Source organism: Pelodiscus sinensis, chromosome 19 (genome assembly GCF_049634645.1).
Source record: "Pelodiscus sinensis isolate JC-2024 chromosome 19, ASM4963464v1, whole genome shotgun sequence".
NCBI classification, from domain to species: Eukaryota; Metazoa; Chordata; order Testudines; family Trionychidae; genus Pelodiscus; species Pelodiscus sinensis.
Window position 1 is genome coordinate 5920457 of NC_134729.1, and position 576716 is coordinate 6497172.

The 576716-nt window shown below is 45.7% G+C and overlaps 14 protein-coding genes and 1 long non-coding RNA gene across 35 annotated transcripts in view; 6 read left to right on the top strand and 9 right to left on the bottom strand.

Moving 5' to 3' along the window:
- Positions 1-2286: 2286 nt before the first annotated feature.
- Positions 2287-8677, top strand: LOC102453766 (thiol S-methyltransferase TMT1A-like). The gene is given in 3 exon segments (XM_006131157.4): positions 2287-2435; positions 2643-3315; positions 7418-8677. Coding segments are annotated over 2 exon segments (732 nt in total). The 5' UTR covers positions 2287-2435; positions 2643-2820; the 3' UTR covers positions 7655-8677.
- Positions 8678-24944: 16267 nt separating this feature from the next.
- Positions 24945-27037, top strand: LOC102453529 (thiol S-methyltransferase TMT1A-like). The gene is made up of 2 exons (XM_006131156.4): positions 24945-25448; positions 26707-27037. The coding sequence occupies exons 1-2, from the start codon at positions 24945-24947 to the stop codon at positions 26941-26943; spliced, it is 741 nt and encodes a 246-aa protein (XP_006131218.1). The 3' UTR covers positions 26944-27037.
- Positions 27038-31404: 4367 nt separating this feature from the next.
- TMPRSS12 (transmembrane serine protease 12) lies at positions 31405-50080 on the top strand. The gene is made up of 5 exons (XM_075902041.1): positions 31405-31531; positions 41349-41547; positions 43370-43641; positions 47251-47393; positions 49958-50080. Exons 1-5 carry the CDS (start codon positions 31435-31437, stop codon positions 49985-49987), a joined length of 741 nt encoding a protein of 246 aa, XP_075758156.1. The 5' UTR covers positions 31405-31434; the 3' UTR covers positions 49988-50080.
- LOC142818940 (uncharacterized) lies at positions 34796-40106 on the bottom strand. The gene is made up of 3 exons (XR_012896630.1): positions 39967-40106; positions 39231-39378; positions 34796-35203 (listed from the first exon to the last, which is right to left on the bottom strand). It is a non-coding gene; the product is annotated as an uncharacterized LOC142818940 (long non-coding RNA).
- An 8469-nt stretch (positions 50081-58549) lies between the features above and the next one.
- Positions 58550-111510, bottom strand: ATF1 (activating transcription factor 1). 5 transcript variants are annotated; one of them, XM_075902046.1, is made up of 8 exons: positions 111346-111508; positions 83697-83813; positions 79885-80010; positions 74132-74232; positions 68774-68904; positions 65867-66049; positions 65591-65750; positions 58550-61489 (listed from the first exon to the last, which is right to left on the bottom strand). In XM_075902046.1, the coding sequence occupies exons 2-8, from the start codon at positions 83805-83807 to the stop codon at positions 61345-61347; spliced, it is 957 nt and encodes a 318-aa protein (XP_075758161.1). In that variant the 5' UTR covers positions 83808-83813; positions 111346-111508; the 3' UTR covers positions 58550-61344. The 5 variants fall into 5 exon arrangements, with proteins under 5 accessions (XP_075758161.1, XP_014433062.1, XP_025044507.1 ...); XM_014577576.3 differs by lacking the exon at positions 111346-111508 and adding an exon at positions 80487-80572 and having other exon boundaries at positions 83697-83801; XM_025188722.2 differs by lacking the exon at positions 111346-111508 and adding an exon at positions 80487-80601 and having other exon boundaries at positions 83697-83799.
- Positions 111511-120255: 8745 nt separating this feature from the next.
- On the bottom strand, positions 120256-291094 carry DIP2B (disco interacting protein 2 homolog B). 3 transcript variants are annotated; one of them, XM_075902044.1, is made up of 38 exons: positions 290879-291094; positions 200841-200912; positions 183374-183502; positions 179628-179753; positions 172733-172945; positions 168776-168925; positions 167116-167235; positions 166195-166392; positions 165080-165171; positions 160510-160602; positions 158877-159000; positions 157549-157658; positions 156554-156656; positions 154962-155026; positions 152235-152328; positions 151588-151707; positions 149682-149796; positions 148468-148607; positions 147748-147884; positions 146023-146103; positions 144455-144582; positions 143556-143670; positions 141702-141903; positions 140703-140812; positions 140478-140558; positions 138621-138744; positions 135901-136022; positions 135034-135145; positions 133996-134105; positions 133176-133306; positions 132382-132550; positions 130393-130563; positions 129352-129413; positions 128090-128147; positions 127150-127224; positions 126271-126448; positions 125195-125318; positions 120256-124336 (listed from the first exon to the last, which is right to left on the bottom strand). In XM_075902044.1, exons 1-38 carry the CDS (start codon positions 290964-290966, stop codon positions 124084-124086), a joined length of 4695 nt encoding a protein of 1564 aa, XP_075758159.1. In that variant the 5' UTR covers positions 290967-291094; the 3' UTR covers positions 120256-124083. The 3 variants fall into 3 exon arrangements, with proteins under 3 accessions (XP_075758159.1, XP_075758158.1, XP_075758160.1); XM_075902043.1 differs by having other exon boundaries at positions 160492-160602; XM_075902045.1 differs by lacking the exon at positions 172733-172945 and having other exon boundaries at positions 160492-160602.
- A 6578-nt stretch (positions 291095-297672) lies between these two features.
- LARP4 (La ribonucleoprotein 4) lies at positions 297673-349628 on the bottom strand. The gene is given in 17 exon segments (XM_075902050.1): positions 297673-302307; positions 302310-302541; positions 302927-303092; positions 303404-303525; positions 304070-304228; positions 307708-307756; positions 311572-311805; positions 318130-318233; positions 318829-319038; positions 319812-319865; positions 324515-324625; positions 327054-327157; positions 328872-329008; positions 330471-330546; positions 333385-333543; positions 339067-339211; positions 349459-349628. Coding segments are annotated over 17 exon segments (2292 nt in total). The 5' UTR covers positions 349477-349628; the 3' UTR covers positions 297673-302095.
- Positions 349629-353592: 3964 nt separating this feature from the next.
- FAM186A (family with sequence similarity 186 member A) lies at positions 353593-379803 on the top strand. 2 transcript variants are annotated; one of them, XM_075902051.1, is made up of 8 exons: positions 353593-354208; positions 355457-355688; positions 360792-360968; positions 362201-365201; positions 367308-367500; positions 371060-371235; positions 371908-372096; positions 377801-379803. In XM_075902051.1, exons 1-8 carry the CDS (start codon positions 354017-354019, stop codon positions 377841-377843), a joined length of 4203 nt encoding a protein of 1400 aa, XP_075758166.1. In that variant the 5' UTR covers positions 353593-354016; the 3' UTR covers positions 377844-379803. The 2 variants fall into 2 exon arrangements, with proteins under 2 accessions (XP_075758166.1, XP_075758167.1); XM_075902052.1 differs by lacking the exon at positions 377801-379803 and having other exon boundaries at positions 371060-371192; positions 371912-372054.
- A 12154-nt stretch (positions 379804-391957) lies between these two features.
- Positions 391958-441938, top strand: LIMA1 (LIM domain and actin binding 1). Of its 2 annotated transcripts, XM_075902053.1 has the most exons (11): positions 391958-392105; positions 409006-409141; positions 414258-414303; positions 417114-417575; positions 422488-422596; positions 423069-423223; positions 427737-427838; positions 432275-432332; positions 433496-433611; positions 438960-439093; positions 439585-441938. In XM_075902053.1, the coding sequence occupies exons 1-11, from the start codon at positions 392027-392029 to the stop codon at positions 440594-440596; spliced, it is 2409 nt and encodes an 802-aa protein (XP_075758168.1). In that variant the 5' UTR covers positions 391958-392026; the 3' UTR covers positions 440597-441938. The 2 variants fall into 2 exon arrangements, with proteins under 2 accessions (XP_075758168.1, XP_025044499.2); XM_025188714.2 differs by lacking the exons at positions 391958-392105; positions 414258-414303 and having other exon boundaries at positions 409003-409141.
- Positions 441939-445555: 3617 nt separating this feature from the next.
- LOC106732567 (uncharacterized) lies at positions 445556-448825 on the bottom strand. The gene is made up of 4 exons (XM_075903386.1): positions 448792-448825; positions 448499-448703; positions 446761-447020; positions 445556-446104 (listed from the first exon to the last, which is right to left on the bottom strand). The coding sequence occupies exons 1-4, from the start codon at positions 448823-448825 to the stop codon at positions 445635-445637; spliced, it is 969 nt and encodes a 322-aa protein (XP_075759501.1). The 3' UTR covers positions 445556-445634.
- Positions 448826-449223: 398 nt separating this feature from the next.
- CERS5 (ceramide synthase 5) lies at positions 449224-498417 on the top strand. Of its 2 annotated transcripts, XM_075902054.1 has the most exons (11): positions 449224-449643; positions 472173-472278; positions 475555-475685; positions 478269-478326; positions 479306-479356; positions 482285-482377; positions 489650-489778; positions 490345-490451; positions 493359-493520; positions 493667-493683; positions 495445-497128. In XM_075902054.1, exons 1-11 carry the CDS (start codon positions 449441-449443, stop codon positions 495552-495554), a joined length of 1167 nt encoding a protein of 388 aa, XP_075758169.1. In that variant the 5' UTR covers positions 449224-449440; the 3' UTR covers positions 495555-497128. The 2 variants fall into 2 exon arrangements, with proteins under 2 accessions (XP_075758169.1, XP_006131211.3); XM_006131149.4 differs by lacking the exons at positions 493667-493683; positions 495445-497128 and adding an exon at positions 497149-498417 and having other exon boundaries at positions 449346-449643; positions 493359-493515.
- Positions 498418-501027: 2610 nt separating this feature from the next.
- COX14 (cytochrome c oxidase assembly factor COX14) lies at positions 501028-501884 on the bottom strand. 3 transcript variants are annotated; one of them, XM_075902055.1, is made up of 2 exons: positions 501727-501884; positions 501028-501325 (listed from the first exon to the last, which is right to left on the bottom strand). In XM_075902055.1, the coding sequence occupies exon 2, from the start codon at positions 501321-501323 to the stop codon at positions 501144-501146; it is 180 nt and encodes a 59-aa protein (XP_075758170.1). In that variant the 5' UTR covers positions 501324-501325; positions 501727-501884; the 3' UTR covers positions 501028-501143. The 3 variants fall into 3 exon arrangements, with proteins under 3 accessions (XP_075758170.1, XP_075758172.1, XP_075758171.1); XM_075902057.1 differs by having other exon boundaries at positions 501737-501859; XM_075902056.1 differs by having other exon boundaries at positions 501731-501837.
- A 5887-nt stretch (positions 501885-507771) lies between these two features.
- GPD1 (glycerol-3-phosphate dehydrogenase 1) lies at positions 507772-519536 on the bottom strand. The gene is made up of 8 exons (XM_075902061.1): positions 519481-519536; positions 518589-518766; positions 517211-517351; positions 516594-516732; positions 511847-511959; positions 511230-511463; positions 510694-510800; positions 507772-509474 (listed from the first exon to the last, which is right to left on the bottom strand). Exons 1-8 carry the CDS (start codon positions 519519-519521, stop codon positions 509378-509380), a joined length of 1050 nt encoding a protein of 349 aa, XP_075758176.1. The 5' UTR covers positions 519522-519536; the 3' UTR covers positions 507772-509377.
- Positions 519537-521693: 2157 nt separating this feature from the next.
- Positions 521694-536056, bottom strand: SMARCD1 (SWI/SNF related BAF chromatin remodeling complex subunit D1). Of its 2 annotated transcripts, none has more exons than XM_075902058.1 (13): positions 535862-536056; positions 534544-534731; positions 533076-533118; positions 532846-532968; positions 532009-532137; positions 530502-530618; positions 527233-527334; positions 526945-527106; positions 526697-526794; positions 526047-526182; positions 525252-525374; positions 524858-524959; positions 521694-523412 (listed from the first exon to the last, which is right to left on the bottom strand). In XM_075902058.1, the coding sequence occupies exons 1-13, from the start codon at positions 536015-536017 to the stop codon at positions 523359-523361; spliced, it is 1533 nt and encodes a 510-aa protein (XP_075758173.1). In that variant the 5' UTR covers positions 536018-536056; the 3' UTR covers positions 521694-523358. The 2 variants fall into 2 exon arrangements, with proteins under 2 accessions (XP_075758173.1, XP_075758174.1); XM_075902059.1 differs by having other exon boundaries at positions 532015-532137; positions 535862-536055.
- Positions 536057-545607: 9551 nt separating this feature from the next.
- Positions 545608-576716, bottom strand: part of ASIC1 (acid sensing ion channel subunit 1) — a 135187-nt gene continuing 104078 nt past the window's right edge. For 8 of the 9 annotated variants that reach the window (XM_075902068.1, XM_075902066.1, XM_075902062.1 and 5 more), the window contains 9 exons: positions 565227-565377; positions 562494-562621; positions 561018-561168; positions 558323-558379; positions 556792-556945; positions 556417-556508; positions 550629-550708; positions 550013-550117; positions 545608-548592 (listed from right to left, as the gene is read on the bottom strand). In XM_075902068.1, the coding sequence (XP_075758183.1) occupies positions 548488-548592; positions 550013-550117; positions 550629-550708; positions 556417-556508; positions 556792-556945; positions 558323-558379; positions 561018-561168; positions 562494-562621; positions 565227-565377 (1023 nt within the window). In that variant the 3' untranslated portion in view covers positions 545608-548487. Of the gene's footprint in view, positions 548593-550012; positions 550118-550628; positions 550709-556416; positions 556509-556791; positions 556946-558322; positions 558380-561017; positions 561169-562493; positions 562622-565226; positions 565378-576326 lie in introns of all 9 variants that reach the window. The other variant, XM_006131144.4, reaches the window with a different exon arrangement.

Below are 576716 nucleotides of genomic sequence, written 5' to 3' on the forward strand. Positions count from 1 at the left end.
TTCTTGAGTCCTACTAAAAACATACTAAGTGCTGTCATTGTCAAATCAACTCACACAGAAAAATAATAAAAAAATAAACACACATAGTATCACTTGTGGATTAACACTTTCACAAAGCAATTACTCTATATCTGACCCCAAAGCCTCCATCCTCAAAGGAAACCAGCACAACACCCTCAAAAGACATGGTTGGGAGCTGTTATTATCTGTTAGTAAAAATTAACACGTACTCCTTTTTCTTTGTATTTATGATTCATTTATATATTAACTATTCTTTAGAATTGCTATATTAAGAATATGTTGAGTTTTAGAGCCCAGAACACTGATCCTTGTCCAAAAAGTAATCCCATTCAGGAATTTTCTGTGTTAGACTGTATATAATAATCTATGCCAATGCGAGCAGTATCCTGGTCTGTGGTGCGTCCTGCCACTTGCATTGGCTGTGAACAGCAATTCAGAGCTGCGATCCTCCTATACCTGCAGAGGCACAGGTAAACATGGAGGTGGGGGGAGGCCTCCAGGGTCTAACTCTGCAGATCGGATCCGGCCCGTGGGCCAGAATTTGCCCACCCCTGCCTTAGACGCTATAACAAATATTTATATTTGTTAGTCTTTAAGGTGCTACAGGACTACTCATTGTTTTCCACTGGGTTATCCTTAAGAATTTGTTGTCCTTTCAGCTGTAAATAATAATAACTTCACATATCATAGAATCATAGAATCATTAGTATACATTAGGTTAACTGAGATTGCACAGAAATGATTTCAGAACATAGACTTCTTCTGGCAAATAGAGTTCGATTTTGGGTTGGTTTTTGTTTGTTTGGTTGGCTGGTTGTTTGGTTGGTTGATTGGTTGGTGTTTTGTCAAAATCCTCTGTAATAACAATGGTGTGGGAACCCAGATGGGAAATGAAAACTGTTTTGTCCATCCAGTTACAGCAAAGAAGCAACACAGACCCAGTTCTTACAATAAATGATGGTAATGTGTCTATTCTGTATTGTACTAATCCTTGATCATCTTTGCTTCAATAATTCCAATTGAGTCTGTTATTTAATAATCACGAGTCATCATTAACATAGTCATGCAAAATAGTGATAGAAATGTAGCCGTGTTAGTCTGGGGTAGCTGAAGCAAAATGCAGGACAATGTAGCACTTTAAAGACTAACAAGATGGTTTATTAGATGATGAGCTTTCGTGGGCCAGACCCACTTCCTCAGATTTGATCTGAGGAAGTGGGTCTGGCCCACGAAAGCTCATCATCTAATAAACCATCTTGTTAGTCTTTAAAGTGCTACATTGTCCTGCATTTTGCTTTAGACATGCTGCAACAGAGCTTAAATTCCTATCTTTGCTAGATACTAAAAAGCATGGATTTATGCATCATTGTAACATTCTGTGAGAACCACTTAAGCTTCTCGGCCAGCCTGTTGCACCTCTCCCATGAGAAGTGCTAGCAAGCCACTTCACCATGAATGGTACTTTGACATAAGTATTAATGGATTGATTGACTTATGCTAAATAATCCATTCCACCTTGTATTTACCTGTGACACTCTTTCTGTACATTTTCTATAGCTGAAGAGCCCTAGGTAGCTTTAAAACCTGTCTCTCTCACCTACTGATGTTGGTCCAATAAAACTTTGTCTCTCTAATATCCTGGGACTAAGATGGCTATACTAAAATGCCTATATGCCCTTGGAACAGTCATTTAACCTAACAGTGCCTCCCTCTGTAAATTGAATAAACCTAGGGCTAGAAGGGTTAGCATATTGATAGAATCAAAGGCAATGCATAACGGGAGGATTGGGAACATGTGAGGTCAGATATTCTTCTCACCACCCCAGATTTCTGCAAGGGTTTTATATATATGAAACATATATTTATATATAAAACACATATATAAAAACATATTTTGAATCCACCCCCTATACAGACGCGATCTGTCTAGAATCATGAAATGGTGGACTGGAAGGGACCACATCCAGCCCCCTGTATCAAGTAGAGAAGGACAACTGCCACCCGTGTCTTATATGTGACGCTTTGTTGAATACACACCAACATGCTACCTTTTTTTGTAGCTGCATCACACTTTTGGCTCATATCCAATTTGTGATCCACTGTAACCCCCCAATCCTTTTCAGCAGTATTAAGCTAGTTAGTCTCCATTTTTGGTGTTTCCTTTTGAAGTACTTTGCATGGACTCTCCTTCCCCACTAAGTGGAGGAAGTGGAACTATGTTCTTATGCCACACTGTGTCCGACACAATGCAGGCAGTGTTACAACAATACAGCACCCTCTATACAGGCCAATCCAGAATGTGCTTGAGGTGTGGAATTGCTGCTTCTTGCTGACAATGGGACAAGTCCTGCAAGGTGGTGTGTGCTCTGGTCCACTCCAATAAAGCACTTAATCGAGTGCTTAGCTTTGAACTTGTAAGTAGCACCATTAGCTTCAATAATACTTCTCCAGTGTTTAAAGTTAATCACATACTTAAATGCTTTGCTTCACCCGGTCACAGCACCCAGGACCTTGAAGGATTGAGCCCAATATTACATTAGCAAACAGATTTCTCTCCCCTATGCATCTCACTTCAGTTGTGCTTGTTAAATTATGACTAAACAGTGCTCTATCTCTTTAAGACAGAATAAGGAAGGCAGCCAACTGAAGAAGCCGGACGTAGCCAGTTCAGCCTCAGCCAGTTAGCCAAGAGAGAAAGCGCCGTTTAGGAAACACTCAATAAAGCTGGGACACAGCACTGGGCTTGACGTTCTGTTTACAGCTGAGAGTGAGGATTTTTGCATTCTCCTCTCTGCACTGATGGTGCTGATCCCTCTCCTCCAGGGATGCATCCAGCTTCTTACCCTGCCTATATGTCTGCTCTCGTATCTGGGCTTATGGGACCCCCTCTGTAAGAAGATTTTCCCATACTTCATGGCCAGAATCTCCACTGCCTACAATCGCAAGCTCTTTCAACAGAAACAGGACCTGTTCAGCAACCTGATGGAGTTTGCAGGACGTTCAGGGGAGCTCAGATTGCTGGAGATAGGCACAGGCTCAGGTGCCAACTTCCAGTTCTACCCATCTAGATGCCGGGTAACATGCACTGACCCCAACCCCAACTTTGAGAAGTTCCTCCTCAAGAGCATTGCCGAGAGTCCCCACCTCCAGTTTGAAGGGTCCATAGTGGCCTCTGCTGAGGATCTACGCCCAGTAGCTGATGACTCCATGGATGTGGTCGTTTGCACTTTGGTGCTGTGCTCGGTGCACAGCATTGAGCGGGTCCTGAGAGAAGTCCTGCGAGTGTTGAGGCTGGTAAGTATGCATACTATGGGAGATAGTATTTGGTTTTGGGCCAAGCTGTGCCATGCACAGTGACCAAATGAGAGCGTGTCTGGAGCCACTTGCCCCAGAGATGCCTCTCTCCCCCGACTAGCCTAGTGTGCAGGGATAAAACCATTACCCACCTTCTCTCCCCCTCTGGATGCATGAACTGCAGGGACGCAGTGAGGGAGAAGTCCCCATGTTCTCCTATGAGCAGAGACTGAAAATTCCAACATGATGGTCTAGCCACAATCCAACTCTTCATCACCTAAAGCATTTATTTGTATGTGTTTGTTGGGAAGCCAGCAGCAATGTTCCCTTCAATTTTTCCCACCCATGTGCGGAATAAATTGTTGTATGCTCACGGAAGCATATATGACTGTGCACCATCTGTAGAAACAGCAAACCCAGCTGTGGATGCTCTGCTCATCAGCTGGGCAGCAATTGAATCTCTTCTGAGCAGCTGAACAAGTGCACAGCCTACAAGGAACATTGGCCAGTAGTTTTCTGAGTAGAAAGAAGTAAAAGGAAAACAGAAGCAGGCTACCTTTAATTCCTTTGCTGTGTCACACCATTTCAGTGTTTATTACATACACTTATAATAAGACAGCTATCACTGGGATGTCTTGACTTTATGTGGCTAACATTCAAATAAAAGCCAAGACAACATTTTCTCCCTGTTCCTATAAGGAGCAGAAAATGAAGACAGACCTGATTGCCAGGTGTTCAGCCATCATTAAACCAAATTTAAAAATCACAATAATGCAGATAATACAAACAGGCTCATCCACTCCACTCCTGCTGGCAGACAATTCAAATTTTGGTTTACATGCACTAGTGGGAAGTGTTTACATTCAAACAGGTGTTCCCTTAAAATTCTTTTTAAGTTTAGTTCAGCTTAGTTAAAACATCCACATGCAAACATGCTACAAGTTATGCATTCAAATTATTTGATGCCCAAATTACCCGAGTATATCCCTTAATGGATTCCATGTCAAATATTCAGACGCACCTAAGTGGCATCAGAGTCTAATTTCTTTTTCCAAAACTGACTAAGGCACCTCAGAGCCTAAATATCCTTATGAGTCAGTGGGTCTTAGGTGCCTAAACAACTAAGAAACTGAAACACCCAAGTTATTTAGGTCCTTCCAAAAAGCTTATCCTTTATTTCCCTCCCACTATCCCTCATTCAGCTTAAGAATGAAGTATAAATGTGCCATCTTTCTAGTCCATGAATCTCAAAACACATAGCTAGAAAATTGCCATTGTTCAAACATAGAAATGAAAGTGCAAGTAACTTTCTCGTTAAAATAAAAGCTATCTCACTCTTACTCAGCAGACCACATAGCAACCAAGACTGGAATTCTACCTGTCTGAGCCTTTGCTATTTTTCCTAATTAAGGTGAAAGGAAATTGAAAATAGACCCTTGCCTTTGTAGTTCTGGCAATTAAATTCTGTTATCAGAGAGTACAATAGTGACAGCTAGAACAGCTGGCAGCCTTGTTACATGAAACCCACTTGTTAGAAAGAAATTGGACAGCTGTTCTGGTGCCCTACTGTTCCTACTGTAATATTTACTGTGCATCCAATAGCCCAGAATTTCAAGTACTCCTGTACTCGCTACCTCTGTTCAGCAAAGCGTTGTCACCCAAGAGGAATTCTGAAGGCACACCCTCATTTCAAACAGAGATCCTGAGTGTGTGATTTCAGGGTCTCTCAAGCAGGCAATGGGGACATTATGGCAACATTGGAATGGACACATCTGTTGAGCGTAGAGTAATGAATGGAGAGTCGATGAGGAGGAGTGAATACCAAGAGATGGATCCCTGGACACTCAGTCACAGATTTAAAAGTGGCCATCCTTCAATTAAAAAAAAAATAAAAAACATACTTCAAAGAGAAACTGCAGAGCTGCAATTAATTTGTAAACTTGACACTATTAATCTGGGTCTGAATAGAGACTGGGAATGGCTGTCTCACTACAAAAACAATTTTCCCTTTCTTGGGATTCACACCTCCTCATCAGGGGCAGCCCGTGACTATAGGCCAACTTGGCTGTCACCTAGGGCACCACCTTCAACGGGGCGCCCAATGATGACGTCACAGGGTGCCCGATGATGACATTACTCCATTGACAGCCGTGCAGGCAGGGGCGCCAATCACGCATTCTACCTGGGGCACCAGCTGCCGCAGCCCGACTCAGGCCACTCCTGCTCCTCATCAACTGTTGGGAGTGGGCCATACTCACCCTGACTGAATTGGCCACCTTAGCACTGGTCCTCCATTTGGTATAGTAACTCCCTTCTTTTTACATGCTAGTATATTTATGCCTGCCTCTGTAATTTCCATTCCATACAGCTGACAAAGGGGGGTTTTACCCACAAAATAAATCTATTAATCTCTAATAGTATGCCTACACTGCAACATTATTTCGAAATAGCTAGCGCTATTCTGAAATAACGTCTACACAACAGGCAGTTATTTTGAAATAGTATCAAAATACTGTGAAGCTGGAGGGGGTTACAGGGATGCCGGAATAGCATGCCCATTATTTCAAAAGGTATTTCGAAATAACAGGAACATTTAAAGACATGGAATTGCTATTTCGGGATACTTCCAGTATCCCAAAATAGCTCTACTGTCTAGACACAGCCTAAGATACCACAGAACTCCTCATTTTTGCAGCTGCAGACTAACACAGCTACCCCTTTGACACTTAAGCAGATAGTCATACCTGTAAAGCAGTCTTATTCTAGTGTAAGAGTGCCTTTTTTTACTTAACCAAGTGGTTTTCTACCTGTGGTCCACAGACTATGTCTAAGATTTCTAAAAGGGTTCACAGCTCCATTCAAAATATTTTCGGGGTCCACAAATTTTAAAAGTTTAAAAACCACTGGCTTATCTTATACCACTTGGGAACAGGCTCAGGCTCAACTGAAAAAAAGCTACTCGTGAGTGTCCACACAGTGAATCCACAACATTTTGTTTTCACTTTAGAGCTCAACTACAAGGTGGGGAAAAAAACGTATACAGCAATTTTGCCACAAAGGGGGGAACTGTTCAAATTAGAATCCATAACTCCTACATCAGCCTCACCAAAAATGGCCTTGAATGTTCTGAATACGTTTGCTCTCAGCACTAGTTCTGCTACTGATGTGGTGTTTTTAATTACTGAAATAGGCTGCACCAGATCTGCTCTCTAGCAGTGGATTCAATGAATCAGCTGCGCATGTCATAAAACTACTAGTGAAGTGAACATCTGATCCTTGTCTAGTGGCACCTACCTCAATGTGCTATATAAACATCAGTGAATTAACCATCACCACTTGGTAGGTATGTTCAGTGTTCGGATCCTCCCCATTTCATAGATGGAAAAACTGAAATACAGGTAGTTACATGATTCACTCAAGGGAACATAAGGTAGTAGTGGCAGAGCTGGGAACAGAATCCGTGAGTCCTGACCCCCAGTCACAAAATAGCCAATGATACGGGGATGTGTATCAACATATCCTTCCTCTTCCACTTGGAACTCAAACCTTACTGTGATTATGTAGCTTCCCCAAATAGTATTTTTAAATCTTATAGGAGTGAAATAAGACAGAATGGAAAGATGGTGGAATGCTGAAACGCCTCCATGGATAATTGATATTGGGTAGCAGTTCCTGAAGACATAATAGTTAGGATACATCTACACTGCAACACTATTTCGAAATAACTAGTGCTAATCCGAAATAACTTCATCCACATCTAGACAGCAGGCAGTTATTTCAAAAATACTGTCAAGCTGGAGGACTTTTCACTCTGACTCCATTGTATGAGGAGTAAGAGTGCTCTATTTCAATAAATGCTGTGTAGATGTTTCCCTATTTCAAAATAAGATATGCAATTGACATAGCTCAATTTGCATAGCTTATTTCAAATTAAGTCCTGCAGTATAGACACACCCTTAGAAGAGAGCCTGAACCAAAGATGGCCAGAATATGGGGAGTTTGATCCAAGAGTTGTGTCTCCAAAGTGGAAGGGGAGATTTTGTTGATGACTTTAAAAGCCCTTGCCTTTTCTGAAGCATTTTGGTTGTTTTTTTTCCCCCAGGGTGGTGCTTTATATTTCTTGTAGCATGTGGCTGCAGATCGTTCCTGCTGGGGCTACTTTTGGCAACAGGTCTACAACCCAACCTGGAGATATTTGGGAGACGGGTGCTGCCTGACCAGAGAGACCTGGAAAGAGTTGGAGAAAGCAGGGTTCTCAGAACTGAAGTTGCGGCACATACAAGCTCCCCTGTCCTGGAACCCTACTCGTCCCCATATCATTGGATATGCTGTGAAATAACTAACTCTATGCACTGAAAAACAGGCACTTCAGCACCATGGTTCCTATCTATTCCCATTTATCTCTAGAAAGCAGCCTTGTAATATGTCAACACTACTTATTTAGAAATTAGTTGCACAGCTAAATTGCCTTGATGGGTTGATAAGGGTAACACGGAAAACTTACTGAGCATCCATAGCATATCCTAACTTTGGTGTCAGATTTGTCCATATACCAGTCAGGTGCCTCTCAATCCAGTTTTTAGAGAGCTTTGATCAGCATTTCTCACTGGCTATCCTGCTAGCTTCTGTGGATCCCGTTCTATGCACTGATTATTCCCTGATTGTCATGTAGGGGTGGTGAATTTTACTGACTCTCAGAAAAATCAGTTGGGGGCCGCCTCACTGACATGCCCCCCCAGCTGAGAAGGAGAAAGACACTCCCCACATTCCCCTCGCCCATCAGAGACGAAGGGGGGGCCTAGCCTAGTAGATTTTGTGTGCTCCAGTCCCATGGCAGAGGAGGAGGGGCTGGAGAACCAGTGCAGGCTCCCCAGTGCTGCGGGGAGGGGCAGATCCAGGCAAGCCAGGGTCCATATCTGCTGCTGGGCCTGAGGTTACCCACCCTGACATATACAGTGCCTTGGCACCTAAGTCAAGCTTGGAACTCGGTCTTGTTTCTGGGGCTTCATGGGCCCCATGTTGCTCAGGATTGCGATGCCAAAGCCCCTTTGAGAATTCAGGCTCGTCAATTTAAATCAGATTTGAAACAACAATCTGCACAACAAAATGCTCCCATTATAGAAGGGTAAATTAGCACTAGTAAAGGCCAACAGAGTAGCCGGGGGGCGTTAAATGGCAGGGAGCTCATATTTACTGAAAGATGATAGAAGGTTAAACCTAAGCACCAGACATATCCGCTCAACTGCACTGAAGGTACTTTTGATACAATTTCTTTTGTTTTATTTGTCTTTTGTAATTGCTACAGAACCAGGCTGTTGCTACAGAGACATAGGCTTCTCAATAAAGTTGAAATATAATTCTGTATTTTGAATATGTCTTCTGCTCTGTTACCACTAGCAGGTAATTCATTTTTGTAAATACTAGGGCCTATAGAGTGGGGCTGTGTCTACACTGGTGCGATCTTGCGCCAAAGCGGCCGCTCTTGCACAAAAACGTGCTTCCTGTCTACACTGGCCGCGTGTTCTTGTGCAAGTAAACTGACATTCTACTGTATGAAATCAGGGCTTCTTGCGCAAGCACTATGATGCTCCCGCTCAGGAATAAGCCCTTTTGCGCAACTGTTCTTGCGCAAGAGGCCAGTGTGGACAGGCAACATGAATTTCTTGCTCAAGAAAGCCCTATGGTTAAAATGGCCATCAGAGCTTTCTTGCGCAAGAGAGCATCTACACTAATAAACCATTATCTAATAAACCATCTTGTTAGTCTTTAAAGTGCTACATAGTCCTGTATTTTGTCTCAGCTACACTGGCATGGATGCTATTGTGCAAAAGCACATGCCAGTGTAGATGCTCTCTTGCACAACCACTTCAATGCAAGCACTCTTGCGCTAAAGAGTTTTTGCGCAAGATCATGCCAGCGTAGACGTAGCCTGGGGGGGTTTTCCCCAGAAACAAGATCATACAATCAAACTTTAACAAATTTCTTCAAATTAAACACATTTGCATCAAAGTTTCAAGTGGAAAAGACAATATCAATACTACGCGCCTTGCAAACAAGTATCTCAGCGCATTTTACGAATACTGAGCCTACAAACTTCAAATAGTACTCATTAAGAAGTTGGCAAGATTAATATTATTCATAGGTGACCAGCGCCCAGGTGAGCCAGTAGAAGTTGCTCAACTGGGGCCATAAGGAATGGGTGACTATTCCAATATTTAGATTTACCAGGTGAACACAGAATAGCCTCTATGATACCTTACTGGTTACCCTGAAGCTAACAAGACAGTTCCCTTAAAGCAACCCATCATTAGGCCACCATCCAGACACCCAAGTCAAATGTGATGAGGATTACCAAAGATCTTATTCATCACATAAGAAAGTTCTACCAATCCCATAGGGTCGGACACACTACTCCTCTGATTAATAAATATTTCCTCCCAAAACATGCCGATAGCTAACTAAACTAATATTTATTAGAAAAGTATCAGTTAAAAGATTGCTCCTACAGAATCAGTCTACAGTGTCCATTTTAAGGGTACCAGGATATTCCAGGATCACAATCTTGGGACTTGAAGCTTTCCCCATTGAGTATCTAAGCAGAGATGAGATAAAAAGAATCAGGTCTAAAAGGGTCTTTATACAGTTTTCCAGTAGCCTATTGACTATTCAGTCTTGGGTAAAACAATAGGCAATCATGGTGACTTCCAAACAGACCTATCTCCAGAGCAGGAAGGCGAAAGCGCAATTGGAATTGCAGCTAGCAAGAATTGTGAAGGGTAACAAGAAAGCTTTCTACAGGCGTGTTAGCAACAAGAGGGTGATCAGAGAGGTCACAGGGCCCTTACTGGATGAGGGAGGTAACCTAGTGACAGATGATGTGGGAAAAGCTGAAGTACTCAATGCTTTCTTTGCCTTTGTCTTCATAGATAAGGTCAGCTCCCAGACTAATGCACTCAGCAACACAATATTGGAAAGAGGTGGACAGCCCTTGGTGAGGAAAGAACAGGTTAGGAACTATTTAGAAAAGCTAAATATACACAAATCCATAGGTCCAGATTTAATGCATCCAAGGGTACTGAGGGTGTTGGCAAATGCTGTTGGCCATTATCTTTGAAAACTCGTGGAGATCGGGAGAGATGACTGGAAAAAGGCAAATATAGTGCCCATCTTTTAAAAAGGGAAGAAGGCCAATCCAGGGAGCTACAGACCAGTTAGCCTTACCTCAGTCCCTGGAAAAATCATGCAGGGGATCATCAAGGAATCCATTTTGAAGCACTTAAAAGAGGGGAAAGTGATCAGGAATAGTCAACATAGATTTACAAAGGACAAGTCATAGAATCATAGAATCATAGAGCTGGAAGAGACCTTAGAAGGCCATCAAGTCCAGCCCCAGATCAATCCCAAGTCAAGTCATGCCTGAACAATCTGATTAGCTTCTATGATGAGGTAATTGGCTCTGTGGATATGAGAAAGTCAATGGATATGATATACCTGGACTTTAGCAAAGTTTTGATATGATCTCCCACAATATTCTTGCCAGCAAGTTAAGGAAGTATGGATTGGATAAATGGACTGTAAGATGGATAGAAAACTGGCTAGTCTGTCAGGCCCAACAGGTAGGGATCAATGACTCTATGTCAGGTTGGCAGTCGGTTTCTAGTGGAGAGCCTCAAGGATTGGTTCTAGGACCAGTTTTGTTCAACATCTTTATTAATGACCTGGATGAGTGGATGGATTGTACCCTCAGCAAGTTTGCAGCTGACACTAAGCTAGGGGGAGAGGTAGATACGCTGGAGGGCAGAGATAGGGTCCAGAGTGACCTTGGCAGATTAGATGATTGGGCCAAAAGAAATCTGATGAGGTTCAACAAGGACAAGTGCAGAGTCTTGCACTTGGGATGGAAGAATTCCAAGCATTGTTACAGGCTAGGGACCGACTGGCTAAGTAGCAGTTCTACAGAAAAGGACCTGGGGATTACAGTGGATGAGAAGCTGGATATGAGTGAACAGTGTGCCCTTGTAGCCAAGAAGGCTAATGGCATATTAGGTTGCATTAGGAGGAGCATTGCCAGCAGATCTAGAGAAGTGATTATTCCCCTTCATTCAGCTCTGGTGAGGCCACATCTGGAATATTGTGTCCAGTTCTGGGGCCCCCACTATAGAAAGGATGTGGACACATTGGAGAGGGTCCTGTGAAAGGTGACCAAAATGATTAGGGGGCTGGAGCACATGACCAATGAGGAGAGGCTGAGGAATTTAGGTTTGTTTAGTCTTCAGAAGAGAAGAGTGAGGGGGGATTTGATAGCAGCCTTCAACTTCCTGAAGGAAGGTTCCAAAGAGGATGGAGAAAGGCTGTTCACAATAGTGACGGATGGCAGAACAAGGAGCAATGGTCTCAAGTTACAGTGGGGGAGGTCTAGGTTGGATATTAGGAAAAACTATTTCACTAGGAGGGTGGTGAAGTACTGGAATGGGTTACCTAGGGAGGTGGTGGTATCTCCATCCCTAGTGGTTTTTAAGTCTCAACTTGACAAAGCCATTGTTGGGTTGATTTAGTTGGGATTGGTCCTGCCTTGGGCAGGAGTCTGGACTTGATGACCTCCTGAGGTCTCTTCCAGCTCTATAATTCTATGATCACCGGTAATTAGCTATACTGACAAGCATAAGATAATGGACATCATTCTCAGATGATTTGCTATACACTTCAAAGAGAGATAAATACAGTATAGACAGGAACCATTTGATTATATTGTATATATATAACAACATATAGTCTGGTAGCACTTTATAGACTAACAAAACATGTAGATGGTATCATGAACTTTCGTGGGCACAGCCCACTTCTTCAGATGACCCAAATTTTGATTTTAGGATGTCCAGAACGAAAATAAATAGGGGATAAGGGAGAGGGGGAAGGAAAAAATGGAAAAAGAGGTGGAAAACAAGAAGCAGAGAGTATGTAAATATCAAACGGAAAACCAAACAGGCAAAACTGGTAATCCATAAGCACCTAAAAATTGGATAGTTAAAAGAAGCAGATAAGGATCATAGGATAGTACAATCTACTCTTCCTCTCTCATTGCTAAAATATGATCCTTATCTGCTTCTTTTAATAGTGCCGAATGGGTCCTGTCTTGCAGTCCTATGATCTAAAATCACTAAACCTTTTCTACCAGATCCAAAGCTAAGGTAGACTTCTCTGTACATGTGCATGCTGATAAAACAGGCCATTGATTTTGACAAATAGAGAGGAATTGGTTGAGCATTTGAAAGTGGAAGGCAGCTTAGATAAAAGCAATCATGAACTGGTAGAATTCATGATCCTAATGAATGGTAGAAACACTGCTGATCCTTGACTTGGGCTGTAGCCCAGAGTGACGTGCTGATGGGGGCACATGTGATTCGTCCTACAGGACCTTATCTACAGCCAGCAAGCTGGGTTTAAGGAGGGGATACACTGCCCTCTCTCGTTGAGGCATTCACTCTATCAGCTAACTCCTCTGGTGGGACCAGCAGGGGTCGGTGTCCGGAGGCCTGGGGGAGGCTCCCACACTCCTGAGACAGAAGACCATGTGGGAAGTAGGTGTGATAGGCTGTACTAGAAGAGGCTAGGGATGAGTGGTTGAGGTTGATGCAGAAGAGGGAGAATTTAGAGAGAGAGAGAGAGAAAGTATGTGTGTGTGTGTGTGTGTGTATGTGTGTGTGTGTGTATGCGCGCGCACACGCACTGCTTGTCTCTTTGTGTTCCAGCTGGGTAAGGGCTTAGAGCAGCCCTGCTATCGGGTTGTGTGTTAGCATAGAGCAGATCCAGGTCTACCTCCTTTCTCTTCCCCTTCCTCCCTAGAATTTTAACAGGGTTCAAAAAAGAGCTAGCTAGATTCATGGAGGTTAGGTCCATCAATGGCTATTAGCCAGGATTGGTAGGAATGGTGTCCCTAACCTCTCTTTCTCTGCAAGTGGGAGATAGGGGAGGAATCACGTGAGGATTACCTGTTGTGATCCCTCCCTCTGGGGCATCTGGTATTGGCCACTGTCAGCTGACAGGATACTGGGCTAGATGGACCTTTGGTCTGACCCAGTGTGACCATTCTTATGTTCTTATGTTACAAATCCCACTTGTCCAGGAAAGGGCTTGCAATTTTCCCAGGCACTGCCAGCAAGACTGGAGCCCACATTTATCTCTCCACAGTGAACAGCATGGTAACCTGCTCCCATCCCATCCCTTTCCCTGAAGAGAGATGGCACATTGGAGGGCATGCAGTAGGGTCACATTACTCACACACACCCTACCCCTGCCCAGTTTTCTGTCAGGACTCTCCTGCTGAGCTCTCTCCTGTTTTCTGGAGGCAGCCTGGGGCCAGAGCAGGAGAAGGAAACAAACAGCACCTGCACCAGTAAGCTTCACTCCTTTGGTCCAAAGTCAGGCAGGTGGGTGCAGGAGACTGAGTGTGACTGAGATCAGCTGCCTCCCTTCGCCCCCATCTGAACAAGAGTGGGTGGAGTCCAGTGTTCCCTCTAATCTGGGCTGCAGCACAGCTTCACTGGTGATTAATCAGCCCTGCCCAGTCTGTGAGCTCCATGCACAGAGCCCTGAGCCTCTGACGGGGCAGGGCTGATTAATCACCTGTGAAGCTGTGCTGCCACTCTGGGAACACTGGTGTATATGCCTATCTGCTGTGACCTTCTTTAAACCCATTTACCAGCCATGTGTGGTCCAATGAAAGCTATTACCTCACCCAGCTAGAGTTTTCAGGGCCCTAAGTATCCGCTGGATTCATGGTAAAAAGTTGTCCTCCCCCAAATCTGAAATGACACTTCTCCCAAGCCAGGTGTAGCCAGAGGGCGGTGGGTTGTGGCAAGATGCAGCTCCTGTGTGATAGTGCAAAGCCCACCTTGAGCCACATGCCATGCATGAGGTCCCAAAGCCACTGCAGCAGTGCAGAAGGGTGGCAATACACCACATACTATACCACCCTTACTTCTGCACTGCTGCTGGCAGTGACGTTACCTTCAGAGCTGAGTGCCTGGCCACACTGGTATCAAGTTGCCCAGCAAGTTAATTTGTGCTAGAGCTGAGCTCTGGCATCTCTTTCAATACAAACTAAACACTGGGGAAGGTAGAAGGACTCAGAGATGATGGGGTGAGAGAAGCCCAAGGAGTCACTGGAGGCAAGGATGCCATTTATGAATGTCTGGGGGGCAGTAGTTTGAACTCCCTGGATTTCATACTTGAGATCTGCTTAAAGCTGCACGACCTGGCTCCAGAAGCTGTTCTTAAATGCAACAGAGTTTGAGCTACTTGCAGCTTTGCCTTTGGGGCAGGGCGTTTGTTATAAAAAGAGGAAATCAGGGTGACTAAGAATAACAAAAGGCTGGCATTCCAGAGGATCACTAGATCATCATGAAAACATGATGTGCTTCACTTAAAAGATTGGGTGGGGGGGGGGGAGAGGAGGGAAGAAAACAGTGCTCCTGTATCTAATTCCCATATAAAAAAGTAGAGTTTTCCAGGACCTTGGTAGCCCCTGAATAGAGATAATGCATGAATGGGGAGGAGGGCAGATGGGGTTGTTTCCCCCCCTCCCCATTGGTGCATGGCTTGTACTGAATATGCTCAGTAACACTGCTGAAGCCTCGGTCTTCAGTTTGCCCCCATCCATGCTTTCATTCTCTCCTCTCCTACCCCCGCACCAAAATCTGAAATGGCACCCCTGGTTGGAGACCAGGAGTGATGGGAGAGCACCAAAATACAAGTTTGCCCAGGGTGCAATTTTCCCTAAGCCCTGCTCTGGGTAGAAAGGAGAACAGAAAACTAAATACAATGGGTTTCAAGAAGGCAGACTTTAGCAAACTCAGGAAGTTGGTAAGTAAGATCTCATGGGAAGCAAGTCTAAGGATAAACAACTGAAGACAGTTAGCAGTTTTTCAAAGACACATTAAGGGCACAAGAGCAATTTGGTAGGAAAGAGAGGAAGTATGGCAAGAGACCACCTTGGCTTAACCAGGAGACATTCAATGATCTAAAAAATGAAGTGTCTGGTTATTTATTTGGGGTAGAAATAACTGTGGAAGGACCAAGGAAAGAACCTGGAAATGGGGAGGGAGGAAGGGGAGGATGAAAACCTTGGAGGGGAGAGGAGAGGCTCAGGGCTGGGGCTGGGAGTGATGCCTGGATCTGATGGTTCCTCTGTGTCATGTGTGGGGACTTCAGCGACCATAGCAGAGGCAGGGAGGCTGGGGCAGAAGCAAGAGGAGGGGCCGGAGCAGGGTCAGGCATGGGAGGAGGGGCAGGGGCTGGTGTGGAAGAAGGGGCAGGACCAGGAACTGGGGCAGGAGCAGGAGCAGCAGCAGCAGCAGCATGAGCTGGCTACGGGTGGGTGAAGAGAGCCTGCATGGCCATGCACATGTTGCATCCCTGCTATAGCAACTCCATCCAGGTCTCTCTCTGCCACTGTGTGTCCTCCCGGACCTTTTGGACCAGCGTCTCATGCAGGACTTGGAGTATGGAGATATGCTCCCACATCAGTTTTTCCTGGGTTCTCTGGCACCTACAGCTCCCCTGCAACGTTCTTGCAAGCAAGTTAAGGGAATGTGGATTGGATAAATGGATGCTAAGATGGATAGAAAGCTGGCTGGAAGGTCTGGCCCAGTGGGTTGATATCAGGATGGCGGCTGGTTTCTAGCCGAGTGCCCCAACGTTTGGTTCTGGGACTGGTTTTGTTCAACATCTTTATTAATGAATGACCTGGATGAGGGGATGGATTGCACCCTCAGCAAGTTTGCGAATGACACTAAGCTAGTGGGGAGAGGTAGACATGCTGGAGGGAAGGGAGAGAGTCCAGAGTGACTTAGACAAGTTGGGCCACAAGAAATCTGATGAGGTTCAACAAGGACAAGTGTAGAGCCCTGCACTTGGGAAGGAAGAATCCCAGGCATTATTACAGGCTGGAGACCAACTGGCTAAGTAGCAGTTCTGTAGAAAAGGACCTGGGGATTACAGTGGATGAGAAGCTGGACATCAGTCAACAGTGTGCCCTTGTAGCCAAGAAGGCTATTGGCATACTCGGTTGCATTAAGAGGAGCATTGCCAGTTGATCCAGAGATGTGATTATTCCTCTTTACTCGGCTCTTGTGAGGCCACATTGTAGCCAGACAGGAAACCCCCTGTAACATCCATTTTTGCTTGCCTGGCGCATACAGGGCACACAGAGCAGAAGGCCCAGGCTGTGTGACCGTGAATGGCTGTAAACAGAGATATGCCAATTGCTGACCAAGAGGCTGCCAAGGAGTGTCCTTGACTTAACCCATATTGATACAAACACACAGCCGTCCGCGGGGGGAGGAATCTCTCGCCCAGTAAAAAAAAATGTCTAGTACTCACAATTTAGTTATCTCTCTTGCAAGTGTAAATTAACTTGAAACTTGCTTGTAAGAACTGGCGCCACAAAACGGACCAGTACAATTCGGCATCTTAGATAAGAAAGAGGATACGGGCCCCCAGAGGTATATAGATGGGTCCAGCAGCACATTTTCTCTGAGTGTCAATCTACCATCTATCTGCTGGTCGGATTAGGTGTTTGATCTCCCAAGGTTCCAGAGGGGACGCCCACCTCGTATTCGTCTTTCCTAGGATTTGAGAGACCGGCCCTGGCCTGACACGCTGGAGTCGAGAGGCACAGAAAGGGGTAAAAATTGTACCTGGATGTGGTCCTTTGTCTTAAGTGTACACATAGACTTAGAGCTCTTTAAAGATTAAGCTGTCACTTGGTACCATTATTTCTATTTTCTATCTTTATTTTCTTTGTAACCATTTTTAAAATCTGTATTTGTTAACAGTTAAGAAAGAGAGCAATAGCCATTGTAACCATATGCTTTTATAAGTCTTTTAATAAACCTGTAACTGTTTAAGCTTTAACCTGACTCCTTCAGTTGCTGTAATAGAACCAAGCACAATTTAAAAGAACTTCAGCCGGTCATAAAGGGACAGGCATAGGAAGAGCTTGGGCGTTTGGATCTGTGTCACTCCCAGGTGACAAGATCCGTTGGGGCACCTTTTCAGCCTTTCCTAGGCTGCCCTCTGCGAAGGAACCCCTGTGTTCTAGCAGCTAAAATCTAAGGTGTAATAAGCTCTTCCTATATAACGGGGCGTCTGTTGGCCTGCTGGCCACCCTCTGCGACGGGACCCCGGTCCTAGCAGTAAAGACACGGACGTTAAACGTTTTCTCGGAAACATACACAAACACACACTGCCCTGACCGTCGGCTGACACACATCTGGAGTATTGTGTCCAGATCTGGGCCCCCAGTTACAGAAAGGTTGTGGACGCATTGGAGAGAGTCCAGCGGAGGGCAACCAAAATGATTATGGGGCTGGAGCATATGACCTATGAGGAGAGGCTGAGGGAGTTAGGTCTATTTAGTCTGCAGAAGCGAAGAGTGAGGGGAGATTTGATAGCAGCCTTCAACTTCCTGAAGGGAGGTTCCAAACAGGCTGGAGAAAGGCTATTCACAGTAGTGATGGATGGCAGAACAAGGAATAATGGTCTCAAGTTGCGGTGGGAGAGGTCCAGGTTGGATATTAGGAAAAACTATTTTACTAGGAGGGTGGTGAAGCACTGGAATGGGTTATCTAGGGAAGTAGTGGAGTCTCCATCCCTAGAGGTGTTTAAGTCCTGGCTTGACAAAGTCCTGGCTGGGTTGATTTAATTTGGATTGGTCCTGCCTTGGGCATGGGGCTGGACTTGATGGCCTTCTAAGGTCTCTTCCAGCCCTGTGATTCTGTTTTTCTTCAGCAAATTATTTCTCCCAGATTTCACTGCCCAGGCTGGATGCTGTGGTATCACTGGTAGAGGGAAAGTTCTGACAGTGTTCACCATTCCCTGGACATGCAGCGAGATCCCTATGTACAGCATGGCCTCCCTGCATGTATTTAAGAGATGTGACAACTAAAGTGTTGTGAAATCAGGGCAATGATCTGATTTTCTATCTGCCAGACATCAAAAGTTGGCTTCTAGCAGCGGGCACATTAATAATTGGATGTTCTCATGGAAGTGAAAAGACTTTGCTTATGTAGCAGTCTTCATACTGAAGGATCCTGTAAGAACCCTTGTTAACAAAATCCATGGTATTTTCAAACAGTCTAAAGTGTCTCCTGGATCATATGATTAGACCATCTACAAAAAACAACCACATGTAAAAAAGGCTTAGATCAACAGGAAGATAAACAGGAAGTTGTTGTAGTTCAGAGTGTGTATTTAAACAGTTGTGAGCTCCAAAATATAATATTCAGGCTACTGGCACATGACAGAAATAGTGGATTTTGGCTCACACTGAAGAAAACTGATGTAAATGCTCTTTAAATCTTCAGTTAGTCTATAAGGTGCCACAGGACTCCTCGTCGCTTTTGCAGATTCAGACTAACACGGCTACCCCTCTGATACTTGGCTCTTTAAATCAATATCTGTATTTACATGTTAAAATTGGTTTCTGCTTAGGAATTACTTTAAAGAGGAAAATGTTGAGACAGAATGACACAGCAAGTAGCAGAAAATACTAAACGCCAGCACTCCTGAACTCTTTCGGCTCTGCACTCATTCACTGCAAGATCTTAAGCCAGCGGTGGACACCTGCAGCCCACTGAGGTTCTATATGTGGCTCTGAGATATTTTGTGTACCATTGTCTAGGTGCAGGGTTGCCAGGTTCCACTGGTTTCAGTACACATTTTTTTTCTTGCCAATATTACTGAGGTGACAGGCATATAAAACAAGGGCATGTGAGGCAAGGTGCTTGCTTATTGCACACAATACTGACTGTAAGATCCTTGTGCTCCTTCTTCAGCCAATCCAAGTGCTACGATTCAGTCAGCACACCCCACAAATTATTGGTACACAAGCACACTTAGCAAAACTACCCTATCCCAGGAGACTGTCTTGGTTACAACAATTTAGTAGCCCAATAAGATGAAGGGTCATATATGCAGCACACCCACTAATCTCAGTTACTCATTGACTCATAGACTCAAAGGTCAGAAGGGACCATTATGATCATCTAGTCTGACCCCCTTCACAGTGCAGGCCACAGAATCTCACCCACCCACCGCTAGAATAATCCTCTCACCTATATCTCACATATTTGTAAGCAGGGGCTGAACTGCTGCTTGCTGTCAGCCAGCTGAAAGGAGGGGTGGGTGTGCCCACTACAGTTGTTTAGCTCTACAAGGTAATTAACTGTTAACTGTTGACATGTAAATACTGCTCAGGAGAGAATCCAAGGTGTGGCTATGTAAATCCCATTCAGCCAGGGCTGATGGAGGGTCAGTGTTGGAATGGAATGTGGAGAATTGTATATAATTTGGGACTGTTGTGGGGGTCACTAATCATGCTACCCCTAAATGTGGGAACTGTCAAACGTGCCACCAGTGCTTGCAGGAGAGACACCACCATCATGGTAAGAGGTCTCGGAAGAACAAGCCTCCCCCCTTCCAGAGTTGAGTGAACAGAGCTGGGGGAAAGGGTTAAAGGACTTGAGTCAGCCTGCTTCACACCTACCAGGTGTGAGCTGTAAGACTGGCCCAGCCTGCACCTTTCCCCCTTTGTTTTAAGGACAGACCTAAAGCAGACTCCCTGAGGAGTCTTTTTGTTTGCTAGTCCGGTGAAAGCTGGATTCATTTGAGAGCTGAAATCACTGGTTTGGCTGAGAGTTGAAATCACTGAGCTGAAATCACTGGTTTGGCTGAGAGCCAGACCTACTGCAGCCAGTAGAGTGGCAGCAGGCGAGGAGCGGCGACTAGCGGCGTGGCGTGGCGCGGCGGCAGGCGAAGAGCGGCCATCAGCGGTGTGGTGTGGTGCGACGGTGGACAAGGAGCGGCCATTAGTGGCGTGGCATGGAGCGGCGGCAGGCGAGGAGCGGCCATTAGCGGTGTGGCATGGAGCGGCGGCAGGCGAGGAGCGGCGACAGGTGCCCAGTGGAGTGTCCAGAGGTGTGGGACGAGACAGCTGGTGAAGCATAGCGGAGTTTTGTATAAGGTGCCCCCTATCTATCTCCCCACCCCCATCTCTACCCAGGTTGGGAGGTGAAACCCTGCGGGTGAACCTTGGGACTCTGGGTGGCACAGAGACTTGTGGGGACAGAGACTTGTGGGGAGTCGGTGGACTTCGGGCGAATCTTGGCCGGGGTGGGGGCTCATGTTTGGGTTATGAACTCTGTTTGTGGTGTTTTCCCCAAGCTAATGCCGTATGAATTCTTCCTCTGTTTCATTAAATGTTCTTTTCCTACACTCAGACTCAGTGCTTGCGAGTGGGGAAGCATTGCCTCTCAGAGGCGCCCAGGGGTGCGTGAATTTCCCAGATCACTGGGTGGGGGCTCGAGCCGGTTCTTTGTGAGATTGACCCCAAGATATTGAACCCAGCCCTGGTTCCTGCCAGGCCTACCCTTCAAAATAGTTTGAAGACCCCAAGATGCAGAGAATCCTCCAGCTGTGATCTGTGCCCCATGCTACAGAGGAAGGCGAAAAACCTCCAGGGCCTCTGCCAATCTACCCTGGAGGAAAATTCCTTCCTGACCCCAAATATGGCGATCAGCTAAACCCTGAGCATGTGGGCAAGACTCACCAGCCAGACACCCAGAAAGTTCTCTATCATCCCTCCATTGACCTATTTCCCACTGATAATGAATGGTCAAGTCCAGTCACTTCACCTCTCTGTACCATCATTATATTCCATCTATATACATCCCTCCTGGGCACTGAAGGAAAAAGGAGCTAGTTAGTAAAGTGCTTTGAAAAAAATGCAACCTACTAAAACCCATTTCTATGCAGGAAAAGGGCATGCTTGATTTTGGGGGCAGCAGCAATATCTTCTATAGTTAAAGATGTTGGGATAGCATCTCCTGAAGAAAATGCAGCCAAGAAATTTTCATTAGAACATCAACATAATACTTGTCTCAAGCTAGAGTCCACTAATGTGGAGTGAGTATGTTTTGGCATAGCTCTGTGGCTGCAGCTTATAAGAAATGCAAGAGTAACAGAACGCCCCAACCACTGATGTGACTATTTCTTCCACACCATTGTTAGCTTGGTCAGGTCCCAACTCTCCTCTTTGCATACAGCAATGCTGCTAATTATGCTCCTACAGCAGTTTTGTGCCCTGCTAATATGTTCACCTTTGTTCCTGAGACTTAAAGACCTCATTTGCAGCAAGAAGATTTTTTCCCACCTGACACGACCTCTGATTAGAAAAAGGAACTCTTGAATAGTCTGCTGGGCTACGTCTAGACTGGCATGATTTTCCGCAAATGCTTTTAACGGAAAAGTTTTCCATTAAAAGCATTTGCGGAAAAGAGCGTCTAGATTGGCACGGGGGGGGGGGGGGGGGAAGGATTGGGGTGCTGAGCAAGCTGCAGGTTTGTGGATGTGAGGATGCAGGAGTTTGGATTGGGATGTATGATGGGGCTCAGGACAAAGGGGTTGGGAGTATGATGGGCTCAGGACATAGATTTGCAGTGTGTGGATGGAGCAGAAGTGTTGTGGCATAACTGGAGATGTGGGGGTGCAGGAGTTTGGGGATGTGAGGGGCTCAGGGCAGGGGGTTCAAGTGTATGATAGGCTCAGGGTTGGGGGCTTTGTGGGGGTGCAGGACTATTATGATGCCGTGGCCAGATGGGGACTTGGACCCAATTAGGGGCTTGTTGTCCAGGCTTTGTTTTTAAATAAAATATTATGTCCAAAATGTTTGAGCATTGTCTTTTTTTATGGAAGAGGTGGGAAACCTGTTTTGGGTCAGGAGCCAGTGACCCACAGAAAAATCAGTTGGGGATCACACCAGTGAGATACAAAAAAACCCCTCCAAAAACCCCCAAGCCTCACAGATGTAACCCCAACTGACACACCTCACTCTGCTGGCACACCATCCCCATGGTGATGGGAGGGTAGGTAGGACTGAGGTTCAAGGCCTCAGGCCAGATTAACTCTTCTGGGGTTCCAGGGTTAGTGGATTTTGTCCCACAGCTGTGCACCAGACCCAGCTTCTCAGGAAGCACACTCGCTGTGGTGGAGAGGCAAGGAGCGGCATGTGTGCTTCCTGAGAAACCAGAACTGGCGTGCAGTTGCAGGACTTCCTCCCCATGCTGCAGGAAGCCGGAGTTAGCTCCACTTTCACAGGAGGTTGTAGTGCCAGCATAGGATCCTCATTGGGAATACGGAAAGCAAGGGGGCACTGAGATCACCTCGCAATCAGCTGGCTGTGACCCCGCAATTGACCAGTTGATCATAATCAACTGGTTGGTGACCACAGGATTAATGCTCAACTACACGCATTTCCCCTTCTCCCCTCCACCAGTAAATTTGTAGAGGGCTGGCCAACAGCCTGGCTCAGTCCCCACTCATGCTGGGTCTGGGAAGCTATCCACACTGTGGCTCTGCATTCAAAGTATTTTATGAGACAGCAAGCAGGCAGCCTGGCTCAGCCCCAGCTCATGCTGGATCCCGGGGGCTACCCCTGCTGCAGCTCTGCATTCAAAGGAGCAGAGCATCCTGCATTTTAGGAGCTAGCAGGCGGGTAGGCTGCCTGTCAGACAAGCAGGCAGTAGGTGGTAGCTCCTGGGAGCTGGCGCAAACCAGAACCAAGGCAGGCTGCCTACCCACCAGTTTCTAAAATATCTTTTCTACAGAGCTGTAGCAGAAGTAGCCCCCAGGATCTGGCAGAAGCCGGGTTGTCTGCCTGCCTAGCTCCTAAAATACTTTGAATGCAGAGCTGCAGCTCTTAGGCTGGGAATTGGCAGTGGGACAGAACGGGTGGGAGGGGCTGGATAGAACGGTTAACCATGGCTAACCATTATCCAACAAGCATCACCCGTTCTTGTGATGCTTTGTTCACATCCCTATGGGAAACCCTGGTTTAATTGACGAGGAGTCCTGTGGCACCTTATAGACTAACTGAAGTGTAGGAGCATGCATCTGACGAAGTGGGTCTTTGCCCACGAAAGCTTATGCTCCTACACTTCAGTTAGTCTATAAGGTGCCACAGGACTCCTCGTCGCTTTTGCAGATTCAGACTAACACGGCTACCCCTCTGATACTTGACACCTGGTTTAATTGTCTCCTCTCTGACAAAAATGGAAAAGGGACTTGAATAGGGTTGCCCAGCTCTGGAAAGTTCTTTAACCAATGAGCCAGTCTAACCATATTCTGATGTAGGCGTCCCTCCTGGTGAAGCTGTTCCACTGTGGCAAAATAACAAGAGTAGTTGGGACATGGAACTAGATCCTGGAGGGGTGTGTGCAGGGGCTGGGATTATATCCCCACTTCACCCCTTAACCCAAACCCTTCCCCCACCTCTTCCTGGCTTTTCTTCACCCTCATTCCACCCCTTCTCTCAAGGCCTCTCCCCCAGTGATGTAGAATAAGGGATTGGTGGGACCTTCCCCCCTTACTCACCAGCTGTGGCAAGTGGAGCAACCAAGCCCAGGCCACTCTGCTCCTTTGGCTCCCAGGTGTGTCACTTGGGGGAGGGGATTCGGAGTAAGAAGTAGGACTGCCCTAGCAGTGTATCAAGGGGTAACGGTAGTTCGAATTAGAGATCCTAATTCGAAGTACCTACTCTGTGCCGCGTGTAGCCGCGGTCACGGAGTCCACAGTAAGGGGGATTTTAAAATGGTGGCGCCCGGCAAGATGCAAATGAAGCCCAGGATATTTAAATCCTGGGCTTCATTTGCAACTTTGAATGCCTACATTAGCCACCCTAGTTCGAACTAGGGTGGCAGTGTAGACATACCCCGTTAGCAAGAAGCAGAGCCATGCAACTGGGAGCTGGGGAGAGCACAATGGGCTGACGTCTCCCACCTCTCAAGCCTCATCCCCTGAGTGACATGGCCTGGGACATTAGCAGAGGGCCTGGTGCCAGCAGCAGGAATTGGGTCTGCCCCCACATGCGACAACGGCAGGAAGTGGAGCAACCTGGCCCCAGCCCACTCCCCTTCACTAGGTCCCAGCTGCATCCCACTGCCAATAAGTGTGGGGGAGCAAGCTGCAGTCCTTCCCCAAAATTCCCTCCCCATGAAAGACATGGGTGGGAGCTGAGGAAGGGAAGTAGACCGGGGCTGGCTCACTCCACTTCCCCCAGCTAGTGAGTGTAGAGGTTGGCTCAATCCCTGCAGCTGGCCCCACAATACCCACTAGGACCCTGATGCAATCTGAGCCTTGCATGTCCCTCCCCCCACAAAAGCAGAGGGCCTGGGGTGATTGCCCCAAGCCTTCCTATGGACAGGACGTCTCTGGCATAACACTGAAAATTAGACAGGGCTGCTTTAAGAGAGGTGTGACACTTAACATGAAACTGGTTAAACATTAAGCTTTTTAGGGATTCGCAGTGGCTGCATCAATCAAGTTCCATACTGCAGCTTCCAGCCTGTGGCAGTTGTTCTTACGGAAGCGGCTGGTCTCTTTTTCCTCACATTTCAGCCAGGACATTTGCACTGGATTTTGAAGCTAGCTGTAGAAGCCCACTGGAGACATCTAGCTCAGTACAAAGAGCAGAAAATAATCCCAAGAGCAAACAGAGCCACTTCATAGCCTCACTCTGCATTCTGCCTAAATAAGAAAGCTCTTCTCAAGGCAGAGCCCACTGAGAAGTGAGAATGGCAAAGGCAGGGATTCTGTTTCTCCGGGTTTGCGTGCAGCTGCTTGCTCTGCCCATATACCTGCTATCATTCCTAGGTATATGGGATCCATTCTGCAAGAAGATATTCTTTCCCTTTTTCATAGAGAAGTTAACTGCAAGTTACAACCGGAAGGCATCAAGGCACAAACAAGAGCTGTTCTCCAACTTGCAGGAATTTGCAGGACCTTCAGGGGAACTGACTTTGTTGGAGATTGGGACTGGCACTGGTGCCAACTTCCAATTCTACCCATTTGGCTGCAAAATCACCTGCACTGACACAAACCTCAACTTCCAGCATGGTCTCTCCAAGAGCATGTCCCAGAACCAGCACCTCCAATTTCAACGCTTCCTGGTGGTTCCAGGGGAGGACTTGAATCAAGTGGCAGACAGTTCTATGGATGCAGTGGTTTGCACCCTGGTCCTGTGCTCAGTGCAAAGCATAGAGAGGGTCTTGAAAGAAGTTTTGAGAGTACTCAGGCCCGTGAGTATTTAAGAAAAGATATGTCCTATATTATAATATATTTTACAGCCATTGGACTAGATTCAACAATGATATTCAGTTTTTTGCTTCTGGAAATGCAAAACTGCCACAAACCTTGTTTATTTGCCCAATTAAATTGGATTTATACCCACTTTGCATGCCAAAGAGGTACAAAGTAGTAGGCGCATACTGGTTATTTTGCCCCATTATTCCTAGCCACCTGTGTATTGGGCATTTAAATCCCACTCATTGGGACACATGCAATTTAAGGAAGATTTTTTTCCCCTGCAAAGGACCTTTTCTCTCTCTCTCTTTCTCTCTCTTTTTTTTTTTTTTAAGTAAAGGAAGTTCTCAATTCAGCAGAGTGAAAAATCCTGTATCAATTAACACTACCCCCATCCCAAAGTATTTACGTTTTACACAGGAGATATTAAAATATGAGTTATTCCCGTCTACCCCAAATATGGATAAAATAGTAAGTCAGTGAAGCTTAAGGTTTTAGGATGTTATAGGTGAAATAGAGCATTTCTAGACAGCATGATTCCATGGACAGGCAACCTCAGTTCTGCTAGTCAGGAGAGCTAAGTGGCAGAACATGGCATAGCGCCGAATCACTATGTCATCTTGGGCAAATCACTTAAAATACAAAAAGAAGGGTTGATCCCATTGAAATAAGCATTCCTTTAATTCCATTCCTTGTATTTATTTGCTCAACTTTCTGAAAAGCATTCTAGCCTGGTTAAAACTCCCTGGTTCTGATTCTCAACTGCTCCATTCCTGTGCTAGCATTTCAACCTTAATGGTGGGATTTAAGGGACCTAACATTCCCAATTCATTTTAATGGGATTTAAGCATCTCTCTCACTCTCTCAGGCTACTATGAAAACCATGCCCTAGTAGTTTCACTCCGAACAAAAACACTAAGTATTGAATACTGTCAAAGATAAAGAACTAAAGAAATCAGATTTTAAACAAACACATATTTTGTCTTTTTAGAAAGTATTGATATGGATTTTAAACACCTGTGCAAAAATATGTAATTTTCTGTTCATTTTGAAATATACAGGATTAAAAGAGCAATTGGGGAAAAGGATAACTTTGATGATAACTTTGCAGAGAAGCCTCAATTCTAAATGAATAAAATTCCTGAGGGAGAAAAGAAGAGAAAATGAGTTTTAAGAGCAGAGAAAAAAGTTATGCAAATTGCATTATCAGTCCCCTTGTTTCTAAAATATTTCTAAATTGTTTTGTTTCCACAGGGTGGAGCTTTCTATTTCTTAGAACATGTGGCTGCAGATTGTTCAAGCTGGTGCTATTTTTGGCAGGAAGTCTATTATCCAACTTGGAAACTTGTGTTTGCTGGATGCTGCCTGACAAGAGAGACCTGGAAAAGCCTTGAACAGGCCAAGTTTTCAGAAATAAAGTTACGGCACATACAAATGCCATTATACTGGACTCCAGTTCAGTCTCATATAATTGGATATGCTATAAAATAATTTTGTGCTGTGATGTTTGCACTTCTTAATATTTGTATAAATCATCTAATTAATTTACTCACATCTACATGTTTTGTTAGTCTATAAAGTGCTACCAGACCTTTTTTTTTTCCTGTACAGACTAACTCAGCTACCCTGAAGCTTCTGAACATAATTAATGGCCCCTCTTAAATAGCAAAAAATCTCAAAGGGATAGCCATGTTAGTCTGTAACTTTAGAAACAAGAAGTAGTTGTGTGGCACCTTCGAGATTAACAAAAACATCCAGGATCATGAGTTTTTGTGGGTAAAACCCACTTCATCAGATGAGCTGGAGTAGAAATAACAGAATTGAAGATAGATAGATAGATAGATAGATAGATAGATAGATAGATAGATAGATAGATAGATAGATAGATAGATAGATAGATAGATAGATAGATAGATAGATAGATAATCAGCAAAAGTAGTACCTGTCAATTGTAGGATATCAAAAGCTATGAATGGGACACATGCAGTCCACTTAATTAGCTTCATTAACACGGGTCCTACAATTGACAGGTACTACTTTTGCTGTTATAGATTGTTATTTCCACTCCAACTCATCTGATGAAGTGGGTTTTACCCACAAACGCTCATGATCCTATGTATTTTTGTTAGTCTCTAAGGCTACGTCTAGACTGCAAGCCTCTTTCGAAAGAGGCTTTTTCAAAAGATACCTGGCTTTTTCGAAAGACAAGGCTGCAAGTGAGTTAGAGATAGGAGTGCAAAATGGGGAACAATCCAAGTATCTACACATCTTTAGAAATAAACATTCTACATACAGGTTGTGTGCAGGTCAATTATTATAATCTGGGACATTAAGTTTCAGTTTGTGTTGAAGTACCACAGAATTCTGCCTAGGCCACGTTTTATAAAACTGTCCCTTCCAGCATGCTGGGCGCACACACACAAAAACTGGAAAACCTTTCTTCTTAGTTTTACCAACAGTGATATTGATGAAAACATGATCTCAGAAAGGCTGTCTCTATTAGCCTTTTTTGACAGTTCTACCTCACTATTGAACTGCCCCATTTATAGCAATAATTGTTATAGATAGGGCACGAGCATTTTCATCAGGTTTTGTCTCATCCAAACCTGCTGAAAGCAAGTCTAAATACAAAGGACAGTGTTTCTCAAAGTGGTCTGTGGATTCACTCTGAGAAACCTGCTAACTGGCAGCTCCAGATCATTTATTTACTGGCTCTGCAGCCACAGGGTCTTGCAGCTCCAGTTTGCCATTTGCAGCCAAGGAAAGCCCGCTGGTCTCTTGCTACATTTAAAATGCAGAGCCACAGCACAGTTAGCTCCTGGAGCTGGACTGAGCGCTACTTGATTAGCTGATTAACTGCAATTTAACATCCCTATCAGACAATCACTAGTCTATTTTCACCACCAAAAAGTAATTGTGAGACAAGAGTGAAAATAAAGCGTTTGGTGGGAATTGCTTTCTATAAAGACACATCTTTATTTCCACCTTCTATCTGGGTAACGCAGCTCCTCTCTCTCCTGCCTTGGCTTTGAACTAGTAGTTTGCTTTTACTCATCATAGGTTGGAAGGTAGGTACTTGACCCAGATAATATATAACCCCAATTCAACTGTAAACAGTTATTGGCTAGACTAGTATGTAATTTTCTATAATATTAACACTTCCTCGCTCTTTTCACAAATTATCAAGCTATCTCATGCCATTCATATTGCTGAGGCTGTAGTCTAATCAATTTAACTATAACTTTGCTACAACACTAGCATGTTGGAATTTTTTAAGTCTGTGTCTACCATTTTGTAAGATATTTTTACATTACTCATTACACAACCAATCAAATGATTCAGAAATAATATTGTGAATCAACACTGACAAAATTAATGTCTAAAGCAGAGGGGTTCTAAAGGGAATGGCTTAATTTAACCAGTAAGAAAGGAAATACTAATCGAAATTATTAAACAGCGTAAGCGCTTTAACTTTCTTATGTTAGTTTACCAAACTTCATTTTAAACAAAATAAAATATTAATTTATGTACAACACAAAAGGTTTCAATATTGTCTTTATTTATGGTAGGGGTGGGGAAATTTTTTGGCGTCAAAGGCTAAAATCAGAAATATCAGTCAGGAACCACACGTATGAGAAGCAAAAAAAAAAAAAAAGCCACAAAAACACAACAACCCACCTTCTCCAAAAATCCCCAAATCTCACTGATGTTGCCTCCAAATGAAACATCTCCCTCCCCTGGCACTCCAGCCTCATGGGTGGGGGAGGGACAGGGAGGGCTGAGCTTCAGGGCTTCCCATAAGCCAGATGAACTCTTCTGGGATTCTGATTTTGTGGACCCCACTGTGCTCTGTGGTGGGGTCAAAAAAGAGGGGTTCAGTATACGAGACAGGGCTGCAAGTGAGTTATATAGAGATAGGAGTACAAAATCTGGGTGGAAGTTTGGGTCCAAGGGGGGATGAGAGTGCAAGTCTGGGAGGGAAGTAGGGTGCAGGAGCAGTCTGGGAGTAGAGTGTCTGGCTGGGGGGAAGTGGCAAAAGCAAAGGTGGGTGCAGGAATAGAATGGGGATAGAGTGTCTGAGTGAGGGGAGGATGCAGGAGCAGGCTGGGAGTATGGAGCCTCAGCAGAGGTGGGGTTGCAGTGTCTGGGTACAAGGGGAAGGGGGCACTTATCTGCCTTTGCACACCCTTCTGTCCCCAGGCACTGTGTTCAAGGCTCGGCCTCCCACTTCTCCCACTGGCTAGATTCCAGTCAATGGGAACAGTAGGGAAAGCCTTCAAGTAGCATATCCACGTGCTGCTGTTCCCCCAGCTGGGAAAGGGGGAGCAGCAGCACACAGAGCTGCTTGTGACTCTACTTCTTCCCAATGAGCTGAATCTGGCTGGAAGGCTCTGGGCTTCTCTCCTCAGGAGGAAGCCGGCGCTGGTGCTCCCCGCTGTGGGGGGATGGAAAGAAAGGACTGAGCTTGAGCTGCGGCCCACCAGCAAGGCGACCACAACTCACTAGTGATTCACGGCCCCCAGTTTGAGAACCACTGGTCTAAAGGATACAATTTTTCCAAAGGTGAAATCCTGGCCCTAACAACGCCAATGGGGTTTTATTTCCACTGACGTCAATGGGGCCAAGATTTCACCCTATCTGCGCAATACTGACTGGCTATGTCTACACTGGCATCTTCTTGCGCAAGAACTCTTTGGCGGAAGAGTTCTTCTGCAAAAATTCTTCCAGAAGAGAGCGTCTACACTGGCATGTGCTTTTGCGCAAGAGCATCCATGCCAGTGTAGACGCTCTCTTGCGCAAGAAAGCTCTGATGGTCATTTTAACCATAGGCCTTTCTTGTGCAAGAAATTCATGTTGCCTGTCTACACTGACCTTTTGTGCAAGAACAGTTGCACAAGAGGGCTTATTCCTGAGCGGGAGCATCATAGTTCTTGCACAAGAAGCCCTGATTTTATACAGCAGAACATCAGTTTACTTGCGCAAGAACACACAGCCAGTGTAGACAGGCAGCAAGTTTTTGCACAAGAGCGGCAGCTTTGGTGTAAGATTGCGCCAGTGTAGACACAGCCACTTTGTATTATGACTGAAGCAGATGTTATAGGCAAAACAGGAAGCCTTGCTTAGTACTTGGATGAGAGAGTATCACTGAAACCACTACAAAAGGTGCTGGGTTCAGGCAGCAAGTGTCTCATGAGCTTGATCTCTGTTCAGACTTTTTCTTTTTCTGCTTCCAGTAGCTACTCTGCTCAGTTCATGCGATGTACGCGGCATGAGGGACTCTCCGCAACGGGTATTATCTTTGCAAATAAAACACAGGTGTTTTGAAAAGTTGCAGTCCTGTAACAATGTTATTCTGTGATGGAACCATATTGTCCCTTGGGGACCGAGGGGAAGTACCTGGAATAGATGATAGAGGCAAGAAATTAAATTAAAACATGAAATTTTTAGACAGAGCAGGGTTTTGTTTTTTTACACCTACTCCTTCCTCTCCTCCCCCAAATCCACATAAGTCAATTAACTGTCACACCTAATTGCTAGCGAGACACCCACCCATTTCCTTACACCCCTTTTCCCCCACAGACCCACTCTTTCCCAAGCCTGGTCACCACTGCTCCCCCTTCCACCAAACCATGCCCCCTTCTCCCCTGCTCTCTTCCCTCATTCTCAGAACAGCTCCCTCCTTCAAGTTGTCCTCCAGGCCCGACCCCATTGTCCCCCTCTCTCCCGCTCCTCTCTCTCCTCCCCGCGACTTGCCCCACTCTGTCCCCTCCCCCCACACACCCAGAACTGAACTCCTGCCTCAGACCCTCCTTGCCCCCGCCCCCACCCCCACTTCCACTTCTCCAAACGGCCGCTCTAGCAGAGGCACGTGACCAGGCTCTTGCGCCGCTCCCTGGTCACGTGGCCTTCAGCCTCGCGCAGGCGGCCAGGGAATAACCGTTGGGACCAGAGCCAGCCGCCATTTTGTTTGCCCCGCGGACTATGAGGCCGAGTCTTTATGCCGTAGTGCTGGTGGGGGCACTGCTGCAGCGAGCAGGCGGCGGCCGCGGGGTCCTGTCCCCGTGGAGCTCCGCCAGCAGTAAGGTTCCCGCAGCTGGGAGTTGCGGGAGGGCGGGTAGCGCCCCAGCGGCTTGGGCGGGCCGTGCCTCAGGCGCCGCGTAGCCCCGGCACCCACACTACGCATGCGCAAGTAGCCCACCTGAACTACAGTTCCCATTACTTCCTGGTGTGACACGACTGCGCTTGCGCCCCCAAGAACTTCATGACCCATGAGGCTCTGCGACATCTCCATGGTGATGCTTGACGTGGCCCCTAGCTCAGCCCCCAGCTCGCGTTGGAGCGGCTGGCGGGAGCCCACGAGACCCAGTGGGGTGGCTCTGGTGCACCACACTGTGTCACCCAGGTCTGGCCAGCTCTGCCCGCTCGCAGGCCTCGTGGGCAAGGTGAAGCGGCCTGACACTGCTGCACGCCACATGAAGTAACCCGAGTGCTGAAATCCAGAGTCAAGCTCTGTTGGATCCTCTAGACCTGGATGAAGTGTTCTCCTGGGCACAAAATATCCCGGATACACTGAGGCTGTGTCTACACTGGCCACTTATTCCGGAAAATCAGCCGCTTTTCCGGAATAACTTGCCAGCTGCCTACACTGGCCCCTTGAATTTCCAGAAAAGCACTGACGATCTACTGTAAAATCATCAGTGCTTTTCTGGAAAAACTATGCTGCTCCCGTTCAGGCAAAAGTCCTTTTCTGGAAAACTGTTCCGGAAAAGAGCCAGTGTAGACAGCACAGATTTCTTTTCTGCAAAAAAGCCCCGATCGCGAAAATGACGATCGGGGCTTTTTTGCGGAAAAGCGTGTCTACATTGGCACGGACGCTTTTCCGGAAAAGGGCTTTTCCGGAAAAGCATCCTGCCAATGTAGATGCGCTTTTTCCGGAAATACTTATAACAGAAAACTGTTCCGTTTTAAGCATTTCCGGAAAAGGGTGCCAGTGTAGACGTAGCCTGAGTGGAAAAGATCTCAAAGGGAATCCCAATGTACGGGTATAGCCCCTTCCCTCCAGTGGTGCTGGAACAACTTGTACAGGAGGGTGCTTTGAGCCATTTGACGTGACACTGGGTCAAGTCCGAGAATGCTACTGTATCCCTTGTTCCAGTACCTGTGCATACTTTTGGTATCTGCATGGAAAAGGATGGTTTCGTGCAGGGTTTTCCAAAGTGTGCTCCATGGAGTTCTGAGGCTCTGCATGGAGATTAAGGGCCCCTCCCCCCGAGAAAATATTAATAGTTGTATGATCCTGTTATGTTGTTACTAATTTTATGATAGCTGTCGGGGGGGGGGCATTTATAAGAAATATGCAAGAAATAAAAATAGAATTCCAAAACATTATGTATTTGGGTACCTATTGAATAAAAAAAAATCAGAATATTTTAAGGGCTCCGCCATATTTTCAAGACTCCATAGGGGTTCTGCAGCCAAAAATCTTTTGGAAACCCTGGTCTAGTCTGAGGATGCTACTCCTGGCCATTTAAGAGGTTCCCTGCTGTGCTGTAGGCTTCCTCTGCGATACGAGGCAAGGTACTTTAGGGAGCTGACACACACAGACTAGCTGTAAAATGGGGATAATATTGATTCCCTATCTCATCAGTGTTGTGGTGCTAAATCCATTAAGGTATTCAAATATTATGGGCACAGGCCACAAAAATCCCTATATAGTTTAAAGATTTGTGCCCCTTTCTGCAAATCCATTTGTTCAAGAACTCCTAGACGGTAAGATCTAGGACAGATAACTTAAAGCAAGGTCAGGGTTTGATTGTAACAGGAAAACAGGAGGGCTACGTCTACACTGGCCCCTTTTCCGGAAGGGGCATGTAAATTTCAGCAGTCGTCGTAGGGAAATCCGCGGGGGATTTAAATATCCCCCGCGGCATTTAAATAAAAATGTCCGCCGCTTTTTTCCGGCTTTTAAAAAAGCCGGAAAAGAGCGTCTAGACTGGCCCCGATCCTCCGGAAAAAGTGCCCTTTTCCGGAGGCTCTTATTCCTACTTTGAAGGCGGCTTTGCTCTGGTGTCCCTGGTCTGCTGGGGAGGTCCAGCGGCTTTGCTGGACCCCCCCAGCAGACCAGGGGGACAGGAGCAAAGCCACGGAGAACGCCCGCAGCGGGGCAGCCCGCGCCTGGGCTGTCCCGCTGCGGGCGTGCTCCGCGGCTTTGCTCCCCGTCTCCCTGGTTTGCAGGGAGATGGGGAGCAAAGCCTCAGAGCATGCCCGCAGTGGGACAGCTGCGGCGCGCCTGGCTGTCCCGCTGCGGGTGTGCTCCAAGGCTTTGCTCCCCGTCTCCCTGCAGACTAGGGAGACGGGGAGCAAAGCCGCAGAGCACACCCACAGGGGGACAGCTCAAGCGCGCCCAGGCTATCCCGCTGCGGGCGTGCTCCGCGGCTTTGCTCTCTGTCTCCCTGGTCTGCAGGGAGACGGGGAGCAAAGCCTTAGAGCACGCCCGCAGCGGGACAGCCCAGGCGTGCTTGGGCTGTCCCGCTGTGGGCATGCTCCGCGGCTTTGCTCTCCGTCTCCCTGGTCTGCAGGGAGACGGGGAGCAAAGCCTTGGAGCACGCCCGCAGCGGGACAGCCCAGGCGCGCTTGGGCTGTCCCACTGTGGGCGTGCTCCGTGACTTTGCTCCCCATCTCCCTGGTCTGACCAGCAGACCAGGGAGATGGGGAGCAAAGCCTCGGAGCACGCCAGCAGTGGGACAGCTGTGGCGCGCCTGGACTGTCCCGCTGCCCGCGTGCTCTGCGGCTTTGCTCCGCGTCAACCTGGTCTGCTGGGGGGGGGAGGGGTGCAGCTAGTGCCCCCCCCCCCAGCAGACCAGGCTTTTCTTGCCTACCCCTGGGGTAGAGCAGCTGGGGGCTGCCGGGTTGGTCCTGCAGCGCCGCTCGGGACCAACCCGGCAGCACCCCAGCTGCTCTGCCCCAGGCGTCCTGATTAAGCCGCTGCTGGTCAGTTTCAGCAGCAGCTGAATCAGGACGCCTGGGGCAGAGCAGCTGGGGTGCTGCTGGGTTGCTCCAGTAGCGCCGAGGAGCCGCGCTACTGGAGCAACCCAGCAGCACCCCAGCTGCTCTGCCCCAGGCGTCCCCAAGTCAGCCGCTGCTGAAACTGACCAGCGGCTGACTACAGGAAGCCCGAGGCAGAGTTGCTCTGCTCCAGGCTTCCTGTAATCAGCTGCTGATCAGTTTCAGCAGCAGCTGACTTGGGGACGCCTGAGTTTCTTAAGTTGAATCCGTATGTAAGTCAGAATTGGCATCCAGATTCAGCCGCGGTTGAAACTGATCAGTTTCAGCAGCGGCTGACGCCAGTTCCGACTTACATACAGATTCAACTTAAGAACAAACCTACAGTCCCTATCTTGTACGTAACCCAGGGACTGCCTGTACTCATAATCACCATAGAAGGTGTAGAGTGCAGGGAACAGCTAAACTGCAGAGTGGCCACTGGAGGCAGCCACACCACTAAGGGAGTGGCCAGCTGGGGACAGAACTTGCCATTCTCCTTCGAGTGGTCCCCGTGGGTGCTCCACTCTGGGTGCTGGTGCGTCCTCGCGCCGGCGACCGGAGACTTTTCTAGCTGTTTCTGCCGCGGCGCGCAGGCGCCGTGGCGCCCTCTAGTGTTGTTCGAACTGAAGGGCGCCTGCGCGCGTGCGGCTCCTCAGTTCCTTCTCTACCGTCCTCGGCAGCAGACGGAGCTCTCTCTCTGCCAAATCTGTCAGAGAAAAACAGTTAAAATTGTCGTTTTTACCCCCCTCTTTCCTCATTAGCCAAGTTCTTAGACCCCCCCTAACCAGTTAAACAAAAAAAAACAAAAAAAAAAGTTTTTCTCCGGTTGCGGTTCGCCGCTTGTTCCCCAGCCCTTCATGCCCGGCTCGCCGGGCTTTAAGCGCTGCGAATCATGTCGGGACGCCATGCCGGCGTCCGACGGACACTCTGCGTGCATTAAGTGTCTGGGGGAGGCACACCAGACGCAGAAGTGCCAGCACTGCTCTAAGCTAACAGCCAGAGCGCGACGTGACAGAGCCAACAGACTCACGAATCTCTTATATGAGAAGTCGCTCCGTCCCTCCTCAGACGATTCGCCTCAGCAAGCTAAGGGTATGGAGAAAGATCAGCCTCCTACCCATTCTTCCTCCGCGACATCAAAATCTGCTCTCCCTCCGGCCTCAGCTATGTCCTCAGGATCGCCGGTGAGCACTGTGGACATGCCGGGAACCTCCGGTGCGCCGCGGTCTAAGACGCAGGCACCGCACAAGAGAGCTCATTCTGAGCCGAATCAAAAGGCAACGGCACCGGCCGCTTCGGCACCTAAGCCGTCATCGGCTCTGACGGCACCGTCTATGGAGCGCTCGGTACCGAAACAACACCTAACGGCACCGGGCCCTGCACCAAAGAAAGCCCGCACCAAAAGCCTATCCAGTAAAACCTCGGTGCAGAGAGGTACGTCGGCACCGACATCACCGCCGAAACCGCACCGCTCGGCACCCTCTCAAAGCCGAAGCCGGTACCGATCCCCGGTGCTGAGTCACACCTTGTCGGCACCGCCATCCCCGGCTTTCTCCATCCATTTTACCAGATCACACCATTCTTCAGCTAGTGGCATCGGAACCGAACCTAGAAGCAGATTCTCATCACAACATTCCAGCCCGTCTCAAAGACTTCCATCCTGGCAAATGCCTGCGGTTCAGTACGCATACCCTCCCCCTCCGCACCAATGGTATCCACACCAATACCCCTATCCACCACCGCCATACGCCACACAATGGCAACCGTGGAGTCCACACCCAAAGAGGTCTCACCACCGACCCTCATCTACAGTCTCTAGGCCATCTCCAGCCTCTCCCCCTGCTACCACATCAGCTACAGAGCCAAACTCTCCTGCTCCTTCGGATGGCCATGATTCACTTTCTGACGGCGAGACCAGATCTCCGATGCACAGCTCCTCTTCCTCCCCAGACGAAGTGGTCACCACTGATGCCCCACCGTCGGGAGATGACATTAAAAAGTTTCAAGAGCTCTTTAAATGAGTAGCACTAGCTCAAGAAAAAGATCTTCAGGAGGTCCAGGTCAAACAATATCGACTTCTCCGCTCACTTCAACCCCCAACAGCTACTAGAATCGCCATCCCGATGGATGAGGCTATTATGGACCCAGCCAACAACATTTGGCAAACGCCAGCGTCCATTACACCAACAAACAAGAGAGTAGACCGCAAATATTTTATCGCTCCCAAGGATATGGACTTTCTGTTCACCCATCCACCCCCTAACTCCCTGGTAGTAGATTCGGTCCGACACAAGGGTAAACAGCCTAATTTAAGATCAACCCCACAAGACAGGGATCACAAAAAGGTGGACATTATGGGCCGAAAGGTCTATTCTTCTTCCACACTACTCCTTAGAGCGGCCAATTATACCGCTATGCTGGCAGACTATAATAATGCCAATTATGCGAAGCTCCAGGACCTTCTTCAACATCTCCCGGAGCATAAACGCCCAACCCTCCGTAGCATTATGCAGGAGGGCCTGGCCATTTCACGCACAGCTTTACAGTCAGCCATGGACGTGGCAGACACTGCGGCTCGAATTACAGCCTCCGCAATAGTCCTACGCCGAATGTCATGGCTACAACCCTCTGGCGTCCCTAGGGACCTTCAACAAAAGGTCGAGGATTTACCCTTTGATTGCACCAATCTATTTGCATCCAAGACCGATGAGGTGCTACATTCTATGAAGGACTCCCGTACAACCCTTAGAACTCTAGGAATGTACACTCCTCCTTTTAGAAGGAATAGATATCAGCCTTACCAACGACCCAGGGAACCATTCCGTCAACAGCCCAAATACGATTTCCGTAAACAAAGACCACTTCGCCGTAGACCTCAGCGTCAACAGCAACATGCCACACCTCATCCCCCGGCTGGCAAGCAGCAGGTTTGAAGGCCTGGTCGAGAGCCAGGAGGCCAATCCGTCGACCCTCCCGATAGCTACCCTACAATTTCACTACCCCCTCCGAGCTTTTTTCCACCAATGGTCCCTCATTACCTCGGACAAGTGGGTTTTGAATTTAGTCCAGTCTGGCTATGTCATCCCCTTTACCTCTACCCCGCCCAACCACCTCCTACCCTACCCTCTTTCAGGGACCCCTCTCACGAAACCGCACTCCTACAGGAAGTCTCACGCCTCATTCAACTGGGCGCAGTAGAACACGTACCAACACAATTCCGCGGCCGGGGATTCTACTCGACGTACTTCCTAACCCAGAAGAAGACAGGAGGCTGGCGTCCCATTTTAGATCTCAGGCGCCTCAACAAATACATTGCATACCACCGTTTCAAGATGGTTACCCTTTCAACTATCATTCCCTCTCTTGACTAACACGATTGGCTTTCGGCTCTCGACCTTCAAGACGCGTACTTCCATATTACAATTCATCCTGCTCACAGACGCTTTCTACGATTTATAGTGGGTACACAGCATTACCAATACAGAGTACTCCCGTTTGGCCTTTCTACGGCTCCCAGGGTATTCTCCAAGACTCTATCAGTCGTAATGGCCTTTCTCTGACGCCAAGGCATCATAATATTTCCATACCTGGACGATTGCCTCATAAAAGCTGTGTCTTTCCAAGAAGCAAAGGCCATGACAGACACCACAGTAGACCTCCTACTCAGTCTCGGGTTCCACGTAAATTACGCAAAATCCACTTTGCGTCCCACACAGAAACTGGAATTCATAGGCGCCCTCCTCGATACGATCACAGCAAGGGCCACTCTTCCCGATCACAGGTTCACAACGATATGCGACCTTGTCCGAGCAACACAGGCGGCACCTACTGTCACGATCCGCCATTGCCTCAAAATCCTAGGGCACATGGCCTCTACAACTTACGTCGTCAATCTCGCCAGACTCCACATGAGGCCCCTTCAGTCCTGGCTCGCTACGGTATACAAACCCTTCAGAGACCAAATGAGCAAGCATGTTGCGATCCCACCTTGCGTTATCAATTCCATGCTGTGGTGGACAACCCCTCGAAACATGCTACACGGTGTCCCCTTTCAACGTCCAGCGTCTACTCTAACACTCATAACAGACGCATCACTCATGGGATGGGGAGCTCACCTGGGAACCATCACAGCCCAAGGCAAATGGTCATTCGTAGAGCAAGCACTCCACATCAACATTCTCGAGCTACGGGCAGTCAGATACGCATGCCAGCATTTCATTCAGCACATAGCTCACAAGACCATCACCATTATGACGGACAATACCACATGCATGTATTACATCAACCGTCAGGGTGGCGCTCGCTCCCCTTCTCTATGCTCGGAAGCCACCAAATTTTGGACCTGGTGCCTATCCCATGGGGTCACCCCCTCTGCAGTATACCTTCCCGGAATACTCAATGTCACAGCAGACACCTTAAGTCGCACATTCATGGACCAGCACGAGTGGGAGATCGACAGACATGCCCTCACACCGATCTTCTGTCTTTGGGGCCAACCGGAAGTGGACCTTTTCGCCACAAAGAACAATCGCAAGTGCCACCTCTACTGCTCCAGGGGAGCCCTGGGCAGGAATTCCCTCGGAGACGCCCTTTCCATCGCATGGAACGCCTCCCTCCTCTACGCCTTTCCCCCCCTCCCACTCCTGCACAGAGTCCTGGACAAGATCAGATTGAATCAGGCACGCGTGATTTTGGTGGCACCTGCTTGGCCCAGACGAACATGGTATCCTTACCTCCTCAAAATGATGATAGCAGAACCGTATCCCTTCCCTCCACGCTGCGACCTCCTCTCACAAGATCACGGTCAAACCCTTCACCCGGACATCACCAGGCTGAAGCTCCACGCTTGGCTCCTTCATGGCTCCATGATGCCGAAACTGCCTGCTCAGAACAAGTAAGACACATACTAATTAATAGTCGCAGACGCTCTACTAGGAAGACCTACCGCTACAAGTGGACGCGTTTTTCCCAATGGTATGCTCAGACCCATGCAGACCCACCACACCTTGCTCCAATACATGATTTATTGGACTACTTACTCTCTGAAACATTCCGGTCTAGCACTTAGTACTATTAAGGTCCATGCCGCGGCCATAGCAGCTTTCCACTATCACCCTCCAAGCTCTTCTTTCCTCGCTGACCCAATAACCAAGCGCTTCTTCAAAGGCCTGCAGAACACCTTTCCTCCGGTTCGTCCACCAGTCCCCATTTGGGACCTGAACCATGTCCTCAAAAGCCTCACAAAACCCCCGTTCGAGCCGATAGCAACCTGCTCGTTCTCTCATTTGTCGATGAAGGTGGCTTTCCTGGTCGCCATCACCTCCAGTAGGAGGGTGAGTGAGCTTGCAGCTCTGATGGCTGACCCCCCATATACTGTGTTTTTACAGGACAGGGTGGTACTTAGACCCCACCCTAAGTTCCTACCTAAAGTACTCTCTCCCTTCCACGTGAATGAACCCATACACTTACCTGCATTCTTTCCTAAACCACACACTGAACCGACCCACGCCGTGTGGCACACTCTCGACGTCCGACGAGCTTTGGCGTTTTACATAGATCGTACGAGACCATGGCGGGCCTCGCCTAGACTCTTCATCTCATACGCGGATAGATCTAAGGGACAAGCAGTCTCATCTCAAAGAATCCTGCATCAAGACCTCTTATACTTTATATAACAAAGATTTACCTGGACTTATCACAGCTCATTCCACTAGAGCAGTGGCTGCCACGACCGCTTTTCTCCATAATGTGCCATTACAAGACATTTGCAACGCCGCTACCTGGTCATCCGACCATTCCTTTGCACAACACTATGCTCTCTCCACCTCGATAGCATCTTCTATGGCGGTTGGACAAGCAGTGCTGTCTACAGTTACTACCACACGGCTCCAAACCCACCTCCGCGAGCCGACAACTGCTGTGTAGTCACCCAGAGTGGAGCACCCACGGGGACCACTCGAAGGAGAAGAAAGAGTTACTCACCTTGTGCAGTAACGGTTGTTCTTCGAGATGTGTCCCCGTGGGTGCTCCACTACCCTCCCTCCTTCCCCTGCTTGGAGCCTGATGCTCTGGTGGGTAGAGAAGGAACGGAGGAGCCGCGCGCGCGCAGGCGCCCTTCAGTTCGAACAACACTAGAGGGCGCCATGGCGCCTGCGCGCCGCGGCAGAAACAGCTAGAAAAGTCTCCGGTCGCCGGCGCGAGGACGCACCAGCACCCAGAGTGGAGCACCCACGGGGACACATCTCGAAGAACAACCGTTACTGCACAAGGTGAGTAACTCTTTCTTTTGCATGCTACTGACCCAGGTAAGTGGCCCTGCTGCCCCTCTCCCTCAACCCGCTCTGTAAATGCAGATGAGTTATGTTGTTTACCCCACCTCACATAATACTACACACTCTTTGTAAAAAAGTTCTTTGATGGCCTTGGGCATCAATGCAATGGATGTTACAAGTTAATTAGACTTAAAATTTTGCATAGCTTTAAAGAAGATTTTGCACTATTTTTATTAATACTTTTAAATTAATTATTACAGTCACATTATATAAGCACAATAAGACACCACTACAATACATATATACCTCTGTGCAACTGTTCCTTGATTCAGCAGAGCATTTGACAACATAGTTACATTCAACCACTTGCTTAAGTGATCACTATTAATCAAAGCACTTAAAGATAGAGCCAATGTGAAGTGATGACAAGCACTTAGCTGAATCAGGGCTCTAAATGGAAATGCAAATGATAGTTGTAATAGCATTGATAAACCTTTTGTAAATCTCTTGCAGAAAATACTAGAAATGTACAATCTCTTCATATTGCAATCTCAACAGTTTGACTTATTTTGTTTGTAGCATGTGGAGAAAGGGTACTGGTGGATATGATATCAGGACCTCGGATTGTAGGTGGACATGATGCACAGCTTGGAGCATGGCCGTGGCAAGTTAGTCTCCAAGTTTACCAAAATGGTGTAGGATTTAAACATCTGTGCGGTGGATCTTTAATTAATGAGTATTCAGTGCTGACAGCAGCACATTGTGTTAGACGACAAATGTACGTATTCAGTTCTAAATCCTCTTCTGTTAGCTTAAGTGTGAGAAAGATATAATTGACCAGATATGAATCACCTGGCACAGGATACTGGCTGCCCCTGACTTGCGATGCAATCATTGAGATAGCGTCGCAGATCGGGGGCATCATAACTCAAGCCCACATTTATGAGAGGCACCATGCGCCGTCGTAAATGAGGGGCCGAGGACATAAGTCGGGGGATTTCAGCCCCTTCTGCACTTACGGAAAAGGTCGTAAGTGTGTGGGGGGGGTTGTAAAGCGGGGGCCTCCTGTAATTTTAAATCCTATTGGCATTATCAGTGAACAAAATGGAGGACCAGATGCTATATTATGGAAATCAGTGGGCGTTTTGCCAGATTCACATGGATTGAGATCTAAGATTGCAAAACAATTAATGGGCAATAATCACCAAACTCCTGTGTCCCAATATTCCCTAGTGTTGGTATTAAGTCATTTTGTGCAACGTAAGCCCATCGGTAGCCCTCCACTAAAGGGTCTATAGTCAAAGTAATCATAATTGGAGGTCTCTGCATCCCCAGGGCTGGGAGCTCCACATCAACGGTCCCAACGTAGAGGGCAAGCTTAGAGTGGACTGAGGTTTTTTTCAGGGTTTTTACTAAAAGATTAATTTTTTTCCAGGAATGTTTTATCTCAGTCAGCTGTACTGTTCAGTAACCTTCGTACTGCACTAGCAAAATGTTGCAATATTTGGATAGCAAACATTGCAGTGGATTTTTCAGTTTTTCTAAACTACACTCCTCATCTCTTTTAGTCTACTAGGTTGTAAAACCTTTATTTAGAAAACCAACTTTCAGAGGCTAATTTTTCATATTATTTTAGAGTACGAAATGCCTCAAGAGCTTTATTAATCTACTGATACATCCTTAGGCCTCCAGAGTTCTCAAGTTACAATGGGCAGGTACCTCTCCAGCCCCAGAGCACCCCAGAATCTAGAGGGTACAAAGCCCAGTGCCACTTTTGCTTCTGCCTGGCCACAAGTCCTGTGCAGCACGTCTTAGAATCTCACCTCTATACTTATTTTACAGATCCTGTTTTCATAATTGTTTCTTTTACTGTCAAGATTCTATGCTTCCACGTTCCACTAAACATTCCACATTCCTTTAAAAAAAATCTCTGCTGCTAAAGAACTCACTCTGACCTCCAAGTCATGACTGGGTAGCCAAATCTGAATATTATCTGAAAATATTGATGTAGATTTGCCTTGCCAAATAGTACTAATGGAACCAAATATGCAGTAATGTATATTTAGTTCAGCTATCTCTACATATTCATTATGAACTTGTCCCAAAGATATTTAATATGGGATTTTCAAAGAATGTTGTAAAATGTGCATAAACTTCCAACAAAACAAGTTTTAAAGAATGGGAACAAGTAATTTATTTCTTTACTTGTATCATAGTTATAAGAAATGAATTGTTTCTCTTTTGCACTTGAAAGGGAATCCTCTGAATTGTTATTCATGCATAAATTCGGCACTTTACACTTAGGTCTGAATAAAGAATCTAATTATCTTACCCATTACAAAGATAGCTTCCCCAATTATCACCTCTAATATCATTAGCTCACAGACATTTACTTTCCCCCCCATCCCCGTTCTGTTCTGAAATTTGATTTGTCCTTTTCATTTTTTTTAATTGTATCCTTTGGTATATATGGTTGTGACAGTTTTCTTCCACTATTTGATCTGAGTAAGTGGGTCTAGCCCATGAAAGCTCATCACCTAATAAACCATCTTGTTAGTCTTTAAAGTGCTACATAGTCCTGTATTTTGTTTCTCTTTTAGAGACCCATACTACTGGAGAGTTATGATTGGCCTTCATGATACGTCCAGACCTGAGAGACATACTGTGAAGAGAAGAGTTAGAGATATTTTTGTCCATTCACAATTCCAGATGGAGACATTTGAAAATGATATTGCATTATTTAAGCTATATAAATCTGTAAGATACAATGACTATATTCAGCCCATCTGCTTGCCCGCTACTCACTTTAATCTAAACATCAACAACCAAAGTACGTGCTTCCTAAGTGGTTGGGGAAGTATTTCAGAGAAAGGTAAATGTTTGCATGCTTTTTTTTAATTAATTGGTGAAACAAAAGAATAGGTAATTTCAAGTAATGTGAATTTACTTGATGTGATGGCATTATTTAAATAATTTTGTTTTGAGTTTAAAGGGTAGCTTTTTTGAAACCATCTCTTTGGCATTTCTTTCCTAGATACTGCTGCCATTCATGCTCTTCTTGACTTTATTTCAAAATAAGGTGGTCACCTGTCAAGACTGTTTCCCACTCTCTGCACTTTAAGTGCAAAAAATGGGGACCTGCAAGAGACTTTACAATATCCTGACACCAGTATTCCCTTTAATATTTTCCGTCCTTCAGCAGGCTGAATTTTCTTTTGGGAATGTTGAAATTCCTTATGTGCACCACACCACCACTATTGAGGTTGTATGTGGATGTGCAGTGTGTCCCAATACAGACAAAAAACATGGGTATAAATATATATTTTAAACAGTCCATAGGAATGGAAGACAATATATTAAAACAAGGCATAATTAAAAAGGAGCAATGCTTAAGATGTTTATTAAATATGAAATCAAATAAAGAAAATACTACCGTTGGAGTACATCGTCCTAACAAGCTAGTAAACACACCAAAATGGGGCATAATGCAAATAGCTATTAGGGATGTAAAATCTCCTTCAATTGGTTAACCAATTAACAATTAAAGGGAGCAGAATAGGGGGACCGTTCCAGCCCAGCTGGACTGGAGTGGCCCCTCCATCGCAGGCTAGGGCTGCTCTAGTCCAGACGGTACAGCCCCATGTCCACGGCAGGTTGAAAGCTGCTCTAGCCCCCAATGGTTAACCATAACTGGTATGCCTCACTTGTTAAGGCTTACCAGTTAAATGGCTAACAATTTGCATCCCTAATAGCTATATAAATAAATCAAAGACATGGCCATTAAATAAAAACATAAAAAATGCACAGCTTTTAGATGCTAAACAAATCTATGAGTCAACTAGAAATAGTCATGTTCTCCTTGAAAATATGAATGCAATATTTACTGACACTGGAAAGGAGGGTAAAAGGCTTTCACTCAGTCTTATACACTTTCTCTGGGGAATGTTTAGGCTCCATGCTATGCAGTGAAACTGAGACCTGTAAAAACAGATAAAAGTTCTGGTTTGAACTTGTGTGTGTGACTCACTCAAAGAGTAGAAGTCCCAGAGCACATATCCGGAATCCAACTCCAATTGAAAGGTCAAACAAATTAAACAGAATCCATGGTAAAGTTCTTCCAGTTTTAACAATTTACCATGTCTTAACTAGTAACATAGGATTTTTTAAAACAATCATTAAGATCAGACTTTGCAGATATCTACAACACCAAAAAAAATTCTGTTAAAAGAATCCTTTTCTTTCTTACCGTAAGCCAGTAACACCTATGTAAACTTTGTTTGAAATGTAATCATGCAACTGTCATGAGATAGGCTTTTTGTTGCAGTATTCAAAAGCAATCTAAAAGCTTTTAACCATTCTGAAATTTTGGCACCACCCCATACAGCCTGCTCCAGCCCAGGAGGGAGTCCTATGTCTGCAGTGCAAATAGGGCTGCTGTGTTGAAACAGACAGGGTTTGACTCTTGCTGCCTCCAGCCCAGATGGAAGCAAGTTAAGACACCCCAAACAAACCCTCCTCTGTCCTCACTGCACAGATGCCAGCACCCACTTGCCCCCTATTTCCACCACCTGCCCCATGCAATCTGCTCCCCTTCCCCCAGCCCAGGAAGCTAGAGGAGAATGCTGGGATTCCTCAATGGGAGCTGCAGGCAAACCCAGCTACTGTAATAAGATCTCTGTAATCAAACCTCTCCTCTCTCAGGGAATGTCTACACAGCAAAGTTATTTCAGAATAACAGCTGTTATTTCTAAATAACTTTACTAGCATCTACACAGCCAAACTGCTATTTCAAAATTAATTCAAAATAGCGGAGCGCTTATTTAGAATTTGGTAAACCTCATTCCACGAGGAATAACACCAAATGCAAAATAGCTATTTCGAAGTAAGTGCTGTGTAGACACTTATTTCGAAATAGGGGGCCGCCAGCCTTCCCAAGGTGCCCTAGTGGCCACTCTAGCCTCAACCAAGAACACTCCTCTCCCTCCCCCCACTCCCTAGAGCCCTTAAAGGTTGCTTTCTGTGCAACTGAACCCTCTTAAAGAAATTGGCTCAGCTTAGCACAATGTACAAGAAGGAAATAACTTGAAGCACAGTGCCTGTGCCAGCTCCAAGCCTGCCAGCCCAGAGCCAGCAGTCACTGCTCCTCATCTAGTGGCCCCAAAACATAAGCCAACAAGCCACTGGCAGCCAGCCCTCCACCGCTCCTCGGGAGCACTCTGCCAGCTCCCAGGAGCCTACCAGGGCCCAGAGAAGGCAGGTGCCTTCCTGGTCCAGGGTAGATATCATGGACCTTATTCAGGTTTTGGGGGGATGCCCCCAACATCCATGATCTCCACATTAGATGGAGGAATGCGGCCATCTATGGCAGGATAGCTGCCAGCCTGGCCACCAAAGGCCACATGCAAACCCAGGAGCAGGTTCGCATGAAAATCAAGTTGGTCCGGCAAGACTCCCAACCCTGAGCCCTGAGCTTCCCCTCTCCCTTCTTCCCCTTGCTTCCCCCTTCCAGCTCCCTCCTCCCAGGTTTCCTCCTCCCCTCTCCCACCCTCTCTTCTCCCCTCTCCTGCCTCCTTTTCCCAGTCTCATCAGCGTTTCATACCCCAGTTTTGTTAAATAAAGAGCGTTTGTGTTCATGAAAATACGTGTATTTTATTTTACATCAGGAAGGGGGGTTAGGGAGCGGTAAGTGGAAGGATGTAAGGAGGAATGAGGCACAAGCCTCCCAAGTGGGGCAGACCAGGGAAGCTCTTAGTGCTCCTCATGGTGGAAGCTCTCCTGCAGAGCCTTCTGGATACTGACAGCCCCCCGCTGGACCTCCCGGATGGCAGCCTGCAGAAAGTGCAGCCAGGTCACAGCAACATGTCCACGAGAAGCACCACAGTGCCCAGGGGCAGCTCTGTTTCCATGTTGCAGAGTGCTGTGGTGTCCCAAGTGAGGGCAATCAGAGCACACAGAGACAAAATGCTGTGCTGTCCCTCATCAAGATAGGCAAATAAGCAGGGAAACCTGAGAACCAGCTGTCCAGGGGTGGTCCCTTTAAGCACAGGCCTATCCTGATGCCCTGCCGGACCTGGTTCTGGCTGGCCTTAAATGCGATTCAGCGTCCACTCAGTGTGGATGCGTTATTTCGAAATAGCAAAACGCTATTTCGAAATGCATTTTGTGTGTAGTCGTGTTATTACAAAATAACTTACAAGATATTTCAAAATAACCCTGTAGTGTAAACATACCCTCAGATACCATGCAAGAGACATGGCACAGCTCTGGCAGCAAAGTGTACACTGAAGCATTCAATAATAAATCAATATCTTAAAGCCAATTATATTCATAAACAGTATATAAATAGATTTGCCAAATTGTCTCACATTCTTAATCTTCAGCACGAGTAGTCCCAGTGAACTAAAAAATAAATATGTGCACAAAGTGCTACAGTTGTAGTAGCAAAATGGTTATGTTAGTTATATTCTGTGTTCCATTACAGGACAAGGCTCACCTATATTACAGGAAGCTCAGGTTGACATTATTCCTTCTAATATTTGTAATGGTTTTGAATGGTATGCAGGGATGGTTAATAACAACATGTTTTGTGCTGGCTTTGAGTCTGGAGGTGTCGATAGTTGTCAGGTAAGACTTTACTTTTCTATTTCCTGCTATCATAGAAATTTGTAGAGCCAGGATTTGAGCATTAATATAGTAGTAATAATAAACTGAAAACAAAGGTCAAATCAGTAGAGAAAACATTATCGGAGAAACAAGAGAAAAGAATGATGATTTTAGAGAAAAATAATCTGAATTTAAAAACAGCGTGACACAGTAAAAGGAAATACCAAGATAACAGAAAGAAGGAACAACAAAAACAAGACAAATTATTTATGCAATACTTGACAAAAAGATTACAATAAAATACAATAGGTTGTATTTACATGGATACTAGAAGATTTAGCTGGCATTGCTCAGATCCTTAACTCAAATAAGTTTTCCTTTTCTTCATGTAAATCATTGTTTTGGGGTGGGTCTGGGGATGAAGACTTTAATATATAGGCTGCCCTAGGGAGAGAGGACTGTCCCAGCCCTCTGTCACCACAGCAGTTTGGGGCCAGGTGTGAAGTGCCTGTCCATGGCCACTGCAGTTGCAGAGAGCACAGCTGGGGGAAGGGTTCATATCCTGTAACTGGGGGACAGACAGATATACAGACAGACACACACATTCTCTGAACTATATAGTAGATAGTTGCCTGCTGCCCCAGTGAGATTATAGCTGTCTGGGTTCCAATCTCTGGCTCCTTGCTGCCCCCCCATGGTCATTCTGCAGTATAACTGTGCCTCCTACAAGACCCTTCCCTTTCCGTTTTATGAGAAACAATTACATTCTAGGCACATCCCATTCTCCTGGCACAAATAAACCCTTATCTAGTTGTAATTTATAATAAGAGGAAGCAGCATACCAAATTTGGTTGTCCTAGCTCTTACTGTTTAGGAAGAGTTCTTGAACAAATGGACTCACAGATGGATGGACGGACGGACGGACACACACACAAACTCTCTCAAATATATAGTAGATTTATATACAAATTGCTTATATATGTATATTATATAAATGTTCTACGTATGTTATATAATACGTATATTATATAAATGTGTAGTGTACATCTATACTAAATCTGTCCATTTAATGTAAGTGTATGCCTGACAAGAAATACCTACACATCATGGTGAGCAAAGTGCAAGATTTTCAGAAGTGTCCAGAACTTGGCATTTCCCATTGATATCTGTGGAGAATCTTCACTCCATCTATCTTCATCACTGTCCTAATTGAGAATAATGGGAGCTGCTAGGTATGGAACTCTTCTGAAAATCTGGTCCTATGCATATATAGGCCCCCATTTAGTTGATATGTCTTAGGCCAGGTCTATACTTAGACCTAGCAGTTCAGCTAAAGTCCACAACTGGAGCTGTAATCAGCTTACTTAAGCCGAGCTTACACTTCAGACAGCTTCTCTTACTCCTGGCAAGGGTAGGAGTACCAGACACCGGTGGGGGCACTCTTTGAGTTTGATTTAATGAGTCTTAAATAGACTCACTAAATCAAACTCCAGAATATTGAACTTGGCAGCAGTGATCTTCTGCGGATGAAGACCCACACGCAGGGCAAAAGTCGAATTAATATATGCAACTTCAGCTATGTCAATTGTGTAGCTGAAGTTGAAATAGCTTAATTCGGCTTTTGGTACTGTCTACACAGAGGAAGTCGAAGGAAGAGCACTCTTCCTTCAACTTCCCTTGCTCCTCATAAAATGAGGATTACAGGAGTCAGAGTAAGAACTCCTCCATCTCGCCATTATTAATAATATCGAAATAATGGTCATCTTATGTTGGATTCTGTAAATCTCATTCTATGAGGAATAACATCTATTCGAAATAGGGACCGATGGGATTATGTTTTCCAATATGCATTACTTTGCATTTATCAATATTGAATTTCATCTGCCATTTTGTGTCCAGTTACGTAGTTTGGTGAGATCCTTGTGAAGCTCTTCAGAGTCTGCTTTAGACTGAATTATCTTGAGCAATTTTGTATCAGATGCATATTTTGCCACTTCACTGTTTTCCCCCTTTTTACAGATCATTTATGAATATGTTGAATAGGGCTGGTCCCAGTACGGACCCTTGTGGGACACCCCTAGTTGCCTCTCTCCATTCTGGAAACTGACCGTTTATTCCTATCACATTTCCTGTCTTTTAACCAATCAATGCAGACTTCTTATTGCATGACAGCTTACTTTGCTTAAGAGCCTTTGGTGAGGGATCTTGTCAAAAGCTGTTTGGAAATCTAAGTACACTACATCCCCTGGATCCCCCTCGTTCCCATGTTTGTTGACCCTCTCAAATAACTCTAGTAGAGTAGTAAGACATGAATTCCCTTTACAAAAATCATGTTGACTCTTCCTCAATAAATTATGTTCACCGACATATCTGACAATTTTGTTCTTTACTATGGTTTCAAACAATTTGCCTGGTACTGATGTTAGACTTAATGGTCAGTAATTGCCAGGATCACCTCTAGAGCCCTTTTCATAAATTGGTGTTACATTAGCTAAACTCCAGTCATTTGGTACAGAAGCTGATTTAAAGGATAGGTTACACACAATAGTTAGTAATTCTGCAATTTGACATTTGATTTCTTTCAGAACTCTTGGGTGAATGCCATCTGGTCCTAGCGACTTGTTACTGTTTAGTTTACCAATTTGTTCCAAAACCTCCAAAAACACCTCAAGCTGAGACAGTCCTCAGATTTGTAGTAAAAAGAACGGCTCAGGTTGGGGAATCTCCCTAATATCCTCAACTATGAAGATTGAAGCAAAGAATTTATTTGGTTTTTCCACAATGACTTTAACATTTCTTGAGTGCTCTGTTAACATCTTGATTGTCCATTCGCCCCAATAGTTGTTTAGCGAGCTTTCTGCTTCTGATGTTCTTTAAAAACAATTGCTATAACTTTTTGAGATTTTGGCTAATTGATCTTCAAATTATTTTTTTGTCTCCCTTATTACAATTTTCATTTCTTTTGCCAAAGTTTATGCTCCTCTCTGTTTTCCTCACTAAGATTTATCTTCCACTTTTAAAACAATGCCTTTTTAATCTCTCACTGTTTCTTTTACTAGGATGTTATGCTTGAGTGGCGCTTTTTTGGTTCTCTTACTATGTTTTTTAATTTGGGGTATACATTTAAACTGAGCCTCTATTATGGTGTCTTTGAAAAGTTTCCATGTAGCTTGCAGGAACAACCAGGTTCCTTATTATCAAGTGATCCATCCCCTGTCACCCATTCTGGCTAAAAGACCCTAGAGACACTTCAGAGCATGGTTTTGCATCCCTGCCTATCCTGACCAATCAGCATTGATGAAACCTATTCTCCCTGAAATTATCTATAGAGCCCCGCATAGATACAACATTTCTATCCACAAAAACAAGCTGTGAATATCTGCATACACATCTGTGAATGTGAATATCCGCAGATATAAAGCGGATATCTGCAAATTTTCAGGGTTCTAGACGATAAGCCTATTATGAGCCATTACTGTTTATATTTGCATATGTGCATAGTTCAGACAGTAGAATTTAAATTCAGTTAGGCTATGTTTACACTGCACAGTTATTTTGGAATAAGCTATTCTGGAATAGTTATTCTGAAATAGCTTATTTTGAAATAGCACATCTATATTACAGGGAAGACTCAAAATTAATCTAAGGCAGGCTTCGCTAATGTAGACATGCTATCTCAAGTTAGAGCCCCAAGAGGAATACATTAGAATGGCTCTGGTGAGGGGTTATTTTATAATAGCAGAAGTGGAGCACCTACACAGCTCCTATTAGTTATTTTGGAATAAACTTAAAAAACAACAAATGGTCTGGTAGCACTTTAGGCATTATTCTTGGTAGAATGAGGTTTACAGAAGTCAGAATAAGCCATCCATTATTTCAAAATAATGGAATTGTTGTTATTTTGGAATAACAGCTGTTAATCACTCCCTTAGTGATTTATAGGTATGTAGTTTTAGGGTAACCTGAATGATAGAACGTAGACTTGTGGAGGAGATACATTTTTGAGAACTTCCCCAGTCTACTATATCAGGGTATGTCTACACTACAAAGTTAGTTCGAACTAACGGACGTTAGTTCGAACTAACTTTAATAGGTGCTACACTAGCGCTCCGCTAGTTCGAATTTGAATCGAACTAGCGGAGCGCTTAGTTCGAACTAGGTAAACCTCATTTTACGAGGACTAACGCCTAGTTCGAACTAGCTAGTTCGAACTAAGGGCTGTGTAGCCCTTTAGTTCGAACTAGTGGGAGGCTAGCCCTCCCCAGGTTTCCCTGGTGGCCACTCTGGCCAACACCAGGGAAACTCTATGCCCCCCTCCCGGCCCCGGACCCCTTAAAGGGGCACGGGCTGGCTACGGTGCCCGTGCCAGGTGCAAGCCTGCCAGCACCCAGCTAGCAGACCCTGCACCTGGCACGGCACAGAGCCACCGACCCGATGCCCCCCAGCCCACCCCCTCTTGCCGGGACCAGGCTGGCGGCTCCCGGGAGTTTGCCCTGGACCGCAAGAGGCGGGCACCTTCCTGGGCTAGTGCGGACATCGTGGACCTCGTCCACGATCTCCGCACTAGGCACAGGAAAGTGGCCGTCTAGGGCAGGAGAGCTGCCAGCCTGGCCACCCAGGACCAGGTGTGCATGAAAATCAAGGGGGTCCACTGAGACCCCCGACACTGAGCCCTGAGCTTACAATGGCCGTCCTGGGTCAGACCAAAGGTCCATCTAGCCCAGTAGCCTGTCTGCCAACAGCGGCCAACCCTAGGGACCCTGGAGGGGATGGACCGAAGACAATGACCAAGCCATTTGTCTCGTGCCATCCCTCTCCAGCCTTCCACAAACTTTGGGCAGGGACACCACTCCTACCCTCTGGCTAATAGGACTCCATGGCCCCAACCTCCATGACTTGATCTCACTTCCCTTTAAACTCTGTTCTAGTTGTAGCCTTCACAGCCTCCTGCAGCAAGGAGTTCCACAGGTTAACTATTTGCTTTGTCAAGAACAACAACTTTCTCTTACTAGTTTGAAGCCTGCTACCCATTCCTTTCCTTTGGTGTCCTCTAGTCCTTCTTTATGGGAACTCAGGAAGAACTTTTCTGAATGCACCCTCTCCACCCAACCCCTTCTTTTAGAGACCTCTATCCTGTCCCCTCTCCGTCTCCTCTTTTCTAAGCTGAACAGTCCCAGTCTCTGTAGCCTTTCTTCATCTGGGACCTGTTCCCAACCCCTGATCATGTTAGTTGCCCTCCCCTCTCCCAGCCTTTCTCTTCCCCTCTCCCACCTCCTTTTCCCAGTCCCCCCCAGTTTTGTTCAATAAAGACAGAGTCAATGTTGGAAGAAACGTTATCTTTATTTTGTACATCAATAAGAAGGGGGGCTAGGGAAGGGTAAGTGGAAGGAGGTGAGGGAGGAATGGGGTACGAGCCCCCGATGGGGAGGACTGGGCTGGCTCTGCGGGCTTCTGGGGGTGGAAGCTCTCCTGCAGCCCCCCAATTACTCCCTCTCCCCAGATGGCAGCCTGCGGCAAGTGCAGCCGGGCTGATGGCCGAGTGGTGTGATGTGCCCAGTGTGGGCACTCAGGGCACTCCAAGCCAGAACTTCTTTGCAAGCGGGGCACCCCTTAGAACTGTGTGTCCGGGGTGGGGGTCGGGACCCTTTAAGCGCAGCCCTCGGCTAGCCTGAGACAGCATCTCCATGCTCTAAGTCCTCCTTTTATGCCCTGCCGGCACTGCTTCCGGCCATCCTTAAGCCCTGTCCAGAGTCCACTCAATGTGGACTTACTAGTTCGAACTAGCAAAACGCTAGTTCGAACTAGTTTTTAGTTCTAGATGCGTTAGTTCGAACTAGCTTAGTTCGAATTAACTAATTCGAACTAAGTTAGTTCGAACTAGCGCTGTAGTGTAGACGTACCCTCAGAGACTTTGTGCTTTTGTTTGTTCAAGAAACAAAATTTGGTATGCAGCTTCCTCTTTTCATAACTTAAAGCAAGGTCAGGGTTTGGTTGTGCTAGGAGAATGGGATTTGCGTGGAAGGCAATTGTTTTTCATCAGACAGAACGGTAGGGATGTGATAGCAGGGATAGTTATATTCACGAATGACCTCAGGGCAGCAACAGTTATGCCCCTGAATGACTACAGGGGATAAGCACCCTAGCCTCAGGGAGCAGCCACTGGCCAGCAGTGCCCCTCCTACCCTGGCACCATCCCAGGTCACCCTTGGGGAGCAGCCACCAGCTAGCCCCTGCATGAGTTCCCCCACTCTGTCCCCGCAAAGTTGGTGAGCATTTGCCCCCCTCCTTCCCGGCCTAAGCCACCACAACCTCCTGTCCTGACTCCTGCACCCCCACCTCTGCCCTGAGCATCTCCTTACCTTCCAGCCCTGACTTGTGCACTCCTCCCACACCCCTAGCCAGTGCCTTGAAGGACTTGAAGAATGCTTGGTAAGTCTTTTAACAGGGACTATGAAAAACCTACTATAGGTATGTTGGGCCAGGTTAAGGTTACCAGATGCAGATGTATAGTGATTCATCCATATATTATAGATATAAATGTTTTATTTTCACCATTAGTAAAAGATAATTATAATATTAATTCTAATGTTGGTGCCTTAAAATTTTAAAATACTGGAAATAACTATGCAGTGTGTGTGTGTGTTAATTGTGTTCTTGTTAGGGAGATAGCGGTGGACCGTTAGCTTGCTATAACCAAGACACCAGCAAATATTATCTAATAGGGATTACCAGTTTTGGATTTGGATGTGGCCGACCCAAACTTCCTGGGATCTATGTACGCGTGTCTCGATACAGAAGATGGATAAATTCTCATCTTTTGCTGGCTAGCAAAGCCACCAGGACCCTGAGCATTACGCTGTCTCTGATTCTCTTGACTGTGGGGTGGACAGCACACTATGATTTAGTTGTACTAGAGACTTCAGGTGGCCTCTCTGAGATTGCCACTTGAACTCTGCATGAATAGGTGGCACTCATGGTTTCTTTGAGTAAGTATCCTTAATGAATGTGTGTGAATACCACTTGTTTAGTAAAAGGCATCGTTTTTTTCTTTTATCTAGCCATCCCACCTATGTACACAGCCTATAATAAAGCATTTTTATGAAATAATCATAAGCATAATAGAGAAAGATACTATACAATTGCATTAGTATATTTTGTGGAGCTTGAACTTTACAAGCATGATGAAAACCAGCCTGTTTTATAGAATGTTGTTATAAAGGTTATGTTGTTCATTAAATGTGCATTATAGTAATTGGCTGGCACAGCATAGTGATCCCTTGTTTGTTAAAGAGATGATCTATGATTTAAGGAAATTACAATGTCTATTCTATTCTGTTCTAGATTTAAAGAGACATTGTCATGTAAATGTATGTTCAACATTGTCTTTAATATAAAATGTATTTTCCACCCAGATAGATACAGATTTTGTTTTGTTTGAGGGAAAACCTTTTTGTAGTGGGGGGCCCAGAACTGGACACAATACTTCAGATGTGGCCTCACCAGAGCCAAGTAAAGAGGAATAATCACTTCTCTGGATCTGCTGGCAATGCTCTTCCTAATGCACCCTAATATGCCATTAGCCTTCTTGGCTACAAGGGCACACTGTTGACTCATATCCAGCTTCTCATCCACTGTAACCCCTAGGTCCTTTTCTGCAGAACTACTACTTAACTGGTTGGTCCCCAGCCTGTAACAATGCTTGGGATTCTTCCGTCCCAAGTGCAGGACTCTGCACTTGTCCTTGTTGAACCTCATCAGATTTCTTGTGGCCCAGTCCTCCAATTTGTCTAAGTCACTCTGGACCCTATCTCTGCTCTCAAGCGTATCTACCTCTCTCCCTAATTTAGTATCATCTGCAAACTTGCTGAGGATGCAATCCATCTCCTCATCCAGGTCATTTACAAAGATATTGAACAAAACTGGACCTAGAACTGAACCTTGGGGCACTCTGCTAGACACAGACCGCCATCCTGACATCGAGCCATTGATCACTACCCACTAGGCCCAGCCTTCTAGCCAGCTTTCTGACCATCTTACTGTCCATTTATCCAGTCCACATTCCCTTAACTTGCTGGCAAGAATATTGTGGGAGACCGTATCAAAAGCCTCGCTAAAGTCAAGGTACAGGCAGTCCCAGAGTTATGCAGATCCGACTTATGTCGGATCCGCAGTTACGAAAGGGGCCCTCCCTCTCCCTGGTCTCCAGCAGACCAGGGAGAGGAAGCAAAGCGGCGGAACACGCGGGCAGCGGACAGCCCAGACGCGTCTGGGCTGTCTGCTGGCCGTGTGTTCCGCCACTTTGCTCTGCTCTGCTCCTCGTCCCCCTGGTCTGCAGACCAGGGGGACGGGGAGCAAAACAGAGCAAAGCCGCGAAGCAGGCGGCCAGCAGACAGCCCAGACGCGTCTGGGCTGTCCGCTGCCCGCGTGTTCCGCCGCTTTGCTCCCCGTCCCCCTGGTCTGTAGACCAGAGGGGCCGGGAGCAAAGCAGAGCAAAGCCACGGAGCCCGAGGGCAGCAGGAAAGCCACGGCGCGTCTGGGCTGTCCCGCTGCCCCCGTGCTCCGCGGCTTTGCTCCGGACGCCTGTGGTACAGCAGCTGGGGCGCTGCTGGTTGGTCCCGTAGCGCCGCTCTGGGCGCCACTGGACTAACCCAGCAGCACCCCAGCTGCTCTGCCCCAGGTGTCCCCAAGTCAGCAGCTGCTGAAACTGACCAGTGGCTGACTACAGGAAGCCCCTGCCCCGGGCTTCCTGGAATCAGCCGCTGATCAGTTTCTGCAGCAGCTGACTTGGGGATGCCTGGGGTTCTTAAGTTGAATCTGTATGTAAGTCAGAACTGGCCTCCAGATTCAGCCGCTGTTGAAACTGATCCGTTTCAGCAGCGGCTGAATCTGGAGGCCAGTTCCGACTTACATACAGATTCAACTTAAGAACATACCTACAGTCCCTATCTTGTACGTAACCCGGGGATTGCCTGTATATCACATCCACTGACTTTCCCATGTCCACAGAGCCAGTTACCTCATCATAGAAGCTAATCAGATTGGTCAGGCACGACTTGCCCTTTGTGAATCCATGCTGACTATTCCTAATCACTTTCCTCTCTTCCAAGTGCCTCAAAATAGATTCCTTAAGGGTCCCTTCCATGATTTTTCCAGGAACCGAGGTAAGACTGACCAGCCTATAGTTCCCTGGATCGTCCTTCTTCTCTTTTTTGAAGATGGGCACTACATTTGCCTTTTTCCAATCATCCGAGATCTCTTCCAAGCTCCACAACTTTTCAAAGATAATGGCCAAAGGCTCCTCAAAGACATTTGCCAACTCCCTCAGTAACCTCGAATGCATTAAGTCCATGGATTTGTGTACATTTAGCTTTTCTAAATAGTTCCTAACCTGTTCTTTACCCACCAAGGGCTGTCCATCTTCATCCCATCTTGCGTCACGTAGTGCATTAGTCCGGGAACTGACCTTCTCCATGAATATAGAGGCAAAGAAAGCATTGAGTACTTCAGCTCTCCCCACATCATGTCACTAGGTTACCTCCTTCATCCAGTAGGGGCCCCACATCCTCTCTGATCACCTTCTTGTTAACATGCCTGTAGAAACCTTTCTTGTTATCCTTCACGTCCTTTGCCAGTTGTAATTCCAATTGTGCTTTTGCCTTGCTGATAACCCCCCAGCATTCTCGAGCTATGCATTTAAACCCCTCCCTGGTCATCTGTTCAAGTTTCCAATTTTTTTAAGCTTCCTTTTTGTGCTTAAGTTCACCAAGGATTTCCCCTGTAAGCCAATCCAGTCTCCTACCATGTTTGCCTCTCTTGCTACACATCAGGATGATTTCTTTCTGTGCCTTCAATAAGGCTTCTTTAAAATACTGCCAGTTGTCCTGGACTCCTTTCCTCTTCATGTTAGAATCCCAGGGGATTCTGCCCTTCAGGTCTCTGAGGGAGTCAAAATCTGCTTTTCTGAAGTTCAAGGTGTGTATTTTACTATTCTCTTTTCTTCCTTTGGTCAGGATCCTGAAATCTACTATCTCATGATCACTGCTTCCCAGATTGTCACTCACCTCTATTCCCCTATTAGGGGAACTCCTCTGTTCTTTCAATTTTCTTTCGAAAGAACGTGATTACAGTGTGGACGTAATTGAAGTTTTTTTTAGGAAAAAAAGCATTTTTTCAAAAAAAAACCTCTGTAGTGTAGACATACCCTGAGACAGGGTCCTGTTTGCTAAATCAAGGGGAAGACCCTGAGTCAATTCAAGCTAAGTTTTTTTTTTTTTATATATAAAAGTCCTTTCTTTATCTCTCTGGAAAACTCAGTTTTAACAGATATATCCAAATACCATGGGGCAATGGTTCTCCAGAGTTGTTTACACACTCCAGGGTAATTACCCTCCACTGCTTTTAAGTCCCAGGGGGTACGTCTACACTGCATCCCTAGTTCGAACTAGGGATGCAAATGGAGACAATCGAAGTAGTTAATGAAGCGGGGATTTAAATATCCCACGCTCCATTAACATGATCTCGCCGGCGCGCTAGTTCGAATCACAGCTGATTCGAACCAGGAAGTGCGCGCCGGGACGCGTTAGTTCGGACTAAAGCCCTTAGTCCGAACTAATGTTACTCCTCATTTTTTGAGGAGTAACATTAGTTCGGACTAAGGGCTTTAGTCCGAACTAACGCATCCCGGCGCGCATTTCCTGGTTCGAATCAGCTGTGATTCGAACTAGCGCGCCGGCGAGATCATGTTAATGGAGCGTGGGATATTTAAATCCCCGCTTCATTAACTACTTCGATTGTCTCCATTTGCATCCCTAGTAGGAACTAGGGATGCAGTGTAGACGTACCCTAGAGGAGCTGTGATAGCCCTCCCTCATGGAGTAGGACACAGAGAGACAAAACCATTAATAAATTCAATATAGTGGTCCCCAAAGATACTGCACAAGATTGCAGAATCAGTCACAAGAATTATGCAAAAAGCAAACAAAAAACAATAGTAATATCTTTTTTCCAATTTCTTTCAGTTAAAATATTGGTAGGTATTGATTTTTAAAAACAGTAGGTCGAGCATTTACAACAGAAAGTGATTGTTAAAGTTAACTTGTGCTCCCTCTCCTGGATCACTAACAGCAGAGCACATAGTATTTTCTAGCTGGTGGGGTTGAGGTTTGTTGAAAAAAAAAAAAAAAAAAAAAAAAAAAAAAAAAAAGCTGGACCACAGAAGAAATTTTCTACATTGTGATTCTGACTGATTAAATTTCGGACCCAAGTTACTCAACAGCAATCTTTTAACTAAATAAATTGTGATTCAACAAATGAGAAACATTAGAACTGTATTTTGGGGTCTTTATTACTGAGGTTAAGGGTTGCAAGCACCTATTTGTTTCAACAAGTCTTTACAATTCATATGAAGTACGTAGCTATGTTTTGAGATAACGAACTCAATATTAAGTGTTACATCCCTTTCCAAAATTACTTTCTCTTGAAAAGTAATCACTGAAGGAACAAACCAAAATGACTACTCCTTAATTTCACAATAAAGATACCTAAGATAAAATTGATTGATGTTTTTCTCTCTAGCAGTAATAAATGTCATTCAGCTGCAGAACAGAAAAGGAATCAGCTACCATTTTTTGTACCGTAATGATAACTGCCAGTTCTTTCCTTTTAAAAAAATCCTTTATGACAAAAGAAGAAATTAAAAAAGAAAAGCAATGGCACAAAGTTGGGAGCAAAATACCACACTGAAGATTTTCAAGGTAGTTTCATTTACAGGAAAGACATTGCTTAAAGCTTCAATACTGATGGTCTGATTCTGCCAAGTCTGTCTCCCTTTGTGGTTATTAAGAGTAATGCATACATATTCAGTGGCAGAGTTTGACCAAAGACTTCAGTCTTATTGAAGTGCTTGTTATCCTTAACTCCCACTGACCCGAATGGAAGTTTTGAAGCACTTAAAAACTCATAGGCTGTTGTTTTTACCAAGCAGGATTGAGCACCAAGCATGAAGCTCTTCTAGTGCTGAGCAACAAATGCATTCTAAACATTTCATAAAGATTTTTGACATGAGTGGAAATTCTAATCTATATTTCAGTTCTATTTAAAGCATCTATATTGCAAATAATGTCCCATAATAGTCAAATGCTTATATTAAACTTTGAAAATATAACATATTTATGTAACCCACTAACCAGCTCAATTGTGGAATTCAGGGTCTGATGTTTGGTAGGAAGCTCAGTATCTGTAGTAGACTATTTAATAAAATAAATGTTGATAGACCTTATATAAACAACATACATGGAGAGCAAATACATTTTAAAATTTAATTCAGGACTGAGCTAGCACAAATCACTGATGGTAACATAGATCATGGCACAATTCCCATTGAAATAATGGAAGCAGGATCCAATCCTAACTACAGAAAACAGCATATTAATTGTTCATGCAATAAACATTGTCTACACAATATTTTATTTATACTCGAGTCTTGATCATATCAAACATTCTTTAACTTTTACTTGAAAAAAACAAGTCAAAATGATACATACTAGGATCCCTGATAGTATTTTAGCAATATGTTCAAACATGTGCATTTTTTACTGAATATGGAAAAACCTGCTCTGTTTCTTTCTCCCTAACAATATTCTTTATAATTTATTTTTAAGATCAGTTGCTTACAGTAGACAAAGGTTATTCAAATATTTTCTGCTCCAAAGAGGATCTAATTTTACTTTGTGCTAACCCATAAAAATATATAATCATTAATCTGATAAACAAAATATCTATTTGTTACTAAAAGGAACTGTATAAACTGTTAAAATACACATATAAACTCAATTTTAGATTTTGAAAAGGTAATAGTTTACTTACAAAAATATACCAGCCATATAACTCTTTTCAATAGAGTATTTTTTACAAAGATGCCAAATATTGCCTATCTTACAAAATTAGTCTGGTGATGGTGCACTTTTAAAAAATTTATAAACCCTATATTAGAACCTTATTAAACCCTTTGGTATGTATTTTTAACTTTTTAATTTACTGTTCCTTTTTTTTTTGGTCTGTAAACTTTTCAGTTAAGCATAGTATGATCTCAAACAGAATAAGCAATGCATGTTCAGTTGTATATATAATCAGCACACAATTTATTTTCAATTATAGTTTATCACACCGAGTGACCAAGAACAAAACTATTTAAAAAGCATTCTCTGACAACTGTTGTTCAGCTGTACCCATTCTACCAAAATGTTGCTTTAAAGTAAATGGATGTGTTGAATGCTCTCAAGAAGTCAACATCTTATTCATGTGCCTTAGACATTTTTCAGTGTTAAGCCTGAAAAGTAATTTTCCCATTGCCTTCTGCAAAACCTCTCCAACTTTGATAAACACAGCAAACATTTTACAAAACAAAAACAAAACAAAAAACCCACCTTTAAACAGATTGCCAGATGAGAAAAGTAAACATAATTTATACTTTTAGCAAAGTATTAGCTTTTCTTTGTCTTCTACAGGTTGAAATAAAAAATATTTACATACAAATAACCAAAAGAAAAGCTAAGGATCATAAAACAAAAAGAAATTAAAACCTATACTGGTTATATATGTTACTAATAATTTTCAACTAATGGCAAGGATTCCATCTCATCCACATTTTAACTAATCAAATATTACTGCTATTACCAAAATAATTTGTAATTCCGGAAATTCAAATCACTTGTCTGATAAAATGTGCATGTCCTTTATTGCCGATGTAACCTTGACTTTAAAGATGTTTCCAGTTCTGCCAGCAGGAGCTTTGTTGAGGTTTTCTTGTTTACTTTTTGTAGTTTGTCACTAACATGTTGCAAATAAAATCTTTAGATTGTGAAATCTAAGTAGAAAAGTTCAATTTTTGACCTTTCATTTAGTTTTTAAAAAAATTCGTTATAAAAATTCCCCACAGAAATTTAAACAGTTCACAAAAAGTTGTCTCCTTTTCTTACACATTTTTATGGCAGTAAAGATCTTTCAAAGTTTTTAGCTCTTCAATTAGAGTTTTGTTTTGATTTTCCAGCACCGCAACTCGATTTTCCAGACATTTAACATATTCTTTCTTCTTTCTACGGCATTCTCGAGCAGCTTCCCTGAAATAAAAAGGCAGAACTTGTCAATTACTGTATATCATTAGGTGTTTAGTCTCTCACGTTTTGCTTTGACTACTGGCTCCATCTGAAACTACCATTTCACACCTGGGATGAATAAAATATTTACAGAAAATTATTTTTTCTGTTTACCACACACATGAAGTATTGACTAATCAAAGAAAAAATCAAAACAAAGCAAACTCCCCTAAACTCTTTGTTTTTCTAAAGTTCATGGCTTTTTCATTCTGAGCATGAGAAACAAAGCCGTGGTAAAATAAATCACTGGTTTCCAGAAAGTTCTGGGTGTCATGTTTCTCAAGAATTACATGACATATACTACCCTAAGTAATTCATGGAGATGTCAACAGAAGTTTCACTCTAGAGCAAGACGATTGAAAAAAAAGTCAATATATATGCATAAAGAATTTTAAAATGAGACACCATCTATATAACTGTAGCCAGACAGGAACCCCCACCTGTGACATCCATCTTGCTTGCCTGGAGCATACATGGCACACACAGAGCAGTAAAATCAGCACAGTCTTTGAAGCCTTGACAGGAGGCCTGGATATGCTAGCACACAGTGACCCTGGACAACTGTTAAGCAGAGATATGAGGGTGATCGAGCTAATCGCTGACCAAGAGGCTGCTGAGGAGTGCCCTTGACTGAAACCCATATTGATACGATCACACACTCGTCCACGGGGGGAGGAATCTCCCGCCCAGTAAAGAATGTCCAGTACTCCTAATTTAGTTATCTCTCTTGCAAGTGTAAATTAAGTTGAAACTCCCTTGTAAGAACTGGTGTCACAAAGACGGACCAACACAATTTGGCATCTTAGATAAGAAAGAGGATACAGGCCCCTACGGGTATAAAGATGGGTCCAGCAGCACACTCACTCTGAGCGTCAATCTACCATCTATCTGCTGGTTGGGTTAGGTGATTGGCCTCCCGAGGTTTCATGGAGGGGTACTACACTTTTCTGGACAGCCCAATCATTCAATTAACTAAATTGCCTAGAAGGTCAGTAGGTCCTCAAGCGTCTTCAGAGTTGCTAGGGAAGAAGGTAGTGCTGTCAGGAAGTCAGGAGAGACAATGAAAACAGAGTATGGGTTTTTGAATAGGAAGCAGTGATCTTCTTGCTGCAGTCTTTGTGTGATCAGAGGGGAGCTGGAAGAAATGGATTGAGCCAGGAACAAGGCTGGAAATATCCAGCGACATCCATGCCTAGAAAAGGACTAAACCTTGAAACAATAGATATGTGAGTAGAACAGGGAATGTTTAGTCAGACACAGGTTATTGTCTTTATTTTTGGGTTTGTTGGACTTCTCTGTGCTGAGCCCATGTGACTCCCCTCCCCCCATACACTATAGCTTTTAATCTGACTCACAGGGAAGCCATTCTCTGTGTTTTTAATCTTTCTTTTTTCAGTTGTTCTGTAACACCTAACACCACCTAATGTTTTACCAAATACATTTTCTTTGCTTTGTTAATAAAAATCACTTTTTTAAGACCATGATTTGATTGCTGTGTCCGACAAGGCAGGAGGTGCTATGTCTATATTCCTAAAACTGTAAAGTCAGCTATTAAAAAATTACAGGTTGCCTGTTGAGGTAAAAAAACGCTGCCGTGTTGTCCAAGCGCACCAGGACGGAGTGGCGGGACAACTTCGACAGGAAGGTCTTGCAGGATCTCCTGACCCCCCTGAGCTTCCGGACATTTATGTGCAAGGCTCTCTGATCCTGTCATCAAAAGGTTCCTTAAGGGTTTGGATAAGTTATACCCCTCGGTTAGACCCCCTCTCCCCACTTGGGACCTTAACCTCGTGTTATCTAGACTTGTGTCACCCCCCCACTTTGAGCCGCTGGCCACGTGCTCTTTGAAGCACCTCTCTATGAAGGTTGCATTCATTGTAGCCATTATGTTGGCTCGCAGAGTCTCCGAGCTGAGGGCGCTAACTGTAAACCACCCTACCTAGTATTCTCAGAGAATAACATGAGTCTTCACCCTCACCCGGCCTTTCTCCCCAAGGTGGTGTCACTGTTCCATCTGTCCCAAGAAATTTACCTCCTGGTTTTCTTTCTAAAGCCCCATGCCTCTCCTAGGGAGCAAGTACTCCACTCCCTAGACGCTAAGCGGGCGTTAGCCTTTTATGTTGATAGAACGAAACTCTTTCGCAAGTCCATGCAACTGTTCGTGGCTTTCGCGGACAGAATGAAAGGGCTCCCTATCTAGATCCAGAGGTTGTCCAATTGGGTCGTGGGGTGTATCAGGGAGTCTTATGTCCTGGACGGGAAGGTCCCGCCCCGGGTTACAGCACATTCCACCAGGGCGCAGGCGTCCTTTGTAGCTTTTGGGGCGCAGGTTCCCATTACGGAAATCTGCAGGGCAGCCACGTGGTCGTCACTGCGTATCTTTACAGCGCACTATGCACTGACATAGCAGGCCAGGGAGGACGTAGGGTTGGGCTCTGCAGTCCTCAGCTCTGTGTTGTAAATATGTTTATTTTTTCTCTGTACCAAACTGCACTTTAGTCAACAGTTCTCTGTGTTATGTTACTGGAATAAAAATGTTCTGGGTTGTTCAACCTTCGTGGACTTCTCTTTCTTGGTGCTCCGACCCCTCCTCCGTAAATGGGGTTGGCTTGGAAGTCACCTGATTCGAATGGACATTAGCAACCACTCGAAGAAGAAAAGAACGGTTACTTACCTGTAACTGTTGTTCTTCGAGATGTGTTGCTCATGTCCATTCGAATCCCCCCCCCACCTCCCCTTCATCGGAGCATCCGGCAAGAAGGAACTGAGGAGGGGGAGCGCTGGCAGGGGTACCTATGCTCCGCCATAACAGCGCCACTCCAGGGGGCGCCCTGCTGGCACTATGGGTACCGCTAGGGAAAATGCTCTGGAAGATGCGGTGCACGCGCCTGATTTGAATGGACATGTGCAACACATCTCGAAGAACAACAGTTACAGGTAAGTAACCATTCTTATCCACCTCCTCCCAACCCCACGCTGCTGTGTCTCTGATTGAGAGGCAGCAGTGCAGAGTGTGAGGGGGTAGGCAGGAGTGGATAATACAGATGGGGACCCAGCTTTCAAACAGGCTTCCCATATGTACCGGCTCCGCAGGCCTGCCTGCCCACCCTCTTTGCTGCCTCCTACAGAGCTGGTTCCCCATAACACCAGCTCTGTTGGGGCCACCTCCCCCACTCCGCTGCTGCCTCTATAAGAGGCAGCAGCACAGGTGGGGGAGAACAGGGAAGGGTCCCACAAAGCAGTCTCTGTATGCAGCAGACCCACCCTCTGTCCAGCTCGGATCCCCTCAGACAAGGGCTGCTATCGTGGAGCAGGCTCTCTGCTTAGGAAGCTTGCACCCACTGTGGACATGGGCCACTGGCACCCCGTGCTGCTGCCTCTGTATCAGAGGCAGCAGCACAAGGTTGCAGGTGGAAGCTGGTCTGTGTGGGAAGGTGGTTTTTAAGAGGCAGCAGCGCAGGGTGACGGGGCTCCCAGGAAGTGGGGCCAGGAGTGCACTGGCTGTCAGCCCCACCTTCCCGAACTATTGAATAGTTGTGTAACCGCTAAAATTTCATATGGTTACATGACTTTTCAATTACACACTATCTAACATCCCTATTGAATACATAATTCTAGTTTTCGCTAAATGTCAAGGAATACTGTCAACATGAAACTAAGAAAAACTGAGAGACAAGATGGGTGAGCCTTTTATTGGACCCTCTTCTGTTGCTGAGAGAGAGACAAGCTTGCAAGCTCCACAGAGCTCTTGTTGAGGTCTGGGAACTAACTCGTATTTACAGTAAGTATTTAATTTCTCTAAGATCCTGGAACTGACATGGGCTATAACAACACTGCATTATTAATTATACAAAATAAAGTGAAAAGTCTCCTTCATGGTATAGTAGTCTTAAATGTTACTCAGCTATGTCAGGTAAAAGTAATTTTCAGGCAGAATGGTGATTTTAAAGGTGACTGTGTATCTTTAATGTATTTGGTATCTGAAGTTATATTTTAGCATGCTGTTTAAGAATCTGATTGCAACTATGAAGTTGGTTATATAGCAGAACATGGGAGCTTACATACCTGTTCTTCATGAGCCTTATTTCTCGCTTCAGCTGTGGATCATCTGTCTTAGTTGTCTGAGACGTAAGGGTGACGGGAGATGTCATCACTACAGTCTGTGGGAGGGAAGTGGTTGTTGGTGTGGTGCGGATCTGATATGTCTGCATATCTCCTGATGCAGCTGTTAAGAGAGTAGAATAAGTTAAATTAAAAAGAAAAAAAATCTTAGAAAGCTACAGGTTCGGGGGGGGGGGGGAGGAGACAGTATTTGTAAAGGGTTTTGTAATGCATACTCACTCTGCACTACCACCTGGTTGCTGGGCACAAGTATCTGTTGACCATCAGATGTCTGCGCATACTGCAGTATTGTTGTTCCAGGCTGGGTGCCACCAGCATTTGTCATTGTTAATGTCTGCAGACCCTGCACACCATCTGTACCTGAACTGGCCAGCTGCAGTGCTCCATTTGGGGCAATAGCAACTTCAGTGAAAAAGAAAGAAAAAATAAGGTAGATATACAGAGAATGTTTTCCTTCTGGAGTTACGGGATAGCCTGTACTAAGTACACCCACTTCCAACATGCAATCTCCTGTCTTAAGTTGGTATTTTAAAAATTAGTCCCAAGATCTGAAGGCCAGTTTTCTTCCACCTTCAAAGACTGACTTAATAATCATGGGGCCAGTCACAGCCACTGCTGCGTTAAAACTTTGTATTTACTACACAATGTCCTTACATATGATACTAACATCGGGTAGGCTATTAAACTGAATAAATTCAGACCACCCTAATTTATTTTCTAGGGTTTGTGCTGGTTTGTACTTCACGTAGCTTAAAGATTGAAAAGAGACTCATCAGCTTCTGGTCACCTATGAAAAAATACAAAGCTGCAGCGTTTGGGTTGCAAACATACAGGGAATGTTTAAAAATGGCTTTATATTTCATCCGTTAATGTCAGAGAAATGTCTAGTAGCCTCAGGTTTTATAAAACCTCTCTTGTGGCACATCTTAAATTTTGAAACAAATTTGACACTTCTGGTTTCACTGCAATACAGGACACACAGAGTAAACTAGCCATGCCAGCTATCAGCTGCACTGGCACTATAAGCCCAAAGGCTAAGGCTTATTTGCGTATATATTTATACATTTACAAAGAGTGGCTTGCACCCATGAAAAATACACTATGTGGTAGACATGGTGCTGCCTTCACTCCTCCCTACCTCTGTTACTGCTGGAACATATCACTGTTGACTGACTGGATTGTGACACTATCAAATGGTGACATTGTGACATCAGAGTTGAGTGACACTGTGGTTAGGGGAGAGGTTGGTGGTAAAAAACATATGTTGCAACTATATGTGGACATTTTTTGTGATTAAATATAAATACAGAAAAAGTTCATATTTGCCTGTGTTTCATTTCAAAAACACATCAGCAGCAACTCCTGTTATTTTTAATGGGAAGAGAAAGTGTCTTTTTCTCAACATATCTAGCCAGGATGAGTTACCATGCAAAGCAGATTCAATCATTTTGACTTCTTAGGCTGGCCAAAAGACAGACAAAATCAACATGGCCTTTGAAATGTTCGATTTAGAGCATGTAAGTTAGAGCAGGGGTTTCCAAACGCTGGACTGCAACTTGTAAAGGGCAAGCTGCTGGCTGGCAGTGAGATGCTTTGTTTACCTGCACCTTCGCAGTTACGGGCGACTGCAGCTCCCATTGGCCATGGATCATTGTTCTCAGCCAATGGAAGCTGTGGGAAGTGGTGCGGACCGAGACACTGCTTTCTGCAGCTCCCATTAGCCAACAGGAGCTGCAATCACCTGTACCTGAGGAGGTGCAGGTAAACAAAGTGTCTCGTGGCCAGCTAGTGGCTTGTCCTTAGAAGCCACGACCCAGAATTTGAAAACTCCTGAGTTAGAGGGTCCTTCCAGAACTAGAAGGGGGACAGCAGGAAGAGAGGTCAACAATCATTGTATGGAGAACTAATTTATTTCCCCCAGCTCATCAAATAATATTTTGTTGAAATGCTGATGGAACTTCCCATCCTGATACTATAAACGTTCATCTTTGAGATTAAAGGAATCACAGGGTAAAAATGACAAAGGCTTTCAAGAAGGGGAGCTCCTGGGATACAGAGAGGGGAGAGTATGTCCCTGAATGCAATCTGACACCGGTGGAGTAACGGTAGTTCCAATTAAGAGTGTTAATTCAAACTACCTAGCTTGTGCGGCATGTAGCCGCGGGCAGGTATTTTGAGCTACCGGGCATTTAAAAATGGCGGTGCCCGGGAACATGCAAATGAAGCCCGGGATATTTAAATCCCGGGCTTCATTTGCAAGTTTGAATGACTACATTAGCAACCCTAGTTCGAACTAGGGTGGCTAGTGTAGCCATACCCTAACACTATAGTAAGCCTACTTAATCTTTCTGTAATTTCATGGGAGCTTTATTATGTATATTGTTTCTTTGTTTAAATATTACAATAAAAGCTTTGTTATCTGGGACTCTATTAACCAGAAATGCCCCCAGCCAATTTACAAAGTTTGAAAATAACAGAGTGCTGGATGGGCTGCCAGCTCTGCTCCTGGGGTTGGCAAGAGCTGCTTTTTTATCCGGCACATTCAGTTAACCAGCAACCACAGTTCCCGCAGAGTGCCAGATGACAAAGCTTTCACTGTATTTTCTTTTGCTATGCTTAATCTTATTTTAATTAGGTCAACTGTAGTCTTGGTCTGTTGTTTTGGGAAATCATGACAGAAGAATACCTTCAAGAAGTAAAGGGTGTCTGGAGCAGCAACCCACTTTGAGTTCTCAGTCAGAAGAGCACAGATTAAAAGAGTCCTTTCCAAACCTGTGTCATTTGCAAGGATGGGGGCATAAGGAAAACACCTAAGCACCATGGAGGAAAACCAAATTGAAAGGGAGGCAAGTTTCAGATTATATCAGAAAAGCACTAAAGTAAACAATCATGACAATTACTAAAAAGTTTAGTAAGTTGTATTCGAAAGGTTCTATTTTGTGGCTGTACAACACCTACCACAGTGGAGCCTTGATCTCAACGTGGGCATATATAATAATAATTGGACTAACTATAATTTGTATTGCCAGTCCTTCCTCAGCTCATCTTAATGTCAGATATAGGAGATACCATATAAACTTTCCCCAAAATGTATGTCTGGTTGGGTGTATATTTAATAGAACATACTGTACTGTCCAGTGCTGGTCTGATAAATAGGTGTGGGAACAGACATAGAGGTGACAGTAGAGACGCCAGGACTTTCATCATCTCCTTTTCTATCTCGTGTGTCTTCAGAAGAAAGATCTTTCAAGATTTTTCTATGGAAAAAAAATTTCTTCATTAGGACTTGTGAAAGCAAAAGATGGCTAAAATGTATTCCTTTGAGTACAAATTTTTAAAATATTGCAGGTAAGTTTTGCTGGCAAATATTTCTCCTCCAGCAACAATTTTTAAATTAATCGAACTACAACTGTAACAGAGATAGAGCATCTAAATCCAATATAATTCTAATCAACCTGAAACCGACATGGTGCTAATATACATAGCTGACAATTTTTAATAGCATTATCCATATTGCTACATACAAAAGACAAATGATAGCTTGTGCTTGGTTAAAAAAAGGCATGTGACAAGTCAGTAATTTTATACTGTACCTCCTCAGAAGTAATTTGCTTATATTTGTATACAACATGACCTGCACAGAGTTAAATATGACTAACATTTTTAGGAATGTTAATCATTTGGACAGCATATACAAACAGGGGTCTCATTAGATTCTATTTATAAACATCACATTAGGTTCCATTTATAAATATTTTATAAAGGATTAATAAGATAAGATTTTTTAATGGCTAATCAATTGTTATAGATTGCTACAGAGTCTGACAGATCAACAGGTGTTCTAGACAGTTATAAGCAACAACACTCGTGTCTATAACAAGCTTATAATATCAATCATTTGTTAACCCTTTATAAATGGAACCTTAATGTAAAGTGTTACCCATATATGTACATCTTTACTGGCTGTAGCTGTGTTCCGCCAAAACTATTATTGTTTACCCTGGAAGAGCCAATCAGAAAGCATGTACGTATCTCTGCTTCCTGATTGAATCATCAAAGGTTAATAGCTACTTTTCTGCTTGTTTAACTTTAAACAAATTATATCCTTAATTAAGAGATTTCTAGACATTTTGATGACTATATTTAACCAAACACAACATCCGTGATCCTGCATGATTTTAGTTTGGATGTCCGCTTATTAAGGGGCCAAGTTTCCTGAAGTCCCGCAAAGTTTGTTTAGAGATGCCAGTCCTGGTTCTCAGTGTTCTATGCTGTTTTTTAGTTCAAATTTACCCCTAAATAGGTCTTCTAAGAGACTAGCAAGTAGTGGAAGTGTTGGTAATGTTGCTAAGTGTAAGCATGTTTTTTTATACTTTATCTACTTATTTCCTTGTACCAATACAGTAAAACTGTGTCACAACATTAACACTTCTTATGAAGAGAACTGGTAAGCCTTGGTTAGGCATAAGCTTATCTAGGGTATATCGGTATAGTCATATATGATTATTAAGCAGCATTGCAGGCATTTCTCCATTTATTCACCTCGGCGAAACAGAGACCCATTTGCTACAATATTAACTTCTGTGGTTCTGCAACTTCTCTGGCGTGGCACCAATGAAATCCTGAATGTGCTGAACTAGACAGGTTCAACCTGTATTTAAATAAATATCAAAATGTGTTGTCAAGTTTCCAGCAGTCCCATAACATTTGCGTACAGCCACCAGTACTGGTTCTCAGTGTTCTGTGTGGTTATTTAACTCTATTTTACCCCTAAATGTCTTAAAAGCCCAATAAGCAGTGGAAGTGTTGGTAATGCTGCTAGACCAGTGTTTCTCAAACTGTGCTCCGCGGAGCCCCTCCGCGAAACATCTCCGGGGCTCCACGAGGTTCACAAACTGGAAACATCGATAGGTACAACACATACAATCAGTGGACCGCTGGGGCGCTGCATAAATTTTTACGCATGTAAAGGGCTCCGGAGCCCAAAAAGTTTGAGAACCGCTGTGCTAGACAATATTGACCTCTTGTGGTCTGGCAAATTCTCTGGTTTGGCATTGATCTGGTCTCAAGGGTGTTGGACTAGAGAGGTTTAACCTGTAATATCAAGCTTTCGTAATACAGAAGTGTAAATAAGCAGGTAAAGTTTGAAATAAAAGTTGTATATGAGAATTCCTTGATCTAAACTTTAGATAATCATATTTCCGTAGTTTCTTATTTCTTATTCCTTGTTCAAAAGTTTGAACCACTTTACTTACAGTTAAAGAGTGATTCGGTGCAGCTACCAATGTTAAAATCAGTTGTATATGCAAGTGCAAATTCAAGATTTTTCAATCACTGTCCTCTAAAATACTTTTTTTTTTTTTTGCAAAATAAGCTCTCTGTACTGATAGTTTTCATACAAATCACTGTAAATGCCTGTATTAAAACAGTGTGCTGGAAACACACACCGAGATGTTTTAAAGAGGTTCCAGTGGTTTTTTTCTTTCCAGTCAGTCTTGAGAAAAAATGCATAGGTCAGATTTTCTGTATTGGTTCTAGCAGCACAGCTGCATCACTTCAGTAATGGGCACATCAGAGTTTCCACCATAAACATTTTCCAGGGTTTATAACTTGCCTGTTACAGTTTTTCCTAGTTTAAAACCTCACGCTCTGATTCTTACAATAACTGTGGATTTACGTCACTCTCTAACGTTAATCTAAAACAATTTGCCAATTTTTGTTGTTAGAATAAAGTAGAAACAAGGATACTATAGGATTTTTAAAATTAGTAAAGATTTTTTTTTTGCATTGTGATACAAAATTATACTTTTCACTTACATAATGCATTTCATCCAAGGATCCCAAAACTCATTAATAAAAATACTTAACTCTTGTACATCTCTTCAAATGCCTAGTGCACTTTATAGCTCACAGTATCAGATGAGAATAAAAGAATCCTGTTTAACAAAAGAAGAAATGGAGGCACAGAGAGTTTATACACCTTGTCCAAAGTCACATAATGAGTTAGCAGTTGTCCAACAGGAAAGCACAATTCTTGACTTCCAATCTCAAAATTATCTGCTACGTATCACTTCCATCTAAACAGTGTGCACTAGTGTTTTCCCATAAAGCATTCTTTGAGTGAGAATTGTTGACCATTCTTTTTTCACTCTGAATTTTTTGTATGTGGAACTGAAAAAACAGTTTAACATAAAAGTAGTTTATTTTGGTATTTAAATTAAGAAGAAGAAAACAGCAGAGAGAATGGGAGTAGAAAACTAAAAAATGAGAAGCACTAGGGTAGGGTAGGAAAACTACCATTCTTTGGCATAACTTTGGAAGCTTTAATTTGTAAATTTTCAGAATATCCATTTTAAAACTACAAAGCTTTAAGATGCATTATACATTTATTTCATGGCTTATCACTTTGAAAAGTACAGAATACTCCCATTCAGCCAGATGATGTAGGGAACATAAGAACCTTGGAAATAACCAAACACTCAGATACAACTAAGTGCTATTAATAAAAATAGGGCTACCTTGTAGAACTGGACAACTAGACTTTTTAGATAACTGGAATTCAGATAACTGGAATTTGTGTATCACCAAAAGCAGATATAATGTCTGTATAAAGAGACCTATCCATTTTAGAAATGTGCATCTATCTGTCTGTCCGTCTGTGAACTGGTTTGTTTAAGAACTCCTCCTAAATGGTAAGCACTAGGACCGCCAAATTTGCTATGCAGCTTAAAGCAAGGTCAGGGTTTGGTTGTACCAGGAAAACCAGAAGTGCTGGAAATGGGACTGTTTTCCATAACATGAAAAGGGAGGGGCTGTTCAGAGGGATGCGATACTCACAGTGGCCACTGGGGATAGTGAGCGCAGGGGGGAACTATACTGTAGTGAACACTGGGGACAGCCGTACCACTAAGAGACTGACCAGCAGGGCTGGAGCTTGCTATCTTGCCTGCCACCAGACTGTGTAAGTGGTGGCCCCCGTGCCTGTGAGACAGCCTGCACTGATTTTCCTTCCCCACCCCAGGAAGGACCAAGAGGGAGGGAGAAAGCTCCCGTAAGCTCTCCCCACCTTGGGAGAAGGAAGGGAGAAAGCCCCCGATGACCTCCATCCCGGGCTATGGGAGAGGGGAAGGAGAGAGCCCCACCGCCTGTCCCCTGGGCCAAGGGAGGTTGGAGGGAGAAAGCCCCCGTTGGCCCACAGGGACAAGCCAGGAGGTGGGATGTGCAGGAGGTGGAATAACGTTGTGATGTACTGATGTTCACTTTTATATGGTTATGATACATTCTGAACAAAGAATGCCTTGTGAGGCAACTTTTGAAAACTCAGTCTACGGAATATTATCCTGTTGAAACGTGTAACATCACTGTACGTAAAATTTGCAAAATTTGCTAAATGATCGTTACTGAAATATGTTGTAGTTCTAGGAAATACACACAAACCAATTTATCAGAAACAAAGACACATTAGCATAGAAGCCTGGTGCTAAAAGGGACATTAATGGCTTAACTGGGCCCTACCAGCAGGGGAGAAGTTATAAAGAAGACATTTACATTTCAGCCCAGAGACGGTTCAAACCTCACATAGGCAGAGGACTATTTGTCTAACTCCAGTAGGGAGGTAATCAATGTTCCCTCTAATTTTTTCCATCCACGTGCAAAATAAATCTTATGTGCACTGAGGCATGTGTGGATGTGCACCATCAGCAGAAATATATGCTGCTAGCTGTGGGTGTTCTGCTAATCTGTTAGGTGGCATTTGAATCGCTTCTGGGTGGCCACCAAAGCACTCAGCTTACTGGGAACACTGGAGGTAATTCTCATGACATGGGAAGGGTTTAAAAATAAGAGATAGTGCCCTGCACATCACCTCTTTCTTCCTCCCATCTCTCTGTTCACAACATCAATGAATACCTGAAAAACACTGAACTGGGAGAGAGGTCCCTAGCTGAAAAGAAATACAGCCTGTGAATCATTGTAGCTTATGGTGAGAGAGACCACTTGCTTTTAAGTTCGTTTAGCTTGCAGGTTAATCTTTTTAGTTCTTTTCTAATCAGTTCTGACTTTTATGAGTTACCACCTGTAATCCCGTAACATCTTTCTCCAGTTAATAAACTTGTTTAATCTAAACCAGTGTGTTTGAATGTCTACTTAGGAAAACAGCACTCCTGCATAATCATTATCCAATGTTGGAATGACAGATGTACTAAGAGCTTACCCTGTCCAGGAGAATGTTAAGCAGGGCAAGACACATTTCTGAGGAGTAAGGCTGTGAACTGGAGATCTTTGGGTGCCTCCTGATAAATAATTTATGAATGGCTAGCTAGTAGTACTCAAACTGTGTAGCTGGGAACAAGTTACATGCAGGAGACTACGTGTGAGCAAAACTCAGCAAAGTTGTGAAAGAGGTGTCCCAGGTTAGAGAGCTAAGAAGGCACAGCTGTTTGGTAGTCCAGATTGTACCCTGGGAAATGTCACAAAGGTACTCACCGGTAAGATGGGCGCCGTGCTAAGATACCTCGGGCCTTCTGTGAAGAGCCTATGCTATCTGATGAATCCTGAGAATCCTCACTCTCTGACAAAGAAGATACCTAAAAAGCACATCTCATGTCACTGTGTTGTATGCTACAAAAATACCCAAGACAGATTACATTTTTTTCAATTAAAATGTATATAAGACACAAGTACATGGAAACTAAACACATGTAAAATACTACCAAAAATGTAAAGAAATAGTATATTCCAGATGTAAGTAATATCATACATACTTGCTAAAGGTGAACAATTCCCAGAGACTGCCTCAGTGAAGGAGCACAAACTAGGAAATTATTGAATAGAAACCTTTAAAAACTAAAGATGGTCTTAAAGCAAACTCCCTAATCTGAATTCCCCCACAATCTAGGGTGTTCAAAATCAACACTTGGATGTTGTGGCTTGGTTTTGTCTCTACTGACGACTGTGCAAGAGACAGGCAGAAAAAGGGTCAGACATTTACAATTAACCAAGGTCAGGAAACTTGATTTGTCAAGTAATTCTTTGGAATCAATAATAGCAGGCATTCCATTATTCATGAAAAAGTTCTGTGATGTCTATTGAACAAAGAGATATCAGAATGGCCGTTACTCCTCATGGAACGAGGTGTACAGGTAGTTCGGAATAGGAAGCCTAATCCGAACTACCTAGTCCGTGCCGTGTAGCCGCGGGCACGGAGTCCGAACTAGCCGGCATTTAAAAATGGTAGCGCCCGGCAACATGCAAATGAAGCCCAGGAAATTCAAATCCTGGGCTTCATTTGCAACTCTGGTTGCCAACATTAACCACCCTAGTTCGAACTAGGGTGGTAGTGTAGACATACCCTAATATATTAAACATGAACATGCTTGGAGTGAGGTGGAGTTGGACATAGGAGACGGAAGTGTTGAGATTCTCTGGGTTAGGCTAAAGGGGGTTAAAAACAAGGGTGATGTCATGCTAGGAGTCTACTATGGGCCACCTACCCAGGTGGAAGAAGTGGATAAGGCTTTTTTTAAACAACTAACAATATCATCCAAAGCCCAAGATTTGGTGGTGATGGGAGACTTCAACTATCCAGATATATGTTGGGAAAATAACACAGCAGGGCACAGACTATCCAATAAGTTCTTGCACTGCATTGGAGACAACTTTTTACTTCAGAAGGTTGAAAAAGCTATCGGGGGGAAGCTGTTCTAGATTTGATCCTAACAAATAGGGAGGAACTGGTTGAGAATTTGAAAGTGGAAGGCAGCGTGGGTGAAAGTGATCATGAAATCATAGCATTCACAATTCTAAGGAAGGGTAGAAGGGAGAACAACAAAATAGAGACAGTGGATTTCAGAAAGGTGGATTTTGGTAAGCTCAGAGAGCTGATAGGTAAGGTCCCATGGGAATCAAGACTGAGGGGGAAAACAACTGAGGAGAGTTGGCAGTTTTTCAAAGGGACATTGTTAAGGGTCCAAAAGCAAGCTATTCTGCTGCGTAGGAAAGATAGAAAATATGGCAAAAGACCGCCTTGGCTTAACCACGAGATTTTGAATGATCTAAAAATAAAAAAGGAGTCATATAAAAAATGGAAAGTAGGACAAATTACAAAGGATGAATATAGGCAAACAACACAGGAATGCTGGGGCAAGATTAGAAAGGCAAAGGCACAAAATGAGCTCAAACTAGCTACGGGAATAAAGGGAAACAAGAAGACTTTTAATAAATACATTAGAAGCAAAAGGAAGACCAAGGACAGGGTTGGCTCACTGGTCAGTGAGGAGGGAGAAACAGTAACAGGAAACTTAGAAATGGCAGAAATGCTTAATGACTTCTTTGTTTCGGTCTTCACTGAGAAGACTGAAGGAATGCCTAACACAGTGAATGCTAGTTGGAAGGGGGTAGGTTTAGAAGATAAAATAAAAAAGAACAAGTTAAAAATCATCTAGAAAAGTTGATTTCTGATTAAATGCATCCTAGAATACTCAAGAAGCTGATAGACGAGGTCTCTGAGCCTCTAGCTATGATCTTTGGAAAATCATGGGAGACAGAAAAAATTCCAGAAGACTGGAAAAGGGCAAATCTAGTGCCCATTTATAAAAAGGGAAATAAGAACAACTCGGGAAACTACAAGCCAGTTAGTTTAACTTCTGTGCCAGGAAAGATAATGGAGCAAGTAATTAAGGAAATCATCTGTAAACACTTGGAAGGTGGCAAGGTGATAGGGAACAGCCAGCATGGATTTGTAAAGAACAAATCGTGTCAAACCAATCTGATAGCTTTCTTTGATACGATAACGAGTCCTGTGAATAAGGGAGAAGCAGTGGATGTGGTCTACCTAGACTTTAGTAAGGCATTTGATACAGTCTCTCATGATATTCTTATCAATAAACTAGGAAAATACAACTTAGATGGGGCTACTATAAGGTGGGTGCATAACTGGCTGGATAACTGTACTCAGAGAGTAGTTATTAATGGTTCACAATCCTGCTGGAAAGGAATAAAAAGTGGGGTTCTGCAGGGGTCTGTTTTGGGACCGGCTCTGTTCAATATCTTCATCAACGATTTAGATATTGGCATAGAAGGTACGCTTAAGTTTCCAGATGATACCAAGCTGGGAGGGGTTGCGACTGCTCTGGTGGATAGGGTTATAATTCAAAATGATCTGGACAAATTGGAGAAATGGTCTAAGGTAAACAGGATGAAGTTTAACAAGGCAAATGTAAAGTGCTCCACTTAGGAAGGAACAATCAGTTTCACACATACAGAATAGGAAGCAGCTGTCTAGGAAGGAGTACAGCAGAAAGGGATCCAGGGGTTATAGTGGCTGAATATGAGTCAGCAGTGTGATGCTGCTGCAAAAAAAGCAAACATGATTCTGGGATGCATTAACAGGTGTGTTGTGAGCAAGACACGAGAAGTCATTCTTCCACTCTACTCTGCACTGGTTAGGCCTCAGTTGGAGTGTTGTGTCCAGTTCTGGGCAGCGCATTTCCAGAAAGATGTGAAGAAATTGGAGAGGGTTCAGAGAAGAGCAACAAGAATGATTAAAGGTCTAGCGAACATGACCTATGAAAGAAGGCTGAAATCACTTATTATTATTGAGGTTTTTATCTCTATAGTATGTAACTTGTAGAGCATTTCAGAGTCACTATCTCCATCCTGGTCAAGCAGTCAGTAATATATCCCTACTGTTATATTCTAATTATTAGAGCACGGAATTACTATCCATAGAGATTCTATGGTACAGTTTGGTTCATTTAACGTTTTTACTTCATTCGATTCTATGCTTTCTTTCACATATAGTAGTGCTGGAGGAAGATTACATGTTATTGCTACTAACCAGAGCATGAATATTACAATATTGGCTAGTGAGTTTTAGAAATAGAACACTAGAGGAAAAAGGTGACCTGCCCTCACTTAAAGAAACATGATTAAGGAGACAGTGGGAGAATGAACACCATCTAAGAAAAAGAAGGGAGGGCAATTTTAAAAGAAACGTCAAATAATAAAAAGTTATTTATTGTGCGGAGACAATTGCTTAGAGTACTGTATTTATAATTAGAGTCAACTGAATACAATGAACACATTTAAAGAAGCATCAGCATATCACAGAAGAAACAGGTACAATGCAATACAGTCTAATCAAATGGATTTTTTTAACAGTTTTTGTTTTATATGATGGTTTTAGCTGTAATTTTTTGTATTTCATTTGTTGCCTTCTCCATTTGGCAAATGTCAATTTTTTTCTCTGATGATCTCAAATAAACACAAGCAAACAAGGCTCTTTTATTTATACTTATCTCTGTACCAGCAACATAATGTCAACAGGAATGTGTACAACTCTGGGAAAAGTTCTTTTCAATTAGCTGTCGTCATCAAAGAGGGGTTTGCTATCAATATTTAGAGAAAGTTGCTCATGTTTCCTTTATCTCTAGAAGGCCATGAAGTTCACAAAAAGAAGTAGGATAATCTGCTGGTGAGCCGCCAGACACTTTGTTTACCTGAACGTTCATAAGCACAGCAGCTTGTAACTCCCACTGGCTACAGTTTGCCATTCCTGGTCAATGGGAGTTGCAGAAAGTGGTGTGGCCTGGAGGTTCCCCACTCCCTGCTTTCTACACTAAGTCAGCAATGGGCAATCTAGGGGTGTGTCTAAACGACATGGCTCCATTGATGGAGCCATGTAGATTAGGCTGATCGGCAAAGGGAAATGAAGCCACGATTTAAATAATCGCGGCTTCATTTCCCTTTGCCGAACAAACAAATCTACATGGCTCCGTCGACGGAGCCATGTAGTTTAGACATACCCTAGCTTAATGAGTGGGCCACATGAGCAGACTTCCATCTCAGTGGGCTGTAAGATTGTCGTAACCAAAACAGTCTCCCGGGATAGGGTAGTTTTAGAATCATAAAGTCATAGAATCATAGAGCTGGAAGAGACCTCAGGAAGTCATCATGTTCAGCCCCCTGCCCATGGCAGGACCAATCCCAACTAAATCAACCCAGTCAGGGCTTTGTAAAGCCAAGACTTAAAAATCTCTAGGGATGGAGATTCCACCACCTCCCTAGGTAACCCACCCTCCTAGAGAGACAGTTTTTCCTAATGTCCAACCTAGACCTCTCCCACTGTAACTTGAGACCACTGCATCCATCACTACTGTGAACAGCCTTTCTCCATCCTCTTTGGAACCTCCCTTCAGGAAGTTGAAGGCTGCTATCAAATCTATTAACTATGTTAATAAAAGCAAATGGTAAAATTGAGTCACAGATCAATGAACTGACTTGTTCAAAATCAGTGAGATAGCAGCAGACCCATGTCCCTTAGGGCAGAATTATGTTTTATGCTATATTCAGTAAAGCACTGAATATACTGCTGGTGTGCAACAAATAAGGACCACCACTCAGATCTGCTGACTAGATGAACATCTGAACCCCTGGATTGTTTTGGTTAATTCCTAATTTGTATGTTAAAGTACATGGGATAATGAACTATTTGCAGTATTTTCCTCTAAATAAGACATTAACCAAAGATTCTTTCTGTTCATCTATACTACAATTTAAAGATCTCATGGCAATTTGTGAAGAGTCCGAAATAAACCTGGTAAATTGGATGGTCTAGTCTGTGCCATACCTGTATATTGCCACTTCACTATTTTTATTTTTATTATAGCCATATTATATAATTACACATTCAGCCACATATCAGGCTATCTAATATGCTAATGATGTAACAATATAATTACATATTCACAAATGATCAAAACATCAAAAGCAACTGATTCATACATTGTTTTCGTTAATCAATTAGAAGCTTTAAAGGAGCACATCAGAGTATCTGATAAATGCAACATTTTTGCAAAAATAAACACATAAAAAGGAGCTTGTGGACAGAGATATTATTATATGTAAAGTTTCAGCTCCAATCAAATTTTATATATAAATTATAAAACCCCTAAATAAGGTTTGGATGTGCAATCTTAGCTCTAAGGACACATATGACCAATATAAAACATAAAAGATATAAATAATGACTAAATTAGAATAATGTACCTAAAACCAAATATTTTAGGGCTTGGATTTACAAACTGGCTTCCTAGATGTCCTCCTTATATTAGAAAAATTCACAGACATGTTACTAATGGTGCTAGCAAGGCTGCACTATGGTAGGTTCAGATCAATCAGATAAGATTTTACAAGTCCTCTCATATATGTTAAAAAAAACCCCAACACTATGCAGTTACCTGCACTGTTTGCACCTGAGGTGAGTGGATTACGGAGGACTGAGCTGTCTGGATAACTCCCTGCACTTGTACTTGCTCTCCAGGAAGCTGTACAACTGTCAACGGAGTAGGGCCTCTTAGAGACATCTAAAAGAAATATAAAATTAATTAACAAAATTAGATGTATGCTTTGTAGCATGTAGTTAGAAAATGCGGTAAGTCGATGACTAGTAGTGGGGAATAGGCATTAATGAAGTCTTGTTTTAAACTGTGACATAAAATAGTCTTAACAAATTAAATGTGTTTTTCTGATATGCTGCTGTATATGAAAAAGTCTAAACGAGTCACAGAATTGCCTTTGGTTAGGGAGAAAGCCAAATGCTTTAGCAATATGTGCACAAAAATGTTGTGCCTCACAACCTTCAATTCAGACTGAAATGAGTCTGATGTAGAAAAGCAGGCTTTTCTACAATAACATTGAGAATTACTTTTTAAAAAATTGCCTCAGAATACGTGCATGGCACTTTACATATAACAACAAAGACTTCCATTGGGAGAGCTTATTGTTTAAGCTTTAATTCCATCGTAACTGGTGCATTAAATTAGACAAACAAACGACAGACCGTATAAAATGCTAGGAAAGTATCCTCCTCCACTCCCATGTAAATCCAGGGGTGTTGAGAAGAATCAGCACTTCACAAGAACAGACCTTAAATTAGATGAAATCAAAAAAGCTGTCTGGGACAAAAGTTGAACAGAGGGTCAAAATGGATCAGAGAGACAATAATAAATACTGAAGCTGCATGGGTGAATGTGTGTGTGCATTTGGACAGTATATTTCTTACTAAGAGGGGAAGGCTATGGCTAGAAGCAGTGGTGCAAGTGGGCCAGTAGGGCCAGGTACAGTGTACCAGCAAGTTATTTTTAGTCATTCTGGTGTACCAGAAAAACTCCCTGCTGGCCATCCCTAACCCCTCCATTGAGCTGCCCCATCTCTGTGTACAAAGCTGGGACACTGGGAGGGTGGGGGGCAGAAGGGAGAGCTACAGCAGCCAGAGAAGCTGACAGCATTCTGCTCTTTTCCTTGCTGCCCCTTCCAATGTGGACAGCAGCAGAACTGCCAGCCCTTCACCCCCCAGCCCTGTACACAGAGGAAGAAGCTCCATGGAGGCCCAGAGGCTGGGAGTTGCCAACAGCTCCTCCTCTCTCCAGGGATGTTGGAATGAGGAAGCAAGGGAGCAGCACGGGAAGAGGTTACATGGCGGGGTCAGCTGGTGTGCCCTCCCCTGCCTTACTGATAAGGAAGTTTGTGTTTGTCCAAACACTTTTTTGAGTCTTTCAACACAAAGTAGGATGCACAGAAGTCACAAAGGCTATCATGGAAGAAAAATAAAATGGGACAGCAAACAGGAGATAGAATGTGATGGAGAAGATAAAAGGGAGCCAGCAAAGGGGGTTCCCAGAAGGTCGGAGCATGGTCGGGCAAAGTAGATTATTACTGCAGCTGACAAGTGAGAAGTCAGAGAAAGTGTTGCTGTATAAAGATATGAGACTGAAGGCCTGGGCTAGTATTTTACTGATGAGCATGAAGAAGTAATGAATTCTGGAGAGAGTAGTGGAAAATCTGGTAGGATTTAGGGACATTAACATGCACTCATGTCCACGGTTAACCTATAAGCACGGGCTCATCGGTTAACCTGCATGGTTATATGCACCTCACACCTCCACTGCCTCTGATATATCAGCAACATGGAGAGGAGGGAGAGAAGGAGACAGAAGACTTGAAAATTAAATTAACAATGTCTACATGCAGGACAGGGAGGGTGTCAGAGAAACTGATAGCCACTGACAATGGCTATACCACTCTGATAAATTCCAGGAAAACATAGTGCTGCTCAGTTTGTGGTGTGCTGAACTATACAGAACTCTTTTGTTAGAATTTAAATATACCATACAGGAGAAAAACAAGCACACATTTTAGGGCAGTGTTTAGTAGGGCCAGGCTTGTGCTTGAGAAACTGCTCTGTGCTGTCTGTGCAATCTGGAGAGGGAGGGGGAAAAAGGGACGCACGGGAGTGCCTGTCCGCCCCACCTGGGGCACAGATAGTGCCTCATGCATGCGGTGCTCTGGGGCACTGCAGCCTGCTGAGGTGGGGAAAGCAGCAGCATGGGGGGCCACTGTTCCATCCTCTCCCCTGTGCGGTCCTTCCTGTGCTGCTCACTGTCCCAGCCCTGTGTGGAGAGTCTGCCCAGGAGCCGAAGGAAAGGAGCTAACAGGTCGGTCTGGTGGCTCCCCTGGGTGGTTTGGGAGTGCTTTGGTAGCCACGGTAAATGCAGCTACTGGGGGTGAGTCTCCGTGGGAACAGTTGGTCTCTGGGTGGTTGAGCACCCTGATCCAGCAGCGGGGGAGCCCCCCAAGAGACTGCTGCTGGCACATAAGCCAACCTTGGAGCCCTGCTCCTAGTGCCTGTCCCGGGGCTGCTGTCCCAAGCACTGCACCCCTGGGCTGTCATGGCTGCGATGTAGGGTCTACCGGCTACTGCGCCATGTTTCTTGGTGTTGAAAGCACTGTTGGGTGGGAGTGGAGGAAGGGGAGTAGGGCCTTGATTTAAAATAGCAATTCCAAATGGTGAGGGGAAGCAGCGAAGTTTGGCTTAAGTTGGGGGATTTTGCCTCCTGCTGCATGGAGGATGGGAGAGGGGAAGAGGAGGCAAATGGGATGCAGAGTGCTGTGATGACATCACTCTGCCATCCCCCAGGAAAAATATTTTAATATATATAGAGAGATGATCACTTTATACAACAATTTTAACACTGTGATAAGTTTATACTTCTGACTCTGAACTCAAATGAGCCTTTGTGCTTTTAAATTTACTAAAGCTGTATAAGTGAAAAGTTAAATCACCAGCGTCCTCCCCTAAATTCTGCACTACTTTTCATAATATGCAACAGAAGATATTTGTTTTAGAAAAGATTAATCATTAAAACCTATACAAGAATATTCATAAAAGTGCTTTGCCTCAGTTCTTACATAGTAAAAATCCTTACTTTGATATCAAAAATCAAACTGTGAATTTTTGGTAGAATTAGATTGTATCAAACAACACGATGTTTGTTCATGTTCACTATCCATTTATGGCTTCAAGCAATTATGACTAAACTATAGCTAAATTTCGCATTACAATTTGAACTCTCTACATAGGGCAAATTATTTTGTAGAGTTCAGAAGGGACAGAAGGACAGTGAGACTTTCTATAGGACAGCTCATCTCGCAGATGCAAAAGTTTTAAAGTGGCTGCATCCTGAATGATTCAATTTCAAGCTTTGAAAATGTGATTGCCTCATTAAATGTTTTTTTTATCAAAAACAAAAACAAAAAATGGTTCCAAAGCATCGGTATTTTTTAAGTAAGTGTTTTTAGTAGAGTTCACTAGAAGTTTTTCCTAGCAAAATCTCCAACCTACATAGGTTTTATTTTGTAAAATTTTAAACGCATTTACTCAATTGCAAATAGCTAAAAGAAAGTTTCTGAAGTGCAGAGCACCCACAATAACTGCTGTCAAAGAGAGCCGCAAGTGCTTGGCTACTTCCATTTGCCAGGATCTAAATTGTTACACGAATGATGAGTCAATGTTCTGCACTGTACTAATATCATGTAAACGTGGCTATTTGGAATCCAAGTCAAGATATTAATTTTGTAGGATCAATTAGAAACAAACTACATTTCTCTCCCCTCCCCAATTTCCTGGTTCTTATTCTCCCTGAATATTTTATAAAACTGCAAAATATGCTTTGAACAAAAAAATTTCTTTTAACCAGTTCAAAAATTTTACCTGTTGAGCAATGTGAGAGAGATGAGCTGCCTGTAGTGTTGTACTTTGTATGGACGTTGTTTGTGGTGGCGTTGCTGAACTGTTACTGGTACTCTTGTGCACCTCTTCCATAATCAACTACAAGAAAAGCAGGGAGTGAATTCAATTAAAATGCCTTTCAAAATTTTATGCCGGGCTTTACAAAGGAAGTTAGGTGCCCAACTTCCATCAACTTTCAATGGGTTCAAGTGCCCAACTTATGCATATATGAAAATCCCAGGCACAATTACTATTAGTACTTTGCATGTCTACACCATCTTTCATCAGAGGATAGCACAGAACACAAACTTTCTTTAATTAAGACTCAAAATCCACCTTTGACATAGTTAAATGTTATTATCCCCTTTTTAGAAGTAAGGGAATTGAAGCACAAACACATTAGCAATTTACCTAAGCCCTCAGAGTAAATCACTGGGAAAGCTAAGAATACACCACCACAGTCCTGTCTCTTAGTGATGTGCTATAGCCCACTAAATCCTCAAACGCACATTCTGAAATGGGTTAGCTCTGTCAAATCTAGGGCTTGGTCTACACTAGGAGTTTAGACCGAATTTAGACACATAAGGACAAATTTCAAAACAATGCGTACACACTACTAAGCCTGTCTTGTCGACCTTTGGTCCACTGAAGTCGATGTGTAGGAGCTCAACTATTTTCAGCACCAATTCAGATGCACCCATTGTCAGTAAGGGTTAAATTTGTCTATAAAATTTCTACATCAGTAAGCATGTGTATCAGTCTTAAAAGAAGACCGTGCTCTAAATAATTAACTTGTTTGCATCTCTAGATCAGTAATTAATAGAGATCAGATTCTAAAACCAGTTTATCCCAGATACCAACCAAAATTACCATAAAACATTTACTAGACATTTACTTTTCTCAGATTTTAACTTTTTACCTGACTTTTTAAATGTAAAACCACAAATCAGCAGAGTTAGAGTAATGTAAAATGCAGACACATTTAAGGTGAGGGGGTGGACGGGACTCAGATATTAAAAGAAGATCTGTAAGTGCTAAATATTTTGTCACACAAGGTTTGAAACATTTGCAAGGACAGTTGCTATGAGACTGGAAATTACATTTCTCTCTGTGGAAATGTGAGTCATTGATTTTTCCCTACTGAGATCAACCACAGCTCTTGCAGCTTTACGTAGACTCATAGAGTAAGAAGCTAATTTACATGAAGACTCAAGGCCTGATCTTGCAATCCTTACTCCTGTGAGGTGTCACCCTGAAATTAATAAGGCTCCTCCTCAAGCAAATTGCAAGATATCTCTTTCTCTCTAGAAAAAAAAATTCTTGCAGGACCACAGAGTGACATCATCACATCACTCTATGTCCCGCCTGCCTTCTTCTTCCCTCTCCCCTCCCCAATGCTTGGGGGGGGGGGGAGGGGCAGGTGCCATGTGGCCTCCCTCCTCCCCCATCCTTGGTGCTCCAGGAGGGAGCTGGGCCTGCTGCACCCCAGTCTCAGCCTTGCCCACCCCCTCCAGCCCCACCCCCACCCCGGAGGCTGAGGGGAGAGAGCCGAGGCTGCTGAGGCCAGCGGTGATAAGGGGGTAGAGCCACGGATGGTGTGGCCAGGGGAGGGAGAAGGCAGAGTTGGGGCTGGCGCGGTATCGGTCCTGCCAGCAGCCAGAGGCGGGGGAGAGGGAGCAGGGCTGCCAAGGCTGGGGGAAGAGAAAGGGGTAGAGCTGGGGCTGGGGCACATCTAGACTATGTTTTACTTTTGAAAGTAGATATGCAGATTCGTCAGGACTTTGCATATCTTCTTCCGATCACTTTTTCAAAAGAGTTTGTTTTTTTTCGAAAGAGCAAGCAGTCTAGACTCAGTTCCTTCAAAAGAACCTGTAAACCTCAATTTTTGAGGTGTGGTGTAATTTCCCCTGACAGCTGGGGGAAGGAGAGCCAGGGCTGGCCCAGCCTCAGACTGACAGCTGGGGGAGAGGGGCAAGGAGGCAGGCCAGGGCTTCCACGCCTCGGCCGGCCCTCCCTGGTGGCTGGTGGAAGAGCCGGGGCTGCCTACCCCCAGAAAGAGGGGGGTTGGCAAGTGTAGCAAGCAGGGAGAGCAGCCCCTAGTAGTCTTACAGTGAGAAAACTGGGAAGATTAGTGACTGAGTGAGATTGGAAGTTGTACCCTTCAAAATATGGTATTAGGATTCTTTAAACTTATGATAATTTACCAACAAATGAGAGGTTTCACTTCAGACTGATGGAAGTGTGAACATTGTGATGGAAGTGTGAAGCTGTACATTGCTTCTGATATTTCTACTTTTTTAAACCCCTACCAAAACAGCACGCTAGAGCATTGGCTAAGATCATCATGGTTTTGATGCTCCTACACAGTAGCACTTTCCCCATAACACCAGAAGCAGTCAGTCAGAGTCAGAAAAGGAGCCAGATTGACATGTTACTCAATTTCACACGATTGTGCTTAAAAAAAAAAAAGTGCTAGGGTACCAGAGGAAAGGTATGGTTTTAATCCCAGTGAATTTTCTTTTCTTAGCAGCTATTGCTTTGCACTACATGAAAAAAAGGAAAGACAGTGAAAATGAGACAGAATGGGTAACTGACATAATTTAAATACCATTAAACTTGTAACAGTAAAGAATAGCATTACTGAAAAAGGTAAAATGCAGGTTTGTTTATGAGAGTCATAAAATATACACAAAAGAAAACAAGGTACAGATGGTGAAATCAACTGTAATCTTACAAAAGATTTTTTTTTTTTGTATTTTTGCCAACTAAGATATGACAAATGTCACGGGTAAACAGGACACTGTCTAACTTAAATTTAGTTAACTGCAAACAAAATTAAAAAGTTGTTTGTGATATGACACCTAACTCCATGCGCACAGAAGATTCTATAGTTTTCAACCACCTTTTCTTGTTTTGAAAAATGTTTTTCTGTCCTCTGTTGCTGTATGAAAGAGTCACAGTAGGAACAGGAGAAAAAGACTCCCATCTCCAAATATACTGCTTGCAGTCACCTAGTTTGAATGGACATCAGGGGTGGCCTGTGGACCTAGGCAAACTAGGCAGTTGCTTAGGGCGCCGCAGCCCTGGGCACCCGATGATGACATCATGGCTGTGCAGGCAGGGGCGCAGATCGCGCCTTCTGCCTAGGGCGCCAGCTGCCGCAGCCGGCCTCAGACTGCTCCTGATGGACATGAGCAATCCCTTGAGAAAGAAAAGATCCTGTTTCAGTCACCTGTTTCCGTAACTGGTGTTCTTCGAGATGTGCTGCTCATTTCATTCAACGTAGGTGTGTGTGCTCACCACATGAACTAATGCTGGAGGATTTTCCCTTAGCAGTACCTGTAGGGGAGCTGGCTCAGGTGCCCCCAGGAATGGCATGCATCACTTTAGCCCCCTCCACTCCCAGTTTCTTCTTGCTGGACAGCTAAATGGACATGAAGAACACATCTTGAAGAACCCCAGGTATGGAAATAGGTGGGAGTTCACTGGTATGCGGACTGCCACACAGCTGTTCCAAATGTTGCATCCTCTCTAGTTTGTTGCAGCAAGGCATAGTGATTGGCAAAGGTGTGCACCAAAGACCATGATGCAATCGTACAATTGTCCAGGATAGAAAGTGAGGAAGGCTAACGAGGAGACTTGTGCTCTGGTCAAATGAACCCTGATAAGCTGGGATGGCTGAGCACCCACCAGCTGGTGGCATGTCCAAATGCAGGAGGTTATCCATTTAGAGATCGGTTCTGTGGATACTGAGAGCACCTTCATCTGCTCAGCATAGGCAACAAAGAACTGGGTTGATTTGCTGAATGGCTTTGTTCTGTTAATGTAGAACACGAGAGCTCTGTGAATATCCAGGGTGTGCAGCTGCTCTCATCAGTAATTGCATGAGACTTTGGGAGGAAAATATCCCAACCCATATGAAAAGCACAGACACCCTTACGTAGGAAAGCAGGGTGGGGTTACAGCTGCATCTTGTCTTACAGAAGACCATGTATGAGGGCTCCAAAGGCAAGGCCCACAACGTGGAAAGTAAGTGGGTATGCCCTGGTAAGACCAGGCTGCACTCTTGCAAGAGCCAGCTGGGGCGCTCTGCTCTGGAGGAGGCAGACAGGCAAATTAAAGGGGCCATCTGGGGGTGCACTGTAAGACAGGCTTGCACACTCCCAGCTGGGCTACTGGGATGGGCTGGCACCAGCTCCCGTTTGGCTAAGGTACCCAGCCCCATGCCTGCCAGGAGGTGGAGCATGGAATTGACCCCTGGCTGGCTGGTTCCTGCAGGAAGGGCTGGCAGCGGCGCCACTCCTGCCACCGTGACCCAGACTCAGCCTTGTTCCTGCAGTGAGGGCCGAATTCAGACCCTGTCCAGCCATGGCTGTGGCAGCCTGGTGCTGGCTCCAATCATGGGGCAAGCCATCAGTCAGAAGGGTGGCGCAGTAATCCTGAAGAGAACCAGATTACGGTCCCACTGAGGAATGCGGGAGCCATACATGTGGGAAGAGCTATTCAATGCCTCTGAGAAATTTCACCGTCACATTGTGAATCATGAAAACATGGAATGGCCTTGTATCATTGGGTGAAAAGCCAAGACTGCTGCCAAGTGCTCTTGGATAGATGATGGCACCAAACCTTCCTCCTTCTAATGGAGAAGAAAATCAATGATGGTCTGGACAGGAGCCTCTCTACCTCACTGTTCAGCCCATACTGAAAACCAGGTCCATTTGGCTACTAAGTCTGCCTGGTTGACGACTTATAGCTTCCTAGCAGGACCTTCTGAACTGCATCCAAACAGGAATGCTCCTCCACCATCAGTCACAGAGCAGCCATGCCATGAGGTGGAGCAAGGGTAGGTCTAGGTGAAGAAGGCAGCTTTGTTCAAGAAAGCAGGCCCAGGTGGAGTGGCATGGACTATGGGGAGCACACTACAAAGCTCAAGAGAGTGGCATACCGATACTGGCAAGGCCAAGCTGCATGACTGGAATGATCTTGGTCCTGTCTTGCTCAATTTTCCCAAGGACCTCGGGGATGAGTGTGATCGGGGTGGAAATGCATAGAACAGGGTGCCCTTTATTTTAGTTTAACAAGCCCGGTCCTAAACCACACCACAGGGAAGGAGAAAGTATTGTGACCAAAGAGTAGACACATACTCTATCCTGGAGAACACCTCTTACTTAGCTGCAGGTGCATTAAGGTGCCCTTTCTTTACTCAATTTGAAGATAAAACTGTAGTATAGACTCAGATTGAAAAGCACTCCCCAGGGATCCCTCATCCATTCTGGAGCAGAAACTGTGACACTTTATGTTTTGTGCTGTGGCAAAGAGGTCCACATGGAGACTGCCTCCCTCTGGAAGAGCACAGCAGCAACTTGCAGCTCACTCATGGTGAGAGAACTCCCTGCTCAGCTGATTGGCTAGGAGGCTTTCCATACCTGAGAGGTATCAGGTCTCCAGGTGAATACCATGCTGTATGCAGAAGTCCCAGAGGGGAACAGCCTCCTGACAGCATGTGCCAGACCAGCCCCCATTGCCGTTACGATATCGTGGCCATATTATCCAGGAAGACTTGGACCACCCTTCCCGCCAGGTGAGGGAGGAAGACTCTAGACGTCCTGCAAACTACCGTAGCTCCTTGACATTAATGTAGAGGCATGCCTGTGTAGTCCACACAGCCTGGGTCTAGAGATCACTAACACAGGCGCCCTAGTCCAAAGCAACTGATACCAATTCGAGGAAGTGGGAGGGGCTTGGAACAGTACTCCCTCCGGAATGTTTTCAGGATCCATTCACCAAGTAAGAAAGTCAAGGACTGGGACCATCACAGTCTTGTCCGGGGGTGTCTTAAGAAGGTATAGACCAGGTATGTCCAAAGTCCGGCCTGTGGGCCAATTGCGGTTTAATACGGCCCCACAGGTAATTTGGTAATATCTTTCTTTTATGGCCCCTGTGGTGAGACGTGCTCCCCCAGCTCATCTCTCGCCTCTTGCCCGCCCCAGTCCCAGTCCTGTAAAGTCCGCCGGGGGAGGGTAGCTCCCTCCTCCGGTCCTTTAGTCTCGGGGGCCCCCTGCGCTCCGCCTGAGTATCCCGGCCGTCAGGCTCGGAACGCCCTCACCCGAGCTCGGCCCTTCCCGGCCAGTCCGGCCGGCCTCACTCCGTCCCGGTTCCGCCGCCCTCGGGGTCGGCCTGCCGTGCTCCCCGGTTCGGGGTTGGGTCCCCCGGCCTCTGCCCGCCTGGAGCTGCCTGTGGGGAGAGGGAGAACTCCGTCCGCCCTCACCCCCAATTCCTCCCCCTCTCCTGGCTCCCCGGCGCTCTTTTGAACTGGCGCGCCCAGCGCGCCGCTTATGGCCATGCCGCCGCCGCCTGTGGCCTCCGCGGTCCTAGAGCCTGCCCTGTAGGGCACGTCCGCAGCCCCGCTCCCCCGCTCGGCTGCAGGTTCGCCCTGCCCTCGGGCCGCCGTGAGGCCGGCGTGCCCTGCGCTCTTCGCCCGCCTCTGACCCCGCGGGCCCTCTGCCTTGGGGCTGAGAGTGTGGGGACGGACCTCCCCGTCACAGCCCCCAACGAATCCCCGAGCGCCACTCAGGACTAAGGATGAGGTTGGGCGTGTTTGCAGCTCCACGTACTCGAACTCACCGGGAAGCTGACAGGCTTGCGAACAGGTGATTGCTAACAGGGAGTTTTGAGAGGGAGTTCTCCAGGTGAAGGAGAAGCAGATACAGGACTCTTGAGGGAAGTGTGTTTTGTTATTGGGGCTTTCTCAGTGTGTGCAGAGCTTGTGTTTGGTGTGTGGTGGTTTGTGGTTTTTTTTTTTTTTTTTTTTTTTTCCTCCTCCCCCCCTGTTTGAGTGAGGCTTTAGAGGGGGAGTTCTCCAGGTAGAGGAGAAGTAGATACAGGAGTCTTGGGAGAAGTGGGTGTTGTGCTTGGGGCTTTCTTGCTGTATGCTGAGCTTGTGTTTGTGAGTGAGGGTTGTGTGTTCTTTTTTGTTTATTTGTTTGTTTATTTATTTATTTATTTATTTTCCCCTGTGTTTGAGAGTGAGGCTTTTTTTTTTTTTTTTTTCCTTCCCCCCTCCCCTTGATAGAGTTTGTGCTGTGATTGGTAGGGGCTGTGATTGGCAGGTGGAAACTGTTGGCTTCTAATTAAAGTTTGAATTGTAGAAGCCTCTGCTGATTGGCTGAGCCTTGGTAGGGGGAGGGGCTTTATAAGGCAGTGGGCAAGCGACCAAGGAGCTTGCGAACAGGTGATTGCTAACAGGGAGTTTTGAGAGGGAGTTGGGAAGGGCGGGAGGTTCTCTTGTCTTTCTTTTTAAATCCATTCTCCAGGACAGCAGCGATGGTTGATGATGCGTCTGCTGCTGTTGTTACCTGCACGGCGTGTGCCATGTTTGTCTTCCTCCCGGAAGAAAGAACGGATTTTATCTGCACCAAGTGCAAGCTGGTCGAGATTTTGGAAGAAAAAATTAGAGGACTGGAGGCCCAAGTGTCGACCTTACGCTTGATCAGAGAGGATGAAGACTTCCTCGATAGAAGGCAGCAATTGATCCTTCAAGCACAGCAGGCAGAAGAGCCAGAGAGGGCAGTACGCGACCAAGAGGAGAACTGGCAGCATGTAACTTCTAGAAGGGGAAAAAGGCCAGCACGGGATTCCCCCAATGCTATAGAGGTAAGCAATCGCTTTCAAGCTCTCTCCACAGGCTCTGCAGTGCTGAATGCTCTGGAAGGGACCTCACAAGGTAGAAACCAGAAGGGAGCACCATCTACTGAAAGGCATGGGATGCGTAGTCCTAGGGATGGGGGTTCCACGGCCACCACCCCCAAAAGGAAACGACGGGTGGTGGTGGTCGGGGACTCCCTCCTAAGAGGGACTGAGCCATCCCTCTGCCGTCCGGACCTGGAATCTCGAGAGGTGTGCTGCTTACCGGGAGCTCGCATTCGGGATGTCACTGAGAGGCTTAGCAAGCTGATCAAACCTTCAGATCGCTACCCCTTCCTGCTTCTCCATGTGGGAACGAATGATACGGCCAAGAATGACCTTGAGCGGGTTGCTGCGGATTATGTAGCACTGGGAAGAAGGATCCAAGACTTTGGAGCGCAGGTGGTGTTCTCGTCCATCCTCCCTGTTGAAGGGAAAGGACTGGGCAGGGATCGTCGAATTGAGGACGTAAATGCGTGGTTGCGCAGGTGGTGTCGCAGAGAGGGCTTCGGTTTCTTCGACCATGGGACTCTGTTCCGGGCGGAAGGATTGTTAGGAAGAGATGGAATCCACCTAACGAAGAGAGGAAGGAGCATCTTCGCGGGCAGGCTTGCGAACCTAGTGAGGAGGGCTTTAAACTAGGTTCGTCGGGGGACGGTGACCAAAACCCTGAGGGGAGTGGGAAAGTCAGATACCGGGAAGAAATGCATAGAGCAAGGAGCGAGAAAGGAGGACCCCAGTTTCGAATGGAGAAGATAGTGCAATCAACTGGTTACCTGAAGTGTTTGTACACTAATGCGAGAAGCCTGGGCAACAAGCAGGAAGAACTGGAGGCCCTGGCCCAGGCCAAGAAATATGATTTAATTGGGATAACAGAGACTTGGTGGGATGACTCGCATGACTGGAGCGCTGTCATGGAAGGGTATAGATTGTTCAGGAAGAATAGGCAGGGGAGAAAAGGAGGAGGAGTTGCACTATATGTAAGAGAGCACTATGATTGCTCTGAACTCCAGTATAAAGAGGGAGAAAAACTTGTTGAAAGTCTATGGGTCAGGTTTAAAGGAGCAAACAGCAGTGATGTTGTGGTTGGTGTCTGCTACAGGCCACCGAACCAGGTGGATGAGGTAGATGAGGCTTTCTTCGAACAACTGAGCGAAGCTTCCAGATCGCAGGCCCTGGTTCTCATGGGGGACTTTAATCACCCTGACATCTGTTGGGAAACCAATACGGCAGTACACAGGCAATCCAGGAAGTTTTTGGAGAATGTTGGGGATAACTTCTTGGTACAAGTGCTGAAGGATCCGACCAGGGGCCGTGCACAGCTTGACCTTCTCCTCACAAACAGGGAGGAACTAATAGGGGACGTAGAGGTGGGTGACAACCTGGGAAGCAGTGATCATGAGATGGTAGATTTCAGGATCCTGACCAAAGGAAGGAAAGAGAGTAGTAAAATACACACCTTGGACTTCAAAAAAGCAGATTTTGACTCCCTCAGAGATCTGATGGAAAGAATCCCCTGGGATGTTAACATGAAGGGGAAAGGAGTCCAGGACAGCTGGCAGTATTTTAAAGAAGCCTTATTGAAGGCACAGAAAGAAACCATCCCGACACGTAGCAAGAGAGGCAAACCTGGTAGGAGACCGGATTGGCTTACAGGGGAAATCCTTGGTGTACTTAAGCACAAAAAGGAAGCTTACAGAAAGTGGAAACTTGGACAAATGACTAGGGAGGAGCTTAAATGTATAGTTCGAGAATGCCGGGGGGTTATCAGGAAGGCGAAAGCGCAAATGGAGTTGCGACTGGCTAAGGATGTGAAGGATAACAAGAAAGGTTTCTACAGGCATGTCAACAAGAAGAAGGTGATCAGAGAGGGTGTGCAGTCCCTAATGGATGAAGGAGGTAACCTAGTGACAGAGGATGTGGGGAAAGCTGAAGTACTCAATGCTTTCTTTGCCTCTGTATTCACGGACAAGGTCGGCTCCTGGACTTCTGTGCTAAGCGACGCAAGATGGGAAGAAGATGGACAGCCCTTGGTGGGTAAAGAACAGGTTAGGAACTATTTAGAAAAACTAAACGTACACAAATCCATGGGTCCAGACTTAATGCACCCAAGGGTACTGAAGGAGTTGGCAAATGTCATTGAGGAGCCTTTGGCCATTATCTTTGAAAAGTCGTGGAGATCGGGCGAAATCCCGGATGATTGGAAAAAGGCAAATGTAGTGCCCATCTTCAAAAAAGGGAAGAAGGACGATCCAGGGAACTATAGGCCGGTCAGTCTTACCTCGGTTCCTGGAAAAATCATGGAAGGGATCATAAAGGAGTCCATTTTGAGACACTTGAATGAGAGGAAAGTGATCAGGAATAGTCAGCATGGATTCACAAAGGGCAAGTCGTGCTTGACCAATCTGATTAGCTTCTATGATGAGGTAACTGGCTCAGTGGACATGGGAAAGTCAGTGGATGTTATATACCTTGACTTTAGCAAGGCTTTTGATACGGTCTCCCACAATATTCTTGCCAGCAAGTTAAGGGAATGCGGATTGGATAAATGGACGGTAAGATGGATAGAAAGATGGCTAGAAGGCCGGGCCCAGCGGGTAGTGATCAACGGTTCGATGTCAGGATGGAGGTCGGTTTCTAGTGGAGTGCCCCAAGGTTCGGTTCTAGGACCGGTTTTGTTCAATATCTTTATTAATGACCTGGATGAGGGGATAGATTGCACCCTCAGCAAGTTTGCAGATGACACTAAGCTAGGGGGAGAGGTAGATACGCTTAAGGGCAGAGATAGGGTCCAGAGTGACTTGGACAAATTGGAAGATTGGGCCACTAGAAATCTCATGAGATTCAACAAAGACAAGTGTAGAGTCCTGCACTTGGGACGGAAGAATCCCAAGCATAGTTACAGGCTGGGGACCAACCAGTTAAGTAGTAGTTCTGCAGAAAAGGACCTGGGGGTTACAGTGGATGAGAAGCTGGATATGAGTCAACAGTGTGCCCTTGTAGCCAAGAAGGCTAATGGCATATTAGGATGCATTAAGAGGAGCATTGCCAGCAGATCCAGAGATGTCATTATTCCCCTTTATTCGGCTTTGGTGAGGCCACATCTGGAGTACTGTGTCCAGTTCTGGGCCCCCCACTACAAAAAGGATGCGGACGCATTGGAGAGGGTCCAGCGGAGGGCAACCAAAATGATTAGGGGTCTGGAGCATATGACCTACGAGGAGAGGCTGAGGGACTTGGGTCTGTTTAGTCTGCAGAAGCGAAGAGTGAGGGGGGACTTGATAGCAGCCTTCAACTTCCTGAAGGGAGGGTCCAAAGAGGATGGAGAGAGGCTGTTCTCAGTAGTGACAGATGGCAGAACAAGGAGCAATGGTCTCAAGTTGTGGTGGGAGAGGTCCAGATTGGATATTAGGAAAAACTATTTTACTAGGAGGGTAGTGAAGCATTGGAATGGGTTACCTAGGGAAGTAGTGGAGTCTCCATCCCTAGAGGTGTTTAAGTCTCGGCTTGACAAAGCCCTGGCCGGGTTGATTTAGATGAGATTAGATGGGATTGGTCCTGCCTAGAGCGGAGGGCTGGACTTGACGACCTTCTGAGGTCTCTTCCAGTACTGATTCTATGATAAGGGGATGGTTGGATGAAATAACATGATCTTGGTAACTAATTGACCATTCATTTCCAGTTGGAAATAGGTCAATGGAGGGATGATAGGAGTTGCTATAGGGAACTTTCTGGGTGTCTGGCTGGTGAGTCTTGCCCACATGCTCAGGGTTTAGCTGATCGCCATATTTGGGGTCAGGAAGGAATTTTCCTCCAGGGTAGATTGGCAGAGGCCCTGGAGGTTTTTCGCCTTCCTCTGTAGCATTGGGCACAGATCACAGCTGAAGGACTCTCTGCATGTTGGGGCCTTCAAAGTATTGGAAGGCTTCAATATCTGAGACATAGGTGAGAGGATTATTCTAAGAGGGGTGGGCGAGATTCTGTGGCCTGCACGGTGCAGGGGGTCAGACTAGATGATCATAATGGTCCCTTCTGACCTTAAAGTCTATGAGTCTATGAGTCTATGAGCGCGCAGCGCTAATCACAGGTACTGAGACATTTTCCCAGTCCACAGCTGCAGAGATCGGGAAATGTCTCAGTACCTGTGATTGGCGCTGTGCACTGTCAGCTTCCTGGCGGGCTCGGGCACGTGGAGCTGCGAACACGCCCCAGCTCATCCTTAGACTCTTCACCACACACAGCCACAAAGGCAAGAGAATTCTTGTTGGGCAGTGTATTAGTGCTCGGACGAACACACTTAGACCAAAACCTCTGGCACTGCGCTCACATGATCCCTTCCCCTTCTGGTCAATTTAAAAAATGGTGACTGTAAATAAGAGAAGGAAAGTTGACAGTGAGGGCCGCCGCTTCCAGGACAGGTGGAAAGTGGAATATTTCTTCACTGAAATACAGAATCACTGTGTTTGTCTGATATGCCAAGAGACTGTGGCTGTTTATAAGGAATTTAATGTCAAGAGACACTACCAGTCGACACATAGCACATACGACAAGCTAACAGGGCGTGACCGCAGTGAAAAGTTGAAGCAACTTGAAGCTGTTTTAATGTCACAACAGCGATTTTTCACAAGAGCCCGTGAGTCAAATGAAAATGCCACAAGGGCGAGCTATGAGGTGGCAATGTTAATTGCTAAAAATTGCAAATCTTTTGCTGAGGGTGACTTTATCAAAGAATGCGTTATGAAAATGGTTGAGAATATCTGTCCCGAGAAGAAGCAAGAGTTTGCCTATATTTGCCTGGCTCGTAACACTGTAGCACGGAGAATTGAAGAGATTTCATCAGATATTAAGAGACAGTTGACGTCCAAAGGAGTGGATTTTGACTTCTTTTCAATAGCCTGTGATGAAAGCACGGACCTATCTGACACAGCTCAGTTGCTGATTTTTATGAGAGGGGTGGACGATGAAATGAATGTGACTGAAGAGCTACTTGACCTCCAGAGCCTTATGGACCAAACAAGAGGAAAAGATTTATTTGTTTCTGTTAGTTCCACCATAGATGACATGAAACTGCCTTGGAACAAAGTTACTGGGATTATTACTGATGGGGCACCTGCCATGGTTGGTGAACGAAGTGGATTATCAACCCTAATCTGTAACAAAGTGATCGAAGAAGGAGGCAAAGCTATTAAACTCCATTGTATCATTCATCAACAAGTTCTCTGTGCTAAACATCTCAAATATGATCATGTTATGAAACCGGTGGCCCTCTTTGAAAAAAGTTTGGACACCCCTGCTTAAGCCTATGGTAGCATTTATTTACATGGTCAAGTATGCCTAGCTCCAAATGCATCCCCTTCAGCAGTGGCTGCCATTGGTCTATACCAGGGGTGTCCAAACATACACTCTATGCACTGAATCACCACTAACTGTGACTTTACTGTGTTTTTCAACAGGCCAAGGTGGTGAGACAGGCAGAACAGAAGATTGACATGCATGCTGACTTTGGAGCAGAGTCGCCTTTGATGAGCCGATCATCCAGGTAAGAACAGATCTGCACCCCTTGTTGCCAGAAGTTGGCAGCCACCACCAACATACATTTGGTAAAAACGCAAGGCCAAAAGGGAGGACTGGAAACTGGTAGTGGTTTGCTCCCATCACGAACCACAGGAAGTATCTGTAACCCTTAAAAATGGCAATGTGGAAGTAAACAACCTTGAGATTGAGGGCAGCGTACTAATCTCCTGGTCCAGCGAGGGAATGCTAGGAGCCAGGGACACCATATGGAACTTGAGCCTTACCATGTAACTGTTTAGCCAATGCAGGTCAGGAATGGGCCAGAGCCTCCTGTTAGCTTTGGGGATTTAAAAAAAAAATAGCAGGAATAAATCCTTGGTTCCAAGTAGCAATAAGAAACTTCCTCCACCTCTCCCAGTCTGAGCAATCACTCAACTTCCTGCAGACAGTGTCTTGTGAGAAGGGTCCCTGAAGAGGGATGGGAAGGGAAGGTGAGAGAGGGTGTGCACTAGGCGCCTGAACGGCAGGTGTCATTGCCTAAACTTACAGAATGCACAGTAGCTTAACTTTGACTAATTGCTGTTAATATCTGTTATACGACAATAGGCCTGCCCGGTGTTGGTACCTTGTCAACCCGGGCCATAGTGCCCAGTAGTGTAACATTGTACTGATCTCTGTTACCAACTGGTAGAGCTTCGCATTTGACAATAAACCTGCTCGATTGATTTCAAACCTTGCCTGCATCTGTCGCTTCCGGGGCCTCTCAGAGATCTCTTGTGTTGACCCAAGTGCATGGGGTCTAACACTCTAGATAAAAGAAGTACTGATTGTTACGCATGCAGCCAAAAGTTTATCATCACCGACGGAGTAGAGGTCCTGTCATGAGTGCGCCAGGACGACCCTGACCGGACGATGCTGACACTGACAGTCCAGACCACCGAAGGTACCAAAGTACGAAGACACCGAGGTACAACAGTGCTGATGAGGTATAACAGTTAACTCAAACTAAGGACTTAGTTCGAGTTAACCTTTGACTGCCGCATTTAGCCGCGGGCAGTTAGTTTGGACTAGGGGGATTTTAAAATGGCGACCAGATGGGAAGATGCAAATAAAGCCCAGGATATTTAAATCCCAGGCTTCATTTGCAACTTCAAATGCCTACATTAGTTTCCCTAGTTCTAACTAGGGGGCTAGTGTAGACATATCCTCACATCCTTATCTGGGAGCTGACCTTATCTGTGAAGACAGAAGCAAAACATGCATTGAGCACTTCAGCTTTTTCCACTAGATTACCTCTCTCATCTAGTAAGGGCCCCACATCCTCTCGGATCACCCTCTTATTGCTAACATGCCTGTAGAAACCTTTCTTGTTACCCTTAACATAAGTTGCTAGCTGCAATTCCAATTGTCCTTTAGCCTTCCTGATTACTTCCATGCATTCTCCAGCAATATATTTATACTCCTCTCTAGTCATGCATGGGAGCTAAAGTGGATTCCACTAGGTAGGAAAGCCTTAAAGAGGTTTGAAGGACCTGCAAATGTGGCATTTATCACTTCTATGAGCCTCTTCTAAGTACTACAAACAATCATAGTGGGGATCACTCACTGGCATAGGTCAAACAAAAGACAGGATTATGCAGCACTTTAAAGACTAACAAGATGGTTTATTAGGCGATGAGCTAGATCCACTTCCTCAGATCAAATTGTGGAAGAAAATTGGCATGACCATATATACCAAAGGGATATAATCAAAAAAAGTGAACTAATATAAAAAGGACAAATCAAATTTCAGAACAGAGGGGGGATGAGGTGGGAGGTTAATGTATGTGAGCTAATGATATTGATATTAGAGGTGATAATTGGGGAAGCTATCTTTGTAATGGGTAAGATAATTAGCATCTTTGTTGAGGCCTAGTCATAAAGTGACAAATTTAAACATGAATGACAGTTCAGAGGTTTCTCTTTGAAGTCTTGTGTTAAAATGTCTTTGAAGCAGGATGCAGGTAATCAAGTCGTTGAGACAATGCCCTTTCTGGTTGAAATGGCAAGAAGCTGTTTTTTCTTTGTGGAACTGTCTGATATCTGTTTGGTGTGCATTGATTCTTTGGCGAAGTGTCTGAGACGTCTGTCCAATGTACATAGCAGATAGTCCAATGTACTGTCAGCACATGATGGCATAAATTATATATCTGGATGAGCAGGAATATGTGTTCTTGATCTTATAACTGAATTGGTTAGGTCCAATGATGGTGTCAGCAAAGTAAATATGTGGACAAAGCTGGCAACGGGGTTTGATGCAAGGGAAAGTTCCAGGGTTGGTATTAGTTTGGTATGTCCTGTAGTTGTTGGTAAGAATCATGCAGAGATTAGGTGGTTGTCTATAGGAGACTATGGGTCTGTCTCCCAGAGCCTCTCAGAGTGTAGTATCCTGTTCCAGTATAGGTTGTAGTTTATTGATAATGTGATGGTCGGGTTTAAATTTGATTTGTCCTTTTTATGTGAGTTCACTTTTTTTTTATTGTATCCCTTTGGTATATATGGTCATGCCAATTTTCTTTCACAATCTGATCTGAGGAAGTGGGTCTAGCCCACAAAAGCTCATCACCTAATAAACCATCCTGTTAGTCTTTAAAGTGATGCATAGTCCTGTCTTTTGTTTCAGCTAGACCAGACTAACACAGCTACATCTCTATTACTATTGGCCTAAGTCAGTTACTACTGTGACAGGACTTGAAGCCAGGGGAAAGGGTCATCTTGAGGCCAAGTCATTACAGAACCTACATTAACTAACTACTTAGAATAGAACACAGACTAACAATAGAAACTATTTATAGGGAAAACAAAATTCAATTAGGCCGTGGTGTCCAACCCACTAGCCACATGTGGCTAACTGGCTGGTTGAGTGTGGCTACTGCTACAGTAGCCTCTATAATGGCTACTGCTTCAGAACTGATTGGACACCACAGAACTAGGGAAATGTGCAACAGCTAACTCTGTAGATTCCAAGCACCTTCATTGGCGGCAAAAAGAAAACTGAGGGTGGAGGGGATTGGAAGCACCCTACATAGTGTGGCATATAAATGCCACTCCAAGGAGCGCCTGGGGAGGCTCCCCTATGGGTATCACTAAAGGAAAAATCTTCTGGCACTGGTGCATGTGGCAAGGATACCCATCTATGTTGAATGGACGAGCAATCACTTGAAGAACTGACTTATTAAATAATGAAACTGATTAAACAGAAAGTCACTCTCAAATGCACTAAGTAAATAAACAGATGTGAAATACTTATGTCATCCCATGAATAAAGTAAGGAAGTATGCACTGTGCAGCATTGCACAATTATGTCTGCAAGAAATTTTACAAGCTTCTGTCTTATAAAAGTCATCAACTTATCTGGAAGAGTACGTAGTGTGTCTATGAGAGGCATGCTAATATTTTGTACATAGTGATTTCTCTCTCTAACACTTTTAGGAAGACACTGTCAGAGGTGAGAAGAAGTTCAAATTAATGGTTTCTGATGACACAATTTCTCACCTGAAGAGAGATCGGTGTACTGAATATGGAAAATATTAAGTACTTCAATTTTTAATAGCAATGCCATGACCACTTGAAATAACAAAAAGTATGTTTAGCTGAAGCCAAACTATGTACTTTTGAGATGAGACACAGCGAGAGCTGAAAATAAGCAGTTCAGAGTCACAACAGAGTCCTCATTAGCCAGAAGACGGACACTGGTCTTCAAATACTCCACAATAATTATTTCTGTACCATTGTAGGTGGGAATGTTTTAATGAAAAATGAAAAATTACACATACCATCCTGAAAGACTTTTACAGTCTAAATGTAATGACTCAGCAACTTAAGCATTGTGTAGAACAGATTTGCTTTCATGGGCCAATCTTTTAAACTGATTTCTAATTGTTCGACACTTTTCACAAAGACCAGCCATATCACTTAAAAAATATATTCTGCTCTCAAATACTATTTCATTTTCAGAATAGACGGTGCTTTACAGCTGACCAAAGGGAGATTTAATTTATTATCCTGAGCCCGACGATCACTAATCATCACTCCATTCAACTAACTAGATTCCTAAGTTTGAATTTACCATTCAGCAAAACCTGAAATAGCCTATGAACATTGAGTTGTGCTAAGGAGATTAGCGCACACGTTAAAAAATAAACTAGAATATGGCCCTTACAGAAAAATGATCCCTAGTTTCAAATTTTAAAAGGTAGGCTATTCATTAATGTTAAAAATACATGTTATTGAATGTGTACAGTTAAGAAAAATACTCTGCATATACAGTTGCTATTTTCCCCAATGTTTATCTTGCTAATAATTCACAGACAAGGTATCATCTCTGACAGAAAAGTAGAAAAGTTACTTGTGGTGAAAAGTCTTAAAAAACAGTGAATGGTCCTGCAGCATTGAAAAGACGTTTTATATGCCAATTAACTGTAATTAATCAGATGGATTCTACTGACATCAAATTTGCATTCATAGAGACAGCAATTTAGTATGACATCAATACAAGTCTTTTTGTTGTACTGTGGGTGTATCTCCTACACAAGAATCAACCTTTCTGCGGTAAGAAAACTCTCATAGCTTAGACCTGAAAGAAGGAAGCTAAGATTGTTCAACAGCTCATTAGTGCTTAACTCATTGAATAACTGAGTCCTTAACAGGCACTGTCAGAAGCCAGCAAGAAAATAAACACTCAAAAGAATCTCTTCCAAAACTTGACAACTCAACTGTTACTCCAAAAACATTTTATTCTACTTGAAAGCAAAGTCCACTGGACCAATGGAGATGCAATAAATATCTAATTATGCTAACATAATAACAGCAGGAACCATAGACACCTACTTGTTACTAATTCCTGGAAATATATAATATGAAGTAAACTATTTACTGTTGTTAAGAAAGTGCTTAGTAATCCCTCAACAAGTCAGAACATGTCAAAGGCAGAGAAACTTCTTTCCTAGTATTTTAAAAGTATCAACTACACAAAAGACATTGACCGGGAGAACAGATTAGTAGTTTGTAAGGTAAAAAGGGACTTTTATGATCCTTGTCTGATCTCCTGTATAATACTGGCCACATAATTTAATTGAGTGATCCTGGATCATAACTTTTACAACCTCATAGTCTGTGGGTAAGCGGCAACAAATCTGACAAAACAAGAGCTGTGTCATCAGGTCAATGTATCCAAAAAGTTTAATCTTTTTAGTAAAGTAATTGAGGGGGTCAAGTTAGGAACATAGCATGAAAATGTTAATAAATATTTCCGCAATATCAAAAAGGCCTTTGTACTGCACCTAGATGACAACTGAGGTAGATGAATAGATGATTTCCAAATATTTTCTCATACCTTAACGCCACAAATCAAAAGATAAAAATATGCCCATGAAATTCCATGTGTTTTCTAAAGTTAATATATATATTTGTATATATGCATTTACATATTGAAACATATTTTAAATTAATTGAGTTCTTTTATTTAAACAAAAGTAAGGATGGTCTTGTGATTAAGATGCAGAACTGGAACGCAGGAGATCTGGATTTAATGTACCCTATGTCGCAGATTTTCTGTGTGACCTTGGGCAAGTTACTTTGCCTGCTGCAACTCCCCCACCCCCGCCTGTTGAATGGGGATAAACCACTTCCTTTCTTCCACCTCTTGTCAGTACTGCCTTTTTAGACTATAACTTCTTTGGGGCACGAACTGTCCCCTACCACATGTTTACAAAGTGCCTGTAACAAATGTCAAAGCAGGCTTTAAACCACTAATGTAATGCCAATAATTAAGGAAACTGAAAAGGTAAATTTTAAAGAAGAGGCACGAACAATTATTTTTATAAGTGTTTAAGAACAAGAAAAAATATTAGTTTTGCTCTTCTATTTTTTTAATTGTAAAGACACATGCAAAGTCACTTTAAATGAACAAAATTCAAGGAAATCAAGTATATGAACTACCAAAAATAAGCTTTAACTTTTACAAAATTAAATTGAAGATATATGTAAAGAAAATTTTAGAGAAACAGCTTCTTGAAGACCAAGCCGTAAGTTTGTTAGACAAAACTTTTTCATAAGCAAACACAGCTAATCAAACTCTTATGAGCATTTTTTCATATTAGATGCTTCTAGAAAACAAGCGTCCGACAGTGACAGGTAACCCAAAAGAAGACTGATCTACAATTTCCTGGAAATCAGTAAAAGATAGATGCAATATGACAGGATGTCCTTGCAAATGCAAGCCAGGAAATAAGAAATGAGTCTTTGATGAATTATTATTTATTTGTAAGGACAGTAGCGTGTAGGGATATCACATATGGTTCAGGGACATATTGTGCTACTTGCTGTACAAACACACAACAGATATAGTTTCTGCCCTAAGCAGAGAATGAGTGATAACAGATGGATGAAACAGACATATGGAACACAGAAAAACAAAAAAGACAACCAGAATCTCTGAGAAACACTCAAGGTATGTCTACACTACCACCCTAGTTCGAACTAGGGTGGTTAATGTAGTCAATCGAAGTTGCAAATGAAGCCCGGGATTTAAATATCCCAGGCTTCATTTGCATCTTGCCGGGCGCCGCCATTTTTAAATCCCTGGTAGTTCGGACTCTGAGCCCGCGGCTACACGCGGCATGGAGTAGGTAGTTCGAATTAGGCTTTCTAATTCAAGGTGTAACGGTAGTTCGAATTAGGATGGTAGTGTAGACATACCCGCACTGAGACCAGCATCTTCAAGGGAAGAGTAAAAGAACAAAGGCCATAATCAAGATATTGTCACATTTGGGGCAAGAAGTAAATTGCATAATTCACAAAGGATACATTTTCCTTATTTTTAAGACTCCACAACATGCCTGAAAGCAAAAGGAATTCTGGTTTAGAGAAACAAGAAATACTGCTCTAGACACAGACCATTCTTCTAGAGATGTGTAGGTCGTCCCAAGAAGAACTGTATGAGGATTTTAAACCTTCTTGTTACTTAATTTCCCTTATAGGTCATTTGTAGACCTACATTTGCTAAGGTTTATCTTCAAAAAACAGGTTGTGTCACACTGAGCTTAAAGGATTCTCATTGAAAAAGTGCCCTCCCCCCAACCTGGTGTTAACATACAGAGAAATGTTATTGAAAAATAAATACTGCCCACAAAAGCTCATGATACCATCTACGTGTTTTGTTAGTCTTTAAGGTGCTGCTAGACTATTCGTTGTTTTTTAAGTTTTTCCAGTTAAAGACTAACTAACTCGACTACCCCTCTGAAACTACTTGACAAATTCTTGCTAATGCTCTGAATGTAACTGATCTCTAAAGATAAAGACTTCAATTCTCCCTGCTATAATCTTCCATGTAAAGAACTTTCTGAAATCCCAGTGTCCTCATCTAAAGGTTATTCTCTCTAAAAGGCCCAGTGCTGGCCTGCATTGTATGGTAAAGTGGGTTGACATGATTAAGACAGAGGAAATGTGTCAGACGTGCCAACCTCTGGCTATCATCCTGAAGTAACACATAGGAAGTGCATCAGTGAAATTAAGGAGTGTACATCAGATCTGTCTGATGACCAAAGACATCATGGAGAGATACGGGTCCTATATGAGATGGGCCCAGCATGGGCCTGCGCTGAGAAGGATTAATATGGAATCACTCTTGGCCAGTGCAAGGAGGAACATGGACATGTGTTCTGTCCAATGAGAGTCTGCACTGGGGTAACATGAAGACCCCACAAGTCGTGTGTGAGAAGTATTTTGAATAAAGAGGCTGTGTAAGCTTGCCCTGCTGATTATGTGGGAACCTGTGAGGTATGTTTGGTGTGGGTATATGCTGTGATGGGTAATGCAGGATACCAGAATGGGATACAGGGTATGGTGAGATATGAACAGCACATATGGTGACCCAGCGCTTATAAAGGTGAAGCAAGTGGATACAGGACATGAATGACATGGGACAACACAAGTATATTATGGACAATGCAGGACATCACAAAGGTGATGCAAGGGGATACAGCAAGAGGAGACAGAGTATGAGGTGAGTAAATATTCATGTTATAGGCCAGTGATGGGCAACCTAACTATGCTTACATGCCTTTGTGTCTAGAATTTGCATGGTGTGCTTATTGAACTGAAGCAGCACATTGTTTGTATGTATGAGGGAGCGCACAATTCTCACAGTCAATGTGATGTGCAATAAGCATGCCTATCACTTTAGCAATACCAGTAGAAGAAAACTTACATGGACAAAAAACAACTGAATCTGGCAAACCTGCACACGGGCAACAATAAACAAAATGTCTTGTGAGATACACATTACACTCCAATGGGTTGCTGGTTTTAGGTAATGCCACTGTTCTAGGTAATGCAGAACATCACAAAGCTAGTTGAAGTGGACATCATGCGTAGGGACATAAGAACATAAGAACGGCCGTAGTGGGTCAGACCAAAGGTCCATCTAGCCCAGTATCCTGTCTACCGACAGTGGCCAGCACCAGGTGCCCCAGAGAGGGTGGACCGAAGACAATGATCAAGCGATTTGTCTCCTGCCATCCCTCTCCAGCCTCTGACAGACAGAGGCCAAGGACACCATTTTATCCCCTGGCTAATAGCCTTTTATGGACCTAACCTCCATGAAATTATCTAGCGTCTCTTTAAACTCTATTATAGTCCTAGCCTTCACAGCCTCCTCTGGCAAGGAGTTCCACAGGTTGACTACACGCTGTGTGAGTACAGGTGAGAGGACATAGAGTACAGGTGAGATGGCTGCGTGGGAAGTGAGGTGAGGCCCTGTGAAGCAGACCTGATGGGAGAGACAAGGTGCGGAGTGGGTAATATGTGTACATTATAGACAATGCAGAGCATCACAAAGCTGGTGTGAGGGGACACTGCGCAGGATGTATATTATAGGAAGTGCAGAGCATCACAAGGCTGGTGTGAGTGGATTCAGGGTGCAAGACAGGCAATGTGTATGTACATTATAGGCAATGCAGGGCAGCACAATGCCAACATGAGAGGACACTGTGGAATGGGCAATAAATGTGTACATTATAGGTAATGCAGGGCAGCACACGGTAGGCACAAAAGAGACTCAGCATGTGACAAGTGATGTGTGTTTGTTATAGGTAATGCAGGGTAGCACAGAGGACACACTGTAAGGTGACACAGCATTAGAGGACTCAGGGTGCAGGATGGGCAATGTGTGCGTATGTTATGCGCAGGGCAGCACACAGTGGCCACGAGGAGAAACTGTGTGTGGAGACACACGATCTATGTACATAATGTGCAGGGGAGCACACTGCAGGTACGAAGGGGGCACACATTATGTGCAGGGCAAGACACGGCAGCAGAAGGGAACACACAGTTGTCTGTACGTTATGTGCAGGGCGGGATGTGGTGTGGGGAAAATCCAATAACTCCAATTGTGTCTAAAGGGGGGACTGTGCAAGAAATCAAAACTCTCTAAAAGAAAACTGCTGTAAGGGTTAAAAAGTTTTCCAGCCCTCTCTCCCTGTAACAGAGAGAAATCAAATTAACTCTAATCAAGACCCTTACAATGCCTCCTATCTCAAGTTCATGGATACTCCTAGTCTGTCACAATTTGTCATGTAAACCCTTATCTTTGTCACAGTTTGCCTTGTAGACTCCTCCACTCAAGTTCTCATGTGGCTTTGTATACTGTAAAAACTTACTTCTAGCACTCCTGGGGTGAACAGAAGTCTCAGAGTACTTCTGCTGAGACTTTGATATGTTAAAGAAGAACAATCAACAACTGAACTGTCTAAGCATTCTGTATATAGGATACCTGAATCTGTCTCTCATTGCTGCTGCTTTCACTCTTGGAAGTGACAGCCTGCATGCATGCCTCATAAAGTTTTCCCTTCTAGGTTTCTCTCCTGCCTCACTGATTTGACCTCCGGCCTCGGACCCTTCTGGGGGCTCTGTACCCCAGGGGAGCGAGATTTCCCCCTCAGTGGCAGGCATGAGTGTTCATATGCTGTGTGTATGTTATATACAGAGCAGGAAGCAGAGGTGCAAGGGGAAACACGTGAGGGGACATGCGCTGTGTGTGTACGTTATGTGCACATTATGCGCAGGGCAGGACGCGGTGGGCACGAGGGGACACACATTGTGTGTGTACATTTTGTGCAAGGCGATGCAACAGGACACATGCTATGTGTACATTATGTGCAGGGCAAGATGCGGCGACACAAGGGGACACGTGTTGTATGTGTATTATGTGCAGGACAGGACGTGGCGGTGCAAGGGGGGACACACACTGTATGTACCTTATGTGTGTTTAGAACGCGGTGGCGCGACGAGATATGCTGTGCGTGTACGTTATGTGCAGTTCAGATGCATCAGTGGGAGGGGACGTGCAGTGTGTGTACGTTATGTGCACTTAGGACGCGGCAGTGGGAGGGAACACGTACTGTGTGTGTACATTATGTGCGGTTAGGGTGTGGCGGCACAACGGGAAACACTGTGTGTGTACGTTATGTGCAATCAGGACATGGCGGCGCGAGGGGACACATGCGGTATGTACGTTATGTGTGGTTTGGACTGGCAGCATGAGGGGACATGCGCTGTATGTTATGTGTAGGGCAGGACACGGCGGTGTGATGGGACACGCAGTACGTTGTGTGCAGTTGGGACACATGCTGTGTGTAGCATTGCTGTGCGCTCTCAAACAGCTGCAGCTTTCTACCACAAAGATTCACTTTCAGTGGTGGGCAAAACAGTTCTTTCATCTATACACCTGTATTTACAGTTGACAAATGTTTTCTTGCAAAATGTCACAGCATTTTGGTGGCAGAAGAGACTACAGTAGTATCTACCACAGCTTTTGTTTAGGGTGGCTAGATGTCCAGTTTTGAACCGGACAGTCCAGTAGCTCAGTAGTTCAAGAAACAAATTGAAAAAATATAAATGATAAAATATAAATGTGTGCAGTTAGGATGCAGTGGCACGAGGGGACATGCGTGGTATGTATGTGGGGGACATGAGGGGACATGCGTGGTATGGTATGTTAGGATGTGGCGGTGCAACGGGACACGCATGGCGTGTACATTATATGCGGTTAGGAGGCGGCGGCGCAAGGAGACACGCGCGGTGTGTACATTATATGCGGTTAGGAGATGGCGGCGCAAGGGGACACGCGCGACGTGTACATTACATGCAGTTAGGAGGTGGCGGCGCAAGGGGACACATGCGGCGTGTACATTATATGCAGTTAGGAGGTGGCGGCGCAAGGGGACACGCGCAGTGTGTACATTATATGCAGTTAGGAGGCGGTGGTGCAACGGGACACGCACGGTGTGTACATTATATGCAGTTAGGAGGTGGCGGCGGAAGGGGACATGCGTGGTGTGTACGTTATATGCGGTTAAGAGAAGGCAGCGCGAGGGGACACGCGCGATGTGTACGTTATATGCGGTTAAGAGAAGGCAGAAGGCACGCGCGATGTGTACGTTATATGCGGTTCGGAAGTGGTGACACAAGGGGACACGCGCGGTCTACACGATATATGCGGTTCGGAAGTGGCGATGCGAGGGGACACGCGCGGTGTGTACGATATATGCGGTTCGGAAGTGGTGACACAAGGGGACACGCACGGTGTATACGATATATGCGGTTCGGAAGTGGCGATGCGAGGGGACACGCGCGGTGTGTACGATATATGCGGTTAGGAGTAGGCGGCGCGAGGGGACACGCGCGGTGCGTACGATATATGCGGTTCGGAAGTGGTGACACAAGGGGACACGCGCGGTGTACACAATATATGCGGTTCGGAAGTGGCGATGCGAGGGGACACGCGCGGTGTGTACGATATATGCGGTTCGGAAGTGGCGATGCGAGGGGACACGCGCGGTGTGTACGATATATGCGGTTAGGAGTAGGCGGCGCGAGGGGACACGCGCGGTGCGTACGATATATGCGGTTCGGAAGTGGCGATGCGAGGGGACACGCGCGGTGCGTACGTTATATGCGGTTAGGAGTAGGCGGTGCGAGGGGACACGCGCGGTGTGTACATTATATGCGGTTCGGAGGCGGCGGCGCGAGGGGACACGCGCGGTGTGTACGATATATGCCGTTAGGAGGCGGCGGCGCGAGGGGACACGCGCGGTGTGTACGATATATGCCGTTAGGAGGCGGCGGCGCGAGGGGACACGCGCGGTGTGTACGATATATGCCGTTAGGAGGCGGCGGCGCGAGGGGACACGCGTGGTGTGTACGATATATGCCGTTAGGAGGCGGCGGCGCGAGGGGACACGCGCGGTGTGTACGATATATGCCATTAGGAGGCGGCGGCGCGAGGGGACACGTGCGGGGTGTATGATATATGCCGTTAGGAGGCGGCGGCGCGAGGGTACACGCGCGGTGTGTACGTTATATGCCGTTAGGAGGCGGCGGCGCGAGGGGACACGCGCGGGGTGTACGATATATGCCGTTAGGAGGCGGCGGCGCGAGGGGACACGCGCGGGGTGTACGATATATGCCGTTAGGAGGCGGCGGCGCGAGGGGACACGCGCGGGGTGTACGATATATGCCGTTAGGAGGCGGCGGCGCGAGGGGACACGCGCGGTGTGTACAATATATGCCGTTAGGAGGCGGCGGCGCGAGGGAACACGCGCGGTGTGTACGATATATGCCGTTAGGAGGCGGCGGCGCGAGGGGACACGCGCGGTGTGTACGTTATATGCCGTTAGGAGGCGGCGGCGCGAGGGGACACGCGCGGTGTGTACAATATATGCCGTTAGGAGGCGGCGGCGCGAGGGGACACGCGCGGTGTGTACGATATATGCCGTTAGGAGGCGCGGCGCGAGGGGACACGCGCGGTGTGTACGATATATGCCGTTAGGAGGCGGCGGCGCGAGGGGACACGCGCGGTGTGTACGATATATGCCGTTAGGAGGCGGCGGCGCGAGGGGACACGCGCGGTGTGTACGATATATGCCGTTAGGAGGCGGCGGCGCGAGGGGACACGCGCGGTGTGTACGATATATGCCGTTAGGAGGCGGCGGCGCGAGGGGACACGCGCGGTGTGTACGATATATGCCGTTAGGAGGCGGCGGCGCGAGGGGACACGCGCGGTGTGTACGATATATGCCGTTAGGAGGCGGCGGCGCGAGGGGACACGCGCGGTGTGTACGATATATGCCGTTAGGAGGCGGCGGCGCGAGGGGACACGCGCGGTGTGTACGATATATGCCGTTAGGAGGCGGCGGCGCGAGGGGACACGCGCGGTGTGTACGATATATGCCGTTAGGAGGCGCGGCGCGAGGGGACACGCGCGGTGTGTACGATATATGCCGTTAGGAGGCGGCGGCGCGAGGGAACACGCGCGGTGTGTACGATATATGCCGTTAGGAGGCGGCGGCGCGAGGGGACACGCGCGGTGTGTACGTTATATGCCGTTAGGAGGCGGCGGCGCGAGGGGACACGCGCGGTGTGTACGATATATGCCGTTAGGAGGCGGCGGCGCGAGGGGACACGCGCGGTGTGTACGATATATGCCGTTAGGAGGCGGCGCGAGGGGACATGCGCGGTGTGTACGATATATGCCGTTAGGAGGCGGCGGCGCGAGGGGACACGCGCGGTGTGTACGTTATATGCCGTTAGGAGGCGGCGGCGCGAGGGGACACGCGCGGTGTGTACAATATATGCCGTTAGGAGGCGGCGGCGCGAGGGGACACGCGCGGTGTGTACGATATATGCCGTTAGGAGGCGGCGGCGCGAGGGGACACGCGCGGTGTGTACAATATATGCCGTTAGGAGGCGGCGGCGCGAGGGGACACGCGCGGTGTGTACGATATATGCCGTTAGGAGGCGGCGGCGCGAGGGGACACGCGCGGTGTGTACGATATATGCCGTTAGGAGGCGCGGCGCGAGGGGACACGCGCGGTGTGTACGTTATATGCCGTTAGGAGGAGGCGGCGCGAGGGGACACGTCTGAGGAGACACGGCGCGAGCGGAGAGACACTGTCTGTGTCCGGCGCCACAGCTGCGTGCCGCGGGGCAGGCCTGCCAGGATGCTGGGGCGGGCAAGGCACGTCCCGCTGCCCTGGCGGTGACATGGGGGCGGGAGGTAGGAGCCGCAGGCAGCGCAGGCGCCGCTCGGGTAAGCGGGGAGGGAGGCTTGTAGGCTCCGCGCTGGGCCACGGGTGAGGCGAGCGAGGGGAGAGGGGGCGGGGGCTGAGTAACGACGAGCCCAGCGCGCGAGGGGGGAGGGCGCACAGCAGCTGCCTGGCCCACGCCCCCAGGAGTGGGGACCTGAGCGATCCGCTCGCTCCCCTCCCCCATCCCCCGCCTCGCGCTCCCTCAGCGCCCGCGTCTCCCCCCCCCCCCCCCCCATCAGTCGGTCGCGCCCGCCCGCCCTTCCCGCTCGCGCCCCGATGGAGTCGCTCGCGCTCGCGTCCGCTTTTACCTCAGAGGCCCAACGGCCGCGCCGCCCTCCTCGCCCCGCGAGAGCCCAGAGGGAAGAGCCGCCGCGCCGCTACTCTTGCCCGCTGCCGCTGTCTCAGGAAACCGGCGCCGCCGGCATCGTAAACACAGCAGGCCCTGCCGGGACGCTCGGGGTGGGCGGGCTGCAACCATAGAGTCCCCCGGGAGGCCTGGCTAGAGAGTCCGACTATAGAGTTCCCAGCCTAGAGCGGCGATCCGAGTGACGTTGACATTAGTCAACCGCGGAGTATTTCCGCCCAGAGCGACGAAGGCAGAGGATCGGCCTGTCCCAGCCACGCCCGGGCGCTGGCTGCAGCCCGCGGACACGTGGGACGGGGGGAGAGGGCAGCGCCGCATCCCTCTGCCCGGGGATATCAGCCTAGAGCGAGCACCTGCCCGAGGAACTAAATGCGAACGAAAAACCACCCTGAGGAGAGAAATACCTTCGCCCCTTCCTACTAAATTGGGTAGCGTTGCTGTGCGCGCTCACTCAGCGGCAGCTTTCTACCCCAAAGATTCAATTGCAGCGGTGGGCAAAACAGTTTTCATCTATACACCTGGGTTTACAGTTGACAAATGTTTTCTTGCAAAATGTCACAGCATTTTGGTGACAAGAGACTGGTACCTACCCCAGCTTTTGTTTAGGGGTGCTTTAAACCGGACAGTCGAGTAGTTCAAGAAAAATGGAAAAACTATAAATGAGAAAATATAAATGTTCAGGATTCTCTAAATAAGAGGTAATGTAGATTGTGACGTAATCTCAAATGTGTCCAGTATTTTTGTTGGAACCATCTGGCAACCCTTTTGTTCTTGTCTGATTTTTAGGTCTGTCATAGTGAAAACTAATTACAGTAAAACTCCAATAGTCCGGCATCCAATAGTCTGGCACTCCTGATAGTCCGTGAGCGTCAGCAAAAAATGAGTCAAGGTAGCAGCAGCAGCAGCTGAACTGAGTAAAAAGGGTAAAAAAAGGCTTAAAAAACTAAAATATTACAGTATACTATATACAGGATGTACAATAAAAAGGGTTAAGAACACTTTATATCCAGTACATAGTGTGTGTGTGTGTGTGTGTGTGTGTGTGTGTGTGTGTGTGTATATATATATATATATATATATATATATATATATATAAAACCAGTTTATAGTACCTCCTGCTAATCCGGCATATTTGATAATCCAGCACCACCTAGGTCCCATAGGTTCTGGATTATCGGAAGTCTACTGTAATTACAACATACGTCTATTACAGCTTTTTAAATATACATTTAATACTTTTTTTTAAAAAAAAAACCTATCTCTTGTAAAGATTAAAACAGTGGCTCTCAATATTTTCAGACTACTCTATCCTTGAGTCTGATTTGTCTTTTGTCCCCCCTCTTTACGTCACTTAAAAACTCATAAAATTAGACATAAGAATACAAGTGTCACAGCACACTATTGCTGAAAATTTGCTTTTCTGTATATCATACAATTGAAATATAAATATTGTACTTACATTTCATAATGCATAGTGCATGATATACAGAACATTATTAACAAATAATTGTTCATAAAATTTTAGTTTGTACATCCCTTGTGTTTTTTTATGTAGCATGTTGTAAAACTAGGTGAATATCTATATGAGTTGATACGCCTCGTGGAAGACTTCTGAGAAACCCCCAGGGTAGAAGTACCCCGATTGAGAATCACTGGATGACATAGTAACAGTTTTGAATATCACAAACATGGTAACAAGTAGCCGTGTTGTCTTGTGATATCACAAGCATGACTAATGTTAATTTGGGAGAATGTAATAAGTATATCGATAAGAAAAAGTGGAAAGCCAGTGCAATGGTGATTGTGTTATTAACATGTTGCTTATAAGATGGTAGCCGTAACAACATTTTCTGATGTTTCTCAAAATTGGCCCCTTCCCTAAACCTGATGCCTTGGCTGGCCTAAAGTTGCAATATTGTTTGTTGGTCCTAGGTTTACAGAAAGGCCAACTAATGCACTGTAGTCAATTCAAACAGATTGCACAAGAGCACCAAAAAGCCTATGCAACTCGTTTGACAGGTTGCAGAAAGAAAGAAAGACATCCAACATTAAATAATTTAAAAGCAGCCCCAAATAATTAAAATTGACTTTGCCAGAGACCTCCTGTACAGCTTGATCTCTCTTTCATATTCAAATAATCACTCAACAGAAATAAAAGCATTTAATTTTATTTTGCAACTGAAATATGAAAAAAAATCAGATGTATCAATCAAACATGAATAAAGCAACACATCAAATTCTGCCACAGAATTATACTTAATTTACTGGTGGTTAACACCTGGTTCATCAGAATTTAAATACAGTAAAACAAATTCCAGAAAAATATATTTCCTTTAAAATGGTACACATGTAGATCTAATACAATGATGTGCAATTTTAAGCAATTCTTGTTAGACAGACTTTAACACTATTATTGTTTCAATACACTTTAAAATAAAGGACGTTAAACCACTAAAAATAGACCTGGGTTTCTCTTTAGCCTATTTTCTCTTTACAAATTGCATAGTAAAGGTGGCTTTAGACTAAGTTCAAAGATCAAACATGTAAATGTAGCATTACTGACATTCTTACTCTCGTATCGAAACATACAGATTTGCTACCTTTTGTCTGCATAAATAATCGCAAAGAAAAAATAAAAGTTGCACATGATAGTTAGTACAGTACATGAGTAATATTCCCTTTCTGTTCACAGTGATTCTTTCACAGCTACGCTATGTTCAGGGTCCCAATCACAGAGAGTTTTAACTATTTACTATAATGGAAGCAGTGTCAAAATTGCTCCACACATAAATTTAAGTCTGGAGTCTTTCCACTGATTTCAATGAATGTTGGAGGTGGCCCTCAAAGGCTGTTGAATAGAATGTTAATGCTTTGCAGTTTGTACATAAGCCATGCACCCTCCACTGCTGCCAGCAACACACAAATGAACAGAATTCCAATGACAAGAGGGTAACTATGACAAAGCTCATGATCTTGAGCTTTAAGGCATGTCACCTTTTCGCATTCTTCCTGTTTTGTTTTTAATATTTACATTATCTTTATATATTAAAAGTTTAACCAGAATTGACTTTTAAAATCAGTTCCTTCACACTTTTCAAAAAATTTATTTTTAAACAATTAAATTTTAAATAATTAAGTTATTAAATTAAATCAAATTACATTTTGAAAACATTTTTTTAAATGTATCATTCTTGTTAACTTTGGAATTTACATTGTACTTGTTAGTTTGCAGCTCAGACACTGACTAGTGAATTCCATTTTTTTCCAGTTAGTTTCTAGTAGTAAATTTCACACTAAATTTCACTTCTGCACTAAAATTATGCTGTTACGTTACAAATAGTGAAAAAAGTGTAATTACTAGTTTAAGTTACAGAAGCTATTTCTTTACCTCCAAAACTAAATTTGACGTTATACTAACCCTTTATCGTAAAATACTGTAAAAACTCCCTTTTGCCTCAGTGCGTACAAAATTGTTTGTAAAAGGTTTGGTCTAAAAGGGAAGACCGCAAGTATTTATTTCAGACTTCTAGTTTATGTTAAAGCAATTATAAAACACATCATTGTTACATATGGCTAGTGAGGGGGTTGAATTCTAGCTGCAGATGTGACTTAAAGACAAGCAATAGAAACCTAAATTTTGGTTATTTGAATACTATAATCCTACCATGAAGAGATCCACAAAGGGGTTTGGAGGATTGCCTTTAAATTTAATAATTTTATAAGGATGTTAAATTGCATTTTATCAGCTAATCGAGTAGTCAATGGAATTTCCATTGGCTACTCGATTAGTCGATAAGGGGGGAAACTGCAGAGCCACAGCTGGTTTAGCTCCCAGTCCCAGATGCTGCACCTCTGCTCTTTAAATGTATTAAGAGCCGCTAGGCTCTTTTACATTTAAAAAGCAGAGGTGCAGCTGGGGGAATTGCGTACGGGCTGGGAATCAGCTGTCCCGGCTTGCGTCTCTGCTTTTTAAATGTATTGAGTCCCCCTGCTATGCCTCTGCCTCCCCAGTCCCCTGAGGAGATGGTGATCGGGGAACCAGCTTTTAAGCTGACAACCCCCAGCACCAATTCCTGCCCCACCCACCCCTTGCTGCCTCTGATAGAGGCAGCAAGGAGGTGCGGGGAAGAGACTAGTTGAGTGACTAGACTACTAGTCGCTTACATCCCTAAATGTCATTGCAACTGAGAATCTAAATTTCTGAAACTAACCTAGTAATGATATATCTCCTGTTCCAGTTAATTAGCTAGTGGGGGAGGCTGTGAAAAAGACAGTTAATGCCAAGCTCTTTCTCCAATACCATTCTGATATACATTTCATATTAGAAGCAGTAGCTTGCTTTGCTGCGCACTGTCGTATTGCAGGCTCGTTTTAGTAGACAGAAAAGACAATAAATGCTACAGAGTAATCATTATAGTGCTGGTCTTGGGTAAGATGGCACTTCTGGTATTGGATAAGCTATCCTGTATCAAAAATTAGAATCCATTGCTTGTGTAATAAAAAATATTGGCTGGAGGTTTCACCCTGTACAGGAAAACTATTGTCCATTAGTTTTAAACAGTGATCTCTAATGCACATTAGTTAATTAGCGGCCACTTTTTCAAACCCTGGATGTTTGTTTCTCATGGTAAGGTTAAAGCACTAAATAACATTTTATATGCAGTTCTATGCTTTTGTTATCCCTCAGTTTTGATTTGCTAAACTAATACAATTCTAAAACACTGCCTGACTTTTCCAGGCAGTAGATAGTCTCCGTCACACAGAGCCCAAAAACCAATGAACATTCTTGGGAGGGTTTACACCATTTTTTCATAAAGAAGCAAATAGTTGGAGGATTTTTTTTTTTTTAAAGAAAAACATGTATAACATTGCAAATAGAAAAATGCTTTGTTAATTCTTTAATTTCTCTTGGAACTAAGGCTCCCAACTGTAAATTCTCAAGCATCTGTTCATAAAAAGGGCTCATTTCCACCATGGTGGGGTCAAATTAATAGGTCTAGTGTAGGGATGTAAGCAAGTAGTCAATTACCCGGTAAGCCTAGGCAGCAGGGGGTGGGGGAGGAGGGCCCAAAGCAGGAGCCAGTGCTGCAGGGAGCCCCAGCACTGTCTCCATACTGCCACCTCCCCGCCCTCCCTTCCACCCCGGAGGCAGCAGTGCCAGGTGGAGGGGCAAGGTTGGCTGCCATGAAGCAGGCTTGCTTCAGAGGCTGCTCTGCATCTTCAAGAGCAGCCCCATCTGCAGCAGTCCAGACTGGCCACCAACACAGGCTGCTCTGGCAGCAGCCTGTTTACGGGGAATCCCAGCCAAGCTGGCTCTTACTACATTTAAAATGTAGAGCCTCAGCAGTCACAGACCCAGTGTGAGCCATGACTGAGCAACTTCCCTTATTAACTAATTGTATACACAATTAGCCAGTTACCTGCTTCTTAGTCTAGTGACAATCCACTAAATCGACTGCCATTGACTTTGGTACTCCACAAGAACAAAATGAATAAGGGGAATCAATTGGGGAGTTTCTTCTGTTGACCAAGTGCAGTGTGGACCCCATGATAAGTAGATCATTCAAGTAGATTATTCAAGTATATAACAATCTGAGTTATTCTATTAAGAATTCCAATAGCTTAGATCAACTTGATCCCATCGTGTATAGCTGCCCAAAAACTGTTCTCAAGCAGTATTGTATAAGGTTTTGTTGGAGAGATAAGTACTAAAGTTACAATATATTGTTATATTACTTCACCAACATATAAGCACATCTTGATAGTACTGTTGTAACCAAAACTGAAAGTGTCCTAAAATCACCCGATAAATATAGGTAACTGAAATCTAACCCCACTTCTTGAAAAGCATGGTAAAAGGAATTAGAAAATAAAGGGTAACATAACTAACAAAGCACCAACCAGTTATGCTTGATAGCTGTATAATTCAGGACTCTAGTCAGGTTATCCTTTTACTATTTACACAGTTGCCCCAGACAATCAAGATTGAAAAAAATATGTGCCCTAGTAATAAGAGAAAATTACAGAAAATAGACCTTAAATTGATTTTATAACCAGGCTAAGCTGTGTGAAAAAGGCTTTCTGGAAAGGGAATATGTTAATATAAAAAAGGGAAAGCATGGTAGGACTGCTATGTAGGGTTTTTGGAAAAGCCTGTTTGGCTATCTACACACATTTCATAGACTCATAGAACACTATAACTGGAAGGGACCCCAAGCGGTCATTTTATACACATAGTACAGCTGTAGTATAATAAAATTATAATCTCACTTTACCAAAGTATTTATTTACATCTACAGATACTTTAAGAAGGTAAGAGTTCCTTCAACACAATGTTAGTTTTTGAGAACAGAAATTATTTAAGTGTCAAATCTCTAATGATACTGTTGTTCTGCCATGGCAGGTGTCCAAAGAACTCAAATCCTATCTGGAATTACGAAGTTTAAGGGTAATATTGACCATATTGATTTTTTTCCCTCCTACATTTTAAAATTAAATGCCCCCAAATAGTCTTAATATTCTTTCCAACTTTGCTGATATTTTTGTCCTGTGTAAGTTAATGGTTTTTTTTCCAGGGATCTAACAGTGTTTTAAAGAAGAGGTAAATGGCATAAAAATCTTTCCTGACAAATAATAAATGGAGACAATGGGTATAGTCCAAGATAGGGATGTTAAATACCAGTTAACTGAATAGTCGAGTAACCTCATGAATTCTTATCGATTGACTATTTTATAGTCTCCAGGGGCAGAGGCAGTGCAGGGTGTCAGATGGGAGCTGGACTATAAGAAGAGCTAGTTTAAAAAGCAGGTCCCCTTGTGGACCTGTTGGTCAGTGCTGCTGCCTCTGATAAAGAGACAGCAGAACAGGGTGGCAGCAGCCCCTGTCTAAGGTGGGTCTGAGCTCCTGGACCTGGCATGAGTCGGAATTAAGCCAGACCGCCTGCCTGGCTCCTAATACACTTTAAATGCAGAGCTGCAGCAGGAGTAGGTTCTGGACCCCATGTGAGCAAGAACTGAGCTGGTCTGCTAGACAGCCTGCTAAAAAAATTACTGGCAAGGGTGGAGGGAGGGAAATGCATGTAGTCTACAGCATTAACCTATAAACTTTTGCTTATCGGTTCGACTATACTATTACATCCCAAGTCCAAAGTCAAGGAAAAACCCTCTTAATATGTCTAACAATGTAAACTGTATGCAATACAAATAATTTCCATAACAATGAACAGTACAGTGTTTAAGTCAAACCTTTAAATGGGCTTAATTGATATTAATGCCAGAGTACAAAGTTAATGTGCCTTAAAAAAGGAATTTGTATTTCAAAAGTCCACATTTTCTAAAATTCAGAATATTTTGTGGATCATGAGAATATGAGCAAACCAAGCTGTGTAACCTTAAAAATTGTAATTATACTGAAAGTCAAAATTGTATCTTTTTAAACAAAATTGCAGGAAGGCTTAACTTGCACAAATTTATTCACAAACTGAAATCAAACTGTAAGAACATAAGAACGGCCATACTGGGTCAGACCAAAGGTCCATCTAGCCCAGTATCCTGTCTACCGACAGTGGCCAGCACCAGGTACCCCAGAGAGGGTTGACCGAAGACAGTGATCAAGCGATTTGTCTCCTGCCATCCCTCTCCAGCCTTTGACTAACAGAGGCCAAGGACACCATTTTATCCCCTGGCTAATAGCCTTTTATGGACCCAACCTCCATGAATTTATCCAGCTTCTCTTTAAACTCTATTATAGTCCTAGCCTTCACCGCCTCCTCTGGCAAGGAGTTCCACAGGTTGACAACACGCTGTGTGAAGAAGAACTTCCTTTTATTAGTTTTAAACCTGCTACCCATTAATTTCATTTGGTGTCCTCTAGTTCTTCTGTTATGGGAACTAATAAATAACTTTTCTTTATCAGCCCTCTCCACACCACTCATGATTTTATAGACCTCTATCATATCCCCCCTCAGTCTCCTCTTTTCTAAACTGAAAAGTCCCAGTCTCTTTAGCCTCTCCTCATATGGGACCCGTTCACCTGTGTATTCACTGTTTAAATAGGCTGGTTTCTAATTGGCAGAAGCACTGAACATGTTCAAAAGCAATCAGAATGCAGCTTTTCACTTCTGTGAAATTGTGTTCCATTAGTATATATTTTATAGATAAATAAATTAGCACAATAGTAAACTTGAACACAGATTGGATAGGGAAGTGACCCCTGATTTGAACTTTTAAGTGTATTCACTTCAAAATTCACTTATTATGGTTATGGAAACTATGTATCATGAGAAAGTAACTGTAGTAAAACCACTTATGGCTGGATCCTGTAACTTGTTGAGTGCACTCAACTCTCAGCAGTTTCAGAGGGATTTTGCCAGGTGCTCAGCATTTTGTGGACCAGGACCTTTAGTTATGCAAGATAAATATTTGAGGGTGATATTTTCAAAAGCACTCAACATTGGAGCATCTCTGCTACCACTGAAGTGTAATGCTGAGCAACTTTTTAAAATTCTACAGGAAAGCGTATGTTTTTCTCAATGTTCAGTATTTTATAAGCTACAGTTTTTTTAGATTAATCAATTGCAATTGTTTATAACCTACTTATCAGAAATTCCAATTAATAAGTCTCATTCTAAACAAAAGTTGAGAGTCTATTTTGAATATTATATCAACAAATCAATGTTCAATGTTTGATGGAAGTTGAGAGAGCTCATAGATTCAGGTTGTTAGCATCAAGTAATTAGAGCAGGTTTTTGCATATCAAAACATCTTAATACGTTTAAAGAATGCTTTTATGCTCCCAAATTCACATGAACAACCAATGTTCACTTCCTCAAGAAAGGCTAGGAGAGACAGCAGATAAACTAAGAAAGCAATCAGGCATCAATATTTATTAACACAAGACAAAGGAAACACAGTCAATGCGTTAATGGAACACTGTCCAGCCAGATGTTAAATTTTAAAATGTATATCTACTCTAATTTCAAATAAATAAAAAACCTTTATACATAATTACATAATGTTGTAGTCTGAATTTGACAATGGTAAATATGTTGACAACAGTTAAAGAAAAATTGCATTTAGACTAAAAATGTAATCTTGTTTTTACAACTTTATCTCCAGGACAAAATTAGTATGACCAAACTTAATTACACAGTTATCAGAAGTGCAGTGCAAGTGTTAAACAGACTTTTAGGTAAATACCCCCAAATAGTCTCATATTCTTTCCAAATTTACTGATATTTTTGTCCTGTATATGTTAATGGGTGTTTTCAGTAATTTAGCAGTTTTGAAAAGAGATAAATGGCACAATTTTATTTGAGGACAGGAATCGTATAAGAACTTATGTTTTAGGTTCAAGTGTAATAGTTCTCAGGTACATCTCAGCTCTTAATTCAGATTCATGGCATGGACACTAATGGGATGTTTATTTGGCTGCGGCAACCAGATTAACTGCAAAAGAGCAAAACTGAATACGAGTAGGTTTGCTCCTTTGGACTCATTGCTGGATTCAAAGGGTACTATACATGGTTTTGGAGGGAGGCAGACAAATGCAGCTCTGAATAGGACTAGCTAATGTAAAATCCTTTGCTGACCAGCTAGGTTCCTGAATCTAAATGTCAGGAATCATTCACTTAGGGGATTCTTTTCTGTTACAAAGAGAAAATATTTTGGGGTGAATTAGTTAACATCTCTCAAGGCTCTCCCAAGATGAATCAAATGAGTGGATAATCAGTTTGGAGGAACATGACTATACTCCCAACCTCAAGGAAGCATCAGTGATAATACTTAGTGCTGTATAACTAGTTATTTACAGGGAAATTGTCAGGATTAGATTATATTCCCATCTATAGATTTCCAAACTGAGGCAGTGAAATGACTTGGCCAAGGTTACACAGCAAATCAGCAGCAAAACCAGTTAGAATCCAGGACTTCCTAACCCTCCTCCCTCCCCCAGACCCATGCTCATTCCTCTAACACATGCTTCTTGCTATTATACTGAATACTCTCCATTAGTCCCTTGTCACACAAATGTATGGATTAGAATACAGGTAATTAGAATCACACTAAACTAGACATTTAAAAACAACCAGTTTCCAGAAATCTAAGCCAAGATGTATGGAGGAGAAATCAAAACCACGGAGCTCTTCACAGCGTGAGAGAGAATTTCAGCCTTATAGATGGAAAATTCCAAAAGGCCACACTAGAAACTCAAGCTGCACTGCACATATTAGTGTTCCTGATTAAATTAGTATCACATCTGGGAATTTTTATTAATGAAAAATTACATAAGCGGAGAAGCCCAATCAATTAAGTTTTTAGAGCTGTGCTATGGTTCTCCCTCAGTGGACAAGGATTTAAAATAGTCAAAACAGGATAAGATATGAAAAAAGCCTTTTAGAATGGTCTTCTCAAAAGTCAAGAGAACAAAATGAAGTTTCATTGCAAATTATCGTTGCAATGCAAGGAAAGTGCGTAATAAAAAAGGGAGATCTTAAGGAGGTCTGGTCTGATCATGAACAGTTTATGTGCAGTTATCCAGCTGAGCTACACTGGCATTTAATTTGTATAAGCAGCAGCTGCATACTTGTCCATTTCTTGCAGAAGATGTTCAAACCACTTTCATATGGAGGCTTTGTACATTTTATTATAATCACCTAGCAACATAAGCGTGGAATTACTGTTATTTTAAAATATCCACGAGTGTCTGATTTCAAAATCTAGGAATTTAACATCAGCTCTTTAGAAAATACATTTTTAAAGTTGCTTGTTTGTAAGAGGAATTCTCTGTGTTAGACCTGCCATAGTCAATGCAGATATATCCCTTCAACTTCTATGGCAGACAAATTAAACCTAAATATTTTGAGACTATATTCTGAGCTTTGTATCTGAATTTTAACACCAACCCTCGATGAAGAACTGTTGTACAGCATCCATAAGGAGGGGGTTTCAAGTATAGAACCACAACTTTGTTTACAGATGTCTGTCAGAGCAGCATTTAATATAGCTGTTATAGATCTGGATTTATACAAGTTTACATTATAAACCTTTATAAAAATTACCTAAACACACTGTATACTTGTTACAGGGGTAAATAATACATATTAAAATATTTTAAGGATTTATTTACATAACAGACCACAACTGGCCCAAAAGAGCAGTTACAATTTCTGCTATCAGATCTTATATGCTTCCAAAGTTTTGTTTTCTTAATCACATAAGGGAAAAAACAAGAAATCCAACTATGCTGAAATGCTTCTAAAAGTAATTTTGACTTGATTCTCAAACCTTGTCTTTTCCTCAGCCCACTGTGCCAGAGAACTACAATAATTTCCAATGGTTGGTGTTTCTTTCATACTTTAAGGCTGCTGCTTTTCAGCATTTATAAAGGCCACAAACTGGCCAACTATTTTAGGATGCTGTAATGACTTTTTTGAAGATATTTCACTATGCATGCATTAGAACAACATTCTCTTTGCTTTCAGTTGCCATTTTGTTCCTCTTTTTTTTTAAAGTCACATTACTGCTTTCAGCCAACTTTCTTCCAGAATTATCAAATATTTTCTGGTGAATGCCTCCAAGAAATTCAAGGTAGTTTCTATATGAAGCCCTTGTACGCATAGCATTTGTTGCAGTAACTGTGGTTACATTGTGGAATAACTTAAGGATGAAGCCACAACCCTATCAATGAATATAATTGTTTTGCCAATCTGTGCCATAATCTTAGCTTTATGTTTTATAATCACAAAGCTCCATAATGAAGGGAAGCTGAGGCTGTCACACATTTCAGGTAAGCATCCTAGAGATGCAATGCAATTTCTATCAAATTTTTATTTTTTGTTTTTAAAGCTTAAATACTTCAGCCTCATTTAGAAAGATTTGCCTTAAAACAGGGGCTTCTACATACTATGACATTCTGGCTAGTAATAAAAGTCTACATACATATTTAATTAGGAAAACTTGTGTAATATTTGTATTTCTCACATTAGTTGCCTAACCAAATGTAATTTATATTAAGGACTTCAAAAATTACATGTCCTCTTGCTTCAGCTGTCTTCATTATTTAAGCCAATTTTCTAACTGAATTATGTATATTATTATTTTTTTTTAAATATAGGCAAAATCCATTTTAAATTAATGAAATATCTATAGGAATAAGTAATTTTTACTTTCAGGGGGTTATTGAGTTTGGTCATGGCACAATTTTAAATAAGCAGTGAGATTCCATGAAATGAATAGCTACAGTACAATTGCAAAGTAAGTTATATACTGTGGAACTGCAGGACTCTGGTAACTCTTTTCTTAATAGTTTATTATCTTAAGTAAATAAACCCTCCCCTTATAGAATCATAAAACAGTATTAGATAAAAATACAAATATGTACAAAAAGTAACACTACTGTAAAGGCCTTAGGAATTTTATAACTCTCACACTTGTCAACTTTGCATTGTCTATAAAGCTAATGTTCAGTAAACTGTTACAAACATTTTCCGTCGTCTACCATATTTCCATTTGACCCTTAGTAGTTGTGATCATAATCCCACAGGATGAAATGAAGAGAATACGGTAGCAACCATAATCTTTTTACATCAAGTATTAGTACTTTTCACCAAGCTTCATTTCTATAGCTATCATTGGTCATTTTAGTGGTCCTACAAAGTTTGTTAACATCATCCCCTCTATCCCATTACATGTTATATGCAACGTAGATGGGATCTAATTGATCAGCCAGGAAACTGTCACGGAGATGCATCCGTTGTTTTTCTCCTCTGGAGTTGATGGGAATAACTCCTGGATCAACCACCACCACAACTCCCACAATTAGGTAATGTTCTTCCAGAACCACGTTGGTAACTAGAGGGACTAAATCCAGGGCTTCCTGTTCACAGCCGCACAGCTCCACAACTACCACCAGCAAGTTGGTCCATGTGAATACAGCACTGAAATTTAATAAAAATATATATTTTTGTTCAGGTCCCCAGATGATATGGTAATAAACAGTACAAATACCAGACCTTTTTTTGTAGGTACCCAGTCTGGGGAAAGCAGAGCTAGTACAATTAACATAGGATGTAGCATATGTTTGAACTCCTCACACTTATCTGTAAGCAGACTACACACCCAGTATCTTAGTACGGAAATGGCGGGAGTAAGCGGAGGGGCATGAGAGGGAAAATGGTAGAGGAACTGCATACTAAAAAGTTACACTTCTGACTCTGAAAAGGATTCCCAGCCACAGTCCTTTCCACATTTGGGAACAACTGCTTCCATTTTCCTCTCCACAAATCCTATTCTATTGTTCACATAGCATAAAGCTCCAGTACAATTCTGTTTTCTTTCAGACATATTAAGTTATTGCATCAGCTTTCAGAGTTCTGAATTCCCTTCCCATTTGAAGGCATCGCTCTGAGGATGCAGGTGTCCTTAAAATAAATGGGTGGGAGCAAAAGAACAGAGGAAACTGTTGTTAAAGGCCACAGCAATTTCCAACATTTCATTAACAAACAGATCAGGATGCTCCTTAATCTGACGTGGGCTAAATTTGCTCTCAGTTCTGCAAGTGTAAACAGAAGAATAGTAAATTAGGCCTCAACTCAATTATTCTCAATATACAGAAAGGAAAACTGAGGTACCAAATAGTTATATGACCTGCCTATGGTTACACAGCAAATCTCAGAACAGAGCCCATCTGACTCCTAACCTTTTGTTTTTACAACTTGATTCTGCTATTCTGTACAACCATCTTCCATACTGAAAGGTAAATGGGGATACATGCATTCCCTAGCATCCTAGTTTACCATTCAGCAATGCTCCTGTGTGTCCGAGATACTGAAGTCTCAATGTCAATTGGATGATAACGGAGTCCTCTCAGCTCCAAAGTTTCATCCAGTGCTCCTACGACATACAGTGCATCATGGCGATCTGGGATTGCGGGAATGAAAAATTGCACATGCATTTTAAAATGCATTTTAAAAATGAAAAAAGATTAAGTAGTGCTGTAAGCAAAACATTACAAATTGTGGTCTTGGTATATTTCCCAGTGGCTAATCTAGTGGTAGAATTACACTATCCTTAACAAATAACAGGTTTAAACTAGAAACTTGTCAGTGCAATAATGTTGGTTAGGGGTGTGATTCTTTACAATATTTGTATGCCAGCAAAAAGTGCTAGTGTAGATGCAGTTATACTATTAAAAAAGTCTTTTTGATGGCACAAGCAGTGTGTCTACTAGGGGAATTACCAATAGAGTTATACTAACAAACCCTGCTAGCATACCAAGTCAGTTTGCTCTCTTCCTTCTCACCAGCATATCATGCTCCAGAGAGCTACAGTTATAAGGAGAAAACAGACTGGAAAGATGGAGACAGAAAGAACTGCTTGTCATAATCAGACAAGACTTATATTTGAAATTACATGTACTATGCCACAGCGCAGTATCAGGGAATGATTCATCTACACAAACTCAAGAAATATATCATGAGAAATCATTGACAATGTTAAAGGCCAGGCTGGATGGATACCTTTCCTGAGGCTAGAGGGGAGACAGTAGGCTTCATAACTCTTTATAATGGCACCTGTTTGCTAAAAAGGTGTGCAATTAACTGAAGCTTGAAAAGAACTCATTTCATCCCTACTGGTCAGCGAAGAGTCAGATACAGAACACATTAGGAAAATGAGACATGGGTTTTCTTTGGATACTGTTGTTCCAGCCTAGAGGATGTTTGGAGACCTGGTGTTAGAGAAGAAGTTACTTAATAGCAGCAGCTTTAGTGAGCATGCAGGAGAGGCTTGGCGCAGATTCACACTACCAGAAGAAACCATGGAAAATTCTCCATCTCTGCTAAAAAGGAGAAAGGCACCATTTTTATCTTACCTCCACTGGCAGCTGTGAGCTCTGTCCGGCGAACAAAGCCAAGGTATCCAGTTCTAGCCCACAGTGTCTGAGCAGGATCGCCAAAGCTCAGACGAGTGTTGAAATGATCAGCTTGAAGGGATTCGTTATCATAGATAGTATAATAGCCACTGGCTGTGTGGGGACTATTCACCCAAATCTACAGAGGAGATAATACGGTTCTGAGACAAACACACCATGGACATGGAGCCATCTTCAGGCAAAAGGATTAAAGGCATTGTACATAGAGAAATCCCGTAGGAACTAAATTGTAAAAGGAAGTTCTCTTTATTGAAGGTTTAGCTGGCACAGTTACTATTTGGCACCTTAGCTTTGGGTGCCCAAAAAGCCACCCCAACACATCCTGCAGAGTTTTAAAATGCACTTTCCAAATGCCCTCCCCTATAACAGCAAGAGGTGGCTGGATAAACTGCAGGTTTTTATTGCTTGTATAACAATTTCTATGTATCTATCAGGGAAGGTTTAACTACAATCAAATAATCAGAACAGCCTGCAAGTTCAATTGCAAATTTGATGGTTTCTTTAGACTCCAACTGCAGGTTATGGTAATAAAGGTGCAATACCCCACAGCTCAATGATATTTGCAATGCGTGAACCTTCATTTCTAAAGTGATTTCTCTTTCTTTACTTTTGATGTTACACACTGTTACACAATGCCCACACAAAAGCTCTAGGCACCTCAATAGTACTCAGATTTCTAAATATCCGGTAGCATTAACCCATATTTATAAACAAGCTCTGCCAACTAGCAGCCTTAAAATAATCAAGTGGAGAGAATATAGTGCAGCCAGCAAACAAAAGCAGAGAAATTCCCAAAACAGTAATTAAACCAGCATCTACCTCCCCAAGATGAGAATCTCCAACAGGCCCTTTCGTCTCAGGATTGACTATAATCACTTTGACTCCAGGCAAAATCTAAAGGACGCAACAAGGAAAGTGGGCAAATCAGTTCATGGACTTCTGCCTTTAAGTGTCCAAAACAAAAACAGTTAATTCACATCTTGATTTTTATGAGCATGGGTTTCCCCTTTTGTGGAATGTATGTACACCCGTATGCACACATCTACACAGTACTGACTAATGTTACAGCAGGAATGCATTGCTGACTCTCAGGGTCCAAGCAAGTGAGGAATTCTGGGGCTGTAAGTTCAGGACACCAGGGATTAATAGCTATGTTTTGAGTGTTTGCATAACGAAGTCTGCTCAGACTACTTGGAAAAACTGTTTCTATTGTTAGAGAGCAGAGGGCTGGAGGATTGGGGTCACCAGGGCTGGGAAACAGAGCAGAGGGCAGACGTTGGGGGCTGCTGGGGCAGACAGACAGAGCAGAGGATGGGGACACAGGGGATTGGACCACTGGGACCAGGAGGCGGAGCAGAAGGCAGGGAAGTGGACCCGTATATGCAGCATAGGGCATTACTAGAGTTGGGGCACAGTGGTGCCCTACATAGCTGTGTATACCTAAGGACAGTCCTATAAAATACAATCAGCCCCACTGCCCTCACCCCCAAATTGTTTTAGTGCATCACAACATGGAAACTTTAACTGAAGTTATAGCAAAGCCTACTATTACAGTGAGGGGAAAAAAACTAATTTAAACAAGTGTCACTACCCCAGGGAGTTCATTCAATTATTATCTCTCCCATTCCATACTGTGTCTGGGAGCAGATGCCTCCCAAAACTACAAATTCACATATAAAATGTTTCTGAAGGACAAACACACAGATACCTAGTCTCACGCTGTGTGTGCCAAGCTATTAGAAAGTGAATGTGAAATTACCTTTCCAGATTCCGAAAGCAGAAGGCTCTGTGGAGCTCCCCTCTCTACCAAACGCACTCTGAAGGGAAAAAATTATGAAAAGCAAGAACTTAATTTACCATCTAGAAAAGAGAAATCTGTTGGCCAATACAGTGTTGTTCATGAGGTTACATGCCAGATAAACGTACTACATATTTGAGAAAAATTTCCCGTCTGTGGGTCTGTCGAGAGACCATTTGTTCAAGAACTCCTCCTAAACGGTAAGAGCTGGGACCACCAAATTCGGTATATAGCTTCCGCTTATCCTAACTTATAGGTTTGGTTGTGCCAGGAAAATGGGATGTGCGTGGAATGGGATTACTTCTCACGAAACAGAAAGATAGTACTTTGATATATAATGAGCCCATGGGGCAAGCAGGGGCTCTGGGATGGAAAGCAGGATCAGTTATATGGTCCTAATCCCCCAGGTCATTGTACAGTAGTTGCTGCATTCCTCACTCTGCAAGTGAGCACAGGTGAAAAATGACACTGGACCTGCCCTAGCTAGGGGACGTGCACCCCTCCCCCAGCTGTGCCTAGGGTTGCCAGATGGTTTAACCAAAAATACTGAACCCTCCCTCCCAAAAAAAAAACCTGGGAAAAATTTTTGCTGAAGAAAAAAAAGGGGGGGGGAGGGGTGTAGTTGAGAAGAAAAAAAAAGAACCCAGAGAGTAAAGCTAAATAAATAAATAAATAAAAACAGCATAGCCCCTTTAAGAAATGATTTTGAGGCATTTTGGCCCTAACAGGCTGCTGGCAGCCATCCACCACCTTGTCTCCCTGCTCCGGGCCGGATAGCTCCCCTGCGGAACCTGGTAAGAACCCAGAATTTTTGCCTCCTGGCCAGGAAAAGAAGTAAGAAAATACTGGATATTTTAGGTGTCTGGTATTTTCTGAATTTTTTACTGGACAGGGGGCAAAAATATCAGACTGTCTGGGTCAATACTGGACACCTGGCAACCCTAGCTGTGCCTGCCAGAGCTGCAGCAGCCATAGAGAGGTGCTTCTCACCTCGCCCCAGACTGCTGCAATGAGACACAGCTGGGGCTGTCCTCTCTCTTCTGGGCAGCCGGCATACTGTGCCTCTTATCACTCCCCCCCCCCCCCCCCCCAAGAGCAATGATTTAAATGAAGCATGTACATTTTCATTTTATTTTCCAAAAGCAAAAAAATGAGTTGAAGACCCAAGCAATGCCAGGTAAGTCTTCTAGAAATAAATAAAATGCAATGTAAATACACTGTACCTGTCATGTCTTAAAGATTTCAGGTCGACATACACTATGGTAGGGTCAGGCCCAGAGGTTCCCTAAAGGTTAACATTAAAGAACATATTTATATTTTCTATTTGTAACTATATGATTGCCAATGGTAACATAGGGTAAAAACCCCACCCCAAAGCAACAACCATCTCCTCCCTCCCTCATGTGCAAAGAGCATGACTTTTTGGACACTGATTCCCATGAGACACTCTGGGAATCGTCCCAGCTGGGCTGCTTGATTAGTACAACTGGTGTGTGTGTATTAGGGCTACCTGGAGACTTGCCCTCTCTTCTCAGCCACACCAGCTAGTCTCTCTGTCTCCTGCTCAAAGAACATCACACAATGATCTTTCCTTTTAGGGTCTGTTTCTCTTTACTCTGTTTTCTAGTAACTGTTAAAAAAATCCAGCAAATATCTAACTGTTTCAAGTCTCACTTTTTAAAAGACCAAACAATGACAAAACTGGTGCTTAAAACCACTGCACTGACAAAGACAGGCTAATCTGGGCCCAGGCCAACGCAGGCGCTCTCAAGTTTCCTTATGTCTCATACTTCTGCAGAATTCATCTTCACATTTCCCACCCTGCAGCTGGACCAGAGGGAGTGCAAGCATAGACAGGCTACCAGATGGTAACATCTCTTGAGTTCTCAGTGCTCCAACTGTCACTTCCTTAGCTGGGAAACTGGAAAAAAAGGCTGGAATAGATACAATCTTGAGAGAAATTGTTCCATGGCACTACTCCTCCCATGCATGACTAATATCCCAGTAATCGCTTATTTGGAAATACAATGTTTTGGAAGTGTATCAGGTGTTTTTAGATTCTTTATTGCAATCTGGCAGCTGGAAACAAGGAGGAACTGCCCTGCTGCTCTCCACAAAGCTCCAGAGTATTCCTCAGATGAGAGTTTGAGCTAAGTTAACAATTTAATAGCATGTGTTGGTATTGGTGAGCTTGCCAATATAGAGCTTGATGAAATCTGGAAGCGTGGTACCACTGACAACATAAGGTCTTCCACATTAAATACCTGTAAACAGATAGCTACGTTGACTCTTGACCCAAAGGTGGTGCTCACAGCACGGGATGATAGGCCAATGTCTTTGAAAAGCTTGGAGAAGGACTGAGTGAGAGAAATTCGTGGCCGTTCTTCTGCGACCACCACGCAGGTCCGGACACAGGACAAATTAATTCCTCTTGCCTGAAATGTGGTGCAAATACAGATAAATGCAAACAATTGCGGCTCTGCCTCTGACAAATGAATTAGAAACCCAGTTTGCCCTCCCACTCCATACCCAAAACCAATGCCTCCCATTATTGCCTTCATAATAAACATATCTTATTGTGTCCCAGTTAGCAGGCCATCAAATGTGACTCTGATTAGGCAGCCCAAAAAGCATACATGCATTTTATGCTTCTGATTCCTATCCAGCTCTAAGGAATGCAGCTCTCTGCATTTCTGTAGTACCTCTTCCCTTGAACCTCAGCACACTGCTGCTGGGTAACTCAAGACTATCGCTCCCTATTTACAGATGAGGAAATGGAGGCACAAATGACTTGGTCAAGGTTACACTGAGGCTTTAGCAGGGCTGGGCACAGACCTCTTGATTACGTGCTCTAATCACTGGAAAACAACCACTGCTGCCCCCCATTTTAAAAAATGGACAGCACTACCAGCTTCACAGAGCTGCAAGGTAACCTATGTGATTGGGACTATAAGGCAAAGCATAAAACTTGAGAATATTTTGTTCTGTCAAGTGGTGAATGACTGAGCCTTGAGTTTTGACATGGAGCGCAAAGCCAGTTTTTGGAAAGCAGATGCAAGGAGTACAGGCCCGTACACAGGAATTTCTGTGGAGGTGGTGCTTTTTGGTGAATGTGGACTGCAATTTTTTAATATAATTTAAAAATATATATATATTTCCTGCTGTTCTTTCCTCCACATACCGATATTTAAACCTGTTTTGAATAAAAGCTAGCACAACTGGCATACAAGGGACCATTTTTTATAAGGGGTTTTATTTTTAAATGATTCTCATTTAAATTTAAAATGGTCCCTTATTTTCCAGTTATATTCCAGTTGTGCCTAAAAACCAATTTCAAAAATAAATACTAATTTAAACTAGAATAATATTAATACAAGGAATCAGCCCAGTTGCAGTGAAATTGCCTGTATACAGCCATTTCAAAATAAATGGTCAGTGAGGGAAAGCTAACGCATCTACTGTTGCTTTGTATCCGTGTCCTAACTGGTAGCCATCTTTGCAACGAAAAACAACGGTCTGCCACCAAGCAGTGCTAATCGCCCAAAGCCCTGTGGGATGCCCAGCAAGGTCCAATTATAGCCTATATCTGGGGTGCCCAAGACATTGATCGCAGTCGACCAGTCGATCGCAAGCGGTTAACTGATGGATCACAAAGCAGACTGGCAGTCCACTTTCCTGGCCGCCTGGGAAGGCTGGGGCAGAATCAGCCTGTCTAGCTGGGTTGCAGTTGTGGTAGCCTGGCCCGAACTGTGGCAGGGCTGGTGGCTGCCCCGCTCTTGCCACAGCAGCCTAGCCTTGCCCCTGGGGAAGGGGGCAAATCAGCCCTAGCCTTCCCCCAGCCAGCCAGAGTACAGTGGTGGCAGGCTGGGGCAACGCACTGCTCCAGCCTTCCTCCAGCTGGCCAGAGCGTGGGGGAGGAAGGCTGGGACAACTCAGGGGACCATGTGGGAGTGCATTCACACCCTCTCTGTGTATGAGCCTGGAGTTAACCATAAATGTTTAGCGTATTTATTTTTTTCCTCCCGCTCTTCCAGAGAGTTGTGTTGCTGCTTAATCAGTTGGCCAGCAGACACGTTACACCTCCAGCTGGCTGAGAGCCCTCTAGCAGGCTGATGGTAGATAGCTATTTGTGCAGCATGATGTTGCTGCTACTGTTTCCACCTTCTAAAGTTTTTTCTAACAGTCATTTGCTTTAGCACAAGATTAGGTGTCAACTTTTAAAATCAGTGTAAAATACTGACAAAGGTTCTTACCTTTAACACTTCAACCTGATTTCCAAGTCCCTTTGTGCACAACTCCATGACTGAATAGGAACAGAAAGTGTCCCTTATTCTGTACTGACTGACAGTGGAAAGCCAGAGGAAAAAATTGGATTCCAACTCCATAGGAGGAATTAATATGGACTGGTGACCAGAATACACGCTGTCATGGAAGATTAAAGAGGAAGATTTTACTGTAGAAGCTGGATAGTATTAAGTTATTTGTTTATTTGGCCACTGATACATACTGATTATAGGACCAAATGTAGGTAATGGAATTACATGTCTGGGATAATCTGAGTGCAACATTTGTGGTCCCTCTCCTTTATAATCACAGAATATTAGAACTGGAAGGAACAGGCTCTCACGACAGGACCAAGCACCATCTGGATCATCCAGCAATTTTGCATTAGTAGTGAAAATGTCTAGTAATTGAGAAATGATGCACCTACTTCCCACTGTCAATGTGAAGGAGAAATGCAGGCTCAGCAAAATACATTCCATCGTTATATGTAACCAACAAAGAAAGAGGAGAGAAACTTTCTAGAGCTAATCATCTCCTACAGTGATTGATATTTAAGAAAGAAAGAGTCATACTTGGATAGATCTTAACCAGAAGGGTCACGTTATTGGGCATCCAGAGCCAGATCCTGAGCTAGTATAAACTGAAGTCATTCCACTGAAGACAATGTAGCGATGTCAATTTATACCAATTGAAAATCTAACCCTCCATTTCCTGCTTTGAAACCAATCAATATCTTACCCTTGGTTTTCATTCCAACTCATACCTGCAAAGGCACCAGAGCACGAAGCCAAGTCCACAGTAAGGATCAAGACAAATGGCAATTTGCCGAGAGGAGTAGAGCTCACACTGGAGCTTTATCGCTCTGCAAAGAGCATTCACGGCTGAGTGGGACATCTGTATCAAAAGACAGAGCGGAAGAGATGCAGTGTTTAAATCCAAGAATGCAGGAATAGGATTTCTCTGAGTCAGCCAGGTATGCGCTTGGTTTGCTAACAATGCTACACTACAAATTAACTACCCTTATTGCACATGGTGAGCATTGTGGGAACATGGAATCTTCCACAAAAAGCTCTGTTTATTTTAGATCATTAAAGAATGTTACAAAAGAAGCAGCCCCTTCAGTTTCTCACTGTACACCTCCCACAGCCTCTGGAGCCCAACCACTACCCACCCCAGAGACTAAGGACTCAGCTTCTATGCCTCTTTTTTTGCACACCCTCTGTTGCCAACTGCCAGAGTTCATCTCTGCTTTCAGTTAATGCTGTTCCAATAATTCACTGTTAGCCAAGAAGGCAGAGCAATATCATCATGCCCTGTTCACCTAAATATGCAATTTTCCATCTGCCTATGCACCTGGAATCCTGAGGTTGCTTCTGACCCCAGTTTTCCAGCATGGCAGCACAATGTAGAGCTGTATTACCAGCCTGGAGTCAGATGGCATTCTTTGTGTCTGCTAATACACAGCTTAACTCTCCAAGTTTATTAACTGGGACAAATGAACTTAATTAAATCTCAAGAGCCAATTTAAAGATTCAGCCAAAAAAGGCTTTATGAGACTTTCCTTCCAGCAGATGCTACAGTACCTTCACTCCCGTAAGCATGCCTGTCGTGGACACGCTAAAATCTAGATATGCCAACATTTCTGGTGTGGGTGGTTTATAGATCTGAGGTAGCCGCTTCCTGGGCAAGTCATCTGTGTGGGTAAGAAACAAAGTCTTATGAGTCTGTTGTTTCTCAATTAGGATTCTCAAGGATGCTGAAACTTTCAAATAGTAGGATGAGATGCACGTAGGGAAGTGCAAGACTTCCTGATAGTTGGCTGTGGAATTACCTTCCACAGGAGACCAACCTGTCTCTCTGCTTTCAGGAGGAAGTGCAAAGACCATTTTCCATGTCAAAAATTACCCAATTAAAAAAAAACCAAACATCTATCTGCTCTTCGAAATGGGGAGAAAAGAGAAACTAAGTCTCTGTGTGAACTCTATTCACTTGGTCTGCAAGGTGCTCTGAGACCAATGGGAAGAGTAAAGTGTGGGGAGAGTCAATAGATGTCACGAGGCACAGAATCGGAAACATAAATGCTATCAAGATATTACACTTGTCGTGTTATTCAGTGTTTGTCTCTTCTGAAATTGCCAGATAGGGGCCAGTCAGTGTAACTATGTCCTGAGGCTTCTAACATCAACTGAACTTTAAATTTTATCATCCTGCTATAATTCTACATGGGGCTCAGCTCTACACAAGGAACAATTAAAGTTTACAGGATCAACCATGGCTCAGATTACAAGGAAAACCAGCTTTGTGTGTCTCATGCTTTTTTCAAATTAATTTAAGAACATTCAATATTTTTTGTCAGAAAGGAGCTAGAAAGTCTGGACCTATCCTCCCTTGACGGTCTTGCACCTTTCCCCCTTTTTTAAACTGCAGGTGAAAGTGTCAAAGCTGTGAGCTGCTGAACCACAGTGTCTCTCTCAGATGCTTTTTCTGAGCATTTCAGCCCCCAGAGCAGCCAGTCAGATAGAATCTCTTACAGAGTCAGGTGTTGCCAATACAGATACTATCAGAATCCCTACACATGGCTTTGAAAATCTTTGAGATACTTGGCACAAAGACGCTCTCACCTGTGTCGATGACAGTTGGCCAAGTTTTCACATCCACAGCAGCAGCTGCCTCTTTGGATTTCAGTAGTCTCATTAAAGTCTGAGTTGTGAGAATGCACGCAGCTTTGCTGACCTAAAAAAAACCCCAACTAATGATTTCTAGAAAGTGAAAGAGAAACACATATGGTCTTTCATACCCCCTAGCTAGAGTGGAGGTTTGGGGTATGCTTGTGCAATGCACTTCCTTCCCCCACCTTTGGGCCAGCTGGTCTCTCAATGTCCTTTGCTCTTCCCAAACACACCAATGTGCTCAGCCAAGACCCCAAATTCAGACTAAAACGCAGCTTGGCAAAATCTTTGGAGAGCCTGGCTGGGGATGTTAAGTCTACATGTTGTGTTAATCTTTAAGGTGCTGCTAGACTATTCGTTTTTGTAATTAGTAGGTAATTGGTAGACTGACACTTGTCTAGTAGTCACCTCAAGGTACCATGTTGCAATAAGGAGGTGTTATTTATTCCTTTTCATAACACAAGAGCTAGTGGATCACCAAATTAAATTAAAAGGCAGCAGGTTTCATGCAAACAAGAGGAAGTATTTCTTCTTATTAGTTATTAGATGGTTACAAGCCCATGGGTTATAGAAATTAGCCTATTCCTGTAACGACATATTTTGCAGCAACTTGTGTCACCTCTATTACAGCCAAAGGCAGCTCCCTGCTATACTGTTATATTTAAAAAAAAAAAAGCCAGAAAGCTAGAAACAGTTCATTCTGAGCCACAAGGATGTTCTAATATAATGCAGCCATGGAAGAGAGCACAAGATATTTCATTCTTACTACTCTCCAGATCCAAACACCAGGCCTATAGGTTACAGGTCCCCATTACTTACATCTACGATCATTCGCACAGTGGGCAGAGTCGCAGTGAGGTTCTGGGTGTGAGGGGGTCGAACAGTCACAGGAATGCAGCCAGCATACAAACAGCCATAGAATGCAGCAATTAGTTCAATGCCTGCAAGGACACAAGAGGGTGTTGCACAAGTGTTGACTAATTCCCTTATGACACTAACCTCTGGTGCAGTGGTCCCAAATTGTGGAGCATGTCCTCTCGGGGAGTGTGACAGTGTGTTGCCCTGCACTGGCCATTTAAGGGGCTTAGAGTAGAGTCAGAGGCAAGCCCAGCTGAGGCCCTAGGGGCTGCGAGAGGCAGCCATGGAGAGCGGGACTGCAAGAGCCATGGTAGGCTGGGGAGGCTTGGGCCAGAAGGGACTGTAGCCAGAAGTAGCAGGTCTGCACCCTTTGCCAGGGAGGAGTGGCCAGAAGGGACTGTAGTCTGCCTAGAGACGGGCTAAAGAGGGGGACTGGCAGAGGGCCACTGAGGCCTGGAGGGTGCAAGGGACCTAGATGTTTCCTGGCAGAAGAATGGGGGGTCCCAGGGAGTAGGGAGGACCCTGGAGAGTGTAGTGGAAGAAGAACAACCCCCCACCCCCAGAAGGGGTGGTGACAAAGACCGGAGTGGGCACTGCTGGAGGGCAGGGCGCTGAAGACAATACTGTACTGATGGAGAACATGGGGGGAGACACCAGCGGAAGGGGCGCATTGGAACAGCCAGCTAGTTCCCCAAAGTCACCTTGCTGAAGGCGCCATCCTTGTGAGTTGACCCCATTCCAGGGAGACATGGAAGAATTCTGGGGCACAGGACCCAGACCAGCCCCCACGGGCGCTGAAAGCAAGTGGTATCCAGCCCCACTCCACCCCTCCTCTGCCTCCAGCCCAACTCTACTCTACACCCAGGCCAGTTCCACCTCTAGCCCCAGTGCTTCCCCCATCCTCAACTCCACCTTCAACCCAAGCTCTTCTGCTGAGGAAACCTGGGCTGTGCAGCAATTGGGAAGGGGGGAGGGTAAGTGGAAAAGTTGGGGCACCACTGCTGTACTCATAATAATCCAGACTCAAAGAATTACAGTTATGACCCTCAACGGCAGAGAATTTCCACCTACACCCTCGGCAGTACTATAGTCCAGAGCAGTGGGTTTCAAACTACAGGTCACGACCCAGAACAAGGTTGTAGAATGTCAGGCACTGGGTCTCGTTGCTGCAGGGGAAATCAGGTGACTGGGAGGAGAGGGGGTGCTAAGGCTGGCTAACTGCCTGTCCTGGCACTGTAGACTGTGCTGCGCCCAGTGGGGGTGGGGAGAGAGCACAGGGCTCTGGGCTCTGACCCTGTCCTGAGCACTAGCTCCACACACCCACTGGCTGGGAACCTGCTACTGGCTGCTTCTGGGGTGCAGCTTGGTTTGTGGAACCAGGACAGGCAGGAAGCCAGCCTTAGCATCCCGGCTGCACCGAGTGGGAGCTGCTCAAGATGAGCTCCTCCTGCCCCAGCCCTGACCCTTCCAAAGCCAGATCCGCACCCTACACTTCAAAGCTCTCATCCTCAGCTCCACAGCAGAGCTCACACTCTAGTCAAATTCTGTTGGGTCATGGGCATCAACAATTTTCTTCCACTGGATCATGAGAAAAAAAGTTTGAAAAGCATGGTCCAGAAGAATCCACAAATACTAATGGCAGCATGACAAAGAAGAGGGGAGGAGAGAAGATGAAGGGAAAGAATCAGGAAAGCAGAAGAGATGGAAAGACCAGTTAAGAACAGCCGAGGAAAGAACAACTGGAATCAGGCAGCGTATAAAAGAACCTACAAAGAGTAAAAAGAACTATACATGAGTCAGTATATAACAGAACTCCCTATCAGTGCGAAAGGAAGCAAACACACAATCATACTAAAATGGGCTCTCCCTCATTAGAAGCATCTGTCCCGCACAGACTACATGACAGGAAACTGTGAATTACAGGCCATTGTGCAAGAGCAGTTCTGTGTAAGCACAAAAGCTTCTCTCTTTCACCAACAGAAGTTGGTTCAATACAAATCATCTCCGCACCCGCTTTGTCACTAATGTTCTGGGACTGACAGTTACATCACCACTGCATAAGCATTAATGCAAAGAGCATTTGCCACCAAGGTCCCAAAGAGTACCTACTTCCTACACAGTTACAGAAAAGTAGTAGCAGCAATAAGTCTACAGCAAGCCACCCTCGGAGCAGTGTCATAGTAGATCAGACATTTCTATACCACAACCAAAAGGCAGCACAGGAGCAAAGCCTCAATACTCTTAAGTCCACTCAGCACAGACAGATCTCTGAAGCCCCTTTTCTCTATTCAATCCAATGTGGCCACAACAGTAGTCTCAAATAAAATTCAGAGTATCAATGGGATCTTTGATGTTCTTGGGCACAAATCTGGAGTTTCTAAGATTTCATTTGAAACCGTGCATTTGTTGGAACGAAGTCAAGCTGAGCCAGTCTTTCCAGAATACAATACAGTCCAGAGATACCAAACCTGATGCTGAAACCTCTCACGCACCTTAGAACATAACTACTTGGTATGTAAACCAGATCGGTTATAGGGTCAACTCCAGGTATTGCCACTCAACTGTGCAGATGGTGCTCAACTGTTTCGGTCTTATTTTAAACTGTAAATCTTTCAAAACTTGTAACAGGTTGCTATGCATTTTCCCAGTGGGGATTCTGGCCAGCACCAATATGACCTTACCAGGAGGATAGAGCAACACCACATTGTCTCCTGCATTCAGATGTCCCTTGTCATACAAAACTGATGCAATTCTCTCTGCTCTCTTGTGCAACTGGAGGCATGTGGCAGTGCACACAGTTGTTCCCTTGAAGGAGAGAGAAATGTACTGAATGAGAGCTGGGACGGCACAAGGCAGCTGCATTAAGGGCAGCACAGATGAAAGTTTATACAGCCAGCGTCAATCCATACTCATTAGCTACCATGAACAGTCTGTGGATGACTAATGGGCCATTTATCCACCGTTTAATATCACCAAAATGGATTGAACTGACCCGTATCCTAGGAAACATCACCCATCGGGAAGTCAATTCAATAGGTTCTCCTGCACCTATATTGCTCCCTGACAAAACATACCCAAACTGAACATTCAAAGGTGGTGCAAAATCTGATTGCTTTAAAGCACAGTGCAGTAATTGCTAAAGAATGAGCAGTATTTTTTTAACATCTTCAGGAGAAAAAGGCTTCTAGTTCTGAAGAGTTAAACATTAAATAAATCCAAAGCCTTAGGCTGCACATTAAAGTTTCATGAACTTCACCTTGTAGGTCTCTCTCACACAGACACATATAGTATGTATGCATGCGGAATGGGAGTTATGTAAAGGTGCATGAGCCAGGAAAGTTTATAGAATCGTAGAATACTAGAACTAGATGGGACCTCGAGAGGTCATGGAGTCCAGTCCCCTGCCTTTACAGCAGGACCAACCACTGTCTATATCGGGGTGGGCAATAATTTTTGGCTGGGGACACTTCAAAAATTTATGAAGTGGCCCCAGAAGGGGCGGGACCAGGATGCTTCCAGGCTTCCCCACCCACAGACCATGATTGCTCAGGGGGTGGGAGGAGCCTCTTTGCATGCCCCCCCACTAAGCACCCATGCCTCTGGCAGAGCAGGAAGAAGCTCAGCATGCTTCCCCACCTCCAGGCCAATTAGGGCCTGGGGGCAGGGGAAGTGCATGAAGCTTCCTCCGCCCTGCCAGGAGCACGTAGCACTTTGAAGTGCTGCATGCTCCTGGCAGAGAGAGAGGAGACTTCACATGCTCCCCTGCCCCTAAGCCCTGATTGGCCTGGGTGCAGGAGGAGCATGCGAAGTTTCCTCCGCCCTACCCCCGCCCTGTGAGGAGCACGCAGCGCTTCAAAGTGCTACGTGCTTCTGGCAGGGCAGAGGAAACTTCATACACTTCTCCTGCCACCAGGCCGTAATTGGCCTGGAGGTGGGGTAGTGGCAGAGCTTCCATGGGCCAGATCAACCTGCTTGGAGGGCTGGATCCAGCCCATGGAGGGCCTTTTGCCCACCCTGATCTAGATCACAGAAACATCCTTCTCAATGTAGAGTTTCTAATCTGATGTCGAGCAGCAGACTAATACCCCCTAGGGAGACATTTCAGTAGTATATATTGGAGGAGGGGCAGAAGACGAGGAAGACGACACCAAGAATGTGGCTTCGCTCCTGAATGATCCTTTGAAAGAAGTTCTTTAAACTGAAGAAAGAGCAGCACCTTGACTCTGATGATTTAATGGTGACACTTTTATGACACATGAAGAGACAAAGCTCTGAAGTTAATGAAAACTTTCCACATCAATGTCACACGTCACCTCCATAGTTACTGTGGTCATGGTGACATGTTCATCCTTGATGACCAAGATGCACCCCCTCACCTGAGAGTCACCACAGCCCTAGACTGCGGTGAACTCCAGTTACAGTGGTAGAGGTCCCAAGACTGAATGGAAGACACCATTCATAGTGGTGATCTCAGCCTCTGCCAGCCAGCACCGCATGATAACCTGAGCTCCCCCCCCAAAAAAAATAAAACCATGTACCTTGGCATTTAGCAGAAGGGAGAGCGTGTGTTCAGGGGTTGCTTGAGCTCTCCACTGTAACACCTCTGCCAGGAACTGGTGCTGCAACGAGAACTGGTAGTGAGTGCCAACACAAGTGCTCCAAAGATGGCAATTCCACATCACCACTCGGTGTTGCATTCAACTGGGGGGCTAAACGCTTTCCCACAAGCCAGTCACAACAAGTATCTGGCCTTAGGGATTTACCTTTCTGACCAAATCGTTGTCTTCTATTTGTCCAAGGTCCCTACCAGCAGCTTGAGCAATGCGCTTCCCAGCAACCAGGTTCCCCACCATCACAGAGGCAGGCCCAACACCTGTGAGCAAAGAGCAGCCATATAAACTTGGTAAAGAATGGGAATGTACAGATACACAGAAAAGAAGCCACTCTTTATTTTACAGTCTGCAGGGCAGCAGCGCAGGCTACTGGTTCAAGCAGGGAGAGGACGACAGAGATCCCAGCTCTGCCAATTACTCAATGCACCATCTTGGGCAAGTAACCTCACCATGAGATGGGCTCAGTTTCTTCTACCTGAGAATTATGGCTAATAAAACTACACCCCCATCCCCCGCCAGGTATTCCCCGTGGATCTCATCATGGAGGAGGAATGCGGAAATTGGAAATATCCTAATGTCTTTAGTAGGGATTCACAATTGGACTTAGAATGAAAGGGCACAGGCTGCCTTGCCTTAGGGGACTTTAAGACAGGCTCAGTGCTGCACCAAGAGCCGAAAATTATAGCCTATAAACCAAGACATGAGAAGGGGATACTCTAGCCTTAGCCTGTTGGAGAGCAGGAGACTTGCACTCAAATGGAATGAGAATTAGTGAGTAGAATTGAAGGCTGCTCCCCACAAGGCTCCTCCTGAAGCATGGCCACCACAAGGCGGATTGAAGAGAACCCTGGAACTGCAGAGGGATTTTTGCTGGGCTACCTGTCTCTGCTTCAGAGACCTCCTGCTCCTCCAGGCAGCGAGCCTTGCCTATACTGATGTTTGAAATGAGCCCCTGGCAAACTGATGCACCAATGGCAGGCCTGGCAGACTGAGTGTCACTGTGATCCCCAGCACCCTGAACACTTCTTAGTAAGGAGATCACAAGTGAAGCCATCAGCCTAGTTTTCCAGGCCTGAGCCAAAAAGGCTAAGAGTCTACCCGTTGCAGTCAAGCTCTTGCCAGCATTCCCGGAGTGAAACACCGAGTTACCTGGTTGTTTCTGCCTGGGCTTTGGCAAGTTGGTCACACACGTGTGTGGGCACATGAGGATGTTACACGGGTGCAGAGAGCCCTCCAGAAAGTGCTGTTTGGTTTGAGAGATATGGATCCCTCCGAGAGGAGTTTTTGGCAAAGTGTTGGCTGGTACTAGAGCAAGGCAATACACTCCAACTTGGTGAATACTGTCAATTGCCTGGAGATAGAAGAGAAGAGGTCACTCAACTGGGGCAGAATCTAGTGTTACTGGGTTTCCTAACAAATTCCAGGAGCTCTTCCTGCACTTGTAAGCTCACTGGCTGCAGTGACCATCCCTTTGTACAGTGCTTGGTACAAACAGGCCCTGGGCCGTGCCTAGGAATCCTAGGATCTACCACAATACATACAAATAACATCTTGTTTGTAAAAAAACAAATCAGAACATAATACATCACTCTCTTATGGACCATAAGCAAGCGCAAGGCAAAGTCAGTGCACAGCTGTCCAGAGCAGCCCGCTTACCTGAAATACCAAGTACCTCTAAAATGGGTGTTTGAAAGAAGCCCTCTTCTTTGGAGCTTTGAATGCCTGCCCTCAGCAACCTGCCTTGAACACGTTACTTGGAGAGTAAGTCCCATAGCTGTGATATAAATAGCCCATGGAGACAGTGGCAGAACAGAGCAGGCAACAGGCTAATATCTGGGTGGGTTGATTGGTCCCAGATACCAAAACCAACAAGGCAGGAAGAGAACATTATCCTCACAAGATGCTAAACATGGCCACCGTGGAACGCTAGGAAATGAGTAATAGCCTGTTGGCGTTCCCTCCTTTACAATCCATCCCACCCACCCACAGCATACATTTTTGGTCATGAATGATTCAAGTCTCAATCTGTGGAAAGGTGGTGAATCATCTCTGTCTAGTGAGGTTTGTTTTTTTTTAATCTTGCAGTCTTTTCAGTCCTGGAATGAACCACCAGCCTCTGTCTCTCCCCAGTATTCACACATTTTAACATATTACTCAGATTAGTGTATGTTCTCCCATTAGCGAATACAGCTAACATCCTGCAAGGTTTCCAAAAATTCCTCTCACACAAACTCCAAAACCACGATTTGACATTCATCCTGCACCCACCATTTTCTTAAGACTCAACTGTTTTACCTATTTTCAGGTATCAAATGATTCTAGCACTGTACTGCTGAAATTACTTCTCAGCTAATAACAAGTGCAGCTTTAAAGAATTGTTTTTAGAGCACCAGCCTGATCTACAGGGATAGGAGCCAAAGACTCCTGACTTCTAATCCAAGTTTTGCTTTGTGGCACTGAGTGCAGTTAGTTTCACTTTTCTGTGCCTTGCCTATGTAACAAGGGTAACCCTGACCTGTCTCATTAAGGGCTGTATTATTTTGTGCCTCTGTTGCCTTCGCACTGCCATCTTGCTGCTAAGAGGAATCATGATGATGGCCACAAAGTGGTGTCCATCTGAGGCACACTGGGGTCACCTGAATTATCCATAAGCTGACTGAAGAGGGGGTGCACACAGAAGCCCAAATCTCTCATCCAGGCAGCTGGACTCAAACTCCGTAGTCTAGACATAGCCTAACTCCTCCACATCCAGGGAACGCGTCTGCTCTTCCAACATTTTCTGCGGAAGAGCAGATGCGCTCTTTTGGAAGTCCTCTCTTCCTCATACCACGAGGAAGAACGGCTCTTCTGAAAGAGGTTTTTCTGAAATTTGGCCCAGTGTAGATGGGCCAAATTTTGGAAAAGCTTCTTCTGAAAAAACAATTGGAAAAAGGTACGCAAATCATGCAGCGCAATTTGTGTACCTTTTTCCAAGAAAAAGCGGCAGTCTATATGCAGCCTTACCTGCAGCACTCGACTCATCCACTGAAAACTGTCCTCTTCGGAAGCATCCGGTCGCTGCTCTGCCACCACCACGATCCTGTCATCGTAGAACACCGAGACTGAAAACACAGCAATCCTGAGGGAAAGAGAATGCAGACTGATTGGGAACACAAGTCCTGGAGATCCAAGGAAAGAGACTGACTGTGTTCTAGCTAGGGAACAACTGCAAAAGCTTGAGGGGCAAGGGGGAAAAGGTGACAGTCAAATTGAAACCACAGCTTCCTGGGAAGGTAAAGGACAGCCGGCCAGATAAATGCGTACTCCCACTCTGCAGACAAGCTTCCTACATGCACACAGTCATTCTACCCTTCTGCTCCAGCCATGAGCTCCTCCTTCGAGCTAAATGCTAAGTATGCCAGGATAGAAAAGGGTAAACTGTTCCAAAACACCTACCTGGCCTAGCAGCCTGACTCCTACAGGCCTTTGCAGGGATGTGGGATCCATTTGAAAACTCTCCACAAATCTTAAATAAAACCCAAGCTCTCTGGGAAGGAGACCCAAACCAGCTGGTTGCAGACCAAGAGCCAATCACTAATTATTGGGGCTGAGGAAGAAACATTCCCTAGCAACCGTGATCCCAGAACTCCCCTCTGCAGGGTTCTTGCATCTCCCTCTGAAGTAGCTGGTGATGAATATTGTCGGAGAGAGGATACTGGATTAGTCAGACCCCAGCCTGATCCTATGTTGCCACCACTATGGAGACTGAATAGTCAAGGAAACATTTTCTATGACTGAAGCCAAAAAGTAGCCCAGTCAAGAAAAAACAACAGGCAGCCCACAACATAACCGCACTGTCATGTATTATTAGGAGACACAGACAAAGCCTGAAAAGAAACGAAGCTGTTTCCGTTACCACTAACCTTCCTCTGTAGACTGTCTTTATTGATTCAACTGCTAATCCAGTTGCAACGATGTCATCAGCATTGTGTCTGCGCCCACTAACTGTCAGCAAGCCATCCATTTTCCCAACCACAAACACCAAGCTCCCCTGAAAGGTAAAGGACACACATGCTTAGATGCCTTTGCTGGGTCATGCATCTTTCTTTAGTGATTGCTTTTGTGCATCATTAGTTCAAACACATTTGTTATCAATAGACCCCACAGCACTTTCTTTTCTGATTGGATTCTATGAGGGGGAATTTGGATAAAGACTTCTACATTATTCTACAACTGCAAAAGTTTAAATCAATTATTGAACCAAACACTATAGCACATTGCACTAGAATTGGGAAACAAAATTACTTCAAATTTTCTGTCTTAGCCTATAAAGAACTATGGATGGATTTCTACCTTGCAAGATGACAACATACTTCAAAATTTAGAGGTTTTTTATGAACAGACCATCATGTCACAAACATGGACAATTTATTTTGAAATTTCCTCTTTAACAGTGTGGGCAGGGCCAAAAGAAGAATAAGGAAGCTGGTAAAACTCCAGCTATTCCCCATGGGTCTTGCGCTACTGCCGGATAGTGTTAGCCTCAGAGGCTCACTGTGGCCCTCCACATAGCCGCTTTCTCTTCATTCAAGGCAGGAACCACAGCCTGCTGAATCATACTTATCACAGGCCATAAGTTTGGGTAAAATCCCCTCTGGAGTCCTGATCTCCCTTCTCCAGGCAGAGGTTGAGATGTCCTGGGGAGATTGGGGGAACCTGAGCCCATCCACTACTCTGGATTCCAGCCCAGGGACCCTATGGCACCAGCAACAGGCAGGGTTACTGCCACTCTCAATCTGGCAGCTTTTCCCTGGGCCACGTCCCTAAACAATCCCCCCCGGTACCTGCTTACCAGTGCTCCACTCACACAGCTCCTTCACACAGGCACTTCCGCCTTCCTGCCACCTTACTCCTGGGGAGCTAGTGCAAGACTGGAGACTGCTTTCAAGATAGCTCCCAGTGGTATTGGCAGCAACCCCCAGCTGCTGCTTCTGATACAGAGCCAACCTTAATTGGCTGCAGGTGTCTACTCAGCCTATAACTTCTAGCAAGCTCTAATTGACCCCAGGTGCCTGTCTGATTATGCTGCAGTTAGGTTTTGGCCTTTCCTTTACTCAGGGAAAAGAAAGATTCACCCCAACACCAGCATTTCTCCCTTCCATCAGTGCGCAGCAGCCAGCTCATCTGGGTCTGTCACAGATGCAACTATGGGATTGTGAAAAACTTGAAAGAACTATGCCTGCTACAGCTAAGTAAAGCTCAGAGGTTTGGCACACAACTCCGACAGTGAGGCTGTGTGAGGGCAATGTTTTGGAAAACAAGAGTTACTACTATGGAAAGCAATCCACCTGCCCCAACATTTACAGTTTAAGTTACCAGTTCTTAACAGTATGCGCTGGTCACCAACTGCTTTTCTTTTATGCATTTTAAGCCATTAATAGTGACATGAAGATAAAACCATGAATCCAAGCATGGAAGTTACATGACGTACAGGTCCAACAAACCCCATCAAGCCTGAACGGACAAATGGCACATCGCCCACTGGAGAACCAGAAGAGTTGACAGGGATAACCTGGAACAGAAGACAGGCCACTGAGAGAGTTGATTCTCTTGTACTGGGACACACAAATTCCCCGCCCCGTCACCCCGTCCCCCCCACACCCTCCTAACCTCACCACATCAGTGTGCTGCAGCAAGAGTTACTCTAGATGCAAAATTAAATAAATAAATCCCCTACAGCTACTGGATTTTAAGGATGTTAAGAGTCAGGTAACTGACTAATTGAGCAGTTGATACAAATTATATCGACTACATGATTAGTTGATAAGGGAAGGCACTCTGTCCCAGCTTACACCGGTCCAGGAGTTACCCCCACTGTGGCTCTGCATTTAAATGTAGTAGGAGTCGGACGCGCAGGCAGCCTGACTCCTACTACATTTAAACTGCAGAGGGGGTAGGTCCTGGATCGGCACAAGCCAGGAAAGAGCCGGGACCACTGAAGCTTTGCATTTTTAAATGTAGAGCTGCAGCAGCCCTGTCTGTGGTCAGCCCTGGTCACCAGGAACAGGGCAGCCCCTGTTCACAACACCTGGGCTGGCTGCGGGCAGAGGCTGCTTCAGCAGCAGCCCCAGTTTGTGGCAGCAGCCTCTGTCTGTGGTGGTGAGGGGAAGCTCCCCACTGAGACACTCTCGAACATAACTACTTCATGGCAGCCTCCCCTAACCCCTGCCTCTGACAGAGACAGCAGCATGGGGGGCAGGAGGTAGGCAGCACCATGGAGACAGTGCTGGGGGGGAACCGGCTTTTAAGCCACCTCTCCCCAGCACCAGCTCTTGTCCCTCCCCCCTCTCCCTCTTTGCTGCTTCTTATACAAAAGCAGCAAGGGGGACAGAGAGAAAGCAAGTAGCCGGCTACTCGCTTACATCTGTACTGTATTTTCCTCTGCAAAGTCTCCAGTTATAGCACAGTGTCCCACTGGCTCCCACCTGCCACCTCACTCCTGGTGACTGCTTTTAAGGCAGCTCCCAGCATGCACTGGCTACCACCCCCTACTGCTGCCTCTGATACACCAGGAGCGGGGCAGGACCCTGTGTTTAACCGTGAACTTTAACCAATAGTCTCAGGTTTATAGGTTAACATTTACATATTTACACTTTCATATCCCTAACTGGACTGAATATCGCTATGCTACCAGAACCCTGAATAACACCCAGATTTCTCTTTAACATGCAGATGAGGAGTCTTACTGGCAAAAAGACAGCATAAACTGAATTAGAGCAAATACTGGACGTCTGATTCTCCCATTCTTGCAGGAAACTAGTAAATTTATCTGCATTAGAAACTCTTGCTGCTGTCATTATTACTGCATGGTGGAAAATCTTAGCAAAAAGGAGTGTAGGCAATTCCTAATTATAACAAGCCTTCCCGGAAAAGGTTTCCCCCAAACGTAATGCCCAAATATTAACCCTATTGCTTGTTATAGAAATCAAGTGTGTCTGCAGTAAGATCAATTCTACACAGAAGGCAGGAGATCCATGGTGTCCAACATGCTAGCCACATGTGGCTAGTTGGCTTGAACAATGTTGCTATTTGGCGAGTTGAGTATGACTAGTTCTCTATAGTGGCCACTACTGCTTCAGAACTGGCTGGACACCACAGCAGTAGATGAAAAGTCAGCAACACAAGAGAAAGTAAAAGTCTACCATATGATACACACCTCAAACGTGTTCTTTGTCACCCCAGCCAGTCCATAATACATCATCCCTCCTGTTCTGGAGCTAACACAGATTTCACCAATCTCATCTGTTTTACAGAGTTGAGGAGATCCATCAGGTTTCACAATGCACATCATTCCTAGAGCAAAGCACACATCATTGCATAACTTAAGCATAAAAATTGTCTGATATATTTAAGTTTGAGGAACAAGTAACATTTTAGAAAGTGATGGCGAGTAAATGTAGTGAATCCTGAAGCTGAATATACATGGGCCTTTCATCAGGCTACTCCCTCCTTAAATTAAGGGTTTCACCATCAGCCTGGGTGCTATGTGGATCAGTGGCAAAGTTTACACTGCCACAGAGTGTAACACAAAGGAATATGCTTCTGAATTTGTGTGGGTTCAGTAATAACTTACTGAAAATCAGGACTTCTAGTGAGACAGGGCCTGCCATAAGGATCTTAACATGCTTTACAAACTCTAGACCCTTCAACCCCCTACAAAGGTGTAAAGGATTCTGTCCATTTCACAGATAGGTAAGATAAAGTGAGGAAAAGCTAAGCAGCTGCCCCCGCAACTCACACATCAGCTGAAGAAGAAGTAACAGAAGTGAAGGTTGAGATTCCAGAGGCTGCACTCCCAACTGCCTACTCTAACAGCTATGTGCATGCCATCTGCCAAGGGGTATTTATGGAAATACCAGGCCCCCCGCACTCTCACCTCCTGGCATCACATGGCCAACATCCTGTACTGTGAGAGCAGAGTTTTTGTCTTCAGTGTTCACTCGAATGACACTGTAACTTAACCCATTCATGGACAGAATGGCTCTTCCGGGCAAGGGTGCTCCTGGGACACCAGGCCTTTGAAGGAAGCAAACCAATATGATAAAACATCAGTAAACACATCATCCTTAGATCTCGACAGGGAACACATCCTCACAGTGACATCAGGATGCTTGTCTGTGCTACTAAAATCCCATTTTATAACTGCGTTCATTTGGGGGAGAGGAAGGAACACCAACTGGGAGCGCTACACTGTTCAGTGAGTTGGAAAAGCTTAGTCCTGAGCCAATGCAAGTATAGGGAAAGCCAGCCAAAACCCTGTGGAGCAGCTCCTCCATCTGGTCATGGGTGTAATCTATTGGAGGTGCCAGGTCCTGGACTGGCCAGCTATTGCTTTGTTTACTGCATGGAGGGTCAACGGACAGGAACAGAGTATGGGAATGACTGCTTTCCCCAAAGCAATGTGAGATGCTCTCTCGGAAAAGCACTGCTCCACGCCAGCTATTGCTGGCAAAAGTGAGAAAATAAACACTTGCTTCTCCCAGGTGCTGCTTTGCTACCAACTTCTAACTGTTTGACAATTAAGAACAAATTCTCATAACTTGGGAGAGAATTCTTCAAGGCCCTGATTCAATCAAGCACTAGACATGCATCACCACAAGCATATAGGAAGCCCAATGACCACTGGATGCACATGAACAACATTAGCTGGGATTACCAAATACAGCACATGTCACAATATTTGTAAACACACACTGCTATTATTTAAAGGAACGCTGGCAAGTCTTATCTGTCCAAATATTTAGGCTGAGTTAAATAAAAGGAAGATTAATAAAATATTTCCATGATTATTTGTTTTTTTTTTAATTTCCATCGGAACAGTTTTGTTTTGTAACTCAAATATTTCTCCAGCTGCAAGTTCCTAAAAGTGAAACTAAACATTGTCAACAAAACAGAAACAAACTATTCCCTATTTCTTGCTTTCAGCTGAAAATGCAAAGAGTAAACAAATAGTAAAATGTTCAAGTGAAACTCAGTTTCAATAGTGTCAAGAATTATTTGCAACGTAGGAAAGGAAATTATTGGAAAATAATTTTAACACATCCCTTTAAACACAGACATAGGTTAGCAGGATGCAGTATATATCAGTACCTCCGTATTGCTACAGTCATTGCTTCTGGAGATGTGGCACAGGGACAGATTGCCTCAGGTTTAAGCCCATGGCTCTGAAACAGACTCAGGAAAGCATCGCATGAGGAAACTGACCCTGGAAGATAAGAGAACATTTCAAACAGTTTCTGAAACTGAAAAAAAAGAATTATACTTAGAAATGACATGGAAATAAGCAGCATATTTTTATTTTGTGATCTTGTGACTTACAGTCTCATTTATAACTAAGCTTATATTTTTCAAAAGTAATTTAGGCACTAAGGAGCTTAAGTGAGTTATTCAAAGTCAATGGGACTTGGAGTTCTAAGTCATTGGAATAAAATTTCTAAAACGTCCAAAGTATACTTTAATCACCTATAAAGTAATAATACTCCAGTACCTCGTTATTTAACGATAATGGTGTGCTGTATTTCTGTAATCCTGGACATACTAAAAACGTTTTTGGGAAGAAATGTACAAAAGATAATGTACTAAACAAGATAACGAATCATATTATTAGGATAAACTTAAAAAAACAACAAATGGTCTGGTAGCACTTTAAAGACTAACAAAACACGTAGATGGTATCATGAGCACAGCTACCATCTACATATTTTGTTAGTCTTTAAAGTGCTACCAGACTATGTTGTTTTTTAAAGTTTATCCTGTACCGACTAACTTGACTTCCCCCTGAAGCTTCATATTATTAGGGAAAGCCTCAGAATAGAGACTCATTTAAGGGTTTGATCAAATGCTGTCTCTGTAAAAAAAGTCAACTTTCCAACCACATTATTTTAAACAACTTCTAGATTATCTTTCAAAAAAGTAAACAAGATATTTATTCACCTAACACAACACTAAGGGGAACAGAGCTGACCAAATCAAAAAGCTTCAGAGGGGTAGCCAAGTTAGTCTGTAACAAGAAAAACTTAAAAAACAACCAATAGTCTAGTAGCACCTTAAAGACTAACAAAAGATATAGATGATATCATGAGTTTTCGTGGGCAGAGCCCGCTTCTTCAGATGACCGGAGCGTTGGAAGTTCAGATCCAAGAAAACTCAAGAAGATACTTCAAAGTAATATTTTGTTGGCTAAGGCCCAAACAATCTCCCAGTATGTTCCAGAGTTTTTAACTCAGGGAATAATGACAAGACTGTAACATCTTTCCTATCTCGCACATAACAGCGCACATCCACTGGCTCCACTTCCTACCACTGTGCAAATCCAAAAGAGCCCTAATTGTATTCAAACCTCACCCTCCAGCCAGCGCCATCTGGACATTCAGCCCCATAATCACCAGCACGTGATGAAGACCTGTGCTCATTTGTTTCAACCCCATTTATAAAATCCTCCTCCCTGTGTGCAATTCAGAACCACTCCATAACCCACCCCTACATTGTCATCTCACGTGCCTATTGCAGTTCTCTTGCCTGCTAGACAAATCACTCCACTATCCTTCTAATTTTTCTGCCAGAACTCCCCATATTACATACCAGAGCATCCAGCTGCCCCCACTGCCCAGCCAAGTTCTCTGTTGAAGGGACACCAACAAATTAATACAAATCACCCTTCATGGCTACTTCCTGCCATTGACTGTTTAGGGAAAAGGAGTCCCTGTGCATTCCCTGTTTGTGTATTTGAGACCCAACTGGTAAGATTTTGAGGGATTTTGGCATCATGAAGTGCCCTCTGAAGTCAGGTCATTTGACAGCACAAGCCTAGAACCAACTGAGGGACTCTGGGGTGGATGTGGTAAAGGATTTCAGGTTCCCTTGTGCTTGGAGCACGAAGGCCTGCCTTTCTGGATGGTTAGACGGCTGCCTTAGTTTACTCCAGATAGAGGTCAGTACCCAGAAGTGACTGATCAGAGGGATCTCTCTCATGGCAGCCATGGGAGGGAATACTCACAGGGATTAGCACCATCAGTTACAATCAGCATCCGCAAGGAACTCAAGCTAATATCTCTTTGGTCCCGATGAGCCATCATGGCCCAGTGCAGATCTCGACACTTCACTAAAGCCACCTTTGCTGCAAACAAAGGGAACAAACGTAGTTAGCACAAATAAAACCATTCCCTGAATACTTTTTCAGTGACGCTGCAGGGGCCTAACACAGTACGTTCCCATTAAGACAAGTATCTTCAGCTCATGGCCCCAAACCCTTTTGCCCATTGGAAAGTGAAGTAAAATGGGTTGCAGGGATGAAACACTCCTCTCCCACGGAAGGTGAAGGTAGGGCAGCCACACTGCCAGGTCAAAGCTGCTGCTATAGCCTTCCACACTAGGCTGAGTGACTGGCCCTGTGTGTGTTCCAGCCAGAGGCTGGGGTTAGTGGCCCCGCCTACCAGCATCATAAAAGCTTGTCAATTCCCCATCAGCTCTCTATGGCCTGCCCTATGCATACTCAGAAAAGAAACCAGGGTTTTGGCCCATTTGGTCTGTTTCTGACTAGCCACCAGGCAGGCTCTTACACTTTAAACAGAAGTGCAGTTTGTGTTCCCCACAATTGTTCATCTGGAAAGCAACATGCTAGAACCTAAGCAACGCCAGTGTTACCTTTGTGGGTATGAACTCTCTGCACCCAGGAGAGTGGGCAGGTTTTCATCACGGAGTAGGGCACGCTGAGGGTGTGCAGCTTGTTCATTACATTCTGGAAAACAGAGTGAGATGTGTGGGAAAGGGCCAACAAAACACAGCCAATACAAATCAGAGATGGGAGTCCCCTCTGCCCTTCCCAATGCCTGGTTAAACGTGTACTTCATTCAAGTGGTGCTTTCAAATATTAACTGCAGGAAGATGAAAATAAGAGAAAAACGGTTATTGCCCTCTTGTAGTTGCTGTTCTTTCTGTTCATTCCAATTAGATGTTCGCACACCCTGTGCACGGACATCAGCTTTTTTCCTATAACCGCATCCATCGTGTTAGCCAGGGAACCCCCTGGAATGGTGCCAGCATTACATGCGACATATGACTCTGCTGACCTTGGTTCCTTCTTTCTGGCTACTCCAACAGAGGGGAAGGAGGGTGGGTATTAGAATGGACATGAACACATGTTAAAGAACAACAGTTCCAGGAGGGCAGTAATGGCTGCTGCTGCTTCTTCTTCTTCAAGTGTTTGCTCATGCTGATTCATGTGGAATGGGTGGTGATTGCGGGTGCAGGGGAACCAGCTAACTTGTGGCATTTACAAATACAGTCCGTAATCCACGAGGAACTATGTTGGAAAGAAGCAGGGAGGCCCTTCATGCAGTCTGCAACAGACAAAGAGTTGGGATGACTTCCTGAAGGGCTTTGTATGCTCGATGTAAAAGGCAAGCGGCCTGCAAACGTTCAGTGCATGCAGCAGCTGCTGCCTTGCATTAGTATGCAGCTTCGGACAGAAAACCGGGAGAAAAATGTCCTGACCCAGGTGGAATTCAGGGACCACCTCGGGAAGGAAGGTTGGGTGAGGCTTAAGCGTTACTTTATCCTTGTGGAAGACTATATAAAGGGACTCAGATATGAGTGCTCTTAGCTCTGGCAATGTATGCTTGCTCCTTGGAGTGGCCTCTCAGCAGCCAATGTCGAAAAAGGGGTCCACATTCACTCTCCTTTTATGACTTCCTGAAGCAGCAACTTTGTGAACATACGGGGGGCTGCGGAGAAACCCAGGGAAGCACCATGAACAGGTAGGGCACTTGACTTCAAGCCAAGGAGGGATGGGCCTCCTGTGCTGGTGCTGTGTGCACGTTCATTGCTACCAGTGCCAGGGAGTGGTGCCGGGATTCCAGCAAGTCAGACTGGCACGATGTCCAGTACCAGTCCGGAAAGGGAAGGCATCTCATCATTGCAGGCTTTCCTTGGGAAGCGAGATGTCTCACCCGTGCCTCGCCTCAGTGCCTCTGCCCACAGCTGAGATTCCATAAGCTCGATTGAGTCCCTGACAGCATCAAAGGTTTCGGGCATTGATGGTGGGTGGGGGAGCTGCCTGATGCTGGACTCAACATTGTGTCGGCTACTAGAGTCACTGTTCTAAGGAGGCGGGGGGGACACCCTCTGTCACTCCTCTAGGGTACTGGGGAGGTTGAAACAGTTCTGCGGCTAAGGTTTCCTGTTGCAGTGCTGAGGCAGCAGGGGGAGAAGCTGTTCCCCCCCCAGCACTGTCTCCATAGTGCCACCTGCCTGCCCCCCACTGTTGCTTCCTTTATCAGAGGCAGCAACGGGTGAGGGGTGAGGCGGAGGGAGTGGAGGCTGCTGCGAAGCAGCCCCTGTCCATGGTGACCTGGGATGGCCAGGGGCAGCCCCTGTTCCCAGCCAGCCCCGGCCACCGCGAACAGAGTCTGCTGCCAGAGCAACCTCTGCCCAGGGCCAGCTTGAGCCACTGCAAACAGGGGCTGCTGCTGGATCAGCCTCTGTTCACGGCAGGTGGGGCTGGCCACATACAGGGGCTGCTGGACCCGGCACAAGCTGAGTCTGAGCAAGCCTGGCTCAGTCCTGGCTCGCACCAGTCCAGAACCACCAGTCGCTGCCTGGTTCTTACTACATTTAAAATGCAGAGCTGCAGTGGTCCTAGTCCTGTCCTGGCTCGGCTCATGCCAGTCCAGGACCTACCCCCACTGCACCTCTGCAGTTTAAATGTAGCAGATAACAGGCTGCCTGCATGTCTGGTTCCTACTACGTTTAAACTACAGAGCCGCAGCGGGGGGTAGCTCCTTCTGACTTCCCTTATCGACGAATCTGTTAGTTGATACAAACTGTTACGCACCTCCTAACATCCTTACCAGGCAGTGGAGAGAGGAGCTGTGGGGGAGTCACTGTCAGGCATGGGAGGACCCAGCATCCCCCACTAATAAAATGTAATAACCTAAAATAGCAACTAACAACTACAGAACAAGCTACGAACAAGACTAAGCTAAGCTAGGGTGCACTTCCAAAGCAAACGAACAGTGTCCCAACACTGCCACAGACAGTAAGAAGGAACTTGGGGGTGGGCAGGTTAGCAGGGTCATAAGTAGGGCATTATAATGGCACCACTCCAGGGGAGCTCCCTGGGAAAAAGTTTCTGATGTCTATGCAGCCAGCATGCACTTTACTAACTGGAATCAATGTGAACAAGCACTCAAAGAATTATTGCTCCTGCCAACAGATCTGCACCAACTCCAAAGGGAGTGTGTAAAGCTGGATCTGAGAATAGATGGGGCCCAACTCTTTTCCTCAAAGACACCCTCACATTATAATCAGGGAGGACTATAAAATACCCAGATTGACCATCTTTCTAGCATTCTCCCTAAAGCACTAGCTCACCGTTAAAATGGCATGCCAGAGACCTGCATCCTTCTTGAAATCCAGAACATTCACTATGGTTTCACCTGAAAGAATGAAACGTGTCAGTAAGAAATCTGGCAGATAACTGGGTAATACAACTGAATTACTAGTACTGGAATTTGCCCCTTTCCTTGCCAAGTCAAGTTAGCTCCTTCAAGCGGCCCCTGCAGAGCTCCCAAACCAGCAGGCTAAGTGTCTCCTTTCAGGCAGATGCTTGGAACGTTGAAGTTGAGGACACAATCCTTGTTTTTTCACCTTGGAATTATCTTAAACATTTAAAGATCATTGTTTTCCCTTGACAAGCTCCAAGTGCCAATTATTTCTTAAGAATTTCATACAGTACTTGGACATCATGCAAACAGCACGTACTGGTGGCATTATGCAAACAGTGAGTGTGTAGCCTAATATGTTTGCCCTTTTACGCATTATTAAATAGATTCAGAGCTCCTTTTTATGGATAATACAAAGCAAGCATACTGCGGTGTATACACAGAGCACAATAAAAAGTGTGAAAAAACACAGAGATCTACCTAAAACAAAATATGAATTCAAGGGAAGGAACATTTCAGAAAGTATCTATCATATCTAGGCTTTTATACCACACCAGTCACTAATATTGGAGCGTCCTAGCCTCCTTACACATGAGGAGTTGAGTGGAGAAAGATTACAGAGCCATCATTCAAATGCTTTGGAAGACTGACCATCAGCAGCAGTGGAAACGAATGGAATGGATCCCAAAAGGCACAAAACGAAGAATCCTGTGCAACCTTAGTAACTAACAGATGTATTAGTGTATAAGCTTTCAAGAGTAACTTCATTAACATAAGCAACTTCTTCCTTATATATACTCCTGCCTCCAAACGCCACTCCAATTCATCTGATAAAGTGAGTTTTTTACCTATAAAAGCTTATGCCCTAATAAATCTGTTAGTCTCTAAAATGCCATAGGATTTCTCATTGCGTTTGCAGATACAGATTAACACAGCTACACGTCTGAGATTTTCCAAAGGCAACACAGCTGCATATCAAACAGAAATCATGACAGCTCACTAAATACCTCTGAGATACTCAATATATGAAAAGGACCACTTTTGTAAGCAGAGTAGAGCAAAATGCTTCCTGCAGAGAGAGCTTTGTGCATCATTACTGGTAATTTCTGCCCTGAGTTTAACCAGTAACGCCCAACTGGTTTGGGGCATGGTTATCTGAGAGGTCACAGTGTATGCACTGCCAGTATGGAGGTGAGCAGAAGCAATCCAGCAGGGGCTCCTTCGAAGCACACAAAAGGCAGAAGGTGGCAGGATGTTCTTTGAAAAAGGATCCTCAAGTTTGAAACATGTGCAACACTGCCCCTTCCATCCCCCCAGTTCACCAAGACACAGATCTGTAAGCCTCCATGCATACCGCAGAACCCATCTTTAGTCCCTCTCTGTACAGGCTGTCGGGCTGGATGTGAGCTGAGGTGGAGATACTATTAATGGGTTGACCTTTGTCTACGTCTAAGCAATGACCCTGCAGTGAGCTGAGCTTTCACCCCTCCGTGTACATATCCCCCAGGTGACCCTACTCACCTTCAGAGTAGTTGCAAGCCTGAGACAGAGCCTGACAATGCGAGAGCATGGCAATCCGAGACACTGTCACCCCCATCACGCTGCCTTCCTTACTGGTCTTGTACTGGAAAGCACCAAACATAATTGAACGGGTTACTCTGGGCTCTGCACATAAAGGAGCCTGCAATGCGGTTAGGCCCTTATTAATCAGAACAAGTTTTCTCCTTAATGAATGGGGACACATTTAAAGGAAACATTGTGTCGCTGCATCAGCAGGATTCACTAGATGAGAGAACAAGTATCCACGGGAAGTAAAGGCAGGCATTGTACAGGTCAAGTCCAAAGAGAGAAAAAATGAAGACACCTGTTTGAAGGTGCTCAGGCTTAATATATTAATGCATCTTCTGAGCCCATGACCCCCTCCTTCCCAAAATAGAGACAAACTGAGAAAGGCTGGTGTCACCCAAACTGATTTTATTTAGAGTGCAGTAGTTCCCAGTTAGTATTGCTGGGATGCACAGAGGAAGACAAGTCATGCCGTGAGAAGTGACCAATCCAAAGTGCTGCCATGTAAAAGCAGAAATATGAGAGTTACCAAGTACTGAAAATAATTAAATGGACTGAATTAAAAGGTGAGCACGGGGACCCCACAAGCTAAAGGCTGGACTATGCCAAGCCTGCCAGTATTAAGCCTTAGCTAAGATGTGTTGATACCCTCATGCGAGTAACTCTACAGCGTTGTCAGATTAAGCCACTTGCTGGTCACCACACACATGGTATCTGAACTGCTTCACATTTTGAGTCTTCCTCTACATTTTGAGCAGCAAACAAAGCCACAAACTAATCCATGACTGAAAACAAGCATCACAGAAAGTTATACATGACCAAAGTGTGTTGTTTCAGCAAGAAATTGATGAGGTTGGCTCAGCTCATGAAAAGTGCTAACACTTTAATGGATTCTATCCATTAAATTCAATCCAGAGAAGCTCATGTCTGACACTTCATTCACTGCCCACCTCAATATATGCCGGCTCAGTTCCTGCAGCTGAGATGTTGGGCTGCCAGTCCTTCGGTGACTTGGAGAGATATTTTGAGTCCGTCACAACCCATTTGAGTCTGGGCCAACCTAGAGCAAAAACCAAAGGCAGCCTTAAGACCTGTTTTTCTGTTGAAACAATCTACATTCATTTGAAATATACATGTGATCATTTGCCCACTTCACTTAAGGCTTGTTTTCCTAGCAGTAAGGTTAAATAAGCAAAATGCAAATGCATTTGAGAGAAATGAACAGCTTTACAACCAAAGGTGATTTGGACTTGACAGGGTTTACTTCCAACACAACCACAGGGACCACTTGTTAGAAAACGACGTGCCATGTAACTTGAGCTGATAATCTGATATCACTTAACAAGAGGAACTCTTACGCTTGGGTTTAGGTAGAATTATCAGATGAATACAAACATACAAATCAACCCAAGATGGATCACTAGCTAGACAACTCATCCCTCCGGCTATGAACCAGTACATACGGGGCATGCATGGAGGGGTGGGCTCCTTCCCCTACTCGTGAACTGACCCAGTAATGTTTCTCAATACAGCTCTGGTTTGATTTTTAACTCTTGAAACGCTGCTGAACTAGGGATGCAAGAGTGTAGTCGATTAATCAATTAACCAATAAGCAAAAGCTTATAGGTTAATGCTATAGACTACACACATTCCACCTGATTCCTGTAAATTTTTTAGCAGGCTGGCCAGCAGCCCATCTTAGTCCTGGCTCCCACCAGCTCCAGCACCTACCCCTGCTGTGGCTCTGCATTTAAAGTATATTAGGAGCCTGATGAGCAGGCAGCTTGACTAAGTTCCAGCTTGCACCCAGTCCGTGAACTCAGAACCACCCTCCAAACAGTGGCTGCTGGTTTTTAAATTGGGTCCTTTCACGGACTAGCTCCCGCTTGGCACCCCCAAGAAGGGGGCTGCTGGCCCCACCCCTAGAGACTATAGAATAGTCAGGTAACCGATAAGAATTCATGAGGTTAATGGACCATTCAATTGACTACTATTTAACATCACTATGCTAAACTTGTTCTAGGAGAATGCTGGTTTACAAAGTAGTCTCCTCCTAATCTTCCTTGCAATGCATGAGCAGTGTCAAAGACAAGCACAAGTTTGTGCCTCAGTGGTGCAAGCAATGCACAGTCCCAGACAAGGTGACGACCCCACTGCAAACCTTGCTCATTCAACCAATAGAAGAGTGGAATAGCACATGGCTTTTGACTTCTAATAACTTGTTTTAGAGTTCATCTCTGGGACCAACTGGTCAAAACAGAAGTGTGACAGAACTAACCTTTAAACTGCACAATTTCCCCGTTTTGGGTTTTTGGCAGCCCCTTTAGACAAACCTCAGTAGTGAGAGCCAAAGCGATGCCACAGCTCCCCAAAAGGAAGCCAATCTGCTGACCACCAGCATCCTGAAGAAAAAGAAAATAATTACTGTGAGTTCCAGAGGACAGGAGAGTATGAAGCCAACCCTTACCAAAATTCAAGGCATGGTAATACTCTGGTAGCTGGATGGTAACATTACAGACCACACTGGGAAATACATTGTTTCATCTTGTTTATCCCAAGAGTGTCTGGCAATGGTTTGAAACTCAAATGACAACCACAGTCTGGCAGTGATTATATGGATACAGTCACATATTAACATGCTCTAGAAAACAGTATATGCATCACAAAGGCAAGCTGGATATAATGTGGACTCTCATGACGACAGAATTTGTTCCCCAGGGCAGGCTGAGCAGCTGACACAGACCTATTTCTGTGAGCTAACAAAAGTCTGCAGAAAAATGAGAACTTATTACAAAAATATGGACGATTACTTAAAGTGATGCCTAGGAAGTCTGTTCCCTTCACTTAATTCTGAGATCCAGATATCAAGTGGGAAGACTGCTGGAAAAGCTCCTGATTCTCAAAGGAAAAACAATAAAACAACCCCCCCCCCAAAAAAAACCCTGATGATGTTGCACTAGCATAACCATAAATGGCCAGAGGTGAAAGGTAGAGATTTCAATGGTGAAACAGGCTTGCTCGGTTGCACGCGAGTGTACAGCCATTGAACTCACTTGGTTTATTTTCACTAAGAAAAGCACTGCCTCCTCAAACAAAAATGAAAGCGATTATGTAAAGAAAATATTAAATGTCCTCTGTCCCCCTTCACTCGACCCATTAACCCTACTGCACAACGAGAAAAGCACAGGAATGAGAAGCTGATCAAGTGACCTGACTGGCCAAATATTAGGCTTTAATTTGATATTTTGATTGCCACAGCAGTTGTCATGTTGAGGCTGCAAAGCAAAGCTCTAGAAACCAACAGTATTACCAGACTAATTAACCGTTTCATTACCACCACTCTTGCTGTACAGTTGCCATTATTACGTTACCATAGTTTCCTCATGAAATTCTATGGTTTCACAGCTTTTAGAATAGCATTAATTAGGCAACATTAGAGCAGAAAAAGCCCTTCTGGGAGCAGAGATTATACAGCAAGAGGCGACTGTCAATAAGGCTCTGTTTTTCAGAGAAGCAGAGCACTTATCACTGACACTGAAGTCAGAAGGGAGCTGCAAATGGTCATCTCTGTTGGAAATGAAGCTCCTACATTCTTATCAGAAGGGAGATTAACAAGCACATATGGAAACATTCACTCTGTTACAGACACATGTCCACCACAGTGTCTAAGGAAATCCACCTCTTCAGCAAAATTCTTCCAAGGCAGCCAATTTTTTCCAGTTTTAGATTCTGAAATGTCAGGTACCTATGATTCCCGCACACTGTGCTGGGACAGAAGAACTGCTAAAGCCACATTGGTCACTACTGAAACACTATCAAAGCAGAGGCTGATGGTCTGATTTGGTTTTCATCCCACATCAGCCTATCATTCCTCTAAGATGCGTCAACGTTACCTTTCTGGTAAGAGGTACCTCTATAGGCACTGGGATCACTTCCGCTAGCAGACAGCCATAAAACGCCACCATGAACATGACTGGGTCATTGTTGGGGTAAACAAGAGCCACCTACAATTCACAGAAGTATCTGGTTAGAGAAGTAACTTAAAAAAAACAATAGTCCCACAGCATCTTAGGAGCAGCATTAAAGCTGTTTAATTCAACGAAAAGAATGAAGGTCAACTCAATGGCTGTTCCCTTTTACACCCCATAAAGTAAAAATGTTGCCAAAAAATCCACTGACCTCCCTTTTGTCCTAACACATGAAATACTAAATTATGGTTAGCAATTAAAAATTTGTGAAAATCAAATTCTGTTTAGAGCAAATGCGTAGATGGTAGAAACCTGTTTAATGCAGAAACTCTTTCCATAAAGAGTTTACTTCTTTACAGTTATTTCTACAAAACCACCCATGATTTTTATTCTTGAAGTGTGTTCATTTCACAGTTTTCCCTGTTACCTGTTCTTACTAGGCCTGTTAAATTGCAATTAATCAGCTAATCAAGTAGCCAATGGAATTTCCATCGACGACTACTTGACTAGTCGATTGGGAGGGAGGGCCATTTGCTACACCTGCTGCAGCTCTGCAGTTTAAATGTAGGAACCGGACGCGCAGCAGCCTGGCTCCTACTACATTTAAATTGCAGAGCCGCAGTGGGGTTAGCTCCCGGGGCACTGGTGCAAGCCAGGACTAAGCAGTCCTGGTTTGTACTGGCTCTGGGACTGCTTCACCTCCGTGTCCCCTCCTGCCCAGTGGGGTGGGGTGGGGAAACCAACTTTTAAGCTGGCTCCCCCCAGCACCGGTTCCTGCTTTCCCCTCACTTGCCTCTGACAGAGGCAGCAAGGAAGGCGGGGAAAGTGAGTAGTTGACATTACTACCCGATAAGCATATGCTTATCTCAAGGGTGGGCAAAAGGGCCTCCATGGGCTGGATCGGGCCCATCAAGTGAGTTGATCTGGCCTGTGAAGGCCCTGCCACCCCCAATTTATTCCAGATCAATCAGAGCTAGGGGAGCTGCACGAATTCTACTCCCGCCCTGCAAGGAGTGCATGGTGTAGTAAGTTGAGGTCAGTAACATGGAGTCAGCAGGCCTAAATAGAGGCCTATAACATGAAAACAGCAACAGGCCTGCAATCTAGTGAGCAAGACTTTGGTTCAGTAACAGGAGCCAAGAAAGAGGCCCTATTGATAACTGTGCGATTGTGTAAGTTAGGTCGAGCATGGAAGGACACAGGGAAGCACTGGGTACAGACTGTAAGCCAAAGGGGAGTAATGGAACATCTTAATAAGAAATGTCTTGGTACAAAAACTCCCTAAAAACTAATGCACATACCAACCTAGGTTCAGGACCGGGTTGGAACTGACAGCATGAAGGACAGTAAGCAAGCCCCCCTTCCGTAAGGTGAGGGGTGGTAACTAGGCAACAGAGGGTGGTAACCTGGTACGTAAAGAAATTATGTAAGTTGTTTGTACCTGTCTATAAAAGGACACCGCAGAGGGTGCTCTCCGGCCGACCTTGGGGGGGGGGGGGCACACTAGGCGCCTGAACGGCAGGTGTCATTGCCTAAACTTACAGACTGCACAGTAGATTAACTTTAACTAACTGCTGTTAATATTTGTTATATGGCAATAGGCCTGCCTGGTGTTGGTACCTTGTCAACGCAGGCCATAGTGCCCAGTGGTGTAACATTGTACTGATCTCTGTTACCAACTGGTAGAGCTTCGCATTTGACAATAAACCTGCTCGATTGATTTCAAACCTTGCCTGCATCTGTCGTTTCCGGGGCCTCTCAGAGATCTCTTGTGTTGACCCAAGTGCACGGGGTCTAACACTCTAGATAAAGGGAGTACCGATTGTTACGCTCGCAGCCGAAAGTTTATCAACGGAGTAGAGGTCCTGTCAGGAGCGCGCCAGGACAGCCCTGACCAGACGATGTTGACACTGACAGTCCAGACCACCGAAGGTACCGAGGTACGAGAACACCAAGGTACGACACATGGCACTTAGAAGTACTGTGCGCTCCTGGCAGGGTGGGAGGACGCTCCTTCCAGCATGGGGTCCGGGAGGGAGGAGACTTTGCACACTCCCACCTGCCCCCAGAACAATCAAGGCTTAGGGGGACCGCACAAAGTCTCCTCCTGCTGTGCGAGGTCTCAACACTTAAAGTCAACTGCTGCTCAGCTGGCGGTGGACTTTTAAGCACAGTGCTCCCTTGCAGGGTGGGGGCAGGGAGTGAGAGACTTCACATGCTCCCCCTACCCAGGCCCTGATTGACTTGGGAGCAGCAGAGGGGAGCACATGAAGTCTCCTCCAACCCCGAGGAGCACAGGTACCTAGAGGGAATCACCAGCTGTTCAAAACAGCTGACAGTTCTCTCGTGGGAGAGGGGGGAAGGGGAGGTCGCAAAGACTTTGTGCGCTCCCCCACCCACAGACCAATCAGGGTCTGTGGGTCGGGAAGCAGGAAGTGTCCTGGCCCTGCCCCTTCCAGGATGGTCAGTGGCCACTTAAAAAATTTCTCAAGTGGCCCCCCATCAAAAATTATTGCCCACTCCTGGATTATTGGGTGGTCAACTACACCCTTACATCCCTACTTCCTACTGCATTATATCCTTGCACATGAGAAATTTTCTTTTTAGGGTGATCATCCCATGGGAATGAGCTGCAGTGATATTTCAGAGTAGGCTAGTAGAACAACTTCTCTTTACAGGTTCTTTTTTAAGTGGAGCCAACTTTTCCATTGGCCTTGCTAAAAACATCCTGTTTAGCATGATGCTGACATGACCATCAACCCTCCAATCAGAATCCAATGAGGAATTTTGGCATTTTAGTTTCATAGAATCACAGAATACTAGAACTGGAAGGGACCTTGAGAGGGCATCGAATTCTGTCCCCTGCCCTCATAGCAGGACCAAGAACTGTCTAGACCATCTCTGACAGGTGTCTGTCTAATCTTCTCTTAAATATCTCCAGAGATGGGGATTCCACAACCTCCTTAGGCAATTTATTCCAGTGTTTAACCACCCTGACAGTTAGGAAGTTTTTCCTAATGTCCATCCTAAACCTCCCTTGCTGCAATTTAAGCCCATTGCTTCTTGTCCTATCCTCAGAGGCCAAGGAGAACAATTTTTTCCCTCCTCCTTGTGACACCCTTTTAGATACTAGAAAACCGCTATCATGTTCCCTCTCAGTCTTCTCTTTTCTAAACTAGACAAGCCCAATTCTTTCAGTCTTCCCTCATAGCTCATGTTCTCTAGACCTTTAATCATTCTTGTTGCTCTTCTTTGGACCGTCTCCAAATTCTCCACATCTTCCCTGAAATGTGGTGCCCAGAACTGGACACAATACTCCAATTGGGGCCTAATCAGCACACAGTGGAGTGGAAGAATGACTTCTCTTGTCTTGCTCACAACACTCCTCTGTTTCAGAGGAAGAAATGAGACAAAGATAAACTTCATGGTCTTCAAGGCATTTTTAAAGAGCAGTCATGTATGTTCAGATTATAACATAACAGTAAGTGTTAAGAGGCAGGTAATCCTCTAATTGTGTAGTCATTACAATTTTTACCAACTACACAATTAGTTAATAACAGAAGGCTCTCTCAGTCCTGGCGTGCCCGGCTCCTACTGCATTTCAACTGCAGAGTCACGGTGGGGGTAGCTCCTTGATCTAGCATGAGCCGGGACTGATCTGGGCTTGCTCAGTCTCAGCTCACGACAGGTCCAGCAGCCCCTGTCCATACCACCCACAGACCAGGGCTGCTGTTGGAGAAGTCTCTGTTCATAGCATCCAGGGCTGGCCACGAACAGGGTTTGCTTTGCAGCAGCAGGTCCTGATAGAGGCAGAAGCGCAGGAGGCAAGTGGCACAGCGGAGACAGTGCTGGCAGGAACCAGCTTTTAAGCTGGCTCCCCCCAGCACCAGCTCCTATCCCGCTGCCTCTGATACTGACATAGCTAGGTGGGTGGGGTGTGTGTGTGTGTGGGTGGGTGTGTGCGTGGGTGTGGAGTGGGGGGGAGAATGGAACGGAGAGCAAGTAGTTAAGTAGTTGACTCAACTACCCAATAAGACTAGACTTAGCAGGCAATCGACTACTCCCATACAAGTCTGTGTGTGTGTTTACATTCCTATACATATACAGCTGTCATTAATCTTTCTATACATACATACAAAGGAAGGACAGAATTGACCCTTTTAACTAATATCAAGAGCAGCATGGTAAAACCTCTGACAAGGCACTGCTACTAAAGACAGACAATCATGTAGGGATATTTTCAGAGGCACTTAGGGGAATTACGAACATACACCCCCATAACTCTTCCAGGGACTTCTGAATAGCTCAGCCCAAGAGTTCTCTTCTTGAAGGCCGAACAGGGGTCTTTCTAGGTGGCCTGTAAACATTTCTTTAAAATAGACTGGATCCCTAGAATGAGTCATGTACTCATCTTTACTAAAAGGACAAGATTGTAATGTTCATGGTAAATGGCAAAGCAAAAAAGCCCTCTTCCTGTTACACAAGAAGAGCCAAACATTCCAAAGCTCATTACCCTGTCTCCAGGCTTTAACACAGGTTCGTTTTTCGTCCCCAGTTTATTAAGCAGCGTATAGGCCAGTTTAAGGCTTCTGCTCCATAATTTACCTAAAACAAACAAAGAAGAAGCTTGTCATCTCCACATCAACCAATCACATGGACAACAGTACTCAACTTCTAAGTAGCATTATCAGTTGCAAATCTCAGTTTTTTTTACATAGGTGATAATTAGGGACATTAGTGAGTAGTGCACTGGAGTATCCACTACTTGCTTTTCTCCCCTCCACCCCCAGTGCCTCTATGAGAAGCAGCAGGGGTGGCAGGGAGAGAACAGGAGCCAGTACTGGGGGGGGGGGGGGGGGGGGGGTGTTAGCCCCAAAGCCGCTAACCCCTCCCCACTGCCTGGATCAGTCTTAAGGATTGGTCCAGGACGCTGCACCTCTGCATTTTAAAATGTAGTAAGAGCCTGATGACTCTTACTGTATTTAAAATGCAGAGCTGCATCACGGGTGGCTCTCAGAGCCAGCACGAGCCAGGACTGCTCAGTCCAAGCTCGAGCTGGCTCCTGGACCTGCCTCTGCTGCAGGTCTGCACAGTGGTCCTTATCAATTAATCATGTACAGATTGTATCGATGACACGATCAGTCAGATAACCACAGTTTAACCATCTAGACTGGGCCAAATGTCAGAAAAACCCCTTCTTTTGGAAGTCCCCTTATTCCCTGGAAGCCAGCAGAGGGAAGGAAGTTCCCAGCATGCCACAGACCTGGCCTCTCAGGTACCATGCCGGGTGTCTGGGGGAGGGGGAGCAGCTTGCGCACTTCCTGAAACCCTGGAAGCAGCGTTCAGCTGCGGGACTCCCCTCCCACCTGCAGGAAGCCAGAGCTACCTCCATTGTCACTGGAGGTAGCGTTAGGGGATGCTTTTTCTTGGGAGTGGGGAGGGAATGGGGCGGCCCTGCTGAATGCCTTGCGATCGACTGGTCGAGCCCTCCCAATTAATGGGTTGGTGACCACAGTTCTAGAGCAAGGGTGGGCAAAACAGCCCATGGGCTGGATCCACAGCCTGCCCAGATGATTAGCATACCCTAGAATGTTAAGAGCAATGCAGGAACAAAAATACACCACTCACCATACGTCAGGGTATAGACCGGTTTTCCTGTAACATCCAGTGCAGTGAGACAGGGACATTTGGCCTGCGTGGTTCCCCAGCGCTGCAGTGCTGCTTCCAAGGCAGGAGGCCAATTACAAACAACTCCCAGTGGCTCTCCTTTCACAGGTGTCATCTGGCGCCCTTCTGGTTTGGGCTGGTTGGGGTCAGGCTGCGGGACTGAAATTACCCCATGCACATAGTTAATCCCATTTCACATACTCATAAGCAGGGAAGAGAACTGAAAAAAAATGCTGTTCCACAGACAACACAAGGCAGCCTGTACATTTATAAACCATAAACCAAAAACAAAACCCTACTGAAAACAACACATTGTCCAGCACAAACAACATTCCCCCAGGGGAGGAGATGAGAGAGAGAATAAACCACGTGTGACATGTTAGTCATGCTGCTTAATGCACAATTGGAAGACACCCAGGAACTGTATTAACGTGGCTGGTAAAAACCTATGAACTAGAATGTAATCCCACTATAATGAACCAACAAGCCATAAGTTGCTTTGAAGTTACTAATTAAGAAATACCCACATTTTCCACTGAGAAATTATTAGAGTTCAGGTGACTTTAGAAATTTGGCTTTCAAAATCCATTAACTTTCTGTAAAAGAAAGTGTATGCAGTTTGCATTAATATAGTACAGGTGAAAGGGAATGGACTGACAGCCCTGTGGAAAGTTACAGCATTCATCCATCAACTGGGAATGGATTAATATAATGACTACATTCCTACAAATGGAATTTGGCCACAGACAATCCTAGGGTGCTCTTATCACCTTTTAGTGGAAATCAGTCTCTAAGTCAACTCTGTACAACAGCATAACAAAACACATCATGTGTTTGTGCTCATTCAAATGAGCAATAAGAGCATTTCTTGCTGGTTGTTACCTTCCACGATTTCTTCAAAATCATCCACAAAAAATTCCTTCAGGGGTGGCCTTTTTGGTCGCTTCAGGGTGTTAAGCAGCTGTTGAATTTTTGTGGAGACTCTGCTACTTACAGGGACACCTGGCCGGGGAGGGAAGGGGGAGAGAATTCAGCAAATCAATAAGCTCATCATCTCTAGCAACATTAATATCTCTCTTCACAAGAAATTATTTCCCCTACTGTTCCTACCTGCCTTGCCAATGGACACAAACTTAACACTCAAGATTGGCAGTACTGGGTTTGGCTCTATTTTAACCCAGAGGGCAAAAATTGCTAGTGACTTATCTCCTCCCTTTCTAAAGTCTTGTTTTCATCTGTATTTGGTACATTATATGTGATGTGAAACATGGCAAGGAATTTAGCAGATCTTCAAAATGAATAGCAGCACTACTGTACGACTTGATCAGCAGAGGGCGTTCTAAGAACTACAAGCAACAGCACCACTTTTGCCTTAGACAGACCAGTTTACAATCAGTATGATCAGACCCACAGCACAAAATGTAGTTAAGAACTGTTTTTTCATTAGTCTCTCCTTAGTTTATATGGATTCCAATACAACAACATTTCAAAAGCCACCCTTACCAGCTGCACCTTCAACATGAGGTCAGATGCTAGAGTGAGATAAAGGCTCCTTTGAAAATCCTACCCAAAGAAATTAACAGTTTCCCTAAGCATGACTGATTTTTGTGCTCATTTAAAAATCTGTTCTTTCCTCATAAGGAGTTTACCCAGACCTTGCCTTCCTTCTCTGTGTACAGTCTGTGAGCTTCAGCTCTGTACCTGTTGCCTGACATTTACCAGTAAATTTAGCACTGGAAGATGCCAAGTTATTTATCTGTCAGCCATCTGGGGACTAAACTATTCTGCCCTAAGAGTAAATACATCAGCAGTGCAAGCACCTCACATGTCCCCGCATGTCATCTCTCTCACTAGCAATCAGAGAGTAATGGAAAGACCTCATACAATTTTGGGCTACTGCTCAGATTGCCGTCAGTGTTTGTTATTTTAATTTGTTTGTCCATCAGGAACTAGATTGAGGAACCTCCCATATGAAAAGTCCCTTCAGAGGTCATCTGATGGCACTGAATGTAAATCACAGGGCAGGAACCGAGTCAGCAATCTGGATGATAAAGCTTCCATCCTCTGAAACATTCAGTCTCGCTTGAAATTAGGTTATAATTGGCTTTCAAGGACTTTAGGGGAAATATTAAATCTGCTTCACCCCACCAAGAAACCAGTGTTCTCTAAAATAGCTATATTGAAGGTAAGCTCTCAAGAACACTGAGCAAACGACTTACAAAAAATCTTGGTCCAAAAAGTCCTGGACTTCCAGGACCAACAGAGACTAAGTGTATTGACCTTGGGGTGTGATTTTTAGTCTATTCAGCTCCAGGTTCCCCCTCTCTCCTCCGAGTGGGTAGGTAGCACAGAGTGTCCACAGTCTGGGGGGATACTGAGGCTGACACTGCAACCACGCAAACTCAACAGGGTGTATTTGTAGAGTCTGAAACAGTTTAGGAACCTATAGTAAATATAAGCACATCACTGACACACACCCCTGCCTCATTCAGTTACTCCCACACCATGCTGTCATTTGTAGGCATTCAGAACAGTTCCATACCATCAGCAGTGTCCATGAGACTAGATCGATTGGATCCCTTGTGCATGCCTTTCACGATTCCTGATGGAGGAAGATCAATAGTTGCTGGGCGTGCTGAGGAAGAGGACGAGGAGGTAGTTGCAGTGACATCAGGGGGAACGGAGAAATTTTCTTGAAAAGGAAGAAAACTTATATTCAGTTTAACGTGCACCTTCCATTAGCCAAGTGCTAAGTAAAGTGTCAATTACTACTCAGCTACCACCCTCAGTAACAAAATAATGCTTGTCCCTTCCACCATGGCTTTTGTGAAAGCATCTCAGGGTAATTTCTAAACATTATTTTAACACCCCAAGGTGGCATGCATTATCAATCCTCAACAATGAAAGAGACACAGAGAACGACTGTCTCAAAGTCACAAAGCAACTTAGTGACGGAGCCCAACCTATATAACTACTCTAACCACTATACCTTAAGTACTCTTTAAAAAGGGGGAGAAAAGTATTTAGATAAAAATTTGCCTTCTGGTGGTCAAACTCCTAGAACAGAAAGCTGCAGTGTTATCTCCGGCTAGAATCTGATCTGTAATAATGTTTCACAATGCATGACTTCCTCCTGAGTTACAGCTTTGTAAACTAAACAAGAGGGAAAACATTAGTTATAAGCATAACCCTCGGAAGGAGTTTGGAAAAGAAAAATGATGCGGTCATCATGTGGTGCACTTCAGTTTAAATAGCAAAGCAGGAGGAACTGGACAGCAGTTGTTAACAGACCTGCAAGAAAAGTCTAGGCCTATGAAGTGATGCTGGCCTTCCATTTTTCAGTGCTGAGAGGAATTTGAGAGCATTTTGCTGCTGGAGGTCTTGGCTTTCAGATGAAATGTAAAACAGAGATTCACTTCAAAACTCCAAGGTCCTTTGTGCAATAGCAGTAGTGCTAAATCTGGCTCTGCTCCACTTAAGAAAATACATTTTGTCTAGCTAAGACTTCTCTGTAGGTTTAATTGGATATGTACTTCTCACTTTATCCTGAGCTGCCACTTTGTGTTGCAGTGTGTTGTTAAAGTACACAAGTTGGCTGCAGCATATTTACCATCCTACACAAAATGCCTTGCTAAACCAGGTTTAATATTACTGAAGAAATGTAACTTAAGTAACTAGAGCATTACTATAAAAGAATATAAGCACTGAACACACTAGAAATAACCACATTAAGATAACTTTCATAAATACTCCATTACTTTTGTAATTCACACTTATGACAATATATTTGAGAGTTTGTCCGTCTGTTCAAGAGCTCCTCCTAAACGGTAAGAATGAGGACCACCAAATTCGGTATACAGTGTCCTCTTATCATAACTTAAAGCAAGGTTGTGTCAGGAAAATAGGATGTGAATGGCTTTGAACTGCTTCTCATAAAACTATTCAAAAGAGAGATAATCACCATGCAGGTGAAAGGGGCTGGCTGGGGTGCCCTCCCTTCCCATCTGGAACTGCTCCAGCCCTGAGCCTCCCAACCTGCATGTGCCCTGTAGGGAAGGCCGAGGGGTGTTGAAGGGCTTCCCCCCCCCCACACTCCAATTCATACAGGAACATTGCTGGCGGTTCGCCTTCGTCAGGGAGCAAGGGGAAAGTGCACAATTTGTTGCATTCCTCACTCTGCCTGGGGAGCACAGGAGGCAGATGAACCTGGACCTGCCCTAGCCAGCGGACATGTACTCCTCCCCCAACTGTGCCTGATGCAGTGGCCATGGAGAGACACTTCTCACCTGGCCCAAGCTGCTGTGGTAACAGAGGGCTGGGGGAGTCCTCTCTCTCCAGGGTAGCCTGCATAGTGAACCTCTTAGCCCCACTCCAGAGCAATAATTTAAATGAAACATGAACATTTTCATTTTATTTTCCAAAAAACAAAAACTGAATTAAGGACCCAAGCAATGTAGGGTAAATGTTCTAGTACTGATATATCAAGATTCAAGTAACAACTAGCCTATAAAGTAACTCACATGTAAGCATGAACAGAAGTTTAAGATGACGGGAATATGCTTTTTCCTCACAGACCATTGTGGTTACTAAGCAAACATGTGACCTGAATGGGCACTAGAATATTAATGAAAATAATCTTAACTGGTCATTTCCTGTCTTTAATGCTTATAGTTTCACATTTCATTGATTGTAATGCTGCAAGTTATGCATTTTGCATAAAGAATTATATTAAGTAGTTTAGCTACTAACTGAAATAAACAGCATGCATTATAACACTATTTTTCTTAAAAGAAAAATTAAAAGCCCCACAGGCTTACACAGGATTTGTACAGAAGCAGGAAGCTTACTATAACACCAGGCACACAGAGCAGGTCCCAGGCAGCTGATGCATGATATTTTCTATAGTACCAACAGACCTGGGGCACTAGGATACCCCCAATTTCCTATAGATTAAGAATGCAGAGGAGGGAAACCTGTCACCCACTTCCTAAGGAAAGCAGGATAGGAGCTCCACACCTGTGCATCTTATGACATTCGAGGAAGGAGGCCTACAGGAGAGAGAAGAATCATTCCTATGCATCTTGGGAGCTATGCTGGTGGGGAATGTATCTGCTCTGTGGCTTTTCTAAGCTCAATTGGAACAAGAACCTTGGTTCTGTACTACCTTGTGCAATAGTAACCTGGCAGGAACTTTTTTGAGTCCTCTCTCCAAAGAGCTCACATATAAAATTGTTTATGCAAAAGTACTGATGCATACAATTTTAGATGTTGACATCTGATGAACTTATCTATTTCATGTTGCCAATGCAAATTAATTGACACAAATTGCTTTTATTTATTCGAAACTAACTCATACACAAGATTTTGTTGGGCATCATTTGAAAACAAGTGTTATGAAAATTAGGTAATAATGTGACAGTAACTACATTGGTGCTGAACAACTAGCAACCGAAATTCAGCAGCAGAGACTCAATTACACAACTGAAATTCTTTTTCCATTCCACAATTTTTCAAGTGCTCCCATAAAGCATTAATTATACTGGCTACATTTTATTTGCAATCTCCCAGCTTTTCCATTTCAGAAAACCACTTGTATCCCAGTAAAGAGAAACAAAGACATCAGCAATATAAATGTCAAAGAAACAGAATAAAGTCAAGCTGGAAAAAAAATCACAAACTCTTCTATGAATTGCTTGCTCCAAAGCAATTAAGCCAAAGCACGAAAATACAGCTCTCTCCCTGGGATGCAGTAATAACCTTAAGAGCGTATAAAAAAGAAAGATGAGCAATGGAGCAAAACAAACCCTGAAATTTCATACAGCAATATTAGCAGCAGGGAGCACCTTGGAGCACCAAAAAATTGAGCCCGGGGTATCCAGAACTGTAATTTCCTCTCACTCCTTCACTGCAACATGGACAGCTAGGTTGGAAAATAATCAAGGTTTAAAATCTGTGTTAGAGCTTTAATTTGTGCTATTGCAATTCCCTCACGAATAGCTGTATATGTTTGTTTTTAAACAATAAATAGTAAGACGAGATTATTAGAATATATAGTGCAAGTAGAATTTTGAAAGCAAAGGATTCTCCCCTCCAACTGGTTTAAAAAAAAAAAAATACAACTATGACATGCTACAGCACATAAAGGCCAGAGTCACCTCCTACATTGGCAACAGTGCTTATGCAAATAGCAGCTTCAGGTAGTTGCAAGAATTAGCCATCAATGTGCAGAAAGAAAGCTCAGCAACTAAGCATGTCAACATTGTAAGCACATGCCTGGGACATAAACCAGCAGGCTCATATTTCCCTCTAACCAACTGCAGTTTTCCAAACTCTGAGGCCACGCTCAGTGGTGTTGAGTCTACTGAAGCCCAGTGGGTTCCATGGAGACAGAACAATGTCTACTTCAAATTTTCCTTAGACAATGGGAGATTCTAACTTTCTGAAAACAGGATCTAAATTTGCAGCAGTTTTAGTTGTGCTGTTAGTACCCAGCTCCTACCTATTCGAGTATTGGCAAATACATCAGCTAGTGTCCCACTGGTCCCTTTGCCTTCTCCATGGGATAGTGTAGAAGATGCTGATGAAGATGTGGATGACCCCTGAATAGATCGGTTGATCCAGGACTCAGCATTCTGTAAGCTCTGATGCAGTGCAGCAGAAAGAGCAGCCTGGCGCCTTAGCGACCCCTCATCCTCGGATGCAGAAGACGTGTCTGTGTGGAATCAAAACAGAGAATCGAGCCTCTTGGGAAAGCACATTGCACTTAGCATGCTTCTGGGCTATTGACCTACTATTGACAAAGGCGTCACATTCCTAACATGGAGGGTGCTCTTTAGAGTCTAGGAGTTAACAAGGTTACATAGACCAAAAGGGAAATAAAATCTGATAAAGAAGCAAACTTTGCCAGTTTGAACCCATTTACACCTGTAAAGAAAAATTTAAAGATCATCTAACAGTTAGACCTGCCTTCAATAGACCCATTAGTGCATTTCCTTGCCCCCCTTAACCGACCCATTCAAACTCTATTAAGCCTGCTGCTGTGTTACTCAGCAGCAGTCATTCTGATATGGAAAACTCAGTATCAGATCAGCCTGTGTCATAGCCAAGCCTCTGGAAGGGACAAACATGGACAAATGGCTATAATGCAGGAACTCTTTTTCGGGGATACACGAAGACTACAGCACCTTTATGATCCCCCCGCAAATGAAGCTATTCATGTATGCAGAGCTTTCTCTTTGCAGTTGCCTGTGTATGTACCTCTATGTACCTGAACAGTACATAGAAAAAGTATCATATGACGGGGACCTGCACGTTGCATATGCAAGGAGACACTATTTCCTCTATCATGTTCCATGAATTAAGAATAGAGCGATCATAAGAGATTTCAATTTATTTAGTGCTGTAAATGTGCAGGGCATTACATATAAATATACTTTAGACTTTGGATTTAAATATTATAGTCTTCTGAAAGTGACTGGTCTACAGTCCTGTTCCTTAATGGTCTCTCAAGTCACGAGTCAGACTAATCATAGCCCACTTAGTTGCCAAGGCAAAAATACAGCACCCAACTAGAGAAAGGGCTTGCAGTTAGAGGCAAATTCTGCAAATCAATAGCAAGTTCTAGTACATTCATGCAGCACCCAGGACTCACATTGGGCCCAGCGTCTTGTACAAAAGTTAAAATAAAGCAGGGAGGCCATGCAGATAAAGGGAGCAGCCAATCAACCAGTCGGATGGGGGAACAACAGGAATTACTTAACAATAGAGAAGACAAAAATAGCCAAAATTTGAGTGTGTCTAACAGAAAGAACTGTTGTGAAATCCACAAAGATGAGGAGGGGAAGGAACCGGATTCCACAGATGGAGTCCTTCAGTCAAAAAGATCCTTCTGCCCTCCCAATCCAGATGCAATGTCAAGACCACAAGTGATGAACCAGTCCACCTCTGCGGCCTTAAAGAGATGGAGGATTACTGCATTATTGTGGCCTTTAATGTACTTATCCACAAGACCATGAGTTCATTTGCTCATTGGCAACACTGAGGGGTGGTTACCACCTATGCGCCTATGTCTTAGAGTGTGCGACAGCTGTTGGGTTGTTTTACATCCTGCCAATTTAAAGAACATCACAAAATTAGGAAGGCAAGTTCAAATTCAAAGAGGCAAAGAACAGAGACAAGAAGTTAAAAAAATATCATTATGGGGCTAAATATATGATATGTACATGAGACCTTGTTCCAAAGCTCATTGATATTAAAGGAAAGGCTCTTTCATTGCATGGTTCACTTCTGGATGGATGGAGTGAGCACTGGCACAAGTGCCAACAGTAACAGTGTCACACTGAATAGATATCTGACAAAAGAACACATTGTTTCAAGGTTAAAATTCAATCTAATAAAACAGCATAACAGAAAACGTATAACTAAAGCGAGCCAAAAGAGCAGCTAGTCTAGGTCCTGCCATACGGCAGGTGCATCTCGCTATCCACAGGAAGCACCACAATTGGAAGTTCACCTGTCAGAGATAACACATTCAGTGTAATAAACCTAAAACATAACTCATTAAACAGTGAAACCTTTGGACCTGTTGAAGAAACAAGTTTGTCAAAAAAAAAAAAAAAACCACATAGCTCAAGGCTCTACATTGAACAGGTCTCCCTTGCAGCTGTAAAGAGATTCCATTAAACCATTTTAATTTTGTTTTAACTTAATATACATTTGTATAAAATTAAAATAACTTGATTTGAGAAAGGCAGGAAAACTGGTTTTTGATCACTGGGTTTCTAGCCAATTTGTTTAATTAGTTTTCTTCATTGGATCAATTATGCAATTAGGTATACTGTTTCAATTCAATTACTCAATTTGCCATAAAAATAGTTTTTAATTAGTTAAAATTAGTTCTTAGGAGAGCAGTCAGTGTATCCCTTTGTACTATTAGACACTGCTAAGTATGTATTTCAAATGAACCAAATGCAATTCAAAGTTAATATACCACAGAATACTTATGATACACACTAGGATATATTTACAGTGAAGGAAGTGATTTGTTGCTTCACCAGCTCCAGAAATGTTTTTCCTACAATAGAAAGACTGTTCTAAATATGCCATGTGTATGTAAACATGGGTATGTGTCCTGACAGTGCAATGTGAAGGAGCTATAAACATGCTGTAACCCATTTATCAGTGATGTGCATGGCAGCATGTGTCAGGGCCCAATTTAGAGCGAAAAGCTGATGGTCCATTCACACAAGAGCAGCTGCAATCTCATGTATACATGAGCAGTGCAAAACCCCAACATGCACAAGTGTTAATAGTAGTTTCATGTTAAGTTGATTTGACTGCAAGCAATCCACTATCTAGGACGCATAGAAGCAACCTACGAATGTGAAAATAAAGCAGCAACCATTTAAAGCCCAGAATGTTTCGCATCATTATTCCTGGATTTGGTATTTGACATTTGTGCTGACATCCAATACACATTTTCCAGGGACAAGATTCAACAGATTTCTTCCGGCCAGCACTTAAACACCAACTTTGTTTTTAACAGAATTATTGCAATCACAAAACAATTCCTGTTTGTTTTCACCATGCAAAAGTCACAAATGATATGAAAATTAGGCTTAAACAATTTGAGGTGTTCGCAAAGTTATCGTTATATGCATCTTTTACAAGACAACAAAGCCTGTTCTGCTAAAAAGAAAACAACTAAACTCAAAATCATAGTGTACAAAAAAAGGGCTGCGGGAGATACTTTCTTGAAAAACTCCAGGCAGGTGGTTAGGTGCTGAATGCCATGAATTCTGTGACAGTTTAGTAATTTGTGTAAAATTAAAAGAACATGTTTGGTTGATCAGCCTCCATATTAAAACTCTTAATGGTGAACACTTCAAATCTGGTGGTTTTCTACAGAATAGATTAATTTCCGTTGTACACTTGACCCTCTTTAATCCGGGGATCCTGGGAAACAGGGTATGCCGGATTAAAGAATTTGCCTTGCCAAGGAGGGCATTGTAGGGTCTGGGTGTGAGGGGGATGAGGGTAGGGTGCCCCACTCCTGCAGGCACACATGGCTCTGTGCTCCCAAGCACTGCCTCTGCTGCTGCGGGAACAGTGGAAAAAAGCCTCACAAAAGCACATCACTGCACTGGCCCTCCTCCAGATTGGGGAGAGAAGGAGAGGCAATGTGCAGAACTACTTCCTCCTCCAGCTGCCAGAGCCCATAGCACGGGTGTTCCCAGCTTAGGGACACCCCGAGTATGGAGATTCATGGATGCCATATGGAAAATGTCTTGTTAAAAGTCACGGTCACTGCTGAGACAAGACACAAAAAGCTACAAGGCAAAATCTCCCCCACCTACATCAGCTCAGACTACCTTTCATCCTGTGTATGTCAGTATGGTCCTCGTGTTCACTTCTGCAGTTATTTTAGAGGTCTTAGTCGACGGAATGGTTATCATTAAAGTTGGTGGCTTGCTAAATAATGTCATTGGTCCACTTCTGTGTTATCCAGCACGCCAGCCACTAGCCACACGTGCCTTTTTCTCTATAGCGATAACCAGGGCTCGACAAATAATACAATCCGGATTGCAACCCGGAAGAGCCGGGTTCGGGCAATCTGCACATGCGCAGAACCACTATAGTAGCTACTGCTTCAGAACTGGCTGGATACCATGGGCCTAGTGTCTATTACAGATATAGTCACCTAATTTTTTAGGTTGCTAAATCCTTAAACTCACAGTATAAGACCACATGATCTCCATCTGTTTTTTGGGAGGAGGAACTCTCACATAAGCATCTGAACTACGGATGTAAGGGAGTAGTCAAGTCAACCACTCGCATTCACTCCCCCCCACTCTCCCCCCGTTTGCTGCCTCTGTATCAGAGGCAACAAGGGGACAGGAGAAGCAGGAGTTGGTGCTAGGGGGAGCCAGCTTAAAAGCTCTCCCTCCCAGCTGTTGCCTCTATCTACCCCCATGGACAGGAGATGCTGGACCCAGTGCGAGCCAGGACTGAGCAAGTCCAGTTCACACCAAGTCTGGGACCTACCCCCGCTGTGGTCCTGCAATTTAAATGCAGTAGAAGCCAGGCCACCTCTCTGCCCAGGTCTTACTACATTTAAACTGCAGAGCGGCATTAGGGGGTAACTCCCAGACATGGCACGAATTGAGACTGAAGCTTCCCTCTTTATCAACTAATTGTGTAGTCAATAGAAATTCTATTGACCACACGATTAGCTAATTACTCACTTCCTAACATCCCTAATCTGACCTAGCAGAGAAGCCTGAAATCTAATAACCTGCAGCTGAAGAACCCTGATGGAGCCCTGCAGACTTCTTCCAACTAGTCATACCATAGGTTCAGCATAGCTAACAGTTGAATAAGCTTCACCCACAAGCTGATGTCACCTGTGTCTAAACCCTACTCTGCTGTGACTACAGGCAGCCCATCAGAGATAGCAGTGGTAGCTTTTGACAACATGGATACCTGCCTATCAGGAATTGAACTGAGTTCCCACTAATTTCATATAATTTATCCATGATCTGTCCGTTTGAGTAAGCACACCATTTCTTCTATTCCTTCCTCTCCCAAAAAGGAATGGGCGGGGGCACATTGAACTCCTTTGACTTTCTCCTTCCTTTCATTCTCCCCCTTAGCCTGCAACTTGGTGTCTTTCAGAAGAGCTCAATCTCAGAGCAATTCAGTCAGTGCAGGTCACTGACTGCAGTGACATATTCCCCTCTGCTTCACAGCCAGCTACCATCAAAACTTGAGTCAGCTCCTGATTTCTGGCCCTAAATAAAGATTCCCTGCCATTGAGTATCTAGCCCTGCCACCAAACCAGCTGTGAGAGAGATGGGGCGTGATGATTTAAAGGAGGTATCACTCCCTTTTCCCAGGTCACTCCTCTCCTTTTGTCCATACATGGCATGGGAGTGTGGTACAGAACTCACTGCACACACCCATGTCTAAATGGAGAGGGGAAAGCCCACTGGAATTTAATTCCTTGTTGTGCATACTTCTCTTTTTGTCAGTGCACTGAGCGACATGAGTGAGTAGTGCACAAAACACCACTACGAAGAGGAAACTGAGGTAATAACCTCATGACTGACATTAGTGAATAGTTTCAGGCCATGAAGAGACAGAAGATGGTAGTAACTCAAATTAGGTTCCATACACTGACAAAGAACTAAGTAGCTCCTGACCCAGCTAAACACTTTTAATTCCCCTGCCACACAGAATACAATTTGTGCATTTGTCCAAAAATATAAGAACAAAGTAAGGTTCATTAACTGCTCTCAGCTGCTAGGGCCTAGCTAATACTACTTGGGATAATTCCTACATGAGGACATGAATTGCAGTGTCAGAGCCTTTTAAAAAATATGAATAAGTTTATTGCCCTGATGTAAAAATAAAAATCAGAATGAGCAGAGATTACATAGCAATGTGTGAAACCATAGCACCCACAGTTTATGATATTGTTGCCATCAGCACAAATGGTCTGCAGCTGTGCAATTGCATTTACAACCTATAACCTTATGCACAAAGCTGCTTGGAAACACAGGAAAAGTTTTCTTCATTAATAGCTGATGAAACCCTACCAGGACCTGAAACAAATTATGTGAGTAGCTTTATTGCTGAGAGACTAGTAAAAAATATATATATATATATAGTATCATGAGCTTTCGTGAGCAAAACCCACTTCCTCAGATGAGATGAGTCTCTGCTCATCTGAGGAAATGGGTTTAACCCACAAAAGCTCATTAGAGAGACTCTATTATACATAGTGTCTCTAAGGTGCTACAGGACTACTTGTTTTTAAAGTTATAGACTAACACACCTACCTCCTGAGAATTTTATTGCTGAGACTGAGGATAGCCACTTTCTGAGAGTAGGCAGGGCTGATGAGGTGCTGAGTATTATGGGATCACAGAAAGTCTGATTTCAAACCTCAGAAAGGTGCATCATTTTAAGTTATTAAGCTTTGGAAAACTGAAAGCTGCTTTTGAATGCTGTGTGTTAATCTTACAAAGAGAGAAAACCACAATGTTGTTTTAACTTCAAGAGACTGAAGTAGGGATCAGGAAGCATAAGAGAAATTCTCAGTCCAAGAAGGTGAAAGCATTCATAACTGGCCCTTTAAAAGGCCTCAGAGGATGAATTATTCTCACCTATTACAAAGCACAGCTGAGGTAATCTGCTTTACAAGGGAGAGTTACTTAGCGCACATTCCCTGAACAGGCATATCACCAGCAATTTAGATGTGACAAGAAATTACATACCAGATAAAAGTGCCACAGGGTATTTAACAATCTTTGCACAACTTCAGTCTCCTGACTTAGAAACTCTTTGGTTTATCTAGCCCATTCTGAACTACAACTCACAGGAGTGTTTCTAACCTGGGGGAGTGCAGGCATCAGCTGGTGACTGTACAAATGTGGACCGTCTTTTAGTTGGCATGGGCAAGGCCATTTTCTGTTCTTTATGCTTTGCCAGTGCTGCTTGAACTGCCTCTGTGTGGATATCTGCAAAACAGAAATTACCATGCTTAGTTTTGCAAAAGTAAAAACACCTTAGGAAGAATTATATTCCATGTGGTTTAAATAGAAGTTGTTCATGTATATTATAGCCACCATGCTGGCATGCCCTAGCACCTTGTAGTTACGGCTTCACAGCACCTTCGGAAACAATGAATTCAGCTGTGCCACACCACCCATAACATTTCAATTTTATTGATGAAGAAAATAAAACACTGTTGTTAAGTAATTTGCCAATCCAGAGCAAACAGGTGGGAGAACCAGGAACTTTGGTTCCAAGTACTCTGCGCTAACCCTTAAACAGCTTTGTCTCTCTAGCAACTATTTTGGAGCCAATTTGCTTATCTGCCTTACCCAATTGCTGCATCTTGTCTTTCTGTCTACAAGCTTTGGTGCAGGGGCTGTCTTTTCCCCTTGCATTTCCACTCGGAACCTAGCTCAGTGGGTTACCAAATGGGTTGGCAATACTTTAACTTAATAAAAAATAAAAATGAAAAGGTGCCAATGAGCCATAGAATTAATCAGCTTTGAAGTATTTTAAAAGATCTGCCTTTTAAAAAATAAATCTGCTGTAGTTTAATATTTTCCACTAAGCTGTGTTAGAAAAATCCTACCAAAAGCAGCTGGAAACAAAACTGAATCATTTCATTTTAAACGTCAGAATACAATGGATCCTTTAACTTCACAAGCCTGCCTAGCTTTGCACATCCAGTAGCAGCCTGCCCATAGTTTTAACACAGAACTTCAGAAGAATCACCGTAGTCATTCAATGGCAGGGCCAGAGAACTTGCCTATGAGTTCAAGAGAACAGTGTATGCCCTGTCGTCATGAACTAAACATGACTTATAAGTTTAGGAATTAAGTATTTTACCTCAGCATAATAGAAATAAAATCTTTTAGAATTTGTTTCCTTCAGACGAAAATAAAAGAAATTGGAGACACATCGCCAGAAGAATATGCCAGAGTTGCACTTACTTTTTTAAAATTAAGTCAAATGTTTTTCCACCGATCTCAATATAGAACTAAAGGCAGAGATATACTGTTTTCACCTATTTTCTGATGGAGGTCTGAGATTCTTTGCCCTTATTGGGGCATTTTTATGGAAATAATTTCAGAAAAGTATCAGGGAAAAGAATTTTGGAACCTTAGAGACATGAATGGTTCCAAAGTGACCTTGGGACTCCAGTGCCAGCTCTCTTGGCATACATCACGGGATTGGTAATCAGAACTGTATCATGCAGGAGGAAAGCCAGCAGTAAAGGGGGGGGGGGGGAGAAGAGAGAGACAGTAAACTGAATCAGTGGAATTAGCTGTTGGCACCAGCTCTTAAGAAACCTAAATAAATCACGGCACAATGCCGCACAGAAATACTGCTGCTGTTAAGCTTTCTTTTTTATAGGACTTTTCACCCAAAAGTGAATTAAGTTTCACAATCCTCCTATGAGGTAAATATTGCTGTTTTCATATAGATAAGGTGAATTACGCCGTGTCTACGTGGTCTGTACCACAGAGCCATAGCTATAGAACTACAGCTATGTTGTTGTAACCCTGTAGCAAGTTTCTCTCTTGCTGGAGAAACTCCACTTCCCCTCCCCCACATGGAGGTCTACCAAAGCATTGTTCCATCGACCCAGGTGCATCTCTTCTGGGGGGGCAAAGTGGACACCTGATTTTATACAGACCCCACTCCCAGAGAAAATCTGCAGGATAGGAGTGATAGGCTTTTCTAGCTCCTTGCAAGTGCTCAGAACTAGGGATTGTAAGTAGAGGTAAATAAGCAAAGTGAGTAGTCAACTAGTGGATAAGGGGGTTAGCTCCCGGGGAGGTGGCAAGCCAGGACTGAGTAGTCCCAGCTTGCACCAAGTCCCCCATTGCACCTCTGCCTCCCCTGCCCCCCTCATGCAGATTGTGCTGGGTGGTGGGGGGAACTGGCTTTTGAGCTTGTTCCCCGCAGCACCGCCTCCTGCTCCCCCTTTCCCCTCCGAGATAGACACAGCAGGAGTGGGGGGGAGCGAATAGTCAAGAAGTGACTCAACTAGTTGCTTACCTCTCTACTCAGAAAATCTGAACAGAGAGGAGATAAGTTCTTAGCCTCCAGGTCTGATGTACCTGTCAGTCTCTGATTTCAGGACTGTGAAATGCTGCTTGTCACTGATGTGAACAGGGCTTTGGTTGCCCAGCACTGCTAAACACAGATTTTGTCCTTGGTTTAGTAGGAGGCTACAGCTAAATTCATCCCAATATTCCTTCAGTAACTCCAACCGCTCAGATATCCCTGTGTATGAGGAGCTCTATGTATAAGTCTACACTGAAATTAAAATACCATGGCTGACCTTTGCCAGCTCAGATATTTAAGAGCAGGTTAGATAAATGTGTATATGGGATGGTCTAGAGTAGACAGTACTGGGTTCTGCCATGAGGGCAGGGGACTGGATTCGATGACATCTCGAGGTCCCTTCCAGTCCTAGTATTCTATGATGCTGCCTCACAGGACTGTTTAAGGTATGGGTTTGGGGTGGAGCCACGCTCTGTGGTCCTGAGAGATGGGATCGTCCCAGTGTTTAGGCTGAAGCCCAACTCTGAACAGCTATCCTGTAATTAAACAGCCACTGAGCCAAATCCACATGTGCTGGCCAACTACTGGCATCTAATTGCCATAGAGACACATCCTAAGGTTAAGGGGACTCATTCCTGGGCCACTCCTTACTACAGATAAACTAAACTTCAATCATTGGCGATTCATAAGTGAACCTGCTAGAAAGCTGGAGCTCCTCTATCTGGAGAACTTAAACAAATGGTCATGCAGCACCTTAGAGACTAACAAAAAATATAGATGATATCATGAGTTTTTGTGGGCACAACCCCTTTCATCAGAATACCTAGCTGGAGAGAACTCCCATCAGAGAAGGTGCTGGACATGTCAATTAATTTTGGCTTTGTCTTCACTGGCAATTGAATGATAGCTTTTGTAGTTCACAGATGCTTAAATCCGACCCCCCATGACAAAAGCTCTGGGGAGGCAAGTACTAATGTGAACAATGCTTTGTTGGCAGAATAAAGCAAAAAGACCTTGTTACGGGGGAGGTAGTTTTTTCTCCCCGAAAGCGTAGACAAGCAGTGTTTATATTGCCTGACTTTAGCAGGAGGCATGTCTTAAAAACTGTTTAGTGTGGATATACCCTTCATCTTTCTATAGTGTGCCTATTTGCCTCTTGTCGCTCGCTGAAATGAATTAGCGTCAAGTGCAGTTCTCTTCCGCTACAAGCTAAACTCAACCCAGGAGCTAGTGAGTCATTTATGCCTCTTGCTCCATATTTGTCATCTGAAGAAGTGGTTGTACCCATGAAAGCTCATGGTACTATTTGTACTTGTTAGTCTCTAAGGTGCTATAGGACCACTCATTTTTAAGCTTTTTTTTATATTATTTTTTAATTTACCCTCTCTGATGAGCAGCCTTTGTTCCTTGGTTTTCATTAGGAACCATAGGTCCCTAAGCACCCATGGTTTCTAGGCACACTGCAAACAAGACAGGACTTTCAGCAATTAGACTGGTTGAATCATTCAGATCACATGACCTGTATTCTCCTGAGTGATTTTCATATCCTTACCAGAACGATAGCGTTCATCTCTGGCTCCTCCTGAACGACCTCTATGATACTTGGATGAAGATGGTGCTGAAGTTGCTGCTGGAGCAGATGTCTGATTTCTGCCTTCCTTTTGCAATGCTGGATCAATCCCTGGAAAATAATTCCACAATTCTCTCAGGAACTAAAAAACTTAACAACAAAGCAACCTGCTTGTGGGCAACATTAAAAATCCACTATTGTCTGATAAATTAGCCAGGAAATAAACAGGTTTAACAGAGTGTGCTGCTGAAATTAAAAGTTGCCCGCTAAGCTGTTCAGTAAGCATATTTAAGGTCTTGTCTAAACTGGAACTTAGTTATTGGTGCAAACCTCTAGTATAGACCATGCCTTTCATTAGTATAGTGTGATCTGTACCAAAGCCATTTAGTGTGTTCCAGCAGTATTATATCATTGTACTTGTTAAATATCTCAAGATTTAAGCCTGCTTTTTAGGAGGAAAACCCCACCATCACAATTATCCAACACAACAGATATCTTAAAGAATGAATTTTGGAAGAGAATTATAGACAAGGCAAGTCTGATCTATTGCAACCACTTTATCATCATAATGCACAGCATTTAAAGAAAATAGTTTCAATTATTAGTGAAGAAACTTGCTAAAATAAAAGTCCTAATTACAGCATGTTATCTATAATTCATGAACTTCTCCAACATAAACCCTGCAATTTTACAAGAAAAAAACCTTTCCACTGCAAGCAAATGTGTCACAAATGAGCTTTAAATGCAGCACTGCTCCCTTCCTTTAGAAAAAAAAGAAAACTATTTTAATATATCTGAATGCAGTCTGAGTGCAGAACAAGCAATCGAACTAAGCTATTTTTATTGATAGGTCACATATAGTAAACAGGAAGGAAATCGATTCTTTCATAAAGACACTTGTCTTGTAGAACTTTAAAAGGGCAAAACTGTTTGAGTTAACATGAAGGACTTGAAAACACAGTTCAGTGTTTACAGCAGGGATGGGAAACCTCTGGCCCACAGGCTGGATGCGGTCCCCTGCTTAATTTAATTTAGTCCATTTTAAGTTTGCGCCACAGGCCGGAAACCCTGAGCCTCAGCTCCCTCCTCACACCATACTGGAGTGTCACTACTTGGCAATCAGGGAAGCTAACTACCCTGCTTGCAGGTGCCCCCTGTAGCTCCCATTGGCTGGGAACCATGGACAATGGGAACTGCAAGTACAATGCCTGCAGGCGGGGTCAGCACATGGAGCCACCTGCCTTGCCCCCACCCCAGGGATGTGCCAACCGTGGCTGGGAGCAGTAGCACCTGGGAATGTAAAATCCCATTTAACTGGTTAACCAGTACTGGTAGGGAAAACGCCTCCAACTTCAGGTTTACAGCATGAAATGGGGAGAAATTCTGGTCCCAATGAAGTCAATCGGAGTTTTGACACTCATATGAAAGAGCAGGGCTCGACAAACCACAGCGAAATCCACTTGCCAGCCCCGCACCACGCATGCGCCAGACTTGCACTGCGCATGGGCGCACTGCCGGTGAACGGGGTGACCGGCTGAAATCGACTCGCCACAGGCGAGTAGATAAACGGATTTGTCGAGCCCTGTGAATGAGACTAGGATTTCACCCAGGGAATCAGGAAACCTGGGTTCTAGTCCTTGTCCTGCTATTGACCCACTGAGATCACAGGCAATGCACATCACCTCTGTGCCCTCCCCCCCGCCCTCGAGTCTCCCACATGTACTATAGGGACAGTAAAGAATCATAGGCAAGCACAAGACACAGCACATTTCAATAGCAGTTCCTTATTTGACCCCTCTTGCCCAGAACTACAATCAGAGCATATAATTTGCATGTTAAGTATATATTGTTCATGAATGTGCCAACATAATTACTCGAGACTGAACGGGCCATGAATGCAGTGCTGTAATTACAGTTTTCTTCTGATGCTTTAGCTACTAATTAATAGTCACAGAGGGTATCAGATCAACGTTGCATGAACCGAAAAGGATTTACTAGAATAGATCAAACTACTTTAGTAGGTAAACAACAGGATTCCAAAATTAGCTGGAAATCCCAAAAGATAACATTTATTTGTAACATGGTAATTCAGTCAGTGTCTGCAGAATTTGAATGTGAAAGTTTTGTGAAGTATCAAAGCTAAGGAGCAGCAAAAATTTTGGAGTTGCTTACCCAGAACTTTAATTTTTGTTACTAATAGGGATGTGGCAGTGTACACGTTTTAATGGTTAACTGATGAACCTAGACTCATCAGTTACCCTTCTTGGTTAAAGATACAGAGGCGCAGAGTAGGAGGGAGGAAGCAGATGGGAGCCGGTGCTTGTGGGGAGCTGGCTTTTAAGTGAACTGGCTCCCGCAGAGCTGCCTTCCTTCTCCCCCTCCCCCTGGATGTCTCTCCATGGGACAAGGGGCAATTTTTGCTTAACCATTCGCTGGGTGCAGAAGCTAAGAGCATCTACAAACAAGAAGCAGACCAGGAAGGGAGGACATATAGCTTTTATGGTGAAGTACAGGGACTGAGAGCCAAGACAGCTGGATTTAAATCTGCATCTATGCAATTTCTGTACTTAACATGCTTCAATTCTACCAATTTAAAAAAAAGGGGGACTATAAGGCTTAATTAACATTTGTGTTTGTAAACTGCTTGGAGATATTCGATTTAAAACATTTAGATTATTTGAAATTCAAAACACGTGAAAGTAAGAAAACAGCTGCAACAATGGATTGTGTGTCCTGATATCAGCACGTACACAATTTCACCATTTTGAAAATAAATGGAATAATACTTTACAGGGACAGTGACATCAGGGTCTGTTACACCCCCAACCCAGCCTGGTAGTTTTCAAAACTTTTTACCATCTGATGCATTTTCAATGGCTTGTGTATAATGAGTCTAATGGTTTAACTAATTCCCAGTTGTTACACACCAGACACTTCTAGCTAATAATAATTGGCCCTATACAGCCTGTTTCATTAAAGGTACTATCATGTTTGAACTCATGCCCCGTGGCCCTAGAAATGGACAGGCCCAGTGCTTCAGCAAGGCGAGCAAAGTTGATGCCTTGGGCCTTGCGCATTCAGAGCCCTGTGCTGCCCAGCTCCCAGCCCTGCCCACCCGGCTGCTCACTCAGGGCTTCACACTGCCCTGCTCCCGGGCCCGCCCACCAGCTCAGCCACACTGCCTTAGGCCCCACACACTGTTTGGCTGGGCCTGGAAGTGGACCCTCCATCTCAAGATGCAGATTCACTGGTGAGGAAACTTGCATTATTGCTGCCTACAGTGAATCACTTTGGAGGATTTTAAACCCTTCTGCACTGTTTCTTCGGTATCTTTCACGATGTACCAACTGCACACAAAGTTACAAATTTTAAAAAACTTTAAATACTGAAAATTTGAAAAACCTGGAATGTCAGAGGGAGAATAATTACTGTAGAAAATTTAATCAACTAGAACAAGTCATTAGATTATGTTGTAAACCTTATTAGCAGGGGTCGACAAATTATGGAAAACCCTACTCGCCAGACAAAAAAGGGACTCGCCACCCTCCCCCACAAAAAGTGTTTTTTTAATGGCATAAATTCCTAATAAGAATAAGAACAGTAATTACTAATAAGTTATTAATAAATATCTTATAAACTTCTGCCTTTTCTCTCTGCTGCCATGTCTCCTCCCCTTACTCCATCAGCTGCCCTGGTGCCTGCTGCCCCCAAACCCCTCACCCTCCTCTGCTGTCCTGACTCCTGCCCTTATCACTGCCCTCAGCCTTCCTAAGACCTGCCCCCCTCCACCAGCCCTTCTCTCCCCCCTGTGCTCACTCCTCCAGTAGCCCCACTCTGATCATGTGAGCTACCCCTCCCTCATCCCCTCTTCTAAAACCTCCCTCTACACACCTGCCCTGCCTCTCTCCTCTGGTGCTGGTCGGTCCCTCTGCAGGTGTCTGCCCTTCTGCTTCACCCCCAGAACCCCTGGGCACTGGCACCGTCCTGGTACCTCCCCCTTCCTCTACTGCCCCTTTCCTCTTTTTCCCTGATACCCACCCCCTCACCACCCTCTGCCCCCATTCCCCTCATGCCCCTGTGCCCTCACAGATGCCTTGCTCCATTCCCGCCTTCCTCATGCCCACCCCTTCTTTCAAGCCTTCTCCCAGCTCCTCCCCCTCCCCCCTTTAGCCCCCAGTGCCCTTACCCTCTCCTCTTCCAGCATCACCCTGTCCCCCCTCCCACTGACCCCTCCCCTCCTGCTCTTTTCCTCATTGTCTGCACCTGGCCCCCTGGCATTTGTCTCTCCTGCACCCCTGTCCCTTGATGCCTTCCCCTTTCTTCTTCTTCTCCTCCTGACCTCCACCCCTTCCCTCCCCTCAGCACAAGCCCCTTCCCCATATTTTTCCCCTCCCCTCCCCTCCCTTCCCCACAGCCCAGCCCAGCCCATGCCCTTCCCCTCCCCCTCCCCCTCCCCCAGGGCCAGCTCTAGGTTTTTTGCTGCCCCAAGCAAAACATTTTTGGCCGCCCCCCCCCCTTTTTGTTGTCTTTTACACGTTTGCATTTTGCAATGGGTTTTTTGGTTTGTTTGTTTCCGTAGAGTTTTCATTTGTTTTTTTCCATAAAGGCAAAGGCGCTTCAAGTGAACTCCCCCTTTCACTCGCTGCTGGGTCACAGCAGCCTTTTCCCTGCCCTGTCCAGCCCCTCCCTATGGACAAGCACCCTTCACTCCCGACCCACAGGGGGAGCAGGGTGCAGGGACAGCACAGAGCCAGAGGGGTGCAGGGAACAGTCGGGGCACGGGGAACGGGAGGCACAGAGCCAGAGGGATGCAGGGATCGGGGGGAGCAGGGTGCGGTGGAGGAACGGGGAATGGGACGCAGGGAACAGGAAGGGCAGAGGGATCGGGGTCTAGAGGCAGGGCATGGGCAGCACAGAGCTGGGGGGGCAGGGATCAGGGGGAGCAGGGTGCAGGGTACAAGGGCGGCGCAGAGCCAAAAGGTCGCAAGAAAGAGGGAGAGCAGGGGGTCCAGGGTGCAGGGGCAGCGTGGGGAACAGGCGGCGCAGAGACAAAGAGGGGCTGGGGCTGGAGCCGGCGGGCCATCTCCCAGGGACACGGGGCCAGAGCTGAGCTGCCGTGGCTCTTTAAAATCAGCAGGACCACGTTACGCCAGTGTCCTGGCATCCCGCCCCGCCTCCTCATGCCAGAGCTGAACCCAGGCAGCCCAGCGGCAAGAATCACTGCGCTTCCCCCTTCCCAGCAGCGCTCTGCTCCTCCGCCGGCCAGCAGATCGGATGGGGCCGCGCCGCCCATACTGAGGGCTTCCCACCGGGCCAGACTGCCCCTGCATTCACCAGCTGGTAAAATCTACTCGCCATGGGCGAGCGGGCGTGTGTATTTGTCAAGCCCTGCTTATTAGTGCCAAAGCAGCATATACACCTGTGCAATACTGGGCTTCCACGTACGTCACTATTTCAGCTCAGTGCGGAAATTAGGTCCATGTGGTCAATTCTTATACCCAGGGGAAGCTCCACTGGGAGTCTGTAGCGATGGAATGATCTGTGATGCCGACGTTTATAAATAAAGGTTCAGGTTCTTAAATTGTGGGTACCTCAGGAAGAGACATTCTTCAGTGCCAAGCTCACCATCTGAGCTTAGGATTCACCCATGTGTGTCTTTTTCGTGAACAGGCAGATTTTATTTAGAGCCAATGAAGAGACAACTTTAACAACAAAGCAACTTAAAACTTCCAGTTCATTTGACAATGTATTTAGGTAAGTAACCACTAGATGTCAGCAGCACATTTAAGCACTATTCTTTTTTAATTATACTTTTAATTTCTTGCTTCTAAGATGCAAAAGCTTTCTGTTTATTCCCTGGGACATCACAGTATAGCCATGACAGTTCATTTACATAGGGATTAAATGTAACCTTAAGTGACATGAAACATCAACATCTAGCTCTTTGTTTAAATGTTGTTATATAATAATGTGTATGAATACAAGTTAATATAAAGCATAAGCAGGTTCAGAGATCTGGGAACACACACATTTACAGTACATCCTATACAGTTACAAAGCTTTCTGACAAAGCAGCAGAAGTGAGCTAAGCTTGGCAGATGTTAGATGACTTTATTTAGCATTCCCTTCAGAATAATCCTGCTATAAGCTGCAGTTTATGCTGACAGGATCTGGCTATACACAGGCACCATGATGGTTGTATTTTATATGGATTTTACAGGATGCACTTGATGTTTTAATTGTCATTTGATTCAAGCTGAATATGCTGCTCCCCCACTCCTTCCCTCTTAGTAAGGGAGAAGGGGCACTTTTTAAAGTGATTTTATCTAAAAGATCCAAGAAAAGATTAGTATGTGATCAATAACAATGCCACAATAGTCAAGTTGAATATTTACATTAGCAATAAAGCCAGAGAGGCTAGGATTCATTTGACAAAGAACAAACTATAGAGGAGAAAAGCAGGTTAGCCTGCTAGTCTATGTAAGGAATTGAACAAAAGTGGTAATGTTTCACTAGCCATTCTTTAAAATGATGCAGTGTTGTCCAGCTATAAACCTATAAAAACAGTATAAATGCAAATGCCTGTAGGCCAGTCTGGATACTAGTTCCAGGGGGGGGGGGGAAAAGAGGTGGGAGAGTCCTCTTCTAGCAGCAGACATGTTGCTCCTTCCCTTTCATTCCTTGAGAGACTAAGAACTTATTGGACATAAAATGTTGGCCTTTCTGAAAGAGCCATTAGTCACAATGGTCTCAAATTATGCACAAATACAAAATTTGACCTAATAGGGAAAGACACCTGATCTACAGCTAGGTGAGATTCTGATGCTATGCATGGGTAAAAAACTAAAACTAAACATGTCCTGGATTAGAATTCTGGCTTTCCTTCACAATTGTGACATTCACTCCAACTTAACTGGGGAGCAAATAATTCCCTGTTCATGGCAGCCACAAGTCAGATCTTGTGAACCTGGTGCATGTGTCTCTAATGTACAGGGCTCAACAAATTATACAATCGACTCACCCGTGGCAAGTAGATTGTAACCCAGAAGAGCCGGGTTCTGGCGATCTGCGCATGCACAGATCGCCAAGCAGCGCAGCTGGCGAACAGGGCTCGCCGCAGTTCGGCGAGCCCTGCTAATGTACATGGTTAGACAAAGCAGTGGCTAAATAATTGGTTACTGGGCTACCACAGAAGCTCCCACTGAGAATAATCCAATGGTGGCAGATATGAAGGGAAAGATTAATAAAAAAAAAAGCTATAGCTCAGGCTTGCTCATTGATTGTTGGCATATGACACACAAGAGAGAGGCAAGGGTCTGTGGACTCACAAAGGAAGTAAGTGACAGTCACTTCAGGCAGGTAGAGGGGGAAAGCAGAATCTTATATAATTAAAGAAAAACAACAACCAAAACAAACCACGAACAGAAGTGAGCCTATAACACACACTGATGTGATGTTACTTGGGGTAGGATTGGGGAATACTTAGTAAAGCGAGAATATAAACAAATAGTCTACGACCAAGGTAAATGTTAGGGTGAAGAGTAACAGAAGATTACTGAATGAAAATACACATGCATGGAATTATGATTTGGGTTGGTCTTATAATGGTTAAGACAATTAGGACACTAACCACTTGAAACGGAGTCAATATACAGAATCAGCTAACAACAGGTTCACCTCTTACCCATTGCCAATTTCTGTAGATTAAACAGTCACATTACCCTTAAAAAAATAAGTCGTCCCATGGCTGCCAGTATTGCAACACTGACCCACACAAACTGGGAAAACTGTATGGGGGGAAGGAGGACACACAATGAGAACGATTAGGCACAAAGCAACTATTGGAGAGTGTCAGGTCCAGGCCCACTGCTGGGGGGGGGGGGGGGGGGGGGGGATGAGGGAAAGGAGGAAGAAACAAAGACAGCAACTGTTCCAGGGACCAGTTGGCTATTTAAATTGCCACCAGCACACTCCAGGCCACTCTAAGGGCTTGGGAGGGACGTGGCGCACTCTGAGCAGTACTGAAGGCTAGCTGCCCTGGCCCTACCCCTTCCACTTGAGGCCCTGCCCCTTCTGGAACTGTGGAGCTGTGTCCCATCCCCCCATACACACCTTACCCAGGGCCTAGCCTGGCTGTCACCTCCCCTGGTCAAGGCACAGCTACACACACACTGCAGAAGTGCAAGAGAGCAAATGGGTTGGATGGCTGATATCTCCTTAGGTATTAACAACACATTTTAACATCCCCAGTTAAGGTAAACGTGTAACTGCTGAAAATGTCACTGGTTAAACATTAAAATGTCAGTGGTTACACGTTAAGGATCGGGTAACTGACTAACTGAATAGTCGATGCTTTTTGCATCGAAATTAGTCGATAGGGTGCCTCCAACTTTGTAGCGTAGCAATAGCCCTAGGGGTGTCGCTATACTTCAAAGGCATAAGCATGGTGTGGAGCCTGGCGTCAGCTGGAGACTGCCCCACTGACCCCATGCTCCGTGTGGCACTGTCGTTCTGAAGCGCCGTGAGGAGCCTGATGCCAGGCTCCCCACGGTGTTTCAAAGTGGCAGTGCTGCACCGATTCGCCAGCTGATCCTGGGCTCTGTGCAGTGCTGCCGCTTTGAAACGCCGTGTACAGCCTGGCGATACTCCAGTTTGCCCCAGGCTTCACATGCCTTTTCAAAGCAGCAGTGCCATGGGGAGCCCGGGGTCGGCCCCAGGCTCCAAGCAGTGTTGCCACTTTGAAGTACCTCCTCTTCTCTCTCCCTCCCTCCCCCCCTCTCCCCCCCACTGCCTCTATCTGACGAAGGCAGCAAGGGGGGCGGGGAAGCAACTAGTCAACTATCCTGTCGACTGTCCGGTAAGTATTTTCTTATTGGACAGTCAACTAGTCCTTCACATCCCCATTACACGTAGGGGAGAGGTGGCTCCTTGTGAGCACCAGTTCCCGTCCTTCGCTGCTCATGCTGCTGCCTGTATCAGAGGCGGCAGCACAGTGGAAGGGGGTGGGAAAGCACACATGGAGAGCCACATTGTAAACACTGGCTCCCAACTGCCCTCCCCCCTCACACTGCTGCCACTGGTAGAGGCAGTACTTTGGCGGTGGGAGGGAGACAGCTCCCCATGAGCACCTGCTACTAACTGCCTCCCCCTCCTCCTCCCCCAACAGCCCGTGCTGCTGATACAGAGGCAGCAATGGGAAGTGGTGGAGGGGACACACTGCATGTAACAAGGCATATTATCTGATGAGTCCAGGCTCATTGGTCAACTGTGAACACAATTACACTTTCATATTCCTAGTGTTAACCACCTCTTTGTTTACTAATGCATGTGAAATCTGAACACGCTCAATCACATTTAGATTACTTTTTCTTATACTAAGTATGTTAAGGATTGGGTAACTGACTAACTGAATAGTCGATGCATATTTCATCAAATGTTCAATTAGTCGATAGAGCACCTCCGCCTTTGAATTGTAGCAACAGCCCACTTCAAAAGCAAAAGCACTGCGTGGAGCCCAGGATCAGCTGGGGACTTCCCCACTGACCCCAGGCTCCATGCAGTGCTGCCACTTTGAAACACTGCAGGGAGCCTGGCATTGGGCTCCTTGGGGTATTTCAAAGTGGCAGCGCTGCATGGAGCCCAGGTTCTGGCCCCAGGCTTTAAGCAGTGCTGCCGCTTTGAAACACCCTCTCTCCCTCCACCCTCCCACTGCCTCTTTCTGATAAAGGCAGGTAGGGGGCGGGAAGCAACTAGTCGACTAGTTCTTCACATCCCTATCTTATATGCAGCATAATGCTCAGAACAAGCTGCACAGCATACCACCCAATATGTAGGACCCCCTTCAGAGCCACCAGACTACTTCCATCACAGATTTAGTTCTTATCCCACTCATTACCATCTTTTTAATTTCTCTCCTTGCCATAGTTCAAACACTAACCCTTCACCTAACTCTCCACATACCCAGTTCACCTAACTCTCCACCACTAACATCACAACTTCCCTTTCCCTCTCGCCAGATGGGGAACCTCCCCATAGTCAAATATTTCATGAAGATTTGCGCACTAGGTGCTAAAGGATGATAATCATACTAAATGAATGCAACTGGAGTTCTGCTGATTTTAGCTCCTGTTTTCTTGTTTGATCCAAATAAGTTGTTGTTAGACTCATGTTTATTTTTACAATCTGTCAAACTTTTGATGTCAAATGTGTAGAGGAATACCTCATATCTACCACTTATGATCCACAAAAACTCCCAGATTTCTTTCTGCAATACTCCTTCCTAGACAGTTATTTCCCATTTTGCATGTGTGAAAGTAATTGTTCCTGTCTTAAGTTCATCTAAGTCCTTTTGACTTATAATCCTATCCTCCAAGGCACTTGCAACTCCTTCCAGTTTGGTAACATCCACAAACCTTGCAATTGTACTCTCCATGCCATTACCTAAATCTCTGATTAACATATTGAACAGAACTGGACCCAGAACTGACCCTTGCAGGACCCCACTTGTTATGTCGTTGCAGCATGGCTGTGAACCATCAACAACCACTTATGCACCCATCTTATTGTAGCTCCATCTAGGTTGTATTTCCTTTTATTAATGAGAAGTTATGCGAGACTATCAAAAGTCTTACTAAAGTCTAGATAGATCACATCTACTATTTTCCCCTTATCCACAAGGTTTGTTACTCTGCCAAAGAAAGCTATTAGGTTGGTTTGACATGATTTGTTCTTTACATATCAATGCTGACTGTTACTTATCACCTTATTATCTTCTACATGTTTACAAATAGATTCCTTAACTATTAAATTCTAAAGCTATAACCTACGGCCATAAAATAACAGGATCTATGTTCATTAATCGTTACTCCTGCATATGCAATCTTCCCACAATTTTCATAAGGAACATTTAGGAGTCCTTCACTAACTTTCAGACTACAAGCCAATTGCAGTAATTCTAACTGCATGCAAAACTATGTACACTTTGTTGGTCTCTCTCAGAAATGTTGCAGATATCTGGGATCAAGTCAGAATCCTATAGGAATGAACATGCTGCAAGGGGATGGAGAATCATCCAGAACAAAGGATAAATCGGTGTTTCTCAACCTTTTTTAATAAAGTACCCCTTTAAAAAAATTGTAAGTACCCCCCAGTACCTACAGTTTTTAGACACCATTTTTTTTCTACTACTGCAACACATTTGTTTAAATAAATTAATCGTAAGGTGGGCGGGAGATGAAATTTTTGGGTGCAAAAAGTACAAAAATAACACACAAACTTAAAACAAAAATTCAGTTTTCTCCACATTTCAGTTGTGTTGACACCCCCCTCCCCCAGACTTCTCTCGAGTACCCTTACGGGTACTCGTACCCCTGTTTGAGAAACACTGGAATAAACAGCAATGGAGGAATAACAATCATTTTGAAACATGAAGTTGGCAAAAGTTCTGATAGATTCAGACATCTGTTTTGTTTGTAAGGGTCCTTGTTCCTCAAAGACACTTCCAGTTAAAGATTTGCAAACCTTTAATGCATGTTAAAATAATAGTCTACATGACAATCCCCCATAGAGTAGCTTCTTATTAATGGGGAAAGGGGAGTGAGAACTCTACCCACCAATGCAGACAAAGGTTTTGACAGGTCTTGGTAAATATAATTTCCTTTATATATAAGGAGAGGATTATTTTCTCCTATCCTTAGGAACTGATTACTTATTTAATGCGCACTCTCAAATACTGAGAAAACACATTCAGCCAACAGTGTGTCTGGTTGCAAGAGCTGCTAATTTTGGCAACAAGGCTTTCCAGAATTTGCACTCCCTGAGCCAAAGAGCTATACTCTGCCAGGTTTGCAGCGATCTGAGGAGGACAGCAGTTCATTAAGTTAAGCAAGGAGGGAAATATATCCTAGTCCACAATAAAAATCAAACAAGCGATGCTTGAGGTGCTATTTGTGTCTACAGGTCTCCCAGTGCCTAGCATAAGCATGTTTATTAAAAAGCTCTGCAGAATACTGCAACCGACAGGAACAATACAAGAGCCCCATTAAGCCATGTAATGGATTTGCCTTGCTTAGATTGTGTATTCAGAAATCCACATCAAACACTAATAGAAATAAATCCAATAGCACTGAGTCATCATATGGGCCCAGAGGCTTCCAGATGTCCTCCCAGGAGAAGAGGACTTTCTGAAAGACAGATTACTATACTATCACAACACTTTCATTGTCAGATATGGAGGGGACACAAGAATCTCACTTGACACCATCCAGAATAACGAATGTCAGGGCACACCCCACTAGAATCCAGTTTCTTATTACCATGCCAACCCAATTCAGCTATGCTCATTCTATCCTCAAGAGAACACATGCTTTCCTGTAGGGATGTAAGAGACTACTGAAGCAGTTGACTACCCGATAAGCCTAGGCTTAATCAGGTAGTCAAGTGACTACTCACCTACTCACTTGCAACCACACCCCGCTGCCTCTGTATCAGAGGCAGCAAAGTGGGTGGGGGGGGGGGGCAGGAGCCAGTGAGAGCCAGGACTGCTGAGTCCTGGCTTGCGCCAGCTCTAGGCACTACCCCCACTGCAGATCCACAGTTTAAATGCACACCTGGCTCCTACTACATTTAAACTGCAGAACCCAGAGCAGGAGTAATACACAATTAGTGAACTACCCGCTTTTTAACATCCTTATTTTCGTGTTCTCTATGATAATTTTCAAAGTCTCTTATCTGAACGGTCTCTTATCCGTCCTGCAAGATTGCACACTGACAGCTAGTAGGAGGTGGTGAACGCCAATGAGACACAGGCAATCCAAACAAATGGCAAGATCCTATGAAGGGGAAGGCTGAATTGAGCTGAACAAGTGGCTCACTCACTGGCTTGGAGCCTTTCTGATGGATATTTGTCTCTACAGATGGAAGAACTCAAAGATACAGTCAACCCTCTGATGCACGTTTGTCATAGCTGCTGTGCACTTTTAAAATGTTCCAAAAGAGCATTCAGTGACTGCCAACAGCTGAGCTCTGCCACAGCAATGGGAGGTCAAAGTGTCAGCTCTAATACACCCATAAAGCAGATAGACCCCTTTTCATTTCACAGGGCTTTTTGTGGCTCAGGCTAGCTGATCCTTTCCAAGTCACAGACTGCTATAAATATGAATTCAGGATGTCCCTCTTCCCTTTATTTTGGCCCATTCATCTGAATGTTCACAAGTAGCACTTGAGGCCATGCCTACACATGCACACACAGGAAAGCTAAGGACAATCCTATTAAAGGTGACATCATTCTTCTAATTGACCCTTTTTGACTTTCCCAAATAGCCCCAGTGGACAAGCCCTTAACTATGTATGAGCCATGCACAGTCTCACCAGACATTTTTCCCCTTAATTAAACATTTTCCAAAATAAACATGCACACAGTGACTGATACAAGATGCCACTTTAGTGCATACAGTGCTGCCTACAGAATATGGGATGCTAGGTATCGTGTAACTGAATAGTTGTGTAACCACATGAAATCTTAGCAGTTACATGACTATTTCATAGTCTATGTAAGATTCTGCATAGCCTACCCCATCAGCTCTCAGCAAATAAGTCCAGGATGATTGCTCAAGTACGTTAATTTTTGCAAAAGTAGATGCAAAAGAGAGAGAGTTTCTAAAAGGACTAATGCTGTCCCAATTCAAACAGGCAGTGTTACACAGTGGACTACACATAAAGATAGGAAAAAGGGCCTCCCAAATTCTGGCCATGACTTTGCCAATTACTTGCTGCAGCACATCATTTTATCCCTCTGTGCTTCAGTTCTCCCCACATCTGTGAAATGGGAATATCATCGTACAGAGTGATATGCCTAAGCACTAGTTAACATTTGGGAAGTGCTTTAAGAACATAATGCACTAATTAAGTGCTGAGGGATTTTCTTCCACAGAAGAAAAATCACTTCTCTTCATGTCAGGAGAGGGGAAAAACATCAGACTCTTTTAAACTAAGAGATTTATCCTGCATTGCTTATGCATGTGTGACTCCCTCTAGAGTCAATGGGACATTTGCCAGGGTAGAGTCTACTCGAGTTAAGTCCCATAAAGAGCCACAAGACTGTCACTATGGCAATAGTGAATTCCACCTTAATTAGTGACATGCTATCTGGCCCTACTTTCTCCCAATGCTCTGGCTTGCTCCCCTGCCTCGAGAAGCATGTCAATTAGTGCAGCAGGACCATGCACCGTCTCACCAGACATTTTTTTCCCCTAATTAAACATTTTCCAAAATAAACATGCACATAGTGACTGGCACAAGGAGTAAAGTACTACTGTAGTGCATACAGTGCTGCCTACAGAATATGGGATACTAGATATCATGTCATTGAATAGTCGTGTAACCACATGAAGTCTTAGCGGTTACATGACTATTTGATTGCCCCAGGGGCGGGGCCAGCAGCCAGCGTGCTCCCAGCCCCGCTCCCTGGGAGCCTCCTAACACCCCACGCTGCTGCCTCTAAATCAGAGGCAGCAGTGTAGGGTGGCAGCAGGCACTGTTGGGGGGAGAGAAGTTAGTCCACTGCAGCAGCCCCTAATCACAGGGAGCTCGGACCCCTCACAGACAGGGACTACTGCCATGGACCAGGTTCTGCCTGCAGTGGGCTCAGGCTCATTACAGACAAAGGCTGCTCAGTGGGATGCCGGAGCAGCCTCCGTCCAAGGGGAGCTCAGACCCTCTGTGGACAGAGGCTGCATTGTGGCAGCTCCCCTGCCCCCTGCGCAAGGCGGCAGCACGGGGGGGAGGGGGCAGCAGCACGACAGAGCAAGTGCTTTGGGGAATTGGCTTTTAAGCCTATTCTCCGCCCCCCCCCCCCCTCCCCGCGCGCCCAGCCCCTGCCTGCTCCCCTTGCTGCCTCGTATCAGAGGTAGAAAGGGGCGGAGGGGGCAGGATGCATGTAGGCAACAAGATTAACCAATAAGCCCAGGCTTAACAGATAATTGTGCAGTTGATTACATGTTGACATCCCTATACAGAATTACTGCTATTGTCCTGGTTGCCACACACTCAACTCCCAACCAAGAGCAAATCTGTGAAGAGAAGTGGCTTGCAGGAGTAAAAGGAGCCCACAACCCCCAACTTCCTCAGAGCCAAAGAGTTCACCAGAACATGACGTGAGTCAGAGCTTACGAGACCTGCTCGACAGATGTCTGCTTATACAGATTAAGCCCAAGCATGCCACTCGATGTTGCTTCATTAATATAATAAAGATAAGAGTTGATTATCACTTAATCAAACCCAAGAGAAAATGTTATCAAACAGCTGTGTAGTCAAACACCCTGCAGTTGCTTGACAGATTCAAAACGTTGGCCCAAAGCAGGATTTCTGCTCATATTGCTTGTGTCAATATATTAGGTTGGTAACTACACACTGTGTCCCTTTCCACAGCTTTTGTATTTAAAATATTTACCACAGCAATAAGTCACTCTAGTGACTAATGCAGGGGAGCAGAGCATCAGATGAGAACATATTTAAGCTATTATAGTGTGAACAAAGAAATGGTGAGAAATCTAACCCAGTGAACAGATTCTATGGGGGGAAAAAAAAGGATACATGCGACCATGACAGAATTTTTTTGTTTTAGGCTCCAGGTGAATATCACCTGAAATGAAGAGTCAATGCCATTTCAAAAGAAAAAAATCAACATGCACATTCACAATCTGCTCAAAGCAGTGCTGACAAGCTGACATTCAATCACACTCCTTTACCCCTACCCTTTTTGGCATTAGTCCAGTAACACCCAATTATACTAACAGTTAAGTCGTAGCACTCCCTGCCTGTCATACCAATTCAATACTGATCAACTGCAAAAACCCAGAAACGTTATTTGATTTTTTTTTAGTAGATAAAGATTATTCCCAATGTATCAACTGCACAATTATTTTTGTGCTAGTATTCTGTCACTAATTATTGGAGATGCTTTGGGCCTTGCCCGAGAGAGGCATTTACAATTATCCATCCTTAATTATCCTACATTCATAGTCAGCCCCACTGCTAAGGATCTTTGAATATAAGAAAATTAATGTAAACAAAATGACAAGTGAATTCAGCAAATCTGGTAAATAAGGTAACAAGGCCAATTATGAAGATGCTACGGTCTCTATAGAAAACATGAGGAATGGCTTCATAGTGTATTTATAGGGGCAGACGTATGAAAAGGCAAGTTCACCTTAGCCATTAAACCATTTTTATATAGTTCTTCATAGTCTGCCTTTTGACAAAGGCCTTGTGAATGCTTCTTCATTTGGAAATTTTCTTTTTTTCTCCATATATTGTTTTGATTGACTTGAACATAGCCATCTCAGATGATAAAAGCAGATTAAGCTGGAAACCCACAGCTTCGTCTGGCAAAGCAGCAAGAGCATATGGATGAGAGATTTTATGGCACTCACAACCAGTTCACAGATGCGGGGTGCACAGATATTAATGTGCTAATTACGGCTCTGATCCCATCTACACAGGCATAATCTAGGTCCATTATAAAGCTTCTTAGATGATATTGGTATTTCACGTGGGTGTAATAGCCCAATTACACCTTGAGGTAAATATGTTGAATTTGGCCCTGTATGTTTAAAAAAGAATCTAACATTTCATAACTCACTAGCATAGTCTTGAGCTCTGAAGATCAGTTTCCCCTAAGAGGCAAACTCCAAGCAAGCCAGCTTATCTACCCTCTGTTTCTGAGGTAGATAAGATGCCATTCCCACATTTCCACAGTAGGTTATTTTGCTCTCAAAATTAGCCTGGACCATTTCATCTCCCCTCCTTAGCAGCTCTAGCTCTCTTATGCAAGAATTCAAACAACCCCCCGGTGCAAACAGTGGGAAAATCCAGAAGGTACCAGAAAAGTTAATTTGCTGTGAAGCTTATGCTACTTAAAAGGTTTGTTTTGAAGCAATGGAGACAGAAGCGCAGTATACATCTGCAGAATACATACGGCACAATCATCACCACTGCAAGCTTCCCTCATGTTTCCCCAGAGGGATACATGAAAGATCAGAGGAGAGTTTGGACTTTGTGGCTGGTTCAAGCCCTTGACTTCTCTGCTGATAAGGAAATAAGAGCTGCCTATGCTGGTGTTTTGTTTTTAAATGAGATCACAGTTAAAACTTAGCTTTTAAATGCTCTGAGACTCATGAAACTGTGAGGATCTCCTGACCTAGATATGAACCAGCAACATAGAGGGGAAAGGCTCTAATGTACATTCCATGACTACTGTCACCATCTAGCACCCAACAATGGAATTGTGAAACAGCTAAACCCAACTACACTGAAGTAAGGGCAATTTGAAACTGACAAATAGAGTGATCCAAGCGCTCACCCCCCATCTCCACTTTATGAGACCCCCTTGAATGACAAGGCTGAAGCAGTAAATCAATAGTCTTATTCTGGACCAAGATACAGTACTTACCATGTGTCTGTGGGATGTATGGAGCCAGCAGCTTTGCCCTTTTCTTCTCATACCCCTTCTGTGTGATGTCTCCTAAAATCAAACAGGGAAGTAATGTTAGCTTGTCCTTGATGTGCTGGGTTGCAAGAGGATTTTTGCTGCATGGCCTTCTCATGCAACAATGGACTTTGTGAAGTGTCACTGTACGGGCAGCAAAATCACTTATAAGAACCGAGTATTTGTCAAGATATTGGAGTCTTATGAGTTATGTCCCTGCTACATCGAGACCCTTAGCCAGTGTTCCCTACTGTGCATTTTTCTACGGGTCTCAGGTTTAATTTTAATTCTGCTTAACAACAGTCTTTCACTTCTTCCCTTGGAAGCAACTGTATAAGGCTATGTCTACACTGCAGGCTTCTTGCGCAAGAAGCCTTTTGTGCAAGAGTTTTTGCGCAAAAACTTCTTGTGCAAGAGCACATCCACACCTCAAAGCGCATCGCAAAAGCCATGTGCTTTTGCACAAGAAAGCGTCCACATTGAATGGACGCTCTTGCACAAGAAAGCTCTGATGGCCATTCTGTGAATGGCCATCAGAGGCCCTGGAGCATCCACACTTGCCTTTTTGCGCAATAGCTGTAGCACAAAAGGGAGTTATGCCTCGTAGAAGGTGGCTTACCTACACTAGCAAAAGCCATCTGTTCTGCCATTTTACTGCTGATTTATCTGCACAAAAGCGCATTTGAGGTGTGGACGGTCCACAGGTTTTTGCGCAAAAATTGCCTTGCAGTGTAGAAGTAGCTTAATATATGGTGATTTGAATGAGCACTGTCATAGCAGGATATCAACGCTGTAAAAACCTAAAATGAAAGCCAACTAGCTCGGCACCACAAGACAAGACCCAAGACAAACTTAAGCCAACCATACACCAACTGAAGAAGGGAACAATTCTCCTCTGCTTAAGGGAAACGGGGAAAGGCAATATCCAGTGCAGAGCTTAGTCATAATAAACCAATCGTAGAAAGAGAGGCATGTAAAGAAAGCTGATGAGGGACTTTGATAAGCCCATCCCAGAAGGAAATGTTTCACCTGGATATTAAAGTCGATTTACAGAGACCCATCCAAGGTGACTGAACTGCCCAGCAAGGATGGGCTGACCCACCAGAGCGAACTGTATTGTCCAGCAAGTGCTTACTGTGAATTACAATAGCTCAGTACTTCGGGCCTGGCCTTTTATACTAACACTAAGACAATGAATTCTGTCTAGTGACATACTGATACCAAATGCACATCACATAGGCACAGGGTCTCTATTTGCCTATCCATTTAATGGGTATAATGCCACTATTTACTTCTCAAAATGCTGTAATGCGCAAGTGCTTGAGGGTCCACAAAGGGAAGGCATCAAACAGAGACCAAAGAAATAAGAAACCTTTTTCTAAATATACTAATCTGTCTGACCCAAGAGAAGTACCATCTGGCTGCTATCTTTTACTTACATTTCTCACATTACATCTGAACTGTAGAAAAGAGACTGAAACCTTGAAGAGATTAAAACAAAAAAGCCCTCAAACATTTCAAGCCTCTGTGTAGCTTGGTGCACACTTGTAACCTCATCTCTCATGAGCCAAAAGGTTGGGAAATGATCAAACACGCAGCAGGGAGAAAAACAGAATATTTTGGTACTGTGGAGTTGAGTCAGAACAAAGGCCAATATTATATCACATCAAGAAAACACTCAACACTTCCAGCATTTTCTCTTTCAGTGCTTTGCTGTTGCAAAATCGTAGCTCATCAGACACTATCAGCAGGACAAGGATAGCACATGCACCTTTGCAGTCACGATTAGTCAATAAGCAAGGGGTTGCTCAGTCCTGGCTAGCACCAGGTTCAGGAACTACCCCCGCTGCGGCTCAGCAGTTTAAATCAAGTAACAGACGGACGTGCAGGCTCTTACTACATTTAAATTCCATGGGTGCAGCGAGGGTAGGTCCTGGCTGGCTCAAGCCTGGACCAAGCCGGGCTTGCTCATTCCTGGCTCATGCTGGGTCCAACAGTACCTGTCCTCAGAGTGTCCCAGCGGGGAGCTGGGGGTCCACCAGTGGACAGGGGCTGCTGCCAGAGCAGCCTCTGCCTGCAACCAGCTCTGGCATCACAGACAGAGGCTGCTTCCAGCCAGGCTGGAGCCATCCTTCTGCCTGGGATCCTGCTTAGTTGATAATGGTTAACTGATTTTACACCGCTAATCTCAATACCAGGTGTTTTAAACACACATACACACACACACCTGGACTCAAGCCTCAGTGTTAAACACAATGCTTTACACTGCCTGATACACAGACAACTTATATTTTACCCCAGCTTCTCTCTTTTACAGTATTTGAGCCAGGCCTCAACGAATCCAATCAAATCAAACAGAAAATTAAAATGTTCAAACTGAAATGCCAACTAAAGTACAAATGTATTAGTGTGATTGCAATAAGGTGTGTTAGTATAACAAAACAACTCCTTCAAAAACCCAGAGGCAAATGAATGTTCTTAAATGGAGCTTCTGGATTCTGGTCTCTTCAAAGCACTGGCATAGCACTTTGTGAACATCCACTTTCACAAAGGAACAACTGAAGATGTCCAGAGATTCTTATCTACACATTTTTAGAAGCCAGCCTATATGTATGACTGTGGGACTGCAGTATAGAATCTGATGGCGAGAAAGGAGACTGAAGAGGCTATTATTCCTATTTTAATTAGAAGTCCCTCCTACACAGAGAGGGGCAGAGATCTTTTCCCTGCAAATCTAACCCATTTCCTTTTGCTTGTACTTGGCAATAGAGTGTTTTTCGCTTTCAGATCTAATGGGCACCTTTTGTGTTAGTGGTTTTACACTGCATGTAATTAAACACCACTGCAGATTGCAGGAATTACTATGGAGAGGGAGAAGCACAGAGCTGCCAGCACATGTCTTGATACCATCACTCCTGATTTTGAGGCTTGGCCATTTGTAATGATCACATTTCTTGTTGCAATCTGGGAAGGAAAAGCAGCTTAGATTAACTCTCATTCTCACTAACAGCAAGTCCGTGGAAATCTCACCATCATCACTGAAACACAATAATCAGTCCTGTGCCTTCTTGGAGCAGTGGCTCTCAAATTGCGGTCATGGACCACTAGTGGTCTGCAGCTCGTGCTCAGCTCCCAATCCCCTGCAGCGGGCAGCCCATGCTGGAGCTCCAGGCTTGCCCTCTCCTCTTTGCACTGTTTGAGAGCCAGAGCTGGCTTCCTGTTGGGGTAAGGTTGGGGGGGGGGGGGAGAAAGCCCCCGGTCTCGCTGCATGATCCAGCTTGTGGGAAAGAAGTGCTCCCCCTTCCCCTGCTGGGGAACAGGAGCAGGCAGGCATACTTCCTGGAGGATTTCCCCACTGCTCCCATTGGCCAGATTCCAGCCAATGGGAGCAGCAGGTGCCTGGGACTGGCATAAATCATGAAAGCAAGTAACTGTCCCCTGACCTCTCATACCCAGACCCTGCACTCTCCCATGCACCCCCCTCACACATCCCTTGCATCATTGAGACCCTGCACCTCCAAGCCCACTCCTACACCCTTCCCCCCCGGTTAGACACTGTACCCCCAATCATTTCCTGCACCCCTTGGCCAGACACTCTATTCCCAGCCAGCTCCTGCACCCCACCTCCTGCCCAGGCCTTATAACCTCATCCCTTCCTGCACCCCACCTTCTGCCCAGATCCTATACCCCCATCCCTCTCGCTGGAAGTCATGTCCCACACATTGAACTCCTCAGTTTTGTCTCAACCCCAGAGCCTGGGGGGGTCCACAAAAACCAGAAAACTGATTTCTTTGGTGGCTCTACAAGTTAATGTACTTTATCAGGAAGTCGTAAGTATTTATTATTATAGGTTATGTTTTAGGTATTTTTATAATATTTTTTCAGGTCTTGTTTTAATATAATACTATAATTTGATGTGTAAAATTATTATTTGCTCATATAAAATAATTTTTAATGTAAATATAAATTTAAGGTACTTTTACATTTAGTATATGACACAACTTGTTTTGTTAAAATAAAAACAAGTATAGACCGTGGTTAATTGAATAGAACATGCTTTTGTGAAAATTTCAGATACTTTGTAAGTTTGAGATTTTGCATAAACATCAGATCAGGTTTGATCTGAGGAAGTGGGTCTGGCCCACGAAAGCTCATCATCTAATAAACCATCTTGTTAGTCTTTAAAGTGCTACATTGTCCTGCATTTTGCATAAACATAATATTTGTGCAATTGCAAAAAATTGACATATTTACTGATATAAAATATATCTAAATAAATCTTTTGTGATTTTATTTGGGAATAATTAAATAAACAACAAAATAACCCCCTCCGCTCCCCCAGAGCCAGGCACTCCCATACCTCCATTCTAACCCAATCCCGCTCCGCTCCCAGAGAGCCAGCCCCCTCCTCCACAACCAAATGCCTCTCCCTCCCCCAGAGCCAGGTACTCCCAGCTGCCCACCAACCTAACCCCTCCCCCAGAGCCAGCCCCGCCAACACAATGCCTCCCCCTTTCCCCACAGCCAAGCACTCCCAGAGTGCCCCCCCCCCAAATATCTGGGTCCTGGAGTCGACGTTGCCACCGCCACACATTTCTTCCTCAGGCGCGATGGGGTGGCGTGAGCACAGCGGCCAGCTGAGAGTGTATGCTGGGCACCCAGCACAGGGCAGCCCGACCAGCCACGAGCAGTCGCTGCGGCACAGAGTGGTCAGCCGGCTGGGATCTGCACTCAGCCACATGTTCCAAGCTGCCAATGGGCCGCATTTGATTCCTTTATAAAAATGTACTGGCGGGCCACAAAAAATTTCTATCAGGCCACATGTGGCCCTTCAAACGCCAGTTTGACATGCCTGAGCTACAGCAATTAGTTCATTGGTTCACTGCCTTAAAATAGAAAAAAAAAAGACAATGGGAGCCACATTTTGCCAAAAAAACAAAAACAAAAACAAAAACACCCCACACTATGTTCCCTGATCACATCATAAATATCATTAAAACAAATACAATCACATCAGAATTTGTAGATTTGAAATATGGATGAGCCTTAAGGAATCTGAGAAATGCATAAACAATTAAAAAACTTGCAAGTGAAAAGAAAGAAAAAGCAGTGGACTGATATTAAAGTTCTATTATGCTGTTCATCCCACAGCACTCAAACCACATGGTTTCACCAACAAGATTCTATGGTGACTGGCACTAAATATCCACAATGGATATTTCAGAAATCACTTCAGCTATACACACATGCAGCAGCTGTTTAACAACATACAGCAAAGTTATGCAACAGTTTAGGACAGGCAGTGGAGAACAATTCTTCATGCAACTGAAGCTACAGGGAGAATATTGGGAGGCAGAATGTCATTAAGCCAAACAGGAATCTGGACACAACACCAGAGCTAATGTCTTAAATAAAAGTGCAGAACCACAGGTGATCAAGATCAGTCTTAAGTGTCTTCTAGAATAGGGCAGGATTCAATATCATGGTACTGTATCAGGAGTGACAGGCCCGCAAGCATTTCCTTCCCACCCAAAAAAATTCTGTAAATCCAATAAAGAGCTGCTCCTAGAAGCAATATAAGGCTGGATAGAGAAGTATAATTTAATTACTGTACACCATACAAGAACTATGTCTGCACTGATGTTCTCAGGGTGAGAGAATCCCTTTGAAAAAAATCACATGGGAGCAATTTACCTAAAATGGTCTGAAATAACTGGTCTTCAGTTCTACAGCATTCAAATGGGATCTGAATCTACTTGAAAGCTGAAGACAATAATAAAATACAGAAGTGTTTCTTTTCCCTCCTGCCCATTCTGCTGATCTGCAGGAAATGGAAACTGTTGGATCTGAACATAAATAAGGATTTCCTCACAGAATTTGTCATAAATTACAGCAACAGGAAGAGAGCAAGACAATAAGATTGCAATCTCAAGAACTGTTCTTTTCCATCACAGAAAGATAGTGATTTATGCAAAGGCAGCTGATGATCATTGCAAAGCTTTGTACCTTTTACAGCATAGAGTTCTTTCACATGATCTATAGACCCTCAATAATCCCACCCCTTATCCCATCTGCACAAGAACAAGTCAGTAGATACAAGAGGAAGTATCTGCAACAGTAAGTCCAAACAATTTAGCTTTAAAAATGCTCATTCATCCCTAGGAAACCAGTTAAACCTTAATGCTGAGGCATGTTTGGCCTTCCTCCCAGCTACAATTCTTACCATTTATTTGTGTTCTATATTTAATTATATTCCATGTCAGCCAGAGCCTTGCTTCCTCCATATGCTAAGGGACATGCAATCTTTGATGGGAAAAGTGCTTCCATACTTCTCAGGAGAAAGCAAAGCCATCCATAACAAATCAGTTACAATAAGTATTTCTTTTGCCACTAATCATAGCCCCCAGAATCACTCAACCCCTGGATTCACATACACAATATTCCTTCCTCATCCATCTCACCATTTCTCCTCCTCTCTGTTGGCCTGCTCCAAAGCACACCGAGGTCTCTAGAAAGACTCCTATTCACTTCAATGAGTTATGGATCCAAGCTCTATAAGAAAAACACTAGACTATGAGTGAAAAGTGCCCTCCCAACTCCACCCCCTGATTACCATGAACTGTGGTCAATCCCTTGTGCCATGGCTATCAAATCCCTGGGCTCTCTACATTCCATCCATGTGCAAAATTCTGCCGGACTCTTTACATATACAAAAACACTGAACTGAATCTTCCCCTCAGCTTAGCTCCTCAGAAACCCCCAAAATTTCAGCAGCTAAGACAAAATTGGTCTCCTTGTTTTTACAGTTGTTTTGCAGGCTTCTTCCAGCTAGTCCCACAGAATTGGGTCTCTTGGCACCTTTTCCCTTCTGCACTATGTTACCAGTGCTGCGGAAACAGTCTTCTCCTGTACAGCTCTTTTCTTCAGTTCTAGGGATGTAAAAGAATAGTCGAGTAGTCAACTATCCAAACTTATCGGATAAGCCTAAACTTATCGGATAGTCAAGTCAACTACTCGTTCTCACCTCCCACCCCAGGCTGCCTCTGTGGAGCAGGGAAGGCAGAGATGTAGCGGTCAGGGATCCCGCGTGAGCTGGGACTGCTGAGTTCCAGCTTGTGCCGGGTCCCAGACCTACATCACCGCAGCTCTGCCTTTTAAATGTAGTAAGAGCCACCCAGATCGTGCCTGCCTGCGCACCCGGCTCCTACTACATTTAAACTTCAGAGCTACAGCGAGACCCTTTATCGACAAATTGTGTACTCGATACAAATTGTATCCAGTACACAATTAGTCATTTACCTGCTGTGACGTAGTGGGGGTACTTGCTGGGCTGTGGTGACCCCTGCTGTCTGGGAAAACCTCACTAGGCCAAGGTAATGCCAAACTTGTTGAACCAGTGGCCAGACACCCCCCATGGAGAGGAACAAAGGAAGGTGGAATGCTGCCCTGACTGGGGGGCAGGGCTGGAAGAGGGTTAGTTAGTTGCTGGCTGGAAGGCAGAGAAGAAGGAGCTGGGGAGGGGGCTGGGACTCCCCTATCTCAAGGGGGGCATTGAGACCTCTTAGCCCCCAGTTCCTGTAACCAGATTACATCTGTGCTGCGCTGTGCTGGAGGAGCAATAAACCACCCTCAATTCCACTGGCTGGTGCAGTCTGTTTGTGCCATTTCGGGGTGCAGGAGACGGGGAACCCCCAACGCGCCGTCACACCTGCTTCTTAACATACATATTTATTTCCCCTCTCTTATTAACGTCCTATCATTCCAAATCTCGATACCATTGCTCCCCCTTTGCATATGCACCTATTTAGCTTCTCCCCCCTCCCATCAACTTCCTTGTTTTAACTGATACTTTTCAAAGCATTTCATCTTAAGAATTGTAAAAGTGACACTATACAAAATAGTTAGATATGGACGTTGAACTATGTTCTTCCACCCCAACAGCTAGCCAGGAAGTCCTAAATGAACAAATGCTAAGTTGCTCCTTTACCTGCCTAAAAAAAAGGTCATTTCACCACCTGGGGCTCTGCTGATGCCAGAAGACTTGCAAGTGGTCTCTATCTAGATAGATGCTATTTTTTAAAAAGTTAACATCTCTAATTTTGAGGAGAAAACTAATCTTGCAAAAACTCACTCATAAGCATTGCCTCATTATGGAATTACCTGGGTGAGCACAGTCTGTATATGTAACAGTTGTTTTTAGCTTAATCAAAATGAGAATAAACTGCTCTGTGCTCCTTGCTGGTCCCCCAAGAGGTGATAAATCTGTTAAATTGTTCCTCAAAGGCAGGCATAAATTTAAACAACCCTTAGTAAGATGACTCCTTAGTAAGATTTTTATCCACCAAGATTAATACAGTATCATTAACACAAGCTAAGAATCTGAATTCAGAAAGGCTTTGCTTCCGGAAGGAAAAAAAATAAACTATCTGTAAACATATAAGGAATGTTCCAATTTATTCAAGGGTTTATGGTTCTAGAGCTGAAAATCCTTAATTATAAAATGGTAATAAATTAAAAGGAAATAAGTAATTTAGACCAATATTGGAGTTAAAATGTAATGAAAAAGGCTTCTGCATTCTGAGGTTGTTAAAAGTTGGGCTTTTAAAAATCCAATTCTTTATGTTTAAAAACCACCATCATTATGGTGAGACCCATAAAAATAAATGCTATGCTGACTGCAGCAAAAGACATGCTAGCACTGTCTGTTGACCTGACTGATGCTGACAGTACAATACAACATTTGGCACGATAGGGGATTACATAAATTTAAGTTACTGCTGGAATACAAATTATGCATATTATAATTTTGGAACAGTGGGCATTTTAATTAGGTGCGAGGGGACTGACATGTATCATATAGAAAACAACACAATCATAAATATTTTCATCAAGATTATATTGGTATCAATGATATGCACTTTTGCCAGACATCCAGGAGGGTTATGTATTTTTTCTTACACTTGGCAGCTCTTGAATAGTTTGTCATGCCAATAAAGACTAATTGAAATTAACTGAAAAGTGAAAAACTTAATATTTATAAAATAATTGGTTTAACATTAAGCCTTATTTGTTTGCTAGAATACACTTAATTACGCAGTAGCTGACATAGATATTTCACTTTTTATTTATAAATAGATTTTAAAGGATTTTTTTAAAAACCAGAACAGCTTTTAAAGTTCCCTTTGATATGATTTTTTTTCTGTTCCTTCAAGGAAAAATAGTATTCATTATACAAATCCCTCTGCTCAATTTAGGGAACAGCAGGGAAGGATTGTGATAAATCGATAAGCCAAACTCAGCACTGATGTGAGAGCGTGCGCATAACTCTGTGGACCATAATTTAATTGAATGGACTTACACTAAAATGGAGATTGGCCCAATGAGTCACAAGTGATTAGTCTGAATGTTACACCAACATTAAAATCCTACAAACAGAAGAGCCTGCAACTTCCTAACACCACTTTGTGACTCAAGGCACCTTTTAGCAATGGGAGTAGATCAGTGGTAGATCCCAATCTACTGGTAGATCTTGGAGCCTCATACAGGGGAGTCTGACTGGTTTGGCCAGGAAGCTTGTGTAAGCGATGGCCCTGCTATTGTGGGGAACTTTCCTGGCTTCTACACTACCCCGGTGAAGTGCACCAGCGAAAGGATCTGAGTCCCCACTATCACTTCCTTTACCCAATGGCCTCCCTGACCCTGACGGCTCCTCTTCCACTCTCTTGAGTAGCAGAATCCTCGAAATCCCAACAAGGCTGGGCCCAGATTTTCTGGGGCTGAATCCCCGACCTTGTAGTCACTTAGGGCAGGGGCTAGGGTGTGCCCACTCCAGGGTGCTCTCTTCACCCTGAATACTTTCCTGGCCGACTGATTACTACATAAAGTTCAAAGCGAATACAATTTATTAAACAGCAACTGATTAAAAAGAAAACAATAAGGAAAAAATGAGAAAGGTTAAGAGAGAACACATAGCCCCGCTTTGTGCCACAGGGACATCACAAACAGCAGTCCGAGGAGTGTAAGGACAGTCCACAATCTGTTCCTCATAAGTCCCAGGGCGCTCTCTCAGGCCCTGGCTGTGCTGCTGGGGAGCGAGGAGGGGGGGGGGGGGCGGCAGCTGCAGATTGGACACACTTGCTCTGGCAGTGACCACATGAGTTCAGGCTGTAGGTGTCAGGACCCTTCTCCCAGATGGAGTTTCAATCCCTCTCCAAGTCTAGCCTGCAAGGCCTCTTGTCTGGTGGTGTCTCCCAGCCCAGAGCCTCTTCTCTTCCCTTCCCTTTTGCTGGTCCCAGCTGCTCACCACACCCAGCTGCAGACCATGTTGCTTTGCCAGCTTACAGCTCTTTGCATTGCTCCTCTCACCTTTTGCTCTCTGGTCACTGCAAGTCTGCCTCTCAGCACAGCTTGCATTCCTTGGGTTGTGTGAGACTGGCTCTGTCCCCTTCTCTCTCAGAGAGGGGCCCAGAACATCCCAGCTCACACAGAGGACAAGGGAACCTGGCCTCCTAATTTCCTCATTGACCTGTCCGACCTGTCAATCAGGCTGACCTGGAGTGTTGGCCTCTTCCCACTGTCCCTGGGGATTGTCAGTCTCATGGACCCTTCCCCTTTTGATACTGGGAGCTAGCCAAGCAAAAAACCCCGCTGAGTTTTAGTAAGGGGCTAATAGTCCCCTTAAATTTGGAGCTGCCCTCCAGGAGCCTCCTATTTGCTGTGCAAGGTGTGGGAGGGAGAAGAGGAGCGATGCTGATGTCAAAGTGCCCCCCCCTTCCCTTCTGTACCCTGTCTCCACACAGAGAAAAGGGAATGGAGGGAGCTTGGCAATGCAAACCTCTGTCACTCTCTCACAATGTGTTTCTCTCTGTCATTCTCACAAACAGACACTGCCCTTCACTCATCTCCCAACCCAGCATGTATGTGGGTTGCTGTTGTTACTCCTTTTACTGCTTGTAAAGTGGGTTGTTTTGGAGTTTTGACTGCCCTGTACATTTCTTCATTTTCATTTGTCTTATGCTTAAATTTAATTCTTTGAGGAGTGAGTTCTAAAATGCATAACCTGTCGTGGCTGGAGTCATTATCCCTATGGTAATTGCTACTCCTGGATGAGACTGACATGTCCCTGCAGCCCCTGAGAAAGGCAGAGCAGGGGTTCTCCCACATGCTGTCCTTGCCTGCAGACACCACTCCTGCAGCTCCCATTGATCAGTAACAGAGAACAGTGGCCAACAAAAGCTGTGGTCTCAGTGCCTGTAGATGCGGGGCAGCACATGGTATCATGGAGCCATTGCTGTTCATGCCAGATGCTTTCAGGAGTAGTGCAGGGCCAGGACAGGAGTAAACCTGCCTTAACTCCACTGCTCCACCACCCAGAAGCCATTCCAGTTCAACAGTGCCCAGCCAGAGCCTGCATCCTGAATCTCTGTCCCATCCCTGAACCTCCCTCCTGCACACAACCTCCTGCCTCATATGTGAGTTCCCCTGCTCCCTAGAACTTGCACCCTGAACCCCCTCCTGGACCCCAATCTCTTGCCCGGAGCTAAGCCCAGAGCCCTACCCACACTCTGAACCCTTTGGCCCAAGACTAGAGACTGCACCCCAAACTCCAACCCCAGGCTGGTGAAAGTGATGGAGGTTGGGGGAGGAAAGGAGCTGGAGTGAACAGGGTGTGGCCTCAGAGAAGGGGTGGAGCAAGAACAGGGCCTCAGAGAAGGGGCAGAAAGGAAGCAGAGCCAAGGTATTTGGGTTTGAGGTAGATCTGACATTGCACTTAAATTGAAAAAGTGATCTTATGGTTAAAAAGGTTGGAGACCACTGGAGTAGATGATCCATTTTAAGCAGCAGTCCTAAAACAGTGCAAGGTGGTAACACCAGCTAATCCTGGTATGCTCAGACAATGTTTCTTTCAACACCCTCATTGCCCCTCCCCCTTGAAATCAGAACACTGAATCGTTTACTGTCTAACAATACCATAATCACTACAATGGCGAAATTACAGAAAATGGTCACGTAGAAGGTCCCTCAGACAAAGACTCCAAACACTACAATGTGTCCAGTAATATATTCAACCTTCCAATGGGCTTGTCGGATTTTAGAAATGTCCACACTAAGTGCTTATTTACAGAATCCCATGAAGTCGGCTCCTGTAAATGCTTTGCTACTGTAGTCTGAGGGATCTATCAGGCCATGGGGATAAAAACTGCTCTCTTCTAACAGTAAATATCATAAACTGGCTTACAACAAAAAAAGAAAGGAATCACTCAAGCTATTAACTACATTGCACCAATATCTCAAGGGTATCCATTGTTTCTGTTATCTTGACATACTGTATTTCTGTTTGCTTACACCTACCCTTTTCTCACTCCTATCTTGCCCTGTGAGGTTCTACCACCACTCCTGAAATGATGTCATTTAGCTCAAAAGACATTGGGGACACAGACTGTTTCAAAAGTGGCTATACAAAATAGAGTCTGGTTTTGCTGCAATTTGATCCTGAGCTTCTTGTCCTTGGTAGGAAACAGATCCTGAATCAAATGGCAGCACTGACCCACAAACACATACCAAGCAGGAAACCAACAGTTCTAGGCTGGGGTGGGCAATAATTTTTGCAAGGGAGCCTATGCATTAATTTTAAGTCAAGTCATTGCAGGCCACACATTTCTGCTATATTAAAAGAGGAGGTGCGAGAGGGAGCTCTGGGCTGTTGCACAGTGTGAAGGTGAGGGGAGTGGACTCTGGGAGGAAGTTTGCATGCAGGAGGGGATGCAAGGTGCAGGCTCTGGCAAGAGGGCACTTACTTAACAGGTAGCTCCTAGCTAGCAGTGCAGCAGAACTCAGGCAGGCTGCCTACATGCTGTGGCTCCATGTCACTCCTGAAAGCGACCAGCTGCTGCTGGCACATCTCCGTGTGCCCCAAGGAGCAGGGAAGGGGGTCAGAGATCTCTATGTGCTGTCTGCATCTGCAAGCACTGCCTCTGCAGCTCCCATTGGCCATTTTCCTGCCTGTAAGAGGATGGAGCTGGGGCTAGGCAGCATGTGGAACCACCCCCATACACACACACCGGGAGCATGCAAAGATGTGCCAGCAGCAGCTGCTTGAGCCCTGCTTCACCACTGGATTTTTAGTGACCCAGAGATCACAAGGATCAACCAAAGAGTCACTTGCAGCTCCAGAGCCACAGGTTGACAAACCCCTGTTGGTGTCATGGCAGGCCAGACAGAAATGTTAGAACAGCCAGATGTGGCCCACAGACTGTATTTTGCTCCCCCCTATTCTAAACCTTGTCTAGTCTAGGATATACATATCATGTTTAGCTAATACATGAGAACCTGGATGCAAAGAAGGAATGCTGTCTAACACATGCTAAAGTAGCTGTGTTAAAGCCTAAAGGGGGAAGCCTAGACTGCAATTCAATCAGCTTAGCATGTATTAAAACTACCCTGTCTGCATTAGATTTTTACATGTTTGTTATAACATGTTGGATACCAGACTCTAAAGCACCATACCTTTTCTATAGCTTAGAAAAGGCTCCCAGGGCTAGGTATCATCCCCAGTTGGTAAACTGCAAATTATAAGACTTGTGCTTGTGACCATTAGCATTCCTTTATGATTCAGAATGACCGCCTCATTGTCCTCTCGTGTGTTAATTTTTTTTAACATTAAAAAAACAAAAAAAATTTATTTAACATTAAAAAAACCACACAGATCTTTACTTCCTTTTTCTTACTGATTAATTTCAGTAAACGCCAACATCACAGCTCCAAGCTCAAACCCAAGCTGCAATTCGCACTCAGGGAAAGAATTAATTTCCATAAAAACAATAAGCTTTTAATCCAACTCACAAACCACATTTAAAACTTAGTTTCTTACACCGTGTGGCTAGACCCCATGAGTAGGACCACAAGAGTCTCACAACCACATCAGACAGTGCTTTAACACATGTTCTGGTCTACAGCAGCTAGACATTGTTAGAAACACATTTACATCATTCCTTAACTGCTGAAGGCCCACTTTTGATGCAACCTTAAAACCTGTCATCTGGGAGAGATGCGGGTTTGAGCTGATCACCATCAGAGCCAACTATGATGAGAGTCATCCAGTAAAAAGAGCCTGATATTTCATTCTTTTAAAATGAGTCTCTCAATATGTCCTGAACTAATAGTCAAGTGCAGAAACAAATCTGTTTTGCTTTACAGTTTTATTTTAAAAAGCATCATCTTGTTTTCATTCAATTCCATGGGAAAGCTCTCCTGAATTTCAAAGTTTGCAGTAGCACTCTTACAAAGGCCTGTTCATTAAGTATTAGCATTATATTGACTGTGTTATCAGTATTAAAAGCATAAGAAGATTATGACTAAACTATTTTAATTCAGAAAAGCCACAGCCATTCACCTTCAGCACAGACTTACAAAAGTCTGCATCTACAGCACTGCATAGCAAACAAACTTAACAGAAATCCATAGATGGAAAAACATTAGAGATTCATAATAAACAAATTTAAATGCTTCTAAATCACAGGTTCCATTTTAAAATTAGTCATTTCAAGATTATCCCACAATATTTAATCTACTAAACATTCTGTGCTTTACAAACTGTTGTACTTGACTGGGTCAATCTGGGTCATAATTAAGGCCATAGGGTATACTTTACCTGAGTAGATTTACACTGCTTTAAATAGTGTTTAGTTATATTTCAATGAATTTAGTGTTAAAAACTATGCTAAAGAATAAGAGATTCCATCTTAATCCCACAAAAGCATTTCAGAGTCTCAGCTGCCATTCTATCTTTAATCGACCCCATTATGCCTAGGTATTATGGGTAATAATCTTATGAACCGTATGTGCTGTGTCACCTATTTGACAAATTAATTAATGAAAAGGTTCTAAACTTACCGCAGAATTTATTTATTTCAGTGCCTGGGAGTGAGGCAGGGATGATAGAGCCAGGGATGATTAGATTTAAAATTTAATTATTTCCAGTTTAAAGCATGTGAACATCCTTTGTTTCAGTTTTAACAACTCTACTAAAAGTTATCAAGACAAGCTAACATATTGGATTTCTGGATTACTGAAGGTACCTGTATAAACTGTTAGAGGAATTCAGTGCACTTACACTGTAATTTTATTCATTTTCTGGTAACTGCTGGAGATGAAGGAAACTGACTTCCCAATATGAAGGAAATACAGACACTCTGCATGCATGTTATGCAACTTTCATTTATTGAGTCTTGGTTAACTTAGATTAGTGTGCTCCAAAATGTGACTAACTAGCCTAATCCCCACATTTCAGAAAGCATAGGCAACTCTCTCTCTCCTCCACCTAATTGTATAAATCCCTGGCTCACCATATTGAAATGAGGGGAACAATCCTATTAAACGAACACTCCTTTTAATAAAAGTCACTGTCTCCCAAGACAGTTTCTTAAAAAGGTACCACTAAGCATGCAATACATATAATATAATGTGCATGTTTGTGTGTTTACAGGCGCAAAATAGTTTCTTACACTATGTGGGAAAGTCAATATGGTTTCTGTAAAGGAAAATCATGCCTTATTAATCTGCTAGAGTTCTTTGAAGGGGGGGGTCAAACAAACATGTAGACAAGGGGGATCCAGTGGATATAATATACTTAAGATTTCCAGAAAGTCTTTGACAAGGTCCCTCACCAAAGGCTCTTAAGTAAAGTAAGTTGTTATGGGATAAGAGGGAAGGTCCTTTTGTGGATTGATAACTGATTAAAAGACAGGAAACAAAGGATAGGAATAAATGGCAAGTTTTCCGAGTGGAGAGAAGTAACAAGTGAGATCCCCCAAGTGCCTGTCCTGGTACCCATCCTTTTCAACTTATTTATAAGTGATCTAGAAAAAGGATAAACGAGGTGGCAAAATTTGCAGATGATACCTAGCTGCTCAAGATAATTAGGACCAAAGCAGACTGTGAAGAGCTTCAAAAAGATCTCACCAAACTAAGTGATTGGGCAACCAAATGGCAAATGAAATTTAATGTAGATAAATGTAAAGTAATGCACATTGGAAAAAATAATCCCAACTGTATATATGATGATGGGAACTAATTTGGCTACAACTACTCAAGAGAAAGATCTTGGGAGTCATTGTGGATAGTTCTCTGAAAAAATCCACTCAGTGTGCAGTGGCAGTCAAAAAAAGCAAACAGAACGTTAGGAGTCATTAAAAAAGGGATAGAGAATAAAACAGAAAATATCTTATAGCCTCTATATAAAAACATGGTACTCCCACACCTTGAATATTGTGCACAGATGTGGTCGCCTCATCTCAAAAAAGATATATTGGCATTGGAAAAGGTTTGGAAAAGGGCAACAAAAATGATTAGGGGTTTGGAACGGGTCCCATATGAAGAGAGATTAAAAAGATTTTGACTTTTCAGCTTACAAAAGAGGAGACTAAGGGGGATATGATAGAGGTCTAAAAAATCATGACTGGTATGTAAAAAGAAAAGAAGGAAAAGTTATTCACTTATTCCCACAATGTAAGAACTAGGGGTCACCAAATTAAATTAATAGGCAACCGGTTTAAAACAAACAAAGGGAAGTTTTTTTTCACTCGGAGCACAGTCAACCTGTGGAACTCCTTGACAGAGGATGCAGTGAAGGCTAGAACTTTAACAGAATTAAAAAAAAGAGCTAGATAGATTCATGGAGCTTAGGTCCATCAATGGCTATTAGCCAGGATGGGTAGGAATGGTATCCCTAGCCTCTGTTTCTCTGGAGGTGGGTGACAGGGGAGGGATCATGTGAGGATTACCTGTTGTGATCGCTCCCTCTGGGAGCCTGGTACTGGCCACTGTCGGCAGACAGGATACTGGGCTATATGGACCTTTGGTCTGACTCAGTATGACGGTTCTTATGTAACATCTATATAGTGACCTACATAACACTGGATGCTCATTTTATCGCAATAAAATATTTTTTGGTCATTTCACTGTTTTCCCCTCCCACCTAAAGATGAAAGATATGCCCCTGTTTCACACTAGATAATGTGACCTAGTGGAAAATTTTGGGCTCTGCTAAAAGCCTAATGTGTACTGGTCAAGTGACTTCACCTCTGTGCTCCTCAAAAGCTATGTATGAAAAGCACTATATAAGAACTTTCTATTATCTTACTGAATTCCCCATCTGTCTTTTATTCCATAAATTGTTGTCTGTATGCAAGTTCCTATGTTTGTATAGCAACCAATATTTATATTAACAACTTGGGTTTTATTATCTCAAAATAGCATTTGCCTCATCATTTATATAAATTTTGCAAATTCTGAATTTCTAGGTTTTTTTTCCTGCAGTGCACTAATGGAATAAGTCAGGATGCTTGGGTTTCTTTGTACTACTTTAAAAATCACCAAAAGAGATTAACACTAAAAAGGCTCAAACTGAGGCCAAATTTCAGCTCACAGCAAATTTCTTACAGGAAATGGGGATTCCTAGTGAAAGTGAGGGAGTTCCTGTGAGCTGGCACCACTATGACAGTAACATTCTTATCCATAAGAGCATGCCTGTTCTAAACAGCTCTATATCATTTTGCAAACATCACGCTGCAGGAGAAGGGGAGTTTCCATGTTCTCAGCAATCAGTTTCCTTAAGAGATCCCACAGGCAAGTTATCCAGATTAATGCACAGCCAATTAAACTTTCCCTACAATTTAATCTATGTGGAACAAAAAGCAATCCTGTGATCTCTTTTTAAAAAATGATTAGGCTTTGCCTTCCCCCAAGACCCCTTTCTTAGCCAAAAACCAGTACTGACTGGAGTTCATATGTACATTTTAGGTTCTTTTTTTTTCCAATCCCAGTTAGTTTCCTCACAGATCCACAGATCTACTTTGGAATCGTTCCATTTTTCTTTGTGTTCCTCCTTTGAAACATACAAGCTTCTACCTTGATTTATTCCTGAGGCATTATTATTCAATTTCTATTAGGTTAGTACCTACAAGCTGAACAAAGATCAGGGAACTATATGCAAAGGAAGACAGTCCTTGTCCTGAAGACTTTACAGTCAAAACAGATAACAGAAAGGAAAGTAGTATTTTCCTGTATGGCTGTGAATTAAAGCACAGAGCATGCTGGGACTCAAGGGCAATATCAGGAATTGAACCCAGACCTTGTTATGTCCCAATAGTCTTACCTACAAGACTATTCTTCCTCTGTGAACATGCTGAATTATTCATTGCTTTCACCTTCATATGAAACAAAATGGGATACAAGACTGCCAAGAAATAACTAAAGCTAGATAAATACTACAATGGGACCATAAAATTAGAACAAGATGAAGTGTTTAAAGGGAAGCATTTCTTAGCAACACTGGAAAAAAGCACACACATAGAACATATGGACAGGTTAAACTTTAATAACCCAACAATCACGAAAATAATTTTGACATTTGTTTCAAGTATTTAAATAAACCATCTCAGAAAAAGGAAAAAACAAATGGTCTGGTAGCACTTTATACACTAACGAAACATGTAGATGGTATCACGAGCTTTCGTGAGCACAGCCCACTTCTCAGATGACCGGAGTCATCTGCAATAACTCCGGTCATCTGAAGAAGTGGGCTGTGCCCACAAAAGCTCATGATACCAGCTACATGTTTCGTTAGTGTATAAAGTGCTACCAGGCCATTTGTTGTTTTTTCTGTAACAGACTAACTCAGCTACCCCCTGAAGCTTCAGAAAAAGGAGTGTGTGGAACAGGGAGCATGCAAGGGAATTCAGCTACATGGGGATTGCCTGCAAAGTTTCAGAGATACCAGTATGCTAAAACAAAAAACCCAACACCCCACTTCGCAGAAATCCTGTATTTCTGATAAGTTTCAGAGAGTGTATTGGTCTGTTTAAGCCAAAACAACAAGGAATCTGGTGGCACCTTAAAAACTAACGAATTTATTAAGGCACGAGCTTTCATGGTCTGCAGCTCACTTTATCAGATGCACAAAGCTGCAGTCCACAAAAGTTCATGCCCTAATAAATTTATTAGTCATTAGGGTGCAGGGCCGGCCCACAACATTTTGGCACCTGAGGCAGGGAGCTCAAATGACGCCCGCATGCCTCCTCGCTGCACCAGCAGCAGACAATTTTCTACACTCTGGGGCCTAGTAGCGCCCCCCTCGAACCCCGACTGGCACCTGAGGTGACCACCTCAGTTCACCTCATGGTAAAGCCAGCCCTGTCAGGGTGCTACAGGATTCCTATGCCCAGTGATATCAGAAACACAAGGATATCACTCTATTGTGATGCAAAATGCAGGACAATGTAGCACTTTAAAGACTAACAAGATGGTTTATGAGATGATGAGCTTTCGTGGGCCAGACCCACTTCCTCAGATCAAATTGTGATGTGAAACCTTGATTTAATGACTCACCCAATGGAGGAATTTACAGCACAACAAATGAGCAAGGTTTTCAATTCCAAGAAACCTCACTCAATGAGTAAGGTTCTAGTCAGATAGATGAAAATGCTTAAAAGAAAAGTTATAAGCATCTCAATTATCTGACAACAGCTTGCAGACAGAAGGCTTGCTGATAAATCAAAAACATTTATGCCTCGAGTACCGCAAGTATTTCTTCTTCAAGAGGTTGCAGGGGAGAAAAGCCATCCCAAATTAAAAGAAAAAGGGCTCATCTACACTGGATATGTTACAGCAGCCAGCTGTATCACTTCACAGTAAACTCTACGCTGACGAGAGATGTTCTCCTGTCATAGTACGTAAACCAACCTCTATTATAGAGGAGGCTATTTCTCCCCTCATTTTACTTTTTCCTCTCTTAATTGACTCAAAAGGAAGCCTAATGAAATTCTTGAATTCTTCTTGTTCTACAGTTCAGCAGACATTTCACCCCAGATACAAGGTCTGTACTACTGCCAAAGAAATCAGCCTATAAGGAGAGTTAAAGGAGTGACTATGGATGTCATCTTTTGAGAGACTTCTGTCACTCTTTCAGGGTTTAGAGTTTGCATTATTAATAAAGCTCTCTGAAGTATGTTTTAATGTTTCCAACAAAAACCAGATGCTAAGGCTGTTCTTTGTTTAGCAGCCTGTGCTCTGAAGCTCCAACATCAGGCAAGTTTGCAAAACTGCCAATAGATTTCATTGATTTAGAGCAGTCTTCACAGAGCAAAAGGCACAATGGGACCTGCTTCAATCTACCTCTGTGCCAGCATTCCAAACTGTGCCACTCTTGTGGTTTTTAAGCCCATTGCAGCTAACCCAGTAAGTATGAAAGAGGTGGCAATTTTAAAAATCCTTGCTATACATTTGATTCTTGATACTCAGAAAGCAAAGGTAGGAATATTTCTTAACTATCAGCAAAATGGCTGCAGTAGAGGAGTTAGCTGCTGAGATCGTTGGAAAGCCTGGAGAGGGTCGAAGAGAAATTTATGAGTAATACGAAGAATTAGCCCTTGCCAGGAGAAGAGAGGTAAAACAGTGGACTATTCTGTTTCAGTGCTCTCTTCACCTCACTTATTAGACCTGGAAAGAAACTTCCAAAAATAATATTAATACCTAGCTCTTGTGAAAAGACTAAAACACTGGTACATGAGCCATAAGTGAGGATGGTGCCCATGGAACAAGAATCTCAGCCACCCAAGGAGTGGGAGCAGAAAGACAAACTCTTAATGTGAGGTTCACAAGTCAAGGTGTGAATTCTATCAAAGATTGGCAGACTCTGGAATTGAAGAACGTAAGAACGGCCGTACTGGGTCAGACCAAAGGTCCATCTAGCCCAGTATCCTGTCTACCGACAGTGGCCAGCACCAGGTGCCCCAGAGAGGGTGGGCCGAAGACAATGATCAAGCGATTTGTCTCCTGCCATCCCTCTCCAGCCTTTGACTAACAGAGGCCAAGGACACCATTTTATCCCCTGGCTAATAGCCTTTTATGGACCTAACCTCCATGAAATTATCTAGCGTCTCTTTAAACTCTATTATGGTCCTACCCTTCACAGCCTCCTCTGGCAAGGAGTTCCACAGGTTGACTACACGCTGTGTGAAGAACTTTCTTTTATTAGTTTTAAACCTGCTACCCATTAGAAGCTGTGGGCTATTAATAGTTTTGTGCTTAGGAGTAGGCAGCTGCTGTTTCTGAGAATCTGAGGGGTACTTTATTAATTATGTTTCCCAGTACCCCATCTCCAGTATTTTAGGGGAAAAGGGCTATGACAGCTTCTGGGACTACCCAGCTATGCACAACCCTTTATAGAGCAGTGTTCTAAAGCAGTGTTTCCTAACTGGAGCAGAACTAGGGGTTCTGCAAGGAGCTGGCACTCCCCCACCCCCTCCCCCTCTGAAAAAGAGAGAGAGAGCCAGCAGAGGCATAGGCAGCGAGTTGTGTGGGCTCGTGGTGCCCATGCTCCAGCAATATTTGGAGCTGGAGCGGGTCCCGGCCCCAGAGCGTCTCTCCACCGTCCCCGTCCCGTCCCGTCCCTGCCGTGCGCAACCTTCTCTGAGCTCCCCCTTGCTAGCTGCTGCTGCCCTGCACAGCGTGCTCAAACCAGTGGGTGGGGAGACGCCCGGACGTGACGTAACGTCATGGCCCGGGATTTTAAACCTTCTGGGTGCTGTGTTGCGCCGCATGGCTGAGTTGCGGGTTCGGAGTCCGGGGACAGAGCACAGACTCCGGCCCCACAAACTGGAAGGTAGAAGGTACGGGAGAGGAAGAGGGAGGGAAGAGGCTTGTGCAAAGGGGAAGGGGAAGGGCTGGGAGTGGAAGGTGCTTGTGCGGAGGCAGAGGGGAAGGAGAAGGCACCAAAGGGACAGCGGTGGAGGAGAGACAAATGGCAGGGGACCAAGTGCAGACAATGAGGAAAAAGGCAGGAGGGGAGGTGTCAGTGGGAGGGGGACAGGGTGATGCTGGGGGGGGGGACAGGGTAAGGGTATTGGGGCTAGAGGGAGGAGGGGGAGGTGCTGGGAAAAGGCTTGAAAGAAGGGGTGGACATGAGGAAGGTCGGGATGGAGCAAGTCATGTGAGAGGGCACAGGGGCATGAGGGGAATGGGGGCAGAGGGTGGTGAGGGGTGGGCATCAGGGAAAAAGGGGGCAAAAAGGACAGGGCAAGTGAGGGAAGGGGGAGGCAGGATGCAGGGGTAAGAGAAGGTGCAGGTCCAAGGGATTCTGGGGGTGAAGCAGAAGGGCAGACACCTGCAGTGGAGGGACCACCACCAGAGGAGAGACACGGGGCAGGTTTGTAGAGGGAGGTGTTAGAGGGGATGAGGAGGGGTAGCTCACATGATCGGAGTGGGGCTACTGGAGGAGTGGGCACAAGGAGGAGAGAAGGGCTGGTGGAGGGGGGGCAGGTTGCAGGAGGGCTGAGGACAGTGAGAAGAACAGGAGTCAGGACAGCAGAGGAGGGTGTGGGGGAAGGGGGGGGGAGAACCAGGAGCCCTGAAATGACTTCCCCTTGTCCAAAAACTCCTCATCTGGGACCAGTCAGATCCAGAGGGTGCCAGATCAGGGAGGTCCAACTCCTACCCAAGTGCCCTCCTTGCACCCTACCCCCAATCTGCTCCTGCTCCCTCCCCCTGGCCAGACACCCTACATCTAGCCTGCTTCTGCACCCTACCTACCACCCAGACCTTGATCCCTTCTGCCCCCCACCTCCTTCCCAGATCCTGCACCCCATCGCTATCCCGCTCCTTTGCAGCAGTGCCATCCACCCTAGCACCTAACACCGCTCTGACCCCAGCACCTTGCCTCACACTCCAGGACTCAGCACCACCCTGCTCCTGGCCCCAGCACTCTGCCATCCACTCTAGCACCCAGCAGCACCCTGTTCCTTGTCCCAGCACCCTGCCAGTCACCCTAGTGCCCAGCAGGACCATGTCCATGACCACAGCACCCTGCTACCTGAGCCAGCATCCTTCCACCCAGCAGCACCCTCTCCCCAGCCCCCACTAGCACTCTGTCCCCTACCCCCACCAGCACATTTCAGACCACATTAGTGAGGCTTGGGCGTTTTTGGAGGAGTTTTTTTTTGTTTTTTTGCATCTCACTTGTGTGGCCCCAACTGACTTTTCTGTGGGTCAGTGACCTTTGACTCAAAACAGGTTCCTCACCCCTCTCATAAATAAAGACAACGCTAAAACCTTTTGAGTTTGACATAATATTTTATTTTAAAAATGAAGCCTTGGCAACAAGCCCCCAATTGGGACCAAACCCCCATTTCACTGCATCATCATAACACTCCTGCACCACCTGACCCCAAATCTGAGCCTATCATACATTGGAACCCCCTGTCCTGAGCCTCTTACATCCCCAAACTTCTGCATCCCACATCCTCAGTCTTCTGCCACAACACTCCTGCACCATCCACACATCACAAATCTGTGTCCTGAGCCCATCATACTCACAGCCTCCTTGCCCTGAGTCCCTCACATATCCAGCCCAAACTCCTGCACTCTCACATCCACGAGCCCTGGCTTGCTCAGCATCCCAACCTTCTACCTGCACCCAACACTCCTGAGCCTGGAGCCCCCTCCCTGAGCCAACAGCCCCTTCTCCTGCATCCAAATTCCCTCCCAGAGCTTGTACTTCTCACCCCTTCCCACACCCAAATCCCTCATTGCCACCCCACACCTCACTCTCACTAGATTGAGACAGGTATAAGGGCTGGGGATAACAAGTGATGGAGAGCTGGGGAACAGAGCGGATGAGGCCTCACGGAAGGGAGGTGGGGGGGGACTTGGGGAAGGAATGTGATTTTCATGAATTGGTGGGTCCCTTTCTCCTCCTGCCCCCCCCCCTTTTTTTTGCTTGACAAACCTAGGGGTTCCTTGAGATTCTGAAAAGCTGAAAAGGGTTCCTCCGCCAAATAAAATTGGGAAACACTGTTCTAGAGGGTTGCTCTTCTGAGAAGACAGGCAAATCTAAATGTGAAGTCATTCTCTGCTCTTCACTGGACCAGGGATCACAAGTAACTATGTAAGTGGGGGCAGGGAGTCCCTCTATGTGTCTTGATGTTTTAGGGTGGAGAGTGGAAAGCCTCTTATCAACAGCAATAAGGCTTCCTCCCATACTATCAGCACTCTAAATGGCTATAACTTTATGCGGCCTGTGACTTCTGTTTCCCTTCTGTAAAGGAAATCTGACCAAGGCAGTCACAACATCTATCCAACTGTTCAACACCCTCCGGGAGGAACTTGGGTATTTAACTCCCTTCAGCAAGGGGATGGAATGGTAGAGGACAGAACTTACATAAAACTTACTCCCCAATAAAAGAAAGCTGACCAGAAACACTGTACAACTGAGACTTCTCTCATTGCAAAGTACCAGCCAGATGTAGAAACATGCTGTTTAGAAGCTCAGAAATTCCACCTTCTCTCATAGGTCTGAATGGCAGTACCCTCAGATGAGGTGCTGTAACATATCTTGAGTTAATTACAATATTTGCAGAGGGTAAAAAGGTGTTAAACCACTGCTGACTCAGCCAAGAATGATCCAATTGAGGCAAACACAGGAATGTTACACGACAAATGCAGTGATACCAAAAAAACAAGGTCATCAAAGACAAAACAAGTCTTAGGAATAAATTTGGCAAACTACAAAGTTGCAGCACCACCTGCCTCTGCCCACCTGCCTCCCAATTAACAGAAGGAACAAAGTAATTAGACTTCCATCCAGATTGTTCAGCCAATGACATCAAAGCAGAGTCACAGAGAGGGGCCAGAGAACAAACTGGCAACACAAGATAGCAAAAAAGTTGCATTTTAACTCCTCAGCATTCATAGATCTTAAAAGCAAACCATTTGGGATCGGGCTAGTCATTCTACAGTACATGAAAAATCTTATTTTAGGGCACTTTAATACTGAACAATATAATCTTCATAGCATGATTATATTATCCTGAAAATTACAGCTAACCAAATCCCATATTATATCTGTGGCACTGAAAATCAACTCTCAAATTCTTACCAAATGCCACCAGTGACCTGGCAAGGAGAGAGGAAGAAGGATCAATGACTAGCTTCTGAAAACCCCAATTAATTTAGCTTTTTTTTTTTTTTTTTTTTTTTAAAGGAATGCCAGCATGTAGTCCAAACAAATCTCATGTTCCCTGATCTTCCCACTTATTCTGAGTCTGGAAGCCAAAGAATACTTTCACAAATGTCCAGAATTGTTCTTTACCCTTGGGGAAGTTGGGGATTTCCTCCGCAGCAGTCTCCTGGCAGCTAAACAAAACAAACCAAGAGGACATAGAAACAGCCACTTTCTGGTCATTCTAGGAAAGGCACAATCTTCCAGATCTCTGCTTTTCCCCGTCCATGAACTCTGCAGCAGCCTCACTCTTATTTCAAGTGACTAAACAAATCTCATTAATCAGAGGATTGTTTCCTTGAGTCAAATATATGAAGAGTAAGACATTATGTTCAGCTCCCAGCAACACTTGCAAAGAGAGTATCTATTCTTCCAGTTTGAGGTTTAAGACGGATAGTGGTCGACTGTCAAAACTTACCAGTAACTGTGGCTCTCTTTGGCACCTATGAAAAGCCTATCTGTTCATTATATTAGAGCTCATTCACACACTGAAAATCCTTATCCTTCTCTTTGCCCCCCACTCCCAATCACCACCTAGGTCTCTGTATGCATAGGCATAAGTTTCATATCTTCCTTAGCTCAATTCATATTTGAAAGGTGCACAAATCAAAACCTAGGTAAATAAATGCTCCTCCCCCATAAATGTATAGAAAGTTTGCTTTTTCACAGCTTTACATTTTCTAGTTTCTCATCTTAGTTTGTTTGGAGGCCAAGTACAAACAAGAGAAGCTGTTTCACATTCTTGCCATTTCAACCAGACTGGGCATTGTCTCAACGACCTGACTACCTGCATCCTGCTTCAAAGAGACTTTAACACAAGACTTCATAGAGAAGCCTCTGAACTGTCAATCATGCTTAAATTTGACACTTTACAAATGGACCTTAAAGATGATAATTATCTTACCCATTACAAAGATAGCTTCCCCAATTATCACCTCTAATATCAGTATCTCAGACATTAACCTCATCCCCCCCTCTGTTCTAAAATCTGATTTGTCTAGTTTATGTGTGTTCACTTTTTTTGATTCTATCCCTTTGGTATATATGGTCATGCCAATTTTCTTCCACAATTTGATCTGAGGAAGTGGGTCTGGCCCACGAAAGCTCATCACCTAATAAACCATCTTGTTAGTCTTTAAAGTGCTGCATAGTCCTGTCTTTTGTTATGAAAACCCTTACAACATGAAGTCACTTGGGTGATAGATTCAACATTTTGACAAAAAATTTTTTTTTTAAATTCTGTAACCACTGCTCCACCCCGCATGACACTGGATAAAACGCTACCATTATGGGAGCCTTATCTTTTTGTGATCTGTACACGACTGTCTTCCTAATTCAAGTCTTTGGCAAGCCAGTGAAATAAAATTTAATTCCCTCACAAAGGAGAAGGGGAGAAAAGTCAGTTAGGGAACAAAATTGAACTGTTCTAGTCCACAAAGGCTAAGAGCTCTAGGATGAGGGGAAACTGAAGTGCCTATCCCCTTTAGGTAGGCTCTCTCTTCTAACTTTGCCTCCCTTTAAATTGTGAAATGCATTGAACAATTACACTATTCTTATAAAAGTTGTGCTCCTCATAGCATAGAAAGACAATAGGACTGGCTGAAGGGGCATTGGAACAATCTTCAGGTGAGCTATTGAAAAAGGAAAGGAGATACTCACCTTAGTCTTAGAATATTTACAGAAAAGAAGAAAGAACAAACAAGTGCACTCTGACAATATTAAAAGTCAGGGTGTACAACTAGATTCTGGACCACTCTAAGAAATGAGTTTTCCCAGGCATTTGTTCAAACTCCCCGATCTCTCTACCATGCTCAGAAAGGAGCAGTGAGAACTAGTGACATAACAGAATAGGCTGTAAACTATCAGGAAGAGCTGGACAACTCACCATTATGTCACCACATCTGTTGTATCTTTATAATTAAACAGTACTGCTTTTCATGTTACCATGATGGAATTCAAATTGGAGGAAGCAGATGCCAGTAAACTTAGGGCAGGGCTGGGGAACCTAAGGCCTGAGGACTGGGTGCAGCCCCTAGCTTGCCTGGATCTGGCCCCAGAGCTCAGAGTCCATCCCCCAAGTATAGGAGGGCCGGAACTGCTGCTCCAGGCTCCCTGCTGCCCCACCGTGGAGCTGGAGCACTTAACCTCTACTAGGCTAGCCCCCCTTAGGCTCTGGTGTGTAAGGGGAATATGGGAAGTAACTTTCTCCTCCTCAGCCAAGGGCCACGTCAGTAAGGGTTTTCTTTTGGCTTCTCATTTTTGTGTGGCCCTCAACTGATTTTTCTGTGGGCCAACGCCCCCCCCCCCCCCGACCCAAAAAAGGTTCCCCTCTCCTGTTTTAGGGGATGCCCTTATTTCAGAGTCAGATTGTATCAGACTGATGGCAAGCAGTGAAAGCCATGAAAATCCCACTGCTAACTATTAAGTGAGGGAAGGGATAGGCCACCATAATGGTGACCTGTAGTGATGGATGAAGCTGGAAAGTTTCACTGATTGACCCACAGTGAAAACAGATCAATCAGCAATGATAAATTACAGAATCATTACAGATGTAACAAAATGAGGATATTGGTAAAAAATAAAAGTGAATAAGTTTATGGAACACTGTACCTTAATATGGTGCTTTTCAGTCACCAAGCAAGTCTCTGCCCTGCAGAGCACATAGTCTCATGCAGGTGAGCAGTACAAACATAGGAAACTACCAGGGAAGTAAATGGGTAATCAGTTAACTACTTATCTCATAGGGACCCCCCCCCCCCCCCACCGGGAGATGCTTACTGGGTAACAGTTAACTGGTGCTCAGGAGCAGCTGCCCCACCAGGAGCTCCAGTTAGCAGGGCTGGGAGATGAGATGGAAGCCCTGGCCGGCGGGAGTAGGAGGTGGGAACCTCACAGCCTGCGGGCTGCTCCAGCCAGGCAGGAGTGGTCCCTTGCCCAGGATCCCACTCAGTCGGTTAAACATTAGGGTTAACCGAATGTTTAGATGGTTAATTGATTAAACATGATTTTACATTCCTAGAAACTACAAGGAGAAGATACCCAAGGAAATCTTCATAAGATGGTTTTAAACAAGAATGACCTATTTAAAAAAAACAAAAACAAAAAAAACAGGACTGTGTAGCACTTTAAAGACTAACAAAATGGTTTATTAGGTCATGAGCTTTCGTGGGCCAGACCCACTTCCTCAGATCAAATTGTGGAAGAAAATTGTCTCAACCATATATACCAAAGGATACAATTTTAAAAAATGAACGCATATGAATGAGAAGGACAACTCAAATTTCAGAACAGAAGAGGGATGGGGGGGAGTGAGGTAAATGTCTGTGAGCTAATGATATTGGGTGATAATTGGGGAAGCTATCTTTGTAATGGTTAAGATAATTAAAGTCTTTGTTCAAACTTAGGCGTAAGGTGTCGAATTTAAGCATGAATGACAGTTCAGAGGATTCTCTTTCATGTGTGGTCTTAAAAGGTCTTTGAAGCAGGATGCAAGTAATCAAGTCATAATGAAGTAGTTGAGACAATGTCCTTTCTGGTTGAAATGGCAAGAAACTGTTTACAGGACCTTTTAAGATTACACTTGAAAGAGAATCCTCTGAATTGTCATTCATGCTTAAATTCGACACTTTATGCCTAAGTTTGAACAAAGACTTTAATTATCTTAACCATTACAAAGATAGCTTCCCCAATAATCACCTCTAATATCATTAGCTCACAGACATTTACCTCACGCCTCCCATCCCTCTTCTGTTCTGAAATTTGATTTGTCCTTTTCATGTGTGTTCATTTTTTTAAATTGTATCCTTTGGTATATAGAGTTGAGACAATTTTCTTCCACAATTTGATCTGAGGAAGTGGGTCTGGCTCACGAAAGCTCATCACCTAATAAACCATCTTGTTAGTCCTGTTTTTTGTTTCAGCTAGACCAGACTAATACGGCTACATTTCTATCACTATTTCAAAAAGGATGATTGGTGGACAGAAAACTGAGAATATTTCAAAGCCTAAGAGAACAAATTAAATGTGCAATTCAAATTTCAGAAATTTAAAAAAAATAATTAACCAGTTAAAGGGAGAAGGAAGTATTCAATCCATACTATTGAAACAAACTATACAAGTGATGCTAAAGTGTAAAAGAGAAACCCTTGGGAGTCTGTATCAGAGACAGACAGAATAATGGAGAAAGTTAGGAAATACATCACTAGGATCTCATTTATTTCAACAGAAATGAGAATTATAAAGAGCAAGAATGACTGAAAACAAATTAAACTGGTAGCACATCACAATGAAACACCAAAAATTATTAACAAATGATCCTGAGACCTTCGTTCCTCTGCTAACTTCCAATCTAAGGTCTTATCTACACACGTCAGTGTGAGGTAAGTTAGAGAATTAAGTGAAAATGCAATAGCTATTTCACATGAACTCCCCATATGGACCCTCTTACGGAACATTAAAAATGCTCTCCACATAGTTTAAACAAGAGTGGATTGATTTAAATCGCCAAGAAAAATTTAAGTTTTCAACTGATAAAACTTCACATTTTTCTTAAAGAATGGTGCAAATCTGATCACTAAAACATTCTACTTTATAACTCAGTACAGCATTTTACATCTTAAGAAGGTCTATTCTGTGTAATTTTTTACATAATTTGATTTTTATTAATTTAGGAAACAGTACATAATACTCATTTCCATGTCAAGCTGCGGATGTAGCAGCAGAACATTGGAAATGTTAAGAATTACATCATACAAACACAAGCATTTATATTTCATTAAACTAAATATTAAATGTTACATAAATGTTTCACATTTGCTATTGCAGCAGTCTCCTGAATTGCCTTCTGATGGCTGCATCCATAACCTTTTTTATTTTCAAATTTTATTAACTCTAACAGACAAGTCCTCAGAACGCTAAATATATGTTGTCTTTAAAATTTCTACAATTAGCTCTCATCTTCATCACTATCATTTTCATTCATAGAGTGAAATAGAAATATGAATTTTCCTGCTTTTTAAACTCCTAGTCAATTTCTTAGCTTTAAGTGAATAAAACCAAAGAATGGAAATGCTCTCTGTGCCTGTAGAGAGGAACCTATTGCTGTGAAAAGTTAGTTTCAAGGTGCCTGGCTAATGATTTCCACCAATTCAGGGGAGTGACTTCGGGCAGTTTTGCTCAGGCCCTGAAATATACTATGACTGGCATAACTGAGGAGTGATTTTGAGATGCCCATGTTCATGGCAGCAGTATCATTTTCAGAAGCTTTAGAGGGGTAACAGAATTAGTCTGTAACAGGAAAAATAGTCTAGTAGCACCCTAAAGACTAACAAAACCATCTACATTTTCAGAAGTTAGACATCTACCTTTATACCTGGGGTTAAGAATATTCAGAAGAAAATGAGGTCGAGTGAGTGTTCTATCCATTTGCTTCTTTGCTGTCTGCAGTTTAACTTTCTAGTGAGATATTTCTTTTATCAGTGTCTCTGGAAATGCCTTCGAAATTTTGAGAGCATCAGCAATGCAGCAGCAATTTCTCTCAAGTTTGCTTAAGGCTATGAACAACAGGTTTCAGTATACTGAGCGTATCCCTCTACATCCCTCTTTAATCCAATGTTAAATTCTGTGGATGAGAGATTTCCATCTATTTAATCACAATTTTCTTCACGAAGTTTTATGAGAATAGGCCAATTTTCTTAATTAATTGTTCAAATCAACCAACCATAGAACTCCATCAAACCTTTCAAGAGAGAATTAGTTTGGATCCTTCTGATCTCTTCAGGGAAGCTGAAGCAAAGTGGTTGTTACAGAAGTATTATGTTCTACAACACTGTTTTACCCCTTAGAGAAGACACACTTAAGTCTTTGGCTAAAAGATGCATTAAAAGCGCACTGCAGCCATTAAGGAGCATACTCCTATTTCTCCTTCTAAGAATCTTCTCATCTTTGATATATTTGCATTTTCTCTATGACAAAACAGTGCATGTGACAGTTAAATTTTTGTTCACATTATTACAGCTTTCAATGTCACTTCTTTTAAATTTTCTGTTGTGTGGGCATTACCTGATGGATCTATTGTTTTTGAAAGATATGCAATCCCACCTTCTGTTACACTGGAACATATTACTGGATCATTGTATACATTGCTCCAACCATCAAGGCTTCAACTAGCTAATTTCCCCTCCGTATTTCTTGCATGCTCTTCAAGTTCTCTCATACAGTGTATTTAGAAACAGTTCATTTGTCAGCTCTGCCAGACAGAGTATAAGGACTCAGCCATGTCAATGAAGTGTTTATCACTAACAATGCAAAAAGGCGAATTAGTGACATAAATGAACCAAGAAATCCTGTCATCTATGGTTCTTGTTCCTTACTGCAAACCCATCCATGGTGGTGGTTTTACTGGATGACTGAAATCTTTTGCTTGCTAATAATACTTTGTCTGAAATCTATTTAGGTGCAGCACTGCTGGTAAAAATACCAATGGATGATTCTGAAATTGTTGTAGATAGACCCTAAATCTCTTCCGCTTAAATGGGATCCTGAAACAAAATTCAGAAATGATTCTGAATAGTTGTTCTTCTCACTATATTATTTAGTTAATTGTTTACATTTTTTCTCAGCAAGGATGCAGATTGAATTCCAAATTACTAAAAAAACAACGACTGACTGCACTTTGAGTGCGCTTAATTTTGGAGTGAGCCCCATTGAACTCACTGGCACTTCTGTTTGTTGAGAAAACAAGTAAAGAATGGCAAAAGCGGTGTTATGCTTCAGTAGAATAGGGAACAGACATATGGCATCACCATTATGGTCTGTGGCTGTGATGTTCCAATATAAGGGGTGCGTATTATGGAATATAAAATACGAAAATGACTCAGTTGAAACGGACAACTCTAAATTTCTCTGCACTGTATACTCGAGTAATAGTTTCTAAACCGAGTTAACTAATTAAGCAATAAGGATTAGCTAAGCTAAAAAAAAAATTCCTAGCAACATCCAATATAGTAGACCGCTTGAAAATGTACTTAAATCACTCATAGTAACAGGCATAGAGAGAATCTTGAAGAATTATGCACTGCGAAGTGAATTATTTAAGTTACTAACTAGTTGATCCACATTGTTCTTCAGGCATACCTAGATAATTTTCTCCCAATACTCAGTTTTCCTTATGATGTTTCATTCTTGCAACTTGGCCCTGAATTTTCTTCTTGCACTGCTTACACTTGTCACATTTTCCATTTTTGTCCAGAGAACAAAAATATCTTCAAAGTATTCCCAGACAGCATCCCAGAAGCCATGTCAGGATTGGTTTGTTGTTGTTTCAGGGTTTCTTTGTGGCTAAAGTGTGGGGAAGTCGTGTGCGTGCTGAACAATATCTTCCAATTTTCTTGTCTACAGGTAGGACATCTCTTATCTGGTACCTTTGGGACTTACCAGTCCTGAACCAGGAAATTTGCTGGACTAGAGAAAGTTCCCTGCCACAGCCCCCAACGGCCTGATCCTGTGCTGCCAGGGGCTGCCCCCACCCGGCCCCAGTGCCGCAGACTGTTAGGGGTTACTGGGGGCTGCTGCTGGTTCCAGCCATACTGCAGCAGGCTGCCGCCAGCCCCAATCCCTTCCCCATCCCACTGCTTCAGCCCAGCCTCTCCTGGAGTGCCATCCTGCCACTAGACTACTGGGGTTCTCTGACCCAGGAACATCCAATGTTGCTGGACTAGAGAATTTTGGTTTTGGGAGGTGCAACCTGTACTACATTGTTCTTTTCTATTCTGCTGTTATCCTTTCCTATATATTGTCTTTCTTTAAGTTAATGTCTTAACTAACTCCTCTGCTATGATAGGCCCAGGTCCACCACCACATAAGCACAGAACAAAAACAAATCTAGCCAGCCAATCTTTCTTTGCACATGTTACTTGAGTCTGCTGAGAAACAGAAATTGAAAGCCCAGAACTTCCAAGAAGCAAGAGCTGATAGGCTGGACAGACTAGAGCCATTAATTCATTTTATAAGATTAAAGGTGTGGCACATTTGAGATGAGATTTAATTGCAACTTATTTTTTAAAAAGAAATGTAGTATTTTGATTCTTAAAAATTAAAAATCCAATTTAAATAAAAGGCATTCTTTTTTTTAAATCATTGATTTTTACTGACCCTGATAAAGTAGTATGTTTTGAAATATATTAAGCTAAAGCACACAAAGGCACTTTCATCATGCAGTAAATGTGTCCACTGACGAACCTAGTACAGAATAGTTAGCTCACTTGAAAAAAATCACACCTTAACTTACTCCACATTCTTCCTGGGTAGACAGCTCTTATGCCAGGGGTGGGCAAAGGGTTCATCTGGCCTGTAGCGGTCCTGCTGCTCCTCCAAGCAGCGCTTAGAGTCAACCCTGGCAGCTAACTCTAAGCACTGTGTTCCGGAGCAAAATACAGGACTATGTAGCACTTTAAAGACTAACAAGATGGTTTATTAGATGATGAGCTTTCGTGGGCCAGACCCACTTCCTCAGATCAGATGAGGAAGTGGGTCTGGCCCACGAAAGCTCATCATCTAATAAACCATCTTGTTAGTCTTTAAAGTGCTACATAGTCCTGTATTTTGCTTCAGCTACACCAGACTAACACGGCTACATTTCTATCACTATTCTGTGTTCCGGAGGGCATGGAATGAAAGACTTTGCACTACTCCTGCCCCCGGCCAATCAGGGACCGTGGGCAGAGAAGCACAGAAGTGTCCTTGCCCTGCCCAGGGCCAATTGAAAAATTTCTGAAGTGGCCCCCAGTCAAAATTATTGTCCATCCCTGTCTTAAGCCTTTGTTGTCCCAAATTCCCCATCACTGCTGCTGCTGCTGCTGCTTCAGCTCCACTGGTGGGAGCTCTTGCATTAACAGGCAACAACCTGCTCTGAATATAGTTCGTGTAGGATTTAAAACACTGGCAATCATCTGAGCAGTGGTCTACATTAGTTCCCCCACTGTAGCTACTGATAGTGGAACTGAATTAGTAGAAACACTGGTGAAAAAAGCTTCATTTTGGGCAAAAAAGCTTCATTTTGCACACACTGCATTCAGCTGGCAGTGCACGTGCCTTAGGTATCTTGGGAAAAGTACCGGGAATGCAGGGTGAGGCAGAGGAGCTCAAAATCAGCCCATCTATTCCTGGGGACTGCTCACCTGCCTCCCACTTCACACACAGAGACAGCTAATAAGGGAGGATAACTGAGAACAAGGGATGTAAGAACAAGGGATGTTACTCAGTAAGCATTAGCCTTACTGGCATGCTTGCCTGGTAACTGGTAAACCAGAATGCCGGGCCAGCGGGAACAGCCCTGTCTGCCCATGGCAGGCCTGGAGCAGCCCACCACAGACCCAAAGCAGCTCCCGCCCACTGCAGGCCATGACAGCCTCTTCCCCCTCACCCATGGCTACCTGGCTGGCAGGACCCCCTAACACTAGGGCCCACCAGCCCTCCATAGTTGACCAGTTAAATTATTAACATTTTATTAAAGCGGCGAGGAGTCCTGTGGCACCTTACAGACTAACCGAAGTGTTGGAGCATAAGCTTTCCTGGGCAAAGACCCACTTCGTCAGATGCATCTGACGAAGTGGGTCTTTGCCCAGGAAAGCTTATGCTCCAACACTTCGGTTAGTCTGTAAGGTGCCACAGGATTCCTCGCCGCTTTTGCAGATTCAGACTAACATGGCTACCTCTCTGATACTTAACATTTTAGTGTTTAACAGGTTATCTAGTAAAAAAGTTATTTACATCCCTTCTGAGAACCAGTGCTTCAGTGTTTGAGGCACCAGTCCTTGCTAGCTAATAAAAAAAGGGAATGGCAACTGTTCTTTCCATAAAATAATTAAGGCGTTATAATCAAAGCTAACTGCAGGAGATTAAAACTGTAAATCTTCCAAAGTGGAGAGGCAAGTGCAACAAGTATGATCACATTATGCAATATTAAGATTGTGAAATTAAGGCATCATGGCAGGAGATGAAGTTACTGCAAGAGAACGAAAAGCAGAAGTTTGGCACCATGCCCCAGAAATTTCAGGGGCATGGTGGTGGGGTGCATGTGTGAGAGGGGATGGAGGACTAAGTACATTTCTACATGCACTACTGTCCTAAGTGGTCCTACCACTTCTAAACTAGTAGAAGACCAATATCTAAAATTCTTCAGTATAATGTGTCTAGGAGGAGTTTAAGTTCTCCCTCTATAAACAGAGGGATTAGTTTAATATTTGTACTGTGGCAGGTCATTGGGCCCTGTCATGAACCAGGACCATAATGCACCATGCACTGTACAAACGCATCTACTACATCAGTCCACAAAGCTTATAGCCAACACCAGAGGGATCAGCGCTCCACAAGGTCTTGGAACCTGGTTTCTAGTGCACGCCCAAATATCTACACTTCAGTTGTACAGTCCCACAGCTAGAGTCAGCTGTCCCACACCACAGGCCTTATCACAGTGTAGACACACTCGGCATGCTCTTTGGAAAGTCCTACCAGAGTGGGGGATACTATCTAGGGTATGTCTAGACTACGGGGTTGTTTTTTTTTTTTTCCAAAAGGAGCTATGCAAATTTCATGCTAATTTGCATATCTTCCAATGGCTTTCAAAAACTCGTTTTTCGAAAGTGAAAGTAGTCTGGACGTGAGGGGGTTTTCAGAAAAAAACCCTTTTTCGAAAAACAGCGTAAATCTTTTTTTAGGAAAACCAGGGGTTTTTTTTTCGAAAAAGGGTTTTTTCCTCCCCAAAAATCCACGTCCAGACTACTTTCACTTTCAAAAAAGCCAGACGATATGCAAATTAGCACCAAATTTGCATATCTGCTTTAGAAAAAACCAATCTAGACGTGCCCTAGGAGTTTTGACTCCTAGCCCCCCTTTTTAAGCAGTAGGATGATTCCTTGCAAACTCAATAACTATACAGTATTCAAAGCATCCCACTCCTATTTGCTACAACCTTCATATCAGCCTATTGATACAAATACAACCAACATGGCCACCTCATCGTCTCATCCACCTAAACCTACAAACACTGATCCCTACAGCTCAGGAAGGACAAGCACACATCTACCTATCACTTCTGCCTCAGAGCTTGTTAGGCCAAAACAGTTATTTTTTAAACGTAACCACTAAGACAAGTGCATGCCTGATGGATAACTACATGTGAGATCAGTGGATTGGTGTGGTGACGCTACCCCCCCTCCACCAAATCAATCCACAATTTGCCCCCAGTCTTGCAGGAAGATCCACTAGTGCAGTTCTCTGCATCAACACAAAACTGCATTGGAGTCAATGGGATGTGTGGTGGTTATAGAGTCCTTGCTGCATAGGACTGGTACCTTATTTCTTGCAATCTCTTCAGGACATGGATCATGCCTTCCTATTTGATATGCAAAATACTCCACATACTTTTGGTCACTACAAAGTATAAGTTTGGTTTATATTTAAAAAAGCAGGAGAAAAAGTGACCTAGCATGCCCCAATGCATCACATAATAGAATGAGAGCAGAAAGCATGAACAAACAGCAGATTTCAGCCACAATGCTCAGGGCAGACAGTATTAAGCTTTCAGTTATGTTTATATCCGCAACCACTGCTTCTTGAGGAATTTCACTGCTAAAGAAACCTTATTGGCATGTAACAAACTCTTAAAAATATCATTATACTGTCAGCTACAATGATCTTTACAAGACGACCATGAGAGGCAGGAGTTCTGTTTGGGGGCTCTTTTGGCACACTGGAGAAGCATCAATGTCTCAAAATTTCAGAAGCATTTTGTATAAATGCTGCATGTCAGGATGAGGCAGGAGCCCTGTTTTGTGAAGGCCTTTAAAGGTCAAGATAATGGTAAAGAGAAATTACATCAGGAAACAATATAAAAGTTACACAGTGCTCTAATTTAGCTGTGAGTTGTAGACCTAGCACACAGCCACTGAACTGAAGGATACATTTTCTAAGAATCCAGCTGTCTGGGATAGGAATCACAAGAAATGCACAGAAAAGCCATTTTAAAAGGGTTCTCCTCAAGTATGTTCATTACTCTTGTTACTACAGTTACTTAATGCAAGACTCAGTGTACCTTTGCTCCTTCTGCAAATCACTAATGGTGGACACAAATTGAAAAAAGCCAGTTTACTTTATGGATTTGCCTTCCCCCCTCTCTTTTTATCCATACTGCTTCCCTACCGTATTTAGACTCATTGGAAACGAGTTTTTAGTGCTCAAGGGACAGACGCAATTAATGTTGATAATAAAAAAGCAAATTTAAAACCCTGTCTCATTCACTTTGCCCACCAACCCAAGACCCACACAGGGAAAGTGCCTGTAAAGTAGGGATATCAACGTATATGTGAATACACAATTAACCGATGAGCCTGGGCTCACTGATTAACGCTCTTGGTTACATAAAGCCCTCCAGCCCTGCCCAATGCTGCCCCATATCAGAGGTAGCAGTGTGGGAAGGGGGAGGGGGAGGGATAGTCAGCTCCCCACGCATGCCGTATTCTGTAGAGCCACCAGCCCACCTTGCAACGATAGAGGCAGCAGTATAAAGGGAGGCAGGAGCTACTACGCGCGGGGAGCTTCCTGATCCCTGCAAAGCTGACTCCCCCCCCCCCGTTACACATTTTCACAAATGCATTTTAACATCCCTACTGTCAAGTGACATCTGATAAATGGTGTCTACACTTGAGCTCAGTCATAATCAATCATACTCAATCACTGCTAGTGCAACTGACAAGTTGATAGTTCTTCCATGTTGAGACTGGGGAGGGGAGTTTCTACTTCATGCCATTTTGAGTCAATGACTGATTTTTTTTTCCCCTAAAGGGGTCTACTTTTCTGTACCCACTAACCTTCCATGTTGTATGCTGTATTATTTCATCTAAAAAAATCAAAGATTTCAGTACAATTAAAGCATGTAAAATTGACCACAACTGTTACTAAGCTGCAGACAGTAGTACCAAGACTTTACTCAAAGCCAAAAGATAAACCAGTTAACTGTCTGACCTTGTCCACCCTGACATTTTGTAATAGCTAATCCCAGATTAAATTTTTTTCAAGTCAAAAATCCCCAAATTTCTGTGTAAGGATCAATACACAGCCTTACAAAATACCATATGTACACTATGGACTAACTCAGAGGCACATTTAAATGCAAAAGTGAAAGCACATGCTAGTCAGCACATTTTCTGCATAGAATCATAGAACACTAGAACTAGAAGGGACTTTGAGAGGGCATTAAGTCTGGTCCCCTGCCCTCATGGCAGGACCATGCACTGTCTAGATCAGGGCTACTCAACTTTGGAAGCCCCCGAGGGCCACAATGATACTAACAGCACATGTCGAGGGCCACAACTTAAGTGTGGTTGCATATATATGCAAGTTTACACAAATAGCTTCTTTCACACTGATGGGCATGAATACAAAGATTAAGGCAGACCTAATTTAAGTCAGTTCTGCTGATATTAATACAATACAATATTAACCCAATTTCCGCCCATATGACAACACTTTTAATGAGCAATGAAAGTCCAGGAATTTAACTACTAAAACGCATATCAACAGAAGGCCATTATATTGACTACTTTTTTGTTTTGGCTCCCATCCGCGGGCCACGTGTTGAGCCCCGCGTAAATCCAAACCGCACTATGGGCCGCAAACCAACAGGCTGCGATGGGGCCCATGGGCCACATGTTGAGTAGTCCTGGTCTAGATCGTCCCTGACACAAGAGGAAGTAGGAGGAGCAGAGAATAATTGAATTTCATTACACAGTTGTTGTGCCAAGAATGACCTAGACATGTAGAATATGTGCTGTTTCTTCATTAGACGAGGAACATTACTGCTACAGGAAACTACTCAGCCATCATTAAGCTACAAAAAAAGTAAAAATGGAACAAGGTCACAATCTGTATCTGCCCACTGACAAGGTGCTGCATACATATTCCAGAGCTTCACATAGGCTATGCTAACAACCACAAAAGAAATACCCTGTGATTCCTTCACACGAAGATTCTGCATTTGACGCAAAAAGCAGCAAATATCTACAAATTTTTAAATACTTTAATAAAATAGTCCAACGAAAACTCTTGCTACAAATTAGTTCCTACTTTGCCTGCCCTGAAATAGAAGTGACCTCCCCATACACAGAATAAGTGGTTGTCTAGTTTAGATATCCCTGTGCCTTCCACAGTTAATGGGACACTGGGGGATTAATTTTCTCCCCTTTTGCCATCAGTAGGTCACCAATGTCACACAACTGTGATGAACTGGACCAATTACCCTTTCCCTGCAAACCCCAATGGTCCCTGAACCTAAACATATAGACTTAAACAAGTGTGTTGTAGAATTTGTTAAAACAGGAAATACAAGGAACACAACTGTTACTTTGGGTATATTGGCATTTCCTCCTGCAGTCTGCAATATTAAGTAGTAACACTGTCTCTAGAGGATTTAAATGGACAATTCTCTTGAGAATTCAGTGTACTTACTGATGGAGGAGAAGCAGTTTGGGGATGTTACAGTTAGGATTATTTGAGAATACACAGTCAGCAATTTGGCAATAGACAAAAAAACACATACAAAGCACATACAAAGAAGAGTACAAAAAAGTTCCTCCCATTCAGGAACAGAGATTAGTTTGTTAAATCTGTGACAGCGTATTAATTAGCAGAAAGAGAATATCTGCAATATAGCACTGTTCTGAATGCACTTTAAAATAGGACACTACAAACTTTTAAAAAGTCAGCTTAATGACTTTATTGGGGACAGTGTCTGTTTTATTTGAAAAAACGATTAACAGCTCTAAAGCAATTTACATAGCAAAACAGCTGCAGACACACATTTAAATTCCTCTTACTTCTTCCTTCAGGATCTGGTCCTGTTAAAACGCTTTAATTTTCAGAACTGAAAAGCTGGGAACCAGGTGGTGGGTCACTTTTCTTTGAAGCATCAGATGTTGCCCATTACTAAAAAGACAGTTACCTTTTCCCTAACTGGTGTTTTTCAAGATGTATTGCTATTCCTTGTTAAGTATGTGTGCTTGCCACACAAACCAGTGCCAGAAGTTTTTCCCATAGCAGTATTCATAGACTCATAGACTTTAAGGTCAGAAGGGACCATTATGATCATCTAGTCTGACCCCCTGCACAGTGCAGGCCACAGAATCTCACCCACCCACCGCTAGAATAATCCTCTCCCCTATATCTCAGATATTGAAGTCCTCAAATGATGTTTTAAAGACCCCCAAGATGCAGAGAATCCTCCCACAAGTGACCAGTGCCCCATGCTACAGAGGAAGGCGAAAAACCTCCAGGGTCTCTGCCAATCTACCCTGGAGGAAAATACCTTCCTGATCCCAAATACGGCGATCAGCTGAACCCTAAGCATGCGGGCAAGACTCGCCAATCAGACACCCATTCATAGGGGACTGGCTCTGGTGCCCCCTGTATGGTAGTGTATAAGAGGTGCCAGTGGCTCGTCTTACATCCAGTTCCTTCTTGTCAGAAACTCCGACAGTGGGGAAGGAGGGTAGGTCATGGAATGGACATGAGCAACCTATCTCGAAGAGCACCAGCTATGGAAAATGTAACTGTCTTTTCCTCTTCAAGTGCTTGCTCTTGTCCATGCCATGTTAGGTGATGCCCAAGCAGTATCAAATGAGTTGGGTATGATGTGTTGCTTGTAGCACAGCTCTACTGAACCCAACATCATCCCTGGCTTACTGAACAATGGCGTAATGTGCCATTAATGTGTGGACCGAAGACCATGTTGTGGCTCTACAGGCGTCCTGGATAAGAATAGTCCTGCAGCACCTTAGAGACTAACAAAAACTGTAGATGGTTACATGAGCTTTTGTGGGTACAAACCACTTCAGAGGAATGGAGCAAGGAGTCCAGAGGTACAAATTAGAGATGTTAGGAAGTGAGTAAATTGCTAATCATGTAGTCGATAGAAATTCTATCAACTACATGATTAGCCAATAAGAGCGGATTCCTCCAGGAGTTACTCCCCACCGCAGCTCTGCAGTTTAAATGTAGTGAGAGCCAGGTGGGCAGGCGGGCAAGCAGCATGGCTCCTACTACATTTAAACTGCAGAAGCACAGCGGGGGTAGCTCCTGTCATAAGCTGAGACTGAGCCGGGCTTGCTCAGTGCTGGTTCGTGATGCATGCAGCAGCCTCTGTCTGCAGACAGCGCCAGCTCTCCACAAATAGGGGCTGCTGCCAGAGCAGCATCTTTTTGCAGCGACCAGGCTGGCAAGGAACAAGGGCTGTTGGCGATGTTGAATATAACGGCCCATCCAGTTCAAGTCATTGTTCAAACCTTGATTAAATGTGTTACATTTGCATATGAAGGCAACTTTTGCTGGTTTTTGAAATTGCTTTGTAAGGGTATAGTCACTTTTAGAGCCATTAATGAGTGCCCTAGCAAATTTAAATGTTCCCTAACAGGCTTCTGCGTGTTATTTTGAATATCTGATGTGTGTCAAACAACTGAGAGATGGAAAGCTGAGGTGGCAGCAAGATGAACCCTGATAGAAGAAAAGGCCAGGACTGGATTTTTCAGGAGATGCGGGTATTCCAAGATGGAGAGCAAAGACGGCCACGTTGAAGAGACATTATGTTCACATAGCCACAGTGGGAACATGCATTTTTGACTATACAAAATTGGGTGCACCAAAAAAAAATTGACCTTAATAAATTCAACCTTCTATCTGTAAAATTCTTGTATTTAAGGGAATTTATCATTCTGCTTACAAGTGTACTGGGGCTTTTTTGCAGACACAAAACCAGGAAACATTCTACTCTCTTCCCTAACATAGCCATGGGAATAATTTTCTTCAAATCAATAGGAGGACAGGTAAAACACATTAAGAGAGAGAGCAGTCTACTTGTGCTTTGACTGATCTTGCCTTTATGCTTCCGTCATGGAAATTCTGTTTTTGAAATTGCATTGCTAACACTATTGCTACTTTTTTTGTTTAAATTGCCATTTTATCTGCTTCCAGGAGAATCCCAAAGTTACACCTATAAGACTGGCTGGCTAGCACAGAGGTAAACCACCACCTGGAGTGACTTGTCAATTTAAGATAACTGAAAACTCCCAAAGAAACCTTTTAAGTAGCCGATAATGTCAGCAACTACAGACCTTACCAGGTATAAAACTCACACTTGCACTTCCTTATACAAAGAAATTAAGGGATGGGTGGTTGAGTTACTGTGTGATTTCTTATCAATTTCCCATCTCACAACCGTCTAATCATTATACAGTTAATCACCAACAGGAAATATGGGTAACAATCATGATGGACTCCAGTTTTTATTACTTGAATTAGCAGGAGAGTTGTTTTAAAGTTAGCCATGTAAAACAGGGAGCGTATGGGGAGAACTGCACATTTGTCGTAGTAAATCCATTAATTAACAGTTTAAAAAAAACAAAGCCTTATTTATGCACAGTTAATTAAAACACAGGAGCATAAAAATGTAAATTGATGAAGGAGTCAAGGGCCTTCCTATCATTCTTGAGGTCTGCCATAAACTGAATCCCAACCTATGTCAAAACTGTCCAGAAACAGAGGCTTTGTCTACACAGAGAACATTGCATTTATTAAGGTCAATTTTTTTTGCACCCAATTTTGTAAAGTTAAAGATTCATGTCCCCACTGTGCACAAGAATTAGATGCAGTAGGACATCCCGAGTAGGCCGACTAATGTTGACTTTGAGAGTGAGGTATTGTGGGTAGCTACCCCAGAGTTCCTTTGCACCTTTGCATTCTGGGTTATACTCGCAGTGCATACTGGGCCCAAAACCGTCCAGCAGGTGGTTCTGGGTACATTGTCCACATCCCGTAATGCATTCATCTCATCTCCTCCCTCCCTCTCTGCTTGAAAGCAATGACCATATTTTCATACTCATTTTTCCCCCGATTATCTGTGCAGATGCCATAGCAAGATAAGCATGGAACCCATTGTGGATCCTATTGAACATTAAAGCATTATGGCAGTCATATTAACCATGGTGAGCCTTATGCTGGAGTATATCCAGAGTCTGCTAGAATGAGGAAGACTCTCGGGAGGCCATGAACATACTGTTCTGCGAAGTACTTGAGTTGAGGGACTAGCAAATGCTGCCAGTATTCAATCCTCTGGACACAGTGGAACACCAATTCTGATGCCCTCAGATAAGCAGACTGGTGGGATAACACTGTGATGCACATATGGGACAATCAGCAGTGACCGCAGAACTTCTGTATGGATAATGCCACTCTAATGGAAATTTGCCAATTGTTTTCCCACTACCTGAAGTGCAAGAATACCAGAATGAGACCCACTCCGAACGTGGAGAAGCAAGTGGCACTTACCCAATGGAAGTTTGCTAGGCCAAGGCAATCAGTACCTTTCTGCTAAGGAGAGTAGTGATGTTGAGAAATGTGGAAGACATAGTGGATGTCTTTGCTGTGATGGGATTCTCTTAATGCTGTGGGGCAATAAATGGAACACACATCCCTAACTTGGCACCTGACCACCTTGCCAAGGAGAGCATAAACTGCAAGGGGTGGTACTCAATGGTTCTGGTGGATCACAAGAGCCATTTCACCAACATCAACATGGGATGGTTGGGAAAGGTTCATGATGCGCACATCTTCAGGAACTCCTATCTCTTCAGAAAGCTGCAAGCTAGGATTCCCACCCCTCTCCCACAGACTGAAAAGTTACCATTGGAGATACTGAAATGCCAATAGTGACCCCTGGTGACCGAGCCTACCCCTTGCTCCTGTGACTCATGAAGCCAGACATGGGCAGCCTGAACCACAGTAAGGAGCAGTTCAACTACAGGATGAACAAGTGCAGAATGGTGGTTCAATGTGCTTTTGAGCATTTAAAAGAGGTGGGGAACCTAAGGCCCGGGGACCAGATGTAGCCCCCAGCTTACCTGGATCCAGCCCCTGAGGCTCAGGGCTTCCCCCAGCAATGGGGAGCCTGTGCTGGCGCTCCTACACCCTTCTCCCTCTACCCCCCCTTCTCCTACACACACCGTGGGGCAGGAAAACAGAAAATCTACTAGACTAGGTCCCCCTAGGCTCTGGTATGCGAGCACAATGTTCAGGGTCTTTCTGTTTCTCAGTTGGCAGCCGCATCAGCGAGGACTTGTTTGGGGTTTTTTGCTTCTCACTTGTGTGAGGCTCCTGACTGATTTTTCTGTGGGTCAGCAGCTCCCAACCCAAAAAAGGTTCCTCACCCTTGGTTTCCCTTTCCAAAGGGAAAATTCACAGCCTACTGACACCTGACACCAAAGCAATAAAGAGAGCACTGTGAGGGACACTGCCAATCAGACAGGCTTTTAAAGTTTTATGAATGGCCAGATTCGAGAATCATTCACCTTGCTCTTAACAAGGTGTCCTTGCATTCCGTGTGCATACCTGTAAGCCCCCCTTTCATTCATTACAAACAAAAAAGAGACTGTTGTTCAGAAAAGGAGTTCATGGTGGGAGCTGATCACAAGTGTGAAAAGGACAGCCTTTCGCTTTGCTGCTCATCCCTGCGGATTGAGTTTGAGACTTCCCTTGACTCCTCCACAGTGTTCTAGGGCCCCTGGGAGAAGAGGCTATTGAACTCTCTCAGGAGGGAAAGTTGTTCTGCAAGGGATGGAGGGAGTGCCTGTGCATATAGCTGTCCGCATGTACCACTCGCATCTCCAACAGCAGTGTATTCCTTTACTTACATAAAGACTCCCTGTCCAAGTGGTCCATCTGCATTTGTTCCCTCAACAGGTCATCCCTAGTCTGTTTTTTGCCTGTGGCTTTGTACCAGTTGAACAGCTGACGGGGCCAGGAGCGTGCAGCATGTTCCCACTGTCATGCAAAGTGAAGGGCGAGACTTTAGAGGAGATATACTATAGAGAGTAAAACCTAACCTGTTAGCATAAAAGGAAGGTGTGTCTGGAGAAAATTGTGATGTTATGTAAAAAGGGCCACAGTTATGCTTTTACGCAACCATTAAACTGGTACACCATGCAATTGTTACGGGAGTAGCTGGACTCACCTTAGTGGCAGATATAGAAACACAGAATCCTAGAACACTAGAACAGGAAGGGACCTCTACAGGTCATCGAGTCCAGTCCCCTGCTCTCATGGCAGGACAAAGCACCATCTCGACCATCCCTGACAGATGTCTATCTAACCTGCTCTTAAATATCTCCAGAGAAGGAGAGTCCACAAGCTCCCAAGGCAATTTATTCCACTGTTTAACCACCCTGAGAGGTAGGAAGCTTTTCCTAATGTCCAACCTAAACCTCCCTTGCTGCAGTTTAAGCCCATTGCTTCTTCTCCTATCCTCAGAGACCAAAGAGAACAATTTTTTCCTTCTTCCTTGTTACAACCTTTTAGATACTTGTCCCCTCTTGTTCTCCTTTCCAAACTAAACAAGCCCAGTTCTTTGAGTCCTCCCTCATAGCTCATGTTCTCTAGGTCTTTAATCATTCTTGTGGCTCTTATCTGGACCTTCTCCAATTCCGCCACATTTTTCTTGAAATGTGGTGCCCAGAACTGGACACAATACTCCAATTGAGGCCTAATCAGCGCAGCGTAGAACAGGACGACGACTTCTCATGTCTTGTTCACAACACTCCAGTTAATGCATCCCAGAATCATGTTTGCTTTTTTTGCAACAGCATCACACAGTTGGCTCATATGTAGTTTGTGGTCCACTATGACCCTTAAATCACTTTCTGCAGTACTCCTTCCTAGCCAGTTACTTCTCATTCTATATGAGTGAACCTGACTGTTCCCTCCTAAGTGGAGTACTTTGCATTTGTCCTTATTAAACTTCATCTTATTTACCTGAGACCATTTCTCCAGTTTTTCCAGATCATTTTGAATTATGACCTTATCCTCCAAAGCAGTTGCAACCCCTCCCAGCTTTGTATCATCTACAAACTTAATAAGTATACTCTCTATGCCAATATCTAAATCGTTGAAGAAGATATTGAACAGAACCAGTCACAAAATAAACCACTGTGGAACCCCAGCATGACTGTCAACCATTAATAACTACTCTCTCAGAATGGTTATCACCCAGTTATTCACTCACTTTGTAGTAACTCCATCTATGTTGTATTGGCTTAGTTTATTTATAAGGTCAAGCAAGAGCATATCAAATGCCTTACTAAAGTCTAGGTATACAACATCCACCACTTCTCCCTTATTCACAAGGCTTGTTATCCTATCAAAGAAAGCTATCAGATTGGTTTGACATGATTTTTTTTTTTCAAATCCATGCTGGATGTTACCTATCATCTTATTTTCTTCCAGATGTTTGCAGATGAATTCCTTAATTACCTTGCTCCATTAGCTTTCCCGGTACAGAAGTTAAACTGACTGGTCTGTAGTTTCCCAGGTTGTTGTTATTTCCCTTTTTACAGATGGGCGCTATATTTGCTCTTTCCAGTCTTCTGGAATCCCTCCTCTCTTCCATGATTTTTCAAGGATGATAGCTAAAGGCTCAGATAGCTTCTCTATCAGCTCCTTTGAGTATTCTGGGATGCATTTCATCAGGCCTTGGTGACTTGCAGACATCTAACTTTTGTAAGTAATTTTTAACTTGTTCTTTATTTTATCTTCTAAATCTACCCCATTTCTACTAGCATTCACTATTTCAGGCATTCCTTCATCAGGTTTCTTGGTGAAGACCAAAACAAAGAAGTCATTAAGCACCTCTGTCATTTCCAAGTTTCCTGTTATTGTTTCTCCCTCTTTTCTAAGCAATGGGCCTACCTTGTCTTGGGTCTTCCTCTTGCTTCTAATATATTTATAGAGTGTCTTCTTGTTACCCTTTATGTCTCTAGATAGTTTGAGCTCGTTTTGTGCCTTTGCCTTTCTAATCTTGCCCCGCATACCTGTATTGTTTGCTTATATTCATCCTTTGTAATTTGTCCTAGTTTCCACTTTTTATAGGACTTTTTTTATTTTTGATTTTTAGATCATGCAAGATCTCCAGGCTAAGCCAGGTGGTCTTTTGCCATACTTTCTGTCTGTCCTACGCAGAGGTATAGTTCGCTTTTGGGCCCTTAATAATGTCCCTATCAAGAACTGCTAACTCTCTTTGGTTGTTTTCCCTCTTAGTCTTGCTTCCCATGGGACCTTACCTACCAACTCTGAGTTTACTAATATCTGCCTTCCTGAAATCCACGGTCTCATATTTTGCTGTTCTCTCTTCTATCATTGTTTTAAATCATGAACTCTGTGATTTCATGATCACTTTCACCCAAGCTGCCTTTCTCTTTCAAATTTTCAACCAGTATCTTTCTGTTTGTTAAAATCAAATCTAGAACAGCTTCCCCCAACTAGCTCTCTCAACCTTCTGAGATGAAAAAATTGCCTCCAATGCAGTCTGAGAACTTATTGTATAATCTGAACCCTGCTGTGATCGTTTCCCAACATGTGTCTGGATAGTTGAAGTCCACCAAATTCTGTGGTTTGGATGATTTTGTTAGTTGTTTAAAAAAAGCCACATCCACCTCTTCTACCTGGATAGGTGGTCTGTAGTAGACCCCTAGGATGACATCACCCTTGTTTTTTACCCCTTTTAACCTATTAGCCAGTATGGGTAAGGAATGGTGTCCCTAGCCTCTGTTTGTTAAAGGGTGGAGATGGATGGCAGGAGAGAAATCGCTTGATCATTACCTGTTCGATTCCACTCTTGGCAGACAGGGTACTGGGTTGGATGGACCTTTGGTCTGACCCAGTATGGCCATTCTTATGTTCTAACCCAGAGACTCTCAACACATCTGTCTCCTATGTCCATCCCAACCTCAGTCTAAGTGTATATATTTTTAATATATAAGGCAACACCTCCCTGTTTTCCCTACCTATCCTTCCTGAGTAAGCTGTACCCTTCTATACCAATATTCCAATCATGTGTGTTATCCCACCAAGTCTCTGTGATATCAACTAAGTCACAGCTGTATTTATTTATTAGCACTTCAAGTTCTTCCTGATTACCTATATTCCTTGCATTTTTATATAGGTATCTATGATATTGATTGATTTTGCCTCCCAGTTCTGCCTTGTCCCTGCTTTTTCTCTGCTCTTATAGCCCATGCTCCTCTCATTTCCAACTCAACTCTTAGGCCTCCACATTCTTCACTTTCGTGGTAAAGGACAGGCCGGGGCTCAGGCTGCAGAAGAGGCAGTCTGGGCATGGCAGCAGGGCAGGGCAAGGCCTCAACCCATGCTTCACTGGGAATGACAAAATGGAAATTTACTACAGAAGGCACCTGCTAATAGCATTCCCTGCTTCATACAGGCTGTTGTGTGAGACAGCTCCGAATCAGAGTGATAGGGAACAGATGCTGACAATGTGGCCAGAATCCTGACCTTATGCTGCAATGCTTTGTGCGGCAATGACGCCACACCACTTACTGCTGGCTTGGTATGGAAAGGTGTCCTATGGTGGAGGAAGGAATAAGGCAGCCCCCCGCAGAAACCTTGTGAGATAGATTGAAGTGTTCCTCCATGAGAGCTTTATGGAGATGTACAGGGAGAATTCCCACTCTGTAACAAGCTGTTCTGGGGAGCCCTGGCAGTGTCAGCGGAGTGTCCTCTACACATCACACCCAATTGCCGTACCACACCTGTAGCATGCCAAAAAACGTGAATTCACCAGAAGTGCTCTCCCTGGGATCACTGCCCGGCTGCAAGACATCCTGGGAGAAGGGGATTATCTCCAAGGTTATTAAAAGGTCCTGACTGTCAGTGAGATCACATGCTCCACTCGCCTGACGACCAATCTCATTCTCCTCCTCTTCCTCATCTGCACTGCCCTCCATGCTGCTGCCTAAGGAGTGTCTTGCCTGAGGAGTTAGGGTTGCCAGATGGTTTAAACAAAAATACCGGACACACTTGACATTCATCACAATCGACATTACATCTTATTTAGAAAATAATTTATATTTTCTCCATCTGTTTTCCCGAACAGAAAGCTCAAATACTGGACTATCCGATTCAAAACCGGACACCTGGCAAACCTACAAGGAGTCCATGGACTGGCTTTTGGAAACTGGTCAGGTCTATGCCTAGGATTGCAAGCTGCTGCTCCTAGAAGCAGTATGTTTGTGGCAAAGATCCAGACCATCTGTTTGTCTCCTTTGTCTTCTGGTACGATTGCCTCAGCTCCTTTACTTTCCCACAGTACTGCTGGGCATCCCTGGCGTACCTTTCTCCACCATGCCCTTTCTTAGCATAGATATCTGCTTTCCTTTTGCTGGTTCGTAGTTACCCAAGAACAGATTCCTCTTCCCGCTAGGGATGTAAAATCCCATTAATTGACTGATGAAACATATTGTTTAACTGGTTAACCAATTAAAAGGAGGGACCATGCCAGCAGAGTGGGGAAGACGCTTCAGCTCAGCTAGAACACGTGCCCACAACTTATTGCAGGCAGGGGCTGCCAGCTGGAGTAGGCCCTGTCTACAATGGGCTCCCCATGGGGATGAAGCAGCCCCCTGCCCACAGCATGCGGGGAGCTGCTCCAGCCCCTACCAGTTAACCTTAACCAGTAATGCTCACCCATTAGGAGTGAGGCTTACCAGTTAACCAGTTAAACCTTCACATCCCTACTCCCCACACAGCAGTGAGATCCACCATCTCCTATACACTCCACGCTGGTGCTCATCTGCGACCCAGAGAAATCATGGTCAAGTGTGCTGTTCAGGTGTGCTGCCTGCTCTGAGGTCTGGTCGCCACACAGGAAATGAAATTCAGATTTTCCCAGGGCTTTTTCTCTTCACCTGGAGAGCAGCAGAGTTGAAAGTCCTGGCCAGAGCATTGACCGCAGGGTACTGTGGGACACCTCCCATAGGACAAGAACTTCAAGTTTCACAAGTGCTGCATTTGCACTACCGTGAAGTTAACCATGCAAGGTAGAATTTAGCATTACTCCTCGTGAAAAGCTGGAGTAATGAAATTAACTTTAACAACCCTTAAAGTTGACAGAACAGGCTTGGTGGTGTGGACTCACTGTTTAGAAATTCGACCTAATGCACTTAAGTTCAACCTAAACTCCCCAGTATAGACCAAGCCAAAATGACAGAATTTGACTTCCTGAATTAGTTGTAATTAACAAAGCTTTAGTCTCAGGTACTATGATAAGATTACCACAGAAATTTTGCACTAATTAATGAATCCATTATCTTATCATGCAATAAAAGATGTCACACTAAAGGTACTTACTGAACCAAAAGCTGTGTGGGAAAATATTTATACCCTCAATCAGAAAACACAGTAGATAAGTAAAGACAAAGAAACTGCTGTACACAAATAGTTTCACTGTGTTTAACGTTATTAACACTCAAGATAAATCATTCCTGACATGAGCCTATTCAGTCATCAAGTCACTTGATGAACAAGGTCTCAATTCTGCTGTGTTTAACAGATGTATCTGTTTGTTGCCTTTGCTGAAGGCAGAGTATCCATTAAGCAAAAATGAAGGCACACAAAGTTCTAGAAAAACGCGCCTGGGAGAAACAGGAGGTATGGAGATTATCCTTCCCACCGCAGCAACTAGACTGATGTTCTTGTCCAACAGCACCACTAACTCATTTCAATGTCTACCAAAAACTTGTTCCAAGTCTTCATCTCCTTTTATCTGACTATTTCAAGTCTGCTGCCTCCTCTGGAGCCTTGATGTACAAAATATGGTTGTCCATCCCTCTCTATCACCCCTGTCCAAAAATAACTTTACTTGCTTTGCTTTGAGGATTTAGTTGAAAAATGTCCTTGTTGGAATATACAGTCTCCACTGAGCTGCTCCATTCTGTTTCACTGCTCCCTCTCTCCTTCCTGTTCCTTGATTGTTTTAGCAATGGATTCCTCTCCTTCATCCAGTAACCAACAACCAGTAGCTTGGGATCTACTGGTAGATTCTGTAGCCTCTGATAGCTGATCCTGACTGGTTTGGCTGGGAGGCTATCAAGTTCCCGCACATCAACTGCTCCTCCCCACACTGCTATGCAGCTCCTGCCCTATGCCTTGGAGCTACTCCCCTGAGAGCCTCCTGCTTGCTGTTCAGGGTCAGGGAGACAGAAATGGGGGGGCTGAGGTCAGGATGTCTCCCTTCCTCTGCCCCTGTAGCCCATCTCCACAGAGTGAGCAGGGCAGGACCTCAAAGAAGTGGTGGGGCAGTATGCGGGGCAAGGGATTTGGGTTTTAGGTAGATCATGGACTGTCATATTCAAAAAGTTATCTTGTGCTTAAAACATTGGAGATGACGGCCTTAGCTACAGAGCCTTATTCTCCTTACGCACATCCTGTATCTCTGCCTCTCTGTGACTCACTCAAGTACCTTTTCAGAGTTCAGCTGAAAACTTAACCATCCTCTTGCTTTGTTTAATTCCAAGGTATTTCTTCATGGCAAAATAGATATGACAGAAAATAAAGATGTACTGTATTAGCCATCCACTGCTATACTTAGTAAGCCATAATTGCTGGAAACTAGCCATTCAAGAGACAATTATAATATTTTAATACCTGGTGCTGGCCACTGTCAGCAGACAGGCCACTGGGCTAGATGGACCTTTGGTCTGACTCAGTACAGCCATTTCTTATGTTCTTATGTTTATAAAACAGTGTATCAGTGTAACAAGTCCTTATAGGGAAATGCTTAGATCTCCTTCATTAAAAAAAAAAAAAAAAAAAAAGAAAGAAAGAAAAGAAAAGGAACTACAGGGCTTGCTTTCAAACTATAGATTTTTTAAATGGTCTTTTTATAGTAGTTTGAAACACTGGAGGCAGTGCTAGACAATTTTTAGGGGGATTTAAGGCAGTGTTGACAGCATTAATTAAAGATGAGACACTCTGCCAAGACAGATAAATTAGAGAACACAAATCCAAATTAAAAGCCTGCAGTTTAGCTAAAATCCTGGAGAAGCAGAAAGCAGAGAATGGGCATGAGTTTATGCTGCTTTCAGATTGGACAAGCCTCTTAACAGGTTCCTAATCATATATATAGTAGCCCAATGTCTGAGAGTCTGTACCACTGAACTACTGGTTGTTCCCTTTGGGCGGCGCTGTTGCCTGAAATGATGGCTGTTCCCTCTGGGCGGCACTGTTGCCTGAAATGGTGGCTGTTCCCTCTGGGTGGACAGTGCTGCATGGGGAGTGCGGGGCCCAACAGCTGCTTGCGCTGCATGCTCCCACGCGGCAGCCCAGCTGAGAGGCGCAGAAGTCAGCAGAGCGACACAGCAGAAGGGGAAGGAGGGCGGGGCGGTGACATACATGGTCAGGGGGCGGGGCCTGGCCATGTACGTCACTGCCCTGCCCCCTTCACCTCCCGCTGTGGTGCTCAGCTGACTTCTGCGCCACTCGACTGGGCCGCCACAGGGGAGCCCAAACGGCCGCTTACTCCCCCACAGTGGCCCGGCTGAGCGGCTCAGAAGTCAGCCGAGCACTGCAGCAGGAAGCGAAGAGGGGCAGGGAGGTGATGTGCGGCGTGACAGTGGCTCCAGGCCCCGCCCCCTGGCTGTGAACATCACCGCCCCGCCCCCCTTCACCTCCCATCGTGGCGCTCGGCTGACTTCTGTGCTGCTCAGCTGGGCCACCAAGTGGGAGCAAGCGACCATTTGGGCTCCACAGTCTCCATGCAGCATGGGGAGTACGGAGCCCAAACAGCTGTTTGGAGTCCGTTGTCCCCCGAGTGAGAGGCAGGAGGGGGAGGGGAAGAGAAAGAGAGAGGCAGGAGGCAGAGGAGAGCTGAGGGGATGGGAGGCAGGAGGAGGAGGAGGAGGAGAGAGAGACACACACCAGAGGCTCAGGAGAGAAGACCGACATGGAGGAGAGATCTGAAAATCCCATCTTATGACGGGCTAATTGGCTAGTTATTCCAAGAATCACTCTATCATCCAGCCCTGTACTGTACCTTACACAATGTAGCCCTGATTCACAGCTAGGTACTACCATAGTATGAATAGTAAATTGTCCATTTAGAATGGTGAGAGATCAATAATAGTGTCCTCCAAGGGCCTGTTCTGGGACCAGTTCTAGTTAACACATTAACAAATAATTTGGAAAAAGGGATAAACAGTGAGCTGGCAAAATTTGCAAATGATACAAAACTAGTTAAGGCCAAGGCAGACTGCAAAGAGCTATGAAGGGAAATTACAAAACTGGTGACTGAGCAACAAAATAGCAGATGAAATCCAATTTTGTTAATGCAAAATAATGCACACTGGAAAACAATCCAAACTATAAATATAAAATGACGGGGTCTAAATTAGCTGTTACTACTCAGAAAAAAAGACCGAACAGCTCTCTGAGAAGATATACTCGATGTGCAGCAGCAATCAAAAAAGCTAACAGAAAAGGGATAAGACAGGACAGAAAATATCATATTTCCTCTATAGAAATCCATGATAGGCTAAATCTTAAATATGGCATGCAGATTTGTTTCCCCACATCAAAAAATAAATATCAGAAATGGAAAGTGTTCATAAAAGGGCAACAAAAACAATGAGGGGTATTGAACAGTTTCTGAATGAGGTGAGATTAATAAGATTGATACTTTTCAGCTTTGGAAAAGAGACATCTATCTATGATAGATCTATCTATTTATGATAGAAGTCTATAAAATCATGACTGATGTGGATAAAAGAAAATAAAGTGTTATTTACACTCATATAATATAAAAACTAGAGGATAATCAAATTAATTTTATAGGCAACACGTTAAAAAACAACAAAAGGAAGCATTTCTTCACACAGAGTCAACTTGTAGAACTCTTGTCAGAGGATTTTGTAAAGGCCAAGAATGCAACAGGGTTAAAAAAAACAAGATATGTTCATGGAGGACAGGTCCAACAAAGGCTATTAAGCCAGAATGGGCAGAGGTGGTGTCCCTAGCTTGTTTGCCAGAAGCTGGGAATGGGCGACAGGGGAATGGATCACTTGATGATAGCCTGTTCTGCTCATTTCCTCTGGGGTATCTGGCATTGGCTACTGTCAGAACACAAGATACGGGGCAAGATGAACCTTAGATCTGACACAATATAGCTATTTTTGTGCTATATACTACTGAACCTGGACAATAAGTCAGTGAAAAAAACATTACTTACCTGTGTAATTGTTGTTCTTCAAGATGTGTTGCTCATGTCCATTCCATGTAGGTGCTCAGCTGACGTGCACATGTCATCAGAAGTTTTTCCCTTAGCAGTACCTGTTGGGCCAACAGGGGAGCCCCCTGGAGTGGCCACTGATTGAGACAGACAGACACACACAGACAGACCGACCCCTCTGCTGGCCCTCCACCCCCTCAGTTCCTTCTTACCGGACTACTCCAAAGAAGGGAAGGCGGGCAGGATTTGGAATGGACATGAGCAACATCTTGAATAACAACAGTTACAAAGGTAAATAACCGTTTTCTTTGAGTGATTGCTCATGTCTATTCCATGTAGGTGACTCCAAAGCAGAAACCTAAGGAGGCAGGGTTGTAACAATATGGATTTTGTGCAACCATGATGGAAAGCCTGAAGCCATATTGGCAGCCAAAGCCACCTTCTGCAGCCAGACTGAAGAGCAGCAGCCATTAGCTGTAAGGTCTAGAGTTGCATCTATATTGTATTGTATTGTATTAAAATGTCACTCTGAGCTGTGAGAAGGATTTTGTCCTGATAGCTCTCCCACTATCACCAGATAAAGCAACACATCTCAAGATGGGTAAAGAAAATGTAAGTAACACCATTCTGTCTAGCAAGAAACTGCTTATCAATAGAGAATGTTGTGGAAACTGCGCTCTGTGGCTAAGAATCCTTACTTTTCTATTGTTTGTCTGTATGATCTCTGTCTGGCTTGTAACTGTTTCTGTCTGTTGTAGAATTGATTTTGCTAGATTTTGCTAGGTCGGAATTAACAGAAGCAGATCGGAATTAGCAGAAGGAAAGAAGCAAAAGGTTGGAAGACCAGGAACACAAAGAAAAAGGGGGAAGACCTGGAAGAAGAACTCACCTCCGAGACATAGCCTAAGACCAGAGAGACTGACATTGCCTGGCGAACAGGGAAAGTCTGCCTGTACCAGGATTGGTGAGCGTAACACTGTGCTTAGCATGTATATTCTGCTTGTCTGGGAACTGTCAATAAATAGAGGATAAAGATATTACTGTGTAAGGCTCTTTCAGTGACTAAAGATCCTGCCAACCCACAGCAAGATGCACCCTGAGCCCTAGGAATTGGGTAAGGGTGTGTGTCCCTACAATGTGGAAGGGATAGAGAAATTTCTGCAGGTAACAGGGTCAGATTTGTAACCTTCAACTGATCGGAGGACAGCCCTCCCCAGGCTGCGCCCTCCCTCACCTGATGGCTCAGTGCATAACGATTATTGTAAGTATGGCCAGAAGACCATATGGCAGCCATGCAGATGTCCAGAATCGGGACCTGGGCCACAAATGCTGTAGAGGAGGCCTGAGCCCTGGGGGAGTGGGCTGTGATGGGAGGAGCTGGCACCCCAGCCAGCCCATAACACTCCTTGATACAGGACACGATCCATGAAGAGATCCTCTGTGCAGAGACTGGCTGCCCCTGCAGCATCTCTGGAATTGCTACAAAGAGTTATGGGGATTTATGGAATGGTTTTGTTCTTTCCAAATAAAAGGCTAAAGCTCTCCTAAGATCTAGTGGAACGCCTGCTCCTTATCCAAAGCATGGGGCTTGGGATAAACTGGGAGGAAAATATTTTGAGAACTTAACTAAACTACTAAAACAAGAACTGGTAAGAGCAGAGCAAGAGCAAAGGCACATTCCAACGACTATTGCAAGTGGTAAGAAGGAACTGATGGGGTGGAGGGCCAATAGAGGTATATATTTGCTGATATACCAGCGCCACTCCAAGGGGCTCCCCAGCTAGCCCAACAGGTAATGCTAAGGGACAAGGTTCCGACGATGCATGCACGCAGCACACGCACACCTAGAGGGAATGGACATGAGCAATCACTCGAAGAAGCCATTTCATTTTCAGATTCTTAATGCTACTATGCTGAGTTCAGATACCATACAGAAATATTTCTTTTGAAACCATTTTCCATTGCAATTAAGAAAGCCATCAAAACATTTTCATTAGTCTTAGATTTTCCCAAGTTTGTAAAGTACCTTAATTTGGGGTCCAGTTTCAACTGATGGTTTCTGTGTATATAAACATGACAGATGTAGGTAACCACAATAAGGAAGAGGTTTAAGCAGGGGACTGGGAAACACTAATCCAGAGTTCAGTCAAGACACAGTGGTTTTATGCACCTTCTTACTAGGGTTGCCAGATGGTTGAAACAAAAATATCAACCGCCCCGCCCGCCCAGCCCCCCTCCCCCCGAGGCCAAAACAAAAAAAACACGGGGAAAAAATTCTCTTGAAGGGGGGAAAAAACTGAAGGAGACCAAAGTTGTTCGGGGGGGGGGGGGGGAGAAAGAGAAAAGAAAAGGGACTCCAAGGACTTATTAAAAGCCAAAAAAAAAATTAAAACAGCATTAGAACAGCATGTTCCCTTTAAGAGTGAGTGCAAGGAGGATAGGAACAGGGGAGCGATTGAGCACTAAGACCCAGGGGAAGCATTGCTTCCCCTAGGTCTTTTGGCCAGCAGACATTTTGTGCTGGCAGCCTTGGGGAACCGGATAAGCATGGGCGCTGGGGTCAGGAGGGCTGGGGGTCTTGGGGGCCGGGGAGAGGCCAGGCACTGAGTGTTTGTAGGGTTGCCAGGTGCCCGGCATTTTTGCCTCCTGGCCGGGGAAAAATTCAGAGAATACCGGACATATCAGGTGTCCGGTATTCTCTGATTTTATTTTTTTTTTTAACCAGACAGGAGGCAAAAATACCAGACTGTCCGGGTGAATACCAGACACCTGGCAACCCTACTTCTTACAGAAGAATTTTTCTTATCAGTGCTTTTATTTTTTACTTCTTACAGTTGAGTACAGGAGAAAATGCACAATTAACAGCCCTGGAACATGAAGATACTGAAAACTGTGCCAAAGATCTGACCATTCAAACACATGCACAGAAAACAAGGCCTGCAGATTTAATCTAGACTGACATGCAAAAGTGTGCAATAATTTCTGTGTGACTGGCTTTGTCTTCTCTACATATGGAACCAGGAAAGCCCCTGGGGCTGCGCTAGTACCTACAAGGGCACAGGTTTCCTTTAAGACTTTGCACAACTAGCCAGCAACCCTGCTGTTTTTCTTTTCACAGATTTATCCATGCACAGATAAAGTAAAACTATTGTGAATCTGCATCCTGCATTGTGGTGGAGAATTGTATCCACAGGGAATCTAACACAGCCTCTCTCACTCATGATTCAACATACCAAGAGCCCCTTTCATTCCTGCTTCTTCAGAAGTATTTAGCACTCAACAAGTATATTCAAGCTTAGTGAGTCAAAAGGAGCAATGCTATCTAGGACTGCTTTGGGCGAGACATACTGAGGGAACAGAGACCCACCTTAAACTTGGAATCTCCTATGCCACCGGTTCAAACGCTACCAATTCATTTGTATGAGGCTTGATCTCTTGGGGACTTACTCAGACAACAGGGGTCACATTTTACTCAAAGGTGGCTAGGCCAACTGAAGGAGAGTGGAGAAAGGAAGGGGGCAACAGACCCAACATCTTGTGATTCAAAATAATCTGGGGCACAGAGTCTGCTCTGCCCTCTCTCCCTACCCCCGCCTTGTCCAGGGGCTCAACAAGGCTGTCAGCTGACTGGAAATGGCTTAAGCAATTCCGTGTGCAATTCAGGAAGAACAGTGCTGAAGATACACAAGATAGTCATTCAGGCCCCAACTCCTGGTACAGCAGCTTGGATGGGCAGGTTGCTGCACTGATGATAAGGTCTAGTCCAGGGAGACGTTTTTTTTCTCCTTTTCAGAAAAAAATGCCTCCTAGCTTTCCCTCCCCATTCTATCCTCATAGTACTTTGGTCTTCTTTATATAGTGCTTGCAAGCAAGCATTCCAAAGCACTTTACAAATTCAAACATGCCTGTCAACATTAGCCGCCTTTTACAGAATGGAGAAGCTGAGTGACATGGAAAATTACTTGCCCAAGGCTGCATTCTGCAAATCAGTGGCAGAACCAGGAACCCTGTCCTTGTGACTCTTGTGTTTTAGCTCAGAGACAATCCCTCCTCTGCTTTATTACCTCTTTCCATTCTTCCATCCCTGGAACATTCATCCAGCCTGTTCTAAGGCTACATGTTCCCTCCCCAGTGCAAGTCTCCCAACTCTCTCCTTTTATCTCTCTACTATTTAGCTCTTACTCCATCAGTAGAGGAATCTGTACACGAGAACTGTACAGTTCGTCAATCTCTCTCATACACAAGTCTATCTTTCAGCATAAAACCTTCCATAACGCTTCCCCTAACAGGCTGCAGTACAGAAATAAACTGTTGTTCCTGGTAGAAGAGAGTGTGTCACTGCACCAGGTTCTGGAGTCATATGTCCTCCACAACAGAAGTCCACCTGAAAGAAGACCCTGAAAGCAAACCAATTATCTGGGCACCTCCTTTGATTTTTTTGTTGTGTTCATTTTTAAGATGTGAAAAAAGTGCTGCCGTTACTACAAGCTCAACATAGACCAGAGGGAGCTGGCAAAAATAAGCTCCAAAAAATCTGCCAGAACACCAACCTTTATTTATAATTGACAGCTCGGGCCTGGTGTAATACAAGTAGTTCCCTTCTCGGTCCAGGCTGCCCACAGCTCTATTTTCATGAGCTATCAGCACCATCATTATTTGACTATGGTATCAACAGACTGAGCAGGATTACATTGCACAAGAATTACTGCAGGTAAATGTGCATACAAGAGAAATCTCTAGTACTCACTCCTTCACAGAAGAGCACACTTTACACTCCATGAACAAAGCACAGAGTGCAGCAGACCGAACAAAATCATACCGCACAGCAGTATAGAGGGGCACAAGGAAATGGGGACCTTGAACAAGGACAGAGTAACATCCCAGGTGACTAGACAGGGCCTTAGCACCCTTTTTAATAGGAGCCACTCAGCATATCTGGCAGGAATCATGAAGTTTCAAATTGAGAGACTTTAAATGAGAGCACAGAACTAGAACTCATTAGCTGTACCTTCTTATTTTGTCAAATTACTCATACAAATCACACACTACAACCTCACACAAATTCACAGAGACCTAACAAGAGAAAGATCTTTTGATACCAACCCTCATATTATGTTTCTCCTGTGGTCCATTTCCCACACTATCCCATTATAAGCACTTTAAAACAGCATTAACTCTAAGGTTTTGTATTAGTACCAGCAAGCTACCTCTTGTTCATGGTTTACCACTGACCTCTCTCTGGTCAAACATGACAATCACAAGTCTGTTGAAATGTTTAACAGTAGTTCGATTGAAAGCTTACTTTGCAAAGGAACCACACAACATTAGGATATACTGCAAACGTACACAGGATTTAACAAGCCAAGTGTATCAAATGCAAACAAACACTGATCCTCTGTTTAGTTCAAGGTTTCTAGGTGTGGCTGCAGCCAGCTAGCAATAGGATCATTTGCAAGTGACTCACTTGCTTTGTCTTCATTCACCTTGATCAAAAACTAACCATTTCCTGTATGTATGCTGTGTAGTTGCAGCTGTGTCAGTCATATATTATAGACAAGGTGCATGAGGTAATACATACATCTGCCTCGACCTTCAGAAGAGGTGTGTGGCTCAGAAGTCCTTTCACTGACAAAAGTTGGTCCAATAAAATATTCTTACTCCCCCCTCTCATTTTGTGCACGAAAAACGTAATTAGAAAATACTGGACATTTATATGTCCGGTATTTTCGCAATCTGTCTCCCAGACAGAGAGCTGAACTATCGGACTGTCCGGTTCAAAACTGGACACTTGGCAACCCTAGTCTCTAATAATTTTCACTGCCTGGCTTGCCAATCTCTCTGTCTGCTACATCTTTTTGGAGGTAGGCTGACCAAAAGTGAACACAGCCTGCACTGCAAGTGAGGGTAAGCGATCAACTTTTTAATGGCATAAAAATTAGGGTTCTTAATTAATCATAGTCCATTCAAGCAATTAATGCAAAACAAATTGCTAGATTTTAAAAAGCAGCGGTATGCGGTGACTGAGCTACGGTGCTGGGAGCCATAAGAAAGCAAGTAAGTTGCCTCGACCCCCACAAGCCATAACCCCACACAAAAGGTTTCAACGTTGTCTTTATTTATGGTAGGAGTGGTTCCCCTTTTTGGGTTTGGGAGCCACTGACCCACAAAAAAATATATATATCAGTTGGGACCACACAAGTGAGAAGCACAAAAAAATAAAAAACCACCACCCCTCTAAAAAACCCCGACCCTCACTCATGTGACCACTCACTGAAACACATCACTCCCCTGATGCTCCAGCCCCATGCTGGGGAGAGGAGTGGGGAGGACTGAGGTTCAAGGGCTCAGGACAGATTTACTCTTCAGGGGTGCCAGGATTAGAGGATTTTGTGGGCCTCCCTAGGCTCTGGGGCCAAATACAAGGGGTTAAGTGTGCAGAACAGGGCTGCCACTGAGTAGAATAAAGATGGGGTGCAAGATCTGGGTGGGAGGTAGAATGCAGGAAGGGGTGAGGATGCAAGGAATGGATGGGAAGTAGGGTGTCTGGCCAGGAGGGGGCAAGACCAAGGGAGGGTGAAGTAGTAAACTGGGGGTGTAAACTGGAGTAAACTGCTGCTCCCCCTGACAGGAGAGGGCAAGTGGCAGCTTCCCTTACTCACTGCAGAAGCAGGAGTACTGGCCACCAGTGGGGGAGCCCTCTGAGTTCAATTTAGCAATTCTTAACTAGACTCGCTGAGTCTAATTCTGGAAGCTCAACTGCTGCAGCATCAATCTTCTTTTTAGTGAAGCCATGGCCCAAGGCCTTCACTGAATTGGAAATCACCCTGCAGCGGTTTGAAAGGTAAGAAGAAAGTGAAGCAGTGCACCATACTGCAACGTACACAACCTACTTACTCTGATTTTGAGATGTCCAATTTTATGAACTCATCAAGCCCCAGTCCATTCAGAAAATAAGGGCCCTATTGTAAATATATGGAGTAAATGGGAGATCCCAATTTATGATTTCACTTAGATATCTGTTTTTCACTCCCCCTGGAGTAACAACCTTCTGTTTCATTCTATCCATCCAGCTCTGCTCACCATTGCATGTCATATAAAGATGTGCGGGAAGACATCAAGATTTCCCAACCCTTAGCTCTGACATGCTTTTCTCCCAACAGTGACAGAGCACACTGCAAACAGGAATTTCAGTATTGCTATTCAACACAAGACTGTGCTAATCACAGGTTTTATTTTCCGGTCAGACAGCATAAGTGACTACTACAATTGTTCTGTGTAACTTTCCTCAGATGTAGGCAGAACTGTCATGCCATCCCCTCCTCGCCCAATGCCCCTAAGATTTTGATTGGCTGGTCGGGATAGTTTATCAAAGTGCTTCCGATTTCCAGAGTAGTGAGAAAGGAATACAAAGCTTCTAGTGAGAATTACAGTTAAGTGTGCTAATAAGGACACAACTGGGCAAAGAAGACAATCTTAGTAGGATGTCCCTATTGGCCCAGATGCATTTTCTTCTGTTCTCAGTGGGCAAGTTAAAGTCCGTTTATTAAAAAAAAACCTGTTACCCAAATGGCCCCTGATTAGGAAACTATTTCAAAGTGTAGTTAATTTTGCACTCTGGGAAGTGAAGAGCTAGCTGCATTAACAGGGACTCTGGAACCTTTCCTAGAGTTAGTCTGTACCCCCATTTTATCATAGCATCATAGGACTGGAAGAGACCTTGGGAGGTCAACCATCCAGCCTCCTGCACTCAAGACACAGGGACCAGATGGCATTCACCCAAGAGTTCTGAAAGAACTCAAATGTGAAATCGCGGAACTATTAACTATGGTTTGTAACCTATCCTTTAAATCAGCTTCTGTACCTAATGACTGGAAGATAACTAATATTTAAAAAGGACTCTAGAGGCGATCCCGGCAATTACAGACCAGTAAGTCTAACATCAGTACCGGGCAATTAGTACATTAGTTGAAATAATAGTAAAAAATAAAATTGTCAGACACATAGAAGAACATAATTTGTTGGGCAAAAGTCAACATGGTTTTTGTAAAGGGAAATCATGTCTTACTAAACTATTAGAGTTCTTTGAAGAGGTCAACAAACATATGGAAAAAGGGGATCCAGTAGATATAGTGTACTTAGATTTCCAGAAAGCCTTTGACAACGTCCCTCACTAAAGACTCTTACGTAAATTAAGTTGTCATGGGATAAGAAGGAAGATCCTTTCATGGACTGAGACCTGGTTAAAAGACAGGAAACAAAGGGTAGCAATAAATGGTAAATTTTCAGAATGGAGAGGGGTAACTAGTGATATTCCCCAAGGGTCAGTCCTAGGACCAATCCTATTCAACTTATTCATAAATGATCTGAAAAAAGGGATAGGGGTGGGGAGGGGGGAGAGAGAGATTGTAAGGCAGACTGAGTATGTGTGGCACAGAGATTGCATGAGAGTGTGGGGCAGGAGGTGTGTGCATGAAAGGCACAGAGTGAGGCACAGACAGGGTGTGATAGTGACTGTGTGTGTGTGCTGGCTGGCGCTGGGTAAGTTTCTGAGAGAAGCTAAGCGCTGTCTTTTTTAAGACCAGAAAAGCTTTCTTGCTTTCTTGTCTCCATCCTCTCCTGCTCTGCAAATGGGGTATATGAGGAAGTGTGAGTGAGTGTGAGTGTGAGTGTGAGTGTGAGTGTGAGTGTGAGTGTGAGTGTGAGTGTGAGTGTGAGTGTGAGAGAGAGAGAGAGAGAGAGAGAGAGAGAGAGTAAGTATGTGTGTACACGTACAGGAGAACTGAAATCTTAGAAACAGAAATCTCAGAAACAATGCACTGCTTCTTAAGACAGGGACTCCTCTGAACCACTTACCATCCATGCTTCAGGTTGAAACCACTCTGCTGTGTCTCTCCCTGATCCCTACTCTGCAGATGTGATGCAGGGGCAGGGGGCCCTCTCCCGTACACTCTCAACAGCTAGCAGGAATATCTTGGGAGCAGCTCAGCTGCAGGACAAAGCAAAGCGGAGGAAGGGGCAGCTCAATACTGGCTGCTAGTTGAAGTATGCAAACTCTGCCAATCAGCTGAGTGGGCTGAAGATAAATGTTTGGTGGGCCAGATCTGGTCTGGCTCTGATTTTGCCCACCCTTGATTTAGACCATTCCTGACAGGTGTCTGTCTAATCCAATGTTAAATATCTCCAAAGCTGGAGACTCCACAACCTCCCTAGGCAATTTATTCCAGTGATTAACAACCCCAATAGCAAGTTTTACCTAACGTCCACTGCTTCAAATCTCAGGTGGAGTTTGTACTCTTCATCACAAGGCCTCAAAGCAGGGTATGCATCATTATCCCCCTTTTACAGATGGCAAAACTGAAGTATCAAAGAAGGCGTAATTTGCCTATGGTTCCACCCACTGACATCAGTAGCACCGCCAGGAACTAGATCCAAATTTGCTAACTCCCAAAACAGTGCTTTATCCACCAGACCACATCCCCGGAGCCCAGAGTCTTTAACGCCAGCAGCATGCTATGCCACAATTTAACCTGGGTGCATGCTCTAAATCCTGGACTACTTGAAAATTGTTGAGGGTCTCAGCAGACCACTTAATGATCTTTCAAAATATTGTATGTACTGTTAGCAAACTACTGTAAAGTGCTTTGAATACAAGTGCTATATAGCCTCTCTCCAACTTACGAACCGGTTACGGACCAAGCAATTGGTCGTAACTCGGTTCATTCGTAAGTCGGACCCCATTGAGTTACATGCAACCGCGCTGTTCGTAAGCGCGGATTGCGTTTGTAACTCGGGGCCCGCCATTTACGACAGCTTTGGTCATAACTGCAAACGGTGATAAGTCGACTGTTCACAACTCAGGGACTGGCTATATAAAAAAAACCTTAATTGTTAATACTTTTTTGTTCTACAACTTGAAGCACATAACTCACTTTAATATCAGTAGTGGTCTATCCCTTACCACATAAGTCACAGAGCTGAGGCTGGGAAGGACAGCCATCTCTCTCTGGCAGCTACAACCCTGGAGCTGGGGCAAGTGGCCTCTTTCTCCGGTGGCCACAGACATGCAAGTCCCAAATCCTCTTTGCCCCCTTTTTTCAGCCCACTGCTCCCCACCAATCCCTTATTCCCCCTGCCCAAGGTTACCACCTCAACTTATATGCGAGGGTACAGGCACCTAATTAGTGAAGCCACACCTACGAACCACTAACTATGTGGGCAGCCCTTCATTATCTCAGGTACAGCTGCCCAGGTGCGCTCCTTAGAGGGAACTAGCCATGGACCACCGTCTGAGAACCTCTGCTCTAAACTCATCACTTCTCAGGTGTTTCCATTGTATGCACCCCATCTTAAGAGAACTTATTCCAGGGTTGCCTCCTTTCCTATTCACACTAACACAATTGATCTCTATACACATTCATCCACAGCACATCCTTTCAGTAATTAACACAACTGTTCACATTGCAAAGTTACACAATTTGGGAACTTGGGTGACAAATCTTCCCTTTGCTCTCCAAGTTTCTTTCTAATAGCAGGACAGATCAAAGCTTCTGAAAACTGTTAGGGCTATGAATGTAAAATCCTGTTTAGTTAGTTAATGTAATGTTTAACCAGTTAACTGATTAAAGGTGAGCAGGCTAGAGTAGCTCCCCCACCACCAACAGTGGGTGCTCCTGCAGGTCTGGTGCACACTCTGCCCATGGTGGCCGGGGAGATGCTTCAGCCCCCCACCTGTTTACCATTCACATCCCCAGCTAAGGCAGAAAGCTGAGCATCCTCATTAGGAACAGAGATTGGGAAACAAACCATGTCCCACCACTGCACTTTGGACCCCTAGCCAAGAGATGCACTTACCTTCTAAGTCACCCAACCCCCACAGCTATGGCCATCCTAAATAGAACGCATTATTCCTGCATTAAAACATATGTTTTTCAAGGCAGCTAGCCATCCGGCTGTTCTGATAAGTGAGATTACAGAGGGCCTAGTTTTATCAGACAGGGATATAACTCTTTCAGTTGTTTTTCTTCCCTCAGGACACAGACTGGGGAAAGCAGGTTGCTTGACTGCTGGGGAATTCTTCTAAAAGATACCACACTGATCACTGACACAGTAACTCATAAGCTTTGTTTCCACAATGCAAGGCTGGGTTTTAGTCCAACTCTCCCACCCATTCCCACAAACGTTCAAAATAAAGTCAAATATTTGCTAATCCTGATGCCAGTGCATCTGAGCCTGAATTAGCAGAAAAAAAAATAGAAAAACGTCCAGCAAGTCAAAAATCCCCTTGACTTGTGCCAGCACTGAACAATGAGCAGTTTTGTTTTGTGTTTTAAACAGACAGTTCAAGGTAAAAATGAACAATAAAGTGCCCAGTGGCTAACATTGCAAAAATAAGAACGAGTCAAATGTATTCTCCTGATGTTGCCTGGTATAAACAATGCTACAGGATGCAGACAGATAGTTGAGACTATGGATGTAAAACCTGGTTCAACTGGTTAACCAGTTAAACATTATGTTGAACCAGTTAACCAATTAAAGGGAGCAAGGGGTCAGCTGCTCCAATATGGCTGCACTGGAGCAGCCCTGCCACAGACAAGGGCTGCTCTGGCTAGCTGGAGTAGCCCCCTGCATGTGGTGGGCTTCCCAGGGCTGGAACAGTCCCCTGCCCTTCAGTGCCTATGGGTTAGCCAGTCACATCCCTAGCAGGGACCTAAAGCAACAACCCAAAAACCCAGATCTTTTAAGTTTGGAAAAGCATTATACGGATGAACTAAAAGGCCTTTTTTAATCCAAGAGGATGTTCTCAAGACTGAGGCAAGACAGATCTAGTTTCTTAGGCGTTGCAGATGTTTATCCAGAGCAAGGGCTATAGACACGGAGTTTAAACCACTACTGATGTTTTGCCACTATATTTTAAAAAAGCAACAAGTAGCAGATGGAATGCTGCTGTCTGCAGAGAATCCCTTAGCTGTAATTCTCACAGTGCATATAGTATGGAGATTTTTTCTGTTCTAATTCTACAACTATAATGAAACATTATCCTAGATTGATGTCTCCTCTCAAATTCCATGCACCTTACTAACAATTTGGGATTTCCAGTCAGCCCTAATTATGACCTGTTTTAACTGACCCAATTCAGACAATTAGTCCAACAGCTTCTGTGTACAGATAGGCCTCAGGATACAAGCACTCAATTTGTAACTTTCCAGTGAAGACCAATCCTGAGTGTAAAAAACTGCCAACCTTACCCCGGTTCAAAGTGGCAGCCAGAGATAATGCCTATTTCCAATTCCCAGATGCATCTAGTTCTCATACTAACCCTTTCTTAGTGGACCTGTTATGACAGATCTCATCTCTACAGTCAACACAGTACATTTAACAATACATATAAAAACTAGAAATTATTTCCTGTCTGGACTAATTAACATGCAAAAATATTTTGGCTCACATTGTGAATATCCCATTATCCAGAAGAAAAGATAGTAATACATTTCTATCATAATAGGTTCACTAATGATTATGAATATTAATTTGATGTTTTTGTAGGTGGCTTTGTTACTAAACATTAAAGTCAAATTTAAAATGGACTTTTAGATTTGTGCTTGCGCATTTGGCAGCCAAATGCCGATCCACTGGTAATTTTAGAGAATGCAGTTGAAAGAAAATCATGTTAAGACAGTATATATGAAATCACTACAGTTTGACACAAGCCAAACAGGAAACTTGGTTAACTTCAGCTTTTTTCCCCCCACACTCTGAGGCTTTTCACTGTGATTTGACTGACTTCTGGAACTTTTGTCACTCTGAAAAAACATGATAATCTATGCAAATGGCAAGACTCAGGGCATAAACTAATCAGATAGGAAGCAAAGAGCCAAGAAAAAACCTCTCAACTTTTTTATTTCACTAGGGGGATGCGTCCTCTCACCAACCCCCCTTTCTCTGGGGGCCCCCTGTCCACCAGGGAGGGGCAGGCCAAGGCAGCTACAACTCTCTCCCTGGCTGCTGGGGTGAGGGGGTGAAAGCTGGGCTATGGCCACCGCAGCCCAGCAGTCCCAGTGGGCCCTGGCGAGGGCCAGACTGGGACTTGGCACCTGCAGATGCAGAGTGACATAATAACATCATTCTGTCATCCCACAGGAAATGTATTTATTTATATATAAACATATATTTTTACACACACACACACACACACACAGCGAAAGAGAGAGATTGCATGCAAGTTAGAAACACTATGGGTATGTCTACATACCAGTGTTATTTCAGAATAAAAACTTCAAAATTGCTTAGTTTGAAATAAGTTGTCTACACTGATTGGAGCCTCAATCGCAGTTAAAGCCCCCAGAAGTACTTCAGGCAAGGCATCAGGACAGTAGGTTCTTCCTCAGGCTCATGCTTAAAAGGACTCCCCTGTAGAGTCGTGACTCAGGCTCCTCTCCTTTGTCTACCCCTTGAAGGACAGCAAAGCCATTTCACCGTCAGCTCTGGTTGCCCTTGCAGATACCACAGCACTTCTGCCATGGACAGCTGGACAGCAGTCTCCAGCTCCTGGACTTCATGATAATACATCTAGGGTGCAGTTTTTGCACGCTGTTCTTGTGGCACTGAAGAATCTGGACTTGCAGCTCCTTGCAGGACACCTCCTCCCCTCTCTTCACAGCCCCTCCCACCCACCTTCCCTGCACACTGCGCATCTCCACAGCTTCTGGCATCTGGACACTAGTTGCAACTGGTGGGACTGAAGCATCATGCAGTGGTGGGACGACCAGCAGTGGCAGGACGACCAGCAGTGGCTTCAGAATTTCCACATAGCTTGTAGTATGAGGGTGTCCCACCATGAAGTCAGGAGTAAAGCAAGCCTCGCCAGAAGCCCTGTGAGCAGGAGCACAAGGGTCCTCTAAGGAAGCTTCGTTGGGGCTGTCTGCTCTGGACTGACACTCCATATGCACAGGCTGCTGCACAATCCCCAGGCTGAGAAGGCCGAACGAGGAGCGTGCAGCCCCTCATTGTCTGATGCACCGCCACCCCCCTTACGCCCCGTGTGTGTCTTGAGAAAGTAATGGAACTCACCTGTTGGTCTTCCTCGGCTTCATCCGATTCATGGGCGGCATCCTAAGAGGGTGGTACTGACTCCAGGAACTGGCTGAGCTCCTGGCTGGCCTGCTCTCCAGGAGGCATCTCCCACCCAGAATCCACAACTGGGGAGAGGGGGCACTGATTCCACCCCGATCCAGGATGCAGTGGAACTGGTCAAAGTAGGGGCAAGTCTGGGGTGCTGCCACTGAGTGGGAGCTGCACTCCCCTGGCATTAGTATATGCCTGCCTGAGGCTGGCATTAGTATATGCCTGCCCGAGCTTTTTGACTTTCATGAGCACCTGCTCCTGGGAGCGCATGTGTCCCCTCTGACCCAGGCTGTTGGCCATCTGGCTGTAGATCTTGGCATTCCTGAGCCTCGTGCAGAGGTCCTGGATGTTAGCCCTGTATCTCCAGATCTCAATGAAATCCAGGATCTCCACACCAGTCCAGGATGGGACCCACTTCCTTTATCCCCGGGAAGGGACTTAGGAGCTGCCTACAGCTATGCTTGTAGTCACGGGGGCCCAAGGTGGTGTTCTGGCATCTGCCATGGCAGCAGGGAATGCAGAGTTGGGTGCTGCAGCGTGGCATGGTGCTAGCAGGGCTCGCATACTGCCACAAACTGTTTCCTGTTTTCAGCAAGATAGATTTTAAAAGAGCAAAATGATGAATCCTTGAAACCCAGACACTGAAACCCGTTATCTAGGGCAACATCACTGTAGCAGGCTTTAAACACAGAGGTGACTCAAGTAAGGAAGTCTGCCAAGCACACCTATGCAGCCTGAGCATCCTCAAGCTCGCGGCACTAAGTTTCAGGAAGACAAACTAGGAATCATGCTACCAGACGTCCCTCCCAAGAGAGAAATTGACTCGAGCAAAGCAGAATTGTGACTCATGTCATATGGAGCTTCTAAAATGGAAGGGTTTAACAATTAACACACCAGGGAAGAGGAGTCTCCCCAAAACCTCCCTCTCCCCATCAGAGCAATTGCTTGGAGCTGAAGCCTGAACAAAAAGACAAACATATAATTGGCAACTGGTGTTCTTCAAGATGTGTTGATCATATCAATTTGAAGTTCAGTGTGCGTGCACCCGTGCTGGAAATTTCCCTCTGCAGCATTACCCATAAAAGAATGGTTCTGGCAACACAGCATAAGGGGTGCCTGTGCTCCTCCCACTCTTAGCTCCTTCTTGCAGGAAACGCTGACAGTGGGGAAGGAGGGACACTAGCAACACACCTCAAAAAACACCAGTTACAGAACCGATAACTGTCTTTTCTTCGAGTGATTGCTCATGTCCATTCCACATTAGGTGACTCCAAGCAGTACCCATGGAAGCGTGTAGATGTTCACAGCCATGCTGACCCCAGCACTGCTCTACCAGACCCAGCATCACTTCTAAACTGTTGGGTGATGGAGCAAACGTGAATAAAGCACCACATTTTGGCTTTATAGATGTCCTGGATTGGCACATGCACCAGGAAGACCGCTGAAGGAGCCGGAGCCCTGATTCAGTGGGCTCGGACAATCTGTGGCAGAGGGACCTTTGCCAGCTCATAGCAGGTCTGAAGACATGAGCAGATCCAGTTGGAAAGCCACTGTGTGAAGACCAGCAGGCCTTTCATACTATCAGCCGGAGTAACCAAGAGCTGCATCGACCTATGGAAGGGTTGGATACATTCTTTTAGAACTCTTTCATGTAAAGACAGAGCCACATGGGGGTACTGCAGAGGCAATGAACACATAAAAGAGGGCATCAGCCAGCTCCTCCACCTGCAGTCTCAGGTGAGAGGCCACCCTCTTGGTCACCTCTATATATTACTGCAGCACTGGATAAGGGGAACTTGTGATGGCCTCATTGGTGGACGATGAAGTCATTAAAAAAGTGATCGAGAATAAGACAGAAAATATCTTATTGCCTCTATATAAAACCATGGTACTCCCACATCTTGAATACTGTGTACATCACCTCATCTCAAAAAGAGATATATTGGCATTGGAAAAGGTTCAGAAAAGGGCAACTAAAATGGTTAGGGGTTTGGAACGGGTCCCATATGAAGAGAGATTAAAAAGACTTGGACTTTTCAGCTTACAAAAGAGGAGACTAAGGGGGAATATGATAAAGGTCTATAAAATCATGAGTGATGTGGAAAAAGTGAATAAGGAACAGTTATTTACTTATTCCCACAATAAAAGAACTAGGGGTCACCAAATGAAATTAATAGGCAACAGATTTAAAAGAAACAAAAGGAAGTTTTTCTTCACTCAGTGCACAGTCAACCTGTGAAACTCCATGCTAGAGGATGCAGTGAAGGCTAGAACTTTATTAACAGGATTCAAAAAAAGAGCCAGATAAATTCATGGAGGTTAGGTCCATCAATGGTTATTAGCCAGGATGGATAGGAATGGTATTTCTAGCCTCTTTTTCTCTGAAGGTGAGTGACAGGGGAGGGATCACATGAGGATTACCTGTTATGTTCCCTCCGTCCTGGGCATCTGTTGGCAGATAGGATACTGGGCTAGAAGGACCTTTTGGTCTGACCCAGTATGGCCATTCTTATGAAGACAATGTCATGGGCTCATGTCATGATCATGAGGGTTAGCCAGCATCCTGGGGACTAAGGGGTTAACTATACCTAAGCCAGGTAGAGTTGGCCAATAGGAATATCGGTAGGAATTTCAAACTGGGACAAAGGAAATGTTGAGTTCTCTCCTTTGACTCTGGGGCAGTTTCTCTCCAGCTACTGAGGGGGACAGACAGAATGTCTCCCTCCAAGAAAAGAACTCAATATCTGTAAGTGAGTTAAAGTTTAGATAAATCCGTTAGGTTTTATTGTTTTATAGTTTGGGAAATGGGATCTGATGTCTGTATTTAAAAATGGGTTTTGCTCTCCTTTATAACTAGGCTCCTGGCCCATGGTGGGTTTCCCCTCCATGAGTATATTACTTTGTTTATCACCATAATATTCCTGTTGCAAGCATAATGACTAGATGGAAAAGTAACAAAGTTCTTTCTCTTTTCTTTTTATTAACCTGGTATTGGTTAATGTGTGTGTCCTGGTTTGTACTTTAGGGGTGAGATTTCCCAAGTGATCTCTCCCCCGATTTTCTTATCATTACTTGGGTGGTGGCAGCAGAGTTTTTATCCTCAAAATCCAGGTTATTAAGATTTTGGGGGGGGGGAGTTTTTTTTTTTTTTTTTTTAAACCAAAGCCTGGAAAGATAAGGTTTTGGGGTACTTTTGCAGGCCCCAACTTCCACATTTATCGTGCCAGAGTGGGGAAGGAGCCATGACAGCTGCATTCTCTGTTCCTGCAGTGCTGGTCAACCTATTAGGAGCTCTTGAGAGCAGCGTATCCCTTCCCCTGCAGCTTCCCCATGCTTAGGAGGAGTGGAACGTCTCAGCTGAAGGGCTTTCGGACACACTGGAAACCAACCAGACAGCATGGGACAATTGGGTGAACCCTCAAGGGTTCTATGGGTACCAGGACACCAGCCACTGTACTTGAGGCCATGCCAGAAGGTGCGGCGCTGAAGGTTGGAGTGGCACCATGGGAATCTGTGCCTGGCCTGGCCACAGAGGCTCACATTCCATGCCAGCTTCCAAAGTCATGTGTGCACTGGTCGGTGACAAGGATGATTTCCTTCTGCAGAGCCCTGAGTACTGCAGGCCCATGAGGATCTCTCTAAATATAAGGAGCCACTGTCACAGGACCCCAAAGCTGACTGGGGAAAGGACAATCGGCAATGAGAACTCAATCTATACCTCACATTATTCACTCAGGGCTGGGACCCTGAGCAGGATTGAGAGCTTGAGCAAGACCTACGCTCTGATGAAAGTCGAGACAGTGAGAGAAAGCAGTATTAATGAGAGGACAATCACCAATGTCATTCTCTGGAAAGGAACGGTGCCAAGGTCTCGGAGATACTGATAGCTCATCTCGATGCCCTTGCCAAAAAGCACGTACATCAGCAGGTCTGCACCACTGTACTGGTCAATGTCACCTTGGATCTTGCCTGTGGTGCCCCTAGTCAGGGGATCGAAGGAGTGTCCCTGATGCCAGCTGCTCTGAGTCTGAAGCTTGGAGGCTTTATGCAGTGGACCGCTAGCAGGCTGACCCCTAGGCAGGGAACACTGTCATTGGGGAGAAGCTCTGAAAGTCTCAGCTGTAGATGTTAGTGCCATTGGTACTGGCATAACCAGAATATCCTGTACTATCCACAGGGCTTCTAGGGTCAATGGCTCCTTCAGGTGTTGGAGGGCATCATTGCTCTCTGGTGCATTCCAGGCTGGGCCACTCCACTAGAGCTGGGGCCCAACTTCCAATTGTAGGTGACAAACCTCCCGTCACAGGTCGACTCCCCTCCCTGCTTCTCCTTTCCTTTCCCTTTTCCAAGTCTTCACCTTCTTAGCTGAAGCCGGCAAGGGTCAATGCTGCCAGCTGGAGGACTGTTCCAGAGGGGCACGCTGCACCAAAACAATGGCACTGAAGATCGAGGCCAACAAAGAAAAAGGCCTTTGTTAGAGAAGAAGCAATAGCTGAGTTGGGCTGAAGCATAGCATTCCGGTTTCACTGTGTGATGGACTGGGCCGAGTCTGGGCACCGCTGAGGGTGTCTGCTCAGGGCGAACTGCTCAAAATCAGAGCTCCTTACAGCCCATAACTAGAGACCTTTCCCAAATAGGCCACAAACCAGTCACACCAAGTGCTTCAGCTGCCAATCCGGCCAGCAGGAAGCCTCACAAGCAAAACCCCTCTGACACCCCAGCTCTCCCTGTGCCACAATCAGCCCTGGGCCTTATACACAGGTGAGGGGTTACAGAACCCAATCTCACCTACCCCGAATGGATTCTCCCAGTCCCAAAAGACCAGCCACAGTTCCCAGTCAACTTGCACTTTGGGTCTTACCCACAAGATCACGCTGTGCCAATACTTTAGAATCTAAAAACTAAAAGTTTATTAATAAAAGAAAGAAAAGGTGGAGAGTAAGGCTGTTTAAGAAAATACATTACATGCACCAATCATCAAGTTCTTGATGCAGGCTCTACGCAGAGATGTTATAAACTGTTAACTGAAAAATCTCTGGTGTACATCCTATGTCAGGATAGGTCCATGATTCTTCCCAGCTCTCTGTCCCTCACAAGGCTGCATCTGGGATGAGGAGCAGAATTGAAGACAAGATGGAATCTGCCTCATGGCACTTTATATCCATCCCTGGTACCTTTCAAGCTGGAGCAGGGCACATGGCCAAGTGACCTATCCCTGTGTCTCATGTCAGCAGCCATTAGATACTGACTGGTTTGCAGGTTCCAGACGCATTCCTCACGTGTGTATTGGGCACCTTGAGAGCAATTGTCCTTGGTGCCCTGCTAATTAGCATAGTCACTGAGTGAACAATTGCTCTTTACAACAGGTCGTCCAGAGCCCATTGCTCTCTCTCAGGCAGAGAATATTCCCAGTATAAGCACAGAGTCCATATTCATAACTCCACATACAGATATCACACAAGTACATGATGAGTAGCATACATGGAATCAGTAGAACATAAGCTTTCATTTGACACCTCACATGGCCCCCTTTGTACAGACTTTGGGGCAAACACATAAACACGTACCTCATGGGTGCAGCAGTGATCTGGCTGCTCCCCTTAAAATCCAGTAACATGACACACTGTCACTGGCAGCAAGAAGGAACTTAGGGTGGGGGTGCACATGGCACCCCTTATACTGTGCCATAGAGGCACCACTCCAGGGATCACTAGAGCCACTTTCCTAGATATACTGCACCAGCGCATGTTGCGAGCACACACATTTAATGTGGAATGGACATGAGCAATCACTTGAAATCACAGAAATTTTTCTCTTTATCAAATCTAAAAAACCCCTAGGTATAGAACTAAGACAGTGGTTCACAAACTGTGGTCTGGTCTGCAGCTGCCTTCCAGGTGGTTGGCAGCTAAAGCTCAGTTCCCCCCCACTTACTCTCCTCTCCCCATAGTGGGGAGCCCATGCTGGCACTCCAGCCTTGTGGCCACGCTGCAAAGTTGGAGCGCCAGCGCTGGCTTCCCTCTGGGAAGTGGCGAAGAGAAAGCTCCAAGCCTCTCCACTGAATCCAGCATGCAGGGAGAAGCAGAGCCAGAAGCGGCTGCACACACTGCCGCTTTTCCTCCCATTCTCTCGGCTGGGGGAACAGCAGTACATGGACATGCTGCCTGGAGGCTTTGCTTGCTGCTCCATTGGCAGGAATTCAGTCAATGGGAGCAGCAGGAGGCCATGCCTGGGACATGTGCCTGGGAGCAACTGCCCCCCCCCCTCATGCCCAGATCCCACCCACCCTATTCACCACTCCTTGCCAAGACCCCACACCCTCCCTCCTGGCCAGACACCCTACTTCCAGGCCTCTCCTGCATCCTCCTTTCCTCTTGCCCCCTGGCCAGACACCTTACTCACAAGCCTGCTTCTCCACCCTACCTTCCACCCAGACCTTGCACCCTATCCATCCTGTACCCTATCTCCCGCCCTCTGGCGCATCCATGAAAGCTGCAGAAATAAAGATGGCGGCAGGAGCCTACTGTGCCCAAAAAGCCCCAAAATGCATTTAAATGCGATTTCTTAAAGGGGCAGAGCCCCTTTTTTAGAGCTTTTTTTTGCTCAACCAAACATGACTGGGAGCTCTTTTTAAAGGGGCAGTCTTTTTTTTTTTTTTTTTTGCCCCAGCACTTCACGCTAAATCTACTGCTATCTTGGCTCTTTGCCCAGAATGGGTTGGCCACCCCTGTGCTGGATAGAGAAGACAACCAGACGTTCCTATGCTCATGAGATATAATACCTTCCACTTCCAGCCTGAGAGGTTATCTTCTGATGACTATGTGATGGTTCCACTGCTGTAACTGTGTTCAGAGAGTGGGAGATGGAAAGATTCACTCCTCAGGGCTGTCATTTTGGCACAGGATTCACAGTTTAAGGTCATAGAATCAATTTTCACCATGAAGAAAAGTTAAACCAAAAAGGAGAAACTCAATTTAGTAATGAAGTCACTGCTTGGGATTATTTAGTCTTCAGGGACTGGGCAACAGGACTCCTGATTTCCTTAATTACCTCTGCTACTGACTCACTGCCAAACCTTTGGAAACTCGTGTCATCCATCTCTCTTGTGACTCATATCCCCACACACATAAGACAGGGCCTTACAAAAGTTGTTTGCAGAGCACTAAGAGATGATCAGACAAAAGGTACTGCAAGTGTGAAGCATTTAGACAAGGGTATTAAGCAAGCTTATGTTCAGGTAGGGACCAGGATGTAGTACAGAATGTTTTTCTGGGAGGCTGAAAAAAACCTTGGTTACTGACAAGCTCCTCTTCCATGCCAGAAGACATTAATGTGCAAAGTTCATAGAAGGAGAAGGGACCTATTAAATCCCCCAAGCCCGCTCTCTCAGCTTGTACAGGATCTCGCCTCAATCTTGAGGGCTACATACAATCTTTCAAGCAAAGATTTCAAGTAATAGTCTCCCCTTCCCTATTTTAGTATATCTGAGTATCTGAAAGAGCTGATGCATTCTTTACTTTCTCCTACCACTCTCAGTCACCATAGTTTGGATCCCCCTTTCCCTCTTTGGTGTTTACAACCTGTAGTCATTTATTGGTAGTAATACCTCCCCCACAACTGCAGTCTGGCAAAGCTATATGTATTTATTTCAATTACAATCTTTACTTTTAAATCAAACTCAACTCCCTTAATGGTTTGCATTGCTCTACTAATCTGCATGGTGTAACTTTCAGGGGATCTTTTGGGCCTTCTGTTTGATTCACTGGTGATGGAGAATATTTGTTTCTTTGCTTCTCTGCTGCATAATTTCTAGGCTCTACTTCCTCTTTCCAACCAAGCCAAAGACATGGCTAAAATCCATGCGTAACCATGTCAGTGTTTCTGTTTCCCAGGTCATAAGGCCTAAGAGAATAAAGTATAATCAGAACTGAAGGCTCTCAACAGAATCCTCTTTAAAGCAACTAAGGCGAGAATATTGCTCTCTGGCTTTGCATTAGACACTCTGACATCCTCAAACAGGATGTTTATGCATTTCAAAGCACTGCTTCACAACTGTCCCTTGTAGGCTGCAGACAGGATGAACATGTCAAAGCTGCATGCAGATTTTTGATTTCTCAGAAGACTTGTTAACAGTTGTCAGTCTTGCAGATAAATTAAAGAAGCCAGGTAATCAAAATCACCACTGAACCAGTTCTGTCTAACGCAAGTCCTATTTGCATAGTCACAGTTACTACATACATGTATTACAAAAGCTGTGTGGCCCCATAGCTAGGGCACAGAATATTCAGATCAGTTACTGCAAGCCCTATCAGCGTCTCCCTGGGTGACTGTCTAATTCACTTAATTTCTATGCCTCAGTTTCTCCAGCTGTAAAAGGCGGTTATTAATTCTTACCCACCTTTCAGACCTAGGGATTAAAATTGCTAAGTAGATGAAACGAAAAATCAAGATTTTGCAGTGAATTGTGATGGAAATAATGATTATCCCATCAATTACAATAATAATGTTTCCCCACACAGTTCTGCCAATACATCTACAACTCACCCTGCAGAACTGATCCCTAGCTACCACCACCACTATCCTGACATTTGTCAATTCAGACCTGGAGCACCACATGTTATTTCTGGCTCTCTAAAATCTTTAGCATAAAATTCTTGATTCCTCCACGCAGCACAGCCCTCCCTAAGAGGAATAAACAAAGGTGCATGAAGTCATTCACAGAAACACCCACGCTGGAAGTTATAGACCAGACAGCAAAATGTATGTTTAACTAGAAAAACAAACACAAACCGTAACTCCTTCAATAGCACCAAAAAAACACAATGACCCTGCAGCACTCAGCTCAGTGCAAATTTGAGACCAGACTAACCAGCCGCTCACAAGCAACTGGTCAATTGCAGAGATGCTGGCTGTGGATCTCCATTGCAGTCCCACATTTTCCCCCTCCCCCTTTGTTTCGCACTAGCAGATGACGCTTTAACAAAGCATCTGGCAGTCTATGGCTCACAAGCGATATATTGCTCACTTAGGAGCCAAATACGGATCACAGCTTGAGCTCAGCCCCCCCTCTCAGAATGAGGAGCCCACACGCACTACAGCCTCCCACCCCTGACAAAACTGGAGCTAATGCCGGCTTCCTGCAAGAGGGGTGGGAAGAGCCCTGAGGCTCCGTGCCAAATCCAGTTTGTTGGGAAGCACATGCATGTGCTGCTCCTCCACTCCTACAGCAGCACACACATTTTCTTATCCTCCCTACTTTCCCGCATGCTCTGGGAGGCAGGACATGGGAGCTGCACAGCCTTCCCCTGCCTGGTGATCACCGCAAAGCATGCATCTGGCTGCGCCTCTGTGGTGGTGATACTTGAGCGTGCAGTATGAGGGGGATGGGAACTAAGATCATGGCAGACCTTGGATACAAGTAGTGGCTACATTTCTTGAAGGTCCAGCACTTGTGCTTCTTCCAGCGCTGCCTACTGATCCTGCCTGAGAGATACTGGAGACCCCCCTGGTACCCGCCGAGCTGTTCCAGCCCCTTCCCCCTGGCTAAACACCCACCTGCACCTGCCTCCTCTCCCCTGGCCAGACACCCACTAGCATCCTGTTTCTAAGCCCTCACTCCTGCCCAGACACTTACCAACACCATGCTTCTGCCCAGACACCCACCAGCACCGTGCTCCTGTCCCCTCCCTCCTGGCCAGACACTTAACCCCAGATTGCTCTGCCCCCTCATTTTTTGCCCAACCCCAGAGCTTGGGGGGGACGGGGACACGACATGCACTAATTCTGGAAGCCCAAAAGAGTTCATCTGGCCTGAGGCCTAGAACCTCAGTCCTCCCTGCCCTTACTCTCCCTGCCATGGGGCTGGAGTGCCAAGGGAGTAAGGGGTCTCAGCTGGGGCTACATCGGTGAGGGTTGACGGGTTTCAGAGATAATAGTTTTTGTTTTTTGGTTTTTTTGCTTCTCTGTTTATGATTCACTTGTGTGGTCCTTGACTGACTTTTTTGTGGGTCAGTGACCCCTGACCCAAAAGAGATTCCCCACTGCTGCCATAAAGAAAGACAATGTTGAAACCTTTTGTGTTGGGCATAACACTTTACTTAAAAATGAAGCCTGGCCAACAAGCCCACAATTGGGGCTCAGCCCCCATGTGGCTGCAACATCATAACACTCCTGCACTCCCACACAACAACTCTGAACTGAGCCCATTATATACCTGAAGCCCCTGCTCTGAGCTCCCCACACTCCCATATCCCCAAACCCTGCCACAAAATTGACAGAAGACAGCCTGAATGTGTGCATGAAGCTGGATTTGACCAGTTATGATGTAAACTTCAAAGAAATGTGCAAAAAGATGCAGCAGCAGGAGTCCCATTTATGCTATTATTAATCATCATGTCAATCAACAAACGGGCAGTCTTATATGGCTCTTGGTTAACTGCTTGTTCTAAATTTTGATTAAGTTTGGCTCTTTGGTTTGAAAAGGTTGCCAACCCCTGTGCTAAGGGGGGGAATGCAAAGCCTTGCTTCTCACAAGCATTCAGGGGCTTTCTCCATGGCCTAAGACTTGTTCAGCACCCCAATACCCCACTTCACCCCAACGTTCTCCAGCCTGGACCCCCCCCAAGCCAGTATCCCCTTCTCCACACCCCCTGCACCCAAATTCCCTCTCAGAGCTTGCACCTCTCACCCTTTCCCACACCCAAATTCCTTGTTCCTGTCTCAACCCAGTAAAAGTGAGTAACGGGTGGGAACAGGTGATGGAGAGGGGGAATAGAGTGGGCAAGGCCTCAAGGAAGGGGCAGAGCCTGGCTTGTCCTGACATTTAAAAAGTGATCTTGGGTGTAAAAGGGCTGGAAACCACTGGATTAATGTGACACGCACTGAATCTCTTGACAGGGAAATTCCTGCCTGTTCCTAAGGAGATACAGATCCCCCCCCACAATCTCACCCCCATTCCTTCCTAGACCACTACAGAGACATCCATTTACTAGCTAGAAACAACAGAGATGATAGAAAACAATGTCCACCCACAATTGGCAAATAAGGCTCTTATTTATCATTACTGGACCTGACCATTTAATCCTTTAGGAAAAAGTTCAACTCATATAATGCTGAGGCACAGGTCAGACTGTGGTTTTGGGGAGGGGCAGAGTAGAAAGGCGGTTAAAGATGCCAGAAATTCAAAGAATAAATGAGACCAAGTGGCTTACAACTACACATAGTATTACGCATGAGCTCTTCTTTCCACGCTACAGACACATAGCCCCCTTGCTTGTCTCTTCCATATGTTCATCTCATCTTCAAGCTCTCCAGGGCAAAGGCGACCATTTCCCATTGATGTGCGCTGTACAAAGCAAACTAAATTGTGAAAGCCCTTCGGAGACCAAGTCATCAGCCCTTTCCTTAATGCCTACACTCCTATGAGCACACCAAAGCCATAACCCAGAATTCCCTCACCCGCTGATGACCACACCAACTTCCTGAGTGAGCTTTTACTTATGATCTGGCAGCCTCACACAACAGAGAACCTTCCTACTCCTGTCAACATCCCCTTTTCTGTCTAGCCATATGGAAGGGCATATGGTAATACCGGCTTGGTAAAACAGGTCAGAAGAGGCGGCTAAAGACAGCCTCTGGAACGAGTATCTCCAAAACCACCCACTTCACTGAAAGGTGCTTTACATATATTTCAGTTTGCAGTGGATGGCTCTAAATCTAAGGGACATGGGGAGAGAACTGGAGTATGACATAGGAGCTATGTACTGATCTGTTCAGGACTGCAAACACAAGGCTTTAAGCCTAGGGCTGTGTCTACACTGGCCGCTTGAATTTCCGCAAAAGCACTGACGATCTCATATAAGATTGTCAGTGCTTTTGCGGAAATACTATGCTGCTCCCGTTCGGGCAAAAGTCTTTTTCCGAAAAACTTTTGTGCAAAAGGGCCAGTGTAGACAGCAGAGATTTGTTTTCCGCAAAAACGCTCCGATCGTGAAAATGGCAATCGGGGCTTTTTTGTGGAAAAGCGCATCTAGATTGGCCACAGACGCTTTTCTGCAAAAAGTGCTTTGGCAGGATGCTTTTCCGCAAATCTAGATGTGCTTTTCCGAAAATGCTTTTAACGGAAAACTTTTCCGTTAAAAGCATTTCCGGAAAATCATGCCAGTCTAGACATAGCCTCAGCTGTAACACAACCATTCAGTAAAGTCCACAGTGACTCCGATTACTGTTCTTTAAACCTGGTCAGTTTTGTGGCACCAGCAATCAGCTTGTGATGGCTACACTCACACTTAAATACCATTACTGGTAACAAGGTTCTGCCAGCAACCAAGATGAAAAGGATTTCTGGCTGTTCAAATCCTGTTTTCAAATTCCTGTATGCCATGCCTCGCACTGCAAAGTCTGTCTTGACACTACCATTTTCCTTAGAACTTTACACAGTGGGAATGCTAATCTAGAGCAGTCATTGGCATATTAGACGCTAGGGATGTAAAATCCCGTTTAATCAGTAAACTGGTTAAATGTTATGTTTAACTGGTTAACCACTTAAACGGGGCACGGAGGGGGCTGCTCTGGCCAGGCTGGCTTGCGATAGGTGGCGGCTGCTCCACCTGGGCTGAAGCACACCTGTGGGGCTGGCCTGGCTGGGGCACCATCCACGCACATGGGGAAGGGACTGCTCCAGAACAGCCAGACCACCAGTTAACCACTGACATCCCTATTAGACACTGAATCATCCTCCCCCTATACAGAGCAGAGATAGCTGTCATATGTTTACACCAGCATTCCCACCATTGGGAAACTTGAAAACTGTGACAAGGCCTACGGGAGCTGGTGTGCAGTCTGGACTTGTGTTGTCTTGTCTACACTAGTTAGGTAAGCCTGGTTAAAAGCAACTGTATTACAACAAAATTGTAGCTAGTACAGTTGTGACTTGGCATGCTCACCCAGAACAAATCACTGCAAATCATTTGCAAAGCTGGGCACCTAAATAAGATTTTCAATGGTGCTAAGCACTCACAGCAAGTGTACAACTTCACTGACTATTCAGGCCATATACTGAAGCATCTAATATCAGATATGCAAGCAGGAGAACTCTGGGCTTGCACTTAAACACTACAAGTTGTATCACGTTGTACAGGGCGGTGTTCAACAGTTCAGCCTCACCTATGTTATAACCACAGTACCGAACAGTGCAACGGCCTTGCAGCTTGTATTATGTAACATGAATCCACTTGACATGCTTGATAATTAGACTCATCAACTAGCACTGACATTATTCCTCTTGATCTGACTCTACTCTACTGGAGCTCAAGATGGAAGAAGCTGCTTTCCGGTAGTTCCATCTCACTGATCATCTGAAAATGTGTCCTCTGCCCTGCCCCAGCCTCTTCATATCTTGTTGGGATGACACAGTTGAGATGAGAAGCAGTAGGAGACAATTTCACCTAGAAAGAACACCCCAGCCTCAATGTGAGAATGCTAGAACTAGGGATGTAAAATCCCATTTAATCAATTAGCCGGTTAAACATTAGGTTAACCACTAATAGGTTAAGCAGGGTCCACTGGAGCAGCCCCCAAGTCACAGGGCTGTAGGCTCACATCTTGGCCCATGGCATGGTGGGCCCATGGCGGCCCATCGGTGGAAGGCTGCTACAGGGCGCTGGTTAACCAGTTACCGGTAACAGTGATGCTTATCAGGTAACCAGTTACACATTTACATCCCTAGTTAGAACACTAACATTTTTTGCTAAAAATGGAATTAACCCACCATATTCTTCTTCCTCTTAAATCATATCTGCTCCTGAACAGACTATGGAACTTCAGAGTCAGGAACACCAGAGTTATAAACTGACCAGTGAACCGCACACACCTCATTTGGAACCAAAAGTATGCCATCAGGCAACAGCAGAGACCAAAAAAAAAAAAATACCCCTACACACAGAGTCCAGTACTGTATTAAATGCAAACTATTAAACAAAGAGGATGTTGAACAGAAAGGTTTAACAATGTAAGGAAACTTTCTGTGCTTACTTCATTTAAATTAAGATGGTTAAAGCAGTATTCTTCATAGTAAAGTTTCAAAGCTGTATTAACTCAATGTTCCGTTGTTAATTTCAAAAGAACGTAACTTTTTTCAAAGTAACAAACATTTCAGAGCTAGGAACAATCTCCAGTTCTGAGGTGTTCATAATTCTGAGGTTCTACTGTACCATGACAGGCTCTCCCCTCCTGTATGGCTGGATCACTGCAGATAGGAGCATGGATATGGGGGGGCCTAAGGTGTGAGAGACTTTCTAACATGGGCTCCCCTCTGTCAGGACTTGTGTCAACTCATTCCACACACATGTAGTATATGGATTAATTACAGATTTAAAGTCAGCTTTTATGCATAATATTAAGACATAGTAAGATATAAATGCAAAGCCCAGAGGCCTGTATGATGATAGCTTAAGCAGTTAGTATAGGAAATTAAGCCTATAACCCTTAGCATAAGAAAGACCAACACTCACCTTAAGTCACAAGATGGCATACGATATAAATACATAGTTCTCCTGATATCTAGCATAAAATGCTGACAGGTAACCCAGGTAGGGGTATTTTATGATAGGAATATCACCAGACAACCACAAAACTGTTATAGTAATTGACATGTATGCTGATAGATTTGAGATTATTAATATACTAGTCTGTAAAATAAGAAAAACCCAATAGTATTAGCTGAAACAAAAGACAGAATTAGACCAGACTAATACAGCTGCATCTCTACCAATAGTATTAGGGTAAGGAAGTTAATTACGGGCAAAGGAGGCCAAATATTCTTTTGAATATTCATGGATGTCGTTGGATACTATACCAAGCCTAACTTCATCTGAGTCCATTGAGACTTTGGCCATTTGTCATGCCAGGAACACGACAGGACTCTCTCATGAAACACCATTTGCCTCTCTACTATTAAGTCTCCACAGAAGCTGGAGGGAGAATGTGTATGGCATGCCACTGGACATGAAGCTAATATTGCACTACTTTGTGTGTTTACTGATTGTGCTAATAAAACTATTTCAAATTCATAATCTTTTTTCCTTAGTGTGTGTTGCAACCATCAACATCAGGGTTTCCGATTTATCCATAATTCTTACAGCTCTGGGCCTGCTTTTCGAACTAAAACCTCGCAAACCTCAGAGTGTTGATTTGTCAATTGGGAAGATTCAAATAACCAATATACAATCAATATATCAGGTAATACAAATTGTCTAAGAAAGCAACTATTTTCAGCTACTAGATCAGTTCAACCTTAACTGGATATAGAGCTGTCCACTTTTATTAACCTTCTGAGCTAGAGGAACAAATGCTATGGTGGAAACCAGAAGATAAACAGACCCCTTTCTGGATTGTACTCTTCTACCGAACACATTCTAATCTAGTACCAAAGAAAAACACTTCTAACAACACTGGGAGCACTTTCCACAGAACTGGGAGCACTTTCCACAGAACTTCTAACAATGAACTGGGAGCACTTTCCACAGAAATCCAGGAGAACTTTCTAAGAAGAGATGTAAAATCCTGTTTAATTGGTTGACCAGTTAAACATTACATTTCACCAGTTAACCAATTATGGGGGGGCACTTCAACCCAGCTGAGCTGAAGTGGTCTGTCCCCTACCTCACTGCAGACAGGCTGGAATGTCCCCCAGTTGAGCGGGCTGGTCCAGCCCAACAAGAATTGCCCCTGCTTGTGATGCACCAGGTCCACCATGACGGGGGCTATTCCCAGCACCTTTCACATCACTAATTTTAAAGGGCAAGCATCCAGAGTGGCCCCAAAAAACACATTCCAGATCCAGTAGCTCAGCTGGCAAAGGTGTAAAACTGAGTACTCCTTTTTAAACATTATATTTAATGATATTATTTCATTAAAGAGCAGTTGATCCAAATTCAAAGTAACACATCACATCATTAGTGATGCATAATATGGGTGCTACTGAGGGCTGTCTTCATCTTCACATACAGCAGTGCAGCTGCGGCACTGCAGTGAAGACACTCCTAAGCCGACCAGAGAGCTTCTCCCATCAGTACAATACTGTCTACTCATGGGGAGGGGTCAGTATAACTACAGCACTCGAGGGGGTGGATTTTTCACACCAAGCAATGTAGGTATACAGATACAGGTCTGGAGTATAAACCTGGCATAAGAGATGGAGAGAAATACCAGAAAAGAGATGTAGGAGAAGGAAGAAGATGATACAAGTACCCAGTGCTCAGTGGATAATAGGGATTTAAGAGACTAGTCAACTAATTATGCGACTAGTGCTCCCCCCCCTTGGAGCCTCTATCAGAGGGAGGAAGTAAGTGGGGGGAGTGGGTGATGGGGGAGAGCTGGCTTAAAAGCCAGTTCTCCTGAGCACCGTCTCCACAGAGGGCAGGAGAGGTAGAGGCACAGTGGAAACAGAGTGAGCGGGGACTGAAAGCGGCTCTGCTTGTGCCACTTCTCCTGCAATTCTGCTTTTGAAATGCACAAGAGCCCCAATTGGGTTCTTGTATATTTCAAAGGCTGAGGCACCGCAGGGATCAACGGGCCAACGGGGCAGTCCCTTGCTGGACCCACACTCCCTGTGGGGTTTCTGCTTTTGAACTGTAGCAAGAGCCCTACTGGGTTCTTGCTACAATTCAAAGGCAGAGGCACCCTCATAGACTAATCGAATAGTAGATCCCATCGACTATTCAATTAGTTAATTCATCTAAATTTAACATCCCTAGTGGATACATGACACATCCCTCTCCAAAGAATTTACAATCTGAGACAGAATTAGATCTGTCACTGGAATAAAATAGATGAGATATACAATGGAAGGGTAACAAAATAAAAAAAGGCAAAAGAAGTTGTTCCTGCTATTTACAAGGAGTTTTTCTAGTAACAGTCACAGCAACAAGAGATCTACCAGCAGTTCACACTGCCCCAAGCAGAAGAGAAACTTTGATAAGACATTTGAAGGTAATTATGCCACAAGGCATAGGGCAACTACAGCACTGTTTTCTGAAATATCCTCTAATACTTGGCCCAGAAGTTTTAAGTGCTTTGAGGGATGAGACTTCTGGCATTTCCATTTTGACCACAGAGTATGGTCAAGAATGATATGCAAAGCAGAGATATAATTAATCCTATGGCTTTGGCCACACATACCGTTCCTTAAGGAAGCCTCACAATTTCTATTTTCTATATGTATTTAAGGTAATTCTTCTGTTCCATTTTGCAGCCCACATGCTGATGTAGCATCTCTTCCACGCATGGTGCCAGATTAGATTTAATATTGCATTTTCTTTGGCAGAATTATAAATATCACATATCATGTAGAATAATGGAGACATAACACTGTAAAAAACAAGGCTATGAGGACCTTAAGGAACCTAGTGACAACAGCACAATGTTGTGTCTCACCTCTCCATGACACATTATAACAGGAAATAAACAATGCTGCACATCCCCCATGCATCACTTGATGTTCATTAGGGATGTTAAATTTAATTATTTGGCTCATCAAATAGTCAATGAAATTTGGTAAGGGTGCCTCTGAAATGTAGCAACAGCCCCAGGGCTGTTGCTACACTTCAAAGGCGAAAGCGCTGCAGGGAGCATGGGGCCAGCAGGGACTCAAGCAGTCCCCCGCTGGACCCATGCTCCCCACCACATTTCAAAATGGCAGTGCTGCATGGATCTTGGGGTGAGCAGGGGATTCCCCAGCTGGCCCCATGCTGCATGCAGCGCTTGTAAACGGCAGCGCCACGTGGAGCCCACTATCTGAAGCCAGGCTCCACATGGTTGCTGCCGCTTTGAAGCGTCCCCTCCACTTCACCCCCTCCCTTGCTGCCTCTTTCTGATAGAGGCAGCAAGCGGGGGGAGGGGGGGGTAGCAACTAGTCCATTAGTGTGTTGAAGCATTAGTCGTTCACATCCCTAATGTCCATATGCCCTCTCTCCAAAGGTTCTGCTCCTCTTCCCTTTCAGAAATGGGGAGAAGTAAGCTGTTGTGGTGCCCTATTCAGAATTGCCAGTAGAAACACCCAAAAGGTAAACAACCGCTTCACAACGAAGCACAGAGATAAAAGCAGATGCAAAGAGAAAGAGGGAATGGATCCCTTTTGTTTACACAATCACACACTGGTTCCCCATAAAATTTATTAATACTGACTTTTTAATACAACTCTCACATGCAATGCAGTTCATTCCACAAAGACTCAGGATTACACTGATCAAAGTTACACAGAGAAGCTCATGTTGAAGTTTCTAATCTTAACTCAGCGGAGGGACTTATTTTAAAGAAATGCTGAGCACCTGCATAAGTGCAGAGCAAGTAAAAAGGGTATAAGTCAAGTCCCAATCGTCGGAGAAACAAGAAATCAGTTAAAGAACACTTTCAAAAAGCTTTAGGCCCCAATCACTGACACTGTTTTGGCAGGCAGACTGCAGTGATGGCTTCAGAGAGAGATGCAGCTTGCAGGATCGGGGCCTTAAAGTCTGTTAAAAAGGTGGTGATTAAACCAAACCTTCTTAACACCCATGCACTGGTGTATAATGACAGAGCACCTAACTTCTTTAAGCATCTTTGAAAATTCCTTCCTTAAAATGTAGTGTTAAAACATTATTATTAATAAGAATAATAGCAAAGCCTAAGGGGCAAAAATGGGATCCCACTGGGCTAGGCCTGGGAAAAAAAACAATAGTAAATAGTCCCTGCCCCAACCGGATGATAACCTGAATAGACAGGACCTACATAGGGTGGGGAAAGGGGAAAACAAACTCACAGAGCAAACACCACAATATCAAACATGGCAGTTCCCCAATTTGGGGGGTGGGGGAAGGGGAAGTTACTCAGGAGATGGCATATTATATTAAATTAAAGCCTATTGCATTTATGTTTATATATCTATAGCCCTAAGGCACCCCCATCCTCCCCTGCTCTAACCCAATGCCCTTCCCCTCCCCAAGACCCAGACAGCCCCAAATTCTTTTAACAATACCCTGGGTCTCACCAGAGCAGCCATTGCAGCCACCCACTTTTTCCACCAGGCGCGGGGGTGCATGCACAAAGCAGCTATGAACTGTCCAGGCATGTAGCTCCAAAAGACAGACAAACATTCCTTTGAAGGCAGGTGCGCTGCCCTCTCCCCAAATCCCGGACATTTTTTGTGTTTAAAAAAATCTGGCGGACGGCAATTTAACATGGGAAAACGAGGACATATCCAGGAAAAAATGGACGTATGGTAACCCTAATAAGACCCACATTTCTATAAGCAAAGAGCCGCATGCAGCTTGAGAGGCGAGGGTTGACTACCCCTGGCCTACTGTAACAGAAGCAAGACAACGTCTGACAATGTCTTTATACACAATTTTCTTTGGGTACATGATTTAGACATGAGTCCCATTCTGAGCTCTGGAAGATTTGAGCAAAATATGAGTTAAATGCAAGCTGCAAAGATGTAAGCAGCAAGCAAAACATTCTGCAAAATGACATCAATATTCAAAGTATGCAAAACCATAACGAAGTATGCAAAAATTCAAGCATCTTTACACAGTAATATGGTATTTAAATAGGGAGTTACTGAAATGGCTTTGTGCTGCTTTGAGTTGCACTTTAAAAAGCCTCAAGATCAGACTGTACAGTAACCGCACAAGATTTTCCAAGAGCACGATAGTATGTATCAAACTATGCTAAGGGTTAACCTTTTTTTAATGTCATGAGAAAAAAAGTTGCAAATACTACAAAATACAAATGCTTTCCCAGCAGCCAAATGTTCCAGTAAATTCTGCAATTAAGAGTTCTTCTACAAGATATATCCAAGGGCATAAAAAGGACAATTCCCCAGTACTTCACACTGTCAAACAGTCCATAAAGGTTAACACCATTGAGGATTACTGCTCTAGTTAAATTGTTTCAAGTATTTCTGAACAGTATTTGGCAAAAGAAAAACCAGCATTGAAATGCTCCTATCCTAACAAATGGTTTCTATTGAAAAGTGCTGTCTTCATGCTGCTACAGGATTCTTTTCATCCTGGAAGATGCTAAGTGACAACCGTCAACCAAGCCTGTGTGAATTTAGGGTGCTTAGCACCTTGATTAAAAAATCCCAAAGGTCCTATCTACCTTGCAAACAATTCCTCCTCGTTCGCTGATTGTTCTTGTAGTAAAACAAAAAGGACAAACATGTCTGTAATTTGATGTTTCATAGATTTTAAAGCTAGAAGGATCCATTATGTCTATCTCCAGGAAGACCTCCTGCCAGCCAAAAAAGCGTTACCTAGCAATTCCTCTGAATTGAACCCAACAACTTTCATTGGATCAGGAGCATTTTACAATTTGTAAAATATAACCATTTCCTTCACAATGTTCATCTACCCACCCCAGATTCCAATACATGTCTTTTCCCTGACAGAAATACTCATGTACAGCTCTATAAGAAGAAATTTTCAACACAGCCACACTAATGGCAACAAGGGTGCAGAAATCACCATGTGTACATTTAAAAAGAAGAGGAAATGTCACATTCATGTCTCAAGCATAAATTAAGCGTTTGTTTTCAATATAAACAGGAACTTTGTGTGAACTGATTATGGTTGCATGAAACAACTTGCTTAGATCACGTGCAAAGAACATTATGCTGTATTTTTTCCATTGTTAGCCAAAGCTTCTCCCCTCCCCCCGCAACTGCCATTGATTTTCTCCAGTCTCCTCTCCCCTGAAAATCCTTAAAGAGGCTTTTAAAATTCATGAGGGCAGCAAACAAAGAAGAAAACATCTGTAAGAACACCTGAGAATTCTCTCCCAAACGATAAACAATAATCAATTATAGCTAAGACCCATCAGGCTATTCCACATATGCATCCTTGGAGGTTTGCATATGATTATTCTCTAAAGTTTGTTCTCCAGGGCTTTGGGAAGAAGAAATGATCTTGCAAGCTACCTACCCCACAGCTCCCTCTCAGACCTTTGCAAAAAAATAAGCAGAGCGCTAAACATTAAGCACAGACCAAGTGATAAGCACTTAAGGGACTGCATCTCAAAGATGGGGATGCTGTAAAAACTGGCCACAACACACAGGTTAGCTGCGTGCCTGAGAGAAACTGGAGAACTGAGTCTCCCCATTAAAGAGGAGGGGAGAGAAAGGAGGAAAGGGAATGTAAAAAGACGCAGGAGGGGCAGGAATACTAGTGGGATTCCCCCTATTAAACACAACTTGAGCTTACCAAGAGGAGTGCCTCCCAACACCAGAAAAAGACACACATGAAGACATCCCACAACACAAGAGACAGGCCCAACTAACCCCGAGGCAGTCTGTGAGAAGGGCAATTAGGAAGCGTCTGCCAACCCCATCCCACGGAAACAGACCCAAGCAGATCTTAGCATGTGAAGGGGATTTGCCCCAGCCAACCTCCCACAATCAGTAGCCATATGGAGGGGGCTCCCCCAACCCCTCCATCCACTGTCCGGGCAGCTGGGGCGCCCCGCAGCCAGGGAGACCATGGCAAGCAGCGAGCAAACCCTCGTCCCCTCCTCGAGGAGAAAACGGATGAGGAAACTGAAGTAAGCGGGGAACTCCGGGGAGCCTGCCCAGCCTAAGCAAGAGCCGGAGAAAGCTCCCAGCCCCACATCTCCCCCCTCAGCCCCACCCCTGCCGCCCCCTCAGGCCTGCCCCGCCCCACCCGGCCCCACAGCGCCCCACACCTTCGGAGAGCTCCAGCTCCAGCTCGGCCAGCTGCTCGCGGATCTCCCGGGGCAGGGAGCAGGCGCCGCCGCCTGCCGGCTCGGCCATGTCGGGGAGCGGGGAGCCCGCGCGGGCCCGGCTCAGCGCTGGGGGTTCCGGATCCCGGGCGCAGCAGGAGCGGCCGCCGCCTCCGCCATGCTGAGCCCCAGCGCCGCGGTCACATGAGGGGGAGGGGCCGGCTGCGACCGCGCGCGCGCGCTGCCGACCCGATCGAGAACTGCGCCGCGCGCGCCCGGCTCCCCCTCCTTCCTCCCTCCCTTGACAGCAAACTGAGCCTTGCGCGCCCTGCCGGCCCGGTCGAGAACTGCGCCGCGCGCGCGCCCGACTCCTCCCTCCCCCTCCCTCACTGAACTGAGCCGCGTGCCCCCTGCCGGCCATACCTGGGACCGCGCCCCGCCCTGCTGGCAAGACCGGGACCTGCGTCTCCCCCTTGGAAGTGCGCTCCTTCCCCGAGGTCCCGTTTCAGGCCCTTTTGGCAGCCTGCGGTACAAGGCGGGTGCTGCCACCTCCACCCGCATCGCCCCGGCACCCACAGCAACAGCACCTGCCTCACTAGAACCGCCCTAGGCAATTGGACTCATTGCACCAGCCTTTAGCGCCCAGAGGGAGGTGGTGAGGCAGGGGGCAATTAGGGGCTGTGGGAACTACAGGCATACCTCAGGCTAATGGTGCAGTTGCGAAGGTTCAGTCCGCACTAGGGTGCAGCTCAGTAACATACAGGAGCCTGGCCTCAGCCCTGATGAAAAAGCCCAGACACTCTTCACTTACTAAAAAGAGGGGGAGGAGGGGAGAATAGGGGGAAGAAGAGAGAAAGCAAGCTAGGGCCAGCCCTAGACAACTAAAGATGTGAGGGAGGGTTGTTAAAAATCATACAAAATCTGCAACCAAGCTCTCGTTCTTTACTACAGCAATTGCACCCTCCCTCTGATAAAGACACCAACCTTAACCACCCCCTACATCTTGAACGGTCACCTTTACCAGGGCATGGCACCTTGGTAACTCAAATTCATCACTGTTCACACCACAGGAAGCCTGAAACAAAACAAAAAAGCACTCTTCACAATCCCTGATTCCTTTTAAAATAAGGATTACAAGAGTCAGAGAAAGAACTTCCTGCCCGACAATATGTTGAAATAACTCCTTAGAGTGTAGGAACAGACCATGTTATTAGAGAACAACAGTTATTCCGTAACAGTAAACAGAGGCCCAGATAATGCGAGCCAGATTCAAAGGAGCATTACCACAAAATTTGTTCTACACACCTGTGGCATGAGAATTTTTCATGCAAAGGATTTACGTACAGCCATTTGTTTCTGAGGACAAATTGAAGAAACTGCACCAGATTGAAATTAGTATTAGAGTATATTTTAAAATAGCAAATATGGAGTGACATGATTTGGAGAGGTCATTTCATCCAGTCTCTTTGACTCAAGGCAAGATCAAGTCCGCTCTAGACCATTCAGCTGCTTTTGCGGAAAAACTTGCCAGCTGTCTACACTGGCCGCTTGAATTTTCGCAAGAACACTGACGATCTCATGTAAGATTGTCAGTGTTCTTGCGGAAATGCTATGCTGCTCCCATTGGGGCAAAAGACCTCTTGTGCAAATGCTTTTGCTCAAGAGGGCCAGTGTAGACAACGCAGTATTGTTTTGTGCAAAAAAAGCCCCGATCACTAAAATGGCGATTGGGGCTTTCTTGCGCAAAACTGAGTCTAGATTGGCACAGACACTTTTCCACAAAAAGTGCTTTTGCGGAAAAGCATCTGTGCCAGTCTAGACGCTCTTCCGTTAAAAGCATTTGCGGAAAATCATGCCAGTCTAGACGTAGCCTTCATGTTTGTCGAACCTGCTCTTACTCTCTAAGTGCTGGAGGTTCCACAACCTTCTCAGTCAATTCATACCAGTGCTTATCCAGCCCACGAGGAAACTTTCCCCTAAAGTCTAACCTTAAACCTCCTTTGCTGTAACCACTACTTCTTGTCTTATCCTCCAAAGTTAACAATTTTTCTCCCTTGCTGTAAAACTTTCAAGAACGTAGGTCCAACTCACTCCTCTCTTACCCTGACAATTTTTCCTCCATCTTCTCACAAGCTTTAATTCCTAATTCATTGTTCATTCTCTTCTCTGTGCTTTCTCCCATTTGTCTACATCATTTCTGAAATTACACTCAGAAATGGACACAATACTCCAGCTGAATCAGGGCCAGAGTATTCAGAATTGTACAATTTCACATGTGAGTTCCTTTAGAACTAGCTGTAGTAAGTTGAACTAATTGATAGCTTACATATGTACTGAATAACCAGAGCACAGAATATGACACTTTTTTTTTTTTTAAATAAACTCCAGCAGTAATCCCAGCAATTACAGCTCAGTAGGTTTATATTTGTAGTTAGGAAATAAAGAACAGAATTATAATAATCAAGAACAGAATTAATGAGACACAAATGAACATGATTTGTTGGGGGAAGGGAGTCAGTTTTTGAAAAGGGAAATCATGCCTCGCTCACCTACTAGAATTCTTCAACAAGCATGAACAATGTGGATCAAGTAGAAATAGCGTGTGTAGATGTTCAGAAAGCTTTTACAAAGTCCATCACCAAAGGCTCTTAAGCAAAATGATCTGTCATGGCCTAAAAGGGATGGTCCTCTCATAGATCAATAGGTAGTTAAAAGGGTATGACGGGTAGGAAAGAGTTTTCAGGACAGAAGTAAACAAATTGTCATGGCCCCCATGACTGTACTGGGACCAGTACTTCGATATATTAATATGTTACCTGGGAAAAAGTACTTTTTTCAAGTGGCAAAATCTGAAGATACAAAACTACTCAATAGTTAAGTCCAAAGCAGACTGAAGAGTTAGAGGATTTAATAAAATGGAGTTACTGGGTAACAAAATGGCAGTTCTAATTCAGCATTGAGAAATACAAATTAATGCACATTGAAAAAAATAATAAATTAGTGGTTGCCGTTAAAGAGAGCTTGGAGTAATCATCATGAATAGTTCTCTGAAAACATCCACTCAATATGCAGCATCAGTGTGGAAAGCTAACAATGTTGGGAATCATTAAGGAATAGACAAGACAAATATAGACATCCTGGTATGCCAACATACTGAATACTGCATGTTGTGACAGGGTGTACCAATTCCTCACTGGGTCAGTAAGGGTTAAGCAGAACTGCCAGTCTGAGAGCACCCCTTCCCCACAGCCCTATTAGGCATGCTCCAACTGGAGAACCAGTATAAAAGCCAGTGGAGCAGCTCAGTCAGGACTGACTACCACAGAGAAAAGAGCTGCTGCCAGAGCTTGGGAGGAGGGAAAGATGCAGCAGACAGACCTTGCCGTGTAGGCCAGCTGTCAGAGACTAGCCAGGGAAGCGCCCAGCCTGGCCGACGCAAGTGGAGGAGACACGGACAGTTGTGAATCAGGTAGAAAGTAATCCAGGGTGGGGAGCTGGAGTCTCAAGAGCTTAGTGTGTTGCGGGCAGATTCCCCACTGACCTGAAGGGGGGGGGACACCAACCACTGATAGGGCCTTGGGCTGGGAACCAGTGGAGAGCCAGGGCCCGGGTCTCCCTACCCCACTCTCCTTGTACACACAGAGAATGTTACCTCTGGAACTACTGACTTTGGGCCTCCAGGCCTGATTGCCCCGTGAATGTGGGGTTGTTATCGACTGGCTGCTGGGCCTTATTGTCCTGCACATATGGGCTTGTTATTCATAGAATACTAGGACTGGAAGGGACCTCGAGAGGTCATAGAGTCCAGTCCCCTGCCCTCATGGCAAGACCAAATACTGTCCATCCCTGAGACATTTATCTAACCTACACTTAAATATCTCTACAGATGGAGATTCCACAACCTCCCTGGGCAATTTATTCCAGTGTTTGACCACCCTGACAGTTAGGAACTTTTTCCTAATGTCCAACCTAACCCTCCCTTGCTGCAGTTTTAGCCCATTGCTTCTTGTTCTATCCCCAGAGGTCAAGATGAACAAGTTTTCTCCCTCCTCATGACACCCTTTTATTGACTCAGGCCAGTGGGCCCTATTGCCTGGTGAACTGGGACTAACTACTGACTTTGGCTGCTATGTCAGACTCCAGCATGGGGATACCTGGGGTTGGTACCATTCACGAGGTGGAGCACATTGATAGGTTCCATGCCCCACCTCAGAGGGTGCTGTGCGTACTAGTCTTGTGACACATGCCTATCTAGTCATCTCGCCTAAAAATGGACGACCGGACCCACATGCAGTATTCAATCCCTGGTATTCCAACATATTGATGTGGAAATATTGGAATTAGAATAGATTGAGGTCAGAGCAACAAAAATGCTAGGAGGATGGAGCTTCCATATGAGATTAGTAAGACTGGGACTTTTCAGCTTAGGAAAGAGCTGGTATGATAGAGATCTCAAAAATCATAACTAGGGTAGAGGAAGTAACTCTTCCTTATTTACACCTCATAACACCAGAACTAAAGGGTCAAATGACATTAATAGGAAGCAAGTTTAAAAGAAAACAGAAGGAAGTATGTCTTTACACAATGCACAGTCAAACCTTTCAAACCCTTTGCCTCAGGATGTCATGAAGGTCAATAGTAACAGGGCTCAGAAAAAGAACCAGATAAGTTAACTGAAGCTAAGTCCATCTGTGGCTATTAGCCAGGATGGGCAGGGATGCAAAACCATGCATTGAAGTGTCACTGTCCCCAGCTTCTAGCAAGCGGAAGGGGCTATGTGATAGATCACTTTATTACCTCCAATTCTGTTCATGCCCTCTCTGGCACCAGGTATTGACCAGTCAGACAACAGGATACTGAGTTAGATGGATGGTTTGTCTGACCCAGTATGGCTATTCTTATGTGAACATGTGCAAACTATTGGACTCAGGACATCTGGAGCAGCCCCTGTCCACAACAAATGGGAGGTGGGGGGGAAAAAGCTGAAGGCAGGGATGCTCCAGCCTGTCTGAGGCAGGAGTTGCTCCAGGCAGGTTGGCTGGAATGCCTCCTCCCCCCCCCCCAATTGGTTAACCAGTTAAACTTCACATTTAACCCATTAACCAAGTTACACATGGTTTTACATTCATTCTCTGTTCAATCACATCTTCTGGCAATTGGAGTTTTAGGGAAGGAATCACCCAGAATAGCCCTGCTCTGTTCACTACCCTTAAATCATGTGCCACTGGCCACAGAAGATGGAATGGTGAGCTACATGGACCACTGGTCTGACCCACTGTTGTGTTCATATGTTCCCACAGCCCATTCAGACAATAGCCAAGACTGTAACGAAGTTCAAAAGAGTTACATAAAGTAATGGAAGATAGCCATTGATGGACCTATTAGGCAGGATGGACAGGGATGGTGTCCTCTGTGCGCCCATCTGGGAATGGGCAACAGTGGCTAGATCACTTGAAGATGACCTGTTTTGTTCATTCCCTCTGAAGTACCTGGTATTGGCCACGGCTTAACGACAGGATAGTGGGCTAGATGGACCTTTGGTCTGACTCAGTATGGCCCGTTCTTATGATAGTACAGAAAGTGTCCAATGATGCTAACTACAGCGGAGTATCCATTCACTAGCCCTTGGTCTGCGACCACTTTCTATGGCATCAATACTGGGGCCTCTGTAGCTATAAAACAGTGCTGCTTAGGGCTCTTGTGATTGATAAGAATCAGACAGAAGATTTATCAACTAAATAGCAGCATACTCCTGCACAGGTCAATCAAAAGAGAATGGATTCAAGGAAGAAACGAAGGCTTGTGACAGCAGTATGCTCACACTCTCCTCCCTATCAAGCACAGAGGACAGATGGTAAGACTAGTTCAGCAGGTCAAACTGTATTGGTTCACATTAAAAAAAAATGGTTGTGACTGAAACTGTTACAATATGGAAACCACTGCTTTAATCACAGACAGCTTGTTTCTAGTTCACTCTACTTAAAATTTCCATTCTGTAGGGTCTTAGGGTCAATTTCCACTGCATCCATGGCCCTGTATACCCAGTACAACATAAACAGGGCAATCAAGTTACAGATTGAGTACCATCGAAAGGTGAGGCCATTAAGATTGCTAAAACAGAATTACGAATGGCACATTTTTATCTTGTCATACAGTTATGGCACATAGCTTACGTACACTTAACCATGTGTACAGGCAGGTTGACAGAATCCACCTTGACACTCTTTGGAGCAAGACAGGCTTCTGCTGTGGGCTAACAGCTGTGGAATCCCCTACTGCCCTCATGTCGTAGTCAAGAACAAAACAAAAGTCATCCCACACCCAAGAGGCCTTCCCAGTAGGTTAAACATTTTCTATCTTGGGTTCCTCTTTGAAAGAGGCTCTAGATGAAGAATGAAGGAAGTCCTATCAAGTGCTTGTACAGTGACCTGTTTTGTGCTAGAAATGCAGAGACAGTAGCTTACTCATACTTTTATTTTACCTGCTATCAATGCCTTCCTGCTCTCAAATATGGAAAGGAAAAACTGGTCCATTCACAGTTGACACATCACCCTGGAATCAAGTCCTCACTTTTTCCTTTCCAGAATAAATCTGAACTACTGTCCCTGTACTATTTTTCTTCAATCTTTCCATCTTAAGAAAGAGATCCATCTTCTTACCTGTAACATGAAACAACACTCTCAACATGGCAAGGATAGCAGACATTATGCAATGTTCGCAGGCATGTATGAAAAGTAGTATTAGCAGCCATTTAACATCAGAACAGCATCTCCTTGTGAAATCAAAAGACAACAGGCTTGTTTCTTTAAATCAGCTTTATTTTTCTAACTGTTAATTCAATTTCCCATAGCACCTTGGCAATGTCAAAAACAAATACAAATACATGTATTATCATTTTAACATTTAAAGCATGAACCTACTTTACAGAAATTTTGGACAGTTTTGACAATGGACAGAATATTGAAGCCAGACAGATAAGTTGCTTTTTTTTTTTTTTTTTTTTTAATCACTTTTACTGAAGTCCTACCACTTTGAAAAGAGATAGTAAATGCCAAGGGAATGTCAAATCGTCTGGGAGGAGTGAGATGCCATTAGTCACTTAAACTGATTACCTGAATATTTTGTATTTTATAAAAATTAGAACAAAAGCCGTTGGTGCACAATCTGTTTACATGTGAAGTTGCATCTTTTGATATTGTATCCATAACTGAAGTTCCATAAAAATAAACCTCTAGTTTTTAAATATAAAATTGTAAGTTGTTACAGGTTAGTTTGCAGATGGATTTTTCAGAAATAATCTTTAACTCCTTTCAAGTCCTCCCAACAGTATAGTAAAAAACAGACTCATATGATGTCTTGAAGTGTCTATGCCGGGGTCACTTAAGAGCCAACTTTAAAAAAAAAAACAAAAAAAACAAAAACAAACACACACACACACAAATAAAATCATGTACCATCCTAAAAAGGAAGCTCAGACTATGCGATATATACACAACAAAAGCATGATAAATCATTCAGATTAATGGCAAAATTATTATTTCAGAAGGAAATATCAAAAATCAGAAACCAAATGTCTATTTGCATATCTGTTGCAATCAAGGATTTACAAAATAAACTCAGAAGCAAGTTTTCCTCAGAAGTGCATTTCTGTTGCATCCTGTTTGTAATACAATGGTTCATTTTACAAGTTTAAAATATTGTCTGTACACAGATTTTACCCAAGCGAACGTTCACCTGGGATAACAGTTAAAAGAAAAAAAAAAGACATTTTAAAGATATAAGTGGATATTGACAAAGTAGTAAGGCCATAGCTATTTAACTACAGTAAAGCATCAATTAAGTCAATTAATTGCTATTGATCTGCCACAATATCATCCTTGTTCTCTTCTGCTTAATAGGATGGGTTATTTTATTTTACCTACTGCTAAAATTGCACCACCACACTGTGCCAAGCTAACTTGGTTATTTAAAAAAAAAAAAAAAAAAAAAAAAAACAGCAGGAATGTATGACGTTATAAAACCAACTTAATTTTCAAAATTAAATTTTTGCACTTCAATTTTACAATCAGTCTCTCCTTCCCCTGCCCTAACCACCCACACCCACAAAAGGCCCAATCTTTTCCACAAATCAAGTGGAAGTTTAATTTGAGCAATACATCTTTGTAGCTAATCAAACAGACTAATTTTGGAAATGTGACAATTCATGAAACTAAAAATTGAGCTGTATTTTTTGTGCGCTTTAACTACAGTCAGTAGGTAAAAGAATGCCTGTGCCCTGTGTGGTGAAAATGAAAGAGTTACTAAGAATCCATCATCTTCAGTAGCTCAATGAACCTTTGTGGAAGAAGAGCCAGTCATGAGGCACTTCAGCTGAAGACAATAGAGTTTCACAAGCAACTCTGCAAAATCTGGCTCTCAAATGGTCTTTTTGTCCTTGTTTCCAATAGTCTGTCAAACAGGAAAACTTGGTGGGCAAGAAACAAGAATTTGCTTGCGACTATATCTGGAGAATGAGAAGTAGCAGCTAGCCTATGTTATGTGTTTGCCATGCAATACGAGTACTGCAGGAGACCTTGCACACAAAACTAGTTTTCAAAGCCTTTATATTTACTTTATTTCCCCACCAACACCAAACACCCCCTAAAAAAGACAACAGTATGCATGGCAGTGGCAGAAGGAAGGGAATCCTAATGTTAAGTCTTTGCACACCAGTATCAAATAGTTTACTTATGGTGAACTCCCTAATCTGATAGAATTAGAATATGCTTGGGAAAAAAGCCAACAAATTTACAGACTTATTTGCATACACTATACAAGACCATAATCTGTTACTGGAAAATGCACATTTAAGACATAAAACATTCCTTTCACACCAAGTTTTTCCAATCACCTTACAAGTAAAAAGATTGAGCTGTAAGGTTTTTTTTTAATACATCTAATAAAAGGAAAAAGCTACATTTTACAACTGTCAGAAATACTCAAATTCTATCTTCCAGCTCAACAAGCTCTATGCACCAATTTAAAAGCAGATGCCCACATAGGTCAAAATTAACATGCCAGTTTAGCCAAGCTAGGCGCCAGAGATTGTACATTTGCAAAAGTCTCTTACCAAAGAGATCTTCCTCTTAATTGCAACCAGCTCATGGCTGCTATTAGAATTCCAACACATCGTTCACTCTGCAATCAAAGTGCACATTACCCTAATATTGGTGACTATTATACAGAATACATGTTATTTTTCCACTGTGTGCAGTAATTAAATTTATAAAATTATTTATAGAAAGCAGCTTCTTTGATATTTGATGCATTTCACAGAGCTCTTAACCTGTTTAAATACTTAAACTTCCTTGTATCATTACCATCAAATGTAGCATTATCCACGTAAACTGAGACAGGTTTGTAAGCATTCTTAAATAATAGATTTGATCCATGATTTTGGTAATTAAACCCCTGAACCTAGTACGGGTAGTTTACAACTGAGTAATGATTGTTTTAATGTACGCAACATGCACAAAACCAACAGTTAACTGCATTAATATAGGACTCATGAATCAAATCAAAAGCAACTGCCAAGCTGAATAATAAGTTAGAGAAATGACAACTCTGGCTTTATATATATATATATATATATTTATAAAAATAGATACAAGAGTTCTCAAAGCAGTTGATGGGAGTAAGAAGTCACCAGGGTTCACCTGGCTAAGAAATCAAAAGGTGAAGATTTCACAGTTAACATAATTTTAACTGTCATTTACATATCGTAAACATCTTAGTAATATATGCTAGTGATGCCATTAGAATGAATGTATCAACTGAATTTTCCAGTGTGTTCACAACTTACAGCTTTAAATTTGTACACTTCCTATTCCCTAAAAGAAAAAAAAAAGTACAATTCTTACTGCTGTGAGCTACTTTTCTTAACACTTTATACAGAACTCTGAATGTGGGCATGCTTATTTTGGCAAATTAATGCATTGAATTTTTCCTGTTGCCTTTAGTCATTTATGGTAATTAGCTCAAACTCAACTGCCTACTACCCAATAGTGTTGTGAATTTAGTCAAAGTAATCTCTTTGAAATTAAAATTAAAACCTCATGGCCTTTGTTCCACTTTAAACTGTTAGTTCCAAGCAATTAAAAAGTCAGGAGCTACTATCTGCTGTAGAGTTTCCCTAATACGTATACTATAATAGTGCTTAACACTAATCCAGAGAACCAATCTAAGTCACTATATGGAAACTTGGCCATGCCCCCCCAACTGCTGAATGTCTCACAGGAAATCAAAAGCCTCAATTTCAGACCCATTTGGGGCTTTGAACCTGCCCTCAAGAGTCCCACCTGCAAAGGAGAATTCCTTGAGTGCAACTGAAAGCTCAGGCCCTTCACCTATGACACTACCACCACCGGGGTGCAGTCTTCCATTAACTGGGCCTGCCTCAGGAAAACACCAGATAAATGCACACAAGTCTATAATAAAGGGGTTAGAGAAAACAACATTTAAGCAATAAAAAAAATTAAAATGCTGCCCTCAATTGATAGGTAAAGGGAAAATTAAAAATCCCAAACATGTCTCCCTTCCCCCTTCTTGCATCTAGGATATCAACTATTCTTACTGTTCTCATGGTCTGATCTGCAAACAGATCTCTAGTAAAATCAGAGTTTAAAAAGCTTGCTGAATGAAATATTAGTCATGTCAAAAAACTACATTTCAATCTGGAATTACAAAGTTCTAATACAGTAGTGCATTCAGGTTTTGGTTTTTTTACCATCATTGACTAAATCATGACATAACAGTATATGGCTGCACGCACTCAATTCAAGCACACCGACCAAGCATCTCAGTTGTGGACCTGCTTTGCAATGCAAGGCCATTAATGGCATACATCTCACCCTATAAGCCAAACATTAAATAGGTTTAAAAAAGTAACTTCTAATTTTACAGAAATGCTTTTTTTTTTTAAATCCAAAAAAATAATATTCTCTTGCCCTCTTCCTTATACACTGAGGGACATGTTATGACATTTTTTTCATCTTGTCAAAACACTAATTCACAACCTCAAAGTTGATTTCAGGCAGGGAACCCTCTGCAAAATTAAAAAAAATACAAAAATTATAATCTCTATATATTTATATTGATTGAAATCCTCCAGCATTTGTGAAATCACTTTTAGAGATGAATTTTGGGACCCTCCCCACCTTCTCCACACTCAAACCGTATACTCTAGTTCGGTATTCGTGTTCCCCGAATACCTCCTCCTGATGGTCTGTCTCCTGTGCTGCTCTTTAGTCCACAGCTCAAATTAAAATAGAAAAAAAAGTTGATGAGTTTTACTTTGGTGATCGGGGTGGCACATACTGCTCCTTGCCGATACGCCGAGGTGCTCCCTGAGGTGAAGATCTGCGTCCAAACTGGCGCCTCTGTTCCCTGATTTTTCCAGCAGGTCCCCTGGGAGGCCCATTGCCTCTGAACCCAGAAAGATCCTTTGCCGCCCGGCCGTCAAGCTTCTCATGAGCCCTCTCTGAAGCTTTTTCAGGAGTATTGTTTTCTTCATTTTTGGCAGGGGGAGCTACATTGGTACGAAGCTCCCTAAGTGGCTGAACAGGAACTGGAGTGGGCTCCTTCGGGGGTTTCTGGCAGACTTCAGCATAACTGAGCTTGCGCGGCTCCTTTGGGTGCCAAGGGTAGAGAAAGAAGAAGTTTACACATTCTGCTGAAAACAACCTATACCTGAAAGGTCTTCAAGAATACCCCAGGCACACTTAAAAGAACACAGTGTCAGAACATGCACTGCTTATTCTTGAGTACCTAGTGGAAGTTCAAAAACCAGAATCTACATGAAGCTGTTTGCTCCTGGACTGGGGAATACTATGATCATGTCTGAGGGTAGAGCAGAAAGGGAAGCACACATCCACAGACTTCAAATGGGGAGTACCATGATCTGTTTTAGGGGTGGAGAGTAAAGTTACCCGATTTTCTAGCCACCAGCCTCCAGTGTGTGGAAGTAAGTTTACTAGATAGTGCTGAGTTCCTACCCAAAGCAGCTGACCTTACCTGTACTGTCACAGTAAGTGCTGCATTTCCACTGGTAGCAGATGTAGTATTTGTCCTCTGTGGCTTTGCAGCACTGAGGGGACGTACAGACACAGGTGGAGAAGTGTGGCTTATAACATCCTTCTGAGCAGGGACTGCTTCTGGCTTCTTATCTGTCTGAGTTGTGCTAACAGATTAAACAAGATAGTTCAACATTAAAATCTGTTTTAGAGGTATTTCAGTTTCAGGAATGCCTTTTTCTCTTCCTTCAAGTCACTACCTTCAAGTTTTAACTGAGCAGGACGCCCAAGGTTTCCACCAAGTTTGGAACAGTCAACAACTTTTCAGAAGAACAGAGGCCTCTATCAAAAGCATCCAGCATGGAGAGGAACTGGAGATAATGCTCTGTTACAGTAGAACTAACCAAGACTTCCCTTCACACTACACACCAGCTTCTTTCTAAAGACACTTCTCAAATTAGCCTAGCCAATTACATACCTTAGTGTAGACACCTCAGCCCTGCTTGGTAAGCTCACACTTGTGAGAGGTTGCTGGACAGGACTGTGTGCCTGCTCTTCTTGAGCAGATGCAGGACAACTGACCACCAACTCTTTGCACTCCTGAAGAGAAGAAAAATTTTAAAACTGCAGAAGGATCACAGTCAATATACCAATACTAGTGTTAGACACCATAAAACTTAATGGTCACCAGACAATAAAAATGTAAAGTTAAATATACATGTACAGTAGGAATTAACCCTAAGATCGATCTCTCTAAAAAAATTTTCTTGTGGGACCAGAGTAACGTCATCACATCACTCTGCATCTCACCAGCCTCCTATCTCCCTCCCTTGTAGCGGCTGGCGGGAGAGAGCCTGAGGCCTTGGCCCGGCCCCCCTCCCTCAACCCTGCCTGCATCTGGGGAAGAACTGAGACTGGCCTGGACTCACCTCTCCCCCTCAGGGGCGGAGACTGCAGGCCAGGGCTGACATACCTCAGCCTGGCCCTCCCTGGCAGCTGGGGAGGGGGGGGGCAAGAAGAGAGTTGGCAAGTGTAACGAGCAGGGGGGCACAGACTTCTAGTAAGCCTGAAAAACGTTAAGGACATGTGGACAAGGAGTGAAATTAATCATCTCGATGTGCACTTCAGAAGTAGAAGCAAGTACCTTCTCTTTGCCAGTTCCTTTAACGATGTCGGACATCCTGTTTTCCAGCACAGCCTCCTCTTGTATTTTTGCTGTACTGCCAGGCAGGGGAGGGAAATTTGATGCTAGTAAGTCAAACTTTGGTGTCTGAGTCTTTGTTTCTACAGAAGACTGAGGTCGCTAGAAGAAGAGAAAAGTCAGTTAACGTACACTATGTAACAATGTCACCTTGTAACGTGAGCCTATAAACAAAGCCTGCATGAATACAAATGCCTAATGGGCTCTACTCCCAAGAGACACTGTGATCAACTGAATGTAGCATCGTCCTGTCGCGCCCAGAAGCCAATATCCTGTACTGGCAGCTCCTTCTGGCCGTGGTACTGTACAACCTCAGATAGGACATGCCGCAGCTGGGGGTACTAAAGGTGCACTGCTGACGTGAGATGCCAGCTCCTGGTTGTGATGGAACAATGCTCCCCTCTGTTGACCGTAGTGTCTCTACTGAGTAGAGCTCTGCAGATGTGTGGTTTCTAATGTCTAATCATGGCTAGACATTTGTATCTGCACAAGGCTCTACCTAGAAACATTTCAAGCTAAGAAGCATCAGGACAGCTCTTGAATGGAAGGCTATCGAACACCACACCCCATATATCAGGACATCTTGACGATTCAGGGATACATCTTTCTCACAATCAGTATGCAGCACATGCCTGATAAGTGCCAAGGCAGTGACATTTTTCACAATATAAAGAACACTGGAAATTCCCTATCATTTTAATAGGACTTAGAATTTGGCCAGGAAACATGAAACTGTAGTAATTCAATTTGCCTCCCTATACTCATTTTGCAGTTTCACTTAAGTAAAGTGTTTAATAACTGCCTATATAGAGCATAAAAAGGATTATGTATCACCTCCAACTCTTGTCCCTCAAGATAAGTTGCACACATCCGCTCCATTTCGGGTGTCTGTGTGACTGCATCAAAGTGAACTTTTCCCATAGCTCTGCTTACAGGGAGAGCACATGATGCCTTCACCTACTTCCTTCTGCTAGACAAAGGAAATGTGGAGCCCTAATCCTCCTCCCACCACCATCCTTTCACACTGAAAGCTTGCATTCAAAGTGATTCTGATGGAGAGTGGAAGGAGGGTAGATTGAGGAAAGGACATGAGTAACATCTCCAAGAACCGTTACAGACTAAGTGTATAAACCCTCCCTACCCCCACCCCATCTTCCAGTTCTGTCAAATGTGTATTCAAGTCTAGGTCACTCACAAGCAGCTCCCAATAGAGGTGGGTAATAAGTCTACCTAAACAAGGATGGCGCTATTTCCCTTCCAAATTTAGAATTGTTGCTGGAGGCCTAAGAGTACAACGTTTGGTAAACAACTGAACCAAAACAAAGACCAGGCAACAGATGTGTACATGTCACTGACCCTGAAGACCACTGAAATTCTGATGCAGAGAACATTCGCATTTTGTAGTAGATCGTGCTGTAAACAGGAGCTGCAAAGGAGAGCCTAAACTTACCTGGAGAGTGAGGAAAAAGTTAAACTAACCTTAAGCTATTCTGCATCTGAGGGAGGGGGCTTTGGATATTGAGCCAATGAAATGAAGCGCAAGAATTTCAAACTGAGGAGCAGCAGTCTCCTTCGTTAGAGAGACGGGGATCTTCTCCAGGTACAGAGGGAAGAAACCAACTCATCAGAATGTAAGATTAGGAAAAAGTTTAGGTAGTCCATAAGGGTTTATTGTTTTCATTATTTAAGGTTTGGAACTTATGTTTGAGCTGGTTAATTGCTATTTCACCCACCCCCCCGTATCCAAGAAGTAATCCCAAGAATTTGGTTTCAATTCATGACTTTTTAACACCAAGCCATTTACTATTCTTGCAACAACAGTCTTGTTTTAATAATTAAAAAAGTGGGGTTTTTTTGTTCTGTTAACTGGCACTTGTTGAACTTGTATGTCCTTAAGCTTATGTGCCTGGCTGCAGACGGGTTACCAGAGAGCAAGCAAGCTCAGGTTCATTGTTCTCAGGGAGGCTGTTCATGTTTGTTTTTCCAACTGCTGGGGAAGGAGGTTGAGGGTTTTGCCCTCAGGGAAGAGATTCCAAGAGATTTCTTTCCTGGAAAAAGTATTAGTACACTTGGTGGTGGCAGAGCCAATGGATTTCATGGGAAACTGAAGGGAAAACTTTTCTATCTCTAGGAACTGCAGAGACAGGATCTGACTTTTTGTTTTGCTAGCCGGCCCCCCATCACCTACACTCGAAGTGCCAGGTTAGGGAATTCAGCCGACATCAGGGCCAGATTAAGGCATGGGCTAGCTGGGCAGATGCCCAGGGTGCCAACCTATGGGGGGGGGGCGCCTGATGGCAGCTGTAAGGGGCGCGCAGCACCCGACTCCCGGACTACAACAGCTCCCAGTGGCCACCTGGGGTGGGAGCTGCGTTAACCCCCGCAGTGCTGGCCAGCAGCGCCCTCCCTCCCACAGCCGCAGAGCCCTGCGCGACCAAGCTCGGCTCGCCTCGGGTGGCCTCGAGCTGTGCGCCAGCGGTGGTAGCCAGGATGGGCCGTGCCGGGCACAAGTGTCCTGCCGCCACCAGCTCTACGCGCTCTCCCCATGCGCCAGGAGGGGGCGGGGCCGTGCATGCACCCTCCCCCAACCCAGGGCACAATTAACCTGTCTGCCCGGGGCACCAGAATGGCTCAGTTTGGCCCTGGCAGACTCACACGAAAACAAAACCAAGAAGAAATCCTCTCAAAGCAAACAGTTTTCCCTCTCATTTGCTCAGGGAAAATGTAGAGGAAATCTATGCTCTTTAGGATCTGTTCAAGTGAAAAACTGATGTGTCATGAACTTCTAGGGCTATGTCTAGGCTACATGGCTCCGTTGATGAAGCCATGTAAAATAGTTTCTTTGACTGTGGCGAATAAGCAGGGATTTAAATAATCCCCGCTTCATTAAACTAAAAATGGCTGCCACGCTGTGCCGACAATCAGCTGATCCAGCACAGCACAGCGCGGCGCGGTCGACAAGGGAAGCCTTTGTCAACCGCTCCGGTAAACCTCATTTCACGAGGCACAGCCTAAGAGATAGACATAGTCTAGACATAGCCTAAGAGATGTAGGGTATGTCTACACTTGCACCCTAGTTCGAACTAGAGATGCAAATGTAGGCATTTGAAATAGGCAATGAAGCGAGTTACTCCCATCAACAGCTGTTTCGAAACGCGCTGGCGAAATCATGCTAATGAAGCACGGGATATTTAAATCCCCGCTTCATTGACTATTTCGAATGCCTACATTTGCATCCCTAGTTCGAAGTAGGGTGCAAACGTAGACATACCCGTAGTCTCTATCTTTGGAAGAATAAGGCTCGCGAGACTTCCAAACAAATAGTTTGATTCAAATGAAAACCTGAAACCACTTTGAGAGAAAACTGGGATATGTATGCAGGGCAACTTGTCCTTGTAACTAACAAACCAAAAACCCCACACCACACAGAAGGATGGAGCCATCAAATAGGGATGTGAAAGACTAGTCGACTAGTTGCTTTCTCCCCCTCCCCCAGGGGGGAGGAGAAAGGTGTACTTCAAAGCAGCAGCGTCTCTATCCCCTTCGCTGGCCCCCCCCCCAATAATGAAAATGGAACTTACTGAAAGACGGTCATCTTCTCGTCTTCTCCGACCTCGGAAAACATTCCTCCTTTGAAGACAAAAAAAGGGGGGGGGGGGGCGGGGGGGAGAATCCTCAGCAAGCATATTAACCTAGCTCCTAATTGTATCTCCCATAATGGGGAAGCATGTACCTGAAAGGGGATTCCTAAGTAACTATTCTTCCTCCTATAGTTGATGCAAAAGTTTTAAAAAAAAGTTATAATAGTGCCTATTGATCAGACCCAAAAAACTCCTGTTCTCCATTCTTAGGGACCTTACATGGTTTCCCAGTGCATTAACTTGTTTTGCAAACTAAACCGATGTCATCTTCGTCAGCAAGCTGTTTAGAAGGAGTGGACTGCTGTACTGCTTTAGCATTCTTTAGCACAGAGAGCTTACAAGCTACTCAAGATGCTGTTCCCAGCAGCTGAGGAGACTGTGGGAGGACCAAGAGAATCCAAAGATGCACAATTATCAGCTCCACTTTTCCACAACACTGCATTGTGGCATAAATATTCATAGAGCTTCACCCTTTCAATGATGGTGCCCCCAATGTGGAGATAAACTGTCTGAGTGAGCAAGCATAAACACTCTTTGGACATTGTGTGTGTCAGCTTTGGGCTATTAACAAAACTTGGCAGTTTAGACAAGGCCCAGAATTCTAAGTGTGATATAGAACAGAGTTTCTACAGAAACATGTTTTTCTTTAATAAAAAAGTTTTAACTTACAATTATAGGACTGGAAGAAACCTCATGGCAGGGTCAAACACCATCCAGATCACTCCTGACAGATGTTTGTCTAATCCACTCTTAAATATCTCCAGTGAGGGAGATTCCACAACCTCCCAAGGTAATTTATTCCACTTTTTAATAGGGATGTAAAAGGTTAACTGGTAAGCTTCTAATGGTTGCGGCTTACTAGTTCTGGTTAATCAGCAGGGGCTGGAGTAGCTCACCACAAGCAGGCGACTGCTCCAGCCCCACAGGGCTCCTATCTGTGGTGGGCCCAGGCAGATTCTCCAGGAGCACTCTACAGAGCCTGCAGCAATGCTGCCTCCTCCGGAGCAGGGCCAGCAGCAGCAGCCCTTGCCAGCGGTGTGCCTGAGGAGGAAGCTTATTTAAGCTTTATGCTGCAGAGCCCACAGGGCATGTAATGGCTTAAAAAATAGCAGTTACATTGTTAAAGGCATTTTTACATCTCTAGTTCTTAACCAACCTGAGAGTTAGGAAGTTTTTCCTCATGTCCAACCCAAACTGCCTGATGAAATTCAAGTCCATTGCTTCTTTTCCTATCTTCAAAGGTTATGGGGAACAATTTTTCTCTCTCCTACTTGTAATACCCTTTTAGGTACTAGAAAACGGCTATCATCTCCCCTCTTAGTCTTTTCTTTTAGTAACTAAACAAACCCAATTCTTCTAGTCTTCCCTCATAGCTCATGTTCTCTACACCTTTAATCATTTTTCTCTGGACCTGCTCCACATCTTTCTTGAAATGCAGCACCAGGAACTCAACAAAATACTGTAACTGAAGCCTAATCACCATGGAGTAGAGCAGAATTACTTCATGCCTTGCTTCCAACACTCCTACTAATGCATCCCAGAGTGGTGTTGGCTTTTTTTTTTTTTTTGCAACAGCATCACACTGTTGACTCGTTTACTTTGTGGTCCATCATGACCCCCAGATCCCTTTCTGGAGTACAGGCAGTCCCTGCGTTACGTACAAGATAGGGACTGTAGGTTTGTTCTTAAGTTGAATTTGTATGTAAGTCGGAAATGGTACATATTGTAGGGGAAACTCTAGCCAAACATTTCTCCAGAGCTCAGTTTTATTCTCCCACACCTCACTTCCCTCAGTCCTTTATTCTCAAGCTGAGGTGTCTGCTGAGAAAAGCCGCTCCGCGTCTCCCTAGTCTGCTGGGGGGAGGTGAGGGGGCGCTAGCTTGGCGTCTCCCTGGTCTGCTGGGGGGAAGCAGCTAGTGTGGGGTTGCCTCACCCCGTTTGTAAGTAGGGATCCGAAGTAAGTCGGATCCATGTAACCCGGGGGCTGCCTGTACTCCTTCCTAGGCAGTCATTTTCCACATGTGCAACTGACTGTTCCTCCAAAACACTTGCAACCCCTCCCAGCTTAGTATCATCCACAAACTTTATAAAAAGTGTACTCTGACAATATCTAAATTACTGAATAGAACTGGACCCATAACTGACCCCACCGGGACCCCACTCATGTCACTGCAGCATGACTGAATCATTGATAACTGTTCCTAGAGAGTGGTTATCCAACCATTTATGTACCCATCTTCTAGGAGCTCCATGTAGGTTCTAGTTCCTTAGTTTATTAATGAGGAAGATTATCAAAACCCATACTTAAGGCTAGATATACCACATCTACAGCTTCCCTCTTTTCCACAAGGCTTGTTACCCTGTCAAAGAAAGTTACCAGGATGTTCTGACATGTTCTTTACACATCCATACTGATACTTATATTATCTTTAGAGGCTTGCAAATGGATTCATTAAATTTGCTCCATTATCTTTCCAGGTACAGAAGTTAAGAGGACTGGTCTGTAATTCCCTGGGTTATCCTGATTTCCTTTTTTATAAATGGGCACTATATTTGCCTTTTCCCAGGACTTCTGGAATCTCCCCCATCATCCAGACATTTAAAAAAATGATGGCTAATGACTCAGGTATCTCTTCAGTCAACTCCTTGATTAGTCTAGAATGCAGTTAAATCAAACACTAGTGCATGGGTGGGGAACCTATGGCCCAGGGACCACAGCCAACCCCTGGCTTGCCTGGATCTGGTCCCCAAGGCTCGGGGCTTCCCCAGCATTGTCCAGATCCTGCATCCCCACCCCGACTCCTCCACCCCCATTCTGACCACAACCTCCCATCCCTAGCCCACTCCTACATGCTACCACCCTCCCAGACCCGCCCACCTCCAATCACCAGCCCACACCTGCACCCCCTCCAACCCAGACTGCACATCTCCGTTTGGCTCCTGCACACCCACCCACCCAACCCCAAGCCTACTAAACAGCAGCCCCCTTCCCACACCCCAAAGCCCTCATTTTTGGCCCCACACTAGAGCCTAGGGAGGCCCACAAAATCTATTAGCCCAGGATCAACCACGCTCTGGTTCACGAGGAGAATGTGGAGGAATGCTTTTCTGGTTCTCAGTCAGGGGCCCCAGTGACAGAGGTGTTCTCAGCGAGATGCTTTGTTTTGCTCCTCACTTTTGTGCAGCCCCACACTGATTTTTTTCTGTGGGTCAGCACACCCCTCCCCTAGTAGCTAGAAGACATCTAAACTAGATAAGGATAAGGATTTAACTTGATCTTTCCCTATTGTAGCTTCTGAACCTACCATATTTTCACTGGCATTCACTATGTTTCATGTCCAACCACTAACAATCTTGGTGAAAGCTGAAAAAGTCAATAAGAACCTCTGCCATTTTCACATTGTGTTATTATTTTTCCCCTCCTCATTGATTAACGGGCCTACCCTGTCCTTTTGTCTTCCTCTTGCTTCTACAAGGACATCTCTAAATACTACTAATTGTATGAATTTTCTATCTTTAGAGTTTGTAAAAAAATGAATGCTAAGTCCAAATGTTTTTAACCTCACTTTAGAAAGTTCAAAATGCATTAGGCTCAATTTGCTTGTTCAATTGAATGTCAATTCCTCTCTAGACCATTCCACAGGTAACTGAACAGTTGTGTTCAAAACCTGAAGTTATATTGCTTTATAAAAATTCAACTGGAGCGGGCTTCACAATTGTTTCCCCAACACCATGGTACAGCATTTCTCACACCACACAATTCTTTCATTGTGAAGAAAGAATTTCATTGATGCAATCCATTACCTGCCCCTGCCACTGTTGTAGTCTCCATTCTGTTCCATCTGTGAGGTGGGGTAATCCTTTGGAGAACAGACTTGTTCCTGCTGTCCTGTAAGAGTACTGGTATGTCGTTCTATACCAAAATTCCTCAAGTTACTTCTGTTCAGTGGTCCATCCCCCATCGACACTGTACCAACCACAGCTGCGCCCTCTGAACAGTGTTCCGAACTACCTGATGATCGGAAATTAGGCTTCACACTGTATGAGATACAATAAGAGGTTGGCATTACCACAACACAAGGATCAATAAGCAGAGTTCACTCCCACACAAGCTAGAGCCCATTGGATAATATGGCATGAAGTAATTAAAAAACACCATAAATAAATGTTCCACCTCCATTATTAAAAACATTCCACGAGGGACCATGCACCCTTGCCTAACTTGAAGGTCCAAGGACAAAACGCTCCTTTGTTCAGCTCCCAAACCATATAACTAGGCATCCTCAAACCACCTCTTCTCAGTAATCCTGAGTGGTCTTCCAGAAGTCCCTACCTGACAGTAAAAAAAGGTGACAGACAATAGAAAGCTCTGGAAAAGATCAAGAGTTAGGCAGTTAACACACTATCACTAACATACAAGTGAAATGGAGGGAGATGGACTGTGACTAGTCAAGAGCAGTGGTCTCCAGCCTCTTTACACCCAAGATCACTTTTTAAAATATAAGGGTGAGCCAAGATTTACCCCATCCCCAAGATCCCACCCCTTCCATGAGGCCCCACCCTCTGTTCCCCTCCTCTCCATCAGTTTCTGTCCCTAGCCCTTACTCACTCTCACTGGGCTGAGACATGAGGTGCGGACTCTAAGGTGGGAATGAGAGTGTGGGAAGAGCTGAGAGGTGCAAGCTCTGAGAGGGAATTTGGGTGCAGGAGGAAGTGGAGAAGGGGATGCTGGATCAGGAAGGGGGCTCCAGGCTGGAGAGTGTTGGGGTGCTGAGCCACAGGCTTGTGGATGTGAGGTGCAGGAGTTTGGGTTGGGGTATGTAAGGGGTACAGGGCAGGGAGGTTGGGAGTAGGATGGGCTTAGGACACAGATTTGCAGTGTGTAGATGGTGCAGGAGTATTGTGGCAGAAGACTGGGGATGTCGGAGGGCACGAGTTTGGGGATGAGAGGCTCAGGGCAGTGGGTTCTTGTGCATGATAGGCTCAGGTTTGGGATCTGTGCGCACGCGCATGCAAGAGTGTTATGATGCTGCAGCCAGATGGGGCTTGGCCACCAGGCTTCATTTTTAAATAAAATGTGTCAAACACAAAATGTTTCAGCATTGTCTATCTATGAGAGGGACAGGGAACCTGTTTTGAGTCAGGGGTCACTGACCCACAGAAAAGTCAGTGGGGCCACACAAGTGAGATGCAAACAAACAACCCCTCCAAAAACCCCTAAGCCTCACTAATGTGGCCCTGAGACACCTCCGCTCCCCACAACAGCCAGCGTGCTTCCTGAGAAGTTGGAGCTGGTGCACAGTCCTGGTGCACAGTCCTGGGACTCCTACTCCTCCCTCCCTGCAGGAAAGCAGGAAGCACAGGGAAGGAAGTCCCCAGCAGTGCAACAGACCCAGCATTCGAGGAAGCACACTGGCTTTTACGGGAAGAGGGAAGAGCAGCCCATGCACTTCCTCAGACACCGAACCTGGTTCGCAGCTGTGCGACTTCCCCCCTCTCCGCAGGAAGCTGGCGCTACCTCCATTTTCACAGGAGGTAGCATCAGCATGGGCTCCTTCTTGTAGGTGGGGTGGGGAGGTGGAATGCCTCGCGATGGACTGGTCATACCCCCACAATCAACGGTGACCACAGGTCTCAAGCAACAAGAAGTACAGAAAAGGAGAATTGCCTATGCAAGGGCAAGAATAAAACAGACGCCCTAATTCCACCACATTCAAGTGTAACCAATTTGTTACTTCAGTGGCTACCTAATGATAGCTGTGCATATTATCCTCTGCAAAATACAAGCAGCAGATTCCAAATGAAGCATTTCAAGATAATACAAGAGCATCCAATTCACAACTGTGAAAGTAGAGCATGGAACCAGAAGTGAAAGACAGATTAATAATCTCATTCTTCCGTGTACACTATACTACAATTGCCAATGCCATTTTAAATGACAAATGACCATTTGGCCACTGTTTTCTCTGGGTACTTCCTACATAGACTGTTTGATCTAATGTGCAAAAAGGTGCCTCTTTGGTTCTATAATGCAGGAAGTATTCCAGGACAGTCATCCATCCTACATTTTAAATCACGGCAGCTGATGTGCTGAGAAACACATTTTTCTGATTATTCTGAAGCCCATCTTATCTTGCCAATGCCATTTTACAGTCCTAATATCTGCAACACAAGGAAGCGGATTAAGTCAGTCCATGACAACAATCTAGGAGTTTGTCAGAGTATGAACCTTTCACTGCTGCACACGTGGCCATATTGCAACAAACTAGGCCAAATGAAGTTACACAAATGTTGGTTTGCATACCTTAAAGACAAAACAGTCAATATTTAATATTAAACTAGGGATTACCTACATGGAGATAAATTAAGCTCAGTTTACAGGACAAAAAGCTATGAAGAGGAAGCAGCATGTAACCACCTCTCTGGAAAAAGTTTCCTGAAACTGTAGGGGTAAGAGCAGGGATATGGAACAGAGCTGGCATAGTATTTTTTACCTCCAACACAATTTATTAAATAATCTTCAGCCACCCAATATGTGGCTTTTCTCCACCAACAAAATAAGATTTCAAGTGACCATCCATTTAGGCTCAAGGATTTTATTTTTGTTAAAAAAATTTCAAAAATATAAAAAGAAAAGTTCATAACTCAATAATTCAACATTGGTTTGTCAGAATGATAAATTTAAATCCAGAAAGGAACCACTGTGATCATCTAATATGTGCTCCTGTGTAAATATTACATTCCATTACCTTCAAACGTAAAGATTCCCCTGCAACCCAAACACTGCCACATTGTAAGAATTCACAAAGCGGCCTAGAAAGTGAAAGCTGTTTACTGCCAAAACAGAAAAACATTGTATTAAGTGGTGTTAAATATAGATGGGGGGGGGGGGGGGGGGAACCTTACATCTAATGCATCAGTGGATCTTAGCCCTTTCCAGATTGGAACCCCATATTATAATAAAAGAATTCTCCTGTAATCTATATTCCAGCAGATTTTACGGATCCATGCTGATGAAGCATATAAAGCAACACAAACTTAAAAAATATACCAAATTACCAAAGATGGCTGAGACTTTAAGGAACTCTTTGAACCCATCAGATTTAAACAAATATACAGAGCACCCTTTCCACACCCAGTAACTGTCCATCCCCAGATAACTACTGTCATCTGAAGAAGTGGGCTGTGCCCACGACAGCTCATAATACCGTCTACATGTTTTGTTAGTCTATAAAGTGCTACCAGACCATTTGCTTGCTGGTTTTTTTCCCCCAGTAAGGAACAGTCAAGGGAAATGGAAGAATCCCTGCTACTTGAGACATTTTCAATTAGACTAGTAGCCAGATGACATGAAATAAGTGCATTGGCAGGGAGCTTACTAGAGCACCTCATAAGATTTAGGATCAGGAATGGTCATGAAAAGCAGATTTGAGTTAAGTAATGTAAGTTTACCAGCTTGGAATCCATTCCAGGTAAAGGAACTCTAGATGTGTCATTCAGCCCTCAGATCTCATAATCTCACTGGTCATTGAGAAGGCCACACAATCTTAGTCTGGGCAGAATAACGAAAAGTAAAGGAGAAAAGGGCAAGAAGGTAAGTGAAAGAAAATGAAGGAAGCAGTAGAAAAGTGAGCAAGGAGATTGTGATGTAACAGATGCCCAGACTTTTGAATGTCAGACCTGTTCTCTCTGAGCGCGATACTTGATCATCATTGGGCCGACCCTCTAAGCATGCATCTCACTTCTCTTGATAGCACTCCAGCAGATGGGATGTTTCTCAGAGGCTTGTGCTATCCTCCTTTAATATATTGAAATCCTAGAAACAGGCTTTAAAGTTGCTATGGCATAAGGAAAGCTTCATATTAAGCTAACATGATGATGTGAAGGCTACAGCGCATCCTAGACAAAACATGTGTTTGGAACCAAGTTTCACATGGTTCCAATGAACCATGTAATCAAAGTACTTCCAACTTTCTTCTACCTGGAAAAAAAGGTAGGAGCTCAAAAATTATATTCCCTCTACTGAAAAGGCATTTTACAGTAGAGACTCATTTAAAAGTCATAACCCTTTAAAACTCTCACTGCTCTGGCAGGAGATTCTCTTCTAGAGACTGCACCATACAATAGAATTCCTACAATAATGCAGGAGCTACCTAGGAATAAGCATATGTTAGCTTCTTGCCACCAGTAGATATGGAGCTCTTAACTAAAGCCATAACATTATTGGGTACCGTTTCTGGACAACCTTGGACTCAGTAAGTCATCTCATTTCATAAGAGGAATAGTTTACACTATGCTCTGCTGGGCTTCAGGACAGAGCTCTGTCTAAAGAGCTATAAGATGGGGCTCCATGGTGAAGTTGAGGAACCTCTGAAGATTAAAATGAGAAGTTCTACATAAGAAGATGTGTCTTTCAACTATATGGAAAGAGGAGACCACTTGCCTTTTTTAGATATCCCTCTCCTCTTCAACAGCTACATAACTAACTTTTATAGCTGCTAAGTCAGAGAAAACATTTTGAAGAAAGATTGAAAAAAACTGAGTTTGTTTAGTCTGGAGAAAAAAGACTCAGGGAGCGGACATAAGTTTTCTACAAGGAGGAGGCTGGAAAATTTCTCATTATCCTCACAGGACAGGACAAGAAGCCATGTGCTTAAATAATAATATAAAATTTATAATATGTGGAGATATACCTATCTCATGGAACTGGAAGGGACCTTGAGAGGTCATGGAGTCCAGTCACCTGTCCTCATAGCAGGACCAAGTACCATGCCTGACAGATTTGCCCCAGATCCCTAAATGGCACCCTCAACGACTGAACTCACAACCCTGGGTTTAGCAGGCCAATGCTCAAACCACTGAGCTGTCCCTCCCTCCCTTCCAGGAGGTGTAGGCTGGACATCAGGAAAACTTCTGAACTTTCAGGGTAGCTAAGCACTGGAACAGAGACTAGGGAGGACATGGAATCTCCCTCATTGGAAGTTTTTAAGGACAGAAGAGACTTACATATGTCAGGAGTGGTTTAGCTATTATGCAGTGCTGCACTGAGTTCAAGGGACTAAATTAGATGGACTCTTGTGGTCCACTCCTGTTCCACACTTGCATGATTCCATGTGATTGTACAGTACTGATGCCAAATATACATAAATCTTCACTGCAAAAAATCACGGGGAGTCTTGCCCCAAGAGGACATGAAAGGGTTGCTTTGACTGCTAGCCTACACTGGAGGCTGAGTCAAGACTGCTGGTAAGAGCACAGATTGAATGGTAAAAATGATGTTGATAATTTTCATCAGGTAAATTAGGAAGTGGGTATACTGCCCACCTAGAAGCTTTTTGCCCTTATTGTACACACCAGCTGGGCTAAACAACTGTCAAAGACTAGGTCAACAAACACAAGGAGTCCTATAAAGAGTCTCATTTAAGTTTTTGTAACTAACAGGTACTACTTTAAAATTGCTCAATGGCAGTTGTGCAGGAACAACTGGGGGCAGGATCTCCCCCATTAGAAACAATTTTCTTTATAAATTAAGCTGCCTTGTTTGTTCCAAATGCAGCAATAAACACTTCACTCTTTTTGAAGGCCCAATTTCAAAGTCCATCCTCTGCTGAGCACGTCAATTTATGACCATGAACTTTAGCTTCATTACCAAATGTTTACAGCACAAGCAGTTGTCAAGTGAAGCCTCAAACATAAAAGCGATTACTGTGGTAATCAGTCTGCTTGCTGCACTCAGTAGGGAAGCCTGCAAATAAAAGTTTCCACCCACACAAGGCGAGAGTACTATAGTCTTTTGTAATCATAGCGCACTGCTCCAATGACACACAAGGCTTTTCCTCCTCTGCAAATAGAAGTGTTTGAGCTCACTTTCTAAAATTCTATCAAGAGACTGACGCGTAAATGAATCAGTGTAATAAATTGAGCATCCAGCAATTTTATCTAATAAGAGCTTGAATCTCTAAAGTCCTATAAGATAAGTGGCTTTACATATGATGTTAGTCTCACTACAGAAGCTGAGTGTCTTGTGAGAGTTTCTGATTAGGAAATAACGGCAACCATGAGTTAGAAACCGGTGCTTCTAAGAGGATGCTATCTTTGTTTCAGCCTTAAACATGTGCCTCCATGTGAACACCTTTGACGCTTTCAAATGAGTCCTTATTGTTACTGTATGGCCTCATGGAACGCTGGCAGGGATTTTATGTTCAATTTATAAAAAGAATCCCACTTAGATTTTGCAAACAAAGAGAAGAGTGATTTAGATCAACTACATGACATAATGGTGATGGTAATAAGCTTTCCTTGACGACACCATGGAAACTGCAATTTCTAAAAGCATAGACAGCTTCCTGATTTTTTTCTTACCGGTTTCTATGGAATGGACGACCTATGCTCATGGAAGCAGCATTTGTCTTATACGATCCTGGTGAATTAAAGCCATTCACGAATCCACCATTAGGAAAGGGAGCCTGCAATGCAGAGACAAGTATATTAAAACTGTCAAGATAAAAAGAAAAACCTGTTTACAGTCGTTTGACCCTTTTTTGCACTACTGACATTAACTTAACTTGCTGCTTTATCCAGAATGTTTTACACCTCAACCCTGTGCCATCACATTCCACTTATTACAACTGTTATATTATACTCCATCAAAAACAATTATCCTAGGTCCATAGCCTATAAAGCCACAACAATTTCATGATTTTTCTGTCCAGGGAGCACCAAGAAAATTATTCCCCACGTCCCCCGTTTTCCCTGGGATAAAACTCAGTTTACAATGGAGGCTGCCGAGATTTAACTGAAGCTGGAGTAGGATAGGGTGCCTGTTAGGGGCATATCTTATTGGGTCAGGACCGTTGCCAAATGAAGCCAAGGGAGAATAACCAACACTACATGGAAGAGATGACCACACACGTCTAATGCAAGATAGCAAAAGGTCAGCACAGGCCAATTTGTTACCTAAGCTTTAAGAGTATATTTTTGGGACACTATTCCCAATGTACTCCCATCCATCTCGATAACAAGACCCCTCCCATCATATGAAACATGGCACCAATTACTTACCAGTGGTGTTTCAAAGTAAGGTGCAGGGTTTGGAGACCAAGTCTGAGGCACAATACTGTAAATAGAGTACTGCTGAGGACTATATACAGGCTGCATAAACAGTGGTGAGGCAAACTGTGCTTGTGTTTGAACTGGCTGAGTATACACACTGGAATCCACGACCCGGTAACCATTTTTAGCAAAAAATGTGTTGATGGCTTTTATCCTCGCCTACAAGAGACCAAACCAAGTTATGTGTGCCACACTGAAGGAGAGAACAAGGAACAACAAGAGGGTTTTTTTTCTTATCTAGATAATAGAAATAAGAATAAGGAAAAACTAGGTTAACTGCTGACTATGAGCATAAACCTTTTGAGACAAGATACTGTAAAAATGGATAACCAACACTGCAACATAGTGTAGTAAAATGAAGGGCGGGTGTCTTAAGTCAATGGATCACTCAAGGCATTGAGCTTTGCGCTACATTCTGTGGAAATAACTGCCCTATAATCTGAGTGTAACTCAGAAATTAAGCAAATTCAGTGCTGTGAAAGACTCCAGACTGACAACTACATAACTCAAGTCTTCACATGATAGCTACTGTACAAGCAGCAGCAAATAGGACAAGCTTCACTCACCCTGCACAGCCATGTTGTCTAAATCTCATTCTAAAGGAGCAAGCAATACAAAATTAATAGATTTAAAATCTTTAATCCCTCTGCTGAGTTTTACTAACAAGATTGCCAATTTGGAAGCTGAAAATACTATATTATATATGCACTGCATCTCCATTGGAAACTGCACTTGGAAATCACCACCAGATGCTAGACAGTAACTTTTCATGCACAAACACACACCACTCTCACATTGGCTCAAGCTCGTGTCCTGTAGAGAAGAGGTTTTGCAACATAAAACACATATTTAATAAGTTTACTGTGCTGGCTAAAGAAAGACACACACGATTTTAAAACCTCCCCATACTCACATTTAACAAAGAGTCTTACCATTATTGGCTTGCCCTGAAAGGTTTTTACTTCTTCCCTTAAGTATTTAAATGCCTGTGTACATAAAAAGCACATTTAATTTAAAAGATCACTTTGATAGAACTACACATCCCCCTACACTTTGATAGAACTTCAAAGGCAGTCTTTAGAAACTGACTAATCTTCATAGCTAGGTCTGCATTCAAATGACCTTATATCATGATAAGTTTGATAATTTTATCAAAAGGAAAAGCCATCGTTATTTTAGACCATCAACAGTTTGCAATACTTCATGCAGTCCAAGCTGCAATATATGTTAGTACAAAGTTTCTGAAACAGTGGTACAAGTACCCTTAGGGGTACTTAAGGGAAGTACAGGGGGTAATGTCAACAACTGAAATTTGGAGAAAACTGAATTTGTTGTAAGTTTTACGATGTTTTATTATTTTTGTATCTTTTACACCCAAAAATGTCAGCGCCTGCCCGGCTACGGTTAACTTGTTTAAACAAATGTGTTGCAATGGTAGAAAAAATTGTGTGTGTCAAAACTGTAGGTCGTGGGGGGTACCATGCATTTTTTTAAAAGTGATAGAAATGTAGCCGTGTTAGTCTGGTGTAGCTGAAACAAAAAACAGGACTATGTAGCATTTTAAAGACTAACAAGATGGTTTATTAGGTGATGCGCTTTCGTGGGCCAGACCCACTTACTCAGATCAAATAGTGGAAGAAAATTGTTACAACCATATATACCAAAGGATACAATTTAAAAAAAAATGAACACATGAAAAGGACAAATCAAATTTCAGAACAAAAGAGGGATGGGGGAAGGAGGTAAATGTGTGAGCCAATGATATTAGAGGTGATAATTAGGGAAGCTATCTTTGTAATGGGTAAGATAATTAGAGTCTTTATTCAAACTTAAGTGTAAAATGTCAAATTTTAGCATGAATGACAGTTCAGAGGATTCTCTTTCAAGTGTATTCTTAAAAGGCCTTTGAAGCAGGATGCAGGTAATCAAGTCGTTGAGACTATGTCCTTTCTGGTTGAAATGGCAAGAAACTGTTTTTTCTTTGGGATCCTGTCTAATATCTGTTTTGAGAGCACTGATCCTTTGGCGAAGCGTCTGAGACGTTTGTCCAATGTACATAGCAGACGGACACTTTCGGCACATGATGGCATACATTATATTTCTGGGTGTGCAGGAATATGTGCTCTTCATCTTATAACTCACTTGGTTAGGTCCAATAATGTTATCAGCAGAGTGAATATGTGGACAAAGCTGGCAAGAGAAGGTACCAGGGTTGGTATTAGTGTGGTATGTCCTGTGGTTGTTGGTAAGAATCATCTTGAGGTTAGGTAGTTGTCTATAGGAGACTATGGATCTGTCTCCCAGAGCCTCTTGGAGTCTAGTATCCTGTTCCAGTATAGGCTGTAGTTTATTGATAATGTGTTGGACGGGTTTAAGTTGGGAGCTGTAGGTGATGACAAGTGGTGTTATTGTTGGTTTTCCTGGGTCCGTCTTGAAGTAGATGGTTTCTAGGTATTCATCTGGCTCTTTCAAATTTGCTTTATTTCATTTCTCCGGGTGGGTAGTTGACATTTATAAATGCTTGGTAGAGATCCTGAAGTTTCTGGTCTCTGTCAGTGGGATTAGAGCAGATGCGGTTGTATCAAAGGGCTTGGCTATAGATGATGGATCGTATGGTGTGTTCTGGATGGGAGCTGGAAGCGTGTAGGTAACTGTATGAGTCAGTGGGTTTTCTGTAGAGTGTGGTGTCTAATTTTCCATTGCTGACACCATTTCCTGGACACCACAGTACAAATCAGACAGGATCACAAAGAAAAACAGTCTCTTGCCATTTCAACCAGAAAGGACATTGTCTCAACGTGATTACCTGCATCCTGCTTCAAAGGCCTTTTAAGAATACACTTGAAAGAGAATCCTCTGAACTTTTGTTCATGTTAAAATTCGACACTTTACACTTAAGTTTGAATAAAGACTAATTATCTTACCCATTACAAAGATAGCTTCCCCAATTATCACCTCTAATATCATTAGCTCACAGACATTTACCTCCCCCCCCCCCCTCCCTATACCCCTTCTGTTCTGAAATTTGATTTGTCCTTTTCATGTGTGCTCATTTTTTTAAATTGTATCCTTTGGTATATATGGTTGTGACTATTTTCTTCCACTATTTGATCTGAGGAAGTGGGTCTGGCCCACGAAAGCTCATCACCTAATAAACCATCTTGTTAGTCTTTAAAGTGCTGCATAGTCCTGTTTTTTGTTTCATTTTTTAAAAGGGGTTACTTTATAAAAAAGGTTGAGAAACACTGTGTTAGTACATATGCCATCCTGCTTTCCTCCATCTTTCTTAAATCCTAACAAAGAAATGACTATATCATGTTTCTATCAAAGAGGAATTATTTCCTCTCTGTTGCAAGGGTTACATTGCCAGCAGTTTAAAACAGCAAGAGAAAGTGCATGCCTTGAATGTGCCCCTGCAACTGCATGTCAGTATTTGCATTTGACATTGAGAAACCACACCAGAGAGAGATTTTGTACCAAGTCAGACTATCTTCACTGCAAGACACCTATTGTTCCCTACGGCAGGGAAAAACACAAAAAACAGTGCCCATCAAGTTATTTACAGGGATACTTCATCTGCCTTGTTTGAAATTATTATTTAAGATGCCCACTTCTTGGCTTGCTCAATTAAAAAAAAATTTAAAAAAATCCAGTTTCATTTTCTTGTCCAGTCAATTTCTATAAAGTTTGGCTTCCAGATTCTTATGCAGTAACACAAAACCACAAGGCTTAGTTGTTAGGACTGTAGCAGGATGTACACTAGAGGAGATGTTCTAAACGAAAAAAAAAATTGATGAATCTATTGCTCTTAAGCCTTCTATAAAAGACCCAGCTGGATCTAGGTATGTGAAAGTGTAATTGTGTACACAATCATTGATTAACCTTCATGGTTACATGCAGACTCCTGGTACATGCTTAAAAGCTGGCTCCCAGCACGTACTGACTCCTGGGAAGCTGCTCTCTACCCTCTCTCCACTGTAACAGAGGCAGCAAGGCAAGGGGGGCAGGCAGAAGCCAGTTTGTGTGGTGAGCCATCTTTTAAATCGCCTAACATTCCTAGTTCTAGACATTTGTTCCAACAGTACAATTTTTAAAACTACAGGAATTAATGCAGTTCCATGTACAGTAAAACTCCATTGGTCCGGCATTCAATGCTCCGGCACTCCTGATGGTCCGGCACCATCGGGAACCCGGAAGTGCTTGGTCAGCCGGACCATTGGAGCTGCTCTGCACCCGGCTTCCCCGATTCAGCCACTGCTGAAACTAACAAGCAGCTGAATTGGGGACACCAGGACAGAGCAGCTCGGGTAGGTCCCATAGCACCACACCTCGGCGCTGCGGGACCGACCCGGCAGCACCCCAGCTGCTCTGTCCCAGGCGTCCCTAAGAGCAGCTGGGGTGCTGCCAGCTTGGTCTCGCAGCAACGAGGGGTGGTGCTACCGGACCAACCCAGCAGCACCCCAGCTGCTCTGCCGCAGGCATCCCAATTCAGCCGCTGCTCAAACTGACCAGCAGCGGCTGAATCGGGGACGCCTGGGGCAGAGCCCGACTATCGGAAGGGGGGGGGGGCTATGAAGGGTCTGGGGTGGCATCCCCCACAACTGCCCCCTTCCGATAGTCCGGCATATCGGATAATCCAGCACCCCCTGGGTCCTAAAGGTGCCTGATTATCAGAAGTTTACTGTACATTGTTTCCCCCTTTTAGCCAGCTCTAGTTTGAACTAGGGATGTTAATTTTTAATTAATCAATTAATCGAGCAGACAATAGAATTGCCATCAACTACTCGATCAGTCAATAAGGGGTGGAACAGAACATTCGCCATCCCGACTGCACCTCTGCCTCTTAAATGTAGTAAGACCTGCCCATGGCTCTTACTACATACACTTCAAAGGCAGAGGCGGAGCGGGTACTCAAGCAGTTCCCACTCACCTTGGGTTCTTCCTCCCTTTGAATATGGAGCAGGAGTTGCTACATCCCAAAGGGAGAGGCACAGCAGTTGGACCAGCATGGGGGGAGGGGGGGGAGACTGCTTCAGTCCCCACTTGTGCCGTTTCCCTCTGCACCTCTAGTACCCCTGTCCCCCATCAAGACTGTGATGGGCGAACCGGATTTTGAACTGGCTCCCCACCACCAGCACTGGCTCCTGCTCCCCTCCTTGTTGCCCCTCTGACCAGTCAGCCAGTCAACTCACTACTGCACTACCGAATAAGCATATGCTTATCGGGTAGTCGACCAGTCACTTACATCCCTAGTTTAAACGAAGCCAGCATTTCAAATATAGAGCTCTACATCCAGTATCCAAGATTTCCATTAACCAAATGCCATTATTTTGTTGTCAAGGGTAGCAAGAAAGACCAAACAGAAGCAGCAAACATGGGAAGAGGCAAACCGTAGAAATGCAGTCCAACAACAACAGTCATCACTAAGCACATGGATTTCTCTATCAGTTAAAATGAATTCAACTTTGTAAATAAACTTTTAGCTCTCCAGGCAATAGGTGCTGCATACATCAATCAAGTCAGTTATGTCTCCCTCGTGACACACATTTTACCAGGCACTATGTGTGCAGCTCTCAGTAACAAATCAAGTCCAATTAAAGGAAAGAGATTAGCTTCAAATTAAATGGAGTCTTACCTGTTGTGCATCAGTATCTGACTGGAATGTAATGTACCAGTTGTTATTGTGAGCAAACTCACAGCTTATTACTCTGGGACAGTTTTCACTTTTAAACAGTGCCTTCACCTCCTGAAGAAAGAGGAAACCTGTTAGTTATGGGGACCCAGCCCTATCATTGCAAATCAACTCTAAGATTTAACACCCTCTCCCCATCGGGGAAGGTTTTCCTTCTATGACTCTTCTGCATATAGAAAGCTCATCTTCTAGCCACGAATACGTCCAATCTCCAAGCAAGGGCACACCACTTATGTTGTTCAGCTAGACCTGTACCAGTCTAGTAATGAGACATTTCAAACTTTAATATGTGGATATATTCCTCCAGATTTAACAGGAGAATGTGGGTGTGTGCGCTAATTCATATTCTCCCAAACAACATTTTCATTTCCAAACCCTGAGATCCTCACTCACACAATTCTGAACTGTGCTTCTTTAGCAGAAACAAAAATACAGGACTATGTAGCACTTTAAAGACTAACAAGATGGTTTATTAGGTGATGAGCTTTTGTGGGAAGCTCACCCCCTAATAAACCATCTTGTTAGTCTACATAGTCCTGTTTTTTGTTTCAGCTAGACTAGACTAACACGGCTACATCTCTATTACTATTCTTTAGCAGAAAGCATCCTTGTAAGAGATACCACCCCTCCCAGGGACTGAACGCACTGTAGGCTTGCCAGCCTGGGTAGGAAGACAACTGGAAGCAAGCAGGTCTTACATGGCAGAGCACAGCAGTTTTAGGTGCTGCATAACAAAATTTAGCTTTCTTCAATAGATGACATGCATATAAGTACATTTGTCAAGAAACGAATGAAAATGAGATGCCCAAAAATCACTTGAGAAAGTTTAACTACTTGAGATTTCTACTCAGTGGACAAACACATCTGTGCTCAGGAAAGTCTTTAGGATTTATGGGGCCTTACATAGTACTATTATACTGGTGCCCCTATACCCAACAGCAGCCTGGGGAATGATTTGTTGAGAGAGTTTATAATGTTAAGCAATACACTAACAGTATTCTAAAGCAAACTTTAAAACTAAGGTCCTGTTGATTAACATACTAAATTCAGAAACTGACAGTATATACCTGGGGTTGGCAAATGCCTGTTAAATGGCTTCATTACCACGTGAATGGCTTTCACAGGTTCTATGTTCTGCTACAAGAACAGGGTTTTCCCACTTCAAGTAGATCCTCTCTGAAGGAAGCAGAGCCACAGAAAAGGGATAGGAAGAGGTGGGTGGGAGGACACTAGGACCTAGTCATGCCCTAAATTTTCAGGTTCCCTCCACAGCTGTATATGGGTACGGATGACACTGTGCTGTTCTTTAAGCGAATGACATGAGTCTTGCACTCATAAGCTACTCAGATTAAAAAGACATTCCTTCACCTCTCAAAAAGTGGGCATTTTTGGTGAGGGAACAATGGGATAAACAAAGATTCCAGCATTAAGCTACCAAGGAAGCATTAGGAGTTACTGCCTTCAAACTGCATGCAATTTTCCTTGTTCACTAAGCTTACCTTGAATAGTCCCTTAGAATGTGTGTTAACTATTTATACTAAATCATCTTTTCAATCTTGCATTTAGCTGTGATGCTCCGAGTACTTATCCCTGAGCTGAAGATGAGCTTTGTGTGGCTCCTCTCTCACCAACAGTAGTTGATCAAATAAGAGATTACCTCAACCACCTTGGTTTCAAGTTAGCCAAGTTACCTTGACAGAGGTCCTTCTGAAGCAAGATTCTTAACCTTGACAGAGGTCCTTCTGAAGCAAGATTCTTAACTTCAACAAGAGCAACAGTTACGCAAGAAGTTGCTGGCATCAAAATGGGTTTCAGCTTTTAAGAGGAGCAACAGACTTCAGAAATTTACAAGGCAAAAAATCTTAAGTGCCACTATATAAATGTCTCGTATTACACAGCTCTAAAATCTTTTTAAAAAAAATAACTAACAGCTCTGTCAGCCAAATATCAACAGGCATTTTATTATGCTCTATCATCATGAGCTTGACTCAAACTGGGTCACAATGAATAGGAAAATTTGTATTAATGTTTTTATCTGCCAAAATAACCCTCAGACTTAATGCAAAGTGCTTGCTGTGAAAATTTTTGCCTGAAATCTGTGTTATCCCCTCAACTGACTTCAGTTTTGTATCCAAAAGGAAACCCATTCAACCGCCCTTCCAGAAAGCCTAGGTGGCTCCACAGTCTTCAGTGGAAGATAAAACGTTTTATAGAACAAAGAGCATTTTACTGCGTTGTCATCCTTTTTCATTATGTTGATATCAATGGAATGAGATATGGCCTTTGGTTTCCCATCACTTCAAGAAAGAGAAAACTGTAAGTTGTTTTACAGAAGACCACTCAGTTGAATTAAATCTTATCCACAACTTAAGTTGCCCATCAGCTTTTTAAAAAAGCACATCACTCTTTCTGTTGCAGCTTGAAAGCCACATTTTCAAGTCCCAATATACTTACTGCAAAGGATGGGATTTTTTTTTTTTACCTCTATAGGCGTTGTTTCAGGGATCTCACGAAGAATAATAATGCATCGTTTATGGTTTGGTCTTACTTTCTCCCCTCTCTCATCTACTTGTACCATAGGGGAAGCTAAAATTAAGATAAAATTGGATATTAGCGTAACTCTCTGCAATATGCACACAACTGACAGCAGCAAGATTCAAACAGATGTGTGTTTGGATATATTGTAGACATTAAGGATCTCCTTCAGTTAGTATTTAATTTTTCACTAGTCACTCCACACACTATAGCTGTCAATGTGTACTCAACTATACGATTAACCAATAAGCCTTGGCTTATTGGTTAGTCCTGTAAACTACACACACTTCTGCCCCCTTGCTGCCTCTGTATCAAGGGGAGTGGGGAGGGGGGGGAGGAGGGGCAGGAGCCGGTGCCCATGAGGAACCAGTTTTTAAGCCAGCTTCCCACAAGCACCAGATCCTATGGAGCTGTCTGCCATCTGCTCTCCTACCCCAATCCCCGCACTGCTGCCTCTAAGAGAGAGGAAGCAGTGAGGGGTAGGGGCAGGCAAGAGCCAGTACAGACGAGAAGCTGGCTTTCAAGCCAACTCCCCATGCATATCAGCTCCCATGGAGCTGCCTCTGAAATGAGCTTTGAATGTGAGAAGAGACATGACTGTTTTATTGTCTACACAGACTGTCAGAGATCCTGACATTTGTTTAGTTACCTGTAGAGATTACAGACAAAACCAATTGTGACAGAGCTCAATCTTAAAAGGTGAGGCACAAGGGTTTCTGAAAAAAAATTGTAACCGTATTTGGTAATTAAGAGTTTAAGCTTTTACCAAGAATAGTATTTTCTCCCCAACAGCCACTGCACTTTTATTTTTATCCTAGGTGCCTGTCTCCACTCATATTATGTAGTTCAGAAACTAACAGCAATAAGAACAAATTTTTACTTCTCATACAGTAAACAGGCCTACTGGCAGAAAAAAGTATGTACTGGACTACATACAGGCATACCAGGATGTATGCTCAATACTGACAGCAGAAGTCATACAAAATTAGCTATATCTTAAAACAATGAACTGTGACTAGAAAAAAAAGTAATGCAGCTTTTTTTTTTTTTTTTTTAATTATCCTTGCACCTGGGTAGATACATTATTTGTGTAACTGAGTGATGAGTTCTTCAATTATCTGGAGTCATGAATTTTTTTTAAACACATGCACTAAAGGTCATATACATATACTTCTAATATTCAAAGACACTAAGCACTTCCTTGCTTCCCAGATTAATTGTGAGTTGTGGGAGGTTGGCATCAAACATGCATCAGGAGTTGATCTTCTTGAATTTCCCATTTAAATCTTAAGGAAAGAATTCCAGAGGATTTTATACCATTTCTTTCTTTGGCCAATAAGAGTCAGATGTTTACATTGTGTGTGAGAGAAATCTTAAATATAGGCATGTCTTCACACCTGAGCAGGTGGGGAAGGCAGACTTGCTGTTCTGGGAGTAACGTTTTTGCTTTTAGTTAACAAAACTCAGTCCTCCTGAGAGCCGTATCTTAAGACAAAATTGAGGAAGTTCACTTAATACAAAATATAGGAGACCGAGCTAACTACTCTTATATGGATTTGCTTTGGATAGCTAGGTTTCCTTCAAAAAGAATCAATTGCAACCCAATTTTTCCACAAATGAAATCAGTAGCTATAGGCCTGAGATTAGTCCCACACAAACAATAATACAACTGCGTTTCTTTAAAACAGAGCTCCTTGTATAAGAGCTTTTAGCGAACATTTCTTCTACCAAGCTAAAAGAAAGTTTTAAATAACAAGTGACGTACATCTCAATACTTCAAGAATAAGGTCAATATTGGTGGTCAGCTTCTTAATTCCTTCTATGTTGGCAATTGTCCATATTGGAACAAACTGATCACTGTCCATTTGAGACATCAAGTAAAGATCCTTAGATAGATTCTCACTAGAAGTGAAAAAAATACACGTTTTAGGCAAAGTCTTAGTTTTAGGGAAAAAAAAGCTTAGTGATAGAACAACTAGACGTTTAAGATTCAAAAAACAAAGTAACTGCCATTCTAATCAACCTGCACATGCTTCCACCAGTTTTCACACTTGAGAATAAATACAAACGAAACTCAATCAAGGCAATGAAAATAAAGTGATAGGGCAGTTGAACAGTGTCTAAGGCTAAACTGCTGTTATATCATCCTGCCTGTACAACATGGAGCTACTTACCAGTATGCTATTAAGTTGCCTTTACCCCCTCAACTTGCAAAATACAGAAAAATAATCTTTACTGAAAAAGATAGCATTGCAGATTGAGGCTCTATAGGAGATGGCTACAGAGCTTCTTTGCCCTTGCAGTGTTTCAGAGGTCCCATTCAATACCAACAGAATTACTGTGGCACATCCACATAGCACCCCTTACAGGTCTTTCTGGGCCACTGTGTTTGTTCTCCAACCTCTCCCTTAGCTTCCAACACTGTTGGAAGTAGTAGTGGTTGGGTAGTTTCCACAAAGGAGCTGCAGCAAGTGTGCATGTTCATATGGAGTTAGCAGGCCCAACTGAATTGGTTCAGCTCCAACACTTCTGGCTTCTTTCCCAAAATGAGGGAGAAAAGATAAACTGCAGCAGAACTGAAGTACCTCATTTTAGGCACTACAAATGACCAATACAACCAATGCTTGTAGACATTGTGTGAACATGGAAGGCTATACATGCTTTGTAAGCTGAGTACATTCCTATCAGTGTTTTCTGTTAACATGCCTTCCACAGAATGCAAACTCTTCTTCCCAAGTCTGCTTTTCCTTCAGACTGTGGGCCAGAATCCAACTCGGCATAACCACGTTGATTAGTGGAGCTGACCAGAAAGTTGTACCCACTTGCACTTAGACCCTCAGTTACTCAAAGGACTAAATCCTAAAAGAAGGAAACCACCACCCTCCCACCAAGCCATTAATTCCATAACCATCTTTAGAGAGAGAATAGTATTCTTCCCTAGCTTCCAGCTCCACAGAAGAGCTTCACTTGATTTATCTTGGTCTTTGAGTTAGCCAAGAACAGTAGGAAATCAAGACCTGAAACTTTAACCTATGGCTTCAAGGCAGTACCTGCATCTTTCATACTAAAACTTCTCCTGCAGATATATACTCATACCCCACATCCAACTGACCCAAGGAGGCTGCCCTGAAATCTCAACAAAATGCCACTTTCCATGGAGCTAAATACATTACTTAGGCACTGCCAACTACCGCAGCAGCAAGTGAAATCCGTATTTGACCTCTGATATTCTGGCCTAAAATCCCCTTTCACAAGGGAGAAAGACCCAGAGCATAGGACATATGTAACCAAAACATGGGGTCATTTAGTTGCAACTTTCACAAAGCATTCATAATAGATGCTGAATTAATTCTTCATATAATACCGTGAGAAGCAGAATTCAAGTTGTTTCTTCAAACATTCTTTCAGGTCTTCTGTAGATACGTCAGAGCTGCTTTCACCTGAAAGAAGCATTCAATTATTCCCCACTAGATCCCAAGCATGTGTAACCAAGAACATAATTTAAATGTGAATTTTAATTGTGCAAAAAGCAAGAAAAATCAATATCCTCCAGTACAACATGAAAGTAATGGAAGTCTGAGAAATACAACTCTCCAACTGTTTTATTGTTTTGACCAATTTGACAGTGTATTTTTGCCCATCTGGACCCCCTTCCACTGACAAGAGAAGCCTTCAAGAGAGGACAACTTGTAATTTTAAAATACTCTGAAGACCAATGTTCAAAAAAGGACTTGAAAACCGAGGACCACATTTTTAGAGCTTCGTGCACAAAGGTACATAAATATAAGTTACCACTGTGATATACACAACTGAACCCTAGTTAAATCCTGTGTGTTAAGGAATACTGCCTGCACATAAAAATATATTAATTGCTCAAACAATTGTGCATATACAATTGAATTTCTATGATTGTAGCTCAAATGTTAAAAGGCTTCAAGATGTGGATCAGACAAATCTCTACACATTGTTGTATCAGCACGAGGGGGACATGAACATGCTGGATTTCACTAGAAAAATCCAAATACGTTTCACACAAAGACATTCCCCCTCCCCCCCATCATAAGAGCAATTGATAATCTTAACTCAATTAGTGAAAATGCAGGGTGAAAGTGGGGCTATTTATATATATTTTTAGCAGACTCTCTCCCCTCATCATAGCCTGTTGCATTTAACAAACACCGTAACACACAAGCCTTCCCACAGCAGGTTACTGGGGAGGCGTATTTTTAACTTTGCTGTTTTGGTGACCAGAACACTAGATTCATTCAATCTTGAAGCAGAGGGCACTAAGCTAGGGGGAGAGGTAGATAGGTTGGAGGGCAGGGATAGGGTCCACAGCAACCTAGACAAATTAGAGGATTGGGCCAAAAGAAATCTGATGAGGTTCAACAAGGACAAGTGAAGAGTCCTGCACTTAGGACGGAAGAATCCCAAGCACTGTTACAGGCTGAGGATTGACTGGCTAAGTAGCGCTTCCACAGAAAAGAACCTGGGGATTACAGTGGATGAAAAGCTAGATATGAGTAAACAGTGTGCCCTTATAGCCAAGAAGGCTAATGGCATATGGAGGAGCATTGCCAGCGGATCTAGAGAAGTGATTATTCCCCTTTATTTGGCACAGGTGAGGCCACATCTGGAGTACTGCGTCCAGTTCTGGGCCCCCTCTACAGAAAGGATGTGGATGCATTGGAGGGGGTCCAGTGGAGGGCGACCAACATCATTAGGGGGCTGGAGCATGTGATCTATGAGAAGTTGAGGGATTTGGACTTATTTAGTCTGCAGAAGAGAAGAGTGAGGGGGGATTTGGTAGCAGCCTTCAACTTCTTGAAGGGAGGTTCCAATGAGGATGGAGATAGGCTCTTCTCAGTAGTGAGGGGTGGCAGAACAAGGAGCAATGGTTTCGCGTTACAATGAGGTCTGGGTTGGATATTAGGAAAAACTATTTCACTAGGAGGGTGGTGAAGCACTGGAATGGGTGACCCAGGGAAATGCTGGAATCTCCGTCCCTAGAGATTTTTAAGTCTCGGCCTGACAAAGCCCTGGCTGGGTTGATTTAGCTGGGATTGGGTCCTGCTTTGGGTAGGGGGCTGGACTCGATGACCTCCTGAAGTCTCTTACAGCACTAGGATTCTATGATTCAGAATATAGTCCAGACGTCATCAAAATTAGAAAAGCCTCCCCCTTTAATAGCCAAACATGAGCTCACCTGATACATTGCAGCAGGTAATTAACATTTTTCTCAGAGCTGCGAGCGTTCCTGCCAGCATCAATAATGTAAATCCAAACAAACACGTAAAGCCATGTTTATTTGTGCTTCCCAACAGAAGTGCTTCCTTGGACTATAATCTTACCATACACCAAAAAGGTGCACAAATTAGTGTGTATACACACACACACACACACACAATACTCCATTCACCACAAAAACCAATTCCTTTTGACTAGATAGCAGGAAAAATGTTTGTGCACACAAAAACATTGTCACACGAGAAGTTGTCTTATGAGAGTACTGTCAACAAAGGAAGCAAGATCTTTGACACACCCTATTCATTTGGGTCAACGAGTGCATCGAATATTCTTATCCTGTACAATGAGGTTCGATTCTAGAGAGAAGATTTCTCCAAGTCCTGTGTTTTGCAAAGGCTAAGTTTATTTAAATAAACACTCTTCACAGAAAAGTTCCTTAATACTGCTATTGGATGAGTTATTGAACATTGTCTTCTGGATCCTCAGATACCTGATGCTTCCCTTCTTCCCGCCCTGCAGCTCCATCCTGAATTCTCACTGCAAAGGGCTCTCCGAGCCTCTGTCCCAACTATACCACACGCTCCTCTTCTTCCTTTCAATAGTACTGCCTAGCAAAAAGTCTTTTGCAATGCTATTGGCTAAACTTAAGTAATTTTCTAAAGCTACAGGGCCAGTAGGAGACATGTTGAGCACTTGAGAAGCTCTATTCATCCTCTCACATAACCATGTTTCTCTTCTAAATTAAGTTCTTATCCCAGGGCTGTTAATGTTAATTATTCCATTTATAAGCTCTACAGAGAAGCAATCTTCTGCTTTATTCAGAGCCTCGCTACAAGTGATAACTAGTGAAGACAAGAGAACATTTTTGCTTTTACAGCAAAAGCAATTGTATTAAGCTTTGAACTTTAATAAGTGTAGAAAAGACAGACAGATCACATTTTGGGTGTATGAATATTAACAATGAGACATCCCGGAAGACTACATGAGTTGAGGACAACACGGAATGTAAGATGCTACTATAGCTTACTCACCAGAAATATCATAAATTTGGTACTCAAGATCCTCAGTTGCCAGGGCCATTCCATTAGCAGCTGCTTCCTCCACACCAGTGCCATTTCTTAAAGCATCACATGTTGGAGAATACATCACTTCATACTGCTTACAGCTATCCTCCCCAATCTCTACATTACCTGGAAAGAGAACACACCAGTTTATTTTTCGTCTGAAAAATATATTACCTGACATTGTTACAACCAACACCATATATTATAACGAGAAGACTTCTGGTTTTTAAGTTTCTTTATACATATATAGACAGTTTCTTGGTTTCCCTTGTCTGTACTCTCATAACGGGGGGAAGGGAGGACAGGTCAAACCATGGCAGGAAACCCAAAACTTTTGTAACATCTGGAACAGTTTTTTTTCTTTCAATAACCATCAAGTTGACTCCCTAAACATACAGCACTTATGCCACAGAGACAGCTAAATTATTATATGATCTGTTTTATATAAAAGTACCCAGGACTTTCAACTTAGCAGGATTATAAAACAAACTAGAAGAATGCGGGTATTAGATAATTTATTAATCTATTCCACAAACTATTTGGGACAGAATGGAGTGGTGTTTTACTTAAATATCTGAAACGTGGTTGGGGTACAATGGGCAGGGGAGTGGGAGGGGGACAGCGAAGAGAACCGAAGAGTTTACTTGCAGAAGGTTTCACTCTAATCAAATAGGTCATTTCTACTTTAACTCTTTCCTTAACCTATTCAAAAGCATGTTCGCAGTAAAGGACATTAATGGCAAAAATGTACTTAAGTACAGAAGAAACTGCATGAGGCAAGTAAAAAGGCACATCTGGAGCAATTAGAAATCTAAGCGACTAGTCGACTATCCGATAAGCATGTGCTAGTCAACTAAGGACTCAACTAGTTGCTTCTCTCCCCACTCCTGTACTTTTCAAAAGCAGAAGCAACACAGGGAGCACAGGGCAAGAGGGGAACTCAAGCAGTCCCACACTGGCCCTGTGCTCCCTGCTTTTGAAATGTACAAGAAATGTACTGCTTGAGTCCCCCACTCACCCCCAGCTCTCCACAGCGCTTCTACTTTTGAAATGTTCAAGAGCCCATGGGGCTCTGGCTACATTTCTAAGGCAAAGGTGCCCTTAACTAATCCAGGGCTACTCAACATGCAGCCCAGCCCACTTGTTTGAGGCTTGGTTTTACATAGGGCTCGATAAGCAACCTGCGGGTGATATCCTTTGAACATGGCGTCCACTGGGAACATGCTCCACAATGGCAAGCCATCTCCCAGGCGGAGTAAGCATTGAAAGTTGCAAGCGGATGGACTGGCAGGAATGGACAGGTACAGGGTGTCAGCGTTTCTAGCCCCCCAGGAAGGAGGTGCCAGGGGCACTGTGTGAAAGAACCTATTTGCATATATATTTGCATGTATATGCAACCACACTTAAGTTGCAGCCCTCAGCATGTGCTGAGAGTATCATTGTGGCCCTTGGGGCTTCCAAGGTTGAATAGCCCTGGACTAATCAAATAGCTGATGGAATTTGCACTGACTGTGTAATTAGTTGATTAATCTAAATTTAACATCCCTAGGAGAAATATGCTTTAGCTTTACACTTTAGCTTTTTTAAGCAGTATATAAGAGTATGAAATATTTTAGCTATTCAAAAAGATAAGCATGAAAACACCAATAACTAAAAGAAAAAAGTTGACTAAAGGAGTATCATTTATTGGATGAACTTCTACCTGTGAGTGAGACAAGCTTTTTAGCTTAGTGACTCGATGCAAAGTCCACTGACTTCTGTGAGCTTTTTATCTTCCAAGTTCAACTTCAAGTTAAATGGCCAATTCTGCCATAGACTTAGATTTGAGTGAATTCTGCCTGTGGGAGCTGGAAGTGCTGAACATCTCACAAGGAACTTAATCTAATGCTTTCATCCTGAGGTAGCAAGATAACCACCATCTACTTCTTAATTTCTTCAGCTACCTAGAACACACCAGTACTACAGAACAGCAAATCCGAGTTACTTGGCAACAATAATCCCAAGGTTGAATATTTGCCTAAGATTGGTGTAAATTAATGTAGTCAACTACACATTGCTTCCAGTGGAAAATAAAAATACACTAGTGTTTCTGTCATACTGAACATGTGGATATAATAAGCCTTTTCATTATACTTAATAACATTAAAGCAGACATGGCTTTTGCAATGAGCTAAAGAATGAATGCACATGTTGTGGGAATATACATACTTTTAAAACTCTTAGCTGATTTATTTAACATTGCTACAATTAATCTCTCAAGCCTTTTCTTATTTACGAAATTCCCTGCACAATTTCCCAGTTTGGTAAAACCCCACATGTTTTTACTTTCTCCCCAATGTCCACCTGAGCTTTGGCTGTTTTGGAGCTAGGATTTTTTCCTATGGTGAAGTGGATGGATCCACACATATCCCTGCTTTAGGTTGCTCTGCGGGTGAGAGCATGTAGTATTACAAGGACTGAAATACATCTTCTCTTCCCCTATTCATAGTATGAAACCAAATGCAGAGTTAATCCACCCTACACTATCTTCTTGGACAATCTTTGCACCAGAAAGACTCCCGTGCTAGAGCCAGCTGGAGAATGTTGGAATTGCTCTGCCAGGAACAATTCCAGAGACAACAGAAGCACAGAGCCCTGAGCATATACCTGAAGTATATTTTGGTCTCCAGTAATCTGTCAAAGCAAGATTGGGGGAGCTTTCCTTTACTGCTTCATGTTCCATTACTATGTGCCTTCTTCTGCAGAAGCGATCTCACCTTCTTACCTGGAAGTATTGGTTTGAGACCTTTGGCCATCCATCCTCTACAGGACTTCATCAGCTACATTCAACAGACTGAAAACTACAAGTAACTGACAGCAAATGGACAATTTTAGACCAAGGAGACATGTTTATTCCAGAGACTGCATGATGCCAGACCAAAACATGAAGTTGCTAATGTAATGACAGCAAAGCTTACTCCCTCCTTCCCAGGGATTGTCCCACCTGCTCTCACAGATGGCAGATGTCTTTGAGGTTTGGCATCCACACAAGGGACTGACACACATCAGCCGATATCAACACTCATTCATAACCTTCCTATTCTCTTTTAAATCAGGGCTTCCCAACCTATGGGTCGCCATTACGTTTCAAAAGGGTCACCAAGTGTCTCCCCAGGTAGCTCTGCCCCCTTTCCTCCCCCCCGTTTTTGAATTGCCTTCCGTCACCAAGTCTCCTGACTTGTCAAAACGGGTCCCCATCTGGAAAAGGTTAGTAACCGCTGCTTTAAATGCTAAACATGAGCATTGTGTCCTTAGAGCTTTTCCATCTTATTCCCCATCATAAACCTAGTCTACTGTTAGTTTTGTTTAATTAACATAACTATATTGGTTCAAGGTTTTTATTTAAAAAAAATACAACTATACCATTACAACTTCTAATGCAAGTCAAGTTACACCATCTGAAGTGTACTTACATCATTATAACCACTGCTGCACTACAGGGGTTGCACAGCTTTAACTAGGCCAGTATAATTTAAGATGCACATGTTTGTAAATACACACAACCTATATTTATATCATAAGAACAGAACATTTTTCCAAGCTGTTTAAAAGATAAGATGGTTGCATTTACAGTTACTGCTGGAGTAGTGTCAGAGAAAGTATGATGTAAACCATGGTTATTTGTTTCTCAGTGCTGAAGAGCTGGTTTTGGATTTATAGGATTAAATCAAAACCGACTTACATGCAGTAGCAGCACTTGAGACTACAGTGCTATTTATCAAGGAAAAATAACTGACTCCCATAAATGGAATTTTTTGCTCAGTAAAGGCCCCATGCTGGAAGAGCAACCCGTTGGTAGAGTGTAGCGAAGCAGTTACCCCACTCTGGCTATAGGGAGCCTGCACAGAGCCCTGGACAATCAGGGAGAGGCTTGTAAGAATCCAATCAGAGGACAGCTTGCTGGGGTAGCCCTGGTTATAAGGAGCTGGGCAGTTTGGTCTTAACCACGGAAAGCACAGGACAGGCTCCCAGAGAAGCGCTCTAGAGAAAACAGTACTGGGCAAGCTCAGGGGAGCTAGAGAGAGTAAGTCTCCAGTCTGACACCTACCAGGCTGCATGACTTGAAACAAGGGCCAGGTAAGTGCAGGGCTCACATGGGAAGTGGCCCAGGAAACAGTAAGGGGGGGAGCAGGGGAAGGAGGAGGGCAGGACAAGGCTGCCACCAGAGGAACCCAGAGCAGTGGGCAGGCATGGGTCCTCCTCTTTTCCCTTTGAACCGCACCAAGCCACACTGAGGAGTGGTCTTTAAAAATCTCGTGGCTTGCCCCAGAATGAGGGGCTAGACTAGGGATGGGAAATAATTTTCGTGGAGGGGGCACTTGATTAATTTTGCTATGTGGTCACAGACCAGCTCCACACCCTCACGACCACCCAGAGGGGGTGTGCCTTGGGGCTGATGAAGCAGGGCCTGGGGACTAGCCTGCCCGCAAAGCTGTCAGGGGCCAGAGGCTTTCAATTAAAAACACAACAAAGGACTCCTCTCCCAGCCCAACCACTACCACATTTCCTGGTAGCTGCCCGGGTTTGCTGCAGCTATTTAAATGGCTTTTGGCTCTGGCCCCTGTCAAGGTAACATCACCACCATAAGTTATTTAATTAGGATCTTGCTGCCTAAGCCACTACCTGGAAATTCAGTGGCATAGGCAGGAGGATATAAATAGAAAGCAGACAAATGCAGTCTAAGAGCAGGATCCAGCCCCTGGGCCACATCCTGCCTAGCCCTCACGCTGCAGTTGGTCATGGCAGCAGGTCTGAGACAGAGGACTTCTGATATTCCTAGAAGGACAACTAGATTTAACTAAATTAGTACACAAGTACAGTCTAAGCTTAAAGCATGCAATTAAAAGGCAATTGCCCTGAGCACGCATTCCAGTATGAGTGTAACTGTGAAATAGCTCCATCTACCTGGAAAGCATGTAGCCCTCAGATCTCAATCTCTCTGTTCACAGGGGCCAAGTGCATGCTAACGTGCAGCAATGGTGAAAGAAAGCAACAGAGAAAGAGAGACAGGAAAAAGGAATAAAGAAGGAAAAAAGGCGGAGATAAGAGTATAGAATCCATTTCTACACTCTAGCAGCTTGTTTCCTCGTAGCAAGATATTTTGTCATCATTGGGCCTCTTAAGTGTTATAGGGGGATCATAACCAGCGTTGCCCAAAAGCTGAGCACTAGGGGTAGCCACCCAGGAGAGATTTAAATGCCATCCATGTGATAAGCAGAAGGCTCACAGCTGGCAACATTTTCTACTGTTGGTGCACATGAATTTTGGTGCCTTAACAAAATTCATTTGGCACTTGAATGGAAAATTTAGAGGGGACGCTGGTAATAACACTGACCCCCTTATTGGATTTTTTTTTCCATATCCTGCTTATTCTTCAATACAACTTCAGGTACCAACTCAGTCAGACTAAATGCCTTCAGATCAGACCTTTCTTACTGATGCAGTCAAGAAGCACTAAACTGCTTCTGAAAACTTGCCACATTGGCTTACTTTAGCCTCTAGAGCTGTTCGTTCAAGGACAAGAACACTGTTTGCTTTCTACTGCTGCATATAGATTATACAATACACACACACACTTTTCAAACTTTGTAAGGGATTTAGTCATCTTACCCTCACTATGAGTTCCTGGTACAGCAGCTGTTTCTTGCCACAAGTGCTCTGTGCCATTGGTCACTGGTGCAGCTTCAGTGCTTCCCTGGGGATCTTCTTGCCACACTTTTGCATTTGGATTTAAGCCAGTACCTTTTGATGTTACCTGCTGAAGAGACAAAAGTAAATTTGAAAAAATCCAAAAATATTAGAAATTAGACAAGTTATTACATCTTAGTGTAATGCTTTTTTTTAAGACAATTTTTCATCTTAGTGTCTAAATGACCAAAGAGATGAAATACAGAACTTTATCTTCCAAAAGAGATTAGGTACTCAAGCCAAAGGTAGAACAGGAAAATTAAATAACTTTGATAGTTGAAAGCATATTGTTTCACATTCCATACGAGGTGCGATGTCCCCTTGTACCTCCATTTTATGGCCATGGCATTGACCTGATTTTGGGTTTTTTAGGGCAAGCAGAGCAAGAAATCAGATGAATTAGACACCCATGTCACGACTTCACACAGAAAGTATGACATCCATAATCCTTTACCCCTTAACAAAAGAGGGGAAATCTTCCTATTCCAACCCCTTCTTTGAAGGGGATAGGAAGGCAGCCCACTACATTGCACTGGAGATAAGGACCCTGTAAGGATGTGTGGAATTAGACAAGTGCTCAACCACAAAACTCAGCCCTGACAAAACACCTGTTAGCTACCCAAGAATTCTTTATCACTAGTTTCTGATTGAAGTTGTTTTCTGCAAGCATTCTGTACCTTACTCAGAACAGCTCTCCCCAACTCAGGGTAGGAAACAAAGGGAGAAATTTATTTTGGCACCTGAAAAACTTTTCTGTTCAAACTCTAATGAGCTTAAGTTGATACTATGAAGAAAAAACAAAAAAACAAAAAACACACCCACAATTACAACCACCAAGGTGCTGGGCATCTCAAGAGATAAACTGCTCAATCACCCAAAGGAGATATTCCAGTTCAGTGATTAGGAAACAAGTGTTTAAGGAAAAGTTTCCTGTATCAACTGTTCCCCCAATCCAGAATTAAGGGCCACAGGGTAACTTCGGGGGACAGGAAATTAGGAAGACAGAAAGCAATAGTAATACAGAGACACCATATCCGAGAGTGAATAAAGCCAATCCACAGTGCCTGAAAGATATTATATTAAAAATAAAGTGTGTCCCTCAATTCTGGTAGACTGACTGAGAAGGTGGCTTAAGTGAAAATATGCATATTGCCTAAAATCCTGAAATGGTTCCTAAAAGTTTCAGTGGTATTCCCTGTGCCAAATTATTACCTTTTCACCCACCCATACACCCCAAATTTCCTCCAGCTGTCAGAAATGGAAGAGCTTAAATATCACACTGCCTAATTGAAAGTTTTCTTGAAAAAATAAATAAATCCAAGTGAACCTTCAAAGCACACTTACTAAAGATTGGCAGGAATTAAGACAACAATAGAATGACAGTGGAAGAGAGCACTGCTTGTCCCGCCATAAATTTTCCCTAAAGAACCGCAATCCAGAAAACAAGGACGTTTGGTATCAAAGTTTAACCTTCTAAAGTCTCTGGAGTTAAGGAAACAAGCATAAGGAAACTGTATAGTTCCCTGAAGGAATAATTCTATTGATCTGTGTCATGGTTCTATCAAGCTCCAAATCTTTTCTTCAACATATAAGCTTATGGAATTAAACCACATGTAACGGTGTCCTAGCAATGTGACAACGCCTAAGAAACAAGTAATTTTTTCAACAGGTTTATCGTCAAGGGGGAGAGCGTGGTTCCTATAGCTGATCCTAGCAAACAGGACACTTCAAGGTTAGGAGAATTTAGAACAGTATCAATTTTCGTTAGAGTTAGTCAAGTTTTCCCCTTTGAACAGTAGGCAGAAGAATGGGGGGTAGAGGTGTGTGGAGAGCAATGAGAACAGGCAGCAGTGACATGGTTAACATGGGTGCACTACTGTGCTTTTTCTTCCTCACACATTTGAGCTGAACTGTTCCCTCTATAGGAGGTAAGATTCTTGAGAACCTCACAGGAAAAGTGAGCAAAACAGTATGCTGTCAACTGCAGGAGCTTAGAGTCAGGACTTATGAATGTTACAAGTTGCGAAATTGCTCAGTTTGCTCATCTGATCTCTCGGCAAACCCCTGGGTGGAAAAGGCATAATGTTTATTTATGTGACAGGTGTTTTGCGCCACACACACACACACACACACACACACACACACACACACACACACACACACACACACACACACACACACACACCTTTCAATAACCAGACATATGAATGCTGCTGATTATCAAGAGGATGAAGCTTCTACAGTCAACATGCCAAATAGTGGAGCCTCATTTCCAAGAAAGGCTTTTAGAAGCTTGCAAATCATAAGGAACATTTCTATTTCATTACATACTTACTGTAGCATCCAGGCACCAGATAATAAATAGACCCAACTGCCAGCATGAGAAATGATTTCCCCTCCATATAGTTAGATGGGCTTCTTGTATCACACATTGAAACTAGTTTGTTTTCAGTGTACCCACTCTGCTCCAGGCACATGGATATGCCAACCTCCATAATGTCAAGACTGCAAATGCCTAATATCCCAGCTATGTTGATTTGGATCAGTGATATTTTGATCCAACATGTTACATGCTCTCTAGTCATTTCAGAAATGGCAAGTATTTGTCAGAATAATGGACATGCCTGGGATTATTCTATAATCCTCATTTATGACAAAATTAATCCCACTGACACTTTCCTCAGGCAGGTAATCTGATCCCAGGACCATATTCTCTGAAAGATTATGTCCCTATTTTCCCAAAAGAAGGTCTGGCTGAGGGGACCTCATTCATTTCATTGTCATGGTACAAAACTTCCAGTGGTAATACTGTGAATGAACAAAGCAGCAGACTTATAACTCTTTAATCTGAAACTCTACCTGAATGCCCATTTCAAGTACTGAAAGGACTGTAAGAAAAAGGTAAGTATCAAAATGATGAAGGAATCAGATCTTGCCTTCTATACCGCATTTCCTAATTCTGTTGTCCATGTTCCACTTTTAGGAGAGGCTGTACTAATAAATGAGACTTGCAAATAGATCTGCCCACAACCAAAAGACAACTGTCTCATACTAGATGACCCAATCCTATGTCTATTAAACTCACTCAAGACTTTTTAAACTTTGAAGGATCACAATCAAGATCCTAATCTATAAAGTTACTTACATTCTACAGTCTGGCTTCAGAGAAATCTCATTCCACCCCATCAAATATCTTTTCAGCACAGCCAGTTTCCAGTATGGCCTCTTGCTTATTCAAATGAGCTTGATCAAGGAGTAGTTGTTTTCAAATACAACTGGCCCCATTACCATATGAATTGTTTGTTCGGTCCACTCAAAGTACTTTCACAAAACAGCTACAGTAGAACAACAATGATCAGTAAAACTAATATTTACCAAATGACAGAGCTAGCCAGCTTGAAAGCTCTATTCAACACAACATGAGATCTACCAGGAAGCTATTTAGGGACAGAACTCCCTGCAGGCATGCTCCAGATAGCATGCTAGCATATCATTTCAAGAATAGTACATCATTCCAAGAATTCCCTCTAACCTGGAGAAATGTTGTTGATAGTGAACGTTAGCTATGACATCTGTCTTTTCTGTAGACTGAAATATCAGTACTGGAACTCCTTGCATATAGCCAGGGTCAGTTATAGGGGACATCTCACAACATGAGGATGCTTTGCATCCAATTTTACCTACTCTAACTCTCCACAAGGTAGTCTTGTTCAGCTTTGGATGCAAGAGATTTAGGGAGAGGGATTAGATACCAACATATTCAGTTAGCATTTCAGATTGATATAAAAACCTTATCTGCACAACTATTCCGTAAGTTAGTCTCACAAAAATCTAAATATGAGCACTCAATATTTGTTTCAGTCTGTGGTCCTTTTCAGAATCAAGACAAATTCTAGTGAGGAGACTCCCACAGATTAGAATTGACAGATGTCGCTTCCTGGAATGTAAGCACTGTATTTTCTGTATTGTCAATAAATGCTCTAAACATGGACTTAATTATGAAAGCCAAATTAGTTTTACTTAAATCCTCTGATAATTTTCTTATATGCTTAAGGATTTTTTTCCTACTAAATATCTTCAAAAACTATTTTAACATACTTGCTTACCCTACTTCATCCCGCAGTGATGTCATAATTCTGAATCTGACATCAGTGTTCCCCTTGGCAACAGAGTGGGACCAAAAGGCTGGGGCTCCTCTGTAGAAGCAAGTATTTTCATACTTGTATATTAAGCCCTCATCTGAGAATGTCAAATCATTTTACAACCGTTAAAACTGAGGCACAGAAAAACAAAATGACTTCACAAAGGTCACATGAGAAATCTATGGCAGACCCAGGAGTAAACTCAGGTCACCTCAGTAGAATGATGTGAAACATTCATTGAGGAGGGTGTGGGGAAGGGGAGAGAAGTATTGCCTTTTTATGAGTTCATCTAGTATACATATCTTCAAAGTTTGGAAATAAACTAAAGCAGAGAAACTACATTTGATATTCCCAATCAGAGCTCCTTCTTGCTCAGCGTTACCTGACATCTTGCTGTCAACTAATCAGGAATTAGTTATAAGCAAGTACAGTGAATATCCCAAATAACTCAAAATAAGTTGAAAGCTGATTTGATTCAACACAATAACTTCTCCATTAGTCAAGATGATTACCCCCTGCCAGAAGTGGGCTCATTTGTTACTTTGCAAAACACTTAAGAGATACCCTAAGATAGGAAAGAGGGGCAAGAGGTCTAAGACAGGGGCAAGAGAGCCTCCATGGGCCAGATCTGTCCCACTAAGCGGGATGATCAGGCTTGCAGCTGCCCTGCTGCTCCCCCACCTCCAGGCCAATCAAGACCTGGGGACAGAGGAGCATGCAAAGTCTCCACAACCTCTCCCCTCTCCCCCCCTCCCCGCCAGGGGTCCACAGTGCTAGCCACCTGCTGTTTGAACAGCTAGCAGGTCACTCTTGTCGTCCTGTGGAAGGCAGAGACAGGGGGCAAGAGACTCCCTGCACTCCCAGAACCCTAGGCCCTGACTGGCCTGGAGGAAGGGGGAGCACGCAAAGTCTCCTCCCAACCTGCAAACTGTTCTGAACAACTGGCGGCTCTCCCTTGTTGCTGCATGGCAAAGATTTCATAGATCCTGATTGGCCTGGGATATGGGAGTGTGTGAACACGTGACTATTAAAGTGTCCTCACCCCACCCTTTCTGGGGCAGCCCAAGGCAACTTCAAATTTGGTGAACTTGCCCCCCCTTTAAAAATTGCCTACCCCAGCCCTAAGAGGTGCTAGATAATCCAATTCCATTTTTATTCACTTCCAATTTTATTAAAATTAACTTTATGACAAGGTGTTTTAGGAGAGGGTCATGCAGAATATGCACACTGTGGATGCTGCAGTTTTTAGGCCAATAAGCAGAGCTATAGGTATTAACTATTCACAAGAGTTGCCTAGCCAAGCCTAGAGAGTCGTCGTCAACTCCCAGCCTTACAGTGAATTTGGGAGTCATGGGGAGCTCAACGTAGGAGGCGGGAGCTGCAGCTCCCAGTGTCTGCACGTTTCACTATTCACAATGGTGCCAAGAACTCATCCACTACAAACGTTTAAAGTCTCTTGGGCTTTAACTGCTTGTCACAACCTTCATATTACTCTGTATGACTTGTCTTCTTGCCACAAGAATGGAAGGAGGAAGCCTTACACACTAAATGGTGCTACACAGGCATATTCCCCTTCATGTGCCATGGAACTATAATAAGGGGTAGGCAAGAATTTTTGCAGGTGGTTCCACGCTGGAAGGGGCAACGCCTCAAGTGGAAGAAGCATGGCCTTGGGTGGGAAAGGGCAGTTCCCTTTAGGTATTGTGTACCCCTAGCAAAGGGAGGGAGCCACTAGCTACTTTAAACTGCACAGGACTTTGCACATTCCCTGTCCCCCAAGTCTCAATTGGTTTGGGGAAGGGAACAGCAGGGCCAAATCAAAAGACTTGGTAGGTCGGAGCCAGCCCAAGGCCATACCTTGCCCACTCCGGCTCTACAGCTATCCAACACTATTGAAGCAGCAACTAGGAGAGAGAACTTGAAAAGAACACCACGGAGCATCCAGGCAGGGCCAAGCTTTCACCTTCACAGCGAGAAGACCCATGCATCAGGGTACTGATATGGGTCAACATGACGCCAAAGGGTTACGTACCCCCAACAGTTTAAATAGCTTTTTTTTTAAAAAAAAAAAAGAAAACCCACACTTCTACCATTTCCCAGTAAAAGAGTAACCTTCTCAATTGTTCATTGAAATCTATATACTTCTGAAGCAAGGCTGCTGCAATTCAGATTAGAAATATCAAATCTCAGTTCTGAAATATGGTGAGAAATCAAAGCATTCTTCCAATGTACTAACATTGTTTATTTAATGTGAACGGTATGACCCACATTAACATAGGCTCCGTAACAGAGTCATGGAAGATACATCTGCACAGACATATGATTACATGACCATAGATCATTCTATCAACAAATCTAATCCTATACCAGGTAGGAAAAGAAATATTTAGCACCAATAGTTTTTCAAGTTACATACGACATACAAAGTAGCATTTTTTAAAGTATATACGCACTCCTATTCCCAGATAGCACTGTTTGCATGAGTTGAATTTCAGTTATGTTTTAACAATTAACAGTTTACAGTTTTCAGTTAACCTTCCAACAAGTATGCGGATCCCCAATACAACCTTGTTTTGTATGGATGGTGTGTGTTCAATTAAGTGTAAAACAGTGGTATAAAACATTTTAAAAAAAGTAAATCAAACCACTATGGCTGTGTGATAAGATTTTTCCCTTCAATTGATTCACACAATATTCATTCCAAAACTTACACAGCTTTCTTCAAGGAAGTTATTGTGATGGAGTTCCCTGGTCCCTTTCTTTTAAGCATTCTTAACCACAATTCAAGTTTAATTTCTCAGAAAATATTTTTAAAAACTACTATATGATTCTATGAATAATAGACTATGAATCAAGCAGAGATCACTAAGTCCAGTCCCCTGCCCTCATGGCAGGGCCAAGCACAGTCTATATCATCCCTGATAGAGGTCTATCCAACCTGCTCTTGAATATCTCCAGTGATAGAGATTCCACACCCTCCCTAGCCAATTTATTCCAATGTTTAACCACCCTGACAGTTAGGAAGTTTAACCTCATGTCCAACTTCAACCTCCCTTGCTGCAGTTTAAGCCCATTGCTTCTTGTCCTATCCTCAGAGGCCAAGAAGAACAATGTTTCCCCCTCCTCCCTGTGACACTCTTTTAAACACCTGAAAACCGCTATCATGTCCCCTCTCAGTCTTCTCTTTTCTAAACTAAACAAGCCCAATTCCTTCAGCCTTGCCTTATAACTCATGTTTTCTAGACTTTTAATCATTTTTGTTGACCCTCTCCAATTTCCCCACACCTGGGCACCACATTTCCACCAAGAACTGGACACAATATTCCAGTTGAGGCCTAACCAGCGCAGAGTAGAGAGGAAGAATGACTTCTCAAGTCTTGCTCACAACGCTCCTGTTAATGAATCCCAGAATCGCGTTTGTTTTTTTGCAACAGTGTCACACTTTTGACTCATATTTAGTTTGTGGTCCACTAGGAGCCCTAGATCACTTTCTGCAGGACTTCTTCCTAGACAGTCACTTCCCATTCTGTCAGAAAGAAATGGATTGTTCCTTCCTAAGTGGAGTACTTTGCATTTGTCCTTATTAAACTTCATCCTATTTACCTCATGACCGGTTAACTAACCTCACTAGGTTAGAAATAACTGATCTATGTTCAGTTCTATAATTAACATGAACATAGAAACCACAGACCTATAGGACTGGAAGGGACCTTGACAGATCATCTAGTCCAGTCCCCTGCATTGAGTCAGGGCTAAATATTATTAGATCAGCCCTGAAAAGTGTTTAATCTGCTTTCAAACCTCCATTTGTCCTAGAGCCTATCCTTAGTTAGGAAGCTTTTCCAAAAGTCTGTAAGAAATTTCCCTTCCCACAATTTAAGCCCATTGCTTCTTGTTCTGTCCTCAGTGATCAAAAGCAGTTTAGCACTCTTCTCTTTGTAACAACAACCTTCTATATAATTCAATACTATTATATTCCCCTCTCCATTTTCTTTCCCCCCTGACAAACCCATATTTCCCCCCCGACACGTTTTCAATAATTATACCCATTTTTGTTGCTATCCTCTGGGACTTTCTAATGTATCAACATCTTTTCTGAAATATGGTGTTCAGAAGTACACTCATCAACCTTATCAGCACTGAGTAGTGGATCAATTCCACACCCAAAAGATAGTAGGTTAATATGGCTATATTTCTCTAGCTTGTTTATGAGATTGATACAATCTCCAGTGACAAAAGCCTTACTGAAGTCAAGATATACCACATCTACTGGTTTCCCCATCCACAAGGCCGGCTACCCTGTGGAAGAAGGATTTTATATTGCTTTGACACGATTTTTTTCTTATCTAAGATGATCTTATCTTCAGTGCTTACAAACTGATTGTTTAAATGTTCAAAGCTGATTTGACTTAATTTACTATAGGACAAATATACATCACTGACAGAGAGCACTAGACTAGGAAATCTAAACAATGGAATTAAGTATCTCTAAAAAGTGATGCAGAAAGTGCTTGTGTAAATCACATTGTTTTTTCGCTAATAGTTAGATAAGAGATAATATGGATCTAACAGGATACCATATCCAAATATGGAATCAAAGGACTTCTCCCCTTGAAATGCTTTGGCCAAGGGCAAAGAAACACTCTACCTAAAAATGTGCAAATAATTCATTTGCTGGTGCAATAAAGATGCAGTTTACCTTGTTGATCAAGACTACAAACCACAATAAAAATAATACAAAGCATAACTATAAAGTTTTCTGATTCAAAAGAAGTGTTCCTTAATATGTCTAATGTACTTTGGTTCAGGATAGAAAAACACTATAAACCTCTATGTATTTGGTTCAGTGGATAAAATTAGGTAGTCTTTAAGTTTACCAAAAATGCAGTACTTCAATTTTTTTCAATTCAGTTTATTAACATCAGAAGATGACTTATGGAAGACCACGAAGTCTATTGAAACAAGGAAGCAACCAGTTTCTTAGCTTCAAGTTACTAAATTGCTGAATTTATGTAATCTTCAGAAAAATTACAAAGCTCAAGACCAAGAGTACCAATTCTAATTTTACCAATAGTTAATAGTTTAGACCTCTTCTTCACTATAGAGTGACTTTTTCCTCTGGTAGAGGGTTTAAACAAAAAGTTTTCCATATGTTACTTTACAGAGACACTTCCACAATTCCCTTAGTCTTCAAAATGTTTTGCATATATTAAAGGACAAAACATTTAATCAAAATAAGTGCTTAAAATAAACATAATAGGAAATTATAGCAAAATATAAAAATTAAAAGATCCTGCTAAGTTTGATTCACCACAGCTGAGCTGGAACACATAAAATGCAAGTCTTCCTCATTGAAACACGCTATTTATGGGCACAGTAGGCCAATGCCAAGTTGCTAAGTTGCAGCTTTGCTACTTTGACGTTTATACAATGCAAAGAACAATACGCTCTGGAATCTACTCAAAGCATTAGCCAGGCAGAGAAAGCAAAGGATCAGCTGATTATATAGCACACATGCCATGGCAGCCTATGCTTAAAAAAAGCGGGGTGGGTGGGAAGGGCGAGCAAGAAGAAAAAGTCTACGAGGTTTTAAAATTTCAAAAAGTTCCCAAAGGTTCCCCCGTCGCCCACCCTCCACCGTGTAACCTTCACACGCGCGGCGCCATGTCCCATGCAGCCACCAGAGCAACTTTTACAAAAGGTCAATGCGGTGCCTTTCAAGACTTCCCCTCCCCCCTCCCGCTTTCCCTCCCTCTGGGAGGGCACCGAGGGCCCCGCCACTGACAGAACCTTCCGGGGACCCCGCTGCCCTGAGGAGAGAGGAGAAGTTTCCTTAATCCTCCGCCCCACCAGCCGCGCCCTCCCCCGCACCGCTCCCCTTTGCTCTCAAACCGCCCCCTCACCTCAGCCTCTTCCAGGCCACTCGCTCCTGTCAGCCCCACGCGGCCTCCTCAGGCCCCCATGGCGATTCCCGCCGCCCCGCCCCCTCCCCGAGGTGACTCCACAGCCCGCTCCCCCTAGGCCGCATTTGCTGTGTCAGGCCCGGCCCCTCCCCCGCGGGCCCGGCTGGCTCAGCCGCGGCAGCAGCGTGTGCGGCCTGGAAAGTCACATGGCCCCGCAACGCGGCCGGCCGGCCCCGCCGCCTCCCGCCACTTCTCCCCCCCCCCCTCACCTCCACGAACAGCAGCATCCTCCTCGCCCCGAGGCCAGCAGGCCTGGGATCGCGACTCGGACAGTTCCCCGCTCCTAGGTAGACTCCGGCAGCGCCAGCGATAAGGACACTCGGGCTCCGCCTCCGGCTGCTGCCGCCAGCCAGGGCTCGGGCCCCCGCCCCTTCCAGTTCCCCCACCTCTTCCGGGTCAGAGCACCGCCGAGAAGTGCTACCGGGGTGATAGAAGGCCGTTACGAGAATCTAGCGGGGGCTGTTGGGAACGTACTATTGCGGGCGGGCGGGGAGGGGGAGCTTACACCAACTGTTCTGTGTGGCATGGGATGAAGTGTCAGAGGGGATGTACCATGCTCTGCGGGGGAATTAGTTGGAATGGTTCTTTCCTTGTTTGTTTGTTGGGAACGTGCCATTCTTGGTGCAGTGCGAGGGGAGGGCGGAGGTGTACGGCGGAATGTACCATTCAGCGTGTCACTGAGGGGGCCATTGCGCCACCTCAGCATGTGCCTAGATGACGCAGCACCCAAAGAGGGTGACCTAATGTCAAGGCTGTGCAGAGCAACCAGAGGGCCCAGGGAGGCCTCGCGCCCCACTGGGATGCCATGGTGGCCCCAGAGCATGCTGGCCCGTGGGGCCTGGCAAGCATATTTCAGTGTCCCCAAGCTCAAGCCTTCCACGCCATGAATCCAGCCCTCAAAATCATGAGACTGCTTGAAAAGCAGTACCCGCCTGGCTCTTCTGGTTCATGCTGGCCTGCTTTTCTGCACAGCCCTCAGACAAGGGCTGAGAGTCACAGTACTGTCCGGGCCACCGGACGGGAGGCTTCAAAAAGAATGCCAGATATTGCCATACTGGTGACAGCATCCCAGTCCTGGTGAGCCTCACCCAAAGCAATGAGATGGTAACGAAGCTGTGTCCTGTCGGGCTCAGACGTCACCGTCTAGATGCTGAAACATGGAGGCCCCGACAGGCATTTTGTCACTTCTTTTGTCAGCGACAGAAGAACTGATCCCCACCTTCAGGACAACAAAATTAATCTAGCCATTATAACTGGTAACCTGTGAAAAAGACCAACATGAATCTCCAATTTTGAAAGAAATAGACTCACTCAGACTAAGTTCATTGGGGCAGGGAGGGACCTGCTTTGTTTAAGTTCATGGACTTAGGGTAAAGGGGGGTATTCTGCTCCCAACTCCATGCGTTGGTCAGGCACACAATTTGTCTCCCCTCCCCACCCACATGCAGCGTCATTGGCTGCCTCCTCCCTGTATATATAGAATTCAGACTATGCCTACGTGTATGCTTGTACAGAATCACCTACCACCATGAGGATCTCTGATAATAGAAATAATTCACAAAAACAAACACTCATACACACATGCTTGTGCATGCACACACACAAACACTCAGTTATCTCTCCTGACTATTTTGGGATAATTTTATACTGCCACATATCTTAGTATCTGAGTGCCTTCCATATAAAATCAGTACTAAACTGTGAAATCCACAGTGAACTTTGTGAAGACTCTGGCATTTCGCCCTTTTTGGGGTAAATATTCCAAAATTTAGGGTAGTGTTTATTAATTTGCCTCTTTTTTTGTGATGTGGAGGTGTGGTATCTGGGAGTTTGGGGTGACCATTAGCATAAGTTGTACTGGTTGAAATTTTCTAATCTATTTTTTCCAAAAAATAGCCTTTTTTCAAAACCTGACATTTTCTTTAACAATTTTAATTTTTTCCTTTTAAAAAACTTGAAGATAAAACATTTAATTTGGTTTTGATTTATCATTTTTCTTTTTGTAATTTTCTCTCACTTTTTCCTCCCTTTTTTCATGGCAAACTATAAAGGAAGCAAAAAAAGAGTAAAAGAAAAGAGAAAGCTAGGGAAAGAAAAACAAGGGGGGAGGAGCAAGATGTAAATAAAAATCTGTGAAAAACTTTTAATATACAAAAATTGCTGGGTGGGAGAGAGTTTTAATTCCTTGTACCTGTAGGATAAGATCAAGAATAAAAACAGCTGAAACTTTGGAGTGATAAATGGATTAATTCACTGTGTGGAGTCTGGAAAGTGGGTCAGGGGAGAAGGAACAAATTCCAACATTTCGATTTAGAGGGACAGGGTGAATGAGAAAATATCTTACTGGGCCGTCTTCTGTTACCAAGAGAGACAAACTTTCAAGGTTACACAGAGCTCTTCTTCAAGTCTGAAAAGCTCTACGTAGGCACATTCTGTCATCAAGAGAAGTTGGTCCAGTAAAATATTACATCACTCTTCATGTCTCAGAGGGGTTAGCCATGTTATATTTTAGTTTTAAGAATGCTTGAGAAAGATCTTGTAGGTGTTTGTCTTTGGCTGAAGGATTGGAACAACAACGGATTGTGTGATGTTAGAGGCATGTAGGTAGGAATAGCAGTCAGTAGGTTTCCAGTATTGGATGGTCCTTATGTGACCATCATTTATTTGAACTGTAGTGTTTCGGAAATGTATCTTTTGTGTCAGCTGGTCTAGTCTGAAGTTGATGGTGTAATGGAAATAGTTGATATCCCAGAGGAATTCTTCAAGTGCCTCTTTCCTGAAGGTCCTTATGAAGATGTCATCAATGTATCACAAGTAGAGGAGAGGTACTAGGGGACAAGAGCTGAGGAATCATTATAGCTCACCCATAAAATGTTGTCATACTGTGGAACCACGCTTGTACCCATACCAGTGCTGCTGACTTGGAGGTGTAAATTGTCCCCAAATCTGAAAAGTTTGTGGGTAAAGACAAAGTCACTATGCTGAGCCACCAGGTGTGCCATGGCATCATCAGGGATACTGTTCCTGACAGCTTGACACCCTTGCGTGGAATATTGGTGTAAAGAGCTTCTCCATCCATGGTTGGTGTTTTCAGGAAGATCACTGAGAAAGAGCAACGCAAACCTGCAATTCATTTGCAGATTTAACTAGGGATGTAATAGGTTAACCGGAGGGCTGGGCAAGAAAATATTTATCCTTACCTCTATGATTTACAATCCATGAATCTGACAAAGTATTTTTTACCCACAAAAGCTTATGCCCAAATTGTTAGTCTTTAAGTGCTACAGGACTCCTCATTATTATCACCCATCCTCGCTCTCTAGCATTCTGAGACCATCACAGTTACAATAACACTGCGTACAACATTTCAATTTGCCAGCTTGGCAGGACATTGAGTTCTGCTAAATCAGGAGCGGGGAAACTTTTTTATGAAGGGGGCCACTAACCCACAGAAAAATCAGTCAGGGGCTGCATGCAAGTGACCAGTACACTGGAGCCTAGGGGCCCCAGGTTAGTAGATTTTGTGTGCTCCAGCCCCGCAGTGCGGCAGGCTCCCCAGTGCTGGGGGGAGCAGTGAGCATCCGGCCTCTGGGTGAGTCTCCCTATCCCTGTGCTAAATATAGAAAAATCTCTGAAGAGTACAAGAAGGATCCCAGAAAAATGATTTCCTTCCACAATATGACTCTGATAACAATAGTATGGTCCATGTGGAGGCCACCTGTGATCACCTTTCCTTGTGGTCTGCAGACTGAAGTCTTTTATAGCCAAATGGTAGGAAATTGGGGGTAGGGAGGGGAAGTGAATTCATTAAAACCTTTTTCATGAATAGAATTACAGTGCTTGAGAACCAGTTATGTTAGGAAATCCATGTAGCTCCTCTCCAGGAATACCTTCAAGCAATTCTATTTTTAAATGCCTGGCTCCACTAGAGTTTTGTCCCCGCAAATACTCACATATGTCTTGCTGAGGACTATTTGTTTGCAATACATAAATGATAGAAAGATTATGGACAATTGCAACTCTGGACTTTTGTGGTACAGCCAGCATTGTCAACGTCCACAGAAAGCTGTACTGACTGCCTGGCCTATAGCTCTTCTAGAACCTTCTTGTTAAGCACTTCTGTTGAAATCTGCACAAGGGTTATTTAGCTAATACTGTAGACTTCCAATAATCCGGAACCTATGGGACCTCGGTGGTGCCGGAGTATCAAATATGCCAGACTATCAGGAGGTACTATAGGCTGGTTATATATATATATATACTGTATACATTATATAATGTATATAAAGTGTATTTAACCCTTTTTATTGTACATACTGTATACAGTATACTGTAATGTTTTAGTTTTTGTAGGCCTTTTTTACCCTTTTTGCTCAGTTCAGCTGCTGCCGCTGTTACCTTGTGACTCATTTTTTGCTGAAGCTCACTCACTAGGCTCTTGCCATTTTGATGCCGGACTATCAGGAGTGCCGGACTATTGGATGCCGGACTATTGGAGTTTTACTGTAAATCCTGTTCCATAGGTGTCTGTCGATGTGTATTCCTTTCACTGTGCCTGATGATATCAGGATAGAATCAGAGGAAGGGTTATTGTGACATCACCCAGACAAACGGAATATTTTCGTCTGTTAGTGACATTTGTACACTTCTGCTGTTGAGATAACAGCTAGATAAACTGGACTTCCAACTACCTCTAGAACAAGCAAACTGATTCAGCTTGGAATTGCAGCTTTTAGAAGTTTTTAGAAAAACTGCCAGGTCCTAAACATGGTAGTTCAGGAATCATCGTCTTCATCCTCTTCAGGAAGTACACATGAATCTGAAACAGATTCAGAACCTGGGCCTAAAGCTTCAGCCTCTAAATTGGAACTCACTATTAGCCCTCTCGCTGAAATCTACCCCTCAGTGAAGACCATACTGGACAAAATTGATGCTGCCCAGCTGGACAGAGCCAGGAAGGTACATGCTGATGCAAAACATCTGATTTTGGGGGCTGCCGTATGGCTCCTGTGAGTAGGATGCAAAAGAGACTAGCCCTTTGTAGGAGAGGCACAAGAAATAGTTGAGAGGTCTCAGATTTTATGCCCCACTAAATATTCCCATTAGGTGTCTTGAGTTGCTTTCCATTTTTAGTGGACAACTCATGTGCACTGCTAGTTGATTTTATCAGCAGTTTGATGATCAGAGTATTTGCTCCCTGATATTTGCAATCTATTTTATATTTGAGAGAGTTTCTGCTTCTCTCTGTCTGTCTGTGAGTCTGTTTTTTCAAGAACTCATCCTAAACAGTAAGAGGTAGGACTACCAAATTAGCTATGCGGTTTCCTTTTATCACTACTTAAAGCAAGGTCAGGGTTTGGCTGTGCCAGGACAATGAGATGTGTGTGGAATGTGATTGTTTCTCATCAAATGAAAAGGGAGGGCTGTGATAGTAGGGACAGTTATACTCCAGAATGACCACAGGAGGGTAGCACACATGTATACCCCCAGCAGCTCCAGAGAGCTGCAGAGCAGCCACCAGCCAGGCAGCACGGCCTCTGCTGCCTTGGCTGACCCAAGGGAGAAGTCCCTACTGCCCCAGGCTGGCCCTAGGGAGCAGCCACCAGCCACTCCCAACCTGAGCCCAAACTCTTGCCCTGGTTCCTGCACCCCCATACCTCCCAACCCCTTCCCTGAATCCTTCACACCCTACCTCCTGCCTTGAGTCCTCCACAAATACCAACCCCCTTCTCTGACTTCTGCATCCCCTACTGCTTGCCCTGAACCCCCACAAGGACCCAAGCAATGCCAGGTAAATCCTCTAGTTTAGAAATAAAGGGACATGATCCTGAGAGGTAGTAAGCACTCCCATTTGCAGGGCGCAGACCCACCATAGCTGGGTTCTATCCTACCTCGTCTTCTCTTGTTATTCTCTGTTGTTATTCTCTCTTGTTATTCTCTTGCTATTCTCTGTAGCACCCAGATTTCCTAACTGGGAGCAGACCCTCCCTGTTCTAGGCAGCACATGAGAGGCAGCTCCTGCTTCAAATTGTTTACAGTGGGAGAGTGGGAGAAAGGAATTATCTAGGTCACACAAGGAGTCTGTGGCAGAATGAAACCTAGATCTCCTGAGTCCCAGGCCAGTGAATTTACATACCTGAGCTTGAGCTCCTTACATGCAGTGTGTTCAAGAAACAGAATCGTTAAGGCCCCATTCTGTCTCTTTAGGAGGTTTCTAAGCAACTGTTTGTAATTCTGAACAATGTGAACCGGGCATGTAACCACTTCAAAGAGAATGAAGGGAGGGACCCAGAGATAGAAGAACAATTCCTCCTCTCCAACACTTGGGCTGAGAGAAAACGGAGAGCACTTCTACTGGACAAAGTAGCCATCTTGCTCAAAGCCAGCACAACTCAAGGAAAGGATTTAAAGTTTGTTCTGGAGTCATTGAAAGAATGGGGTAAGTTAACGGAGAAAGATGTCTGCTGGGCTGTTCCAGACTACAGGCAGCTTGAGAGCCATCATAGGGCTGTCTGGAACCATGTTCTCCAAGTCAGTCAGAAACCTGGATCCCAAAGCCTCTGAGCTTTGGGGAAGTTTTGAGCTTGATTCCAACTTCATTGTTTGAGCCCAGTGTGATGTCTGGGTGATCACTCAGGCTGGTAAGGTGTTCAGTCATCACCTTCTGTTATAACCTAGGGGTGCTTTAATATTGTGCTGATATGGTTCAAATCGCAGATACTACTAGCTTGCCCACAAACACAAGGTCTCACTCTAGCATCCACTGGTCTCTGCCTTCCAGGCAGCTGACACTAACAGTTCTTCTGGCCCCATGTCTCCCCAAATCTATCCTTTCCACGCACAGTCTGATTTTTCCCCTCTGGTTCAGGATCCCCATGGGCATAAAACCAGCCTCCCAGTTATCGGCTCACTTTGCCACGCACACTCCTCACTGTTTGCACACCCAAGAACTGCTCGGATAAAACAAACCAATTGTTTATTTAATAGAAAATGCAGATTCAAAGATGAAATAGTAGGGAGAGCAAACACATACACGTTACACAATAAACAAACATAAAGACACAATTTCAGAGGTCTTCTATCATAGTTCAAATCCTTTTCCTAATAGAAGAAGCCTATTGCCTTTAAGCAGTTTGCCAGCATATCTCTGAATTGTGTGGGAGACCCAGGCTACGTCTAGACTGGCATGATTTTCCGCAAATGCTTTTAACGCAAAAGTTTTTCCGCTAAAAGCATTTGCGGAAAAGAGTGTCTAGATCAGTGGTCCCCAACCTTTAGAGGCTCCCGGGCGTCTGGGGGCGGGGCTACTCACGCGCCGGGTGCCCTGAGGGTGGGGCCACTCATGCGCCGGGGGCGGGGCCGCATGTCCTGGGGCACGCCAGGGGCGGGGATGGCTTGCACCCGGCACCGGCATGTGCCCCGGGGTTGGGGCCGCCCGAGCGCCTTGTGCCGTGGGCCCGGGGCCAGCACTGCCGCCCGAGCCGCGCGCCTGGGGCCAGCACCGGCGCCGTGCGCCCGCATGTGCCCTGAGGCTGGGGCCGCCCGAGCGCCACGCACCAGGCACCGGTGCGTGTCGCACCCCTGGGGCCGGCGCCTCCAGTGCGCCGTGCGCCTGGGGCGGGGCCGGCCCAGGTTGTCGGCAGGCGCACACAAATGCCCCGGCGGGCGCCATGGCGCCCGCGGGCACCGCATTGGGGACCACTGGTCTAGATTGGCACAGACGCTTTTGCGCAAAAGCACTTTTGTGGAAAAGCATCCGTGCCAATCTAGACGCGGTTTTGCTCAAGAAAGTCCCGATCACCATTTTCGCCATCTGGGCTCTTTTGCACCAAACAGTTTTTAGCTGTCTACACTGGCCTTCTTGCGCAAAAGCATTTGCGCAAGAGGACTTTTTCCCAAGCGGGAGCAGCATAGTATTTGCGCAAGAATACTGACAATCTTACATTAGGTCGTCAGTGTTCTTGCACAAATTTAAGCGGCCATTGTAGACAGCTGGTAAGTTTTTCTGCTTTTGCGGAAAAACTTGCCAGTCTAGATGCCGACCCAGTGTTTCCAGATCGCTTCCCACTAGGTCCCTCAGTTTCTGGAATAAAACTTCTACTTCAAGACCCCTTTAAAAAAAGATGTTTACTCTTTTTTTTTTCCTTCTCAGACTGTGATGACTTCTGGTTATTCAGATAGGGAACATTCCCAGTTGTATCTATGTCTTTCCATTAACTTGAATAATCTATCGTTGTCCTTTCCAAGGCTGGACAATGGATGGGTACTTGAAGCTGATATAATATAAGCATCTGGCTTGGGAGCTGGACTATTCCTGATTGATTGCTTCATCGCCTTATTATGAGGTGATGCTAATGTTGCAGTTACAATTTTCAGTTTTCTGTGTATATGCATACGTACATTCATAATCAGGCTCTGTATTTATATCTCATAATGACCAAGTTCAGAACATTGCAAGTTTTATCAAAACCTTACTGGATATATTTTTATAGTACAATGACATAGTAGGCATTTAGTTGGCTTATTGTCTGGGCCCAAGTTGTCACATTCATTTCTGCTCAAACCCTGCAGCTGTTGGAGATGGTTTATATGATCATCTTGAATTTTACTTTTAGAATATTAGGAATCAGGTGGCTTGCCTTCATGATTCTCCACTGAGGCTACATCTAGACTGCAGGCTTCTTGTGCAAGAAGCTTTTTGTGGAAGAGATCTTCTGCAAAAACTTCTTGCACAAGAGCATGTCCACACTGCAAAAGCACATCAGAAAAGCAATGCACTTTTGCACAAGAGAGCATCCAGACTGCATGGTCACTCTCGTGCAAGAAAGCTCTGCTGCCATAAACAGAATGGCCACCAGGGCATCTGTGCTTCTTTCGATAGGCTGTTTTTGCGCAAAAAAACCCCGTTTTCTGTCCACACACACCTTTTTGCATAAGAGCTCTTGCGCAAAAACGAGTTATTTCTCTCAGAAAGAGGAGTACCTATACCGCAAAAACCCTTCTGTTCTGTTAATTCACTGTAAATTTTCTTGTGCAAAAATGCATTTGAGGTGTGAACTCTCCGCGAGTTTTTGTGCATACACAGCCTTTTTTGCACAAAAACTCTGCAGTGTAGACATAGCCTGAGGGACCAAAGATGAGTTATAATAGTTTTTACTACGTATCACATTCTCTGTTCCCAAACATGATTCCCACCTCCTTCTCACTACCAATGGGAGACATTCTCTTACCCGCCTCCTTAGCCCTCTCAGAGGTCCTAACTGAATGCTGTATGATTCTGCCCACCCTACAGCATGGCCAGGGCTGTCCTTCCTCTGTGGGGCTCTATGCAACTAAGGCAGAGGCTAGCCCCTGCCCCCCTGCGGCTTCTGCTTGGGTAGGGGGCAGTGTTCCCTCTAAGATTTTCCATCTGTCATGGTAGGGAGTTTGGTATATTGACATCATGTGCTCTTGCTCGGATATGTACCACGGTGGCACCCACCAGTAAATCCACCAGTGTATACATATTAAAATGTATACATAGTTTTGTAAGAACAAATACTAAAACATGGGCTAATTAAGAAGGTGCATGACCCTGCACCCACCCAGCCTGAAAACCACCCGCCTTGATACCCAATCCCACTCCTACCCAGCCTTGCTCCCACCGTTCCAGCATCCATGGGCTCTCCAAGCTCTGCATCCTCATCCTGAGCACCCTTTACCAGATGTGTCCCCAACCCCTTACAATCACCCCCTGCGATTCCAGCATATCCAGCCACCGTGTCCCCTGACCAGTACCCTCCACCCCCTTTGCCCAGCAACACCTATGCCCAGTTCCCTCTCACGCCCTGGCTATAGCACCCTGCGACAGGGCAGCTGCCCGCCTCGTGGCTGCCCACTATGTTGCCCAAACCCCGGCTGCCAGAACTGCTGCTGCCACCTGCTACACAGCAGCTCTCGCCCTGGCTGCTGGAACTGCTACGGCTGCCTGCCACATGGCGGCTTTAGCTCTGACCCCAGCCACCGAAGCTGTCGCCACCCACCACACAGCGGCTCTGGCCCCGGCCCCTGAGGTGGGGCAGCTGCCTGCCACAAGACTCCGCCCCGGAGCAGCTACTGGGCAGCCCTGCTGAGGAGATGGGTGGGACTCAAATTCTTGTTTCCCTTAGAGAGAACTATGGTGGGGGGTCTGGGGCTTCATCCCCTGCACAGCTTCTGTCAAGGGGCTGGGTCTTCCTCCCTTCCCCCCTCCCATGAGCAGCTTCTTTCTGGGGCTTCTCTCTTCCTCCCCTCCTGCTGCCCATGCAGTTTTTACTGGGTTGGGGGCTTCCCTGGGGATGGAGTGGAGCTGCAGAGGCTGACGCCAGCTCCTTTGAGCACCCAGTCCAGCTAGATGCTGGCCCAGAGGAACACTTGGATGGGGGCGGGCAGGGACAAACTCTATTGCTGTGGGCGGGAGAGAGCAGTCAGGGGAGAGGCCAGGGAGGAGCCAGGCTGCAGTGGTGACAGGACTGTACTCTGGGCATACAAGTTGTCACGACCATGAGAGGTGGCCAGCAGCCTGGGGACTAAGGGGTTAACTATACCTGACCCAGGTGGAGTTGGCCAATAGGAATGTAGGTAAGAATTTCAAACTGGGACAAAGGAATTTTTGGTTTTTCCCTCTCCTTTGACCTGGGCAAGTTTCTCTCCAGCTACTGAGGGAATCAGACAGAATGTCTTCCTCCAAGAATAAACTCTTCATTCTTCTGTAAGTGGGGTAAAGCTTAGATAAATCCATTACGTTTTATTGTTTTATGGTTTGGGAAATGGGATCTGATGTCTGTGCATTTAAAATGGGGTTTTCTCTCCTTTGCAACTAAGTTTGGGCCCATGGTGGAATTCCCCATGAGCATATTACTTTGTGACTCTGCCATCTAGTTGTTATGATTGCAACAAGAATATTGTGGTGATAATAAAAGTTCTTTCTCTTTTCTTTTTCTTAACCTGGTACTGGTTAATTTTTGTGTCCTGGTTTGTACTTTAGAGGTGAGATTTCCTAAGTGATCTCTCACCTTGTGTTCTTATCATTACTTGGGTGGTGGCATTGGATTTTATCCTCAAAATCTAGGTTTTTAAGATTTTGGGGGGAAGTTTGATATCAAAGCCTGGAAAAATAAGGTTTTGTGGTACTTTTGCGGGCCTCCACTTCTGCATTCATCGTGCCAGAGTGGGGAAGGAGCCATGACACAAGTACACTCAGCTACATAGGGGCATCTGAAAATTTGGTGCCCTAAATTTTCAGGTGCCCTATGCAGCCATGTATTTTGTGTAGGCCTAGCAACAGCCCTGTACATGGCTGTCTCTACCTCCCTATGTATTTTCTTGTGTTTGTGTGATATGTTACTTCCTTGTGCAGCTTGGAGACCATTGTGGGGCCACCCCTGATTGTAGACCTGTCATATATAAATTGTTAGGCAACAAGGTGAGGTCTTTCATGTCATTTAACAAGTAGGGCTTGATTTTCCGTTGGAAGATAATTAACATGAGCTTCATTGCCCTTTTTGCTTTGGCTCTGTTCCAGATGAAATGTTGTCAGAAGGCAAAGAACAAGTAGGAAACATCTCCACTGCTCAGTGGGTCTGTGATATGGAGACCAAGCTGCTGACTTCCCTTGATTACACAGAAGGTTGTATCATGAAGCTGATTGATCTCTGCACACCTCTTGTGGTAAAAAAAAGGAAAAAGAGAAGTAAATCAAGTAAGTTTTTCAAATGTCTTGGAATGAGAAAAGAAGAGGGAAATTCATATTTCTGAATAATTTGGAGAATCAAAGATCTGGTGCATATGGAGCCAAAATTTCAAAAGCATGAGGTATTTCAATCTGCTTTCTAGCTGACCATACATCTTTATTGAAAGCACCCAAAATGTTTTCCCAGTCAGGGAAAAACTAAATAGACAAGCTAGATACAGAAACGATTATTATCCCTATTTTAAATACGGGGGACTGAGTGGTGAAGAATCTAGCCCAGGCCTGGGCAAAATATGGCCCATGGGCCAGATTCGGCCCACCAAGCCACCGGATCTGGCCCCCGGAGGCAGTGGGGAGCCCCAGGCAGGCTGCCCAGCTTGCCCCGCAGTCCCGTGCAGAAACGCAGCTGCAGGGCTCTGTTTCAGTTTTAAAACTGGAGGGAAGGGGGGAAGTTTTAGGAGCCGCCCTGCCCCCAGCACATTCCCATTGGCTGGTTTCTGGCAGAAAGCAACCAATGGGAGCTGCTTATTAGAATAACAGGCAGCTAAAAAGAATCACGCTCCCTCTCCTGGGTTCAATTATTCATGAAGCACATAGGCTGGTTGGCTGGAAAACATTTTAAGCTGTGCAGGCAAGCTAGTTTGGCACCTGACAAGTAAGTCTCTTGGCCATAGCCTGCTTCTGTCACCCCATCCCTTTCCTGCCCCAAATCTCTACCCCCACACTCAAGATACCCAAACCCTCCATCCCCCTCTTACACCAATATCCCCTCCCAGATCTGGCACCTCAGTCTCCTGCTCCAGATCTCTATCCCCTCCTACTCTAGGTCACATCCCAAACCCCTGCACTCCAGTTCCCTGCCCTAGGTCACAAGCCCTAGGGCTTCCTCCCAACTTCCTCCCAGACTCCCATCTACCTCCTGCACCCCAGTCCCTTACCCCAAGCTCCCTTCTGCACCCAACCTCCATTCCAAACCTCACATCTCCTCCCTTAATATCATGGAAGAGTGCAGCCCACGACTACTTTCCAAAATCTTGGAGTGGCCTCCCCATCAAAAATTATTGCTCAGCTCTGATCTAGCCTAATGTTGCACAGAGAGTTTGTGACGGAGCCATAAATTGAAGCCAGAACTTCAATTGAAGCCGAAAGTGAAGTTCTAGCCCAGAGCCTTAACCACAAAACCATTGATCCTTTCATTATAGACCCTAATTCTTTCACGTTTGTGTATCTTGCTTTCCCAGTTATTCTCAAAACCGGCATGTGGAGAGCATGGCGGGAGAAAGTTGTCCAGAAACCTCAGGAAGCCCAGCCCTTAAGCCCTGAACAGATGCTAGAAGATGAATCTGAAACTTTCGCCAGGACTTCTGAGCTCCTTACCATGTTACAGGAATTTGTAGCGTGCACCTTGTTCAACAAAGCTGAAGCTGTTGCAGTTAAATATATAGTGACAATGGTGGTCAATCTCACCAAAGCCTTCAGCCTGCTAAATAAACAATGCCATGGCCTGCAAGCAAAGTATGATAACTTAGCACTCCAGGAGTCCAGGAAGCAAGAAACTCAGTATGTGAACCTTCAAAAGGAAGTACAGATGCTTAATGAGACAAAGACATCTCTGGAGGATCACGTCCAAAGCATTGAACACAAATACAAGATGCTTCTTGCAGCAAATGAGGTAATGCAAAAAGAACTGCACAAGTTGAAGGAAAAAGCAACTCTAAAGATGGAACAATCTTTAGGCGACATAAAACTTGGGGCCAAGGCTTCTTCTGAAAGGAAATCTCAAGAAGAATGTGATAAAGATCTGAGTAGGAAAAAGGATGGGAAGCTGTCAGCTGAAAAGCTGTCTTGGAAATCCCATGTAGACCCTGGTAAATCCCCCAGTGGAAAAAGGGTAGCAGATAAAAAGCAGCCTCAGAAACCATTGGTAGAGAGAACAGAAGATACCAGTAACACACAGAATGCAAAACTTCTTGATAAAAAGCCACCAATGAAAGTCTCAGCAGAGAGAGGTAAAGACACCAGTGACAGACAGAAAGCCCTGGCAGAGAGGACTCAAGACACTGTGGTTGAATGGGATTCAGTCGCCACAGTGGAAAAACAAGAGACTTCTGGAGACCTGAGTGGAGAACCGCATGGGCATCCTCTGGACAATGAGCAGGCAGCAGCTGCTGGCAAAAGGGATGTGAACCTTCTGGGTAAAATTCAGGAAATTGGTGAAGATGTCACTGGTGAGTGCCAGGGGATCCTGCCTGATGAATGTGGACTCCAGGCTGACAAAGAAACCGAAAGGCTCTCATCCCCAACAGAGCCCCCAAGCCAAGGGGTCTCTAGGAAAGGAAAGCAGAAGAAAGAAAGCCTGCACACTGAGGAGACACATACAGAAATCCCTAGAAGCCCTATCAGTGGAAGCAAGCTGGACCCATCCACTCCCCTGTATGGGTTTAATTCAGCTGTCCTGGCTTATCTGGAACAAAAGATAGAGAAGCTATTGAGCTGTCCCCCTCCTGAACAGACACAAGCAGAGCGGATGCTGCCCAAGGACCCAGAAGCCCAAAGGCTCTACATGGTGTTGGAGAGGAAACTGGAAGAATGCTTCTCAAAAATGGAGATGAAATATTTCAGCATCTTAGAGGAACAGAAGCTTCCAAGGAGCTTGGTGCTACCTGAAGAGCATGATGAGGAGGCAAAGCCATCCTCGGAGGGTCTTCCTGGGATCTTCCTTCCAGGGAAAGAGGTCCCTATTCCTTCTATCCAGTTGAGTGGCCCCAACGGTTCCTTTTTGGAGTCCAAAATTCCTGTGATCTCACAATGGGGACTCCCTGTAGCACTATGGAAGGAACCCAATATCGCCATGCAATTTCCATTTCCTAATCAAAAGCAGCAGGAGCAGTGGCAGAAGGAGACGCAGGAATATCAGATGCAATGGCAGTCACCACAGCCTCAGCAGCAGCAGCCAGAAATAAAGGGGAAGGTGGAGCAGCTGCATCAGGAGGACCATCAGTGGGAGGCGCAGGAGCCACTGAAGGAAGGGCAGGAAGAGAAGCAAAAGCAGTGGAAGAAGCAGCTGGAGGAACAAGCTGAGGAGCAGAGGCTAAGGCAGCAGCAGCTGGAGGACGAGCAGCAGAGGCTACGTCAGCAATGTCAGGAAGAGAAGCAGCAGCAGGAAAAGCATGAGGAGCAGCAGAGGCTGTGGCGGCAGCAGCAGGAGGAGCATGAGGAGCAGCAGAGGCTGTGGCAGCAGCAGCAGGAGGAGCATGAGGAGCAGCAGAGGCTGTGGCAGCAGCAGCAGGAGGAGCGGCAGAGGCTGTGGCAGCAGCAGGAGGCAGAGCAACAGCAACAGCGGGAGCAACATGAGGAGCAACTGAAACTGTGGCGGCAGCAGGAGGAGGAGCATGAGGAGCAACAGAGGCTGTGGCAGCAGCAACAGGAAGAGCAGCACGAGGAGCAGCTGAAACTGTGGCACCAAGAGGAGCAGGAGCATATGGAGCAGGCGAGACACTGGCAGCAGCAGGTGGAGGAGCACGAGGAGCTGTGGCAGCAGGAGCAGGAGGAGCATGACCTTCAACTGAAGAAGTGGCTGCAGCAAGAAGTGAAGCAGCGCAAGCAAGCAATAGCCTGGCAGCAGCAGAGGCAGGAGTATGAGGAGCAGCGGCAGCTGTGGCAGCAGGAGCAGGAAGAACATGACCTTCAGCTGAGGCAGTGGCAGGAGCAGGAGCGGCTTTGGCAGGAGCAGTTGCAGCAGTTGCATGAGCAAGAGCTACAGCAAAAGCAGATGCAGGAGGAGCAGGAGCAATACCTGATCCCAAGGTCTAAATCCGTTCCCAAGAGCAGAGAGCCTGGGGCCCCCGAACACTTGACAAAACATATCCCATTAAGGCCAAGGAGAGAGACTGCCAAGGAAGAGGTCCTACTGTACGGCCGTTTCCAGCCTTCTGCCCAGCAGATGGTTCCCACACAGAGCAAAATATCCCTGCACTCTCAAGCTCAGTTCACTGAGGAAACCACCGTGGCTCAGAAGACCAAAGAGAAGAGCAGCATGTCAGAGAAGCGGTACTGGGTGGATGTGGAGGCACAGAGGGAGAACCTGGTGCTGCTGGGCCAGGCGACCCGAAAGTGTAGACTACCCCCACTCCTGCACATGCAGGCAAAGTCGTTTATCACTGAGACCCTGCACACGGATGTTGAGAGGCTGGCTCTCCTCTTCCACAAATACATCTCCTTCTGCCACCTCCAGCATGTCAGGTACCAATATATGCAGACTAATGGTATGCACATGGGGCCAAATTCTTGCTAAGGGCCTAAACCTGCTGCTATCAAAGCCAGTGTGGGCCTGAACATTGAGTTAAATGGAAGCAGGCCTTTTACACAGGCAAATTCCTAGAGAAGCCAATGGCACAAATACTGAGGTCCTTTAGAATAAGTGAGGTGCCGATTCGTGCCCCTCCCTTTCCTAGAATTCCACACACACAAAGGCTAGGTCTACACTGTAGGATTTTTTTCGGAAAAAAATACACAAAGGCTACGTCTACACTGGCCCCTTTTCCGGAAGGGGCATGTTAATTTCAGCTATCGTAATAGGGAAATCCGCGGGGGATTTAAATATCCCCCACGGCATTTAAATAAAAATGTCCGCCGCTTTTTTCCGGCTTTTAGAAAAGCCGGAAAAGAGCGTCTACACTGGCCCCGATCCTCCGGAAAAAGTGCCCTTTTCCGGAGGATCTTATTCAGCTACTAGGAATAAGATCCTCCGGAAAAGGGCGCTTTTTCCGGAGGATCGGGGCCAGTGTAGACGCTCTTTTCCGGCTTTTCTAAAAGCCGGAAAAAAGCGGCGGACATTTTTATTTAAATGCTGCGGGGGATATTTAAATCCCCCGCGGATTTCCCTATTACGATAGCTGAAATTAACATGCCCCTTCCGGAAAAGGGGCCAGTGTAGACGTAGCCAAATTGTGCTCTGCAATTTGCGTAGCTTTTTCCTACCACTTTTCCGGAAGAGGCTTTTCCACCATTTGGCCCCATCTAGATGGAGCCAAATGGTGGAAAAGCCTCCTCTTTTGGTGGAGCTCTTATCCCCAAAAAAGTGCATTTGCTCTTCCGCAAAAAAAACGACAAAAACAGAAGAGTAAACGCAGAAGAAGAAGAGCAAACGCAGAAGAGCAAATGTTCCTTGGACGCAGCAGAGCTTTTCCGGGATAAAAACCCTGCAGTGCAGATGTACCTAAAATACTGACCCACTCTGAAATATCCTTGCCCCGTGGTATTCTACAAAGGAGAGCGGCTTTGGCTGTTCCCCAGGGAACCAGGATGAGGTTCAGTGAATCAGTTGTGATGGGCATGCATATCATCCATTAAAGTCTGCTTCTGCTGAATTCTCACTGGTCTCAGAACAAAAGTGCAAAATGAGCTCAGCATCTCTCAGGATTGGGCTTTAGCTCAGCAATGGGCAGATCATTTCCTTTACTTCTGTGGAAATGCTGGGTGCTTGGTGCCTCTTTGGATTTGTTCCTAAATTGGTCAGATCAGCTTATCAACCCTCTCTCTTTATTTTTGGAAGGTGGAAAGATAAAGGCTTGAAGAAGCACAAAGGAAATTCCACATGGTCTCATCACCTAGTGATATCAATGGGGTTTCTATGCTCCATAATACAAGGGCTGAGATCTATTGTAGTGAGCTGAGAGAAAAACTTGGTCTCAAAATTACAGACGGGTTAAATCCAGGTCCATTTATCCCACCCTGAACCCACTGTAAATTTAGGGGAAAAGGACAATGATTAACATAAAGGACAAAAGTGTTGGATGCCAGGTAGTCTGGGACCATCTCTAATTAAAAGAGACCCACACAAGGTACTGCAACACCTAGGGTATGTCTACACTACAGCAACTTCAGCTATGTTAACTGCATAGCTGAAGTCGAAGTAGCGTAACTAGGGTTTTAGCACTGTCTACACTGCAGGAAGTTGAAGGAAAACACTCTTCCTTTGACTTCCCTTACTCCTCATGAAAGCAGGGTTACTGGCATCGACTGGAGTGCTCCTCTCACTTCAAATTGCCTGTCTTAACTAGACTATTAATTCGAACCCTGAAAGATGGACAGCAGCAGCTTCGCTCTTCCACTGTAGTATAGACGTACCCCTAGAAATTAAGATGATAGGACCCTAGAAAAGCTGAAATGGCTGGATGTGTGACTAAACCCTAAACTCAAAGCACCCCTCAGTTTGCATTTCCTTCTCCACTCCCTTGCTAATAGAACTAACACCATGTTATATAAATAGGTTGTCTGGTTTCTTTCTCTTCCATTGTGGAGAGGAAACATTTCTCACAATGTAATTATTTTTCTTCTTATTCCAAGACAAACCTTAATGTCCCGATTGGAAGCTGCCAGAGCTGTCAATGATGGTGCTGAGGTCCGGAACTTGTACACATACGTGGAGAGGGTGGACGCTTACCGGAAAAAGGTGCTGCAGTGCTGGGTGGCCAAGCAGAAAACAGCAGAACAGGCACGACGACACTGCCTTGGCAAGATGATTTCCTTGTTTGCCCAAGTGAGTTTTGGGGGTGAAGTTCTCTTTTTGGTTCCCTTCCCATACACAATCCTGCTGACGTCACTGGCATAGCCAAGAGAAGAGTGTGGCCCTTGGTTTTTCTTGGTCACTTTTGTTTCTAACATTAGAAATATCCAATAGGATAAGAATAGAAAAGTACCTTTTAAGGGGTTAGGGTGAAATATCCCCAATTCAGAAATGCCAGCACAAGGTCTATGCCCAGAGCTCCCAGTTCTTAAGTGGGACTTACGTAGTCTGGACCTGGATGCCTGCACAGGAGTGAATGTCACTTTACTGATACTTCCCATCTATCCTCAAGTTCTAGTTTCCCAGGGAATTGGAACAATATTGAGGATCAATTGTGGATGCAAAGAAGCAGGATGGTCTGGAGATTAGGATACTAATTTAGGACTTGGTTCAAGTCTCTACTCTACTACAGACTTCCTGGGTGACCCTTGGGCAAGTCATTTATCATCACTGTGCCTCAGATACCCCTCTGCAAATGGGATAATAACTACCTGACAGGAGCACTTTGTGGACAAATACATGACAGATTGTGAGGAGCTTGGGTTCTCTGGTAATGGGGGCACACTATCCATACTGTTTTCCTTCTGAGAGACTCCTCAGAAATGTATTGCACCCTGAAGCTTCAAGGGGAGAAGAGAGAGAGAAAACAACAACTCCCCCCCCCCCCCAAAAAAAAAAGAAAACAAAAAAACCCAAAAACCTCTGTGGGGCTCCCCTGAGGTGAACTCCCAGGCAAACTCCATCTGTTTGCTTTTCATCTTGCACTTCCCTCTGGCTGCTTTTTTTATTAGACTGCTGGCTTGAAGTAGGTGTCCTGGCTCAAAGTCTTACCTCCAATCCAATCAACCCCTGGAGATTCATCTAGAACAAAGCACTCCCAATTCACACTTTTCAAACAGACAAACAGTGGTCAAACAGTCATTCTTGGCAGTATCATTGGTGCCCACTTGGAGAAGAAGGAAGGGATAACAGTCCCATGTCTTGATCTGTGTTGGTAGGCATTCCATCACATGCTGACTTCTAGCTCCAGGCAAGTAGCTCTCTTCTTCAGTTTCCCGGTCTGGATGGCAGATGGATGTCTCTGTCACCCTTAGCAGGAAGTCCCCGATCACCACCACCCATCCCCTCCTCTGTGGAGTGGTGGTTGTGGAACCCCACCGCTACCACAGTGCATCCCATGCCTTCTGGTCAATGGGGCCTCCTTCTGATCCCTTTCCTCATATAGCTCTTCCAAACCATGCTCTGCTGTAGTACTTGTGCAGAGAGCCTGAAAACAGTTTCTAACCCCTTTCTTCTTCTAATCTAGAGGTCACAGGCTGCCACTCTTCCTCCCTGCTCTGCACTGCTCTCTCATTTTTCAGCATGCAGTGCCTGCAGTACCAAACACTGACTTCTATCCAGAAAGTCTTCATTCTCTCTGATGCAATGCAGGGTAGCTACTTGGGCCTCTAGTTCTTTAACCTTCTCTTCCAGCTTGCACTTTGTACAGATGAAATTGCTTCTGTCTCCTGAGAGAAAGACAAATATGGCACAGGTTACAACAGCTGATCTATATAGTTTTCCTTCTAGAAACCTCTTCAGATGTTGTGTTTACTGCTCACAGAACCCTGAAAGGCACAAAAACACTATGGGAACTCCCCCCAGGTGAACTCCCAGGCAAACTTCCTGTTTGCCTGCCTTCAGTTTGCTGCTCACTCAGTTTGCAACTGGCTCAAAACAGTTAGCTCAGCTCAAGGCCTTCCCTCTGATTAACCACTCACCTGGAACAAAGCACTCCCAATCCACACTTTTCAAACACACATACAAACAGTCAAAGTAACACTTTTGAAACAAGCAAAAACTTTTGAAACATTCCCTGCAGTTAGTTCCAGTCAAACAAATGGTTACAACACATAGACATTTGACCAGCTCACAAGACACCCCATACCTCCTCTCCCATGGTTCCCAGGCAAACTTCCTCAGTTTGCAACTGGCTCCTTTTTCATAAGGCTGCATGCTTGAAGTAGTTGGTCTGGCTCGAAGCCTTCCCTCCAATCCAAAACTCAAGGCCCACCTGGAACAAAGCACCCCCAGTTCACACTTTTCAAACAAATACATGGTCAAGCAGTTACACTTTTCAAATAATCAATCAAACAAACAAATGACATATGGTCAAAACAATTCCTGCAACTAGCTCCAGTCCAACAAATGGTCACAGCCGAGAGACACTCAGATATTTACTCCCATTGGCTGACAATTAGAGTGCTGCATTGGGGGGGCTGGGTTGTGACTCACTGTAGTTTCCCTAGGATGGTTCCCAGGCAAATTCCCTCTGTTTGCTTGTCCTCAGTTTGTCATTGAAACAGTTAGGTTTGATTCGGGGACACCTGGAGTCTATCAAAGACCGTCAGGAACTGGTTAACCCCCCCCCCTTTAGTCAGTTTAGTGGCACACTAGGGCTATGTCTAGACTGCAGGCTTCTTTTGAAAGAGGTTCTTTCGAAAGCATCTTTCGAAAGAGCCTCTTTCGAAAGAGAGCGTCTAGACTGCACGGAGAAATTTCAAAAAAGCGGCTTGCTTTTTCGAAAGAAAGCATCCAGTGAGTCTGGATGCTCTCTTTTGAAGACGCCCTATTTACATTGAAGAACGCCTTCTTTCGAAAGAGGAACTTTCGAAAGAAGGCGTTCTTCCTCGTGAAATGAGGTTTACCGCCATCGAAAGAAAAGCCGCGTTCTTTCGAATTAATTTCGAAAGAACGCGGCTTGAGTCTGGACGCAGGGGAAGTTTTTTCTAAAAAAGGCTACTTTTTTCGAAAAAAACCCTGAGTCTGGACACAGCCTAGGAGTGGTGGGAGAAGAATGTACAGCAGGAGAACAGGAACTGTAGAGATGCTGGCAGGTACCAGGAGAGAACCCTGCAGATACATAGGCGAGAGGCAGGGCAAGCTTTGCTGGGGAACAGCCCCTTCAGGCCCCAGAAATCCGAGGGACATAAACTCCAGCTAGAGGGAGGGAGACTGCATTATGAAATCTAATCTGTCCACGTTCAGAGAGGCCACTAGAGACTAAGAGATTTTTCCCTCTCTTTGCTACGCCAATGATGAGAGAGGCTAAATCAGATTACAGCTTGCCCCTGAAGTAAAGGGGTTAGACTGAGAGCTTTAATGAGCCACTGAGGTGAGCAATTAGACTGGGAGTTTCCATATTCCCTGGACAGGGAGAGAGACTACTCAGCCTACTGCCACCCAGAAGCACAGGACCCACTGTGTGTGAAATGAGGAGCTTTGTTACATTCCCATTACGGTTATACCCGTAAACCTCACTGCGCAAAAGGTTTTTTTTTTCTGACAAATGGCCCTGTCTACATGGGGATTTTTATCGCAAAAACTTCTTCTGCAAAAAGGATTGGAAGAAGATATGCAAATGAGCACTCTATTTGCATTTCTTCTTTTGCAAAAAAACCACAGTGTAGATGTAGCTTGAGAGAAGGGAAAGGGGAAGCACTGGCAGCAGGAATGTTTGGTTGACCACTCCTTTTCTTTGTTGTTACATTAGCTCCGCCTGAGCTCTGAACTCCAGCTCAACAGCCCATCCCCTCTCCTGATCAAAGCAGTGGATGAAATGAAAGAGTTCCAGTCCTCGGTCTGTGCCAGGTCCAAATCCCCTGGCTATCCAAGCCCCTTGGCAAGTATGAAGAAAGTTGGAGCATTTATGCATCCGCCTGGAGTCAGGTATATGGGGGTTGGAAATACTCAAAGCAGCCCTTATGAGCACACCCTGCCCTGCTATGGTGTGCTCTTAAGTCCCCCTGCCCAATTATGGTGTAACACTCAAGTCCCCATTGCGGACCTGATCCTGTGAGGTACTAGTTGCCTCTTCTGAGATCCTGAGCCCCCACAACTCTCATTGCTCACTGACTTTGTGAGGATGCTCAGCATCTGCCAGGATCGAGCCCCAGCATCCCACTTGGCCTCTCTCCCTTTCACTGACTCACATTTCAAGACCTCCAGCCAGAGAAAGACTCCTCTGTGTTCCCATCTTGGTTATTCACCTTTTCCCTTTCTCTCTGTTCTTGCTCTGGCTAAACAGAAGACTTCAGACTCCAGGGCAGCCAACCACAATATGAAGCCCAATCCCCAGACCAACCTCACTTGCTACTCAGCCATGGAGTTTAATTGTGGGTGGCACTTCTCAGCTCTGCCTCCTACTGAAGTCCTTTGAACTCTGGGCCACTAATGTAAATGCTTAAATATGGGTTTTAATGCCCAGCTTTAGGGGCCTGTCTGAACATTCTGGGGTGAATCAGGAGCCCATGGCTTGGCCTACCACATTACTGTCTTAATGAGGCTGAAGCCAAGTAGTTTCTGTCACTTCTAATTGATTGTGTTCTTGTGCTCCTGCAGTGAGCAGGTTGGTGACCAGATGGAGTCAGTATGGAGGACTGATGTCATCTCTCACAGTTTCCCTATTGTTCCAAAACCTCCTATGTCATTGCTCTGGTCTCAAGCTGGTGGTTTCCCAGATATCCCTAGATTTCTGGAACTGGATGTGAGCTCAGTTAGGAGCAAACCCCTTAGGACACTACAGACACAGTAAGCAGCCTTACATTTTATTTTTCATTCATCTGTGGAGGGAACTATGTTATAAGAATATGACTGTGTCAATGTCTAATTCCGTCTTTCCAGAGATCTCACCAACCCTTGCAAATACTAATGAGTTAAACTTCCAGGTAAGCTAGGAAAATGTCTAGATCCCCATTTTACAGATGGGGAAAAATGAGGCACAGAGGGGAAAGCAACACAGTACCAGAGCCTGAAATAGAACCCAACTCGTGTGACTCTCAGTAAGGTACTGTACCTATTAGACCTACCCCTCTCCGCATGCTGAATGGGATTTCTTTTTTGACTGAAGCCACCCTGTCTCCTTGGTTTTATGCTGCAGAAAAACCTGTATTTGTGCAAGAGGTGGGCAGAGGAAAGTTAGAGAGGGTCTATGGGAGAGATGAGAGAGGCAAGATGCAAATGTGGCATGAGTGGAAAGCCAAAATATTATTTTCAGATACGTCTTAGAGATGTAAGAGTTCCCTTGATACTTGCACATAGATACACCTGTCAGAGTAACTGGTTGAAATGGATGGATGCTGAGCTGACACAGTACCCTAGAATTACATATGAATAACAGTGCAGCTAGATCCTCAGCACATGGCCTGTGTATCTACCTCCCAAACATACTGCACCACCTGCATTCTCCCTCCACAGCCAGAGGTGGCTCCTCCTGCTAGCTTGGTATGTTCTTCCTCCCTGCCAAAAGCTTTAGCAGAGTGCTGGTGTTCACTTCTTCCAGGAACTTCTTGGAACTTCTGCAGCAACCTGTTGATGCAGATTTACATGCTGCTGGTCCTGGCTCCTTCTGATTGGGCATAAAGCTACCTAGGCAGGAGACAAAGTTCATTTCTGTGAATAGGGAGGAGCACCCTAAAATGTGATGAATTCCCAACTTTTTTTTTTAACTAAGGCAAGATACAAAAAACTTGCCTGGCTTAAAAGGACTCTGTTCATATCATTCCAGACAGGTGTGGGGCTCTGGGCTCCAGAACCATCACCTCTCCAGCCAACTTGGCCTGTCTCCTGCTGTCCTGGTCAGTGTCACTTTGGCTTCCATGACACACCTGCCTCTCCCCACATTAAGCCGAAGACCACTGGCCAAACCCCTCAGGATAGGCAGGAATATGATAAAAAAAAAAACCTTCCCCAGTCAGACAGAGGCAGAGCTGCTCCTTGAACTCAGGGCCTAGGCTGCAAGTGGAGTGAAAATGTGTCTCTCATCTCTCAAGATTTGTGGTTACCTTGCTGCTGCCTTTGCCTGGAGCAGAGAGTTGAATTAATCTCTTTTCCTATCTCTCTTCATGAGTGGCCTGTAGGTGTCAGTGTTGAGTCACACAAAGCTAACAGCATCCTTGTATTCAAAATGATACATGGACTATGTATCCCCAACCTTTAACCTTGTTTCATTGCAACACATGCATGGAATCTCATTGCAGTTACTTGTTTAAACTGATCTGATAATTCAAGAATGCAAGGAAGTTGAGTGGAAAGAACCTTACCAGCAGGGCCGCTGATTGGGTGCGTGGAGACAGGGTAGAAGAAAAAGGGCAGCGACCTTAAAGTGGCAGTGCTTTAGCAGTGCTTGAAAGAAAGGGTCATTAAAGTGCTGACTTGTCCAGGCCAGTGCTGGCAATGGTTCTTACTGGTGCATCGTACTAGCCCACTTTCACTTTGGCAAGAGTGTGATGGCTACTGGAATGCTGTGTTCAGTTCTGGTGCCAATGACACAAGAGGATATGGCTACATTGGAGTTTAGAGAAGTATCACAAGAGTTATTAAAGGATTATAAAACATACTTTTTAGTGATAGACTTCAGAAGCTCAGTCTATTTAGCTTAAAGCAAAGGCTAAGAAGTAACTTGATCACAGATTATACCTATTGGCAGGGCTCGACAAACTATGTAATCTACTCACCCGGGATGAGTAGATTACAACCCGGAAGAGCCGGGTTTGGGCTCGCCGCAGCTTGGCAAGCCCTGCCTATTGGGGAACAAATAGTTAGTAATGGTCTGTCCAGTCTCACAGAGGAATGTATGAAAAGATCCACTGGTTGGAAGTTGAAGTGAGATAAATTCAAACTGGAAATAAACAGTATTCCTTTTAATAGTCAAAGGAATTAGCCATTGGAACAATATACCAAGGGTTGTGGTGGATTCTCCATCACAGACAAGTTTTCAATCAAGATTGGATGTTCTTCTAAGAGAGATGCTGTAGAAATTCTATGGCCTGTGTTATACAGGAGATCAGACTAGATGGCTAAAATGGTCACTTTTGAACTTAGAATCTATGAATCTAGAAAGTCCATACAAAGCAGGCAATATTCATGGTTTCAAGGCTTCCTCTGAAAGCTCCCCACATAGTAAGTATACAATAGCCTGGTCACTTGCCTTGGAAAGGTCCTGCAGACTCCTTAGGAGTTGGAATTAGGGATGTTAGGTAGCAGGTAGTAGAATAGTCAACTAACTGCATGAATCTTAGTGGTTAGTCGGCTATTCTGTAGTCCCCAGGGGCAGGGCCAGCAGCCAGCAGCTCTGGCCCCACTCCTGGTGAGCCACTTGCCGCCCTGCACTGCTGCCTTTGTATCAGTAGCAGCAGCACGGGGTGCCAGGCAGAAGCTGGTCCGTGAGGGGAGCCGGTTTAAAAACCAGCTCCCCTCACAAACCAGCTGCTTGCCACCATGCGCTGCTGCCTCTGTATCAGAGGCAGCGGCGTGGGGTGGCAGCAGCCCCTCTCCATGGCAGGGGAATGAGCTCCCCACAGACAGAGGCTGCTCCAGCTTAGACCCCCTGTGGACAGGGACTGCTGCTGTGAAGCAGCATCTGCCTATACAAGGCCCAGAAACAACCTCTGTCCATGGTGAGCCCAGGCTCTCTGCGAAGCAGCGGCACCACAGAGCCCGTTCTGGGGGAAACTGGCTTAAGCTGGCTCCCCCCAGCACCGTCTCCTGATTTCTCCCCCTTGCTGCCTCTGATTCAGAGGCAACGGGGGAGGGAGGGGGGGAGTAGTTGACTAGATTAAACGATAAGCCTAGGCTTATTGGTTAATCGTCTACCCGATTACTCACTCACATTCCTAGTTGGAATCCATCCATCAGTCTAGTTTTTTCAGTCTTGATGCTCAAACTATAAAGGCATCATAGGAATGAGTCTCAACAGCTCCAAGAAGCAAACAACAGCAAAACAAACATGGCCAGGCCAAGAAGTCTGAGGCGTTTCTCCTTTAGAAGCTCTCACATTGGTAGAGGAGGAAAGGATCCCACAAATTGGGGGGGACTGAGGAATCATTCAGGATCCAGTAGACTTTGTGCTAGTAAAAAATGCAGATTTTAGCTTGGAGGCTGAATAGACCTGTCAGGACAAGGTTACAAATCGATACAACCTCCTGTCCTGCCTCTCAGTGCTTGGGCTATCTGTGAATATTGTCTGAGATTGTCATAAATTCTCAGTGAGGGCAGGACCTGAGTTACTGTGAGTTGCGTAATCAAAATCCAATAGATAGATTAGATTCCTGCATGGTCTGTGGGGTCCAGCTGTCATAGTCCAGGAGAAGTTTTATTGACCGGTGTCTCTAAGGGTATGTCTAGACTACACCTCTCTGTCGCCAGAGGGATGTAAGTTAAACATACCAAAATTGCTAATGAAGCAGGGATTTAAATATCCCACACCTTCATTAGAATTAAAATGGCTGCCGCTTTTTGCCAACGTGGCACTTTGCCGGCAAAAAGCGGCAGTCTAGACGGGGTTCGGTCGACAAGGAAAGCCTTTTCCGACTGATCCTGTAAACCTCATTGCACGAGGCATAAGGGATTGGTCGGAAAAGGCTTTCCTTGTCAACTGATCCCCGTCTAGACTGCTGCTTTTTGCAAAGTGCCACTGCAGCCATTTTTATTACCCTAAGAGTGTGTCTAGACTACACCCTTCTGTTGGCAGAGGGATGTAAATTAGGAACTTCAAAATTGCAAATGAAGCGGGGATTTAAATATCCCGTGCTTCATTTGCATAATCACGTAATGGCGCTTTTTCGAAAAAGCGCTATTTTGAAAGTAAAACCGCAGTCTAGACACAGTTCTTTCGAAAACAGAAGCCTTTTTCGAAAGATCCTGTAAACCTCATTTTTTGAGGAGTACAGGATCTTTCGAAAAAGGCTTCTGTTTTCGAAAGAACCGCGTCTAGACTGCGGTTTAACTTTCAAAATAGCACTTTTTCGAAAGAGCGCCTTTATGTGATTATGCAAATGAAGCGCGGGATATTTAAATCCCCACTTCATTTGCAATTTTGAAGTGCCTAATTTACATCCCTCTGCCGACAAAGGGGTGTAGTCTAGACACAGCCTAAGACCTGTGCATAAGAATGAGAGAGGAGAAAATGTAAGTGCAATAAAAACAGCAAAAGAAATTATAGCAAAATATGTAGTCCAGAGAACACCAAGGGGATTTCTGACTGAGTATGAACTTAGAGTCAAGGTGGGTGAGGTAACATCTTTTATTGGACCAACTTCTGTTGTCTAAAGAGACAAGCTTTCAAGCTACACAGAGCTCTCCAGGTCTGGGAGAGGTACTAAGAGTGCCATAGCTACATGTTCTCAGGTACCATTCATGGTGAACTGTAAGACTGGTTTCTATAGGACTAAAATACCTTATTTACTGTAAAAACGTTAAAAAAGCAAACGAGACGTATCCAACAGCATCTTGGGAACTAACAAAAAATGTAGATGGTATCGTGCTTTTGTGGGCACAACCCACTTTGCTGTGACATTCGAGGTGTATGTTGACCCCCCCCTCCTAGCATGCTAGTGCTCTGTGAAAATCTGGGCAGACAACAGCACTTAGAAGTTGTGGCTCAGGCTTGGAAGCTCGCTTCTCGCCCTAGGCATCAGAGCCAGAGCTCTCGCACACACCATAGCACTGGCCGCACAGCTGTTTTCAGACCGCTTTTGTGAGCCCTGTTGGGCCATGTCTGTTGAGTTGGTCCAGGAAGCTTGTTTCATAGGTTTTGTAGATATATCCTCAGCGATGCTAAAAGCTACAGCCTCAGATCAGGGTACTGTTTTGTATTCTTATTTACGTTGTGCACCAGATGTAATAAAGCTTATCGATTTTCATCTTCGAGGTGCTTTGCAAACATTAACCTATTAATCCTCGCTCCCCTGCTGTGTGGTAGTTAAGTATTATCCCCGTTTACGTTTTACAGAGCTTTCTTAATCACTGAATCTGTTCATGAATTTCTAGAGCACCTCCCGTCACTGTGTTAAGATATTAAAATAACAAGGAAACAGAGTCAGGACAGGCTACAGCTTGATTGTCAGAAATGCTCAGCACCAATAACACCAGCTGAATCTGCAGGTGCTCAGTATTTTTTAAAATCAGCCCCCAACTGGCTAAGGTAGTTGATGTTGGCACGAGGATTAGACCTCAGCATTTCCAAACTTCCAGGCCTGCACTTTGACCTTTATCCCATCCCATAATATTTAAAGGCCTGACTCTGCTGAGTGGTTTTAGCACCTCGACAAACAAGTGGGCAGTGTGTTGTGGTTAATCAGCACTTTGTCTTTTTGTTTGTAGATATCAGTTACTAATGTCCCTAGTTGTTACATAGGGACAAGCCCATTTCTTTAGATACAGCCGGTGTGCAAGACTGGGCCCTGCATAGCTCTTAAATTAATATTTTGTAACAATAAGCCTGTCTTTTTTTCAGAGTCCAGAATCTTCCCAGATGGAAAACATATGGACACAAGTAAAAACGCATGTAAATATAGGATAATCCAGCTGTAGTTTCATACACAACAGAAATGTATGTAGAAAGCAAATAAAGTATATTTCTGTGTGTATTTCATGGCCAGGTGCCTTTACTGTACAGACGGCAGTTCATGTTCCAGTCTGCTCAGACTGGGATTGTCAAAGGCTGCCAAGATTTTTCAACTGAATTCTCAACTTCTGTTGGACACCAGTGCTTCCATTGAATTTCTATTCCCGCAACTTCCCTTGGCTGGAAACAGCCAACCGCAGCCAGTGGGAGTTGCGAGGTTTTGAGGCAACAAACTCTTTAGATGAACAAAGAAGCATTGGCCCACTCACAGCTTACGGCGGTGGGCCCACTTTGAGAGTAGGGTTGCTGGATGGTTTCAACAAAAATACCAGACACACTTGACATTTCAGCACAATCTACATTACATCTTATTTAGAAAATACTGGACATTTCCATTTTCTCAATTTGTTTCCTAAACAGAAAGCTCAAATACTGGACTGTCCGGTTCAAAACCGGACACCTGGCAACTCTATTTGAGACACACTGCTAGAGTGAAAGGGACTGAATGGCAAGTTACAAAGCTGCGCTTTTCAGCTTTGCATGAGCTTAATACAGGTGGGCTGGGCTATACAGCAAGATTTCTCTCATTTTGACGGGTTGATCTGGGGAGAAGCATCGATCACTGAACCTGGGCTAGAATTTGGGAGTTCTGACCGCCTAGCTCTGCTTGGCCTTGCCATCCCATTTGCAATTATTTGCATAGCTGTGTGGGATTGTGTCATGCAGTGCTTAGTAGAGGATCTGGAACAATAGCATCTTCAGAAAGTCCTGACTGTGGCGCTAGGGAGGTAGGGAAATAAGGCTTATGAAGTATGTGTTTGAAGCAAAAGCTTTCAGCCATCAGATCCAATTGACTTTAGGCCACATAGCATTTTCAACACTCATCACATTTATTTTGCAAGAGGAAACTCCACCTCAAAGGAGTGCTGGGGAGAGAGCATCAGGAATTTCCTTCCAAAAGAGGCCGAAAGTTACATACTGCAACTACCAGGCAGGCTGTCAAATGCAAATGACTAATAACCGTTGTAGTGAGGAGGCCTGGAAAAGCTGAGACGAGATAAAGGTAAATTACTGCTGGCTGTGTCACACTCTCAAGTAGCCCTGAAATTTCGGCTACTCCTTGACACAATGGGAAATGTATCCCTCTCCACCCTGCAGCTACACAAATAGAGCCTGTCCCTTAATATTTCATATCTGATCCACTTCTACCCAGACCTGTGGAGCGCAGCCAAGCTTTGACATGTGGGCCACAAACTCTTCCAGGGGTCTCTCCCATCTTACATCATGCAGCTGAGTCTAACATGGGTCGCTGAGTGCGCTGAGGTTACCATGTGTTCTCCCCTGCCTCTGGTGAGATGCTCGAGTATCTGAGCTGAGAGTGCAGTAGCAACACCTCTCCTGTTAGATGATATGTCATATCTACTCAAGCATGTGAGTGGCTTTGGGGCAGGGATTGTAACACCTGGCTGTACAGGCAGGGGGAGGTTTCACACACTGTCCCCACCCCCAGCAAAATCTTTCAGCCAATGGCAGCTGAGAGATTTTGTTGGGGGCGGGGACAGTGTGCAAAGCCTCATGCTGCAGGGCAGAAAGCCACATGGAATGTCTGGGGATGCTGGCAGGCAGGAAGCCTGCCTGAGAGTGCTGCTGGCCAGGAGTTGCTTAGGTAAGCGCATCCCAGCCAGAGCCTGCCTCTTGCACCCAACCTCCTGCCACACCATCACTCCCTCCCAAATTCTGCACTCCCTCCTGCACCCCTCCCCCAGGTCAGAATTTTGTCCTGCAGCCTCCCTCCCTCCTGGACTATGCATCCCAAAGCCCTGCCCCAGGTCACAACGCCCTCCTTCACCCAAACTCCCCCTCACCCAGTCCCCTACCCTAAGCTCCATTCTGCACCCACTCTCTGTTCCAGACCCTGCAGTCCTTCCATAGATACGAGGGGCCCTTGACCACAAGATTTTGGTGTGGCCCCCTAGCAAACATTATTGCCCACCTCTGTGCTACTGCAATATAAAGATAATAAACTGCCGGGTGGGTTTGTACCTAGTAGCCCACAGAAACAGAAAGACAGGATAGCTGCATGTCCTATCCATTGCTCTTGAAACAGACGGGTGTGAGTTCTATCCCTGATCGCACTTGTAGCCATGCTATGCAGTATGAATGCCATGATGTAATCTGTTCAGTTCACACTGTGCTCTCCAGAGGTGAGCCCACAGTATTGTCTCTTTTCATCTCCTATTTTGTTGTTCGTGCTAGTGTAACCAAATAAGCAGCTGCTAGAGCTTCTTTGGTGAATGCAAGACTGTAGCATGGAGGTGTTGGGAATGAGAGGACACACAGTATGGAAGATAAATTGGACACTGGATGTCTCTTCCTGGTATGTGGGTACAATTTCAGAAATGGCTGAGATCCACAAGCCTATTAGAAACATCTGGCTTTAAATCTCATTTTAAGGCAGGAGATTAATTTGGATGTTAAGCCATTTCCTTCCATCCCTCTTGAGAGCAACTGTGGTGTTAGTACGGCTGGAAAGCAGTATTTGTGAAATATTGATTTTCATCAAGTTGCAGAGAGAAGAGAAAGAGGTCGTGGAAAAGCCAGGGGTGCCCTCGCTACAGGAGGAAAGTTCCTGGAGTAGGAGTAATTTACAGCCAACACTTCTTATTGCTCTTCCTACACCCTTAAATTTTCTTTTTTCCCTCTTTTTACATGAGACCCTGTCATAACCATGAGGGATGGCCAGCAGACTGCGGACTAAGGGGTTAACTATGTCCTCTGTACCTAGCCAGGTATCTGGTCAGCCAATAGAAATTCAGGTAGGGATTTCAAACTGAGACAAAGGAATTTGGGGGTTTTGCCTCCTTTGTCTCTGAGCCAGTTTGCTCCCTAGATATTGAGGGAGACAGAAGACATGTCTCTCTCCAGGAAAAAGACTCTTCTCAGGTGTGACCCTAGACTAGCTGCCAGCAACTGGTGCCCTAGGCAGACCATGCAATCGGCACCCCTACCTCCAAACCCCTCAATGATACTGCACCATAATTTGGCGCCCCATTTAACTTGGTGCCCTAGGCGACCGCCTAGTTCGTCTATATGGACGGGCCGCCCCTGCTCTTCATAGTGTATAAGTAGGGTAAAGTCTAGATAAATCCGTCAGGTTTTATTGTTTTCTGATTTGGGAATTTGGATCTGATGTCTGTGCTGTTAGAAATGTTTTTTTCTCTCTTTTGCAACTAAGTTTTGGCCCATGGGGGAATCCTCAATGAGTATATTAATTGGTGGCTCTTACCATCTAGCCATTCCAACTGTGCTTGTAACTGGGGTATTGTTTTAATAATAAAAGTTCTTTCTTTTTTAATTAACCTGATATTGGTTCATTTCTGTGTCCTGGAAAATCTGTCTGTGGATATCTGCTTGCTTCTGATGAGGGGACAGCAATCACAGACTGCAGCTTGTATTTTTTTCTTTTCTTTTCAGCCTCTTTGGAGAAAAGAGCTTGGGGTGCCCTGGGGTTGGTTTCAAGTGTCCACCCCTGTTTGTGGGTTCAAAAGCACTTGATGGTGGCAGCAGATTCCCCAAAATCCATGTATTAGGATTTTGGGGAGACTTTTTGTACCAAAGCCTGTAGAAATCAGGTTTTGGGTTGCTTTTATGGGCCCCCATTTCTCATTCATCGTGCCAGAGTGGGAAATAGCCTTGGAAATAACCCATTTCCAAACTGTTGCAGGGTTGTTAAGGCAGAGGTTGGGGACCTTTTTCGTATCAGAGCCACTGACCCACAGAAAAATCCATCACAGGCCATATACAGCCCCATGGGGAGTGCAGGGGCTCTGGGCTTCCCCTAAGTTCCAGCAGGGGGGGGGGCAAAATTGAGGGTTCAGGATGTGGGAGGAGGCTTCAAGCTGAGGCAGAGGGTTAGAGTGTGGGAGCGGATGAAGGCTCTGACTGGGGGTGCAGGCTCTGGGAGGGTACTAGGGACAAGGAGTTTGGTGAGGCCCAAGGGTTTGGAGTGCAGGGGTGGGCCCAGGGCAGTGTATGAGGGTCTGGGCAGAAGTTAGGGTGCTAAAGCAGGCTCACGTCTGGGGAAGAGGACTCAGAAGTGGGAGGGGATTTGGGCTCAGGAGTGTGGGAGGGGATGAGGAGGTTGAGGTGCAAGAGGGAGCTCTGGGTTGTGGGTGGGAGCTCTGGGAGGGAGTCATCATGTGAAAGGAGGCTCAGGGCTGGGGCAGGGTGTGGAAGGGAGCGCAGGGCACTTACCTCAGGTGGCAGTGGGACTAAGGCAGGCTCCCTACCTACCCTGCTTTGCACTTCTCCTGGAAGTGGCCAGTTCATCCTATGGTCCCTGGGGAAGCAGCTGGCTCTGTGCACTACCCTCACCTGCAGCTCCCATTGGTCACAGCTTCTGGCCAATAGGAGCTGTGGGGGTGATGCCTGCAGGAGAGGACAGCATGTGGAGCTTCCCTCCTCACCATTAGCCAGTGCTCATAGCTCCAGCCCAGCAGGGGGAAAACCATAGCTCTAGACCTCTGGTCTGCAGCATGGAGACTTGCTATGGGACAGATCCAACCCAAGGACCAGAAGCTCCCCACCTTTGCTTTAAGGAGTTCAGAGCCTGGCTCTGAATGATGCCTGGTTTTCCTCCTAATTCATGGGACTTAGAGAATGAATGGAGTGCATGTGACTGAAAGTCAGGGTTGATGGGAGATATAAGCAGCAGCTTCTCCTCAGAAGGACAAGGAGCAAGAAGGAATGTCCTTGTGCTGGAAGCTCTTGTGTCTGGCGTGTCTTGTAGGTGGGGTCCAGGGAAGGACCAGCAGTGCATCCTTGCTGGCCGGAAGCAGGGAGTGCTTGGGAAGGCTTTAGACTTAGAGAGTAGACTGATTCGTTAGGAGCCCTGCGGGAGCTGAACCCAAAGCTGGAGGCTCAGAATGGAAGCTTTGCCTCTATCAGACTTGGACTACACTTCCAATGCTAATGAAGCCCTGAGTGGGGGATCTGTGTGGAGCTGTACAAAGTGTGATTATACTGTAGAGGGGAGCAGAGGCAATGGGGGGTAGGCCATCACACAACCCCACCAGAGTTGTAACCATAGCAAAAGTTGGACAAAGCCGGTGGGAATGTCAACTCTCTTCTCTGGATCAGAGCTCCAGACGGATCATACGACTGCCATTTTCACAAACCTCTGTTACTGCTGGAGCAAATGGTTCACTTCCCAGGGAAAAAAACAGCCCTGCGGTTGTGAGGTAGGTAAACCCTTTCAAGCTGATGAGTGGTAATTACAGTCTTATTCTAACATAATTTAGTGCAAGGCAAACAGTACAGAGGTCTGGATCTGAGAGACAGCCAGGCAACAGCATTGAGCAATAAATCCACTTTGTCAGGCTCCGGGTACACCCAGCAACCTGGCAGTGCTGAAGTGTATATTCTGTGGCAGATGAATTAAATGGAATGGGTTTTCTCATCTTCTGCTCACTCTCCTCCCATGCCTTGGGACCACTTTCTGGAAATCACCACGGCTGTTCTAAGGGGTCTCTTTACATCTTTAAAATGTATCCGTATAAAAAGTCTGTATGGAGAAGGAGTGAGAAGGGAATCTAGTAGCTGGTGTGAACGTTCCCCGTTGGTCTCTGCTGGAAGGAATTGCACAGCTCCACTGTGTGGCATAGGGCCTGTGCTGCAAGCCGCGGATGGAGATTCTCCCTTAGCTCAAGCTGAGCTTTTAGAGCAGGTGGAGCTGAGCTCTGTCCCCCTCCTGTTGTGAAGCCCCAAATGGCCCCAGCCTGCAGCCACTTGGTAACACTTGGTAACAGTGAGTGCTTGTTATTCTGTGGGTGTAATCGATCCCACTTTAACTAAGGTAGAGGAATAGTAATCTGTTGCCCATTCACATGGCAAAATGGCTGCAGATGGGGCATGAAAATGGCAGCTGATTGCTCCCATAGGAGTGTTAACATGTTAATCTGGCTATGGAGTGGGGCGGCTAAGGCCAATTGGCAGGAACTGTGCTCTGTTGCTGCCTGTGCTGTACCAGTTCCGCCGCCAGCATTCTTCCATCGCTGGGGCCGCTCACTCAGCACTGATGCAGAAACCAAAAAGCCAGATGTTGTGGGACAGTGGGTTCCCCCTTCCTTCCGGGGTAGTTTTTCACTTTTCAGTATCTACACACATCAGGAGCAGCTCTCCAGCTCTCAAGAGTCAGCGCTGCTGCACAGCCCTTCTCAGGATTCACCCAGGTCTGTGAACACCGAGGAGGGGAAGCGGGGAGAAAGTAGCAACTCATGTTGAGAGGGAAGCAGTAGGAGCAGGAGGAACAGAAACTGCAGTCAGCAGATGCCAACTCAGCCTGTTTTTCCTCTTGGACCTTGCACATTGAGCAGTCAGGAGGACATTAATGTTTAACTCCATGGAAGGCTGGTTTGACAAGTACTAAGGGAAGAGTATTTCTTTCCCTGGAGCCACTGTGGTGCTTGTACCACAGATATGAGGCCCTGATGGCTGCATGGGCTTTGTCATACAACATAATCCAAAGAGCATAATCCAATTGACAAACTCCAGAAGGAAGGAGTGACTTAACATAATTAACCCTTTAGCCTCCATTTCCATGGTTTGCTGGCCAGACAAATGAAGCTGGAGGATAGAGAAACACTGTGACAAAGAAAAGTAAGGAAATGCCAACCCACAGTCTCAATGATCCATTCAGAAATGACCTCTGAAGCCACCTGCAACTCAGCCATCTCTAATTTACAGCAACTACAATGTGGAGACGGAAGCTGGGGGCTCACTGACTCTGCTGCAGGGCTCATTTCTGTCTGGATTTCCTTTATGACGTGTGCTTTTGAAAAAGAGCAGTTGCGCTGCTGCAGTTGGAAAGCAGTAATTGGGAAGTGCTGATTTTCATTTCATTGGAGAGATGAAGACAGTGGGAAAGTCAGAGGTATGTTCAGTGCAGTAGGCAAGACCCGGGAGGTGGGGGTGGGGTAACAGGATAACACAGCATCTCATCAACATCACTCTCCTTTTTTGATTTGTCTGTCACTTTTTCTCCACCTTGAATTCTTCTTCCAAGGTGAATGAAGTCTTCACCTAACAGCCTCAGGCAGATCTAGTTGGTAAATCACGGGACTTGGAGAACTCCAGGTTCTGTTCCCAGCTCTATATTTACTGCATAACCGTTGCAAGTCCTGCCCCCTTCCTGTCCATTGGAATGCCCATTTGTAAAATGAGGGTGATGTTTACATGTCTATCAGTCCATGACTGTTACTGAAGCACTCTCAGATTCACAGATGAAATTGCAGAGGCAAATCACTAGAGCGGGCCTGTAATTCCTCTGGGGCTAGCTTAGGAGATCTTTGCTGGGCACCGCACTCTGGGAAAGATGTGAACAACTTAGAGAAAGTCCAGAGGGGAGCACAAAAAAATGTTAACAGGTTTAGAAAACGTGACCTGTAAGGAAAGATGGGAAAAAATTAGTTTGTTTAGTTGGAAGAAAAGAGGACTGAGGACATGATAACAGTGTTCAAATGTGTAGGTTAGACAAATGCCTTTCAGGGATGGTATATAATATAGATAATATCTAGCCTTGCCTCAATGCATTTACACCATTTATCGAGGTCATTTTCCATCCTACATGTGGTTCTCTGCATGTCACAGAGCTGCATGATGCTTTCTCTGGGAGTTTTGTAATGGCAGAAAAGGAACTAAAACTCTGCTTCTAGGAAAGCAAAAGCCCCTATGGCTGTGTCTACACTGGCATGAATTTCCGGAAATGCTTAAAACAGAATAGTTTTCGTTATAAGTATTTCCGGAAAAAGAGCGTCTACATTGGCAGGCTGCTTTTCCGGAAAAGCCCTTTTTCCGGAAAAGCATCTGTGGCCAATGTAGACGCGCTTTTCCGGAAAAGAGCCCCGATCGTCATTTTCGCGATCGGGGCTTTTTTCCGGAAAAGACTACTGGGCTGTCTACACTGGCCCTTTTCCGGAACAGTGTTCCAGAATAAGGACTTATGCCCGAGCGGGAGCAGCGTAGCTTTTCCGGAATAGCGGCTGATTTTGTACAGTAGAGGGTCGTTGCTTTTCCGGAAATTCAAGGGCCAGTGTAGACAGCTCGCAGCTTATTCTGGAAAAGCGGCTGATTTTCCAGAATAAGTGGCCCAATGTAGACACAGCCTACGAGACACAGCAGAATCACTGTTAGCTGATAACAGGATACAGCCTCAAGGGCATTCTTTAGCACTTCTGTTGTTTATCTTTTTAAGTAGAGGTCATATACCAATCAAATGCTTGCAGGGCATTCCTATATTTCCATTATATTTGCAACATCTACAAATTTCAAAAGAACACCTCTCCATGAGGGTGTTTTTACAATTCACTCTTCCAGACTTGGTCCCTTGCACTGCATGCTCTGCATATGGAAAGGGATTAATAGCAGAGCATAGAGGGATACAATGAACCACTGGGTTAAATGGAGATGCAATAGCCATGAACAGTGACTTGGGACCTGTGGCATTAAGGAGGTGGTACTGTAGTTTATCCGAGATTTACATAAACCTTCACTATAAAATTAAATATGTACCTTGGGAAAGAAATCAAAAGCTATACTTATCAGGCAGATCCCAGCCTCTTTCTCAATCCCTCAGGAAAGCTGAGTGGAAAGGAATTCTGTAATTCATCATGTGGAAGTGACAATAAATGTCTTAGAGTTAATGAACTCACAGGGATAAAGCAGATGACAAGGGATGACGGGAACAGACTGGGAGGTCTATCTGTCCATGTTTGCACTGCCGGTCTGAAATGTTCTCTGTCTGAGGGAGGCTGGAATTCTTTCACCAGCATGTAATAGTGGTTTTTGCTTTATTAACCTAACACGACTGGACATCTCAGACCAAATCCTTCATCTGAAAGCCTAACTCTCATTTACATTGAAGCTCTTTACCCAACTCTGCCAGTCGAATAATCATTTATACCCATTTTAAGACCTTCCCCCATACAGTCAGGCTACGTCTAGACTGGCATGCTTTTCCGGAAATGCTTTTAGCGGAAAAGTTTTCCATTAAAAGCATTTTCGGAAATGTGCGTCTAGATTGGCAGGACGCTTTTCCGCAAAAGCACTTTTTGCGGAAAAGTGTCCGTGGCCAATCTAGACGTGCTTTTCCGCAAAAAAGCCCTGATCGCCATTTTCGCGATCGGGGCTTTTTTACGGAAAACAAATCTCTGCTGTCTACACTGGCCCTTTTGCGCAAAAGTTTTTCGGAAAAAGACTTTTGCCTGAACAGGAGCAGCATAGTATTTCCGCAAAAACACTGACAATCTTACATGAGATCGTCAGTGCTTTTGCAGAAATTCAAGCAGCCAGCGTAGACAGCTGGCAAGTTTTTCCGGAAAAGTGGCTGCTTTTCCGGAAAAAGTGGCCAGTCTAGACACAGCCTCAGTGACTGTAAAGGGATCTTGGTGTAAATGAGAATGAGCCCCAATTTAATCTTTATTCAATCAAACCTCCTAAAATCTGCCTCCTTAAGTTACTCCCAAGTAAATCTAGAGAAACTCTATTGTCACTCTAGACTTGCAAGATAAATATGGAATCAAGAAGATTGTGGCAGATACAGTGCCAGCTCTGTTACACTCTGCTGCAGTCAAGAATCCAGCTTGTGATACTATACAATGACTTCTTTAAGTGTTGCAAGCAGTTAACTGGTTTGACTGTAAGATGTCACTGAACTTTTCTCTAAACTTTTTAGCTGGTAAAATTAAGGTTTTGGTTAGTGGGTTGAGATTGCGTTCTTGTCATTGGGAGTTAGGAAAAGTGTATGACTGTGAGGGGCTCACCCTGTGTGTTGAATGTGGACTGAATAAGGAACCTAGAATTTGCTCCTGTGTGTGCTCTTTTATCTATGCTCTGTCTTACATGTTTTCTGGACTGTTTCCATCCTGCCTAGACCCTCTCATCTTCGGTCTCAAATCTGTACATGCTTTTCTGACACGTGCGCTGTGTGAGCTCTCTCCTGGGACTTTTTATACAGCCCTCGTGACTGTCACTGTAATGATGGTTGTGCTTGTTTTTTTGTTGCCTTGGCTCCAGAAAAAAAAGAACGTATCTACTGATAGAGACAGCTTGGAAGCAAAGTAAAATTCCAGCTTAGTCACTCATTAAACTTGGGAGGGGACGTCTATGAAGTGAATTGACTGGGTGTAGCTCTAAGAAACAGAAAGGGTGTTAGCGCTGGCCTTATCACTGAATGCTGCCTGCGATAGCTGCCCAATTCTGAAGCATGCTGAGACTATCCTCTAGGAAGCTAAGCAGCTTCAGCAAGGGATTGGGACGCAGTTAAAAGACTCAGCCTCTACCATAGGGCACCAGCATATGTCAGGAAAGACGGTTGGTGGAATATTAAACTGACTGAAGTGTTGAGACAAAATAAATATTGGTCTTGATTCACCTCTCCCATTCCAATTAGGAATAGTTCCATGGAAGTTAATGAAATGCCACTGCTAAGAATAGTGTAAGAGAAGAATCCACCCCATTAAAAAAAAAAATCTTGTTCCTATGCGCTACTGACTATACTTGAGGTTGCTAATCCAGAAATAATTGTTAAAATCTCATTGAGTTTTCACCATTTATGAGGTCATAAACAGATGGCTTAATCATTTATTAAAACAAATAAGCATCACAGATACTTTAAATTAAAGTACATTAAAGACTCCAGTGTAAATTATACACACGTAGCTCATCTAGGCAACCTTGATGCCTATGGCTGCTTTTCACCCCCACTCGTTGTGTGCCACATTCCTTGTTACATCTTGTCCTGATCCTGCAAGCAGCTCTGGGTGAGCAGTGCTCTTCACCCTCATGGACTTCTCTTGAGACCAACAGGATAGAGAAGTCTACACATTTTGCACTATCATCAGGATTGGGACATCAGACTGTAAACTCTTTGAAACAGGGAAACTATTTACTCAGTTTAAATAAAAGCCAGGGGCCCTAATTCTGATTAGAGATCCAAATGGTCCTGTAATGTAAATAAGTAGCAAGCTTAAAAGTCTGGTTATCTTTTGCTATTTGGGCAGTGAAATTAAACTAAACTCTCCAATTTCACTTTCTGGTTCTTGTACATTATCCCAAGTACCTGCTGTTTAGATTCCTGGAGAAGCAGGGACTACTGCACTCAAAGGAGCGGGTAAAATGGGATCCAGTGGGGGCTACCCCTCCTTCCTCCCAGCATCCCACTAGATCCAGAGCTGTGCTGGGGAGATGCCCCATTCTTGGGGCAGTAGGACCCAGATGGTGCTGCTCCCTCCCTCTGTGTGGGCCTTGGAGAAAACAGCAGAGAGAACCCAGACAGAGACTCCAACCAGTAGGGACAGAAGCAGCTAAAGCAGGGCTCTTTGATCCTCTGGACATGTGGAGAAACTACAATTTGTTCTGTGCTCCACACCTTCAGTCTCTTCACTTCAGCTTTACTGTCGACCTGACCCCATTATCCTCTTTTCCCCTGTCCTCCCTTACCTCTTCCCTTTTCTTTCCATTTAGCTGATCCCCTCTTCAATAAACTCCCCTACCCCAAAACAGTGAGGGAACTAATATGCTATTTCCTGACATCACGTTGTTCTCTCTGCTGGGGTGTTCTTCCACTTTCCCTGATCCCTGGTCTTGTCAGGACTGTGAATTTCTTCAGGCAGCAACCACCTGTTACTGTGTGTTTGTAGAACATCTTGAATAAGGGATCCCACTCTTGGTTGGCCCTTAAACCATTACCATAATATACATAAAAACAGTTGCACAGACAGATGCAAACCCCATGCAAAAAAAGTTCTTACATTGAAGTTGTTGAAGTAATTAATAGTATTATGAGTATAACCTTTCATTAAAATACATAATTACAGCATTATCACTGAGAAACATGTACATTAGAAAGACAGGAAATGATCAGCTAAGATAATCTACATAAACATACTATTTCCTTTACAGAAAGTTTACCTTGCAGACTCTGTAACAGCCTCAACCTTCTGCCATCAAGACTTTCTTACAAATGCTTTCAACATACCATGCAGATCACCACCCATCTGTACATGTGTGTAATTGGTGATGTGTCTATCTTCTGTGTCAGAGTTCAGGTTGTTACTTGACTATGTAAGGTGCACATTGCAATACTGATATTACTGTAATGGTAATTAATGTAAACAAGCTAGCAATATTCTGTCTTCTGTATTGTTTACGTTATATTAATTTCTTCAACAAATTTAAGTCTAAGTTAACAAAGATTTTTTTTGGGGGGTGGATTTTCTTGTGTGTGTAAAAGAAATATCACTATCCTTGAAAGCTTCATCTTAGGCTATGTCTGCACTACAGTCTGAGCAATCCCACCGCAAAGCATATTGGAGTTGTTGCATCCACACTGATGCTGAATACACTTATGTGAGGCATTCTGACTTTTTCAGTTACGTCCTCTGTTTCTCAGCATGCACTAAGCTGCATCACATTAATTTTGCAGTGTATTGTGGGAGAACTTGTGTGTCCTTCGCGGGCTCCTCTGTGGACATTCTCTTCATTTGCCAATCCAGAAAGTAAACTTGCTTCCAGTTTGGCATGATCTAGACTTCTTTCCTTGGCCTCGGTTCCAGACAAAGGTGAGGCAGGGATCCAACTCAAAACAATGACCTGTTGTAACTGTTGGCATTAATGTAATTATCATTTTGGAACCAGGAGGCAGACAGAGCATGAGGTAGGTGGGGTCATTTGGCAGCAGCCTGAGAAAGTGGGGTTGTTCCCTTCTAAGCATTTCCTGCAAGCTGCATGCAGATATGGAACAGTGAAGACAGCTAAGCATAGAGTGGTGGAATCACATTGTTATGCAGACCTGGGACAATCAGAAATGGACCCAGAATTTCCACAAGAGGAAGGCCATCTTAGACTCCCAACCAGGATGGCAGTTAGTGCCAGCTGATTTGGAGCAGGATGCCAATTGATTTGGGACTTTCCATTTATAGCCCACAGAGTATAAAGTATTAGAGGTAAAGAGCAGAGAAAAGCTATACCACGGTTTGTTACAGAGACAATCATCTAGAGGAGCCACTCCACTGGCTGAAGAGAGAGTGCACTCATACCATACTAATGAAGATAAGCGAAACTGCCAACATCTCAGTGATTAGTAGGGAGAGGAATGCAGATTATCTGGTTTGGCTGCTGGAGAACTATCTACTGACAAGCAGAAAATGAAGGGCATGCAGTTGGCTAAACAATCACTCAGCCTTAATTTTCTCTGATGTGCATTTTTTCCACTCTCAATGTTGCCTCCTAGAAGTGAGAGAACCAACAGCTAAAAAGTGGGACATCGTCTTTATTCCAGGTTACTACTATCAGGCACTGCAGCACCATTCCTTACGGTATATGGTATTACTATTATTTACATTGTGGTTGCATGTGGAGTCTCCATGGTGCTGGGTATTGCCTCACACACAGATTGTTTTTGTGCAGAAATCACAACAGACAAGATGAAGAATGAGGGAAAAAAAAGAAATAGAATTATCCCCATTTTACAGGTGGGGAAATGGGGGCATAGTTTGTGTGCCTGGAGAAGAGCTGTGTTGCTCAAAAACTTCCTCCCACCCACAGAAGTTGCTCCAGTTAAAGGTACCTCACCTAAGACTTTGGCCCAAAGTCACACAGGGAATCTGTGGCAGAAATGGGAACTGTGTGTCAATTTCCCCAGATCCCACTGTCTACACCAGTGCAAAAATACCCCCCTGCAGGCAGGTCGCTGCCTCCTGGTTTGGCTGTAAGGCCAGTGGGTCTGTCTGTGCAAACCATTCCAGGGCTGCTTGAGCCCACGATTGGAGCCACTGTGAGCAGAGCCTTGGACCCAGCAGCCTCCTGCTCCGCTCTAGGCTCAGGCTGCAGGCAGCCAGGGGACACTCCATTCCCTGCGAGGAAAGGGGGGAGGAACAGAACGAGGAGAGCCCAGTGCGCATGTGCTAGAAGTTTTGCCAAGGTTGGACTAGGGGGAATTGACATGCGCACTGAGGGAGTGCTGGGGCAGTGGGTGCATGCGTGCAGGAGGACCCGGGCAAGGAACGGGGGCGTGGCCACCGCGCTGGGGCGTGGCCAGCCCGGGAGGGGGCGTGGCCAATGCTGTTCTCCCTGGCGGAGCTGCCACGGCTGCTGGCCGCCGTCTGCAGCAGCAGCGAGCGACAGGTGCGCGGCGCAGGTGGGTTGCTGCGGGAGCCGGCAGGTTCGCTGCGGGGCGAGGGTCGGGTCTGGATCTCTCCCTCCCGTCTCTATCGGGTCGGGCTCTTGACAGCGGGTGCAGGACCCCGGGGCGCTCACCTGGGCTGGGCTCCCTCCTGCGGGCTGCTGCTCCGCGGGCTCCCGCGGGTGCGGGAGGAGGGAGTGGTGGGGCGGCTCGGTGGGAGATGGAGCCGCACCTGTGCACCTGCCGGAGGCGCATGGAGCCCCGCTGGCGTGTGTCTTGCGAGCCGTGGGTGTGCCTGCAAAGCTGGCTCAAAACTCCATGCCCCGGATTCACCCCGGCTGCTGGAAACCGACTCGCCCAGCCAGACACGGAGGAGGGCGCTACTCGTGTCCGCAGTTACTCTTGGAAATGTTGGGAATGAAAGCTGGATGTGCGACCCCCCCCCCTTCTCCCCCGGGGCTTGCGTTAGCTCGTTTTTAAAATAACCCTAAAAGATGGTGCTGCTGGTCTAAAGGTATGTTGTTGCAGTCATCGAACCCACAGCCCCTGAGAACTTTTGCTGTGTATACACTTCCTACAACTGCGTAATCTTGTTAGGTTTGGCACCTCTCCATTCACCACAGCACAAAAATGGTTTTTGCCTCTTTACCCCTTTTGAACTTAATGGCTAGCCAAAAAAAGCTGGGATGTAGTAGGTAGTTCTAATTGGAAGTAGAAATTGGCGATAGGTATTTTTTTAATGCCTTCTTTATTTACAAAGAACATATAGAATCCTAGAGAGAGATCCCTGTTAATTTGCAACTTTAAAAACGAGTGGTCCTGTGACACCTTAGAGACTAACCAAAATAGATAGATTCATGAGCTTTCCTGGGCAAATAACAGAAATCAAGTTATATGGATAACAACAGAAGTACCTGTCAGTTGTAGGACCTGTGTTAATGAGGCTAATTGTGTCTGAACGCAAAACGAAATAAGCAGAAAACAGTTCTTCATTTTCCCCTCTCTTCTATTTTTTGTAACTCACTGCACCAAAAAGCCTGTTCCCTACCCCCACAAACTTCTCCCTGGGTTTCTTTCAGGGTCAGCTACATTATTTAAGCTGTTCTTTCCAGCTATCTTTCACTCTCTCTTTTCCAGTTTGTCTGTTTTTTTCTTCCCACAAACCTTCCACAGCACCTACCCAAAGCAGTCCTCAGCAAAACCTTTTATCTTAATATTATTGTGAGAATAAACTAATGCTGAATTGAATGGCCAGTTCGTGTTTATCAATTTCAGTGATGTTTTTACTCAGCCTGTAACCAGATTTCATTAAGTTCATAATATAAATGATTTGATCATATGTTTTGTCCTATGCGGTATTGAATATCCAGCAATGAAAGGTGTCACTCATTTATTTGAAAAAGTAACTATCTTCTTGCACCTCAATATGTGACGGAAAGCCTCTTTTATATTGGCTTCTAACAAATGTTTAGTCAAGGGCATGGTACAATCTTCATACCCTTTCCAAATATCCTTTAATACTAGGCGAAACTCTTTGAAATGCAGTTTAAGAAAAAAAGTCCTAGTAGTAATTATTTGACTGTTACAAGCTTCTTAGCACAATTAAAAGGGATGGAGGAGGAGAATGTTTAGTGTTATCCTTTTTCAGCTTTAGTACTCGTGTGGATGACAGTATCTTGGTGTGCTATGGCTGTAGGCCACATCCTAATTTGATAACCTTACATAGAAAACTACAAGGTAGTTATCTCCATTGACTTATTAATAGCCACCTGTCGTCCTCTACTGTGGGCTTCTTTGTGTGAGAGAAGTAATCAAGGAATAGTTCTCAATTTTGAATTGAAAGCTTATCTTCAAAAACAAGAAGAAAAAAAACCACCATTTTTTTTCTTCAAGATGACCTGCCCCAATCCCAGGAAATAGTGCAGTAAATGGTTTGTCCTATATTATGTTTGTGCTGTCTCCAGATCTAATTATCTGAATGCACACTTTGCGTTGTTTTCCACTAATTATAGGATAAGTCTGTAGTGAGTCCAAAGACCCTTTCTCAAATGGGAGATAACTTTTAGTTCTTATTACTGTGTTTTTGTAGTACACCGATGTTATGATCTGTGAGCTTCTTGAGCAGTGCCTTCGCTCTATTACTTTTGCTGATGGACCTGCAAAGAATTTTTCAAGTAGATCCCTAGAGAGAGATTTCTGCTGTTGTGGTGATAAGAACAGAATCTTAATTTGTCTCCTTCAAACAGCATCACAGCTAGTATCTTTATCACTGTAGGAGCACCTGTAATTCTGTTGTTCTTCTTCCTTGAGTAGTAGGAATTTTTCTACAATTCCTACTATCTCTGTGCTAATAAACTTCTGTTAGAAAATGAAAGATTCAGCAGATGTATCTGTTTTAACTTGGCCAACTTGTCAGTCAGCATTCAACCACTGTAACTTTTTTAAAGGATGATCTTCTAGTGGCTGTTGTGGCTTTTGTGATGTGCAGTGCTCCCTGTAGTCCAGTAGAATGTGACTCAAATTTATAATAATTAGCCTGATATTTTTAAGGAAACAGCATTGGTTCAAAATGTAATGTTTACACATTCAACTTTTAATTGAACGTCCTGAGTATTTCAGTTGGACAGGCAAAATTTATTCCTATAGGAGCTTGCAACTTGGCAAACATGAAAAAGCTTAATGAGAGGTTGTGGTAGTTACGGCTACTTCAGTGTGCTATTGGCAATGAAGCCAGTAGCTTGGTAGCGAGACAGTTAACAGTCTTGAGTCTCTGAGCCTCAGGCAGAATCAGGTATTTGTGTTGATGCAGATGTCTGAGTCTTTTACCAAAGGACACTTCATGTGAAAATAAGTCCCTTATTCAGTAAGTTAAATGGCTTCTCATATTTGAATACGTTCCTGCTGATTAACACAAATGTTTATTGCATCACTTGTTTGGTCTTAACAGCAAATGCTTGTACTACTCTGATTCTTAAATCTAGGGTTTTTTTAATATCCTGTTTAAAACGGGAGTCATGAGTGCCATTCCCAGAAAGCTGTCATTACAAGCCATAACTATTTAGGACTTTGGAGCCATTATTGTAGTTCCTGTGGATTTCTAAGTTTCTGTAGATCAAAAAACTGGCAGGGAGACATTTGCTTCTGCATTCTGTGGTGCCATATCTTAAAATCCAGCCAAGTGGCTTGGTGTTTTGTATCTCTTGTTTTGTTAAATGCCCAGCTATTGATTTTTTTAATTGAATAATGATGTAATGAGCAGTAATCCTGGTAAATTACTATTTAGATTATAACCAAATTAACTTCTAAAATCCTAGTATCTTTCTGTGAGTATAAAGACAAAATAACACTGAGCAATATACTTAAAACTTGAACGTGCATATAGTGCCTGTAATTGTCGATATGAAGAAGAGCTGTGTGTAAGCATGAAAGCTTGTCTCTGTATCAGAAGTTGGTCGGATACAAGATACTGCCTGACCCATATGTCTCTCTGATAGCTTGGGATCAACATGGCTACCACAACACTGCGTTTAACTGTTGTAGCTTATCACCAGAAAAATAAACTTTTATATTTTATTTAGATTTTAAATATTCATTATCCACTTTGGGTAATGAATTGGTGGATATCATCAATACATACCCCTGCTCTGCGTCTGATCTTACTTGTTCCCACTGCTCAGCTCTGATGTCCCTTTTGCTATTAACTAATGAGCTGTTACAGCAGATGTTTTCTTTTTTGCAGACATGTCAACATAAATGTCTTTCAAAACAAACCTTCCTTGAGGCAGTTAAATAAGGAGTCAAATCTGTGTATTAGGAATGTTAAAATGATTGTTTAACTGTGTAACCACTAGGCATTTTAGCATTTACACATGGTGGGGGGAGGGCAGACAGCTCCCCAGGAGCTCTTCCTCAGAGGGATCCAGCTTTTAAGCAGACTTCCTGCATGTACCAGGAGCTTGTGTGTAACCATGAAGGTTAACCCATGAGCCCAGGTTCATAGGTTAACCATGTACATGGTTACACTTTCACATCCCTACTATGTGTAAATATTTTTCTAGATCTTCCAGCATATATATAAATAAATAATATGGATTTTATTCGACTACAATAAATGTCAAGTTTCAATTTACAGTGGTTTTAATGTAAATAGTGAAGCTGATGCACCATTTTCTACCCCACCTTTGCAAAACTGTTGTGAGAACCTACCAGGCTCCAAATCGACTCATCCATTATTCTACAGTGATAAAAATGCTAGTTTATTAGTGCATTTAGACCTTTCTCCCTCCCATTCTACTTGACCTCAAGATGAATTTTTGCAAGAATGTTTTATTTTTAATGGCTTAGTGTGAGCGATTGTCTAACACTCTACAAAACCATTTCAGAGTTCTAGGTATCTTTATATAAAAAAATAATGTATTCACTAAACCTGTAATATTGTATAGACTTGGACTTTCCTCACTTCGTGTACCCTGTTTAGTCCTGTTCAAGCCAGATTTTCCTGAGTCTGAGCTAGTTTCTCTTGAGGTGGCATTGCTGTGGTGTGGCAAGAAACCTGCTTTTCTCAGTTTAGAGAGTTCATACTAAGAACCTGGGATCTGATAGGAAGCACGAGCCCTCTGGCTCCATAGATGGTACCATCTCACTCCAGAACTCTGGTTTTCGTTAGCCAAATAATCAAAATTTTAACATCCCTAATCGAATAGTTAAGCTCCAGGACTATTGCTACACTTCAAAGGTGAAAGTGCTGTGGGGAGCATGGGGCCAGTGGGTGACTTGCTTGTTCTGTGCTTCCCACAGCATTTCAATGCAGCTGCGCCACATAGAGCCCAAGGACAGCGGGAGATGCCAGGCGGTGCGGTGCTGCTGCTTTGAAACACCACATGCAGCCGAGGCCAGCTGGGGACTCCCAGCTGGCCCTGGGCTGCATGTGGCATTTAAACGCAGCAGCGCCACGTGGAGCCCCCGGGGTCTGGCCCCAGGCTCCACGCAGCGCTGCCGCTTTGAAGCACCCCTTCTCTCCCTCCCCCTTGCTGCCTTTTTCTGATAGAGGTAGCTTGGGGGTGGGGGGGAAGAGGGGAAGCAACTAGTCGACCAGCATGGCGACTATCCAATAAGTATTTGCTTAAAAGATAGTCGACTAGTCGTTAACATCCCTAGTTTCCATGCCAGTGACGGCTTGTTGTTTGTGGAGATTACGCCAGAGAACTTCAGATAACTTCCTCTAGCAGGTCCAAAGAGGGAGCAATTGGGGTGCTTTCCTTGCCTCCATCCCAGACGCATGTTTTGATGGGATACTGTTCCAAGGTGATAATGCCATCAGCTTGGCTAATTATTCTTGGGAGACTAACTTTGAAAGGGCGTATCTTCCACACTCGTCTACTCCCACAGTCTCTTGCAGGATGAAGCTAATGGCTTAGTTTTATGGTCCTCTGGAGCCCTTTTAAAGGCAGCCTTGTAGTTGTTACATCTTTCACTCAAATGCCTTCCCACAACATGCCTAAAGAAGTTCTCATTGTGGTCTGTGACTGAATTCAATTTATGGTTTAAGAGGAACATTTCTTAAATCCCTGTTCTTGGTATTGCAAGTCTTCTTAAGGCTAGTCAACCAGGTTGGGCAAAACAGATGGGGACTGAGAACTACACTTACAAATACAACAAAACAGTTGACAAACTAAAATAAAACACTTTTAATCTTTAACGAATGCATGTAAATTATTTACAGCAAGATTTGAATGGAGCAGGGATAAAGTTAGTACTGAGAGCCAGGCAGGCAGATAGAAAGGAGTTTGAGGCACGTTATTTATATACTCTCCCTGTGGAATTTGTAGCTCGAGGGAATTTCTGATGCCTTCTATCAGGCAAATGCTGCTTGAAATGATTCCATAACGATGCAGCTGGGCACATGACTCTACGGCAGGACTATGGTGGCAAATAAATTTGGAGTACACACATTGTTGCTGGGAAATATAACCTCTCTATTAGCCACATTTCTCTGGATGCCCTGTGTGTGTCCTTTAGATTGTGAATCTCTGGGGCAGAGAATGTCTTTATTATGCAGCATAGGACATGTTTGTATAAACAGTCAACTAATAATCATAGTAATATATGAATATTACTTATAGGAAGTGGTCTTGAATGTATTATCTGGAGGTGACTAAGGAAGTAGCACGGATGCTTTAGAAACATGACTTTAAACAAAATAGGAATATGGGAAAAACACAGATCTGTTAACATCTCCTTGACAACTTTCATTTTGTGTATGTGCATGCATGCACTCTGTAGCCATTCAAGATCAAGCAAGCTGCTTTGCTTCAGTTTTGAGAAGAACTTTACTGGGATTGCTCCCATTATGGAAGAAATGTTTGTTGGAATGAGTCATGATTGTTTTAATACTGATGTGACCACAGCTAAAGGCGTGGTCTCTTCTAATGAAAGACATGCATTACCTGCCGGAAGTCAAAATTATGACTATCAAAGATAAGTATGAATGTGTTTAAAACAAGGTGTGCTATTTAAACATGCCTGTATACTTTCAACTTCCCTTGCTATTCTTTCTGTTACCACAGTTGTCTGGCCTCCTCCATTTTGGTAACAGGATTTCCCTGTAAATGGTCTGACCTTAAACAAATTAAAAATTACACAAGAAAAGTCAGTTGATTTTTAAACAATTAAGATGCATTTTTAAACAAATTTATCTGCTGTCAATATTCCACTGAATTGTACATATAAACCAGAGTGAAAATGCAAGATGACATAATAGAGTTCACTGAAAGTGAAATGCAGCTTTATTAGATGCTTCCTGTTTAGAGCATATCAGTTTTCAGCTAATATTAAACTGCAGGCTTAATCTGTAAAACACAGGTATGTTACATGTAAATGTGCAAGGTACAAAGCTTGGAGATACTGATCCTCTTTTAACGAGTTGTTCTGTATGGCGAAGAAGGGTATATTTTAGTGCATGGGTTAAATTTACACCCAAATCTCAGCTATGCCCTTTGACTGCCCCTTGTTTAGTTGTTTCCTTGGGAGGGAGGAAGCAGACTAACTGGTGATGAGAGACTCTTGTAAATGTAATTTTCTTTGGCTATACCCGTGTATAAACAGGCATTATTCCAGTGCAAATAGTGGCCTGGTCTACTGATTCTGGGGTTTGCACAAAAGCAGCTACATTAGTGATGGCTATATAATTGAGACAGATCTCTGGGTCTAGACAAGGCCTTGTTTATGTGGTGAGGCATATCTAGAACTCATGCACCCTTGAACTTGCACTGAGAGGTTCCCCTTTGACCACAGCAGATTTGAAGTTGCAAGGCCTTGATGTCTGTAGGAATTTAGTGCAAAATGATTTGTGTATGAAAGAATCTTGCTGCTAATTGTCTTGCTATCAAATGGGCTTCACTACGTACTCCCTTTCTGTGCTAAAAAGTGCCCTTCCAGGCTAATTTCACTGACTTCCACTGTGTCATGGGACAAGATTTTATAAGCAAGTAGTTTGAGTAATTAACTGTTCATCCTGTGAACACAAGTGTTGTCTGCCCTACCTATGCAAAGATGACTCAGAGTACATAGTTTGGCAAGTGTCAAGAGACTGACATCAGTAATATGAAATCCACTCAGAATTTAATTTAGAGTTTTCTTATAACCCTTTTCAGGGATTTTAAACTTGGCCCTTAAAAATTGTAGCTGGGCATAGACGGTCTCTGAGGTTTGGCTTAGTAGCACAGTCGCAACCTGAAGTATTTTGTGTGTGTCAATGACCAACTGGCAACACTATCAGTCCTGGACTGGGAAGCACATTGTATCACACTCTACCAATTTCTCCCATCCATCCCTCACCCAAAAGGGCTGCTCCTCTGACAGGCCTTATATGGCGAATGAGCAGTGATCACTGGGTTTTCAGTGTAACCCTGACACTGCCACACTGTGAAAAAATAGTATGAGTTCTAAGTAAGGATGTTGAGTAACAGTTAATTGACTATTTGAATAGTGGATGGAATTTCCATCGACTAGTCGATAGGCACTTCTGTGTGCAGCCTGGCGCCAGTGGGAAGTCCTGCTAACTACAGCCTGCACGTGGCCTGCCAGCTTTGAAATGTACAAGAGTCCCCAGCAGAGGCTCTTGGGCATTTCAAAGTGGCAGTGCAGATTGGAGTCGGGAGTCAGGAGGAGACTGAGTTCCCCATTGACCCCCTGGGTTCCATGCAGTGCTGCCAATTTGAAATGCCAAGCGGAGCTTGGGTCACAGCTGGGGTCTGCCGTGCTGGAGATGCTGCGCTGGAGCCCAGGATCAGCTGGGAAGTCCCCAGCTGACCCCAGGCTCTTCCTGCGGCAGTGCTGCACAGCTGATCCCAGGCTCAGTTGTGCAGCACTGGCACTTTGAAGTACCCCCTCGCCCCCTTTGTTGCCTCTATCTGATAGAAGCAGCAAGGGAGGGGGGGGATCGACTTACTATCCGATAAGCAAATATTTATCGGACAGTCGATTACTTGACTAGTCCTTAACATCCCTAGTTCTAAGGCAATGAATATTCAAGGTGAAGTACTAACTAGACATTGTCCCTGATCAAAACTTAACTGGCTGGCTGATTTAGAATTAATATCAATCCCTGACTGACTGCAGACCTGTTGTACGCAGGAATTTCTGGAGGGGTGTGTGTGCTTTTTTTGTAAATGTGGACCATGAGGGTGTGAATGCACTCGCCATAATCCCTCTCCTCCCCCTAGTAAGTGGGGAAATAAGCCCCAGCTTTCCCCTGGCAGGCCAGAGCATGGGGGAAGGAGGCTCAGGCAGCGTGCTGCTCCTGTCTTCCCCTGGCCGGATGGAGCATGCTTACTTGAGGGATCATGGCGGGGAGGCGGGCTTTCGGATGGAGCATGCTTACTTCGGGGATCATGGGAGGGAGCCGGGGAGGCAGGCTTTTGCACCCTCCCCGTGTACAGGCCTGGACTGTATTCGCACGTGGAATAAGTCTTTAAACAAAGTCAAGTTTCATGTGTCATCCTGCTGTAAGCATTATACATCCATTTATTAAATCCATAAATTAAAAAGTTTCTACAAAATTCCATCCTATAATTATGGGGAAGATTGTTCACTTGAATCCTGACTTTCACTCGCTTGGTTTAATATGCTGTAGTTTGTAAAATCATCTTAGTGTTTGGAGAAACTCTTTTGGGACCACCCCAGAGACTAACAAAGCCTGGCTATTGACTAGAACTTGTTCCAGCCAGTCTTGTCTGCTCAGACCTGCAGAATAGAGGTGTTCGTTCGTGATAGATGAGAATTTGTTCTAGAACCCACTTGTCACTCTAAAGCAGTGATCTCCAACCTTTTTAAACACAAGATCCTTTTTTAAATTTAACTGCAATCCAGGATCTACCTCACATCGAAATATCATTGCCCTCCCTCCTTTGTGCCCCTTCTCTAAGGCCCTGCCCCTGCTCACTCCATCCTCCCTCCGTCCCCCTTCTTCCTCCCTTTCATCAGGCGGGGCAGAGGGCTGGCGTGTAGACTCTGGTCTTGGGTTAAGAGATTTGGAACGTTAGGGGATTTGGAGTTGCTCTGAGCTGAGCCTGGGGCAGGGAGTTGGGGTGCAGAAAGGGGTTCTGGGTACAGGCTCTGTAAGGGAGTTTGGGTTGGGGGGAGGGGAGTTCAGGGCCAGGGCAGAGGCTTGGGGTACAGGAGGGGTTTATGACTGGGACAGGGGTTCAGGATGCAGGCTCCAGCTGGACAATGCTTACCACAGGTGATGCAGTGGGGCTAAGGCAGGCTCACCCCTGCGCTAGCCCTGCACCACTTTCAAAAGCAGCCAGCAAACTCCTTCCATCCCAAGCCTTATTGTGCCCCCCTCCATTCTGTGGAGACAGACTACAGAGTGAGAGTGGGGGCACCCTGACATCAGCACCCCTCCTCTTCGTTCCCTACCCGGCACGTGGAGGTGGGGAGGAGGGACAGCAGTGAGGGGAGGAGCAGTTGAAGTGCCAGAATTTGATCGCCTCTTGGCCAAACCAGTGAAGATCACCCTCAGAGGCTCCAAGATCTACCAGTAGAACTCGATCTACAGATGAGTGACCACTGCTTTAAACAAAATACAGGACTATGTAGCACTTTAAAGACTAACAAGATGGATTATTAGATGATGAGCTTTCGTGGGCCAGACCCACTTCCTCAGATCAAATAATGGAAGAAAATAGTCACAACCATATATACCAAAGGATACAATTTAAAAAAAATGAACACATATGAAAAGGACAAATCACATTTCAGAACAGAAGGGGGTGTCGGGGGAAGGGGGGGAAGGTAAATGTCTGTGAGCTAATGGTATTAGAGGTGATAATTGGGGAAGCTATCTTTGTAATGGGTAAGATAATTAGAGTCTTTGTTGAGACCCCCGCGCAGAGTGTTGAATTTTAGCATGAATGACAGTTCAGAGGATTCCCTTTCAAGTGCAGATATAAAAGGCTTCTGAAGATGCAGGTAACTGAGGGTTCACAGAAGTGGAAATCAAGTTTTACCAGTTTTCTGACCTTATTTTTTTCTCCTTCCCCAAAATCAATAGGGTGCTGTGCATTGATCCCTATGGTGTTGCCTGGAATTCTGGGACTGATTGCCTGTGGTGCCACAGCCCTTGAGTCCAAAGCTTATGTGATTAGCTAAGGAGCTAGGACTGTCTGATGCAGAGGTTGGGATGGGAAGGGCAGTAATGCAGGCTTTGAACCTGGACCCTGTTCTACTAGAGCAGTGCTTCTCAACTGGTAGTACGCGTACCCTTATGTGAGAAGTCTAGGGGGACACATCAACACGTGAAATTTGGCAAAAAATGTCCAGGATTTTGCCTTGCAAAGGAGATTGGGGAGGGGGCGGCGGACGTGCCTGACAAATTGAATGGTCGGAGGCACATGCCTGAATGTTAACAGCTGCTCTGCACATGAGCCCCAGCACTGCTGGGAAAAGTGCATGGCGGTGGCAGCTCTGATGAGAGCCAGGGCAGTTCTTAGTTGGGGGGCAGGTTTGGGCGGGGAGAAAAAAAATCACTTCCACAGCCGCCTCTTCTAGTTCGTTTTCCCTCCGGCAGCCTCCTTAGGGTGCTCCAGCAGAGAGGGCGGCTGAACCTGGAGATGCGCATTACTCCCACCCCTGCCAGCTGCCCAGTACAACCCTTCCCCATAGCGCTGCGGAGAGGAGCTAAAAGGTGGTGAAATGGCACAATAAGCTTTGCTCCACAGGACGTCCCCTCCCCGCATCAGTGGCGCAGTGTGTGGGGGGGCAGTTGCTTCCGGGCACCACGCAACAGGGGTGCTGGGCTGAGGTGGGAGTGTACAGCCCCATGCAGTGAGCCTGGCGCTGGAGGGCCACTTGCTCCCTGCAGACAAGCTGCCAAGGCAGGGCTGGGTGGCAGAAGCAGGCACTTCAAAGGTAGAGTTACCATATGTCTGGTGCCTGGCTCTGGGGGATCGGAGGGGCATTGGGTGAGAGTGGAGGGGCTGGGAGTACTTATTTTATTTGTTTGAAAAAGGGGTACTTATTAAAAAAGATTGAGACACTGTCCTAGAGCAGCAGTTCTCAAACATTTTGGCCTAAGGGCCACCTGGCTCAATGCAAACCTTTCTACAGACCACCAGTTGCTAATGGTAACTCACCGTTAATTTCGTAATTATGGCCCAGCCATTTTGTTAGTGCTGAAGCTAGGGAGAACAATTTAATTTAACCAGTAAGAAAGAAAATATTAATTTAAATTGTTAAACAGATGAAGCATTTTAACTTTCGCATGTTAGTTTATCAAACTTCATTTTAAATAAAGTAAAATATTAATTTACCTAAACAAAAGGTTTCAATGTTTTCTTTATTTATGGCAGGAGTGGGGAATCTTTGGATCTGGGGCCACTAATCCACAGAAAAATCAGATGAGGACCACGCACACTAGAAACAAACAAAAAAAATCCCTCTGCAAAATCCCACAACCTTCGCTAATGTGGCCCCTAACTGAGACACCTCACTTCTCTGGTGGTCCAGTCCCACAGGATGAAGGACAAGGAGGACTGAGGTTCAGGGCTTCCCATAGGCCAAATTTAGGGCTTCCCATAGGCCAGATTTAATCTCCTGGGGTTAGTGGATTTTGTGGACCCCCCCCCCCCAGCTAGGCTCTGGGATGGGGACAAAAGTGAGGGGTTCAGTGTGTGGGAAAGGATTGCCAGCGAGTGGGTTAGGGGAAAAGGTACAGGATCTGGGTAGGAGGGCGTGAAGGTGTATGATCTGGGCAGGACATGGGGGTGCAGGAGCAGGCTGAGAGTAAGGTGTTAGAGGGCAAGAACAAGGGAAGGTGCAGTGTGTAGTCTATAGGGAGGGTGCAGGAGCAGGGTGGGTGTATGGTGTCTGGCCAGGGGGAAGGGTGCAGGAACAGGCTGTTCCTTAAGCTTGATTTTACTTACTGTTAGTTAATATTAAGTTGATAATGCTGCACTACTGAATGACTTTTTCCCATTTTATTTACACACTTCAGTGTTCAAATCTAGGCTATTGCCTCTCCTGTTAATCCTCTTGGTTGAGCTTTATGTATTTAGCTCTTCAAATCTCCCTCCACCCCCCAATAATTTTTGTTACTGTTCTTTGAATTCCCTCCACTTTGTCAAATATTATGGTAATGGTAATGGCCACATTTCAGTACCCTTCAACGCAGTGACTTAGAAAAAATGCTGCTGGTCATGGGAAGAGGCTCTTAGTCTCTTCCTTATTGGGCAACTTTTCTGCTCTAAGGAATTGGAAATGTTCAGGTTTTTTTTCATCTTACTGGAAGTAACCACACCTGGAACAGACGTCATCGCTTAGCTATTGAAACATGCAAATTCGGAACATCCTTACTTGTATTGTAAGACAGCATGGGGCATGCTTCAACAAAGGAACTTTTGGCTTCAGGATGAACATTAGGTTTAATCTTCACAGTTATTCCTTCGATATTCTCCTCCCCCTTGATTATTTTTTCACCTCAACCATTTCAGGACCTCTTAGTATGCTTTTTTGTTTTGAATGTTTGTGGTTAATAAGTAAGCATAAATTCTTATGCAAACAAGTTTTGGCACCAAGTTGTCAGCATGTGCTGGTTTGGACTGTACAACAGTCCCTTTGGAACACTGTACCAGTGAAATTTAAATGGAGGGGGTCTTCAGAACAGCCTTTGGTGGAGACATATCCAGGTGGTTACCATCTCCAGTACCTGAAATTGGCACAGTTAGAATGTATTGACTTGGCCACCTTCAGATTTTTAAGAGCTGTGCTCAAACTGCAACAGGAGGGTAGCCTGCATGGATTGATCTGAAGTCTGTCCAATGGCAGTGCAGCTTGGATTTGCTGTGCTTGCAAAATGTCTGCTTCCAAACCAGGAAGTAATCATGAGTACATCGTATCACAAAGTAGGTGATCATCCTGCAGCTTCTCTTCCCACCCCTCCCTTCCTATTCTGTGTGTGGTGGTGTGTTTGTGTGTGGCTTTTGGGGGGGGGGTTAGAAAATAGTCTCTACAGAAGTGTGCTAGTGTCTGCCTTTAGTTGTGGTGAGATGGTCAAATTTTCCTAGTGCTTCCATTTAAAATGTGATTTTGCTCCAAGAGTAGATCTGTGGAGCTATATTCCAAGGGCTCCTCAGTGTCTAGTAAATGAACTGATGAAAAATACAAGACTATGTAACATTTCTTGACCATAACGCTAAGGAGCCTGCTATCAATTTATTATGCTCCCATAAGGCATGGAAAGTAAGGTCCAGGTATGTGAGAAGAGCTATTGCTCTAAAAAGACTGTCACCTTGCAGTGACTTTAGTATGCAAGGTGGATAAAAGTCAATGAATTAAAAATAGTTGTTTTTTTTGTTTGGATTTTTAAAGTAATCAGTAAAATACTAAATTTCTCATTTAAAAATGTTACAATTAAACCTTATCACAAACATGCTACACTTATTGTCTTAAATACAGACTAACATGTGCAAAGACAGACACGCCGGATTGGCTTTGTTCTGTGTTGTGGTGGTGCACCTGGGCCATGTCCGGCTGAGTTAGCAAAGGCATTGTCTAAAGACAGAGAGTCTATAAAGGAAAGGACAGAGGCAGTACAGAAAGGAGCAGTGGAGTGGAATGGAAAGAAAAAGGGAAAACAATATTCAGCACACACAGCTTTTTGTATTTCTCTACACTTCTGCCATTGGAAAACTGTCATGGCTTCTGGGTGTAGGAGACGCTATCTGGGAGTATTTTAAGAAATTAGTTCCCTGTGTGAAAAAGGAAAATGTGTCAAGTGTAAGCAGTTCAGGATCTAGCTGCAAGAACTAAACAGCATGGCTGTGTCTACACTGCACCCCTTTTCCGGAAAAGGGATGCAGATGAGACAAGTAGGAATTGCAAATGAAGCGGGGGATTTAAATATCCCCTCCTTCATTTGTGTAAACACGGCTGCCGCTTTTTTCCGGCTCGGGGCTTTGCCGGAGAAAAGCTCCAGTCTAGACAGGATCTTTCGGAAAATAAAGCCTTTTCCGAAAGATCCCTTATTCCTGATTTTAAGAGGAATAAGGGATCTTTCGGAAAAGGCTTTATTTTTCTGAAAGATCCCGTCTAGACTGGCGCTTTTCTCCGACAAAGCCCCGAGCCGGAAAAAAACAACAGCCATGTTTATACAAATGAAGCGGGGGGATATTTAAATCCCCCGCTTCATTTGCAATTCCGACTGGTCTCATCTGCATCCCTTTTCCGGAAAAGGGGTGCAGTGTAGACACAGCCCATAAGGAAAACTGCTTATTGGGAGAGAGTGATGTGATGAATTTGTGGATATGTCACGAGCAGTGTGGCTCAACTTTGCAATGCATCATTTCAAGACCCTCTGCCCTCCTCTTAGCGGAAGTATGATTTAACAAGTAAATTCCCAAATTGTTTGCGATGTTGGCTGTTGCTAGGGAAAAAAAGTTTAACTTACAGTTTGTCTAATTAGATTCAAATCCTAGTTAACTATCACCCAAGTACATAGTACAGAAAGCTGCAGTAGCAGAAATATAGAGTTGCCAGTTACCAGTGAGTGCCATTTTTATGGCGTCAGAATATTCCTTATTTTACCTCAGCATAACTCCGCTTTCGCAAAGGAACCTCATCCTATACTTGTTTCGAAGGGGCATACTCCAAAATGTAGTGCACATTAAGTACAGTCAATCTTAGCTTTTTTGGTAATCTGGGATCAGATCTGTATCAAAATGAAAGTGGGAGTGGGGAGGAAGAGAGCTCACTGTAAAAGTTTTAAGGAAACTGTACATGTAGTATTTCGAGACCTTGTCTGTTAAAGCTAATGACATTTGAAAATTAAAAAAAGAGTTCAAGGATGGCCATCCGCCAACAACTTAAGAATTGCAAATGTGAAACACTTATGTAACATTTAAGATTTAGTTTAATGAAATAAGTGTTTTAAAAAAGAGTAGTCCTATAGTACCTTAGAGGCTAACAAATATATGTAGTATTCTGAGTGATAGTGGGTAAAACCCACTTCCTTAGATGACTAGAGAGAAAGAGTGGAGAGAAAAAAGGGGGAGCCTCCAAATTTATAATACAAAAAGGGTGCGGGGGAACCTGTGAATTGTAGTTCCAGTGCTAGTGAGGCTAATTGAGTGGGCCGTACGTGTCTCATACTTTGCTTTTGATGTCATTTGGGGGTTGACTATAACACCTCATTCAGTTCATGTCTTTTTGTTCAAGCAGTGAAAAAGAATGTCAGATTGGCATATGAAAGCCAGTCCTCCAGTCTCTCTCTGTAGTTGGTTCCTGAAATTCCTTTGTAGAAGAGTGGCTACATTTTAAATCTATTATGAGTGCCTGGGTAGGTTAGGTGGTATTGTGTATGATTTAGTTCTTAACCTTCCTAATGTATTGCTGCTATAGCAGCAGCTTGACACAGATTAGTATTATCTACTATTTCCTAAATTAATAAAAAACAAATTATCTAAAAGAATTACACAGTATACTCTCTTAAATGTTGCAAAATGTTGTATTGAGCTGTAATTTAACATGTTTTAATGATCAGATTTGCATAATTGTTTAAGAAATATGTGAAGAATCAGTGGGGAAACTTGATTTAAACCCGTTTTTTTGGGGGGGTAATTTTAAATCCATGATTTAAATGGCCATAATTTAAAATCAATTATTTAAATCACCAAGATTTAAAATCAATCCACCCTGCTAGTGCGGTCAGCGGATATACTGCTACCTAATATGGCAGAAAGGAGGAACAAGCAGCATATCCATTAGGAGACAAATGATTTGTATAGTTTTCATGACCTCTCTAAGATGCTTTTAAAAGTAATTGGGTATGTGTAAATTCTGGTTTCATTGTCTCACAGTTTCCATGCTAAAGAACTGTTCAGAACCTTATCCCAGTTCACAGCAGTACAGACACTTTAAAGCCATTGAAAGCTGTTGTAATAAAAAAATTGTAGACCTGCCATAAGCAGAAGACATTCTCCAACTCTCAGAGGAAGTGTCTGCTGCCTTAAAATCTGAAGATCATGACAATAAATGAGCTGTGTTTTGCACAGGGTTTACATCTTTAGGTTTCACTGGAATGGGTTACTTGGGGAGGTGATGGAATCTCCTCCCTAGAGATTAAGTCCAGGCTTGACAAAGCCCTGGCTAGGTATGATTTAGTCAGGGACCTGCTGAGGTCTCTTCCAGCCCTACGATTCTATGAAATGGATCTTAAAGGAACTTAGTAGTCTCGGTCTGTTAAGCTTTTTTATCTAATTGATCCAAGGAGCCTGCAATGACTTACAAGCATGTCTCCATCACTACTGCCAAGTAATGTCTAAATAAAGATTGATAATTTGTAGCCACTCAGTCTAAACCCAATTAATGGAAAGCTGCCTTTGGATCACTGTTTCATATTGTTTAATTTCTTTAACAGATATTTCTACTCTCAAGATGGAGCCATCTCCATTTAACAGAAGACAATGGACGTCACAATCTCTGAGAATCACTGCCAAAGAGCTTTCTCTGGTCAACAAGAATAAGTCCTCGGCTCTCTTGGAGAGATTCTCCAAGTAAGTGTATTGAGGATTGAGTTCAAAACCACATATGCAACATAGCCACTGACCTCTTGAGAACTGAGGGTGGCTGTCCCCCATCTGTACTGCTTACCTCTTTAGAATTCAGTTAACGCCCATCTTCTAGGTAATAGAAAACTAACAGACTGTGCTTCAGGCAGTTGGCAAATCATGATGCCTTAGCCATAGAATTCTAATACCCCTTTCTGGCTGCTGTTGTGAGCCCTAGCACCCACTCCTGTTGGAGGAGAAGGTGGTTTCATAATACGCTATTAGGCATCCTTAGCTGGGGTTCAGTAATTGCCACCCATGGATTTACTCTTTCATCAGAAACAGATGTTTGCGTCCTTTGTATCAGATGTAAAGTTCACCCTAAGCCTACGCTTCTTGCAAGGCATGGTGAAGGTCAGGATCTCCTCTCACAGCTGCAGTACAATTCCAGAAGGGAAAACCATCTAGCACTGTAAAGACTAACGAGATGGTTTAATAGGTGATGAGCTTTCATGGGCCAGACCCACTTCCTCCAAATAAAGTAGGAATGTTAAAAGTCATGTAATAGGGTAACCGCAGCAAAGCCTCCCTGGTTCCCAGAGAGGAGGCTTTGCTGCCATATCTGAAAATGTGCAGACCACAGGTGGGACCTTCAGTGTCAATTGGGCACCTAACTCCCTCAGGCTGCTTTGTAAATCCCAGTCTGTTTTCATATAGCCCAGAATCAATTTGTGCAATTGGTAGTGGGATGTATGGAAGTGTCACAGGAGAGGCTGCTCCCTGGAAGTTGTTTTAATTACCTCAGGGTTTCCCAACCTATGGGTCGGGACCCAAATATGGATCGCCATTACATTTCAAAAGGGTCGCCAAGTGTCTCCTCAGGTGGCTCTTAAGGAGCCATTCACACACTTTTTGAATTGCCCTGGGTCACCAAGTCTTCCTGAATTGTCAAAATGGGGCCCCATCTGGAAACGGTTGGGAACCGCTGAAATATCTGATCACTAGTCCATTCCTGCTATGGACTGGTTTGTTCTTTAGAAGTGCTGAGCACAAAAAAGAAGCAGCTTTTGTTGTAATTGTAGTCAGTGACTCAGTCTGTTAAAACTGAGCCTGGTCAATTTGCAAACCTTTAAATACCATTTTAAAGGATTACAGGAATAATCCACCACACTACTTTAACCAAGCATGGCCTCCCTATGCCCATGAAAGCAATAGCAGAGCTATTTAGAAAAGGACACTGGAGTTCCTCCTGGGTTCAGCAGTGTTTACACCCACAGCTACTTCTCTTGTGGCTAAATCTAGTGCTTTTAAAAACATTTTTTCAATCCCAAAGCACCATGCAAACAGCCTGACTCTTCTCCATTTGTTTATAAGTTTGTGACTATTACTGTTAGTGAAATGGAGGGGCTGTTGGTACAGATTTAAATCATGCATTGTGTAGACTCCTTTCCAATATTGGCATAATACCTTAGTCCTTGCCTGCAACAGCCATGTCTTCCCATCCTCTCCTTCAGTCTTCCATTATTTTTTTCAATGCACATCGCTCTTGGCCTGGAATGGGTTACCTAGGGAAGTGGTGGAATCTCCTTTCTTAGAGGTTTTTAAGTCTTGGTTTGACAAAGCCCTGGCTGCCAGGATTTAGTTGGGATGGGTCCTGCTTTTAGCTGGGGATTGGACTCAATGACCTTCTGAAGTCTCTTCTATCCCTGTGATTCTATGAATTCTTATTGGCTGCAATTCCCAGCCTATAGGAGCTGTGAAACTGGCACATAGGATAAGGGCAGCACATGAAGTCCCTCCACCTAGGAGTCTGAGGGATTTGTTGCCACTTCTGTGAGTGGCACAGAGCCAGGTAGGGAACTTGCCAGGCCTGCCAATGTGTTTTATAAGGGCCTGTTAGTGGTGTTGAAAGGAGCTGCCAGGCTCCCTTTTGACTGTATGTTTTGGTCAAAAACTGGACTCTTGGCACTCTTAACGTCATTTCATCAGCCAAGTAAAATTAGCCTTCAGATACCAGCCTGCCTGTTCCCTGCAAATCTCTCTACCTCAACCAAGCTCTTTGGCTTTTTATCTGAGAATTGGGTGACCTGCCAATGATCATGTGATCACTGACATAAAATCAGTCATGTGGCAGGCAGCTATTAGAAATAGGGCAAAGCCAGCTCACTCAAAGGGCTGCCCCACACACTCACCCACAGTCAGTGTGTTTTCTCCTGTATATCTTTGTTTCCTATCTAGTAGGAGGCAGAGCAGCAGGGGACTCCCGCTGTTTGTTGCTCCCTTCAGTTCTGTGCCTGGCATGGAGGAGCTATGTTGAGAAGATAAGCTTGGTAGCACAGAACACCCTGATTCCCAAAGACTTGGGCCAGCATAACTACATCAGCACAGGCTAGCACTTGTGTGGTTTTTCTTCTGTCCTGCAGAATGGAAGCTACTTGAATGGATTGGGAATATGTGAGCAACCCAGATTTCCTGTTCTGAGGGCATGTCTTTGCTGTGGGATGGCTCAACTGGGTAGCTATTGATCTAGCGGGGGGGGTGTCAGTTTATCACATCTGGTATAGATGGAGCTGTCCCATCCATAGGACAGTTTGGAGTGGCCGCCCCAGCCTTGCAATTTGGGGGTCCATGCAACAGCTGCTTTGACCGTCTTATGGATGGGACCCATAGGGCCCCCCAAAGCACTAAACCTGCAGCAGCTCTAACCCCAAGGCAACTCCGCTTGCTGTCACCACAGTGAAATGGAGCTCTGCGGGCTGGTAGATGGATGGTGGATCGGACTGTTGGGTCACTCCAGCTCCTGTGTAGGGGGCAAACCCTGCTGCTGCCCCGTGCCAGGCCACCTGGTAATCTCATGTTACTCTGGAGGAGGGGGTTTCAAGCATGGAATGTAATGGGAGGGCCAGAGGAGGTGGAGCAGCAGCATTGCTAGGAAAAAGGGATGGAATAAAGGTGAGGCAAGAACAAAGCACAGATGTGATAAATCGAACGCAGATGACTCTCCCATTGACCGTGGTACTCAGTGAGAAGTGCTGAGGGAGAGCGCATCTCCAGTCAACACACCACACAAGTAGATCTAAGTATGTGGACTTGAGCTAGGTTGTTAATGTAGCTGAAGTTGTGTAACTCTAGATTGATCTCCTGTGGTAGTGTGGATCAGCCCTTAGACCAGGGCTACTCAACTTTGGAAGCCCCGGGGGCCACAGTGATACTCACAGCACGTGCCGAGGGCCGCAACTTAAGTGTCATTGCACATACATGGAAATATATATGTAAATAGCTTCTCTCACATAGTGCCCCTGGCACACCCGACAACACCTCCCTAGGGGCTAGAAACGCCGACACCCTGTACCCGTCTGTTCAGCCAGCCCATCCGCTTGCAACTTTCAGTGCTCTTCCCCACCTGGGAGATGGCTCGCCGTTGTGGGGCATGTTCCTAATGGAGGCCGTGTTCAAAGGATCCCACCCGCAGGCTGCGTATTGAGCCCCCACGTAAACCCAAACCGCACCATGGGCCACAAACAAATGGACCGCGGGCTGCATGTTGAGTAGCCCTGCCTTAGACTAACAAAGCAGAGAGAAGGAGAAACCTCCCATGCAAGATGCACAAATTCAGCTTTCAGTGTAAACAAATACCTTAATACAAACATTAGCGGCAGAGCACAATTATATGTGGAGACGTAAGAGATTATTTCTTCTAATGGATTAGTCCACCAGATAAGGTTTAGTCATGGGGGTGGCACCAACAGTTATTTCAAGTGCTGTGAATTTTTATAATGTCTTTTCAAAATCTGCTAATGTCAACAAGTTACAGCCAGTAAGTGACAACTTGACCTTAAAAGTAAATCTGCCAACAGAGTTGTGATTTAACTTTAAAAAGCCCTCAAGAACCTGCTCAGAGGCTGGAGAATAAATAGGATGATTTGCAAAGCCGAAGAGATAATACAACCAATCTGTTCTTAGGTTACTTAAGCATCTTTGAGCCTCAGACCCCAAGCAGTCAAGAGATATAAGTGTTTGATTCCAATGATACAATGACATGGATGTTACCACAGGACAGCTGGAGTTGTAAGGTTCCTGAACTGTACACTGGGGAACTCCAAGGCAGACTATAAATGTACTCAAATGTACTTTCTGAAAAGTAGAACTTGAATGACTATAAATAAAGATGTATGTTACTACAATATAGTGTTGGGAAAACGTGCTTGTCTTTTTAGAGAGCCCAAATAAACTTTAGTTTTTGCAACAACCCGAGCATGATCTTTTAGCTATGGTTCTGTCAGTCCAGGGCAATGAAGTGTGGCATGGTTCTGAGTTTTTAATGGCTTTACAAGATAATGGGTTTTAAATCTCTTAAGAGTTTTATTACTCAAAAGAAAATATCCTTGTACCATTTTGCATTAGGGATGTGAAGGACTAGTTGACTAGCTGACAGGATAGTCGACTAGTCGCTTCCTCCTACCCCTTGCTGCCTCTATCAGATAGAGGCAGCAAGGGGGATGGGAGAAAAGGGGGGCTACTTCAAAGCAGCAGTGCCGCATGGAGCCTGTGGTCAGCTGCTCCGTGTGGCGCTGCCGCTTCGAATGCTGCGTGGAGCTGGCCATCAGGCTCCTCACAGCATTTCAATGTGACAGCGCTGCATGGAGCTTGGGATCAGCTGGGGACTCCCCAGTTGACCCTGGGCTCTGTGTGGCGCTGCCACTTTGAAACACTGCCACGGTGTCAAAGTAGCAGCGCTGCACAGAACCCAGAATCAGTGGGGGGAGTCCCTCTGCTCCTCCTTCCCCTGCCCCCGGGCTTCAGCGCTTTCAAGTGTAGCAACAGCATTAGGGCTGCAGCTAACTTCAAAGGTGAAGATGCCCTATCCACTAATGGAATAGACAATGGGATTAGCCAGTTACCTGATACTTAACATCCTTATTTTGCATTGTTTGTACATGTCTTTTACCCTTTGTTTCCATGACACTCAACCAGCCATACCTTTATGTGTTCAAAAGGTTCAGTTTTTGTTCCAGAGGTCTGGAAAGGAGTATCTTTGATGCCAGGTCAATGTTCTCCCACCAAGAGATTTGGGACTTGAAATCCATATAAATCTCTGGGTTTTTTCCCACTTTCCCAAAAGGTATCAGAAGGCAGCTGAAGAAGCTACTGCAGAGAAAAAAAAAAATGTAAGTATGACCCTTCTAGAATTAGAAGCTGCATTTAATCAAGGGCTAATTTCCAGAGACTGTTGCTCTTCAGGGTAGCTAAACAACCCATCCTTGCTGTGAGGTGTTTTTATACCTTGTTTTGGCTTACATACAGTGTTTACCTTTTGTCACTAAGGCTATGTCTGCCATCTTTTGTTGGCAGAGACTATGCAAATGCAGCGCTGATTAGCATTTTGTTGTGCTTCATTTGCATAATCTAGTCAAGCCATTTTTGCGCAAGGGTGTATGTGCAAAAACAAGCACTGTGGACATCTCTTTTTTGCGCAAAACCCCTTTTTGCACAAGATTCTTATGCCTCCGTGTGCAAAAATGGCTTGAATAGATTATACAAATGAAGCATGAAAAAATGCTAATCGGTGCTTCATTTGCCAGCAAAAGGCAACAGTGTAGACAAAGCTAAGGGCCTGCATTTGGCCTGTCTTTTTCCTCTACCTTCACCTCCCCATTCTGCGTTGACTGAAGCACAAGGAAGTCTAGTGACTTGCCCAAGGTCACATACTGAATCCTCAGTTCGCTTCTAAGTAGAAGCCACAATGCAGCTGGCTCGGAGTCTCAGTTCCAGTGACAAAACATGAATGGCCACCTCGTGTTCTGAGCTGTAGGCAGCTGTATGGTTTTTCTTGTTTGCTTGCTTTTTAATCTAAACTTTGAAGCTTAAAGAGAAGCTATCAGCTTCCAATAGTTCTAATTTATCTTCCTTTCTAACTGCAGAATTCATTTAGGGAGCCCTTCTCTGAAGTAGATTTAAAATCCTTTGGACTTAACATGCCTCAGCAGAGAGACATTTCGGAGAGGTAGCCATGTGTATTCTCTATTTGCAAAAACTAGGAGTCCTGTGGCTCTTGAGACTCTCAGATTTATTAGGGCCTAAGTTTGCCCACTTAATCAGATGAATTGGAATGGAAGCTAGAGAGGCGCGCACGTGTGTGTGTACACACGCAAGCACACCAAAAAAAAAATTTACTTATTAAGTGTAGAACCAGTGTTAATGAGTCTAATCAATTCAGAGTAGATGTGGCTCCAAGCAGCTGATGGAGAGGTGTGAATATCAGTTGCTTTTGTAGTGATTTAACCAGTTTAAATCTTTATTCAAGCTTAATTTGCAAGTTAATTCCAGTGGGTTTTTGATGATGCACTTAATGAGTATTAAGGAGTATGGTGGCTATCAAATGTATTAGGGCATAAGCTTTCGTTATTATGTAGGTTAGTAGTTCGAGGTTAAAACGTTTTGTTTAAACCTATTTTTAATTATAGAAAGTTGTGAAGTACTTTGTAGGATGTGATCTTTGAGTTAATAGGGAAGAAAGCCAGCTCACTACTGGAAGCTATTGCATCACTCGTATGGGCAGGACAAAGCAGAGCCAAAGCCCAAAATGACTCCTGGCATGATGCATGCCAGAACTCTGTATGCTGCAGTGCACCTAGGATCCAAGGAAACTCTTAACTGCAGGAACATCAGTGTCTAATTCTATTATGAAAACCATTCACACAGCATACCTTTTTTTACCTTTTCAATCCATTGTAATCTTTTCCCTACAACTTTGGTATTTTAAATGAGCAAATAAACTGATCTTTTCCTGGAGTTTACAGGGATTCTAGTTAGTTTGTAAAGAAGCGTTCAGAATGTGACTAGTAGAGTAATGGGGTGAGACTTAAATCCCAGTATAGCTGCTAATCCTGTTTAATTCCTTAAAGCCTAGCAGACCTGTTCTACTTGCAGATAGTTTCACTTATGGTAGGATCCATAAGAAGCAGACTGCAAAAATGCAATGCTGGCAGGTATTGAATGTGAATTTCCCAAATGTGGGGTTCTGTTGTCTGTATGTGTGGTAAGCCGAAGTAGTTAGAACATGGGTTCCCAAACTTGAGGGGGGGTGCCAAAATTCCGGTCGGGGTGGGTGGGTGTGTGTGTGTGTGTGTGTGTGTGTGTGCACACGCGGGGCAGCCCAGCCTCCCCCCTCCCCACCAAGTTTTGCTTTTTTTAAAACAAATTTTTTAAGTTTTTTTGCTCAACAAGTTTAGTTACTATTTTTTGGGGGGGGAGGGGAGGCATGTGAGGGTTTTTCAGAAATCAAAAAGGGGCATGATGCCGAAAAGTTTGTTAGAAAGTCCTTTAATCGGAGAATATGATCAGATTTTATAAATGGATGCAAAAGAATTGTAATGTGTTTAATTTGTTTTGGGTGGTGTAAAAATACTGTGTTCTGAGGCCTGTTGGCCCTGAAATGCTGCTACTAACTGAAAGTAGAAATGCATAAATCCAAAACCATAGAGGCTTCTGAAAGATAATCTTTAGCTCTTGGAAGAGAGAGCTAATTGTTCTCCCTGCTTGCCTTAGAGCAGATGGAAAACATTGCAACGTTCTGCATAGCGCCCCTCCACTGCCTTTCATGTGGCTGCTTTTTTCCCCATTGTTAACATAATTCTCTCATTCTAAAAGCCTGTATGTTAATTGTTAGATTTCCTTAGTGCACTGATTCAGGCCATTTGTGTCTCATTTAACTCTCATTCGATCCTGAGTCCTTTTTTTTCCTTATAAGGCCATCATGTTTGATCACTTCCTGCTGCAGCGCTTCATTTTTTCTCTTCTCTTCCCTCCCCTATCCTAGATGATTTCTCCATGTGGCACAGTTGTAACTGTTCACAGCTGTCTGAAAGAGCAGCAGGCTAAGATCAGCACTGAGCTTTTACTTCCTTTTGTGTAAAAAGGAAGTGCCTTAATGCTGCATCTGACAGTTTGACTGGCATTAACTTCTTATTCTTTTTAGAACACAGAAAATCTTCCTCCTCTTTTTAGAAGGGGGACTCTGAGTGTGTTGAAGAAGAAGTGGGAGAATCCAGTATCGGGAACAGAGTCTCTGAAGGAAGACCTACAAAGCAACTGTACTGAGGTTAGGCAGAAGGTCGTCAATTTGAGTGTTGGAGTAGAAAGCAACCCTGCCTCTGTAGCAGAAACGGACCAAATGTCCAGGGTCTATACTAGATCTCCACTCCGATCGCCTTCTGGAGCTTCTGGCCAACTGCAGTATCCAAGAGTTGACAGCAAGGAGACCAAGAGCCATAAACTGGAGAGTGGCAAAATGGAAAATGGTGTAAGAGAATCCAGACAAGAAGTAGGCAAACCTGAGGCCAGTGAAAACCCAGACTCTCCAGGGAAGATAGAGAAATATAGCATTCCACTAAACAAACTAAAGATGATGTTTGAGAAGGGTGATTCAACTCAAACAAAGGTAAGGATTGTATAAGAAGCTAAAAATTAACTGCCTCCCAGGCATCTGAAAATGTTTTGCAGGAGAATGGTTCAGAGCTATTAACTGTACGAATGGCACTTTTATTCATTACTGAAGCTGAAAAAATGTATCTTGAGGTGCTTGGTGCTAAAATCTTTATGGATGTCTGACTTTCCATGTATGCAGTCTTGTAGCTGTGTTGGTTCTAGGGTTTTAGACAAGATGGGTTAAGTAATACCATTTTTATTGGACTAGCTTTTGTTGGTGAGAGACAAGCTTTGAACTTTCCCTGGGTATTCAAAGCTTGGTTTTTTTTGGACCAACAGAAATTGGGCCAATGAAAGGTATTCTATCTCTCACCTTGACTCACTGACTTGGTTTGCAGTTATGCAAAAGCAGGGAATTCTCTTTTTAGCATGGTAATCTGGAAGGGATAGATTATTTCTCTTTTTTTTTTTTCTGGATTCAATAAAAACACAGATTGGATTATTTATGTAAATTATTCTTTTTAAAGCAAGATGGAGTTGATGGCTGTTTCGTTTCTTTTATGGCAGTGAGATCTCTAAACATGAATTGTAGCAAGAAAAACTTATTACACTCTTCACAAAGTGAGCATAACACCCGCTGCTGTGGGGCAGGAAGGTCTGCCAAAATTACAGGGAAAGTCTAAGGGCTATTATATTGAACTGAAACTCCATCTCTTTGCTGTTCTTGCCTATATATCTTAATGTTTCTTATCAAAGAAAATCTTCTCCCAGGGAAAACAGCTTGATGAGCTCCTGCCTCTACTAGTTTTGACTTGCAAAGCACAGGGCTTGTATTTTCCTACAACTGTTCATGAAATTTGATACTGCGTGTGGACTGCAGATTGTGTCCCCAGGGAGAATTGCTTAACTAGAAAATTAGTTGCATATGCCAGTGACTTACAATAGAGTCCTGGGGCCTTGATACTAGTGGAATCTCCAGTTTTCTCTCAGTTTCTTAGATTTGGGGCTTTATTTTACTCAGGAAGATTTTATTAGCTCACTCAGTAAAACAAAGCAAGATCTTGGACCGGGAAGTTATTTATTTCAGATATAAAATGAATGGCATCTTGGGGTTCAGAATCTTTGGCTTGAGATGAATTTTTACCTGAATATGAGCATTCAGACTTGTTTGTCACCGTAATAGTTTAAATCTGAGTTCTTAGTCTTCATTCACATTTTATAAAATCTGACTCTATCCTTATGATGCCAATTAACAAGGAGCAGTAGCAAGAAGTGACTTTGATTTCTTCTCAGGAATTATGGGAACTTGTGCCCACGGGCTTGAGCACACCAGAAATCCACAGGAAAGTGCCAATTTTCCAGGGAAACTTGAGTAACTATATTTGAGTAGGACAGGGAGGAAGTGTGATTGAGCTGACCAAATGACTGATCTCTTTAACAGCTGGAATTGTTCATAGATAACTCCTTATTTGAAATTCTGTCACAGAAACCAAGCTATGCAGAAACCACAGAGGCAGCATAGAGACACATTTTTGTTTCATTAAAGTAGAGATCAGATTAAGAAGTCTGAGTAACTACAAAATGCAATGTGCTCATTTCTGTAATACAACGGTTCACCCCTTAAATTGATGGTCTTGACACACTCTCTCTCTCTGCCTCCTTGTATCCTCACCTACATCTGTTTGTAGAAACAGACTATCCAGACTCAAAGGAACAAAAATGTGTCTGGATTAAATTTTGGCCAGGAATGCTGCACAAGCCCCAGTTCTTCTTTTCTATTAAGATTTGGGTTCAGATTCTGAATCTCGGAAGCAAGACAAATTTTTATTGTATCTTTAGGAAGAAACTATCTTTAAACTACTTTGTAGTTGCCTGCTTGAGAAGAGGGTCTGAACCAAAAGACCATCTTTCCTTTATTACTGGCTTTAATGTCTCAAGTCTTAAACAATTTCAAAGATACTTCCAGGCACACAAGTGCAAGCAGAAGAAGAAAGGGGAACCATAACCTGAAACTTTCGGATTGTGTTAAGATATGTTTGAGGCAGAAACATTTGTTTTCTTTTTGACATTGTTAATCTTGCTAGGAAGTGATTTGTATTCTTATGGTACAATATAAGTTAGATGTGATTTTCCCACAGCAAGATTGAGTTGTTGGTCAAAGGAACAAATGAAATGGAAATGCTGCACATGCAGCATCTTTTATGCAAAAACCTTGGGGCTTTCCGGAGATTGGAGTAGGGGTTTTATTGGTTCGGGTTTTTTGCTTACCTCATGTCAGTTCTGGGAAAAGTGAGATGCTACAAAGTCTCAAAGAACAAGTTTAAAAAAGGTTAATTTTTCTTCTGCACCTATATGTAGATTGTATGCTCCTTGGGGCTGAGAGGAGGTCTGGTTGAAGGATAGACGGTACACTGTGATTTCATGCATAATGGAATCAATCCCAACTCTTGGGAGTATTTTGTGCAATCTGTTAAAATTAAGAAGGAATTTTACCTTACTGAAGCCTCAAAAAAAACTTAGTTAGCTCTTTATTTGTTTGTTGACGTATTTAGTCTACATAATCTGAGTGAAGATTTCGGAGAAAGCTTGCTGATATCAATTCCAGTCTGCTGACAGAAAGGAGGATGGGATGTGGGGAATAGGGAGAGGAGGAGGAAACCACCAATTAGGGAACTCAAGAAAGCTTCTAGATTTACACATCTCTGTTGTTAAAAAGGATTGCTTGTCTAAAAAGATGAAAAGAGAAAATGTTGTCTAGTCTTCAGTCCCAGACCGTAAGGTTTTAGGCATTTTGGAGTGTTGGCTCAGTGTGATGGTGGATAGGGGGACTCAACAAGAACACGCAAACAATCTAGGGAAGGACTAAGTAGTCTTCAAGTTCCTAGAAGTGGGTAGATTTCATTTGGGTGTGTATCAGTACCTTCATCAGAAGAAAAGGCTCAGTAAAACACTTTTACAGTAAGCATCATTACCAATTTCCTAAATTATGGAAACAATTTCTACCCTTGCTAATGGAAAACAAGGGATTTTCCAACTACATTTTCCTTTCTGTGTGAAGTTTCTCTTCTGTGTGATGAAGAGGCTTGGTGGGGTGTGGTGGTTGTTTTTGTTTGTTTGGGGGAGGGGGGAGAGAAATTGAGGATTTTACAATACAGCTCTGTTAGTATAAAACTGGAATTTCTATCACTCTGGTGACCAGCAAATGAGAAACTTGTTGGAATCAGGAAAAGAAATGTGTGGTCAGAGTATCTTGCCAAACCTTTTCCCGTCTGGATGAATTTCCAGAAGGCTCTGAGACTTAACTCTTTCTGAGAAGAAAATTCTGGTCACTTCTTGTTGGTTTTTATTGATTGACCTTCAGCTGTGAAAATATATCTGATCTTCGTACAAGCAAACAAAACTCTGCACTGGGGGTGTTAAATTGCAGTTCATCAGCTAATCGAGTAGTAGATGGAATTTCGATCAACCAATCAGTAAGTTGATGGGGGGAGGCGATCACTGCCCCCACTGCAACTCTCGAGTTTAAATGTAGTAAGAGCTCACTTCTGCACAGCACAGAGCATTCACAGGAACTGTTGACTTTTATCATTATTGGATTCTTCTTATTGTGTACTAAAGTTTGTATAGGAAGCCATTTGAGGATTGATTGCAGCAAATATGGAACACTCGGTCATAAGAATGGCCATACTGGGTCACATCAGTAGTCCATCTAGCTCCTATCCTGTTTTCCAACAGTGGCCAATGTCAGACGCTTTAGAGGGAACAAAGCAAAAATTGAACCATCCACCCAGTCCCGGTGTCTGACAGAGGCTTTGGGACAGACAGAACTTGGGTTCTATCCCTAACCATCTTGGCTAATGGTCACTTCTGGATCTAACCTCCAGAAACTTAATTCTTTTTTTGACGTTATGATTTTGGCCTTCACAACATCCCACGGTAGCATGTTCCACAGGCTGACTTGGGTTGTGTAAAGTAGTACTTAACTTCCGTTTGCTTTTAAAACCTGCTGCTTATTAATTACATCAGATGACCCCCAATTCTTCTGTTGTGACAAGATAAATCACATTTCTTTAGTCACTTTGTCCATGCTAGTCATGATTTTATAGACCTCTTATATCCTTTTCTTAGGAAACTCTTTTTTTAATCCGAAAAGTCCCAGTTTTATTCATTTCTCCTCATATGAAACCTATTCCATACTACTTTGTTGTTGTTGCCCTTCTCTGTATCTTTTTTCCAATTCTAATAACTTGTTTTAGAAGGAATGAGCAGAACTGCATGCTATATTCAAGGTGTGGGTGCAACATGCCTTTGTATAGGGGCATTACGTCCAGAATCCCAACCATGTGGTTGGTGGTGATCCTGGTGAAACTGAGGAGCTTTCTGTCCAGCACCAAACTCTTGTCAAGGCAGCTGGCCTCCCAGACCTAATGTGGGGCTCAGCCTGACTTGAATAGATTGTGATATCAAACAAGGCTGTAGTTATCTACTAACATTTTTGTTCTCCTTTACAGCTACTGAACAGTAATTCTCGTATATTGCTATCTTGAAACCTGGATATTTTTGTTTTTAGTCTCACATATGATTGTTACTGAGCTTGTAAACTGTTAATTTATAAAATGGGATTAGTGCTTATATATCTCCTTCCCTGGACATCTAGTTTGTTGCATATGTACTGGAGATGAGCATCTAATCTAAGTTTTGTATTTCTGTGGCATTCTAATTGCCTTTTACAATCAAAAGACATCTATGGACATATCTGAGAGGTCACCTTGTGACCAGACTTGATAATGCTTAATTAGGACATCATTTGTTAGATTTGTTTAGTCCAGTAAAGATGTGCTAGTGATACCTATGCATCTCCAGGATTATGCACAACAATCTCTGTCTTGTTCAGAGAGCTCATAGGTGAATTTTGTCTTTAACAGAGTTTTCGGGACCGGAGTAGGACTGCAAGTAGCAGGAGAATCTCTGAAAACAGCTTCTCTTCAGAGGACCTTGACATCAGCTCTGGAGAGAGGAGCTGCAATGCTTCAGGTTGGTAGTCCAGAGCCATTTGGGCCTGTGCATTAGTGTAAGTCTCTTTGGTGCACGTGAAAGGAAGGAAGGAAATGGAATGCCTTCCATTTGAGGCTCTTGGATAGTGTGGCCATTGAGCACTGGACTGGGACTCAAAGGAGCTGGGTTCTTATTCCCTACTCTGCCACTGCACTGCTGGATGACCTTGGGCAAGTCACATCACCTGTTCCTCCATCTCTAAAATGGGAATAATGATACTGTTCTCCTTTGTAAATTGCTTTGATTTACTGATAACCACTAGATAATAGCTAGGAATTATTGATAACCTTTATGAACACTGTAATCTACACTTTTTTACATAATATCCTTGTGTCTGGTATTCGTCTCCCTGAAAGTGGAAGAAGAGACTTGAACAGCTTTGTACTGAAGGCTTTACTGTTAATGCTCCACTTATGAAAGTTACTCTAACCATGTAATTTCCTTGTTGCAGATCACGTCATGTGTAGCTCTCCAACACTGAACTCAGACAAGCCAGAGAGTAGAAGAAACCTGGAGATGCCTCTCCTGACAGAAACGTCAATAAAGGATAGACTGGCAAAGTATCAGGCAGCTGTGTCCAGGCAAGGCAGCTCCATAGGCCATATGGTACGTCTGTCTGTTGTATCTATTATGCAGTGGGTGTCATATTGTTATAGCCCTGAGGCTAGCAAATGGTTCTGATGAAAACTAGTGATGTTATGGACTAGTTGACTATCCGATAAGCAAATGCTTATCGGATAGTCAGTTGACTCGTCGATTTCCCCTCCCCATGCCCCTTCTGCCTCTATCAGAGGCAGCAAAAGGGGGGGAAAGAGGGTATTTCAAAGTGGCAGCGCCACACAGCTGATCCCGGGGTCAGCTGGGGACTCCAGCTGATCCCTGGTTCCAGCGCAGCATTTCCATACAACCTGGGATCAGCTGGGGAGTCCCCCACTGACCCCGAGCTCCATATGGTGCTGCCACTTTGAAATGCACAAGAACCCCCGCTGGGGACTCTTGTACATTTCAAAGCTGGCATGCTCCAGGCTACAGACGCATTCCTCCTAGAGAGGGCTCTTGTGCATTTCAAAAGAGGAATGCAGAAGTGCCTGTCGAGTAGTGGATGGAAATAGATGATAGATGGAAATTCCATCCACTGCTCAACTAGTAAAATAACCGTTAGTTGACATCCTTAATGTAAACTAAGCTATTTACATGTAATGTTACCCTGGTAGAAGAGAACAGAGCATTCATTATCTCGCTTGGAACTGAAAGCTGTCTTGTGTTCTGAAGAATTGAAAAACTGCAGCAAAAGATGTGTACTTGCCCCTTCCTGAAATAAGATACTTTCTAAAGACCCAACTGGTGATATGTTATCTGAAAGCCCTCCATTGAAATGCAGCTGGCACCATTTCTTTTTCTGCATGTCTGTAGCACTCTGTATCTGAGGAACTCTGTGTGCTTCACAAGCACTAATGAACTGTAATCTTATGAACCTTCTGTGATTTAGGGGAAAGTGAGGCACAATGAAATGAAGTGACTTACCTGAAGTGATAAATGCAGTTCAGACCTCCTGAGACACAGTCCTGTGCTTTTTAACCAGCCTTCTTCCCCTTTGCAACTATTCCTCTTCAAATCCTTTTTTCCTCATCTTTGTTTAAACTCAGTCTGCGTTGTGTTTTTTAAAACCAGCGCTCCCTTAGTTGGCCAGATAACTGAACAGAAAGCGAGAAGCTAGTGAATCACAGCAAGCTGTATTCTAGTTAAAGCAACAGCAAGAGTCTAAGATTGTGGGTCAGAAAGAAGAGGTGTGTCAGTTGGAACTATTAGCTGCTTTGTTTAATGTTAGACATTTTTGTTGATTTTTATGTCCTTTCTAGCCAGACAGATACATTCCAAGTAGATGACACTATTCTAGAGAGGGAAACTAGACTGGCAACTTTGGCCCCCAGTGTTGAAGAGTCTCCAAATTAAACATGGGAAGTGCTTGTGGTTCTTAGAAGTGTCTACAGCTAGAGATGTATTTTGCTGCTGGAACAGCCCAATCCAAGCAGAAGGCATTTCTCCTTGCCATATGCAGTGTGGGTCTAATTCTCAAGCCCTTGGGCAGTAATTGAAGTAACTTAATGGTGTGAGCTGAAAGTAATCGCACCAGTTTACCAAATCTCCTTAACTGCTAATAGCTGATTTTATTTAGTTCATGCTTCCCTCTGTTAGTTGCTAAATAGCCTTTTCCAATTAGTAACAGAGATGGCTGGAGTTCACTGACTAGCATTCCCTAGAAGCCAGTAACCAGCCAGTTGACCATATGGGCTCCTTCAGGTCTTGTTCACAGTCAAGTCCAAACCACCCCAGCTGTTCTAGCCTGGCTTGGTGTCCCATTGTGAGCAGAGCTTATTTGAATGCCCCTGCTGACCGAGTCTAGATTCTATGCTATATAACTATCCTCAGTAACTCCCTGCAGGTTTGTTTTATGGCCTCTTAACGATGATTGTAGCTAAGTGTGGATGCAAATAGCTACAACTACAGCAGTGTTTGCAGTGGTTTTCAAATAACCCAATGGAAGCTATGGCTCTTATTCTTTGGCAGAATCTATGACCACTATCCTCCTGCTATGAATTCCTTGTACTCTCCACTGTCAGGAAGCACAATGGGTCTTGCTGCTGTGGGAGTGTACAATTTGTGCTTCATCCCGTATGTCTCCAGCTGAAGTACTGGTAAAATGTTAAAGCCGGGTCCAGGCCTATCTATGCTACAAAAAGGCATGATTAATCTTTTTTTGTGGGGGAGAGTTCTTTTGAGGGTTGTCTGTTGTGTAGACAGCACCTGATCAAGACTAAGCATCTTGTATATTTTCTTCTGTTGCAAGTGTGATAACATCCCTTCAGAACACTGCAAGAATTACTTATTTCTAAAGACCTGTCATTAAACACAAAGGTTCAAGAAGATAGATACGAGCATATTTTCAAGAAAGATGTGGAGAAATTGGAGAGGGTCAAGAGAAGAGCAACAAGAATGATTAAAGGTCTAGAGAACATGACCTATGGAGGAAGGATAAAAGAACTGGGTTTGTTTAGTTTAGAAAAGAGAAGATTGAGGGGGAACATAATATCAGTTTTCAAGTATCTAAAAGGGTGTCATAAGGAGGAGGGAGAAAACTTGTTCATCTTGACCTCTGGGGATAGAACAAGAAGCAATGGGCTAAAACTGCAGCAAGGGAGATTTAGGTTGGACATTAGGAAAAAGTTCCTAACTGTCAGGGTAGTCAGACACTGTAATAAATTGCCCAGGGAGGTTGTGGAATCTCCATCTCTGGAGATATTTAAGAGTAGGTTAGATAAATGTCTATCTGGGATGGTCAAGACAGTATTTGGTCCTGCCATGAGGGCAGGGGACTGGACTTGATGACCTCTCAAGATCCCTTCCAGTCCTAGTATTCTATGATTCTATATCTCATGGTCCTTATTTTTTTTTCCAAGGCCTTTTGCAGTTGATGCTTGACGACTTCTTTTCCCTGCTACCAAAAGGCTGTCTCATGAAAGGCATGAGCTCTGCATTGCCACAGTGTCTACCAATTAATCGGCAAAAGAATCATGAGATTTCTCTGGGTTTTTTTTAAAGATGAAAATTTGGAAGACTTTTCTGTAAAACTTTCCTGAAATGAGACTTGCTTTGAGAGAGAAATGAAGTTTGTCACATGGGTGGCTGGCATGTGTTGGAGATATGATAGAACTCACTTATATGGAGAATGATTTCTCACTTTCCTAGTGCATTAGAGAATAATACAGGTTCCTTGCCCTGAAGTGCTTGACCCAAATAAAAAATGGGGCAGCATTTCAGGTAAGGCAAGTTTTGGAATTAAGTCCTGTGGGCACCTTAAAGACTAACAGATTTATTTATTTGGTCATAAGCTTTCGTGGATAAAAAACATTTTATTGGGTGCATATTTTTGTAGATACAGACTAACCCAGTGACCCATCTGAGACTTGTCAGGAAAGAAAGAGTTGTTTTGAAGGAAAGGTTCTTGGTGCAAAGGTATCTTGATACAGGCAGTCCCCGAGTTACGTGGATCCAACTTATGTCGGATCCACAGTTACGAACGGGGTCCGTCTCCCTGGTCTCCAGCAGACCAGGGAGAGGAAGCAAAGCGGCGGAGCACGCGGGCAGCGGACGCGTATGGGCTGTCCGCTGCCCACGTGTTCCGCCGCTTTGCTCCCCGTCCCCCTGGTCTGCAGACCAGGGAGACGGGGAGCAAAGCAGAGCAAAGCTGCGGAGCCCGAGGGCAGCAGGACAGCCACGGCACGTCTGGGCTGTTCCGCTGCCCCCGTGCTCCGCGGCTTTGCTCCGGACGCCTGTGATACAGCAGCTGGGGCACTGCCAGTTGGTCCCTTAGCGCCGCTCTGGGTGCTACTGGACCAACCCGGCAGCACCCCAGCTGCTCTGCCCCAGGCATCCTGATTCAGCCACTGCTGGTCAGTTTCAGCAGCGGCTGAATCAGGACGCCTGGGGCAGAGCAGCTTGGGTGCTGCTGGGTTGGTCCAGTAGCGCTGAGGAGCGGCGGCGCTACTGGACCAACCCAGCAGCACCCCAGCTGCTCTGCCCCAGGTGTCCCCAAGTCAGCTGCTGCTGAAACTGACAGTGGCTGACTACAGGAAGCCCCTGCCCCGGGCTTCCTGGAATCAGCCGCTGATCAGTTTCAGCAGCAGCTGACTTGGGGATGCCTGGGGTTAAGTTGAATCTGTATGTAAGTCAGAACTGGCGTCCAGATTCAGCCACTGTTGAAACTGATAAGTTTCAGCAGTGGCTGAATCTGGACGCCAGTTCCGACTTACATACAGATTCAACTTAAGAACAAACCTACAGTCCCTATCTTGTACGTAACCCGGGGACTGCCTGTACTGTGGTGCTATCATGGAACTGAAGTTCTACTTCCTTCACTATATCCTAAATTTCTCTCCCTCCCTGGTGCATTTCACCAATCTCATATTTGTAGACTTCTTTGTCCTCTTCTCTTGAGTCATCAATTGTGTGTTACGGGAAATAGTATTCCCAAAACTTCTTTTAAGAAGCAGCACAGAAAGCTATCTCACTCTAAAGGGAAAAAGAATGTTAAAACTGAAGTCCTTCTATTGTTCTACAGAATGAGATTGAAGCCAGTGAAATCAAGAGTTACAAGTCTGAGCAGAAGGAGAATGTTCCACCAAGTCCAGAGGACTCCATTTCCCATCGAGATCAGGAGAAGGTAAGATGTGCTCATATTAATCAGGATCAAGAACTCTCCTTGAAATGGAATCCCTTGCAGACACGCAACAGTCTTCTAAAAATTGACCTGTATTGGCTGATACAAATTATCTACATGCCGTGGGACTCATGATTTTGAGATTATCAAAATTTAGGATGTGCAAGAAGAGCACAAAACTTACCTTTGTGCAAGTCCTTAATTACAAACAGGCAAACTAGAGCTGTATTTATAAGACTCAAAATAAGAAGTCCTTTTGTGTGCAGAATATCTAGCTGTTTTTATAATTTTATAGAGAAGGGTAGTGCTTATAGTCTGTTTAAAAAATGGCAAATATTCTTGGTATGGCAGAAACCTTGAATTTCATAATGGTGGCATATTAAGAACATGGGAGGAAGAAGCATTATCTAATTGAGGTGGTGGCTGCTGCTGCTTCTAAATGATTTCTGACTTTGCTGTTGAGTCCCTAACTGACCTTTGGGCTTTGCTTACACACTGAAATTTCTGATGATGTGCTTGAAGAGCCTCAGGTGAGAAAATTTGTAAGTGCAGAGTTCTAGGTGATAATGACTTCAAAGTGGGTAAGTGGTGATATTTTAGCCTGTTGTGGCATGGGAAAGCAGCAACCAAAAGGAGCCTTTTACAAGGTACTAATTAAACAAAAGCATAAAAAACAGCAAATAACTGCAGTATCTTAGAGACTAACAAATGTAGATGGTATCATGAACTTTCATGGGCACAACCCACTTCTTTAGAGTAAAAGCAGTTACTCTTTTCGTTCACTGTTCTGCTGTTGACTAAAACTCACTTTCTGGGTCTGGGCAAAATGCGGCCCACTAAGCCACTGGATCTGGCCCGCAGAGGCAGCGGTAAGCCCCAGGCAGGGTCCTCTGCTTGTCTCGCAGCCCTGTGTGCTGTGCCGGGCTTCCTTTCTGCTTCAAAACTGGAAGAGGGGGGAAGCTTCAGGAGCTGCCCCATCCCTAGCACAATCCCATTGGCTGGTTTCTGGCCAGAAACAAGCCAGTGGGAGCTGCTTGTTTGAATAACAGGCAGTCAAGAAAAACCATGCCCCCACTCGTCAACTCAGTTATTCAGTGAAGCACATAGGCGGGCTGGCTGGCTGAGAAATGTTTTAAGCTCTGCAGGCAGGCAAGCAGGCTATTTTGACAGCTGGCAGGTAAGTCTCTTGGCCATAGCCTGCTTCTGGAACCCCAACCCTCTGGCCCCTTCCCTTCCCTCCTGAACATACCCAAACCCTTTGTCTCCCTCTTAGACCCATGCCCCCTTCCAGATCTAGCACTCCAATCTCCTGCCCCAGATCACAATACCCTTCTATCCTAAGTCACATCCCCAACCGCCCCTGCACTCCAGTCACCGGCCCTAGGTCACAACCACCTCCTTCACCCAAACTTCCTCCCAGACTCCAGTCTCCCCCCAGCATCCCAATCCCTTACCCCAAGCTCCCTTCTGCAACCACCCTCCATCAATATCATGGAAGAGTGTGGCCTTCGACCACTTTCCAAAATCTTGAACATAACATAAGAATGGCCGTACTGGGTCAGACCAAAGGTCCATCTAGCCCAGTAGCCTGTCTGCAAACAGTGGCCAGCGCCAGGTGCCCCAGGAGGGGTGGACCGAAGACAATGATTAAGCGACTTGTCTCATGCTATCCATCTCCAGCCTCTGACAAACAGAGGCCAGGGACACCATTTCTATCCCCTGGCTAATAGCCTTTTATGGACCTAACCTCCATGAAATGATCTAGCTTTTCTTTAAACTCTGTTATAGTCCTAGCCTTCACAGCCTCCTCTGGCAAGGAGTTCCACAGGTTGACTAAGCACTGTGTGAAGAAGAACTTTCTTATATTAGTTTTAAACCTGCTACCCATTAATTTCATTTGGTGTCCTCTAGTTCTTCTATTATGGGAACTAATAAATAACTTTTCCTTATTCACTCTCTCTACACCACTCGTGATTTTGGTGTAATAAGAGCACAGTATAGGAACCTAAATTGAACAGACCATTGTCTGGTAGTAGGATGATCATTTTGAAGTCATTGCAGGATAAATTTAGTGTCTGAGGCATGCCTATTTAATGGCACAAATTTCTGGAGACACAAATACTCAACAGAACCTTACTTGTACACTGATAATTCATGTGCAAAAAACCTATCTTGCACATTTCAAAGATTCAGTAAGAGTGTTTACTTTGTACTAGTAACAAAGATCACTTTTAAACTATGCAGTGCTCATTAGGAAGTAGTATTATTAAAATTAAACCAGTCAAATGAACAAATTACCTTATCCAGACTTGTTTGTTTTCCTTATTAATTTCCAAAGTGAAATCCTTTGCAATAGGTCTTTCAGTCATTAACAATAGAACCTCACTAATTCACACTAATCTCATTATGGCATTTTAGTTCCTCAACATGTAAGTATATTTAAGCCCTATTTTATTGAACATAGAGAAAACTTGGTTAAAATATCGATATGGAACTTGCATTGAGCAGTTTGACCGCTTAGGTAAATTACTCTGTTACCTGAGTTTATACTAGGCTATGTCAACAGGTCTGTTAATGAGAGTGTTCTGTACTTACGAGTAGCAGCATGTGTGAGCTGAGCGCAAGGTGAAAAACAGTGAAATTCATAAATCTTTTTATAAAGGAGGATGTAGAAGACAGACAAAGCATGTTGGTTTTAAACTTCACAGCTTGTAGCTTTTATGGGTAAAATTTCAAAATAAACAGTTGCTTAGGCACCTATGTGAGGCCCCGAGGAAGGTGAGAAATCCAGAATGTATGCTTTGTAGCTAGTGTTAGCACTGTTGAGAAGTTCTTAGTCTAGGATGGACACTGTAAACAGACTTCTATGCATCTAGGTTTTCATAGGGGGCATAAGCTGTAAATGATGAGAGCCATCTGTCTCATACTCCTGCTTCAAGCATTATGCGGGGGGGGGGGGGAGAGAGAGAGAGGAACATGCTGTACAAGAGCAGTAAAGCAATGTCTTGAGCGTTTCTTCTGTGGTGGGAGTTGTGCATTTGTGGTAGTTAAGCACACATTGGCTTATGCTTTTACAAAGGCAACCGAAGTACATATGAACACATGTCTGTCAGGCCATGTTGTAGCCAGACATGAATCCCCATTTTAACATCCATCTTTGTCTGCTTGAAAGCATGCAGGGGGCACAAAGCAGAAAAACAGCATGATCTTTGAAAACCTTGGAGCAGGAGGTTCACATATGCTGGCTCAGTGACCATGGACAACTGTAAGCAGAGATAAGAGGGTGGTCAAACTAAGAGGCTGCACAAAAGTGCCCTCGACTTAACCCATATTGATACAAACACACAGCAGTCCGGCACTCCTAATTTAGCTATCTTCCTCTCTTACAAGTGTAAATTAACTTGAAACTTGTTTGTAAGAACTGGCGCCACAAAACGGACCAGTACAATTTGGCAACTTAAGATAAGAGAATACGGGCCCCCAGGGGTATAAAGATGAGTCCAGCAGCACACCTACTCTGAGTTTCAATCTACCACCTATCTGCTGGTCGGGTTTGGTGTTTGACCTCCCGAGGTTCCAGAGGGGACGCCCACCTCGTATTCGTCTTTCCGAGGAATTGAGGGACCGACCCTGGCCTGACACGCTGGAGTCGAGAGGCACAGAAGGGGGTAAAAATTGTACCTGGATGTGGTCCTTTAAGAGTGTGTGTGTGTGTGTGTGTGTGTGTGTGTGTGTCTATACACACACACACACACACACACACACACACACACACACACACTGTTAGAGCTCTTTAAAGATTAAGCTGTCACTTGGTACCATTATTTCTATTTTCTCTCTTGACCTTTTTCCTGTAACTATTTTTAAGACTTATATATTTGCTAGCATTTAAGAAATAGAGCAATAGCCATTGTAACCATATGATTTATAAGCTTCTTTTAATAAACCTGTAACTGTTTAAGCTTTAACCTGACTCCTTCAGTTGCTGTAACAGAACCAAGCACAATTTAAAAGAACGTCAGTTGGTCATAAAGGGACAGTCATAGGAAGAGCTTGGGCGTTTGGATCTGTGTCACTCCCAGGTGACTGGTCCGTTGGGGCACCTTTCAGCCTTCCTAGGCTGCCCGCTGCGAAGGAACTTTGTGTTCTAGCAGCTAAAATCTAAGGTGTAATAAGCTCTTCCTATATAAAGGGGCGTCTGTTGGCCTGGTGGCCACCCTCTGCGACGGGACCCCGGTCCTAGCAGTAAAGACACGGACGTTAAACCTTTTCTTGGAAACACACACACACACACGCACACACTGCCCTGACCGTCGGCTGACACGTGTGGCCTTTTTTTTTTTTTGAATGCTGCTTTATATGGTTAATTGCCCACTATTTTGTTACTTACACTGGGATTATCCCTTTATAAATTTAAGTGGTAAACATTTCTTTTGTAGGTTTTCTTGGGTGAGAAGAGTCTGGGTTTCCACTCTCGTCTTTCTGAAGATGGCACCGGTAAGGACTGCTTCTCCTAATCCAATACAAAGTTGGCAGGTGGATGGCAGGATGGGTGGGCACAGTCTACCTGTATGCCATTCTTATGTCAAGATCAGTTTGGCATTAGAACTGTAGCTGCTTGAGTAAATGTCAAGCTTCCCATTTAATCCCAGAGATCTTCTGGTCAAGATTGGATTTCATTTAACTTTAGCTTTATGAAACCATCTGAGCATACGAACTCAGATCCTAACAACCATAATGGAAGCCCACTCACACTATCTAGGTGCTTTCTTTTAATTTTGTAGGACAATAAGCCAGGTGTTGGGTTCAAATGGCATTTGTTCAGGTCCCTGTAATGGTCAGCTCTTGTTTTATAAACTTCCATTTCCACTGGCTTAGAAATTAGCTGTGGAATTTGCTGATTATGAAAGCTGTCATATGTTGGCTCACAAGGAACTATCTTACTCACAAAATTGTGGTTCTCTTTGTTTTTTAAATGTTGCTTTTGAATACAGTCATCTTTAAAACAGTCTTAATTCTTCAACTTTTGCAATCCCTTCATATTCTTGGGATTTTTCCAATAAAAATCTTGTGCTAAAACCTCAGCCCAGCTCAAGGCCTGGGAATTTTTATCAGATTTATAACTGTAGTACTGAGACAGCATTAATACTTGCTTTTTAAAGGCTTTTCATTTAACCCTGGCAGTGCTGTTCCCCTGCCATTTGGACTTAGTGCTCAGGGCCAAATATAGCAAGTATTGTAGCCAACAGATGAGTCAATAAATATATTAGTATTAGCTAAGAGGCTAAATACTTTCTAAAGGTACTTAAGCACATGTTTATAACCCATTCACTTCAAGCTTATTAAGCGTGTGCTTAGCCACTTTATTAAACTGGAACCATATTTCCCAGGAATTAGATGCTAGCTTCTCAGTATGCACTGACCAGTATATTCCTTCCACATAGCCACTCACTCAGTTTGATAATTTCAGTCGTGAACAAGATAAGAGTAAATGCATTTGCTTGTGCTAGCACTAATGCTTTAATCATTCACATTTAGCAACAGAACTTTAAGCCTTTTTCTGTCATACTTGCAATATGGGCTTGCAAGGGAGAACTTCCTAGGAGTTCCTTGTGTTTTCTTTTTTTTTTAATTAATTTAACTTCTCCTCCCTTCCCCAGTTGAACTAAACTCAGAGAGTGAGTGTGAAACCAAGAGGCGTGTCTACACAAAGCAGCAGAACACTGATTCCAAACCAACGAGCCAGACTGACACCTTGCCACCAAAAGCAGTGAAGGTACAGTAATTTATTTCCTAAGCATTAGCAAACGTTACTACTTAAGCAAATCTGACATAGAATCAATCCAGCCTATGAATCTGTTAGCATAAGCTCCCCAGGGAGTGCAACTAATTCCTCCGTATCCAAATTTTCTTCAGCAAAGAGCTCTTAAACTTACACTTTGCTCTACAGTGAAGTCTCTCTCTTAGCATCTCAAACTCCTGCTGGATAGGTTTGGAGAATTCAGAATGGAAAAGTATCTCCACGCAATTTTAATTCTCTAAAGATGGAGCTGCTGTATTGAAAGGGCAGTGTTCCACAGACAGCATAGAAATCCTAACTTGCTTCTGGGATAAGAGGAGACGTTTGAGTACAGAAGTCTGGACGTAGGTCTTCAATTGACAAGCTCCAGCCTTAAGTCAGAGTTCCTAGAGTTTTTTTCAGGTCCTTACGCTAATCTTTAAAGCCCACATTGGGGCATGGCTATCTACCGTCTTCCCATCAACCATCTTAGCAGCTGCAATCAGAAGGTATTCATAGCTGAAGAAGCTCTGGATATAACTCCTAGGAGACAAGCCCTTACATGTCATAGAATCATAGTGTTGAGACCTCAGGAGGTCATCGAGTCCAATCCTAACTAAATCAACCCAGCCAGGGCTTTTTCAAGCCAGGACTTAAAAACCTCCCAGGATGGAGATGCCACCACCTCCCTAGGTAACCTGTTCCAGTGCTTCCCCACCCTCCTAGGAAAATATTTTTTCCTAATACCCAACCTAGACCTCCCCCCCCTGGAATTTGAGACCATTGCCATTTGAGACCACTGTGAGAATCCCTTCCACTGGAGAAGTTTCTTCCCCCTGTAGAGTGCACTATGCTGCCACTCTTTACTTAAGCCTGCCTTCGGTAGTGATGGCTGCAGACCTGCTCATTACTTTCAGGCACGTGAACAAGCAAGCACCACCCCCATCACAATGACTGTAGCTGAGGATGCAATGGCAAACTTTTTGGGTAGGGATTTATTTCTTGCTTCAAGGCACAGAGATAATACAATGATGGGCACTTTTAGTAATATCTCAGTAACATGCACACTGTGTGACAAAGTCTCATCCCTGCTCTGCTACAGACTTTCTATGTTGGTCTTGGGCACATTGCTTCATCACTCTGCAGGTTTCATCTGTAAAAGAAGGGTAGGTCTTCTAACAGGTTGGACTTTCCTTGTCTGGCACCCTAGGGATCTGAGTGGTCCCAGATGGGGGATTTTGCTGGACCATCGGAGATGACTTCTGCGTCCCTCCCGACCCCCTGCAAGCCCCACCCCTTTCCCAGTCACTCCGTCCTTCCTCCCTGGCTTCCCGGCTGGGTTGTGCACTTAGCTTCCTGACCCCTCACCTCCTGCAGCAAGGTGCTGTGCCTCTGCAACTGCTGCGCCCCTGCCTTTTAAAAAAATGTAGTTAGAGCCCCTACATTTGAAAGGCAGAGGTATAGAGGGGAACCTGGGGCAGTCCCTACTCCCACCAGGCAGGGGCACAGGTTATTACTAAATTTAAAAGGCAGAGGCACAGAAGTCAGGATCCGACTGCTTCCCCCACTGTGCCTCTCCCTCCCCTGTGGAGACGGTACCGGGGAGCACTGCTGTAGCTTTTAAGCTGGTTTCCCCCAGCACCGGCTCCTGTTCTCCCAGCCCCCTTGCTGCCTGTGATGCAGAGGCAGCAAGTGGGGGGAAGCACCTAGTCAAGTAGTGACTCAACTACCTTATAAGGTAGTTGACTAGTCACTTACACCCCTAGTTGATATTGCCAGACCAGAGGTGCAACCTATATTTAAGATGGTAGCAAGAATTAAAGGGGCACTGTAATGGATATGTGAATATCATAGTGTTGTGAGCATCTCTTCGGAAAGGCAAAATTTTAGCTGGCAAAAAATGCCTTTAGGATCGTGTAACTTGGAGGGTATTCAAGTGCATGTTCATATGTAAACTGCTTATCCTTTAAGTTTATGGTGCTCTGCAGATTCTTTTGAAATAAGAGCAATCTGTTCATATTGCTAAAACCCAGATTTGATCTCTACCTTCATGAACAGTTGTTGCTGTAGTGTTTAGAGAACAGCTCATATGCTGCTGATTTCATGTAAGGTTCTTCCTATTTCTCTTCCAGCTTCTGTTTCCTGCTCCTGGTTCCTAATATCTACTCCTGCCTTCTGCTTCCCTCTAATGTGAGCTCAACTCTTGGCTATCTCTCCACCTTTTTTTTTTTTTTTTTTTTTAAATTAACTGGGCTTCACCCTCCTCCTCTAATAGTTTTGTATAGTAATGCCTAGAAAGGAAAAATTTCTCTCTGCACCCCCAAAACCACCTCTTCAGCAGCCACAAAGGGGTCACTGAGTACACATGTAAGTTCCTCCTTTGAGATGAGGATGTATATTGCAGTAACACTTGCACTGTGTAGTGCAGCATTACACATCTGTGGTCTTGGGAAAGAGGGTAACTTTTTTATGGGTAAGCAAGTTATTAATGCCTCATTGCTCATTGTGGCATGGGTGGATGAGTAGATCTTAGTTTGGACTAGTGAACTTCATTGGTATGTTTTAGAGATTGCACTGACTCACTTGCACAGAGATGAGAATTCGTGCACAGAGTCAGTGCCTTGAAGTTCCCCTTTTAAAAAAAAAAATCACTTGAGTCTCTGGGAGTTCTGAAGCTTCTGTCAGGCTTTCCGAAAGGATTAGGCCCTTTAGTGTCATTTCTAATACCTAATACCAACGTTTAAAGTTTTCATCTCTCTGCAATCTAAGTGCATGTTACACTAGAAATTCATTAGGCCATTTGCTAGATATCATATGTAAGAGTAAAGTTGTGACAATCTAGATGAAGTCGGCTCTCTTCAGCAACCTGACCCTCCTCTACCATAACCTTCCATTTTTAACCATGTCATTTTATTTATAATACTAACTAGACACCAACCTATATAATTGTCCCCTGTGGTGATGCTGTTCCTGCTTCCATAGCTCTTAAATGTCATATCCTTCTCTTAAAGCAGAGGTGGGAAATAATTTTTGCAGCGGTTGCCACTTACAGAATTTTGCTACGTGGTCATGGACTGGTTCCAACCCCCCTAGGTCTGAGGAAGAAGGGGGGCGGGGGACTGGGAACTAACCTCCCCCCTAGAGTTGTCCGGGACTAGAGGCTATTACTTCAACACAAAAGGGCTCATGGCTCCTAGCCCTGCTGCTATCGTGTTGTCTGGTAGCTGGGATTGCTGCAACTACTTAGAAAGCTCACAGCTCTGGCCCCTTCCAAGATAGAGCCTGAGCTATGAGCCATTTAAATAGGATCCTGCTGTCTGAGCCCCCACCTGGAAATTCAGTGGCACAGGCAGCAGGATATAAATAAAAAGCAGCCAGATATAGTCTGTGAGTGGGATCCAAGTGTTAGGTGGGCCAGATCCAGCCCCTGGGTCACATCTTGCCCAGCCCTATCTTAAAGGCTTTTAGTAAATTTGTAGTAGAACATGCCATGAACAAAGCTGACAGTATCTATGTGGGATTTTCTGTAGCCTTTGACACAGGCCCTCAGTCAGTGGTTCTCAAATGTCTCTTTTCCCCCATGGATCACTTGAAAATTTCTGAGGGTGTCAGCAGACCACTTAATGATTTTTTCCAAATTCACTGTTAGCAAAGTATTATCAAGCAGTTTGCATAAAAGTTCTATATAAAAAACTCCTTAATAATTTAATGCTGCTTTGTTCTACAACTAAAAGCACACAACTCACATTTTAATATCAATGGGAGTCTCTCCCTGCCAGCATAACCACAGAACTGAGGCTGGGGAAGAGGGCTGTCTCTCCCTGACAGCTGCAACTCTGGAGCTGGGAAAAGTTGCCTCTCTTTTTCTCTGAATGCTGCAGTCCTGCGCATCCCAAATTCCCTTCACCCCCTCTTCACTGCCCCCTTGCTCCCCAAAATCGCGATCTCACGTTACGTATGAGGGTCCAGCATGGAGCCATGCCTGAGAGCCACTAATTACGTGGGCAGCCCTGTGTTCTTTTACGTGCGGCTTCCCAGGTGCGCACCTTAGTAGGGATGTAAAAGTGTAGTCGATAAACCGATATAGTAGGGATGTAAAAGTGTAGTCGATAAACCGATAAGCATCAACTTATAGGTTAATGCTATAGACTACATGCATTCCGTTCCGCCTCCCCCCCCACTTGCCAGTAAATTTTTTAGCAGGCTGGCCAACAACCTGGCTTGCAATGGGTCTGAGACCTACCCCTGCTGCAGCTCTGCATTTAAAGTGTATTAGGAGCCGGGCGGGCGGGCAGGCAGCCTAGCTCAGTTCCAGCTCATGCTGGGTCCACGAGCTCAGACCACCCCCTAGACAGGGGCTGCTGCCACCCTGTGCCAATGCCGCTGTATCAGAGGCAGCACCACAGTGCAACAGGCAGCCGGTCCACAAGGGGAGCTGGTTTTTAAACTAGCTCCCCTCGCGAATCAGCTCCCGCCTGGCACCCTGCACTGCTGTCTGTGATATAATGGCAGCAGTGCAGAGTGGCAGGGGTCTTCTCAGGAGTGAGGCCGGAGCGCACTCGCTTCCAGCCCCACTCTCGGGCTATAGAATAGTCGACTAACCAATAAGAATTCATGAGGTTACTTGACTATTCAATTAACCGATATTTAACATCCCTACACCTTAGAGGGAGCTGCTTGTAGACCACAATTTGAGAACCTCTGTACTAGGCAACTTTCTGCCTTATTGCTAGAAAAGCTGTTGCAATAAGGTTAGTCCAGAAGGGCCAGCTTCGTTTGGATATTCAGCATGCCATTTCCTTTTTATTAACCCTCCCATATTAAGTCAACTCGAGTTGGTGTGTTGAGGAGGGAGGAGCGTCTGTGGTGGACATAGAATATGACGTCCTTGATGCTGTCAGGGAGATGCATTCTGAGGTTATTCCTAAGTAGCACAGTGCTAACATGTAATACTCACTCGTGTTAGATTTATCCTTGCAACATTTCTTATCTCGTAGGATGCTGCCTCTTATGGACTACACACAGTTACTAGTCTATCAACATCTGGGTTAACTTCCACTGTCAATTCTTGGCTTTTGTTTTACCTTAGAGGTTGTGATATGGTATCAGAGAGGGAGAATGCACAGTAGGCTCTTGCTATCACATCAAAGCAAAGGACCTGTGTAATAGATCTGCTTTACTCAAGTAGGGTGCGGGCAGGGCACTCAGGGAACTAACATCAGAGCTGTCAAGCATGAAATATTAAGTTGTTTCTGAGAACACTAGAAGTCTTGGAGAAAACCCAAGTCAAGTCTTCTCATTAACTAGTTCTTATCCAGTTAACAAGGCCTCTTTTCTTCCCTTAGAAGTTTCAGTTGCCAGCAAAGGAAACCTGTGTTGCATGTCAGAAGACAGTGTACCCAATGGAACGCCTCTTTGCCAATCAGCAGGTGTTTCATATCAGCTGCTTCCGCTGTTCCCATTGTAACAGCAAACTCAGGTAATCCGTGCAGAGAGTAGTGTATTGAGTGTGTGGCAGTCCTTTCAAAGGAAAGTCAGCCTTCCTAAAGCATTATAGGAAGCTGAATACAGTCCTGTGTAAATATTCCTCTTGAGATGAAGGCAGCTGTAGTCTAGTTGATTGAGGACCTCAGAGTCAGTTTCTCCTCCCAGCTCAGCTCAGAGTAACCTTCTGAATTACTTTGGACATGTCATTTGAATTCTCCATCCTTGTTTTTCTGTCTGTAAAATGGAGCTAATACCTATTTGTTACAAAGATGTTTGATCACTTCAGAGGAAAACCTGTAGAAATGCCTTTTTATATTGGGTAGCACCTTGCCTGTGGTGGCACCAGTCAAAGTACTGTAAAGCTTTTTTCTAAAATCTTTTGGGGAGATTTAATGCCAAGTTTTTCAGTGATCTTGCTAAAATTAGGGCCTTAAATCAGTGACTGAGACATGCAAAGTGCTAACATTCTGTTTTCTTGAACAGTCTTGTAACATATGCATCTCTGCATGGAAACATTTATTGCAAACCTCACTTCAATCAGCTCTTCAAAGCCAAAGGCAACTATGATGAAGGTTTTGGGCACAAACAACACAAGGAACTATGGGTAACCAAAACTGAGAACGAAGAATCCTTGGAGAAATCTGGCGACACTGTAAATACAACAGAAGGCCCTCAAAGTCCAGGAGTAGAGGATGCCCCAATTGCAAAAGTGGGAGTTCTGGCGGCTAGCATGGAAGCAAAAGTGGCATCTTTGCCTGAAAGGGAAGAGAAACCAGCAGAAACGAAGAAACTGAGAATTGCCTGGCCACCTCCATCAGAGCTAGGTAGTTCAGGAAGTGCTTTGGAAGAAGGTATCAAAGTATTTAAGCCGAAGTGGCCCCCAGAAGATGAGGTGTCCAAACCAGATGTGCAGGAGGATGTAGACCTAGATCTTAAAAAGCTACGAAGAACATCCTCACTGAAAGAAAGAAGCCGTCCATTTACAGTAGCGGCCTCATTTAGAACAATGTCTGTTAAAGGCCGTAGAACAGAGAATGTGCCTTCTCTTTCCAAAGCAGACAGGGTTATGGTAAAAACAAGTGAAGAACTAGACCGTGAAGCAACGATGGAAAGAAAGCAAAAGGAAAAAAAAGCTGAGAATGGTAACATCCTTAACACTGAAGAAAAGAACAAAGAACGGGAGGAAGAAGAAAGACAAAGTGAAGTACCTGATATCAAGGCATACAGGGAAGAGAACATGGTACAGAATGGTATGGAGACAGATGAGGAAGAAAATGCCACAGCACAGCAGCCATCTCCAGATGAAGAAATATTTTACTCCAACTCTCCTAAACGTCTCAGTGTATCGAATGTGGTTACTGGTGAGGAATTACCCGTTAATCAGAATAGCAAATCCAGAGATGATGGGTTCCGGGAAGGTGAAGATGTGGAAGATCTATCTGTGGAAGAACAGATCAAGAGGAATCGTTACTATGAAGAAGAGGATGAAGAATAAATTGGTCTTTCACTAGAAAACTTTCTGCAAGGTGCTGGGCCTTAAACTGGTGTGTGTTAGCTTTTAACAAGCATCTGCCCTCTGTGAAAGTGATGCTATACTATGTGTTCATACATTAGAAAACAGAATATACAGTTGAAGGAGAAAAGTACCGTAGAAACCTGCAAAAATCATATCTAGCTGTATGGAAATGTTTGATTCCTTGGTGTGAGAGAGTTGTTCCTAAATCAAGTAATCAAAACTCACAGCATGAGAACACTGATCTATTCTGTACTCTAGTCACTGTTGTATTTCTTTGTTTGTGCTTTGGCACTTATTCCAGTAACAGTAGTTTGCAGGATTCCACTGTGCTCCACAGTGGAATTAAACACTTTCTATAATACACTATTACCACTATGAATACGACTGTAGTGCTTGGGGACCAATTCCAAAGGGATTTGTGGGCCTGCTTTAAAAATTGTGACTGAATGCACTTTAATACATGTAAAGGGCACAGCTGGGATGTTTTCCTCATGAAAACACTAATTTTCTTTGTGCTTAGTGTTTTGCAACTAAAATATCTTAAGTACAAAGATGCAATGAGATTATTTTTTGATTTGCTTGCTCTTGATCAGTGGAAAAACTTCCTACTTTGCACTCTGCTCTCCTGTGTACAAGAGAGACTAATTCTAAACTGGAATTAATAGGTAGTACAGCCCTCTAGCTGACTAATGCACCAGCATATCCCTTACTGGAATAGCAGCAGTACAGATCCCATTGCTGGTACTCTTGAAGACAAGCCATCCCTTTCACGGAGTCTGCAGGGCATTAGTTTTATATTCCATGTGCATTTTTAGGTGATTTTTTTTTCCTGCTTTACTTTTCTTTCACTTCTGATTCACTTAAAACTGCAAATAACATCTGTAAGGCCTTTTAACAGTTATTAAACCCTACTTGTTCCAAACTGCCAGAGACCTTTTTTTTTAATAGCTACAATGTGATACTTACACATACAAAGTCTGAGAATCAGTGGGGTTCTTTCCTGGAACTGGATTCTAGCAAAAAAAAAAAATTATTTAACAGTGTGGCCAAGAGGGGCTGTCTTAGACTTCTGGCTAGGGGCTCCCCATGAAGGCTATGCCCATTTGCTACATTTTAGTACTTTTTTAAAAACTTGACTGGATTGATTTTACAAGTAATTTGGAAGGGGAGGTATGGTTTATTCCTACAATAGTTCTTTCTCTGTACTATACAATTTGAGAATTGTCTTAACTATTTTAGAGATGTAAAATATTCTACTTCATTCCAGTCTTGCTACGTATGAAACATTTGTATTCAATAAAGCTTTGTCATTTACTTTGAACTCTAAGGCTGAAGTCTAATTCATGTCTTTATTTTGACTGCAGTAAGGCAATACACAAGATGACTTTTATTCAGATGAGTTGTTGATACTGGTATAGTCTCTTGGAATTGAATTCTTCATAATGTGATTTCATACCACTAGGTGACACTGTTGGCCCACTTAAACCAGTTGGAATGGCAGTACACATGCTTCTAGAATCTAGATTTAAAACAGGATGGATCAGAGAGGCAAATATCTGTGTTTAACCTTTTTCATTCTTGAGTTAAGTGCTTTTTCTCCAAAAAATGTTTAAAGGCATTTTCCTAGTTACATGAGCAGTTCTGATGGCAGGAGCCCTGTGACTAGTGGTAGATGTAAGAGGAGCTCCTTAAACAAGGGGCAGATTGGGAGAGCCGAAGAGGAAATACAGTAGGCAGGTAACCAGCAATAGTAAGAGAAGAGCCATTTACACAGTAGAGGGAGAAGTCTAGTAGAGCAGTTGTTTGGAGGAAAGACATTTAGCAGCTATCAAATCATGGCTGGCAGGTGGTGTTTGGGAGGGAGAGGGACTGGAGGAGGAAGCACACAGCCAGGCTAATAAGTTGATCTATGAGCCATTAATCATGTTGGGACTCTACAGTTAAAGAATGCATTTTTCTATTTCTTCTAAAATGCACTGGGCCCTGATTCTCCCTCTCCCACATGACAAACAAGTCCATTTGAAGTTCATGAAAGCTGCAGGCACTCAGCACATCTAAAAAGAAGGCCATTGGCCCATGTAGTGAATAGCAAGTCAAAGGTACTGTCTCCCCACTTTGTCCAAGGTGCAACTATATTGACATTTAGTATTCCAATAAGTATGAAATCACTTTTGTTTGATGTGCTCCATCTCCATCCCATGTAGAGTCCATACTAACTTATGACATGGACCAGGTTATGTGAAACATGATGTAGCTCAAATCCCATTTGTCTGAGACTTTGCCATTACGCATCAATGAATGTAATTCCCATGCTTTCCAAGATAGGAAAGCTCAAATCTTGAGATGCTATGTTCCCTGTCTAGGTAACTGAGTTACCCCTAAAAAAGTTCATACCACTAGGGTGATTCAAACATTGTTTTTTGCCAAAATTCTAATGTCTGTACCCTTTCCAGCCATAGTTTTATATTGGTGGTTATTACCATAGTCCGTGCTTACATAGGCCAGTTCATTTCCATCCACAACAGAGCAGCTTCTGAGAGAATAATCATACAGATTATCTTGTACATTGTACTCAAATCTTCAACCCTTAGGACAATATGCTGAATAAGTCTTGTGTGATGAAATTTCAAAACCTATTTGGGAAAATAAACCAAAACAAACAAAACAAATAAATGGCAACCTCCTGATAATAGTGATAGAAATGTAGCCGTGTTAGTCTGGTGTAGCTGAAACAAAAAACAGGACTATGTAGCACTTTAAAGACTAAAGTGCTACATAGTTCTGTTTCCTGATAAGCACACTGTTTTAGGTGTTTAATTTGGGTTTATATAAAAAATATTTTAAGAAATCCCAAGACTCTTCTGCACCTTTTTATTTGAGCAACTACATGAATTTGGCTGTAGGAGTAGGTCCTCTAAGTGGGATGAGCAGAATTTTAGCCTGATGTCCTATTTAACCACTACTTTTATCTTTGAAGAAAGTATCTGCATGGCTGATAGCAATTAATAAATGAAAGAGCTAAGGAATTGTCACTGATTCACCAACTGCTGTTCCAAAATTTCAATAACATGTCTTTATAATCCAAAAAGTCACTGCACAAAGAGCATAGGAAATGCATCTATAAATTCTCATTGTCTTGAGAGCTTGTGTTCCTTCCAGACAGTTGATATAGCTTGCTTTCAACAAGAGGAAGAGACTAGACTGTTCTGCAGTAATGTATCAACTGATAGGAGAACTAACAGCATTCCCCAATACATAGGACTGGAAACCAGGAATTTTTCAACCTTGATCTACTAATAGCTTGGGACACATGAGTCCGTTTCAGTACTTGAAGGAGATGATATTCCCATTTTAAAGAGGGCAAGAGGACAACTATTGTGACTTTTAAACAATCATATAGTGATTTTTAAACTATCTGTAGAAATTGAGGAATATGAAGTCAAGATTTCTTCCCATGCCTCTCAAACTAGCTCTAGGTAAAATCCAGATGTGATTTTTAAAGGGAAATCATTAGTGAATATCCCATACAACTATTTGATTTGCTAAAATACTTGTTTTTAAAATGACCAGTTTCTTTGCCATCCCAAATGGATGAGGAAATAATAAGAAAAATGTCTGTCCATGTCCCCTTCAAGCACACACACAAATAAAAACCATGTAAGTGCTTCAGGCCAACTGAATGATCATAAGACTAAAATTCTAAATTCACTAAGTTAAATCCTCCTTCAACTTTGCTTGCTCAGGACCTGCTGAGTGGGAGTACTTCCTACATCTGTGTATTTATTTTAAATCTCACCCCATTTTAACTTTTCTATAAACTCTAGCACCTATTCACATTAAATCTGTGGGATTTCAGCATTAACAGGTTGTCAACTCAGATTTACAGTACACTTGCAGTTTCCCACTCAAACACCCTCATTCAACCTTGACGAATTAGCTGAGCTAGCTGCTTTACCACCAACACCAATGAAGATGTTGCAAGTAAGGGGGTGATTTTGTCTACCTCGTCTCAAAATCAGATAAGGGAATAAACTCAATCTCTGCTGAACTTGCTCCAATTTTGCTAGCAGTTCCATCTACTACCAGTTTAAACTGGTTTAACATTACTCAGCATAAAGCAAATCAGTTATTTTGTCCAATATCAGTGGCTTTTGGACCATATGAGAATCCTGTTTAAAAACTACTGTCCTGGTTTCCAATATACTCTATCTTGCCTTGTCTCTCCCATATTTTTCTAGTGCAGGGGCTGGCAACCTTTTCAAATCAGAGCCAAACATTAAATTTCAGAACAAGTGGTCAATGAAGAGCTGCAACCTAATATGACATTAGCCTTCTTGGCTACATGCTCACACTGTTGACCCATATCCAGCTTCTCGTCCACTGTAATCTATCATGGCTGAGGCAGCCTACCCCCCTGATGCCATGGCTTATGAAGTCCTACACTGGCCACAAGCAGGGAACAATTTAATGTGCACTTGAATGGGACTCACTTGCAGGTTGAATGTGCCTTCAGGCCTCTAAAGGGGAGGTTCAGGTGCCTGCTCACTCACCTCCACGTGCGGGTAATGAAACATCCCCAAGGTGGTGGCCATATGTTGTGTGCTTCACAGCCTGGTAGAGAGGAAAGGGGAAGCCTTTCTCCCAGGGTGGGTAATGGGCTGGTGGAGAGGGGAGGCAGTTCAAGCAGCTGCCGCCCACCAGGCTGCAATGAGCATCCAGGAGGCCCAAAAGAGAGATTTTCAGAAGGAACCCAATGATTCTCCCCGGTGCCTCCCCAATGGGGGCTTGGGCCTGGCCCCCCAATACTTTTCCCTCCACAACCCATCCCTGCCCCACTTTCCGGACATTAAAGACAGATACCAAGTTTTGTTTGAAAAATAAACTTAGTATTAAATAACAAGCAATGTAAATAACAAAAGCACAATGCTGGTTTCAAAAATAAACTTCATCTTAAATTTAAAAACATTTCTGTAATTGGGGGTGAAAGGAGCTCTAAACCTGGACAGCGAAGGGAGGCTCAGGGCTGAGGGTGTTGCATGGACCACAAGCTCCTGCTCTCTCTGGTCCAGGGACCTTGATGGAATAGGAGTTGGGTGGGGCCTGGGACAGTAGAGGGCAGGGTAAGGGGGGCGGTGCTGCAGCTGGATCTAGGATAGCAGGGGATGAGGGAGCAAGGGAGAGATTGGGGGGGGGGGGAGGATGCAAGGGGAGCAGGAGCAGCAGCAAGGGGGACAGGACCTGGGAAGGCCATGATCTCCCTCATTGTGGAACATATTGTTGTGCGCTGCTGGACGAGCTCGTCCAGCAAGTGGTCTTGCCACACAGCCTTTGCCCGCATCCTCTCAGCTATGGTCTCCTGCAGTCTTTGGAGGACCCTAATGTGCTGGCGGGTGAGGTCTTGATACATGCACCAGTGCCTGTGGCTTCCATGGACCCAGCTGGGTGGTGGGACAGATGTCGCTTGACCATCAGGGACGGATGGTCCAGCTGTGGAGGACAAGAGGCAGAAGTGGTCAGTCATGCATGCACACGCTGTCCCTGCTTGTGAGCAGTGAGTTACTGTCCTTGGAACAGGGGATTCTGATGTTCTGACAGCAAGTCCACGTGTGGCCTGGCCAGCAGCCCCAGCATCACAGGGGCCCCTTGGTGCCCAGGGTACCATCCTGCCTCCGCCCCCCCATAGCCAAGCAGCCTAGGGAAGTGTCCAGCCACAATGGGTTCCCAGATATTGGAGAGGGGCCTGGAGTTCTCCCAGGCTCTCACCCCACCCCACCCCACACGTGCATGTGGCAACACTGTCTGCAGGAGCAGTTGTTGCCTCGCATGTACACACGTGGCCAAGTGCTATGTGCAACACTCATTGGTCTGGGTGGGGTCGTGTGTGCATGCTTGTGCCCAGCCTGCTTCCTGGCAGGGGGAGGACAGCCCTCCCTGTTGTTGGACATGTGTGGGGCCGTCCCCAGGCTATGAGCAGCAGCTTGTGTGTGCCCCGGGAAGAGACGTGCCCCGGGACTGCATGTGCTTACACGTGCATAGACAGCTGGATGCTGTCCAGGCCCAGCATCACGCATGAAAATCGTGCCCCCATCCCTTGTGCTCCCATCTCCCGCACGCTGTGTGTGTGGCAATCCCACAGCACTCACCTGATGTTCCCTCCTCGGGGTCTGAAGATGCCTGGGAGGCGTCCTGAGTCTGGGGGACCGGTTCCAGGGTGAGGGTCACACCAAGCCCGGGGTCGTCGTCCTCTTCATCCTGGAGCTGCTGGTCATCAGGGTTGTCTTCATGAAGCTCTGGCCAGGGTAGATGTAGCCTTAATGGGACACTTAGCTTTGCCAAGAAAAGTGTGGAAGTGGATTTCCCATTATCAGCATGAGACTTTTGGTAAGATCTGTGAGGCCAATGCCTGTGAAGTGAGAGAATCTGTCACCACCCTGTTCTGTCTCTAACTAGTCGGCTATGTCTAGACTGGCATGATTTTGCGGAAATACTTTTAATGGAAAAGTTTTTCTGTTAAAAGTATTTCTGCAAAAGAGCGTCTAGATTGGCACGGATGCTTTCGCACAAGAAAGCTCCCACGGCCATTTTAGCCATCGGGCTTTCTTGTGCAAAAAATTAAGGTGCCTGTTTACACTGGCCCTCTTGCGTAAGTATTCTTGCGCAAGAGGGCTGATCCCTGAGCGGGAGCATGAAAGTATTTGCGCAAGAGGCACTATTTTGTACATTACAAAATCAGTGCTCTTGCGCAAATTCAAGTGGCCAGTATAGACAGTTGGCAAGTTTTTGTGCAGAAGTGGCTGCTTTTGCGCAAAATCTTGCCAGTCTAGATGCACCCGTCATGTATTGGTAATAGCACTGCACAGACCCTTTCTGCAACCCTCCTGCTCCCAACACTCCCTTCAGCACTAACAAATCAATACTACTAATCAGGGGCATCCTCTGCTGTTTGTGCTTCCCCAACCTCCAACTGCTGTGACCCACTTGCCTCCTGCAGGGTAGAAGAGAACTCCTGACTACATGCATCTGTGGAAGCAGAACAATCCACTGGCTGTGGGCCCCATGATTTCCTCCAAAGTATCCCTGTGGGTTTTTGGGCTGGAGATGAGGTTGTTCCCACATATTGTATCCTGCTCTTTGTAGAACCCACAAGACACTGGCACAACACCAGCATGGAAACCCCCCGGGGCAGGGCTTAGGCTGCTTGTTGGAGCATCTGTGGGGACCTGAGCTCTCCATCACCTTTGGTACCCCTGGGCAGTACCTTGAGTAGGCATACCGCAGAGTGCTTCCCTTTTTGTCATGTATCTTGATATCCGCCCGTAGTTAACATAATTCTTGTGCCTTGAGCGTAGCTGGCACTGGGACTCTCCCCAATTGCTGATGAGGAAGGAGAAAATTTGTTCCTCTTGGTTTCTGAGGACAGGACAAGGAGTAATGGGCTTAAAGTGCAGCAGGGGAGGTTTAGATTGAACATTAGGAAAAAATTCCTAACTGTCAGGGTGGTCAAATATTGGAATAAATTGCCAAGGGAGGTGGTGGAATCTCCCTCTCTGGAGATATTTAAGAACAGGTTAGATAGACATCTGTCAGGGATGGTGTAGGTGGAGCTTGGTCCTGCCTTGAGGGCAGGGGGCTGGACTCGATGACCTCTCGAGGTCCCTTCCAGTCCTATGATTCTATGAGTTCCAGCACCTCAGCACTGCCTGAAGTTGGGGAATGCCTAGTGTGTGGAACAGGCCTGGCCACCTAGAAAGATACAGAGTGATGAGGGTGCTGAATTAGGCCCCTCCCAACCTGTCTGTGCCCTTCCCTGCCCCAAGCTGGGTTCACTCTCCCATACCCATCACCACTGCCACAAATGGAGTCTGGTCTGAGAGCTGGCACCTTAGCCACAGCTGGAGGCTGTTGCAGAGTCCTGGGCAAGGAGCAGGACCCAAAGCAGCAGCCACTGGCCTAGACCCCTGCAAAGGCGGGGCTGTGTGGAGTAGGCAGCTGACAGAGCCAGGGGCACCCCAGGGGAGCTTCAGGGAGGCCAGGAGGGCGTGGGACAGCCGAGGACCAGCAGCCACAGGGCGGGGCCTGCCTGTAGCTGTAGGCGGGAGAGCTGCCGCCCGCGTCCAAGGTTACTGATCCGAGTGGCAGCGCCTCACCCCCGCCTCAGGCGTTGGTTTCTGCGCGTCTCCTCAGCGACGGCTGCAGGCTCAGAGTCATTCCGCCCGCACGGAGCCGCGCCTGGGCGGGGCCCTGCAGCGCGCGCTCCCCGCTCCTCGCGCACGGGGGCGGGGCTCTGTAGGGAACGCGACGCCCCCTCCTCGCGCCCCGAGCCGCGGCTGGGCGGGGCCCTGCAGCGCGCGCTCCCCGCTCCTCGCGCACGGGGGCGGGGCTCTGTAGGGAACGCGACGCCCCCTCCTCGCGCCCCGAGCCGCGGCTGGGCGGGGCCCTGCAGCGCGCGCTCCCCGCTCCTCGCGCACGGGGGCGGGGCTCTGTAGGGAACGCGACGCCCCCTCCTCGCGCCCCGAGTCGCGGCTGGGCGGGGCCCTGCAGCGCGCGCGCTCCTGCGCCTGGCGCCCTGAGACGCCCCCCCCCACCCCACCCCGGGCGGGCTTTTGGTCCCTCTGCTGGTGACCGTGCGACGGCCCCCGCCGGGGTGACGTCAGCAAGGGGCATGGCCTTGCTTGAGGCACAGGGGAAGCGGATCTGTGGGGGGCGTGGTCGCTGGCTGGGGGGGCGTGGCCCCGCGAGGGGCGGGGACCAGGGCTGTGCGCCGCCCTGGCCCGTTGGCTGCTGCTGCTGCTGCTGGCTGGCGGGGGGAGGCAGCGGCGGAAGATGGCGGCGGCCGTGTCGGCGCTGCTCTCGGCCTGGTTCTGGAACGAGCGCTTCTGGCTGCCGCACAACGTGACCTGGGCGGACTTGGCCAGGGAGCCCGGCCCGGAGTGGGGCAGCGACGCCCAGTACCCCCGGGCCTGGCACGTCCTTTTCGCCTTCCCGCTGGCGCTGGGCATCTTCGCCGTCAGGCTGCTGTTCGAGCGGTGAGCGCGCGGGATCCTCCGCCGCGTGCCAGGGACCCGTCAGGGCTGGGGGGCGTCCCCGGCACCTGAGCTCAGGAGCCCTTCGCTGGGCACCCCCAGGGCAGAGGGGACCCTTCTCCAGAGCATCCCCGGGACCTGAGCTCAGGAGCCCTTCCCTGGGCACCCCCAGGGCAGAGGGGACCCTTCTCCAGAGCATCCCCGGGACCTGAGCTCAGGAGCCCTTCGCTGGGCACCCCCAGGGCAGAGGGGACCCTTTTCCAGAGCGTCCCCGGGACCTGAGCTCAGGGGCCCTTCCCTGGGCACCCCTAGGGCAGAGGGGACCCTTCTCCAGAGCATCCCCGGCACCTGAGCTCAGGAGCCCTTCCCTGGGCACCCCTAGGGCAGAGGGGACCCTTCTCCAGAGCATCCCCGGGACTTGAGCTCAGGAGCCCTTCCCTGGGCACCCCCAGGGCAGAGGGGACCCTTCTCCAGAGCGTCCCCGGGACCTGAGCTCAGGGGCCCTTCCCTGGGCACCCCCAGGGCAGAGGGGATCCTTCTCCAGAGATCCCCGGGACCTGAGCTCAGGGGCCCTTCCCTGGGCACCCCCAGGGCAGAGGGGATCCTTCTCCAGAGATCCCCGGGACCTGAGCTCAGGGGCCCTTCCCTGGGCACCCCCAGGGCAGAGGGGACCCTTCTCCAGAGCGTCCCCGGGACCTGAGCTCAGGAGCCCTTCCCTGGGCACCCCCAGGGCAGAGGGGACCCTTCTCCAGAGCGTCCCCGGGACCTGAGCTCAGGAGCCCTTCGCTGGGCACCCCTAGGGCAGAGGGGACCCTTCTCCAGAGTCTCTCCAGGGATCTGAGCTCAGGAGCCCTTCGCTGGGCACCCCTAGGGCAGAGGGGACCCTTCTCCAGAGTCTCTCCAGGGACCTGAGCTCAGGAGCCCTTTGCTGGGCACCCCCAGGGCAGAGGGGACCCTTCTCCAGAGTCTCTCCAGGGATCTGAGCTCAGGAGCCCTCCACCATTCCCTGGGCACCCCCTAGGGCAGGCCTGGGGGGGGGGACCCTTCTCCAGAGCATCCCCAGGGATCTGAGCTCAGGAGCCCTCACCCTCCGCCCCCCTGCATCCTGGGTATCCCTGGGGGACAGGGCTGGGGACTTCTCTCTGGAACATCCCTAGAGACTCAAGCTCCTCATCTCTTGGAACTCTCTGTGAACAGGGCTGGTGACAGCTCTCCAGGGCTTCTCAGTCTGGAGGTGGGCATACCCAGGGCATCCTCTGGGACGGACCTGGGGTGGAGGAGGTCTCCTGAGCCTTTCCCAGGGACCACTGAGGAGCTTTCCCTCCCCTGTATTTTGGACATTCCCTAGGGGCAAGGCTGGGTACTTCTCTCTGTAGCATTTCCAGGGACCAGAGCAAAGGAGTTCCTTTCCCTCACTCCCAGCACCCAGGGTAACTCAGACAGGCACACTCACCTAGAAACTCTTGGGGACAGCGGCAGCTCTGTAGAATATCCCTCGGGATTAGAGTTGAGGAATTCCCCCTTCCCTTGCCATAGCTGGGTACCCCACATCCTCACAGAGCATGTCTAGAATCCCCTGGAAGTAGGGCTGGAGAGGTTTCCATAGCATCTTCCAGCCCCACAGGAACCAGAGCTGTATATCCTCCACCCTTGGAGATTCCAGTACTAATCTCTGCTGGGAGTCTCTTTGTCACTAAATTCACATGGAGCTCAGGCTCCCAAATCCTCAGGATTGGAGAGCTGGGTTCTAAGATGTTGGATTTCCAGGAATGGGGGTGGTACCTCTAGATGTGGTATCTGGGGAAATCTACCCATCAGTAAACTTAATATGATATTTCTCTACATGCCAGATGCTGTAAGAATTAATAGCAGTGAGCCAATGAGAGATTTTCAGCTATATAGTACTATGCAAGACTTATTTATGTGTGACTGACTAGACAGTTAATGTGCAATATCTTTTTCAGTTATGAGATTGAACAGCCATGCAGGGTGACAAAAGGACATGGGTAGAAATCGAAGCCCCCTTTATCCACTGGAAAAGTATAGAATAAGGCAGGCAACAGCAGGGCATACCTCAAATGTAAACTTGGTTTCTTCAATCCTTAGCTCCTTCTCTAAGACTGCCAATAAGGAAGTCAGGTAGTCACGATATAAAGCTAGTTTATGTGGCGTGGGACACTTATCCACTACAAAGCTGATGGACCATCCACCAAACTCACTTTGCACAGGTTACTAAAGAGTCTTCAGGTACCTATTTGGGAATGTCTACACAGCAAGAAAAGGAGCAGCCAGCCAGTTTCAGAGATTGGGTCAGCTGACTAAGACTTGCCTGTGGAGCTAAAAATAACAGGTGTAGCTGGTTGGTGTTTGGGCTGGCTCTGAAACCAGTGAGGAGGGAGGTCTCAGAGTGTGGACTGCAGCCCAAGCCCAAATGTTACACTTCTATTTTTAGTCCTGTGGCTTAAACCCTGTGAGTCTGAGTCAGGTGACACAGGCTCTGAGTCTTGGTGCCTCAGGAGTTTTGATTTTTTACAATGTAGATGTACCCCATCAATCATGGCCTCAGTTTGTGATATCATCTATCTTTTAATCATTTCAGCCTCTCATTAAAATACTCTATTTGCTGAGGATGGGCTCTTGGGCAACCAAGCAGAGAATGTATGTGTTTGGAAGTTGCTTTCACAACTACTTTCATAGTTTTAATGTTCTGAGCTGGCATAGCTTTCATCCTTGTGTTATACGGATCTTATGCTAATGTGTATAAAGACAAATCAAGATGCTTAATGATCTCTTCATACTGATGTCCAGTAGCTGAAGCTGCCAGGTTAGAGGTGTGGGGGTCATACTAGAGAAAATGTTCAGTCCATGCTTGCTATTAAAATACACTTGAATTTGAGTAATGTAATCTCTGGATTCTTAAATATTCTTGTAATTTATTTTGAATATGCATCATAATAATAATAATACTTTGCATTTTTATTTTTTGCTAATGCTCTGTGAATTTGCCACATTGTGAAGCACTTCCTAGTTTGACTCCTCTGTTATATTCAGTTCAAAGATGGATGTAGGGCATGTGGAGTTTAATTCCAAATATTTATGCAAAAAAGTATCTGTACATCCCTGTGTGATTTAGGATGTAGAGACTTTTTGGTTGCTTTTACCACTTGGCCTGCATAATTGTTGGCCAGGCTGCTGAACTCTTTCTTGTATGTTACAGTTACTAATAGTGAAACTGTTGTACATATTGATACTTTTTAGCAGTTCTCTTGTTAATTCTCACAGCTCATTGTTGCAGCTTTATCTGTAGACTTAAGAAACTGGTAACAGTGGGTTTAAGAACAGCATCCTGTGTAAAAACACACACCACTGAAAGCGTAGAATCTTCTTCATACAGTAACTGCTTAAAGAAAGTGAAATATCTGAACAATATTTTAAAGTAATTATTTGAGAACTTCCAGTTGTGATTCTTAAATGTTTTGTTAGTCTATAAAGTGCTACCAGACTATTGGTTGTTTTTTCAGTTTACACTGGTCATGTGAGGCTTTTTCTCTGAAGGATGTGGGGAATTGTTTGCCCAATCCCACTTACTCTATAAAGCAAGAAGCTTAATTATTTCTCTTGATGCATACTTCATGTACAGTAAGACTTAGTTAAATCTGTGTGAAAATAAAATGGGAATGTTACATAACACTAGAAAATGTACTGCTGGGAACAGCTAAGGGGTGTTTGGTATTGTTTCCCCATGGGAAATAGCAGAGGGGAACTAAACAGGTAATTTTGGTTCTTTCAGCAAATCATTTGATAGTAGAAGACTGAGTGGTAATAGTTATTTTCTCTGTGTAACAAGGGCAAAAGCTTTTATTTATGAAAAGGATTGTAGAAGGAAACTGATCAGGGAACTATTCGGTTTTCCCTTGCTGACTTTACATATGAAGTACAGGCAGTCCCCGGGTTGCGTACAAGATAGGGACTGTAGGTTTGTTCTTAAGTTGAATTTGTATGTAAGTCGGAACTGGTACATATTGTAAGGGTGATAGAAATGTAGCCGTGTTAGTCTGGGGTAGTTGAAGCAAAATGCAGGACAATATAGCACTTTAAAGACTAACAAGATGGTTTATTAGATGATGAGCTTTCGTGGGCCAGACCCACTTCCTCAGATCAAATAGTGGAAGAAAGGGAAACTTATTGTAAGGGAATATTGTAAGGGAAACTCTAGCCAAACATTTCTCCAGAGCTCAGTTTTATTCTCCCACACCTCATTTCCCTCAGTCCTTTATTCTCAAGGTGAGGTGTCTGCTAAGAAAAGGATTTGTTTAAGCATTTGTCCGCGTCTCCCTGGTCTGCTGGGGGGAAGCAGCTAGTGCGGGGTTGCCTTACCCCGTTTGTAAGTAGGGATCCGATGTAAGTTGGATCCATGTAACCTGGGGACTACCTGTACTATGGGTGTTGAGACTGCATAACTTGATCTAGGACTCCAAAGAAGGGAGGCTGTTGAAGGAGAAAAGCAGAAAAGATAAAAATATGTAATAAAAGGCAGGTGAAAGGAGAAAATAGAACAGTAAAAGAAAAAGCAATGATCTTTCCCTCCTGCCCCACCTATTCTGACCTGAAAACCAAACCAAAAAAGACATTCCTTTGCTCTGCCTTCTGAGACTCCTCTTTGAAGCACCATGCCATCCAATGCAAAGGATCTAGGGACACACTTCCCAGAGTGTCAGTGCTGGTCCTGGCCAAATGTCTGCACTCAGCAGCAAACAATGACAGGATGTGATGGAATGTTCCCTGTTATAGAGATGTTGCAAGGGTCAAGATGGAATCCTTCCTCCTCTTTCCATGTACAGCACTGAATAATGGGCCCAGGCATACTAGTTTTGGTGGGAAGTGCAGAAGATTATAATTTTCCTTTGCAACATGAGGTATTAGCTGCTGGTAGAGACAGAGTACTAGACTTGATGATTTAGTAGAGTAGCTTCAAGGTTGACACTTCTTTTATCACTTCCATAACTTCTGGGTTATATTTCCTAGCTTTGTGGCTCATCTACATGTGAGAGCTTTTCTATACGTTTAATGAATGTTTTCATACTGTACCTCACCATGGGTCAGGTTTAGTTTGTATTTTGCAAAAGCATGTTGTTAGTGAGACCAGTTGTGCTGATATCTGGCTTGTTTTCTAAACCTGCAGCCTATTAATTTATTGGGTGATCCCACGTCCTTGTATTGTAGAGGGGTAAGTAATACTACCTTACTCCCTTTCTTCACACCAGTGGTGATTTTATAAAACTTTATTATACCCCCGCCCTTAGTAGTCTCTTTTTTAAAATAAAGAGTCCCAGTCTTTAATCTTTCCTCATATGGAAATTGTTCCATAAGCCCAATAATTTTTGTTGTTCTCTGCACTTTTTCCAATTTTAATCTTTTTTTTTTTTTAAATGGGGTGAACAGAACGGCAGTCAGTATTCAAGTTATGGATGTACCATGGCTTTATAGAATGGCATGTTCAGTAAAACTCCATTGGACCAGCACCATCAGGAACCTGGAAGTGCTCCGGGCAGCCGGACCATTGGAGCTGCTCTGCCCCCGGCATCCCCGATTCAGCTGCTGCTGAAACTGACCAGCAGCTGAATCGGGAAAGCCGGGGGCAGAGCAGCTGGAGTGCTGCCGGTAGGTCCCGTAGCACTGCCCCTCGGCGCTGCGGGACCAACCCGGCAGCACCACAGCTGTCCCCGATTCAGCCGCTGCTGAAACTGACCAGCGGCTGACTCCGGGAAACCGAGGTAAAGCTGCTCTGCCCCGGGCTTGCCGGAGTCAGCCGCTGCTCAGTTTCAGCAGCGGCTGACTTGGGGACGCCTGGGGCAGAGCAGCTGTGGTGCTGCCGGGTTGGTCCGGTAGCGCCGCCCCTTGGCGCTGTGGGACCAACCCGGCAGCACCCCAGCTGCTCTGCCCCAGGTGTTCCCAAGAGCAACTGAGGTGCTGCCAGGTTGATCTCGCAGCACCAAGGGGCGGCACTACCGGACCAACCCGGCAGCACCACAGCTGCTCTGCCGCAGACATCCCGATTCAGCTGCTGCTGAAACTGACCAGCAGCGGCTGAATCGGGGACGCCTGGGGCAGAGCCGGACTATCGGAAGGGGGGGCTATGAGGGGTCTGGGGTGGCATCCCCCACACCACCCTAGACCCCTCATAGCCCCTCCCCTTCTGATAGTCCGGCATATTTGATAATCCGGCACTCCCTGGGTCCTAAAGGTGCCAGATTATCGGAAGTTTTCTGTTGTTTGCTTCTGTTTGTTCCTAACGTTGGGGCACTTTTTAATACCTTTGCAAGTTAAGCAGATGTTTTTAGAAAATATTCACAGTGACTCCAAGAACTTTCTTGAGCAAATAGCTAAAGCAGACCCCCATCACTAGGATAGTTTGATCTATTTCCAAAGTACATTACTTTGCATCCATCAACCCTTTTCTCTACTACCTCCTGTACCTCACCACTTTGAACATGTGCTAAATGTTCACATTTATCTAATAAAATCCCATTGTGCACATACCACTTTCTAGGCCTTGGGAATTATTAAATCAGATGGCTTCCTTGACACATAATTGGCAGTAACACTGATGACTCAGAGCCTGAACTGTATTTCTGTAGTTCTTTTGCTTTAGCTTCTCTCCCTCCTGTAATTTTCTCCTTCCTTCTCTCATTCCCCCATTAGCTCTTCAGCATTATGAGGAAGTGTGGTTTTTCTTCCTTGAATGGTTTTGTTACCGCAACACATTTCTGTTCTAACTGAATGTCATCTTGAGGCAGAGAGCAGTTTACAAAGAAACCTGTGAATCTTTAATTTTGACTGTAAACAGGGAGGTGTTGCTAAGGATCTGCAGAAACCTGCAATGTATTCTTCCTATGATTTGCTCTCAGTAATTACTTAAGACTGCTTTTTCAGTCCCTCCAGGGAGCTAAAGGGGATCTGCAATGCATTCCTATCTGGCTAAGAAACTTCCCTGGATTTTTGCTTCATGTAAAGCAGAGTTGAAAATTAGTGTCCTGTAAATCATTTACATATCAAATATAATGAGATTATGAAGGAGAGAGGTTGCGCAGAGGCTCAGCTTCTTATCTTGGGATTCAATTACCAAATTGCATACACAACTGCTGAAAGGTGGATTGGTCAGATGTTTTATAATCTCGGGAAAATTTTCTGTGTGTTTTCATGCAAGATGGGGTGGGGGACTCAGCACACAAAATAGAATTTTGCTCTGTGGGGGGCCAGATTTGGGAAGGAGAAATCTCCAGAGAAAATGTTTGTGATCTTCGGGAGGAAGAAAACATCCCATAGTCTTCCCAGCCTCCTTTTTGTCCCCATTTTTTTGCCTTGGTTATCCATGTGGCAGACAGGGAGAGTGGCTACCTTGATATTTTTGAGAGAACAGAAAGTTAGATTGGGCGTTTGGGTGAGAACCGAGTGAACAAAATATATCTCCAATGGGATGACTCCCTGTGCCTTTTTAATTCTGAGATTGCTGCTGTGGCAGGTTGCTGAATTGGAAGGCGAACTCATTGAGATATTTAGAATGGTCATTAACTTTAAAGGGCCTTTTTGATCCACCAGTCTCTCCCAGCTAGGAATATAATAGTGTAGTCAGTTAACCGATAAGCAAAAGCTTATAGGTTAATGCTATAGACTACACGCATTCCTCCCCCTGCCGATAGTAAATTTTTTAGCAGGCTGACCAGCAGCCTAGCTCAGTCCTGGCTCATGCTGGATCTGGGACCTACTCCCGTTTCAGCTCTGCATTTCAAATGTACTAAGAGCTGGGTGGGCAGGCAGCCCAGCTCAGTTCTGACTCGCACTAGGTCTGGGAGCTCAGACCTCTTCTCCCCCCCCCCCCCACTTTCTCAGAAGCAGCAACACAAGGTGACAGTCAGCTGGCCCACGAGGGGAGCTGGTTTTTAAACAAGCTCAACCTCATGGACCAGCTCCTACCTGGTACCCTGCAGTGCTGCCTCTGATACAGCGGTTGCCAGCCCCACCCCTGGGTACTAGAGAATAGTCGATTAACCAATACAAATTCATGAGGTTACTCAGCTACAGGCAGTCCCCGACTTACGTGGATCCGACTTATGTCGGATCCGCACATACGAACCGGGCTTTTCTCGCCCCAGAGCTCACGGGCGGCGGGTCTGCCACCCGTGTCCTCTGGGGCGAGAAAAGCTGCTCCTGTCTCCCTGGTCCAGCGGCGTTGCTGGACCCCCCCCAGCAGACCAGGGAGACAGGAGCAAAACCGCGCAGGCGGCGGCTTTGCTCCAGTCTCCCTGGTCTGCTGGGGGGGTCCAGCGGCTTTGCTGGACTCCCCCAGCAGACCAGAGAGACAGGAGCAAAGCCGCAGAGGCGGCGGGGCCCCCTCCTCCGCGGCTTTGCTCCAGGTCTCCCTGGTCTGCTGGGGGGCGGGGTGCGCAGCTAGTGCGCCCCCCCCTCCAGCAATCCAGGCTTTTGTTGCGGACACCTGGGGTAGAGCAGCTGGGGGCTGCCAGGTTGGTCCTGCAGCGTTGCTCCTCGGCACTACTGGACCAACCTGGCAGAACCCCAGCTGCTCTGCCCCAGGCGTTCTGATTCAGCCGCTGCTGTCAGTTTCAGCAGCGACTGAATCAGGACGCCTGGGGCAGAGCATCTGGGGTGCTGCCCGGTTGGTCCAGTAGCTCCGAGGAGCGGCGCTACTGGACCAACCAAGCAGCACCCCAGCTGCTCTGCCCCAGGCGTCCCCAAGTCACCTGCTGCTGAAACTGACCAGTGGCTGACTACAGGATGCCCCGGGCTTCCTGGAATCAGCCGCTGATCAGTTTCAGCAGCAGCTGACTTGGGGACACCTGGGGTAGAGTAGCTGGGGTGCTGCCGGGTTGGTCCTGCAGGGACCTACCCGGCAGCGCCCCAGCTGTTCTGTCCCAGGCGTCCAGATTCAGCCGCTGTTGAAACTGATCAGCGGCTGATTCCAGGAAGCTGGGGGCAGAGCAACTCTGCCTCAGGCTTTCTGTAGTCAGCCACTGGTCAGTTTCAGCAGCAGCGGCTGAATCTGGAGCCAATTCCGACTTACATACAAATTCAACTTAAGAACAAACCTAGAGTCCCTATCTTGTACGTAACCCGGGGACTGCCTGTATTCAATTAACTGACATTTAACATCCCTACTCCCAGCTTTAGAATCATAACACCTGGATTGATCCTGACTGACCTGATCTAGCCTGCATTTACCTTGTAATTTGTTTCCTAAAGTGCTAGGGTATGTCTACACTGCAGTTTAAGCTCTGGGTTAATAGAACTTGAGTTAGTAAACCCTTGGTTTGTTAACATTGAGCCTGAGAATCGACACTCATTTGTAATCCAAGGTAGGAAGAGTTGAACTCTGTCTCCCAAAGTGGATGTCCAACATATCCCCTTTAGGGTACAGTCGTCCATATCCTAGACTTCCTTGTACCTTCCCAAAATGTGGTCACTCTAGCTTTTTGTATGAGGGAAAACTTGACTTTCCAGTGGACAAAGGTAATCGGGTCTGCAGGATTGTGTAATATTTTAATGAACTCCAAGAGCACAAATTTAGTGGAGTAGCATCTACACTGCAAAGCAATAGGGTTGAGACCTGGACACCAGCTTGACTCAGACCTTCCATTCCTGTGGAGTCCTGAGATCGGATTTAAAATTATTTATGCATAGAAAGAAGGGGAAGTTAGGCTTGAGCATGAGCCCGAATCTTGGGCTTACCTGCAATGTAAACATACCCTTAGAATGAGAGACAAGAATAGTTCAGAGACTTTTTTTACATGCTGAAACTTCAGGCCCCTGGAATGCTTTCCTGTCCTAGTTTTGGATAAGTGACTACCTTTTAAATTTCCTTGTTTCTAAAATGGAGTTAATGATACTTGGTATGCTTTGTAATGTACTTTGAAATCCTCTAATTAAAGTGCTATTCAAGTTCAAAGTATGAAGATCACTTCAGTGCTGACTTTTTACACCTGTGCGCTGCCATGACCTGCTACTGATGCTATCTCTAACTATCAGTTGAGTTTATTGCAGGTTGTTGTAATATACAGTTTGCTAACATTTATTATCAATACATGCATTGTACAGAATGTGATAATCCAGTTCACAAGTATAGATTTGTGATGTTTGACCTAAAATCTAAGTTGCATTGCTCTCTCTACAGTGAAAGCTGATTGCATACTATATTTATTGCTTTTGTGTTCAGCTTTCAAAGCAATTATGCTCAAATGATAACTAATTCAGCTCAGAGAATTTCTGTGGGTTATAAAAAGACAGGAGCCCTTTGGGAATGGTGATCAGGAGGACTGGGGACATTTCTAAAACATTTAGTCTTGATCTTTTGCCCTGTCTACATGATATTAATAAGTTTTCCTCCATTTAATACTTGATAGCTGTGCAGTACAATTAACAATATGATTAGCATACATAAATGGGAATACTTCCTTTTAAACTCAAATAATCAGTTAACTGGACCAAAAAAGGTGGGGAAGAAATAACAAAAAAATGGGACAAACAATAGTTAAATTTAAACAAATCAATTTTTGTAGTAGATTTTGAGATTTAGTTGTGGAAACTTGGACTGAGTCTGGCCTCAAAGGAGGTGGGCAGGAAGGAGCTCCACACCCACCATGGCAAAGGTACAGTTACTTGCCAACCTGAGATGCAATGGTGAGTAAAATGAAAGGCAGGCCTTTCAAGAGTAACTAGTTACATTGGGTATCTAGCTTGAGGTGGCTTAAAAAAATTCAGAAAGTGGCTGACTCCTGCCCTCTGATAATCAGCTGCCTAAAAAGTGTCTCCAGTGAGCCAGTAGCCCAAAGTGATCTTGTGTGTGTAACAAAATCTTGGTTTATTGCAGGTTGTTGTAATATACAGTTTGCTAACATTTATTATCAATAAATGCATTGTGCAGAATGTGATAATCCAGTTCACAAGTATAGATTTGTGATGTTTGGCCTAAAATCTTGGTGTGTAACAAAATCAAATGAGCACCCCCAGTGTCAAGATTCCAGAAGAAAGTCTATAATGTATTTGAGGCCTATACACTTTAGGGCTGTTAAAAAAGAAGAGTCAAGTTAAAATTGGTCTTTACCTTAACAGGCACCCATTGTACAGAATGCAGACCCAGTAATACCTTAAAAACTTTTGAGCAGACAAGTTGCTACCTTTTGAGAAAGCTGCAAGTGATGGAGGTTCCTTGCTGAGAATTTAAGTAATCCAGTCTTGATGGCTACGTGGTGCTGTTTCAAGGTTCTAAAGGGAAATGCTGCTAAATTGTGCATCTGAAAATCCACTCTTGGTACCCAGGGAATATTCTAACATGACATCAAGATTTTAGAGCTTGCTCCCATAGCATCTGCTTAAGTGAGAACATACAAGGCTGTTCTCTTTATCTTGATAACCTTTGCCCAATAGCAAGACTGGTTTTTCTGGGGTTGAAAGAAACATCCAACTGGCAAAACAGAAACTGCATGTGGAACCATGAAAAATATATAGTTAGCCTGCTGATAATTAAAAGTAGAATAAATATTATGGTTGCACACCAAATATGCCCACACTGGACAGGAAATTGCTAACAAGCCATCTTGCAACATGGTTTGGTTGAAACTATGGTTGCTAGCAGAGTTGTTAGTACGGAGCCCAAATGCACTCTTAAAATGACACATGGTTATCTTATCTTTGATTTTTTTTTTTCAAATCAGCCGTGTTTTCCCTAGGCCATTTAAAAAATTACATTTGTTTCAAACAAATTACGTTTGTTTCTTTCCTACTACAAAGAAATGGTAACAAAACAAGTTTTGGGAATGGTAATTTAGGATTGGCTGCCATGTTATTTTTTATGTTCCAAGGGATTATTTTGATCCCTTATGTGTGTCTTTCTTTGATCAGGTAGTAATTTTAATGATTTGATTTTTCTCCCCCAATTTCATTAGATCTTGAGTTTTAAATTAATTCCAAGACAACAATAGTGGTGAAAATATTTAAGAGACCTATATGCGATCGAAGCTAATATTTATCTCCAGCTATTTGAGGCCACAATGACCCTCCTTTCCCATCCACCCAAGTTGTTGTTTTTCACTTAAAAAAAATACTCTGAATTTTAAAAAAAGAACTAAATCTGTATGCTCGTAGATAAACTGAGGCGAGCTCAAGATCTTTAATCTTAGCTTTGTCTTAGTTCTAATCATGTATCAGCAAGTAAAACAAATGCTTGGGATCTTAAGGTTCCATGTATAAGCTACATGCACACAGTTGTAATTAGCTTATTACTCTGACGTCTCTTGAGCCTATCAAACAGAACAGCCAGAGGGTGATCATAAGGTTCCAGCAAGAAGCATTGATTTTTTTTTATAAGAATTTGATATAGATCATGACTGTTCTGCGGGAGCCATTCTAAGTTGGGCAATTACAAATAGCCCAAATACAAATAGCATCTATTTGCTCTAATGCAGCTGCTGCTGTTCCATACTATTATATTATTAAGATGTCTTGAAAAATTTAAATCACATGGATAATGGCTTGATAACACTAATTATCTGAAATTCAGAGATACAGTTGGAATGTCATTATCCACATTGGTATACATGGGTACTGTAGGAGGTCTGGGCATATGTATTGTAATATAACTGCACAGTTCCTACTTAGTGGCCTAGATTGCATATTGAGCAAGGAAGAACCAGCTTGAAATGAAGATCCTGCCTCATTCTTTAACTCTGGCTGTTAAAATGGTCATGGTGTTATTTCTTTGGGGAAATGGAAGAGGATAGGACTGTATTAACTAGACCAGCTAATTCTTGGTCACAGTCTCTGTTAGTTTTATTTGATTACTTGAGAAATTCCATAAAGGTCATAATGGGAGAGTTTCTCAAGAGCAAACATGATTGATGCTAGCAAAAGAAACACCTGCTTGGAAGTGCTTTGTTATAAGTACTCCTGGAGTTGTACCAATTCTTGTGTTCAATCTTTTCAAGAGGATTTTCTTTAACTCTCCTTAGTTCACTTTTTAGATAACCAGTTTTTTTTTATTCTCCCCTTTCTTCTTTACTAAATGCAACTCAGCCAAGGTGAGAAGCTATTGCTGATAATTCATCATATATTTCAGGGGCCAAAAATCCATTTACTAAATCTTCTGGCAATCAAAAAATCCTTCAAAACCTCATTGCTGTATAAAAATACATTAATAATGTCTATTTAAATTAGAGAGAAAAAGGAATAAAACTTCCACTCAGACACATTATGGAGTAGCAGTAATGACTTCCATTAAGACTGAGCATTGTTTTCTGTTTAAGGGCAGACTCTTCACAATCAGATTGAATTGCTTTGCAAGTTGAGACATCAAAGTAGTTTTAGCAATGTAAATGTTGAGACCATTTGATTATGAAGTTCCTCTTCCCCCAAAATGAATTCATTTTAAACCTTGCTGGTGCTTATTACTCTTTTATCCACAATAAGGGAAAAAGCAATGGGAAGTCTCCACATAAATCTTGTATCTTTTGACAGCCTTTGAGACTATCTGGCACCAAAATCCAGCTTCAAAAACTAATAAATATAAAAGTTATTAGATCTGATCTCTGGGTCTGTAAAATAAGCTTGCTTTCTGATTCAGGCAACCAATGGGAGCACACACGTAGGAATTTAGAATTGAGGAGAAGTAGCAGACATTTCTGCATAATTGCAAAATGTCAGTGTTCTAAAAACTTACAAAAAGTTTCAGATCAACATGCAAATGGGTGTGCTACATCAGGTGCTGAGGTAGACTGGTGCAAATTTGGGGTCATTTGGTCAGTTTGATATAGCTTCCCCTTCTCTCCCATGAACTGGTTTGAGATTTTCTTTTTTAACTCAGCAGTAGGGAAACGCTATGGCTCGAGCCTCGTAAAAATCTATCACCAGACTTTCAACTGTATGAGAACACCAAGAACCAATTTAGAAACCCAGTATTTCAATAATTAAGGCACTACAAAGACTTCAGCACTTAGGCTTGGTCTATACTGGGATTTTAGGTTGAACTTAGCTGCATTAGGTCGATTTTTTTTTTTCTAAATGCTGAGTCAACGCCACCACACCCGTTCTTTCGACATTAAAGTGAGTTTTGGTACTACTGCTTTTCACAGGGAGTAATGGTAAATTTGACCTTACATGGTCAACTTTAGGGTAGTTCAGATGCAGCCTTCTTCTTGGCCTCTGGGAGGAGTCCCACAATGTCCTGCTGTGACGGCTCTGCCCAAGACTTCAACTCTGCTGTTCTCCAGTTGCACAGGAAAAGCCCTAGAAAAATTTGAATTTTCATTTCCTGTGTGGCCAGTGTGGTGAGCAGACCTCAGAGCAGGCAGCACACCTAAGCAGTATACCTGACTCTGAATGCTCAGGGTCACAAGCACTAGCATGGAGTGTTCAGGAAATTCTGGACCTCATTGCTTTGTGGGGAGAGGAATCTGTTCAGGCAGAACTACAAAGCAGCAAAGGAAGCACTGATATCTGTGTCAAGATCACAAAGGGCATGAAGGAGAGAGAATATACCAGGGATGCCCAGCAGTGCCATGTGGAAATAAAAGGAGCTCAGGCAGACATACTAAGACAAAGGAGGAAAACAGATTATCTGGATTCTTGCCGCAAACATTCCACTTCCATGAGAAGCTGCATGCAATTTGGGGGGGGGAGGGGAGAGACACCAGTTTCCCAATCAAGTCCATGGATTCCTCCAAGATACTCCTCAAACAGCCTCAGGCAGCAGCATGGAGGATGGTGTGGAGGAAGAGGTGGAGAATGGTCAGCAGGTGAGCAGCGCATCTGATCTCACTAACAGCCAGGACCTTTTTATAACTTTGGAGACAATGCCTTCCTCTCAGGCTGTCTCGCTGCTGGGCCCTGATGTCAGGAAAGGCACCACTGATGAATTCACTTTTTTTTAAACCATTCTACAAGTGGATTAAGACAAATTGGGTATGATCAGTGACAGCCACTCTGTCTCCACAGCGCGGGCTCCCCAGAACAGCTTGTTAACGTGTCTGGAGATGGAGCAGGAATCCTCTCTTCACATCTCCATAAAGATCTCATAGGAACTCTTTATTTTTCCATCTCTAAAGGTTTCTGGAGAGGCTGCCTTATTCCATCCTTTGTGTAGGACACCTTTCCCTGCCAAGTCAGCAGCAAGTGGTCTGGTGTCATTGCAGCACAAAGTGTTTTTCTGGCCACATCTAGTCATCTTCCGCTCCTTATCACTCTGTGTGATTCGGAGAAGACTGCTATTGCACATGGCAACCTAGATGAAGCAGGGGAAGCTATTAACTGATGACTCAGCAGTAAACCTCCATTTGCTCATACCAAATGAAGCAAACCTAGCCCCCTACCTAGTCTCCTTCCCATCCAGAAGCTCCTTGGTGTCTGCACCCTTCGCCATGCCCAGACCCCCTCCTCCCCTCACCCGCATGCGCCTGCAGGAAGGGGAATTGTCAACAAACGGTGGGTGCCAAACACAAAGTCACTCTGTGAGCCTCTTCCCTGCCTTGCTGCTATGCTTGGACCCCCTTCCACTTCTGGCTCAAGCCTTAGCCTGTCCCTTACCGTGCCTGCCACCAGAGTCCAGCCGCTCCCCTAAGATCACTGTGGTGTACCTGCTGCATAGTGGATGCTTAAAAGAATAACCGTGTTCTTGTACATAACACATTCCTATTGTCTTTGGACAGACCTTCTTTTATGCTAAGAGATTACGTTTTGCACTTTGACAATTTATCTCCTGTAAAGTCTGCCCTTTTCATTACAATGAGTGCAGCAGCAAGCATGCTGCACTTCCTTCAGCTGTCTAGCACAAATCTGAAGGCGAAAATGTACTAGGGATGACATGTTCAAGGAGCAGTGCAATCCACCCACAATTGGACAGGGAGCAATTAAGTGAATGGAGGAAAACACTGCTGCAGGAGATGTGAGGGGAGCATGCAGGGTATGCAAACTGAAGGATCGGGAGAGAGTCTTGATGATCATGGCACATGTGCACAGGCACTCTCCACCCCTTGCGGACCCACGTTCCTGCCTCACCAAGTTCCATAGCCACCTCTCCCAGGGGCCCATGAATGCAGAGGAGGCTATGGAACTTGGTAAGGCCCTAGAATGTAATGGGCAGAGTCACGCTCAACCCCCAGGGATGTGTCCCTGGAGCAAAAGACTGACCTTCTCACACCTGTGATGGCTACACAGGGGGATTGTGATAAAACACCACTTTCCCTTCTCTCCTCCTGAAGCTCCCACCCTGAACTCCTTTTCTAGCCCTGCTTCCCTGTATTCCCTAAATAAAAATGCATGATTTCTCAACATCAGTCTCTTTATTGCTTGTGTTGACGGTAGAAGGGTTTAGAGGGAAGCACCCTTAATGGAGGGGCACTTCGTTAAGAGCAACATCCATGACTGTCATGTCGCTGGCCATTCACAAAGCTGTTTTTCAAAGCCTCTGTTTTTCCAGTGCCCCTCGCTGTGCTCTCCTTATTGCCCTGGTGTCTGGCTGTTCATAATTACTGGCTAGCTGCTGTGCCTCAGCCACCCACACTGCCATAAAACTTTCCTCCTTATTATGGTGCACAGCAGGCTTCCACAACAATGGGAATGTTGCTTTCACTGATATTTAACCTAGTCAATAGATGGCAAAACCTTTCCTTTAAACCTCCAAAAACACATTCTACCACCATTCTGCACTTGTTCAGCCTGTAGTTGAACTGTTCCTAACTGTGGTTCAGGCTGCCCGTGTATGGCTTCATGAGCCATGGGAACAAGGGGTAGGCTGGGTCGTCAAGGTTCGCTATAGTGTCTCCAGTGGTAATTTTCCGGTCTGGGGAAAGAAATCCTAGCTTGCTGAAAAGGCAGGAGATCTCAAGATGAGTGTGTCATGCACCTTTTCATGACCATCCTCGGTTGATGTGATCCACCAGCGCCTGAAGGGCCATCAAGAAGTCCCCCTTACGGTTTATGTACTCTTTGGCAAGGCGGTTGGGTGCCAAAATAGGGATGTGAGTTCCATCTATTGCCCCACCACAGTTATGGAACTGCACTGTTGCAAAGCTGTCTACTATATCCTGCATGTTTCCCAGAGTTGCTGTCCTTTGTAGCAGAAGGGTATTGATTGCCTTGGCTACCTGGATCACAACAGCCCCCACTGTAGATATCCCCACTCCAAATTGATTTGCAGCTGACTGGTAGCTGTCTGGCTTTGCAGGTTTCCACAGGGCTATTGCCACTCGCTTCTCTGACAGAGCAGGTCTCATTCTGGCATTCCTGCACTTGGGGGTGAGGAAAAGTAATGTGCAAATGTCCATAAGAGTGGCCTTATGCATGCATAAATTTTGCAGCCACTGCTTATCCTGTAGCTGCATAACTATGCAGTCCCACCAGTCTGTGCTTGTCTCATGGCACCAGAACTGGTGTACCACTGTGTCAAGAGGATAGAATGCTGGGAGCATTTGCCAATTACTTGATTCAAGTGCTTCACAGAAGAATACATTAATGACCTCCTGAGATTTTCTTGGGGTGGGGAAGGGGACCCACCAGTTCATAAAAATCACATTCCTTCCCCAAGACCCCACCCCTTCCTTGAGGCCCCTCTCTATTCCCCTCCTCTCCATCACTTGCTATCCCCAGCCCTTATACACTCTCACTGGGTTGAGACGGGAGGTGCGGGCTCCGGGGTGGGAATGAGGGATTTGGGTGTGGGAAGGGGTGAGAAGTGCAAGCTCTGGGAGGGAATTTGGATGCAGGAGAAGGGGATGCTGGCTCAGGGACGGGGCTCCAGGCTGGGGAGTGTTGGGCTCAGGTGCAAAGTTGGGGTGCTGAGCAAGCCACAGGCTTGTGGACGTGAGGGTGCAGAAGTTTGGGTTGGATATGTGAGGGACTCAGGGCAAGGAGGTTGTGAGTATGATGGGCTCAGGACACAGATTTGTGATGTGTGGATGGTGCAAAACTGAGGATATGGCAGAAGACTGAGGATGTGGGGATGCAGGAGTTTGGGGATGTAAGAGGCTCAGGACAGGGGGTTCCAATATATCACAGGCTCAGATTTGGGGTCAGGTGGTGCAGAAGTGTTATGATGCTGCAGTAAGATGGGAGCTTGTTGGCCAGGCTTCATTTTAAATAAAATATTATGTCAAACTCCAAAGGTTTTAGCATTGTCTTTATTTATGAGAGGGGCGGGGAACCTCCTTTGAGTCAAGGGTCACTGATCCACAGAAAAGTCAGTTGGGGCCACACAAGTGAGACACAAAAAAACCCCCAAGTCCCATTAATGTGGTCCCTACTGTGCTGGTGGCGTCAGGGGACAGGGTGCTGGTGGGTGCTGGGGCTGGTAGAGGGGTGTTGGGGTGGGTGGCAGCACAGGTTACTGAGTATTGGGGCAGGATGCTGGGGCAGGTAGCAGGGTGCTGGGGTTAGGGACATGGTCCTGTTGGGCACTGGGGTGGGTGGCAGGGTGCTGGGGCCAGGGACAGGTGCTGCTGGGTGCTGGGGACAGTGCTGGTAGGGGCAGGGGACAGGGTACTTGTGGGGGGGTCTGGACAGGGGCATCTGGGACCAGTACCTGGCAATCCTGCAACACCTCTGGGTTCCGGGAAGTGTGCAACTGCACTTCCCCTCCCCAAACAGCTGGCGCGCGTGCGCGCTGCCTGAACTGCAGGGGCTGTTGCACCCCAGGAACTTACTTCCGCGATGCTTCCTGTGGGGGTGGGAGGTGCGGGGAGTCCCAGGGCAGAGCACGCTGCCTGCACAGCCCCAGGTCTCCTGACCTCCCCACCCCCCCGCACCGCGCAGAAAGGCCATGGAACTAAGTTGCCGGGTGCCACAGCCCAAGCAGTTCAGGCAGCGCGCACCAGCTCCTTTGGGAAGGGGAAGTGCTTCCCGCCCCGCTGTGGGTCACATGGGGTCACCCCTGTCTGGCAGCCTCCTAGTATGCTGGCTGGGAGCAACTGTTCCTCTCTGCCCCCGCCTTGCTACGCCTCAGCGTTGCCAGGGTGGAACGGGAAACAAGTGTTCTGTTTCTTTAAGAAGTTGGCTAACCGGCTCTCTCTCTTTCAGAGAGGGTGGGGGAGTGCTGGCTCCTCGCGGAACCCCTACTTTCACTTCGTGAAACCCCAGGGTTCTTCAGAGCACCAGTTGGGAAACAGTGGATTAACCAATAAACAAACACTTATAGGTTAATGCTATAGACTACACGCATTTCCTCCCCACTGTAGGAACTTCATTTCCCTGAATGCCTGTAACTAGAGCAACAGAAGCATTCTGCAGTTTGGCAGGTTGACATGACTGATGCTCAGGTGATGAATTTTCCACATCTCTGAGCACCATAGCGATATTGAGCTAGCTTCTGAACATGAACTAGGCCTAAGGTTCTTATTTAGATTGCTCAGCTGGTGGTGTGAGTGATGAAAATTGTAACATATGCAAGTGTTTTTGTCTTCACTGTCATGTTAACTCTAGTTATTACTAATTTTGTCCCAACTTGAATCTTAGAAATGTACAATAACTTTTAACATGAGTTGGCCCATCAAGGACGGTAGAGTACAACTTGACATCTGCTAACAACATGGTATCCAACTATATATAGTAGCTACTGCTATAGTGAACTAGCCACGCTCAACTGCCATATAGCCACGTGGCTAGTGGCTAGCGCGTTGGACACCATGGTGCTAGCACAGTCACTGACTGTGCCACTTGAGTTTTGTTTAGCAGTGTTGCTTGTCTCTTGAATTATCTGCACTTAATTCTGCAGTGAAAAGGTACTCTCTCAACATCACTTGAGAATTTGTCCTTTTCAATTAGTGTAAATATTTACAATGGCGTTTTTACTGCTCTCTGTTTTTGCTTCAAGTTTTTATTATCTGTTGGTCTGTAAAAAAATCCTCTCTGGACTAGAGGAAATACTACATTTTTGGCTTTTTAAATAAACACTGCCCCTGTTTTATAAATAGTCCACTCTTCTTAGACTCTGCAGAAATGTAGACTGTAGTGACTAGTTAGAGTGCAAGTGACTACTAACCATTTACACTCAGCCTCTTGGGGAGGCAGTTTCACTGTGGCAATGCAGCAGAGGCTCCTCCCTGGGAGCACAGTGGGAAAGGGATGCCCTCTCTGCTCTCGGGGAGGAGGTTTCATTGCGGTAATGAAGCCATCTCCCCAGTAGCAGAGCCGGGAGGGCTAGCAGCCCCTCTCCCAAGGAGACTTTGCTGTGGGCTCTGCAGTATAAAGCCTGCAGCACATATAACTGTGTAACCCTTGAGATTTTCAGTGGTTACATGGTTACCCTATTACAAAATCCCTAATCTAGACTTCTTCAATCAAGTGACAATTCTACATACCTCTTCTAGCTGGAAAGCAGCAGAAGCTCAGGGACTGTTTTACTTTCGCTTTCAGCTCAAGCACCAAGAAGAGTCATGAATGATTGCTCTTCCTGTTGCAAAAATAGATCAGACTTTTCTTCAGATCATCTGCAGACATTCAGTGCATGTTTTCAAATTAACTTTCTCCAGAACCGAGTGTGGAGAAGAGGAGGGAAATCATAGAAAGTAAAGCGGAAGGGACCTAAAGAAGTGATCAAGTCCAGCCCCTTGCACTGAGGCAGGATCAAGTAACCTAGACCATCCCTGACCAGTTTTTCTCCAAATTGCTCTGAAAAACCTCCAGTGATGGGGATTCCACAGCCTTCCTTGGAAGCCTATTACAGAGCTTAACTATCTGTACAGTTAGAAGGCTTTTCCTAATCTCGAACCTAAATCTCCTTTGCTGCCTGTTAAGCTGGTTACTTCTCATTCTACTTTGAGGGGACATGAAGAACAAAAAGCTTAATATATTTGAAGACTATCATTCTGCCCTGGTAGAAGTTACTATTTAAATAATGAAGAAACTGTGTTTTTTGTTTATACTTGGTGACCTGTTGTCATATGGTAGAAACAAAACCTAAAATCTGGCAATAAAACAATTATTTTGGTAGACTGTAATCTCCTTGTTGGATGGAAACAACCTGAAATTAAGACTGTACTCTTCCGCGTTTGACACGGGCTTGTTTTCAGATTGTTTAAGACTCTTCCCTTTTTCGCTCTGGAGAAGGGCAACTCCTAAACTGGAAATCTTATCCTCAGTGGGAGGGAGGTATTAAATAGAGCAGAAATGAAGTGGGTATTTTCTGAACAGGGACAATACTTACCCTTGCATAGGAGGTTGCAGTGTGAGGGGTGAAGTTAAATATAGTAGTGTCTGGAAAGTACCTGCAGGCCTGTGCTAATAGGCACTGTATTTATACATGCATTTTCTGGTCAGAATTTAAATAATACTTTATAAGAATGATATTCTGAAGAATCCCTGCTTCTTCGGGCACCAATTGCAGCATGTCCCATCTGAAAAAGTAGTGTGTCTGCACCTTCTTCCAAACCAGAAGGAGCTTTTCAGAGTGTCACAGCAAGGGAAAGGAGAATGCTCAGAGGTACAAGGAATACACTCAGGTTTTCAACGTTAACTACATACCTCTGTTTAGCTTCATGACTTCTACCCCAGACTTGACTAGCAACTTCTTCCATTTGTTTCTTCTGATAGTTTTTCAGGATTATGTGGTTTCTGTTTTAGAGAGTTACGGGCTACTAGGTGGTAGTTTTAAAACGCTGATGATGTATATTCAGTGGACTCCAGGCTCTTCACAAACTTCATTTAAAACCTCACAACATTTGTGGTAGGCAGAGCTAGGAAAATGAGGCAGTTTGGCAAAGCTGCGAATAGAACCCAGTCTCTGAAGTCCCAGCCCTATGCCATAACCGTAAGGAAGTCTTTAATCTCTTTTTCTTTGAGTATCCTCAAAGTCTCTAACATATATCCCATGTGTTGGTTCTGTAGCCATACACGAACAGTTCAAACTCTGGTTCCAAAAATGTGTCAGTTCTCCCCATTTTTTGAGGTGGTTCTTTTTCCAGATTGTGGGCAGAAAACATTAGTGAAGAAGCTTGTCCTGCTGCAGCTGCATTAGTTCTTTGAATGTCCATTTAGTATCTTTCATCATAAGCACTAAAATAGTCTGCTGATGAGCTTAGAAATGCTATAATACATATTCACCAAAGAGACTGTCCCATAACCTTCTGCTGAGTCCTTTCTCATTGCATTACTCTGTTCCTTGGCCCCGGTAGAAGGAAATCCTGGAGTCAGAGATTATCAAATACTATTCTGAAAAGGAATGAGGAATCCTGTGGCACCTTAATGACTAATTCAGTCAGGGTGAATTGGCCTCATTACCCACCGATCCGCTACTTGATAAGGTAATTCATGTGCTAGTATATTTAGGCCTGCCTCCATAATTTCTACTCCATGCATCTGACAAAGTGGGGGTTTGCCCACAAAAGCTTATGTCCAAATAAATCTGTTAGTCTTTATGGTGCCACAGACTTGTTGTTGTTTTTTTTGTGCATATAGCCTAACAGAGCCGAGATAATTGAGACACAGAAAAAGGGAATTAATTTCTTATTTTAATCGGACTCTTCATTTGGGACTTTCAGGTTTATTGCCAAACCATGTGCCATAAAACTTGGCATTCAGGACGGTGGACCTCACAGAGCTCAGCCCAATGCAATTCTAGAGAAAGTGTTTACATCCATCACTAAGGTAAGTCACTTTTCAGGTTCTGCAAGAGGTTCAGGCACATAAATGAGAACTGGGCTGCTTTTCTTTTGTCACCTTAGGGCAATGTACTTCACAGCTCTCTGTTCTCTGATTGATGGGAATCTGTGCACAAAAATACAAGTGTCTCTGGATAACTTTTGCTTCTAGCTTTAGTTGAGATGACCATGTCCACCTCCTATCCTGTTTCCTGCAGTGACTTTAGTTCTGTCTGTGCTTTAAGCCACAGTGTTGCAAGCAAAAGAGTGGGTTTGATACTAACAAAATGAGAATAAGAGTTGTTGTTTTTTTTGGGCCCCTGAATTTCTGTACAAGGTATAATGCTCAAATTTTTAGTGTTCACCAAGAGCTTCTCCTACATTTTTTTTCACTCTCTCCTTGGAAGTTACCACTCTGGTCCCAAAGGAAGAATCTTTTGCTGGTCAGTCAGCAGCTGCCTTCTTCAAATTACTTCTGTGATTGTGGACTTGATGGCTTATCACTACAGAAATCTAGTTGTAGAAAGAAAGCAGTTCAGTCATAAATGCTGTTGAGGGATGTTGGTGGTAGATTGTTGAATGGTGGTAGATTTTCTTCTAGTTATTCCTCTCAGTTACTCTTTCATTTTAATATCTGCTTGTTGTGCTATTTCACTAGTAAATGACTGAATCCTGTAAAAATTTAAAAAGCAATGAATAGTCTGGTAGCACTTTAAAGACTAACAAAACATGTAGATGGTATCATGAGCTTTCGTGGGCACAGCCCACTTCTGAAGAAGTTTATCCACAAAAGCTCATGATACCATCTACATGTTTTGTTAGTCTTTAAAGTGCTACCAGACTACAGTAAACTTAGATAATCCGGCACCTTTAGGACCCAGAGGGTGCCGGATTATCAGATTTGCCGAACTATCGGAAGGGGGGGGGCTATGAGGGGTCTGGGGTGGGGCGATGCCACCCCAGACCCCTCATAGCCCCCCCTTCCGATAGTCCGGCTCTGCCCCAGGTGACCCCGATTCAGCCGCTGCTGGTCAGTTTCAGCAGCGGCTGAATCGGGGACCCCTGCAGCAGAGCAGCTGGAGTGCTTCCGGGTTGGTCTGGTAGCGCCGACCCTTGGCGTGGCAAGACCAACCCGGCAGCACCCCTGCTGCTCTTGGGGACGCCTGCGGCAGAGCAGCTGGGGTGCTGCTGGGTTGGTCCCGCAGCGCCGCCCCTTGGCGCTGTGGGACCAACCCGGTAGCACCCCAGCTGTTCTGCCCCAGGTGTCCCCAAGTCAGCCGCTGCTGATACTGATCAAAGGCTGACTCCAGGAAGCCCTGGGCAGAGCTGCTCTGCCTCGGGCTTCCTGGAGTCAGCCTCTGATCAGTTTCAGCAGCGGCTGAATCGGGGACAGCTGGGGTGCTGCCAGGTTGGTCCCGCAGCCCCGAGCGGCAGCGCTACGGAACCAACCCGGCAGCACTCCAGCTGCTCTGCCCCCGGCTTCTCCAATTCAGCTGCTGGTCAGTTCTAGCAGTGGCTGAATCGGGGAAGCTGGGGGCAGAGCAGCTCCAATGGTCCGGCTACCCGAAGCACTTCCGGGTTCCTGATGGTGCCGGACCATCAGATGCCGGACCATCGGAGTTTTACTGAATTTCTTGTTTTTTAAGTTTTTCCTGTAACAGACTAACCCCTCTGAAACTTTGAATCCTGTAAGTTGTCCATCAGTTGTTGAATACTGACTGTTAAACTAATATTGATTTAAAAAAAAATCACAAATTCCCATGTAAGGAAATAAAACAGACTATATTGCCAGCTGTTATGAGAGAAAATCTTCTTAGTCAATGGGTGATCTTAAAGTGCTGCAATAAAAACTAGTCTCAATAGAGCTTAACAGACCCAGTGTTATGCAAACTGAGATGCAGATGAGTAGAAGGAGATTTGTGGTTTGCCAGTGTTAAGGAGGGAGCTCATGCATCGGTGTCCTTGAAAGTTATGTTTAGAATTAAGCATGCATCCATGATGGGAAGGACTACACTGTTCAGAACTTAAACAGAACTTCATTTTCCTGGACTGATACAGTATTTGCTTAGATTTGGGGAATCAGCATGGAGGATGACATTGATGTGGAAAATATTTACCATCTGTTCTGAAACTAGGGTGCTATAAAACAGCCTTATGATTGCACTCCGCCAAAAGGGCAGATGCATTCCCAATGCAGAAACTTCTTTTCCAGTTAGCCCAAGCCCCTAGTCATGTGAAAAAGAAACTATGGATGTGATGGAATTGCCGGAAGGAAACAGTAGTTCTAGTACTTGACCATTAATGACAGAAAAATCTTTGCTCTCCGATTATGTTGAACAACTTGTGATTGCCCTCTCTGCTAGTTCAGAACTCTGCATATCAGTCTGCTTTTGTGGATAAACTCCAGTTGTGAAACCTGTTTAGTTTCTTTCACGTTTGTGGTAGTTCCCTGGCAGAGCTTATTAAAAGGACTAAAACTAATCTGATCTACCTCAGCAGCGGTAACTTGTAAAGATTTAATTAATTTTGTCTGCTCTTCTATACTGACTCATGCCACTATTAAAAAACCCCAAAATCTATAGTGGTAAAGCCTCTAGTCAGAGACTGGGCTATTCAGTATCATATTTTACAAATGAGACAATTCTGTAATATTTGTGAAGTTATAAATAAAAGCAATCTACAGAAGTGCCAATATCTGTGTATTATGCCTGTGGAATTCATAAACACTTAGGGCTCAGACGGCCCATCTTTATTTCAAATCAAGATAAGCTGTTGTGTCATATTCAAATATGGTAACACTACCAGCTGTTCTGACTATCCACTCCTGCTAGTCATTTATGCCAGTGTTTTTATGCAGATTTCCCCTGACAGACCATTTTGCTAAAAACTCCCTGTGTAATATACAGTGGAACGCTAGTTAGCTGGTAAATTGTTTCCTGTATATCAGTGTTCCTGTTCTTTGTTGCTGATGGCAGAATTGGAGTAGAAATAGGGGAGGAAACATTGAACCCACTTTGAAATGAGGTATCTGAATTCTTGTTATGGTGGGTATTATGTGCTTGGAGGCTAAATGTGACTATACATTTTTTTTTTTAACCTTGTAAGAATTTTTAGCAAATTAAACCTTTCCTGGCATGATTTTTCATTCTCCATCTCCATTTTGTGACCGAGATCATGATTTAGAGGGAAATGTCTAACAGAAGATATATGAGAGAGAGAAAGACGTTTGATGTACGTTGGGGAGGCAGAAGAAATGTCTGACTTCTGTTTCATTTCTTCTCAGTGTCCAGATGGAAGAAGATTAGAAGGTTTGTCAAAGCAGCTAGACTGGGATGTTCGAAAGATCCAGCACTGGTTTCGCCATCGTAGGAACCAGGACAAACCCAGCGTCCTCACTAAGTTTTGTGAGAGCATGTAGGTTTGTGCAGAGACCAAAATATGGCCTTGATTCAAGCTCCAATTGTGCACTGTAATTGAATTTTTTGAATTTGTAGTGTAATTTAGTGTGTTTCAATATTACGGGAAGTATAAAGATGTGTGCACATCTCCTTGTGCCAGAGTACGATGTTGCAGAGGAGAGGTTTAACCCTGCAGGTTGACTCTCTTTGGATGCCACTCAACCCTCTGTCTAAGTTGTTAGGTCAGGCTCCTTTCAGGTGAACAAAACATCCAGATGTAGTCCAGAGTCCAAAAAAACCCTTTCCTTGTGGGCTCTGTGCTCAACTGTTTCCTGTAATTCCTCTGTCTTTATTTAGCTCTGGTATCAAGTACTGTCCTGCCCATCTCCAACCTTTCTGAGGCCCGTAGCCTCCAGCAGTCTGTGGTAGGTCAGCCCTCTGCATTAGCCCCTCCTTTCCTGTCAGCTCCCTTTTCTAGACTGAACTCTCTCACCCTATTGATAACACCCAGTCCTTATCAGCTGACCCTTCATTAGTCCAACCCTCTCTTGCTGATAAGTAAACGATACGGTCGGGGTTTTTATTATGGAGAAAAATGCCAACCTAACAAATTTCCATTCGGACCAATAGAGAGAAAATCAGAATGGCTTTCTACGATGCTGTCCTATCAGTTTGTATGTGTGCCATGAGAAATCAGAAATATTCTTTACAAGAATATTTATAGTCTAAAAGGTTAATAGTAATACTTTTAGGTTTGCATAGTGGACATGTCTCATGCAGATGGTAACACTTGATCTTGTGTATTCAACTGAGTAACTCCCCTCCAGACAAGGCTCTGGACAGTCTGATTCCTAGACTTGACAATTTCCTAAACTGATTTCATGTGTTAGGTAATGGTAGACACTCTAAGGGACACTTCATGGATTCTTGTTCCCTCTCAATTCTTTGTTCAGATACTTACTTGATTCCTCATTGCTGTAGTTTCTGAATATTTTCCCCTGCTCCTTCTGTGGTGGTTTCTCTTTTCCCCAATCACTTCCCTAATATCCTCACATAATTCTTCCTCGGTATTCCCCCTCCTCTCCCTGCAAGTAAAGGTTTGTATACTTAGAGGCACAGATAAGATGGACAAATAGAATTGGGAGGACTACTTCTATCTCTGGCTTAATTGGCCTGCAAGTGTAGTTTGAAACATGTTATGTATACTAGGGCATCTGCTATGTACCTACTGTCATAGTTTAGGGCATCTGCACCTGAATGTCCCCTTAGTTGTCCAGCTGTGGCACCCACTGTTATGCTCCTGGCCCACAAGCTATTGCCCTTTCTAGTAGAAATCCTCATCTGTCTTTTCCTTGACCAGAGTATTTCCAAGCTAAACAGTTCCTGGCCTTCACTGTTTTTTCCAGCTTAAGCAGGCATGCTTACCTTCTCCATTTAGAATTGGTACACAGTGCATTTACATTGTACACAATACCATCTACGTGTTTTGTTAGGCTATAAAGTGCTACCAGACCATTTATTGTTTTTTTCAGTGCATTTACAGATAGTTATAAGTTACTATCTTCCTATGCAAGTCTATTTAATTCTTAAGGTAAAAGCACTACAAAGAAAATATTAAAACCAATAAAACGACCTACAGTCATGATAATAAGCTTACCAAAGATCGCTCCAACATTGCCTCTGGCAGGTGAGTCCTTCAGACCTCAAAGGTCATGAGTTCAATAACATGAGTTCAAGTTTTGTGGTCATGAGTTCAACAACAGCCCTAGCTCAGAACTAGTATTCAGTCATATGGGATCTCAGTATTCAAAGTCCTTCCTTTGGGACCGGGATCTTCTGTGTGCTAGAGGTCTTATCCACTTTCTGGATCACAAGGAAGGTCTGGAGTCAGGTTCAATTCAGGCTCTTTATGGAAAAAGCTGTGTATTGTCCATTGGTCCCTGGACAATGCAGATTGGGTTTTTGACTTGTCCCTTTCCTCAGAGCAAAGCTTCAAAGTCTGAGTCTGAAGGTGAGGGTGTGCAACCCCCTTCTTGCCAGCCCCTTCTAGGAATTCTACTTCACACACATTGTCTCAGGGAGTCCTTTGAAGTTCCTGACCCTTGCCAGAGATTGCATTAGTCAGTTCCCTAGCCAAGTTGCATACAGTTCTATGCTAACACCTACATAACTTTGTTTTTAATACTGTAAACTCCAAAGTATTGACTTAATAATTCAATCATTGTTAATCTTTAATTCCAAAGGGCTTGCCCAGGCTATTGTCCTATGTTACGCTAGATCACAATGGTTTCTTCAGGATTGTTGCCTTAACATATGTACATGTTGAGAGATAATTTGGCATTAACCTTCAGATACATTTCTAAGACAATCTGTAGCTTTTTTGGAACTGTGCTCTTTATATGATTGATTCTTATAAAAAATATTTTTATTTTATTCCAAAGGCCAATATCAGTGGGTGAAAACTCCACTTGTGTACTTGCCAAATTTGGTTCCATTTATAATTATTCCATCTTTTGCTACACGAACATTAATCCTACAATACTAACGTATTGTAATTTCAAATGTTTAATTGTTTGCCCTTTCTCATTTCCATTTCCAGGTGGAAGTTTACATTTTATTTAAGTATATTTTCTTATGGATTCAAATTTATGTGGTCGGTGAGTTCAGTTTTGTTTTGTTTTTTACTTTCACTGCTTGCTCCAAGTACATGATGTGGAACTAAACTGGCAAGAATTCAATAGTCTCAGGTCTTCCTTATGCTTCCTAGTCAGATCCTTATGCATCGTCATTTAGAGGTATGCTGTCACAAAATAGGAAAGGTTGCCAGAAATGCTAGAAGACTCTTTTCTGATGCCAGAACAAGATGGACTTATCCACTCTTAAACAAACTTTGCTTTCTCACTTGCAAAGACATAGAACCATTTATCTGGAATGTCCTTGCACAGAGCTCTGCAAAGCTCTACACTTCAACTTTAATTTTTATATGCACAATGGCATGTTTTTGCATAGGTTAAAGTAGATGCTAGGACTTGTCAGTGTTCCCTGCACTGGGGCCAGCATCCTCAGCAAGTATGGGGGAGAGTGGCTCTGGGGCCTCAGAAGGGACAGGGCCTAGAGTAGAAGGGCAAAGTTGGGGGCAGGACTATTCTCCCAGCCACTACTTCTTCATGACCAGAGGCTGTAGCAGTGGAAGCCAGGAACCCGGAGGCTTCAGTAGTGGGAATCTTGGGCCCTTTTAAAATGCTGGGCCCTAGGGCAGCTGCCCCTTTACTCACTTGTCCCACCCCCATCGGCAGCTCTGCTGGTAGGGTCTGGCACCGCTGCCACAGCAGTGCTTTGACCTTGCCCCTGGGGAAAAGGGGTACTAAAGCACTGCTGCCAACGGGGGAACAAGAAGTTGGCTCTGGGTGAGCCAGTCTGGTGAGCAGTTCTTACTGGAGCATTGCACCGGCTCACTTTTACCTCTGCTTTCTTCTCCATGAAACCCCAGAATAAATGTGGCTTGGACCAAAGAAGCAAGGTGAAAACCTTTGAAGTAATCTTGTGGTAGGGATGGAGTGCTTTAATTGGCCAAAGCCAGAGCATATGAGGAGAAAAATTCTAGTAGCATAATTTCTTGTTCTTTTCTCTCTCTAGACACCCTGGTTTTGGGACACGCGACAATGCTGGTACAACTACCCTTTTCAAGTAAGATATCTATTATTTACCAAAATGAAAGTAGAACACAGAACATAAGAACGGCTATACTGCGACAGATCAAAGGTCTATCTAGCCCAGTATCCTATCTGCCGACAGTGGCCAATGCCAAGTGCCCCAGAGGGAGGGAACACAGCAGGTAATCCTCACATGATCCCTCTCCTGTCACCCATTTATACAAAGAGGCTAGGGACACCATTCCTACCCACCCTGGCTAAAAGCCATTGATGGACTTAACCTCCATGAATTTATCTAGCTGTGGTTTGAATCCTGTTGAAGTCCTAGTCTTCACCATGTCCCTCTGGCAAGAAGTTCCACAGGTTGACTCTCTGCTCTGAGTGAACAAAAACTTCCTTTTGTTTTAAACCTGCTGTCTATCAATTTCATTTGGTGACCCCTAGTTCTTATATTGTGAGACTAAGTAAATAACTTCTCCTTATTCACTTTTTCCACACCAATCATGATTTTATAGACTTCTATCATATCTGCCCTTAGTCTCCTCTTTTTACTCTCTCTTCATATGGGATCCATTCCAAACCCCTAATCATTTTTGTTGCCCTTTTCTGAACCTTTTCCAATGCCAATATATCTTTTTTGAGATAAGGCGACCCACCGTTGGGGGACCACTGTAGTTACCTCTTTCCACTCTGAAAACTTACCATTTATTCCTACCCTTTGTTTCCTGTCTTTTTACCAGATACCAATCCATGAAAGGACCTTCCCTCTTATCCCAATACAACTTATTTTACTTAAGAGCCTTTGGTGAGGGAGCTCGTCAAAGGCTTTCTGGAAATCTAACTACATCATATCCACTGGATTTCCCCCTTGTCCACATGTTTGTTGACCTCCCCCCCCACCAAAGAACTCTAGGGCTACGTCTACACTGGCCCCTTTTCCGGAAGGGGCATGTTAATTTCAGAAGCCGTAATAGGGAAATCCGCGGGGGATTTAAATATCCCCCACGGCATTTAAATAAAAATGTCCGCCGCTTTTTTCCGGCTTTTAAAAAAGCCGGAAAAGAGCGTCTACACTGGCCCCAATCCTCCGGAAAAAGCGCCCTTTTCCGGAGGATCTTATTCCTACTTTGAAGCAATTACTTCAAAGTAGGAATAAGATCCTCCGGAAAAGGGCGCTTTTTCCGGAGGATCGGGGCCAGTGTAGACGCTCTTTTCCGGCTTTTTTAAAAGCCGGAAAAAAGCGGCGGACATTTTTATTTAAATACCGCGGGGGATATTTAAATCCCCCGCGGATTTCCCTATTACGGCTTCTGAAATTAACATGCCCCTTCCGGAAAAGGGGCCAGTGTAGACGTAGCCTAGTAGATTAGTAAGGCATAATTTCCCTTTACAGAAACCATGTTGACTTCCCCCAACAAATTATGTTCACCTATGTGTCTGACAATTTTATTATTTACTATAGTTTCAACTAATTTGCCTGGTACTGATGTTAGATTTACTGATCTGTAATTGCCAGGATCACCTCTAGAGTCTCTTTTAAATATTGGCGTCATGTTAGCTATTTTCCAGTCATTAGGTACGGATGCTGATTTAAAGGATAGGTTACAAACCACAGATAATAGTTCTACAATTTCCCATTTGAGTTCTTTCAGAACTCTTGGGTGAATGCCATCTGGTCCCGGTGACTTGTATTGTTAAGTTTACCAATTTGTTCCAAAACCTCCTCTGATGACACCTCAATCTGGGACAATTCCTCAGATTTGTCACCTAAAAAGAATGGCTCAGGTTTGGGAATCTCCCCAATATCCTCAGCCATGAAGACTGAAGCAAAGAATTAATTTAGCTTCTCTGCAATGACTTGATTGTCTTTGAGTGTTCCTTTAGCATCTCCTTTAGCATCGTCCAAGGGCCCCACAGGTAGTTTAGCAGACTTCCTGCTTCTGATGTACTTACAGGTAGGCAAAGCAAGTATAATGCCGCAGCTGCTGAGACATCTTGGTTGTTTTGAAGCTTTTTTGGTATGGTATTAAAAAACTAGATAAATTCATGCAGGATAGGTCCAACCCATGGCTATTAGCCACTGTGGACAGAGATGGTGTCGCTGGGAATGGATCACTTGATTACCTGTTGTGTTCACTGCTTTTGGGGCAACTGGCATTGGCCCCTGTCAGAAGACAAGATACCCGGCTAGATAGACCTTTGGTCTGACCCAGTATGGCCATACATGTGTGTGCGTCTCCTTTTTTTCATGTGAAGTCCTTCAGTTTTGCATGTCTCCAGTATTATTCCATGTGAATGGTGTCAGATTGAAATTTGTGAGATCTATATGCCTCCCAGTGCCTAAAGGTAAACCTGGTAAACTCCAGTCAGTGAGTCACTGCTCTGCTCAGGAAATTTCACCTCTGAAATCCTCCCCTGGCCCAGGCAGATCTTGGCCTTTGAACTAACACTGCCCCCACAAAGGAGTAGATTGTAAGGTGGTATTTTTCATGGTGTAGACACTGGTTCATCAAACTAGACCGATCACCTATTCATGTTTGAAAGCAAATTTCCATATATGGTACTTTGATTATTAAAAGTAATGCAGTTTTACAAATGTGATTTTTATCAGCCGCAATTAATTGGAGTTTTCTGTTTGCCCTTCATTCAGCTCAAATAATTGTAGATAGCCAATCAGATTCTCCTATTTGTTCTTCTCCAGCAGGAAACCACAGCTCTTAGATTGTAAAGACTGAAAGAGTTTTATTCCTTTAAAAATAAATCTACCATAGACTTTTCTTGATTAAATTCGTATTTTTTAAACATAAATTTGGAACCTTTAACTTACCTCCTACATCCCCCCCCTTCTCAAAGGCCGGGGCCACAGGAAAGGTGGATTGGTTGTTAGGGGTTGGGGGAAAAGTCTTTTAATGCAAATTTTGCACTACTTTGCCTTTTAATTAAGTGTTCTTTTTTTTTTTAGCCTCTAACATCCGGTCTTTACTATTACTATATCCTGCAGCTGGCCTTCTATTGGTCTCTTATGTTTTCTCAGTTTACAGACATTAAACGAAAGGTAAGAGAAGCCAGAATTTCACTACACATATGAACAAGCAAGGCTGACAGAATAATTGTATGTCTGTGTCATGTGGACCTCCCTCTGGCAGGTGTCCCTCCATGTCCTCATGTCACGCTCCGGCTCAGGCCCACGTCACTCTTGGACCTCAGGGTCCTCTTCAGGACACTGCCCTCCGGCAGTGCCCACTCCATTGTGTCTCAGCCCCCTTCTGGGGTGGGGGTGTTTATCCGTCTCTGTACTCCAGGGTCCTCTCCTCCCAAGGAACCCCCAATTCCCCAATCCCCACGTTGCCTTAGTGACCCACTGCCAGTCTTCATCCAGCCCCTTATCGCAGGGGCAAATTGCAGTCGGAAATGGCCACTCATCATCGGCAGGGGGGTGGACCTGCTGCCTTTGCCTATCCTGGCCACCTCCCTGCCGCTCTAGAATCCTGGAGTGAGGTCAGGGCAGAGCTCCACAGCCCTGCCAGCCTTTTCCCACTACTGCCCTGTCCCAGGAAGCCCCCAGCTTCCCTGACAGCCAGTCCCTTCTGCTCTCCAGCTAGAGCAAGTGTCTCCTCCTCCTCCATCCTGGAACCCTTATTTGTGTAGTCCCAGATGGGCCCTAATTGGCTACTATCAGCTGCAGCTGTGGGCTTTGCTCTCAGCTCTCTTCCAGGGCTGGGTTTTTACCCTTAAAGGGCCATAGCAGATGCTGTGTCACACTCTGGCTTGTAAAACTGCTGAAATATTGCTAAAATTGCATTTTCCTGTCACTCCTCTCCTTTCACATTTCCTTTCCTTTTGTAGACTGTACACAGAGAGGCCTTTGGGGACTATCCTGATAAACAACCTGTGCAGAACATTCCTATCTCTCTGCAGAGGGAAGAGGGGAAAGCAATCAGCATATCCTAATAGAACAGCTGAATCAATCTTTGTAAAAAATATTGTTTGATTCTGAGACTTATAGGAAAATATAGAAATAAAATACTAAGTATTAACTAGAAGCTTAGAAGAAAGCTTTTTAGTTTTGGCAAAATAAAGAGGACTGATAGTTTTTGTGTTCTGTAAGCAGCATGGCATTCTCACTATGACTGAGCTAGCCTACCTCTCATGTGCTCAAGAAAATGTTAATGTAGTGCTAAGAGACTGAGGAGCGTAAGTTTTCTGTTTTTCAAAAGTTACATGGATGTGAAGGAACCTAAGTCCCACTGAACTTAGGCATTGCAGAAAATGTTACCCTGCACCTCTTCTTTGGGCCTTGACATATGGTTTGAAAATTTCTTGAGTCTCAGTTCATATGGGAAGAGTCTCTTTCCTGTTCCTTTTCAACATTCTGTGTCTTCCAAAACACCAGTGCACTTTCATTCAAGTGCATTTCAAATAGATTTCTCTGTCCTGAGTACCAATGTCTGTATCTGTTAGTCACATATACACACAATCTTCCATTTAGTTGCAAACAATATACTTGGGCTTAGTGAATTTTGTAGCATTGCTTATGTGATCAAGCCACACCTATTTTGAGATACCTTTACACCTTTCTGAGGAGAAAACTTCCCATCCCTTGGAAAAAAGTGGGATTCCAAATTGTTTTTCCATCCACTTTTATAGCAGGTTGATCTGCATCTTCCCAGACAGTTTCAGGAAGTACTGTGTCTCAAAGCTAGTCACACCTTTGGGTGGCACTTCTCACAGGCTAAATCTTGGGTCTGGTTTCATATGTTTAGTACAATAAACATCCCACAGAGATGTCACCTTAGCCATGATTATCCACCATCCTCAACAGGTTCTCAATGTACACCAAATACTCCTAGATGATGAAGCACTGCAAGCAAGTCAGGATTGGTCTAGATAATGTGCAGCATCTAATTAGAAATTAGATCCAGACAGTTGAACCAAACAGGCACTGAAAAGCACAAAGCTGAGGAGGGCACCACACAAACGGCAGGCAGCTTCCTTAGACATTCTCTAGCCCCGTGGTCACCAACCAGTCGATCGCGATCTACTGGTAGATCTCAGGGGCTCTAAGAGTAGCTCTTGAGCCCTCTCTGAACTGCGCGCCTGCGCAGTACATTTACATTAGATTTCTTCATTTGAGGAGCAGCTACTCACCGAGCAAAAACACAGGTGAGTAGCTGCGAGGAATGGTGGGAGCTGGGAGGTCGGGAGGGCTGAAACTGACTGTGGCTTTCAGCTGAAAGAGGCTGCCCCACGCTCCAGCTGATCAGCAGCTTCTCCTCTGCGCCTGCCCACGTGGAGCTTGGTGCACCGTGGCTGAGCACCATGGCCAGCTGGCTGGGCAGCCACTTCTCTTCCCTCCAGCCCGGCTGCCCTGTGCTCAGCCCAGGGAGGCTGCATCTAGCTCCAGCTGTGCTGGAGCAAGCTTCCCAGGCTGAGCGCAGGATCACAGATGCCCGTCTGATGGACTGTATACGACTAGCAATCTCAGATTACAACCCAGACTTCAAGACACTGGCAGATACTATGCAGTCACAGGTGTCACACTGAGACTTTGTTATTGGAAGAAAAAATATATCATTATCAATACTTGATTTTAGATTTACAAAATAGCAGAGAACAAAATGTATAATTGTAAATGCTTCATTTGACATTTAAATAGCACGAATTAAAAACAGACCATTTATTTCATAACTTTTATAAACGTGATTTTAATTTTATATATTGCATAATTTAAAAATAAACTGTTTAACAGAGTGTATAAGGGCTGTGGATAGCAAGTGATGGACAGGAGAATAGAGAGGGCGGGGCTTCAAGGAAGGGGCGGGGCGGTAGATCTTTGCCTGTTCTGAGACTTAAAAAGTGATCTTGGGTGTAAAAAGGTTGGAGACCGCTGCTCTAGCCAGTGTGTCAAGTAACATTTCAAATCAGGAACTTCTCAGTTAAAACCCCATCAGTACAGATACATTGTGCAGCTTTGGGAGAAATAAACAGGATTGGTTATTAGTAAACCCTGAGTAATATTTTACAAACAGTGGAATTAAATTCAGGGGTTTACGGTGAGAGAGAAAAAGTAGAACAGTAGTGGGCAATTATTAAGAAAATAGCCCTGAGAGAGCAGATGTAATTTGGGATTTGTAAAGTAGAAGGTGAAACTTGTAAGATCTTGTCAGTTAAATGCTATCAAACCTGTGTTTGAGTGCCAATCTGGAGTTTTACTCTTAAAGCAAAAATTTAAGATTACAGTTATGGGTTTTTCCTTCTATTGAAATCTGGCTGTATGCAAATAGATTGCTGTTTGTTGTGCATGAATGATGTGTGATGTGAAAAGAATACTATCCGTCAACATCCAAGCTGGACAAAACACCGTAATTTGCGAATGTCCGTATGAAATGTGGTTATCTAAAGTTGATGTTGTTAGGTTAAAATTAATAACTTCTTAAATCAAGATTTCCTGTTGCTAATAATTTTACTTTTTAGTTTTAATATCTAAATTTACTTTTGGCTGTTAATTTCTTTGCATTTCACACAATCGAAATAGGCTGGTCTGTTTCATATTTTGTGGTCAGTTTCACGTACTTGTTCTTATTCCTGATGTAGTATTTTGATCCCAGTCACTTAAACTGAGAGCGGATGTTCTAACAAAAATCCCTATCAGACACTTTCTTGGGAAGACCAGAAACTTCATCTGACAATGGGGGAAAATCAAGCAATTGCTGCTGGAGTATTATAGGGAGGGAGACAGAACCCAAGAGAGTGGTATTGTAGAGAAAGGAGGATACTGCAGATAGGTATTGTGGGAGTGGAGAGTGGTGTTTTTTCTTTTTCTGCTGCTGCCTTATCTTTTTGCCCTGGTAGAGACTGACTTTCCATCTGTATGCAGCATTGCCTAGAAAACTAAGTCTCAGAGAAATAGCCGTGTTAGTCTGTATATGCAAAAATAACAAGGAGTCTTGTGGTGTCTTAAAGACTAATTCATTTATTTGGGCAAAAGCTTTTGTGAATAAAAACCACTTTGTCAGATGCAGCTTATGCCCAAATAAATCTGTTAGTCTGTAAGATGCTATAGGACTTGTTGTTTCTTCAAAACAAAGGCTTCCTGGGACAGCTTGGCACACAGGGAAACTTTATAAATAAGTCTCTTGCATTGGATATTACTAGGCTCAGCAAATTTATAGGAGGTTCTCATGGAGCTTAGGATATGTCTACACTACAGCACTAATTCGAACTAACTTAATTAGAATTAGTTAATTCGAACTGAGCTAATTCGAACTAGTGCATCTAGACCTAAAAACTAGTTCGAATTAGCATTTTGCTAATTTGAACTAGCATGTCCACATTGAGTGGACCCTGAACCGGGGTTAAGGATGGCCGGAAGCAGTGCCGGCAGGGCATCAGATTAGGACTTAGAGCATGGAGCTGCTGTCTCAGGCTAGCCGAGGGCTGTGCTTAAAGGGACCTGACCCCCACCTCGGACAGACAGTTCTCAGGGGTTCCCCGCTTGCAAAGCAGTCCTGGCTTGGAGTGCCCTGAGTACCCACACTCGGCACATCACAGCACTCAGCCATCAGCCCGGCTGCACTTGCCACAGGCTGCCATCCGGGGGGGAGAGGGGAGGTCAATCGGGGGGCTGCAGGAGAGCTTCCACCCCGAGGAGCCCGCAGAGCCACCCCAGTCCTCCCCATCGGGGACTCATACCCCATTCCTCCATCACCTCCTTCCACTTACCCCTCCCTAGCCCCCCTTCCTGATGTACAAAATAAAGGACACGTGTGTTCAAAAATAGAAACTCTCTTTATTGAACAAAACTCGGGGAGACTGGGAAAAGAAGGTGGGAGAGGGGAGGGCAACTAAAATGATCAGGGGTTTGGAACAGGTCCCATATGAAGAGAGGCTAAAGAGACTGGGACTTTTCAGCTTAGAAAAGAGGAGATGGAGGGGGGATATGATAGAGGTCTATAAAAGCACGAGTGGTGTGGAGAGGGTGCATAAAGAAAAGTTCTTCATTAGTTCCCATAATAGAAGGACTAGAGGACACCAAATGAAATGAATGAGTAGCAGGCTTCAAACTAATAACAGAAAGTTCTTCTTCACAAAGCAAATAGTCAACCTGTGGAACTCCTTGCTGCAGGAGGCTGTGAAGGCTAGCACTATAACAGAGTTTAAAGAGAAGTGAGATCAAGTCATGGAGGTTGGGTCCATGGAGTGCTATTAGCGAGGGGATAGAAATGGTGTCCCTGGCCTCTGTTTGTGGCAGGCTGGAGATGGATGGCACAAGACAAATGGCTTGGTCACTGTCTTCGGTCCATCCCCTCTGGGGTACCTGGTGTTGGCCGCTGTCAGCAGACAGGCTACTGGGCTAGATGGACCTTTGGTCTGACCCAGTACGGCTATTCTTATGTTCTAAGCTCAGGGCTCAGAATCAGGGGTATCACTGGACCACCTTGATTTTCATGCAAACCTGTTCCTGGGTTTGCATGTGGCCTTTGGTGGCCAGGCTGGCAGCTATCCTGCCCTAGACGGCCACTTTCCTGTGTCTAGTGCGGACGTTGTGGATGAGGTCCACTATCTCCGCATTAGACCAGGCGGGCGCCCGCCTCTTGCGGCCCCAGGCAGGCTCCTGGGAGCCGCCATCCTGGTCCCAGGAAGAGGTGGAGGGCTGGGTGGCAGCGGGTGGCTGGCTCGTGCCGTGCCAGGTGCAGGGTCTGCTGGCTGGGTGCTGGCAGGCTTGCACCTGGCACGGGCATCATAGCCAGACCGTGCCCCTTTAAGGGCTTCGAGGCTGGGAGGGGGGCAGAAGAGTTTCCCTGGTGGTGCCCAGAGTGGCCACCAGGGAAAGCTGGGGAGGGCTAGCCTCCCACTAGTTCGAATTAAGTGGCTACACAGCCCTTAATTCGAACTACTTAATTCGAACTAGGCTTAGTCCTCGTGGAATGAGGTTTACCTAGTTCGAATTAAGCGCTCCACTAGTTCGAATTAAGTTTGAACTATGTGTGTAGCGCCTATCAAAGTTAATTCGAACTAACGTCTGTTAGTTCTAATTAACTTTGTAGTGTAGACATACCCTTAGTTACAAGATGAGTCTTTGAGCATACTCCCCACCTAAGATGAGGCTAGATCGGGGGTGGGCAAATTCTGGCCTGCAGGCGAGATCTGGTCCAGAGGATTAGTCCTTGGTGGGTCTCCACCTTTATATTTACCCACATCTTCCCAGGTATTGGGCAATCGTAGCTCTAATTAGCCACAGATCACCGTTTGCAGACACTGGGAGCAGCGGGAAGTGGTGCAGATCAGGACTTTTATTTATTTTATTTTTTTGGGGGGCCGGTCCCTGGGCTAGATGCAGCTATGAAAGAAATGTGCCACAAAGGCCCTTCCCAAATTGAAATGTTGCTTTCCAACGCAGTTCAGTAGATAAAATTAATCTCAATTGTTTGGTAGCTCCATGACTTCATTCACACTGGAGTTAGGGCCCTTGCTAAAGGAACTTTCATTAAACATTATGGGGCTCTTAGCTCATTAGGAGCCACAGACAGCCCTTGACAGAACCTTGGGTGTGGGCTATGAGTAAAACTATGTAAGAAACGTGCCTGAATTTCTAGAACTACATCAGCCCTCCTTTGGTTGGCTTTTTCGAAAGGCCATGATGCTTTGCTGTTTATTGGAGGAAAGGCCAGATGCTATACTTCATTCTAGCCCAGCAGTTCCCAAATTTTTCCAGATGGGGACCCATTTTGACAATTCAGGAAGATTTGGTGACCCAAGGCAATTCAAAAACGGGGGGAAATGAGGGGGCAGAGCCACCTGGGGGGAAACATTTCAAAAGGGTCTCCAAGTAATGGCGACCCATATTTGGGTCCCGACCCATAGGTTGGGAAACCCTGATTTAGATGTTTTGTCTTGGTCTGGAGCTCACCATTTGAAGCCCACCTCCCTCCTTGATTTCAGGGCTCAAGCTTGAATGTCTACACAGTTGTTTATCGTGCCTTTGCTCAAGTCTGTAGACCCAGGCTCTGATATTTGCTGTTGCTTGCCATGTAGACATATGCTAGCAATGCAGTCATCCCAATGCTGGGAGAGTGAAAGTGCAGGCCAGATGTTGGCCAGTCGTCTTATAGGTACAGATTTACTTATCTTTGCTACAGAGCTCCAGCATGCAGGGTTCCATCTTGATTGAAGCAAAACTGTTAATCACAATGCAGCATAAAAACAATTGTGTCTGAAATCTGCGCTGTTTTATGCGAAGGAAAAACATGAGAGTTGTCATGTGACTCTAAGCTTCTCTGAAGATTTGACTGCCAAAGATCACTCACAGTTCATCTTCTTCTTTCAGGATTTCCTGATGATGTTTGTCCACCACTGGTTTGCAGTTGGACTCATCACATTCTCCTATGTGAATAACATGGTGCGGGTGGGAACTCTGGTGCTATTCCTACATGATGCCGCAGACTTCCTCTTAGAGGTGAGTTTGCTGCTTCCCACCTGAGCTTTGCATCCCTAATGATAAAGGGCCTCACTCTTGAGGCTGGAGGATGAAACCTAGCCTCTCCTCTTTCATCCCTTACCCTTCCACACACAGTTCAGGCTGGATCTCCCATAAACACTCATTACTGAATCTACCCCACTGGCTTTCTCCCATAAAATTTTCCAAGTTGATAATAGTTCTTTAATGTTCCAAACTCCTCCAGAATTGCTTTCTCTGTGATCACATGATTGTCTGGAATGCTGTTTTAACATGACTATAAAACCAGTCTTCCTTACATTTAATACATCATTGACATCAAAAGCTAAGTATGGGACATTTCCAACCTGCTCGGTTAGCCTCATTAGCACCAGCATCACAATTGTCCCCCTCTCCCTTTTTTCTGTTCTAAATTCAGAGTGCCACTTTTTTCTCCATTCAAGTTCATCTAAGGAAGTGAGCGTTGCCCATGAAAGCTCATATGCTGTGCTATGCTATATATTTTTTGTGTTAGTTTTTAAGGTGCCACAGGACTACTCATTGTTTTAACACTTTGTTTTTGTCAGGCTGCAAAGATGGCCAATTATGCTAAGTACCAGCACCTATGTGACGCCATCTTCATGTTCTTTGGTGTTGTGTTCATAGTCACTCGACTGGTTATTTACCCTTACTGGTAAGTACCTGGATCTTTCTGAGTAACGTCAGATATGCTCCTTTGTTCCTACCCTCCTCTAAAGTCAGCCTTCATATTAGGGATCCTATCGCTCATTACAGCCAGTCCCCCTCAGGGCGGCATGAAGCTGCAGCCCTCCCAAATGTTGCTCAGGAGCAGCGCTTTAAAATATTGTCAGAATGGTTTCTTCTTGATTTGTCATGTCCTTAGAGTAAGGGTACCCCGAGTGTGAGCACAGAGTCCCAAAGTGCCACTGGTGAGGAGGACAATGCTGATCAGTTGTAGCTGCTCTCTCAGCCAGTGTCAAACCAGGGTTGTGTACACAGGGAACTAAGATGGAGGGGAAAAAAAGGTGTGAAATTAAAGCTTGCTAAATCCTTCGTGGATTTGGAGGCTTAAGTTAAAGGAAAGGCCGCTTTACAGTTGACTTAGAACATTCACCCAGCAATGTAGTGTGCATTAACTTCATACCACTAGTAAATTTTTCCAGACTTTCCTGTGCATTCCAGTGTTGACAAACCCTTAAAACCAAAGGTGGTTTGTGACTTTCCATTTTAAGAGCTCATGAAAATTGAGGTGTTAGTGAGGCACGTCCTTCCTGAGGCAAGGTTCTCTTTGGGGCCCTCTGGTTTTTGATCATCTAAAGTACCTAGCTCTTTTCACTGCCTCGCCTGCTGGCCTGGGAAGATTGTCTGCCAGATATTGGGGTATTTTTTGGATTTAGAATCTTAGCTAAGATGTTTGTAATTAATCAGTCTGTAATAAGATTCCCCTCCTTTACACACACATGTAGACAAAGTCAGGCTTGATAGGATTCTTTTACTGATTATTATATTCCCTTTGGAAAGGTATCTTTTAAGGACTGGTTCACCTGAGTTTGTCTTTATCCTGCATCCTTATTTTTTAAACAACAGAGGCCTACTTTCTTTCTCTTTAGTTTTATCCCAAACTTCTTAGAAAAGCATCCCTATTTATTTTTGTATAACTCCAAATAAACATAAAGGGATCTAGGTTTGTTTAGTCTTCAGAAGAGAAGAGTGAGGGGGGATTTGAGAGCAGCCTTCAACTTCCTGAAGGGAAGTACCAAAGAGGATGGAGAGAGGCTGTTCACAATAGTGATGGATGGCAGAACAAGGAGCAATGGTCTCAATTTACAGTGGGAGAGGTCTAGGCTGGATATTAGGAAAAACTTTCACTAGGAGGGTGGTGAAGCACTGGAATGGGTTACCTAGGGAGGTGGTGGAATCTCCATCCCTAGAGGTTTTTAAGTCTTGGCTTGACAAAGCCCTGGCTGGGTTGATTTAGTTGGGGTTGGTCCTGCTTTGAGAAGGGGGCTATACTGGATGACCTCCTGAGGTCTCTTCCAGCTTTATGGTTCTCGGTAGGGAAATTTTTCAGGCACAAATGATGTGCCCTTCAGATGGGCAGATGTTACCACTTTCTGCTGTCAAATGAGGCAGTCCTTTCTCTGTTCCTCACCCCATTGTCTGCCATGATGCAGTATGCTCTCTGGCACCACCCTGTCACTCAACATGTCTTATAAATCTGTAATGTGATTTCCACTGGCTGTAATGTAATTCCTCCGCTTCCTAGGGAGAACATGAATCTCCAGTTGCATGCAAAGGTGCCATACTATTCCAGTCAGTACAGGTTCCTGTCCTTGATCTGTGGTGCAGTGATATCCCACACTTAGGAAACTGCATGCTGACTCCACAACTAGCTAGTGCCTAGGTAACCGTTATTTTTTAACTGAAATTAAGGCTCTGGATTTCCTCCCTGAAAGTTTATTTCTCACTTTTTCAATAAATGCTGAAAGCAAAATATTTAAAAAATTTCTCCTCAGTCCCTCCTAGTAACTACTTTATAAACCATCATCAAAAGGCTCTATTGAATTCCTTATGTGCTGCCAAAAAATCCCAGAGAGGAGAACGATGCCATAGCCGTCTTCAAGGAGCAATGTGGCGTGAGGAAAAGGCTAGGAGTAGGGATGTTAAGCACTAGTCAACCAGACAGTCGACTAGATGTTCTCTCTCTCCCCCCGCCCCTCACCCCATTGCTGCTACTATCAGATAGAGGCAGCAAGGGAGGGAAGTGAGGGGTACTTCAAAGTGGCAGTGCTGCAGGGAGACCGGACTCCGTGCGGCACTGCTGTTTTGCAATGCCGCCATGCTGTTTCAAAGGGGCAGTGCCGCACAGCTGATCCTGGGCTCAGTGTGGCACTAATACTGGGATCAGCTGTGCAGCGCTGTCTCACAGAGTCCGGGGTCAGCTGAGGATCCCAGGCTCCGGGCAGCGCTGCCCCCTTTGAAATGCCATGGCTGCGTTTCAAAGGGGGCAGCAGCGCCCTATCAACTAATCGAATAGTCAATGCAAAAATGCATCAACTATTCGATTAGTGAAATACCCAATACTTAAATTTCTTAGCTCGGAGCAAGGGAACAGCAGCTTCATTGTCAAAACTGCTTCAGAGCCCCCTCGTGGCAAAATTCTTTCCCTGCCTTTTGATGTAGTCAAGTTGTTCCATGCCACTCAACACCATGTATACATCCAAAGCAGCACTAGTGTTCCAAACAGTTGCCATCTCTCCCACTGAAGCCATTGTGAATGTTGATCATGCCTTGGAGAAAAGGGTAGAAAGCAGATTTTTATTTTTACTCTATTCTTCTCAGTGTATCCACATCTTCCATTGCTGCTTAGTTCAGGTGACTTTAACCCAAGCCCAGCTTCAGGCCCTTCTATACTGTGCAAGGGATGGTAGATTGGGGCATCGAACAAAGCAAGAGAAGGTTAAATGGCACAGAACCCTGTTGTGTATCTGCCCAGCCAGCTCGGTTCAGAGCTGGAAAATGGGAATTCTAGTCCAGCAGCAGAGCAGCCAATCTAACAAGCTCCCTGATTTTCTTTCAGGATCTTGAATACTACTCTGTTTGAGAGCTGGGAACTGATTGGACCTTATCCTTCATGGTGGCTGTTCAATGGACTTTTGGTGACCCTGCAGGTTATGCATGTCATCTGGTCCTGTCTCATCATTCGCGTTGCCTACAAGGCCTTGATGCGAGGAAAGGTAAGGCTGTCAGTCGCTGGGCGGGATTCTCTCTCTGACACTGAGAGGATCAGGGCATCTGTTAAAAAATCAGAGGGAGTGAGGCCACTGTTGGCTCCAAAATAAGAGTAGCACATTTGCTGCTTCTGAGAGTGGCTCACTTCATCTAGAGCTGTCCTGGTTGGTTAGGTTTGGCAGGCTCCTGCACCCACCTGGCCCAAGTGTATACAGAGGGAGGTACCTGTTTCTTGATCGTCTGGCCATACAAGTGAATAGTGCAGTTTGGCCTGCTCAAATGCTTTAATGACAATCCGTTTAGTTTGTGCATTGCTCTGCTTGTTCTGGTAACTTGATCAAGGCTTTTGCCTTTCCCCTTGTGGAAGCTTGAAGACCAACTGCTCTGTGTGCATTACAAAGCGGGGAAGGTTGTGCTCCCTGGTTTAATCTGGAGCTGCCATTAGAGGCCTCTGACTATCTTGGGGAAACTGTCTGTGTTACACAATGGACCCTTACCATAGGGTGACTGGAGCCTAATATTTGGAGCTTGCTACAGTAGTAACCCAGGACTAGGGCTGCCTATGCATATCCCAACAGTGCAGCAAGGTAAACCAGGCAATGGAGGCTACTGGAAATGTAGTGCGACCTGCTGACAGTTAGTGGGACTCTAGTGTCCGGTTTCAAGTGTGTAGAATGCTCTGGGTAGAATGAATTCCTCCTGGATAAAAGAGTGTGGACACAAGCTCTTCCTGTAAGAGGGAAAGGTCCTGCTATCTGCTGCAGACCCAGTTGCCTCAGAGAGGAGGTATGTATAAGTGTAGCTCAGTTAGTGTTGGGCCATCAAGCATGATGTGCTCTCCTCCTTGGAGCTTGTCCCTCTCCCTGTGTTGCCACTTCATTTAAAAAAAAATCTTGGCCTGTCTGCTATTCTAGCCAACACCTTGAGTAAGAATTGAAGGCCTTGAAGTGGCTGTCCTGTCCCCAGCACATAAAAGCTTAGATGCGCTATTACTGGCCTGGACTCTGATGCCAGTGCTGCTTTGTTGGATTATACTGGAGTTTCCAGGATTCTGGCCAGTTTTGTTTACAGAGGAGCAACTGTGCCTCATCAAAGGCATGATCCTTTGGAACAGAATGCTGCAAAGTCCTTCCATACAGCTTGAAAGACATGACCGGGAGGCAGCCTGAACTATGTTCTTCTGGCTCTTATGTGACATCCAAGGAATAGAAGGAACTTTTCAAGTCGTGGCTTTTAAGTAAATGCCATGTGACAAGGGCAGATCATACCAGATGCAACCCATGGGCTTCTAGCACAGTTTTTTCCCCAATTGTCTGTAGTTGAGGATTTCCATACAGCAGGGTAGATGGAGGAGACAAATCTGCAGGCATTTGACTAGTGATAGGCCCTGAGTAAGTTTGCTGTTGAGTTCCTCCCCACTGAGTCAATGCTATTGAGAAGTTGTTTTCAGGTCAGTGGCTGAAGGCTGGAGTACTTTGTCTGGGATCCTGCTCCCCATTTTTACCCACTTGTCATGACTGGAAGTGGTTTCTTTCAGAACCAGGCAATGCTGTTTGATCCTCCTCCAGAAGGGATAGTTAGACAGTAACATAGTTTATATCACCTTAGCTGTTTGGGAACCAAGCCTGAATCCCACTTGTGGCTGTGTTTTCACTGCCTACAGACTACTGGTCAGGTCTGTTTGGAACTTGTTTAGCCTAGAGGAATATTTGAAGTGGAGTGTGTGTTGGGGAAGGCCTTCTGAGGGGTGGGGAAGGAACATGTTGCAAGGTGTATGTGTGGTCTGTTATCATTTGTTGCTGTCTTCCATGGCTGCTGCTAGTTTCCCAATATCATATCTGTCTGTGCAGCTGTCCCCACACCTGGATATCTATATCTCTCTTCTCTCCTTGCTTTTCTCTCCTGACCAGGTGACCTAGCCAGGGAAGGACTAGCCCCTGCCTCTGTATTCTCCACTCTTTTCTCACTCCTTTTCTCTGTGCCAGATTGGAGCTGGACAGTTTCATCCCTTGCATGTAAGTGTAACCTGTGCTGTTGCTTGTAGAGTGGACCATGTGTGTGTGTTTTTTTTTTCTCTGAGCTTTTTTAAGACTTAAATACAAAACTGTGGGTCTGAATTGGTTTGGTTTCAGATGGGAGATATTTTGCAGCTTCCTTTAAACTGCCTGTCTCGCTTGGAATTGCTCCCAAGTAAAACAAGTTGTGGCTACAGAAGCTAAGGTGCTGGTTTGTCTAGTGGCTAGAATAAGGGACTGTAAGCTTGTTCTCACCTCTACCATAGACTGGCAGTATGACTGTCATCCAGTGTACAAAAAGGTGACACCTGTTTCAGTGTTTGTAATTCTCTGAGATCTGTGGATGAAAGGGCTGTAGTAACACATTATCATTAGTTCTCACTCTCAAAAAATCAGAGGGAGAAAAATACTTTTCTTAAATGACCATGGGAATTAAGCAGAACGGTATCTAGGGGTTTCTGCTTCCTTTCCCTGGGCAGCTGAACTCTTTTTGGTAGGGGAAAATGGGGAACTTCCGCCTGCAGAGGGTTTCTGTGCCTCCTAGATTGTATGCACAAGCGGTTGGTCTGATGAAATCCAACCTGGAAATCATTAACTGAGACTGGCTTCCTGCCAATTTTTTCCATTTGTCAGGAAACTTCCTCAGTGTCTGCCCAACTCAGAGTAGGCAGGGCTGATCCTGATCCTGTACTTTGCTGGAATGTGTTAATTGAGAAACTGCTTGCCCACCATGTACCTGGGGGCTGTCAGTTCTAGACTTGCAGGTACAGGGAGCTTGGGCTGGGCTGGGCAAGGGAAGTGCTATACTGGCAATGGGGAAATATGGAGACAGCTCTCCTCTTTCAGCAGCATCAGTGGCTATTTAGCCCTGGCAGTTAGCTAATTACCGGGGTTACTTATATGTGATTCAACTTGAGTTGGTAAATTTGTGCATTGTTGTTTGCAGTGTTGTGGAGGTGATCCCAGGATGTGACACACAAAATGGATGATGTAATCCTTTATTGGACCAACTTCTGTTGGTGAAAGAGCCAAGTGCTTGAGCTCCAGTTCCTTTTTTAAATGAAATATCAGTTAAGATATCTTGAGCAAACCCTACAAACAAAAATTCATCCCTTTAAAAACTAAAATCTGCTTCTTCCAACTCCCTTCTGATTGCCAAAAAGTGTCTGAACAAACTGGTAACTCATAAACTTGTGTTCTAATTTGCCATTTGGAAAGGCATCCTTTATAATCTGTACAAGGGTTTAGCTACTGGAAGAAGGATCGAACAGTGATCCAGTGCTATGGGCTCCTTCCATGGATATCAGAGCACTTCTCAATACACTTAAGTAAGGGACGTGATAATACTGAATTGGAAGTGCAAAAGTTAGCTTGGCCAAGGCTGTACAACAAATCAGAATGTGTTGGAGAACAGAACACATCTCCTGATTTGGTCATCTGTCTGAATTCTGTACCTCACTCCCTGTATTGTGATTGGAATGTGAGGTTCAACTTCATAAACAAATTAAAAAAATCTAATGAAGGGGAAAACTGCATTGGCTGGTCAGATAGATTTCTTGAACGACTGTTTCCTGTGAATATGTAGTCTTTCCTACACACTTACCTGTGATTTGAAACTTTCAGGTATCAAAAGATGATCGCAGTGATGTAGAGAGCAGCTCTGAAGAGGAAGACATGACTTCAAATAGCACAAAAGGAATCTTCAGCACTTCAAGCAATGGTGCCAATCGGCTTAATGGTCATGTGGCTAGTGCTCAGTGGCCAGGAGAGGCCTGAGGCAAACATGGACTCTCTAGATATCTAGATGTGTTGCACTCAACATTCCTAAGTGATCTTTAATCTAGATACCCCTTCCTTCAAAAAAAGTCCATCAAATCTGAACTAAGCATAGTCCAGACCTGTTGAAGGTTTCATGCCACAGAAGGGACCGAGCCAATTACTAGTGCAAAAACAAAGATGCAAAATTCCACTTTATTAAATACAAAATGGCTTATTTTCTTAGTCTCCTAGTCCATCTCTAATATTTGCAGAAGTATTTGTGTGTATGTGCTACAAACTGTTTTTTATTAGGATCAGCTCAAGCTTGATGGAATGAGTTTGGGCTGGGACGGACACTGACTGTGGACTGTGTACCTTTCTAAAAATGTTTCGTGACTTGGAGCAGGTCCAGTATGCCTTCTTGATGCACTCCAGGATACATTTAGATTGTGTGATCTAGTATCATTCTAATAGATCATGCTGTAAGCTGCCCAGGCTGCAGCACAGAGATTTTTAAAATCAATTTTAATGTATCAGTCCTGCTGTGACTGTGTTACAGCCATGAATTGAATCAGATTCTGATGGACAAAGCATGTTTTAACTTGTCATTGGGATGTTCTGTGTGAAGGAGATTATATATAGTTTATAATCTGTGCTGTCAAGATGGCCCGAGTAGTATTTACTGCCTATTGTGGTGCTGAAATGCCCATCCGAAGTCTTAAATAAACCTAAAAAAAGTTGCACTCCAGATCCTTATTTAGAAAACTATCACAGCACAGCCATACTTGCAACGCATGTGAATTTAAAGACTTTTACAGGATATGGTTAAGATTTATAAGGCAGGACATTAGCCAAAAATGGACAATGCTGGTAGGTTATATTAACTTTCCACAGGGACAGAAGTTGCAGCCCTGTCTGTGTTTAAGACAGAAGTGAGCATCGCTATCCTGATATCAAGGTAGTGGAAAGGCAGCCACAGCAAAGGCTTCACTTCTTCCTTTACTCAATGGTACTTCAGGGGCAATGGAAGACACCTGAGTGTGTCATAATCATGTGCAGGACTTCAGAAATGTCTTATTTTATACAATTGTTTACTCTTCTCTGATTTAAAAAAAAAAAAGCTTCAGAAACTTGTTTGACTTGCATTTTTTCAGCATTTCTCTTAAGGAGGCAGCTGCCTCTGCTTTGTAAACAACTCATCTTGAAATATTGAACAAGTTTGGCATATACACTGCAGAAAATAGTGGTGGTGGTCTTCTGTGTCCCCCATGTGCTGGTCCCATAGGACTGCTATCCTAAAGGAGAGACTTCTGATTAAGATTCTGTGCTTCACTTAAGTGACAGCAACAATGTTCTGACCAAATTCCAGATTAGCTAACTACCAAAGTAGGTCAAATGAGCTTTAATCAAGTCTCATGCTCTTCACTAACATTATTTTGGAAAATTAATCACAGGCTGCAAAGCTGAACAAATTTCCTTCATGAATATTTTCATCAGCCCTAGCTCCAACAACTTTTATTCAGTGTCCCTTAATTGCCCAAAAGTTAGTGCCTCTTGCTGAACTTTTGCTCTGTGTTCTTCTCAAGCATATCTGTGGCAAGAGAACCATGTGTTAAGTATCAAACTTAAATTTATCAATATGTAGGGTTCATCAAATTTGAGTTGGATCTTAAAATAGCTACCTCATACCACTATTTTCTCAGAGTGCATCTACACAACACCCTAAACTTGAAATAAGTTATGCAATTTGTCACTATCTAACATTGAAATGAAGCTACAAATTAAACTTTTGGATGTGAGTGCCTGGCCATTGGGAGTAAAACGTGCAATTGTTAAATTCATACACTTATGGACGGTGACTAGAAAACTTTAATGTGGGTGTCAAACCAGTGTTGATAAAAATCTAATCTGCTTGGGAACAGGACTCAATCCAAAATTGTCCCAGAAATTTGCTCTCCATTTCCTCAGTTTGAGTCCACAATGGCAAATTCGATCAGTACAACAAGTACTCAGCAGTGTGCAAAATCCACACCCAAGCAATGCTCTAACACACACTTAACACCTGCTGTAGATAGTACTAGGTGGACTGGAGGACTCTCTTGATACAATTTACCTAATAGGGAGTAGTTGTATCTATGGGGCCCATGTCACACTGCTAACCCTCTGCACCACAATCCCCAGGTCACAACTAATTTCATTGTGAGGATTTCTTCCATCCATGTGTTGAATAAATTCATGCACCAAGCCATGCGTGAATGTGCACCACAAGTATAAGCAAAGCTAAGCAAGCTAACTGTGGGGCTACATCTACACTGGCACCTTCTTGCACAAGAACTCTTTTACGGAAGAGTTCTTGTGCAAAAACTCTTCCAAAAGAGAGCATCTACACTGGATGTGCCTTTGCGCAAGAGATGTGCTTTTGCACAAGAGCATCCATGCCAGTGTAGACGCTCTCTTGCGCAAGAAAGCTCTGATGGCCATTTTAACCACGGGGCTTTCTTGCACAAGAAATTCATGTTGCCCGTCTACACTGGCCTCTTGCGCAAGAACAGTTGTGCAAAAGGGCTTATTCCTGAGTGGGAGTGTCAGTTCTGGCACAAGAAGCCCTGATTTCATATATTAGAATGTCAGTTTACTTGCACAAGAACATGCGGCCAGTGTAGACACAGCCTGGGTGTTCAGCTAATCAGCCACGTGGTATCTGAATTAAGGATGTTTAGAAGCAGATAAGTGACTAATCTCAATAAAGGAAGATGCTCAGAAGGAGCTACCCCCACTGTGACTCTGCAGTTTAAATATAGTAGGAGCCAGGCAGAGGTGCAGCAGGGATTGGCCCTGGACTGGCACGAGCCAGGACCACTACAGCACTGCATTTTAAATGTTGTAAGAGCCATTAACTCTTACTGCATTTAAAATGCAGAGCCATAGCCATCCTGGACCAGTGTGATCCAGGACTGAGCCTGGCTTGCTGGACCTGGCAGGAGCGGGGACTGAGCAGCTCCTGTTAGTAGCCAGTCCTGGCTGCTGTGAACAAAGGCTGCTTTGCAGCAACCATCTCATTTGCTGGGGGACTTACCTCCCCCCTGGGACCTCCTGCAGATAGAGGCTGCTGCTAGAGCAGTCTCTCCCCTCCCCTTGACACACCTGGAGACAGTCCTGGGGGAACCAGATTCCTCAATTGCTGCCTCTGATTGGGGGGGGGGGGGGGAGAGAGAGCAAGTAGTTGACTTGACTCTGCAATAAGCTTAGGCTTATCAAGTAATAGTCTACTTGCTTACATCCCTAATTTGAATTGAGTTACAGGGAACACTGGGCCCATACCCCCTCCCACTCCCTGCATCCCTCCTCCAGGTCAGAATCCTCTCCTACAGCCATACCCCTTCATGGACCTTACCTCAATTCCCAACCCCTTCACTCAAACTCCCTTTGACCCCACACGTCTTCCTGTACCCTAATCCCCTACCTCCTGTCATAAGACCAATCTCCATCCAAAACCTGTTATCTCCTCAAGAACGTGACCTGTGACCACTTAATCATTTTCTTGGAGTGCCCTCCCACCACTAAAAACTGCCCTGAACTACAGCGTGTTAAGCTCTCACAAGCCCTTAATTTCTCAGCCTGTGGCAACTCAGTTGGCTGAGGTGGGAGAGGAGAATTTGAGGAGGATCCCGGCAGCTAGCGCACAGATGTAGCTTGAATGGACTCCTTCACGCGGGCCCTTCTGGTCACAGACGGACAAGCGGAGACAAGTAGAATATTTAATTCTCACATGATCAAGCCAGCTGCTCCGGCAGAGTCCTGAGGGCAGGGAAACGCCCCACGCTGCAGCAGGGCTGCCAGCCCCTGCAGCAGGTGTCACCTTAGTCTTCCACGGTGCCAGGGCCAAGCTGGGCCTGTTCCAGCTGCTTGAGGGCCTGCTGGCGCTGGAAGTAGCGGTAGGCGCGGGCGCTGCACAGGTAGCCGCCGTAGAGTGTCAGGAGCATCATGGAGCCGGAAAAGGCCTTGTAGCTGAAGTCGGCCAGCTGCTTGGCGGAGACCATGCCTGGGAGGGGGGAACCACAGGCCACGCTCAGTCCCAGCCCCGGCCCCCCCCTTCTTCCTCCTCGCTCCTGCCCCCCTCCCCTTCTTCCTCCTCCTCCTCACTCCCGCCCCCCCTTCTTCCTCCTCGCTCCTGCCCCCCTCCCCTTCTTCCTCCTCACTCCTGCCCCCCTCCCCTTCTTCCTCCTCCTCCTCACTCCCGCCCCCCTCCCCTTCTTCCTCCTCCTCGCTCCTGCCCCCCCCTTCTTCCTCCTCACTCCCGCCCCCCTCCCCTTCTTCCTCCTCCTCACTCCCGCCCCCCTCCCCTTCTTCCTCCTCACTCCCGCCCCCCTCCCCTTCTTCCTCCTCCTCGCTCCTGCCCCCCCTCCCCTTCTTCTTCCTTCTCGCTCCCGCCCCGCCCGTCACCTGCCGTCACCGCTTCCAGAAGCTGCGTCTCAGGGTCGCGGGCAGTTCCGGCTCGCCTTCCGCCCGACCCCTCGTGACCTCTACCCAGAGGCCGGGTTCTTCCGGTCACGTGGTCCCGGGAGCGGAAGAGTGCATGCTGGGAGCGGTAGTCTCTCTGAGTGCCCGGCGCACTGAGGCGGGGGGGGGCAGAAGGGCGATGGGGACAAGGGTGCGGGGGCCACACACCCCGTGCCGGGCTCTACGTAACCCCCCCAGGCTGTGACCCCAATGGGCGACTCGCCCCCCCCCGCGCGGTGCCCCTGCTGCAGGCCGGGCGGGGGCCGAGCCCCTCACCCAAAGGGCGACCCCTGCTGGCGATGGCGGGTCGCGGCCTGTTGCCGCCGTGGTGCCCCCCCCCCCCATTACAGCCCTGCCAAGGCCTAGAGGGGCAGGGGCAGGCTCCCCACCCCCCCCCCCTTAGCTCAAACTGGCTAAGAGATTTTCAGCGTGACCCCCCCTGCCCCCACCTCCCCCGCCATCTGCCCCTTGAGTCAGGCCCTTAATTCGCCTGGCTCTGCCCCACCCCCTTTCCCATCCACCTCCCTCTACCGCTCTGCTTCAGGAGCGGGCAAATACCGGCCTGGTTCGCCAGGCATAGCGCCCGGTGGGCCACTGCAGGTACGGCCAGTTACAGCTCCTGCTGGCCATGGTGGGTCGCCATTCCCGGCTACTGGAAGATGCGGGAAGCGGTGTGGACCAGGACACCGCTTCCCGCAGTTCCCATGGGCCAGGAATGGTGATTCTCGGCCAATGGGAGCTGCAGCGGCACAGGTCAATATAGCAGCGGTGGCCAGTCAGGTGCTAACCCTGGGGAACTGCCACTGTTTTATTGCCCTTCTCCATTTCCTGCCTCCCACTTCCAGTACAAGATTAGATGCTTGTCTCTTTCACATGCAGTAGCCTAGCATGTTTTTCCCTTGGTCTGCAGCCCTCCCATACGCCTTTCTGTTTTTCGTGAACTTCTCAGAGCACTCATATTAATTAGGTGAATGGGGTGGGAGGAGCACAAGGGACTTACATCCCTTAAGGTCAATTTGCATAACAGCTGATCTGATGTTGGGCGTTGTGCAGCCTGTTACCTCTAAACATGGGTCCATATCACACTAATATAGCACAAGCCACAGTTGCCATGATGACCAGGATGCTGACTGAAGTCCCCACAAAGGCCAGCTGCAAGGAAAGATGCTCACTGGTGCTAGCCCTGCAGCCTGAGGGCTAGCACATGAGTGCTGGCTTCACAAAAGTTTCCTCTAACCCAGAAGGTTCTCACAGTCACAAATTGAGTGGAAGTGCTTAGGCTGTTTGCTTGTTTCTGGGTTTGCTGGTGAGTAAAGGTCACTCTCTGCACCTGGGACTGGAACCGACACAGCACTTGGAGCAGCATTGACATCCAGAGTGTCCTTGGACAGGAGCTGTGTCTGCAGAACATAACTCCAAATGGCAAAGGGGAGCCTTTTTATAGCCACAACTTGCAGCAGCTGGGCAGGGTGAGGGAGTTTTTCCTCAAGAGCAGCAAGGCTCTGAGACAAGCTTTGCCCAGCCTTGCTGTGATACTGTACCTTGGACACATGCCCTGTAACCCTCATATTCCTCATTTTATATCATCATGGTCTTACCTATAAAGTATGCCTTGTAAGGTGTCAGGAGTGCAACTCTGATCTGCTGATGGTCATGTCTCTATCTGTATACCTGTATCATCAATGCATATGACGTTATGTGAATGTGTTGTATGACTGTCACTAAATCATGTTGTAGTGTGGGCAATCAGCCTGATGTCAGCTTCCCAGATATATCAGCAAGGAGAGTAGCCAGTGCCTGGGTTGGGTACCAAACAACCATTGTCCAGCAAAGGAGCTACAATACAATGCATGAGGGGAGTTGCTCATCTTTGCCTGGAAACTCAGCAATGCCTCCAGACATGCCTGAACTTTTGCTTTCCAAACATGTGGACTGAGGGTATGAAAACCTAACACAGGGGGCCATACTTGGCCTTTCTCCTGCCACACCTGCTGCAAGCAAAAAGGGCACTCTGAAGATTTCAACCTTGGCCCAGTTTTTAAGGGAGGAATATGCATACTGTGGATTGCACTATCCAGCACTCAATGAACCTGCTGAAGGTGGGAACCAGCCAGATGGAGGAGGGATGCTCCACCCCCAACTTAGCCTAGCCTCCAGGGGCCAGAGGAGTAAAAGGGGTAAAAAACAAGGCTGATGTCATGGTAGGCTCTCTATTACAGACCATCTAACCAGGAAGAAGAGGTGGATGAAGCTTTTTTAAAACAACAAAATTATCCAAAGTACAGGACTTGGTGGTGATGGAGGCCTTCAACTATCCAGACATCTGTTGGGAAAATAACACAGCAGGGCATGGATTATCCACCAAATTCTTGGAATGTATTGGAGATCTTTTTTTTTATTTCAAAAGGCAGAGAAAGCTATGGGGGGAGGCTATTCTAGATTTGATTTTAACAAATAAAGAGGAACTGGTTGAAAATTTGAAAGTGGCAGATGGTGTGAAAGTGATCATGAAACGATAGAGTTCATGTTTCTAAGGAATGGTAGAAGCAAATTAGAGACAATGGATTTCAAGAAGGCAAATTTTAGCAGACTCAGAGAGCTGGTGGGTAAGGTCCCATGGGAAGCAAGACTAAGAGGAAAAACAACTGAAGTTGGCAGTTTTTCAAAAGGACATTATTAAGGGCGCAAGACCGCACTATTCCACTGTGTAGAAATAATAGGAAGTATGCCAAGAGATCATCCTATTTAACCAGGAGACTTTGAATGATCTAAAAATCAAAAAGAAGTCCTATAAAAAGTGGAAAGTGGGACAAAGTACAAAGGATGTATATCAACCAATAACACAAATAGGTAGGAGCAAAATTAGAAAGGTGAAGGCACAAAATGAGCTCGAAATTAGCTAGAGACATAGTGGCTACGTCTAGACTGGCATGCTTTTGCGGAAATACTTTTAACGGAAAAGTTTTTCCGTTAAAAGTATTTCTGCAAAAGAGCGTCCAGATTGGCAAGGATGCTTTTGCGCAAAAAGTGCTTTTGCGCAAAAGCATCCGTGGCCAGTCTAGACGTGATTTTGCGCAATAAAGCTCCAATCGCCATTTTAGCCATTGGGGCTAAATTCTTCCCTGTCTACACTGGCCCTCTTAGGCAAGTATTCTTGTGCAAGATGGCTTTTTCCCGAGCGGGAGCGTGAAAGTATTTGCACAAGAAGCACTGATTTTGTACATTACAAAGTCAGTGCTCTTGCGCAAATTCAAGCGGCCAGTGTAGACACACCCAAAGGGTATCAAGAAAACATGCCACAAATGTATTAGAAGCAAGAGCAGGACCAAGGACAGGGTAGGCTTATTGCTCAATGAAGAGGGAAAAACAGAAAATGCGGAAATGACAGAGGTGCTTAATAATTTGTGTCGGTTTTCACTAATGTCTAGTTGGCAGCCAATATCAAGCGGAGTGCTCCAGGGGTCAGTCCTAAGGCTGGTTTTGTTCAACATCTTTTATTAATTACCTAGATGAGGGGATGGATTGCACCCTCACCAAGTTTGCAGATGACACACTGAGCGAGGTCGCTATGCTGCAGGGTAGGGAAAAGGTCCAGAGTGACCTAGACAAATTGGAGGATTGGGCCAAAAGAAATCTGATGAGGTTCAACAAGGAGAAGTGAAGAGTCCTGCACTTGGGATGGAAGAATCCTAAGCATTGTTACAGGCTGGAGACTGACAAGCTAGGCAGCAGTTGTGCAGAAAAGGACCTGAAGATTACAGTGGACAAGAAACTGGATGAGTCAACAGTGTGTGTGCCCCTGTAGTCAAGAAGGCTAATGGCATATTAGGGTGCATTAGTAGGAGCATTGCCAGCAGCTCTAGAGATGTGATTTTTCCCATTTATTCGGTACTGGTGAAGCCACATTTGGAATATTGTGTGCAATTCTGGGCCCCCCATTACAGAAAGGATGTGGATGCACTGGAGAAAGTCCAGTGGAGGGCAACAAAAATGATTAGGGGGCTGGAGCACATGACACATAAGGAGAGGCTGAGGGATTTGGGCTTATTTAGTCTACGGAAGAAAAGAGTGAGGGGGGATTTGATAGCATCTTTCAACTACCTGAAGGGAGGTTCTAAAAAGGATGGAGCCAGGCTATTCTCAGTGCTGGCAGATGACAGAAGAAGGAGCAATGGTCTCAAGTTACAGTGAGGGAGGTCTAGGTTAGATATTAGGAAAAAAACTATTTCAGTAGGAGGGCAGAGAAGCACTGGGATGGGTTACCTAGGGAGGGGGTGGAATCTCTATCCATTGAGGTTTTTAAGGCCAGGTTTGACAAAGCCCTGGCTGGGATGATTTGGTCCTGCTTTGAGGCTCGTTGATCTCTTGAGGTCTCTTCCAACCCTAATCTTCTGTGTCACTATGATCACTAGCAAGGCATTGTGAGAGACTGCCAAAGCTGGAGAGACAGTGGGACACCATGGTCCCACTGTCTCAGGCTGGGATCCTGCCACACTTGGCCAGTGGGATCAGGGCTCTGCCACACCTGCAGTGTGGGGGTAGCACCAGCCTAGCGAATGCCCTCCCAGGTACTGATAAAGCTGCTTAGTGCTAGCACCTGAAGCTAAGTCCTCAAAGAAACCTCCACTGGATGCGGCAGGAAACCTGGGGAACAAAGGAAGCACCTGCCTATGACTGTTGCTGCTGTGGCCACATCATTACACACACCCTGGCATCAGGCCCTGCAGTATCTGGCCCACTGGGATCTGGGGCACACAAGGCCAGGCTGTAAGGAGAAGCTGTCATGCAGAGACTGGAGTGCTGATATGGGACAGGCCAGGGTGTGGTGCAGTTCACAGACTTGCCCCCTCCCCTCAATAAGCGTCAGCTGGAGTAGTTCAGAGCTTGTTCTGGGGGAGAAACTGAGACTCACCTGGGACTGGGAGGAAGGGCTCCCTGCAGATCAGTGGGGGTCTCTGATAATGTTCCCTCCAATTTTTCCCATCCATATGAGAATAAATTTTGTTCTGTGCACAGAGGCATGTACGAATGTGCACCACCAAGAGAAACACATGCTGCCAGCTGTGGGTGCCCTGTTAAATCAGCTGTGCGGCACCTGAATCCCTCCTGGGTAGCCACCCACGTGCACAGCTTACAGGGAACTCTGGTCCCTGAGAGACGCAATCACCCTGCAAAAGGAGCTGGGCGTTGCAGATCTTTCAAAGCAATAGGAGCAGCAAGCCGCCTCCAGCATCAGGCATGGTGTCAGGGTGCAGGGGTGAGGTTCTGTCCCTTCTCTGTAGCCCCAATAGGATCAGGGCTGGGATGTGTGAGGAGGCGGAAGCTGGCAGCCTTCTATACAGTCAGTTCACTCTAAAGGTCAGAGGGTAGCTGGACGGAACGAGCAGCTAATAAAAGCCACAGCAGTGACTGCACTGTCAGCAGATTAAGTTCCCAGGGCCGAAGGTTGGGGGCAGGGAGACTGTGTTTTACAGGGAAGCCCTTGGACAAACTTTGCTAAGAGGAAGCAGTGGACCTGTGGGGGGAACAGCATGAAGAGTAAAGCCATGAGCAACACACCAGCCAGCGAGCATGTCAAGGGAGCCTGAGGAATGGGCACTGGGTTACAGGTGCACAAGTGTCTTACTGCAGGGTCCCAGCCCTCCTCCCCGACATGGGTCCGCCTTAGGGGGTGAATCAGCAGCAGGATTCTAGTACTCTGCCCAATCTCTTCTAGGCAGCAAGCTCTCAATCTGCACAGGTCCTCTGGGCCCATCCCATCCAGCATCTGAAGTGCAATCGCAGCAGTCAGCCATGGCACCGGATAGAAACCAGAACCCCAGCACCCAGCCCTGCCCCTCAACTGTACCTAGTACCGGCCTCCTCCTGGGGTACAGCACAGAGATCTTATAGCCAGAGGAGCCCGTAGGGATGCCTAGTCTGGCCTCGCACGGCCCTAGGTCCAACCAACACCAGCACGAACAGAACAAGGCTGCAGAGACTGGGGGCTAAGGGTTTTCTCTGTCCATTGTTTTATTAAACATTCACAACTCAAGTACCTTCATGTTCGGCCAGTCAGAGACACAGGGCAAGTCTGGCACTGGGGCGGAGAGAGCATTTTGCTCCCTCGCACCCCGCGCCCAGCCTGGGGCACTGGAAGGCCAGACCCTTGTGAAGATGTAGCAAGGAGCTGTCTGGCTTTGTGACAGGGTTCAGAAAGGCTTGTAGGAGCTTTGCTCGCTGAGGGCCAGTTCCAAAGGCACAGAGGGCAGCCAGGAGCTGGAGGCCCACTGAAAATGAAGGGTGCCCCCCACTCCCCTTTGTGCTGGTGACTGTCTCCTCCCCTTCCCCAGCACTCAGATCAGGGGTTACTCCAAGGAAATGCATCTCAGTTGACCAATGAGGGACCCCATTATAATGGGCAGTTTCAGCCACCCCAGCTGGGCCTGACAAGAGCCCAGAGGCAAGAGCAAGAGGAACATCAAGGCACACAAGTAAAAGCAGAGCCAGGTCTGAGGCACAGTCCCAATGCTCTGGGGTCCAGGAGGCCCTGGTGCCTCCCATTTTCTGATTAAAAGCAGCTTGGCCCAGTGGCTCAGGAGGGTGCAATGTGAACATGATTCGTAGCCAATAACCCAGCCACCTGTAGGGGCAGGCCAGGGCAGGCCTGACTCAGGGACATCTGTCCCTGGCTGGCAGTAGCCAGAAGCTGCACAAAGCGCAGAAGGGAGAAAGAGCAACGTAGGACATGCAGGGAGCTGCGAGGCAGAGCAGCTGAACAGTCAGGAGAGGATTTGGAATCCCAATGGGATTTGATTTGAGCTCCAGAGCAAAAGGCCAAAGAACTTTCTCCAGCTGCTTCTGACAATCTGCATGGACATCGCCCTGGGATGCTGCCTTTGGTGCCTGGGGAGTTATCCAGGGTCCTGGCTCCGTGACAGCCAGGGCTGGGCACCGGAAGAGACTTGGGGGAGCAGTGTTTCCTGTGGGGGTGCTCCCCATGCACAGTGGCTTCTTATAAAAATGGGGATTGTTGGCCCTTTTTAAAATCATCAAGAGTTTGGCTGTGGGCAAATCAAATCTGGCAGGGACCCACACGTGCTCTCAGTCCCTCACTGTGGGGAGGATAAGCAAAAAGGAACAGTAAGAAACGACTATTGCAGCAGACAACGAAGAACCTTTGCCCTGCCGGGCGGCCTCTATAAAGGATACAGCTTGCAAAAGCAGATTTTGTCCTCCCAGCCAAAGCAACCTTCACATGCTTCATCTACAGACAACTCACGAAGGAAGCCCAGACGAGCCCCACGGCAAACTGGACCGGTCGCACCACTGATGAGGAATATGATGGCAGGTCCCCCCCAAGCAGGGTGTTGTGGGGAGCAGCAAATTTTAGACACCTAAGAGGAGGGCATTTAATTTGGTTTCTCCATATAGAATCGAGAGTGCATCCTCTGGCTGAGGGCTGAGCAGCCCTGGGCCACGGAAGGGGGACCCCCTTTCCCAGGATCTGTGATGGCTCAGACGATCCCAGCATCTTTCTGTACACAAAGGCTCATGCTCCAACAGCGGCTCTCGACTCATTTCCATGGTTCAGCGGTTGGGGCCCAAGGCCCAGTTACATGTGGGCAGGATGGTTCTGAAGGCACTTGATGAAGTCAGCGACGGGTTTGCCCTCGTAGCAGATCTGATACACAGCAGTGAAGAGGGGGAACCTATGGGCAGATGAACAAAATGAGGCTTTGCACTGATGGTAGCAAATCCCTCTCTGTACATACAGTGCCCCAACCTCAGTGGCATCAGCTGCAGGACCCCTAGAAATCCCTGCACCCCACTCTCTTTGCTTAACAGCGCAGCAGTTTAGGTCAGGAAATGAAGACTGGGGGATTCATCCAAGACTGCAGGAGAGGCCCACGAGGCTGACCAGATCTGCTGTTGATAGAGCACAGCCTGCATTCTGGCATTGGCCCGGTAAGACTCAGGGCCACAAGATCTTAATGACCACAGTCAGCTGATGCCTCATTCAACAAATGACACGTTCTGCAGCACAGCACCTGCTCTCCCTCTGCTTGGCACTGGGCTCAACACCAATCCTGAGGCAAAAGTGCCTCTAATTAATAGAATGTGACGTGTTCTCACAAGTCTCCTCTCCAAGTTTTGAGCCACGATGGCCTCCTTAGCTTGCAGGAGCTGCATAGGCACATGCATTGGCTTTACACCTGCAGGAGCGAGGACCCCGGGGTTGCCCTCAGAGGTAACTGGCAAGTCACTGCTGCACCAAAAATGGTCTCTTCCGGATTTAGCACCAGCTGTACCTGGCGTGACATGTCATCGCCTGCTCTTCTGAGCAGCTGTGGCTGAGGTGGTTGGAGGAGACTGGAGCTCCTGTCCCCACACCAGACATGGTGGGTACAGTCTGGCAATTGGGCAGGCAGAGCAGCTGACCTGCAACCCCAGGGGAGGCCTGACTTCACACATACTAGGCACCTCCCCAGATGGCGCAGACATGAAGAACCAGACTAGAGAAGCTAAAAAACAAGTAATTGGGTAACTGCTGAAAATGTCAGTGGTTACAGTTACATGCACCTGCAGTGCAGGGCAGCAGCCAGCTCCCTGGGAGCCAGGGCACATCGGCTCCCGCCTGCCGCCCGACTTACAGGGGCTGGCTGCCACCTTGTGCTGCTGCCTGATACCCAGGCGTATCGGTTAACCGTGTAAACAGGTATCCTATTACATCCCCAACCAGCCTGGAAGGCAGGAGCTGGTCACAACAGCACACGCTGCCCATCGTGCCTGACAACATCGGCATCACTTCTACTGCATTTGTGGGGGCAGAGTTAAGGTGTGGGATGTGGCAGAGAATCCGACCCACTCACAGATGGGGCTCAATGGGAGACTATGGGCAAGCCTTGGGGGAGGGACAAGAGCACTCACTTCTCCACCAGGTTCTTGTGTTTGAGGATGTGGTTCAGCTCGGCAGACGTCTGGGGACCCTGCAGCTTCTGTCCGTTCAGCATCTCCTTCTCCAGCTGCTCAATGGACTAAACCAGCCAAATACAACTCGACCGTAAGGTGAGTGGGGGCTGTTCGCCCTCAGCCCTGGCCCCAGCCTCTCCTGGCTTCCCCTGGTCAGACAACGCCCTCCCAGGGGAGGACCACATGGGCTGCAGAGAGCGGATCGGACCTCCCAGCTCCTGGCAATGCCCCAGCAATGAGGAGAGCAGGCAGGGACCTATCAGGGCAGAGCTCTTTCCAGTGATGGGTGGGGCGTCCACAGCATCCAGCACAGACTGAGCCTTGGCCGCAGGACACTGAGTGCGGATCTGATTCACCAAGGAAGCGAGGCCACCGTACTCTGAGCCACAGGGCACCTCTGGCTACATCCCAGTCCCTGCCCAGCCCCGTCCCCCACGAAAGAGCAGGCGGCTCAAGTCTCTGTTGCCACCAACGCTCCCCACCCTGACACGCACCTTCCCGGTTTTGACAAAGGCCTCGGCCACCCTGCGGTTCCTGCCGCCATAGCAGGTGGTGATGAGGTCGGCGATCCCACAGCTCTCCAGGAAGGTGGCCGCAGTGACAGGGCCCTTGCAGAAGAGCTTGGAGAAGGTGATCATCTCCACCAGCCCGAGGCGAATCACAGCTGCCTTGGTGTTGTCCCCAAAGCTCAAGCCGTCACAGAAACCAGCCCCTACGGCTACAACGTTCTGGGGGAGACGACAGCACAGAGGGGCCTGTTACCAGCCGTCAGTGCCACGAGACACCTCCATGGTCCTGGAGCATTGAGGCTCCTTATGGGTCCTGAGGGTTCACACCTGCTGCTCCTGCTCAGCGCCTCTCAGCTAAGCAGGGCTGGATCAGGCCCACACCTGGATGGGAGACTGAGGTGGCATCCTTACTACATCCACTTGCCTCAGCATGACCATGCTGCTGCCAGAGGTGGGGTAACAATAAGGCCTCCCTATTGCTCCCATGATGCTTGTGCCAGCGCAGAGGCGTTACCATGGTAACCCAGCCAAAGACCACCTCAGGCCTGCAGAGGTGATAGGCTAGGCCTGTTGCTATCCCCATGCCTTGCCCTTTCATGCACCTTCAGGGCCCCACAGATCTCCACGGTGTCAGCTTCTGGTACCACAGTGATCCGGAAATTGGGTGTCTGCATCAGCTCCTTCAGGATTTGCCCATGCTCCAGGTTCTTGCAGCCTAAAGGGAGTTGGGAGAGGCATTACCAACAGGGACTCCTGGAGAAAGACTGTGCCCAACCTCCGCCTGCCCAATGAACTCATACCCCTGCACTCCTGACTGCCCAGCCCTGCGGCCGAGCTTTTAGAGCTGGGGCCTTGGGAAGGAATCTGGTTTACCTACGCTGGGGCTTCAGAGATGGCACACGGATTAGTCCAGTGCCAGCTCCCACCAGCCCCACGAAAGGACTCCAGGGTCCCACTGACAAAAGGCAGCAAAGGTGCCTTTTCCAGAGCAGGAGTCTCTCCCCTGGGACCTGGCATTAACACAACTCCCACAGCTACACACAGCACCCTCGCCCTGAGCAGCTAAAGGCAGGGCCTACTCGCCAGGACTTAGAATGACAGAACCATAGAGCTGGAAGAGACCTCAGGAGGTCATCAAGTCCAGCCCCCTGCCCAAGGCAGGACCAATCCCAAATAAATCAACCCAGCCAGGGCTTTGTCAAGACTTGGGGCTTCCTTTCCCAGCAACCCGCTCTCTGATACCGCATAGCCACAGCCAGACGAGGGGGAAACTGACACAATGTGGGGACAAGTGACCTCTGGGGAAAAAGCGGCAGGGAAATGCGCTGAAATGTGCAGGGAGGCCAGGCCAGGGGACCGGCAGTGCGTGAGCCCTACCCTCCACCTAGAAATTAAACCCAACCCCGGCTAGGCTAGCAAGCAGCGTTTGCCAGACCCAGCGGGGCTCCTCTGAATTTCATGCAGCACCCTCCCCAAAGTGCTGACCTAGGAGAGAAGCAATGGGCAAGGACCTGGAGAATTAAACGTGTGGTGAAGCTGGGCAAGCACAGATGGTGTCTGTCGTTAGCCTGGGGCTATCACGAGAGGCAGATGGTCTCTCAAGGGCTGGCAGCAGCAAGGGGCCTTGAGTTTTCTTTTATTGCAGTGATCAAGGGAACCACAGCCTGGCTGTTCAACCTAAATAACCCTCCTCCGCCCACCACACCCTTAACCTCCCACTGCTTGCTGCACCTCAGCGTCTGAGGCGTGATCCTGGAACACGAAGCCGTAACAGAGCCCTGGTGCTAATTCAGCTGGCGGCAGAATCACAACTTTGACTTAATAAGGAGCCTTTACTCAGAGCATGCCTGGCAGGACTTGAACATGCTGAGACCTAATTAGGAACATCACGTGCTTGGCTTCCCTTGCTTGCTCACCAGCTGAATGAATGTGCCAGTCACTCAGCTCCTTGCAGGAGCAACAAACATGAACCCAAGGGGAGTGGCACCTGCAGGAGTGGGTGGGGAGCTTTGCTTCTCCACTCTAATCCCCCAGCAGCTCCCTAGGGGTGTATAATGTCTGTGCAGCCTGAGTGGAGGTTGGCCCCAACCTGCTCTGAATACCCTGTGACAGATGCTGCAGGGAACAAGTCTGCCCTGAGCAGAGACTTGGGATTAGCATGACGATGACTGCCCCCCCCCCCCCACACACACTGCCTCTCTGGATTGGGAGGCTCCCTCGTGCTGGGAAGGACACAAACACAAGATGCACCACAGCTCCTGCCTGGAGGCAGGTGTTGTAAACAGGACTCACCATTATGACTGAGGCATGTTTTATAGGGATTAAACACATTCAGCAGGCTGGAGATGCTGAATACAGCAAATAAGCCAGAGGGAAGATAATATTTTACTGTAAAACAGAGCAGTCCTTAGAGACTAACAAAAATAGATACTTAGGATCATGAGCTTTCATGAGCAAAACTCACTTCATCAGATGAGCTGGAGTGGAAATAACAGAACCAAGATATTTATAACAAGGTTACAAGGTTCTGTTATTTCCCCTTCAACTCCTCTGATGAAATGGGTTTTCCCCAAGAAAGCTCACGTTTCTATATATTGTTGTTAGTCTCTAGGGCTACATCTACACTGCAGCCTTTTGTCAGCAGAGACAACGCACATGTATATAATCTGCCGATGCTTTTTGCAGAAGAGGTTTTTGAGCAAAAACAAGCAGTGTAGAGGGGGTCGTTTTGCACAAAACCCCCCTTTTGCACAAGATCCTGGATACCTCCTTTTTTGAGGCATAAGGGATCTTGCACAAAAGGGGTTTTTTTTGCGCAAAACGGCCCTGTCTACACTGCTTGTTTTTGCGCAAAACCTCTTCCGCAAAAAGCATCGGCAGAGAATATGCAAATGACAGAGACATTTGCATTGTCTCTGCCGACAAAAGGCTGCAATGTAGACGTAGCCTAGGGGTACGTCCTCACAGCAGCGTTATTGCACGTTTACACTGCAAGTCCATTATTTTGAAATAAAGATCTTCTTATGCCGACTTCAGTAAACCTCATTGTATGAGGAGCAAGAGAAGGTAGAGGAAGAGTGCTCTCTTTCGAAATAACTGCTGTGTAGATGTGCCCAAATTCAAAATAAGCAATTTGCGTCGCTCAAGTTGTGTAGCTTATTTTGAGTTTAGCCCCGCTGTATAGACGTACCCTAAGATGCCACAGGACTACACTTCTGAGACTGTAGAACGCAGCTCTTTGCAGGCAAAACCTCAGAACGTCATGCCTGTCCCAGAGGGACAGTGCCCCTTTAATAACGGACGGGGCACTGAAAGCAGAGGCTGTGATTTTCAGACATGGGGCCAAGCTCCTCAATCAACATTTATGCTCAGGCAGGACCTGGCTCAATAGTCAGAAGCTTCAGTTGTCTTCAACAGAGCTTGGCCATTCTGGAAGCCAGGCCAGTATTGAACTTAAAGACCTGGATGCCAAGCGTCGAGGTTTGAAAAGTTTGCCCTAAATTACTAAAACCCCACGAATGCAGGACAATGCACGACCCAGCCCAGCTCAGCTCCTTAGTTTTCATGCTGCAACATTGCTCCTCTGTGCCTTGCATTTTGCCTGTGTGGAGTCCTGTAGGACAAGGACTTGGCTGCTTTGCATGGCAAGAAAGTGCCCCACGCAGGGTGGCTGCTAGATAAAGTAATGACCCCAAAATAGTTCCCAGGAGACCTGGCCAATGCCAAGATTCTGGTGCAGCCAGCAAGCAATAACTGACATGGACCCATGCCATGAAAAACGTCCTCTCAGACTGTCAGCACTGGTACCAGGCCTGTGTTTGTGCAGCACCCAGCAAAAGAGGCTTTGGCTGCTAGGCACCATGTGATTAGGACTAAGAGCATGACGGGTTTGCAATGTTATAGTCTCTTCTCCCTCCTTTGCTGTGTCTTGGCTGCTTTTTAAGCCAAATCTCATGAGCAGAGGAGATGCCCCAGGCAGGCGGCAGCTCTGTCGAGCTTGGCTGCTTTCTGTGTTCCACAGACAGGCCACACAGATGCCCTGTCATCAGCTGGGCGTGCAAGCTGCACTATGCGAGAGGGTCCCCAGAAGTTCCCTTAATGTGCTATCATGGGACCTCTGCTCAGCTCCCCTCAAGGGCCCCAGCTGCCTCGGGGCACGTCCACACAGCAGGGCTAAAGCCGAGTTAAGCTACGCAACTTGAGCGACGTCAATTGTGTAGCTGAAGTCGAAATAGCTTATTTTGGCTCTTGGCGCAGTCTACACAGCAGGAAGAGCGAGTTAGAGTCCTCCGCCTTCCCCTACTCCTCATACAATGAGGGTTACAGAAGTCGGAGGAAGAAGTCCTCTAGCTTGACATTATTTTGACATTATGTTGAAATAACTGTTTGGCTACGTCTAGACTAGCATGATTTTCCGGAAATGCTTTTAACGGAAAAGTTTTCCGTTAAAAGCATTTTCAGAACAGTGTCTAGATTGGCACGGACGCTTTTCCGCAAAAGCACTTTTTGCGGAAAAGCGTTCATGCCAATCTAGACGCGCTTTTCCACAAAAATCCCCGATCACCATTTTCGCGATCGGGGCTTTTATGCGGAAAACAAATCTGAGCTGTCTACACTGGCCCTTTTGTGCAAAAGTTTTGCGCAAAAGGACTTTTGCCCCAATGGGAGCAGCATAGTATTTCTGCAAGAACACTGACAATCTTACATGAGATCATCAGTGCTTTTGCGGAAATTCAAGCGGTCAGTGTAGACAGCTGGCAAGTTTTTCCGGAAAAGTGGCTGATTTTCCAGAAAAACTGGCCAGTCTAGACACAGCCCTTGTGTGTAGACGCGGACTGAGACTGCTGTGTAGACACAGCCTTAGAGTCAAGAGGCTTCTCCATCTGGTGCAAAGCCAGAAAATCCAGAGAGCAGGAAACCCAGCACATTTATGCTTCCATCCCCAGGAATAACGGGCTTGAGACTGGATGTGAGAGGAGGGTTTTGCCACCAGTGCCCATGGAGGCCATGAGCCCAGACAGCTCCCCGCACACAAAGGCCAACAGCCCTGCGCCCTCCTTCGTGTTACTGAGGTCGGCCAATGCGCCAAGACCCACATCAGGGTGCAGGGATGGGGGTGGGGGAGAAACTAAGCTCTGGCATCCATTCCCTCAGCATCTGACTACCCATGGAGGCCTCTCCCCCACCCCTCACTACCTGTGGGCAAGACGGGTGGAAGGCAAGACCCCCATCCTGGGAGGAAAGACTAGTACAGCCCCGAGTAGGGGAGCTATTTTAACCCCTGGTAGGCCTGCCCCGAGGGGGGCGATAGTGTGTGTGGGGGAGGGGAGGGGGAGGTTGGCTCTTTACCAATGGTTGTTTCACAGAACTTCTCATCTGCCACTTCATTGGCAATGTTGGCCCCCATCAGAACACTCATCTCGATTCCCAGCCACTCATGGATAATGTCCGAGATCAGCTTCAGCCCCTCCGGGCCCTCATCCACCCCCTGCGATGCAACCAGGAATAGTGGTTATTCCCCCAGGGGATTGGCTCCCTGGTAACACCCAAGCACCCTGTTACATCCCTTTCTGTGTCCTCTGTGCCCCACCTGCACTAAACCCTGCCCCATGGCCCACCTTCATGCCTTAGACCTGAGGGTCTGAGTTGTTCCTATAGTGCCCTAACCTTCACCTCCATGCCCCAGTTCTGTTATCCCTTCACCAGCTCCAGCCCCCACAACTGTAATGCCTGGTCCATAGTCTCCCTTCGTTCCGGGCCTTTCCTTCACATGTCCTAGTCATATTCCCCCTACAGTCCCACAGCCAAATACCCAGTCTATAGTCCTTCCACCTAGAGACCTGGCCACCTCCAGCGCCTGCTGCTCCTATCTACACAGCTTGGGTCCTGCGAGCCAGCGCTCAGAGCCATCCCAGTGAGCCATGCTCGGCTGCCGAGCCTCTTGATGCCACTCCCGCCGCTCCCACCTTGATGAGTGACACCCCGATGGCCTCCTTCTTCACATGGCCTTTGAGCTGCTCACAGAGTTTGCCGATGAACTGGTGGGGCACCACGAAGATGAGGATGTCTGCCCCTGCTGAGGCCTTCAGCACGTCTGGCACCGCCACCTGCAGGGGAACAGGCCCATCACCAAGGAGCTGTGACCATTGTCACCATGCTGCTACCTAGTGAGAAGGGGCTTGGAGCAGTGGGGAACAAGGGCTACTGGGGCTCCCCTGTGGAGGAAGCATGGTCGATGGGAGAAGTTCACCTGGCTCCTGATGAGCTTTCAAGCAGGGTCTTGAGGGAAGGATCCAGTGGGGAAGCCGGGCTTGCAAATGGCAGAGCATGGCCTGGAGAAAGGCTCAGGATGGGCAGAGAGGGGCCAGCTAAGGAGATTGGGAACTTGTGGTGCAGGAAGATGAGGCTGATGAATGGGGAGACCACATGCCTATCCGGCAGGGGGAGTCCTTAGCTGGGTTTAACCCCGTCCATTCCCCTACTGGCACATGGCCCTGTAACAAGGGACGCCCCTGAAGCAGCACAGACCACTGGAGAGGCAGGTGCACCTTGCAGGCCTTGGTGCCCTGAAGCACAACCAGACATGCAGCCCTGTTCCCATCGGAGTGACGGGAGTGCCCAGTGCTCCAGTAAAGCGAGTGCCATGGGTGAGACACAGGGTCATCCAAACAGCAGGGGCTGAGGGGGGACTTCATGGGGTGAGAGCAGCAGGGGCCAGCCGCAGGGAGCACAGAGCAAGGTCACTGCATGAATGAGTAACTGAGTCTGTGAGCCATTCTCCACGGCGGTTACACAAGCCCTTCGAGGCATCAGAGAACCAGCGGGCGCCGATAGTTATTTATTACCTCCATCACCAAGGAGACAAAACAGGCAACCCCCTCCCCCATCTTCCCGCTGCTGGGTGAGACACCAGCCAGCTCCTCTAGCCACGACTGTTTCAGGGCTCCGCCGTGGCAGGAGAGGGAGGCCATTGACTCCAAGGACTCTCGCCCCAGACACCCTCAAGCCGCCCAGCAAAGGAGCCATGACTGGCGCTTCCTAGCCTCTGAGGCCATGTGATGTGGCTGGGTGCTGGGGCCCACCAAGGGCTGGTTTAGCAGTCCAAGGAGCAGGCACGGAGCCTCTTCCTTGCACAGGGCTGGTTGAGCAGGAGCCTCAGACACCTTTGGCCCCTGAGGTCCCGGCCTTTGCCATGTGTGTGGTTGCTGCCCAGAGGAGGCTGCAACACTTCAGCCTTCCTGTGACACCCCAGGAGGCTCCCAGGCCTCCCCCCATCCTGTCCCTGGCTCCGGCTGGGGGAAGAGCCTTTGCGCCACCACCCCCCCAATAAAATGTTGGACTCACCACATTGGGCGGCAGCTTGTGCCCGGGCAGGTATTTGACGTTCTCGTGCTGCGTGTTGATGACTTCGGTGAGTTTCCGGCCGCCCACCTCCTCCTCGAACACCCACATGGTGACCGTGGGGTCGAACTGCTCCCGCTGGGCCGCATTGCTGCCCACGATCTTGGCGATGGCAGAGCCCCTGCAGGGAGCAGAGGAGGCAGATACATGGGGGGGGGGGCGCGGAGCCCCCCATCAGGCCCCAGGAGGGGTATGGGGGCCTGATGGGGGGGAGGGCGCGGGGCCCCCCATCAGGCCCCAGGAGGGGCATGGGGGCCTGGTGGGGGGGAGGGCGCGGGGCCCCCCATCAGGCCCCAGGAGGGGCATGGGGGCCTGATGGGGGGGAGGGCGCGGGGCCCCCCATCAGGCCCCAGGAGGGGCATGGGGGCCTGATGGGGGGGAGGGCGCGGGGCCCCCCATCAGGCCCCAGGAGGGGCATGGGGGCCTGGTGGGGGGGAGGGCGCGGGGCCCCCCCATCAGGCCCCAGGAGGGGCATGGGGGCCTGGTGGGGGGGAGGGCGCGGGGCCCCCCATCAGGCCCCAGGAGGGGCATGGGGGCCCCGGCAGCAGAAGCTCCAAGCGGGCTCCCCCCCCCCGGGGCCCCTGCAGAGCTAGGCGCCCCCCTGTCACACTGGGACTCGCTGCCCGTCCCCCGCCCGGAGTCTCCCCCGCTTGGCAGGACCAGCCCCGAGCCCGGCACGCCCGCCGGGCGCCGCAACAGCTGGAGCGTGGCGGGGGCCAGTGTCCGGGGGTGGCAGCGGGACCGCTCGGCTGGGACCCCCCCCCCGCAGCAACCGGTGCAGGCTCCGCGGGCGGCAGGAGCCGGGGGCTGCCCCGGGGAGGCGGGGGACGCTCACCAGTTCCCGGAGCCCACGATACAGACTTTCCGGCCGCCCATGGTCGGGGACGAGGGGGCGGCGACTGAGCGGCGCCTCCAGGACGGGGGGCACTTAACGCCCCCATATGTCGGGTGTGACACGCCCCTCGCCACAAAACCACGCCCACAAAGGCAGCAAGCCACGCCTCCCGCTTGGCCCAGTCTGTGGGCGGGGGGGGGGGGGTCAGGAAAAAGGGGGGACGAGGGGCAGTGGAGACAAAGGACATGTCCCCCTTCACTGCCCATAGCCCACCATTGCAAGCTTTGGCCAGACAAGCATTAGTGCTGTTGTCCCTGGCGTGGCATGGGGCACAGCAAAGGCCAGCGTTGGCCCTGGAATCAGCTAATGCCTTAGGGATGCAGAGGAACAATAAAGGCCTTTATATGGCAGAACATTTTGTTTTAAAGCCCAGAGTCAGATGCTTGCCATGAGGCAAGGGAATCAATAAGGTTGAAAAGTAGTGCAAGGCTAGGGATGAGCTATTTGGGGCAGAGGCCCCGGAGGGCTGGAAGCAGATGGGTTATATTAGTGGGGAAAGGCTGCACCATGACCAAGACATCTGCAAACTGAGCAGATAGGACTCAGAGACAAACACTGCCAGGATGTTTTTCTAAATAATAAAATAGTTGTTTCAAGTGTGGCGATAATTTTGTCTTTATCAAAGTGAAGCATCTTGCAGTCAAGGTCCCAGGCACAGAATGAGGAAACCTTTTCACTTCCCTTGCTCACTCATAAACCACCCTCCCCCTTACATTTACTTCAGCAGACATTTATACTTTGCTGGAAGGGGGCTGTGGGCAGAACTTGGACACAAGAATTTTATTTTAATCCCCCTGTTGCCATTCAATGTTTGTGGCTGTGGAGACAGACAGCAAACCTCCTACACTTCCATTTACCCAAGGTGGAGCCAGGAGGAGCGCTCCCTTACAAGAATGAGGGATTGTCTCTAACTCACCATAACACCTCTCATACAAAGCTGTACTGCTCACTTTGAGTTAATTGCAATTTCCTAGCAACAGGAAGAGATGCCAAATCCATGTATGTTGTGCTGGTCCCTGACTATTAGCAAAACAAGGAAGCTTTTACTGGAATAACTTCCATTGGTGAGAGAATTTCTGAGCTTACAGGGAGCTCTTATTTAGGTGTGGCAGACTCAGAGCCTTTGGTGGCCCAAATAAATTCTGGAGACCAGATGTGAGCTCTGTACAAGCCGAAAAGCTTGTCTCTCTCTCTAACAGGTGGTCCTATAAACAATGTTATCTCATCCACCTTATTTGTCTAATGCCAAATCCATGACTTTTTAGGTAGTTTTAGAAAAGTCAATGTAATTAGGACCTTACTAAATTCAGTCCATTTGGGTCAACTTCAGCCATAGGATTTTAAAAATTGTAAATTTATTTCAGCTATTTAAATCTGAATTGTCACAGTGCTGTAACTGTAAGGACCCTGTCCCAGCAGGGAGTTCTGTATGTGTGTGGGGCTCCTGGAGGCGGGGCTGTTTTCAGAGCTGGGCAACATGTAAGGGTGGCCTACCCCTCAAAATAACTTTGTGACCCTTCTGCAACTCTCTTATGGGTCAGGATCCACAATTTGAGAAATGCTGGTCTCATGAAATTAGGGATGTAAATAGGTAAACAGTTACCCGGTAAGCATCACCCTTACTGGGTGATGGTTATTGGTAACTGGGTAACCAGTGCCCAGGCCAGCTGGCACAGTCTCTCAGTAGGCAGAGGAGCGGGGGCAGGAGGAGGGGGCTATTTCTCCAGCCCAGTTGGGCTCAGTTAACAGTGTAACTGTGATAATTTTTATCAGTTACATGGTTAATATTTGTATATATTTTTACATCCTTGCATGAAATCTATATAGAATAAGATAAAAGCACATAAAAGACCAGATTTCCTAGTCTGTAACAGGATTTTCATGGCCATGAATTTGGTCGGGCCCTATAAATAATGAAGCACCCTCTAAATTCTGCACATTTTAAAAGGGAGTAAAATTTGGACCATAAAGAAGCTGTCTTCCTCCTAAAAGGGAGTGGTGTCTAGTGTTCCTGCATGCCCTCCCCAATGAACAGAGCTCCCGCTACGTGAGGGGGTTGCAGGTACAAACAAGAGGTCATTTCATCCCTTACACAGCAGTGATGTACCAGGAGCTGCCTGCTACACAACTGCAAGTTACCATTTGCCAGCACAGGAGGTGAGTGGCTTCCTTCATAGGAGGCTTTTATTAAAACTGACATCTACAAGGATACAGTACAAAAAAAATTTTGGTCCATGAAAAACCATAATCAGTTAATAAAAACAGTAATTCTGCAACAGGTACACTTGCCTAGGCAATATCCAAGTATCCTTCACTATTACTTGCCCTGAGAAGCCGGTGGTCTGCATTAGCCGGGACCAGGACTTCAGCCCCTGGTGCTACACAGGGGCAATTCTTTAAGGGTACAGAAGGGAGGGAAGGATGGAAAGTCTATTACTTGCAGACACATTGTTGCTCGCTCTCTCTCTCTCACACACAAACACAGGCTATAGTGGCTCCTTATTTCATAGCAGCCCCTCAACAACACTTCTGGATACTGTGAGGCTGTTTGTCAGTAACATGATTTTGCAGCTAACGGCAGAAGAGCCCAACCAACTAGGTTCAGAGCCCATTCACTTCAGTCCCCAAAAGGAATCTGAGCAGAAATATATAGCCCCAGGTAAAGAGTGCACCCTCCCCGCCACTCCCCCCCCCCCCACCAACATGCCTGCCACACACACATGGCCCTGAGGGCTAAGGGCACTAATTCATTCCATGAATCAGCATCTAGGCTGCTACTCTCCCAGCTGGAGAACCCCCCCCAGCACATACTCGATCATCTGCCCTGGGACAGCTGTAGAACCTACTCTCTGACCAATCGTGGAAGACGACAAAGCAGAGGAGCCTTGACATCTGCTAACTTGTTAGGAGCTGTCGGCAGAGGCCCAGGCTGCCTCCTCACATCCATGCAAGGGGCCATTCACTTCACCAAAGGCAGAGATGCAGAATCATCAGCAGCCACCTCCAAGAAATGACCCTAAGGCTTTCTGCTCCTGCATAATCCCACCGCAAGGAGCAGCGGTGGGCGCATTCCCCACTTCCTGCTGCAGGAAGAGCAAGCAAGACTGCATTGCTGCTCAATCCTGCATGAGAACTATGCATGCAGCAGTCACCTCTTCATAGCTCCTCCATTCCTATGCTGAGCCAGGGTCTCTTTTGTGCTCCAGGCCTAGGGAACAGGAATGGAGCTTTAACTAAGACAGAGACTGGATGGGAAAAGCAGTTCTCCACGCAGCATAGAAACCCTCTTGCAGGAGAGGAGAGTCCTACAAGGGACAATGCAAGAGCACCCCCTAGGGGGACAGCGTGTGCCAACATGTAGGAGCTCTGTCTGCTGTGTCTCAGGGGACCTTGAGAAGTGAATGGCCCCGGGGCTCTGTCCACATGGCAGATCCAAGTTCTCTGGGGTGCAAGAACTAGAGCCGAGTTTTGGAGGAGAAGGGGCTGTGGTAAGGTTCTGAACTCAAGAGAAGTTCTGAGCCTGCAGCAATACTGGATATTGGGCAACGCAGAGACAGTCGGCTTGGGGACTGACAAGGCCTCAGTGAGGGAGGAAAGCAGGTAGCAGTGTGTGACCCTTTGAGCCTGTCTGCTTGCTACATCCCAAAAGCCCCGTGGGGCTCAGGAGTCACACTGATACGGACACCGCCAGAGGTGAGTGATGGCTGCAGGTCTCTATGCCGTAGTGGGGGTTGTGTGGGCCTAAACAGTGACCCCTGCAGCTCTCAGTCTCCACAAATAGCTGTGATGCCTTCTGGTCAGGGGCAGAGTGGGGCAGCTTATGTGTTGCGGATTCCCAGTGCCTGCTCCAGCTCCTGCCGTCTCTGCTGCACCTGTGAAGGAGAAGCCAGACCCCCCTGCTTTAATACACTTACAGGGCATGGTAAGTCAGAATTTCACTAGCAAATGCTCCAGGCCTGGAGGGAGGGAAGGAACCGTGAGCCCAAACCAATTCACAGCCCCTAGGAAAGACACCGGACTCCTTCCTTAGCCGGGCTGTGTCTTTCCTGTTGCCTCAATCCTGTCTGGAGCAGAGTGCACAGATGGCAGTTTGTTCCCCAGGCCAGTGGAGATGCACTCCCTGCACAGCAAGAAGGCTGCACTGCCTAGCGGTTAGAGGAAGGCAATGGAGTCAGGATGCCAGGGTCCTAATGCCAGCTTTACCAGTAATTCCCTGCATGAGCTTGGACATAACTTGTGCTTGGGCGTCCCCATTTTGAAGTGCCTCCCTCCTCCAGGGCTCTGAGGGAACTAGTGCATGGGCACAGCTCTTCAGGCTCTGACACAAAGGGCTAAGAAAAGGGCAAAGAATCTTTTTGGTTTGCTTAACAAGAAGCCTGCGATGGGGCAGTTGCAGTTTCAGTTTCATGCCGGGGATTTTTGGGGCGTGGCACCAGCTCTCTGACAGGGCCCATGTCAGGTCTGCAGCAGCACCCTGTGGACTGCTCCTGTTCAGAGATCTGAAAGCAACGGCCAAGCCAGCATGCATCCCAGCAGGGAGGGGCAGATACACTGCACAAGGGACCCTCAGCAAGCCCAAGGACCATGGGTCTGCTTGTGATAAAGGAGGTACGGGCAGTGAGATGGTGGGAAGGGCTAACACTAGTATCATGACACTGGTACTGATACTAATTGGATCTAAGCCAGCAAATCGTATGATGGGGTCTTTCCAGCACTGGTGACTGTTTAGTGCAGGGGTGGGGAACCTCAGGCCCAGAAGCCCCAGGCCCCGCAACACTGGGGAGCCCATGCTGGCACTCCAGCCTCCTGCCTCACCTCGCCTCCCCTCCCCTCCTTCCCCCCCCGGCTGTCCCCCCAGTGGACTGGAGCACACAAAATCTACTAGGCTGGGCTCCACATAGGCGCTGGTGTGCAAGGGGAATGTGGGGAGTGTCTTTCTCCTCAGTTGCAGGTCAGGGGGCCACGTCAGTGAGGGGTGTTTTGTTTGCTTCTCACTTATGTGCAACCCCCGAATGATTTTTCAGTGGATCAGCGGCCATCCCAAAGAAGGTTCCCCATCCCTGGTTTAGTGACAGTACAAAGCTACCCCCAAAAATTGCATCACCATATCTGAAGCAATAGGACTTGGGATGGCAAATCCAGGTCCACGGTGCATTGGAGATCAGGGCTGAAATGCATCAGCCGAGCTATGTGGGTGAAACCATGTGCCTGGCTGCTATGCCCAGCTTAAGCTTACGGCACCTCCCTGCAAGCAGCGCAGCGGCTGCCCGGTGTGGATGGATTCTCTCCCCCCCACTCCTCCCAGGGGAAAGCTCACCTTGGAGTAGAAGTATCTGCAGACAGCTTCCTGGGCCCAGGGCTGGAAGTAGAATTCAGCTCTACGCTCCTCTTCTGGATTCCCAACAACATCAGTCATGGTCTGGAGGCACCAAGAGAGCAGCTTACAACCCAGAGTCATGAAGCTGCCCAATTACCCTCCCCCATGTCCTGGGCTAACGACAAGCACTTTCCCCACGCAGGCTCCAGCAAGACCTGGCCCAGCCAATGCTGTCAGACTGAAATCCTGGTGCTCAATTCCAATTCTTGCTGTGGCTGCAGACCTGCACGTTGTGCCCCTGCATGGATCTCAGCTGCTCCCTGAACAAGAAGAGTCTGAGTGGATGGACTGAGCCTCTGTTGACCTTCCACATAAAAGGGCAAAACCTTTTTACCTTTAGATCTCGGCACTGCGACTGGAGCCAGTCGTTGATGAAGCCTTGGGGATCACGGGCAAAGCTCAGCATGAACTCCCGTTGTGTTTTCAGCTGGTTAATGGTTTCTATTGTCTCGTGGATCTGAGAGAAATACAGGAATGGGGTATTGCTGAATCAGAGCACAGAGCCAACCCAACAGAGAGGCAAGACAAACCAAAGGGCCCAACATGTTAGGATGGAAAACTCTCACATTTCCGTGCTGACCCAGATGTGTGACATGCATCCCATCCCACATCCCTCTGCCTGTAGAGACAGGGCAGTAGGTTCACCAACGCCCTGACATGCTCATTCAGTGCCATTCATCCAAAGATCTCACAGGGCTGTAACTACCAGGAAGCCTGACAATCCCTCCAAGACACAGCTTCACATTTACTCCACTGTAGCGAGACAGAGGCACAGAATGAAGCGACTTGCCCAAGTTCTCCGTAGATGATCCGGGAAGAGGATTTAGCATTCTAATTCCCAGTCCCTTGTTCTAACCACTAACCCAGTTTCCTTCTAATCACTCACTCTCAACTTTATTTTCTGGGTAAGTAAAAAGACTGTTGCCATGTGATTTGGTACCGTAGAAACGGTGCTAGCCTGGCAGAAATGTTGCTCTCACTGTTCCAGATCCCAAATATAAAGTCACTAGATGTATCGGTATTCAAGAAAGCCACATGAAAGATCTGCCCTGCGACAAAGCGCCAGCCAAGCTCACCCCAGCACACAATATAAGAGTTTATAGTTGGGGGGGCAAGACGCAGCTCCTACCTTGTTATCCAGGGCAGCGATTTCCTGCTGGCTGGCTGTGGACAGCAAGAAAGAATTCATCTGAGTTTTAAGAGTATCATCCACTTCCACATCGATGTCATAGCAGGCGGTTTTTTTCTGGTCGTTTGGGTCAACACTGTGAACATCAGCAAAAGAACACCCAGAAAAAGCGAGAAGCCTGAGTCAGTGTTTGAACATCTCTGAGCTCCAGAGGTTGACACAGGGGTAGGGAAGACAGTATTGACTTCTGCATTGCATTTAGTTTTTTGTAACAGGCAAAAGGGGTCAGTAACACTGAGGAGCAGGGAAATGCTTCACCTCCCTGGCACACATCCTGCATGCAGCACAGGGAGCTTACAGTCTAGAAGGGCAGCGCAAGGGCTGGAGTTCAAACACGAGAATACAAGCAGTGTGGAGATGAGCGTTGGCAGGAGGAAACAAAGCAAGGATTTACAGAACCAGTGCTTGGTGAACTGGAAAAGCAGCTGTTGAATGCACACAGGGCAGAATGACGCGTGGAAAGATGGAGAAGAGCAGGAATTTCAGCTGCTACCGAAACTGACTGCAACAAGGAGCATCTCCCCATCCAAGTCTCACTAGCTCACGTATTCGCCCTTCCCAACAAACAGCACCTCAGGGGCCAGTCTCACCTGATCACATGGTTAATGATGATTGGTTCAGGGGGCATGAGCAAAGCATGCAGCCTTTGCGGGATCTCAGAGAACTTCATTCGCGGGGACTCAAATATCTGCAAGAGAAAGAGGGGGTGGAGTGGAAAGCTGCTCAGCACTGGGAAAGGGGCAGCCTGGAGAACTTCTGGTTCCTGGAAAGAGGAGCCAAAGTTGTCCCCTGTCCCAAACACAACACTCCAGCCACCCTACGTTAGAGACATCTTTACCTGCTGGAGATACTTGTCGCAAATGACATACTCCCGCTCATGGGGGTCCTGTAGCTTGTGGGTCTTGATGTACTGCCACAGTGCCTGGATGATCACTGGTCGGGTCTGGGTATGAATCCCCAGGAGACGAGCCAGGCGGGGGTCAAGTTTGAACTGCGGAGGCTGAGGAGACAAGAGCATAACAGAGATGGGGGTAAGGATGAGGCAGCTGCCGACAGGGCTCATCCCAGTCACAAATCTGATGTTAAGACACTGCTCGCTCCCCACCAGCCTTCCTACCCTTCCTACCTGATAGTCCAGCATCAGGAGAACAGTACAACGCACATTCACATCCCCAGGCCTCTTCACCTGGAAGCCATCTGTCTCCTGGGTGGTGGCAGTTCTGTGCCACTGGGGGGGAAAAAAAAAGCAGGGGGTGGTGGTTTAGAGAGACAGACTGCCAGGCCATTCCCTCTGCTCCTGTTGCCTAGCAGGCACAACGCTTATCTGTAATTGGAGTTCAGGGATGACACAAACTCCTCCCCCCAAAGATCCTGCCCATATGACAGCATGTGAGCTCTGCCACGTGCCCCTGCACTCTACAGACAGTTGTGGTAGCTCTGACAACACCTCTGAAAGGAGGCTGGAACTCCTGCGGTGAATAGTGCAAGGAGGGTTCATCAGAGGAGCACACAGCTCACCAGTTTTAAAGGTCAAAGATTACTATCCTGGTGCATCAGGAAAGAATGAGACGGATGAAATGTGAACTCACAAGTGGCTGCAAAGGGGCTTCATTTATTTGGCGTGGATCATGTTGCTGTCCCCAAACACAACGGGCTTGGATGCAACGATTATTCACTACACCTAGAAACAGCTGATTGCAAATAACTTTGCCTTAGCCTCTTTGCTAAGACAGGTGTTCTCAGCCTTTTTCAAATAAGTATGTAAGTGTTCCTCAAAATACCAGCTGTGCTGCAAGCAAGCAGCACGTACCATTGATTGGCTTCATCATGAATGATTCCCAACAGCATGCCCAGGTTATCCATCCATCTCTGCTACGTTCCCAGGGTTATCAAACTTGCTCCAAGTACAGGGAACAGAAGAGACAAGCACACGTGGTCTGTGACTTTGCACTTCACACAGGAGCATCTTTAGCCCAAAACTTCACATATACTAATCGTACAAAGCTGAGGGATTCTGATGCTGTTCTTAGGAATCAGAATGGAGCAGAAAGGGCACAACCAAAAGTTATCATCTTACCCAATAAGTTTCAACCTCCACGAGGGAGGTTAGCACTACCTCCATTTCATAGTAGCTATAGAAATTAGTAAAAGCGGTGAGGAGTCCTGTGGCACCTTATAGACTAACTGAAGTGTAGGAGCATAAGCTTTCGTGGGCAAAGACCCACTTCGTCAGATGCATGTCTGGCAGCTCCCAGGAGCCTGCCTGGGGCCGCAAGAGGCGGGCGCCCGCTTGGTCTAGAGCAGAGACCGTGGACCTCATCCAAGTTTGGGGGGAGGCCTCCAATGTCCACAACCTCTGCACTAGGCACAGGAAAGTGGCTGTCTAGGGCAGGATAGCTGCCAGCCTGGCCACCAAAGGCCACATGCAAACCCAGGAGCAGGTTTGCATGAAAATCAAGGTGGTCCAGTGATACCCCTGATTCTGAGCCCTGAGCTTAGAACATAAGAACATAAGAATGGCCGTACTGGGTCAGACCAAAGATCCATCTAGCCCAGCACCAGGTACCCCGGAGGGGATGGACCGAAGACAATGACCAAGCCATTTGTCTTGTGCCATCCATCTCCAGCCTTCCACAAACAGAGGCCAGAGTCACCATTTCTACCCCCTGGCTAATACCACTCCATGGACCCAACCTCCATGACTTTATCTAACTTCTCTTTAAACTCTGTTATAGTTCTAGCCTTCACAGCCCCCGTGGCAAGGAGTTCCACAGGCTGACTATTTGCTTTGTGAAGAAGAACTTTCTTTTATTAGTTTGAAGCCTGCTACCCATTCATTTCATTTGATGTCCTCTAGTCCTTATATTATGAGAACTAATGAAGAACTTTTCTTTCTGCACCCTCTCCACACCACTCATGATTTTATAGACCTCTATTATATCCCCCCTCAGTCTCCTCTTTTCTAAGCTGAAAAGTCTCAGGCTCTTTAGCCTCTCTTCTTATGGGACCTGTTCCAAACCCCTGATCATTTTAGATGCCCTTTTCAGAACCCTTTCCAAGGCCAAAACATCTTTTCTGGGGTGAGGAGATCACATCTGTACACAGTACAGAAGATTTGGCGTACCATAGTCTTCTACGTCCCCTCCTCCTTCTTCCCCTGGCTTCCCCCTTCCAGCTCCCTCCTCCCAGGTTTCCCCCTCCCCTCTCCTACCCTCTCTCTTCCCCTCTCCCACCTCCTTTTTCCAGTCTCCCCAGAGGTTAATCCCCCCACACCCAGTTTCTATTTAAACACACGTGTCCTTTATTTTGTACATCAGGAAGGGGGGCTACGGAAGGGTAAGTGGAAGGAGGTGAGGGAGGACTGGGGTATGAGCCCCCGATGGGGAGGACTGGGGTGGCTCTGCGGGCTCCTCGGAGTGGAAGCTCTCCTGCAGCCCCCTGACTGACGCCCCCCGGATGGCAGCCTGTGGCAAGTGCAGCCGGGCTGATGGCCGAGTGCTGTGATGTGCCGAGTGTGGGCACTCAGGGCACTCCAAGACAGGACTGCTTTGCTGTCCCTCATCGAGGTAGACAAGCAAGTGGGGAACCCTGAGAACTGTCTGTCCGGGGTGGGGGTCGGGTCCCTTTAAGCACAGCCCTCGGCTAGCCTGAGACAGCAGCTCCACGCTCTAAGTCCTAACCTGATGCCCTGCCGGCACTGCTTCCGGCCAGCCTTAACTTCGGTTCAGTGTCCACTCAATGTGGACACGCTAGTTCGAATTAGCAAAATGCTAATTCGAACTAGTTTTTAGGTCTAGAGGCACTAGTTCGAATTAGCTTAGTTCAAATTAACTAATTCGAATTAAGTTAGTTCAAATTAGTGCTGTAGTGTAGACATACCCTCAGTGATTTATTTGGGCAGGAGCTTTTGTGGGTAAAAACTACTTTGTCAGATGCACCTGCACAGAATCCCACCAGACTCCTCGTTTTTATAAGAACTTGAGGTCACCAAATGAAATTAACAGGCAGTAGGATTTAAATCAAACAAAGGAAATATTTTTTCACACAATGCACAGTCAACCTGTGGAACTCCTTGCTACTAGCCAGGATTAGCAGGGATGGGGCCCCTAGCTAGATGCTAAAAATGGAGGGCAGGAGAGGGATCACCTGAGGATTACCTGTTCTGTTCATTGCCTCCGGGGGACTTGGCATAGGTCGCTGTCAGAAGACCAGTACTAGGCTAGATGAACCTTTGGTCTGACACATAATGGCCATTCTTACATTAGGAGATGAAGAAGTTTGCCCAAGGGCTCCTAGCAAGTCAGTACTTGAACTGGGCTCAACACTCAAGAGCTCCGGGCTCCCAGAATGACAAGGTTACTTCGTTTGGATAGGGTATAACAAAGCAGAGCTCACCTCCACCAGGTGATTGTCTGGGCCATACAGGTCCTTGTCCAGCTCGATCACCAGCGATTTGAAGAAGGAGGAGAATTTCCTTTTCTGTTTGGTGGCATCATATTTGGACAGAGCAGACTGCGGCAGCATAAAAAGGAGTGTTAGGGCAGCCACAGCCAGTAGTGCAGCACACTGGTCACATACAATAGCACTGATGGGAAACGAATGCTTTGATTCCCATTTACTGATACTAAACCCAGACCTCCCTCTAAAACCCCCCACATGTTGCCAATGGAATGTTTGCTGGTTACCCTAGCCTCTTTGCTGTCTTATATCCCTTCCCCCCATAAACTCTGTCATTCATCCATTTGCCTTTCCACTAGGGCAGCGGTGGGGAATCTAAGCCTCCGGCTTACCTGGATCTGGCCCTTAAGGCTTGGGGCTCTCCCCAGCATTGACAAATCTATGCTGGTTAGGGATGGGGTTTTTTTTTTTTGTTTCGCACTTGTGTGAAACCCCTGACTGATTTTTCTGTGGGTCAGCGGCCCCTGATGCAAAAAAGGTTCCCCACCCTTGCACTAGGGGTTGTGCCTGTGTATTTCTAGGGAACCTAGGTGTATCAAAAGCTGTTCTTCTCCACACAATCTGCCTGGCAATCAGTCCAGCAGGCTATGCCCCATAAGCTAGAGCAAACAGATCCCTCAAGAGTTACCCAGATCAGCATGAAAGGAAAGAAGCCCAAGAGCACAGGACAGTTCACAACAAACTGGGAAGTACTGGAAAAGATTTTACATCTAAAACAGACATCCCCTGGGAATCCCTTGCCAATAACTGTCGCACAAGAGCCATGTCTGACTAGCTTCCTGTGAGGCGGATTCAAGGCCTCTTCCAGGATCATGGCAAACAGTCACATTAATACAGGACAATTAGAATCCTGGAACCCCTGTTCCAAAGTTACCCTTGAGTTACTGACCCAAGAATCAAGAAGGAACCAAACTACCAGCCATAAACCCTGACCCTTCCCTTGTGGTCTGAAAACCCTGTCTTGAAGCAATTCCTCGTGGCAGACTGGAGACTTTTGGGGCGGGGAACAAACACACAGCCCCGTTATATGAAATCTGTGTGTCTGGTTCCAGAGGCAGGGAAGGCAAATGTCACAAATCTGCTCCCAACATCAATCCTCTTAGCTACGAAGAGCTAAATATTATTATTGGAGATTCATACCTCATAGGGTGGCCAACTGATTTGGCCCTCTTACCCTCTCCCCCTTCTCATCAGACTCCTGGGGCAGATACAAGCAAGGGAGGATACACTCAGAGAAAGGATCATTGTGATCATCTAGGACAGAAAGCCCCTACTTCCATCCTTAGACACTAAACAACTGGTCTTCACCTACAACCCCAGACATTTGACAGTATCTTCTTTGGGGTCAACCCAGCAGGGTTTAGCTCCCACACCCATTCAGCTCATCTTATCTGGAGAATGAATGCTGCTCCTTTGCCCGTCCCAGAGGGGCTTAGTTCCTCACACTCACGTCCTCGAGCAGCCGCCCTTCCACCCGGAGCTCCCACGAGGCAACAGTCCCTTCACCATCTTCCGCGTCCGACTTGGCTGGATTGAAGGTGTTAGAGATAAAAATGCGCAGCTTTCGCTTTTGCTAAGAGGAAAAGCATCAGCTAAATGTTAACAATAAAATGTAGAAGCAAGTAGACCTGCTCAGCCAGCCACAGCCACAACCAAGAAACCACAGAATCTGGACTCACTTTCACCTCCTGTACCTGAAAAACAGAGTGCCAGGCCAGAGAGCAAGCCAGGCAAACAACCGACTAGGGATGTTAACTAATGTGTATTTGTGTGTTTACGTGTAACTGCTGGATTTTTTAAGTTACACATTTACACGTGGTGGGGGCGGGGAGCTTAGAGCCGGGCCTGCCCACCCTCCCGCTGCCTCTGACGAAGAGGCAGCAGTGCATGGGGGCAGGCAGCTCCACAGGAGCAGATATGTGCGGGGAACTGGCTTGAGAGTTGCTTCCCGTGTGTACTGGCTCCCACCTGTTCCCCTGAGCTGCTGCCTCTGTACCTACATCACACTCCTGAGTCTTTCCAGACCCACCCAAATGTCATAAAAACAAGGAGACCTGAGGTTCCTTAGAAACTTACATATTTATTAGGGCATAAGCTTTTATGGGTAAAACCCACTTCATCAGAAGAATTGGAGTGGAGTTTACAGAAGCATGGTATATATAAAGATGACAAAAGAAAGAAGGTATTTGTGTAAATGCCATATAAGTCAGTCCTGTGTTCTCAATTCAGGTGTAGCTCTCTAAGCACCCCAGTGAGAAACCTGAGCACTATCTTCCTTTACCTTAATGGGTCGTTTCAAGGCTTCCTGGATATCGAGACGTTTCCTCATAATCGTCTGGTCTAGTTTCCTTTCAAATGCCAACAGATCCATGTAGGCCTGAGACTCTGGTACCAGTTCACGAATCTACAGCAAAGTACAAGCCAATCAAGAACACTGCTTCTCTCCCCCGAAACTGCTTACAACATAGAACTATAGCAGCAGAGGAAGCATGAATAAAAACCCTCACTCACCCTCTGAGGTAGAATCTTGTCAGCCATTTTCTTTTTCTTAGCGCTGTTTAAAGAAGGATACATGTATTAAGCGGGCAACCAGTTTGTTTCTCAAACAGCCAGAACACAAGAAAAGAAGCACAGGTGTGGGTTTATTCTCAGTCTTGGGACTCCGCTATGAGGGTACTTGCTCCATAACAACTGGCTCAGTCCAGTTCTCTCTTTCAAAGACTGTTTATTGTGACTATCAGTCTCTATACAGACACCTTCCTTACCCATCCCTTCCTCCCCAAGGCCAAAGCAGGACTGAAGCTCAGAAGCTCCTGCAAGACCAAGACCACCTATTATTTGAAGTATCCCAACAGATATAGATAGCTGGGGTTGCCCTGAGTTTGGAGAGGTGTTCGGTTAAATATTTATTTTGGCACAAAATGACTCTCGGGTTTGATTAAATATTAAGCTGGATTTTTTAACAGATAAGTATTTTAAGCCAGGCAATACTGTTGATATGTTAAGTAATAAAAACTCTTGCTCTTGAATAGGAGCAAAATATTATTATCTGAAGCTCCCATCACCCAGCGAAGTAGCTGCACAAAAAGTTTAAGTCAGTTTGAGCCAAAACAATTAAAGAAGAAAGTCCATGAGTATGCTGGGAGCAAGGGACACAGAATATGTCTACACTTGCACCCTCTGTTGAGAGAGGGATGCAAATGCACCTGAGCAAAATTGCAAATGAAGCACTGTGAATTTCCCACACTTCATTTGCATATTAATGTTATGGTGCTATTTCAAAACAACAAAAGCTGTGTAGACGCGGTTATTTAGAAAGAAAAACCTTCTTCCGAAATAACTGGTAAACCTCGTTGTAGGAGGAATAAGGGTTATTTTGCTCAGCTGCATTTATATCCCTCTCTTGAAAGAGGGTGCGAGTGTAGACATACTCACACAGAAGTCCCAGATGTTATGACCCAAACAACAAAGCAATGTGCTGATCTCTGATATCAGTGGTAAGCATACGAATTACTGAATATTGGCCAGTCCATTTTTGTAATGTGGCCCACTAGCATCCAAAGGGGTTTCTTTGGATATGATGGACAAAAATGTATGATTTGATCCCTATTTTCTGGAGGTTCATAAGTGGCCTATTTCAATTTAGATACTGCTTTCCTCGTGAGCATTTTTCTTTCTGAACCACCTTAGATTATGTCTGCTTGACATGGATATTGAGAGTCTCCCTAGCACTTTTGTAAGGGTCGGTGGGGTGGATGCACTGGTGTTTTGGACAAAATCTGCCTGACTTTGAATAACTATTCAGCAATGTGCTGTTAATTGGTTTGTTCCAGCCTTCTGCTTTAGAGAGGGCTGGATTTTGGTGGTATTATAATTATAGAACTTGTGAAGGAATTTGGTGTCCTTCAGGAGGAGTCACTAAGTGGTCACAGAAAAGATAAATCAACCTCATAATGAGGTGAGAAATCTGGCCTCTTACTTGTGGTTACGATTCTGAACCGCTTGCTGCTGGACCTGCTGGATTTGCTGAGGAGCTGGCCTCTTGCGGGACTGATCCAAACCAGACTGGGCCATTCCAGGCCGGACTGAGGGACTCCCACCATATCCTGGGGGACCCATGGAGGGTCCCTGAGGTGTCATGCGGCTGCCTGGCAACATGCCAGGGCGCTGAGGAGAGAAACACAGGGATCTGGTCTCCATCCAACCCAAACTTTGGAAAGATGGAGACTCACCAACAATGGGCTGTTAAGTCCTAAGTACAAGTAGGCTACCAAGCCATGTCTGCTGGGAGCACAAAGCCATGTGACTCATGGGCTTGCTTAGATGGACTCAGATCACAACAGGGCTAGCAGCTCCAGAATGGGATGCTTCCAACCAGGAATAAACGGGATTGTAACATATAAACCATAACCAGCAAAGCTGGCTATGAAGGACGATTCTTAATTTTACACACCTCTCCCCACTGTAGGCCTTATGTCCAAACCCCTGCCTACAATTCACTTCCACTCAGTGAATCATCACTCCTGACATTCCCATAAGATACTCCAACACTCACCCTTGCCTCAGCTCACTCATTTTGTCTAGGCTGCCTCTCCTCTCTCCTTGTTCAGCTCTTAGCTCCCCTCTTTCTACTCAATCTTCTCTTTAGGGTCACATTTTAAAATGAGAGTAACCCTTACTCAGTGATAGACATATAGCCGTGTTAGTCTGGTGTAGCTGAAACAAAATACAGGACTCTATGTAGCACTTTAAAGACTAATAAACCATCTTGTTAGTCTTTAAAGTGCTACATAGTCCTGTATTTTATTTCACCCTTACTCAGGGCATCCCTGATGACATTCTCACCCTGTTGTGCCCCCAATTTTACCCAAACATTTCCTCCTTACCCTCAAATACACCTCCCCATAGTTGGCCAAGTCACCTCACCATGCACTGAGGCTGTTTTCTCCCCTTGCCCTGAGCCCCAGCTTGCTGTCATTTCACCCCACATCCTCCTTCACCCCAGAGCCCTGGACTCACCGGGCCTCCTATGCCCCCAAGACACGAGGGTGCTCAGACCCCTCCCTCCGCCCCATTTACTGCCCCCACTTCAGACAAAGACCAAGCCCGGCCACCCCCTGACTCACCCTCAGGGACCTTCCTCCCTTCCTATTGTTCCCTTAGGGGCACCCCAGCCCAAACCCTTCCCCCTCCTGACCCCTCCCCCATCCCTCCTCCGCCTCCATCTCCGGCCCCTCCCTCTCCCCCGCTTCTATCCCCTCCCCCACTCCTGCCTCCAGCCCCCCCCCCCGTCTTACCGGGTAGGCGGCGCCCGGCAGGGGGGAGCGGTACAGGCCTTGCCCGGGAGCCGGGCCCATGCGGACGGGGGGCCCCGGGGTGCCCGGCCCCAGCGCTCCGGCCCCCCCGCTGCCGCCGCTCGGAGTCACCGACTGGAAACCCGCCCGCGCCGCCATCTTCTCCCAGCACAAAGCGGGGGAGGGGAGCGGAACCGGAACCGGACCCCGACCGTAGAGCGCGCCGGGCAGAGCGGCGCCTGAGGAGCCATAGAGTGCGCGGGGAAGAGCTCCGAGAGAGGCGCGGGACGCAGGCTGCTCCCCCTGCCGCTGGGAGGCCGGAGCTGCAAGGGGCCGCGTGTCGTCTAGAGCCGTGTTTCTGAGCCTTTTTTATAAGTATCCTTTTCTATCCCTCTGTCTACCTAGATCCCCCCAGTACCTACAGTTTTCAGACACAACATTTTTTTCTACCCATTGCAACACATTTATTTAAGCAACTTAATTGGAGCTGGCTGGGTGATGACATTTCTGGGTGTCAAAAGTACAAAAACAATAAAGTGCTGTAAAACTTACAGCAAAAGTTCAGTTTTCTCCAAATTGCCATTGTGTTGACATACTCCTCAGGCTTCTCTTGGGTACCCCACAGGGGAAGGGTACTTGTGCCACTGGTGGGGAGAATGGTGCAGGCAGAGACTGTGCCTGGGGGCAGTGTGGTGTGGAGGCCTTCCAGATGGGCTGTGGGAGGCAGGCACCTTATCCACTGCGCCCCTGGAAGAGTCCCCCAACCTTCTGGCCTTCAGAGCCCCCCCCCATATCTGTCCTATGTCCCAAGGGTGCCAGGTCCATCCATTGCTAAGCTTGTGTTGGGGGGGGGGCTTGACCCCTGTGCTTCTGGTTCTGCAGGTAGGTATGTTATGCCCTGCACCACTGGAGGAGACCCCCAACCTCTCTACTTTTAGGGCCCCCCTTCTGTGTCCTTTGTTCCCATGATGCCAGCTCCATCCCTCGGGAAGCTGGTGGTGGATGTCCCCAGGGGCATGGGGGAGCACTCACCATGGTAACAAAGAAAGGATAAGGGAGGTCAGAAGGGAGGGAGGTTCAGGACCGTCTCCTGTGGTGCAGTGGATAAGTACCTGCCGCTGGAGCCAGAGGTACAGCACTTGAGCCCTGCCTCCCTGGGGACAGCCACCCCAGCTGTCTGAGGGATGGAACATGCAGCCTGGGAACAAAGGGGGCCCTGAAGGTAGGGAGGTTGGGGGCTCTATCCCGTAGCACAGTGGATAAAGTACCTGCCGCCAGAGGCTGAGGGCTCAAGTCCCACCCCCACCCAATGTGGGTTCACCCAACACAAGCTTGGCAGCAGATGGACCTGGCACAGAGAGGGACAGTGCCAGGGGCCTGCCTGGGGAACAGGAGGCCATGCTTGGCAAACAGAGGGCAGTGTAGAAAGGGGCAGGGGGCTGTGCTCATGAGGGAGGGAGAGGGACAGGGACCCACAAGCACTGATGCCCAGAGCACCCTGGCTGCACCAGCAACCATCACTCCTGCTGTTAATGTATCCTAACACAAACACAGGGAATGCAAGGCCATGAGGTAGTTGGGGCTGGACCTTTATGGAGCAGAAGGCTGGACTAGGTTCTTCCAACCCTCATCTGTGAGTGAGTCTACGAGAAAGTTCTTCCAGCAGAGCCTAGCCCAGCTCTCCATGCGCTGTGTGCCCTAGGGATGGGCTGGGGCACCCTGGGGGGCAGGCCTGCGCACGTGCCATGTGCCCGGGGGCAGCGCTGCGCGCCTGGGCCCAGGGCACCAAAAAGGCTCAGGCCGGCCCTGGGCTTGTGTCCCACGCTGCCCCAGCCAAAGCTGGCTGCCTGCAGGTTCCACAGTCCAGATTTCTACCTCCCAGGGGCAAGGCAGATAATGGCTTCTAATCCACTCTGTCTGCGGCAGTAATGGAGCAGCTGGACAGGTCCACAGCAGAGTCTTAACTGAATGAGAGGAGCCCCAGGAAGCCAAAGTCCATTAGTGCCAGAGGGCCTCTTGAAGGGACGCTTGGGACCCTCTAATCTGATTGGCTCCAGGCCTGGAATATCCGGTGGCAAATTTGCTGAGCACCATTTAATTAAGTAGGAGGCTAATGTGATGCTGCTTTGTAGGGGCAGGAAGTCCTCTGTGGCTGAGGTGTGCTGGGCTTGTTTCCATACACACTGCCCTGGAGTGGGACCACAGGGCTGCACCATGGGAGGGGCCATAAAGCCAGCTTCCTGTGGTGCTGTGCATGACAGACAAGGTATTAGCACTGGGGCCTTGGCCAAACTCCTTCCTGTCTCCCTAACTGCCCACTGCAGTTTCTACCAGCTTCCTCTTTGCTTCCTGGCTGTGTGGCAGCTTTGTGAGGAGGCCAGGTCTTAGCAGCGGGAAGCCCATCCCTGCATACAGACTGGGGCCTGGCGCTGAAGAGTGCCCTTTCAGCAGGCCGGGAGCAGCATTCCCTTAAAGGGTGCGTTTACACAGCAGCTTCATTCCGGACCAACTGATGTTATTCCAAAATAACAAAGAGTTTGTCTACTCGACAAGCCATTATCATATATATAGTAGCCCAGTGTCTGTGTCTGTAACGCCGAAATGCTGGCTGTTCCCTCTGGGGGGGCGCTATTTCCTGAAATGCTGGCTGTTCCTCTGGGTATGTCTACACTACAGCACTAATTCGAACTAACTTAATTCGAATTAGTTAATTCGAACTAAGTTAATTCGAATTAGTGCATCTAGACCTAAAAACTAATTCAAATTAGCGTTTTGCTAATTCAAAACAGCATATCTACATTGAGTGGACCCTGAACTGAAGTTAAGGCTGGCCGGAAGCAGTGCCAGCAGGGCATCAGGTTAGGACTTAGGGTGTGGAGCTGCTGCCTCAGGCTAGCTGAGGGCTGTGCTTAAAGGGACCCAACCCCCACCCCGGACAGACAGTTCTCAGGGTTCCCTGCTTGCTTGTCTAACTCGATGAGGGACAGCAAAGCAGTCCTGTCTTGGAGTGCCCTGAATGCCCACACTCGGCACATCACAGCACTTGGCCATCAGACCGGCTGCACTTGCCGCAGGCTGCCATCCGGGGGCGGGGGGTCAATCGGGGGGCTGCAGGAGAGCTTCCACCCCGAGGAGCCCGCAGAGCCACCCCAGTCCTCTTCTTTAATACACCTGTAACTGTTTAAGCTTTAACCTGACTCCTGCAGTTGCTGTAACAGAACCAAGCACAATTTAAAAGAACTCCAGCTGGTCATAGGGCAGACACAGTGAGGGAGAGCTGGGCGTTTGGATCGTGTTGCCTCCAGGGGACAGATCCGTAGGGGCATCTGTCAGCCTTCCATAGGTTGCCTGCTGCAAAGGGACCCTCCCCTAGTCCTAGCAGCTAAAGACACGGGTATAATAAGCTCTCCCTGCAAACTTTGGGGCATCTATCAGCCTGTTGGCTGCCCGCTGTGAAGGGACCCCGGTCCTAGCGGCTAAAGACATGGACATAAAACTTTGGGGCACCCATCGGCCTTCCCTAGGCCGCCTGCTGCGAAGGAACCTTGAGTTCTAGCAGTTGAAGACTCGGGTGTACAGGGGCAGATGACCATTTTGCAGGGCCCAGGGCAGCACAATTTTGCGGGGCCCCCCTTTGCCACAGCGCATGTGCGTAGCTTCTTGAAGCCCGGGGCGGTCGCCCCACTCGCCCTGCCCTGTATCCGCCCCTGTGGGTGTATAACACACACACCACACACTGCCCTGACCATTGGCTGACACTCCCCCGTGGCGGCCCAGCTGAGTGGTGCAGAAGTCAGCTGAGCACCACGGCGGGTGGCAAAGGGGGGCCCCGCAAAATTGTGCTGCCCTGGGCCCTGCAAAATGGTCATCTGCCCCTGTACACCCGAGTCTTCAACTGCTAGAACTCAAGGTGGTGACGTGCGGCGTGACAGCAGCTCCAGGCCCCGCCTCCTGGCCGTGAATGTCACCGCCCCACCTCCCTTTGCCTACCACCATGGTGCTCGGCTGACTTTTGCACTGCTCAGCCGGACTGCTGCGGGGGAGCAAGCGGCCGTTTGGGCTCTGCACCCCACACGCACCCTGAACGAGAGGCAGGAGGGGGAGAAGAAAAAGAGAGAGACAGAGAGAGAGGCAGGAGGCAGAGGAGAGCTGAGAGAGAGAGAGGAGGAGGCAGTAGGAGAAGGAGAGAGAGAGAGAGAGAGAGAGCGGAGTGCAGGGAACTCTACCAGATAGAAAGAGCTGGCCTTAATGCAATTCAGTTTACCATGTGTTAATTAGTAACACAGGATTTAAAAAAAAATCATTAAGATCAGAGTTTTAGATATCTGCAACATTCCAAAACATTCCGTTAAGATAATATTTTTCTTTTTTGCCTTAAGCCATTAACACAGGGGTGGGCAATAATTTTTGATGGGGGGGGGCACTCCAAGAACTCGGTAAGTGGTTGAGGGCTGAGGAGGGGGTGCAGGACCTGGGAGGGGGTTGTGATCTGGAGTGCAGGAAGGGGTGCAGGGATTTGGGCTGTGACCAGGAATAGCAGATTGGGATGCAAGGTCTGAGAGGGGGTTGTGACCTGAGAAGGGGTGTAGGAGGGGGTGCAGTGTCTGGGAAGGTGTATGGGGGCTGGAGCAGGGGTGCAAAAGTTTTGGGTTACATGGGGTAGGAGGACAGAAGGGGGGAAGAGGGTTGGAGAAGGGAGGGTGGGGCTGCGGTGCCAGAGATTGACAGCTGCTGCTTCTTCTGCCTTCCCTTCCCCAGCCGATCAGCTGAGCTCCCTGTCTGAGAGGGGAGCTCTGACCCTCTGTGTGGGGCTCAGAAAAGGGAACCTTCATCTGGAGCCTTTGTGTCAGGCCCATCCAGAGTGGTGCTGGCCTGGGCCGGCTTTAGGAAGTGTGGGGCCCAATTCAAACAATTTCAACGGGGCCCCGCAGCAATTTTGGTTGAGCCCCCCCCCCAAAAAATGCACACAAAAGTTTCAACGGGGCAGCTGAGCCCCCACGCCCACCAACATGGCACAGTTCTACCCTGGGGGCACTGGATGAGGTCTGAGAGGAGAAGGAAATGCCTGAGGCCTGTTTAGCCCTTGGCCTCTCATGGAGCTACCAATGAGAGGGCTAGGGAGACGGAAGGCTCAGCAGTTGCCCCAGGCAGCTATTTGTGACCTTTGCACCATTACATGTCCCAGACGGGCCGGGACCAAACCCACGTCCCTTGAAGTCTTGGGATATTTAAGTCCAGACGTGGCCTTTGCAGCGGCTCACTCCCACTCCCAGCCCTCCTGAACGTTGGCTCGGTGGAGGCAGAATGAGGTACAGAGGGTGCATTCCCCTCACTGCAGCAGACACCCCGACGGGACACATCCTATGTTCAGCCGATGGCACCAGGTGCTGGTGAGAGGAGCAGGCTGGCTCCACGCGTCACAAAGAAGCTGTGAGCACTGGCTGCACATTGCTCAAGGCTGCTGGGAATCGTCATTCCTTTGCTGCTAACAAGGCCCTGTAACCAGAGAGGCCTCGTCTGCCGGGTGTTTAGCTCTGGACAATGATACAGGCTTGTTTTGTCACCCCTGGCTCTAGGAGGCTGCAGCACCCGCTGGAGTGTGCACGCTGCGATGGGCCATTCCACAGGCTGCATGAAAACGTGCACATGAATACGAATGGCAGACCCGGAATACGCTGCATGCGAAATACTAAGATCTCATTCGAAACGCTGTGTTATTAATGTGGTCGTGCCAAGTTCGGGCCATTAATGGTACTTCAGGACGATAATGGCCCATTAGCAAAGAGAAAATGAAGCTTGCCTGTCGGTCAGCTCGTCAAGTATGGAGACAGGGGCTTGATATGGAATCCATCTTAAACCACGTAGTTTTGCATGAGTAGCTGGGAGGGGTCAAACTGAAACAACAGGCTCCTGCTTTATGCAAATCCCATTTAAGGGTGGGGAGTGGAATAGTCCAGGTTGCCAGTTCTACATGGCTCCCCCATCCAAAGTGGCTACTGGAAACATCTAGGACTGAATGAGGGGAAGGCTCAAACCCAGACTGGGAGGCTTTTCAGTCTGTGGAAAAAGCTTATTAGAACAACTTTGAAGCTGAGAGATTCCATGTAACCAGTTTCTTTAGTGTATTAATCTCACCTTGTGTGTTCTGTTTTATTTTGTTTAGTAACCTACTTTGTTCTATCTCTGTCTCTTACGATCCCTTAAAACCTACCTTTTCTTCTTAATAAAATCACTTTTGTTTATTAATAAACTCAGTTTAAATAATTGTTATCGGGCAGGAGTTTCCTCATCTCTCTCTTTGCCCAGAGAAAGAGGCCAACATGAGCTTACCTTGTGTAAGACTTTATGCGGAGTGAGATGGATTTATCTGGGGTTCAGGTCCCATTGAGGCTGTGTGTTTGGGTGCTGTAGTGACAAGCCTCGGAGGGGTAGCTGCATGAGTCTGTATCCACAAAAACAACAAGGAATCCTGTGGCACCTTAAAGACTATCAGATTTATTGGGGCATCAGCTACTGCAGGGTAGAAAGGGTGCAGTGGTGTTAACTCACAAAAGCGTATGCCCCAGTAAATGTTGGCTTTAAGGTGCCACAGGACTCAAAGTCCTTTTGACTGAGCCTTCCCAGAGCTGAGCTGGTCTGTGTCTTATACGGCAGAGGGCTGTGACCCACCTCTCTGTGCCAGTGCTGAAGGAGGCCTGAGGGCTTTGCTCAGCTGGCCAGTGTTGAGGGCCATCCATGAGGGCAGGTTGGCAGGCGCTGTGGTATCTCAGCACAGCAAGCGACTTCCCAAGTAGCTCTCAGCAACCAAACCTGTCACACACATCCCCAGAGGAAACCCAGTCTGGAGCCCTCCCTAGGGTGCCCTGTGCTGGCTGGCAGGAGGCTCAAGGCCTGGCTTGCATGGGAAAGGAGGGGCCAGGGCTTTTCACTGGGCTGGGCCTTCACCCTTAGTGTCCAAGCCCCATGCCTGCTCAGTGCTGGAATGTGGGGCCCCTGCACGTATCCCCATTCAAAGCCAGGTCCCAGGATCTGTCCTGCCCTGCTCCACGCTGAAATGCAGAGATGTGTCTGAAGCCGGCTCACCACTGACCTGCCTGCTCATGGCGACGTGTGAGAAAGCCGTCCTTGTGGCACTGGGTGCCCACGTCTGCTCTCTGCAATAGTCTCTCCTGGTAACACGTACCTCTGGCCAGCCCCTTCCCAGGGCTGCCGAGTCCTCCAGTCCTGCCTGTGACACTCCATTGCAGCCTGGGCCCTAAAACCAGCTGTCCAGGTCTGCTCAGTGCCTGTCCCTTGGCTCATTCCTATCCAGCCTCTCTATTCCCTTGCCTGTGTGTGGGTTTACCATGGGAGCTGCGCTACTCCCTGGCTAGTTTGCCCTCTTCTAGCCTCTTGCTCCAGGGCAGGATCTCAGGGCTTACTCACTCCTTGAATGTCCTGCTTGTCCCTAACGTAGGGTTACCATATCTGAACTTTTAAAAAAGAGGAGGACACCCCTGAGAGGGACTGTATCTGTGTCAGTATCTACCAAGTCACGCTGAATTCATGTGCTATATACGGTAACCTTAGCTAACGAGGTCCCAGAGAATGATGCAGACTTCTCCCCCTGCTCTCCCCTTCTAGCTGTTAGCACTCCCCTAGCCTTCCCACAGCCGGGCTTCACTTGCAATTACACCTGGCCGGACTTCTCTCCAGTGACTTATCTGGCTCCTTGTTGGCCTGTCAGGGCTGCTGATGGGCGCACATCCCCTTGCCGGCCTGAAGCCCCACTCAGTGCCCAGGAATGCTGCCTGGAGCAAACCAGGCTGACACTCCGTGCCAGTGTGCAGCGGCCAGGCTGGTGCAGTCCCCACAGTGCTGCAGAAGTCTTTGAGCCCCACCCAGACTTTGCTCAATGGCTGGTTAATTTAGGTTCATTAAGTGGGGCACCTGGCCTCTATTATTAACTATTTTGTTCCTATTCAAAGACATCCCGCCCCGCCCCCGCCCATCACCAGAGCAGCACCAGCTCTGGCCCAAACATAGCAGGCTGGGTAGGAGTCACTATGGTCTGATGTTTATTTGACTGTTCTTAGCATCAGTGGGAACAAGATCCTGTCAAAGCAAGGGGAGCATTTCCGGCCTTCTGCACTCCAGCACATCACCTACCATGCGTTGCTCAAGTCTCCCTCAGGGACAGGGTCTGCATCATGGTGCTAGACAGCCCACTGTTGCTAATACAGCCACATCAAACAGGTTCTCACCCGCCCCAGAGAGGCATAAGCCTGGCCTTGTCTCTGCTGAATTTCAGGTTTCTGCCTGGAGCAACTGAGAGGCAGCAGCGGTGAAAGGTTGGAGGTCACACACAATCAACAAAGGCCATGTCTACACTGAGAGATAAGGTCGAATTTATTAAGGTCAGTTTTCTAGCACCCAGTGTTGTAAAGTCAAAGGTGCACTGCCCCACTGAGAGCAAGAATTAGTTCCAAGTAGCGCCTCCCCAGTAGGGTGGCTTCCGTTGACATTGAAAGCAATGCACTTTACCTTCTGGGTTATGCTCCCAGTGCACGTGGAACCAAAACTGTGCAGCTGGTGGTTCTGGGTATTTGTCGTTAGCATCCCCTATTGCACTTGTTCCTAACCCTCCCCCCACTTGAGAGCAACGGCAAGCAATCTTTTCGTGTCCTTTTTCCCCTTGGTTAGCTGCACAGACGCCATAGCAGCCTCAACCCATTGTGGATCCTGTTGAGCATCAAAGCATGATAACGATTTTAACCATGGTGCACTTAATGCTGGAGTATATCCAGGGTCCACCAGAGTGAGGACGAATCTCAGGAGGCCATAAACATACTCTTCAGTGAAGCACTTGAGTATCCTTTCTCCTCAGTGCTCTTTGTGATCTTGGCATAGAGATCTGCCTTCCTTTTGCTCATTTATAATTCTGCGAGACCAGATTCCTCTCCCAACACAGCAATTAGGTCCAGGATCTTCTGCATGCTCCATGCGAGTGCTCGTTTGCGGCCCTGGGAACTCATGGAATGTATGGTCAGGTGTTCCGCTGCCTGCTCTGTGGTTTGCTCACCATGCTGGCCACATAGAAAATGAAATTCACATTTTCCTGGGATTTTTCCTGTTTACCTGGAGAGCAGCAGAGCTGAAAGTCCTGGCCAGAGCAGTCACTGTGGGGCACCTCCTGTAGGCTGAGAATGTCAACTTTTATTGAGCTGCATCTGCACTACTGTAAAATCGACCAGGCAAGGTCGAATTTAGCGTTACTCCTTGTGAAAGCAGGAGTACAGAAAGTCCACACCACTGAGCCCTTAAGTCCATGGAAAGGGCTTGCTGCTGTGAACTCATTGTTCTGAAAATCGACCTAATGCAGTTAAGTTCAACCTAAGCTCCTAGTGTAGACCAGGCATAAGTAACAGTGACTGTGTGTTTCTGTCCCAGACTCTTTGGAAAGTGGCTCTTCTGCTCTTGCTCAAACTTTCCAGGCCAGCTCGCCCCCAGACAGTGCGCAGAGGGAGCCTCCTGATGAAGCTGAAAAGAGCCCCTTGGAATAGGCCTGCTTAGGTGATCTTTCTACCTGGGGGTGTTAAGTGCCCTACACAGAACAATAGTAATCAACAGCCATTGGCCCAGGACTAAGTGTGAGACTCTTGTCCCTTTAATCTCAAGTTTCAAGCTTCCCTCCCAGAGGTCTGGGCTCACAAAAGCCCTTAAGCGCGTGCATAACTGTAAGCGTTGCCATCAATGGGACTCTCACACAGTCAAAGTTAAGTCTGTATTTGACTCATTCCCAACAGATCTCCTCTTTGGTCCTCAGTTCGAGTGGCTCAACATGAGTCCGATGGGGAGGGAGAAAGTGCTGGGAGGAGGCATCTGATTTCCCACCCACAAGGACAGAGTGCTGCAGCCCAGCAGGGCATCCTTTTATAGTACCCTTTATATCATTGTTAAGAGTAGCAGGTATTGATATACAATGCATTTGTCATCTTATTGTGCTTCCTATGAAAATGTGTGTACATAGTACAGATACCAGAGATAATTCAACACTTTATACACTTGAAGGCATTCAGAGATCGGTAACAGAAAAATGGCACAATATCAAGGCCTAAATGCTACTGGATGGGTATCTACACTGATATGCCGCATACAGAGAAAGACAGATATATATATATGTACACACATATATATATATAGTCATATATATTATATATTATATATAAGAAATATAAAATGAGGATGATATAGTCAAACAGACAAATAAAAAATTATAAGTTTCAACGGGCGAGCGTCAAGGTCAAATCCAAACCCAAGCCCCATCTTTAAAAGCTTTAGAGCGCAAGAGTGAGAATCAGAAAGAAAAGGAATGAAACCGCACGAAGGAGCCGTAAGACAATGGATGAACGTGGCTGACCCGTTTGTCTTTGGGCGAGTGCTAGATACAAAGGCCTGACCCCCGTTCCTAATGTGGGTCAGGAAGTAAAATAACAACACTCGGAAAGTAAAATAAAGATTAGAAACAAAATAACAAACAATGACATTGCAAAAGCTCTTAAAGCTAAGTAGCACGTCAGCCCTGCGGAGCTGTCAGTTGGTGGAGGGCGCAGGGTGGGTGCGAGCATTCTGGGGCTGGCCCGGATAGTGGGACAGATGGATGGAGGCAGCCCAGGCAAGGTCTGGCTCTGGAGACCCTGCTGCGGCTGCTGGGGCTGGGGTGGGGGCTGGGTTTGGTACACACAAGTCAAACTAACCTCACAGCTCATCTCTGTGTACCAGTGTCCTACGAAGGGCTGATGACGCCCACACAGCCCAGCCTATGGGCACTCGGCGCAGAGACTGGGACACAAAGGGCTGTGGGTGGCTGTGAGTGACTGGCACCAGTGGAAAGCTGCCTGCCCCTTTCCGAAGTGGCGGGTGATGTGGGAATTCTTCCTGGAGAAGCTGGCAGGGGAGCCCGTGGGTCATTTCCGAAGAGTCGGAGGGTCCCCAGAGGGTTCTGCTTGGGGGCTGTGGGGCTTGGTTCAGCTGATCGCGGCAGAGCTGAGGGCACGAGCAGGTTCCTGTGGACAAAATCTGTCCTGCTGGAAGCCCTCTTCTGTGGGAAGTCAGCTCCGCCCAAGCAGCTCCCCAGCTCTGAGCCGGGGCCTTGACAAAGCCCTACAAAGCATCTGCTTGGGGGACATGAGATCAGCTTGGGGGAGCTGGACGGTGCTCCCCCCTAAAACCCTTGTGTCTGACTCTCCATAGCGCAGCTCTGGTGCGTGGGTTGCTGGCTCCGGCTAATCCCACTTGCATGGGAAGCGGCAGCACCATCAGCATTTTCTTCACCTGCCATGCTCCCTCTCATGCTCCCCAGAGCACATCCAACCCTTGGCAGCGTTACCTGGTAAGGACTGGGGGGGGGAGGGGGGGGCGGGAATTTATCTCCTTCCTGCTCCCAACTGGCTATAAGGCTTCTGCCTTAGGGGCAAAGGAGGTTGAGGCCTCTTAGGTGTTTTGGAAGGTCCTCCTGGACCCTGCAGCATGTACAGGGCTCTCCCCCCAGCTGTCTTTGGTGCCGGCCACACACAGGGGCTCTCTGCATTGTGTGGGTTCCATGTGTCAGCGTTTGGGCAGGAGGCCTGGGGGAAGAGGGAGAGGGGGGAGGAGGAGGATGGTGAAGGGAGGAGGAAGGTTGTGCTAGCTCACAGGGGGGGCTATCATTCCCCCAGCTCAGCCCATAGAGCACCAGCTGAGGTCATGCTGGAGGGGGACAGGAGCCTGGGGAGACTTGGGGGCAGCTGCCCTTTAGCTGAACCGTCAGCCAGGGAAGGTTCCCAGGGACCATCATGCTCAGCACTCAGTACCAGGGGCCGCGGGGACCAAGACCAAAGCAAGACTGTGGCTGCTGAATTGGCTGCCGGGCTCACGGGACCTAGAGCAAAAGCTCATGGGATCCAGGTCTGTTAGCATCTCCCATCCACGCTGGGGTGATGTGCTGAGAGGGACCCAGGCAAACATGAGCAGTGGGGCCCCTTGCTCAGGACAGGAACTGGGAGCCCTTGCCACTGGAGGTGATGCTCCAGCACTAACAGACCCCTCTGCTCTGCAGAGTTGGCTGGAGCTCAGCACCGGGATGCAAACCCTCCCAGCACCAGGGTGCTCCCAGTCCAAAGTGTGGCCGTGGGAGAGCCATGGAAAGCAGGTACAAGGGCAGGAATGTGGAACTGGGGAGTGGGCCGACTCCCCACATGGGATGGCAGCTGGAGGGCGGATTCTTCTGGGGTTCTTTCTCTTTGGAGTTAAAAACAAATTGAGGAGCCGAGGAGGAGCAGGGCAGGTCCTGTGGCCCAGCCTGGTCTGTGTGGAGATCCTGCGCAGGCTGCAGCGTCAGCGCCGCAGGGGGCTGGTGGGACCGGAATGTCCAAGACTCTCTAAACTATGGGGCGGAGGGGAGAGCAGCTGGCGCCGAGTCTGTATCCAGGGTCAGAAACCAACCCAACCGCCTGCCACCTGGCCCTAAACCTGAGGCCTTCGCTCTTGTTAATGTCCCACTTGGTGAGGAGCAAGGGCCCCTAGGTGTGTCCCGTCCGTGGGCGCCCCCCAGGGACAGGGGCCATGCTCAGGAGGGCTTTGGTAGCGTCCGTCGTACATCCAGATGTCAGTTAGCAGGTGAAGTCCTCAAACGTGCCCCGGGCCGGGTGGTGAGGTAGGATGTTGGCTGCATACGTCATGCCAGCTGGGTGGCCCCTTAGGCTCTCGCAGGGGTTCTGGGGGCAAGGGAGAGGAGGGGTGTTAAGATGGGGCGCGGAGAGAAGAGCAGATTACACGGTGACAGCATCATGCAGTGCCTTGGCACCCGCAAAGTAACCACGGCGACCTGGAAGCTCAGGGGATGGCCCCTCCCAGCACAAGCCATCGCCATACACCTGGCTGAGTGACGCCACCTCCCTCAACAAAGGCCCTGCTCATAGATGGGCGGCAATGGGTGAACTGCCCAGCGCCCTCAGCCAAGTGCCCCCCGTGGGGCTGGATCAGAACTTTCTGGCCCCACGAGAACCGCAGCTGCCAGCTGTCTTCGGCAAGCCAGCCGGCATGAGCCCCGGTGCCACGGCGACTGGCACGCTGGCAAGGCCTTGGTAGTTTTCTAGCCTCTCCCTCTCCAGAGGCTGCCGGCTGCCCCTCCAGGCATGCCCAGCGGACAGGGCCACTGTAGCATGAAGCCCCCTCGCAGGTTGTGGATCCCAGCCTCACCCTTTCACCCCAGCAATCCCTGCAGCACAAAGGCTGTTCCCAAGCACCATGTTCTCAGCAGCCTCCCGGCTTTGGGGGTCCTAACTTTGGCTTTCAAGGCAGCCAGACCTCGCTGGGCCCTTGCGAGTTAGCTCACAGGTGCAGGAGCAGGAGGAGACCAGGACAGCACGGGTGCCCGCCTTGTGTGTAGGGATCCTGGCCAGACCTGGTCAGTGCTATGAGTCTGCTCATGGGCAGTGGGTATAATAGACAGGGGAAGGCAATGCCTTCCCAAACTGCCAGCCTAGACCGGCCCACACTCCACCCCGGGCCCCCAGCCTCCTCCAGGGCTCTCTGGGACTCAGCTCCACAAAGCCTGGCCCATGCCACCAACTGTTCAGGGCCGTGGCACTGGCCACCCTCTCTCTCCCAGTGCTCCAGCTGGAGCCGTGTGCAGTGCACCCTCCTCCCCCTCCCCCACTATGCTCTGGCCGTGAGTGCATGCAGCCCGGTCCCTCACCTCCATGCTCTAGCCGGGGCTGTACGCTACCTTCTCCCCATCCTCGCGCTCTAGCTGGGGCCATGTGCTGCCCACCCTTCCTCTCCCTGTGCTCTGGCTGGGGCCGCAGAAAGGTTGAGGGACGGGTGGCCTGCCCATAGAGTGGGTGGGGGAGCTCTCAAAGGGCCTTGGGCTGGGGGGGGGGACATAGGGGCTTGTCTCCCCCAGCCCTAGGTTGACCCACTGCCCATGGGTCTGCCCCTCTCACAAGCACACAGCAGCTCTCAATGGAAGCCCCCGGCCTAAGGGGTTCACTGTGCAGCATGGGGCACTGCAGGGCAGCGTGCTGCCCTCCCCCCACATAGGGTCCATGGGGCTGTCAGGGAGTCCAGCGGGGGTGGGGAGGGAGAGAGGGGCATGGCCCAGGCCACAAGAAGAGGGGCAGGTTCAGCACTTACATGGCGTTTCACATCATCCATGCTCAGGGTGACGCCCTTGTCTGTGTTGTTCCTTTTGTGGTTCTTTTGGCACTTGGGCCGGCGACACAGCTTGTACTTTATCACCTGAAAGTGAAAGCGGCTGCTGGGCAGGAGGCCCCCTCGGCGACCCAGAGCACCCTGCGCACCGAGGAGTCCGGGGCACCGGTCGCACGACGCCGAGGGGCTGGTGGAAACGGCACAGGCCACATCCTGCTCCCAGCCACAGCACGGTAAATCCAGAGTGACTCCCCATTCTGGACTGGCTGCTCAGAAACCAGCCCTAAAGTGTAGGGGCTCACAGCTCCCATGGGCGCGCAGAGCAGGGCAGGGCAAGGAGGGATTTGGGCCCCAGGGGTTGGCAGGAGGTGCGCGAGGCTGGCACCAGCTGGCGAGGGCGGGGGATTTTATGCTGAGAGGGGAAGGGCTGGGCAGGATGGGGAGTGTGGGGGCTGGTGGGGGAGCAGGAGGGGAAGTGACATGCAGAGGTGACAGGGAGGGAGGAGCTGTGGAGGAAGCAGTGTGTGTGTGTGGGGGGGGGATTAGGGGACCTTGGTGCATCATGGGGCTTGTTCTCAGTGCCCCCTCCTTCACTCACCTCATAAGCATAATCGAAGAGCTCCAGCACGGTCAGGATGCTGGCCCCGATGAACAGCCCCATCTGCCCGCCGATGTCGCCTGAAGAGGAGAGAGTTGAGAGCAGTCAGGAGGGGCTGGCAGGGAGTGGGCCCCCCTCAGCCAGGGCTCAGTGACATGGCGGCGGGCAGGACAGCTGAGGAAGAGAGACAAGACGGAGGGAGGGAGGGGGAGGAGAAGGCAGCAGCTGCACTTGCCCTAGTGGTTCATCCACCTGCAGTGAGAAGCTGGCTCTCCCCACGCGTTCATTCTAGTGGTCTCCGATGAGCCTGTGACATGGACAACCCCAACCCCCGGCTAGCCAAAGCTGGAGGCTCCTGGGGAGCCTCGGTCCGGACCCCAGGCTGCAGCATGGGGAGCTCTGATCTACTGGAGCAAAGACTGGTGTTTCCATAACTGGGGTTCTTCCAGGTGTGTCCATTCCACAGTAGATGTGCGTGCTCGTCATGGGCACCGTGCCGGAAGTGTTTCCCCTAGCAGTACCTGTTGGGGAGCAGCTCTAGCAACTCCAGCGATCCACCCCACTAAGCCACTGGGACCCACCCCACCTCCCTACTTTCAGCTGATGCCAGCTCACAGCCCTAGAGCAAATCGTCCACTCTGCCCCTGCCAGCTCTAGCCCTGGGGAGGCTGGGAGTGGCTGCTCGGCTGCTCCCAGGCTGGAACTGGGCTGCGATGCTGCCCCAGAGCAATCCTCCTGGCTTCCCCAGGGCTGAAGCTGGCATCAGTTGAAGGTAGGGAGGCGGGGCGGGCAGCTTGCTCTGGGGCTGAGCGGGGGAGCAGTATAAGGGGCTCTGTGTGCTCCCTCCGCCCTCAGTTCTTTCTTGCTGGAGACACTGACAGTGGGGAGGAGGGCGGGTCGTGGAATGGACAGGAGCAACACATCTCAAAGAGCACTAGCTATGGAGCCTCCTTCGCGTGGTTCCTCATGTCCATTCCACGCTGAGTGTCTCCAGGCAGTGCCCCCTCGGAGCGCTCATGGACAAGCAGGTGGCAAGACAGTGCTGCTGAGCCCAGCGCCATCCTCAGCCTGGGTGCCAATGGCACAGTGTGCAGCAAAGGTGCTGCATTGACAGCCCTGAAGCAGCCTGACACATGCCCTGGATTGGTATGTGAGCCAGGAACGCCACCAAAGAGGCTTCTGCTCTGCTTGAATGGGCTCTTACAGTCAGCAGCGGGGGTCTCCCGGTAGGTCACAGCAAATGCAAGGGGTGATCCAGTTTGAAATCCTCTGCATGGAGACAGGCTAGCCCCTGATCCGCTCAGCCATAGAGATGAACAGCTGGGTACCTCTCCGGTACGGCTTATCCAGTCTAGGTAAAAAGCTAGGGCCCGTCTCACACCCAGGCTGTGTCTAGACTGCATCCCTTTTCTGTAAAAGGGATGTAAATTAGACACATCGCAATTGCAAATGAAGAGGGGATTTAAATCCCCCCCCGCTTCATTTTCATAAACATGGCTGCCGCTTTTTTCTGGCTCGGAGCTTTGCCGGAAAAAAGCGCCAGTCTAGACGGGGATCTTTCGGAAAATAAAGCCTTTTCCGAAAGATCCCTTATTCCTTTTTTAAAGCGCCGTCTAGACTGGCGCTTTTTTCCGGCAAAGCTCCGAGCCGGAAAAAAGCGGCAGCCATGTTTATACAAATGAAGCAGAGGGGATTTAAATCCCCGCTTCATTTGCAATTGCGATGTGTCTAATTTGCATCCCTTTTACGGAAAAGGGATGCAGTCTAGACACAGCCCCAGAGTGTGAAGGGGTCTCTCCTCGCTCAGTGTGTGGGGCTTAGGGCAGGGATTGGCAGGAAGATGTACCAGCCCATGTGGAAAGTGGACACCCCCTTGGGGAGAAAGTCTGGGTATGATTGGAGCTGACCCTGGTCCTTATGGAAGACCGTCTACGGCAGTTCACAGGTCAAGGAGCAAAGCTCGGAGACTCATCTGGCCGATGTTCTAGCCACTTTCCATGACAGATGTGACAGGAACACCTGGCCAGAGGCTTCAAAGGCCGCCCCACGAACTAGGCTAGGACCAAATGAAGGTCCCACTGGGGACCTGACCTGAGGGAAGAGCCGTTCCAGGCCTTGGAGGAATCTGCCCAAGTCATGCGACAAGACTCTGTGACCTTGGCCTGGTGGATGGAAAGCAGAAATGGTCCCCAGACACACTCTGAGCAAGGCCCTGGTTCTTCAGGTGGAGCAGATAATCCAGGCTCGACTGGACCGGAGCCATGAGAACCTCGGCCATTTTGGCAGGTAGGTCTGATGTGTTGAAGGCTTTCTGCTATCGAGGAGGACCGGGCGGATGCCCTCTGAACGGGCCTGTTCCTCAGGGCTCAGCCATGCAGCATCCATGCCACGAGGCTGGGGCGCAGGCGGCGGCTGTGGTCCTAGCACAGAAAATCTGATCAGTCTGGCAGTGGCCTTGGGGTGGGGGGAGCACTCCCAGGCTCGACAGGGTTCCATGAGCAATTGTGCAGGAAATACCATGGACTCAGGGACTGTCAGTACCAGTGCTCCTGGACCTGGCAGGAGGCATGTGTCATCAAAGGTCTGCACTCCCATGCCAGAGAGCCGGCCATGAACCTCTCTGGGCCCCCAGGCTGGCAGTTGAAGGGGGTCAGTGGGGTGCACTTCTCATGGGGACTGGAGAGCAATGTCCGGACTCTTCCCTTGGTGGGGTCTGGTGTTTGGTGGGGATCTCGACGGCCCAAGTGCAGGCTTTCCCCATGACTGGAGAGTGGTGGGAGCCTGGGAAGCCACCTGCAGGGCTTCCGATGTGGAGGGCACCTGGATCTGGCTCAGGGTCCTGCTGATTTCTGGGGATGCTGGCATGGAGTGGGCTGGGCTACTCCGCTCCACTTGGGCTGGTCTTGCTTATCCCCAGATTTATCCCACTGTTTACAGGAGGGTGGTGAATGGCCCTGCACCATCCTTTTCAGCTTCTTCGCTGGAGCCACTGATGGGAAGCAATGTCACGGGGTGGACAGTACCGCCGGGGTATTACGCACCGAGGCCACGATGCTCAGTGCCAAGTCAGATCAGCTCGTTGGTGCCAGACATGGATCAGAATCCATAGGGAGGCAGCAAAGCCAAATGTCCTGTTCTTTTTTGGTCTTTGGCTGGAAGGACTTGCAAATCTTGCACTTGTCACTTACGTGACCTTTGCCCAAGCAGCACAAGGGACACACTCACCGGCATGGGCCATTAGTAGGATTTGAAACTGGGGGATTGGAGCATGCCCTGGCCAAGGCAAAGTCCTGCAAGGGACAGCACAGTCGCTAACTATCCAGGTACGACACTACTAGGGAACTATCTGCAGGAAAACAAGCAAACGGATGCTGTAGGAACAAAGGGCTACAGCAGTTAGCTGGAGCAAAAGCCGTTGTGAGCACCATCACTGGGGGCAAGAAGGCACTGAGGGTGGTGGGACAGCACACTGCCCCTTATGCCGTGCCAGGGAGGTGCCACTCCAGGGGTCGCTAGAGGTGCTCCCCTATGGGTCCCCCTGAGGGAAAATCGTTCTGCACTGGCGCGTGTGGTGAGCACACGCACCTACTGTGGAATGCACACGAGCAATCCCTTGAAGAAGAGCCTGGGAGCTCAGCAACCCTTCCCATGGGCTCCGGGCAGGGGTTCTGCTCAGTGGAAGGAGAGGAGCAAATCCTGCTGCTCTGCGATGAATGGACTCACCAGGGATTCACTAGGAGGCTGGGGCACTGAGCCGGGGAGCCTGCAGCCATGCCAGGATTTTCCCAGAGCACCAGGGTTCTGGGCTGCAGGTTTGGGCTCGGTGTCCTCAATCAGTAAGGAGCCAGCAAGCCCCTCCCCAGGGATGGCTGCTCCAAGGGGCCAAATACCCACCGCTTCCACCGACCCGCAGTCCCTCTAGGAATCAAGCCCTGATTCGAGAAGGGGCTAGGATTGGATGTCAGGCTCTAGGGCCCTGCAGAGGAATGCAGGGCTGCTCTGACTCATACCAGCCACTGGACCCCGTGGGATCCGCTCTATCTTTGGAGTATCGAGGCCCAAGAGTTTCTCTAACACTGGGAGAGCTGGGGCAGGAAGGTTCTATAGGAGAAACCCTTGGGGTGTGTGTGTGTGTGTGTGTGTGTGTGTGTGTGTGTGTGTGTGTGTCATTTGCCTGTCATACAAGGTGTGTGTGTGTGTGTGTGTGTGTGTGTGTGTGTGTGTGTGTCATTTGCCTGTCATACAAGGGTCTGTTAACTGGGACCTCCCACTAGCTTCCCGCAATGACAGCTCGGTGACTCCGTGCACCTGCCCATAATTTCTGCACTCCCATGAGCCCTACTCCCCAAGCCAGCTGGAGCCCAAACCCCAGTGGTGCTGCACTGAGATGACACCTGCTCATTACATGGATCCATTATTAGTTTCCAATGAGTTTCTTCACAAAGCCCTCAAACACCGGCCGTTGGGTCTGCAGGAAGGAGGCTGCTGAAGGGGAAAGAGATCATGATGGAGCTTTGGAGGAGGACTGGCCCTGACGTGCTGCTTCCCACTCATTGACACCTGGGTCACTTGCCAGACATGGGCCACATGTGCTCCCCTCCCCCGTCTGGCTGGGGTGGGGTGGGAGGCAAATTAGCAAGCGGAGTCAGCTGCCCCGGGCCAGGCTGAGAGGTGAAGTGTGCGAGGGGCGTGAGTTCCATGCGGAGCCGTCCGAGCTGGGGCCTGCGCCCTTGCCGCTATTCCACGTGATGCTCTGCTCTCCAGGTTTGCCCCCGGGCTGCTCACGACAGGGATGGTCCCCGGGGGGCAGCAGGGGAAGCCGACACCCTGTGCTGCCTGGGGCACTGCCGATGGGGGTGGGGAGAACCAGGCCTGCCGACGGGGGTGGGGAGAAAGGGGGGATTGTCTCAGGGCCCGGCTATTCAAAAGAGCCCAGGGCTCCTGGTTGTTGTTGCCCCTACGGTGGCAGTGACAACAGCTGGAGCTCTGGGCCCTTTAAATTGCTACTGGAGCCCCATGCAACATATTCCAGGCAGCAGCTCACTGAAGGGGGGATAAAGAGGGTAGTTGCCCTGGGGCCTGGTGATTTCAAGGGGCCCAGGGCTCCCACCTGCTGCCACTGCAGTACTGGCAGCCCCAGGCTTATAAGTCACTGCTGGAGTGTCACACCATGTGGCTCTGAGGGGGCCACACCTTGCCAGGGGGCCCACGCAGGCTGTGGGCTCCCCCGCCAGGCAGCACTCCTAGCTGCCTGGGGTAGGTGCAGTGCGTTCCAGATGGCGCTGATGGAGGTTAGCTCCAATCCATCCCTTCTGCCTCAGGCCCTGCCCCTTCCTTGGGGGTGTGGAGCCACCCCCCACCCTGCCCAGGGGCCCAGTGACAAGAATGGCTCCCATCAATCCCCCCACCGAGCCACATTCTGGGTGCGCAATGCCTGCCGCGGTGCATATCACCACATGCTCGGCCCTAGAGCCACAGAATCGCCATCCTCCCCACAGCCCCCCAAACTCAGCACCAAAGGCCCTGCCTCCCTGGGTCTCCCCAGCGCATGCCCACTGGGCTGCTGCAGAGCTAGGCTCCCTGACCCCCCTCCTTGCTTCAGCTCACCACCAGGCCCCACTGGCCAGGGGAAGGAGAGCCACTGCCCACCAGACGTGACAGGAGGCAGCTTGGGCTTGGTGCTGTGGGAGTCACTCGAGCTGAATGGACCCCAAGCACTCTGCTCGGCAGTGACCCTGAGGCCTGGCTCCCTGCCTGGCCCTGAGGATAGAGCGACAGTACGGCTCACCCAGCAAGCCAGCCACCTCATAGGCCTTCTTCTGCTCAATCGTCTCATAGTTCAGGGCTTCAAAGAAGATATCCAGCACCAGGAAGTTCTCCCTGCAAGAGAGGAAGGGAGGCTCACTGCCGGGGGCTGGCTCTGTCTGCTGCCTGGAGTGGCTGAAGCACGTCCGGCCTAGATAAAACCAGCAGGAAGCCAAGAGTCCAGAGAAAGGAACCAGACATTCAGAACCAGCACCAGGCGTCCTATAGTTCTGGAGCCTGGACAGGTGTCCAGAGGGCCCAAGGGAATGAAACTCTTGTGGCACTAGCACTGTGTGCAGTGTCTTGGCTCCTTCAGCCCTGCGCCCATGGCTGCTGTGCATGCTGCCTCGCCCATTACCCGATGTATTGTTCCGACTTGTTGTACTTCTTGGCCAGGTACTTGGCTGAGGCCTTGCTGGGGATTTTCACCATGGACAGCTCCTTGCCAAAGCGAGTGACATTGCAGGGCATCTCACAGATGCAGTAATCATTGTCCTTCTCCAGCAGGAAATCTGGAGAAGGAGGCAGAAAGGAGGGGAAGGGAGAGAGAGAGCAAAATAAAACAATAGCAGCTCATACTCTACTGGGGCCGCTCGGCCTTCCCGTAACTTCAAAGCTGTCCCTGGAAAGTGCCACTCAACCCAGTCAACTGGAGGAAGAAGGGGGAGAATTTCTGGACGATTTCTAGGAGCCTCTCCTCCCAGTTGCCACTTTCAAAGCCACTCCCCCGGCCCTAGCTAAGCACATCGACATCAACAAAACAAGCACAAGGCGCTAACAGAGCCAAACCAAAGGAGGTGAAAGAAACCTCCCATCTGAAAACAATGCAAATAGAAATAATAGAAGGGGGTGGGGGCAATCAGTGCAGGGGTCAGAGGGAGGGACAGGGGAAGAGAGAGAGGAGAAATACGGTGCCTGCAGTCACATGCGTTTGGAGTCTGGAGGATTATAGTGGGGCAGAGTGGCCACCCACTGACCCAGAGGGGAGGAGCCCCTAGCAGAGCCCTGGTGGGCAGCGCCCTACTGAGCCACAAGGATGAATGTTCAGGAGGGTAGGTTGGCTGCAGCCAAGCCACTATCCTTGATAGTCAATGGCAAGGACCCATGACCAAGTTTCCGTTGCTGCCAAGTCTCTGTTGCTGAGCCCCCTCATTGTCTGCCGTGGGCAAGCCCCTGTGGCCGAGTCTGATGTGGCAGCAGGGTCCTTGACAGGTGTGTAACAGGAGCGTTAACCACAGTAGCAGAATGTGGGTCTTCCTCCTTCTCTAGTGGGTGGGCCACATAAAAGAATAAGGGTCTAATGCAGCTGCCAGCCAGTGGAGCTACTCCCTATGCGCCAGCAGTAAAGGCTTGTGCTTTTAGCAGTGAAAGGCTGGGGTTCAAGCCCCAAGGACAGCTGCTGGTGATGGTCACAGGACAACAGATGCCATCAGGGTGAACACTCAGGAGGAATCTCAAGCACAGCCAGCGCCCTCTTCCTCCTGCCCCATGGAGAGATAATGCTCCCTGGAAGGCCTGATAGGACCACAGCTCTGAGCTTCTGTGGTGGCGGATGTAGTGCTGGACCCTAGAGAGACTGGACTCACACAGTTAGATGGACGGAAGGGCCGGATTCAGAGCTGGCTAGATTCCCTTGGTGCTACACCCCTTCCTGATGTCTAGGAGAAACCTGCACGGGTTGTGGGCATCCCCCTTGGAAACTGGATTGAGGTGTGACTTAGGGACGGGGACCTTCCTTCACTCACTCCATTGCCGCTGGGTGCTCTCCTTGGCCCTGGGCATGTGTGGCACAGAGAGCCCTGTCCCCCGGGAATGGAAGATGCCCCAATGCCCTGCTGCTCAGGCCAGTGGCTAAACCTGTGAAGGGGAGAGGAGCAGGGGAGTCTCACCTAAAGCCGGGTCTGCGCATTCCTTGTACTGCTCGGGGGTGCAGTAGGGGGCGTCGCCTGCAGGGAGACAGAAGAGCAAAGTTTCAGTCTAATAGCTGCGCTGGGGCTGGGTTTAAGATGAAGAAGCTGATCCTGTGTATGTGTGTGGGGGGGATGGGTGGATAACACCAGCCTACATGGGCGCATGGTCTGGTCCAGTGTGGGTGGGTAAGGGATACCAGCCTACATGGGCCACTGATCTGATCCATCAGAGGAAGGGGGGGATATTAGACAACAGAGGCGATTAGTTTGGGTGGCGGGTATGGAGGGAGGATGGTGAGCTAGATGAGCCATTGGCCTAGTCCAGCAGGGATGCGGAGGAAGAGGGGTACAGCTAGACCAGCAATCTTATTTGCGAAGCAGCCTGAGTATTTATTTTGCTGCTTCTTGAACCTGTGTGTCACTTCCTAGCCTGCACCTGTCCCCCATCCTCCCTGGACCAGGAATCCCCCCAGCAACCTCAGTACCCTCCCTGTGCCATCAGGATCCTGAGCACACAGACAGTCTTGACTTTAACACCTCACCTCCGCTGTGCAGGGAATCCCTGCCCGGGGAAAGCAATTGACCAGAATAACGTGTGGCCTGTGATTCCACAGGTCCATTTCCAAGGTTCTGTGGATCACGACTGACCTGCTATGGCCTGTCTGCAAGTGACTAGTCCTGTCAGTGTCGGACCAGCACTAAAGCCTTGCAATAAAGGGCTAGTCCCATGAGAGGGGACATGTGTCCCAGGGGTGGGGGAACAGAGTAGAAAGTTCAATCTGCAGCCACTGCCTGGTCCCCCCACCTGCCTGCAGTAGCACATGCCTGCTTCAGGATTTCATAGAATCACAGAGTCATTGAACACTGGAACTGGAAGGGACCTGAAGAGGTCAAGTCCAGTCCCCGGCCCTCATTGCAGGACCAAGCACTGTCTAGATCACCCCGGCAGGTGTCTGTCTAACCTGCTTTTAAATATCTCCAGCGATGGAGATTCCACAACTTCCCCAGGCACCTTTGTGCTGCCTTCGTTACTTCCTCCAAGCCAGCCATGGAGCTTAGGCAAATACTGGGCTTGCCCTGACCTTGGTACCACAGCAGCTGCCATTAAGCGGCACTGTCTGCTCTGATCTGCAGAGATGGGCGTAGTGAGGGGTCTGTGGGCAGCATGGACTCCTCCACACCTACAGGGGAGGTACCTTCAGGGGCAGTCTGGGGACCCAGCATTGCACACCCTGGAGGGGTAAGCTTAACCCCCAACTCCGCTCCACTGCCAGAGCACACGTGCCTGCCCTAGCAAGCCAATCTCCTGGCTCCAGCACTGCTAGGACCTGTTTCTCGATAACCTGAGAATTGGGAGGAATTTGGGGGCTTAAATTGGAATCCAGCCTGGAGATTCCAATTTAAGATCCAGAATAGCTGGGATTTGGCTGCAGCAGGCTCAGCCCAGAGCGGTATTACCCACAAAGGCTGTGCTCTGAGAGCAGGGGGGGCTCAGCCCATGCACTGTGGGGCACTGTTCACCTTCAGACAGAGCAGAGGCCTGTTGGGGCAGGAGTCCCAGCACAGGTGGAGTGGGAGGGGGACACTGGACTAGATGGGTCACTGGCCAGCTCAGGTAACAAGAGGAAGATAATAGACTAGACCGGGGTGGGCAATCATTTTTGCTGGGGGGGGGAGAACTCCAAGATTTTGGAAAGTGGTCGAGGGCCACACACTTCCATTATATTAATGGAGGAGGTGTGGGGTCTGGGATGGAGGTTGGGTGCAGAAGGGAGCTTGGGGTAAGGAATTAGGATGCGGGGGGGAAGGGTCTGGGTGAGAGTTTGGGTGAAGGAGGTGGTTGTGACCTGGGGCACTGTGGACTGTGGTGCCGGGGTTTGAGTTGTGACCTAGGGCAGGAGGGGGTTGTGACCTGGGGCAGAGGATTGGGGTGCAGGTTTTGGGAGGGGGTTTGGGTGCAGGAGGGGGCAGAGGGTTTGGGTTATGTGGGGCAGGGGGGAAGGGGTGGGGGGCAGAGGGTTGGGGGAGGGAGGGGCTGGTGTGCCAGAGACAGGCTCTGGCCGGGAGACTTACCTTAGTGACTCCCAGCCAGCAGCCCAGCACATTTCTGAGGCAGCCTCCCTGCCTGCCCCACCTCCACACAGGCTGCAGGGGCGTGTGAATAAGTAGGAGCCGGAGAGGGTGGGGGTGTGGTGCTTCGTTTTTCAAACAAGCAGCTCCCATTGGCCACAAACCAGCCAATGGGATTGTGCTGGGGGCAGGGGCAGCTCATGAAGCCTCTCCCTCCTCCTCTCTGGGCCCAGAGTTATGAAAGAGAAACAGCCTGGCAGCCACTTTTCTGAGCGGTGTGTGGGTGGGACGAGGCAAGCAGAGAGCCTTCTTGGGGCTCCCTGCTGCATCCACGGGCCAGATACAGTGGCTTGGTGGGCTGGATCCAGCTTGTGGGCCGTATTTTGCCCAGCTCTGGACTAGACCTACCAGCAGGGTGCGGGCAGTGGGACACCTGTCGAAATGAATCATTGGGTTGCTCCACAGCAGCAATGAAGTGGAGGATTATTTGGCTCCATGGGCCCATTGGTCTGATCTAGGGTGGCAGGGAAATGTGCTGAGCTGCACAGGGAGTGTCCTGCCTGGGGCTGGTTTAGGCCTGCCCCCTGTCCCCATCTGGGCTCACCTCGCATGTGCACCATACGGCAGTTGCAGTTCTCCACCAGGTAGCGGGTCTCACAGTCGATGCGACAGGCTGCGATGCTGTAGGTGTCGTAGAACTCGGAGTCCTTGGTGATGGACTGGCAGTCACCCCAGGGTGGGGGCAGGTAGATCAGCTGGGGCAGAGCAGGGAGGAATGAGAACAGGAGCCCTGACCCTTCACTCCCAAGGGAGTGCTCCCAGAAGGCTCTTGCTGAGCACCAAAGATGGACCAGGCACTGATCAGGCCACCAAAGGAGCAAGATGAGAATCTCAGAGTATCAATTAACTAGGACCCACAAGCCCACGGGCTCCCTTTCTATTAATTTAAAAATGTCTGTTTAACATCCTCCTGAGATATCAGTGGATTCAAAAGTGTGTTATCATCTGATACTATCTCATGTTTTTTTCCCAAATAGAGAACAGAAACATTTATTGAACGCTTCTGCCTTATCAATAATTCTACCATTTCCACCTGACAACACATTAATACCATTGTTAGGAGTCTTTTTGTTCCTAATAGATTTTAAAACTCATTTTAACTTTGCTGATCATAGTTTTCTACTTGTGTTCCTTTGCTTTCCTTACCAATTTTCTACAATTTCTAGTATTAGTCTGATATTAATGTCACTTTCCCCTTGTTATATATAGTTTTAAAATTTTTATAGCTGACTTTGCTTCCTCACTAAAACAGATCTTTTTAACCCATTACAGCCATCTTCCATGAATGTGGGATGGTGGCTTTTGGGGCATCTAGTGGAAGTGCTATTACACAGTTCCTAATTATCTTTCATGCTTTTCTGATTCAGTTCTTCCTCCCAGCTGATCTGGCTCATGACTGTCTGCTATAATTGTCAAGAAGTACAATGACATAAGAATGGCCACATAGGTCAGATCTATGGTCCATCTGGACCAGAATCCTGTCTTCTGACAGCGGTCAATGCCAGATGCTTCTGCCAGAACAAGGTAATCATCAAGTGCTGTGTACCTTGTCATTCAGTCCTAGTGTTGGGCAGTTAGAGGCTCCGGGACACCCAAAGCATGGGACATCCCTGGCTATCCTGGCTAATTGTCATTGATTAACTCATCCCCCAGGAAAATATCTAGTTCTTTTTGAACCTAGTTATAGTCTTGGCCTTCACAACATCCCCTGGCTGCGGGTTCTACACCCTGACTGTGCTTTGTGCCATGAAATACTTCCTTTGGTTGGTTTTAAACCTGCTGCCTACTAATTTTGTTGGGCGACCCCTGCTTCATGTGTTATGGGAAGGGCTAAACACCCTTCCTTATTCACTTTCTCCATGCAAGTCGTAATCATAGACCTCGATCATATCCCCTCTTTATCCCTCCCGGCTCCTGCAAAGCTGCATCAACCCCCTCCCTCTGCTTGGTGCCTCTTTGTCTGCATCCGGCAGCAGCAGCTCAGGGGTTGCCAGTCCAGAGTGCTCTCCCTACCCCTCACCCGCTGCTCCTGGCAGGACACAAAGGTCTGGAATCCAGGGGCCACACCAAAGCCCAGCTGGTCAATTAAGGGAGGCTCATCCTGGCTGTGAATCTGAACTTTGATCCCGGCTTCGAAGGAGGTCTCATCTGCAGCAAAGAGAAAAGTGGGAGCTGAGTCTCTGAGAGGGCTGGGAACCCAAACATCCTGGTGTGCAGCCCATCTCAGATCCACAGGCTACTCCTGCCCTGCTCTCCCCGGGGGCCATGGGAGGGCCCTGTTAACCTAGCTCCAGAGAGGCTGTCTCGTCTGTAATGGAGCCTGGTGTGGAATTAACCCTGTGCCTGCCAGGGTGAAGGGCCCTTTCAGACCTGGACAAGTACAGAGCCATGGGAAATCTCAGGGGACATGAGAAGTTCCAAGGACGAGGGGGTAACTCCACACAGCTGGCACATGCCTGCCTTGCACTCGCCCAGTGGCGTGAATGAGGGGAGAGACCTTGTTTGGCCACATCTCGCACTTGCTTTGTTCGGGCATGAATGGTGCCCCCAGGCCTGGAGGGGGAATTCTCCTCTCTTTGATATCCCCGCAGGGGCACACAAAGTCCAGCTTCCCTGTTAACACTGGCTGCACCCTGGAGCTATGTGTACACTGCCATTTTTTTTTGGCAGAAGATATGCAAATCGTGCTCTCATTTGCATATCGTCTGCTGAAAAAAATGGCAGTGTGGACATAGCCTGAGCTAGCGCCACTGGCCTCAGCGGGGTTACTCCTGATTCACAGCTGCGCGAGAGCAGAACCAGCTCATTCTTGGTGCCTTCCACACGGGCTCAACCCGCCTTCAAAACAGGCACGAACGGAGACTCAGGCCACCCTGGGAAAGGGGTATTATTGCTCCCCTTTTATAGGTGGGGAAACACCACAGAGAGGGGGATTGACCCAACCCCGATGATAGAGGGGCACCCGCCATGTATCCTCACCTCCCATTGCAAGGTCACAGAACCCAGGAGTCCTGGCTCCTGATCTCCTGCCCTCGCCTCTAGAATTGCCTCTCAGATCTGGGAACACAACCCACGAGTCCTGACACACTCTCACCCCCATCCTGCCTGCCCCAGGGACTCAGGGAAGTCACAGATGGCAGAGGCAAGTTTCTGCCTGGGCAAGTCCCCCCTGCCCAGCCACCTGTGTCTCTATTCTGTGAGGATGCTGAAAAGGCGGGAGGGGGCAGGGATGAGAAATGTTTCACTGACGGGGCAGCCAATCATGTCCCTCTCCACATGTAGCCAGATCTGCTCAGGTTTGGGGCTGTTCTCCTCCCCCCAGCGTTGGGCAGGAGGGTGTGTGCGTGTCTATCACGTGCAGGGCCATCTCTCCACCGTCTGTCTTGGGGAAGAATTCTGCACCACATCCCTCTCCACTCTGTAACCTCTCCCACAGCCCACAGCCCTGCTCTACAAGCCCCTCTTCCCCTGCCCATTGCTCCATACCGTGAAGCCTTGTTTCAAGCTAGGTGAGGGGGCCGACGCTCCTTCAGTTTATTGGATGTGCCCCCCCCCCGCCCTCATGCGTTCCTTTCCTGCCCTCGGCTTGTCTGCTTTCCTTCCCTCCCTCCCACCCCTCCGTTCACATTCTCTCCTTCCCCACCACCCTCCCACTCCATGGTCTTGGGAGGGCAGCAGGGAAGTGGCTGGGACTATTTATAGACAAGTGATGGCTACTTAATTTAAACTGGCAGGCGGTTGCCATGGCAAATAATTGCGGGAGGAGAAAAGGAGACAAAGAGAGTGACAGCGAGAAAAAGGGGAGGATCGGAGGAGTGGGGAGCAGGCTCCTGGAGGCTCGGCTGGTGGGGACAGGGCACAGGAGACAACACATGGGCCTATATGGAGCTATGGCTGCCTCAGGAACCAGCTACAAGTCTCCCCATGTGACTGTTCCTGCCCCTTCTCCAGGCCTGTCACTCGTTGCTGATGCCACCTCTGTTGCTCTGAGGCTTCAGCTGCACCTTGCTGTGCCAAGATGCCCCCTCCCCCTGCAACCAGGCCAGCCCCACCCCCTACTCTGTGAACAACCCCAAGCAGGGCTGCCATGGAAACACAGCGGCTATGTCTACACTGGCCCCTTTTCCGGAAGGGGCATGTAAATTTCACCAGTCGTCGTAGGGAAATCCGCGGGGGATTTAAATATCCCCCGCGGCATTTAAATAAAAATGTCCGCCGCTTTTTTCCGGCTTTTAAGAAAGCCGGAAAAGAGCGTCTAGACTGGCCCCGATCCTCCGGAAAAAGTGCCCTTTTCCGGAGGGTCTTATTCCTACTTCAAAGTAGGAATAAGACCCTCCGGAAAAGGGCACTTTTTCCGGAGGATCGGGGCCAGTGTAGACGCTCTTTTCCGGCTTTCTTAAAAGCCGGAAAAAAGCGGCGGACATTTTTATTTAAATGCCGCGGGGGATATTTAAATCCCCCGCGGATTTCCCTACGACGACTGGTGAAATTTACATGCCCCTTCCGGAAAAGGGGCCAGTGTAGACGTAGCCAGCTTGTGCAGGAGAGGGGGGGGGGGGGCATGGCAGAGCGGGGTCTGGCGAGAGGCAAGGCTCCTGCCTGGACCGGTCTCCAGGGAGTGGAAGTGGCAAAGTGCCTTGGGGTGAGGGAGCAGAGGCGCCCATCTCCACACACAGCAGGGAGGGATTTGCAAACACCACTGCTCCAGCCTGGCGTGCTGCTGCTGGAGGCCAAGAGCCAAGGGGTCTGTTACCTGTCTCCCCCCAGACAGGGAGGTACTCATCCTGCTGGATGTCCAGCATGATCTCCAGGCCATTGCCGGTGCCGCCCTTCATGGTGATGAGCCGGGGCTTCCCGTCCTGTCCGGAGTTGAACGTGTAGCACTTGCCGTAGCGTGTGAAGACCTGAGGGGGACAGAGATGGGGGGGGGGGCAGTTAGACACAGAGCTGGGGGGCTAATGCCACACCCCACTGCTGGGTTGGGGGCCCAGCCAGCGCCGCAGGGACAGGGGCAGGGACCAAACCCATCAACCTGTGCCCAGCCAGTCAGTGCATCAGGGAATGACAGTGGCTGATTGGAGCTCAACTCCCTGGATCCTCGCCTCCCATTGCAAGGTCACTAACTGGGGACATGGCCCCCCCGGATCCTCACTTCCCACGGCAAGGTCACCAAGCACGGACACTGCCCCACTCACTCATACTCACCCCACATCACGGGGATAGCAGTTGGGGATGTTCCTCTCATCACAGCCACCAACCTGCCCCCACAAGCCCCATTGCAGGGTCACCAAACGGGTATGCCTCCTGGATATCACGGGCTCACTGATTGGGGACTCCCCACCCCAACTGCAAGGCACCATTCTGGGGCAGATGTAATAACTAGGGCCTGATAATCCAACCCCAATTGTGAGCTCAGCGATGGGGAAGTGAATCCAGGTTCTAAACTGGCCACATGGCTGACAGCCAACAGGAATGGGCAAAGGTACAAAGGGAGACAACAAAGTGGCTTACAAACCAAAAGATGTACAGGGAACATCCCAGGGTTGTATTAAAAGCACATGTGCCAAGCCAGAGAAGTTGGGATTGAAAATCGACCGACCAAAATTGGTGCATCAGAAATTAGGCTGAACTGGTGAACACCGTAATGAGGGGATGGGCTAGTCCACTCATTATTCCCTTTGGAAAGCCCTTAAAAAACCTCTGTGGGGCATATCAAGCTGGCTGCCAGATGGGTGGACTACAAGAGGGACCATCATGGCTACCATCCCCGAGCATCGACCATGACACCCTTGGGTCTTTGTCCTGACCACAGAGAGGGACCCAGATGGCAGTGCCACCTCCCCCAGCTCCCGCTAACTCTACAGTGCCACCGGCTGTGAGGCTTTGGTTCCTGCTGGCCTCCTTTCCCAGGGCCTGTTTGTTTTGTCAGTGCAGGGAAAGTAGCTCAGAATTGGAGAGCAGGCCTCTTTCCCGCCGAGGACTGTCCGACTCTATACAGAGATTCTCACTAATGCCTCTCTCCGAGAAAGGGCTGCAGGTAGGTTCTTCACAGCCCCTCCACTGTAATTCCAAAACACTTGTGTCTTGTTCTGGTGCCTTTTCTCGTGAGAACCTTGCTCGATCGATGCTGGCATCAGTTTTCCAGTGTGTTTGGCCCTGGGGCTCAGCAGGCCGAGTCTCTCCACTCCAAACCCTGGAAGCAGCGATGGGGGATGGTCTCCAGGCTGAACTGTCTCGCTCAGCCCCTGAGCCCTATTAACTTCACTGGGAATTCAGTGCCTCTCAGTGTCAGGCCTTTGTGGGGCAGTTTGTGTCCCTGTCACTTCAGCGCCATAGACAGCTTCCACTCCAGGCAGCACCCAGTCCACATCACGATGACCCTGGGGACCCAGCCGCTCATGCCCCCTCTGCTCCCTCCTCAGAGTGCACTTGCCATAACCCTTATTTATCTGCCCAGGGCTTCTCTCCTCCACCAGCCACTGCTGCCTTCGTCTCTTCCTCAGCAGCTGGGCACTCCCCATCTCCCTTCATGGCTCACTCCTGGGGCTCAGGCCTTCGCTACCCCACCAGCCCTGTCCCCTGAGACCCAGAATCAGGGGGCAGAAAGGAAGCTGGTACTATCCTTCAGCTAATGTCCCCAGTAGCTTCCAGTAGGGGCAGCAGAGATGGGGGGCAAGAGGAGAGGCAAGGGCTTGAGATTAATTTAAAGCTAAGGGGCTTCTGAGGAAGGGGGTTAATCTGGCATGGACAAGTTCTGGGAGACCCCTCAGTAGCACATGGCAGGCCCTGTTAGGGGTTTCTCCAACCTTTGTTTTTAACAGGCCAAGCGATAGGGCTCTTCCCAGGCCTCAGGGAAACTGAAGACACCCCCCCATTAGCCCAACACTCTGCCACTGCCAGTCTCTATCATGCTATGCAGCCCGCCCACCCAGTAGGGCAGGTCCTCCATGCCTCAGGGTGGGGATGTGGGTTAGGTCTCAGCTCTGACAGTCAGAGAATTCAAGGATGGGAAAACCCCCAGAGATCAAACCCTATTAGAGACCGTCTCTAAGCAATACAGAACCGCGACAACAGCCCTGCAGCAAACACGGAACAGAGGAAATAGCAAATCCACTGAAACCTGCTCAAATCTGGACACTGTGAGCAGGACCCCTGTCCAGATGTGACATGGCCCAGCCAGCTCGCAGCTACATTTGGCTTGTTAATGGATGTTTCCTTTGCAGCCACTTGTCTAACGGCCCCATTAGAGACGTGGGCAGGAACGAGTGTGACAAGGAACAGAGGGAATGAGGCTGATACGCTCTCTCCAGTGGCTTTTATGGAAGGGATGCAAAGTGGTTTCTGAACATTTATGGAGCCTATCTCCACCCTTCCTTCCTACACAGAGCAAGGCAAACCTCTGCACCTTGGCCAGAGGGGAAGGAGGCTGGGGGAGAGTGGGCGGGAAGGGTTGTCACAAAATCACACAGAAAAGGAGGCAGAACGTCTCCTAACCCATAGCCCCAGGGCTCCCAGCGCTCTAACCATTAGACCTCATGCTCCTCCCAAAGGTAGGGATAGAACCAGGCGTCTGGGCTCCCAGTACCTCATGCTTTCACCACTAGTTCCCACTTTTCCTTTCCCTGTTCCCTGCCCCCACCCATGCGTGTCTATGGGGCACGCGAGGGAATTGTTCTGAAGTCGGGCGGCTTTCCTTTGTTCTTGTGTTCCTGAGCTTCACGGTGTTCGTGGGCAACGCGAGCAACAGGGCCATGGAGGCCAGGAAAGGCAGTGCCCAGCGCAGACATGCCACCTACCCTGAGATGTGCTGCAGCCCCTGGCACTCCATCTGTGTCAGGAGGAGGGTGGGAAAGTTCTGGAGGGAACCTCTGTCCCTGACAGCTGGACCCCGTGCTCTGTCTCCAGCCCATCCTGGCTCCCATCCCCTTTGGGAGCCCCCCAGGGAAAGGGGGGAAAGAGGACAGGAGACAGAGGCAATGTTTGGGGGTTGGGAAAGTCCAGACCGGAAACAGGATGTTCCCTCTTCCTCTCCCTGCCTGGCTTCCTTTCCTTTTCCCTTCCTGCATCCCTCTCGCTGGGTTCCTTCTGCCCTAGCTCACTGCTCTGCTCCCCGGCAAAGGGCAGAAGGAGCCCCTGGAGCACAAGGTCTGGAGGCAGCAGAATCTCCCTGCTGCCTCCAGAGCCAGCCTGTAGCCTTTTCTCTAGGAGAGGCAGATACATGGGCTCCTGCCTAACGTCCTCTTGGGCAGCAGCTTCCAGCAGGCCGGTGTAACGTCACAAACAGCTGCTGGCAAAACGGGCTACCTGACACACACATGTGCCCATCAGATTTGGTTCCTATCGGTTTTAGCTTCCCATTTATGCAAGAGTAGAGGGGAAGCCGATTCGGATAGATGGGCCTGGTACATTTCTGTCCCCTGCTCACACCAGGCCCCTCCCCCCGCTGCGATTTGCCTCCTGAGCCCCTTTTTAATGAGGGTAAAGAGCCAGGAGCAATGTCGGAAGCCATGTAAGGGCAGAGTGAGGGCAGCAGCAACAGCAGCTCTTACCCTGCCCTGCGTCAATCACCAGGAGATGCCCGACTTTCCCTGAGCAGCCCCCGCCTCCAGCCGCCCCGTGCCACGGTGAGGGGCGCCACGCCCTGGCTGTACGGCTCTGCCTCAGCAGGCCTGTCCTGTTCCCGGAGCTCGCCGGGAAGGGGGTTTGGCCCAGACGCGGCAGAGCAGTCCAGACCAGGCAAGGGAGGCGGAGAGCGGCGCTTGCCATGTTGGGTGGGTGGAAATGGCTTTGTCCAGCGCTGCTCTGGGATTCCTCTCAGCCCCTGTGAATGGTCCCTCCTGCGCCTCAGGCCTCCTGGCCGGCCAGTGGGACGGTGCTACCGCCTGGTGACCGTCGGGAGAACGTGCAGCGTCACGATCCCGAGAGATGCTGCGCCCGGTGGGGAGGGTTCGTGTGCACGCAGCAGAACCAGCCCCATCCTCTGGGAGGCTGCCCGGCGGCAGGACTCGCCCCGCAGGCGGAGAGTTGCTTGCAGGATTTCGACACCTGCAGGCACCAGGCTGGGCTCTCTGGGAGATCAGCGTCTCCAGGGAGCTCAGAGGGAACTTGCCTGCAGCCCAGCTCCGAGCCCTCCGCCTCTGGGCTGCCTCGTTGGAGGGAGCTTCGCCCTCAGACCCAGTCGAGAGCCCGCCAGTGCGAAGTGACACACGCGGCTGGGGAGATCTCGCTCCTCAGGAACAACAGGGCTCTGAAAAGGGCCTGGGGATTGCTGCGGCAACTCTGCTCCGAGCACAGTTGGAGGCAGGAAAGCTGTAACCACTGCTCCCTGCTGCTCCAACACCCCACCCTGCTGTAACCACTGCTCCCTGCTTCTCCAACACCCCACCCTGCTGTAACCACTGCTCCCTGCTGCTCCAACACCCCACCCTGCTGTAACCACTGCTCCCTGCTTCTCCAACACCCCACCCTGCTGTAACCACTGCTCCCTGCTGCTCCAACACCCCACCCTGCTGTAACCACTGCTCCCTGCTTCTCCAACACCCCACCCTGCTGTAACCACTGCTCCCTGCTGCTCCAACACCCCACCCTGCTGTAACCACTGCTCCCTGCTGCTCCAACACCCCACCCCACCCCAGCACCCTGCTCTAACCACTGCTCCCTGCTGCTCCAACACCCCACCCTGCTGTAACCACTGCTCCCTGCTGCTCCAACACCCCACCCCACCCCAGCACCCTGCTCTAACCACTGCTCCCTGCTGCTCCAACACCCCACCCTGCTGTAACCACTGCTCCCTGCTTCTCCAACACCCCACCCTGCTGTAACCACTGCTCCCTGCTGCTCCAACACCCCACCCCACCCCACCCCAGCACCCTGCTCTAACCACTGCTCCCTGCTGCTCCAACACCCCACCCTGCTGTAACCACTGCTCCCTGCTGCTCCAACACCCCACCCCACCCCAGCACCCTGCTCTAACCACTGCTCCCTGCTGCTCCAACACCCCACCCCACCCCAGCACCCTGCTCTAACCACTGCTCCCTGCTGCTCCAACACCCCACCCCAACCCAGCACCCTGCTCTAACTGCTGTTCCCTGCTGCACCAACACCCCACCTCAGTCCAGCACCCTGCTCTAACCACTGCTCCCTCCTGCTCCAACACCCCTCCCCACCCCAGCACCCTGCTCTAGTCCTTGCTGCTGGACTCTCCAGAAACTCCAGCACATACTGTGTCCCTGTATGGCTCTCACAGCCAAACTCCTGCTGCATCATTCACAATTCCCAGCTTTCCTGGTGCCTCCGTTCGGAAAGGGGCCAGAGGACCATGCTTCACAGGATCACACTATCCCAGATGGAACACACAGGATGGTCTAGTGCCATCTAGCGAATCCCACTGTAACTTGCATCAAGTCACAGATGTCCCTCAAAAAACGTAAGTGCAGAGTGTCCCCTCTCCCTCCCACTGCCCGACTGCATCTCTCTTAGCGTTGTCCCCAGAACTGCCCCCCTTCCTCATCCTCTTTGCCCCAGCCAGTGCATCAGTGGCTGTCTCTCCCGGTTGGGTCTGACCTTGCCCATCCACCGACCAGCCATCTCAAGTGTCTGCGTGGCCATTGAGGGAAGGCATTCAGGTGCAGGCAGAGAGGGCTTGTGAAAAGTGAATGGGGAGGCGAAGGCATTGGAAAGACTGTTCCAGATGCTAAGGAGCCAGTTCATAGCTAGGACAGAGACATGGGAACAAAAGAGAAACCTCCATGGATTAGTAAAATCAAGTAGCTTGGCTCAGTAGCAATGGCTCTGGGTGCTGAGACCCCCTGTCACTGCTCACTGGCCCCCAGAGACCTGCCATGTCCAGAATTTGCCTGGCTTTGTTCTCTAGAGGCTAAGATTTCACTGTTTAAAAACAACAGCGTTTCTAGCCATTCTGGATGGAAAGGCACCAATGCAGCGACACCTGCCTGAGCCTGCAGAGAGAACAGCAGCACTGGGCAGTGCTAGCTATCCCATTCACTGGGCAGTGCTAGCTAACAATGGGTGGGTTACCTCTGAAACCTAATGATGTCTGCTGAAATGGCAGCATGGTTAACAATCTAATCGGTGGTAGATTTAGTGGCAACATCTAGCTAATGTGCTAATTCCAAACTGTCCCACATTAATGTGCCAAAAGTCCCTGCTGTGCTTCCCTATTCCAACAATGTCTGTGATGCTGTTACATGCAGTCAGAGCATGGGGAGAAGGCAAAATCAGTGGAAATGAATAGACTCATCAATCCCCAAAGGGCTGTTCAGAGTCAGTTGTCCAGGGCAGGGGTGGGGCATGCTGTCAAGAGTGGGCGAGGGTAGGGACTGCTGCACTGGGTGTGGCATTTATAGCCCTACAACCCGGAGTCTCTGGTCTTTCCCAGAGCAGCCAGAGGTCTGTGTGTAGGATTTCAGTTCCATGAACTGTTTCATTAACTGTTGCATTAACTGCTGCATCCTACAGCCCGACCAAGACATTGTTTGCAAGGATAAAAGTCTCAGAGGGGGAGCTGTGTTAGTCCATAACTGAAAAAAACGTAAAAAACAACAAATGGTCCTGCAGCACCTTAGAGACTAACAAAACATGAAGGTGGTGTCTTTAAACACATCTAATCAAGGGTTGAACAAATGCATGAACTAGATGGGCTGCTATATTCAACACCCTAATGACATCAACAGCTAAGTATGGGGCACTTATAGCTCACTCTATTAGTCTCATTTAGCACGGACACTCTGGGTGTGTCTAGACTACCTGCGTCTACACTACTGCCGAGTTCTGTCGACAGTCATCTGAAAAAGTGGGCTGTGCCCACGAAAACTTATGATACCATCTATGGCTACATCGAGACTGCATCCCTCTGTCGACAGAGGGATGCAAATCAGGTATGTTGAAATTGCTAATGAAGTCGGGATTTAAATATCCCATGCCTCATTAGCATAAACATGGCCACCACTTTTTTTTTTAAATGGAGTTTTTTCTAATCCACTCCCACCCCCCGGCAGACTAGAAGCGGATCTGTCAAAAATAAGGCCTTTTTCGACAGATCCTGTATTCCTCAAAAATTGAGGTTTACAGGTGTGAAAGCAGGCTCTTTGCCGGCCAGGCCTCTAGCGCGTATTGCCATTCAAGCAAAAGGTTAACTTCCCCTTGATAAAAAACCCTTACACTATGTAACTTAAAGACCAGCGAAGAACAGGAACCAAAACCAAACCTAAAAAGTTCATGTAAAGTTTGTGCTGGTTGTGCTGACTGTGTCATGCCCAATAAGGCAGAAAAGGAAAAACAGGAAACCATCTCTCACCCCCTTACTGCAGTCGCTTAACAGACAGGGTCTGCTAGCCTATCACAAAAAGCACGCAAAAGCTTTCTCTATAAAACAGCTTCCTCTCCTGTATCAAATTGAGGAATCCCGAATAAACATTGGAAGACAGAATATGAGCCAGGTCTGAGGACTGATCACCCGAGGGCTACCTCCCGCTCACCAAACCAAACGAGTTCCTGTAGAGCGTAATGTACACCAAACAGAACGAATACCAAATATGTTGTTGTTGTTGTAGTTTGTGTGTCTGTTAAATGTCAGTATTGTTATCTGAAATTGTTTAGAAGTATTGTTAAGTAGTAGTGTTAAGAGTTTTAGATAAATGATTAGTTTTATAAGTAAAACTGATGTAAATGTAACTGTTAATAATCCCTGGTCCCTTGTTAACAACTATTAGGATTTAGAGAAACCTCAAGGAATTTTCTTTACTGTATTGCATTTTGCTTATTAGACATTCTAATAATTGATAAAATAATAATTAATACGTAAAAGTCCTTTAATAAAAGTTTAAAAGATATTTAGTAATAGTTTGCCTGTTTCTGCGCCTCCCTGGGACTAGCCACATTTCCGAACCTTTTACTTTAAACCACAACAGGATATGTTGAAAAAGGGTTTATTTTCGACAGATCCGCGTCTAGACTGCCTTTTTTTTTAAACTCTGTTTTGAAAAAAGCGGCTGCCATGTTTATGCTAATGAGGCACAGGATATTTAAATCCCGGCTTCATTAGCAATTTTGACATGCCTGCTTTGCATCTCTCTGTTGACAGAGAGGTGTAGTCTAGACACACCCTATGGCTACATCTAGGCTGGCATGTTTTTCCACAAATGCTTTTAACGGAAAAGTTTTTCTGTTAAAAGCATTTGCGGAAAAGAGCGTCTAGATTGGCACGGACGCTTTTCCGCAAAAGCACTTTTTGCGGAAAAGCATCCGTGCCAATCTAGACATAGTTTTGCGCAAGAAAGCCCAGATCGCCATTTTCGCCATCAGGGCTTTTTTGTGCAAAACAGTTTTCAGCTGTCTAGACTGCCCCTTTTGCACAAAAGCATTTCCGGAAAAGGGCTTTTGCCCGAATGGGAATGTCAAAGCATTTGCGCAAGAAGCACTGATTTCGGACAGTAGAACGTCAGTGCTTTTGCACAAAATCAAGCGGCCAGTGTGGATGCAGCTTATATGTTTTGTTAGTCTTTAAAATGCTACCAGACTATTAGTTGTTTTTTAAGTTTTTCCTGTTACAGACTAACTCAGCTACCCCTCTGAAGCTTTCTTCTTCATCCAATAGCGGCCCCATACCTTCCCTGATCACTCTCTTATTGCTAACATGCCTTTAAAACCTTTCTTGTTACCCTTCATACCCCCACTAGCTGCAATTCCAATTGCACGTTCGCCTTCCTGATTATTCCCCTGCATGCTTGAGCAACATATTTATACTCCTCCGGCTGTGTCTACACCGGCCACTTATTCCGGAAAATCAGCCGCTTTTCCGGAATAACTTGCCAGCTCTCTACACTGGCCCCCTGAATTTCCGGAAAAGCACTGACAATCTACTGTAAAATCATCAGTGCTTTTCTGGAAAAACTATGCTGTTCCCGTTCGGGCAAAAGTCCTTTTCTGGAAAACTGTTCCGGAAAAGGGCCAGTGTAGACAGCACAGTGGTGTTTTCTGCAAAAAAGCCCCGATCGCGAAAATGACGATCGGGGCTTTTTGTGGAAAATCGCATCTAGATTGGCCACAGACGCTTTTCCGCAAAAAGTGCTTTTCTGGAAAAGCATCCTGCCAATATAGACGCACTTTTTCCGAAAATGCTTATAACGGAAAAGTTTTCTGTTATAAGCATTTCCGGAAAAGGGTGCTAGTGTAGACGTAGCCCTCCCTGTCCAAGTTTCCACTGCTTGTAAGTTTCTCTTTTGTGGTTAAGCTCACCAAGGATTTCTCTGATAAGCCAAGCTGGTTGCCTATCATATTTGCTTTTCTTACTGCGCATCAGGATGGTTTGTTCCTGGGCTTTCAATAAGGCTTCTTTAAAATACAGCCAGCTCTCCTGGACTCCTTCCCTCTTCATATTAGCATCCCAGAGGATTCTGCCCATCAGTTCCCTGAGGGAGTCAAAGGCTGCTTTTCTGAAGTCCAAGGTCTATATTTTGCTGCGCTCCTTTCTTCCTTTGCTCAGGATCCTGAACTTGACCATCTCAGGATCACTGCCGCCCACATCCACTTCCCCTACTAATTCCTCCCTGTTTGTGAGCAACAGGTCAAGCTGCACACGGCCCCTGGTTGGTTCCTTCAGCACTTGTACCAGGACGTTATCTCCAACATTCTCCAAAAACTTCTTGGAGTGTCTGTGCGCTGCTGTACTGATGTCCCAGCAGATGTCAGGATGATTGAAGTCCCTTGTGAGAACCAGGGCCTGTGATCTGGAAGCTTTTGTGAGTTCTCTAAAGAAAGCCTCATCTATCTCATCCACCTGATCTGGTGATCTATAACAGACACCAACCACAACATGACTCCTGTTGCTCCCACCTCTAAACTTAACCTAACCAGACCCAGTGCTCCCGGCCAGCCGTCACTGGGGTATTAACACTGGGGCATTCGAAGGGCTGCCTCCCTGCCAACTGACACCAGGCTGCTGGTAAAGAGAAATAACATTTCCATCAGGGAACTTGCTCCAGGCGGGCAGCTGACAATGGCTCCCTGCCTTCACTTCATCTGCCTCCCTCCCCCACTTCTCCAGCTCATTTGCTGTTCCTTCAGGTCCTGTTCTCTCCCCGTCACACATGGAGCAGTTTAATTACAGCAAGCCATTTGCCAGCCATGCGGGGGGCCCGTGGGCGCAGCTGGCACAAGTCACAGCACCAACGGAGCGGCAGGAGACATATGAAAGACCAGCCCGAGCCAGGGCCCTTGGCTGCTAGAGTTTAGAACTAGACACTCATGACAGCAGCTAGTACATCTGGCCTGCTAGGCACCACACTCTGGGCAGACCGGGTGGCACTGGTGCTGGTTGAGGGGGAATGGGGCCTCAGGCCCCCATGAGGAAGCTACAGCAAAGGCACATGGGCTCCAGCAGAGGTAGGGGAAAGGGCAAAACAGCTATAACAGTCGTCTATGCCTCAGGGAACCATTTATGGGGCCAAAACTGCACTGAGGAGCTGGGTTCCTCATGGTGTATGAGCCTCTTAGGGGTGGAAATTAGCAAAGAGCAAGTCTAGTGATATCAGCCCCATAAACACAGTGGGTGCCAATCACCATCCTGCAAGCACCACTCAGCCAGACACCCGGCTCTGTTCATATCCCCAGGTTCCTGCCGAAGCCCAATGGCACTGCCTTGCCTTGAATGTTTATCGCCACATGGACCCTGCCATAGTGGCAGAGCTGAGAGACAAACAGGCTGGCTGGGGCAGAGATCAGCCAGGGGACCAAGTTGCCCCATAGGAGGGGTCCCTTGGCTCCTGCCAGGGCTTGTTCTTCCCCACATTACTGAGAGGAACAAAAGCCCCTGACGGGAGCAGGGCTTACTCACCACGGAGAAGTCCTCTGGCCCACACACAGCCCCTCGGTAGCTGCAGTTCAGCAGCATGTCCTCCAGCTGGTGGCAGGTGCGGTTGTAGAAGTTGTACATGTTCAGGGGCTGCTCCGAGGCCTCTGAGCTGAGTTGGGCAAGGGGGAAGTCCGGCTCCATCCAGCTCTCGTACTTCACCATGGGCGCAATGTAGAGCAGGTCCTCCTGGCTGAGCTGTGAAACCCGCAGGAGGTTGATGTTGCAGAAGGTGATGGCCGGGAAGGTCATCTCGGTGCTGTCCTGCTCATCCAGCAGCGTGACATGGTGGTACTCCAGGTAGTAGATGATACGGTCAGCCACCTGGTAGAGGAACATGGAGAGGGAGAGCAGGAAGGCCAGCGCCCAGAGTAT

Excerpts from the sequence above, each read along its gene's own strand:
- LOC102453529 (XM_006131156.4), top strand. The coding sequence starts at position 24,945 with ATGGCAAAGGCAGGGATTCTGTTTCTCCGGGTTTGCGTGCAGCTGCTT. Across the intron at positions 25,449-26,706 it reads TTTTGAGAGTACTCAGGCCC|GGTGGAGCTTTCTATTTCTT; the intron begins GTGAGTATTTAA and ends TTGTTTCCACAG.
- LOC106732567 (XM_075903386.1), bottom strand. The coding sequence starts at position 448,825 with ATGACTCTGAGCCTGCAGCCGTCGCTGAGGAGAC. Across the intron at positions 448,704-448,791 it reads GCAGCCGTCGCTGAGGAGAC|CTACAGGCAGGCCCCGCCCT; the intron begins GCGCAGAAACCA and ends TCCCGCCTACAG. Across the intron at positions 446,105-446,760 it reads CCCCGAGGAGGGAACATCAG|CTGGACCATCCGTCCCTGAT; the intron begins GTGAGTGCTGTG and ends TGTCCTCCACAG.
- LIMA1 (XM_075902053.1), top strand. The coding sequence starts at position 392,027 with ATGCTGTTCTCCCTGGCGGAGCTGCCACGGCTGCTGGCCGCCGTCTGC. Across the intron at positions 432,333-433,495 it reads TCTTTCTGAAGATGGCACCG|TTGAACTAAACTCAGAGAGT; the intron begins GTAAGGACTGCT and ends TCCCTTCCCCAG. Across the intron at positions 439,094-439,584 it reads CATTGTAACAGCAAACTCAG|TCTTGTAACATATGCATCTC; the intron begins GTAATCCGTGCA and ends TTTCTTGAACAG.
- SMARCD1 (XM_075902058.1), bottom strand. The coding sequence starts at position 536,017 with ATGGCGGCGCGGGCGGGTTTCCAGTCGGTGACTCCGAGCGGCGGCAGC. Across the intron at positions 532,969-533,075 it reads ACAAGATTCTACCTCAGAGG|ATTCGTGAACTGGTACCAGA; the intron begins GTGAGTGAGGGT and ends ACTTTGCTGTAG. Across the intron at positions 526,795-526,944 it reads GCGACAAGTATCTCCAGCAG|ATATTTGAGTCCCCGCGAAT; the intron begins GTAAAGATGTCT and ends TTTCTCTTGCAG.
- FAM186A (XM_075902051.1), top strand. The coding sequence starts at position 354,017 with ATGGTAGTTCAGGAATCATCGTCTTCATCCTCTTCAGGAAGTACACAT. Across the intron at positions 354,209-355,456 it reads AGCTGGACAGAGCCAGGAAG|GAGGTTTCTAAGCAACTGTT; the intron begins GTACATGCTGAT and ends CTGTCTCTTTAG. Across the intron at positions 355,689-360,791 it reads GGAGTCATTGAAAGAATGGG|ATGAAATGTTGTCAGAAGGC; the intron begins GTAAGTTAACGG and ends GCTCTGTTCCAG.
- CERS5 (XM_006131149.4), top strand. The coding sequence starts at position 449,441 with ATGGCGGCGGCCGTGTCGGCGCTGCTCTCGGCCTGGTTCTGGAACGAG. Across the intron at positions 449,644-472,172 it reads GTCAGGCTGCTGTTCGAGCG|GTTTATTGCCAAACCATGTG; the intron begins GTGAGCGCGCGG and ends TGGGACTTTCAG. Across the intron at positions 472,279-475,554 it reads TGTTTACATCCATCACTAAG|TGTCCAGATGGAAGAAGATT; the intron begins GTAAGTCACTTT and ends ATTTCTTCTCAG.
- COX14 (XM_075902055.1), bottom strand. The coding sequence starts at position 501,323 with ATGGTCTCCGCCAAGCAGCTGGCCGACTTCAGCTACAAGGCCTTTTCC.
- TMPRSS12 (XM_075902041.1), top strand. The coding sequence starts at position 31,435 with ATGAGGCCGAGTCTTTATGCCGTAGTGCTGGTGGGGGCACTGCTGCAG. Across the intron at positions 43,642-47,250 it reads GGGAAGTATTTCAGAGAAAG|GACAAGGCTCACCTATATTA; the intron begins GTAAATGTTTGC and ends GTTCCATTACAG. Across the intron at positions 47,394-49,957 it reads GAGGTGTCGATAGTTGTCAG|AACTCTTGGGTGAATGCCAT; the intron begins GTAAGACTTTAC and ends GATTTCTTTCAG.
- DIP2B (XM_075902043.1), bottom strand. The coding sequence starts at position 290,966 with ATGGCCGAGCCGGCAGGCGGCGGCGCCTGCTCCCTGCCCCGGGAGATC. Across the intron at positions 167,236-168,775 it reads TCTCATGGACACTGCTGATG|GTGTCCCTGTAAGTAGCAGA; the intron begins GTATGGAACTGT and ends CTCCCCGGCCAG. Across the intron at positions 126,449-127,149 it reads GAGATTCTCATCTTGGGGAG|ATTTGGGTGAATAGTCCCCA; the intron begins GTAGATGCTGGT and ends TCTCCTCTGTAG.
- GPD1 (XM_075902061.1), bottom strand. The coding sequence starts at position 519,521 with ATGGGCGGCCGGAAAGTCTGTATCGTGGGCTCCGGGAACTG. Across the intron at positions 518,767-519,480 it reads ATCGTGGGCTCCGGGAACTG|GGGCTCTGCCATCGCCAAGA; the intron begins GTGAGCGTCCCC and ends TGCTCCCTGCAG. Across the intron at positions 516,733-517,210 it reads TCGGGGTGTCACTCATCAAG|GGGGTGGATGAGGGCCCGGA; the intron begins GTGGGAGCGGCG and ends GTTGCATCGCAG.
- ATF1 (XM_075902046.1), bottom strand. The coding sequence starts at position 83,807 with ATGGAAGAGGTGCACAAGAGTACCAGTAACAGTTCAGCAACGCCACCA. Across the intron at positions 66,050-68,773 it reads GACCAGCACTGGACAGTACA|TTGCTATTGCCCCAAATGGA; the intron begins GTATGTTCTATT and ends TTTTCACTGAAG. Across the intron at positions 65,751-65,866 it reads CAACCAGGTGGTAGTGCAGA|CTGCATCAGGAGATATGCAG; the intron begins GTGAGTATGCAT and ends CTCTCTTAACAG.